The 576716-nt window shown below is 41.7% G+C and overlaps 5 protein-coding genes, 1 long non-coding RNA gene and 3 other non-coding genes across 19 annotated transcripts; 4 read left to right on the top strand and 5 right to left on the bottom strand.

Moving 5' to 3' along the window:
• Positions 1-25511: 25511 nt before the first annotated feature.
• On the top strand, positions 25512-80924 carry KLHL6 (kelch like family member 6). 2 transcript variants are annotated; one of them, XM_036926761.2, is made up of 7 exons: positions 25512-25869; positions 46512-46677; positions 64106-64555; positions 69363-69600; positions 73779-73981; positions 75547-75760; positions 77006-80924. In XM_036926761.2, the coding sequence occupies exons 1-7, from the start codon at positions 25577-25579 to the stop codon at positions 77305-77307; spliced, it is 1866 nt and encodes a 621-aa protein (XP_036782656.2). In that variant the 5' UTR covers positions 25512-25576; the 3' UTR covers positions 77308-80924. The 2 variants fall into 2 exon arrangements, with proteins under 2 accessions (XP_036782656.2, XP_057356402.1); XM_057500419.1 differs by lacking the exon at positions 46512-46677 and having other exon boundaries at positions 25749-25869.
• A 69209-nt stretch (positions 80925-150133) lies between these two features.
• Positions 150134-156071, bottom strand: LOC118932908 (uncharacterized). Its single transcript, XR_005032948.2, has 4 exons — positions 155869-156071; positions 154590-154810; positions 153913-154053; positions 150134-150996 (listed from the first exon to the last, which is right to left on the bottom strand). It is a non-coding gene; the product is annotated as an uncharacterized LOC118932908 (long non-coding RNA).
• LOC118932925 (small nucleolar RNA SNORA63) lies at positions 153222-153354 on the bottom strand. The gene has a single exon (XR_005032953.1). It is a non-coding gene; the product is annotated as a small nucleolar RNA SNORA63 (small nucleolar RNA).
• Positions 153690-153863, bottom strand: LOC118932928 (small nucleolar RNA SNORA81). The gene has a single exon (XR_005032956.1). It is a non-coding gene; the product is annotated as a small nucleolar RNA SNORA81 (small nucleolar RNA).
• On the bottom strand, positions 154130-154264 carry LOC118932924 (small nucleolar RNA SNORA63). The gene has a single exon (XR_005032952.2). It is a non-coding gene; the product is annotated as a small nucleolar RNA SNORA63 (small nucleolar RNA).
• Positions 156072-164719: 8648 nt separating the features above from the next.
• Positions 164720-438993, top strand: MCF2L2 (MCF.2 cell line derived transforming sequence-like 2). 3 transcript variants are annotated; one of them, XM_036926715.2, is made up of 27 exons: positions 164720-164814; positions 203566-203649; positions 212653-212767; positions 252116-252206; positions 254532-254651; positions 262611-262727; positions 266239-266388; positions 274610-274734; positions 275348-275462; positions 275930-276049; positions 284330-284521; positions 286889-287080; positions 323907-324084; positions 328782-328873; positions 346763-346848; positions 376994-377060; positions 378068-378183; positions 379364-379433; positions 383441-383533; positions 384196-384288; positions 387913-387984; positions 390092-390217; positions 404041-404256; positions 405144-405236; positions 405406-405484; positions 438436-438524; positions 438865-438993. In XM_036926715.2, the coding sequence occupies exons 1-27, from the start codon at positions 164763-164765 to the stop codon at positions 438976-438978; spliced, it is 3057 nt and encodes a 1018-aa protein (XP_036782610.2). In that variant the 5' UTR covers positions 164720-164762; the 3' UTR covers positions 438979-438993. The 3 variants fall into 3 exon arrangements, with proteins under 3 accessions (XP_036782610.2, XP_036782612.2, XP_036782613.2); XM_036926717.2 differs by lacking the exons at positions 262611-262727; positions 266239-266388; XM_036926718.2 differs by lacking the exons at positions 164720-164814; positions 203566-203649; positions 212653-212767 and adding an exon at positions 251720-251839.
• Positions 349629-365814, bottom strand: B3GNT5 (UDP-GlcNAc:betaGal beta-1,3-N-acetylglucosaminyltransferase 5). 3 transcript variants are annotated; one of them, XM_036926720.2, is made up of 2 exons: positions 365432-365814; positions 349629-353446 (listed from the first exon to the last, which is right to left on the bottom strand). In XM_036926720.2, the coding sequence occupies exon 2, from the start codon at positions 353134-353136 to the stop codon at positions 351991-351993; it is 1146 nt and encodes a 381-aa protein (XP_036782615.2). In that variant the 5' UTR covers positions 353137-353446; positions 365432-365814; the 3' UTR covers positions 349629-351990. The 3 variants fall into 3 exon arrangements, with proteins under 3 accessions (XP_036782615.2, XP_036782616.2, XP_036782617.2); XM_036926721.2 differs by lacking the exon at positions 365432-365814 and adding an exon at positions 364610-365289; XM_036926722.2 differs by lacking the exon at positions 365432-365814 and adding an exon at positions 364352-364567.
• A 15447-nt stretch (positions 438994-454440) lies between the features above and the next one.
• On the top strand, positions 454441-490731 carry LAMP3 (lysosomal associated membrane protein 3). Of its 3 annotated transcripts, none has more exons than XM_036926700.2 (6): positions 454441-454684; positions 460683-461410; positions 462060-462188; positions 471735-471792; positions 474779-474949; positions 489494-490731. In XM_036926700.2, exons 1-6 carry the CDS (start codon positions 454639-454641, stop codon positions 489502-489504), a joined length of 1143 nt encoding a protein of 380 aa, XP_036782595.2. In that variant the 5' UTR covers positions 454441-454638; the 3' UTR covers positions 489505-490731. The 3 variants fall into 3 exon arrangements, with proteins under 3 accessions (XP_036782595.2, XP_036782594.2, XP_036782593.2); XM_036926699.2 differs by lacking the exon at positions 489494-490731 and adding an exon at positions 488027-489484; XM_036926698.2 differs by lacking the exon at positions 489494-490731 and adding an exon at positions 484098-485233.
• A 424-nt stretch (positions 490732-491155) lies between these two features.
• Positions 491156-561424, top strand: MCCC1 (methylcrotonyl-CoA carboxylase subunit 1). Of its 4 annotated transcripts, XR_008997047.1 has the most exons (20): positions 491156-491351; positions 494698-494744; positions 496028-496164; positions 499299-499394; positions 515112-515233; positions 515640-515787; positions 515863-515984; positions 530455-530566; positions 531293-531374; positions 538458-538585; positions 541312-541495; positions 543725-543834; positions 545276-545492; positions 546960-547046; positions 554679-554728; positions 557646-557783; positions 559045-559152; positions 559619-559910; positions 560202-560273; positions 561078-561093. XR_008997047.1 is itself a non-coding variant. In XM_036926695.2 (19 exons), exons 1-19 carry the CDS (start codon positions 491266-491268, stop codon positions 561204-561206), a joined length of 2175 nt encoding a protein of 724 aa, XP_036782590.2. In that variant the 5' UTR covers positions 491157-491265; the 3' UTR covers positions 561207-561424. The 4 variants fall into 4 exon arrangements, 2 of the variants coding, with proteins under 2 accessions (XP_036782590.2, XP_036782591.2); XR_005032927.2 differs by having other exon boundaries at positions 559619-560273; positions 561078-561424; XM_036926695.2 differs by lacking the exon at positions 559619-559910 and having other exon boundaries at positions 491157-491351; positions 561078-561424.
• The last annotated feature ends 15292 nt before the right edge of the window (positions 561425-576716 follow it).

Here is a 576716-nt window from a genome sequence, read left to right as displayed (position 1 = left end):
TGCCAGCCTCTCGGGTTGAGGCCTCTTGTCAGGGCTGTCGACAGCTGTGGGGGTGGTGTTGCTGGGAGTTAGACATGTGAGACAAGGGAACCGGGGAGGAGCAAGTGCTCCTGGGGCTGGGACTGTGGATTCCTGGTGGCCTGATACCCTCTCAGGCCTGACTGAGGTAGTTGTACTTGCAGGAGTGTGGCCAGGGCATGAGGCTCACAGGCTGGTCAGGTGGGGGCAGGGGTGCTGTTTGCTCAAAGCAGCCCGGGGCCCTGTGGTCAGGGTGGAGAATCAGAATCATACCCAGATAAGCAGCCTAATCAGAATGGAATAAAGCATGAAGAACAGGTCAAGTAGACTGGTTCAAAACGAAGGCTGTGAACAGCAAGTTGTGAGGGAGTCTTCCTTTGCTGTGGGGCTTGTGTGGTTCTGGGGGTGGGCATGAGGGCTTAAAGCAGCTGCACAGCCAGAAGGCTGAGCCTGGCACCTGGTGGAGGGGGAATCCCACAAGTTCCTAGGGCTGCAGAAGTGTGGGGTTAATCGGAGTCCTGAGAGAGTTAGCCACCTGGCTGTACAACCGTGTTATATAGATCTGTGCAAGATTTTTCATTTCCTTTACCTGGGATAAAGAAATGTGTTCTCACATAAGGCACCTAGGAAATTTGCAGGCCTATAAACAGCATCCCTCTCTTTAGGAGCTTTTCCTCAGGTGCAAGATGGGGTGTTGCCTTCTCACCTATGCTGAGTTCTCATCTGTCACAAGATGCAGACTTGCAGGACTGCAGGCCATCTCTGTCCTTCCTACCAACATCAGAATCTCTGCAACCTGCTGATCCACAAATTAGATGCAGTTGTTTGATTAAATGTCTGCCATCTTTTTTCCACAGCTGCACCATGATGTCCTTCTTAAGTATTTTGTTGTCATGTCTTCTAATCATTTTGTCCTCTACCAGTGGAAAAGGAAACCTCTAAAAGTCTTAAATGCTTTTTAAAAAGTTGATGCTTTTTCTTAAAAAACAAAACAAAAACAGAGGCAAGTCATATAGAGCTGTGGTGAACTTGAGAAAGATCACGTGATACATGTTTTGAGGCATACCTAACCACTGGCTAAATCTGAAAAATAGTAATATAATGCCAATGAAGGCTCTGGTAGTAAAGAAGTCTGGGCTCCTGTCTCATTTAAGCCTCCAGTTAACAGCATGATGCTGAAGTCAGTTCATGTCCAGGTCATCGTGGATCAAATGAGAGAGTGACCAGAGCTGTAATGTGCAGTGGGTCACCTGGGATCTTGCTGAAATGGAAATTCTGATTCAGGTCTAGGGTGTGACCTGAGACTCTGCATCCCTGGCCATGCTGCTCTGCTGTTCAGACTTGAGTAGCTACGGCTTAGAACACGTCCAAGGAATTCTCAGTCCTGGCTGTGTGTTGGAATCTCCTTGGGTGTTGAAAAGGGCTCATAGAAAATACAGGTGCCCAGGCCCCACCTCCAAAGAGAAGGGTACATTTGGTCTGGTATGGGCCAAGGCTTCTCTCTCTCTTTAAAATCTCTTCAGGTGGTTCTCATATACTGTCAGGCTATGATAAGCTCTAGGGGCCTATGAAAAAAATGTGTATACATAAACATACACATATATGTACATAATACATACATGTATATATGTCTGAATACACACATGATAACACAGTGTTCCTTTTCTTTTCAGACAATGTTGAAAATTATGTCCCTTTTCTGCTTCTGATGTGTGAGTAGGGATGGCAGAGAAGGATCCAAGGAAACAGCAAAATAACTGTTAGAAAGAAACTGTGAGCGTAAACAAGGCCGGCCCTTTGCCTTGCATGGCTCCCTGACCTTCCAGGCCAGCATGAGGTTCAGTACCATAGTGTGCTTGAGACAGGCTGCCCAACATGTCAACCAAATGAGCCTGTCACATCTTGGGCCATAGCTAGACAGAGATTAAAAGCTAAAACTCTGTCTTTAAATCTAAGTAAAGTAGCTGGCTCTATATTGGTGGGCCTACACCACCTGACAGCTTATAATTTGTCAACTGCATTCTAAGCTTGCAAAAGTTAAGTGCATTTACCATAGACCAGCCACCTGCAAAAAAAGGAGGGAAAAAAAGGATTTCCACTGTTTATTCAAACTATAGAGAGAGGTTCAAGTGCCTGGTTTCCACTGCACCACTAGAGAGAAAAGCAAAAGCTATGAGAACATGGCTCTTTGAAACCATAGCTGTCTTTAAGGACAGTGAATGTTGCTAAAGAAAAACACCCACGCAGCCAAGGCTTCTGCTGAAGCGTAAAGGGCTGTTTATTTAGCTGAGGCCCTGGCAGGGTTTGCTTGAAGTTGAGCCTGAGCTGACTTGGCCTGGAAGAGATGAATAGCTTGTCTCAAATGTGAGGAGAATTTGGGCCTGGAGGGTGATGAGTGGAAAAAGGGGTGAGGAGAAGGAGGGACGGCATGAGCAAGGCCAGGATGCCCCAGGTGAGGTGTGGGGAATGAGATGTGCTCAGAGCCAAGTGTCCGGGGGACCTTTGAGAACAGGTTGTCTATGTGAGTGTCAGCTGGTGTAGGGCAGCCCTGTACGTCTCCCACGGCAGCCTTGTTTTCACAGTTGTGTCTCTGGGTGAAAGGGCTGGTCCACTTTGAATCACACCAGGGCCAGGATACAACCCCAGCAGGCAGAACGGAGAGCCCGAATTCCGGGCAGGCTGGAAATCAGAACTGCAGGAGCTGCGACCACAATCCTTTGCCCCATTTGCAGAAGTCTCAGGAGAGGCCTGAACTTCCCACTGGATCCAGAATTGGGATTTGAACCTGTCCTAACTAGATCTTAAATGGGCAGGGCTATGCAGCTGACATTAGGGCCACATTTCAAGTGAGGTTTACTGAATGATGCGATAGAAGAAATGATCAAGATTATGCATTTTCCTCATGCCTGTGCTTTGAGCTATGATCAGTTTACGGGCATTTGCAAGTTCAGGCATACCTTGGAGGTACTGTGGGTTTGGTTCCAGACCATAGCAATAAAGTGAGTCAAATAAATTTTTTGGTTTCCCAGTGTGTATAAAAGTTATGTTTACACTATACTGTAGCCTATTAAGTGTGCAATAACATGTCTAAAAAAATGTATATACCCTAATTAAAATATACTTTATTGCTAAAAAATGCTAACCATCACCTGAGCTTTCAGCAAGTCAGAATCTGTCTGCTGGTGGAGGGTTTTGCCTTGACATTAATGGCTGCTAACAACTCAGGGTGGTGGTTGCTGGAGGTTCGGGTGGCTGTGCAATTTCTTAAGACAACAGTGAAGTTTTCTACATCGATTGACTCTTCCTTTCACAAACGATTTTTCTGTAACATGTGATACTGTTTGATAGTATTTTACCCACAATGGAACTTCTTCAAAATTGAAGTCAGTCTTCTCAAACCCTCCTGCTGCTTTATCACTAAGTTTATGTGATTTTCTAAATACTCTGTTGTCATTTCAACAATCTTCACAGCATCTTCACCAGGAGTAGGTTTCTTTGCTTATCTGTAAGAAGCAGCTCCTCAATTCAAGTTTTATCATGAGATGCAGCAATTCAGTTATATCTTTAGGCTCTATTTCTGATTCTATTTCTCCAGCTATTTCCACCACAGCTGCAGTTACCGCCTGTACTGAAGTCTAGAACCCCTCAAAGTCACCCATGAGGACTGGAATGGTAAATTAGCATTGTCTTCAACTTAAAGTCACCAGCTGCACTATCCCCTAAGAAGAAAGTCAGCCTGTTTTTTGAGTCTTGGAAGCCAGACATTGACTTTTCTCTAGCTATGCAGGTCCTAGGTGACATCTTCTTCCAATAGAAGGCTGTTGCTTCTACGCTGAAAATCTGTTGTTTAGTATAGCTATCTGCATTACTCATCTTAGCTCCATCTTGTGGTAACTGGCTGCAGTTTCTACATCAGCACTTGCTGCTTCACTTTGTACTTTTATGTTATGGAGATGGCTTCTTTCCTTTCACCTCAAGAACCAACCTCTGCCAGTTTCCTCACCTCTTTCAGCCATCATAGAATCGAAGAGAGTTAGGGCCTTGCTTGAATTAGACTTTGGCTTAAGGGCTGGTTTGATCTTCTGTTCTGACCACTATAACATTCTCCATATCAACAATAAGGCTGTTTCACATTATCATTCATGTGTTCACTGGGATAACACTTTTAATTTCCTTCAAGAACTTTTCATTTGCATTTATAACTTGCCTGAATGACACAAGAGGTGGAGCTTTCCGCCTATCTCGGCCTTCAACATGCCTTCCTCACTAAATTTAATCATTTTTAGCTTCTGTTTTTATGTGTGAGACATGTGACTCTTTCACTTGAACACTTAAAGGCCACTGCAGGGTTATTAATTGGCCAAATTTCAATATTGTTGTGTCTCAGGGAACAGGGAGGCCTGGGAAAGGGAGAGAGATGGGGACCAGCCAGTTGGTGGAGCAGTCAGCACACACACAGCATTTGTTAAGGTCACTGTCTTATATGGATGCAGTTCATAGCACTCCAAAACCATAACAATAGTAGCATCAAAGATCCCTGGTCACAGATCACCATAATAAATATAATAATAATAATGAAAGTGTGAAATATTGCAAGAATTACAAAAATGTGACACAGAGACACAAAGAGAGCAAATACTGTTAGAAAATTGGTGCCAATAGACTTGCTTGGTGCAGGATTGCCACAAACCTTTACTTTGTAAAAAATGCAATATCTGCAAAGTGCAATAAAGCTAAGCACAATAAAATGACGTCTGCTTGTGAGAGAACGCGAAGGGTACAGAGAGTGGCTTATTTTAATATAATGAGTGGCTAGATGAGGGGATTTGTTAACTTGCTGCTTGAGTAAAATGACTTAGAGAGAATTTAAGCTCTGAGAGACTCAAGGGTTGCTAGACTGCACTTCCTTAGTGTGACTTTGGCAAGTTGTGGGTACAATGACCTTGATATTTGTCCAGGGAGGTGCAAGGCTTTGGTCTTAAACCACACAGCTGAAGACTGTGCTCATTTTCCATTTCTGAATTGCTCAGAGCTCAGTAAAGTCACCAGTTTTGAAAAGTTATAGTTATTTGGCAGAAGTAAGTTGTAATCTTGGAAAAGGTTTAACAACTTTGAATCATGTTTAAAGTTTCTGTAGCTTCTGCTGGGATTTTAGGAAGGATTTCCATACAGTTCAGTAATTTTCCAGAAATGCTGGTTTCCTTAGTTATGAATGCTGATTTAAAACATGGGTAATATAAATGCACTGATGCATTTTGTACCCAGTGTATGGACCAGGGCATTGGAAGCAGGGTTTTAGTGTGGGACTGTGCTGAGAGGGCATGTTGGGTCTGAAATCTGGCTGAGTTCCCTCATACAGCTGCACCCCTGAGTGGGGCTACCTCTGCAGGTGAGAAAGGGATGCCTTTTTCTAATGCACCTGCCCAGAGGGGGTGCTTTTTCCTAATTCACACAAGGGTGGTGTGCAAGCAGGCAACTGAGACCTTAGCAAATGATGTTACATGACAGTGGGCTTCACCTGGCTCTTCTGAGATAGTGGTGGGGCAGGATATCCCTGTGCAGGTGCTCACATTGCAGGAGGCCAAAGGAAACTTGAATGAACCTCAGTATGGATACCTCTGATCACTTCTCAGTTGCCTTGGAAAAATTAAAGTACTTTAGCAGACTTGTTATTTAACTCTGGACAGCAAACCTTCAGATGTTCCTGACTTAGCTTGGGTTTGCCTTATCAATGTATTACATTTTTAAGAGCTTTAAGATAAAAATGTATTATGCTCACACGCTGGTCTCAGGGTCTTTGGAGTTTTGGAGGTGAGTGTGTGTCAGTGGGCACTAGACTGTAAGCTTCCTGAGGGCAGGGGCCTGGTTCTTTCTACCATGTTCAGTGCTGCATTTCATGCCTGTAGCACAGTGCTTGCCATAGAGCATGTGCTTACTAAATACATTCTAATTGAAGGATGTATGACTGGTGCCCTGTGGAGGTGGACCAGAGCAGAGGAGAAAGGCAGACTTCATGTAGTATCTGACCAAAGGGGAAACCACATGAACCGGCGCACATCTAAAACAACTCCTTCTTTAAAAGGGCTTTTGAGGGAGCTGGGTTTGAGTGATTGGAACTTTACTGAGTATCTACTGTGCCTGACAATGGGGAGATGCAAATATCTAAGACACAGTTTCTGCCTTCACATTGCACACCAGTGTAGTGGAAGAATGGGCACTGGAACAGATGTTTCCAAAAAGGGGTGTCAAGTGCCACAGCCGAAATGCCCAGGGTTTTGTGCGAGCAAATGGGAGACACATCTAACCTCGGCTGAATGAGATGAGGGAAGACTTCCTGGAGGAAGTAGCCTTTTGGAATCCCTGTCAACATATACTGTTCCTTTGGCTTGGGTAGGCTGTGCTTTCATTCTCTCAGTCTTCAAAGTTTCTGTCCTGGGCTTAGCTACCTCTCCTTCTAAGGAAAGCAGCTTCTCTCCAGGGAGAACCTACATCTGAAAAAACTTCACCTCTCCTTCCATGGCAGCTGCTACTTGACCCATTGTGGAAGAGACCAGAATTAACACTTATTTTCCTCCCAACACAGGCTAAAACTTGTTGAAATTTGCATTGTTCATATAGGGATTACTGAACTAAAAATAACCACTTATTTAAATGTTTTAGTTATAATACTTTCTGATTCTAAACTGGCCACATTCGCAGATTAAGAAATCTAATTTGAGGTTGTGAAGCTTAGAATTTCCTTTCAGGAATAAAAATTCAAATGTGTTTCATTCCTTAGTGCTTAATTTTGTGAAGAATACTAAGACAGGAAGACATTACAGAAAATGGGACCCTCTATCCTTGTTAGTGGTAGTAAAATCAAGAGCAAAAATTTGATTTGGGTTTAGAAAGTACTAATCAGTTGAACAATGATGACCTCATTTTAAACAGAGCTCACAGTACATATATATCTGTTGGGCATATTCATATCCTGTTCTCACTTAGTATGAATTTTGGAGGTGGTCAAATTTGAATTTTATCGGTTATTAAAATGAGAGGCTAATAATACTCTAGAGAGCAGGGTACTAAAGGCACTTGGTTCACAGAGACCTCAGTTGCTTAGAGAGGTGGCACTGTGGTCTCCAGGTGAAGTGGGAAATAAGATGTAATGGTTTACAGAGAATCCAGTTACCTGAAGATCATCTCCATCTGGATGACCCTCATATACTTCAAACTCACCCCAAACCCAAACCCACCATCTTCCGTCTTGAACCTGCTCTGCCTCCTGTGTACCCACTCCTGGTAAAGGATATCACTGTCTGTCCAGTTGCCCAAAAAAGAGACTTGGGCATTTTCCTCTATTTCTTTCTTTTCTTCTTCCTTTTGCCCCTCACTCCTTATTTCTAATCACCTACCAAATGCTGTTGGCTCTACCTTTTAAATGTTACTTGAATCCATCTTCTCCATCCGCATGACCACTTCCCTATCTCAGACCTCCATCCCCTGTCACCTGGCTTGCTGGCAGAGAGTGGCTTTAATTTCCCCATTTCTCACCTTGCTCCAAGCTGTCCTCCACACAGCGTCCAGGGCTGATCTTAAAATGCATATCAAATTGTCCTTCACTTGCTTAAAACCCTTTAGGGTCCTACACTGCTGTCCAGTTAGTACCCAGGGCCTGTGGCTCGCATGTCTCAGGTCCCAGGTCTCCCCAGCTTTGTCTGTGCCCACGCCAGCTTCCTTCAGTTCTCTGACCACTCCTGCCCCCCCTGCTGCCAGGCTTTTTCTCCTGTTCTCACCTATGTTTGAAATGCTCACCAATCTTCTACTTGTCTTTCAGATTTCAATTTAAATGTGGCTCTCGCCATGAAAGCCTTCCCCAAGTCTGCACCAGGTTTCCCTGTGACAGGTGCCCACACTAGATGTCCCCCACCACAGCCCCGGCTCTGTCTTGTCCTGCTTGTCTAGTCCTCAAGGAGATGATGAGGCCCTTGAAAGTGGGGCTCTCTCTGTCTCAGTGCTCCATCTCCAGCCATTACCGTGGGCCCAGGGCTCAGTAAATGTTTGTCTCTAGTTCCTGGGAGTCCAACAGGGATGATAGCCCTCAAAAAGATTTGATAGGATATATATAATGATTAAAAATTGTTTTAAAGGAACTTTTTCCCCAAACCCATCTCTATTCTTTGCAGTTTTATCCTTCAAATGCTGTAAAGTTTTGACAGTGAGTGTGTGTAATGGGACAGCCTGGCATGGTAGAAAAGCCCCAGACTTGGCCAACATTTGTTGAGCCCTTACTACACGTCAGGCTGTGTCTGTGTTAAGCACATTACACATCTTACCTTGTTTAATCCTCATAACAGCTCTATTGGGTGTGTACTATTATCTTCATTTGGCAGATGAGGGCACTGAGGCCCAGGGAATCAGATATCAGTCCAAATCCAGGCTCTGCCGCTAATTAGCCCTGTGACCTTGGGCAAACAACCTCTCCTCCTAAACTTTCATCTCCTGAGCTATGAAATGGAGATGACACTTCAGGCACCTTAGCTGCCAAATGGTTAGCTTTCTTATATATCATACATATTACCAATCAGAATTCCACTGGTTGACTTTGATGGCCCCTAATACACTGCCCTCTACCAGATGACACATGAACCTGAGTTGCAGCATGGGGTTGTACAGCCCACCAGCCATCACCGCACCTTTAGCAGCACAGCCTGTATAGTTGTTCAATTAAATATCCAATTGCAACTTTCCCTTATTGTTTTATAAAAATATGTGGCAAAGGAAAAGTCCTGAAGCTAGTGATGAGTAAGACTAACAATGACTCAAAACTGGCAGTTATTAAACTATTGTCTGTCAGCTTTGAACCCCTCTTCTATATTCTGCTTTGTGATATGGAGGCTGAGACTCAGCAACCCACATTTTTCCTCTGCCAGCTGCTTCCTTTCAGGCTGTGTCAGTAAGGGACATTAGAAGGAAATTGCAGGGCTGGTTGAAGAAGAGGGGCTTACACTCTCATCTGGTTAATTTTGGGTTGGCTTCCTGTTCCGTCATCAGCATCGTAGCTTCTGCAGTCTGGCCGAGGCAGTTCATGCCAGTAGCAGTTTGCTATGGGTTGAATTGTGCCCCCTCAAGTTCATATGCTGTAGTCCTAACCTCCAGTTCATCAGAATGTGACCTTCTTTGGAGATGCAGTCTTTACAGAGGTAAAAGGTGAGGTCATTAGGATGGGTCCTAATCTGATATGAGTGCTGTCTTAATAAAAAGAGGAAATTTGGACACCAAGATATGCAGAGAGGGAAGACGATGTGAAGAGACATTGAGAGAAGATGGCCATCTACAAGCCAAGAACTGAGACCTGGAACAGATTCCTTCCTCACAGGCCTCAGAAAGACCAACCCTGCCAGCACCTTGAGTTTGGACTTCCAGCCTCCAAAACTGAGATAATAAATTTCTGTTGTTTAAGCCACCCAGTCAGTCTGCAGTTCTTGGTCAAGCCAGCTCAAGCAAAGAACACACAGTTCAATTCACTTTGAGGTCTAACTAACTTGCAAAGCTAACCTGATTGCGTTTCTGCAGAGACATCAGCACAGCTGGCTGGTGCCCCTTCCTCAGCAGTCTGGGTCCCAATCCACTGGGACTTTCCTCCAGGCTTCTAAGTTTTCCTAATTCCAGCCTTTTCCCTTTGCTCGCCCAGCCCTGTGATCTGCTTCCTGCTGTTGCACCATCTATGGTAACTTAGAGTTCTCATTTTGCCTTTTCAGTTACTTAGTTAACAATTCTTTGTTACCAGGTTAAACATTCTCTATACTAAATTCTTTCTTAAGATAACTGGAGCCTGGGGGATGGGCAGGTGTGTTGCTGGAAGAGGCTTGAGGGCATGACTCTGGTCTGGCAGACCCATGGAGGTGCCCTGCTGCCCAGAGGGTCCAGATGGCTGGGCAGTGAGCCAAAGAGGATTATTCTCCAGCCTTAAGATCTAATGGAATTTGCCCTGTGGGGTTTGGTACTTATTGGGACCTGTCATCCCTTCCTTCTTTCCTATTTCCCCCTTTTTGAATGGAATGTCTATCCTATGCCTGACTCACCATTATATTTGGAAGCCCTTATTCCCTTATTTTGTCTGGTTTCCTAGGTTTGCATCTGGAGAGGAAATTTGCCTCAGGATGAATCCTACCTCTAGTCTCACCTAATCTGCTTTAGATATTTAGATGAGAGCTTATACTTTAGACTCAGAGTTGATGCTGTAAAGAGCTAAGACGTTTGGGGCTGTTGGGATGGAATTCGTGTATCTTGTATGCAATAAAGATGTGGGTTTTGGGGGGCCAGAAACAGAATACTCTGGACTGAATTGTATCCCCACAGAATTCATAACGTTGAAAGTCCTACTCCCCAGTGTGGCAGAGAGTCTTTCTCGCAGAGCCCTCTCCAGGCTGTATTAGGTGCCTCTCCTCTGATGCTAGGGACGAGAACCATAGAACTCACAAGTGGAGCACAATCGAGACAAAGGTGGCAACTTTTAAGCAAACGGAGTGGTGGATTTTGTTTTTTTCATCTGAGTGTACATTGGACTTAAGCCCATTTGCTGAGTGTTTGTCAAGGAAAAGAATAAACTGAAGAACAGAACGAAATGTTAAAGACGTCTAAAGTTTGGGTCTAACAGGTTCTGTATAATTTAGGGTGTCTTATTTTTTCATAGCAGCCTGCACATTCCACATTTTATTCAGAGTTTTTCTGTTCACATGTTGGCAGGAGCTTCTTGAGGGCAGGGCTGGGGAATATTTAGTAACTTCTGTATCCGTTAGTGTCTGGCACTGTGGCTGGCCTGCACTTGGTATTTAATAAATACTGAATAAACTGAAGGTTAAATTCTGGGACAGGGCCTGCTTCATCAATGTTGTCTTGGACTTGTCATGACCCAGGACAGAACCCACAGAGAAAGGGGCAGCCTGGTGACAGGGGTGAACTTTGTTCAATTTAGTCACAGAAGTGACTTTCCGTTAAGGTGAGTTATTTTGAGAGGATTAGACATGATTTACATATCAGTCAGTCAGTCAGTGGTCAAAATGGTTCTCATGTCTGGAGGGAGCTTGTCTCTGCCTTTCTATTCCTAGAGTTTGAAACTTTCATTGTTTAATAATAGTTGCTATTTATTTAGCAAGCTATATGTCAGGTGCAGTGCTAAGGACTTTATATAATGAACCTCATTTAACATCCATAACAATGCTATGAGGTGGGTAATCTATTTTATAGATGAAGAATCTGAGATCTGCAAAGTTAAACAAATTGTCCAAGGCCACACTGTCAGAAATGCAATAATGGGATTAAAATCCAGGTCTTTCTCACTTTAGAGTCCAGCCCTTTCCAAAGGTCTGCTTTCCTGCTCAAGCAGAACCCCTAGACCCTTAGAATGGGGTGATGTATCTCCTGACTCTCTCCACATCCGGATCCTTTCTTTAGGTATAGGCACTCAAAATCCCAATTATCCTTTAGTGAAAGCGATGGCTAAATTTTCCAGTCCCCAGTTTGAATTGGTTAATACACCTTCACCTTCTCTCACACTAGGCTGAAGGAGGCAGTCTGACAAGTGGCAGTGTGAGAGTTAGAAGTGGGCTGGGAGTTTTACTTTTGAATACCACCTCCCTCAACATCTCTTGCCATATTTGTACCTGGAAGGGTTAATAAGATGATTAGCTATGCTATGGTTAGGTTGTTGGTTATAGGGGGCACCTTTTAACAATATTTCCCTTTTTCATTTATGTACATCTCCAATGCTGAGCAGCAGTGCTGTTAGCCCAAGCTGGGGATTGTCTAAAGGTTCTTCCTAAATGGCTTAGGAATGTGTTAAAATGTTCCCACATATTTTTAAAGAATCATAAAATATCAGAGTTAATGGATCAAATTTATTGTGTCAGGTTTCCAGTAGAAGTCTAGAAGAACTTAGATTAATTCAGGAATCTCTGGGTAATGTGGATGATAAACATCTAGATACACATGAAAACTTCTCTTGAAATGGAGATACATAAAAGGTAGTTTCTATTCATCCAGTGTTCTCTTCATTTTTCATCTCTTGTCTAAAGGTGCATTGAAATTCTGTAGCTTGAAATTTCACACAGACTTAAACACATTCTTTACTCTGTACGAAGCATCTTAAGGGTGAGAAGGCCACCTGGCTGTTTCAGGATGAGACTGACTGGAAGTTCCTGTCCCCCAACTCCGCAGCCCCTCGTACACCTTGGTCTCATGATCAGCTGATCAGGGTCACAGCTGAATTCTAACGGCACACTCGCTGGATGGGGACTTGTAAACCCAGTCCTCAGAGAGGCGCTGGCGTGGCTGCAGCGTGGGCACTGCAGGCCGTGTAGGAGGAGCGTCAGCGGGGTGGCTGCAGCACCTTATCCTTGGGGATGAGGAAAGTGGTATCCTTCCCAGGCCAATCCTTCCGGGTGATTTCAAGCTTGTCCTTGGTTGTGTCTTTTAGGCCTCTGTCTCCATCCAAGCAGGAGATTTTGTGCTTCCTATACATCCCCCAAACATTTTGAATTTAAGATAAGAAGAATAGTATAGTGAGCACCCATATACTCTTTGCTTTATCTCTCTCTTTATAGACAACATTTCCTTTGCTGAACCATTTGAGAATAAGTGGCAGGTATCAAGATACTTTATCCCTAAAAGAGCACGTATCTCCCGAGTACAGGAATATGGTCCTACATAACCACAACCTCATCATCATATGCAAGAAATTTAACCTTGACATAATATTACTGAGTAGAGTTCACATTCAAATTTACTTAGTCCTTAGAATGTCCCTTATAGCTACTTTTTTTGGCAGCGTAAAGAAACCTTTAATATCAGTTTTGTGCTAGATGAATTCAGATATAAATGGAAAATGTCTTAGATTATTTCAAATATCCCAGGACTCAACTGTGATTAATGTTTTATTTCAAATGCAAGCTCATATTCAATACTGTTTCACCTAAGGATACTTAGAAACATGTGACATTTGATGTTAACATTCTTGGAACTCTGGACTTCTGTGTGCCCAATATTCCCCATGAGTTAAAACTAGAAAGAAAATTCCTTTTTTAAAAGCTGCTTTTGTTATTCTTGCTGCTGTGTTTTTACCATGTTAACCATTATAAAGTGTAGAGTTTAGTAGTATTAAGTATATTCACATTGGTTCTACATGACTTTGGTGCTTTTTGAAATCTAAACAAGAATTGAATGCAAACAAGGATCCAAACGAGAATTAGGCACCCAGTATTGTGCTAATAAATTCAGTATCTGCTAAATCCACTGATTAATGTTGGCTTATTGCTAATCACCAGGGACTCAGACTCTACCCAAATGTACACAGGACAGCAAAGTATCTTGTATGTGGCAGAGCTTGATTTATAAACCAGATGCTACATACATTAACTCATAGTGGGTGGTGAATAGGAATGTGCCTCCCACTTCTGAGCTCCCGTGCAATAGCCTTACACTCCTGGCTTTTCTCCATCCTCATATCCCTCCTTCATTCTGCCTCAGAGGAAATGGTGAGTGAAGAAATAGAAACTGTATATGTCTGTCCCAGAGTCTTCCTCTCCTCTTCCTTTGTTGCTGACTACTCTAATTTGCTTTCAGCTTTGCAGCTCTGGAGATAAGGTAGAGCTGGATGCTGGCCCTGGTTCAGTGTTGCCACAACTGTGGGGAAAATCTGTTGCTTATATGGTTGGACTCTCCAGTTTAGCTAGTACTCAAGTATTTGCTCCTCTGTGTTACTTCTCAGTTGGTTCATTACCAGGATGAGGGGGAAAATACTGCTGTTTATTGGACTTCTAGAACACCTCAGTTATCAAAGAGACAACAGATTCCAAACTTGATCATGTACCTGCACAGTGGACTCTCCTCCTGTTGCATAGGTCTGCGTAGGACAAAAGTTATAATTTGGAAGATCTATAATTTAAAGCTCGATTTGTGTAGACCCACTTAAACGAAACATGGTATTACCAAAGAGATATTAGCATTAAACTAATGGGGCTTTCCCCACTTTAGGGACATTCCTATTGAGGTCACTAAGGCCGGTTACGAGAAATAGTGTACTCTCCCTCTGCTACAAGCACAGGGAAATTTTTACTCTTTTTCAACACTCTGTTAAGGAAAAAAAAATATTGTTCATTACTGAAAAATTAGCAAACACAGAAAAGCACAAGAATAAAATAAAAGACATACAAAAGCTTATCACCCAGAAACAATCACTTTTAATCAGTATCAGTTGATATCTCCACCCAAAGCTCTCCTTTGAGCTCCAGACTGTGGATCAGAAGTCTCATGTGAGAGCACATCCTGAATGTCTCAGACTCCACACCCAGAAATGCCAGGCAGAAACTCTCCTCCCCCAGACCTGTTCCCTTCCAATGTGCCTCATATCATTCAGCTGTTCACACTAGAAACACAGACTGTTCTTGAAAATTCTTTTTCCTTTATACTCCATGTCCATCACCAAATCCTATTGATTTTAACCTCCCTGGACACCTTAAATTTTCTGTCTGCAGCACTGTTCCCCAGTACATGCTGCTGTCCTCCATCTGGATTATTGTGATTGATTCCATGCTGGCCCCCTTCTCTTTGAGCTCTCCCATGCTGGCCCCTAGTAATTTGTTCTTCATACAGAGACATGTATTTTCAAAGTGAAAATCCAATTGTATCTTCTGTACCCCACCCTCACTTACTTCCCCAATCCCTCAGAAGTAAAGACAAAACTCCTCAACCTTGCCTAAAAGGCCCTGCATATCTTGGCCCTGTTTACCTCTCCAGCCCTACCCGACACCATTTTCTGCTCAGCTTTCTTTACCCCAATAACATGGCCTTCTTTCAGCTCTTTATATGTGCTGTGGGTCCTCCTACCACTGGCTTGCCCAGGGTGTAGTCTCAGTCTCGACAGCTCTCCTGCTTGTGGGCATTGCATGATCACCCATCACAGTGCAGTCATCAGAGAAGCCTTCTCTGACCTCCTGACCAGCCCAAATTGCCCTTGATAAAGGTTCTCCACCAAGGGCATCTTCCTCAGGGCACTCACAATGACTGCAGTGTGGTGTTTGTTTCTTAGGTTGGTCTCCCGCACGAGACTGTAAGTTCCTTGAGGGCGGGAATTGTGTCAGTTTTTACTCACCATTGTACTCTGAGCACCTACAACATACTCATGAACCAGTTGATGAATTAGTGAATGCCTTTCCTGCTGGTTGTTTATGTATACTCATGTCTGCAAAACTGGGAGCATACTGCACCTACTGTTTAATAGCTCCCCACCCACTTAGCAATAAGTGAACATTTGGGAGCTGTTCTCACCACAAAACCCACTCCTTGGAATTTTTGCTGTTTCCAATCTACTCCTTAACTCTTCATTTGGAAAGTCTACTTTAGAACTGGGTATGGATAGCAGATCTGAATTAGCACTGGCTGCAGGGATGGTATCAGGGTCCATCTGTGCACCTGGTGACCTCCCTGGCCTGTGGAGGAAGGCTAGTATAGCAGTTAGGATGTGGGGTCAGATGGATGGCTTCATAATACTGCTGTGTTTTCTGCTCCAGGGAGGCCTGTTAGAATATAAGGAGCAAAGTCTCTATCAATTTAACTTCAATAAAAGTGGGATCTAGGCAGAAATGTCTCTGAAATCCAAGAGCAGAGCCCAAAGGAGAGCTAACAAGTGGGTTCAGAATCAGAGTGGCCTTGAGACTTCATGAACAGAAGCCCATAGCTATCCACCCAGTCTCAGGGTGAGTTGTCTTGGTACTCTCTACATGTAAGCTTCAGTCCCCTGTTTTTACCGTCCACGTCCCTCTGCTTACTTGCTGGTTCTGCTTGTCAGAAGTCTGGCATGGCATGGTTCTGACTCTCACAGCATCTCCTGATGCATCCTTTTTCTTTCTATTTCTGCTCTCAAATGGCAAATGCTGTTTCTTATTTCACACTAGAGAGTATCTGATTGTCCCATATGATCTTTTCAAGCCAGCTATATATGCTTCTGAACTAATCTTTACTTATGCTGGGCTGTATTTAGACAGGGCACCCACTCTGGCCCAATCAACAGTGAGAGCGTCAGAGTCACATGGTACCAAAAACGGATTCCTGAGCAACTGAGGATGTGGGCTGGGAACTTCCTATTAGAAAAGGGTGTGGGCAAATCAGATGCTCTAACTGACTTACCTGGTATAGCCTGTTTCATCTGGGACAAAGAACCTAACTTCAGTTGAGCCTCAGTTTCCTCAGTTGCAAAAAGAGGAAATAATTCATTTTTTAAGTTGTTGGGATTAAAGGGAGTAGGATGAGACAAAGAACACAGAACACTTAGCCCAGTAACATCTCAACAAATGGTGCTCTTTATAGTAACAGTATCATCTATACTATATTAATATTTTATAATATAATTAAGATATTAGAATATATTAATATATTCATTAGAAATATAAGTATATTGATATATTTATAATATAAAATACATTATATGTATCTGAAATAATGGATTTTCAAATTGCCTTTCTAATCTGGGTTATTTTGGGGACAAATTTCCCAGATGGACAAATCATTCTGTGAATTGTTATGACCCTGGGTAGAATAACATTTCTGATGCACAGGATGGAGTGATGGGAATGTTTATTTCCCTGAGGAGATGGTGGTCTATGGGCCCTTCTATACTGACTCTATGGAAATGACCCAAGATAACATGGGGACAATAGATGGCCTGGAGATACTAACAAAAGCCATTGTACTGAAGGAGTGTTTTGATCTGAAGCCAGAAGCCAGATTTAGACTGAAATACACATACTTTCTTTTCTATAGAAATGTTTGAACATTAGTAGTTAATGCTAATGTAAAACCTATTATATGCCAGACATTGTTCTGAAAGCTTCACATGTATTCACTAATTCCCCCACCTTCACAAAACATTGAAATGGATACTATTATTACCTTCAATTTATAGATTAAGAAATTGAGGCATTGACCTGTTTGTAAAATCCTTTCAGTAAATTGTAATCAGCAGACCTTGCTTTACACTTACACTCACACTCAGCTGCAGACCTCTGTGCTCTGGCTACCGTGGTTGGTACTGCTGTTCCTCCGGGACTGGAGCCTTGTCCTGCTCCTCCAGCTTCTTCCTGGGGCCAAGGTTCTCCAGGAACTCCAGACCTGAGAGCCGCCACTGGAGCCCTTAATACCTTTCTATCTTTCTCTCGTTTTTTTTTTTTGAAGTCCAGAGGTCTCTTATTTTTTGACATCAATCCTGCCACAAATTCATAGGGAATGGGTTCCAGTAGCTCAGGCTTCATCTATTGGTTTTTCACAAAGTGCTTCTCCAGGTGGAGCAGCTGGCACTTCAGGTGAACCCAGGTTTCCTTGGCTTCCTTCTTTTACTGATCATTCTCTTTCATACATTGCAGGAAGCTGTCTCAACTCTTAGAGTGCTTAATATGCTCAACAGGTACATTAACTCCATTGGCAAAAATCTTGCCCTTCATGTTTGTTTACAGCAATGTCAAGAGCATACTGGGTAACATTGTAGCCTCTTTCAGTTTTGCCACAGTAAACTTCATGGAGTATTCCTTTTTGAATAGTGTCATTCCTTTGATGTCTATAATATCACCTTTCTTGTAGATTTGCATGTATGTGGCTAAAGGACCAACTCTGTGTTTTCTAAAAGGCCTAGAGAACATATAGTGGGTGCCTCTCCTCTTTCCTTTTGGGTTGGTCACTTTGGTGAATTACTGGAAGATGGCGGTTCAGGTTTAAAAAAAAAAAGAGATAAAGAATGGCTTAATATCTTGAGCAAGCCTGACCAAAAGGCAAACTGGGACACAAAGCCATGATCAGACAATGAACGAGAGGCTTCATGAGGCTAAATGGCTCAAGAATCAGTGTGTGTTGGGAAATTCCCTTTATGAGAAAACTGGGTTTGCCCTCAGCATGCCAGACTGGGCTGTAGATGTGGCCTCCATAATGGGTGCTTGGAGGTGGGGCCAACACTGGCATCCAGAGGAAGGGAAGAGTGGTGGTTAGTGTGTGGCCAGACAGAGTAGCATCCTGATAATGCTCTGTCTCTGTTCCAGGAAAGCCCTTTTAGGTCTAAGAGACAGAGGCTCAATCAAGCTAACTCAAGAGAAGGGGGACTTGGGCAGAACTTCTCTGAAATCCAGAAGTAGAGCCTAAACTAGAGCTGGAGGGTGGTCCAGACTCAAGGTGGCCTCAGGACTTCCATAGTCTAGTGGGGAAGGTGGTGTATCAGTTGTATGCTGGTAAATGTTTTGTGACTGGCTGTAGCTCCGGGAGGAGGGGATACCCAGCTCCAGGCAAGTTCACTATAGATTTGGTGAGACGGAATAATGACAACGAAACGTGGAGGATAAAATAGGCTCAATCTCAAGCTCTGTTCTCACCGCAGTCACCCAGCTGTCTGCAAGTGGCAAGCCCGTCTCTGTCTCTGTCCCCAGCTCCAGCTTCTGCTCAGGTGCTACCTCCATTCCAGGCCCCCCAGTCAGCCCTCTTCTCTAGGCTCCACTCTCCTGCTTCCCTCTGCCCTTAGCACTGGGCAGAACCCTTCTTAAAACAATACTAGCCGTAAAATACTTATGGCCAATGGGTATATAAGTGTGTGCCTGTGCAGTAGGCTAAGTATTACCTCATGGCACATACACATGGTGAGATTAAGATCAGGTGACAATCTTGGCCATGGAATTTCCATTTTCCCTACACTGGCCTTCCAAAAACAAATAAGTAAACAAATAAAGCCTTGATTTGTAAAAGTTACCAATTTCTATGGTGTAAATACTCCCATCACAGCCAATTTCAACCAACACAATATCACTGAACTTGAACTTATGAGGAAATACGTGCAACGGAATCTCTCAAGTCAGTATGAGTCTGTTCCAGCACACCAAATGTTAACTTTGATTCTTTTCTGAACTTTCCAAGTTTCAAGGTCATTTACTATTATTTAATAATCGTAAAATAAGTAGTAAAAAGGAAAAAAGAAATAGAAATAAAAGGGGTGTGGGGTGGTATGTTAAGGACGAACTTCCTGATGTCACCATTTGTTGAGGGCCAGTCTTAGTTTTTGTCATTGGTCAGCTCCATTTGCCCCTGGAACCCTCTAAGGCCTTGCATGATATTTGATTGTACTCACAGCTGCCTTCAAGAAGGCACCTCCAAATTTTGACTCCCTATGTTGTGGACATTGTTTCAGAGAGAGGTTGCTCAGAACTACTTGGTGGGGGTCTTGGGACCACCTGGCCTTCCTTAAGTTCAGATCTGCAGAAGACATTCCAGGGTAATGTTCAGGGACCAGGCTAGGTGTCCCTGAATAGAAAGATTTGTAAACCTATGACCCATATTTGACAAGTCTTTCATTTGTTGACAAAAAATGAAAAGTCACACTGTGTGTGCTGTATGTAGAATTTATAAGAGAAAATAAAGCCTTGACACCAGTCAAAATAATTCCTTCCAGGTAAGTTATGAAAGTTGGCCTGGACTTGGCCCTGCACTCAGCTTTTGGTTTCTGGGCTCTCCACTTCGAAGCGCCTTCCTCTCCTTCTCCTGCAACTTTCCAACTTCCTGTTTCTGAATCAGGCAGGTCCCCAGCTCATTGTTCTTTACAAAGCATTTATCTTTTGTTATTGTTATGCTGGGACCTGTCGTCAAGAGGAATTGGCCCTGAGGTCCAGGGCTGGACCTCTGATGGGCAGGAAGGAACCTAGGAGCTTTGGGTAGCCCTGAATCAGGGACGGGGAAGAGACCAGGCCAGCAGGATGGGAATGGGAGAGGCTGTGGCACTCCACTCATGAAATTAGGTGCACAGGTGAATTCTGACCTGAGAGAGAGCTGCAGGTTCTCTGTTCTTTAGATCCTCAGGTATTAACTGGAATGAGAAGGAAGTCACAGGACATAGGGCAAAGCTACTCTTGTTTGAGGCAAGGGTGGATATTCCAGTGACCTCCAAGTAAGATGTACTAAGTCCTGGTTATGCCACCTCAGCCTGGGGTGGTGGATAAGGCATGGCTTGGGAGCAGCAAGTCCTGAGCTGGAATCCCATCTCAGATACTAGCTAGCTGCCAGGCTTCGGGCAAGGCATTTAGTCATCCGGGTTTGTGGTGTGCTCTGCTGTTGGGTGTAATCCTAGGCCAGCCTGGGGCAGCTCTAAGGATTGGAGCTGCAAGTGGTTTACCTGTAACTCCTTTCTGGAGTTTTTTATCCACACTCACCCTTTTCTCTTCTTATAAGTTCTTGTTTCCCCAAGTCAGCTCACACACTCCCTCAGCCACTCAGGAACTTCTCATGAGGGACTCTGGCTACCAAGGCAGAGCTCTTCCTGCTGCTGCCTGGCATCAGGCTCCTCACCTCACAGTTTCTGATCCTTTCATCTAAGCATGAAATCCACCCATCCAACCCATGTTTTTTGACTGCGTATTGCATCACCTATATCCTGGAAACTGTAAGAAGCACTTTATGAACTCTGAAGCACTTAGTCTTCCCACTAATCCAGTGAGTTAATGTCTTGCTCATGGGTTTCAGCCCCGGACAAGTTCACCACGGATTCAATGAGGCTGAGGAATGACAATGGAACGTTCTTGGAGTGAAAGTGTTTATAACCAACTTTATTCCCACTGTGGCAGGTCAGTCACTAGAATCCCATTCACTCACAGAGAGTCTGCATGCAGCAAGCTGGTCTCTGCCTCTGGGCCTCTCTGCCCCCGCAGCCATCTCAGTCTCTGTCTTTGGCATTGCCACCATTCTAGCCTCTAGCTCTCCTGTAGCCATGCAGCCCAGAACACTGGACAGAGCTCTTTATAGAGCCAATAATAACGTATTGCCCACATGTGTGCAGTGAGCAAGCCGACCAGGGCCAGGTGAGAATCCTGGCCATAGGGACCTTCACTTTCTCCATCGTTAGGTACCATGATGTCTATTTTGGCTACATGAAAACACACAATTACAACAGGTCACTGGGCATGTGCCAGGCTCTGGGATGTGGATTACTTGACATGGCCAGCTTTAGCTTACCGGGGGAGACAGACCAGTAGCCAGGTGATTACAGTACAACACTTTAGTGCATCTGCAGAAGCATGCGCAGTGCAGTGTGTACACGTGTAAAGCTTGCAATAAATGTAGGTGTGTTGGGGTAGATTGTTTTTTGAAGGATAAGTAGGAGAGGCAATTTTCTTGAAGGGTAAGTAGGCATTTTGTGGGCAACAAGGAAAGAGTATAGTTCAGGTGTCCAGCATCCTGCCCCCATGGGGTTTAGACCCCGAAGCAAATTTTTACTTTATCCACTCTGCTGGTTCCACCCTCACACACTTTTTGCCCTGCATCATGAAGAAATCAGGTTAAAATGAACTTCATATTTCAATTTTTTTCTGAAAGGAAATGGGAGGTCTTTCAATTAGAAAAAAGACCACATATCACTCACAAATCTTCTGACTGCCTGCACCACAGTCACCATGGGCATGCAGTGAAAGCTCTGTGTCACCCCTTAGTGTGTGGTGGGGTTGCACCACAGGTGGGGGCCCCTGAAATCATGAGACTCAGAGCTTATGTAGGGCAGCTGGCACATTGGCCCATTTTATCCTCTAGAGAGAGAGAAAGAGACTTAATTTTGGAATGTAAACAAATCCTCTCTGGGGAGAGAAGGGGCAGTCTCTACTTTTCCTTTCCTACCCTGGAATAGAAGCAAATGGCTTTCTGGGGAAATAAGACCTTAAACCTTCCTGGGGCAATACACTATCTGTAACTATGGATGCATGTTTTTAAAATTCACTATCCCTTCAGCCAACAGTGACAATGCTTTTTGCTCAGAAAAGGAAAAGGGAGGTCCCCTCTTTCTCTGGGAGAGAATAGCGGAAGCAGTGGGCTGTTGGCAATATGGTATTCAAGGCAGTGTGGCCCTGGAAAATGTGGCAGGAAAGACCCAGGGTGCTCAGGGGTAGCTTGCCATGCTCTGGTGCCATTGCGATTGTGACTGCTCCCTACGAAGGCAGGCATGATGTCAGCTGGCTTTGTGGATTCCCACAGTCACGGGTTAGGCCCTTGAGCACTGGAATGCAGCAGCAGAGAGCAGAAACCAGAGCTGACTGGGCACTGGCTAGGTTGGTGGGGTAGGGTGGGGGGGACTCTCAAGTCAGAGGGACTGGAAAATGGGATCCCTAACCCTGCTGGGTCAAAGTCACAGCTACATTGGAGGGTTTCTGGGAAAGCCTGTCACTGGGACTTGAATTCCATTGGGGCCACTGGGGAACAGTGAAAAGTGGAAAGCTTGGGCTTTAGAATCAGCCAGACATGAGTTCAAATTTTGATTCTGCCACTCAGTAGCTATGTATCTTAATTTGGCTTCCCCTCAAAGCAGAATTGAGATGGGAAGGGCAGGAACCTCGTAGAGGACGGGTGGATTACTATTATGGGCAACTGGAGCTTAATGCTCTGAGAGTCCTCTGACAGTGTAGAGCATACTTCAGTACTGCCCCACCAAGAGACAAGGAAGCTAACATTTCATATACCAACTCCTGGCTCTGGGCTGAAGGTCATTCTTAGCGGCATGAACTCTTCAGCACCTCCTACAAGCCCATGTGCTCCTACAGCTGGAGAATACTGTTGGGCAGACAGAGGCTTCTGGTGTGGGTGGGAACTGTCTGTGTGTGACCTCCAGGATGGGCTGAGGGAATACCGGAATGGCAGCAACATTGTGTGCTGCAGTTACGTGATCTTGTGTGTTTTCATGTCTCTAAATGGAGATCACAGGACCTAACTACACTGGATTAGTGGGAAGACTAAGTCCTTCAGAGTTCATAAAGTGCTTCTTACAGTTTCCAGAATATAACTGATGCTCAAATAGTGATAGTTTTGGTAGCAGTAAGTTAACACAAAGGAACAGTGGCTCTTCCTCTGAAGACTTGTTTCTATCCCTGTAATTTGTGTTAGGAAGACAGCTGATGAGAGTCAGAGAGGCAATCTGGGGCCACAGGAACAGAGACTTTTCCTTGAATGAAGCTATTACTGTGTGGGGATGGAATCTATTCTTTACAAGCATTATAAAGTCAACTCACCTTAGTAAGATATGTTAGATAGTTTTCTCAGTAATAAAGGTTTTGCCAATGCCATGTATATTTTGTTGCCTGGTAGGGAAAATAAAACTCCTGCAGAACAGAATTATTTTGCTTTTAGCAATAAAAAATACTTACCAGTTCATACTGAATCTCAGAGCATATTCAGGCTGACACACATGCCATACTGATTGTGCTTTTACCTCTGCATTACTAAATTTAATTGTAAATATTATCGTACCCATAGTACAACTCTGTGTGTCTGCTTACTAGGGAAATGGAAGGTGGGGGGAAAGGCAACAGTTATTTGCTTATGTTAAGGGAATGGGGTAGGAGAGCTTGGGAGGCTCATGAAAAATAGTGAGGGAACTTGGTGAATAGAACATGTTATGAATGAAAAATTGAGTTTTATTCTTAATATTGTTTCATTTGGGCGTTGGGAAAGAGCTGAATATGGCCAATGTCATTTATAATTTGAGAAATCTGGGGGACAAGATGCCATGAGAGGGCTTGGGTTTGTGTTGGCGCCTGCGAGAGGTGGTAGTTGGCACCCTGGAAGTGGAAGCGCTGAGCTCCCCCCGCCAAGGCCTGCAGGAGGAGCCAGGGCTGCGCATGTTCCTGAGGCAGGCATAGGAGGTTAACTGCATACCAGCCCTTCCCCCTCTTCTGGGATAACAGGCCCTGATTTTGTTCAGCTCTCAGATGGCTATTCCTTGATTTTGGAGAAGGTAGACTAGTCCCAGGGGATGAATCATGTTTAGTGCAAGCCAATCATGTTACTTTGTTTGTATTTCCTGAAGTTTGGTCTGAGGTGGCCAAGTAATCTAAGAGAAGTCTAAATATAGATGGAGATTTTAGGAAATATTTTCTTTCTGGTTAAAAGACAGAGATGGAAGGGGAGAGGCCTTCTTCCTGCTTTAGACTGGTTAGTACTGTGGCAGCCATTATGTGGCCAGGAGGTGACAACTCCATCACACTGAGGGTGTGACAGAGTTGAAAGATGGAGAAATCCTGTGTCCTTGATGACATCACTTAGCTTCTGGGCCAGTCCAGAATTTCACACTGCTGCGTATAATGGGAGACTGGGCCTATCTTTTAAGCCATTTGTGATGGGATGTTCTGTTACTGAAGCCAAAAGCATCTTGATTGACAGAGCTCTGCATAAAGCACAAGTTTAGGGGGATATCCATATCCCTGACATGAGGAGTAAGTATCCCTGGAAGAGAAGAGGGGCTGGGATGGACCGGGGCTCCTGGAGAGGCTCAGTCACCAGTGACTAGTGCAGGGAAGGGACTGGGACCCCCTGTGATTGGGAGCACAGGTAGTGCTCCCCAGTGCTGGAAAGGGAATGGGAACAGGAGTGAGACCCCAGCGGCCACTTTGGCAAGGCACTGGGGACTGTGCAGCCAGGGCAGGCAAGCCCTGCAGCTCTCTCCATGGTAGACACAGGGGCAGGACCAACATGGTATTATAGCTCTGGTATAGCCTGATGTGATGGAGGAAACAGGGCCTTTGGAGCCAAACAGAATTGGGTCCTGCTACTCACCTGCACAGAACTTCAGCTTCCTTTACTGTAAAATGAGGAAAGTCGTATCTGCCCCATTGGGTTGTTACTAAAATACATTAAAATAAATTAACTCTTATAAATCTTCCAGTATATAGTGGGAGTTTAATAAAAAAAATAGCTATTACTATTTAATGGATAATTTCAGAGGTAATGAAAGGTCTTCATTAAGGTAATAACCAGAACCAGGGGGATGATGTACCATTAGGTGTAGGCCCAGGAGATGTGGGGTGAGAGCAGGCCAATCTGAGACGTGGTAATCTGGTGTTGACCAGATTGGTCTTCTAAGGGAGAAGACTCTGGGGATGGAGTTTCTGGAGGCTATTTATTCTCTGTTCCCAGAGGCATATCTGAAACAATAGCCCTTTTTGGGTGTGGGAATATTAATATTTGCCATAACACTGTTTTCCCCTGAGCTGGAAAAAGACAAAGGCAGAAGATGTGCAGTGCTGGAGAGATGAGAATGCCAGAGATAAATGGATTCTCTAAGGGCCCCAAGGGACTGGGTGGGGGCTCACCCTGGGGTCTCAGACTACTGGGAAGAAGGAGGGGCAGAGTTGCAGAATGTCCCTGCCTGTCTCATCATCGACAATTGGCTTATAGAAGCCCCAGGGGTATAAATGTAATAACCAGAACCAGAGGCTTCCTGCTCACGGATATGAGGGGGAGATGGACCAAAATAACCACTCAGCACTAACAGCAACCCTGGGAAGCCACCCCTTCTCTCCTAGCGCCCCCTCCTACACGCCCCTTCTAAGTAATCTCTAACCTTGTGTTGACTCACAGAAAAAAGAAGAATAGAAGTTACTGGCTTTTGTAGTAACAGGATGAGAAAGTGCGAGACTTCCTGTTATGTGTGTGACAGCTGGTGATAAGTGGAGGGCCCTGTACAGGAAATCCGCTCAGCTTCGGCAATGGGACCTGCTGAAGCTCGGGCACTCCTTCGGTCTGGATGTTGATGGAGGGACAAAGGGGCACCTGGGCCATGGGCGACGTGGTAGAAAAGAGTTTGGAAGGGCCCCTGTTACCTTCTACAGATGAGCCATCTCAGAAAAGGGGAGACCTGGTAGAAATCTTAAATGGAGATAAAGTAAAATTTGACGACACAGGACTGTCATTAATTCTGCAGAATGGCCTGGAGACCCTCCGAGGGGAAAACGCTCTGACAGATGTCATCTTGTGTGTGGACATTCAGGAATTCTCCTGCCACCGCGTGGTGCTCGCTGCGGCCAGCAACTATTTCAGGTCAGCGCGTCTAGGATCAGAGTCAAAGTGGGTGCAAGCTGTAAGGAAAATCTATATTGATGTGAGAGCCCAATGTAACTAGTCGGGCTGTTGTATTTACAGTTTGTATATCTATTCAGGTTTATGTGTCTATTCAAGATGTAAGAAAGGAAGCTATTAAACCTTAGATTTTAGGATTTCAACCATAATAAAAAGAGATTGGTGTCGTTTAAAAGCAATATGTATATATTCTGGTGAAACTTCTGTGTAAATGTCCTTGTTTCAGAGGATGGAAAACTGTTGAAGTCATGGGGACTTTTCCCCGTCTGACTAGCGTGTTGGAAGCATGATGTTGTCTTTGTTCACCAATAGAGGTAGAGAAAGGGATGTGGCCCATCTTTTGGAGTTATCAAAAGACTTGCTGAAAATGAGGGGCTTCTCTTTGTGCACAGGGGGTGGATGAGAAAGGAGAGCAGTTACAAGGTGCTTTAGAAACGAGAGGCCTCTAGTTGCAACAAGCTCCTGGGTTCCATCCCTCTCTGCCCCTTCCGACAATGGACTCTAAGCAGGTCACTTAATGCTCTGAGTTCTCTTTGTCATCTGTAAGATGGGGACAATGATGATTACCTCTCCAGATTGTTGTGATAATTAAATGCTGGAGGGAAAAGGGTTCACACAGTGCCTAGCATATAGCAGATGCTCAATCTTTGTTGAAATTCTTTACCGCCATCTGTTTGGTTCAGCTAAAAACCATTTATTGAGTGTTTACCATGAGCAAATGCCTGGTATAGGAATGTGGGAGAATCAGGAACCCAGTGAATGTAGCTGGGTCCAGAATTCTCCATGGTGGGAACTGTGGATGAAGGGAAATGTGGGTGAAGAAGGTATTTGGGGGAACTTGAAAAGAAATAACTTTATAAATCTTCCTAATGAGATTCTTCTTAACTCTTGGTTCTGGCTGAGGAAATTAAAAACTATTTGCCTACACAAGTATTATGGAAGGTATTTTATTTTTTCAATTTTTGGAGATGCTTAGGGAGAAATATTTCTTGGAATTCAAAGACAAGGGTTGGGGGTTGCTGTGTGACTGATGAGGTGTATGTAGACGAGGCATGGGAGTATCTGGGTCTGAGGGAAGCAGTGCCTGCTATGTGCCAGACACAGTTATCTGATTTTATTTTTGCAGTAACACAACGAAGGTGGCTGATGTCCACTTTTACAGATGAGGAAATGGAAACTCAACATCATACAGCTAGTCATTGCTGGACGGGGATTGGGCACCCTCTAAAAATCCTTGTTTTCATTGTAATGCAAACTGCCCTAAATTTGGGGCTTAATTCCATAGGAAGTATATAAAAGATGAAGCCTAGACACAGCCAAAAAGAGGGTGACATACACAGACACATTACTTAATCCACCAATATTGATCATACCCTTTCACTTTGATCACAACCCCTTTCAGAAGCGACTCAGTCTGCTGGGTTCCACGTCCTAAGTACTTACTTTTAGGTTTATTCCTTCTGTTTTGAATCACTGGAAAACTGCTATCATACAATGTATACCCGATGAGCAATTTTGCTAGTGGCTCGGTGTGGCTACAGAACGGAACTCTGGCCCTGTGTGCTCTCGAGCTCACCGCTGTGCTCGGATTTCTCATCCTGAGCAGGTGTTTGGGCCCAGGTCCTTTCAGTGCTGCTGCGCAGGATCCTTAGGGAAAGCGCCTGCCAGTCCTCAGAGGAGGCGCGGCGAAGCGGTGCTGGCGGTGCCGGCGGTGCCCTTGCAGCACGTGTGTCCGCCGGTGGAGGACAGGCCCTTCCGAAACTGCCTGGTCGTGGGCGGGATGGTCCTCTGTTCTTTTCTTTGGAGCAGAGACTTTTGATTCTTATCTTGGTATTTCCAAGATGAATTTCCTCCTGTGATGAACACAGCCCTCGAGACGGATTCCTTTCCCCAGTACTACTATTAACAGTAACTTAGGTTGTTGGTCGCTTATTGTGGGCCAGGCCCTGCGGCAACTGTGTCACATACAGCACCCCACAGCAACCCTGCGAGGTCGGGAATTTCATTCCCACGGAGGGACGAGGAACTGAAGCCGCGAGTGCCTCAGTTAATCAAGCGACCAAGTGGGGTGTGGACCCAGGACCGATGTGAAGTCTGACATTGCCTCACTGCTTCTCCTGCTTTGTTTCTAAGGTTTTGAAAGGGTCTGGGAGCCAAGTTCCCCTTAAGTTAGACTTCGGAAGGGCAGAGCCCGCTCTGTCTGAGAGGCTTTCGACACAGTCCTCTCTGCTTCGGAGGGCCTGGGAGCTGGTTGTAAAACTATGCAAGTTTTTTTCTTTATACATGGAGATTGTAAAACTTTTCCGCTAAGTGCTTGAACCATATTTATTTAACCAGTCTCCTACTGATAGACATTTGGATTGTTTCTAATCTTTCAGTATTACCAGCAGTATTACAGTGAATAACCTTATACGTATGGCATTTCATGTGCATTCAGGAGTGTGCATTTCTAGAAGGTTTACTGGGTCAAAGAGAAATGCATCTGCAGTTTTTATGGATATTGCCAAGTTTTCCTTGCTGAAGGAGGATGGCATCAAACCTTCAGATTTTTCCCAATCTGAGAGATGAGAAATAGTATCTCAGTTTAATTTAAATTTGCATTTCTCTTATTTTTTATAAGGCCAAACATCTTTTCAAGTCTAAGGGTTGTCTGCAGTTGTTTTTCTGTGAATTATCTCTTCACAGCCTTTTAATTTTTCACCTACATTTTTTTAAACTAAAATTGATTTTCATCAAAGTACTACATGCAAATAGTTAAAAAGAGTCAAATAGTATTTAAAGGCTTATAATGAAAAGCAAAAATTGCTATTCACTTCCTCTACCCTTCAGCCTTGCTCACCAGACGCCACCATTTTTTATGTTTACCTGCTTTTTCTGGGATTATATTTCTACAATATGCTCACACTGCTCTTTCTTGGTTTCTCAATGTTAGACATCATGTATTGATTTCCTAGTATGTCTGATGAGGACTTAGCACTTATACCTAACTTCCTTGCCACACACTTCCCTTCCCTATGATTTCTCAATATAATGTTATTCCATTAAAAAAAAAAATGAACTAGAGTTTATATTATGCTCTTTTAAACTGTGCTTCCTGTTAAGCCAAATTGTGTGATGTGATTATTCTTTGTTTCTTAAACCCTTTTATCTTTCTTGAAGTTAATAATTCACTCTTTTTTCCATTTGCTTAATTTTTGGAGTATCTTTTGCATAGAGCCTCTCACAGGGATCTTTCATGTGGTCCAATGCATCAGAGAATCTACCAGTTCTATTTTCCCCTAAAATCTTTGTCACTTACATTATCTTATATGTGTTCTCTGGACCTGCTGCCCAGCTATTGTCTGGCTGCATATGTAACCATGGTGGCTGTAAACAGGGACTATATTAGTAACTCAGACAATGTAGTTCCCTTTGGGGGCCTATTTAAAAGTCTTGAGTGGAATGAGGAAGTTGGGAAAATATGTAGAGTTGAGGCTGAGAAAAGGGTGAGGGAGACTAAAGCTTAATAAGTAGCTCATAGTACAAATTAAATGTCAAACAGCCAATGTCAAGATGTCCAAATATTCTGATACTAGAAAAATTGAGGGAAACATAGATTTAACATACATGTAAATGTTTTTAAAAATTTTATAAGACTCCTGGTATCTTTTATGAGACTACTAGTAAAGCTGTTATTTGTGTTATGATTTTGGAAAGGTCCCCAAATCAAAGTCATTGGGTGGGGTGTGCATTCTGCATAGAGTCCCGCTTCCAGAAGGATCTCCAGTGGTTCTTGCTATTTTGGGGGAGAGGGCAACTTCTGCAGAATATGGCACATTTCATAAATGATGCCGACATGTGAAGGCAATCATGTTGTGATTCAGTTCCCAGGGCTGGTGGTGGAGGGGGCAGTATCGGCTATGCAGTGAGGGGCTCAGGCTTCTAGCAGTGCCCTGACTGCTGACCTTCCTATGTGGGTACATATCAAAGCTTCCAGGCTGAGGCTGAGTCAACAGCAAGCTCCTTACCCCAAATCCTTCTCTGGATCTTGGCCCCTGCTCTGTACCTCAGTACTTCTGTCTCTGTGTCTGGTTCTCTGAGGCTATGGCAAAGGGACTTTGACCACTAGTCACAAAAATCAGGCACAGGCCAGCAATGGGAATGTGCTGTGGGGACAAATCTATTAATCATTATTATATATTGACTAAGTGCTGGATGGCAGAAAATGAGGCAGGAGTCTTCTTTTAAGCCATGTTTAGATATTGAAATTCTTCACTTTTTCTCCATAATGGTATAAGGTGTCTAGAAAGGAGCCAGCAAGTGCAGGGGATAAGTGCAAGGGAAAACAAGAATGAGTTACAGCCATCGGGGTCCAGATTAAAAAACCTGGCTAATGGCGAAAGCTTGAGGCTTGCTGCTGCCACAGTGGGTATGTCTGGCCACGGCTGTCCTTCTAGCATCGACTGGGTCCTGTGGTTCATACTTGTAATATCATTCATGTGGCAGAACCAATATGGTGGTTAATTTTAAGTACTATAGATTTATAGTCTCATATCTATAGTTCCAAAATCCCCAAAGTGCTGATAAATGAAAAGTTTTTCTCTCATATTTCATGGACTAATCTGCAATTTGAACTGCACTGTCTAGTGGACACATCTGCCCTTAACTGAAGGAGCTACGTGGAGTCTTTAGACTGTGTCAGGCAACTCTTCATAGAGGAATGGCTGAAATACTAGTGCATTGGATTAAGAAGTGCTGTGTAATATTCCAGATATGGTAGCTCATCTGGTTGCCAGATTGAGGGATAAGGGATTATGGGATGTTCTCATCAAGTTAGTTTTCATTCTGGTGTTATTCTTTTGCCTTTTTCATATGCATATTTTTGCATTCTTGCAAACACAGTTTACATACAATTTTGTGTTTTGCCTTGTGCTCTTTTTTCATTATAATCTTCTCCCGTAGTGCTCCATAGTTTTCATAACTACTATTTACTTAGCTACCATCTTTAATATATGCATAATATGAAAATCCTTCTCTCATTGTGACTATAGGTTTTTTCCAAAATTAATTTTTATAAAGGATATGGTAACAGCCATCTTTGTATTAGGTAATTTTTGCAGTTTAGAATAGGAACGGCCAACATTTTTCAGTATTTACTGCATGCCAGGAACTTTGCTGCATTCTTTTTTCATTTCATTTAATCCTCACAATATCAACAATTGGATAGCAACAAGTAGATAGTATTATATTGTCTCCATTTCACTGTCCAAGGAATTCACTTTGAGAGGATGAATGCTTTCCCTATTGGGATCCAAACTAAAAACAGACCTCTCCACTGGGCAGAAATGTGACTGTTAGGACATTTCCTGTGCAAGACCATTAACCGCCCCCTCCCTGCCATGCACTAGTGTGGACTATAGCAGCTGAAAATGAGAAAATATAAAAATGATTGCCTCCATGTGCACGTACACACACACACACAGAGGCAGGATACTGTGGTAACATTTAAGCCAAATTGTGTCTTGGGGCTGAGCTGACAGACGCCAACCTCAGCTAGCAGCAAAGACTCAGCATGCTGGACAGCACCAGTCTGGGTCAAATACTAAATAAAAAATAAGGAAGCAGGACAGGGTGCGAGGTGAAGAGACAGTATACTTTGAAAGCAGAGGGCATCAAGAACCTGTAGGACATCATCGGGGCTGGAACCGGTAACTGGTATAGTGGGAAGAATACCATCTAAAAGTCCCACCCCTGGGATTATTTGAGTCCAGACTCTGTCACTCACTGGCTGTATAAACCTTGGAGGAATTGCTTGGCCTTCCGGAGGCTCAGTGCCATCATCTACAACAGTGAGGCTGCCTACCTACTCTGCAGCTTGTGGAATACACATAACAAATGGACTCATTTATGGACTTACTTGCCCAAACATTTTATGCATGATAGTAAGTCAGATTTCTTAGTTCCAAGGAATAGAAATCAACTGGCTTTGTAGAGAAGAGGATTTATGCAGGCAACTCACAGACTCCCCTAGAAGGCAGGAATGCCAAACTCAGAAAACAGACAGGAGCAAGGGAGCCAGGCAGTGGCCAGGACCACAGCCTAGAGTCCCCCTGGGATGTGCATGAGGTGGACTGCCAGCCATGCTGCTGCAGGTCCTGGGGCCCCAGGCCAGCATGGTTGTGGCCGTGGGCACTGCGCCTGCTGCTGCCGGGAGGCTGCCACTGCCTCCAGAACAGACTTTCCTCTGTCACTGCTTCTTTCATCACCAGCTCCCAGTTCAGAGTCTGAGGTTGGCTGTTGTGGTTGCTTAAGGCTGCACTGCACATGTTAATGTGTTCACCATGACAGAAGCTGGGAAAGTGAGTATCCTGTTGGGAGCGGCTTCTGCCACACACTATGTGTCATTCAGAGGGAGAATTTGCCCCACCTAGGGAATGCTTTAGATGCTAGGCAACCAAAATGACAAGTGTCCACTATATGCAGCTACTATGTGCTAGGCCTGCATTAGGTGCAGATTAAGGGATAAGGTATCATGAAAACTATACAAGTGTTAGGAAGCCCGACTCTCTTGTCACATATGCAGCAGAGGTAAGGATCCTGAGTAGCTGGCAGGCCAGAGGACAGTACTTTGCACTCCCATTCCACCTCTTCCTCCAAACTAGGAGCCACCCTGAGTATACCGGTGAGCAGGTGTGGGCTGAAGGCATCATCATCCTTAAGGTGTGGACTCAGAGCTGGTTGAAAGTGTAAGCTACCAGAGGGCCACTGGAACCACTGCCGTGGCCGGCACGCAGCAAATACCTTGGAAGGGTTGATGTGAATAAAAGCCTGATAGTCCCCCTGCAGGTTCAGTCATTGATTAAGTAGCATCCCCGTCAGAGCAGGAAGTCTTCACAGAGTTGGGAGGCTGTGCCACAACTTTAGGAAAGGAAAGGATGATAAAGTGTGCTCACCATGGGAAAAACGAGGAGGAACGGTTAAAAAATCCAAAGGCTTCAGAATGTCGTGGATTCAGGTCACTCCTGTGACTATCTGCACACAGATGTGCTCTGCCTGCACAGTGACTCTGTGGGCCTTTCTCAGGATAGGAAGATGCTGGGTGGGGGTTGCCCCAGAAGTGCAACTGGGTCCTTTTAATTTTCTAAAATGTCATCTCTGTCATCTCCACCCTTGGTGTCTGGGGCATGTGGATCTTCTTTCAGTCAAGACCAGAACATCTCTCATTCTCCTGTTTTGAATAATGTTCCATGCAGCTCTCACCTGAAGCACAATGGCGAAATACATTCACCATTCACATCTCAAATTCTTGCTTTATCCGTGCATCAAGTACACAGATATATAATTGGCCCTGCATGAAAATGACTTTACAGAATTAGATTCTAATATGGTAAACACCAAACTGCCCACGAGAAGCACTGGCCATATGCAGAATGTCAGTGTTTTGGGTAAAACGGTTTTGGTGCTCACCATCCATCACGTTGCTCAATGTTCCTATATTAGTCAGCATTCTTTGGGTTGTGACGGATAGGAACTCAAGTTAAATAAGCATAGGCAAAAGAGGAAGGTATCTGGCCATGTAACCAATTCGTAGGAAACACCAGGATGCAGTAGAGCCCAGGGGGAAGAGAAACCAGTGCCTTGAACACAGGAAGAGTGCTCTCTTTCCACCCTCACTGGGCTTCACAGGTGGGATTTCTCAGACTTCTGCCACAGTGTTGGGAGCTTGCCTGTTGGCAGCTCTGGGACTCACTTCTCTTAGCTTTGGTTTCATAGAAAAATTGAGGGGCTAGCTTCAGTTTGGAAATCCCCCAAGAAAGACTGATTGACCCAACTCCATTCAATGACCCAATCCTAGACCAGTCACTATGTCAGGGAGGTGGGGCACAATGATCAGCCCTGCTTAGTTTAGGAGCCTATGTTGGCCAAAGAGGTGTGTGCATGCTTGTGTGAGTGTGAGAGAGAGAGAGAGAGAGAGAGAGAGAGTGTGTGTGTGTGTGTGTGTGTGTGTGTGTGTGTGTGTGTGTGTGTGAGGGAGAGAGAGACAGAGACAGAGGGAGAGAGGGAGAGAAAAAGAGAGATTGGTGAAAAGGTGACACTCTCACTTGAACCCCCGAATCTGAGTGAAATGCATTTCTTAGAAGGGGGAGGCACTAGACAAAAGGGAAAATAAATGCCTGTTAAAGAGGGACAACAACTCCTGGCTTACTTTCTTTTATAACCTGTTGTACTTCCATGTTTACTTTGGCTGTCAGGAGGCTCAGCACATTAGCTTTCCTCTGCCCAGGTTTCAATGGTATATTCTCTTCCTATTCACTTAGTTCTTATCATCCTATTTTTTTGTTTTTACTGTTTAGTGTTTTATAATACCTCAGCTGCTTTTTAGTAAAGCTATCTTAAATTCTTTTGGAGATACTATTTCTGTATAAAAATAAGTCTTCCTCGCTGTGAAAAAAATATCATTTAGGCAGTCTACATGTCTTCTGCTAGCTCTAAGGGTAAGCATTCTCTTATTATGTTCAACTTTTGTGGAATGCTTTAAGGCCACTATAATCAAAGGAGGTCTGATACTGCTATGACTCTCAAACACAATCAAACCAGAAGCTGTATGTGGCTCCTTTGGAGGAGAAACTCAGGGATCTATAAAAATTAACTACCAGCAGGTTTGCCTATAATGATTCAGGTCCAGGGGCAAGTAAGAGCTGCCTGGTATTTAAGAGATCATGTACCATATAGAGCAAGCTCAGGCTTGTAGAGGGCTGGGTGTCAGGGGCATCTGGTATCAGGGGACTTAGGGAGAGGTAGATGCCCAGTGAATAATTCCTGGAAAGTAGGATTATTGGACACAGCGCACCCACACATGCATACACACACACACACACACACACACACACACACACACAAATAGGACAAAGAGAATGGAGTATGGAGTTAGGAAATTTAGGGAAGTTCTCAGTTAACTGGCTATATCCTTAAAGGTCAGGATAGCAGCGGGGGTTGGCAGGAGATGTCTCTCATTGGCAGATGAACCTAGAGATGGAGGGGGAGAGAATTCTTAGTAATGGCTGTGAAAACCTGCCCTCCTCCCACATTTCTTGCTGCTGGTGATCTGTCAGCTTTAACTGAGGAATACTGGACCGTATAACCTCTCTTAAGGTGCAGAAATCTGGGCGGGGGCACAGAAGATTAAGCTTTCAGTACTGTAGTGTTAACTTTAGTTTAATTCCATCCATCTCTCCACTCATGTATTTATTCAATTGACACAAATTTCTCAAGTGCTTACTCTATGCCAGGCACTGGGTATATAAAGATGAATGAGTTACAGTTCCTGCCTGACATTAAAATCATAATCAGTTGAGAAGAGAGACTGGTAAATCCATGTTTTTGTGCAAGGTGATAAGTGCTATGATGGAGCTCTGCTTACAGAGGGACCTTAAATCAGACTGGAGAGAAAGGAGTCAAAGAAGACTTCCCGGAAGAGGTGATATCTGAGTAGAGTTTTAAAGGATGAGTAGGCATTGGCCAGAAGGCACCAAGAGAGGGGGAGAAAGGGGACAGTACTCCAGGTTCCAGGAAGCACACCCAGGAAGGTATAGTGCAATGTACGCTTGTAAACCACAGGTAGAAGAGTAGGGTTGGAATAAAGGGTATGTGTGGGCCAGTAAGGCTGAGAGACGGCAGGGTCAGACTATGGCAGAGTTTGTTGGGCTAGGATGAAGAATTTGAAATGTATCTCATAGGCAGTGGGAAGCTGTAAGAGTTTTTAAGCAGGAAAGTGAACTGACATCTCTGTTAAAATAACCCTTTGGGCTGTGGTGTGGTGGCCAATGAATCTAGGGAGACCCTCTGGTGGTGGCAAGCATTATGGTGCGAGGAGGTAAGTGCTGGAGTGCTGCCGGGCAGTGGGGTGGGGAGAGTCTCCAGGGACTTTCTGAATTTTCTCTGAGGGCCCTAGGGGCAGCTGGACCAGGAGAGCCTTCAGAGGGGGGGAGGGCACTGCCCAGCAGGAAGGGGAGGAAGGAGGCAAGCCCCAGGGACTGGGAGACAAACTAAGACAAACCTCAGCATTTGCTGAGGGCCAGCTCTGAGCTACAAGACTGGAAAGAGAAAGAGAAGGTAGCATAACTGTATAAATCCTCTGCCCACCCATGCTGTCCCATTTTAGAGCAAAGCCCAGAAACAAAATAGTTTCCAAGTCACACAAGCTCTGAAATTGCATTTTTTGGGCACCGTGAAGGAGCTACACACCACAGCTGTCATTAACATCTGCTCCCCTCTCTTTCCACGTCTCTGATCAGGACTTCTACTGGCTTTTAGTTTTTAGAAGTTCTTTCTGGGAGGACTAATTAGAAAAAAGGTGCCCCTTTCTCTGGGGAGGTCATCACAGTCCACATTAGGGCACAAGGCTGGGCCAGTGTAGCAGGGGCTGGATTTCAGCCCCAGTTCTGGCCCTGGTCTTGGGGGCTGAGTGTGGCCCAACCTATGGGCACACCTCCCTTACCCCTCTCTCTATAAAACTCCTCTTGATCCCCAGCAGGGATCTTCTGTCTCCCCTGGACCCCCACCCTGACCCTGGATTCTGTATCATAAAAGCCCAAGGAACAAGCCCAGCAGTCCAGATTCCTCTGTGGCAGCTGGAACACATGTCTGAACATCTTTGTCCTGTCACAATAGGGATAACGTTTATGACCAGGGAAGCCTCCACATTTGAATTCCTTGGGGTGAGGATTGGGACTGGTGCCAGTTCACTTGTTTCCAAGTAGTGAGAACCAGGGAATGCTCAGAAAAGTCTGTAAGCAGAGGATGATCCTTGACTTCTGGATAATGGCATGAAGTCACAGGAAGGCAGCATGGGCTCCTGGGGGCTTGGGATGGAAAATGTTTGGAAAAAGAGGGTGACAAAGAGTCTCTCAAACAACACACTGGTCAGGATGTGGCCGTGGACAGTAGGCACAAATGCTGACACTGCTCCCAGCCAGGGGGAGGTGAGAATGAGAGCAGACCCCACTGAAGGGGTTGTCAGGGAGGTGGTGCTGTGTTAGGGAAGCCAGGTCTCATCTCCGGCAAAGACATGCAAAAGCAAATTAAGGTGAAGAACAACTACCATATTTTGTAATCTCAGATCTCAGGTAGCGGGGCTTAGGGTAAACATCATGGGCCTGGGGGTCCAAACTGGAGTATCACAGATAACACAGTTCTCCACACACGTGCTTTGCTCCAGTCCCTCAGTCTCGGAGCTCACTGTTATTTATACTCAGGGCAGTTAGAGGAGGACTGCGGGTTTGGCAAGTGTAGGGTAGAGTAGACAAATCCACCTGGCCTACGGGAGCAAGTAGAGGGCTGCGCTCCCTCCCTCCCTCCTTCCCTCCCTCCCTCCCTTCCTTCCTTCCTTCCTTCCTTCCTTCCTTCTTTCTATAGCATCTACTATGGGCCATTAAATAAGAAGTGAGAGAGAAATCAAATCCAGTCCTTGCCTTTCAGATCCTTATGACTTTAATAGAGGAGAAGACTCATTAAATAAGGTTCCTGTAGCACTTACATAGAGCGGCCTGCCTGGAGCCCAAGGGTGTTGATGTAAACAGAGACACATGCTGGGCACTGCTTGCTGTTGGGCACAGCAGCATCACAGGATGGGGAAGGGGCGCACAGACCAGACTGTGACGGGCCTTGTACAGCAGTGTTGAGAGTACTTTAATGTTTCTTTTTCTGGGCACTTTTGATACAATCTTCTTTAGCATTTGAGCTCATGCGTCATTCAGGATTTCGCTTGTCCAGTTGTGTCCATCAGGACTCTGCACTGCAAATGGCATATACTCAATTCCAACCAGTTCAAGCATATACAAAAAAGAATTTATTTGCTCACATGAGGTAAAAGTTCACGGGTATTGGCATCAGGCCTGGTTGGATCCTTGTGCTCAAAGGAGGTCATCAGGCCTTAGTTTCTCTCTCCATCTCTTACTACTTTTCTTTGTGTTGGATTCTTTCTCAGGGAAGGATCTTCACACATGGTGGCAAGTGGATCTCCAGCAACTGAGATTTTATTTCTCCCAGCTCAGTGATATCAGTGGGAAGAGAGCTTCTCTCTCCCAATCCTTCCAGAGAAAGTCCTGGAATTGGCTTCAATTGGAGTGGCTTCTTCTTGTGCCCATTTGCAAACCAAGCACTGTGGCTGGGGAGACATAATATGGGACCTGGACTGTGCTCACCCTTGGTCTAGGAGGTAGGGCTAACTCCATCCAAATATCTCAGGCTGATATTAGAGGAAGGATAGTTCCCCAAAGGAGAATGTGGGGAGTGTGGGTACTGGTACTCCTCCTAAAAAGATTAGGAATGATGTTGGACAGGCAAAATAAGAACTGCCCAGGATCTTTGTGGTTGAATCATTGCTGACTCCTAGACATATGCATTTGCTATGATTGCTATTTTATCCTGTCAGATCTTGCAGGACAGAACAAGTTCTACTTTCTGTCATAAATTTGGATGGGCTGACTTACATGGCATGTTGGCACCTCAGCAATGGTCCAGTAGGGCTGCAGGGGACTCTGGTTTTGTAGAAACATGGCTAGCGTTTTGGTTCCCAAAGGGTACATGGGCAGTGTCCTTGAGGAGTGGTGAGTTTGGGTAAGGAGCTGGCAGAGGGCAGTTCTTCTGGGGCCTGATGATGTTTAGAGTCTGGTGGGGAAGTTCTGTGGTTACAGCTTGCCTGTGATTTTGGATTGAAGACCCAGCCAGCAGTTGTGGGTTCAGGGAGCCAACTCCAGGCCCTGGAGAGAGGTGGCAGAGTGCTGTTAGGCATGTTTCTGGAGTGAAGAAAAGAGATGGCCATGAACCCGCAGTCCTTCTCTGAAGGCACCCCTCCAGGTGTGTGGAACTTCCATGTACACAGCAGATGAGAACAGAGAATTGCACACTGTTTATTATTAATAGGGCTTTGGCACCACATCCTGTTTCAGAACTCCTAGCTCTAACGAACCCTGTTATTTGAATTAAGTGCAGGGGCCCCTGTCTATGCAGCTAAATTAGAGAAAGACTTAAGGGCCAGGACAAGACTGCTTCCATCTGAGCCCTTCCCACCCTGCACCTCCCCCCACAACCCGCAATTTGGGAGGCAGCCTAGGCCTCACAGAATTCTAGGAGGCCTGGATTTCAGAGGATGAAAGGGAGAATCTAGAGAGGGAGGACTTTCAAGGGCATGTCTGTTGCCAGTTGTTTCCTTTACCTTGACCATCGTCTAATTTCATTCTCAGAGTGAGCCAAGGGGGCCTGTGCTGGAAAGTGAGGTGACCTATTTCTAGGGCACTCTTTCTTAAATTTTGGTTTGCAGAAGAATTATGGGTGGAGGCAGGGAGAGTCTAATAAAATTATACTCCCAGACCTATCTAAGTCAGAGATTTTGATTCCTTAGGTTTGGGGTAGGTGGGGCTCAAGATTCTGCATTTTTCACAAGCATCCCAAGAATTTTGATGCTGATGGTCCAGGGAACATACTTAGAGACCCACTGGCCTCCAGGCTGGAGTGCCTGCAGCCTTGGGATGTGGGCAGGACACCAGTGCTGGGATAGGGTCTGCAGGGTAGGGCTTAGGGGCCAGCTTGAAGTCAGAAACGGGGCTGAGCCCAATGTTTATGTACTTCCTGTGGTTAAGAAAAGGCAGCTGGAAGGTTTCGGTGCCTTTAGCTGAGAGGTGCTGGGACCATGAGAGTGACGTCCTGCCATGCTAGGTCGCCCTTGCATATGCTGACTCCTGGCTTTCTCTGTGGTGAGAAGCCCTTTGATGATCTACATTGGGTTTATGTTCAAATAATCGTTTCTTAACACAAATATTCCTTGAGTAGTACATGATCACTAATTTAAAACTTAACCAATTGTGTACATATCAACATTTAAATTCTTAAGTAGAATCTAACTCAATTAACCAATGTTAGAGCCATTCCAACCCAGAGTATTTCAGTGATGCAGAGGAGTTGGATCCTGGTGTAGATGGGGTGGTGGTGGGATTGGGGGGAAGAGCAGAGCAGGAATGTATAGAACTCATTAGAGGTGCAAGTGGGGTGTTCCAGGGTGGGCGGTGTCCTCTTCAAGCTCCAGGCCCTAGACTTAGGGGTGGGATGGGGACTCTCTATAGGGGCAGAGGGCACGTGAGGCAGGCCTCCTTAGTCTCATCCAGATGGGGGTTTGGTAATTCTTGGAGGTCCAGAGTCCTGTCAAAAGCAAACACACAGGGGCCAGTCAGGACTAGTTTGTTCAGATGCTCGCTCATTCAGTCATTCATTTCCCCTGCCCCCATATCTAGTGAGTCCCTACTAGGTTCCAGGCTCTGCTGTTGCCCCAGGGATACAGGGAGTGCCTCACTCTGTTCACATTCTAGTGGGGAGACAACTGTTAAACTGGTTAACAAATAGTTGTGTAATGTAATTTCAGGTTGTGACAGAGTTATGAGGAAAAATGTATGGGGTGAATACGATAGTAAGAGACTATTTAGATTGAGGGCAACATCAGGGAGGGTACAGCTCTGAGGAGCTGACTTCGGAGCAGAGGCCTGGAAGAAATGTGGAGAGAGGCCAGAGAGCTGGGTGGGGAGCGCAGCCCAGGACATGTCTGGGGCCATGCCCTGGCTTCACTCCAGAAGCCTCTTGGGCCACAGAGAGTTTCACGTCGGTGGAGGGAGCCAGGCTCCCTCACCCAGGCTCTGTCCAGGTTGGCACTGACTCATTGCTGAGCACTGGGCCGCTGGCTGTCTGCCGTGAGACTTTCTCTACTATAAAATGAGGATCTTAATAGCTACCTCTGTTTTATAAGGATCTCATGAGAGTTGGTCAGTGTCTATCTAGAAAGTATTGTTTATTACACAAAAATTTTATTCATCTCATGTAGAAGCTAAGGGGTAAATGTTTATCAATAACCCAGCTGTTTTCTCAGACAGTGAAACCTGGTTGGTTCACTCAGTGCTGACACTCAGTTAAGACCCCCAAAGATGGCCTTGAACTCCTGAAGGTTTTCCTGGGCTTAGTGTACTGTGGAGCTCCAGACCTAGAGGCCAAAGTCCTAGACTGTAGTCCCCATTCTGTTGCTGACAACCTGGATGGCCTTGAACAATTCACTTAACTTCCACCTCAGTCTATCACCTATGAAATGGGTATAATAATCAAAGAAGATAATGCTGTTTGCCCTACTAAGTGCTACAAACATAAATGTAAGAGATTAGTTAAAGTGGAAACCTAGGGGTGGCCCACCTTGCAGAAGTTATATACCTTTCATGATCTCTCAGCTTTACCGAAACGTTTCTGTGGGTCTCCCAGGAGAGCACCAGGAGGCCTGGGACCTTGGTCTATGAGAAATAGGTGGGTTTCTCCTAATTTCACTTTACCTGTGTTCAGCATGATGACTGTGGCTCAGGAGAGTCCTTTGAAAGGCAGAAAACCAGTGAATATGCCTCATAGGAAAGCAGAGAAATGCAAGGACTTTGGGAGCCAAAGCATTCCTAGAGAGAGGACTGCCTTCAGGGTGCTTCTCTTCTCTCTCCCATGAACATTTATGGAGCCTCCGTTATGTGCCAGGCATCATGCTAACATCTCTAGACCAGTTTTTATGCAACCCCTGTCCTAACTCTACTCTGGACGGGTAGTGGACAGTAGTGCAGTGACTCTGGCACCCACTTACCCAAGAAGGGCCAGGCTAGAGGCTGGCAAGTCAAGGGTTGCAAGTCAGAGTGTGATCAGCCTGCCTGCTCCAAGTATCTTCCCACTAGCCTGCCAGGAGTCCTCTGATCTGGTCTGAAATGTCTTCCCTTAGTGAGTGCTGGCTATTGTGTACATTTTCTTTCTTATTCCTCCCAACAACTTTCTGGAGTAGGGAGCACTATTATACCATTTGATAGAGGAGGAAGCAGGTTTGCACACTTGTACAAAGTCACGCAGTGAGTTAGCCTAGGAGACTCGACTAGACCACAGCCCACGTTTCCTCCAACAGGCCATGCTGAAGCTCTTCTGCCCGCCCTGCCTGGCTCCTGGAGCCCCTTTGCTTGAGTGCACGCACACTCTCACGCACAAGAAGCCAGAAGTGCCTGAGACCTTACCTGCTCCTGAGGCGGCCCATAACAGACTGTCAGCAGGTGCTGGAATATCATTGCTCAGCTTCTTTGCCTCTTGTTGGGACAACCCTGGAGTGTATTCTCCAGTGGACCCCTGCAGGATCAGGCCGAGGTGACTTTCTGTATGACCTTTGTTTTGCTTGACCTCCTCCCCTCCCCATCCTGCCCCTCCACACCTCTAACCCATCACTGGCTCATCAGGATTGCCTTTGGGAATCAAGGTGCCCCGTGAGGCATGGGCTGAGCTGGAGTGGGGTGTTCAGTGACGCGTTTCAAGAGAGAATTGTGAAGCTGCGTCTAGCAGTGACAGCCCGATCAAGTCCACATGATCCCAAATATCCCAATAATTATGCCACATGGGAAACATGTAGACCTCAAAAGAGCCACCCCAAAGTGCAAGGCACTGAATTAGACAATTTACAGACCTATCTCATTTAATATTAGAACATCTCTTCATTAGGTTTTTCCCAGTATTCACTGGAATGTTTGTGATCCCCCAGATTCAACAAAATTCACCCTTCACTAATCTTAAAACCACACTCCAGGTGAAGGAGCTTTTCTAAGTCTCGCCTTAGAACTGTGGGACTTCGCCGGTATGTTGCCTTGTTTCTATGAAGCATCACCTGACTCCATCATCACTGTCCACCCTCTCCTGTGACATGTCCTGTTTCCATATATTTATCTACATGACATTGATGTGGGTGACATTAACTTTACCTCCCGAGATGATTGCCAATCGGGGTGACCCCAACACCATAGTTCAGGATGGATACTCTTGAGTTGCGCTATCTAATTGAATGGCCAGTAGCCACGTCTGGGTATTGAGTGTTTGAATTAAAGTTGACATGAATTAAGATGTGCTGTAAGTGTAAAATACACATTTTAGGGGGGGATTTGAAGACAATATGGAAAAAAGAATGTAAATTATCTAATGAATAATTTAAAAATATTGATTACATGTTGAAATGGTAATATTTGAGGTATACTGGGTCAAGTAAAAAATATTAAAATTAATTTTGTCTCTTTTTACTTTCAAAAAATATGATTAATAGAAAAATGGAAATTATGCACATGGCTCACATTATAGTTCTGTTGGGTAGCATTGCCATAGAGATTCAAATGAAGGAAGGTTTCGCAAGTGAGATTGCCCAGCTCCTCTCAGGAAACAGGCTGAGCTGAGAAGAAATTGTGTGATTGTTGAGATGACAGGGTTCTTTATGGGACCAGGAGGCAGCAAGGTGAGTCTACATGACATCATTTTTAAAAGTGCATGGTTTTGCAGATGGGTTTGCACCCCTCTGGCAAAGAGGGTTTGTGGCTGAAGAGAGGGGCTTATAAATTAGTCATTTGCTCAAGTGACAGCACTGCTCCTCTGCTACCAGGCTGGGATTTATTAACTTTGCAGAATTCACATGTGCTCTTTCTTTCTTGCTGTCATATTCTTGTGAGTTGAAGGAAGAGGGAAGAGGAGGTTGGAGAGAAACGTAGGAGAATTATTGTAGAAACCACAAGGATGGGTGAAAAAGGACAGCCATAGACCCTAGGGAGAAGATCTCATGGGCTAAAACAAAAGGTTGAAGTCAGCTAGTCAAGGGATTTCTCTCTCTTTCTCTCTCTTTTTCTTAATCTCTTTTTTTCTGGGAGTCTTTTGACTTTTTGATGCTTGTTCCTGGGAAACCACAAGTAGTCACCTCCTTTTTGCAGATTAGGAAATGGGGGAGAGAAACTGCTGAGTGATTTCCAGAGAGACATAGCAGGGGTGGGAAAGGGAGGAAGAGCAAAATGTAGTAGTATGATCCCCTCTGTGCTGGGACAGAAGTCCCAGTTTTGGGAGGGAAACCCATTCTGTCACCAGGGTGCTAATCTGGGGCCTTCCCATTTCAATGACTTGGCTGGGAGATAATGGCTCTTTAAGGCTCCTGTTCATGTGTCTGCAGTTTAGAAGGTCCAGGGACAACTGGAGAAGTTCCCTAGTGGTGTGGCCACTGCATCAATTAGTACAGTTTCTGGGAAAAGGCTGTGCCATTGTTACAAGCATATCAGCTCTGTTTGCGTGCAGTAAATGCTTGACTCCAGAGGCACTGATCACCAGCAAATTAAACTGACAACACACTTACTAAAAAATGTCCTTTTTGAGACCTGCCTTTCCTTATAAACCTTCAATGGCTCCCCACTGCCCACTAAATGAAACCTAACTCCCTAGCCTACCTCTGGTGCCCTCACATTCAGGACCCAGGTTATCTGTCCAGACTGATCTCTCACCACCCATCTCATCCCCTGAGCTCCAGACAAACCACATGCCTGCTGGATCCTCTATGTACCCCACATGTTTACACCTACTTATGGTGTTTATGACCTAAAAGTCCTACCCATCTTCACGCATCGCCCTTTGCCTTCTCTGTGAGCAGCCGTTCCTGGCCCCACAGCACTTTATGGGGCTTTCATGGCCCTTGCAGATTATTATTTATGCACATGTGTCTCTGCCAGATTGGGAACCACTAGGGGCTGGGGTAGAGACTGCCTCTATTAGCCTGGGCTGCCGTAACAAAATACCATAGATTGTGTGGCTTAAACAACAAAAAATATATTTTCTCACGATTTTAGAGTCTGAAAGTCCAAGATCAGGGTGCCAGCACGGTTGGTTTCTGGCGTGGACTCTCTTGCTTATTGCTGGCCACTGTGTGCTCACATGGCAGAGAGGGAGAAAGTGTTGTTCTCTCTTCTTACAAAGACACCAGTCCCATTGGATTGTGGCCCCACCCTTATGACCTCATTTAACTTTAATTGCTCCCTAAAAGCCCTATCTACACAAAATAGTCAAATGGGGGCCAGTGGCAGTGGTTAGAGCTTAAACACAAGAACTTTTGAGGGGCACAATTAAGTCCAGAGACTGCCTGACATTTAGATCCCTTCCAGCCCTCACCCAGTATTCTACATGGAGTGGATGCTCAGTAAATGCATAGTGAATTGAAAGAAATCGAATTCCTGGGCCTCCATGGAGTTGTTTTCATAAGGTGTGCTGTCCCAGTCTGTGGGGCTGCTGGGGTCCCACTGCCTTGGGGAGGGCAAGAGAGAGTGAACAGGTTTTTGTAGGAATGGGACTGAAGGAATTGTCTCAGCCACAGCTATGAAGGATCAGCCTTGTGAACTTACCATCTATGGTTGAGAATGTTGTGAGGCTGGTGTGCATCCTTAAGAGAAATTACATCTAGCTTTTAGTGCTAAGAATAGCAATTCTTCTGAGCATTTGGATTTGTTTTTAAAAAATGACCTCGTATAAAATGAGGGTTGTGAATTGTGTAACTGACTAGATGGTCTCTCTTGCACTGGCAGAGCAGGCCCATCTGTAATGATAGTGCAGTGGCCATTGTGATGAACACTTCTAGCCTCACTCATTGTCCCCGCTCATGTTCTTTATCTTCTTCCCTTCCTACTGAAAATGTCTGTAGTCTCACTATATTTTAGATACCTTTTAAGTTTTCAGAGTTCCAGAAATCTCTTCAGAAGCATAGTAGGGCTTAAATGCAGTTTAAAAATCAATAAAATGGCTCATAAATTACCTGAGAGGGGTCAACAGTTCAAATATCAAAGTCCAAGAAGCATGATAAATTCCATATGAGCCTGGCAGGGGGTGAAAAAAATCTCTATATCTCTACTTATCTATTAATCATTGAGCTATTAATATAGCTACTTATCTATCAATCATTATAATAAACTTTAAAAAAGCCATTAAATATGAGAAAACTGAAGCTCATAGAGATTAAATAATATGTCCAAGTTTTGAGCTGGTAGAGCTGGTGTTCAAATCATAGTCACTTTGATGTCAAAACCTGCATCCTCTCCATCCTGCTCCTCCGCTTGCAGGATAAAGACTGAGTATCCAGAAGGCCAGTGCTGGGAGGGAGCAGGAAAGGTGTAGTCCAGAGGCGAGACAGGGCCATGGTTCTGGGAGCTCTGTCCTGGGATAAGGTGATTCAATGCTCCCAGTTGCAACTGGGAAGCCACAGACTGGGGCCCAGCTTCTGGAATGAGAGGCAGTGTCAGGAACCACCTGTGTTACTGGAGAGCATCTGGGCCCCAGTGGATCGCCAGGCTCCTGGCCAGAGGAAAGCTGGGGTGAGAACTGAGAGCTGAGTCAAAAGCCCTGTTTTTGGGTGCTGGCAGTTGAGAAAGAAAGTACAGATGAGGCTTCGGAGTTCCCACAAGCCCCTAGAAGAATCCCCAGCACTTTGAGACAATAAACTAGTCCTTTGGGCCAATAAAACTGTTCTAGATTCCACAAGCTGTGCCAGTAGGGTCCCTACTGTCCCTTCACATCTAGTACCCCCATGGGGACTACAGTTGGGCACAGTAAAGCAGGACAGTTCAATTCAGTAAGCAATGATGGAAGGTCTGGTGTGTTCTGGGTGGTGGAGGAACAGAGAGCAATCATTCTGGGTCCTGACCTTGGGAACCTGGGGCAGACAGGTGTGAAGGGGTCAGTTTAGATCTGAAACCACAGGTCATGGTGAGACTCACAGTCACACATCTGTCTTCCAGGGCCATGTTCTGCAATGATTTAAAGGAAAAGTATGAGAAGAGAATCATTATCAAAGGGGTCGATGCTGAGACCATGCACACTCTTCTGGACTACACATACACCAGCAAGGCGCTGATCACCAAGCAGAATGTCCAGCGGGTCCTGGAAGCTGCTAACCTCTTCCAGGTGTGTGAACAAACAGGCACAGTGCTCTCCTCTGGGGCATGGGAAAGCAGAGATTGCCCAGAGACCTGCCTGCACTGGCCCCCAGGCAGGTACCTGGGACACATGCACACATGCACACGTAACTGGGCCTTGCTTGCTTGAAAGTCAGGAGATGCTCCTTTGGAAATTTCCCAAGAGGTGGTGAGATGTGGCATTGAATCCTTAATAAGATGAAGCCAGGGAAGCATGGTGTCTAGATTCTGCTATGGCGTCTGACTCCAAAAACAATGATGACAATTTGCAGAAGCCTAACTGGAGTCAGGGGCTGCAGTCCTCAATTTATATACATAACTTCTGGTCCTTAGCACATGCTGGGGAGACAGCTACTTTTCCCCATTTTACAGTGGGAAAGTAAGGCCCACAGAGGATAAGTGACATGACTGCGAATTGAAGCCTAGGCTTTCGGAGTTCAGGGAGCACATGCTTGCCGCTCCATCACGCAGTCTCTCTGGGAACAGTGTCTACATTCTGGGGGATGCAGGAACTTAATCGGTCAGCAGTTAGTGGTGGGTGTGAAAGAAGAGCACTTCTCATGAGGAGTTTTACAGAAGACACAACAGAGAACCTTAAGAACTAAGTTTTATTGTTTCCATTTGACTATGTTTGTTTCAGTCTGATTATAATTATATTTAGCTTCATAGAATAATTACACCATAGATTCTGTCAGTTGCATCTGCAGTTATCATAGGGGTTCCAAATTACCATCTTTTCCTAGGTCTGAAATTACACCTTGAACTTGGTTCCATTGGGTTAAGACAGAGATTGTCTCATTGAGGATGTTGAGAGTTATGATAAACAGAGTCCAAGTCATTCTCAGGGACCGGGTCAAGCATCAGATCTTGTACACGGTTTGGGATTTGGGGAGGTGGTGTCCTCTTGGATCATCAGTGGGTCCGTAGTTGAGAGGAACAGAAAACAAAGTCTGGGAAGGTGGGGAATGAGGGGTTCAGGGTCAAGGCCATGGGCAATGGGATTATCTTTATTGAGGCTGGAGTCTAGGCAGGATTTCTGAAGTTCAACAAGGAAATCAGGGTGGCAAGAGGGAGGCAAGTCAACCGTAAAGCAGCACTGATGAACTTGGGGTGATAGTTTGCTGCAGCGTTAGCCCATTTATTGTCTCAGTTTCCTCGGGGCATTTAAAAGATGCAGAGCAAGTTGCCTTCAGTAGGGCTGCTCATGCCTTATCTGGTGATGGGTACAAGTCAATTACCACCCACACACACCCCTTCCCGTTCCTCTGTCCTTCCTGCTCACACCCTCAGCCTCACTGACAGCAGAGAAACTATCCTCATTATATGGAAGGAGGAGCTCAGCCGCCCCATGCCTGACAGCCCCATCTCATTCTCTCCCACCCATGACTCTAACAACCTAACTTCAGGGAAAGCTTCCCACGTCACAGAAGGACCTCTGTCTAGTTCAGCTTTTATGCTCTTTCTGAACCCTCTCTTAAAAGGTTCAGTATTCCCTCTGCCCCACCCCACCTTTCCCAAAAGGACCAATAACCTTGAGCAGAATCACCTGTTGACCATTATTCAATTAAGCTGCAGTTGCCATTGCTATCTCCATGCTAATCTCCTTTCCTGGGACCAGAGAGGGTTGCTGACTTGTCTAAAGACAGACAGGTAACACTGGCAATTGTAATAGTAATAGCATTTATTACTTCATGTGTTGTGTCTGATAACAAAATAGTTGCCCAATGAATACAAATTTTATTGAGCACTTAATATGTGCCAGGAGTGACAAAGTTGGGACAAGAACAGGCCTCCTTTTCTTCCCCACTAGCTGAGCAGGTCCTATATGATAGGCTAAGACGATAGGTTTTGTTTCCCAAAATGCAATTTTTAATATTTTTAAATTGCAGTAAAATTACAAACTCATTACAGAAAAATTAGAAGCCCATAAAGAACATAAAAATTATCTACAATCCCCTCCTATTCAGAGACAGTATGACAGCTTCCTTGGTATATATACTTCTGAGTCCTCTTTTGCGTTGATTTGTACAGAAGCAGCTAGCAGGGTTGGCAATAGTGCAGTTTGGAGCCAGACTGCTTAATTTAAATCCCAGGTCCACTGCTTACCAGCTGTGTGACTTTGGGAGAGCTTTATCATTTCTTTGTGTAACAGCTTCCTTAACTGTAAAATGGAGATGATAATAGGACCTAATGCATAGAGTTGCTGTGATATTTGTAAAGTGTTTAAAATAGTGCCTGGTACATTGTAAATGCTACAAATATGTGTGTAATATTATTACCTACTACATATATAGTTTAGAAAAATGGGCTCCTATTGGACACACTGCTTTTAGTCTGTTTGTCTTACCTGTATTATATGGTAATCATCTTTTCATGTCAACAGGTGACATGAAAAGTGCCCATAATGGTACTTATAATAGCTGAATGTAACTTAATGTTATAATAATTTAGTGAGTCAATCCCTATCACTGAAAGTTTAGATTGTTTTCATCTACTTGACTATTCAAAACAATGTTGTCATAAACATTCTTTTACTCTTACTTCATATGGATGAGATGAATGTCCTCATGTAAATAAAATGAACTAAGAACATGAACAGGTAATTTACAAAAAAGGAAGATCAAATGATGAAAAAATAAACTTTTAAATGCCAAACATCATTAGTAATCTAAAAAGCAAATTAAGTCAACAATAAAATAACATTTTGTCTATTGTGTTAGCCAATAATATGTACAATGTAATATTCAATGTTTGCAAAAACAAGGGAAAACAGACACTTTCATTCATTGTCGTTGGAAGTATAAATGGAAACTTCTTCGTGGATAGATACTTTTAAGATGCACATGATAAAGAAATGATTAAAGAAGTTCAGTGCATTTCATATGAGTAGCTGAGTGGATTAATTGTGTCTCCAAGAAAGATATGTCCAAGTCCTAACCCCTGGTACCTGTGAATGTGATCTTATTTTGAAATAGGGTCTTTGCCTTTGCAATCCAATGATGGTGTCCTTATAGGAGAAAGGAGAGGGGGATTTGACAGAGACGCAAAGAGAAGAAGCTCATATGAAGCATAGGCAGAGACTGGAGTAATGCAGCCCCAAACCAAAGACCATAAAGGATTGCCAACAGCCACCAGAAGCTAGGAGAGAGACATGGAGAGGAATCTCCCTCAGAGCCTCCAGGGAGAACCAACCCTGCTGACAACTTGATTTCAGACCTCTGACCACCAGAACTGTGAGAGAATAAATTTCTGGTTGGTTGAGTTGCCAAGTTTATGGTAATTTGTTATGGCAGCTGTAGGCCACTAATACCATCTTAAGCCAACCACAGCTAAAAGCCTTAATGCAAAAAGCAGCAATCTCCTTCCTATTCTCACTCTCTCCTTTAGTAACCCACTCTTCTAGAGCAATTGCTTTCACTTGTTTTCAAATGTTTCTTCTTTTATTTATTTCCATATGTGTAAATGATTTGTGTACATTGCTATCCCTTGATGCGTTGATTTTTAGATAACTTCTTTTCCCTTTGTCCTCCTGCTTTAATCTTAACTGGTTGCTCCCTAGCTGCTGCATAGCTGTTCTCTTGGGACTTCCCATTGCTGTTATTCTCTTAACTATTTTCTATTTTGGATTTTCTCTTCCTGGATAGGTCTTCTTTCTTATATACTCCTACATTTTAATGGATCACAACTTTTAATACCTTATGATGAGAGTATATAAGAGATAAATTGTTGGAGACTTAAATGTCTGAAAAATGTTCTTGTTTTACCTTCACACTTGATTGATATTTTGGCTGGATATAAATTCAGCATTAAAAATAATTTTCTTTTGACATTTTAAAGGCATTGCTCCATATTATTACCTATTACATACATATTTTATAAGAATGCGTTCCTATTGGATACGTTTTTTAATCTGTTTATTTCACCTGTATTGTATTATAATCATTTTTTTTATGTCAATAGATCCATGGCTGCAATAGCAGGTCTTCTTAATTCATTGTGTTGGTTCTTTCAATTTGAAGACTCATGTTTTTTAGTTCTTAGAAATTTTCTTGTATTATCTTTTACTTTCCACTATTTTATTCTCTCATTTGGTGTTATTATTAGGTGTTGGACGTCCTGTATTTATTTATTTTTAACCTTTATTTTTTCTTACCTTCTTTCTCTTATTTACCATCTCCAGCCTTTTTTTTTTCTACTTTCTGGGAGAGTTAGTCAACTTTATCCTTTCAACTCTTCTGTGAATTTAAAATTTATGCCACCACATCCTTAGTTTCTAAAAGACCTTGTTATTTGTTTTAGTAGATTCCAACTCTTGAAGCTGTTATTATATATTTGAAGTTTTCTTCTGCTCCCTCTCTTTCTTTTGAGTTTATTTACTCTGTTGGTTTACTTAGGTCTCCAAATTTCATCTTTGAGGGTGTATCAGTTTCCTAGGCTTGCCAAAATAACAAATTACCACAAACTGGGTTGTTCAAAACAACAGAAACTTGTTTTCTCAAAGTACTAGAGGCCTGGAGCCCAAAAGTCCAAGGTGTCAGCAAGGTCTCTGGAGGATCAAGAGGAGAATCTGTTCTTTGCCTCTTCCAGTTTCTGGTGGCTGCTGGAACTTCTTCACTGTGGCCTCCCACTCCAGTCTCTGCAGTTATGGTCACATTGCTTCCTCATCTTCTGTATGTCTGTGTTTTATAAAGATACATGTGACTGCATTGGGGTCCACCCAGAGAACGTCCTCCTTTCAAGATCCTTAAATTAATCATATCTTATGTAATATAAAGTAACATTCACCCTTTTGCCATATAAGGTAATATCACAGGTTCTAGGGATTATTATGTGGACATACCTTTTTGGGGTCCACCATTCAACCACTACAGAGAGTTTTCTCAAATGCCCTTTTGATTATGTGATCCTTGGCTGTCCAGTCATTTTTAAGATTGAGGCTTTAATATGCTGGTTTGAAGCATGTGCACATGGAGTAGGACAGAAGGCTGGTAGAATAGAGAGTTTTACCTGCCAGCTTTTTTATTGAGGTCCTCAAGTGTCAATATCTGTTGAACTTTTCCTAAGGTTGTTCAGTTTCTCAAGATAAGGATCTTCAGTCTCTTGCCAGACAGCTGTATATACTCTGGACTGGGTATGTCAGTGTGGGTATGTGTGCAAATTTTACTTAAACTCCTTGTATTTGGCATGATGTCCTCATGTGTCTTCCTCAGTTTCTGGTGTATCTGAATTCATTCTCTGAAATGGTTTCTGTAGAGGCTGAATTTTCTTTCCTAGTGGGGGTGGGAGTTGTTATATTGCAGGAGATGAGGAGGAGGACAAGAAAGCTTAACTTCTTAAACCAACTCCCTGATACAGTTTCCACCTGCCCTGGCCTTCCTCTTTCCTTGGGATTTTAATATTCCTGATATTTTGGCTTTTAAGGGACAAACTTGTTCCTCTGGAGGTACTTGGTCTGACCTCCTTCCTCTTGGAAAAGTCATTTACCAGTCTTCATAGTCTGCGGTTTGGGCTGACTGATAGCTACTGGTTTCACTGAGGATGGAGTTTATGTTTCTGTTTCTTGTTCTCCTTTCAGTTTGGGGTGATTTTTATAAAAACTCTTTAGATAGTAAACACCATAATCTTTTTTAATGATGTTGCAAATTTGTTTTTTGTCATTTGACTCATGCCTTTTAGTTACAGCTTTTTTTAAGTATGAAAGTTTAAAACTAGTATTTAGTTAGATTGTTGATCATTTCCTTTATTTTTTTTGCCTTTGGTGTGCATTTTTAGAAAGACCTTCCCCATTGCTTAATTATATGCTTATTTACTTATAATTTCACTTAGTCTTGTTTAGTCTAGAGCTTTGAATTTTAAATCTTTAATATATCTGGAAATTATTTTGGCATTAAGTTTCTTCTCCCCCCCTCCATTCTCCTCCTCCTTCTCTTTTCATTTTTCTCTCAAGTGGTGAGTTCTAATAGCGTTTTGTTTTAATGAAAGAGGTTGAGAGAAGAAGACAGAGACAGGACTGAGGTAGAGCAAACTCTGTTGTTAATGATTCCCCTATTCTGGCTAACCCCTCACCTTAAAATTTTCCAAAGCTTTCTAGGCAAAAAATAGTTAAATTTCTCTCTAAAGCTATTTTACTCATTTTCCTATGAGTGTTAATTCTTATGACAATAAGAGAAGATTACTGTGGGCTTCTACATATCTAGTTAACCCACTTTCTGATGTCTATTGTTTCTGGATTACTTGCTTGGAAGTCTCAGATGTAGAAGAGTGGGAGTATTTTCATGCTGGAAGGCACCACAAGGGACAGAAATTTAAAGGGTGTTGAAATAACTTTTTGGTTTTTAAAATTCATTTATTTTTTTAAATGGATAAAACATATCCTTTTCCAAATGCAGAAATACAGAAGGGGAAACAGTGAAACATTTCACCATCATCACTTTTGACAATGTCTTGCTGTCCTTCATATTCTATGCACATACTAGTATACTCACGCATATGTCACTCCCATTCATTGTCCCCATTTTTAAAACATAAGTGTTGGGACACTATATACCCTGTCTGCTTTTGTGACTTCACAGTGTATCTTGGAGATCATTATAGGTCAGCAGGTACAGAGCTGTCTTGTTCTTTTCAATGGCTGCGTAATGTTGTTGGGGTCTCTTTAGATATGAAATAGGTTCAGTTATCTGCAACAGTCTCTTAAAAGGCAGAGAGGCAGAGCAGAAAGAACATGGGATTTGGAGTCAGGCAGAACCTAGGTTTAAATCCCAGGTCAATCCCTTATTTTCTGTGTGCCTGTGGACAAGCTACTTAGGTTTTCTTGGCTTCAGCTTTCTCATTTGTAAAATCATGATAATATAATGCCTGTATTTTGGGAGAGTTATTATGAGGATTAAATGAGATGGTTTTTGTAAAGTACCGGCACATAATAGAGGCTGAGTAGTTTTTTCCCATCAGTTTTGAGTTAACTTGTTTTACTTTGAACACTGTGCCTTGGGTAAAATGGGGTTGACATTGAGCTGTGAGAACATTTCCCTTTGCCATCACTAAATCTTTATTTTTTTTCCTGGATTAGGATTACAAGAGACCATGATTTAAAGTTACGTTTTATCATGTTTTTATGACACATGATTGGTGATATGAATTGGATTGATGCTGTATTTTAATTAACTCAGAATTATAGGTGGAGAAAAGTATGGCAAAGTTGGCATTTTATCTTGTCATCACATCTCTGTGGGACTAAAATCAATGGGAACCACACTAGCTCAGTGTTCCCCACTCCATCCAGGAGTAAAGGTTTTTAAATTTTCACACCATTGATCTGACTCAGCTGTGGTCTCATTTTCTGCTTCTCTTTTCAGGTCTTAATCTCTTCCTGTTATCCACTGATTGCTTCCTGCCAGAATTTCCCAGCTCAGAAGAGATAACTCAGTTGACCAAGCTAGTCAGCACTATTGCTGTTAGAAAAGAGTTTTTCATGTAGGCTAACTTCATGAGTTGCTCGCCTGTTAGCAGACTGATTGTTCCTGGGTCAATTGCCACTTTGCTCTTTTCAGGTGTCATTGGTCCGGTCAACTTTAGCACAGGGTGGGACAGTTTCTTCCAGGAGGAAGCTCTGGGTGTGGCAGGAACTGAATGATCTTCCCACTAGAGGAATTTTGCAGGAACTTGGTCATAATTTATTGGCCAGTTATGGGAAGAAACATTTTCGCCAGGCAGTTTTTGGAAAGGTGAGAGAAACACCTAACAGGAGAGGTCCAAGTGACCACATATGAGGCAGGGTTTCAGGGATGAATGTCATCTGGAGAAGCAAAGGGCCCTCCCTTGCCTTAACTGGATCTCCAGGCTTCTAAGTTCTAGATAAGCAAGGTTGTCAGAAACTACAGACCTGGGACAATGACTATTCTTATAATCTTGGTAATTTTTCAGTCTTGGAGAATTTTGCTCTGTTTGTTTAAGGAATTTAAAAAAATCATATATTACTTTCATTTTTATTATTAACAACTCATGAAAGATTAAGGGCTGGTGAGCTTATCTGCAGGGCAATGAGAACATGTGCAATTGGGAAAACCACAGTCACCCTGCATTTAGTGTTGGGACAGAAGAATCCCAAAGAAACAGAGCAGCAGGTTAGAAGAAGGATCTTAGGAAGAAAAGGAAGGCCAGCCTGAGTCCCAGAGGCCATCAGGAGGAAAGAAAGGGGATGCCAGAGTGGGGAGCCTGGTCACCTGGCCTGGGCCTGAGAATATGTGGTGCCTCGTCAACACCTTTTGGGATGGTGACATAGCTTTTGTTGTGGTGAGTTCGTGGAGACTTTGGTGAAGGTCCTGGCATTGCTTGTTTTCCTATTTCTTTTGACAATGACAGGATGAATGGTGAGATCTGTATGGATAAGACAGCCTTGGGGTCAGCGGCTGAACTGATGGCCTCAGTTGGCTTCCTGGCTGGCTCAAGAACTTAGGACATAAATATTTGGTGAACCACTGAATGAATGTGTTGCTCTTGTTCATCTCTAGCTGAATATGAGGACCACCTCAGTAATTGCTCAAGACCCTGACAAAAAAATAGCCTGATCCTCTTTAAGAGGACACTAAGAAGCCCAATCCTGGTTCTTGGAAATGTGTTCCACAGGCTAATCTGAATAATTGCTTAATTTTTAGCTCCCACTAAGTGTCGAGCAAAAAGTAGTTCTCATTACTGTAAAGGATAGTTGAACTTCTGTTGTCATGGACAGGGACCCAGGGACTATATCTGCTGAATATCAGAGTAGCCTGTCTAGCTAGGCAAGAAAACCAGCCCAACTATTTCTTTACTGTCATCTAGACAAAATCAACCTGTCTGCCATCTGATGCATGCTCTCCCACACATGTCCTGTGTCAACCAGTGTTGTGGTGTGGCTACTGTGAATGTTAAGAAATGAGGGTTAGCCTCCTGGGTCCACATGACAGTAACAGTTTCGCTTTGAGAAGCGCTCGCCGTGAGACCACTACTAGGGCATTTAAACTGAGGTTGATGTTTTTACCCCCAGTTTATAGATGAGGGAAATAAAATTCAGTGATGTTAAGTAAATGTTCAAGGTTTCATGGCTAATAAGAGAGGAGCCTGAATTTAACTCCTGTCTGCTTATGTGTAGCCTGTGAATTCTCCACCACCCAGGTAGTGTCCATCCATTAGAGCGAGGCCTGAAACAAGCTGTGATCCTGGAAGCACCTGGGCCCTCCGCTTCCTGAGAGGGCTGCCCAGGGGAGGATTATGGGAATGGGGTACTTCGTGGGTGTGTAAGGAGGCAAGAATGGCACAGCTGCAGCCCCTCAAGCTCAAGTCCCTCTGGGGAAACTTGGACACTTGGGGCCACCAGGTGTTCCCACCTCAGCTGTGAGCCTGCTGCCATCCACATAGCTTCTCTTTCGTCTTAACATTTCTGTGTTTGATCTCAATGTTTACTCTCTTTTATTTTTAGGTATAACTTAACATTCAGTAAAATGCACACATCTCAAGTGTACAGCTTGTTGATTTTTTACATGTGTATACAACCATGTAACCACCACCCAGACCAAGCTCTAGAACATCCTTGGCATCCCAGATACTTTTCTGTGCCCTCCCCAAGCAGCACCTCCCCAAGGGTAACTACCATTCTATCTGTCACCATGGAGTAGTTTTGCCTATTATTGAACTTCATATTGTTCTTGAGTTCTAATTAGTATAGAGGTCTAAGTCTTAGGCTACAAACTCAGATGTGCAGAAACAAAAATGTGATTCAACCTATTGTTTTTCCAGTGTTAAACTTAATCTCTATCCTGAGCTTCCCATTCTACCAGTGGCAGAAATTACAGCTGACTTAATATATTTCATCTCAAGAAATCTTAATCTATTCAGGACTAAGTTACTTAAGTTACTTATATGGTTCTAGGGTGCATGTACATAGTGCCAGGACATTGTAGAAAGAGGTATCCAGCCCTCGCTGACAGTGGTCATTTGCATCAGTGGTCCATGCTGGCACCTGCTGGAGCAGCTGTGTTCCCATCAGTCTCTCTGATCGCAGACCCCTTCCCCGCTGTATCAGCTGAAAGTCCCCAGTCGCACCTGGTTTTGGCCTTCAGTCCTCATGGGGCATCTTGCATTCTCTTTGTTCTGTTTTGCAAGGCTTCTTCTGGTCTGCCAACCCTCTCAGCTACTTAATGTACACCCCCTCAGTGACATACAAGAAGCTTCCATTTGCTCTCCTGTTCCACCCCGGAACTATGGAGAACTCAGAGTGACTGCCCTAGGCCCCTGTTGTCTGGAAACAACATACTCCAGTTTCTCTTCTCATGCTGCTTTACTGAACTTCTGCTTCTCTGATTTCATCTCAACCATCAAAGTATACATTCTTTTGTTCTCAGATCCACAACTTGTAAGGGGCTTTCAGCATTTCCCCTTACTTTGGACTTTTGGCCTGGACCGGGAGGCAAAGCATCATCTCAGGGACCCACTTCTGCTTCTCACTCTATTACTAGATTCTCTCTTTCTCCTCTCTTTTCCAGGCCTGGGAATCATTGTGGGAAAAGCTGACTCTTATATTATCATCCATTCTCCTGCATCTACTATTTTGGTATGACCTTTGCACCTAGACTCTTTAGGATTCTGGGTTTTGAAGTTCAAAGAGCCCAGCTGTTACCACTAATTGGTGCTTCAAAACTACTGTTCTAGTATAAGTCCTGAAAGTGTATTTAGAAACTCAAAAACCAAATTGTCTTCTTTTGTCTCTCTGTCATCCCTTCCTGAGTAGGTGAGCCTGGAATGCCCCAGTTGCTGCCTATAGTTTGTGGAATATGGGGTGTGGGATGTGAGGTTTTAGGTGTAATGAAAATTCACATTGCTACCAGACTTTTACCTCTACCTAACTATCACAACTTACTAAGCACCTACTCTGTGCAAGGTTTTGTGAGAAGGTAAGTGGGGGAAATAAAGATAAAAATTATAAATATAGATCACACGTAACAATTTATCCTATTCTTTCCCTTCCATGACCCCATCTGATGTTGACAACATTACTGTGAGTGGGCAGGCTGGGTAATACCTTCATAGCGAGTCTGCAAGGTAGGCTTTACTATTCTCACCACTTTCCAGATAAGAAACTAGCTCAGAGAGTTCAGCTCATCAGGTGGTAGAGGTATGATCTGGGGCCTAACTTCAGAACTCTGGACTCCTATACCTGCCTCCCCCCTGTACCCATGAAGCCTCAGAAACAAGGATTCCCAGTGAACTTCCAACCCGGGGCAATCCCAGGCAGAGTGCAGAGTACAGAACAGTTCTGGCTCTGAAGGAGGAGGCACTGAACTGGACTTCACAGAGTGGGTACATTTTAACAAGTGGCAGTTGGGTTGGGGGAAAAGTATTCCAGGCAGAGAGAGCTTGTAAGCAAAGACTTAAGATGAAGACAGAGACTTAAGTTTCTACCCTACCTATTGTAGCTGTCTGCTTTCATTGGCCTGCTTCTCATGACTTTGCTTCTGTGCCCTGTGTGTGCACACACAGACACACATGTATGCACACACATGCACGCACACCCCATGTCTTCAGCCTCAACCATGTCCCAGACAAAGTCATTCCATCTAATCCTCAGAATGGTGTTGCTCCCTGACCTTCATCCTGCCCCTGGGCTATACTGAACTCACTCAGCCCCAGCTGTGGCACTTGCCCCTTAAAGCTCAGTATGGCTCACAGGTATCCCCTACAGTGTGCTGCCGGTCTGATGGGGCCCGAACTACCTCCTCTGGAAACTTGCCGGCTGTCTGTTGTCTGAAACTCAACCAAACTCACCACACTCTTGGGCACCACCCCTTTCTTTCCCCTCGGATTCCATTTCTGAGTCCATCTATCTCTGTAGTTGCCCCGGCCCCCCAGCACATGCCCCACCTTAGTGAATGGGCCTTTTGTAGTTCTTGGCTCCATCCTCTCCTGCCCACCCCATATAGCTTCCAGGAACCAGCACACCTCTCAGACAAGTCTAGAGCAAAGACTGTGAGGCTGGAGGGAGCAGGAGGACATCCTGAGGCTGGGGAGAGTATATTCCAATGGGGTCTGAAGTACATGTATCACCTGAGAGAGAGCAAAAGGGCAAAGGTGGGACATGAGGATCATGCAATCTTCACCTTTTAAGTATGAAAATCCTCTTTCCACATCCACAGAACAGCTTCACTTTTCATATCTATTGTCTGAGAAGAAAAATGATGGTAAAAAATTACAGTAATTCAGAAACACTTTCAAATAACTGGATTTTATTAATCTCATCAACAACTTATATACTCTTTACATGCATTGATTCATTGGGGCTTGAAGGTAAGAATACCAATGTCTTTATAAACCCTTTGCAATAACTTGCAAAGCCAATTAGGGACCATGGTCAATGGAATTGCTGATTTGGACCAAAACAGGATCTGCATTATTCTGGAGTGGATCTGAGGGGACCTCTAGGGAGGTGTGGATTCACATTAGTAAAGCCCCTTGGGACCCCAGCTTCTGGACAGCATAAAGGGGAGCAGCAGAGGGGCAGGGGAGATGGGAAACAGGGGCTACATTCTTGTTGAGGCAGACACTTTTCATGGAAACTGAAGCCATGTTTCAAGTGGTTTCTTTATTTATATTTTTAGTCTGTCTGTTCAAGAGTCAGATGCCTGGCTGTAACCTTTTGCTCACATGTCCCTGTAAATAGGAAGTTGGTTCTCTGTTGCCATTATCTGTCATCGCTCAGCTTTTATAAACAAGTTCATGTGTCATTGGACAGGCTAAGGCAGAAAATTTACCCTAAAGTCTTAAATAATTTTGAATATGAAGGAAGAAAGAACAGTTTTTTAAAGAAAAGAATCATCTCTGTGACTGCCTTGCACATCAGCAGTTTCCCAGCCAATGGTTGGGATCACGTGATGCTGCCCTACACCCCCTCACAACAAAAGTGTTCACTGAACGTCTTTTCTGGGGAAAGGTAGGCAACTTGGAGATCCCGCGCGCCCTTGCCCTCAGAAAGCCTCCTCAGACTCTCCTGGAATTTTGTTAGCTCAGCAATACAGTCACCGTGGCAGTGTGATGCCGTGAGGAGAGCTAGCTCGCCATAGCCTCACTGTCACTCCACCACCTACTTGCCGTGTGAACTTGGCCAACACACTGAACTCTGGAAATTCTCTGTTTCTTCCTCTGCACTTACCTTATTGTTAATTGTTAAAGAAACATTTTTTAAAAATAAAATTTATTCATTAAGTGAAATAATGGATGGGAAAGTATCTGGTACAGACCTTGGTACATAATGGGTACCTCAAAAATATTTTTCTTCTCTTTCTCTCCTTCCCTTTTCTCCCTCCTTCAGCCAGTTTGTGCCAGGCGCTGCTCAAAGTACAAACACAAACACAACCTAGAATCCGCCTTGATTGCAGGTTGGGCAGTTGGAAAGCCATGAAGGAAGAAGTGGCTTCTGAGAAAGAACTTCATGAACAGCTGGATTTCGTCACCTTTTTTCCCTTTCCTTTTCTTCCATTCTCCTCCTTTCTTCTTAAACCAGAATTAAAAATGTCCAGAGGCAGGGAAGGCCTGAAGCACAGTCTGATTAAGGCTCTCTGGCCTCTCCCTCACAGTGTCTCCTTCAAACTCAACCGGCAGAAAAATGTCACGTGTGCAAACAAATGTTTGCATACCATTTCAGGGGTGTGCAGACTCTCGGGAGCCCACCCAGCGGTCCCAGACTGAACAGTTACTAAAGGAGAGAACAGCCCCGTGTAGATAAGGTGGCCATGGCCCTCACCTCTTCCTGCTTTCTGAGGTGCCCTTAAAGGGGGCTTGTCAGCTGAGACTCAGGGGGCTCTCCTGAGGCCTTTCTTAAAAAGACTGTGGAGTCAAATTTCCCTGGGTGAGGAGAACAGGGTTTTAACAGTGGTGGGAGAAAGCTGGGGCAGGCTGAGGAAATGGCCTGAGTACGAAGAGGCCCTGTGAGGGACAAGGCTAGGAATGTTGGTGGAGGGTGAGCAGACAGGGCTGATGTGGAGGGGCTCTGTCGGGGAGGGGCCTGGTGGCAGTGTTCAGACAGACTGTGCACAGCCTGAGGGGGAGCAGCAGGACCTTCTTCAGTTCCAGGCAGGAGAATCATGGGTCTCTGTTACACAGCATTTATCACAGTTGAATTTCACACTTGTGTGACTATTTGATTACCATCTGCCTCCCTCACTGACCTGTCAGCACCAGGGAACACAGGTGCTATGTCTCTTGCTGCTTACCTCTGTACCCTCGGTAATTGAGGGCTTACATTACAGATGCTCCATATGTGTTTGGGAAATGAACTGGTGGATGAATGGGGGAATGAACAGTTTCTGAGTGGGGCGACACATGTTTGAATCAATGTTTCTAACAAACATGAGTGTCATGCTGGATTTAATTCTCCTTCATGGTTTCTTGTTTGCTCATCAATAAGCAGGCAGGAGTAGGGACTGGCATCTTGTTAGCCAGGCTGTCCTGGGTCTGAGAAGATTAGATTATGTGAGCTCTCCTGTGAAGTGTACAAATCATGGCTGGCATCTGGCAAGCCCTTGTCCTATGCACACATGATTTCACCTGAAGTAGCTTGAAATGGTGTACAAACATGCATTTTTGGAGTCAGAGAAGACTGGTTCAAATTTTAGCTCTGTCTCTTATTAGTTACAAGTCTCTGAGAAAATTATCTCACTTTCTGAATCTCTTCCTCATTCTATAAAACAGGAATGATAGTAAATATCTACTTTATTATGTTATGAGGATTAAATAAGCTGGTTAATATAAAGGGGTTGGCACCTTGTAGGTGCTTTTCATTTTAATTTTACATTTTATTGTGTTTTCTCATTGTGAACTTGAATATTGCAAGGAGGTATTTATTTTAATTTTTCAGAATTTAAAAGCAAATTCATGGTCAGTGCAGAAAACTTGGTCTTAACAGAAAAGTCTATAAAACAAAGACTTTATCTGTACAACAGCAATTGAGATAACCACTATTAGCATTTTGATGTGTACCCTTCTAGTGTTTTCTGTATTCATGAGAAACTTTATTTTAAATAGATGATTCCTTCACATCTAAGGGGTACAAACAGGTAAACTGTGAAAAGTAATTCTCTCTTTCTACCCTGACCCCAGCCACCAACTCCCATCTCCATAGGCAACCACTGTTCTCAGGTTTGTGCCTCCCAGAAGTAGTTTACATATTTAAATCTATTTAACTTTCATATCATCTTCTCACGCTAATGCTGGCCTGATGTACCTGCTTGTTTGCACTGGCATCTACCATGAAAGTGAACTCTCTTTTAGCCCTCATACATGTCTCTGTGGGTAGGGCCACATAAAGCTCTGGTGACAGATTCTGAGGGCTCAACCAGGCTTGGTCTCAGTTGTATATTTTTATTCTTTGAACTGAAAATCTGCAAACAACTAAACAGGTGTTAGAATTCTCGGTCTCAACCGTTTCCATAGTTGCTCATGCGAAGAGCAAGATCTGTTGGCAATGGTTGGGGCCAGCAGACAGGGCAGTCTGAGGCAGAATTCAGGCTTTCTCCAACATTGTATGGACCCTTAGCTAATGTTTTCTACACTGACATGGAAAGATAATATTTTGCAATTGGAATTTACCCAAAATATTAGGGCTGTGTGCCCTGTAGAATGCTCTGGAATGAAGGCCACAGCCTAAGTCAATATGGTTCAATATAAGAGAGTTCTGTACCCCCTACTCTTTTTGGGCCCCATGGCCCTGCATCCATAGCTCCTGCCACTAGAGCCTCTTCTCTGCAGGCTGTACCCCTCCCTGGTCAGGTCTGTCCCATCCATGCTCCACCAGGCCCTGGCCCTCGCCAACAGACCTTCCCTCCCCAGCCTGCCTCTTTCCTTCCTTCTATTAACTGATCAACCCAAGGACACTGGGAATTTGACCCTTTAAGGGGCTCCGTGGACAAGAAGTGGAGATAGGAGGTTGGACTCATTAAAGCTAAGCTCGAGAGAGAATATGAATCAACGAATAAGAATGAATGGATGCACTTGAGGCAACTTCTCTGTAAAGTGGGTATTAAATTATATAATGGATACGGTAGTGCTTTGTAAGCTGTAAAGTGCTATATAAGCATATGGGACTTATATTCTTATGAGGATGATGATAATTTAAAAGACATGGAAGCCAATCAAGAATTTTATGAATTAATTTTGTAATTGCAAAAGTGCTTATTTACTTTAGATGATTTAAAAAGTATGTAAATAAACAAAATAAGAAAAAATCCTCATAACTTATTAGTGTGGTCCCTTGTATTATTTATACAGTAGATATCCTGTCTATCCTAATGGGACCTGTTTCTGTAGGAGGTGTGTTGTTTCCTTGACAACAGGCTTTGCCACATGTCTTACTCTGGCCAGTTAAGTACGAGTGTAAACAGCATGTGCCACCTCTGAGCATAAGTTTTAAGGGATTTTGTGCCATCTTTTTTCTCCTTCTGTCACAGGACTGGCACATCTTAGTTAAGGGCTTTTCTGTCATTCTGGATCTTGGAATGAAGAACCTTGTGAAGGACATGTAATGAGAGTGAGAAATAAACATTTATTCTTCTTTGCCCCTGAGATTTGGAGGTTGTTTGTTACTGCCACATAATTTGTCCTAAGAGACACTGAGAAATAACTACTGTTCATATTTTGGTGTATATCCTTCAGTCTTTTTTCTATGCCTGTTTTCTATTTCTTTTTAATAAAACAAGGATCATAATGACATATGACTTTACAAAGAACTTTTCTCATTTCATCTGCAAGTATTTTAGTATATATCTAAAAGACAAGGATTCTTCTTTAAACATACCACACCATTATCACACTTAAAATGAATAATAATTGCTTCATATCACCAGATTATCAGTCATTGTAAACATTTCTCTGTTTTTTAAAATTATTTCATTTAAATAAGGGATCCAAATGAGGTCCACACCTTGCAATAGGTTATGTTTCTCCTATGTCCCTTCTCATCTTTAGGCTCTCCCTCCTCTTCTCTCTTTTTTCCTCGTGATGTTTTTGTTGAAGAAACAGAACTAGTTGTTCTGTAGTTTCTCACAGTCTGGGTTTTGCTGATTGTATTCCCGTGGCGTCATTCAGCATGTTCCTCTTCCCCTCCATTTCCTGTAAATGGTTTATTAAATTTAGAGGCTTGATCAGATTTAGTGAACAGATTTTAGACTCAGTACATTGTGAATGTTTTCCATGTCATTGGATATTCATCTGCAACATGTGTTCTTAATGACTCCAGAGGGGTTGAAACATGAGTGCACTATCATTTATTTAGCTAGTCCCCTACACCGGTCACTTAGATTGTTCTAATTTTTTTGCTCCTACACATACCTAACTGATCAGCCCCCTTATGGACTGATGATTTTCTGGCCTGATTTGCTACTCTTCTGTTGTCTTAGTTCCTGCGGATGGTGGATGCCTGTGCCAGCTTCCTAACAGAGGCCTTGAATCCAGAAAACTGTGTTGGAATTCTGAGGCTGGCAGACACACACTCCTTGGACAGTCTAAAGAAGCAGGTTCAAAGTTACATCATCCAAAACTTTGTGCAGATTCTGAACTCTGAGGAGTTCCTTGACCTTCCTGTGGACACTTTGTACCACATCTTGAAGAGTGATGACCTGTATGTGACAGAGGAGGCTCAGGTGTTTGAGACTGTGATGAGCTGGGTCCGCCACAAACAGTCGGAGCGGCTCTGTTTGCTCGCCTATGTCCTGGAGAACGTGCGCTTGCCACTTCTGGACCAGTGGTACTTTGTGGAGACTGTGGAAGCAGATCCTCTTATCAGGCGGTGCCCAGAGGTCTTCCCGCTGCTCCAGGAAGCCAGGATGTACCACCTTTCTGGCAATGAGGTGAGCTGACAATGAGGGGTGCTGGAGTTAATCATTAAATTAAAGGAGTTAGCTGGCCTCACAGAGATATAGGCAAGGTTGGCTTGCAAAACTTGGAGCATTGAAACCCTATTTATGGTTTGAGTCAGGTGGTTCCAGAGCCCTGGAGTTCTGATCTGTTAAACGGGGATGATACCACATTGTAGACAGCTACTGAGAGGACTGGTGGCATGTGGAATCACCCAGCACCACGCCAGGCTCATGCTCCCTTTCCCTGGGCAGGGGCAGGAGGTTGGCAGGGGCACGTGCACATGCACAGCTGTTCATGTGTACAGTAGGATATATTTGCAGAGCGAATCAATGCAGTGGATCTGAGGACAGCACAGAAACTAGAAAAGGACACATGGGAAAAGGAGAAGGCTCCCAAGGGCCTCCTCGGACAGACAGTTCCTAAGCCATTTGTGGCCAGGATGTCCTTTTAGCAACAGCCTAATGAAGAAGGCTTGGTAGCCAATCCCAGAGCTATACAGTGGCTGCTCCGCAGGGTTGCTGCTTGCCTCACTTGCCCACTCTGGCGAACCCTGGGTCTCTTGGCTCACCTCTCATGTTACCTTGGTCTGGTCTCATTGTTTCCTTCCTGAGTATCTGATAATTCCTCAAAATTTACTTCTTGCCCTCTGTCTAGCCTCCCTCCAATTCATTCACCAGCTGGACAATCTAAAACCCAAGCTTAATCATGTTGCTCTTGGGCTGTCCTCTTCACTGGCTCCCCACCACTTACAGAATAAACTCAAGAATTAAATAAGATAATGGATGAGGCGTGCTCAGCACAGTATCTGACACATGGTAGGTGTCCCACAGAAAGAAGACTGTTATTCTGACCCCGTTCCTTGAGGGTGCTCTATCTCCCACACTCAAGCAATTTCTTTCTCTGTGTCCCAAATTTTTGCTGCCATGTTGTCCCAAATCCTGCTCAAGGGAACTCTCTCATTGCCATTTTACAGTCTGGATAACTGAACCACACCAAGCCCTGTGATCTCTGAATTGTTGGTTCCCCCAAACTCCCTGTCTGCTCACTGCTTGAATGGTTTTGGATTTCTTCCACATGGCAGTAGTGCAAGCCAGGAGGCTCCTCTCTGAACACACTTCTCCCCTTAACCTTACCAAACTTTAACCCTTACTGTCCTATCACTATCTCTCCCTTTTAAACCTGGAAGTAGGGACAGTGGGACATTTTAGAACCCTAATAGCAACTGTCGATCTACATTTGATTTAGGAGTGGTAGCTGCTACCTCCTGTGGGAGGGCTCTTTGGGACAGAGACAGTGCCCCTTCATTTCTCTGCCTCCTGAGTTTCCATGGACCACCTTGACCTGTATGTACCAAAGGCTGCTTTGACATGTGTGGTGTTGGGGGAAGCTCACCCCTGAGGATGGCTTTATGGCAGCAACACCATCATGCCTGTTTGGTCCCTTAGCATGGGCTCTGCGAACAATGAGTAGTCGGTAAGGTGTAACTGTTGGCTCTATTTTCAACAATCTGAAAATCAACTGGTTAGGCCTGATCATTGTGTGTGATTCACTGGTAAACACTCCCATGTGTCTGCAGCAAACTTGTGTATCCCTGACTTCAGACTGGCATTTGACATGCCTTTGGGGTTAATAGTTTGCCAAATGTAGCTGAACTCAGTTTGATAATAGTGCCATCACTTGGCAGTTCTGCAGTGACAAGTTACAAGGCAGGTCTCAATACCCAGCCAATCCCATCAATAGGTGATTGTATTAGTTATCTATCGATGTGTAACAAATTATCCCCAAACCTAGTTTAAAACAACAGACATTTATTATTCTATAGCTGTCAGGAATCTACACATGGTTTAGCTGGGTCGTTCTGACTCAGAGTCTCTTGTGAAGTTGAAGTCAAGCTGTTGGCCGGGGCTGCAGTCACCTCAAAGCTCAGATGGGGTCGGAGGACCCACGTCCATGCTCACCCACAGGAGAGTTTACACGCTGTTGGCTGGAAGCCTCAGTTTCTTGCCACATGGGTCTTTCCACAGCAGCTGGTTTTCCCCAGAGAGAGTGCCCCCAAAATTCAGAGAGAACAATAAAGATGAAAGCTGTGGTGCTTTTTAAACCTGATTTCAGCAGTGATTACCATCACTTCTGTTGTACTCTGTTGGCATGGAGAACAACCTTGGAACAGGGTGGAGGGAAAAATACAAGATGTGACTATCCAGAGGTGAGGATTGCTGGGGCCATTTGTAGAAGCTGGTTTCTACAATGATCTGGGTTGGAAAAAAAATCTGTATGGGGTCCTGGGCTTCCTAGCTTTCCTGTTCATTCACTAATTCAGGCAAGATATATTTGTAGAAACCTACAAGCTCCATTTGCTGTTCTTGGTGCTGAGGATCCACTGGAGAATAAGAGCTGTTCCTACCATCAAGGACCTTACAGTACAGTACGGAGGGGTGTGACAAGTGCTGTAATGGGAAAGAGCAGGACTGTGGGAACACGCATAGGTGGTAGTGAAGAATGGTTTCCTGGAGAGAAGGACAAAGTGACGTGGAAAATAATGCCAAGTGGCTTAAAGGGCAAGTGAGTGGGAGGTGGTGTGGGAAATTGGGGACAGGTACTATGGGAAAATGAAGACAGCAGGCAGGATCACAGGGCTTTCCGCCAGTGGGAGCAGAGTCTCCCACAGGCCAGGTCTCAGGAATGAGATGCCAGTCCTGGGAGTCAGGGGTAAGATCATGGCTAGTCCAGCCCACTGCTGCCCAGCAGGCTATTGAGGCAGGAGAGCAGGCACTGTGAAGAAGATGGGGGCTTCAGAGGGAGGCTGAGGCCTGGCTCTCAGCACTGAAGTAAGGGTCACAGGGGACCCATTCTGGAGGCTAATGCTGTCCTCTCTGCACTGGCCTGCAGTCCCTAATCCTCCCTGAAAGAGGCCCAGGTGGCTGCTTTGGCCATCTGGGAGTAGGTCTTCCATAAGCATACCTTCAGAAACTTCCCCATGGTGCCAAGGAATGGATGGAACCAGGAAGAGGGCAGCTCTTTCCCCTAGTAATGTCAATATGCCATTTATGCTCCTACTACCGTGACTGTCCCCTGAGGGCTGTGCATGGGCCGGGTGCTCTGCCCATCGCTCTATATCACAACCTCAGAAATGTTCCCCATGACCTGATGGCATAGAAATGACCACAGGCATTTATAGAGCTTGTGTTTCTTCTCCAAGGTCATGTGGCCATAGGTGGTGAAACCAGGACCAAACTCCAGTGTATTTGACTTCTAAACCTTTGTTCTTGCAACTCAGTTCAAATATCTGTAGTGTGGATTTCCACACCCCAGGCTTTGAAGGGCCATATCCTTGATGCTGGGACCCAGGCCCCTAACCTCCCTGGCCATATGCTGCTCCTTTTTCGGTCTTTTCTCCTGAGTTTCTAAATGCTCCTGTGTGTCTGCCATCAGGATTTCTTTACCAGAAGAAGTCTGGTAGAGAGCAAAGCCTGGGATATCATCAAGATATTGAAACCAATGTCCAGAAATAAAATTGTAGGATTCAAGGCTTCATACTGGGCAGGAGGCAAGAGGCAGGGAGTATATTTGATGGTAAACACATCTGGACTTCTTAAGATAGCAGCAAAAATGACAGATAACCTGTATTGGTTATTCAAATATTTACACCAGGTCCTGGGTCAAACACACTATGTATATGATCTCATTTAATCCTTACAACAAATCTATGAGGTAGTTACTGCTAACGTCCTATGATATAATGAGTTATAAGAAATACATATTTGGTCATCCTTGTGACCAAATATGTATTTCCCAGGTATATTTGGTCTTCATCCACAGTTCCTGAAAAACACTGCAGAGTCTTAAAGGTGAAATGGGTGTTTTGTCATGTTAATGAGAGACTTTTGGACCCCTCCCCACCCAAGGATCAGGGCTGGAGGTGGGATCAGCCAATGGCCAATTATTTAGTCAGTTATGACTATGCAGTGAAGCCCTCATGAAACCCATGAGAAGAGCTCTGCCCTCTCCCTGCTCTGCCTGCTCTGCTTAGTTGGATCCTGCTTCTTGGTAGGAGAGAGCTTCTGTGCTTGGGGAACCAGAATGCCTGCATGTGCTCCCAAGCCAGGCCCCCAGCTACACGAGGACAGACGCTCCTTTATTCCGGACCTTGCCCTGTGTGTCTCTTCACCTGGATGTTAACTGGCATCCTTTATGAAACTGGTAAACCTAAGTGTTTTCCTGAGTTCTGTGAGCCACTCTAGCAAATTAATTGAACCTAAGGGGCAGGTTGTGGGAACCTCCATCTGTAGCAGGTAGGTCAGAAGCACAGGGAACTGCCTGGGGCCTGCAACCAGCATCTGGAGTGGGAGTGGAGGGCAGTCCTGTAGGATGAAGCCCTTAACCTGGGAATCTGGTGCTGTATCCGGGCAGATAGCATCAGAGTTGAATTGAGTGCTCCAACACCCTGCTGGTGTTTGAAAATTGCTTGGTGTAAGTATGTGTGGAAAGACCCCTTCCCACATACTTACACACATTGGAATAGGGTCCAGGTACCCAGAAGAAGTTATACTGCTATTACTGCTGTGTGTAATATTGTACTGTTATACATATGTGTAGGGAAAAAAATACACCATTGCATTTTATGTCAGAGATGCGACACATCTATATCATACAGATGATGAAATGAGGCTCAGGGAGGTGAAATCACATGGTCATGAAGTGACAGAGTTAGGGACTAGACTGCTCTGTGTGGTTCCACAGCCTGAGCTCTGAACCACCGTGTCATTCTGCCTTTGTGAACTCCCATTGGTTTTCCAGATCATTTCAGAGCGCACCAAGCCCAGGATGCACGAGTTCCAGTCTGAGGTGTTCATGATCATTGGCGGCTGCACGAAGGATGAACGGTTTGTGGCGGAGGTAACCTGCCTGGACCCCCTGAGGCGCAGCCGCCTGGAGGTGGCCAAGCTCCCAATGACGGAGCATGAACTGGAGAGTGAGAATAAGAAGTGGGTGGAATTTGCATGTGTGACATTAAAAAATGAAGTCTACATCTCAGGTAAGCAGGAGCCACGTGATCCCAAAGCAAGACCCAGTGGCACAATGCATTTTCCAGAGTGAGAGCCAGATAATCACCCTAGAAGTAGTACTGTGAGTGGCAGTCATCTAGCTGAGGCTGCTCAGGTTCTAGAAACTGGGAGCTCAGGTGCTTTGATCTTGGAAACTGCACTATTACTTAATGATCGCAAACCTGGGGCAGTATTGTCCTAGGATCTGGGGTTGCAGGCAGACAGGTCCAGTCCTTCATGGAAAAGGCAAAAGGAAACTGATACTAGAGTTTATTACATGTCTGCTACAGGCATCAGACACAGAGCTCGGCCTTGGGAATACAGTAATGAACAACAGAAAGAATAACAATGGGAATATAACAATGAAACAACTCTTTCTCCCAAACCAGACCCTTCCTCACAAATGTATGAGGTCATACATTTAGGTGCTCTGGTAGCAGCCAGCACCTTTTCATTGCTTACTTCTGAGTTGTTTGCTTAATTACTTACAATCACTCAGAGCCCATTTCCCATTAATCCTTACATTCCATGAGAGTCAGCACTGTACTTCCAGTACCTAGCACTGTCCCTGGCCACATACTACATTCTCAAGAAATAATTATTTATTAAGTGACGTAGTCATTTTGTAACATCTTTATAGCATTGTAGATGAATTTACACTTTGGTAGCATTTAATCATTTGCCTCTCATATCACTCTATGAGGTAGATTATTTTAATCACCAGGTTACAAACGGAGAAAACTCAGAAAGGTTGTGGAATGTACCTAAGGTCACACACTGGTAAATGACAGGCAGGATTCCAACCCAGGTTCTCTGAGTCCTATCCTCTCCCCATGACATCGAAAGCCACCCAGCTCTTCCTGGGGGTCCAAGGGAGGAAACAGCATCTTTTCCTTTTCTTGGAGACTTTCTCTGATCTGAACTTCTTCCCAGAGCTGGCTTCCTCCAGAATCAAGGCATGGCAATTCTTCTTTGGATGTATTAAAACCATAGCTTAGGTTATAGCTTTCTTTTGTCTTGTAGAAAAAAACTTTGTAATTGTTGTAGAAGAGTCAAACAATACCAAGAGTGTGAAGTAAAATACAACAGTTTCTCTGTGCCATTACAATCCTGTGTGTTTTAATTTTTTACAAAAATAGGTTTATATTGTTTTAGAGTAAGTACTGCTAGCTGTTGTAACAAACCCTAAATCTCATAGAGTTACTGTAATAACCTGCGGGAGTTGGGAGGAGCAGACCTGCTCTACTCAGTCATGCAAGGACCTAGCCTCCTTCCATTCTATGATGCTGCCATTTTCCACATGCAGCCTTCAAGTCTGATGCATTTCAGGAAGAGAGAAGAGCAAAAAGAGTTGAGAAGACACACCTGGTCATAACAGCCTCAGCCTGGACATGCGGCCGCAGTTCTGCTCACATTCTATGGGCAAAGAACTAGCCACATGCCCTCCCTGCACCCCCACGTGTGAGCTCAACTCCGTGCAAGTGAGCTGAGGATCATAGCTTAGCTGTGTGCCCAGGAGGAAAAGACAGGTTTAGTAATCACAGTCGATCTTTGCCACATACACTACACATGTTATTTAACAACACATCCTTCCGCTTTCTTAAATTTCTGTTGCCTTTTAAAAAATGATACAGGTAATACATGAAAGCATGCTTGTTATACACAATTAAATCCACAGAAACTTGTATGTCAATTAACACTATTTTGGACACCATTACATGTTGATATAATGACTTTCTCACAAGTATTAAGTGATATAATAAATGTACAGCATGGTGCCACCAAAGTACATGGTGAGAGCTCAATATCATTCTTTTCACCAACTGCAGGAAAGTCTACTGAATGAATGAGACACAATATTTTTTAGCTTTGATTTTCCCACTGAAAAATACTGCAATAGGCATGTTCATACACATTAATTTATGAACTCGTGTTGCTATTTGGAGAGATTCCTGAAAGTGACTGTAAGATAGAATTTAGAAGATATTCCTAAATTGTGCTCCAAAATGTACCAGTTTATGGTTCAACCAGTGATAAGTGACAGTGTCCATTTTCTACATCCTTGCTAACACTTTTTATTATCAATAACATTTTTAATAGACTAGGATGTTTAAATTTGCCCTCTTGAATGACCAGTGAGATTGTGCATATTTTCATATATTTATTAGGTAAGTGTATTTATTAAAAAAGTTATCTGTTCCTACTCTTTGTTTTTCTAGTTGGTTGTCATTTTCTTATTAATTTTTTTGGAGTTCTTATTATATATCTTTTGCTGTTTGTATTGCATATACTTTCTCAGACTGTAGTTATCTGTTAACTTTGATTTATATATTATATAGTAACTTTCTTTCCTATATGATTCTAGGTTTCACATCATGTTTAGAAAGCCCCTCCCTACCCAAGATTATTAACATCTTCTACATAACCTCCAGTTACTTTGATAGCTTTTACATTTGAATTTTACATGTAATGTGAAAGAGGAATCTTAATTTTTCTCTAAATTTTTTCACTTAATTTTTCTCTAAATAGCCAACTCTTCTAACACTAATGATCTCTATATCTGTTTCTGTAGTCTTGTTTTTAATTGATCAGTTTTGTCTCATCTTATGCTAGTACCACATTTTTATTATCATAGTTTATTAATGTATTTTGATATTTTCTACAGAAAGCTCCCTTATTCATTCTTCTTTTTCAAAAGTTTCTTATAAATTTTTCCCAATTTACTCTTCCAAATGAAATCTAGAATGATTTCTTTAAGTTCCCTGAAAACCCCTGAAGGAACTGAATTTATAGATTAACTTGGGGAGGGTTGACATCTTTTCAATAACATGTCTTCTCATCTGTGCACGTGCTCTGCCTGCCCAGCTAATCGGGTCTTTTACATCCTGAAGTAAAAATCATCGAGTTCTTTTTTCTTTTTATGAAGTTTACATACATTTCTTTGAAAGTGTATAGTATTTTATAATTTTTGACACTACCTAAATGAGATCAATATCAGTGTTTTGAATAGAGACCTCGAAAAGGTACATAGCTCAACGAATGATGTTAAACTATATAAACAAAAAATTCACAGAAGAGGAAGAAGTTCAGTCTCCTTAAGTGGTCAGGAAAAATCTAGCTATCTCTATCAGGCTGTAAAACAAAACAAACCAAAAAAGCCTTCCTAATATCTGCTGTGGGTGGGGCCTGGGGAAAGGGCAACCGGGACAGCTTCAGAAGGCTCCTTGGCAGCGCTTACAAAATTCGAGGTATCCCCGCCCTTGACCTAGGAATTCCACTTCTGGATTCCATCCAAGAGAAACACTGACCCAGGATACCAACGAGTGTAACCAGTGATATGCATTGCCCCACCCATGTACATTTCTAAGGCTGAAAACAACATCTTTTTCTTTGTAGTGGATGGTACTCTGTGCTCATGGGGAACTGGAGACATTAGGCCATTAAAATATTTTATTACAGTCACTGAAAAAGTCAGTCCTCTTTTGTGTCAGCATGTCTCCCTAACTGAATTATGTATTTTCTCTTTATTAAGAGAGTTGTCTTGAAAAGAATATTTGCCAGCTCACTCTTAAATGACCTATTGTGAGCATCTCATTTTCTTATAATAAAAATTATTTTAAAATAGGACAACCCCCTCTCTTATATTTTTGTATTAATCAGTGATATGAACCGAAATAATTTTATGTGATTTTTCCAAGTTTGTATTTGTTTAAATAAAGAATCAAACACAGAATGGAAGCTGCTTTCTACTTTGCCCACTGGCCAAGGCCCCACGATCCCACCCTCAGCAGTCCCACCTTACCCATCCTGCCTTACTTCCTGCCCTTCAGATGCACAGACTCCGAGTCCAGGCTCCTGCTGGCCCCCACCTGCCCATGTGGACTTGGGTGCCACTTCCTGGAGCCTTCTCTGGCTCCACCTCGTGCAGGCACCTCTTCTGTGATGCATGACACAGCCTGCTGAATGGCTCATCCCAGCCTGAAACTATGTCCTATTGTGCCCCTGTTGGCTCTGTTTCCCCAACCAGGCCACACATACCCGCACAATTTCTTTTCTGTAGGGGTGGCCCGCCTGGGGATTTAGCACTTACGGACCTGGGGGAAGTTACGGGAGAAGCTGTGTTTCTGACACATCTGGTGGATTCTTAAATGCTTTGTATCTCTTCCAGGTGGCAAAGAAACACAGCACGATGTTTGGAAATATAATTCATCAATCAACAAATGGATACAAATTGAGTATTTGAACATAGGCCGCTGGAGACATAAAATGGTGGTGTTGGGTGGCAAGGTCTATGTGATTGGAGGGTTCGATGGCTTGCAGAGGATCAACAACGTAGAGACCTACGACCCCTTCCACAACTGCTGGTCAGAGGTATAGGAGGTTTTCTCTCTGAGTAACTCTGTATTATTACTTCAAAGCTTTTAAAAAAGGTTTATGCCAATGTAGGTATGTGGCTTTCTGCTCTCTCTGTTCCCACTGAGAACATTTTTGGTGGCTCTGACTTTCTCTCCTAATAGGAGCCATTGCTTCAGCATTGCTAATCAGTCCGCAGAAATAACCTCCTTCCAGGCGGCAGGGAAGCTCTGTGTGGGCATCTGTCCTGTCCTGTCCAGAAGCCCAGATGCAGAGGTGGAGGCGGGGACCCTAACCTTGGTCTGCATGTCTGGGCCCAGGGTTCCTGTGTGCTCAGTCGCCATGCGCCCTTCTCTTCTCTGCACTGCACACACAGGGATCCTTTTACCACACTGTTGAACCCAGAGTCATTTGGTATTGTTTAGAATTCAGATCTTATTTATTTGTCGATTAATAATGGAACCATTTACATGCCTGCATGCAAGACTTAGCAATTCAAGGGGTAGATCATACTAAGGAAGAGGGTAAAGCAGTGCTGATCAATGAGCATAAAGTTTTGCAAGATGAATAAACTCTGGAGATCTGCCATACAACCTTGAGCCTATAGATAACAGTGCTGTATTTTACACTTAAAAATGTGTTAAGAAGGTAGATCTGATGTTGTGTCCTTAATTATAATAATAATAATAATAATAGTAATAATAATAGTAAAGGGATCTTACTTCCTGTATTTCCAGGTTATATCTAATTTCAAATTTTATTTCTCCTCATCAAATCATATGTCAGAGCATGTTACACTGTGGGGAGTACAAAACATGGTCATCATAGGCACAAGGCAAGGTAACCAGGTCGCCATGGCATTCAGCCAAGAGCCTTCAACCTGAAAAGCACATTTAGGGAGCCATTAACATTTATGGGGGCACCCAAGATCTTCTCCATTCGTCAAGTCCCATCATGGAGTTGCTTCATGACTCAAGTGGGTTATGTCAGTGGGTAAGACTCTTGGAAGTCCCTTTTAGTGTCCTGGCATTCGTAGGGCAGATGCATACATCTGTCTTAATCCCAAAATCTGCATGTTGCCCCAGAGTGGGAAAGTCTGCTTACCCATGGCCTCCTGAGATCTTTATACCAGCTCTTCTTTGTAGACATAAGCACCAAGGACAATGGTTGGCACATAGTAGGCATGCAGTAAATATTTTTTGAATGAAAGAACACATGAATAAATAGAATAGGCATGTTTCAGAAAGTCTTTTCTTCCAACATGGGCAGGTTTCATCTGTATAAACACTTACTCCTGTCTATACTCCTCCTCCCCTGAGAGCTGGACTCTCTCAGAGAAACAGGCTGGAGACATCCAACACTCAGCCTGTTCTAACCTGCCAAGAGCCTGGAGGGAGGGTGGGAAATGTGTGCCTTGATCCTCTCTTTGTCTCAAGGGGAGTCAAGCCCACAGGCCACCTTATGACTGCAGGCAAAGGCTGCCAGGCTCATGTCCCCCGGCTCCTGGCCTGTGTCCTGTGCGCCACTGCAGCAATCTGGGCAGTGTGACTGACAGCTTCTCCTGGCGTCCTGTGCCTCTGCAGGCTGCGCCCCTCCTTCTCCACGTCAGTTCCTTCGCAGCCACCAGCCATAAGAAGAAGCTCTATGTGATTGGGGGAGGGCCCAATGGGAAACTGGCCACAGACAAGACTCAGTGTTATGACCCCTCAACCAATAAGTGGAATTTAAAGTCGGCCATGCCAGTGGAGGCTAAATGCATCAATGCAGTGAGTTTCCGGGACCGCATCTATGTTGTTGGTAAGTGAGCAAATGGCTTCTTTCTGATCAGAATCCCCTACCTATGTAGCCACACAGGTACATCAGACAAGGCCCTCCTGGGAGCCCTGAATTCCTGAGTGATGTGGGTGGGGTTGGAAAGGAAAAGGAGGTGTGATTGGTCCAGGCCTTGGTGGACTTCACATTGCAGCCTAGGAGATGGAAACAGCCCATATTTAGGAGACAACCAGATGGACACACGGGCCCAGGGGAGGAGCCAGAAATTGCTACAGGAACAAATTGGGTTTTAGGCATTAGCAAATGAGCAGAATTTGAAATGTGCACAGTATGGTTAGTGCCCAATAAATGGCAGCTATCATTATTTCTTATTTTCTGCTCACAGTAATTTTACTCTCCCCATTTGCTTTGGGGCCTCTGAAAAGTTGCATTTAGCTGGAAGGAAAGCCTGGTTATCCAGACCACAGTCCGCATGTAATTGTTAAGGAGGATGGATCTCAGTCCTGATGACTCATTAGAATCACCTAGGGAGCTTGTTTACAAAATCAGTGGGGCTTCACCTGAGACCCTTGGTATCAGAAGGAAAGGATGCTGGCCAACAGTGCGAGGTGTTTTTAATGTGCGGGGGATTTTAATGTGCAGCCAGGATTGAGAACCACTGCTTAAGGAAATGTCAAGTAACTTCAGCAAATAAGAGCTAATCAGAGAAGGCTTCCCAGAGGCAAAATACAGGAATGGATTAGGAAGAAGCCCTTCTCTCCCATGCTTCAGGTCTCGTGTCTATTTATGGTCAGCCTCGTGACTTTGCTTCAGAGGTCTTATCTCCAGATGGTAACTTGGGCTGGTGTCCAGGTCACACTCAGTCTACAGAGAGATGGGACCGCCTCTGGTCACCGCCAGGTACTAATGACTTCTGTGTACCAGGCCTTCTGCCAGGTGCTTTGTGCCCACGACCCCTCAGATAGCTTGTAACCACGACAGTCCTGGTGCTCATGGTTACGGATCAACAAGTGGCAGAGCTGGGATGAGGAGCCAAGTTCCCCGATGCCCCAGGTGGTGTTTCTTCCAGGGAGCAGGCTGAGGGTATGTTTTGGCAGCAATATGAAGCCCCTTGTCTTTCCATTCCCCCTGCTGGGAGAACCACGAATCTCCTCTTTGCACTGGCAAGCTGGTAGATGCGACCGACCGAACCAGTAGGATTTTAGCGGTTTAAAGGGGAAGAAAGCCAGGAAAACGGTGAAATGCCTGCGTGTGTCCCTTCCTCTTCAGGAGGGGCCATGCGAGCGCTGTATGCCTACAGCCCTCTGGAGGACAGCTGGTGCCTGGTGACCCAGCTCAGCCACGAGAGGGCCAGCTGCGGCATCGCGCCTTGCAATAACCGCCTCTACATCACTGGCGGGCGGGACGAGAAGAACGAGGTCATCGCCACCGTGCTGTGCTGGGATCCTGAGGCCCAGAAGCTGACTGAGGAGTGCGTCCTGCCCCGGGGGGTGTCGCACCACGGCAGTGTCACCATCAGGAAGTCGTACACCCACATCCGGAGGATCGTGCCCGGAGCAGTGTCCGTCTGACTGCGCGAGGGCGCCAGGGGAGCTGCCTGGAGACTTGCGGGGAGCTGGACTGCCCGCCCGCTCCCCTGTCACCCACGTCCATCCCACTGCAGACAGCAGGCTGGGCTGGAGTTACAAGCTGCACACCAGGGGCTCCCCGTGGCTCCCCGTGGGGGCTCCTTGGAAAGCAAAGCTTTGGGACACTTGAGAGAAGCCAGAGATGTTTGCAGTGACCTACCTCAGGAGGGAAGAAGAGTAATATTTAACATTCAGGACACATCTGTCCCATGCCAGGTTCTGTGCCAGGCATTGTGTATCAATTACTTTAACCATCCTACTGACCTGGTGACTGGATATTCTCACTCCTGTTTTGTAGGTGAGGAAACAGTCTCAGAGAGGCTAAGTGATTTTACTGCAGGTCACTCAGACTGCAAGTGACTAAGCCAGGAGTCTAAACACAGGTCTTTCCATTTCAAAGTCAGGGCCTTTTTCTGTCATGGTATCTGTCTCAGAGCAGGAAAACAAATGAAACCGGCTCATTTTTTGTTCTGACAAGCTTGCTAAAGGACTCCCTCAGAGAATATTTATTCTTTATAAATAATCACATGAAACCCTTGGTGTTGGAACCTTGGGCTCCTTGTCAAGAGTGTCTTGTAGTTTCTTCCATCTGACGGCTCTGGGAGATGGGTCTGGGAGCACCTGTTTGCTGTGGAAGAGATAAAAGACTTCTGTCCATCCCCTTCAAAAGCTTCTATTTTTTATGATTAGAAGAGGCTCATTTTGCACTAGGACTGTCATTGCCAGACCTACAGCACAGGCCAGGCCTCTTGAAGCCCAAGAGTTGTATTTCAACATCAAAAAGGTTTTCCAGTGACTGAGAATACCATTTAAAAAATATGAACATCCATATACTGCTGGCCACCACAGGAAAGACTGAGTCTTTTTGACAGAATACTTTATACTTTCTAGACAGTGACTTGGTCCCATGTTCCTGAGACCCCCACCTCTTGGAGCCTTAGATTTAAACCCTTCTATTTGGTTTTTGGATTAGCTTGGCTCAATGTGGACTCAAAGAACAGAGTCTGCCCTTCACTCCAGGAGATAGAGCTTTCAAATGAGCTCACTGGAAATTCATTCTAATCCCCAAGGTGGGAAAAGAGATTAAGAGATTCTGTTGCATATGCTGTACTCAGAAAGCAACCCCAATGGGAACAACATAGTGACTTCATTACCTGTGTGTTTGATTTGCAGCATATGACCTTAAATCTCTTTATACAGTTTTATTTCATGGTAGATGTGACATACTGTGCTTGTACTTTGCAGCATTTTGGGTAGTTAGATGTAGAAGAGTTGATAATGGATTTAATTTTCATAGAAAAGTTTTGGTTATAAGATGGTTAATTTCAAAGAAGATTGAAGTAAAAAGACATGGAAAGTTACAAGTGAGATTTCTACTTATGCTTATGTCATTGAGGATAAGTAGAAATACATGTTGGCCTGTGAAAAGCTCTGTGTCTTAGGGGCAGGTGTGACAGTTCAGCTCCCTTCTAGGAAAGGTAAGATGGGAAAATACAAACATGCTTGTGGAAATTTAGAACACATGCATCACTTACTCTGAGCACTAAAAACCTTAATGAAGCCCTCAATTGAAACAATTTAATGTAGTTCAATTCAGAAAACATTCAAGGGGTTCTTTGTGTCTGTCAAGCCTTGGGGGCACCTATGACTAAGACAAATTCCCACCCTAGAAACACTCAGTAAATAGGTAAATAGGCCACTTGTCAATATTATAATTTTTCCTGTCATCAAGTTGGAGAAAAATGAGATGCATATGAAGTTATGAGCTGAAATCCATGTCTTTATTGCCCTTCCAAGTGATGACCTTGGGAAACTGTGCTCTTAGGTCAGTGACATGGCCATTACCTACCTGTTTGTCTCTTTTTGAGATCACCTTCAGAAACCATTTATAAACAGAGGAGAAATCAGTCAATTCCAAAGATGATCTCAGGGAAGCATCTCCAAAGAGGAAAGTCAGTAGCACCACCATTGGCACACACAGAGAGGCTCCGCTCAGGAACAGTTCCCTTGCTGGTGGTCCTTGGATGAGAGCAGTTAGCAGATTGCAGGCCCATCAGCAGAGCCTCCCAGCACTGGGAAAGTGAGCATTTAGGATCCCTGTGTTGTAAACCTGGTTCTGCACACAGGATCCAAGTTTCAGGCAAGTTAAGAATACCTAAATGGGAAAGATTCAAGGTGATTTTTGTAACACTGGATATGTAGGAGAATTGTGGTAAAATCTTGGGTTCCTGGCCCTAAAGAAATAGGGATTCTCAATAATGGCATTCATTAGCAGACAGATACTTCAATTAAGATCTAGAGCTCTGTACTTGAAGCTGCCAGTCTGTAGCTTTTAGGGAAAAAATGTTCAGGTAGTCTGGGGAAAACTTTATAAGTATATAATAGGATTTAAGCTTCTAGGACTAGCCAGAGTTGGAAGCTCTTAAAAATTTATTTCCATTCACAGATAAAGAATCAAAACTCTAGTTTGCAGGAAATTAATTGTCATAACCCATAGCACCAGTAGGGGGATGAGACTGATTGGTGTCCAGTTAACCAAAGACAAAGGGCTCTAGGACAGAGGCTGGGCATGTGGGATGTCCTGGCACAGCAGACTGGATCTTGAGGCAGGCCTTGTGGGTGCTCAGAGCACCTCTGCCCCAGAGGGAGAGGAGGAGGGAGGAGGAGGAGGAGAAGGAGGACAGGTTTAAGGACAGGTCTAGAAAATGTCAGGGGCCCTGGAATTGTAAGCATGACTCCATCCTCAAGAAGGGTAAGGGGAGAATAAGGAATAAGGATTCCAGGCAAGTGGGTTCCAGGAGGGACCCTACTTCTTAGGCATGAGGCACAAGTTAGAGCAGAACTGGCAGTCAGACCCTTGTGGGGCCTCCCAGCTGCTTTGCTGGGTCTCCCATCTTCCTGGACCTAGAGAGAGTGAGGCCCCAAGGCTCTGGTGGGGTGAACCTGTTGGGGAGGTTAAGGGACCACAGTAGCCAAAGTTAATATGAAATGGGCAGGGAGCTAACCTCACCCAAACATCAACAGATAAATGTTCTTTTCCTAGCTTTCATCACATTCTGCAATCAGTGGCTTCAGAAACACAGACATGCTCTCAGGGAAATGCAAATGTCATTTGCTTAAAGATATGGAAGTAAAGCCTTGCTATTTATAAAAGTCCTTGAGGTACAGTTGTTATTTACTTATCATACTTGATTTTGAAAAAGAAAAATACTCAGTAGTATTTTGAAAGTGAGTTAACACCAGTGGAATTTCTTATGAAGTCCTAATGTGGGGTTGCCAGCCATTTTCCCCTTCATATCTTATCTGTGTGTTGTATTAGACAGAGCTCATAATTTGGAGAGTCAAACTTCATGGAAATCCAGAAATATCTCAGATATGGCTACTGCAAAACCACTTATGACAGGTCAGATTTTCATGTTATTGGTAAAAATAGTCTACACTCAGTTAACCAAATCCTTTAAGCATTTTGGTTACATGATGTTGTATTTTCTTAAGTGACTAAACTAAGGACTTTGTTTATAGGTAAATATACAAATAAAGTTTTTATTTATTCAATAAAATGTGTGGAATGGATAAGAATATGTTGTATACAACACTGGATGAGTTTTTTGTTGTTTTTTGCTTGTTTTGGTTGATATAAGTGGTATCTGAATAGAAATTAATTTAGGAGGTAGAATTGAAACATTTCAGTTGGTTCAAGAGGATTTAAATAGAATCATAGGATAAGACCAATCAGATTTGGTTCATTGAATGGCAAAAAGGTAGCCAACTTTTCCCTCCCTAACTCCTCATTGCCTCTCTGTGCAAACATTTACCAACCCGTTTGTGAACTGTGGGAGACTCACACCCTGCCTGGCCTTGCTCCTTCCTACAGGAGGCCCCTTCTAGGTTTCTGCTTTCTGGTCTGACCTCACCGACCTGCCTCTACCGACATCCCTGAATTGTCTCTGAAGCCAGTATCAGACAGACTGTCTGGTTACCCATCACTCTGGCTAAACACCTAGTGATGCCAGGGTTCTTGTTTGCAGAGTCGAAGAATGAATTTTGCAAACACCCAAGGTAGGAGAGCCAGGGAGAGGCTTTTATTGAGAGATACAGTGAGAGAACAGAGCTCTTGGCTCATGCCAGGAGGGGGCAAGAGAGCCCTTAGTGGTACGTTGTCTAGGGGTTTTATAGGCAGTTGAGGATTTGGGGGAATGTGAAAAAGCTTAGGGGTATGGACTTACTAAGTGGTCCCTGAATATTTAGAATTAAACACAAGCAACTGCCTGCTCTGATGATTTCTCCCTGAGGTACCGGAGTCTTGGTCTGGGAACATATCAAACAAGGCCGCCTGCCCAGCCCCCAAGGTGGGCTGAGGTATTGTTTGCTAAAGAGTAAGAATCTTACTTCTTAACTTCTTGGGTATTAAAATGCAATCTTATCTTTAAGGTGGAATCCTTCCTGCCTTTTATCATATTGTTTATGGCTGGGCCTGTGTGCTAAATTAGTTGCCCAGTTTGTAAATCACCTCATCAGGTCTGAAGGAGCAAAGACAGCACATAGGCCTGGGTCTTTAGCATGCTAAGGTGAACCTTATACATGATTACAAATAATCAGCATAATAAAAACATGTGCTACTCTTCTTTATCTAGGGAATATTAACTGATCTCACTGAAGAATGACTCTAAAGCTTAATGCTTAACACAGAGTTTTGGTAGGGGGTTTCCTTGCATGTAGTAACACTGCTCTGCCTATAAATATCCTGCCTTGCTTCTTCCAGAGGCCCTCACCCTACTCTGATTACATCTATAGTTCCTGTCTCACTAGGGATTTTCCTTTTCTTCTTTTATGCTCAGGGATCTCCTTTGTTACTGATTCCTGCATGACAGGTCCTGTTGCAGGAACTGCGGAAACTATGAACAAGGAGTCAGGACACCAAGACATTTGGCGAGAAGCAGTTTATTAGCGCCAGCACTGGTTCAGTGGATTCATATCCAAAGGCTGAATCCTAAGCACAGTGGGGTCATGCCTTTTATACATTCACTACAAGGGTAAAGGAGAGTCAGCCCCAGGAATGCTGCAGTGGGAGCTGCTAGTGTACTATAGGTTCAGCCAGAATGCTAGTTATGTTTTAACCTATCTCAATAAAGGGTACCTGGATATTCTATTGTAAACTAATGGGCCTCCATGACTATGATCAACAAGCTGTTCCATATCGCTGGATCCCGGTGGGGGGTACATTGTTACATTGCTTTAAACTCAAGCACCCTGGTATTCCTCTGTGTTAAAGCCTTAAAGAACCTTTGTCCCTTTTCTTGGCTTGGCTTCCTACCAGTTCCCTTGACACCATGCCTGCCCCACCTCTAATCATCTCCCTGGGGCTCTACCCAGCTGCCTACCCTACCCTGCGGTCTCCCAGCACAGAACCCTCATGACCCTCTATAAGTCCAGGGAAAGGAAATCCAGGGCAAAGTACCTCTAAAAACTGAAATCAGTCAAAGGGAGAAATAAAGTTTAAAATCCGTTAATTGCTCACAAACTGCAGTCCCGTGCCCTCTCTTTCCTGCTCCAGCAGAAACAAAACTGGCCTTTCCCCTCACCTCTCAGGTACAGATAAGCCCTCTGTTGCCCAGGTAATTACCCATTTATATGGCAATGAACTTCTCTCCACCCCTGAGGAATGATGCAAATGCACTAAAGCCATACTTCTTTCCACCTCTGAACGCCTATTGATATGCAGATGTACTAAAGCCAGGTGAGATATTCTGGAAGTGTTACAATTTTACCCACACCCTCCTTGTCTTGATATCCCAGCGCCATTGCCTCTCTAGGGCCTCCTAACTTCTGAGGTTTGGTAAAATTGCAAAAGAGGATATGAGACTTCCTGGCTGTCAATCTTTAGGTTGGTTTGTGTATAAGGGAACCATCCTACTCCCGTAGTAAAGTTCACTCAGGTCCTCCAAGTATGGCAGTAGAGGGAGACACTTCTGGTGGGGACAGGGAGTTGGAGTTCATTGTCCCAACTCTTGTCCCCATTAGGAAAGAGTCCTGTACCTGACTCTCCACTTAATTTCCCAAAGCATATCACCAAGCAAGCCAGAACAGTGGGGGTGACACTTTACTGATGACTTAGTGTAACTCCAGGGCAAAAAACTTCTAAAACCAAAATCAGTCAAAGGGAGAAATAAAGTTGAGAAAACCTTTTATTTCTTACAAGCAGTTGTCCAATCTCTCTCCTGACCCTGCTGCAGCAGAAGAAAGCTCCATCCAACCTCTACCAGTCCAGATAAGCCCTGGCATGCCCTGTTAGGGTCCAGGACTCCGGGGCTTCTCCAGAGAACAAACCACACAGGCACGCAGATGCAAATCCAAGCAAAGTCTTTATTCAGCCAGCTAGCTGGGGCTGACAGCACCTCCCCTGACACGCAGGCCCAGTCCGAGCTGTCGACCCCTAGGCAACTTTAGGTATGGATTATATAGGGTTTTCACAGCCGTTGCACCGAAGCCCGCGCATTTCTACAACCAATAATTTTAAAACACATTCTATATATTCTATATTTTAACCAATGGAGTTGAAATGAGAACGTCCCGGTTACCTAACCGCTTCCCGTAATCTCTAGCTCACACAAGCGTGTCTACGTGAGTTATCACGGGTTATGTCCCGAGGCTACTGCCCACCTCTGGTTATCTAACTTAGGGCAGGCGTGTTAGCTTCAGGCAGTTTCTACGAAAACTGGGTGGCTCTTGCTCTAGGGTTTAGCTAGGTTTTATTAGTTCTTTTTCCTGACTTTTGCTGCTCTTTGCACTTCTTTACATTCCCCCCTTTTCTTGATCAGACTGAGGAATCTTCCACAGCGGCACCTAGGGCCTGATACTTTTGACGAAGGACCAGAAGTTGGACGGTGTTAATCCTCTCCCGTACAAACTTAAGCAGCCTGTTTATTATGCACGGACCGATTATAAGCAACAACAACAGGATGACTAATGGCCCCGCAATGGCCGAGAGGAGGGTAGCGAACTAAGGCTTGTATTTGAACCAAGACTCAAACCAGCTTTCGTTACTTTCATATTCTTTACGCCTCTTCTCTAGATCCGTTTTTAGTTTGGCTAAGGAATCTCTGACTGCACCTGTCTTATCTACATAGAAACAGCACTCTTCCTTTAGGGCTGCACAAAGTCCATCTTCCTTTAAAAACAAGAGGTCCAGGCTCCTTCGGTTTTGTAGGACCACCTCTGACAAGGAGGTGAGGGATTGCTCCAGGTCTGATATTGACTGTCGGAGTTGTTCTAGGTCCCTGTCGACTGCCAGCCTCAGGGCTGTGAGCCCTTTTTCCCGAGTTACAAGGGCTGCGACCCCAGTGCCTGCCCCTGCCATCCCTAGGGACAAGAGGGTCCCAATGGTCAGGGCGGTAACAACCTCCCTCTTGCTCCGGTGGGGGCTCGGCCTTTCTTCCCAATAAGAAAGGAGAGATTCATGAGAATGATACATTAGGCGAGGTAGAATGGCCACCAGCACACAAAACTCACTGCTAGCATTGAACACAGAGGTGGATAGGGCCAGAGTGAGGCCTGTCTTAGAGCAGAGCCACCAGCCCGAGGAGGGTATAATCCACTTTTCCTGCTCCCACGTGGTGTAAGCGTAGGAAGAGCATAACTGGCCCTGGGCCGTCGAGACTGTGCCTACACACGTACCAGAGACTGAAACCTGAGCGATGGTAAGTCCCCATGGTTTCCCGTCCCAGTAAGTGGGATGGGAGTTGCTGACAGTGTAGGAGCCATTTATCCCGATTGCCTCATAGAAGGGGGGTGAACCTGGGTAGCATAGCCAACAGGGATAGGTGAGGGAGGGAGTGGTGTGGTTAAGAGTCTCTGCTACTGCCTGCACCATTTCCCACATGGGGTTATCTGACCCGGAGGGACCCAGACCCGGTCCTCTTGTGGGCTCTGGAATCAGGGCTACAGCACCTACTGGAACCAGGGCTACGGCTACCAGCAGGGCTATGGGCCAGGCTATGGCGGCTCCGACAACTCACCCCATGGCTATTATGGCTACGGCCCCGGCTACTACAGGTGGGTCCGGGGCATGTGTTCCGGCGGTTGGCCGGCGGATGTAGTCGGCGGTGCCCGCCAGGGCGCCCCTCGGGGAGCTGAGCCGGGCGTGAGGCTCAGGCGTACGTCCGGTTGACATTTTCTCGTCCCTTTGGCCCAGGCCCTTGTCCTGGATCGAAGGTGTCTGGGGATGTATAACTGGGTTGGGACCTACGGCGGTGCTGGGAGTTGACACGGCTAATTTGATGGTGAGGATTGAGCCTTCATGTTCCCCATGTCCCCCATATTTATAGTACTTTATCCCCCATTTTAGTCCTTTTATCCAACGCGATACCTCAGTCTTTTTGCCTGTCTCGGTGAATTGAATTCGTACCCAATCCTGGTCCCTTCGGTCACAAGCCTTGTCCATAGGCACGTGATGAGGGATGCTCTGGTTGACATAAGAAAATTTGACAGCATCCTTTTTTGTAACTGGCCATCTCCGATCCCCATCGTTCGAGGTCACACAGTCCCCTATGTTGGCACACCAGAAGGGCCCCCACCCACATGACTCTCCTTTACCTGCTTCTGGGCAAGCATAAAATCCATGGGAGCGAGCCAAGTTTTAAGGGACGTTGGGCTGCCCCCAAAGGGTTCGGTAACCTTGGTTGATCCGTCGAAGGCAGAAAAACAGGTCAGGCCACCAGGTTCCGAGTGGCGCAGTGTGTTCTGTGGTACTGATGACCTCCCCAGTTTTGCCGTTAACAAGCATCCAGGTCAGGTCCCATGGCTGAGGGGAGTTGGTGCCTTCGAGCGTGGTTCCCTTGAAGGTCCATATTAAGGTGCTTATCAGCAGGATCCCTTTCATCTTCAGCTTAGGTGTAGTTTTAGGGGATTCGCAGGGTGCTGCTGCACCTTCCACTCTTCCTTGTGGGCTCCTGGATCTTTATGAGGCAGGACCTTCCGAACGTGGGTGTGATGCACCCAGGGAGTGATACCATCAACTTTGAGAGCAGTGGGGGTGGTAAACAATACAACATAAGGTCCCTTCCACCTGGGCTTGAGAGTCCTCACTTGGTGTCTCTTGACCCATACCATATCCCCTGGGACTATGCCATATTCTGGGCTCGGAATTTTCCCGCCCTCGTAATATGCTCTGATCAGGGGCCAGATTTCCTGCTGCACTTTAGCAAGAGCTTGCAGCACATTCAGATAGTCAGGGGCCGGGTCCTCTGCACCGGGAAGCTTCACTCGCCGAGTTATGGGTGGAGGGGCCCCATACATTACCTCAAATGGAGTTAAACCATGTACATAGGGGGAGTTCCGAGCACGGAAGATGGCTAAGGGAAGGAGGGTCACCCAGTCCCCGCCAGTCTCCAATACCAATTTAGAAAGGGTCTCCTTCAAGGTCCGATTCATTCTCTCTACCTGCCCAGAGCTTTGTGGGTTGTAAGCACAATGTAACTTCCAATCCACCCCCAAAGCCAGGGCTAGTCCCTGCAGGACTTTGCTAACGAAAGCTGGGCCGTTATCGGAACCTATGGCTTCAGGGACCCCATATCTGGGGACGATCTCTTCAATTATTTTTTTTGCTACCACCTGGCTGGTCTCATGCTTGGTTGGGAAAGCCTCCACCCACCCCGAGAAGGTATCCACCATAACCAGCAAATACTTATATCCATACTTCTCTGGTTTTACTTCAGTGAAGTCTATTTCCCAATTCCTCCCTGGAGCCCTCCCCCTTTCCCGAGTACCTGCCGGGTGCAGCTCTCTTGGGGCTGGTCTTAGCATTGCACAGCTACTACATTCTTTCGTGATCTGACAAGCTGCCTCATTCTGGTGGGGAAACACCAACTGTGCAGACTGGAAAAGGCTGAGCAGCTTTTTCCAGCCTAGATGGGTGGACTTATGCAGATTAGCAAGCATATACTGTCCTAATGCTTCTGGCAGAATCACTCTACCTTCTTGGTCCCTACCCCAATTTCCTTCCCCAAACACTTTCCCCGAGACTTGTTTCCTAATCCACTCGAGGTCCTGAGGGGAATACTCAGGTTTGGGTGGCAGGGCCAGCAGTTCAGGTATGGGTATCTCGAGGGCTACAAGTACAAGGGAGTCCGAGAGGGCCGTCCTCCTAGCTTCCGCATCAGCATGGTTGTTGCCGATGGCCTCAGGTGTCTTCTTTGGTTGGTGGCCCGGTACATGTATAACTGCTACCGCCTTTGGTTTTTCAATAGCGGCTAGTAGTCTTTGGACTTCTTGTAGATTCCTCAGTTCCTTTCCTTCCGCGGAACGGAATCCTCTTTCTTGGTAGATGGCACTGTGGACGTGGACAGTGCCAAAAGCATACCTGCTATCTGTGTAGATGTTGGCCCGCTTGCCTTCGGCTCTTTCCAAGGCCTCAGCGAGAGCAATAAGTTCTGCCTTCTGTGCTGAGGTGCCAGGGGGCAGAGCTGCGCTCCAGACAACTTCCCCTTCGTGGGTCACTACCGCTGCCCCTGCTCTCCTGACCCCTTCCTGCACAAAGCTGCTCCCATCTGTGTACCAATTTAGCTCACAGTTTGGTAACGGTGTGTTTTTCAGGTCTGCTCGCACCTGTATAATTTTGGAAAGGATGTCTCTACAGTCATGGATGGGGGTCGACAGATCTGGGTCCGGCAGAAGGGTGGCAGGATTTAGGGTCACCGAGTCAGAGAAGACAATTCGTGGAGAATCTAGTAGGAGCCCTTGGTAGTGGGTGAGTCTTGTATTGTCATCCATTTTCCTGGAGGATGCCTGAGGATCCCCTCTACAGTATGTGGGGTTGTTACTCTCAGGTTCTGGCCAAAAGTCAGCTTGTCTGCCTCTTTTACTAGTAGAGCGATGGCTGCTAGGATACGCAGACAAGGTGGCCACCCAGAGGCCACTGGGTCCAGCCGCTTGGACAAATAGGCCACAGGTCTCTTCCATGGGCCCAGCTGCTGAGCCAGGACTCCTTTAGCCACTCCCTTCTTTTCATCTACAAACAGGACGAAGGGTTTTTCTGGGTCTGGCAGAGATAGGGCGGGGGCCCGGAGGAGAGCTTCTTTCAGTCTGTCAAAAGCCTCTTGTTGTTCCTGATTCCATTGCCAGCCCGGCCCTTCTTTGGTCGCCTCATATAGCGGTTGGGCTATTTCTGCGTATCCTGGAATCCAGAGCCTGCAGAACCCGGCTGAGCCAAGAAATTCCCTCACTTCCCGGGGTGAGGAAGGGATGGGGATAGTCAGGATAGTTTGTTTCATGGCCTGCGTTAGCCACCTGGCTCCATTAGATATTTTATACCCCAGGTAGACCACTGACCTCTGACAGATGTGGGCTTTCTTGGCGCTGGCTCGATATCCCAGTGCGCCTAGTTCAGCCAGCAAGTTCCCCGTGGCTTCTTCGCACTCCTCATGGGTTTCTGTGGCCAGCAACAGGTCATCCACATACTGCAGCAGTGTCACGTGGGGGTGACTCCTGCGAAAGGGCTCCAGGTCCTGGCTTAGGGCTTCATTGAATAAGGTGGGAGAGTTCTTGAAGCCCTGTGGCAGTCTAGTCCAGGTAAGTTGCCCATTTCTTCCTCCTCCTGGCTCCTGCCACTCAAAGGCAAACAAAGGCTGACTAACTTCAGAGAGAAGGATACTGAAGAAGGCATCTTTCAGGTCCAGAGTAGTATACCACACGTGTGAGGGTGGCAGGTGGCTGAGTAGGGTGTAAGGGTTGGGCACTGCAGGGTGGATGTCTTCTATTCTCTCATTGACCTTTTGCAAGTCCTGCACCGGTCTGTAATCCCCACTGCCAGGCTTCCTTACTGGAAGCAGGGGCGTATTCCATGTGGATCGGCAGGGTTTAAGGATTCCTGTCTCCAACAGTCTGTGGATATGGGGTGCTATCCCTTTCCTAGCCTCTTCTGGTATTGGATACTGCCGGACCCGGACGGGTAGGGCCGCGGCTTTGAGTTGAACAACAACCGGGGGCAGATGTTTGGCGAGACCGATTCCTCCGGTTTCGGCCCATGTGGAAGGGAACCTCTGAAACCAAAAGTCAATTTCTCCCTGTTCTCTCTGGCCCCCCTCTTCTTGATCCGCCTGAAACAGGCGATGTTCATCGGCCAGGGATAGTCAACACATGTACCAGTTGTAAGGGCTGCCCTTCTTTGTCCATGATCTTTATCCCCTCGGGTTCAAAATGGATGCGCTCCCCGACCTTGGTTAGTTAGTCTCTGCCCAGCAATGGTGCGGGGCTCTCGGGTACAACCAGAAACGAGTGAGCGACCTGATGCCTTCCTAGGTCCACTTTTCTGTTAGTAGTCCAGGCACATCTCTTGGACCCTGTCGCTCCTTGGACTACACTTGTGCGTCCTGGGTTTAGGGGACCGTGGGCTTGGTTGAGAACTGAATACTGCGCCCCAGTATCTACCATGAACCCAATGGGAGTCCCCTCCACGCACAGGGTTACCCAGGACTCGGGGAGGGGTGCCAAGCCCCATCCCCATCAATTCTCCTCTCCTACGTGTAGGGTCTTAACGGGGTTCCCTCCGCCTTGTTCCCTCCTTTTGGGGCACTCCTTCTTCCAATGCCCATATCTCTTACACAGGGCGCATTGATCTCGTCCTAGTCGGGATTGGCGGGGCCCTGTTCTTCGAGGTGATCTAGGGCTCTCTTTCACCCCGGCCAGGAATATCCTGGCCATCTCCTCCCTCTGCTTCTTATTCTCCCTCTTCTGAAATTCTCTGTCTTCTTTCCTATTTTTCTCCTGCATTACCCATTTCTCTTTCCTCAGCCTTTCCTCTCTGTCTTCTGGAGTTTCCCTAACATTGAAGACCTTCTCTGCTTGCTGCAGCATTTCTCTAATAGATATTTCCCCCAGGTCATCCCGCTTGTGGAGTTTCCTCCGGATATCGGGGGCTGCCTGGTTGATGAATGAAAGGACTACAGCTGATCTATGTTCCTCTGCTTCTGGGTTTATGGGGGTATATTGCCTGTAAGCATCAAACAGCCTTTCCAGATATGCGGCCGGGCTTTCCATTTCCCCCTGAACAATAGTTTTTACCTTAGCAAGGTTAGTGGGCCACCTGGCAGCCGCCTGGAAACCAATCATCAGAGTCTGGCGGTAGACCCGGAGACGCTCCCTACCTTCTGCAGTTCCGAAGTCCCAATTCGGGCGCGCAAGTGGGAACGCCTCGTCAATGATGGGCTGGAGGGTAGTGGGTCTTCCATTTTCTCCGAGGACATTTTTCCTGGCCTCATTGAGGATACGCTCTCGCTCTTCCGTTGTGAAGAGGGTGTGGAGCAATTGCTGGCAGTCGTCCCATGTGGGACAATGGGTAAACATAATGGACTCCACCAGACCTATAAGACACTTGGGGTCCTCCGAGAAGGGAGGGTTCTGAGTCCTCCAATTATAGAGGTCACTAGATGAAAAGGGCCAGTACTGATATTTTTGAGCTCCATCCGGACTGCCTGCACCGATGGCACGCACAGGCAGGACCGGCACTGCTCCTTCTGAGGTGGAGGAGGGAGCCTCCCCTTCTTGTTCCCTGGCCCCCCGAGGCCTTAACTGCATTCCTCCCGCTATCCCTGGCCTCCTGCCCTCTCTTGCTGGAGAGCCTGGAAAAGCTGCGGCCATTCCTCCCGCTCTCCCTGGCCTCCTGTTTTCTCTTGCTGAAGAATCTGGAGAAGCTGTGGCCGCCTGGTCCCTACTGGGCTCCCCAACCTCATTTTCTACCCCCCCGGCGGCTTCACCCCATTCCTCCCTCGGAGCCGCATACGGGGGTGGCCGTTCAATTGGCAGAGGGGGGTATAGGGGAGAACTGTCTGGGAGAACGGGCGGTGCACTCGGGGTTCTGGCCCTGAGATCAGAGGGCTTTAAATCTTCCCGGGCAACTAGGACGGAAGTCTTTAGTGGGTCGGTGTGAGGTTTCCCCACCAAAAAGGGCCTCAGCCAGGAAGGGGGATTCTCGGCCAAATTTTCCCAGACAAGAATATAGGGAAGTTGGTCGGGGTGGCCCTCAGGGTCTGGCCGGGAGATAATGGCTTTGACTTTGCCGATAAGGTCCAAGGAAAGAGACCCCTGCATCGGCCAGCCTACTTCAAAGGAAGGCCACTCGGCCGAGCAAAGGGTGTCGAACTTACCTTTCTTGATGCTAAGACCCATATTTAAGGCCTGTTCCTTGACCTTCGGAAAATGGGAAAGGATCAGACCTTTAGGAGTAGCCTGAGTTTGGCCCATAGTGAGGAAGACAAAGGTGAAGGATAGAGATGCTACTTAAGACAAGATGACTGGTGTATGTGCTTGTGAACGGGTGCCTGTCGTTGCACAGTTTTTTTCTTCTGCGGGGGACGCGAATTTATCTGGGATTCGTGGCTGTGACCCCCTTATCCTGTCACGGGAGTCTTCTAGCGGTGGGCGCCCTAATGGCTCTTAATTGCCTGACCTGTGCCCGCGGGGAATGATTTAGTGGCAGAAAGGAGGAATGGAAAGAACAGGAGAACCTCAGAATAGGGAAACTTAAAATGATAAGCGCAGAAAGAAATATAAACCAAAACACAATAAAACAAGCAACAATAACACTAAACACACACACCACATCTGATCGCACTCGCTCGGACCGGTCCTTCTCTCACTCTGGTGCGCACCACACTACCACTTTCAGGATCCTCAAAAACTCTCGTGATTCTCCCGAAAGGCGTCCACTAGGACTGCCGCAGGGTGACGAGCTCGATCTTTTCCTCCTTGGGCGCCAGGTTCCTGCCGATCGGACTTGCCTTCCCAAGGCTGAGTCACTTGGACCCCAGGGCCAGGATTGCTTACCTGGACTTCACCCAGGGTCGCTAACCTGGGGGCCAGGACTACCAACCTGGACTTCCTCACTCGGGGTCACTAACCCGAGACCATACACGGGATGGCGACTCCCGCTTTATAATGGGTTTATGCAGACACCAGGGGGCAACCCTCGAATTACACTGCCCCGTCCGGACAATTAGACCTTGCCTCCAGCCATCCTTTGTTCCCAGGGAAGCCGCTCGAATCCCGGACGAGCCCCCAAAATGTTAGGGTCCAGGACTCCGGGGCTTCTCCAGAGAACAAACCACACAGGCACGGAGATGCAAATCCAAGCAAAGTCTTTATTCAGCCAGCTAGCTGGGGCCGACAGCACTTCCCCTGACACGCAGGTCAAGTCCGAGCTGTCGACCCCTAGGCAACTTTAAGTATGGATTATATAGGGTTTTCACAGCCGTTGCACCGAAGCCCGCGCATTTCTACAACCAATAATTTTAAAACACATTCTATATATTCTATATTTTAACCAATGGAGTTGAAACGAGAACGCCCCAGTTACCTAACCGCTTCCCGTAATCTCTAGCTCACACAAGCGTGTCTACGTGACTTATCACGGGTTATGTCCCGAGGCTACTGCCCACCTCTGGTTATCTAACTTAGGGCAGGCGTGTTAGCTTCAGGCAGTTTCTACGAAAACTGGGTGGCTCTTGCTCTAGGGTTTAGCTAGGTTTTATTAGTTCTTTTTCCTGACTTTTGCTGCTCTTTGCACTTCTTTACAGCCCTTGTAATTATCTATTGATATGTAGATGGACCACCTCTCTCTACCCCTGAAATACATATTGATATGCAGATGCACTAAAGCCAGGCAAGAGATTCTGGAAATATTACAATTTTACCCACATTTAGAGATGATGTAGAGAAATAGGCACAGAAAGGAACAACATTCTGAATAATCTGAGTATGACATGATTCCACAATCCACGGGAAGCAGAGTTTGTCCTTAGGAGGAGTGTGTGTGTGTGTGTGTGTGTGTGTGTACATGCCATCAAAGATAAACAAAGCTGGACAATGAAAGCAGTGGAAACAGGCATTGCCCAGTAACGGCTGACAGTGGGAAAAGGGCTGAGCTCCATTCCAGTTTGTGCAGAGCTGACTGGGTGCTTTAAAGGGAGAATGAGAGGCAGGGAGGGGCAGCAAGCCAGGCTCAAGTGGAGTCAGGGGAGGGAGAGGTTCCAAAGGGCGAGTCAGTAATGGAAGGCCAGCTGTTTCTGCTGGCTGGCAATCATGGTTAGGATTCCATCCTCTAGGAGACTGGGAGACGGGGCCCTCTCCTTCCTGATGACTGCACTTCAAAGGGATGGCTTTCAGGTCCTTGAGAAAGACACTCTGAGTTGTAGAAGAGATACATATACATTTCAAAGGGACAGAGGAAGGATTTAGTTGTGAGCCCTCTTCAGTAAATGCTCTGAAAAATGGAGGTCAGGGGCTTATCATCAGGTGTTGGCCAGAAAAAATGGTAAATTCTTTGTGACAGCCTTGAGCTTTTCTAGACAGGACTTGAAGGTGGGCTGGGTCATTCCGTGGATGTGGATTTAGGTGCCAGTGGCCATGCTTGGGGTGGTGCTGAGGTTCAGATGGAGTGTTCATGCAAAGGCTCAGGGTATTCAAGGAACAATAACAATGTCTGTGTGGGCTGGGACTGACTTTCCCAACTGCCTAGTCACAGGACTGTAGGGGGGCTTGGAGAAAGCCTCTCAAATGACTAAAATCTATCTATCATTCCCTGCACACATGGAAGCAGAAGCATCCAAGGCAGATACATGGGCATCCTGGTGAAAATGACCATCAGTGGTGATGTTGGTGAGTTGGTGCAAAGGAGATGAGGCCAGAACTTGAAAGTTGGTGACCTCCAGGAAGCCTAGGTGATTTCTGAAAACCTCTTTCAGTAGCCCAAAATAATGTAGACTGAGATTCAGCACATTAAAAAACAAACTAATAAAATCCTTTGTGGTTAAGTACAAACCAACAAATCATTTTCAAAAATCTATGTAAAATGTGTGGCAATTCAGATGCACATTAGAAATGAGGCTGTAAAAGTGGTATTTCCAGAAGATTCTAGAGAATGCATCTTCTGGGAGGTTGGAGGCAGGAAAAAAGATATGAGCAGGGTGGACAGAGACTAAGGTCAGTAAAGCCCCCTAGAAGGGACTCAGTTAACTAGTTGAAAACTAGAAAGCCAGAAGAGACTCAGAGTTAATCAGTTAAAGTTCAAAAGGTCAAGAGCAAATTGGCCTTGAATGTTTGAATATTCTCCAGATAAAGAGAAGTATCTGAGCACAGCCCAAGTCTTCACTGTATCAATTAGATCATTGTAAGATTTACTCCAGCCTGCTAAAAGGCACACCTATAAACAGCATAATAAAGACAGGGAGATACCACCTTAAAGCCAAAATTGCACTTTGAAAAAACCCAGGAAATTTAAGGAGAAAGATTCTTAACATACTCTTCTGCAAACAACAAACAAATAACTGCCCACCTTGGAGGAAGGGCAGACAGTCCTGACTGATATGCTCTCAAACCAGGAAGCTGCCATCCTGGGAGGGGACCAAAGCAGTACATTTCTTATGTTAGGCTAATTTTGCAAAATTGCCTAGAGGACTGATAAGAAACTTAATGTCTCATCAAAGATACTTGGGACCACTTAACAAGCCCACACCCCTAGCCCTTTGTCACATTCCTTTAAAATCCTTAAAAGGGGGAGCCCCCAACCTTTCAGTGCGCTCCTCTCTCTGAGGTCACCCGCACTTAGAGTGCGTAACTAACTCTTCCCAACCTTTCAGGGTGCTCCTCCCTCTCTAAGGTTGCCTGCACTTCCTCTTCAAGTAACTTTAAATAAAACCTTTACTCTGTTTCACCACTGTGTCTCTGCCCTTCAATTCTTTGTTGCAGTGGGGACAAGGACTGAGGAAAATACACAATGCTCCCCCAATGGTTGGAATCTCACTAGGAACCAAGGCTGGAGATGTGGTGAGGTAGATGAGGCTGCACTGCAGCATTGTCTCCTGGCCTCCCTGACTCTAAAGGCGGGTAATCACAGGGGCTCGGATGTTGCTGCTGTTTGTAACAGAGCTGGGCGCACAGTGAACACTCAAAAAATGTTGCTACTTCATCACCTGAGAAGCTGCCAGCACAGTGATTACCACCTCCACAACTGATATCTTCCTGGACACTTTACACATGTCAGGAGCTTGGTGATGAAAAAACACTGATATCTTCTGTTTGGACTGTGCAATATTTTTACAAATTGGCAACACTGGGGTTGTATTCCTACTTAACAACTGGCCAGAACAGAATAGGGAATGTTCTCTTTAGAAGGGGGATGTGCTCTCTAGTTGTCTGAACTCCACTGACCTGCCTGACCCCAAAGGTATTTGAGTTTGCAGCCCTTGACACATGTATTGTTTAATCCTTGCACCAACTCTGTGTAGTAAATTGATGCTTTCAAATGAGAAAACTAGGGCTCAAGGATGTTGAATCACTCCTCAGCGTCAGGGCTGGACACAGGTCTATGGGTCTCCCAGGCCAGTGATGCTTCTGCTCTGCCCACTGCTGCTTGCAAGGCAGGGGGCATATTGAATGTAGATGACATGGGATCCATGTAACCCCATGATTTTAGATCATGCATGTCAATTCCAGAGTCATCTTGAAAAATCTAGAAATACATATTGCAACCTCACTATGTGATCTGTGCAAGGCCAGAGACTGTTGTCAAAGAACAAAGAGGGGTTGGCAATGACTCTGAGGCGGTTTGTGGTCCTAACAGTCTCATGCACGAGGTGGGGCTGCACTTTTAAAGTTGCCCACGTGGGGACAACGAGCTCCTTAGTTACAGCCTGGTGTTGGGGTGGAGCCAAGCACTCCAGAGGGCTGATTTTCTGAAAGGGAAAGAAGGTCTGGTCTGAGCTGCCAGGCCTCTAGCTTTGTTCTGTCCCCGTCATTCCCTGCCAGGCCTCCTCTCTCAGAGTGAGCTGGGGTTTATTTCTTCTATCCTCAAGTCATTGAATCTAAGACACTCTTGATTGTAAGGTGCATCTTTATTTTAAGTGATTCTAACAAAGGAAAAATGGCACAATACCTCAATGATAGAATTTCACACTGCATGAATTGGTCACACCAGCTTTTCTTTGCTTTGAAATTTCTTTGTCTTCAGAGATTTGTTCATTTACTCTGCCTTTCATTTGTACTCCTTAGCATAACACAGGAGATCCTTTAGTGCATATTCTCAGTAACAAAGCACAACAGTCATTTACTTAGGTGACAGCACTTGTTTGTTGCTTTGCAAGAAAATATGGGATTGTGTCATTCCTGCTCTAATGAATATTTGTTTTGCTAATGTAAAATTTATGTGCCAATGTTTTATTTCCTTGTTTTTCTGTACATGATAACTTGTGGCTTCAATGCCAAGTCTAGTGTTATGATAATGAAATAATTTCTTAGAAAAAGTTTATTGAGGTATAACTGGAGTTTTCGTACTCCTTAGGAGTGCAACCAGGAGAGACAAGTTTTACATCTCAACACAATGAACACTCATAAATATATTTATAAGACTAAAACAAAGTTTTAAAACAAATTTAAAACAAAGGAACAGTATCACCCATACAATGTATGAAATCCTTATGGATTCTGGTCCATTCTAGGAGACGGATGCAGAGGGGGCTGTGGGAGGTGGTGGGGTCACTCACAATCACCTCACAAGGCCCTCCAGGGAGATTCCTTCTGAGACAAACTGCAGCTGCCCTGGGTGAGCCCTCATGGTTCTCCCTCGTGGGCCCAGGGCTCTTGGCAGCAGAGACAGTACTCTACTCACCCAGTATCCCACACGGCTCCTGGAAGAAACCTAGAATTCCTAGAACGCACAAACCTCAGAGAACGTCCCCAGAGCCCCTGGTCCTACCGGGGAGGAACGTGCAACCACGGACTACCTTTTGCTGCATCTGCATCGTTTCCCTTTTAATACCTGCCTGTGGATTCACTGGCCCTGGGCTCAGTGGTACTAAGAGTGTTAGTTACTAAGCCTTAGGAGCCGTGGAGGCAGCAGCACTGAGAGGACCCCAGCACCCAGGCCCAGCGTGGGCAGGTCACAGGCATGTGCGTGAATGAATGGGAGGCCCAGTGCCCAGAGGCAGCAGTAGGGGCCGCGGGGTCAGTGGGGCCTGAGTGCAGTCCTGACTCCGACCCTCCCTCACTAGTGCAGTCCTGGGTCCACCGCTGAACCTCTCGGCATCCGTTTCCTTGTCAATCAAATGGGGATAATACCACGTATTTTGCAGGGTTGCTGCGAGGATCAGCAAAAACATACATAGTGTAGCGCACCTGGGAACTCAGCAACAACACAACACGTGTGGTGGGCACTGGGAATAGCAGGACGAAACCATTAACTAGCACTCTGGGTGCTTCAAGGTGCTGCTGTGAGTTTGTGGGGGAGATTGGGCTCCTATGTTTTCATCCTAGATAAAAATGAGCTCCTCATAAACGCCTGGGGGTGGGAGCAGGTTACGTTTGTCATGAATAGCCTGAATAATGAAAAAACACATGCCCAGACACGCACACTCCCCACACCAAACCAAGAACACAGGCCCTTGCCAAGCATTCACTCTGGTTATAAAGGATAGCTGCCTTCTTGGAACATGAAAGGAATGGCTCTGGTCCCAGCCGGTGAGAAGCTGTCTGCTGGGAAGACATAACCTCGGTCTCTGAGGCACTCCCAGTCCATGCATGAACAGGTCACACAACCAGGCACAAAGTATGTTGTAGACAAGGACCAGACAGATGCGAAGGGCGGGCTACGGAAATTCACACTGATAAGACCAGGGGAAGTGTTCTCTTCCCACAGCTGATATTCATCACTTAGGAAATTTAGTTTTGGGGCTTAGTGTTTAAATACTAGTATTGTAATTTTTGACTTAGTCGAATGAGATATTTTAACTAGTGAATATAATAGGAAATTTAAATTATCCTGGTTAGAAAACACCCTTTTGGTGAATTACAGACTTTGAAAACAAATCATGACCGATTACTGCCTCTAAATATGTATTTTCCCCTGTAGTCCGCTAGATGGCGGGATGGGACCGCTCTAGACCCCACTAGTTCAGTGGCAGCTCTTCCTTACAGGTTTAAAGTGAGAAGTGATTTTTGCTTTGATTCCATCTAAATTCTTTTTTCCTTTCAGAAAATAAAAGTAAACAATTTATGGTCAATATTTTAAAGACCCTCTCCAGCAATAAAGGGAGATATGCCATTACCCTGTCTGCAGGCCTAAGTGTTCTCTTCTTGTCCTGGAGGAACCGCTGATGACACCACCCGGTAATGAGTGAAAGCTTACCCTGAGCCAGCAGCTGTGCTAGGGGCTTCACCTCATTCACGCTCCAGGGAGACTAAGTGTTGCTTCCATTTTATTTAGAAACGCTCTCATTTTGTTGCATGAACATTTTGTAGGTAAAAGCTCTGATACAAGAATTTCAAAAATGGCCAAGTGAAGAACCTGACCGAGAGAGTGAATCTGGTGAAGTAACCTCCAGAAAGAGCCTCTGCTCAGGTTTTCATCCTGGAAGAGACAGCTGATGTGACAGACCTACATACTTCTTCCACAAAGAAGCAGGAAACATCTGGATAAATGAATCAGCACAAAGCCCAGTCCAGAAATGAAAAGCAGAAGCTGTGGGACAGAGGAGGCCATGGTTACAACCACCAGAAAAGAAGAAAAGGGCTTGCTTTCCAGCCTCATTAAGTACTCAAATAAATAAACGCTAGGGCCTTTCAGTCAGCATCTACCAGGTGCCAGGCATGGTGCCAGGTGCCTTAATCATGATCATCCCTCATTTACCTCTAACACCCACTCTTACACATAGGTGTTGGGTGAGTGTGAAGATGAGCAAGGCAATTCCATTGAGTCATTAAGATTATTTACTCAGATTTATCTCTGCAGCCAACATTCTGCTCAGGAAAGTAAACTAAAACAGCAATACAGTTGACCCTTGAACAACATGGGGGTTAAGGGTGCTGTCCTCCTGTGCAGTAAAAAATCTGCATATAACTTTTGAGTCCCACAAAACCTAACTACTAATAGCCTACTATTCAGAAGCCTTACTGATAACATGATTAATTAAACATAAACATTTTGTGTGTTATGTTTAATATATACTGTATTCTTACAGTAAAGCTAGAAAAAAGAAAATGGTTTTCTCAATTGTCAAATCTCCAAAAATTTCCAATATATTTATTGAAAAAAATCCATGTATAAGTGTATTCATGCCTTTCAAACCTGTGTTTTTCTAGATTCAGCTGTATACTTATTTAAATAATAAAGATTTTAAAGAAGGTAAAGGAAATTGCCATAAATCTCATCCATAGACAAGCATCATTAACAGTTAGTTTTATATAAACATTAATATTTGATATCCAGTACCTTAGCCAAACCTCTTGCAATGTCACCTGGGTCTACTTCCAAATCTTCAGGAGACACAAATCCAGCAGACGCCTGTATTCATCCAGGTGCCTCACTGAAAATCATTAACTAGAATGCCAAGTACAACTCCTGTGCAGTCTCCAGCCAATGCTAAACTGAATGAAAATATTGGCAAATTTGTCTGTTTCTCCTGAGTAGGGAGGAGCGAATTCATGACACATAGAGCACAGAGGTTTTTTTTCCCACCTATGTTGAATCATACTGTACATATTATTTTGCAGCCTACTCTTTCCTGCTCAGCAATGTGTCATGAACAGTTTCCCATGTCATGTCATCATAATTCATGTTTTGAATTCATGCTTCTAAAATAGGTTTTTTTAGTAGTTGGAGAATATTCCATTCCAAAGATAAAATCATAATTGATTTTTAACTTCTACTGATGAAAATTTAGGCTATTTGTAAATTTTTATTACTCTAATAATCACATGCATGTTTGGACATTATTTCCAAATATTTACTAGAAGTGAACTTGCTTGGTCAAGATATATGCATCCAGTTTTGATGCATCTTTCCAAGATTCCTTAGAGAAAGGTCAAGTTCTCACCTTTGTCTACATAGGGTATTATTATTTAACAAAAAAGCCTTGTCAGTTAAATAAACAAAGCAATTCTATCTCATTGTTCATAACTTGAATTTCTTTGATAGCTAAAAAGTTTGAACATAGTTTCATATGTTTATTAGCCATTTCTATTTCTTTTGTGAGCTGCCTTTATTTATCTTTTATGTATTAGTGTGAAGAGCTCATTATGCATTGAGGATGCTAACCTTTTGTCATAAATGATGCAAATATTTTCCCCAGTTTTTCATTAGTTTTTATATTTTTTGTGGGGTATTCTGTCATTATTTCTCCATTTTGTTCTTAGAAAGACCCCCACACCAGGATGCCATGATCCTTTCTAAATCATGGGGCGTACAGCTGAACAGTCTGCTTTTCTAATTACTAGGCTCTACAGCCCTCTGCATACAGTACAGAACTTAGCTACTGAGTCAACATTGCTTCTTCGGGAAAACTCAAACCCTTCAGTACCTGATGCACCCAGGTTGAGTTTGCAAAGATCCCCACTTACATTCTGCTCTCTTCTCACTGAGTTCAGTGGTAAGAAGTCTAGATAATGGTAAAGATGGGTTAGTCAGAGAGGAATATGAGGTCCTAAGTGAACGCTGAGTGAAAACATGCTCACAGATGCAAATCACAGGGGGCAGCAGCGGGTCATCACCCTCATTCCCATGCTGGTGTGACGTCTCCACGTATAAAACAATGGCTATGCATTACGGAAGCTTCCTGGGGGTCAGCACTGAGGTCCTCTACATGCATTACTCACTTGCTCCTCACAGAAATCATACAGAAGAGGTTCTAATATATTTTCACTTTACACATGTGAGAAAACCAAGGCCTCAGAGGTCCAATAATCCCACGACTGGTAGCGGCAGAGCCGGTCCTGCTGAGGCTGTGACTGCTGACAGGTGAAAGCAAATATATGGAAAAAGATAAACCATGCAAACAGCATAAAAATAGCTGGCATGACTGTATTTATATCATACAAAATAAGCTTCAAGAGAAGGAGTATTAAATAATAAACAAGAAAAAATAAAAGGTGTATAGTTGGAAAGGAAGGATAAAATCATCTTTGCTCACAAACATGATAATCTATGCAAAAATTACTAAAATATACAAAAAAAGGGACTAGACCTAATATGTGTCAGAATACAAGATCAATTTACAAAATTTTTGTATAGACATCTATATACTAGCAAGGACAACTTTAAAGTGAAATATAAAAAATTCAATTTATAATTATATCAGAAACAGGAAATATTTAGGGATATATTTATTGGAATATCTGCAAGTCCTGTTCACTGGAAACTACAGAATATTATTGAGAAAAAAATGACCAAAAGGCTAAATAAATGGAAACATACATTATGTTCATAAATGAAAATAATAGTGTTAAACTAGAAATTTCTTAAGTTGATCTACAGATTTAGTGCAATCCCAATTAAAATTCCAGCAGGGTTTTTTGGGCTATAAATTGACAAGTTGATGCTAAAATTTATATGGAAGTGCAAAGGGCTCAGGATTTTGAACACTTTTGAAGAGAAAGGGAAAGCTGTAGGACTTAACTGTATTTGATTTCAAGATTTCCTATGAGGCTACAATAATTATGACGTTGGTATTGGTATTGGTAAGGTATTGACATATAAACATACAGATCAATGAAACACAATAGAATCCAGAAATAGACCTACATGTAGTCATTTGGTTTTTCAAAATTTTTATTTGAAACTAATTTCAAACTTAACAAAAGTTACAAGGAACACATACATATTCTTTACTCAGATTTGTCTATAATTAACATTTTAACTATATGTCTGTATATGTTATATATATGTCATTTGCTCTGTGTGTATGTAAGCACATGCTCATGTGAGCTTAATTATTTTTCTGGACCATTTGTGGGTAAGTTACAGCCCTCAGGGCCCTTTGCCCCTAAGTACTCCAAAGTGTATTTCCTTAGAATAATCACAGTACAGTTCTTCAATTTCACAAATTTACTTTTATCCAACCTACTCACCCCTTGTCTTTGCACAGACAACAAACTAAGAATAAATTTTATAGTTTTAGATGATAAAACTATATAAAAAAAGAATAAAAGAATATCTTGTGACATGAAAATTACATGAAATTCAAATGTCAGTGTCCATAAAGTTGTATGGGAACACAGTCACACCCATTTGTTTACCTATTGTGTATGGCTGTTTTTGTGCTACAATAGCAGAGCTGAATAATTGTGATGAGACTACATAGCCTGCAAAGCCTAAAATATTTACAAAAAATTTTGCTGACCCCTGAGTTAGGCCAGTGTTTCAAATATTTATTGACTTCCTGCTATAAGCCAGGCATAATTATAGGTACTTAGGATAGAAAAATAAACCAGATGCACTCCAAACTTTTGTAAGTTCATATCATCATGGACAAGATAAAGAAAAAAATATTATAATAGAGAATGAGAAGGTGGTCATGATATTTACACAAGATTTTACATAAACTGGAAGGATATCTAATTTAGCCAGGCGGGTGGGGGAAGAACTGGTAATATGCAGGGTGTAAAGTTTGAGCAGAATTTTGAAAAAAGCTCATGAGGGGAACAGAAGGTGGAAGGGTGTGCCAGGAAGGGGAACAGCATGGAGGAGGGAGCAGAGATGAGAGCTGTATGCTCTCTAGCTACTTGCAAGTTCTGTGGTGGGGCTAGGCCAACTATCGTAGGTTCATAAAATGCTACAGCAGATACAGCCTTAAAGGCCATGTAGTTCAGCCCCTCATTTTGCAGATGGAACAACAGAAGGCCAGAGCTGCTAAGTGTGATTTTCTATGGGTCTAAGGCTTCTCGTTTGGAATGAAATTGAGATGTCCTGACTCTCACTGACCTCAGTGTTCTTTTCCCTTCAGCAACACAGTATTTTGGGTCTGTATTAGTGAATATCTAAAGTCCTATTTTCTGATTATTAACTCAAACACAAAAAGAAACTAGTATGGTGTTATAAAAGTACTAGGATCAGTAGACTACAGTTCCAATTCTACTGCAAACATCCTGGATAAACTTTGAGGCAGTTATTTGCTTTCTCAGGGTCTCAAGTTTCTTTATGTGTGAAAGCGCTGGACTAGATCATTTTTACTACCCCTCCTTGCTTGAAAATCACTCTATAAATATATTTATACTTCTAAAAATGTTTACCACCTTGTCTTTGGTCTAACCACACCTTCCTTTTCATTTCCACAAGAAAGATCGCAAGACTTTCTATTCATTTACAACCTCAATTTACTGAATACTTAATGTGCAACTGAAATGTGCAATTAAATAAATCACAAGGAGAAGGGGAATCCATGTGATCTGGGGAGGTCTTGGAGAAGGTGAAATCTGACCTATTCTCAGGAAGAGGTGAGGGCTTGGCCAGGAAGGCAGGAGGGTGTTCCAGGAAGCAGGAACCATGAGCAGGGTCTAGGAGTCCTGGCGGGAACTGGGCTGCTGGGGCAGGGCCAATGGAGAGCGTGGGAGGCAGGCGAGAGCCCCCTAGAGGTGGTTGTCAAGCCTGGCTGCAGTGTAGACCAGGTGCAGGAGCCCAGGGGAAGGGGTAGGAGACTGGCCAGCTGGGTAGATAACACTCCAGGAGCCTGATTCATTAAACACAGGAGAGGTGCTGAGGGTTGACTTAGGAAAACAAATTCTTAGTTTTACATCCTTCCTCTGTTTTGATTAGGTGTTCTGTACTTACAGAACGAATTCCCAGAGCTGTAAATGGTGAAAACATGAAGCACTAGAGACCCATACAATGATCATGTGAAATCAGTGGGTTTTTTAAAGCGTTGATTTGAAAACCTGATGAATATAAACATTCTCCTGATTCTTAGGTGACTACCAGTGGAAAGTTCCCTTGGTGCTCCTTCTGCTGTCTGCTCCTCTCCCTCCTTTTGTGTCTCAAGTTTGTATCTGTGTGACCATTGGGCTTCTCTGCCTTGTCTCTCCAACACCTCACACTCCACACAAGTCTAAAACCAGACATGTTCCCTCCTCACTCCCACTCAGGAAACTGTTTTTTCCCTCCTTTTCAGTAATGCTTGAAGCTGGGTTCCCCTCGTCCTCCTCCTTTACTGTCCACCCCAGGCCATTCAACAGGGGTGCTGGGTTTCTGTTTTTCTCAAAAGGGTCTTTATCCCTCCCTCCCCTCCCCACTCCCACCACCCTAGTCTAGGCTTGCCTCACCTCCTCCTGCTTCAGTGTGAGGCTCTGACAGAAGTGGTGTTCTGATCTCCTGCTGTTGGGAAGGAAAGGGCTTGGCTCGGTGTTGCAGGGAAGTCAGATATAGTGAGACAAGAGACCAAAGTCAGGAAAGCAAAGTAAGTTTTAATACACTCTGCATAGAGCAGCAGAGCAGGCCTGCCTAAGGTAAGACAGGCAGGCGTGGATGCTCATTCTGAGGCTTCTTTTATGTGGTTTTGGCAGAGCAGAGACGGCCTTGATTGACAGCTGTCAGCTCTCTAGGCTGGTTCTGATTGGTGAAATGGGGACAGGAGCTGTGCTGTGCCTGTGCCTCTGATGTTTCTAGTCTGGGGAGACCCTGGACATTTCCTAGGTCACTCTTGGCCCTGTGGCTTCATCTGATTAATTCTTGGAGTCATTTTTGGCTCTCTGGTTCTATTTGTTCAACTCCCTGAGTCATTTCTGGGGGGCCCTTTCTCCTTTTCATCCTGCTCATTTCTTTCTTTCTGCCTAACATTCCCCCCTCAAACAGTTGGGACCCAAATCATTGGGATGAGGGGCGATGACTGCTCTGGTTGCTTCCTGCTAGTGAGGGATGGTGTGGTCATTTGGGTCCCTCTGCTTGCTGACTGTAGGGATGGTGGAGAGTAGGACAGTAAGGGTGTCTATTTAGGGGGTCCCAGGAAGACAGCTGATTCATCAGTTGGCAAGGGCTTGAATCCTCATGACAACAGGATTTTGGCCTCAATAGACTTTAATCTGGAAGAAACTAATTAAGTTAAGAGATTTAGTAAGCGTGGTTCAAATAGTAGGGATAGGAGAAGCATCAGTAGGGGTCCTGTTAAGGGAAGAAACCAGGATGTCCAGTGCCATATCTGGGACCAGTTGCCCCAGGATTCTGATAGTTGTTGTTGGATTCTGGAGGCATGTTCAGAAAGCTTTTGGACAGTGTCTCTAACTAGGCCAGACTGGTTAGCATAAAAACAACATTCTTCATTTAGAAAGAGGCATAGGCCTCCCTTTTTTAGCAGTCAAGAGGTCTAATCCTCTTCTGTTTTGAAGCATGACTGCTGCTAAGGAGTCTATCTGATTTTGAATGGTTATACTTTGGGCAATTTCTTCTAGGCTGTCTGAAAAATCTTTGGACAGGCTTTGGTAATAGGACAGTGAGAGAGTTAGTCCAGCTATGCCAGAGCTTAGTCCTGTGGTGATTCCTAAGCCTATTAATGAGAGGAATGAACTGTATAGCTTGGTTAGCTCTTATGTGAGAGGATGGAGGAATAGTCAGTGATTGATTATTGGGGACTATGTCAATGTCTGGCCAGATGGACTAGGGTACAGGTCCCAGTCCAATTAGCTGGGAGAAACAAATAGGCATTTAATCCACATAAGGAAAAGACTCCTTGGTTTTTGAGGCAGAAATTAGTTTCAGTGGAAAATAAGTGGGTGAGTTTGGCCTAACTGTTGAGTTAGAACTCTGGGGGCCACTCCTTGTCTTTCATGGGAGCACATTTGGAATGGCCTGGCTGGGTTTGGGAGTACTAAGGCAGGGGCCTGTGTTAACAGGTCCTTAAGCACATCTACAGTTTTTTGTCATGATGATCCCCAGTCTAAAGGTTTAAAGTCATATTTTCCTTTTAGGACTTGATAGAGAGGCTGTGCAATGAGTCCATAGTTTGGGATCCACAACCTGCAATATCCTGTTAGTCCTAGGAAATCCCTGAGTTGTTTGCGGGTAGTAGGTTGAGGAAGGGAAAAATGGCCTGAACTCGGTCTGGAGAAAGGCCTCTCTTTCCTTGGGTAAGAATTAATCCCAGGTAAGTGACCTTTTGTTGTACCAACTGAGCTTTGGCCCTTGAAACTTTATATCCCTGCTCAGCTAAGAAATTAAGGGTTTGAATGGTATGATTGATGGAATCTTGTTTTGTGGGGAAACAGATTAAAAGATCATCTACATATTGTATGAGTGTGCCCCCATTGTTCAGGTGCAGGTGGGCTAAGCCTTGGGACAACACTTGTCCAAATAGATGAGGACTGTCTCTAAACCCCTGGGGAAGGGCAGTCTAAGTTAGCTAAAGGTATTTCTGGAGTGGTCTATTCAAAAGCAAATAGTGACTGTGACTGTTTTTCTAAGGGGATGCAGAAGAAAGTACCTTTGAGATCTAGAGTTGCAAACCATGGTGTCAGGTGGAATAGCTCCTTAAAGAGTATATGGGTTAGGGACCACTGGGTGGAGAAGCACAACTGCCTCACTGATAATTCTTAGATCCTGGACTAGATGGTAAGTCTGGTCTTTCTTTTTGATGGCCAGGACTGGAGTATTGTAAGGTGAATTAGATGGAACTATCAGCCCATGTTTAAGGTATTTGGAAATTACAGGCTGGAGGCCTTTACGAGCCTCAGGCTTTATAGGACATTGCTTTTGGCTAGGAAACTTAGTTGGATGACTACTGGGGTGGCATACTTAGCCCTTCCTGGGATTCCCTTATCCCAAACGTCAGGATTAATAGATTGTTACCAATCCTGAAAAGCTGATGAGGGGATTTGGGGAACAACCAGAAGCTGGAGAGGAGTTTGACTAGCTGGGGGAAAGCTAAAAATCATTCTGGTGTGTAACTTTTCTGGTATGTCTCATCCCAAGAGGGAAATAGGGCATTCTTTTACAACTAAAAATGGATGTGAAAAATAATGGCTAAGGAGGAGACATCCTAAGCGTGGAGTGAAGGGTTGAATAGTAGGCGTCCCTGTCACTCTGAATATATGCAATTTCGAAAGGATAGGGGTCCAGAATAGGAATTGAAGACAGAGTAGGAGGCCCCAGTGTCAATTAAAAAGAAAATTGTCCTACCTGCCACATCCATGGTTACTCTAGTCCAGTGATGTTGACGTCATGGATTGGGGATGACCGGCCAGGGCCTCTTCATTCCTGTGAAAGGAGCTCAAGGACCATGGATGGCTCCAATGGCCTAGGGGCCCTGTGGCCCATGGGGCAAAGGGCAGCCCAGTGACCCATTTCCTTACACTTGTAGCAGGGAGACTGGAGGCTTATCTCTATTAGGACAGCTCTTAGCCCAATGCCCAGTTTTACAACAGATGTTACACTTATTATCTCGCTTAGAATTCTGGTCAGGACCTGGTGAGCCTCTGGACGTGGACTGAGCTGCAAGGACAGCTAGTAGCTGAGTATGTTGGGTCTCCCTCCTTTCCTTTTCCTGAACCCCAGCCTCTTCTTCCTGATCACGGCCATAGAACGCAGTATTGGCTGTGGTCAGGAGCTCACCTATACTGCTATTAGGGTTTGCCTGGATCTGTTTTTGTAATTTTTTCCTGATGTCAGATGATGACTGAGAGAAATTTATCTCTCAGAATTACTTGTCCTTCATATGTGTTTAAATCTAGATTAGTATATTTATTGAGGGTGTCTCTCAGTCTTTCTAAGAAAGTAACAGGATTTTCCTCTGGTCCCTGATTAATGGCAACAACTTTTGAGTAGTTAATAACTTTTTGCCTGGAGTTCTTTAGCCCTGTCTTTATGCAAAAGAGGAAGTGGTTCCTTCCCCATATATCATCTTTATCATTATAATCCCAGTTAGGGTCTGTAGACGGGAGAGGTGTTTCCCAGGGGGAAATTTAGTATCTGATAAGTGGAGACTACTGGCAAATTTATGGGCTTCTTTAATAACTCTCTCTTGTTCAGGGTCAGAGAGTGTCTGCTCCAGGATTATAATGACATCTTTCCAGGTGAGGTCATAAGCTAGACTGATGTGCTGGAATTGATCAATACAGTTATCTGGATTGGTAGTATAGCTGCCAAGATCAGCTTTATGCTGTTTTAATTCAGTTAGTGAAAAAGGTTTGTGGACTAGCACTGTGCCAAATTCTCCACTTGCCATTTATACTAATGGGAGAACTTTAGCAGGTGCCTTTGGGAGCAAATTTGAGTACCCAGGACTCTGTTCTTGATGGCCCTGTGGGGCTGGCTGTGACACTTTGCTCTTGGGTGGTCCTGGGTATTGGGGTGGAGATAAAGCAGGCAGTGGAGCAGAGAAAAGGCTGGAAGGACTTTTTAACTTACAAATCTGGCAGAGATCCTCTTGGCTTTTAAGGGAAGAAAGCTTGAACATATGGGATCTCTGCCAATTTACCCAGCTTTTTGCAGAAAAGGTCAAGCTGCCTGAGGGTGTTAGGGTTAAGAGTTCTGTTAATTGGCCACTGCTCCTGGTCCCCTAGTTGATATTGGGGCCAGGCTGTGTTGCAAAAGAATATTAGTCTTTTCTTTTTAAGTGTCTCTACATCTATTTGGGAACAAAGAGAAAGGATACAGCCCAGTGGCATGGTAGCCAGAATGGATTCCTGGTTGGTTAGAGTTAGGGTGTGGCTCTGATGTGAGGGTGAGGGTGAGATTGTGCTTTAGGGTTGTGGTGAGGCATGGGAGATGTTGATGGTGACCAGGAGGCATCAGGTCCAAGGGCCACGGCTAAGGCTAGGGTTAGGTGTTCGGTAAGGTATACGGGGAGGATGGGGTTATGTTTACAGTTAGCATCCATCTCCAATGTGAGGGTGAGGGTGAGATTGAGGTAAAGATTTACGGTGAGGAGTGGGGGATGTCGATGGTGACAGTGAGGGGTCAGGCCAGGGGTCAGGGCAAGGGTTAGTGATAGGTGTTCAGTAAGGTATACGGGGAGGATACTGTTACAGTTAGTGTTAGGACCCACTCTGATGTGAGGCCTAGGGTGAGATTGAGCTTCAGGGTTATGGTGAGACACGGGTGAAGTCAAGACTGACGCTGAGGGGTCAGGTACAGTGGCCAGGGCTAGGGTTAGGGTTACGTGTACAGTAAGATGTACAGGGAGGATACGGTCACGGTTAGAGTTAGGGTCTGGCTGTGATGTGAGGGCGAGGATGAAAAAGAGCTTCAGGGTTGCAGTGAGGTAGGTGATGCTGATGCTGATGGTGAGGGTTCAGGTCCAGAGGCCAGGGCTAGGTTTAGGATTAGGTGTTCGATAAGGTGTATGGGGAGTATAGGGTTACTTACAGAGTTAGGATCCGGCTCTGATGTGAGGGCAAGGATGATATTGAGCTTTAGGGTTTTGATGAGTCATGGGTGACATTGATGCTAGCGGTGGTAGGTCAGGTCCAGGGGCCATGGCTAGGATTAGGTTTAGGTATTCCATAAATTGTACGTGGAGAATAAGATTACGGTTATAGTTAGGATCTAGCTCTGATTTGAGGGCAATGGTGAGATGGAGCTTGAGTGTTATGGTTAGGCGTGGGTGAGGTCAATGCTGACAGTGAGGGGTCAGGTCCAGGGGCCATGTCAAGGGTTAGGGTTAGGTGTTCAGTAAGGTGTATGGGGAGGGTAGATTAGAGTTATGATCTGGCTCTGATATGAGGCCAAGGGTGAGATTGAGCTTGAGGGTTACAGTTAGGTGTGGGTGATGTCCATGGTGATGGTGAGGGGTCAGGTACAGGGACCAGGGATAGGGTTCGGATTACGTGCTGAGAAAGGTGTATGGGGAAGACTGCGTTACAGTTAGAGTTAGATTCTGGCTCTGCTGTGAGGGCAAGGGCGAGATTGTGCTTTAGGGTTGTAGTGAGGCATGGGTTATGTCGATAGCCAGCAGGAGGCGTCAGGTCCAAGGGCCATGGCTGGGGTAAGGGTTAGGTGTTTGGTAAGGTATATGGGGAGGATAGGGTTACGTTTAGAGTTAGCGTCTGGCTCTGATGTGAGGGCAAGGGCAAGATTGAGGTAAAGTTTTATGGTGACGCATGGGGGACGTCAATGATGACAGTGAGGGGTCATGCCAGGGGCAAGGGCTAGGTTTGTGTTGGGTGTTGGGTAATGTGTACAGGGAGGATAGGGTTACATTTAGAGTTAGGTTCCAGTTCTGATGTGAGAGCGAGGGCAAGATAGAACGTCAGTGTTACTGTGAAGCATGGGTGATGTCAATGGTGACGGTTTAGGGCTCAGGTCCAGGGGCCATGGTTGGGGTTAATGATAGGTGTTCAGTAAGGTGTACGGGGAGGATACCATTACGGTTATAGTTAGGATCCAGATGCGATGTGAGGGTGAGGCTGATATTGAACGTTAGGTTAAGGTGTTGCGTGTGTGACATCGATGGTGATGAGGGTCATGTCCAGGAGCCAGGTCTAGGTTTACGATTAGGTGTTTTGTAAGGCATATGGGGAGTATACGGTTACTTTTTAGAGTTAGGGTCCTGCTCTGATGTGAGGACAAGGATGAGATGGAGCTTCAGGTTTTTGGTGAGTCGTGGGTGACATCGATGCTAGCAGTGATGGGTCAGGTCAAGGGGCCATGGCTAGGATTAGGTTTAGGTGTTCCATAAGGTGTACATGGAGGATAAGGTTATGGTTATAGTTAGGATCCGGCTCTGATTTGAGGGTGATGGTGAGATAGAGTTTGAGTGTTACAGTTAGGAGTGGGTGAGGTCAATGCTGACAGTGAGGGTTCAGGTCCAGGGGCCATGGCTAGGGTTAGTGTCGGGTGTTCAGTAAAATGTATGGGGAGGTTATGGTTAGGGTTAGAGGTGGGGTCTGGCTCTGATGTGAGGGCGAGGGCCAGGTTGAGGTTGAGGTTTACATTGAGGCATGGGGAACATTGATGGTGACAGTGAGGGGTCAGGCCAGGGTCCAGGGTTAGGTTTATGGTTAGGTGTTCAGTAAGGTGTGCAGGGAGGATACATTTATGGTTAGAGTCAGTGTCCAGCTCTGATGTGAGGGCAAGGGCAATTTTGAACTTCAAGGTTATGGTGAAGCATGGGTGACCTTGATGGTGATGGTGAGGGGTCAAGTCCTGGGACCAGAGCTAGGGATAGGGTTAGGATTTTGGTGAGGTGTATGGGGAGGGTAGGTGAACGATTAGATATGTGGTCTGGTTCTGATGTGAGGTTGAGGCAGAGATTTAACTTCATGGTTACTGTGAGGTGTGGGAGATGTCGCTGCTGACAGTGAGGGGTCAGGTCCATGGGACAAGTCGAGGGTTAGGGTTAGGTGTTCGGTAAGGTGTACAAGGAGGATAGGTTAGAGTTATGATCTGGCTCTGATGGGAGGCCAAGGGTGATATTGAGCTTGAGGGTTCAGTTTGGCAGGAGTGATGTCAATGGAGAAGGTGAGGGGTCAAGTACAGTGACCAAGGATATATTTCGGGTTACATGTTCAGAAAGGTGTACAGGATGGATTGGGTTATGGTTAGAGTTAGGGTACACTCTGCTGTGAGGGCAAGGGTGAGATTGTGCTTTAGGGCTGTAGTGAGGCGTGGGTTATGGTGATGGCCAGTGGGAGGCATCAGGTCCAAGCGCCATGGCTCGGTTAGGGGTTGGTGTTTGGTAAGGTGTTTGGGGAGGATAGGGTTATGAATGGAGTTAGTGTCCAGCTCTGATGTGAGGGCAAGGGCAAGATTGAAGTAAAGTTTTATGGTGAGGCATGGGGGACGTTGATGGCGACAGTGAGGGGTCAGGCCAAGGACAAGGGCTAGGATTTCTGTTTGGTGTTCACAACTGTATTTGGAGGATAGGATTATGTTTAGAGTTAGGTTCTGGTTCTGATGTGAGAGTGAGAGTAAGATAGAACTTCAGGGTTACGGTGAGGCATGGGTGATGTTGATGGTGATGTTGAGGGGTCAGGTCCAGGGACAAGGGCTAGGGTTAGGGTTAGGTGCTCGATAAGGTTTATGGGGAGGATAGGGTTACAATTAGAGTTAGGATCCATCTGTGATGTAAGAGTGAGGACGAGATTGAGCTTCAGGGTTATGGTGAGTCATGGGTGATGTCGATAGAGATGGTGAGGGATCATGTCCAGGGGCCAGGGATAGGGTTAGGATTAGGTTTCAGGAAAGGTGTATGGGGAGGGTAGGTTTTCAGATAGAGTTAGGGTCCACCTCTGATGTGAGGATGAGGGCAAGATTGTAATTCAGTGTTAAGGTGAAGTGTGGATGATGTCAACTGTGATGGTGTGGCATCATGTCCAGGGAACAGTGCTATGGTGTTCACTAAAGTGTATGGGAAGTATAGGGATACATTTAGAGTTAGGATATGGCTCTGAGGTGAGGGTGAGGGCGAGATTGAGGTTGAGGTTTACAGTGAGGCGTGGGGGTCGTCAGTGGTGATGGGGAGGGATCAGGCCAAGGGACAAGGCTCGGGTGAGGGTTAGGTGTTTTGTAAGTTGCACGGAAAGGATAGGGTTATGGTTAGGGTAAGGATCCGGCTCTGACGTGAGGGTGATTGGGAAATTGAGCTTCAGTTTAAGATGATTTGTGGGTGATGTTGATGGTGACGGTAAGGGGTCAAGTTCCAGAGGCAGGTCTAAGGTTTGGGTTAGGTGTTCGGTAATGTGTATGGGAATTAAAGGGTAAAGGTCAGAGTTAGTATTTGGCACTGATATCAGGGTGAAGACGAGATTGAACTTCAGGGTTACAGTGAAGCACAGGTGACATTGATGGTGATGGTGAGGGTTCAGGTCCAGGGACCAGGGCTAGGGTTATGGATAGGTGTTCAGTTATGTGTACATGGAGGATACGGTTATGGTTAGAGTTAGGATCCGGCTCTGATGTGAGGGTGAAGGCGAGATTGAGCTTCACGGTGTTTTTTAAGCATGGGTGACGTTAATGGTGATGGTGAAGGGTCAGGTCCAAGGAACTGGACTGGGTTTAGGGTTAGGTATTTGGAATGGTGTACAGGGAGAATAGGGTTATCATTAGAGTTAGAGTCCATCTCTGATGTGAGGACGAAGGCAGATTTAAATTCAGGGTTAAGGTGAACCTTGGGTGATGTCAATGGTGAAAGTGAGGGCTCAGGTCCATGGGCCACGGCTAGGGTTAGGGTTAGGTGGTCAGTAAGGTGTACGTGGAAGATAGGGTTATGGTTAGAGTTAGGATCATCCTCTGATGTGAGGGCAAGGGCGAGGTTGTGCTTCATGTTTAAGGTTATGCATGGATGATGTCGATGGTGATGTTAAGGGGTCAGGACCAGGGGCCAGTGCTAGGGTAAGAGTTAGTTGTTCCATAAGGTGCACGGGAAGTTTAAATTACAGTTACAGTTAGGATCTGGCTTTGAGGTGAGGAGGAGGGCAAGATTTTAACTCAGGATTAAGTTGAAGCATGGGTGACGTCTATAGTGATGGTGAGGGGTCAGGTCCATGGACCAGCACTAGTGTTAGGGTTGATGTTTGCTAATGTGTACGGGAAGTATAGGGTTATGTTTAGAGTTAGGATCTGGCTCTGATGTGAGGGTAAGGTCGAGAATGAGGTTGAGGTTTACAGTGAAGCGTGTTGGACGTTGATGACGGTGAGGGGTCAGGCCAGGGGACAAGGGCTAGGGTTAGGGTTAGGTGTTCATTAAGGTTTATGGGGAGGGGTGGGTTATGATTAGAGTGAGGGTCTGTCTCTGATGTGAGGGTGGGGATGAGATTGAACTTCAAGTTTATGGTGAAGCCTGGGTGACATCGATTGTGATGGTGAGGGTTCAGGTCCAGGAGCTAGGGCTAGGGTTAGGGTAGGTGTTCGGTAAAGTGTATGTGGAGGATAGGGTTATGGTTAGAATTAGCATTTGGCTCTGTTGGGAGGGTGAGCGCGAGAATGGGCTTCAGTGTTTGGGTGAGTCATGGGTGATGTCGATAGAGAAGGTGAGGGGTCATGTCCAGGGGCCAGGGCTAGGGTTAGAATTAGGTTTCAGGAAAAGTGCGCAGGGAGGATAGGGTTTTGAATAGAGTTAGGTTCAGCTCTGATGTGAAGGCAAGAGCGAGATAGATGTTCAGGCTTATGGTGAGGCATGGGGGATGATGATGTTGATGGTGAGGAGTGATGTCAGGGGCCAAAGTAGGGTCAGTGTTAGGTGTTCTGTATGTTGTACTCGGGGGAGTGTCAGTTTGCGTTTTGAATTAGGGTCTGGCTCTTATGTAATTGCGAGTATGAGATTGAGTTTCAATGTTCGGGAGAAGTGTGGGTGACGTTAATGGTGATGGAGGTGATGGAGAGGGTTCAAGTCCATGGGCTAGGGCTAGGTTTAGGAATACTAGTTCTTTAAGGCAAATGGGGAGTTTAGATTATGGTTAGAGTTAGGGTCCGGCTCTGGTGTGAGTTAGAGAGTAAGATTGTAATTCAGGGTTAAGGTGAAGCATGGATGATGTCAATTGTGATGTTGAGGGGTCAGGACAAGAAACTAGCGCTAGAGTTAAGGTTGGTGTTCGCTAAGGCGTATGGGACATATAGGACTACGTTTAGAGTTAGGATGTGGCTCTGATGTGAGGACGAGGGCAAGACTGACATTGAGGTTTACCATGAGGCATGGGGGATGTCGATTTTGATGGTGAGGGTTCAGGCCAGTGAACAAGGTTAGGGTTAGGGTTAGGTTTTCTGTAATGTGTACAGGGAGAATAGGGTTATTGTTATGCTTAGGATACGGCTCTGATGTGAGGTCAAGGGGGAGATTGAGGTTGAGTTTTACAGTGAGGTGTGGGGGAAGTTGATGGTAATGGTGAGGGGTAAGTCCAGGGAACAAGGCTAGGGTTAGGGTTAGGTGTTTGGTAAGCTGTACAGGGAAGATATGGTTATGGGAAGGGTAAGGATCGGGCTCTGATGTGAGGATGAGTACGCGATTGAACATGAGGTTTATGCTGAAGCCTGGGTGATGTTGATGGTGATGGTGAGGGATCAGGTCCATGGGCTAGGGCTAGGTGTAGGGTTAGGTGTTCAGTAATCTGTACAGGGAGAATATGGTTACAGTTAGGCTTATGATCTGGCTCTGTTGTGAGGGTGAGGACGAGACTGAACATCAGGTTTATGGTGAGGCCTGGGTGACATCAATGGTGACAGTGAGGATTCAGGTCCAGGAGCCAGGGCTTGGATTAGGTTTCGGTGTTTGGTTAGCTGTACATGGAGGATAGGGATATGGTTAGAGTCAGGATTCAGCTCTGATGTGAGGGCAATTGCAAGATAGACCTACACGATTTTTGGTAGGCATCAGTGTTGGTGATGTTGGTGGTGAGGGGTCAGTTTGAAGGACCTCGGCAGGCTTTCATGTCAGGTGTATGGAATGGTGTATAGTGACGATAGGGTTACAGTTAGAGTTAGAGACTGTCTCTTATGTGAGAATGAGGACAAATTTAAATCCATGGTTAAAGGGAACCTTGTGTGATGTCAATGGTGCCAGTGAGGGGCAAGGTCCAGGGACAAGGGCTAGAGTTAAGGTTGGGTGTCCGATAAGGTTTATGGGGAAGATAGGGTTATGATTAGAGTTAAGGTTTTTCTCTGATGTGTGGGTGAGGACGAGATTGAAGTTCAAGTTTACAGTTAAGTGTGGTTGATGTTGATGGAGGGTTCAGGTCCATGGGCTAGGGCTAGGTTTAGTGATAGTGGTTCTTTAAGGTGAACGGGGAGTTTAGATTATGGTTAGAGTTAACGTCCGGCTCTGATGTGAGTTAGAGAATAAGATTGTAATTCAGGGTTAAGGTGAAGCATGGATGATGTCAACTGTGATGTTGAGGGGTCAACTCAAGAGACCAACGCTAGAGTTAGGGTTGGTGTTCGCTAAGTGTATGGGACACATAGGACTATGTTTAGAGTTAGGATGTGGCTCTGATGTGAGGGTGAGGGCGAGATTGACGTTGAGGTTTGCCGTAAGGTGTGGGCATGTTTTATTTTGCGGTGAGGGTTCAGGCCTGTGAACAAGGTTAGGGTTAAGGTTAGGTGTTCTGTAATGTGTGCAGGGAGGATAGGGTTATCGTTATGCAAGGATCCAGCTCTGATGTGAGGTTGAGGGCATGATTGAGGTTGAGTTTTACAGCGTGGCATGGGGAACATTGATGTGATGTTGAGGGGTAAGTCCAGGGAACAAGGCTAGGGTTAGGGTTAGGTATTTGGTAAGGTGTACGGGGATGATATGGTTATGATTAGGCTTATGATCCAGTTCTGTTGTGAGGGTTAGGACGAGATAGTACACCAGGTTTATGGTGAAGCCTGGGTGACGTCGATGGTGACAGAGATGTTTCAGGTCCAGAGGCCAAGGCTAGGGTTAGGTTTCGGTGTTCGATTAGCTGTATGTGGAGGATAGGTATGTGGTTAGAGTCAGGATCCAGCCCTGATTGTGAGGGTGATTGCGAGATACACCTTCATGAATTTTGTTAGACATGAGTGATGGTGATGGTGGTGGTGAGGGGTCAGGTTGAAAGACCTGGGCAGGGTTTTATGTTAGGTGTACGGAATGGTGTACAGTGAGGATAGGGTTACAGTTAGAGTTACAGACTGTCTCTGATGTGATTACAAGGACAAGATTAAAGTTAGGGTTTGTCTCTGATGTGAGGGTGAGGACAAGATTGAAGTTCAAGCTTATGGTGAAGCCTGGGTGAAGTTGAATGTGACAGTGAGGGTTAGGTCCATGGGCTAGGGCTAGGATTAGGGTTGCTAATTCTTTAAGGTGAATTGGGAGTTTAGATTATGGTTAGAGTTAGTGTCCGGCTCTGATGTTAGTTAGAGCGTATGATTGTAATTCAGGGTTAAGGTGAAGCGTGGATGATGTCAATTGTGGTGTTCAGGGGTCAGGTCAAGAGACCAGTGCAAGAGTTAGAGTTGGAGTTCGCTAAAGTGTATAGGACATATAGGACTATGTTTAGAGTTAAGATGTGGCTCTGATGTTAGGGCAAGGGCGAGATTGACATTGAGGTTTACAGTGAGGCATGGGGGATGTCGATTTTGCTGGTGAGTGATCAGTCCAGTAAACAAGGTTAGGATTAGGGTTAGGTGTTCTGTAATGTGTACAGGGAGGAGAAGGTTATCTTTTTGCTTAGGATCTGGCTCTGATGTAAGTTCGTGGGGTAGATTGAGGTTGAGTTTTCCAGTGAGGCGTGGGCGACGTTGATGTGATAGTGAGGGTTCAGGCCAGGGAAGAAGGCTAGGGTTAGGGTTAGGTGTTTGGCAAGGTGTACACTGAAGATATGGTTATAGGAAGGGTTAGGATCGGGCTCTGTTGTGAGGATGAGGACAAGATTGAACATCAGGTTTACGCTGAAGCCTGGGTGATGTTGATGGTGATGGTAAGGGTTCAGGTCCATGGTCTAGGGCTAGGGTTAGAGTTAGGTGTTTGTAAAGGTGTACAGGGAGGATATGGTTGCGGTTTGTCTTATGATCTGGCTCTGTTTTGAGGGTGAGGACTAAATTGAACATCAGGTTTACAGTGAAGCCTGGGTGACTTTGATGGTGACAGAGAGGTTTCAGGTCCAGGGGCCAGGTCTAGGGTTTGGTTTCAGTGTTCAATTAGTTGTATGTGTAGCATAAGGATATGGTTAGAGTCAGGATCAAGCTCTGATTGTGAGGGAAATTGCAAGATAGACGTTCATGATTTTTGTTAGACGTGAGTGATGAGGATGATGGTGGTGAGGGGTCAGATTGAAGGACTTGGGCAGGGTTTCAGGTCAGGTCTATGGAATGGTGTACAGTGAGGACAGGGTTACAGGTAGAGTTAGAGACTGTCTCTGATGTGATTACGAGGACAAGATTTAAATCCATGTTTAAAGGGAACCTTGGGTGATGTCAATGGTGATGCTGAGGGTTAAGGTCCAGGGACAAGGGCTAGGGTTAGGGTTGGGTGTTCGTTAAGGATTATAGGGATGGTAGAGTTACAATTAGATTTCCGGTCTGTGTCTGATGTGAGTGTGAGGACGAGATTCAAGTTCAAGTTTATGGTGAAGCCTGGGTGACGTCGAAAGTGCCAGTGAGGGTTAGGTCCATATGCTAGGGCTAGGATTAGGGTTGCAATTTCTTTAAGGTGAATGGGGAGTTTATATTACATTTAGAGTTAGGGTACAGCTCTGATGTGAGTTAGCCAGTATGATTATAATTCAGGGTTAAGGTGAAGCATGGATGATGTCAATTGTGATGTTCTGGGTCAGGTCAAGAGACCAGGGGTAGAGTTAGGGTTGGTGCTTGCTAAGGTTTATGGGACATATAGGACTACGTGTAGAGTTAGGATGTGGCTCTGATGTGAGGGCAAGGGTGATATTGATGTTGAGGTTTACAGTGAGTCATGGGTGATGTAGATTTTGATGGTGAGGGTTCAGGCCAGGGAAGAGGTTTGGGGTTAGAGTTAGGTGTTCTGTAATGTGTACAGGGAGGATAGGGTTATCGTTGTGCTTAGGATTCAGATCTTATGTGAGTTCGAGGGGGAGATTGAGGTTGAGTTTTACAGTGAGGTGTGGGGGATGTTGATGTGATGGTGAGGGGTAAGTTCAGGAAAGAATGCTAGGGTTATGGTTAGGTGTTTGGTAAGGTGTACGTTGAAGATATGATTATGGGAAGGGTTAGGATCGGGCTCTGATGTGAAGATGAGGACGAGATTGAACATCAGGTTTACGCTGAAGCCTAGGTGATGTTGATGGTGATAGTGAGGGTTCAGGTCAATGGGCTAGTGCTACGGTTAGGGTTAGGTGTTTGGTAAGGTGTACAGGGAGGATGTGGTTACGGTTAAGCTTATGATCCGGCTCTGTTGTGAGGGTGAGTACGAGATTGTATATCAAGTTTATGGTGAAGACTTGGTGATGTTGATGGTGTCAGATAGGTTTCAAGACCAGAGACCAGGGCTAGGGTTAGGTTTCAGTGTTCATTTAGCTGTACGTGGAGGATAGCTGTACGGTTAGAGTCAGTATCCAGCTCTGATTGTGAGGGTGATTTCGAGATAGACCTTCACGATTTTTGGTATACATGAGTGATGATGATGGTGGTGGTGAGGGGTCAGGTTGCAGGACCTGGGGAGGGTTTTGGGTCAGGTGTATGGAATGGTGTACAGTGAGGATAGGGTTACATTTAGAGTTAGAGACTGTCTCTGATGTGATTACGAGGACAAGATTTAAATCCATGTTTAAAGGGAACCTTGGGTGATGTCAATGGTGATGCTGAGGTTTAAGATCCCGAGACAAGTGCTAGGTTTAGAGTTGGGTGTTCTTTAGGGTTTATGGGGTGTGTAGGGTTATGATTAGAGTTAGGGTCTATCTCTGATGTGAGGGTGAGGATGAGATTGAAGTTCAAGTTTAGGGTGAAGCCTGGGTGACGTCAAAGGTGACATTGAGGGTTACGTTCATGAGCTAGGGCTAGGATTAGGTTTGCTATTTCTTTAAGGTGAATCGGAAGTTTAGATTTCAGTTAGAGTTAGTGTCTGGCTCTGATGTGAGTTAGAGAGTATGATTGTAATTCAGGGTTAAGGTGAAGCGTGGATGATGTCAACTGTAATGTTCAGGGATCAGGTCAAGAGACCAGCGCTGGAGTTGGGTTTGGTGTTCCCATAGGTTTACGGGACATATAGGACTACGTTTCGAGTTAGGATGTGGCTCTGATGTGAGGGTGAGAGCGAAATTGATGTTGAGGTTTATAGTGAGGCATGGGGGATGTCGATTTTGAGGGTGAGGGTTCAGGCCAGTGAACAAGGTTAGGGTTAGGGTTAGGTGTTCTGCAGTGTGTACAGGGAGGATAGTATTATCGTTATGCTTAGGATCTGGATCTGATGTGAGTTCGAGGGAGAGATTGAGGTTGAGTTTTACAGTGAGGTGAGGGGGACGTTGATGTGACGGTGAGGGGTAAGTCCATGGAAGAAGGCTATGGTTATGTTTAGGTGTTTAGTAAGGTGTACGGGGAGGATATGGTTATGGCTTGGGTTATGATCGTGCTCTGATGTGAGGATGAGGACGAGATTGAACATCAGGTTTACGATGAAGCCTGGGTGATGTCGATGGTGATGGTGAGGTTTCAGGTCCATGGGCTAGGTCTAGGGTTAGGGTTAGGTTTTCTATAAGGTGTATAGGGAGGATATGGTTATGGTTAGGCTGACGATCTGGCTCTGTTGTGAGGGTGAGCACGAGATTGAACATTAGGTTTATGGTGAGGCCTGTGTGACGTTGATGGTGAGAGAGAGGTTTCAGGTCCAGGGGCCAGGGCTAGGGTTAAGTTTCATTGTTCAGTTAGCTGTACATGGAGGATAGAGATACAGTTAGAGTCAGGATCCAGCTCTGATTGTTAGGGCAATTGTGAGATAGACCTTCACGATTTTTGTTAGACATGAGTGATGGTGATGATGCTGGTTAGGGGTCAGATTGAAGGACCTGAGCAGAGTTTTGGGTCAGGTGTACGGAATGGTGTACAGTGAGGATAGGGTTACAATTAGAGTTAGAAACTCTATTAGTTGTGATTACAAGGACAAGATTTAAATCCATGTTTAATGGGAAACTTGGGTGTTGTCAAATATGATGGTGAAGGTTAAAGTCCAGGGACAAGGGCTATGTTTAAGATTGGGTGTTTGTTAAGGTTTATGGGGAGGGGAGTTAGGGTCTGTCTCTGATGTGACAGTGAGTACAAGATTGAAGTTCAAGTTTATGGTGAAGCCTGGGTGATGTCGAAGGTGATGGTGAGGGTTAGGTCCATGGGCTAGGGCTAGGATTAAGGTTGCTATTTCTTTAAGGTGAATGGGAAGTTTAGATTTAGGTTAGAGTTAGGTTCCAGCTCTGATGTAAGTTAGAGAGTATGATTGTAATTCAGGTTTAAGGTGAAGCATGGATGATGTCAATTGAGATGTTTGGGGGTCAGGTCAAGAGACCAGCGGTAGAGTTAGGGTTGGTGCTTGCTAAGGTGTACGGGACATATAGGACTACGTTTAGAGTTAGGATGTGGCTCTTATGTGAGGGCGAGGGCGAGATTGATGTTGAGGTTTACAGTGAGGCGTGGGGGTTGTCGATTTTGATGCTGAGGGTTCAGGCCAGGGAACAAGGTTAAGGTTAGGGTTAGGTGTTCTGTAATGTGTACAGGGAGGATAGGGTTATCATTATGCTTAGGATCTGGCTCTGATGTGTGTTTGAGGGGAGATTGAGGTTGACTTTTACAGTGAGGCATGGGGGAAGTTGATGTGACGGTGAGGGGTTAGTCCAGGGTAGAAGGCTAGTGTTTCATTTAGGTGTTTGGTAAGGTGTACAGGGAAGATATGGTTATGTCAAGGGTTATGATCGTGCTCTGATGTGAGGATGAGGACGAGATTGAACATCAGGTTTACGATGAAGCCTGGGTGATGTCGATGGTGACAGTGAGGTTTCAGGTCCAGAGACCAGGGCTAGGGTTAGGTTTTGGTGTTCGATTAGCTGTACGTTGAGGACAGGGATATGGTTAGAGTCAGGATCCAGCTCTGATGTGAGGGCGATTGCAAGATACACCTTCATGATTTTTGTTAGACATGAGTGATGGTGACAGTGGTGGTGACGGGTCATGTTGAAGGACCTGGGCAGTGTTTTAGGTTAGGTGTATGGAATGGTGTACAGTGAGGACAGGGTTACAGTTAGAGTTAGAGAGTGTCTCTGATTTGAGTACGGGACAAGATTTAAATCCATGGTTAAAGGGAACCTTGGGTTATGTCAATGGTGACAGTGAGGTGCAAGGTCCCTGAACAAGGGCTTAGGTTAGGGTTTGGTGTTCGTTAAGGTTTATTGGCTGGATAGGGTTACGATTAGAGTTAGGGTGTGTCTCTGATGTGAGGTTGAGCACGAGATTGAAGTTCAAGTTTATGGTTAAGCCTGGGTGATGTCAGTGGTGATGTCAGTGGTGAGGGTTCAGGTCCATGGGCTAGGGCTAGCTTTAGGGATACTAGTTCTTTAAGGTAAATGGAGAGTTTAGATTATGGTTAGAGTTAGGGTCTGGCTCTGGTGTGAGTTAGAGAGTAAGATTGTAATTCAGGGTTAAGATGAAGCATGGATGATGTCAATTGTGATGTTGAGGGGTCAGGACAAGAGATCAGCACTAGAGTTAGAGTAGGTGTTCGCTAAGGTGTACGGGACATATAGGACTATGTTTAGAGTTAGGATGTGGCTCTGATGTGACCTCGAGGGTGAGATTGACATTGAGGTTTACAGTGAGGTGGGGGGGATGTCGATTTTGACTGTGAGGGTTCAGGCCAGTGAACAAGGTTAGGGTTATTTTTTGGTGTTCTGTAAGTTGTACAGGTTGGGTAGGGTTATTTTTATGCTTAGGATCTGGCTCTGTTGTGTGCTCGTGGGGGATATTGAGGTTGAGTTTTACAGTGGAGGCGTGGGTGACGTTGATGGTGATGGTGAGGGGTAAGTCCAGGGAACAAGGTTAGGGTTAGGGTTAGGTGTTTTGTAAGGTTTATGGGGAAGATATGGTCATGGGAAGGGTTAGGATCGGGCTCTGATATGAGGATGAGTATGAGATTGAACATCTGGTTTATGCTGATGCCTGGGTGATGTCAATGGTGATGGTGAGGGTTCAGGTCAATGGACTAGGGCTAGGTTTAGGGTTAGGTGTTCAGTAAGGTATACAGGGAGGATATGTTTATGGTTAGGCTTATGATCTGGCTCTGTTGTAAGAGTGAGGACGAGATTGAACATCAGGTTTATGGTGAAGCCTGGGTGACATCAATGGTGACTGTGAGGTCACTAAAGTTCACACCCACACTCGCTCTCACATCAGAGCCAATTCCTAAATGTAACCATAAACCTAACCTGCCTGTACATCTTTCTGAAAACCTAACCATAACCCTAGCTCTAGCTTGTGATCCAGACCCCTACCGTTAACATCAATGTGACAAACACTTCAGTGTAAGCCTGAAGTTCAATGTCTCCTTTGCCCTCACATCAGAGTCTGACCCTAAATGGAACCAAAATCCTTTCCTCCAGATACACCTTACTGAACACCTAACCTTAACAGGATCCCTGCCTTTGCCCCTGAACCCTCATGGTCACCTTCAACATCCACCATGCCTCCCCATAAACCTGAACTTCAATCACACCCTCGACCTCACATCAGAGCCGGTTCCTAACTGTAACCATAACACAATCCTTCCCATACATGTTACCGAACTCTGAACCCTGACTGTAGCCCTGGCTCCTGGACCTGAACTCGCACCTTCATCATTGACAACACCCATGCTTCACCGTAACCCTGATTTTCATACTCACACTTGCACTCACATCAGAGATGGACCCTTCCTCTAAACGTAACGCTATCCAAACCATACACCTTCTGGAACACCTAACCCTAGCCCTGGCCCTTGGACTTGACTCCTCACAGTCAACATCAACATCACCCATACCTCACTCTAAACCTGTAGCTCAATCTCATACTCACCCTCACATCAGAGTCAGATCCTCATTGAAACTGTAACCCTATCCTGCCTGTACACATTAACGTACACTTAACCTTATCCCTAGCCCTGGCCCCTGGACCTGACTCCTCACGGTAACCATCGATGCACACCACACCTCACCATAAACCTGAATCTCATTCTCCCCCTTGTCCTCATGTCAGAGCTGGACCCTAACTATAACCACAACCCTGTCCACCCTGTCCACCTTACCAAACACCTAACCCTAACCCTAGCCCTGCCCTTGCTCCAGACCCCTCATGGTTACCATGGACATCACCAATGCCTCCCTGTAACTCTAAGGCTCAATCTCACCCTCACACTCACATCAGAGTGGGATCCTAATGGTATCCGTAATACTATGCTGCCCAAACTCTTTAACCCTAACCCTAGCTCTGGCCCTTGAATCTGATCCCTGATGATCACCATTGAGATCACCCATGCCTCACCATGTACCTGCAGCTCAATCTCATCCTCACCCTGACATCAGAGCCGGGTCCTCACTGTAAACATAACCCTATTCTGCCCATACACATTACCAAACATGAAACCTACCCCTATCCCTGGCCCTTGGACCTGACCACTCACAGTCAACACTGACATCATCCACTCCTCACCATAAACCTGAAGCTCAATCTCGACCCACCCTCACATCAGAGCCAGATCATCACTGTAACCATGAACATATACTGTCCTTACACTTTACAGAACACCTAAACATAAACCCTAGCCTTGTCCCCTGGATCTGACCCATCATCACAATCAACATCACTGATGCCTCCCTGCAACCCTGGAGCTTAATCTCACTATTGCCCACACATTAGAGCCAGACTCTAACTCTAACAGTAATCCTGTTCATCCAGTACACCTTAAAGAACACATAAACCTTTCCCTAGCCCTGGACCGTGGACATGACCCTGCAAAGTCTGTTTCAGTGACACTCCCGCCAATATGTAAAACTGAAACACAATCTCGCACTCACCCTCACATCACAGTCAGAACCTAACTCTAAATGAAGTGCAATCCTCCCCATACACCTTCCCAAACACTTAGCCCCAACCCTAGCCCTGGTTCGTGTACCAGACCCCTACCATCACCATCGATGTCACCCGTGCCTCACTGTACCACTATAGCACAATCTCGCTGTGGCCCTCACATCAGAGCAGGACCCTAAATGTAACCATATTCTTATCCTGCTCGCATATCTTACTGAACACCTAACCCTAACCCTAGCCCTGGCCACTCGACCTGACCCTTCACCGTCACAATCGACAACACCCATGCTTCACTGTAACCCTGAAGTTCATACCCACACTCGCCCTCACATCAGAGCCAGACCCTAACCCTAACTGTAATGCTATCCTCCCCGTACACATTCTGGAACACCTAACACTTTCAGTCACTCTGCCCATGGGCCTGACCCCTCACAGTCGACATCCACATCACACACACCTCACCATAAGCCTCAGGTTAAACACGCCATCTTACTCACATCAGAGCCGGATGCTCAATGTAACCGTAACCTTATCCTGCCCGTATACATTACCGAACACTAAACTTAACCCTAGCCCAGGGCCCCTGCACCTGACACATGACCAACACCATCGACGACCCAAATGCCTCACCATGAACCTGAACCTCAGTCTCGCCCTCGTCCTCACATCAGAGCCGGATCCTAACTCTAACCACAACCATGTCCAACATGTACACCTTACTGAACACTTAACCCTAACCCTAGCCCTGGCTTGTGGACCAGACCCCTACCATCACCATCAACATCAACCATGCCTCACTGTACCACTGTAGCTCAATCACACTATCGCCCTCATTTCAGAGCTGGATCCAAAGTGTAACCGTAACCCTATCCTGCATGTATACCTTACCAAACACCTAACCCTAATCCTAGCCCTCGCTCATGGACCAGACCCTTCCCATCAACATTGACATGATGCACACTTCACTTGAAGCCTGAAGTTCAATCTCTCTGTTGCCCTCACATCAGAGCCTGATGCTAAGGGTAACCAAAATTCTTTCCTCCCAGTACACCTTACAGAACACCCAACCCTAACCCTTTCCCTGCCATTACACCTTATCCCTAATGGTCAACATTGATATCCAACACGCCTTCTGCACCCAAGAACCTCAGTCTCACACTCAACCTCACATTAGAACCTGTTCCTAACTGAAACTGTAACAGTATCCTGACCGTACACCTTATCAAACTCTGAACCCTAATACTATCCCTGGACCTTGGACCTCATCACTCATGGTCACCATCAACATCACCAATGCCTCACAGTAATACTGAAGCTCAATCTCACCCATGTCCTCACATCATAGATGGACCCTTACTCTAACTATAATGCTATCCTCCCCATACACCTTACCAAACACCTAATCCTAACCCTAGCCCTGGCCAAGTGACCTGAACCCACACCATCACCATCGATAAGACCTCACTGTAACACTAAAGTTCATACCCGCACTCACCCTCACAGCAGAGCCATTTCCTAACTGTAACTGTAAACCTAAACTGCCCCTACTCCTTTCCGAAACCAAACCCTAACCCTAGCTCTGGCTTGTGATCCACACCCCAACTGTCACCATTGATGTTACCCTTGTTTCACTGGAAGCCTGAAGTTCAATCTCTCCCTCATCCTCACATCAGAGCCTTACCCTAAATGTAACCAAAACCCTTTCCTCCAAGTACACCTTACCAAACACCTAACCCTAACGGTAACCCTGCCTTTGCACCTGACAGCTCATGGTCACCTTCCATGTCCGCCATACCTCCCCATAAACCTGAACTACAGTTTCTCCCTCGACCTCACATCAGAGACGGGTCCTAACTGTAACTGTAATACAATCCTGCCTGTACACGTTACCAAACTCCTAACCCTAACCATAGCCCTGGATCCTGGACCTGAACTCGCACTGTCACCATCGACAAAACCCATGCTTTACCATAACCCTGATATTCATACTCACACTTGCACTCACATCAGAGACAGAACCTCACTCTAACAGTAAAGCTATCCTCACCATACACCTTTCAGAACACCTATCCCTAACCCTGGCCCTGGCCCTTGGACAAGACCCCTCATGGTCAACATCAACTTCACCCACACCTCTCCATAAATCTGTAGGTCAATCTCGCACTCAACCTCACATCAGAACCAGATCCTCACTGAAACTGGAACCCTATCCTGCCTCTACACATAACCGAACACTTAACCCTAACCCTAGCCTCAGCTCCTGGATCTGACTCCCTCACCATAACCATTGATGCACCACGCACCTTACCATAAACCTGAACCTCATTCTGCACTCACCCTCATTTCAGAGCCACACCCTAACTCTAAATGCAACCCTGTCCACCCTGTACACCTTACCGAACACCTAACCCTAACTCTAGCCGTGCCCTTGCTCCGGACCCCTCATGGTTACCATGGACATCACCAATGCCCCCCCACCATAACTCTGAGGCTCAATCTCACCTGCCCCCTCACATCAAAGCCAGATCCAAACATTAACTGTAGTACAGTTCGGCCTGTACATCTAACCAAACTCCTAATCATAACCCTAGCCCTGGCCCCTGAACTTGATCCATAATGACCACCATTGAGATCACCCATGCCTCACCATATACATGTAGCTCAATCTCGCCCTCGCCCTGACATCAGAGCCGGATCCTCACTTTAACCATAGCCTTATCCTCCCCATACACATTACTGAACACAAAACCTACCCCTAGCCCTGGCCCTTGGACCTAACCCCTCAAGGTCACCATTGACATCACCCAAACCTCACTGTAAACCTGAAGCTCAAGCTTGCCCCCGACCTCACATCAGAGCCAGATGTTCACTGTAACCATAAACATATCCTGTCCTTACACCTTACAGGACACATAAACATAAACCCTTGCCCTGACCTCTGGGTGGGACCCCTAATCATCAGAATCAATGTTACCCACACCTCCCTGCAAACCTGAAGCTCTATCTCACTATCACCCACACATTAGATTTGGACCCTGACTCTAACACTAACCCTATTCATCCAGTACACCTTAACGGACACCTAAAATTATACATAGCCCTGGCCCCTGGACTGGTCCCATCACCAACAGTTTCAATGTCACCCACCCCAAAACATAAACCTGAAACACAATCTCGAACTCTCCCTCACATCACAGTTGGACCCTAACTCTAAACGAAACCCTATGCTCCCCGTACACCTTCCCGAACACTGAACCCTAACCCTAGCCTGGGCTCATGGACCAGATCACTACCATTACCCTCAACATCACCCATTCTACACCGTAACACTGTAGCTCAATCTCGCTGTCACCCTCACATCAGAGCAGAATCCTAAATGTAACCATAACCCTATCCTGCCCGTATACCTTACCGAACACCCAACCCTAACCCTAGAGCTGGCCACTCGACCTGTACCCTCTCTGTCACCATCAACAACACCCACGCTTCACTGTAATCCTGAAGTTCATACCACACTCGCCCTCACATCAGAGCCAGACCCTAAATATAACCATAATGCTATCCTTGCTGTACACCTTCCAGAACACCTAACCCTAAACCTAACCTTGCCCTTCTACCTCACCCCTCACGGTCAACATCAGCATCACCCACACCTTACCATTAACTTGCAGCTCAAACTCGCCATCACCTTTACATCAGAGCCAGATTCTCAGTGTAAATGTAACCCTATCCTGCCCACACACATTACCAAACACTAAACTTAACCCCAGCCCAGGGCTCCTGACCGACACCATCAAAGTCCCTGAAGCCTCACAATAAACCTGAACTTCATTCTCATCCTCATCCTCACATCAGACATGGATCCTAACTCTAATCGCAACCCTTTCCTCCCTGTACACCTTTTGAAACACCTAACCCTAACCCTAGCCTTGGCTACAGGACCAGACCCTTCCTATCACCATTGATGTCACCCACGTTTCACTTTAAGCCTGAAGCTCAATCTCTCCTTCGACCTCACATCAGAGCCTGATGCTAAGTGTAACCAAAATCCTTTCCTCCCAGTACACCTTACAGAACATCTAACCATAACCATAGCCCTGCCCTTACCCCTTATCACTAATGGTAAACATTGATATCCACCACACTTTCTCTTAATCCTGAACCTCAATTTCACCCTCACTCTTCCATTAGTGCTGGTTCCTAACTGTAACCGTAAACACTATCCTGACCGTACACCTTATCAAACTCCTAATCATAACTCTAGCCCATGGCACCTGCACCTGACACCTGACCAAAACCATCGATGTCCCACGCCTCACCATAATCCTGAATCTCAAGCTTGCCCTCATCCTCACATCGTAGCCAGATCCTAACTCTAACCGCAACAATATCAACCCTGTACACTTTACCGAAACCTAACCCTAACCTTAGCCATAGCTCATGGATCAGACCTCTCCCATCACCACTGATGTCACCCATGCTTCACTGTAAGCCTGAAGTTCAATCTTTCCCTTGCCCTCACATCAGAGCCTGACCCTAAATGTAACCAAAATCCTTTCCTCCCAGTATACCTTACCAAACACCTAATGCTAACTGTAGCCCTGCCTTTGCACCTGACCCCTCATGGTCACCTTCGACATCCACCATGCCTCCCAGTAATCCTGAACCTCAATCTCGCCCTCACCCTCACATTAGAGCCGTTTGCTAACTGTAACCATAACACTATCCTGAACATACACCTTACCGAACTCCTAACCCTAATCCTAGCCCTGGCTCCTGTACCTGACCTTGCACCATCACCATTGACAACACCCAGACTTCACGGTAACCCTGATGTTCATACTGACACTTGTGCTCATGTCAGAGACAGACCCTTACTCTAACTGTAAGGCTATCCTCACCATACACTTTCCGGAACACCTAACCCTAAACCTAGCCCTGACTCTTACACCTGACCCCTCACGTACAAAATCGACATCACCCACACCTCACTGTAAACCTGTAGCTCAATCTCGCACTCACCTTCACATCATAGCCAGGTCTTCATGGAAACCATAACCGTATCCTGCCTGTACCAAACATTTAACCCTAACCCTAGCCCTGGCCCCTGGACCTGACTCCTCACTGTAACCATACATGCACTCTACACTTCACCATAACCTGAAACTCATTCTTGCCCTCATCCACATGTCAGAGCCTGACCCTAACTCTGACTGCAACCCTGTCCACCCTGTACACCTTACAGAACACCTAGCCCTAGCCCTAATCCTGCCCTTGCTCTGGACCCCTCATGGTTACTTACCATGGACATCACCAATGCCTCCACATAACTCTGAGGCTCAATCACATCAGAACCAGATCCTAATGGTAACTGTAAGACTATGCTCTCCCTCACACCAGAACCAGATCCTAATGGTAACTGTAAGACTATGCTGCCCATACATCTCACAGAACTCCTAATCATAACCCTAGCTCTGGTCCTTGGACCTGATCCCTGATGATCACCATTGAGATTACCCATGCCTCACCATATACCTGCAGCTCAATCTCGCCATCACCCTGACATCAGAGCTGGATCTTCACTGTAACCATAGCTCTACCCTTCCCGTACACATTACCAAACACAAAACCTAACCCTAGACCTGGCCCTTGAAACTGACTCCTCACAATCACCATCAATGTCACCAACACTTTACCATAAACTGCAAGCTCTGACATGAGGGCAAGTGCAAGATTGACGTTCAGGTTTATGGTGAGGTGTGGGGGACAATGAAGGTGATGGTGTGGTGCCAGAGTAGGTCACTGTTAGGTGTTCAGTATGATGTATCAGGGGTGAGGGTTGGTTTGCGGTTAGTGTTAGGGTCTGGATCTGATGTGAGAGTGAAAACGAGATTGCTTTTCAATGTTACGGAGAAGTGTGGGTGACACTGATGATGATGGTGAGGGGTCAGGCCAGGGGACAAGGCTAGGTTTAGGATTAGGTGTTTGGTAAGGTGAACCAGGAGGATAGGGTTATGGTTAGGGTAAGGATCTGGCTCTGATGTGAGGGCGAGTGGGAGATTGAGCTTCAGTTTAAGATGATGCGTGGGTGATGTCGATGGTAACAGTAATGGGTCAGGTCCCAGGGACAGATCTAGGGTTAGGGTTAGGTGTTCGTTAATATGTATGGGAATTAAAGGGTAATGGTCAGAGTTAACATTCAGCTCTGATGTGAGGTTGAGGACAAGATTGAACCTCAGGGTTAGGGTGAAAAATGGGTGATGTCGATGGAGACACTGAGGTTCAGGTCCAGGTGCCAGTGCTAGGGTTAGGGATAGGTGTTCGGTTAGGTGTACATGGAGGAGAGGGTTATGGTTAGAGTTAGGATCCAGCTCTGATTTGAGGGCAAGGGCAAGGTTGAGCTTCACGATTTTTTTTAGGCATGGGTGACATTGATGGTGATGGTGAGGGGTCACGTCCAAGGACCTGGGCTGGGTTTAGGGTTAGGTATTCGGAATGGTGTACAGGGAGGATAGTGTTACGGTTAGAGTTAGGGTCCAGCTCTGATGTGAGGAAGAGGGCAAGATTGTAATTCAGGGTTAAGGTGAAGCATGGGTGATGTCAATAGTGATGGTGAGGGGTCAGGTCCAGGGACAAGCGCTAGGGTTAAGGGTGGTGTTTGCTAAGGTGTACAGGAAGTAAAGGGTTATGGTTAGAGTTAGGAATGGGCTCTGATGTGGGAATGAGGGCGAGACTGAGGTTGACGTTTACAGTGAGGCATAGGGGATGTTGATGGTGACAGTGAGGTGCCAAAGTAGGGTCACTGTTAGGTGTTTGGTACATTGTATCGGGCAGGTGGGTCGATTTGCAGCTAGAATTAGGGTCCGTCTCTGATGTGTGAGCAGGTATGAGATTGGGTTTCAATGTTACAGAGAAGTGTGAGTGACGTCGATGGTGATGGTGAGGGGTCAGGCTGGGGGAGTGGGGGACAAGGCTACGGTTAGGGTTATGTGTTCGGTAAGGTATATTGGGAGGATAGGGTTACGGTTAGGGTTAGCATCTGGCTCTGATTTGAGGGGATGAGTGAGATTGAGCTTCAGTTTAAGATGATGCATGGGTGATGTCAACAGTGACGGTAACGGGTCAGGTCCCTGGCCAGGGCTAGGGTTAGGGTTAGGTGTTCCGTAATGTGTATGGGAATTAAAGGGTAATGGTCAGAGTTAGGATTCGGCTTTGATGTGAGCGTGAGAAGGAGATTGAACTTCAGGGTTATGGTGAAGCATGGGTGATGCTGATGGTGACAGTGAGGGTTCAGGTCCAGGGGCCCGGGCTGGGGTTAGGGATAAGTGTTTGGTTAGGTAGTATGTGGAGGATAGGATTATGGTTAGAGTTAGGACATGGCTCTGATGTGATGGTGAGGGTGAGATTGTGTTTCAGTGTTCAGGAGAAGTGTGGGTGATGTCGATGGTGATGGTTAAGGTTCAGGTCCATGGGCCAGGGCTAGGGTTAGGGTTCTGTGTTCGGTAAGTTGTATGTGGAAGATAGGATTATGGTTAGAGTTACAAAATGGCTCTGATGTGAGGGCAAGGGTGAGATTGTGCTTCATGTTTCAGGTGATATGTGGACGATGTCGATGGTGATGTTAAGGGGTCAGGTCTTGGGGCCAGTGCTTGGATTAGGTTTAGTTGTTCTTTAAGGTGTACGGGGAGTTTAGATTACAGTTGGGTCCAGTTCTGATGTGAGGGTGAGGGCGAGATTGAGGGTGAGGCTTACAGTGAGGCTTGGGGGACATCAATGGTGATGGTGAGGGGTCCATCCAGGGGAAAAGGATAGGGCTAGTGTTAGGAGTTCATTAAGGTGTAAGGGGAGAATATGGTTATGGTTAGGGTAAGGATCCGGCTCTGATGTGAGGGCAAGGAGGATATTGAGCTTCAGTTTAAGGTGATGCTTGGGTGATCTCAATGTTGACGGAAAGGGTTCAGGTCCTTGGCCAGGGATAGGGTTAGAGTTAGGTGTTCAATGTGTATGAGAAGTAAAGGGTAACGGTCAGAGTTAACATTCAGCTCTGATGTGAGGGTGAGGACGAGTTTGAACATCAGGGTTATGGTGAAGCATGGGTGACATCGATGGTGAATGTAAGAGTTCAGGTCTAGGGGCCAGAGCTAGGGTTAGGTATAGGTGCTCAGTTAGGTGTATGTGGAGGATAGGGTTATGGTTAGAGTTAGCATCCGGCTCTGTTGGGAGGTTAGGGAGAGATTGAGCTTCACTGTTATGGTGAGTCGTGGGTGATGTCGATAGAGAGGGTGAGGGGTCATGTCCAGGGGCGAGGGCTAGGGTTAGGGTTAGGTGTACGTGGAGGATAGGGTTATGGTTATTGTTAGGGTCAATCTCTGATGTGGGGGTGAGTACGAGATTGAAATTCAAGGTTACAGTGAAGCCTGGGTGACATTGATGGTGACAGTGAGGGTTCAGGTCCAGGGTCAAAGGCTAGGGTTAAAAGTAGGTTTTCTGTAAGGTGTATGGGGAGAATACGTTTACAGTTAGAGTTAAGATTCACCTCTGATATGATGGTGAGGGTGAGGCTGAGTTTGATGTTTACAGTGAGGCAAGGGGAACGTTGATGTTGATGGTGAGGTGTCAGGCCCGGAACCAGTGCTAGGGTTAGGGTTAGGTGTTTGGTAGTTGTATGGGGAGGATAGGGTTACAGTTGGAGGAATGGTGCAACTCTGACATGAGGGTGAGGACGAAATTGAACATCAGGGTTATGGTGAAGCATGGGTGACATTGATGGTGATGGTAAGCGCTCAGGTCCAAGGGCCAGGGCTAGGTTTAGGTTTAGGTGTTCATTTAGGTGTACATGGAAAACAGGATTACAGTTTGAGTTAGGATCTGGCTCTGATGTGAGGGCAAGTGTGAGATTGAGCTTCATGACTTTTTTACACAGGGGTGATGTTGAAGGTGATGGTGAGGGATCAGGTCATGGACCTGGGCTGGGTTCACGGTTAGTTATTCAGAACGGTGTACAGGGAGGATAGAGTTACAGTTAGAGTTGGATCCAGCTCTGATGTGATGATGAGGGCAAGATTTAAATTCAGGGTTAAGGTGAACCTTGGGTGATGTCAATGGTGACAGTGAGGGGTCAGGTCCATGGTCCATGGCTAGGGTTAGGGTTAGGTGTTCAGTAAGGTGTATATGGAAGCTAGGGTTGCGGTTAGAGTTAGGATCTGGCTGTGATATGAGAGTGAGGGCAAGATTGAACTTCATAGTTATGGGTGTAGCTTGGGTGACGTTGATGGTAACTCTGAGGGTCCAGGTCCTGGGACCAGCACTAGGGTGAGGTTTAGGAGTTCAGTAAGGTATATGGGAAATATAAGGTTACATTTATAGTTAGGATCTGGCTCTGATGTTAGGGTGAGTGCCAGATTGAAGTTGAGGTTTACAGTGACATGTGGGGAATGTTGATGGTGATGGTGAGGGGTCAGGCCAGTTGCCAGGTCTAGGGTTAGGGTTAGGTGTTCATTAATGTGTATGTGGAGGATAGGGTTATTGTAAGAGTTAGTATCCAGCTCTGATATGAGGGCAAGGGTGAGATTGAGCTTCAGGGTTATGATGAGTCATGGGTGATGTTGATAAAGATGTTGAGGGGTCATATCCAGGGGCCAGGGCTAGGGTTAGGGTTAGGTTCGGTAAGGTGTACATGGAGTATAGGGTTATGGTTAGAGTTAGGATCTGGCTCTAATGTGTGGGCGAGGGCGAGATTGTGCTTCAGGTTTAAGGTTCATGGGCAAGGTCTAGGGTTAGGGTTAGGTGTTCGTTAAGTTGTAATGGGAGGATAGGGTTATGGTTAGATTTAGGGTCCATCTCTAATGTGATGGCAAGGGCAAGATTGAGGTTGAGGAATAAAGGGAGGCATTGGAGACGTCTTTGGTGCCAGTGAGAGGTCAGGCCACGGACAGGCCTATGTTTGGTTTAAGTGTTCTGCAAGGTGTACATGGAGGACAGGGAAATGGTTAGAGTTAGGATCCAGCTCTAAAGTGAGGGTGAGGCCGAGATTGAGCTTTAGAGTTATGGTGAGGCATAGGGGACATATATGGTAATATTGAGGGCTCAGGTCCAGATGCCAGGGCTAGGGTTATGGTTAGGTGTTCATAAGGGTGTACAGGGCTGATAGGTTTACAGCTAGAGTTGGGATCTGGCTCCAATGTGAATGTGATGGCGAGGTTGAGGTTCAGCTTTATGGTGAGGCATGGGGGATGGTGAGAGTTCAGGGCTGGGTCCATGGCTAGGATTAGTGTTAGGTGTTCCGTAAGTTTACAGGGAGGAAAGGGTTATGATTACATTTAGGGTCCAGCTAGGATGTGCGGGTGAGGGAGAGATTGAACTCTAGGGTTATGTTGAAGTGTGGGTGATGTCCATGGTGACAGTGAGGGGTCAGGTCCAGGGGCCAGTACTAGGCTTCAGGTTAGATGTATGCTAAGGTGTATGGGGATGACAGCTTTACAGTTAGAGTTAGGATCTACCCCTGATGTGAGGCCAAGGGCAAAATTGGGCTTCAGTGTTATGGGGAGGCATGGCTCTGTGGATGCTGACTTTGAGGGGTCAGGTCTAGCGGCCAGGACTAGGGATAGAGTTAGGTGTTCTGTAAGGGGTACCGTACGAATCAGTTTATGGTTAGAGTTAGAGTCCAGCTCTGATGTGCAGGTGAGGGCAAGATTGAACTGCAGGGTTATGGTGAAGCTTGGGTGATTTTGATGGCAATGTTGAGGGGTCACTTCCAGGATCCAGGGCTAGGGTTAGGGTTAAGTATTTAGTAAGGTGTACAGGTCAGATAGCATTATGATTATAGTAAGGATCTAGCTTTGAAGTGAGACTGAGGGCTAGATTGAGCTTCAGGGTTACTGTGAGGCATGGGTGACATCGATGCTGACTGTGAGGGGTCAGTTCCAGGGGCCAGGGTAGGGGTAGGGTTAGGTGTTCAGTAAGGTGGAGGGGCAGATAGCATTATGGTTAGAGTTTGGATCCTGCTCTAATGTGAGGCTGAGGGTGAGATTGAGCTTCAGGGTTACGGTGAGGTGTGGGTGAAGTCAATGCTGACAGTGTGGGAAAAGGTCCAGTGGCCAGGGCTAGGGTTAGGGTTACATGTTCGGTAAGGTGTATGGTGAGAATAGGGTTATGGTTATAGGTAGGGTCTGGCTGTGATGTGAGGGTGAGGGTAGATTGAGGTTCAGGTTTATGGTTAGGCGGGGGGTGAGGTAGATGTGGGTTATCGTCCAGTGGCAGGGCTAGGATTAGGGTTACGTGTTCAGTAATGTGTACAAGAAAGATAGGGTATGGTTAGAATTAGGGTCTGGCTGTGATGTTAGGTTGAGGGCTAGATTGAGGTTCAGAGTAATGGTTAGGTGGGAGTGACATTGATGGTGATCGTGAGTGTTCAGGTCCAGGGGCCAAGCTACAGTTAGGGTTAGGTGTTCATTTAGGTGCACGGGGAGAAGAGGGTTACTGTTACAGTTACGGTTCGGCTCTGATGTGAGGGCAAGTGTGAGATTGAGGTTCAGGTTTACAGTGAGGAGTGGGGGATGTGGAAGGTGACAGTGAAGGCAAGGGTTTGGATTAGGTGTTCTGTAAGGTGTACTGGGACCATAGGGTTAGGCTTAGAGTTATGGTTTGGCTGTGATATGAGGGTGAGGGCTAGATTGAGGTTGAGGTTTACAGTGAGGCATTGGAGATGTTGATGGCCACAGTGACGGGTCAGGCCATGGGACGGGCCTAGGGTTAGGGTTAGGTGTTCAGTAAGGTGTAAGGGCAGATAGCATTATGGTTAGAGTTAGGATCCGGCTCTGATGTGAGGCTGAGGGTGAGATTGAGCTTCAGGGTTATGGTGAGACATGGGTGATGCCTATGCTGACGGTGTGCAATAAGGTTCAGTGGTCAGTGTTAGGGTTAGGGTTACGTGTTCAGTAAGGTATATAGTGAGAATAGGGTTACAGTAATAGGTACGGTCCGGCTGTGATGTGAGGGTGAGGGGTAGATTGAGGTTCAGGTTTATGGTTAGGTGGGGTTGAAGTTGATGCTAATGGTGTGGGTTATGATCGAGTGGCAAAGCTAAGGCTAGGGTTAGGGTTGTGTGTTTGGTAAGGTGTATGGGATAGATAGGGTACCGTTAGAATTCAGATCTGGCTGTGATGTTAGGTTGAGGGCTAGATTGAGGTTCATAGTAATGGTTAGGCAGGGGTGATGTCGATGGTGACTATGAGTGTTCAGGTCCAAGAGCCAAGGCTACGGTTAAGGTTAGGTGTTCGTTTAGGTGTACAGGGAGTATAGGGTTACAGGTACAGTTATGGTTCAGCTCTTATGTGAGGGCAAGTGCGAGATTGAAGTTCAGGTTTACAGTGAGGCATGGGGGATGTAGAAGGTGACAGTGAGGTGTCAGTCCAGGGGCCATGGCAAGGGTTTACATTAGGTGTTCTGTAAGGTGTACTGGGAGCATAGGGTTAGGCTTAGAATTAGGGTTTGGCTGTGATGTGAGGGTGAGGGCTAGATTGAGGTTGAGGTTTACAGTGAGGCGTTGGAGACAGTCGATGGTCATGTTGAGGGGTCAGGCTAGTATTAGAGTTAGGGGTTTGGTAAGGTGTACTGGGAGGGTAAGTTTTTGGATACAGTTAGGGTCCATCTCTGATGTGAGCCTAGGGTGATATTGAGCTTCAGGATTACAGTGAGGTGTGGGTGACATCAATGCTGATGGTGTGGGTTCAGGTCCAGTGGCCAGAGCTCGGGTTAGGGTTATGTGTTCAGGAAGGTGTACAAGGAGGATAAGGTTATGATTAGAGTTAGGGCCCATCTGTGATGTCAGGGGTTTGGCTAGATTGAGGTTGAGGTTTACAGTGAGGCATTGGAGATGTCGATGGTGACAGTGTGGGGTGAGGCCAGGAGCCAGGGCTAGGGTTAGTTTTAGGGGTTTGGTAAGGTGTACTGGGAGAATAGGGCAATGGTTAGAGTTAGCATCCAGCTCTGATGTGAGGTTGAGGGCAAGTATGAACTTCAGTGTTACAATGAAGTGTGGGTGACATCGATGGTGATGGTGAGGACCAATGTTACGGTTAGGTTTAGTTGTTCTGTAAGGTGTATGGGAGGTTAGCTTTATGGTTAGAATTAGGGTGCGGCTCTAATGTGAGGGCAAGGGCAAGATTGAAATTCAGGATTAAGGTGAAGCGTGGGTGACATTGATGTTGGGTAAGGGTCAGGTCCAGGGACCAGACCTGGCTTAGTATTAGGTGATCAGTAAGGTTTACAGGAAGTATAGGGTTACAGTTAGTTAGGATCCAGCTCTGATATGAGGGCTAGGGCGAGATTGAGCTTCAGGTTTATGGTGAGGCATATGGGACAGAGATGGTAATGGTGAGGGCTGAGGTCCAGGTGTCAGGGCAAGGTTTAGGGTTAGATGTTTGTACAGGTGTACAGGGATGATAGGTTAATGGCTAGAGTTAGGGTTCAGCTCTGATGTGAAGGTGAGGGAGAGACTGAGATTCAGATTTATGGTGAGGCTTGGGGGACGTCGGTGGTGATGGTGAGAGTTCAGCACAGGGGCCAGGGCTAGGGTTCTGGTTAGGTGTTCGGTAAACTTTACTGGGAGGAAAGGGTTATGGTTACATTTGGGGTCCAGCTCAGATGTGTGGATGAGGTAGAGACTGAACTCTAGGGTTACATTTTAGTGTGGGAGTCATCGATTTTAGTGGTGAGGGTTCAGTTTCAGGGGCCAGTACTAGGCTTGGGGTTAGATGTACGGTAAAGTGTATGGGGATGATAGTGTTATGGTTAGAGTTAGGATATGCCTCTGATGTGAGGCCGAGGGTGAGATTGAGCTTCAGGGTTTGGGGGAGGCATTGCTGACGTGGATGCTGATGGTGAGGGGTTAGGTCCAAGGGCCAGGGCTAGGATTAGGTGTTGTGCTAGGTGTACTGGGAGAATAGGTTTACCATTAGAGTTAGGTTCTGGCTGTCATGTGAGGGCGAGTGCAAGATTGAGTTTCAGGTTTACAGTGAGTCGTGGGGGACATCGATGGTATCGGTGATGTGTCAGGCCAGAGGCCATGGCCAAGGTTAGGGTTAGGTGTTTGGTAAGGTGTATGGGGAGGAGAGGGTTACAGTTGGAGTTAGTTTCTGGCTGTGATGTCATGGTGAGGGCTAGACTGAGGTTCAGGTTTATGGTGAGGCATGGGTGACATCGATACTGATGGTAATATGTCAGGTACAAGGACTAGGGACAGTGTTTGGGTTAGGTGTTCGATAAGGCCTATGGGATGCATAGGGTTATGGTTAGGGTTAGGATCTGGTTCTGATGTGAGATCGAGGGCAAGATTGAGTTGGAGGTTTACAGTGAGGTGTGGGATATGTTGATGGTGACTGTGAGGGGTCAGTCTAGGGGCCAGGGCTATTCTTATTCGTGTTAGCATCCATCTGTGATTTGAGGTACAGTACAAGATTGAACTTCAGTGATATAGTGAGGTGTGGGTGGTGTCAATGGTGACAGTGAGGGTTCAGTTCCAAGGGCGAGGGCAAGGGTTAGGGTTGTGTGGTCATAAGGTGTATGGGGAGGATAGTGTTACAGCTACATTTAGGATCTGATTATGAAGTGATGGCGAGGGGTGATTGTGCTTCAGGTTTATAGTGATGTGTGGGTTATGTTGATGGTGATGGTGAGGAGACAGGTACAGGGGCCAGGGCTAAGGTTAGTGTTAGGTATTCGGTAAGTTGTATGGGAATTATAGGGTTATAGTTAGGGTAAGGATCCTGCTCTGATGTGAGAGTGAGGGCTAGATTGAGGTTGAGGTTTACATTCAGGTGCTGGGGACATCAATAGTGATGGTGAGTGGTCTGGCCAGGGGCCAGGGCTAGGGTTAGGTTTAGGTGTTCAATAAGGTGTATGGAGAGGATAGGGTTACAGTTAGAGTTAGGATCCAGCTCTGATGTGAGGGCAAGGACGAGATTGCGGCTCAGGTTTATGGTGAGGTGTGGGTGATGTAGATGATGATGGTGAGTGTTAAGGACATGGGCCAATGCTATGGTTATGATTAGGTGTTTGGTAAGGTGTGCTGGGAGGAAAGGGTAATGGTTAAAGTTAGGGTCCAGCTCTGATGTTTTGGGAGGGTGAGATTGAAGTCTAGCATTACGTTGATATGTCAGTGACATCAATTGTGATGGTGAAGGGTCAGGTCCAGGGCTCTGGGTAAGGGTTAGTGTTAGATGTTAAGAAAGGTGTATGGAGAGGATGGGGTTATGATTAGAGTTAGGATCCACTTCTGATGTGATGGCAGGGGCGATATAGAGCTTCACGATTTCAGTGAGGCATGGGTGACGTCAATGGTGACTTTGAAGTATCAGGACCACAGGCCATGGCTAGGGTTAGGATTAGGTATTTGAAAAGGTGTACAGGGTGGATGGGTACAGTTAGAGTAAGGGTCCGTTTCTGATGTGAGGATGATGGCAAATTTAACTTCAGCTTAAGGTGAAGCATGGGTGACATCAATGGTGACAGTGAGGGGTCAGGTCCAGGTGTCAGGGCTAGGGTTAGGGTTAGGTGTTCAGTAAGGTGTATGGGGAGGACACTGTTATGCTTAGAGTTAGGGTCTGGCTACAACATGAGGCTGAGAGCATGATTGAACTTCAGGGTTACAGAGCGGTGTGGGGGATGTAGATGTTAATGGTGAGGGCTCTGGTCCAGGCAGCAGGGCTAGGGTTAGAATTAGGTGTTTGTAAAGGTGTACACGGAGGATGAGGTTATACTTAGAGCTAGGGTCTGGCTCTGATGAGGGCAAGTGTGAAATTGAGGTTCAGGTTTACAGTGAGGCGTGGGGCATCTGGATGGTGACGGTGAGGGGACATGCCTGAGGCCAGGGCTAGTGCTCGGTTTAGGGGAGGATAGGGCTACAGTTAGAATTAGGGTCTGGCTCTGATGTGAGGTTGAGGGTGATATTGATCATCAGAGTTACAGTGAAGCATGGGTAATTTCGATGGTGATGGTGAGGTGTCAGATCCAAATGCCAGGGCTCAGAATAGCGGTAGGTGGTTCAGAAAGGTATAAGGGGAGGATAGAGTTACAGTTAGAATTAGGGTCTGGCTCTGTTATGAGGGCGAAGGCTAACTTGAGGTTCATGTTTATGGTGAAGCGTGGTGGACATCGATGTTGATGGTGAGAGTTCAGTCCAGTGGCCAGGGCTAGGTTAAGAGTTAGGTGTTCAATAAGATGTATGGGGCAGATAGGTTTATGGTTAGAGTTAGGGTTCAGCTCTGATGTGAGGGTGAGGGCAAGATTGAATAGTAGGTTTATGGTGAAGCATGGGTGATGTCAAAGGTGACAGTGAGGTGTCAAGTCCAAGGGTCAGGGATCGTGTTATGGTTAGGTGTTCATTAAGGTTTAAGGGGAGGACATCATTATGGTTAGATTTAGGACCTGGCTCTGATGTGAGGCCATGGGTGAGATTGAGCTTCAGGGGTATAGTGAAGTGTGGGGGATGTTGATGCTGCTGATGAGGGGTCAGTTCCAGGGGCCAGGCCTAGGTTTAGGGTTAGGTATACATTAAGGTGTGTGGGAAGCATAGGCATATGGTTAGAGTAAGGGTCTTTCTCTGAGTTGAGGGGGATGGTGAGATTGCACGTCAGTGTTAATGTGATGTGTGGGTGATGTCTATGTGACAATGAGGGGTCAGCTCAATGGGCCATGGCTAGGGTTAGTTTAAGTGTTTGGAAGGTTGTATGGGTAGGATAGGGTTACAGTTACAGTTTGTGTCCTGCTCGGATGTGAGGGTGAGGCCGAGATAGAGCTTCACAGTTACAGTGAGGCGTGTGTGATGTTGAAGATGACAGTTGAAATGTCAGGCCCTGGGGCCATGGTTATGGTTAGGATTAGATGTTTGGTAAGCTGTCTGGGGAGGATAGAGTTTTGGTTAGTCTCAGGGTCTGGCCCTAATGTGAGGGCAAGTGGGAGATTGAGGTTCAGGTTTACGGTGAGGCGTGGGGGACATCGATGGTAACAGTGATCTGTCAGGCCACAGGTCAGGGCTAGTGTTATGGTTATGTGAACTGTAAGATGTACATGGAGAGTCAGATTGCAGTTAGAGTTACGGTCTGGCCCTGATGTGAGGGCAAGGTCAAGATTGCGCTTCAGGGTTGATGTTAGGTGTGGATGACGTCAATGGTGATGGTGAGTGATCAGGTCAAGTGTCCAAGGCTAGGTTTTGGGTTAGGTGTTCAGTAAGTTGTATGGGGAGGATACGGTAATGGTTACAGTTAGTATCCAGCACTGATGTGAGGGCGAGGGCGAGATTGAACTTCAGGGTTACAGTGAAGCACGGTAATGTCAAAGGTAATGGTGAGGAGTTAGATCCAGGGGCCAGGATTAGGTTAAGCGTTAGGTGTTCCATAAAGTGTATGGGGAGGATAGGTGTATGTTAGATTTAGGGTCCTTCGCCCTCACATCAGAGCCGAAACCTAACTGTAACCATAACCCTTTCCACCCATTACACATTACTGAACACCTCCCCTTAACCCTAGCCCTGGCACCTGGCCTGAACCCTTGCCATCAATATTGACCTCTGAGATGCCTCACCATAAAGATGAACCTCAATATCACCATTGCCCTCACAGCAGAGCCAGAATCTTACTCTAAACATAACACTATCCTCCCCATACATCTTACCAAACACGTAAACCTAACCCAAGCCCTGGCCCATGTCCTGAATGCTCACCGTCACCATCTACGTCCCCCATGCTTCAATGTAAACCTGAACCTCAATCCACATTCATGATCACATCAGAGCTGGAACCTGACTCTAGCTATAACACTATGCACCCCATGCACCTTACTGAACACTAAACTCTAACCCTAGCCCTGGCCCCTGGATCGGATCCCTCACCATCTCCATCGACCTCACAGATGCTTCAAGATAACCCTGAAGTTCAATCTCAACCTCACTCTCACATCAGAGCTGGACTCTAACTAACCATAAACCTATCCCCCCATACACCTTACTGAGCACCTAACTCTAACCCTAGACCTGGCCCTTGGCCTGACCCCTCACCTTCACCATTACAGGCCCCCATGCCTCACCATAAATGTGAACCTCAATCCTTCCCTGTCCCTCATAACAGAGGTGGACCCAAACTCTAACAGTAACCCTATCCTCCTCATACAAATTTTGGAACACCTAACCCTAACCCAAGCCTGTCCCCTCTTCTTGACCACTCGCCATCATCATAACGTCCCCCATGCCTCACCATAAACCTAAAGCTCAATCTTGCCCTCGGCCTCACATAAGAGCCAGATCCTAATTCTAACTGTAACGCTATCCTCCCAGTACATTTACGGAACACTTAACCCTAACCCTAGCCCTGGCCCATGGGCTGACCCCTCACCATCACCATCGACGTCCCCCATGCCTCACCATAAACCTGAACCTCAATCTTGCCCTTGCACTCACCTCAGAGGCAGACCCTAAATAGAAACGTAAACCTATCCTCCCAGTACACCTTACTGAATACCTAACCTTTTCCCTAGCCCTGGCCTAGGCTTAAACCATTACTGATATCATTGACGGCCCCTGCGCCTCACTGTGAAACTGAACGTCAATCTCACACTTGCTCTCATATCAGAACCCGACCCTAACTCTTACCATAACCCATTCCTCCCCATACATCCAACCAATCACCTTACCCTAAACCTAGCACTGGCCCCTGGACTTGACCCCTCACAATAACATTCCACATCACCCATGCCTCACTGTAACCCTGAAGCTCAATCTAGCTCTAGGTGTCACATCATATCCAGACCCTAACTCTAACCGTAAACCTATCCTCCCAGTATACCTTACTGAACACCTAACCCTAACCTTAGCCTGGGCCTCTTGACCTAACACCTCACCATTAGCATCGATGTCAGCCACACCTAATGGTAACCCTGAACCTCAATCTCGCCCTCACCCTGCCATCACACTGCACCCTGACTCTAATCATAATGCTATCTTCCCCATGCACTTCACCGAACACATAACCCTAACCCTATCACTGGACCCTGGACCTGTTCCCTCACCATCACCATCGACGTCACCAACACTTCACGGTAAACCTGTTCAAACTCTCCCTTGTCCTCACTTCAGTGCCGGACCCTAACTCTAACCCTCACATCTTCCCTGTACCATTTTCGAACCTATAACCCTAACCTAACCCTGACCCCTGGACTTGAGACCTCACCATCAGCATTGACGTCACACATGCCACACTGTAATACTGAAGCTCAATCTCACCCTCACCCTCTCTCTCACATCAGAGTGGGACCCTAATTATAACTGTAACCCTATCCACCCAGTACATCTCACCGAACACCTAACACTAACCTTTGCCTTGGCCTCTCTTCCTGACCCTTCACCATCACCATCAATGTCACCCACCCCTCACTGAAATTCTGAAGCTCTAAATAGCCTTTGCCATCACATCTGAAGCAGAACCTAACTGTAACCATAATCCAATCCTCCCCATACACCTTTGTGAACACCTAAACCTAACCCTAGCCCTGGCCCCAGACCTGACCTCTCACCATCATCATTGACATCACCCATGCCTCACCACAACCCTGAAGTGCAATCTCAACCTTGCCCTCACATCAGAGCCAGACTCTAATAACTCTAACTGTTACCCTATCCTCCCTGTACAACTCAACGAACACCTAACCATTACCCTTGCCCTAGACCCTGGTCCTGACCCTTCAACATCACCATCGAAATCACCCATGCCTCACTGTAAACCTGAAGCTCTATATCACCCTCGCCCTCACATCAGAGCCAGACCCTAACTCTAAATGTAACCCACTCCTCCCTATACACCTTACTGAACCATAACCCAACCCTGGCCTCTGGACCTGGCCCCTCACCGACACCATTGATGTCACCCACGTTTCACCATAACTCTGAAGCTTAATTTCACCCTCCCCCTCACATTAGAGCCGGATCATAACTCTAACTGTAACCCTGTCTTCCTGGTACACTTACTGATGATGTAACCCTAATCCTAGCTCTGGCCCAGGGATCTGACCCTACACCGTCAGCATCAACATGACCCCTTGCGTCACTGTAACACTGAAGCTCAATCGCACTCACCCTCTAATCACAGCCCAACTCTAACTGTACCCCTATCCTCCCAGTACACCTTACTGAACACCTAACCCTAAGCCTAGGCTTAGCCCCTAGACCTAACCCTTTACCATCAGCATTGATGTCACCCCCACCTAACCGTAACCCTGAACCTCAATCTTGCCCTCACACTTACATCAGAGCCGGACCCTAACTCTAACCATAACCCTGTCCTCCCCATACACCTTACCAAAAATGTAACAATAACCCTACCCTGGCCTCTGGACCTGACCCCTCACCGTCACCATTGACCTCATCCATCCTTCACCGTAACCCTGAAGTTCAATCATGCCCTCTCCCTCACATCAGAGCCGGACCCTAACTCTAACCATAAACCCATCCTTCCCATACACCTTACCGAACACACATTACCCTAACCCTAGCTCTGGCCCCTGGCGTGACCCCTCACCATCAGCATCGATGTCACCCATGCCTCACCATATTCCTGAAGCTCTATCTCGCCCTTGGCCTCACATCAGAGGCGCATCCTAACTCTAACCATAATGCTATCCTCCCAGTACACCTTATGGAACACCTAACCCTAACCCTACCCCTGGCCCCTGTACCTGACCCTTCACTATCACCATCGATGTCACCCATGCTTCACTGTAAATCTGAAGTTCAATCTTGCCCTCACCCTCACATCATAGCCAGACCCTAACTCTAACCGTAAACCTATCCTCCCCGTACACCTTACCAAACACCAGTGGATTAGAGAGCCTAGCGTCCCAGGATCTATCACGGAGTTCTCAGTGTTCCCAGACCTGTAAATCTATTTCTGTTTCGGATGTCTCCAGCAACAGGATGGAGGACTGAAAGACTAATCCTGTGGAATGCGTTAGAGAGCCCAGTGTCCTAGGCTCTACCCCAGAGTTCCTGGCACAGCTGGATGCCCAGGACTTTAACGCATCCTGCCTCAGATGTCTCCAGGTGGGATATGAAGGACTAGCCTTGTGTCTTCCTAGTGAAGGGTTAAAGAGGGCTTATCATGATCTGAGATGATCCTAAGAGCTGGAGACAGTGGAAATCAAGGCTGGCTAGTCTTTGTGGGAGCCAGAAGGTGGCTCAAGCAAACGGAAACTGGAAAGGAGATCGCGTCAGGCAGCAAAACAACTATTCGGGAGATGGCCAGGGGTTGGACTTGGGTGTGATTTACTGTGTGCTTGGTTGCACAGACGTTGTCTTGTGGGTAGCGGGGAGCCTAATGCTCTGGCCCGATCTGCAACCACCTTATCCTGTCACAGGAGTGAGTCTTCTAGCAGCGGCCTGCCCTAGTGTCATTTTAGTGTGGCCGACCTGTGCCCGCTTTTGGCCAGAATGGCTGCCCAACAGAAAATGAAAGTAAGAGTGACTTACCACTGCTTTATCTGAGTCACAGCACCAAAATATGGTGGGAAGGACAGGACTCGGCTCAGTATTACAGGGAAGTCAGATATAGTGAGAAAAAAACCAAAGTCAAGAAAGCAAAGTAAGTTTTAATACACTCTGCATAGAGTAGCAGAGCGGCCCTGCCTAAGGTAAGACAGGCAGGCATGGATGCTCATTCTGAGGCTTCTTTTATGTGGTTTTACCAGGGCAGAGAGGGCTTGATTGACAGCTGTCAGCTCTCTAGGCTGGTTCTGATTGGTGAAATGGGGACAGGAGCTGTGCTGTGCCTGTGCCTCTAATGTTTCTTATCTGGGGAGACCCTGGACATTTCCTGGGTCACTCTTGGCCCTGTGGCTTCATCTGATTAATTCTCTGAGTCATTTTTGGCACTCTGGTTCTATTTGATCAACTCCCTGAGTCATCTTTGGGGGACCCTTTCTCCTTTTCATCCTGCTTATTTCTGTCTTTCTTCCTAACGCAGCCATCCTGCATTCTTCCTGTGTACCATTTCCAGACTCATCCCTTTTGCCTAAAGCTTAATACATATGGACATGGAGTTATCATTAAAACAAAAACAGGAAATTCTGTGACTTCCTGCTACCCTTAGCACTCACAGAGTCCCCTGCCTTACTTCCAATGCTCTCCATAAGCAGGTCCCAATCTCCCTGCTTCCAAATACATGCCCGCTTCTCAAATACAAGACATACTGCCATTCTCCTGCCTTGCTTGTAAGAATGGCAAAGGACTCTTAGCACAGAAAGACTCTGTCCAAACTCTTGCACTGAGACTTGACCAAGCCGAGCATGGCAGCTGGAAGCCTAAGGCTGCATCCCTGGCTAACCCAGCTCCCTTTTGAGCTTCTGTCTGGAAAATGTCAAGGAATTTGTTTTTGTTCTATCAACACCTGAAGATAGGCCTCCACCTCCCTTTCTTAGAGCATTTATAATAAAGGGCTTATGATTGTAAATCCTTCCTCTGTCTTTTGAGATGTATATGTTTGTCTCCCCTACAACTAAGGAGACAAGAACCTGAAATCCATTCTTTTGAAGTGCAGTCATCAGGAAGGAGAGGGCCCTGTCTCCCAGTCTCTTAGAGGGTGGAATCCTAACTGTGATTGCCAGGTAGCAGACACAGCTGGCCTCCCATTACTGACCCCCCCTTTGTAAACTCTCCCTCCCCTGACTACACTTGAGCCTGGCTTGCTGCCCCTCCCTGCTGCTCATTCTCTCTTTAAAGCACCCAGTCAGCTCTACACAAACCTGAATGGAGCTCAGCCCTTTCCCCACAGTCAGCAGTTACTCAACAAAGTCTGTTTCTGCCTGTAGCTAATGTCTTACCTTATCTTTCACACCTCAAACAAAGGTTGCTCCTCCTTCTGCAACCACCTAAATCCTGTTGATCCTCCGACTCTTCTGAAATCCTGTGACTTACCCAGCCATCACAATCTCTGCTCCTGGGGACACCCCTCTTGGACCTGCCTTTGGTATCACCCAAGTTAGCATTGACTGACTTGTCGTCTGTCCCTTAATGTGGATGTGATTTTTTTCTGCAATTTAGCCTTGACTCCAACTGATTGACCCCAATCTTTGAGGATGAAGACACTATTACTTCATTATTTTCCTTTGTACTTAGTATAAGTACTTACATAGAGAGTACTTACTTAGAGGATGAATTGAAATACTGGAAACTGTGGTAGTTTAATTTAAATTAAAATGCAGGCCTTGTCATCTTGGTTACAATTTCAACAAATGTAGTTGGTTTTGCATATATTTTAGGATCACAAAAGTAAACTCATCAAAGAATGAGTTATTAGCAGGGGTAAGATAGAATAAATGAGTGGGACTGATGGTGAACCAGTTTTGTCCAGAAAAGGTTAAAGAATTCTCTTGTGTAGATTATTTTTTGAATAATTGTGAAGCACAGCTCCCAGCCTTGGGGTGGGGTCTGCCACCTCTTCCCAATACTCCTTTACTTATTCCTCCTGGCCATTTCCCCCTTATTAAAAAAGAGGATATAAATCTGTCTCCAGTCAAAACACAGACAAACCCAAGTTACATTCCAGCTATTTGCTTATTTCCCCCACAGCAGTTCTTTGTCTTGCTCCTCCTGTGCTCTTTCCCGCTCCCTTTCCTGGTGCGTCACGGGGTCGCTTGGTATAAGGCCCAGCATTTTCCCTCTCCAGATCATGGCACTTTGAATACAGGAAAGAGAAGATGTGCCTCAGAGAAGCCTTGACTCTGTGCCAACCAGGAGAGTGGGCGCTGGTTGCCTATGTGTGGCTCCAGCAGCAAAGCCAGAGCTGGGGGTGAACATTTAGTTGGGATGAATTTAGATCATGGAGGTGCTCTTGCTGGTGTGTGGGGAGGCCACCTATTGACTATGTTTACTTTGGAGGAGTTTGGTGTTCTTTTGTTATAAGGAAGAAGTTGGGTGCCGTGAACAAGAGTAGTTCACCTTTCCTGATCTTCCCCTCATCACATCAGTACTGTCGTGGGGGTTCACTATGATTGGTGTAAACAGTGGCTAAATGAGCTGTGGGGATGTGAGGTTTTGGTTTTTAAACTTCCTAATGACATTGAACCGAGGGAGGTGACTAACTGTTCCTATTTGCCCAGGGCTGTTATTACTGAATGCCCTGTATCGCAGGAAGCCCCTGCCCCAGTACACGAAAAGTCCCAGTTTGAGGTAATAAGTGCTGAAGGTTGGGGAAAAGCATAAATCCACATGTAGCCACCCAAATATATTGAAAGCAATATAGTTTTAGTGTCAAATGAATATGACATAGATTATCTGTCTCCCAGAATTGCTGTTGCTGATGTTGGCAATCATTATTTGCTTCACAATAATTGATTGTCCATATGTGCATTATTTGCACTAAGGGATGCAACTGAAGTGTACAACCTAAGTGTGTTCTAAGTGTCAATGCTAATAGTCTATCTTTGCCTTGGCCTATGGATTGACTATTGTGATTCGTGTGGAGATAGGGCTATGAATATTGTGACAATATTTGCTAAGAATTCAGATAGTGAAAATGAAAACAATGGCCATATCAAAGCCAGCATGACATAGACATTACTGTAAAAGGGTAAATGACTGTATTATTTTAATGACAGATAGGACACATACAATTGGATTAAGGAATTTAATAACCAAAACAGTACATTCTACACAATAGACAAAAAAAGAATTTGGGATTGATCATTGCTATGGTTTGAATGTTTGTCCCCCTAAAATTCCTCTGTTGAAATCCTAATGCCAGTGTGATGGTATTAGTAGGTGGTGGCCTTAGAGGTGTTTAGGTCATAAGGGTAGAGTCCTTCTGAATGGGATTAGTATTCTTAAGAGGCCCAAGAGAGCTGCCTTCCCCTTCCACCAAGTGAGAATACAGGAAGTCTTTGACCAGGAACTGGGCCCTCACCCAACCATGCTGGCAACCCAATGTCAGACTTCAGCCTGGAGAATCTCTCCACCATCTTTTCTATGTGACACCAGTTAAAACAACTGGTGGAATATTCACTGCCTGTCAGTGTGGTTCTTTTGACAAATTACAAACTGGTCAACAAAGATTGCTAAATAATAATTTTTGAGTAGTTTAAAGCAAGGATCATACTCAATGTCAACCTTCCTGTAAAAAGACCTATTATAGCACCTACAGATTATTGTTATGGAACAAAAACTTTACTGATCAGTTAATTAACTTAGGAAACCTTCCTGTTAAGTAGCTACTTTGTGTATACCAGGAAATGTTTACCGTATCAGAAAAGGGAGAAATCCTACATTCTAATGCTTCCTTTTTTCAAAGAGGCAGAGAATGCTCAGCAGATGGTGCCAATAAACTCCTGCAATTGGCCAGTCTTTGTGCCACTGCCAAGCAGCAGCAAACTGGGACTATGAAAGCTTTTTATGAAAAGCCACATTGGTTGTATCCTTTGTGTGCAATTTTCTAACTAGAATATTTACTATAGAGTGCTATTTTATTTTCTTCCTTGGAAAAATATGCAGTTATGGCAAAAAGTACAATTCTTTAAGGAATAAGGACCAACTTTAAAAGAAAAATATACTTTATTGTAATTTATTAAACATTCAACATAAAATATGGCAATTCTTCTGGTATTTAACCCTAGGATATGTATGACTGTGGCTGGTGCTTAGCAAAAGGCTCCAGTTCACAATTACCACTAATAAAATGCTTTACCGAATAAAAACACAACACCAAAGAAAATGAATTCAAATATCTTCTTTAAAAAAATCATCTTAAAGTCTGTTCTATTCAGTCTAATGGCTAGCACAATAAAAGCAGATACACTAGTTTAATATAACTGGCTGCATTTATACAGTACATATCTTTCAGTCCACAAGTATATCATTAAATGATAAGAGAACACTCAGTATATCCATTTTTACAGAACTAGGAAATAAATTTCTAAGTAAGATTTTTACAACCCCATCTTTTATAGCCAAACCCCAACATTCAAAGTCTAAAGAGGATAAAGCCAATGATTTTCCTCACAAAAGCTCACAGCTAAAGTCACTTCACTATCAAAATCTTTATTTCTGAGAGGATAAAGCCAATGATTTTCCTCACAAAAGCTCACAGCTAAAGTCACTTCACTATCAAAATCTTTATTTCTGATCTGTTATGAGCATTGAGACAAGCTTCTAATATTCCCAAAGAAGGAAGCATGATGCACTTTTTGTTGCCTATTCAAGCAACAGTGAGCACTGCATTCAAAACTGTCTCATCCCAGGAATTAAATAAGGTCAGCCACATTCACTGGCATTTCCTCCACTGCAGTTTGTAGAAGACCTCAGTGTCACAGCTGTAGTTTGCAGGTCTCAGTGTCACAAAGAATCCTCTCATCTCCTTCAGTGTTTAAGGCCACAGCTTTCCTCCCAAATTGATTCCCTGTGCCATTTATAAACAAAAGAAAAATTATATTTATCAGAATATTACTTATCGATACTACATGAACTACTAATAATATGAGCTACTTGTTTGCCATGATTATACACAGAATGCTTCTATTTCAAGCATTACATGCTAACCATAATATCTAGAAAAAAAGAAAAGGTTTTTTGTAGTTAGTGCAAAAGAATTTTGTCTGGCTGTAAAATAAGATTCTATCAGGCATTGTAAGCATTATTTACAAAGCAGATGACAGTATTGTTTGTGGTAGTGAATAAAGGCCCATATCAAAAAGGGTCAGCCAAGAGGAGGTGTCAGCCTGGGACAGATATAAACACCAGGGATAAAACAAAAAGAACAATTACTGAAGAACAGTTATTGTGGGTAAAATTGTAACATTTCCAGACTATCTCGCCTGGCTTTAGTGAATTTTCATATTTTCAGGGGTGGAGAGAAGTTCATCTCCATATCAGTGGGTAATTACCTGGGCAACTGAGGGCATGGCTGAACTGAGAGTTTAATGGGAGGGGCTGGCTTGCTTGCTTGCTTCAGGAGCAGAGGAAAGAGACGGCCCTGGACTGCAGTCTGCAAGCAATAAACGGGTTTTAAATTTTATTTCTCCCTTTGACTGATTTCAGTTTTTAGAGGTATTTTGCCCCGGGATTTCCTCTACCCAAACTTACAGTTACATAATCCATTTTGAAACACTTTTGGAATTATAAATTGCAAATATGAACTCTGGAATGTTAACACTATTTAGGACTGTCCTGTCCAATACAGTAGCCCATCACATGTAGTTATTAAAATTAAAATTAAACACAATAGAAAACACAGTTCCTAAGTTACATAAACCATATTTCAATGGCAATATGTGGCTGTCACTACTGCGTTGTGCAGTGTAGATATAGAACATTTCCATCTCTGCAGAAAGTTGTATTGGACTTTGTCCAAGACTTAAAACTTTTTCCAGTAGTGAGGAAAAACCTCCAAAAACTGTTATGGTAACCCATATTTATCACAGCTTTCTGCTCAGCTCACCTCATATACTGTACCACAAATGACTGAGGATATTTACCACCACAGCTCTCTACCAAAATAGATAATACAACCAATCAAAAATGTCTTGGCTGGAGCAATTTTAAATATCAAATAACAAGGACAAGAGGAAAAACAAATATGGAAAAACTGACTCACTCTTCATCTGAATGACATGCTGTTTCACTCATAAAACTATGTCCTAAATCAGGTCAGTGCTATTTTTGAGCACTATCTTAACTTGTCATCTATTCTAATCAGCTAGTACATATTTTTTAACAAAGTTATTTTTACATTAGTAGCAAGACATAATTTAACTTATTTAGTGATCAAGCCACTATTTCTAAAGTAGGGTCAGTATAAACTGCTACCAGAAAATACTGACAAAATCCCAATGATAAAGGAATCACCAAAAAAATATGATATATGAGCAACATGACTAAAACGACTCATGTTTAGGCCAAGACAACTAGACCGAACAGCATTATTGATTTTTCCTTTGAATATCAACTGTATAAAGTCCAAAACCTCAGCTACATTCACATTTGCTTTACTGTGTTCTGATCAACCAGAAGTCTTCCCAAGCAGAATTTAAATACATCTTATCATGTTACTAGGTGGTAAGATTATTTTCCTGATTCATTTACTGGTTTTCAAAGTTGTCTGGTTGATAAAAGTCATACTTGAAAAGCAATACATTAATTTATCTCACCAGAATAAAAGTAAGCATTCAATGAAGATGACAAATACTCAACTAAGAATACAGTTTTCATTAAGTAGTGGGCAGCTCATAGTTTTTAACCATAAATATTAGCTACATGTAAAAACTCATGAGCCTGAGATATGACAGTATATATTCAAATTCTGATTCAAAAATCACACTCTTCTAGGCCACAAAATAGTAATGAATTACATACAAATCACATAGCTCATCGTGGAGTGTGGTCTTTATTCCACCGGAGCTGGAGCTCACAATGACTACTAAAAGTCTGCCCTGTAAATCAACTTTTGGTAGATAAATATTATAATTAAATAAGGAATTGAAATACCAATAAGTTGGTAATAATCAAAATGCAGTTTCTTCCTTTGAATGCCCTCATGATAATGTCTCTTTCTGTCACCACCTGCAAAATATTAACAAGCCTTACTTTCAAGAGTCATTTGCCAAGTCAATGTTTACACTGGTAAGTATGTATGAGACCATGCATCCCTGGCTGCCTCAGTACAATTGCACACAGGGCTAGAAAGGTAACAGTTTTATTTTGAGCAGGAGACAAAAGACAACACAGCACTTCACAGATGCATTGTAACCAGACCCTGCAATTAGTTTGATAAGGAAATAATAAGATATTAACAGTATCTTAGTTAATCATAGTAGGGGAAAGCTGCTCTTATCGCACTAGAAACTGAAATTTCTGGCATGTATTTTCTTAGAAGCCACTCTACCCTATGTCTTGGGCTCTGAAACAGAACGGCCTGTGCACTGGTTGTGCTCTCATGTCACAAAGATCATACAATTTCCTTCCCTTCAGTTATCTCAGAGAGGAAAATGTTAATTCCTATCAGATTTGATATAAAAAGCTGTTTGATTTCTAACTCTTGTTCCTACCATTGGAAGGGACTAGTTATTCACTCTATTACTTCTGTTTAAATATAGATATTATTGTACCAAATCTTAGAACAAAGTACCCCGGACTTAGAGGTGCATCTCAGTTTTTCCACTCTCTGGCACACTTCTTTTTCTTCTTGTGTTTACTCTGCTAGCTTTTTTACAAACACCATGACATGATACTAGTTTCTGCAATTTTAGCACAGAACTTAAATTAGAAGGTTAAAAAACTCCTGGCTATAATTTTTACATATCAATTAGAAAAACATTACCTTCTCCCAAAATTATTACAAAATATTGACCCTTTCAATGGTCAATTCTTCCTTTTTCACCAGAGTTTGAAATGATCTCTCGTGAACTTTTTGATGACTTCCACCATATCAACTGGCATTAAGGCAGGGAGCACCACCACCCTAAAAAAGACAACAACTATGTTGACATCTCAATTAAATAGATATAACAGTTTTCGTAATAATACACAGAGAAATAATGTTTGAGACCAAGCGTCCCTGTCTTACTATGGAATGAAGCTAGACAGAGATTGTAGGAAACAATTGCTTTCAGCAGGGGAAAGGACAACATAGCACTTCACAGCTATATTGTAACATTTAACCGAACCCGCCAGCTACAGAAAAATCGTGCACTTCTCAATACTTGCATTTAATTTCTGGTAAATTCCAAGGATTTAACCTTTAATCCCTTAGCTCAACACTTTTATCTGCTTCATCCAAAACAAGCATCTTGATCCACTTTGGAAAGTTAAAAAAAAAAGTCTTATTTAAGTGTGGGTTGTGTATTGAACTTCCTTCCAAGACTACAGTATGGAATGGGTGGGGTGTAAGACTAACTTTATGTGGAGAAATTTGACAAACATGACCTCAGCCAGGTGATCAAGGTCAACAACAACAGAGATAACCCTAGATACAATGAGATGAAAATGGCACTTTACCTCTGCGGTCTTCTTCTCAAAAAAACCCCGTAACTCCAGTCTAATTTTGAGAAAAACATCAGACAGATTCCAGTACAAGGAAATCCTAATAAATATCTGACCAACACTCCTCAAAACTGTCAAGGTAATCAAAATCAAGGAAAATTTGAGAGTCTGTCACAGCCAAAAAGAACTTAAGAAGACATGATAGTTAAATGCAATGTGGTATCCTGGGTGGAGCCCTGCAACAGAAAAGAGACATTAGGTAAAAACTAAGGAAATTAGAATAAATTCTGGACTTCAGTTCATAATAATGTATTCAAGGTTGTTAATTAATATTATCAAATGTATCTTAGTAATGTAAGATGTTAATAATATGGGAAACTGGGTACAAGGTATATGGGAACTTTATGAATTTATCTTCTCAAGTTTTCTGCAAAACAAAAACTGTCCTAAAATATAAAGTCTATTAAAGAAAAGTCTTAGTATCACTTCTAGATAGATACTCATGTGTGGCAACTACTTAAGCAAGTAGGCTAATTATTTTCCCTCCTTTACCCAAAATACCATATAAAAAATGCCCTAGGTAAAATATGGCAATACTTACAAAGACATTTCTACTGAACATATCAAATGTTCTCCCTGGAGTATCAATAAATATGTGCTGCTTCAGTCTGCGTTTGTTGCATTTCAGGTATCCCTGCTCCATCACTTACTAGTTGTATAACCTTGGGCAAGGCCCTCTGGGTTTCATCAGAACAGGGATTACAGCAACGCCCCCCACGTGGAGGATGCTGGGAAAGCACAGTGCAAGTGGGTAGGAGGTGTCCAAATGTTATTCTTACCTAGGGTTGACAGGACGCCCAGTTAAGTTTCATACACACAAGTAATAGTTTAAACTTAAAATTTACTTTATATGGGGGCGTTTTTGTACTAGAACTTATTTATCTGAAATTTAAACTTAGTAGCGTCCAGTGCTTTTATTGCTAATTCTGGCAATTCTCTTCTTGCCCCGATGGCGAGGGGCGCATGGAGGAGGGCAGGCCCAGCCCCACTCTACCCCACTCCCGAAATGGAGAAACTGAGAAACGGCGGGCTGAACGGCGGTCGCCGGGAGGGGGAAGAGAACGAAGGGCTGGGTACAGGAGGACTTCCTCTCGGAGGTGGGCCTGAACGCTGACTCCCCGGTGAAACACTCTCCTCCCTCCCAGCCGCGCCCCTCCGCACCTCTCACCGCGCAGGCCGGCCCAACCGCCCCGCCCCCACCCGCGAGCAGGAACTCAACCGCCCCTCCACTCACCGCTACCTAGGGTAGCCGCAGCTCGGGAGGCGCTCCACCGGTACCTCTCAGCACCCCCGGCAGCACCGACACCACCCAGGCCGCCACCATAGCCGCGGAGCCTGGCTGCCTGCGGATCTGCCGCTGCGTCTCAGATGTCACCCAACTCATCTTTCCACTCCGTAGAAGTCTCTTGTCCTCCTCTGGCCGCCGTCCAGGTCAGAACCAAGAGATAGGCCAATCCGAGCCAGGAATTCGGAGGGGGCGTTATCGCTAAAACCAATCAGAGAACAGAGCAGGGCGGTGGCGTGGATTGGCCAAGCGGGCCGCGTGCCCCCGGGTGTGCTCCCTGCTGCCTCCGCCCCTGGGCTCAGGACCTGCTGGGGAGGGGTCTGCTGTCCTCCCGCTCCTTAGGCATCGGGGCGGCCACATCCAAGCGTTCTTCTGTGGTCCTTAGGATTATTTTTCTCTCATGGCCTCCAGGGCAAGGAACCCTCCATGACCGTTATCTTTAGGGCCTCTGGGGGAAAGAAGGGAGGGGAATTATGGCAGGATATAAAGGGGTGTGGGTAACAATACAGAATTCTATGTTTTCAAGAATGTGAAAAATTTATATTAAAAAAAAATCCTACTCTTAGTCATTTCAAAACCGAAATTACAGAATTTTTTAAATGTCAGATTTTTTTTCTAAAACGATATTTTAAAAATTGAGGTATAATTGACATGCTGTGTAATTTTAAGATGTACAATGTATTGATTTGATATTTATATATTGCAATATCATTACCACCTAGGGTTTGCTATCACCCCTGTCACATTACATAATTATTTTTTTGTGGTGAGAGCATTTATGATCTAGTCTCTTAGCAACTTTAAAGTATATATTGCAGTATTGCTGACTATAATCACTATGTTGAGAATTTGGTCTCCAGAATTTATTCATCTACTAGTTAAGAGTTTGTAGACTATTTTTTACAGCAGTGTTAGATTCATAACGAAATTAAGCAGAAGATGCAGAGATTTCCCATATATTGCCAAAACCCACATAGTCTTCTCCATTATCAACATCCCCCACCAGAGTGGTACATTTATTATAAGCAATGAACATACAGTAACACAGCATAGTCATTGAAAGTCCATAGTTTACATCAGAGTGCATTCTTGGTGGTGTACTTTCATGAGTTTAGACACATTTATTGTGATAATATGTCTACCATTATAAAGAGTAGTTTCACTGTCCTAAAAATCCTTTGTTTTCTGCCTATTCATTCTTCCCTCCCCCATAAACCTCGGTGACCACTGGTATTTTTAATTGTCTATAGTTTGCCTTTTCTGGAATGTCATATAGCTGGAATCATACAGTAAGCAGTCTTATCAGATTGACTTATTTCACTTAGTAATAATGCATATAAGTTTCCTCCATGTCTTTTCATGGTTTAAGAGTTCATTTTTTCTAGTGCTGAATAATATTCCAGTGTTTAGATGTACCAGTTTACCCATTTCACCTGTTGAAGGGCATCTTGGTTGCTTCCACATTCTGGCAATTATAAATAAGACTGTTATGAACACATGTGTAGGTTTTTGTATGGATGTAAGTTTTCAGCTCTTTTGGATAAACACCAAGGAGCATGAATGCTGGATTGTATGATAAGAATACGTTTAGTTTTGTAAGAATCTTCCAATTATCTTCCAAAGTGGCTGTACCATTTTCCATTTCCTCCAGCAATGAGTGAGGGTTCTTGTTGCTTCACATCTTTGCCAGCATTTGGGTTGTTGGTGTTTGGGATTTTGGCCATTCTCATACGTATGTACTGACATGTCATTGTCATTTTAGTTTTCATTTCCCTGATGACATATAATGTGGAGTATCTTTTCACATGCTTATTTGTCATCTCTGTATCTTCTTTGATGAAGTCTTTGGCTTTTCTTACAGTTGAGTTTCAGTTCTTTCTATATTTCAGATAACAATCTTATAGCAGATATATCTTTTGTAAATATTTTCTCCCAGTTTGCTGCTTTTCCTTTCATTCTCTAGTGTCTTTCACACAACAGAAAATCTTAATTTTAATAAAGTCTAGCTTATCAATTCTTTCTTTCATGGTTTGGTGTTGTACCTAAAATGTCTTCACCAAACCCAAGGTCATAGAGGTTTCATCCTATGTTATCTTCTTTGAGTTTTATAGTTTTGTGTTTTACATTTAGATCTGTGATCCATTTGAGTTAATCTTTGTGAAGGGCATAGGGTCTGTGTCCAGATTCATTATTAGACATGTGGATGTCCAGTTGTTCTAGCACCATCTGTTGATAAAAACTATCCTTGCTCCATTGTATGGTTTTTGCTATTTTGTCAAAGATCAATCATGTATATTAACATAGGTCTATTTCTGAGCATTCTATTATTTTTCCATTGATATGTCTCTTCATTTGCTAATACCAGACTTTCTTGATTACTGTACCTTTATAGTAAATCTTGAAGTTGGGTAGTGTCAGTCTAACAACTTTATTCTTTTTCAATTTTGTGTTTTTTGGCTATTATTGATCTTTCATCTCTCTATCTAAACTTCAGGATCAGTTTTTCAATATTCACAAAATAACTTACTGGGACTTTGGTTGGGATTGCATTGAATCGATAGATCAAGTTGGGAAGAAATGATATTGACTGAGAGTGCTTGGTAGAACTCCTGGGAGTAAAACTCAAAAAAGTCTACCCCCTTCCGCATGACTGGGTCCCTCCCCCGCCCTCACCGGAGTAGTCTCTCAAACTCTTCCACACTGAGCCTCCAGCAATTCTTCAATCACATTTCAGGTTTCCCTGCCCTGGCACTGGTTCCTGCTGAGGCTGCTACTTGTGGGTTTCTGTAAGTACATAGTGATTCTCTGTATTTGCCTGTCAGTCTGTCCAATCTGGGGGCAGCACTTTGCCCTGTGACCTCATGTCTCTTACACATTTGAGAAGAGCTGTTGATTTTCCAGTTTGTTCAGCCTTTTGCCTCTTGTTAGGATGGAGTGGAAACCTCTAAGCTTCTTTCATGCTGAAATGGAAACTGGAAGTCCCAGAGCATTTTGAAGATAAAGATAAAGCACTGCATATTAGTGCCTGTGGGATACCTGAAATCAGGGCTCAAAAGAGAAATATGCAATAAAAGTAAATTAAACTCCCAATAAAGAATTTCTAGTTTTTCAGTTAGAAAAAATTAACAAATTAATCTTAAGGAAAGCAGAAGGAAGGGATTAGAGAGGATAAAAAAGCAATTCATAAATTAGAAAATAGAAATGGAAATACTAATAAATATAAGATTTGAAAAAAGCAATGATAGAATAGATAGTTGGCTAGCCTAGTCAAGAAACAAAGAGAGGAAGCACAGCCAAAATACAAAATAAGGGGAAATAACTACAGATAAAAAAAAATTAATAGAATTGTATGGGATTACTTTATTCTGTTCTATGAAATAAATTTGAAAACCTGGATGAAATGGATGAAATTCCAAGAAAATATAATTTATCAAAATATCCCAAAAGGATAGAAATTCTAATAGGCCAGTTACCATAAAAGAAATGTCAGAGAACTGTATTTTCCCACCCCTCCATCTATGAAAGCACCAGGCCTATATAATTTCACAGGAGAATTCTACTGTGCTTTAAGAAATAGATGAGTTGGTAGCTATTGATTCTATCCTGAGCACAGAAAGAAGGAAACCTTCTAAATTCTATTGATGATGTGAGTATAAGACTGATTAAGAAAATTTAGTTAATAAAACACATATATATCATATACATACACATTCACATTGACCTTAGAAATAAAGTATCTTTATATGGATCCACATAAATACAGTCAACTGATCTTTGATAAAGAAGCAAAGGGAATTCAATGGAAAAAAGGTAGTTTTTTCAACAAGTGATGCCGTAAAAACTGGACAGCCACATGCAAAATAATGAATCTAAAGACTAACTTTACACCTTTCATGATAATTATCTCAAAATAGATCATAGACCTAAATGGAAAACACAAAATTATAAAACTTCCAGAAAAAATGTAGGAGAAAATCTAGGTGAACTTGGGTTTGGCTGTGACTTTCAGATAAAAAACCAAAAGCATAATCCATGAAACAAAAATTGGTAAATTGTTCTTCATTAAAATTAGAAAGTTCTGCTTTGCAAAAGACATTGTTAAGAGAATAACAACACAAGACACAGACTGGGAGAAAATGTCTGCAAAACACATATCTGATAAAGGACTTGTATTCAAAATATACAAAGAACTCTTAAAACTCAACAATAAGAAAACAAACAACCTAATTAAAAAGTGGACAGACACCTCACCAAAGAAGACATACAGATAAGCATACAAAAAGTTGCTCAACATCATACATCAGTAGGTGATTGTAAATTTAAACTAATATGAGGTATTATGATATACCCATTAAAATGACCAAAATTCAAAACACTGACAACACCAAATGCCGGTTTGGATGTGGAGCAACAAGAACTCCATTCATTGCTGGTGGGAATATAAATGGTTTTACAAGACAGTTTGTAGTTTCTTACAAAGGTAGACATAGTCTTACCACACAATCCAGTATAGCATTCAAGTGAGTGAAAATTCATGTCCATAAAAAATCCTGTGTACGAATGTTTATAGTGGCTTTACTCATAATTGCCTCCAACAATTACCCCAAGGATATCTTGAAAACAACCAAGATATCCTTTGGTATAAACAAACTGTGGTACCTCCATACAGTGGAATACTAGAGTTACTATTCAGTGATAAAGAATTATCAAGCCATAAAAAGACAGAAAAACTTTACATGCATGTTGCTAAGTCAGAGCAGCTAGTCTGAAAAGGCTACATAGTGTATGATTCCAACTATATGACATTCCAGAAGAGGCAAAACTATAGAGACAGTAAAAAGATCAATGGTGGTTCCAGGTTTGAAGGGAGGGGAGGATGAATAGGTAGAGCACAGAGGATTTTTCAGGCTGTGAAATTATTCTGTATGATACTGTAATGGTGGAGACATACATGACATTATGCATTATTCAAACCAACAGAACTGTAAAACATAAAGAGTGAACTTTAATGTAAAGTATAGACATTAGTTAATAATAATATATCCCCACTGGTTCATCAACTGTAACACATGTACCACACTACTGCAAGATGTTAATAGAATAAACTGTTTTGAGGGACAGTAGGTATATGGGGATTCTCTGTACTTTTCACTCAGTTTTTCTGAAAGCCTGCAACTGCTCTAAAACATAGTCTAGTAATGAAAATAATACCTCAAGTAAAAATTTAAAATCCAAAATGGTTTTGCCTGTGGGTGTTGAAATTATGATCAATTCTCTATTTTTCCTTTTTCCTACCTCTTCTTTTCAGTTTTATGTACCTTGCTAATATATTCTACACAGAAAATGTATTATTTTGATGATAGTTTAAATTTGAGAAAGGATGTTTGGGGCAGGAGAGTGGAACTGCAGAGGCAGAGGCCAGTGTGCTGCCCGACCCCACCCCATGTGTGTGCGCTTGTACACTCACATGCACTCTGTGCCTGTGTACAGCTAGTTTCAGAAAAAAATGTGGCAGTGGAATTACTATCAGGACAGTGGTGTGAGCTCAGGTGACTGATTCTTGGGGTCACCTCTCCAGTCAGCTGTGCAGGAGCTGGTGTGTCATGTGACCCCCTTAGACAGGGATCCCCGTCTGATCCTATGCATCAGAGCAGCTGGGTTCCCAGTTAACAGACAGTTATCCTATCAGCCAGGGCAGGGCAAAGAGGCAGGTCCAAGGCTTCTGACTTGGCTTTCACTAGGGGATGTTGTCCAATTCTGGGCTTGGTCCAAGAGCTGTGGGGTTTGCAGAGGTGAATAAGGTACTTTCCCTGCCAAATAGCCCAGGATCCAATGGGGAAGCTACAGGGAAGGCAGCTGGGGAGTGAAGGAAGAGACCCTTTAGTGGGCCATTATCTTAAGGCATTTGTGGTGACCCCCACCACTCTTCACAGTGCGCCGTTGCTGACTTTATCCTCTATGTTCTGTCACCTTCTCCTCGACCCCAGTAAGCAGGTATAATCCACGTCCCCATTAGCAGTGCTTAGAGGATGGTTTCTCTTTTTTAAGCTCAGGCAAAGTTACCTGAAGGCAGAGAATGATCTAGATTCTTAAGACCAGTAATATACAGTTTGGTCTTTGTATTAGCAGCACCTGTAAAATGAGACTAAAGCTCTTCCAGGGTTGTTGTGAGGCTTATATGATGTTTGTGAAATGTCTATCATCGTACCAGGCACAGAGCAGTCACTTACTATATGGTGGTGGCAGTTGCTGTAAATGACATTGCTAAAGACAACCCTGGGCATATAACAGATGTTCAATAGATTGTGACTGATTGTTAATTGATTCATAGGAGCAGGAGGCAGGCTATTCTGGCTTGATCTTTGATTTGCCAGGTATCAGAGCAATGTGATTGGTCAGAGACAGGAAATAGATCATAATTAGGAAGGAAAAAAGGAGGCACAGAAGAGGGAAAAGAGGAAAGAGAGATGACAGGAAGAACATCCACATTCACAAGAGCAATGGAGACAATGGAAAGTAATGAATGTTTCCTCTAGGCAACAAGGAGGTATGGGCTATTGAACACTATGTAGGCATTTCTTCTTAGTTACAGTTATAGAATTTCAGCATTGAAAAGGGAACTTGGAAATAACAGGCCCATACTTTTTGGCTCAGATGAAGCAGCTGAGGTCTTGGGAGAGCATGTGTTAGAGAAGGGGGACAGAATTGATTTCTGAAGACAAGCCTGCTACATCTTGTCATGAATTCAGCCAATTCATCTCCTTGGAAACCTTTGAAGATTGTGAAGATACAGATATGGTAAAGGAGAACAGCACCCTGAGTGTGATTTGTTTCTTTTCTATTTCTTTCATATTCTCTCTCATTCCTATTCATCAGCTTCTCCTGCCACCACCTCCTCTACCCCTTGCCTCTCTCCCTCCTTTCCATGTTTCTCACCCATATGGACCTGGCCTAATCCAGGAAGCTGAGGTCACTGCATCTGCAAAATCCAGAATGCCCCACATCGTGTGTCTCCTCAGCACTGTGCTGATTTCTAGACCAAAACTCACAACTGGTTCTGACTGGGCACCAGGGTTCTGACTACAATCATTAGGCAACACCTAGTTGGTTTCTCGAAAATATCTGTGACTCTTGAATAGCCAGAAATCACCATGGAAACAATCCAAAGCTGTCTTACTCCTTTGGGTCTTTAACCCTTTTCTGAATCTCTCAAAGAGATTGCTATGAAAATGGTTGCCCTACTTGCACAGGCAGAGTGCACAGAGACCAAAGCTTACAAATCACACGTCCCAGGTAGACTAACATCATCTTTTAATCACAGTCCAGTTGTTACAGAAAGCTTTTAAAAATGTCCCCAGGCCCCTGGAATGAGTGCCTATTACTGGAAATTGGATCTAGGGTGTTTGGGGTTTGGCTTTTGACATGTCGAAGAGGAAAGCTGAGCCTTATGGAGTTGGCTCAGAACTTTTGGTGGTCCTGGCACTCTTGTGACCAGATATTCAGAGTCCCCCATTGCAGAATTAACTGAAGGACAGCCTGAACAGATTCGCACTTGCTCTGCTTAACGGCATTAGTCTTTTGTTGCCTGTCAGGGAATATCAGGAGGCTTTGGGACAAGCGTCTACCGCCAGATAGCTGCTCGAAGATGCTCCTTGGGCAGATGGGGAGTGCCTAATTAAGGGCTGTGCCAAGGGCCTTTTTAAGATGGAGCACCGGAACGCCTGGCACTTGGCAGAAGAGAGGTGGCGCGCGGGAGTAACACGAAGGAGCAGGTCCACACGATGGAGACGTGTGTGCGCACATGCATGGCCAGCCCTGTCCGTGCTCAGCCCAAGTGCAGGTGTGCCCAGGGGACGCTAACCGCTGACGGAGGGAAACACTCCAATTGTCCCCAACCCTTTGCAACAGTCCCCAACCCCACCGCACCCCGGAATCAGGCAGGATTTGGGGGCGAAGAGCAGGGCCTCGCTCAGTTCTTCTTCCCCGCCCCTGGCTAGATGGCCGCACCTTTCCCAGTCAGCTCCCTTCTTGCCTAGGCTGCTCCTCAGACACCAGGCGCGGAAGAAGGAGGGGCGAGACAGGAAGGCGCGCGTCTGGCGTCCCAAGCACCGGTGCAGGAGAGGACGCCTAAATCTCTCCTGTCCCCCACAGTTCCGAGGACAGATTGTGAGGCGCGCGCACTCCCGGGGCAGAAGCGCAGGCTCCGCTGGGGTGAAGGAGCACAGCTTCCCCACCAGGAAACCAGCTGCGCTCAGGCGCGTGCGCCCTTCCCGGAGTCTCCAGCGGCGCGCCTGGGCACGGAGTGGTGGGCGCGTAGGTGGGAGGCACCCGGCGCGCATTGGAGCGTTGGGTGGGCGGTGTGGAGGAGCCCAGCCGCTGGCCACCCTTGCTCCCCGTCCTCCGCTCGCGCAGGCTCCGTACTCCCCGAGCCCGCCGGGCGAGCATCCTTCACTCTCACCTTCCCGGGAGGCGGCGCTGGAGACCCGACCCTCCGGGACGAAAAATCCAGCAACCCACGCGCTCCCTGGGCCAGAAAGCCCTGTGCGCGGCCGCAGCGAGATTAGGGCGACTTGCTTCTCACCTCCAGAACTGCCATTGCTGTCGCTGTCAGAGCCTGACGTTCCGTTGGAAAAGCTGCTCCACCTCATCTTTCAAATAATCCCCTGCAGGACGTGGCTGGCGTCCTCTAGCCCGGCGGCCCAGGAAAGTTGGCCTTGGCTGGGAGCGACTCGTTTGTGCCTGAAGAGAGCAAGGAAGAGGTTGCGAGCAGAGCATCCTCGGGAGGAGATGCCTTTTATACTGAGTGGTTTTCCAGTGAAGTGACGTTTTGGTTAAAAGAAGAAATGGCCCTTCAGGAGCTCAGCCGGCGACTGGCCATAGTGACCACTCTAGTCGGTAACGAAGCTTTTAATATTTTTCCCTTGCGCCTTACGGATGGAGGGTGGGCGCGTAGTTTCTGGGCTCCAGTCCACCTCCTGCCCTCCCCGGCCGCCGAGACGCAGCGTCCTCTCCGGGAAGGCCCCGGGGGCCTGTGCCCCGGCGTCGCGGCCTCGCTGCCTCGGAGGCCGCTGTGGGCGGCTAGCAGTAGGCATCCCTGGGGCGCGGCCCTGGGGCCCTGGGTCCCCCACGTCTGGCGGGGCTGGGCCAGGACAGGGCAGGTGCCTCCGTCAGGCAGTCGCCAGGTCTGCTGAATTTTCGACCAGGGCTACTGCCTGTCTCGATCCGTTACCCGCTTCTGACCGCGGGCGGGGGTGGACAGTTGTGTGGTGGTGAGCGCGGTAACGAGAAAGGAGGGAGAAGGTGAGCAACGACTGCCGGTGCGTTCCTTCCGAAACTACTGCCAAACTCCTGGAGGCTTGCTCACAAGACAGCGCAGCGAGGTGCAGGTTACATCAGAGGGTCGTTGCGCAGTCTGGCTCCCTGGTCTGTGAGAAGCACTGCCTGGAGGTGTCGGCCCACGCCTGGTGAACCCAGTGAGAAAACCTGTGCAAGATCAATAAGACTGAGTAATTTTAATTCTCTTCCGTGGGTTAAAAACGGGGAGCAGAACATGCACACCTTGCTCCTGAAATAAGGGATGTGGTGGAAAGACAGGCCCTAAGTAGTCAAACAGACACTGAGGCAGGGGTAAATGAATTCCTTCTTGTCATTTTCTTCCCCCGCCCTTTCCCTGGACCTCTCTACGTTTAGGTTGTTCACATCCTTTAGATGTGAACATCCTCTAGATGACTAGAATTACCAGGGTTATCTTCTGTTGCCCTCTTCACTTTAAGACCCTTCTATGAATACAAATCAATTTTCACTGGTAAAGTCAGAACGTTTTTACCTCAGTGTTCTACCCATTTGGTAAAACTGTCTTTGTAAGTTACACAGTACTTCAATTAGTGAGCCATTATTGATCTTCGAGTACCCTAGCCCAATCTATGTAGTGCAATAATGATATACAATCTGGAATGATACACATGTGGGGATATACTTGGTGAAGATGATTTATATGGGAAGGCCCAGTTTTGATGATTTCAGTTTTAAAGAATGTTTCTGATGCCAAATGTGACTGCTGGACTGGTTTTTCTTTAAGACCAAAGGTCTATAGAATTCTACCAAAGAGGGCTGAATGTGAAGTATTGCTGAAGGCAGGATGAAATAAAACGGAATTTTGAGTTTGAGATGCTGCAGTGATTGTGCTAAATACCAGCATGTGCCTGAGATTGTAGTGCAAGGAAAAGAGCAGGGCACTGGGGACCGTTTGGACTTGAATCCTTCCCTGAACAAGTCTTATATGGCTGAAAAACGGGAATTTAATAATCCTTCCCACCTAGCTTGAAGGCTACTTATAAGATAATATGGGTAAAAACACTGTCTAAACTGAATGTGTTGTTGGTCATATTTCTGGGCTGTCTGCCTCTACAGATCTTGCGCAGATCACTAGACCTCTCTCAGGGTGAAGCTTCCCATGTGTTTTTGAGGAGGTAGACCTGGATGATTAAGGTCCCTTTTATTTCTCTGGATGTAGTGTTTTCTAGAACATCTGGCAGGCAGTATTCCTTGGCCAACACCAGGCTGCCTCAGGCCCAGGCTATGGTATTTTCTTGCCAACCTGCTTCCTCCCTTTTTCTATAGTCAGCTCCAACTGGATACAAATGTGAACTGGCTGTGCTTTTCGACTCTCAAAGAACTAATGACTCTGGGCATTCATGTGCTTTAAAGCATTGTGTCTCCTGTGCAATCTCACAAACCTCTGAAGTAGGTGGGCTATTCACCTTCATCCCCTTCTTACAAATGAAGAATTAAGACTTAGAAGATTCATCTTTTAAGGTTTCAGGCTCAATGAGTGGTGAGCTCGGGATCAGAAGGCAGCTTTTCAGATGCTCTTTTGGGATTTCACTGAGGAGGTCTCTGACCCTGCAGTAGCCCCTGCCTTGGAGATTTGTACTGAGTAGACACTGGAGTCCTGCTAGAGTGAATTGGCTCTACGTTTAATGGTTCTTTTCAGGTGTTTCCTGGGTGAGCAGCCTCTGAGGGTGATCATGAGTTGGGGAAGGGTTGAGAAGTGCTTGGAGTGAAATGGGTTAGAACATTCCCTTGGCCAGTTTTGGCCACTCATCTGGGTAACAGCACTATGCTTCCATACTCATTCTGTCACCTCTGTCACCCAACCAGTTCCTTCTCCAACTGGGGTTTCAGCTCTTTCCATAGACCCTTAGGTTTGACTGTTTAGGTCTGGGGTCTGTTGAAACAGTTTCTGAAATATCTCATGGGTCTTTCTCTTCATGTCCATTCCCACTGCTACCTGCCTGTGACCTGCTTCAGGACTTCATTTTATCCTGACTAACCATTGTGCAAGCCTCCTGCCTCTCCTACATTTGCCTTTAACCTATGCCAGAAATAAAAACACGCAGCATTAGTGTATTCCAAAACCTTCAACGTTGCCCTTACATTGTCTTTCTCTGTAGCCTCAGGTATAAGTTCTTTACTGTTTGGCAACATTCTAGTCTTAACCCCCAACACTTGTTATCTCTACACCTATGGTTGGTCAACTTAGGCTACTCAATTCTTTAGCTTTGTTCTGCTGTATTTTCCAACTCTGTTCCTGCCTCTAAGCTTTAGCTTCTGCTTTCCTTTCACCTGGAATGACTCCTTAGTATATTTCTCCTTACAGAAATAGATGCCTTTCAAGCCCAATTCAATGCCTCCCACTCCAGGTGCCTTCTCTGATCCTACTAGTGGGACATAAGGACTCTTGCTTCTGAATTCCAAAGTAGGTTTTCTACTCACATGATGCCTTTCATAGTCTCCCTGGTAGTATGGCTAGTTGGTTATTCCTGTGCTTGTCTTATCTCTGTTTCTGGATACTTCATTACTCATCCACATGTCCTAGAAGTTACCTAACACAGGGCCTCCCTTTAAGGAGATGCAGAATAAATGTTTGCTGAATAAACGAATGATTCATTGTGCTTGGAAATACCTTGAATATTGAGTAACACCAGGCAATTTTTACATTTTAAGAGCAGCCTGAAGTATTTGTGCATAATTCTTTTGCCTCCTAAACCCTGTTTTCCAAGTAAATATTAAGCCCTTCAAGTGTTCCCCACGTGATATAGTTTGCTGTGGGGATCTTCTTTGGATTTTGTGAGTTTGTCGTAGATCATCATATAATATGCAGTTCATAAGTGAACAGTGTCCAGGTGTGTTTTTATCCAAGCAGGACAGACATAGGACCATCCTATCCCTTTTATTCTGAACTATGGAGTCACAGTGGTTCAACTACAGAATTTCTGAATCAGAAAAGAGTTGTTTGATTTTCCCCACCCCATCCCTTTCAATTTTGAATCCTCCCTACAACTTACGCTGCACTATTTCTATGCAGAGGTGCTGCCTAAGTAAACATGGACTTTCTGCTAATGCATCTCAGATTAGTCTAGGATTTTGATAGGGCACGTATGGCTCACATGGGGCTTCCAGTTAGTAGAAACCCTTAGTCATTCAGCTGGTCGGTGTCAGTAATCCCCCATGCAGGTTTCACATTTGTAGTCCAGTTCTCTCCACTTTATCATCTCATATTAGAAGTAATCATTTTGATCTATTGTATCATTGTTCTAAAATAGTTTCAAATGTTTGGCTATGCCCAATTAAACTGTGAAGCAGAAGGGAATATTCTTTGAGACATTCCTTATATAAAAGGAGATCAGATTGGTGGCTGTTTGGTGGCAAAAGCTGTAGGATTTTGACTTTCAACCCAGCTCACTACTTTTAGATACTATTGGCATTGGTATTATGCAACCAGAAGAATATATTAAACTGAGAAATTCAGTCCACAACTCATTATTTTACAATGGAGTTGTGGCTGAAATGCCTAGGATCCATATTTCCCTTGTTGGGGCTGAAGGAATGGTCTAGTTAGAATGCTGCTCAGATAGGAATGTGCCTAGTAGAGACAACTAGACATGCTGGAGTAGTGACTTCTTCTACCACCAAAGTGAATTCATTGCATCCAAGCTTTTTTCCTATGAGGCTCTCTAGACAATGTGCCTAGGGCTTATGGACTCTTCAAGGGCTACTAAAAATGTTTGAGCCCTAAAAAAATTGAGAACTAAATTGCAAAATGAAATTTAAGAAATGTTTAAATAGCTATAAAAGCTGTCTTGCCCACAATTAAATAATATTTTATTACATTAAAAAACAATGTATAGTTGGAATTCCACTTCTGGAAAGTCAGTGTGAGGAGCCCCATGGATCCATTTCTCAGCAATACAATCATAACTGTTGAAGATTATAAAAAATAACCTTTTAAAGTCTCTGAAAGTTGTACTAACAGCATCCAGCAAGTGAAGAAACATTTATTCAAGGAAATCTACAAAATATTGGTAAGAACAGTGAGTCTGTGATGCTTGAGTCATGACCTGCTCCCTCTCAGCTTAGTCTGAAGGAAGCTCCACTCTGGGTAGCAATGGCCAAGAAGACAGGGCTCTCTCTCCTCTTAGTTCCCAATCAAGGGGTATAATATCTCACCATGAAGGGAAGGCTGCCAGCATTTCTTATATTCTCCAACTCCCAAGTTGCAGAAGCTGAGGTCCTGGTTAATATGGCTGAGAGGTTGGGGTCTACTTTCCCACCCAGCTTTAATTCATTGAACAGAAGCCCTACCCTAGGTGCACGTATCAAGAATACTGAGCTCTGATTGCCCTTGCCCCAGCTACTTTATAGGGAAGAGTTTCAACATTGTGAGAGGCAAGCTAAGAAGACCAGAGGCTACAGCCTTTGACTGAGAAATTTTTGCTCAGGGAGAGAGATATTCCATAAGAATAGTGAGTATAAACAGTGAGTCCCCAAAGGAACTGACTTTATTTCAAATAGAATGTGGGGACGTTGAAAATTAAAGACACTCTTGAAAACAAAGGAAATTTTGGTGGTAAGCAATTAAGAGAAAGCTGATAGCTCTGTGAGAGCAGCAAGCTAACCCACAGGCCAGGTTGTTTGCCAGAGAGAACCAGGGAAAGAGACAGTTAACAAGAGCCTTCCTGAGGTCAGAATACCTCAAAGCCTTAAAACTATCCCTTCCTGAATTTAATTGGATCATACTGTGGATTGATTGATGCCCCAGGGCATTGTTGAAAAAGTAGAGCAGTCAGTGAGTATCTTAGTCCATTTGGACACCTATAAAAAAATACCACACACTGGGTAACTTATAAACAACAGAAACTTTTATCTCATGATTCTGGAGGCTGAACGTCTGAGATCAGGGTACCAGCGTGGTGCATAAAGGCTCTCTTCTGGGTCACAGATTCTGGGTTGTACCCTCACATGGCAGAAGGGGCTAGGGATCTCTCTGGAGCCTCTTTTATAAGGTACTAATCCCATTTATGAGGGTTCCGCTATAAATGTGTTCACAGAACTAATGGAAAATATGATTGAAGTAAAGGCAACTGTGATAATTTCTCACTGAATAGAGACTATCAAAAAAGAGAGAAATATCAAAAAGGTCCCACAAAAAAGCAAATGGAAATTCTGGATTTGAAAGCTACAATAACTGAAGTGAAAACTTCAGGAGAGGGGCTCAATAATAGATTTGAACTGGTAGAAGAAAGAGTTAAGGAACTTGCAGATAGACTGATAGATTATGCGATCCAGAGAAAAAAGAATAAATAAAAATAAACAGAGCCTTGGAGAAATGTGGGTCACTATTAAATGCACCAACATACATAGAATGGGAATACCAGAAATAGGAGAGAGAAAGGAACAGCAACAGTTTGGAAGAAATAATGATTAAAACAATTCACCAAACTGAAAAATATTTATATACACATCCATGAAGGCCAGTACAGTCCAAGTAGGATAAAGGCAGAGAGCTTCACCTAAACACATCTGTAACTCTGGGTGGGGGGGAAATCCTGAGGCAAAATACTTCTAAAATCAAAATCAGTCAAAGGGAGAAATAAAGTTAAGAAACCCTCTTATTTCTTACAAGCGGTCATCCCCATCTTGACCCAGCTGCAGGAGAGAAAGCTCCATTCAACCTCTCCAGTCCAGATATCGCCCCCCCCCACACCCTTGTAATTACCTACTGATGTGTAGATGTACTAATTCTCTCCACCCCTTAGAAACACATATTGATGTACAGATGCACTAAAGCCAGGGGCGAGATTCTGGAAATATTGCAGTTTTACCCACAACATCATAGTAAAAGTGCTGGAAGTGAATGACAAAGAGAAAAATTTTCAAGAGGGAAAAATGACTCATCATGTATATGGGAACCTTAATAAGATTAACAGCTGGCTCCTATCAGAAACAATGGGCAACAGCAGTGGGATGGCATATTCAAAGTGATGAAAAAAATGTCAACTAAGAATCTTATGTACAGCAAAGCTATCTCTCAAAAATGAAGGGAAAATAAAGACATTCCTGGATAAACAAAAACTGAAAGAATTTGTTGCTAACAGACCCACTTTTCAAGAAATACTTAAGGAAGTTCTTCAGGCTGAAAGCAAATGACCTCAGATGGACATTCAAATCCACATGAAAACAGAGTACCAGTAAAGGTAATTATGCCATTCCAAAAGAAAATATAAATACAATATAAGTGTAATATTTAGAAATATAATATACTTGACAACAACAGCACAAAGGAAGTGGGTGGGAGCAAAGCTGTATTAGAAAAAAGAAATTACTATAAATGGTAACTCAAATCCTTAGGAACAAATGAATTGAAGCAGAAATAGTAAATAAGGTTAATGTAATAAACTCCATAAATATCTACTTGTTCTCCTTTCTTAAGTTCTTTAATAGACATAAACTTACATAAAGCAGTAATTATGACACTGTATTGTTGGATTTATAACATAATAGCAACAAAAGAGGGAAGAGGGAGTAGTACTATATAGGAGTAACATTTCTATATCTCAACAAAACTAGTAAAATCTGAAGAAAATTTTGATAAGATGGATATGATAAGCTGTTGAATAACCAGTAAGAAGGTAACTTACAAATAGCAAAAAAGTCATTAAAATACATAAAATACTACACAAAAAGTTTTCATTTAATGCAACAGAAAGCAGTAAATGATGAATAAAAAGGAAAAAAAAGGAAACATGTAGAAACTAAAAGAAAAATGGCAGGCATAAATCCAGCTATATCAATAACAATGTTAAATGTGAATGGATAAACAATCCAAGCAAAAGGCATAGATTGTCAGACTGAATAAAAAAAATAAGAGTCAACTATATGGTATCTACTGGGGGCACATTTTATATTCAAAGGTACAACCAGTGTATTCAAAGATACAAGAAGTAAAGGGATGAGAAAAGACATATCATGCAAACTATAACTGTGCAAAAGCTGGAGTGGCTATGTTAATATCAGATAAAATAGACTTTCAAACACAAAAAAGTTACTAGAGATGAAGGAGATTTTATGATGATAGAAAAGTTAATCCATCAGGAAGATATAAGAATTATAAACATCTACAAATAGCTCCAAAGTATATGAAGCAAAAACTGTAAAATTGAAAGGACACATGGACAATTCAACTATAATAGTTAGAAACTTCAATACCCCACTTTGAATGGGTAGAGCAAATGTGAGGTAACAAGAAAATAAAAGACTAAATCACACTATAAACCAACTAGACTTCACAAATGTCTATATAACATTCCACCCAATAACAGCCAGTTTTCTTCAGTGCACAGTTTTCTTCAGTGCATATGGAACATTCTCCAGGATTGAACATAGTCTAGACTATAAAACTAGCCTCAATAAATTTAAATGATTGAAATTTAGACAAAGTATGTTCTTTAACCTAAATGAAATAAAGCTAGAAATGAACAACAGAATGACATTTGGGAAATTCATTAAAAATGTGAAAATTAAATCACATACTGATAATAACCAATGAGTCAAAGAAGAAATCATAGGGAAATGAGAAAATACTTTAAAATAAATGAGAATTAAGACACAATGTACCAAAACTAATGGGATACACTGACAGCAGTGCTGAGAGGGAAATTTATACTTGCAAATGCACACAAAAAAGAGGAAATCTCAAATCAATAACCCAACTTTCTACTTTAAGGAACTGGAAAAAGAACCTAAATCTAAAGCTGAAGGAAAGAAATTATAAGATTAGAGGAAATTAATGGAATAGAGAATAGAAAAACAATATAGAAAATAAAAAATCAGAAATTGACTAATTGAAAAATTACCAAAATGGAGATAACCTGAGTTTGAGTGACCAAGAGGAAAAAAAGGCTCAGATGACTGAAATCAGGAATGAAAGAGGAAACATTACTCACAACCTTACAAAAATAAAAAAGGATTGTAAAGGAATACTATGAATAACTGCATGTCAATAAATAAGATAATCTAGATTAGGTGAAAAAAATCCTAAAATACACAAACTACCAAAACTGACTCAAGAAGAAATAGAAAATCCGAATAGACCTATAACAAAAGACTGAGTTGTAATTTTTAAAATCCCACAAAAAGAAAGTTCAGCACCAGGTAATTTCAGTGGTGAATTCTGCCAAACATTTAAGGAATTAATACCAATTCTTCACAGATTCTTCCAAAAATAGAAGACTTCTGAACTCATTTTACAAGGGTAATATCATCCTAACAGCAAAACCAGATGAAGACATCACAAGAAAACTATAGGCCAATGTCTTTTATGAATACAGACACAAAAAGCTCAACAAAGTAGTACTAAATCCAGCAACATATAAAAAGGGTAATATACCATGATCAATTGGGATTTATCCCAGGAATACAAAGTTGGCTTATATCTGAAAATCAATTAATGTAATATGCCATATCAATAGAATAAAGGACCAAAGCACATGATCATCTCAGCAGAGGCAGAAAAAACATTTGAAGAAGATTCATACCTTTTTGTGATTACAAAATATGCAAACTAGGAGTAGAAGGGAGTTTCTTCAACCTGATAAGTGTATTTTAAAAATCCCACAACAAATATAGTTAATCCTCAATGACTGAATGTGTTCTAAAAATCAGGAATGAGACAAAGATGTCTACACTCACCTCTCCTATTCAGCATTGTATTAGAGATTCCAGCTGGAGCATTTAGGCAATAAAATGAAAGAAAAGGCTTCTATGTTGGAAGAAGTATTTGCAGATGACATCTTGTATATAGATAATCCTAAGGAATACACTAAAAAAACTATTAGAATTCCTAAATGAGTTTAAAGATTCAGGATACAAACTCAGTATAAAAAATAAACTATTTCTAAACATTAGCAATGTATAATCTGAAAATGAAATTAAGAAAACAATTCAGTTTACAATATTATCAAAAAGAACAAAATACTCAGGAATAAATTTAATAAAAGGGATGAAAATATATACTCTAAAGACTGTAAATCATTGTTGAAAGAAATTAAAGCCTAAATAAATGGAAAGACACCCCATGTTCAGAGATTGGATGACTTAATGTTGTTAAGATGGCAGAATTCCTCAAATTGTTCATCAATGAGTCCAGGGTGAAAAACATATTTTGATTTCTTAAGTGAAAATCACTTTTCATTAAGACTGCTTATTAAACTGGGTTTATACATTTAATATAATGTATGTAACAGTATGAGATTTGCTGTTACTGTTGTTAATATTCTGGTGTTTCATTTGTGTGTTGTTGGGTAATGAACTATTCCAAACTCAGTGCATTAAAACAACCATTTAATTATATCTCATGATTACTTCACACGGTTGTAATAACTTGTACTCTCGCTGGGGCTGTATGCTTGGCACCTTGGTCTCTTTCTCCATGTGGTATCTCATCTTCCAGGGCCTCTTTGAATGGCCTTCTCCAGTAAGGTAGTCGGGACTTCTTACCTAGAAGCTCAGTTTTCTGATAGGAATAAAGCAGAAGGTTTTTATAATTAAAAAAATTTTATCAAATGTATATCACAGTGGCTCAACAGTCCTTCTCCCCCTCCCCCTTGGTAGCCACTAGTCATTTCTAAGTGCCTACGAATCTAATGCTGCTTTGTTCCTTCTGTTTTGCTTTGTTTTTGTATTCAACAAATATGGGAAGTCATACAGTATTTGCCTTTCTCTGCCTGGCTTATTTCACTGAGCATAATACCCTCTAGATCCTTCCATGTTACAAATGGCATTTCTTTTCTCTTTATGGCTGAATAATATTCCATTGTGTATATGTACCACATCTTTTGTATCCATTCATCTATTGATGGACACTTAGGTTGCTTCCATATCTTGGCTATTGCAAACAGTGTGGTGATAAACATAGGGGTGCATATATCTTTTTGAATCAGGTATTTTGTTTTCTTCAAGTAAATTCCTAGGAGTGGAATTACTGGGTCAAATGGTATTTCTATTTTTAGTTTTATGAAGAACCTCCATACTGCTTTCCACAACCATTGAGCCAATTTGCATTCATTCCCACCAACTGTGTAGGAGGGTTCCCCTTTCTCTGTATCCTTGCCAACACTTGTTATTTCTTGTCTTTTGGATAACGGCCATTCTCATTGTGGTTTTAATTTGCATTTCCCTGCTGATTAGTGATGTGGAGCATCTTTTCATGTATCTATTGGCCATCTGAATTTCTTCTTTGGAGAAGTGTCTGTTCAGGTCTTCTGCCCATTTTTTTGATCAGGTCATTTGTTTTTCGGGTGTTGAGGCATATGAGTTCTTTATCTATTTTGTATGTTAAATCCTTGTTGGATAGATCATTTATGAATATATTCTCCCATACTGTAGGATGCCTTTTTGTTCTGCTGATGGTTTCCTTTGCCATACAAAGCTTTTTAGTTTGATGTAGTCCCACTTGTTCATTTTTTATTTTGTTTCCCTTTCCCAAGGAGATGTGTTCTGGAAAAAGTTGTTCATGTTTATATTCAAGAGATTTTTGCCTATGTTGTCTTCTAAGAGTTTTATGACTTCTGACTTACATTCAGGTCTTTGATCCATTTCAAATTTACTTTTGTATATGGAGTTAGACAGTAATCCAGCTATTCCCTTACATCTGGCTGTCCAGTTTTCCCAACATTAGTTATTGAAGAGGCTGTCTTTTCCTCATTGTATATTCATGGCTCCTTTATCATGTGTTAATTGACCATATATGTGTGGGTTTGTATCTGGGCTCTCTATTCTGTTCCACTGGTCTGTGGGTCTGTTCTTGTGTCAGTACCAAACTATTTTGATTACTGTGGCTTTGTAGTAGAGCTTGAAATCGGGAAACGTAATCTCCCCAGCTTTATTCTTCCTTCTCAGGATTGCTTTGGCTATTTGGGGTCTTTTGTGGTTCCATATGAATTTTAAAACTATTTGTTCCAATTCATTGAAGAATGCTATTGGTGTTTTGATAGGGATTGCATTGCATTAAATGGCTTTGGGCTGGATGACCAAGAATATTAACTCTTCCTATTCATGAGCATGTGATAGATTTCCAATTATTGGTGTCTTCTTTAATTTCCCTCATGAGAGTTTTGTAGTTTTCAGGGTATAGGTCTTTCACCTTCTTGGTTAGGTTTAGTCCTTGGTATTTTATTCTTTTTTTTTTCTTGCCAGCTTTTTTCTTTTTCTTTTTCCTTTTATTATTTTTATTAAAAATTTTTTTATTTTTATATCATTAATGTACAATTACTTGAACAACATTATAGTTAGTAGACTCCCCCTATTATCAAGTCCCCCCCACATACCACATTACAGTCACTGTCCGTCAGCGTAGTAAGATGCTATAGAATCATTACTTGTCTTCTCTGTATATACTGCTGTTCCCATGTCCCCCCCCGCTACACTATGTGTGCTAATCGTAATGCCCCATTTTCCCCCCTTATCCCTCCCTTCCCACCCCTCCTCCCCAGTCCCTTTCCCTTTGGGAACTGTTAGTCCATTCTTGGGTTCTGTGAGTCTGCTGCTGTTTTGTCCCTTCAGTTTTTTCTTTGTTGTTATACTCCACAGATGAGTGAAATCATTTGATACTTGTCTTTCTCTGCCTGACTTATTTCACTGAGCATAATACCCATTCCATCCATGTTGTTGCATATGATAGGATTTGTTTTCTTCTTATGGCTGAATAATATTCCATTGTGTATATATACCACATCTTCTTTATCCATTCATCTGCTGATGGACACTTAGGTTGCTTCCATTTCTTGGCTATTGTAAATAGTGCTGCGATAAACATAGAGGTGCATAAGTTTTTTCAAACTTGGCTGCTGCTTTCTTAAGGTAAATTCCTAGACGTGGAATTCCTGGATCAAATGGTATTTCTATTTTGAGTTTTTTGAGGAATCTCCATACTGCTTTCCACAATGGTTGAACTAATTTACATTCCCACCAGCAGTGTAGGAGGGTTCCCCTTTCTCCACATCCTTTCCAACATTTGTTGTTGTTTGTGTTTTGGATGTTGGCCATCCTAACTGGTGTGAGGTGATATCTCATTGTGGTTTTAATTTGCATTTCTCTGATGACTAGTGATGTGGAGCATCTTTTCATGTGCCTGTTGGCCATCTGAATTTCTTCTTTGGAGAAGTGTCTGTTCAGCTCCTCTGTCCATTTTTTAATTGGCTTATTTGCTTTTTGTTTGTTGAGGTGCATGAGCTCTTTATATAATTTGGATGTCAACCCCTTATCAGATATGTCATTTATGAATATATTCTCCCATACTGTAGGATGTCTTTTTGTCCTACTGATGGTATCTTTTGCTGTACAGAAGCTTTTTAGTTTTATATAGTCCCACTTGTTCATTTTTGCTTTTGTTTCCCTTGCCCGGGAAGATATGTTCATGAAGAAGTTGCTCATTTTTATGTCCAAGAGATTTTTGCCTATATTTTTTTCTAAGAGTTTTATGGTTTCTTGACTTACATTTAGGTCTTTGATCCATTTCAAATTTACTTTGTGTATGGGGTTAGACAATGATCCAGTTTCATTCTCTTACATGTAGCTGTCCAGCTTTCCCAACATTAGTTATTGAAGAGGCTGTCTTTTCCTCATTGTGTATTCATGGCTCCTTTATCATGTATTAATTGACCATATATGTGTGGGTTTATATCTGGGCTCTCTAGTCTGTTCCACTGGTCTGTGGGTCTGTTCTTGTGTCAGTACCAAACTATTTTGATTACTGTGGCTTTGTAGTAGAACTTGAAGTTGGGGAGCGTAATCCTCCCAGTTTTATTCTTCTTTCCCAGGATTGCTTTGGCTATTTGGGGTCTCTTGTGATTCCATATAATTTTAAAAGTATTTGTTCCAATTCATTGGAGAATGCTGTTGGTATTTTGATAGGGATTACATTGCATTAAATTGCTTTGGGCTGGATGGCCAAGAATATAAACTCTTCCTATTCATGAGCATATGATAGATTTCCAATTATTGGTAATTTCTCTCATGAGAGTTTTGTAGTTTTCAGGGTATAGGTCTTTCATCTCCTCAGTTAGGTTTAGTCCTAGATATTTTATTTTGATGCAATTGTAAACAGAGTTGTTTTCCCGATTTCTCTTTCTGCTAGTTTATTGTTAGTATGGAGGAATGTAACAGATTTCTGTGTATTAATTTTGTATTCTGTAACTTTGCTGAATTCAGTTATTAGTTCTAAGAGTTTTGGGGTGGTTTCTTTAGGGTTTTCTACATATAATATCACATCACCTGTAAATAGAGTTTAACTTCTTCCCTACCAATTTGGATGCCTTTTATCTCTTTGTGTTGTCTGACTTGCCATGGCTAGGACCTCCAGTGCTCTGTTGAATGGAAGTGGTGACAGTGGGCATCCCTGTCTTGTTTCCAATCTTAGAGGAATAGCTTTCAGCTTTTCACTATTAAGTATGATGTTGTCCGTGGGTTTGTCATATATGGCCTTTATTATGTTGAGGTATGTACCTTCTACACCCATTTTGTTGAGAGTTTTTATCATGAATAGATGTTGAATTTTGTCAAATGTTTTCCAGCATCTATGGAGATGATCATGTGGTTTTTATCCTTCTTTTTGTTAATGTGGGGTATAATATTTATGGATTCATGAATATTGTACCATCCTTGCATCCCTGGAATAGATCCTACTTGGTCATCTTTTTTATGTATTTTTGGATTTGACTTGCTAATATTTTGCTGAGGATTTTTGCATCTATGTTCATCAGGGTTATTTGTCTATAGTTTTCTTTTTCTGTGGTGTCTTTGGTTCAGTATTAGAGTGATGCTGGCCTCATAGAATGAGTTTGGAAGTATTCCCTCCTTGTCCATTTTTTGAATGCTTTAAGAAGGTTAGGTACTGGCTCTTCTTTAAATATTTGGTAGAGTTCTGCTGTGAAGACATCTTGACCTGGAGTTTTGTTCTGGGGAAGTGTTTTGATTACAAATTCAATTTCATGGCTGGTAACTGGTCTGTTCAGATTTTCTGTTTCTTCCTGCATCAGTCTTGAAGATTGTATTTTTCTAGGAAGTTGTTCATTCTAATTTGTCCAACTGATTGGTATATACTTTTTCATAGTATTCTCTAATAATTCTTTGTACTTCTGTGGTATTCATTGTGATTATTCCCTTTTCATTTCTGATTCTGCTTGTGTGTGTACACTTTCTTTTTTTCTTCATAAGTTTGGCTAGGGGTTTATCTATTCTGTTTATTTTCTCAAAGAACCAGCTCCTGGTTTCATTGACTCTTTCTATTGTTTTATTCTTCTGAATTTTATTTATTTCTGCTGTGATCTTTATTACGTGCCTCCTTCTACTGACTTTGGATTTCATTTGTTCTTTTTCTTGTTTCTTTAATTGTGTATTTAGACTGTTTACTTGGGATTGTTCTTGTTTCTTAAGGTAAGCCTGTATTGCTATGTACTTTCTTCTTAGAACTGACTTTGCCACATCCCACAGATTGGGCTGTTGTGGTTCTGTTTTCATTTGTCTCCATGCATTGCTTGATTTCTGTTTTAATTTGTTCCTTGATCCATTGATTATTTAAAAGCATATTATTTAGCCTCCATATGTTTGTAAGTCTTTCTGTTTTCTTCGTGTAATTAATTTCTAGTTTCATGGCTGGAGGTCTTTCTGTTTCAGTGCATTAAGTATAGCGTGCCACTCCCTTCTGGCCTGTAGAGTTTCTGTTGAGAAGTCTACTCATAGTCTGATGGAATTTCTTTTATAAATAATCTTTTTTCTCTCTCTGGCTGCTTTTAACACTCACCTTATCCTTGACCTTTGCTATTTTATTTTTCATATGTCTTGTTGTCTTGCTGGGGTTCCTTTTGTTAGGGGATCTCTGCACTTCCATGACCTGAGTGTCTATTTCCTTCCCCAGATTGGGGAAGTTTTCAACAATTACTTTCTTACAGAGACTTTCTATCCCTTTGTTTTTCTGGTCTCCTTCTTGTACCTCTGTTATGCAAATAGTGTTTCATTTGGATTGTTCACATAACTCTCTTGTCATTCTTTCATTCCTGGAGATCCTTTTCTGTCTCTGTCCCTCAGCTTCTTTGTTTTCCTGTTATCTAATTTCTATTTCATTTACTGTATCCTCTACATGATCTAATCTACTTTTAAATCCTTCCATTGTATGTTTCATTTAAGAAATTCTATTCTTCAGCTCTTAGTGGCTCTTTTTCACATTTTCTGTATCTTTGTTGAAGTCCTCCCTGAGATCTTGAATACTTTGTGTCAATTGCTGCACATGTTTTTCACTTTTATTTTGAAATCTTTATCAAGAAGATTGGTGATCTGTGTTTCATTTTGCCCTCTTTCTGGAGTTCTGTCTTGTAGTTTTGTTTGAAGCAAATTCCTCCGGCTGCTCATTTTTTCAGGGTTCTGTGTTTCTTCCTTTGTATTAGATGTCTCTGCTGTGCTTTCTCGTCCTCGTCTGTGTGGTCCTCTGTTCTTCCTCAGGTGTAGAGGGTCTGTTCTGCAGTCTTCAGATCATTTTCAGGTCCATTTTCATTTGCTGTATTTTCCTCTTTTATGTGTTTTTGGAGTAGGTTTCTGTCTTGCCTTCCTATGCCACCACCTTTAATCCAATAATCTCTAGGACTTCTTGATGACTGGGCTTGAAGAATCAGTAAGTCCCTTCTTCCAAGTTCTTTTGGTCAAGCAGTCTCAGGTCTAGTCCAGATTCATAGGGAGGTGGCATAAGCTCCCCTTCTTGATGGAAGGATTGGCATGCCCACCCAGGGAGGGGTGGGACTATTGGTTGCTGTGTTCATCTTATATGGCTGTTCTAACATATTATCACAAACTTAGTGGCTTAAAACAGCACATTCATCTTTCCAACATACTGGGTTCCAGGCGTATGCAGAATGTTGCCTGGGCTTTTTACCTTGTGTATATTTCAAAGAGAAAATGTGCTTTTTCCACACATTCTTCCTTCAACACAGTGTTGTTTCAAGCAAGCTACTGTTTGACATACAAGGACTTTTGCCAGCTGTATTAGTAAACTGGGTTTCAAATGTTTTCTCTGTAGTTTTCCAGATGTGGGAGTTCTCAAAAGTTAAATAACTGTAGTTCATTTTTAAGAGTGCTAAGCTAGATAAATGGTTCTTCCCACCAGTTTCCCAGATCCCAGATAAGTTGAGGGCTCTCTCATGTCAGGGCATCAGGGATGTTGGGCATAGTCATTGGATGCCTAGCATCCTAACAGGACCTCCTTTGCCTGGCATGGCCTGGGGCCTACATTTGTGCTCAAAGGCTCATATGCATTTCCTGATTTTATAAAGTGCTTCAAGTAGCCTAAAATTCTGCTCAGTTACACTTAATTGTTGAAGTCATTGAGGATCAAAATGGAAATACATGTGCTCATTTTGGAATTTTTCCTGAAGGGTGAGGCTGTTGTTACCTTTGCTTCCATTTAGATATTAGTAATGTGTATGGATCAGCCCAGAGAGCCTCTCAGCCTAGTCTGGCCCCATAGACTAGGTCTTCCCAAACTGTAGGTTCTTTTTCTGCTTATTTCAAGAGATGAGAATTGATTGATTTCAATGAGTATGGAAAGGAAGACCTACTTGTTATCATAGTATAACTGAATTCAAGTACTTATTTCTTACTAGCAGGCAATAATGATTATAATAAACAAGATGTTTTGGAAATTAACGCATTGCTGTTGCTAAAGATGTGTATATTCACATAAGCACAAGATAAAACTTGTAACACCCTGCTGATAGGAGCAGGGCCAGGATTTGAACCCAGGTGGATTTGACTCCACAGTCTGAGTTCATGACCACTGCCATTCTGTGCTCCATACTCTCCATGCTGTGAAATATCTCACAGAACCTCAGAGCAGGAAGCTCCCTGGGCCTCATCGGCAAGGTAGACAGTCAGGAACTGGGGCAGCCATTCTTGCCCTGGTGCCATCTGGTCTCTGGTCTCTGCTTCTCTCTGGTGTCTGCACCATTCTTTTGCTTGTCTTTGTAGATCAGCCCTCTCTTCATGTATCAATGGATACGAACCCCAGTGGCCACTTCCCAGCCCTTCTAGATCCAGAGACAATCACTAACTGACTCTTAGGCTCTGGGTTTCTGTACAAATTCTCCCTCTGGAGAAATCTGACTGGTCCAGCTCAAAGGGAACTTAGGTATTTCTGATCCTGTCAGTCATGGGTCCAGAGATTGGCATAGTCTTATGATGTGGAGGAAATCCTTAGAGAAGAGGGCTTTAGACGGTTGCAGTCACATCAAAACAAGTATAATAACTTGAAAAGCACTGACCTTATACTTTCAACTTTAGAATCAGTAACACTATGAAATATTCAGGCAGTTTTCAGGAATAGCCCTAGGCAAAATAGAAACTCTGGCCTTTTCAGTGTGCTTCTGTTTAATCTGGGGCATATTCCAAGGCCCACCACCCTTATGTGGCCACATAGGTGCACAGGCAATAATGATACATAGATACCACAAAACTCCATGAAGATATGAACTGGTCAAAGTAGAGATTTTTAGAGAGTGCTCACCATGAGTAAGGTGCTGTGCCAGCCCTGCAGCCCATGAGCTGTTGTGGGGCAGCATTAGAGGGGAACCTAAACACCAGCTGAGTAACCCATCAGCCCTGCTGCACTCAACCAGCAAAGGCTCTGAGGGGCATGGGGAGGCTTGTGGGCCACTGGACCAGAGGAGAGTCCAAGGCTCAACCTGATAGTTATATCAAGAGATGGTGCAAACGTCACAAATTGGGCTCTGATTGGTTGCTAGTCTGGATAGCACTGTAAGCATTTGGAGGCCGAAATTTTTGTGAGCTTCCATGATTCAGGAAAGCTTCATACTACATGTATGGCTTGAGCTGGATGTTGAAGGAGGGAGAACTTTAGGTAGGTAGAGGGGGGAAAGCTTTCTAATGGGTGGAATAAGAGGAATGGCCACTTTTGGCAACTGTGTTGGCTTCCTATGCTGGTTGTCCTGTTCATTCCACTCTCTGCTCAGACCTACCTGGTCAGTGAACCTCCCCTGGTAACTAAGAGGCTTTTAGCTTTTCTTTGAGAGAAGGAATGGCCTCAAGCTAGAAAGCAGGTCTATGGTGTCTCACTTCTTTTCCGTCTTCATATCAATTTTTTTATGGGGAAAGAAGTTGGAGAGGCTACAGGATATGGAAATAACATTAAAAATGATATTATCATAACTACCATTTCTGCCTATTTAGTGTCACATATAAATGTTCATTTAATTAAATTTGTCAGAAATACAGTCCGTTTTTATGCAGGAGAAATTTGAGGCTTAAACAGGTTCGGACACTTGCCAAAGGTCATACCAAGTGGAAGAGTCAGAATTAAAAAGTCAGGTTTGGCTAGTCTCCAAGCCTGTGAGTTGTCATGCTTGGTTTGACTTCCTATTACAGAACAGAATATAAACCAGTAAATGATAGATGTGTTATTAATGAGTTTACAAAATATTTTGAAAACCCTAATGGAAGCTAAAAGCATTCATCCCCATGAGTGTATTTTACGAGCCACTTGAAATGTTCATTTATTACTAGACACTTTCTTCCAAAGGGAAACTGTCACTTAAAATACGTGGATTTACTTTGTAGTCTTTAAACATGCAAAGTTAAATGTGAAACATAGACAGGAATAAGCCTTTGTAAAGGAAAAATTTGTTAGAAGTGTTGTCTACTTGCACTTCCTGTGTTAAGCACCAGTCTTAGGGGGAAAAAAGTTTAATGAAATTACCATGGAAAGTTAACAGCACCAATATGTACTTTTATTTAGGACACAGAGTCCCTCTATTTAGAGGACTTTACTCTGAGAGAGGGTCAAATAAAGAGTGTACACAGGTGCCCCAAATATTTGAGCATGTTGGTCTTCCCCAGCTTGGAATTACTTCTAGATTTTTATTTGGTTATCTGATCTCAGACCCTGTCCAGCCCAGGTTTTGGTTTGTGTGTCTGATTTTGTTTGTTTTATCTGTTATCAGGTCAGTTTGAATTTGTTTTATCTCTGGTTTCTTTTTGTACCCAAGGAAGTTAGATTCAGTTCAATCACTGAGGGGAAAGAAGGCTTTCTGTTCCTCTGTACCTAATGCTCAATTTAAGACTAACTGCATTTATTGAGAGCCTCTGGAGCTGGGCACTGGGTCAGGTGCTGGGGACAGGGTATGAAGGAGCAACCGTGACCCCTGCCCATGGCCACAGGCCCCGTGGCAGCCGAGAACCTGGCTGCCTCCACTTGCCACAGCCCCGGTGCCCTGTGCCACTCCTCAGGTGACCTGGGGCTTGGAGGAAGGAAAGATGTCCTTCTGGAGCTGATGGGGGAGGCAGATGTTAAAATTTGAGCTCCAGGATGGAAATTTTAGGCAGAGTCAACCATCATTGCCCAGTTCTCTCTCATGCCATCATTGCCCAGCTCTCCCTTATCTCATTGGGCTTCTCTTCTTGTGGTCCCTCTGGCCTTTCTGTTTCCCTATCTTCTGCATTTGCTGTCTCACTTTTACACCCGTTTGAGTTTTCCTCATTACCTTAGAACTCATGTACATAGAAGGTTATAGGGTTCTGGAGAATTTTCTGAAGATGGGAGGAGAGACATTTATGATCTAGAAACATGAACACTTTAAAATGGAGCTGGAGGCATCGCTGTTCTAAAAATGTCCTCAGGCCACCCCAGCTCCTGGGGGTTTCACAGGCCATTTCCCCACCATTGCACTGCCTTCTTCCCTTCCCAGTGGCTCCTTTCTCTTTCCTCTTTTTTCTCTCTTCACTGGTGAGGAAAATCTGGTGCAAGACTAGACTAGAGAGGTGGGCATCATGAACAACCTTACCCATATCCCTTTGCTTTTTGTTCTATTTTGTTTCCTTTGCATTATTTATTCCTCCAGAAACCAAAAAAAACTTTGTTTACATAGCAGGAAAAATCCCTCAGGCTGTGAAATGGTATTTAGACCTTGACGTATGGTGCAGAGATGAGAAGGAAAATTCCAAACTCATACTTGATTTGCCCTTCAAGTGAACATTTTCTCCCCTAGTGCCTTGGAAAAACCAAAAACCAGATTTTAAAGAGAAAGATTATGTTAATCATTTTCTATGGCTTTGTGGTATAATCTGAAATGGAAGCATAAGAAATGAGACGGGAATGAACTACTTTTTGCTTTTCATAAGGGCTTTAAAAAATCTGTTTATAAAAATAATACATGGTCTATGTTTAAGGTTTGGAAGAGTCAATACTGAGATGTCAGTTCTCTCCCAAATGATCTATAAAGTAAACACAACTCCAATCATAAGTCTATCAAGTTTTTTTTTGTAGAAATCAACCAGCTGATTCTAAAATGGGTAATCAGCTGAAAGGTATTGTAAAAGCAGAGAAGAATTATAATAGCCAAAAACATTAGAAAAATAATGAAGTTAGAGGATACACACTACCTAATTTCAAGATTTAATATAAAGCAAAGTAATTAAAACACTGTGGTATTGGCAAAGGATAAACACATAGAGCAATGAAACAGAACAGAGAATCCACACAAATATGACCAATTGATTCTTTTTCTTTTTGCCTGATTATTTATTGATTTATTTTACATTAAGGTATTATTGATATACACTCTTATGAAGGTTTCACATGAAAAAACAAGGTGGTTACTACATTTACCCATATTATCAAGTCCCCACCCACACCCCATTGCAGTCACTGTCCATCAGTGCAGTAAAATGCCACAGATTAACTATTTGCCTTCTCTGTGCTACACTGTCTTCCCTGTGACTCCTCATACCATGTGAACTAAACATAATACCCCTCAATCCACTTCTCCCTCTCTCACAGCCCACCCTCCCATACCCCTCCCCTTTGGTAACCGCTAGTCCCTTCTTGGAGTCTGTGAGTCTGCTGCTGTTTTGTTCCTTCAGTTTTTGCTTTGTGCTTATGCTCCACAGATGAGTGAAATCATTTTGTACTTGTCTTTCTCCACCTGGTTTATTTCACTGAGCATAATATCCTCCAACTCCATTCATGTTGTTGGAAATGGTAGGATTTGTTTCTTTCTTATGGCTGAATAGTAATCCATTGTGTATATGTACCACATCTTCTTTATCCATTCATCTACTGATGGACACTTAGGTTGCTTCAATTTCTTGGTTATTGTAAATAGTGTTGCGATAAACATAGGGGTGCATGTGTCTTTTTCAAACTGGGCTGCTGCATTCTTAGGGTCAAATGGTATTTCTATTTTAGTATTTTGAGGAACCTTCATACTGCTTTTCACAATGGTTGAACTAAGTTACATTCCCACCAGCAGTGTAGGAGAGTTCCCCTTTCTCCACAACTCACCAGCATTTGTTGTTGTTTGTCTTTTGGATGTTGACCATCCTAACTGGTGTGAGGTGATATCTCTTTGTGGTTTTAATATGCATTTCTCTGATGATTAATGATGTGGAGCATCTTTTCATGTGCCTGTCCACCATCTGAATTTCTTCTTTGGAGAAATGTGTGTTCAGCTCCTCTGCTCATTTTTTAATTGGCTTATTTGCTTTTTGTTTGTTGAGGTGCATGAGCTCTTTATTTATTTTGGATGTCAACCCCTTATCGGATATGTGATTTATGAATATATTCTCCCATACTGTAGGATGTCTTTTTGTTCTAGTGATGGTGTCCTTTGCTGTACAGAGCTTTTTAGTTTGATATAGTCCCACTTGTTCATTTTTACTTTTGTTTCCCTTGCCCAGGGAGATATGTTCATGAAGAAATTGCTCATGTTTATATCCAAGAGATTTTTGCCTATGTTTTCTTCTAGGAGTTCTATGGTTTCTTGACTTACATTCACGTCTTTGATTCATTTCGAGTTTACTTTTGTGTATGGAGTTATACAGTAATCCAGTTTCATTCTCTTAAATGTAGCTGTCCAGTTTTGCCAACATCAGCTGTTGAAGAGGCTTTCATTTCCCCATTGTATATCCATGGCTCCTTTATCGTATATTAATTGACCATATATACTTGGGTTAATATCTGGACTCTCTATTCTGTTCCACTGGTCTATGGTTCTGTTCTTGTGCCAGTACCAAATTGTCTTGATTACTGTGGCTCTGTAGTAGAGCTTGAAGTCAGGGAGCGAGATCCCCCCTGCTTTATTCTTCCTTCTCAGGATTGCTTTGGCTATTCGGGGTCTTTTGTGGTTCCATATGAATTTTAGAACTATTTTTTCCAGTTCGTTGAAGAATGTTGTTGGTATTTTGATGGGGATTGCATTGAATCTGTAGATTGCTTTAGGCAGGATGGCTATTTTGAAAATATTTATTCTTCCTAACCAACCCAAGAGCTTGTGATAAATTTCCATTTATTAGTGTCCTTTTTATTTTCTCTTAAGAGTGTCTTGTAGTTTTCAAGGTATAGGTCTTTCACTTCCTTCGTTAGGTTTATTCCTAGGGATTTTATTCTTTTTGATGCAATTGTGAATGAAATTGTTTTCCTGATTTCTCTTGCTGCTAGTTCATTGTTAGTGTGTAGGAATGCAACAGATTTCTGTGTATTAATTTTGTCTCCTGCAACTTTGCTGAATTCAGATATTAGTTCTAGTAGTTTTGGAGTGGATTCTTTAGGGTTTTTTATGTACAATATTATGTTATCTTCAAACAGTGACAGTTTGGCTTCTTCCTTACCAATCTGGATTCCTTGTATTTCTTTGTTTTGTCTGATTGCCGTGGCTAGGACCTCTAGTACTATGTTGAATAACAGTGGGGAGAGTGGGTATCCCTGTTTGTTCCTGATCTTAGAGGAAAAGCTTTCAGCTTCTCACTGTTAAGTATGATGTTGGCTGTGGGTTTGTCATATATGGCCTTTATTATGTTGAGGTACTTGCCCTATATACCCATTTCGTTGAGATGTTGAATTTTTTAAAATGCTTTTTCAGCATCTGTGGAGATGATCATGTGGTTTTTGTCCTTTTTGTTGATGTGGTGGATGATGATGATGAATTTTCAAATTTTGTACCATCCTTGCATCCCTGAGATGAATCGCACTTGATCATGGGGTATGATCCTCTTAATGCATTTTTGAATTCAGTTTGCTAATATTTTGTTGAGTATTTTTGCATCTATGTTCATCAGGACTATTGGCCTGCAGTTTATTTTGTTGTGTGTGTATGGCTTCTTTGCCTTGTTTTGGTGTTAGAGTGATGCTGGTTTCATAGAATGAGTTTAGAAGTATTCCCTTCTCTTCTATTTTTTGGAAAACTTTAAGGAGAATGATTATTATGTCTTGTCTAAATGTCTGATAAAATTCAGTGGTGATTCCCTCTGGTCCGGGGTCCCATTGATTCTTGATAAGGATGTGAAGGCAATTCAGTGGAGAAAAGTGTAAAGGTAATTTCAAGAAAAGATGCTGGAACAATTGGACATCTATGTACAGAAAAGTGAACCTTGATGCATTTACTCCATATACAAAAAGTAACTAAAAATGGATCATGGACCTAAATGTAAAACCTAATTAGGAATCTGTTTGTGAAAATATAGGTGAAAATCTTTTAGTTTGCTATTAGAAGTCATCTATGCTGTTTGTATAAATCTCAGATGGTACAGAGGGGGTGAAGTTAACAGTCAAAGTCTCCCTGTCCCCATGAATTCCAGTCCCTCACCCCAGTAGGAACCACATATCCATATACACTTTCTGTTAGGGGTTCCTCCACATGCACATAATTGGATGTGTCCCTGATGAAAGGGAAGTGAGCCGGGAAGATGAGGGGAATGGTCCTGCAGCCCTGTGGTCAGCTGGTGGGAGTGTGGTGGCCCTCACAGCCCTGTCACTCAGACTTCTGCTACTCCCTTCACCCCAGACCAACTCTGGGGGAAAGTTGGGTTGTCTTTGCAGCAAATACACCTGGCTATTCAAGAGCTGTTTTTTGTTTTTTTTTTTTTGAAAGAAAACAAGGTCTAGTCCATATAAGGAAAAAATATCCCTCCCTTTCATATGACTTGATCTTACTTCTGGTAAAATAATAACCCTGATGCTCTTGTGCTGTGGATAATTCAAATCCTTTTTGAGCTGGTAGATTACTTACCATTCTCCATTTTGACCCTGATATGCAGGGGCAGGTGGGTGACTTCAGTTCATTCTGCTACACAGACACAAAACACATGCAATTTTCCCCCCCAATACGGGCAAATCTAGAAGTGGTAAGAAAGCTTTTTTCCCCCATTTTCTTCTTTTAACTATAATGGTAGTTTCTTGGGGAGGGTGGGGGAGATAGGACAAATATTCATCTCATTGCCATTACTACTGAAATAATCAGCTCTTTTCTAAGGAGAGTTATATCTAGTACCCAGTTATTTCAAAATCCATTGTTAAACAGAAATACAGACCTTTATTGGATATTTGATCTTAGTCAAATGATAAAGGCCAGTGCATGGAATATAGGGTTTATAAGAGTTGCACAATTTGTTCATATAATAGAAGGTGTCTTGCCAATGGGTTTCAGCCCCGGCCAAGTTCACTATGGATTCAATGTGACCAAAGAAGTTGACAGCAAAACGTTCTTTGGGGTGAAAGGGTTTGTTACCCGGTTTGTTCTCCCGGCGGTAGGTCGAGCACTTAGCATCTCTACCTCCGCCCAGAGCACTGGGCTGAGCTCTCTATATAGCACCATAATAGCTCATTGCCTAAAGGTGTGGAAGCGGTAGCCTAGCAACAGGCCAGTTACATCTTCAGGTGGTTTAAGTTCAGTGAGGATCCTGGCCATAGGAACCCCAACTTCCCCACAGAAGGATTCAATGTAATAAATTTTCCAAGATTTTTCAGGCTTCTCAGAGTTCTGTAAGCTACCAAAAGATATAATTATGGTCGTCACTGTGTGTGTAGTTGCATGCACACTGCATTGTCAGTTTACATGGTTAGCAAAGCTAGCTCTTCTGTTCATAGGTGTGATGCTAGCCAAGCATTTTTATCTGAATGAAAGGCTAAAGAAGTTAGTGTTTAGTAAGAAAAAGTGCCTCCATGTGGGGAGTTGGGTACTTTCTGTATTGCTAGTGGGAATGCAAATGGATACAACTATCTTGGAGAGAAATTTGGGTATTATTACAAACTGTTGTTTGAAAAGTACTTTATTTGCTGCTCTGTGTTAGAAGACTTTCAGAACTTGCATTTAGTTGGAGTCAGCATATTTACAATACCTAATAACAGAGAAAAAAGAGCTTTTAAAATGTGTTTTAGAGTGTCAAATTATATTGAATTTCTTCCTGTTAATTTAGGTATTTTCTTAAAGTAATTCACCTGCAGCTAACACTAATAAAGTACTGGTCTGGGTAATTACTAAACAAAGACCTTCTGGTATAACCAATTGGGAAAAGGATTGGCAGTTTCTTACGAGTTAAATATGTACCTCTCTTTGGACTCAGCAATACCACTCCTACATATTTTTCTGAGAGAAATGCAAACATATGTTCATACAATGGCCTTTACATGAATGTTCATAGCAACTTTATTCATAACAGCTCAAATTCGAAAATCACTTGAGTGTCTATCAGCAGGAGAATGGGCAAAGTTCATTTGTGGAGTGACCATGTATACAGTGAGGTACAGCTCAGCAATAAAAATGAATGAACTGCTGATACATAGAACATAGGTGAATCTCAAAAGCATTATCCTGAGAGAAAAAAGCTAGACACAAAATAATACATACTGTATGATTACATTATATGAAGCTTTTAAATGGCAAAACTAGTCTCTTGAAGAATCACAGCAGTGGTTGCCTGGGGGTTACGAACAAGGGTTGACTGTGAAGGTACGTGAAGGTACTTTCTGTAGATGGAAATGTTCTATAACTTGAAACAGGTGTGGATTACACGGATGTATCCGTTTGTGAAAACTCTTTGAAATGAACACTTCAGATTTCGGTATTTCAGTATATGTAAATTTTAACCTCTCCCTAAAAATAGTCAATTTTTATTTAAAAGGTTTTCCAGTTTCTTACTGGCCAATTGCAAGCCTTACTCAAATTTTACCTTGAATCATACAAATAAAAATTAGAAGTTTGTATACAAAACTTATTTCTTACTTGTCAAATATTTTACACTGTGTCCTTTCTTTAAGTCTTGTAGCATAATATTAATAAGCAAAAACATTTATGAGGCACCAAAATAAAATGCACTAGGAAAAAGCAGCCTCCCTCTGAGTATACCACACTGCGTAGCACAGTTCTGAATGGTGAACTCACTTTTCCCCAAGTGGTAGTAAGTGGGGACCTGGTCAGATCAGAACAGGCAAAGAACACCCTTCATTTTAGAGTCATGATACTGTACTTATACCTGATCTTTAGAAGTAGTTCAGGAGACACTGTATATCCCATCTCAGGATTTGAACCTTTACCATTTGCTGTGCCAACCCATGTTGCCTGCCTAAATAGTGATGCCTATTAGCTGCAGTGTTAATCTCTGGATTTTATTCCTCAGCAGCCTAGTGAGGTTGGAAGAGAAGTAGGGGAGAATTGTGGCTTACAATAATTTTTTTAACAGCATCCTTAAAAAAATTTTTCCCTGCCTATTATTTTATTTTAAATATCCAGTGGTCTGATGTATGCCTCATGATGTGATTCTTCTAAAAAAGAAAAAAACACTGATTCTGTAGTATTTCCCTCTCTACCCCACATTGTCATCCCCCAGTTTCCCTTTGATTCCAAATAAGGATGTCTGTAATCTGTTGGGCCTGTAATACTGTGAGCGCTCACCAATCCAAAGGATAACCTTCTGCAGTGAAATGACCTTGACTGAGTTTCAGAGAGATTAGCAGGAGAGGATTAAACACATTTTTGTGAGTGCAGAGCTGAGAGAGCAACAGAGAGAGAGGCAAGTGGCCGTGTTTCCTGGAATCCAATGGCCTCCTGGTGTAAGTGTGGGCAGCGAGACCCCAGGTGCTTACCTTACACCTTGGTGCGGATCACAGAGGCAGAGATGGGGGCTTACCACCGTTTCCTAGGAAGCTGCATCAAGTTAGAATATATGGCAAAAGAAGGTACTGTGAGAGCAATGACGCCTTTCTTTTATATATGTCTTGTAATTCATCCTCATTCTTGGAGGAATAATGGTTTAACCAACACATTTTATATCAAAAATATTTCCTTTTCAGTACTGCCTTAAGTTTGCCAAGGAGTTTAAAAAGGACTTGAAAAAAATTAAGCAGTTGTTAACAATATTGTAGCTGGTCATTTATTGAAAAATTCATATTGGAAGAGATGGCTAAATCTGAAAAAATATCAGGCTGTAAGATGGAGTGTGAAGTATGAACCTGTTTTAAAGGCATGTATGTCTATACATACATGCATAGTGTTAAAAAACAAAATTCATCCAAGTGTATTTGCAGATCTAATTGGCTTTATTAAGTGATTCATGAATTGGGCACCATCTCCTTTAGCAAATGGAGAGATGCTCTGAAGGGCTGCTGAAAAAGAGAGGTTTTTAAAGGCAGGACAAGGAAGTCATAAACAGGAAAACGATTATTTTGGGTGAGGTAACCTTCACTGGGGACAAAAGGGTCTTATTAGGTAGATTCTTTTGGGGAATGGAGAGAACACATGTGACATTATCTTATCGAAGCCTGACCAGAAAACTGATTGCATTTCTGAGGGAGGTTGAAACCACAATTAGGTTAGCTATTAAGCCCAGTTTGGTGACTTGGCCTAGCAGAAATTACACCATTTGGGGCCTGTGTCTTTAATTTTAACAGTATGTATTGACTGTTATACACCAGTGAGATAATATTCAATTTAGGATGAAGAAATGATAGAGTGTTTTGCTTTTCTTATTTTTGTTTAGCTGTATTTTTAAAAAAATAACCAACATATGTTGCTTTTGTAAAATGAAAATAAGAATCCAGATTCTGAAATCCATATTCCTGGAGAAAAATGTTAAGTCTGAAGGAAAATGTTAAATTTGAAATGCTAAGATTTCATTATAGACACATGAGCTGGTAACAGACTGGTGTTTTAAGAGCAGAAAAAAGAGAAAAAATTTCATTTAGTGGGCTGGGTGAGAAGGAATAGCATTTCCAAGTGTGTCTTACATGTATTTAGAAGACAGTAAGACAGATGCTGTAGGAGATGAAGCAACTTCTTATTTATAAGACTGCTGCTTCTATGGATGGGTTTATTGATATGCTCCCCCACTTTTTTTTTTCTTGAAAATGTTTATAATACATTTATTCCCTTTGTATCACAGGTAGGAAAAATGACTAAAGCAAATATCTTTGTTTCTCTCATTACTCTTTATATTTGGAATCTATTTCTTCATGGGAGGGGAATTACTGAATAGACAGGTGTGCCTTTAAAATAAATTTTTATTTCTGGCTGAGATGTGATTCATGCTTATACTATATTCTATACTATAGTAATACATATACTATATTATCAAAGGCAAGGGGTACTATTTGCTATTTGAGAAAGAACAACTTGTTAATCAGATTTTTGCTTTCCATTCTTAAAACACATAGGTGCTGGCCTATGCATGCATACAAATCCTTACAAGCCTTGAGTTCAGGTGTAAACTATTGCCCTAATATATTAAGCTAAATCATAAGAACTTTAAAGTTTTGGTAATAGTGAGGAGATGAAGTAATTTGAAAAAAGAATATGAAAAATTTATCAATCCAAAACTCACAGAATTAAATATACTATTGTTGCTTTACTTTTTTCCCCACTATAAAAGGTTATGAAATGTTTGCCTACATGCTTTGGCTGTCAATCATTTTTTTTCTATCTGTGACTCAAGACAACAAAAGTTTGAGTATCTTAATGCAAGTCTTTAAGTGTCTAAATGGTCTTTCTGACATTACTGCAATCTTAGATTCATGAGATGCTGTCAGTAGACTTCTTGATATAATACTGATTTCTTGGAATTAAGGGAACAGATATCAAGAGATGAAACACTGATTGAAACGTGTTAATGAAGATCCTTATTTTATTTAATTGTTGGGTGTCAGAGTCAGCAGTTGGAGATTTGCTTTTCTACCATCTCCCCTTTTTTTTCAAAAAGAATAAAATATATTTAAAATATTATTATAAAATGAGTGCATGCCTGTTAACTGATGTTAACTAACTGCTGTGAACAATTCCTAAATTTCACTGGATTAATACACTCCAGTATAGTATCCCAATCAGAGGGCTGTTTTCCCTTAGAGCATTTCAGGGACCTTGCCTGCTTCTGTCTTGTTGGTCTGCCACCTACTGGCACCAGAATCATTACCTTGCAAGCTTCAGGAGGGAAAAGAGTGCCAAAGACACATCTATTTCTTAAATATAGCAGCTCAGAAGTAACACATCATTTTTGCTCATCTCTGGTTGGCATTCATTATGACATGGCCGTAGCTGGAGGTTGACGGTGAGTGGGAGAATCCTGGGTTGGCAGCCACCTTCCAGTGATAATGCAATGCTATGGGAAGAGGAACTGTGAATTTTTGGTGGGTAGCTAGCCATTTTTGCCTCAGTTGCTAATTGTAAAAACATTCAGATAAGAACATCCTCTATATATACACATGTAACATAATGTCATAATGTTATTATAGATAACATTCAGTTCTGTTTTTTCTTTTTTTTAAACTTAACATATATGAATGTTCTTTCTTGTCAGTTCATAATGCTATTATACTTAATGGCTCACTAGTATTCTGTTGTATGGCTGCATCATTTATATAACTAATCCCCTCTTAATAAACATCTTAGTACTCACTTATTTTGCCCTTGTATTAGTATTTCCTTAGGTTAAGTTTCTAATTATGGAATTTCTTGGCTGAAAGACTGCATATTAAATATTTTGACAGACATTTCCAAATTCATCACCATTTAAAAACACCATTTTGTACTTTTACCTATAGAGAATTTGCCTATATTCTCACCAATTCTATGTTATGTACATTTAAAATAATTGCCAATTCTTTAGGCCTAAAATATCTCATTTTGTTTTAATTTACATTTATTTGTGAGGTTAAACATCACACACACACACACACACACACACACACACACACACACACACTGTATTTCTTCTGTGAGTTGTCTGTTCTTAATTTATGCCTCTTGCATCAGTGTCCCATGGCTGTTGTAACAAATAGCCACAAGTTTAATGGCTTAAAATAACAGAGATTTATTTTCTCACTATGCTAGAGGCCAGAAGTCCATCATCAAGATACCACTCTCTAGAGGCTCCAGGAGAAGTTCCTTTTCTCATCTCTTTCAGTATTTGGTGGCTCCAGGTGTTCATTTGCTCGTGGCTGCATCACTTGAATCTGTCTGCCTCTGCCTTACAAGGATTCATATGATTGCTTTCAGGGCCCACCTGGGTAATTGGGCCTAGGCTGTTCCTCTCAAGGGCCTTAACTTAATCACATCTGCAAGGACCTTTTATATAAGTAAGGTAATGTTCACAGGTGTCAGGGACTAGGACATGACCATATCTTTTTTGGGGAACCCATCATCCAGCCTACTACTATACATATTTCTCATTAATTTTCAAGAGCTCTTTATATGCTGGGGAGATGGGCAAGCCTTTTATCAACTACATATGCTGTAAATTTTCCATTTTGTTACTTGTCTTTTGAGTTATTTCAAGGCATGTTTTTCCTGCAGAGGTAGTTTTCAAATGTTAACTTCATCAGTCTTTTCTTACTGGGATTTCTGTCATACTTTGAAAGGCTGTTCTAATTCTGGCACTATAAAAATATTCTTCTATATTATTTTCCAGTATTCTTAGGGTTTCATTATTGAGTCTGGGTGGAGTTTATTTTGATGCAGCAAGTGAAATACAGATACACTTAAACATTTAGACAATAATAAAATACCTTTCCATAGCACCTACCATATACTGATAATTTTTCTTAAATAGGTATATTAACTCAATTCTTACAACTGTACTATACAAGTAGATGTGTTATAATTTCTCCCATTTTCAGACCAGGAAACTAAGGCACAGGGAAGTCCAGCAACTTGCTTGAGCTCTGCTGTAGGTGGCAGAGCCGGGATTCAAACCTAGGAATTGTGGTACCAGGGGTGATGCTCTCAGTCACGACACTTGATATTGTTATGGTGAACAGTGGACCCAACAGTACTTGAGTAACCTCCCTCTGGCCCTGTGTAAAATGCCGCTTTTATCATATACTACATCCTTATATATATTTTGATTGAATTCTGATCTCTCTTTGGCTCCTGAGTCCTTCCAAGCTAATAACAATTTCTATCAAATTTACTTCATAGTGAAAGAGAAAGAGGTCACATGACATCAGTGGGGAATTTGAGCAAAATTTCAAGGCAAACCACCAGTGCATTTGAGAAAAGTCTATTGTGTCATCTTTGGGATCTTGGCTAAAAGGACTAAATGATAATTTTAATTAGATTCTGTTGACTCTCTTATAATACAAACTGCTTTTACATGTTGTTTTGATTAATTAAATGAGGTAATGTATAGCACAGTGCCCAGCATCCAGTAGGTAGTAAGTGTTCAATAAATAGTAATATTAATCCTTACTGTTTGCCAATGGGTTTCAGCCCCAGGCAAATCCACTATGGAGTCAGTGAGACTGAGGAATGACAATGGAACATTTTTGGGGTGAAAGGGTTTATTACCCAGCTTCTTCTCCTGGCAATAGGTGGAGCACTAGAATCACATCTGCGTCCAACAGTCTGCAGGTCTGTAATCCTCCTTCATCTCTGCCTCTGCCCAGAGCACTGGGCAGAGCTCTTTATAGTGACTCAGTCAGTAATAGCTTATTGCTTACAGGTGAGGAAGCAGTATACCAGCAGCAGGCCAGTTTCATCATCAAGTAGTTTAGGTTTGATGAGGATCCTGGCCATAGCAACTTCCATTTTCCCCACACTTACAATGGCCCTCTAAGGGAGATAGTATTAATGATTATCCATTCCCAGTTTACAGAGTGGGAAACTGAAGATGGAGGTAGTGGTAGGAAGTGTTGGGAGATTAGTGGTAGGAGGTTGTGGTAGGTTAGTGGTAGTGCTGGGATACAAGTCCACTCCATTCTGCCTCCATAGTACCTGAATGAATGAATAAATCAAGAGAGGAAGGAAATGTTTGGCCAGAGCCTCTAAGGTCCTTTTTAAAACAAAAATAAAATTGCTTATCATATTGCTAAAATGTCTAAAATCCATTTTGATCATGTTAAGATATTTTTTCTCTAGGATCTTTAGAAAGAGATGAAAGTATGGAAACCTGTGGAAGAAAGCCATGTTAAATGATTAATAGTATGTCAAGTCTTCTCATCCCTTTATATTGTACTTGTTCCGTTCAAGATCATGCATCCAGCCAACACACTTGACTGAATCCAGGGCTGCTGCCAGCCGGGAGTGAGAGGGCAGAGGCATTAAGGGGCACACACTGAGCAGCGAGGGGGTGAGCGGATTCTTAAGCCAGGGTTGGCTCATTTCCCAGGGTGCTGACCTCAATACCAGCACAGAAGAAAATCTTACTCCAAAAGTTTATATTATCTGGGCTTCAGTTCCAAGAGTACTTTGAATACATCTAGATGACAACCCAAATAAAATTTAGTTTTTTTTTCCTGAGCTGCATTTTCCTAAGCAGCAAGAAAGGACCAAGAATAGGCTAAGGCCTTGGAATCATGAGTGCTTGTTTATTTGAATCATTGGCATCAAGAGCATGTTAGAAATGCCCCACCGCAGGACCCCAAAACATAATCTTCATTTTTAAGCCCAGACGGTTTGTATATCCATGACCATCTGAGGAGCTCTGCTCTGGCAATATTGATGAAAATACAGGTTAGGGCACTCTGAAATGCAGTGCTGAAATATGAGAACTTTAAAGGGAGGGGTAGTTTTGGTGTTTTCACAGACTTTCTTAATTTCCTCCAGGCCCTTGATTGCTTTTTTTCAGAGTACCCCAGGCAGCAGAGCTGGCCTCTCCTCTCCTGGAGCTAGGAAGGGCTTCAGGAGGAGGTCGTCTCCAGCTATTATTGCTAAGGAGACTTTGCACAGAAGCTTCCACCTCTGCAGTGCTTAAGGGCATGATGTGAAAAGTTGGCAGAAATTAAGAAGCTTTAAAAAAGTATATCCACTTTGTCAGTAATGGACAAAAAAGGAGGAAATTAGGTAACTATTAAAAAATAGAAATGCTATGCTTAGTAATATCTTACCAGTTTTCAATGCAATTTTAAACAGGCACCTGTGGAGCCTGGGGCAGGAATACAAATGGAGACCCACGTGCCATGGTTAAATAAAATACATTCTATCATCCTTCCTTGACAAACATACTATCGTAAGAACAAAATTAAAATATGTATAAAGCTATGGTTTTTATATGACTAAAAATCAGAAGATAGCGAAGAATTAAATTGAATTATTGTATGTGTCTGAGTGTTGTGTTATGGGCCAGTCGAATTTGGGTATGTAATAAAGATATAATCTGTATTTATTTTTTCTTGCCTTCATGTCAGCAAGAGAACTATGTTGTTATAATTGAGATTTTCACATAATTTGAGCTCTGTTAAAAGCAGTGATCTAACGTAAATGTGATCTAAGTAAAATGTATTTATAATTAAAATTGTATTACAAGGGGTTCAAAATTTGAATATATTTGCATCATGGACTGGAAGGAACAAAAGATAAGAACATTGATGCTTGGTAATAGGACATGGTATTTCATTATAAAGAATCAACTGCATTCATGCCATGTGAGAAGAAGGATTGACAAGCTAATTAATTTGTGTTTTCTCTTACCTAAGCACTTCCGCTGCTCAAACCCTCCCAGCGCTTGGATGCAGGGTCTGTCCCTGATGCCCGCAGTGGCCCAACCCACAGACCACCGTAGCATTTGGATGCAGTCACCTTTCCTTTGGGGATATAGACCAAGAGATGTGGAGAAGTATTTGCCTGAGACCCCAGAGGTGTTGAGTAGATGTTAGGGCTCTGGTGTGCCCTGCCAGCATGGAGCCCCGGGTCATGGGTGACAGAGGCACCTGTGTGACCTTTAACACATATATTTATCGGAGGGAGGGTTGTGATATGTGGAGCTCTCAAAACCTCAGGTTCTGGGTCGGGGTCACTACAAAACCTTCTGAGGTGAAACCTCATATGTAATAATTCCATCATAACAAGTCTGTTTGATGGTAACATCAGTGTATATATTTGTCAAAATTCATCAAACTGTACACTTAAGATTTGTGCATTGTACTGCATGTAAACTATACTTCAATAAAGTCCTATTAGTATAAAAAATAAAAGCTACGAGAGCACACTCTTCTCTGTGAGGGGGCAGCTGCAATATGATCTGTCATGCTAACTCGACTATTCATATATTCTTTTGTCATTTGCCTGCATGCATGTGTACAAACACACCACATGCTTTCTTCTTTCTTTTCTTTAATCTGGTTGCAATCCCATCACACATAGGATTTTTATGTCTTTGGTATTATATCTTAAATCTTTTTCTATGGATACTTCATAATTATATAATGATTGTTTCCACTTTTTTCACTCTTATAAATAGTATTCCAGTCTACACTTTTATGTATAAAGTTTTTAGCTTACTATTTTCTTGGGATAACCTTCCAGATATAGGATGAATGAGTAAAAGATTATGAAGGTATATATTGAAGCTCTATATTATAATGCCTAAGATGTTGGGCATTTGAATTCAGAACAAGCTGGGTTCAAATTCTCTGACTCTTCTTAGCCTTGGACAAGCTTCTGTAAATCTACTTCAGTAGCTTCTTGGAGTTGTTTTGAAGATTAAATAAGATGATGTATATAAAGGGTTTATGATGTAATTAATCTATACAGTATTCACTTTGTGAAATATAATGAAACTACTTTCTAAAAGGATGTAACTAGCTTCACTCTGCATGGTGACGCTGAAGTAGTTTTCCTGCATAATCACTTCATAAAATAGAGTCCCAGCTATTCTATGGATGAAATATTTTATTGCTGTTTTAATTGCATTATTTTTGACTACTAAGAAGTTGGGCATTTTTCAGTGTTCTTGATTTTTAAAATCTTCTGAATTTCACCTTTAAAAAACTCTTCCATCTGCTTTTTCAAATGCCCTTACTTCATTGCTGATTTATGGACAAGACTTCAGTACCAAGTCTTATGGTTAAGATTAAGCATCACTAAAGCACAGGCCCTAGTAAAAGGAAGAAAAATGGGTTTGTGTTATTTGTGATCTGGCCAGTAAGAGAGAAGTAAAACACAGCATGACCCCACAGGGCGGCTTTTTGTATCAGTCCAACAACTGATTTCTCAGAGCTTCTGGTTCCCAGATGTTTTCTCAGCAGTCAAGTCTGGTCTAGTTGTGGGAGTGGGGAGGGCCAGGTGGGCTGGAGGAGGTTCATTTTAGTACTAGGGTGGCCCTGTTGTGGCCTGCGATACCTTTTGCATTTCTTGGACTGTGGGTCTGTGGTAACTTATGTCTGTATACTTATCAGGGGTAGAAAGAAGACAAGTTTTCCCAGATCTATATGTAACTTTGCCAAGGATAGAAATTGTGTTGAAATTGAATTATCACTTCCCATTGCCTTGTGTGAATTACAAAGGGGAAAATTTCTCCCTGATCCGTACACATCAAAAATAGCAAGCAACAAGCAGCAAGCCTCCACACAGGAGTGAGGGTCCTGGCAGAGTGCATAGGCACCACCACCACCACCATGGTGGATCGTCGTGGTCACACCCCATGTTCCAGGAGAAAGAAAAGGCATTTTACAGGTGAGGACACAGACTCAGGAGCGTTTGTGCACCGGTCACCCAGGTGAAAGTTGGCAGAAATGACCCTTCACATGCAGGACTGTCTGGATCTGAAGCAGGTTCTTCCACACTTCAGAGGAAGGTGTTCCTTTAGGTCAAAGAGTTCCTGTACTCCCTTCCCCACCCCATCACTACAGGAGTGGGTACAGGGCCTGCCAGCAGCAGGACTGGTCTTTGCATCTCTTCTGGCCCCCTGTCTGGGGCTGAACTTAGCATGTCCCTGTTCAGCAGGCCCACAGGAGTCAGGCATCACTAAAGGCTGGGTATGTCCGACGTCATTCCCAAACTCTGGCTCAGTGCTAAGTCCCAGAAACCCTCATGATCTGTTGCAGCTGGCCAGGTTGGGTCATGAGGCTTCTTTGCTGAGAAGTCTTCAAGGATAATGCTCTCACTCCCTGGTTGGGGGCCAAGCTCTTTCAGCAAACCCTGGGCCAAAGGTAAACCAGCTCTCTATTTCTGAAAAACAAATAGTGATTTTTTTAAGTCTCATTCCTTTGGTGATCACAGAAGGCAGGTGAGAAAGTTCTCTCTTGGAAGGTTGTGTAAACTTCCACAGATTCCCATGAAGAGAGAGACTGTCAACCTCTCAGGGGTGGTAGAAGCCAGTGCTCCTCAAGGCCAAGGGTCTGGGAACTCCATCACATAAGGCCACCTCTTAGTGAGGTGGTCTAGAGCTGACCCAGGCTGCACACTTAAATTGTGTGACCACGGGCAACTCAGGGTTCAGTCACTTCTCTTGTCCCCCTCAGATCTTATCTCTTTCATGAAAAAGTTTAAAGCACACCTCAAATATCAAAGTACAATAATAATAAATTACATCTTCTGCTGATCTTGGTTTTTCCCTGGGGTCATTGTCTCTTACATATGCTCCCTCAGGCATGAAAAAATAATAATCCAGCTCTCTATTTTTGAGTATGCCACTTCCTCAGACCATTGAGAGATTGTATTCTGAAAAACCCTTTAATTACATAATTCCTGTTTCTGCTTAAATTCTCTATGTTGTCCATTTGTAATTTATATGTTATTATGGGAAATTTGAAACATATGTGAAAGAATGATGTAATAAACCCCCATGGGCCCATCAACCAGCTTCAGCAATTATCGACATTTTGTCAGTTTGCTATCATCTCCCCGACTCCCTGTGCATTTTTGGCAGAGGGGAGTGCTGGAGTGTTTTAAAGCAGCTCTCAGACTTCAGTCATTTTACTGTTAAATTCTTACTTTCTGTATCTAACAGAGAGGGTCCTTCCTTTTTGTAAAATGTAAGTCCAATGTCATTATTACACTCAACAAAATTAATACAAAGTGATACAAGGGTTCTTTGAACCTTTAGTGAACTCAAAATGGAAGGGTATTGAGAAGAAGGAGCTCTGGCCTGGGTTTACTCCCTTTCCCTTTCCCCCAGAAAAAGTGGTAGAATTCACTGAGAAGGGTCTTGGGGTTTAAGCTGAGCTACCCTATACTAGACTTTAAGAAAGCAAATAAGGGAAAGGCCTTTCCAGAGCAATGGCTATACTAACATTTATTGAGCGCCTATTGTGTACATCTCCATTAGTATCATCTTCTCTCACCTTCACACCAAAGCTGAGAAGCAGAAACAGAGGGTCTGGGAGGAGCTTCCCAAACGTAACCTAGTTAGTCAACATTATAGTATCCTAACATTGTCCTGACTCCATGCTGAATCAGTAAGAGGTTCCTATTTAGCATTCCGTATGAAGCTATTTGGTCCATGCTTTAATCTAACCTGTTTATCTCTATGGAAACTTAACCAGTTCATTTTTTGAGATTCTCTGGGGAAATAATTAAGTGAGGAGAGTAATATCTTACTCAGAGCATGAAAATGCCTTCCTCTGTCCAGCCCAAGGACCCCTCCACTCAATCTCCCTCTCTTTCTAGTCCCCTTTCCCCAGATGGATAGAATGTAAATCTCAAGGCTTATAAATCACTCTTCAGGATTAAAGGGCATTTGTAGGTTTGTCCTGGAAATACTTGAATTTTTACCTTGGAAATCTGAAACCTTTTATTCAGTAAGAAGCATTGTTAATTAGCAAAATGGGGAAGTGCTTCCTTAAACGTGCTTGGCAGTGGGGAGAGGCCCCTTGAAAGTATTCTGGGAAGGAGACATAAAAGGAATGGAGGTGACCAAGAAGAGAGGGAAACAAAAGCAAAGCTTCAAAAGACTCAGCTTGAGATGAACACTGGTAACTTATGTTTGTGTTTAAAACATCCTTCTGCACACCCAAAAGAGCAGGCAGATTCCTGTGTACCTGCTGTGGTAAGGAGCCCATCCCAGCAGGTATACTGGGAAGCTACTGAAGCTTAAACTTCAGGGCCCCTTCCATCCCTCTCAAAAGCTTGGGAGAGGCTCTAGAAATGTGTTCCTGTGCTCATGGGTATAAGCTTCAAATCATTTAAAACCTGGTCTATCCCTCATCTCAAGGATCAAGTTCTCATACCCTGATAAGTCCCAGATTTTCCTTCTGGTGGTTTCCCTTCCTTCCTTTCTAATGTTCTTTGTAATTTGCAAGGCTTTAACTTAATTTATATTTCATTTGTGCAGATGAAATTATGCAGCAGGAAATCAGGCCATTGGTAGCAGTGGATATAATTGAACAACTTCACAGGCAATTTGCCATTCTTTCAGGTAAGGGGCAAATTCATTTTCATTTTAAGATTTTGTTGTGTATGTGGGGGGGTGGTTCAAGGGCTCAGCCTCTTGAACCTTGATGAACATAGTACTCAAGTGTTAGTCACCCCTTAAGCCTCACCCAGGACTAAAATGAGGTGAAGACTGTCCAGCTGGAGGAGGATGGGATCCCGTAGGTGTCATTCCTTTTGCTTTTGGGTGTGATTTGATCTTTCCCAAGGGAGTACTTTTTTTTTGAGGCTGTAATGAGCAGAGCTTCCTTTCCTTTTGAGGAAGGAAAAATAAATAACTACTGACATCAGTTGCTACCATGACATTCTTCTAATATTCTTCTTGGATGTTCTTCCAAGATCGACACTTAAAAGAGTCTTGGCTCTAGGGTTCATGAGCAATGCTGAGGTTATTTGTTACTTGAGAGATTTGTCTTTTATTCTTAGCTCTTAAGGACCTAATTTTAATACATTGGTTTCCACTAAGTGAATGGGAATAAAGGGAGACTAATATTAATAAAAGGCTAGAAATTTTCTGAGCCTGGGCACAACCCTGAAAAGTTGTCATTACAAAACAGTGTTCTTTCCTCTTTCTCTCAGCCTAGGGTGACATGGCTTTAATTATTGAAACTGGAGGTATACACCAAACTCTAAAATTAGACCTTTCTTGGAAGCATGGTGTGAGATCAGATGTTAGCACCTATCACAGAGGAATAAGGTGGGGAGTCACTCTCCTTATATTTTATATCTGCCCTGAAAAAAATAACAAGACCATTTTAGTTACATCACAGAGAGAATATGTAGTTGGTATGAATTTTTACAACATGGGATATAAAAAAAGTCAAATTTCTTTCTTTTCTCTAAATCAGGTTTGATCTGCACCAAATTCCTCATTTCACTGAGTTTTAGGGAAATGAAATCTCCATTATTGGGATACCTCTCCCTATCCCAAAGTTGTATCCTGGTAGAGGACATCTTAAAAAATCCAGAACATTCTGGGGAATTCTCTGGTCTTTCCTCCACTTTGGTTACTGCTCACATAGTCACTGAAAGCTCCATAAATACAGGGTCCTCATTTTTCTTATTTTTCCTGTATCACCAGTGCTTAGAACAGAGACCAGAACCTAATAGGCTCAAAAAAACAAGTCCTGGTCTGTCTGTGAGGCCATTGGAGCCCCTGCTCCCTGAATCCCCAGTCTAAGCACAGACTCCTTGGCAGGAGTGCCTAACCAGCCTTCTGAGGGTGCAGTCTCCAAGCTGCCCACAGTGAGCCTTAGACTGTGCAAAACAAAAGGCAGCATGGGGACGGTCCTCTGGATTTCTGGCTACTGCTGCTGCTGTGGTCCTCCACTTCAGAAGGCTGCAAAGCCAGTGTGCAGCCAGGCAAGAGCAAATGTCAACAAGGAGGCCATTAGGGGTGCCTGTGTAGTTGTGGCTGTAAAACAGAACTCTCTGTAATTAGGTCTTTTCCCATTGCTGTGGCAGCCTGGCTGTGGTCTCTGCTCTGAGTCACAGCAGTTTTCCTTTTCCTGATTCAGACAAGCAAGATGAAGATGCTCCAGCTGGAGACTTTTCTACAGATTTCAGTGAGCTTAGGCCCCATCAACCAGAAATGCTGGGAAGGAGAGGAGGAGCCTTTTTCTCAGTGAGAACTCAGTTGCCTGGCCTGATGTGCTCTGTGAGTGTGCTCCCATGGCCAGTGGGAGAGCAGGGGCTTGTGGCATGGTGACTGACCCAGATTTGTCGCCAGATGACTTGAAGCCTCTGAATGGTGAAGCCCATGGGCAGGGGCTACCAGCAGGAAGTAGATACTGACCAGGGCCAAACCCTCTGGTGGCTCTGACCTTGGAAGACAGCCTGCATGTTCCCAGTGAACCTGGGATATTTCTAAGTTCAGGGCTTAGGTAGGAAACAAGATAATATAAGCATGTTAGTGTGGCAGAAACACTCTAGGCTTTGGACTCAAACAATTCTGGGTTCAAATTCCAACACAACTAGCAGGTTGCTCTGAACCTCAGGTTTCTCATCTGTAAGGTGGGTGTTTAAAGAAAGTACCTAGCATGATATCTGGCTACAAGAGAGCTTAGCCTATGGGAATTGTGGGTTTTTTAAAAAATCACATAACAAGAAGCCTAGAGGTAGAAATCCCTAGTATTGGATCAGTGGCTCAACAACATTAAGAGTGATATCTTTGTGATTATTCTTGATGTTTCTTGTGTTTTTAAAGTCTTGATCCTATATTGGCTGCTGCAGCTCCAGATATCAAGTTTGTATCCAAAGTAGGAAGAAGGAAAAAGGAGTAATGTGGGCTTCTTCTCTTCCTTTTGCCAGGAGAGCAAAAATTTCCCAGAAGCTCTTGGCAGATGTCCGCTTATGTCTCATTATAGTACTATGTCATGTAGCCATTCCTACCAGCAACGGAGTCTGAGAAGGCAAACATTTAGCTTTTTACCTGCCATAGTAGAAGGTCATCAGGGAAGAGAGAGTTGGGAATAAATTAGCCATTTATCAGTGTCTGCCATATACCTCTCCTTTAATTAAAAGGAATTATCCTGTCTCTCTGTCACATAACACCTTTACTCTTTTAGATATATTTAGTAATGAAGGCATAAAGTACTCTTAGACTTGTGGAGTCTTCAGTGCTTCCCCCCATATGCACAACAGTGCAGCCTAGGGTTGGTAGAAGTGGAGTTCCTGGGGGCAAGTGAGAGATTCTCACCTAAAACAATGAAGAATATCCAACCAAAGAAGTGAGCAGAGTCAAAGCTTACGTCTAAATCAGACGTGGTGCTAGTAACTCGCACCTGGGAAATGAGAACCAATGCAAGAAGGTGCAGAGCAGTGCTCTTTAATAGAAATGTAACGTGACTCACATATTTACTTTTAAATTTGTTAGTAGCCATATTTAAGAAGAAAAAGGAACACATGAAATTAATTTTAATAATGTATTTTATTTAGCTAGATATATCTGTCATATTCTAATATGTCATCAATATTAAAAATTATTAATGAGGTACTTAATTTTTTTTGTACGAAGTCTTGGAGATCTCATTTGTATTTTATACTTCAGCACATCTCAGTTTGGACTGGTCATATTTCAAGTGCTCAACAGCTACATGTGTCTACTGGATATTGTATTGGGCAGTGCAGGCTACAGAAGTGGTTTTCAATCATGTTGGACCAAATGCCTCCTTTTAATAACAAATGATTTGTATTGCTCCCCACCATCTTGAAGTGAACTTTATGGGTAGGATGGGCTAAACAACTATAATAAGTAAACTCTTAAGTATACAATGTCTCAAACACAATAGAAATTTTTGTTCTTGCTCTTAGAATAGTTCAGCATGTATTCCTGGTCAGCAGATGACTTTTCTCCATGTGAAGGTTCCTGAATGAAAGATTTCCTTTCACTTTGTGGTCTTCTTATTATTAGTACCCATTTTATGGCTGTCTTATTATCTGCATCCAGAAAGCAGACAGGGAAAGAGTAAACTGTTTCTTATAAGCCTCAGACCAGCAACAGCACAAACTATGTTCCATTGATTTGAACCTAGCCAGTTAGAGGGATACGCTTAACAGCAAGGGGAGCTGGGAAATGGAGTTTAGCTGTGTGCCTACCATCTTCTTACACATATAATTTTTTTAAATGAAGAAATAAAATGTAAAGGTGAGCTGCACTATAAAGAAGAAACAAAAGGAAAGTAAACACAGCAAAATAATATGTATTTCTAGTTACATTAGAAAAAATAATGAAATAGGTACTTGCCCCTGTACATAGAGTCACCAAGATTGTGACAGGTGCAGATGCCAATGTGTGGTATGGGTGATCAGGCACCCTGAGTGGCCTTACTGTAGTGATTTTCTGAAATAGTAAACAATTTTTAATAAAGTTTTATCTAAAGTAAAGTATTGCCTTTCCTCAATTTATATAGTAGTAGTATTAGAAGTTCAATATGTATTTAAGATGTTTAAAAATACTTTATGATTTGTGACAGCATGGATGGAACTTGAGGGTATTATGCTAAGTGAAATAAGTCAGACAAAGAAAGACAAATACTCTATGATCTTACATATAGAATAAAAACAAAAAACAAAAAACAAAACTCATAGAAGCAGAGAACAGACCAGTAGATGCCAGAGGCAGGGGTAGAATGGGTGAGGGTGGTCAAAAGGTACAAACTTCCAGTTATAAGACAAATAAGTCCTGGGGATGTAATGTACAACATGGTGACTACAGTTAACAATACTGTATTGTATATTTGAAAATTGCTAAGAGAGTAGATCTTTAAAGTTCTCACCACAAGAAAAAAAATGTGTAACCCTGTGTGGTGATGGATGTTGACTAAATTTACTGTAGTGATTATTTCATATGTACACATATATCAAGCCATTATGTTATATATCGTAAATTAATGCAATGTTATATGTCAATTATATCTCAATAAAACCAGAAAAAATACTTTATATGTAAAATAGAGTTACAGTCTAGGATCAGATCACTATAAATGAATCTTTCACTTATGTTGAGTTTCTGGTAAGACATTTGGAAGTCACACAGGATGTGGGGCACTTCTTTATTATGCAGGAGAGATTATTTAGTATCCCAGCCCCTGAGGTTTCCGAAGTGCCTCCCTGGGAGTAGTACTATTTCCCCAGCTACTCTCAGTTCTTTTGGGGGAGGGAAAGGGAAATAGATACTGGGAGGCAAATTGCAGAAGCTGCCTCTCTCTCTCTCTCCCCCCCATTGTTGGTCTTCACCATCTTCCTGTGGATTCCAGCGCATTCCAAATTCTTCTCTGAAGACAGAGGCTTCATGCCAGCCAGTACCCAGATCCTCATGGGGATAGTCTAATGTACCCCTGGCACTTACTGTTGTTTTCCATAGTAAAGCTAGTTCTTTCCCATTCAATGAGCAGGTCAAAATTATAGTAGGAGGAGTGAAGTTTATTTTACTTGGTTCAACTACTTTGGTTGCTTTGTCTTCCTTGAATGGACTTCTTTGGCACCATCCTTCCTCCTTTTGCACTTCCACATTTCCTCACAAGGGGGCACTGAAAGCGTTGTTGTGTGTTGTCCGGCTTTGTTTCCGGGTGCTCAAGTTATGTGTCACAGCAGGTGGTGTCCCCAGTTAACCTCTGGGCCTCTGGTGTTGAGTATTGGTATTAACCAAGATACAAGAAAACTCCACCTATCTTTGTCCATTCAGGTGTGAAGAGCTTTAATTTATAATTAATGATAAATGGTAAAATCATTAAATGATATAATCATATCCTAATGAATATTTTAGGGTATTTTGGTTCCTTGAAATATTTTAGCCATTCTCTTGGCAGATATTGGTTATACAATTACTATAGTGTTATAGTACATCCAAATTTAGCCTTTCCAGAGATGCAAATTCTCTTAATACATGTTTCTCTGAAACCTCTATGGCTGTGAAACTGCAAAGAGGAAGAATATTAGGTGAAAGCTGACAGTATTCTGCTCTAAACTGTTTCCAGCCAACATAACAAGGTCACTCAATATCCTTGTCAAAGCCTGACATACATCTAATCTACAATGTTTTTTTTTTTTTAAGTAACCATACAGGATTAATAAGGAGGCACTTCCTGGAGAAAAATTTCTGGTTGACCAGACAAATCTTGCATGGTTTCATTCCATAGTGATTGGTGTCTGAGAGCCTAGGAATCACATTAACAGCACTCACAAGAGACTTGGGTAGAAAGCCCACAGTGCTCACTTATTTACATGATACAAATACTCATGTTTGCTCGATAGCACATATTCTCCCTTGAAACAAATTTACATGAAAGGTAGACTATAAGCAGAAGGAGCTTATCAGGCGGACTCAGCAGTGAGTGGGGTGGATGGTCGTCGTGACGGCGTCATCAGGTCAGTGGGTGACACGGCCTGGATCTTCGTGCTGGTTGTCCAGGCCCTCTCCTTAGGACAGCATTGAAGGGTGCACTGCCCACCTTCGGTTCTCTGAGCTTCCCTTTCTTATGGCTTCTTTAACCCCACACCCTCAGCAATCACACAGCCCTCATTAAACCACAGCCAGTGCTGATACCTCTTTCCTTGGGTATGTGAGACAGGTGCAATCTTTTGCAGTTGGCTTCCCTGGGGAGCCATTATTGCTCTCAAAGTGGTTTTCCTCCCCAGGCATAACCAGAAAGGTGCTCCCAGCACTTTGGCTCCTGTGCCATCAGCTAGGGCACAGATGCCCCAAACTTTCTCAGTTCTTGGTTCCTTAGTATCTCTATAATTTTTTCACAGCTCTTCTTGACCAAAAGTAACACCTAACAGTTAACACAACTTAAGTCTGTATGTGCTAACAACTTAGTAGCTGCTTGAAAAATAACTACACATAAATTGACAGAAAAAGTAATGTTTATATTTCATTCTTAGATAACAATTATCTCAAATCTTGGAATCAGACTAGACAGCACCGCCCCGATTTCCTTTTCCGCACCGATTTTCATCCTGTACTTACTTCTTATTCCAGCAGCCACCCCAAACCTGACTTCACAAAGATGCAATGCCATTCAAAAGAATGTAGTACCATTTAATGTTGAAACTGTGAACTACCTCAGGCTAGTAGTATGCATGATATCTGACAGATGCTAACTATTGCTGTTTCCCTCAAAAATTTAAAATATTCATGGTGCTTCCGTGAGGTCACTGTGGTTCGCTGAGTACCTGGCAGACAGTTCGGGAACCATGGGGCTGGAATTTATTCATTTGGCTACCTCTAGCTGCAATGTGATGGGGAAATTTAATTGCTTTGATTTAATCTGTTGGCTTTGCTTCAATGAATTAAATATTTAAATATTAATTTTTTTTTTGAGAGGGCTTCTCATATTTATTGATCAAATGGTTGTTAACAACAATAAAATTCTGTATAGGGGAGTCAATGCTCAATGCACAATCATTAATCCACCCCAAGCCTAATTCTCGTCAGTCTCCAATCTTCTGAAGCATAATGAACAAGTTCTTACGTGGTGAACAAATTCTTACATAGTGAATAAGTTCTTACATGGTGAACAGTACAAGGGCAGTCATCACAGAAACTTTTGGTTTTGATCACGCATTATGAACTATAAACAATCAGGTCAAATATGAATATTCGTTTGATTTTTATACTTGATTTATATGTGAATCCCACATTTCTCCCTTATTATTATTATTATTTTTAATAAAATGCTGAAGTGGTAGGTAGATGCAAGATAAAGGTAGAAAACATAGTTTAGTGCTGTAAGAGAGCAAATGTAGATGATCAGGTGTGTGCCTGTAGACTAAGTGTTAGTCCAAGCTAGACAAGGGCAACAAAACATCCACGGATGCAGAAGATTTCTCTCAAAACAGGGGGGGTGAGGTTCTAAGCCTCACCACTGTTGATCCCCAATTTTTCACCTGATGACCCCCCTGCGACTGTGCCTGTCTTAGGTTGTTCCTCCCTTGAGGAATCTTACCCATCTCCAGCTAACCAGTCTTCTTCCGGGGCCATACAGGGAAATGGAAAGTTGGTAAGTGAGAGAGAGGCAATATTGTTTGGAAAGGTTAGCTTTTTACTTCTTTGCAGATTTATGCCCTGTGGCTTTTATGCCCAGTATTTGTCTTGAGGTATCTTTACCACTTAGAAGAATTATGATACTTGGTAAATTCGATATGAGGCACGAATTCTATGTAAGGGTTGTAATTAGGAAGGAAGAAGAAAAGCTATAGAAGTAGCAGGCGGAAGAAAACATGGGAAGATTGATTATTTCTTTGACATATCTTCTTGTAGAGTAACTTCAGCATGTATAGGTTTTAAACTACTAATTAAATTGCGTACACACATTAACATAATAGGAGTATAGTTACATAACCAAAGCATACCTGTAATTACCAGCCATCTCCAGTGAAACCAAGAAAACCAGTTAGGCACCCTAGGCATTTGTGAAAACTTATCTATGATATGGTGGATATTGTCCAACTGAACTTGAACAGTCTGAGAGAAATCAGACAAATTAAAACAACCCATTCCTGGGGACTTTCATATCCCATATGTTCTTTTAACAGTAGATAGTCTGTAGTTGTAAGATTTTGGAGCGCTACAACTTGCACTTCTCCTAATTCTTGGTTGAGTTCCAACAGTATAGATCCAGTCAAATTTGTTGTTTTACTGTATGCACAGGCCAGCTTAGATATCTCCTTCTTCATTCCCATGGCAAGTCCAGGAACCAGTGGGATGAATGCAGCTACAGCTGTAGCAGCACCTGGATCTTTGTTGAGGTTTTTTGATGATCATTAAATATTAATTTTATAGTTTTTTTCTCACAGTTTTATACCCTTGTTGATAAGTTATCAAAGGGCAGCTGACTACTGCCTCCTAGTAATAGTAATAACCATTATAAAGGCCATCATTTATTGAACACATACACAATAAGCACATTGCTAAGGTGCTTTTTATATATGTTCTCACTTAATCCTCACAATATCTTTTGAGGTAGGTAAAAATATTATTCCTAATACATATATATATATGGAAACTCCTGTTTAGGTTAAGTATCTTGCCTAAAATTACATGGAAATTAAGTGGCAAAGCAAGATTTGAACCAGCCTGTCTGGTTTTAGAATTAACTCTCTTAACTATCATGCCATTTTAGCTCTGATATTTACTGACTACAGAAATGAAAAGCAACATTATGTATTTGTGTTGGCATTATTTATTATTCTACCTATGCTAAAATACGAAATCAATATTACCTTTTATACAATCACTGTCTTCCGAAGGTTGAAAAATTAAATTCTTACCCTACCACTGAACAAGCATGGAGGAGAAGAGAGGAATTTTTCATAATAATTTAGTGTCAAGCTGCCTACACCCACATTCTAGTTTGAAATAATATAGATGGAAAAGGCAGGAAGCCAATACACATCTCCCAACTTGATATTAGTCAAAGCCCCTCACCTGCAGAAGTGTGACATGAAAACATTTTGCTAACATTTTGACCACCCGTTTTGGTTACAGGAGGCCGAGGGAAAGATGGTGCCCCCATTATCACTTTCCCAGCGTTTGTGGGGTTCAAACACATTGCCGATGAGGACTTCCTGAATGTCATGACCTACCTGACTAGCATCCCCAGGTGAGCTGGACACAGCATTCTGCTGCCTTCCTAGACACTGGCTTTCTTCTGAGTTTCCCACGCGGCAGGGCTGGGTTAAGATGGAGCACAGTTCACACCGGCATATAACTCAGCCAGTTTCTCTTATCCATCAGTCATGGACAAGGGATGTGGAAAGAGACTTGAAAAGAGTGATAAATGAGTGTCAGACTGTGGTGCACACATAGGAGGCATTTAATGAACATTGCTGAGTGATGAAAAATTGATGGCACAGATGATCTACCTTTGACCCTTCATGTTTATTCTCTAGATTAAGGTCGCTCTGGCTGTTGCTCAAGAAGCTCAAGCCATGTCAGGAATTATTTAATTTATCACCCTAAATAAGGAATTTAGGATCAGATTTTATAGTTGTCATTGTCAAATGGAAAAACTAAGGCATGGAGCAAGGATAGTGAAGTGGGGGGAACAAAAGCCATGCTTTCAGCTGAGGCCATGATGGAGAAGTTTTTGGGCATCTGCTGCTTCCACCCCCTCCAGCCCAGATCCCACATCTTTATGCCACTTGAGTCAATAAATATCAAGGTCTCCCAGGGATGGAGTGTGGGTCAGAGTGACAACCATTTCACAGTCAGGTCCACCCTCTATGGGTTATGACATCATCTCTTACTTAACTGCTATGTGGTTATAAATTTACACAACAGCCAAGTGTGTGCTGTTTGGCTTGTTTTCCATATGCCTAATGATTTAGAGGTCACCACCTTTGTGATTGAAAGGTCACCTGGAGTGTGTTCCCACCTGTGGAAGTTGATTTGTTTGCTGTAACATAACCACTCTAGAAGACTTTTTTGGTTCTTGTTTTTGTTTTTTCCTTGTTACTTTTTCAGAGAAGGCTATGGGTTTATTTTTAATGCACTTCTTCAAGTTCAGTGCATAGATTATATTTCACTAATTCCTTTCCTCTCCTGTGATGGCCGATTATGGTATGCATTATGCAGACACGTGAGGATTTGGGGTGCTGTTGGTTTGAGGGAAAGATGCTGTATGTCTCTGGGCTTTCCTCATGTAGTTCTCTCTGAAGGAACATTCTAAGCCTGGCTAACTCCTACACATTCATCAGCCCTCAGTCTGATCTCATTTCAAGGAAACCTTCCCTGACCCTAATTCTGCTCTCAAAGACTATTTCCACATAACCCTGAGCTTACCCGTTACATAACACCATAGTATATGGAAATTATTACTGCCTCTCTCAGTAGACTGTGAGTACTCAAGAGGAGGGGCTGATCCTTTTTTTTTCAACCTCTAACTCTTCACAGTACCCAACACATCATAGGTTCTCAAGAAGTAATCTTGGTAGAGTTTCCAGTTCTGATATTGATTTCACTCAAAGGGTGTTTAATATAGAGTGAAAAGGGGGACACTGACAGAAAGAGGGGAGCCCCACTCCTCACTCCTGCCTTTACCTCTCTGTGTTGAACTTGGGAGTTGAACTCTTTGGCTCATTTGCATTCCAGAACAGTGACCCATCAGGTTAGCAACTTCTCCCTCTGTGGGGAGCAGCAAGGAAGCGGGTGAGCAGAGAGGTGGGCAATGGGTGAAAGTGCCTCCCCCATTCTCATTATACTTGTTTTAAATGCACTGTCTAATTTTACTACATGTGGTCATATGCTAAATGGAATGGCTGATTTTCACCTTGTACTTGCAGCCTTTCTGAATCACCCTGAGGACCATACACTGAGTGCCGTCTGATCCGGTGTTTTTCTTTTTTTACTAAAGTATCACTGACATACAATCTTATATTGATTTCAAGTATATAACATAGTAGTCCAACAGTTACCCATATTATTAAATCCTTACTCCCACTAGTGCAGTCACTACCTGTCAACACAGGAAGATGTTACAGAATCATTGGCTATATTCCCCATGCTGAACCACCGTCCCTGTGACCAGCTTATATTACCATTGAGATTTTTGTGCCCCTTTATCCCCCTCACCCTTCTCACCCACCCACCCCAGCCCCTCTCCCCATGGTAACCACCAGTCACTTCTCAGTGTCTGTGAATCTACACTTTGCTGAACCAGTGATTAGAGAGAAGCATCAAAGGGTAGAAACCCTATTTCACAGATGTAGAAGACAAAGCTAGGCTCCAATTCTTTGGGCCTGATTTCCTTTTTCTGCTCTATGTTCTTTATGTAATTTCTTGTGAACTAGGAAATATTTTCCTTTCCTAGAATGCTGTATCTCTTGAGAAAGAGCATCCTTCTGACCAGTTATTCCCCTTCCCTCTTCTCACTGGCTCGTACCCACTTGCTGCCCCACCCATTGCTCCTTTCAACATAAAGCAGAGACCAGATAAGAAGGCCTGAAAGGGGAATTTGACCTGAACTTTGTTTTCCAGTTTTCACTCCAGGTTCCAAAGAATAAAATTACCCTTGTTCCTTTTATGATTTCTATTTATTCCAACTTACATCTTCCTAAATGTTAAATGGTTACAAGGCAGCAGAGCCCTTCCCAGGTTGCAAAATATTTTAAAAGCAGTTGGCAATAGTTCATGACCCAAAACAAGGAAGAACTGATGCACTAGAAGGGGAGAATGACAGGATCCTCAGGGCAGGGAAAGGACACCTTTGTGCCTGAAGTTAAGAAGCATCCCTCACTGTGGCTGGGATAGATGAGTGACGAACAGCTTCCCACAGGTGCTTGGTCTTCACCAGGTCTTTGCTAGTGCCCACCGTGCGTAGCATGCTGCGCTAGGTGCCATAAAGGGCACAAAGGGCCATAAGACAATGTCTTGAAACTCAGGAAACTCATCACATGCTTCTATTGTAATGATATTTTGTGAAATATGCAAATTGCTTTAGGAGCTCAGAAGAGATAAAAGTCACCTCAGACAGGAAAAACAAGAAAAGCTTGAGGAATGAAGTGGCCTTCAAGGACGGGTAAGATTTGTACAGGTTGGATATGGAGAGGGACATTCTGGAGAGAGAGAACAGGATGGTATTTAAGAGCTCTGGACACAGCCCAAACCTGGATTGAAATACAGATTCTACTACTCATGAACTGTGGGCAAAACTCTTGGCTTCTATTTTCATTGCCTGATTTGGAAATTACTGACCATTTTCATTGACCAGAACAGAGAGAGGCTCCCTTTCAGATAGTAGTGAGAAGAAGCGAGAGCTGCAAACAGACGGGGCCAGGCCCTTTCCACCAAGTTGGGGAGTTTAGGTACAGTGAGCAGGAAGAGGCCGTTGGACGTTGTGAGGAGGAGAATGATGGCCAGATTAATGTGGCAGGGGTGTGCAGATTTGATCAGAGATAACTGAAGAAAGGAGACAGGGAGACAGATTGGGGATAGGTGCACCAGAATAGGTGCAAGGTGAAGAGGGAGTGACCTAGCATGACGGCAGGAGGACAAGAAAGACAGGCTGGGGACTGGTTGGGGTCAGGGAGGAGGGAGACCGAGAAGCTGATGATGATGCTTGGTTTGGGAATTGTATTCACAATCAGATTTCATTGCTGTTACATCTGGGTGTGAGGCATTGATTTACTTTTGATTATATTGTTTTATTTTGCTACTTTTCCAGGCTCCCCTTACTGAAATTATGCTAGGACTATGGCTCCCAGTCTTAGCTACACAGGAGGATCACCTGGGGAGTTTTAAAAATTGCCTATTTCTGGGATTAAAGATGGTGGCGTGAGAGGAGAGACAGCGGCTTCCTCCTAAAACTGGATACAATCAGAAAATATAGTTGGTGCAACAAATCCTTAGAGAGCAACAGGAAAGAGGACAGCGTCAGATTGCATACACCTGGAGAAAAGAGCAGACCTCACCGAATGGGGCACCAATACCGCAACCCTGTGACCCCCGACATTGCTTCAGGGGCTGAGCAGCTCCAGAATAGAGCTTCTGGACACTAGAGGGCATCATATACAAATATGAAACACCAAAGAAACCTGATCAAGAGTAAAATTGTTAATACAACTCCTGAGAAAGATTTAAATGATATGGACCTCGTGACTCTTCCTGAAAGGGAGTTCAAAATAAAAATCATCAACATGCTAATGGAGGTATGGAAAGACATCCAAGAACTCAGGAATGAATTCAGGTCAGAGATCCAACCATTGAAGAGCACGATGGAGGGTATTAAAAGCAGGTTGGATACGGTGGAGGAGATGATAAATGAAATAGAAACTAGAGAAGAGAAATACAAAGAAGCTGAGGCACAGAGAGAAAAAAGGATCTCTAAGAATTAAACAATATTGAGAGAACTGTGTGACCAATCCAAATGGAACAATATTCATATGTAGGGATACCAGAAGAAGAAGAGAGAGAGAAAGGGATAGAAAGTGTCTTTGAGGAGGTAGTTGCTGAAAACTTCCCCAATCTGGGGAAGGAGATAGTTGCTCAGGCCATGGAGATCCACAGATCTCCCAACATAAGGGACCCAAGGAAGACAACACCAAGACACATAGTAATTAAAATGGAAAAGATCAAGGATAAGGACAGACTGTTAAAAGCAGCTAGAGACAGAAATAAGATCACATACAAAGGAAAGCCTATCAGGCTAACATCAGACTTCTCAGCAGAAACCTTACAGGTCAGAAGGGAGTAGCACAATGTATTTAATGCCATGAAGCAGAAGTACCTGGAACCAAGATTACTTTATCTGGCAAGATTATCATTTAAATTTGAAGGAGGGATTAAACAATTTCCAGATAAGCCAAAGCTGATAGAATTTACCTCCCACAAACCATCTCTACAGTCTATATTGGAAGGACTGCTATAGATGGAAGTGTTCCTAAGGTAGAATAGCTGTCACCAGAGGTAATAAAACCACAGTAAAGAAAGGAGAACAGCTAATTACTAAGCAAATGCAAAATTAAATCAACTATCCCCAAAGTCAATCGAGGGATAGATAAAAAGTACAGAATATGATACTAATATACAAAGAATGGAGGAGGAAGAAAAAGGAGGAGAAACAGAAAAGAACCTTTAGATTGTGTTTGTAACAGCATACTAAGTGAGTCAAGTTAGACTCTTAGATAGTAAGGAAATTAACCTTGAACCTTTGGTAACCACGAATCTAAAGCCTGCAATGGCAATAAGTACATACCTATCGATAATCACTCTAAATGTAAATGGACTGAATGCACCAATCAAAAGACAAAGAGTCACTGAATGGATAAAAAAACAAGACCCATCTATATGATGCTTACAAGAGACTCACCTCAAACCCAAAGACATGCACAGACTAAAAGTCAAGGGATGGAAAAAGATATTTCATGCAAACAATAGGGAGAAAAAAGCAGGTGCTGCAGTACTAGTATCAAACAAAATAGACTGCAAAACAAAGAAAGTAACAAGAGATAAAGAAGGACATTACATAATGATAAAGGGCTCAGTCCAACAAGAGGATATGACCATTATAAATATATATGCACCCAACACACGAGCACCAGCATATGTGAAACAAATACTAACAGAACTAAAGGAGGAAATAGAATGAAATGCATTCATTTTAGGAGACTTCAACACACCATTCACCCCAAAGGACAGATCCACCAGACAGAAAATAAGTAAGGACACAGAGGCTCTGAACAACACACTAGAACAGATGGACCTAATAGACATCTATAGAACTCTACATCCAAAAGCAACAGGATACACATTCTTCTCAAGTGCACATGGAACATTCTCCAGAATAGACCACATACTAGGCCACAAAAAGAGCCTCAGTAAATTCCAAAAGATTGAAATTCTACCAACCAACTTTCCAGACCACAAAGGTATAAAACTAGAACTAAATTGTAAAAATAAAGCAAAAAGGCCCACAAACACATGGAGGCTTAACAACATGCTCCTAAATAATCAATGTATCAACGACCAAATTAAAATAGAGATCAAGCAATATATGGAAACAAATGACAACAAAAACACAAAGCCCCAACTTCTATGGGACACAGCAAAAGCAGTCTTAAGAGGAAAGTATATAGCAATCCAGGCATATTTAAAGAAGGAAGAACAAACCCAAATGAATAGTCTAATGTCTCAAATATCGAAATTGGAAAAAGAAGAATAAATGAGGCCTAAAATCAGCAGAAGGAGGGACATAGTAAAGATCAGAGAAGAAATTTAAAACATTGAGGAGAATAAAACAATAGAAAAAAATCAATGAAACCAAGAGCTGGTTCTTTGAGAAAATAAACAAAACAGATAAGCCTCTAGCTAGACTTATTAAGAGAAAAAAGAGAATCAACACATCAACAGAATCAGAAATGAGAAAGGAAACATCATGACAGACCCCACAGATATATAAAGAATTATTAGAGACCACTATGAAAACCTTTATGCTAACAAGCTGGAAAACCTAGAAGAAATGGACAACTTCCTAGAAAAATACAACCTTCCAAGACTGACCAAGGAAGAAACACAGAATCTAAACAAACCAGTTACCAGCAAAGAAATTGAAGCGGTAATCAAAAAACTACCAAAGAACAAAACCCCCGGGCCAGATGGATTTACCTCGGAATTTTATCAGACATACAGGGAAGACATAATACCCATTCTCCTTAAAGTTTTCCAAAAAATAGAAGAGGAGAGAATACTCCCAAACTCATTCTATGAGGCCAGCATCACCCTAATACCAAAACCAGGCAAAGACCCCACCAAAAAAGAAAATTACATACCAATATCCCTGATGAATGTAGAAGCAAAAATACTCAACAAAATATTAGCAAACTGAATTCAAAGATACATCAAAAGGATCATACACCATGACCAAGTGGGATTCATCCCAGGGATGCAAGGATGGTACAACATTCGAAAATACATCAACATCATCCACCACATCAACAAAAAGAAGGTAAAAAACCACATGATCATCTCCATAGATGCTGAAAAAGCATTCGACAAAATTCAACATCCATTCATGACAAAAGCTCTCAGCAAAATGGGTATAGAAGGCAAGTACCTCAACATAATAAAGGCCATATATGACAAACCCACAGCCAACATCATGTTTAACAGTGAGAAGGTGAAAGCTTTTCCTCTGAGATGGGGAATAAGACAGGGATGCCCACTCTCCCCACTGTTATTCAACATAGTACTGGAGGTCCTAGCCATGGCAATTAGACAAAACAAAGAAATACAAGGAATCCAAATTGGTAAAGAAGAAGTTAAACTGTCACTATTTGCAGATGACATGATATTATACATAAAAAACCCTAAAGACTCCACTCCAAAACTACTAGAACTGATATTGGAATACAGCAAAGTTGCAGGATACAAAATTAACACACAGAAATCTGTGGCTTTCCTATACACTAACAATGAACTAATAGAGAAATCAAGAAAACAATTTCATTCACAATTGCATCAAAAAGAATAAAATACCTAGGAATAAACCTAACCAAGGAAGTGAAAGACCTATACCCTGAAAACTACAAGACACTCTTAAGAGAATTTAAAGAGGACACTAACAAATGGAAACTCATCCCATGCTCTTAGCTAGGAAGAATTAATATCGTCAAAATGGCCATCCTACTCAAAACAATATACAGATTTGATGCAATCCCTATCAAATTACCAACAGCATTCTTCAACAAACTGGAACAAATATTTCAAAAATTCATTTGAAAACAACAAAGACTCCAAATAGCCAAAGCAATCCTGAGAAGGAAGAATAAAGTGGGGTGGATCTCGCTCCCCAACTTCAAGCTCTACTACAAAGCCACAGTAATCAAGACAGTTTGGTACTGGCGCAAGAACAGAGCCACAGACCAGTGGAACAGAATAGAGACTCCAGACATTAACCCAAACATATATGGTCAATTAATATATGATAAAGGAGCCATGGACATACAATGGGGAAATGACAGTCTCTTCAACAGATGGTGCTGGCAAAACTGGGCATCTACATGTAAGAGAATGAAACTGGATCACTGTCTAACCCCATACACAAAAGTAAATTCAAAATGGATCAAAGACCTGAATGTAAGTTATGAAACCATAAAACTCTCAGAAAAAACATAGACAAAAATCTCATGGACATAAACATGAGTGACTTCTTCATGAACATATCTCCCCAGGCAAGGGAAACAAAGGCAAAAATGAACAAGTGGGACAATATCAAGCTGAAGAGCTTCTGTACAACAAAGGACACCATCAACAGAATAAAAAGGTACCCTACAGTGTGGGAGAATATATTCATAAATGACAGATCCGATAAAGGGTTGGCATCCAAAATATATAAAGAGCTCATGCACCTCAACAAACAAAAAGCACATCATCCAATTAAAAAATGAGCAGAGAAGCTGAACAGACAGTTCTCCAAAGAAGAAATTCAGATGGCCAACAGACACATGAAAAGATGCTCCACATCACTAGTCATCAGAGAAATGCAAATTAAAACCACAATGAGATATCACCTCACACCAGTAAGGATGGCTGCCATCCAGAAGACAAACAACAACAAATGTTGGTGAGGTTGTGGAGAAAGGGGAACCCTCCTACACTGCTGTTGGGAATGTAAATTGGTTCAACCATTGTGGAAAGCAATATGGAGGTTCCTCAAAAAGCTCAAAATAGACTTACCATTTGACCCAGGAATTCCACTTCTAGGAATTTACCCTAAGAATGCAGCAGCCCAGTTTGAAAAAGACAGATGCACCCCTATGTTTTTCGCAGCACTATTTACAATAGCCAAGAAATGGAAGCAACCTAAGTGTTTATCAGTAGATGAATGGATAAAGAAGATGTGGTATATATACACAATGGAATATTATTCAGCCATAAGAAGAAAACAAATCCTACCATTTGCAACAACATGGATGGAGCTAGAGGGTTTTATGCTCAGTGATATAAGCCAGGCAGAGAAAGACAAGTACCAAATGATTTCACTCATATGTGGAGTATAAGAACAAAGAAAAACTGAAGGAACAAAACAGCAGCAGACTCACAGAACCCAAGAATGGACTAACAGTTCCCAAAGGGAAAGGGACTGGGGAGGATGGGTGGGAAGGGAGGGATAAGTGCGGGGAACAAGAAAGGGGCCTTACGATCAGCATGTATAATGTGTGTGGGGGCATAGAGAGAGATGTGCAGCACAGTGAAGACAAGTAGTGATTCTACAGCATCTTACTATGCTGATGGACAGTGCCTGTAATGGGGTTTGTGGGGGGGACTTGGTGAAGGGGGAACTCTAGTAAACATAATGTTCTTCAGGTAATTGTAGATTAATGATAACAAAATGAATTTTTAAAAAATTGCCTATTTCCACACCACAACTCAGACCAATTAAATCAGAATTTCTGGGGGTAGAACCCAGGCTTCAGTAAGGCTGAAAGCTCCCAAAGTAACTCCAGCAGGCAGCCAGGGGTGGTAATGCCTGTGCCAGGAGCTCATGTGGAGAAGCTGTGGTGAATGGGAAGGGGCATCTGAGGCGTGTGAGGAAGAAAAACATGAAACCACTTAGCTTTGGGGTAAGATGTAGAGGGCCATGCTGGGAACTTGAAAGTCTGAGGGAGGGCCTTACTCAAAACTTTTACTTTTGCTGTCACAGTTCTGTATTTCTTCTCTTTGAAATCAATATATGCCAAAAATTCTATTTCCTGAGCTTCCCTGACTCTGGGATTTCTTTGTGGGTTATATGTAGTATATAACTATTGAATTATTAATCTTCCCATGTGGGTCTTATGCTATCATATATATATGAATATTTCATTACCACATCACTGTTATGTTTCCAGCAACTGAGGGCCAACTCTAGTCTATTTATCAGGTGCCATCTGCTATGTAAATTATACTAGTAGGGGTTTTTGCAGTCCATCTTATAACAACAAGCAGATTAATCATAGGGGTCAAGTTTTCAGAGGTATTACTTATGCAAATATTGTCACTTAAAACATGTATCCTGTGTCTACTGTCTGTAGCCAAGTGGTTTGAAAAGGCATTAGTAAAACATTGTGAACCACAGAGATGGTCAACTGTTTTAAAATCACAGTTTTTCCCAAGATCAATATTTGTGTAACTAAGCATGGAGTTTTATTTCTTTTTTCAGTTTGTTTTTCTTAAAGTTCTGAGTTCATTATGTTAAAGGGGTTGGAGAAAGTACTTTATTAGATGGTAATAGGGTCATAGTTATTAACAGTAGTGACTTTTGATTATTTCTGAAGGGCCTCTTCCATACTGAATTTGTTGAATGTCCTACTTAAGTTCAAGGAAGTCTCCTATGTCCATTTTTGAGATGTCATATTCTCTTTTATGATTTATTATCTAATAAAATGTTGTCTAGCATTTCTACTTAAGGAAAGGGAGAGGACAACAGTGTTGCTATTTGGCCTGTGAATTACGATGAGACTTGCTCCTTTGTATTGAAAGAATGAATGGGATTATAATAATTTGTCTGCTCTAGAAACCAGCTTTGCCAGAGAAGTGAGTTCTGTCTGGGCCTTTTACTATTATGAAGTCAATGGAGAAGCCCTTTTTTTAAGCGGCTTTGAATAGTATTAATTACCACAACCCATAACAAGCTGATTCCTCCTTATAATAGTATTAATGAATGAATAGAGGAATGCTTTGATTGAGTGGCTGGGGTGAGGTGTGTTATTTCCTGGACTGTCTGTGGAATTGCCCCCCAGAGTCAAGGTGATGGACTCATTCATTTGACTTAAATGGGATCTTGTTGGGTTGCTGTATCACCCAAGGTAGGTGGATTTGCTTCAGAGCCCTCAGGAAGGATGTCTTGCGAGGCCAGACCTTGGACATATAACTGAGGCTTGAAATTAGAAAGCGCCCCACAGATTTATTACGAGTAAATGGCGACACTGTCAAGTAAGTATTATATGCCCAGAGACTCTGAATGAACTATACTAGAGAGTGGGAAAAAAATCAGTATGCCAGATTCCTGTCTACCTGTGTGGAAGAGCTAGGGGTCAGACATTATTTCTCCCCAGTAGAATGACCTAGTGTGTATTATACTGGTTTTCTTTGTTCATTTGCTTAGGTGACTGCTTTAGAATATTTCTACTACATCCTGTCTTTATGTCATTTATTCTCTTTAGATAGGAACCCATGGTCCCTTTTCTGATATGTTCAATTTAAGTTCCTACAACACTTAAAGCACAGTCTTTTGCTTGAATTTATGGGTGCTAATGGTTGTAGATATCTAGAATTTGGTCTTAGTGGTATTATTTATTGATTATAAAGAAGATAATTGCCACAGCCCATAATGGTCTGACTCCTCTCCTTTATATTACATGATGGGGGTTGTTCTGGTGATGGGTTGGCTTGAAGAATTGAGATGCAATTGGTGAAGATACTGGTTGCCATATTAGCTTTAAAATGTGAATGTTGCTTTTTAAAAATCAAGCTTTGGAGGGAGTACAGACACTACATCATGCCCTCTACCGGTGATTCTGTGGTTAATAAAGTTTCCTAATACTCTGTGATTCTGAGAGGGTGTTGACTTTTACTATTTAATTAATTTTATTATTTTATGCTATTTGTTTATTTACTAATTATGACATGACTTTTTACTATTTATTCCTTACTACATTAAAGGGTCCATGAATGATGAGGGAGGTTCAGAGTTAGTCCATAGCACATTATGAAAGGACTGTAGGCATTAGCACACATACCTTTCTAATTGAAAATTCTTTACAGTTTCACTGGGATAATAAACATTGCATTAAATTTAGTAATGATGTATACTCAATGTTATCAGTTAGAATATTCTAGGTTAAAAGTCATCAAACTGCTTCTGTGAAGAATCGGAGAGTAAATATTTTAGGCTTTGCAGATCATATGGTCTTTTGCCTCAAGTACTGAACTCTGATGTAGCTCAAAAATAACCATAGACAATATGTAAGTAAATGAGTGTGTGGCTGTGTTCTGACAAAACTTTTTTACCGAATGGAAGTGGGGTGGATTTGGCACTTGACTGCAGTTTGCTGGCCCTGGTCTAGATTAGTGGTTCTCAGACATTAGCATGTATCAGAATCCTTTGGGCAACTTGTTAAACCACAGATGGCTAGTCCCACTCCAGAGTTTCTCATTCAGTAGGTTTAGGGTGGGGCCGAATAATTTGTATGTCTTAACAAGCTCCCGGGAGATGCTGATGCTGCTGGTCTGAGGACCACACTTTGAATACTATCCACATTTACAGAAACTAGGTGAGAGACAAACACTTGTATAAATTTCCATAGCTGGTGAAGGGAAAAGCTCAGCCCTTTAGATTTCCTGGCTCCTAGCTCAGTGCTATTTCCACTACATCATGACGCTTTCAGATAAAACTTAGGTATTTATGTGTATATTTCTTGATATATCAACTTGGCAATATGTCGTGATTCCTTGTTGTGAAAAATGAGTTTTGCGTATTCATAATGCTTCTCTCTCCATGCTATCTTTCATTCCCTAAATTGTGTTAGTTACATTGTTATTTTTAGATTATGTAATGGGGGCCATTATAAATCTAATCAACACAGTTCACTTCTGTCTGGTTATCCAGCAGCTTTAGGTAGTATCTGTTGGTTTTCTACTATGCATTTCCATTTTTCTTTACTTTCTCTCATCCTTCAGGTTCTTCTGCCTCTGCACCACTTTCTTCCCACTGCTAAAACTTATAATGTATTTTGCATTGTTACTATAAGTGGGTATTTTCTTTGACTATGTTGATTCTAAATCATAGAAATCAGTAAAATGCACTTAAAATTGACTCTGGAGTGAGAGGTGTAATCCTATGTCATTAAACCTGTGTCACTCAAAGGAGAATGCTATAAATGTTAAAGTAAAATGGATTCTCTTTTCTTACTCCATCAGTTGCTCAAAATCATGCCATAATTTATGTCAGATTCAGACAATGACTCTTTATATACCTTCTCCTCTGGTGTTTCTAAATTGCCTTTCTTTTTGTTTTCTTATTTATAGAGTGGCATATACTTTTATTGCTTTATTAGTATCTTATAGATTCTTTATCATAGATTTGTGTAATACATACATTTTCTTCTTGACAAATGTCTCAAGGCATTCTTTTGAGGCCCTCTAGCCTACTCTTACAATTCAGGGTGTTTAAACTTGTTGTAAGCTGTCAACCCAACCTGGGATTGCTTTATATTGTAGCTCTGGGAAGGTCATCCCTTATTTTTTTTCGGTTTTTTTTTCATTGGGAAACTTTCAAACTTTTTTTTTTCCAGAATGGGTATATGGTAAGTGAATCTTACAAGTTCTTGAATGTTAGAGAATGTCCTCACATTTGATTGGCAGTTTCTCTGAGTATGGAATTTTTTTTTTTTTTTGTGAGGGCATCTCTCATATTTATTGATCAAATGGTTGTTAACGACAATAAAATTCTGTATAGGGGAGTCAATGCTCAATGCACAATCATTAATCCACCCCAAGCCTAATTTTCGTCAGTCTCCAATCTTCTGAGGCATAACAAACAAGTTCTTACATGGAGAACAAATTCTTACATAATGAATAAGTTACATAGTGAACAGTACAAGGGCAGTCATCACAGAAACTTTCGGTTCTGCTCATGCATTATGAACTCTAAACAGTCAGTTCAAATATGAATACTCATTTGGTTTTTATACTTGATTTATATGTGGATACCACATTTCTCTCTTTTTTATTATTATTTTTAATAAAATGCTGAAGTGGTAGGTAGATACAAGATAAAGGTAGAAAACATAGTTTAGTGTTGTAAGACAGCACATGTAGATGATCAGGTGTGTGCCTGTAGACTATGTGTTAATCCAAGCTAGACCAGGGCAATAAAACATCCACGTATGCAGAAGATTTCTCTCAGAACAGGGGGGGTGAGGTTCTAAGCCTCACCTCTGTTGATCCCCAATTTCTCACCTGATGGCCCCCCTGCGACTGTGCCTGTCTTAGGTTGTTCCTCCCTTGAGGAATCTTACCCGTCTCTGGCTAACCAGTCATCTTCCGGGGCCATACAGGGAAATGTGAAGTTGGTAAGTGAGAGGGAAGCCTTATTGTTTGAAAAGGTTAGCTTTTTACTTCTTTGCCCTATTTATGCCCTGTGGCTTCTATGCCCAGCATTTGTCTTGAGGTATCTTTACCACTTGGAGGAGTTATGATACTCGGTAAATTTGATATGAGGCACGAATTCTATTTAAGGGTTGTAATTAGGAAGGAAGAAGAAAAGCTATAGAAGTAGCAGGCAGAAGAAAACATGGGAAGATTGATTATTTCTTTGACATATCTTCTTGTAGAGTAACTTCAGCATATATAGGTTTTAAGCTACTACTTAAATTGCGCACACACATTAACATAATAGGAGTATAGTTACATAACCAAAGCATATCTGTAATTACCAGCCATCTCCAGTGAAACCAAGAAAACCATTAAGGCACCTTACGCATTTGTGAAAACTTATCTATGATATGGTGGATATTGTCCAACTGAACTTGAACAGTCTGAGAGAAATCAGACAAATTAAAACAACCCATTCCTGGGGACTGTTCACATGCCATATGTTCTTTTAACAGTAAATAGTCTGTAGTTGTAAGACTTTGGAGCGCTACAATTTGCACTTCTCCAAATTCTTGGTTGAGTTCCAACAGTATAGATCCAGTCAAATTTGTTGTTTTACTGTATGCACAGGCCAGCTTAGATATCTCCTTCCTCATTCCCATGGCAAGTCCAGGAACTGGTGGGATGAGTGCATCTACAGCTGTAGCAGTGCGTGGATCTTTCTTGGGGTTTTTTGATGATCATCTTCTGGCATGAGTCTTCCAGAGAGTGCAGATGTTGGAAGTTCTTTTTCATATCGTATCTTAGTTCATTTTCGGGGTAGCCCAATTAGGCTTTGATCCTCTGTATAAACACAAACAGACCCTTTGCCTACACTTTTATATGCCCTTTATACCCTTGTGTAGAACTCGTTGGAGGTTACCACACAGGAACTGCCCTTTTTTTTTTTTTTTTGCTTTGTTTTTGGTATCACTAATCTACACTTACATGACGAATATTATGTTTACTAGGCTCTCCCCTATACCAGGTCTCCCCTATAAACCCCTTTACAGTCACTGTCCATCAGCATAGCAAAATGTTGTAGAATCACTACTTGCCTTCTCTGTGTTGTACAGCCCTCCCTTTTCTCCTACCCCCCCATGCATGTTAATCTTAATACCCCCCTACTTCTCCCCCCCTTATCCCTCCCTACCCACCCATCCTCCCCAGTCCCTTTCCCTTTGGTACCTGTTAGTCCATTCTTGAGTTCTGTGATTCTGCTGCTGTTTTGTTCCTTCAGTTTTTCCTTTGTTCTTATATTCCACAGATAAGTGAAATCATTTGGTATTTCTCTTTCTCCGCTTGGCTTGTTTCACTGAGCATAATACCCTCCAGCTCCATCCATGTTGCTGCAAATGATTGGATTTGCCCTTTTCTTATGGCTGAGTAGTATTCCATTGTGTATATGTACCACATCTTCTTTATCCATTCATCTATTGATGGACATTTAGGTTGCTTCCAATTCTTGGCTATTGTAAATAGTGCTGCAATAAACATAGGGGTGCATCTGTCTTTCTCAAACTTGATTGCTGCATTCTTAGGGTAAATTCCTAGGAGTGCAATTCCTGGGTCAAATGGTAAGTCTGTTTTGAGCATTTTTATATACCTCCATACTGCTTTCCACAATGGTTGAACTAGTTTACATTCCCACCGGCAGTGTAGGAGGGTTCCCCTTTCTCCACAGCCTCGCCAACATTTGTTGTTCTTTGTCTTTTGGATGGCAGCCATCCTTACTGGTGTGAGGTGATACCTCATTGTAGTTTTAATTTGCATTTCTCTGATAATTAGCGATGTGGAGCATCTTTTCATGTGTCTGTTGGCCATCTGTATTTCTTTTTTGGAGAACTGTCTGTTCAGTTCCTCTGCCCATTTTTTAATTGGGTTATTTGTTTTTTGTTTGTTGAGGCGTGTGAGCTCCTTATATATTCTGGACGTCAAGGCTTTATCGGATGTGTCATTTTCAAATATATTCTCCCATACTGTAGGGATCCTTCTTGTTCTATTGATGGTGTCTTTTGCTGTACAGAAGCTTTTCAGCTTAATATAGTCCCACTTACTCATTTTTGCTGTTGTTTTCCTTGCCCGGGGAGATATGTTCAAGAAGAGGTCACTCGTGTTTATGTCTAAGAGGTTTTCGCCTATGTTTTCTTCCAAGAGTTTAATGGTTTCATGGCTTACATTCAGGTCTTTGATCCATTTTGAGTTTACTTTTGTATATGGGGTTAGACAATGGTCCAGTTTCATTCTCCTACATGTAGCTGTCCAGTTTTGCCAGCACCACCTGTTGAAGAGACTGTCATTTCGCCATTGTATGTCCATGGCTCCTTTATCAAATATTAATTGACCATATATGTCTGGGTTAATGTCTGGATTCTCTAGTCTGTTCCATTGGTCTGTGGCTCTGCTCTTGTGCCAGTACCAAATTGTCTTGATTACTATGGCTTTATAGTAGAGCTTGAAGTTGGGGAGTGAGATCCCCCCTACTTTATTCTTCTTTCTCAGGATTGCTTTGGCTATTCGGGGTCTTTTGTGTTTCCATATGAATTTTTGAATTATTTGTTCCAGTTCATTGAAGAATGCTGCCGGTAGTTTCATAGGGACTGCATCAAATCCGTATATTGCTCTGGGCAGGACGGCCACCCTGACGATATTAATTCTTCCTAGCCACGAGCATGGGATGAGCCTCCATCCGTTAGTGTCCCCCTCAATTTCTCTTAAGAGTGACTTGTAGTTTTCAGAGTATAAGTCTTTCACTTCTTTGGTTAGGTTTATTCCCACGCATCCCACTTTTTTTGATGCAATTGTGAATGGAGCCGTCCCCCCGATCTCTCCCTCTGCCGGTCCACTGCCAGTATATAGGAAAGCCACAGACCTCTGTGTGTTGACCTTGTATCCTGCAACTTTGCTGTATTCCGATATCAGTTCTAGTAGTTTTGGGGTGGAGTCTTCAGGGTTCTCTATGTACAGTATCATGTCATCTGCAAACAGTGACAGTCCAACCTCTTCCTTACCAATCTGGATTCCTTGTATTTCTTTATTTTGTCTGATTGCCGTGGCTAGGACCTCCAGTACTATGTTAAATAACAGTGGAGAGAGTGGGCATCCCTGTCTAGTTCCCGATCTCAGAGGAAATGCTTTCAGCTTCTCGCTGTTCAATATAATGTTGGCTGTGGGTTTATCATAGATGGCCTTTATTATGTTGAGGTACTTGCCCTCTATTCCCATTTTGCTGAGAGTTTTTAACATGAATGGATGTTGAACTTTGTCAGATGCTTTTTCAGCATCTATGGAGATGATCATGTGGTTTTTGTCTTTCTTTTTGTTGATGTGGTGGATGATGTTGATGGACTTTCGAATGTTGTACCATCCTTGCATCCCTGGGATGAATCCCACTTGGTCATGGTGTATTATCCTTTTGATGTATTTTTGAATTCGGTTTGCTAATATTTTGTTGAGTATTTTTGCATCTACGTTCATCAGGGATATTGGTCTGTAGTTTTCTTTTTTGGTGGGGTCTTTGCCTGGTTTTGGTATTAGGGTGATGTTAGCTTCATAGAATGAGTTTGGGAGTATCCCCTCCTCCTCTATTTTTTGGAAAACTTTAAGGAGAATGGGTATTATGTCTTCCCTGTATGTCTGATAAAATTCCGAGGTAAATCCATCTGGCCCGGGGGTTTTGTTCTTTGGTAGTTTTTTGATTACCGCTTCAATTTCGTTGCTGGTAATTGGTCTGTTTAGATTTTCTGTTTCTTCCTGGGTCAATCTTGGAAGGTTATATTTTTCTAGGAAGTTGTCCATTTCTCCTAGGTTTCCCAGCTTGTTAGCATATAGGTTTTCATAGTATTCTCCAATAATTCTTTGCATTTCCGTGGGGTCCGTCGTGATTTTTCCTTTCTCGTTTCTGATACTGTTGATTTGTGTTGACTCTCTTTTCTTCTTAATAAGTCTGGCTAGAGGCTTATCTATTTTGTTTATTTTCTCGAAGCACCAGCTCTTGGTTTCATTGATTTTTGCTATTGTTTTATTCTTCTCAATTTTATTTATTTCTTCTCTGATCTTTATTATGTCCCTCCTTCTGCTGACCTTAGGCCTCATTTGTTCTTCTTTTTCCAATTTCGATAATTGTGACATTAGACCATTCATTTGGGATTGCTCTTCCTTTTTTAAATATGCTTGGATTGCTATATACTTTCCTCTTAAGACTGCTTTTGCTGTGTCCCACAGAATTTGGGGCTTAGTGTTGTTGTTGTCATTTGTTTCCATATATTGCTGGATCTCCATTTTGATTTGGTCATTGATCCATTGATTATTTAGGAGCGTGTTGTTAAGCCTCCACGTGTTTGTGAGCCTCTTTGCTTTCTCTGTACAGTTTATTTCTAGTTTTATGCCTTTGTGGTCTGAAAAGTTGGTTGGTAGGATTTCAATCTTTTGGAATTTTCTGAGGCTCTTTTTGTGGCCTAGTATGTGGTCTATTCTGGAGAATGTTCCATGTGCAGTTGAGAAGAATGTATATCCCGCTGCTTTTGGATGTAGAGTTCTATAGATGTCTATTAGGTCCATCTGCTCTACTGTGTTGTTCAGTGCTTCCGTGTCCTTACTTATTTTCTGCCCAGTGGATCTATCCTTTGGGGTGAGTGGTGTGTTGAAGTCTCCTAGAATGAATGCATTGCAGTCTATATCCCCCTTTAGTTCTGTTAGTATTTGTTTCACATATGCTGGTGCTCCTGTGTTGGGTGCATATATATTTAGAATGGTTATATCCTCTTGTTTGACTGAGCCCTTTATCATTATGTAGTGTCCTTCTTTATCTCTTGTTACTTTCTTTGTTTTGAAGTCTATTTTGTCTGATATTAGTACTGCAACCCCTGCTTTCTTCTCACTGTTGTTTGCTTGAAATATGTTTTTCCATCCCTTGACTTTTAGTCTGTACATGTCTTTGGGTTTGAGGTGAGTTTCTTGTAAGCAGCATATAGATGGGTCTTGCTTTTTTATCCATTCTGTTACTCTGTGTCTTTTGATTGGTGCATTCAGCCCATTAACATTTAGGGTGACTATTGAAAGATATGTACTTATTGCCATTGCAGGCTTTAAATTCGTGGTTACCAAAGGTTCAAGGTTAGCCTCTTTAGTATCTTACTGCCTAACTTAGCTCGCTTATTGAGCTGTTATATACAGTATCTGGAGATTCTTTTCTTCTCTCCCTTCTTGTTCTTCCTCCTCGATTCTTCATATGTTGGGTGTTTTGTGCTGTGCTCTTTCTAGGAGTGCTCCCATCTAGAGCAGTCCCTGTAAGATGTTCTGTAGAGGTGGTTTGTGGAAAGCAAATTCCCTCAGCTTTTGTTTGTCTGGGAATTGTTTAATCCCACCGTCATATTTGAATGATAGTCGTGCTGGATACAGTATCCTTGGTTCAAGGCCCTTCTGTTTCATTGTATTAAATATATCATGCCATTCTCTTCTGGCCTGTAGGGTTTCTGTTGAGAAATCTGACGTTAGCCTGATGGGTTTCCCTTTATAGGTGACCTTTTTCTCTCTAGCTGCCTTTAACACTCTTTCCTTGTCCTTGATCTTTGCCATTTTAATTATTATGTGTCTTGGTGTTGCCCTTCTTGGATCCTTTCTGTTGGGGGTTCTGTGTATTTCCGTGGTCTGTTCGATTACTTCCTCCCCCAGTGTGGGGAAGTTTTCAGCAATTATTTCTTCTAAGATACTTTCCATCTCTTTTCCTCTCTCTTCTTCTTCTGGGACCCCTATAATACGGATATTGTTCCTTTTGGATTGGTCACACAGTTCTCTTAATATTGTTTCATTCCTGGAGATCCTTTTGTCTCTCTCTATGTCAGCTTCTATGCGTTCCTGTTCTCTGATTTCAATTCCATCAATGGCCTCTTGCATTCTATCCATTCTGCTTATAAACCCTTCCAGAGTTTGTTTCATTTCTGCGATCTCCTTTCTGGCATCTGTGATCTCCTTCCGGGCTTCATCCCATTTCTCTTGCGTATTTCTCTGCATCTCTGTCAGCATGTTTATGATTCTTATTTTGAATTCTTTTTCAGGGAGACTGGTTAGGTCTGTCTCCTTCTCTGGTGTTGTCTCTGTGATCTTTGTCTGCCTGTAGCTTTGCCTTTTCATGGTGATAGGAATAGTCTGCAGAACTGGGACGAGTGACGGCTGGAAGGACTTCCCTTCTTGTTGGTTTGTGGCCCTCCTCTCCTGGGAGAACAGCGACCTCTAGTGGCTTGTGCTGCGCAGCTGCGCGCAGACAGGGTTTCTGCTTCCTGCCCGGCTGCTGTGGAGTTAATCTCCGCTGTTGCTGTGGGCGTGGCCTGGCTCGGGCAGCTACTCCAAAATGGTGCAGTCGCGTTGGAGGGGGAGCGGCTGGGAGGTTATTTATCTCCGTAAGGGGCCTCCCTGCTCCCTGCAGCCCAGGGGTTAGGGTGCCCAGAGATCTCCGGATTCCCTACCTCTGGATTAAGTGACCCGCCTGCCCCTTTAAGACTTCCAAAAAGCACCCGCCAAAACAAAACAACTACCACCAAAAAAAAAAGAAAAAAAAATTTTTTTAATTAAAAAAAAAAAAAAAAAAAAAAAGGTGGTTGTTCGTTTTTCTTTATTCTGCAGTGCCAGCCTCAGGCCTCTGCTCACCGGTCTTTCTGCCCTGTTTCCCTAGTATTGGGGTCCCTCTCCCTTTAAGACTTCCAAAAAGCGCTCGCCAAAACAAAACAGCAAAAAAGCAAAAAAAAATGGTCGCGCACTTTTCTTATGCCCTCTGTCGCCCAGCCTCCAGTGCCTGCTCACTGTTCTTGCTGCCCTGTTTTCCTAGTATCGAGCGCCCTGCACTCTGGCCCGAATGGCTGGGGCTGGGTGTTCGGCAGTCCTGGGCTCCGTCTCCCTCCCACTCTGCCTGCTCTTCTCCCACCGGGAGCTGGGGGGAGGGGCGCTCGGCTCCCGCCGGCCGGGGCTTGTATCTTACCCCCTTCATGAGGCGCTGGGTTCTCTCAGGTGCGGATGTGGTCTGGATATTGTCCTGTGTCCTCTGGTCTTTATTCTAGGAAGGGTTGTCTTTGTTATATTTTCATAGATATATGTTGTTTTGGGAGGAGATTTCCGCTGCTCTACTCATGCCGCCATCTTCGAGAGTATGGAATTTTTAATGTAAAATAACACTGATGCGTTGATTTCTAACATCTAGTATTACTGATTAACAAGACTGATTCTTCTCACAGAGATCTGACTGTCATTCCTTTAAAGGTAAGCTGTTTCTTTCTCCCCACAGAAAGTTTTTGGGTTTTTTTCTTTGTGTTTTGCACGTTTGAAATTTCAAATCTTTTTATTTAATGTTGCTGGAACTTTGAACTGAAGATTCAAGTCTCTCTTAGTCTTAGAATTTTTTTCTCTTACTCTCTGATTATTTCTTCCAACTCCATTTTCTACTTCTGGAACTCAAGTTAGAGGTATATTACATCTTCTGAATCTCTCTTCTGCGTCCTTAACTTTTTCCTCATATTCTTCATCTCTTTATCATTTTACATTTTAAATATGTATATATCCAGTTAACCCTTGAACAGTGTGGGGGATAGGAGTCTAACCCCTGTGAATCTCTCCAAAAACTTAACTGTTAATAGTCTAATGCTGACCAGGAGCCTTACCAATAACATAAACAGTCAATTAACATATATTTTGTATATGTATTATATTGTATTTTTTACAGCAAACTTGAGAACAGAAAATGTTTTTCAAATTGTTGCAAATCTCCAAAAAACTTTCTAATATATTTATTGAAAAAAATTTGTGCATAAGTGTACTGCACAGTTCAAACCCATGTTGTTCAAGGGTCAAGTGTGTGTGTGTGTGTGTGTGTGTGTGTGTGTGTGTGTGTGTTGTGTGTATCAGTTGTATGTTCATGTCTTTGCTCTTTTCTTCACTGCCTTTTTCATCTTTATTTTCCTCTCAATTTTTAAGAATTCTTTACAGATTAGTGATATTAGCCCTTTATCTGTAATGTATGTTGGATATATTTTCTCCCACCTTTTCATTTGTCCTTTGACTTTCGTATGTTTTTTGCCATGCAAAATTTTTATATTATCAAATTTTTTATTGCATCTGGATTTTGAGTCATTGCAGAAAACTTTCCTATACCTAGGTGACAGAGGAATTTCCCCATGTGTTCTTGTAATATAGTATGATTTCAGTTTTTATAGTTAGTTAGCTCTGATGTACTTGGTGTTTATTTTTGTATATGGTTTCAGGTATAGATCTAAGTTTACCTTTTTCCCAATATAGGCTCTTCAGCTATCCTGGTGAGACAGGGACTATGGGTTTAGATAGAGTAGGGTGAGGGCCTCGGAAAAAACAAGGAAAGATAATTACGGTCAGTGCAATGTAACAATATGCAAAGAAACCCCCTACCAAAACTCCATGTTAAACATTAAGAAAAGTCAGAGTTACATTAATTCTCCAGAGTAAAAACATCAAATTAAGAATATAGGCATTCACCAGTGAGATCAGTTAGAGCTCAAAAAGCCAGGAGTAAGTTGGCCTGGAATGTTTGAATATCCCCCAGATAAAGGAAAGTATCTCGGCATAGCTCATGTTTTTATTGTGATAGTCATGCCTTTGTAAGATTCACTTTAGCATGCTAAAAGGCCCAGACCTATATGCTGTTGCTCCTCCTTCAGGCCTAATCAAGTAATTTGCAACCTGGGCAATTAATTTGGCAAGGAAGCCCAAGTCATAAACAACACAGTAAAAGCAAGAAAGTTTCCGTCTTAAAGGTAAGATTGCCTTTTAAAACCCAAAAAGCTAAGAAGTACAATTCTTAACAAACTTTTCAGCAAACAGACAATAACTCAGCCCACCTGAAGAGCAGGGCAAGTGGTCTTGATTGATATGCTCCCAGACCAAAAAGCTGCTTTTCTGGGAAAGAATCTGCAGTAAATTTCTTATGTTAATTTTGGAGAATTACTTGGAGGGGAGACGAGGGATTAAAGATGGCGGCAGTGTGAGAGGTGAGACAGAGTCCTCCTCCCAAAACCACATATAATACAAAAATATAGTTAATGCAACTAATCCTGAAAGAGCAATGGAAAGAAGGCTGCACCAGACTGCATACACCTGGAGAAAAGAAGAGACCTCACAGAACAGGGTAACGTACCAAAGCTGTGATCCAGCAGGACCCAAGCTCTTCCCCTACCCCAGCTCACTGGAGGGATGAAGAGAAACAGGTGGAGGCCTAGGACTGCTGAGCACCCAGTCCTGGAGATCTGCTCTGGAGATTAGTGGGGTTGAACAGCTAAGACAGGTGGAATATGTAGAGAGACAGATTACAGCCGCTTGTGGAAAACAGGGATCCACATCTGGCTTCTCTGGGACAAAAGAAAGGCAGGCAGTTTGAGAGACTTCCTTAACAGCAAGAGGGCTGCTAAAGGGGCAAGGATTGCACAGAGCTTGCTGCTCAGGAGGAAATACAGGTGGCCAAAATTGTCCAGGTGCATTCTGCCTGTCAGGTTGGGAACTTTCAGGAGCTTCAAGTGCTCTGTCCCCTTGGCTGGTTACACAGCTCCAAGGCCCCCCACTGTGATACACAGCCTGCTGCACCTTCATCCCACCCAGCACTGGCTTGCAAACTGGCAGCCCCTGCCCTGGCATCAGGCCAGCCAGAGGGAGGCCCCACCTATGGCATCTACAAATGCAAAACATAGAGGCTTACACCTGTGCACTCGGCCCACTGGTTCTGGCAGTGGAGATAGGCACAGCAGCCAGGAATCAGGCAACAGTTCTTTCCTCCCACCAGGGAACAGCGCCACTCCCCTGCAACCCGCAACATTGCTCCAGGGGCTGAGCAGCTCCAGGGAGTAGAGATTCTGGGCACTAGAGGGCACCACATACAAATATGTCAAAGGAACCGGGATCAACCCCAAATCCCACAAAGACCAGAAAAAGGGCCAAGTGAAAAAGAACTCATCAATCTTCCTGAAAGAGATTTCAAAATAAAGATCATAAACATGCTCATGGAGGTACAGAAAAATATTCAAGAACTCAGGAATGAATTCAGGTCTGAGATTCAATCATTAAGGAATACAGTATCTGAAATGAAACATGCAATGGAAGGATTTAAAAGCAGATTAGATATAGTAGAGGAGAGGGTAAATGGGATTGAAATTAGAGAAGAGGAATACAAAAAGCTAAGGCACAGAGAAAAAAGGATCTCTAGGAATGAAAGAATATTGAGAGAACTGTGTGACCAATCCAAATGGAACAATATTCATATTATAGGGGTACCAGAAGAAGAAGAAGAGAGAGAAAAAGAGATAGAAAGTATCTTTGAGGAGGTAATTGCTGAAAACTTCCCCAATCTGGGGAAGGGAATAGTTTCTCAGGCCATGGAGATCCACAGATCTCCTAACACAAGGGACCCAAGGAGGACAACACCAAGACATATAATGATTAAAATGGCAAAGATCAAAGACAAAGACAGAATATTAAAAGCAGCCAGAGAGAGAAAAAAGATCACATACAAAGGAAAACCCATCAGGCTATCATCAGATTTCTCAACAGAAACCTTACAGGCCAGAAGGGAGTGGCAGGATATATTTAATACAATGAAGCAGAAGGGCCTTGAACCAAGAATACTCTACCACTCCAAATACAGATCAACCAGACAGGAAATAAATAAAGAGACAGAGGCACTGAACAACACATCAGAACACGACCTAACAGATATCTATAGAACACTCCACCCAAAAGCAGCAGGATACACATTCTTCTCAATTACACATGGAACATTTTTAAGAATAGATCATATACTAGGCCACAAAAAGAGCCTCAGTAAATTCAAAAAGATTGAAATTGTACCAACCAGCTTCTCAGTCCACAAAGGTGTGAAACTAGAAATAAATTATGCAAAGAAAATGAAAAATCTGACAAACACATGGAGGCTTCACAACATGCTCCTAAATAACCTATGGATCAATGACCAAATAAAAACAGAGATCAAGCAATATATGGAGACAAATGACAACAATAATTCAGCACCGCAAAATCTGTGGATGCAGCAAAGGCCATAAGAGGGAAGTATATTGCAATAAAGGCCCACCTCGGGAAAGAAGAACAATTCCATATGAACAGTTTTAAACTCACAATTAATGAAACTAGAAAAAGAAGAACAAATGAGGCCCAAAGTCAGTAGAAGGAGGGACATAATAAAAGATCAGAGCAGAAATAAATAAATCAAGAAGAATAAAACAACAGAAAGAATCAATGAAAGCAGGGGCTGGTTCTTTGAGAAAACAAACAAAATAAATAAACCCCTAGCCAGATTTATCAAGAGAATTACCTGGAAGATTGATGAGAAAAGAGACTTAATGTCTTATCAAGGATGAACATCATGGGACCATTTAACAAGTCCACACCACTAGCCCTTTATCACATTTCTAAATATCCTCAGTCACCTATAAATCCCCTAAACAACCCACAACTATGGGCTCTCTTGTCCCCTCTTGGCATGAACCAGGAGCTCTGTCCTCTCACTTTCTCTCAATAAAAGCCTCTCCCTTGCTCTCCTACTTTGAGTGTTTGCGATGTTCATTCTTTGACTCCGTGAACAAGGACCCGGCATCACTAACACCATTAATCTGAGAAGTTCATCTTTGAGTCATTAATTCAAGAGTTAATTGGTCTATTCGTAAGTGAATAACCCAGTATTTTAATTATAGAGTAGTTAAACATGTTTAATATCTGGTAGAATTAATTCCCTATCCTTTCCTGGTCCCTTAAGCTTCACTTACTTTTTCCATGTTTTCCTTACTGTTCTTTCTTGCTTCCTTTCTTTATGTCTAGCTCCATTAAAAAAAAAACTTTGTTGATTTTTTCATTGGGACTTTGTTACAGTTATAAATTAACTTAGGGAAGTGATATATTTATGTTGTTAAAATCATCCTGTCAAAAATAAGAAAAGTCTTTCTCTCCATTTGTTAAAAACTATTTTTGTGTCTTTCAGGAGTTTAAAAAATTTTCCTGACATAGTTTTGTACATTTATTGTTAAATTTATTCCTAAGTATTTCACCATGTGTTGCTATTTTAAGTGGGACCTCTCTACCATTATATCAGTGAACTGGTAACTTAATTTTTGTACTGTCTTTTTTAGGCTTAGGTATCAATGTCATACTTCAGTGTTTTGAAGTTTCCTTTTAAATTTTAAGTTCTGAAACAATTTTGGTCATTGATGATTTGAATTCCCCTGTGAAATTCCTCTTTGATCCTGGTCTTGATAACTTTCTGTATTTCCTCTATGTAAATTGGTCTGTATTAGCTTTATATTTCTAATAAGAACAATTTTAGTAAATTCTATTTTCCTGGGAATTTATCTATTTGTATCTAGGGTTTTGAGTTTTATTTGTATAGAGGGTATGCAAAGTAGCTGCTTAGACATTCAAACTTCCCTGTGTTTCAGTCATTACCTCCCTTTGGTTATTTTCTCTCAGTTTGTGAACCTGTGCTCTGTGCATTTTTCCTCCTTGTTTGAGTTAGTTAGTGATTTGCTTATTTTGTTAATTAAAAAAATGGCACTCTGACTTATTAACTAGATCTATTGCCTTCCTCTTCTCTACCTTCTTTATTCTGCCTTTATCTTTAATATCTTCTTTGTGCTTTCTTTTGGTTTGCTTTATTTTTTTCATTGTTTGAGGTGAAATTCAATTTATTTTCATTTTTTCATTTGATTGATATAAATGTTAAAGCTTGTGAATTTTCTCTGATCAATGCTTTGAATGTATCCCAAAAATTCTGATATTAGTATTTTCATTATCACTGTATTTTAGAAATTCTGTAATTTTATTTAATATTTTCTCCTTACGAGAGAGTTGCTTAATAGAAAGTTTTAAATTTTCAGGAGTCCTCTTTTTTTAAAATAATTAATTAACTAATTTTTAAAGTATTATTAATATACAATCTTATTTTGGTTTCAAATGTACCTCCCAGTGCTTCAGCATTTCCCATGATCAGGTTATTCTGTGATTGTGAATTATTTGCCCTTTTATCCCCCTCCCCACTTAGGTGTTTTCTCTGTGGCCCCATATCATCCACCATTTTTGTGGATGTTCCATGTATGTTTGAGAAGATGAATTCTTTATTATCAGAATGTATTTCTATCTGTCTCTTTGTATCTCCTGTAGTTTCTGTCTTACAATGTCACTTATTAGGATGTTTGGAGCATAGGTATTTATAATTATATTTTCATTGTGAATTGTGACTTTTATGTTATTCCATGTTATGTTTAATGCTTCATGGCTTGAATTCCACTTGGTCTGTTTGTTACTCTGGGGTGAGGAAATCCCGGGGCAAAATACTTAGCTGAAACTGAAATCAGTCAAAGGGAGAAATAAAGTTAAAAACCCATTTATTGCTTACAAAAGCTGTCTGGGGGTCATCTCTTTCGAGCAGAAGCAAGCAAAACCTCCCCAAACCTCTCAGGTTCAGATAAGCCCTCCTCACCCAGGTAATTAACCATTGATAAGAAGATGAATTACCTCTCTCCACGCCTAGGAATGCCTGTTGATATGGAGATGCACTAAAATGAGGCAACAGATTCTGAAAATACACGATTTTACCCACACTTGTTACCAAGATTGAAACCCCTTGCTATCCTTTTGCTTAGTATACTTTTACCATTTCCTTTATTTTTAGCCTTTCTGAATTACTATGTTCTAGGTCTTTTTCTTGGATAGAGTATATTATTAGTTCTTATTTTGTAAATCAAATTGAAAGTCTTTCTTTATATTAAGTGATTTAAAACCATTCATATTTATTGATATTACTGGTATATTTGGCCTCAATTTTGTCATTATTTTGTTATCACTACTAGATGTATTATGTTATGTGTACTGTATTTCTGTACATGATATGTTTTCCTTGCTCTTTTACAAAAGATTTTTAACTTTTTCTGGTATTTAGGAATATCTGTGATTTTGTCTTCGTATTTATGACTTTTTTAATATCCTTGGTCACTGTTTTATCACTTTTCAGTAATATCCTTTGATTCCTATCTATTGCCTAACAACAAACAATGAGTTTATTCTTTTCTCTTCCCCTCTTCTTTCTCATTCCATATTTTTTAAATTGAAGTATCATTGATACACAATATTATATTGGTTTCAAATGTACAACACAGTGATTCAACAGTTACCCATATTATTAAATCCTTACCCATTCTAGTGTGGTTACTATCAATGTAGAAAGATGTTACAGAACTACTGGCTATATTCTCCATGCTGTACTACCATTCCCATAGCCAACTTATATTATGACTGAGTATTTTGTACTTTATCTCCCTCCCCACCTCTGGCATGCACCACCTCCTTCCTGTCCCCACATCCACCCCAACCCCTCCCCCTTGGTAAGCACTAATAACTTCTCAGTGTCTATGAGTTTATTGCTGTTTTGTTCCTTCTGTTTTGCTTTGTTTTTATATTCCACAAATAAGTGAAATCATATGGTATTTTTCTTTCTCTGCCTGACTTATTTCACTGAGCATAATACCCATTAGATCTATCCATGTTGTTGCAAATGGCAGGATTTCTTTTTATTTTAATGGCTGCATAATATTCCATCACGTATATATACATTTCTTTATTCATTCATCTATTGATGGACACTTAGGTCGCTTCCATATCTTGGCTATTGCAAATAGCACAGTGATAAACAATAGGGATACATATATCTTTTTGATTCAAATATTTTTTTTCTTTGCATCAATTCCTAGAAGTGGAATTATTGGATTGAATGGTATTTCTATTTTTAGTTTTTTGAGGAACCTCTATACTGCTTTCCACAGCAGTTCTACCAATTTACATTCCCACCAACAGTGTAGGAGGGTTTCCATTTCTCTGCATTCTCACGAATATTTGTTATTTCTTGTTTTTTGGACAGTGACCATTCTATCTGGTGTGAGGTGTTATCTCATTGTGGTTTTGATTTGCATTTCCCTGATGAATAGCGATGTGGAGCATCTTTTCATGTGCCTGTTGGCCATTTGTATTTTTTCTTTGGAGAAATGTCTGTTCAGGTCCTCTGCCCACTTTTTAATAGGGTTATTTGTTTTTTTGGTGTTGAAGTGTATGGTTCTTTATATATTTTGAATGGTAACCCTTTATCAGATAAATCATTTGCAAATATATTCTGCCATACTGTAGGTTTCCTTTTTGTTCTGATGATGGTGTCCTTTGCTGTACAGAAGCTTTGTAGTTTGATGTAGTCCCACTTGTTCATTTTTGCTTTTGTTTACCTTGCTCTATCTCCTTCCATCTTTTAAATTGCATTATTTCTATATATTATTCTTCCATCATATGTAGTATTAGACCTACCATTAAGTGTTTTAATCCCTTTGCTGAAGTTTCCCCAAGTTGGGGACTGGATGAAGGTCATCTTGATAAGATGAAGGTCAGTCTTTACTAGGTTCTTCAAAAAAGGAGTAGGTACAGAATTGCCTGAGTTTTTGCATTTTAATAATGTTTTTGTATTGCCTTAATGTTGTCAGTGGTCTTTTCCTGTGTTTGGAAAATTTTCTTGAATTATACTTATAAATACTATTTCTGTTCCTTTATTTTATTTTTAGTGGGGACTAATTCTAAATATGTTGGTTCTTTTTCATCTGGCTTCCATTTCCACCACTTTTTGAACTTCTTCACTGTTTTCATTTTTTATTCTATTGTTTGTATTCTTTTTTTATTCACTGCCCTTTATTAAACTTTTGTTCAAATATATTATCCTTTGGGTATCTTGTGATTTAGACTCCATTTCTCATATGATTTTGTCTTTTCCTTTTATTTTCTGACTTCAACAAACTCTTTATTTCTTTCTCTCTTTATATATTAAAAAAATCCATTTCTGTTTTGGGTTTTGAGTTTCTTATTTAAAGTGCTTTACCTGCAACCCCATGCTTCCAGATGCTTCTTTGTAGACATGTAATTCTGTTAGGAGAGCTATATTATAGGTTTTTGTCTGCTTAATGACTAATTTTTTGGAGGAATTTTTGTTGTCTAAAGTTTTTTTCTTTTTTTTAATAGATTTTATTTTTAGAGCAGTTTTAAGTCCACAACAAAACTGAATGGGCATTTTGGATTTCCCATACACCAACTTTTCCCCCATTCCCACCACCCAACCTCCTAATTTACATCCTGCATCAGAGTGGCACATTTGTTACAATTGATGAAACTACTTTGATACACCATTGTTACTCATAGCCCATAGTTTATATTAGGGTCCTCTCTTGATGTTGTATATAATATGGGTTTGGAGTAATAGATAAAAACATGTATCATACATGTCATAGAATAATTTCACTGCCTTAAATATCCTCTGTGCTCTGCCTATTCATCCCTCCAATGTTCCCACCCACCCAGCCCCTGGCAACCACTGATTTTTAAGGTCTCTCTAGTTTTGCTGCTTCCAGAATGTTACACAGTTGGAATCATACAGTGTGTAGCCTTTTCAGACTGACTTTGTTCACTTGGTAATATGCACTTAAGTTGCTTCCATGTCTTTTCATGGCTTGATAGTTCATTTGTTTTTAGTGCTAAATATTTCATTGTCCATATGTATCACAGTTTATCTATTCACCTACTGAGGGATATCATGGTTACTTCCAAGTTTTGGTTATTCTGAATAAAGCTGCTAAAACATCTGTGTGTGAGTTTTTGTGTCTACATGAGTTTTTACCTCATTTTGGTAAATATGAAGGTGCACACTTGTTGGATCATTTGGTAAGAGTATTGTCAGTTTTGTAAGAAACTGCCAAAGTATCTTCCAAGTGTACTATTTTGAATACCCACTGGCAATGAATGAGAGTTCCTGTTGTTCCACATCCTTGCCAGCATTTGGTGGTGTCAAATGTTTTGGATTTTGTGGCATTCCTAATAGGTATGTAGTAGTTTCTCATTGTTGTTTTAATTTGCAATTCCCTAATGACATGTTGTTAAACATCTTTTAATATGCTTTTTTTCCATCTGTGTATCTTCTTTGGTGAGGTGTCTCTGTTTTTTTTTTGCTCAGTGTTTAATTGAATCTTTGTTTTCCTACTGTTGAGTTTTAGGAGTTCTTTGTGTATTTTGGATAACAGTTCTCTAGCAGATATGTTTTTTGCAAACATTTTCTTCCAATTTGTAGCTTGTTTCCTTTTCTTTTTCTTTTTTCTTTTGATATCGTTAATGTACATTTACTTGAAAAACATTATGGTTACTAGACTCCTCCTATTACCAAGTCCTCCCCACATACACCATTACAGTCACTCCCCCTCAGTGTAGTAAGATGCTACAGAATCATTACTTGTCTTCTCTGTATATACTGCCTTTCCAGTGTCCCCCCATATTATGTGTGCTAATCATAATGCCCGATTTTCCCCCTTATCCCTCCCTTCCCACCCATCCTCCCCAGTCCCTTTCCCTTTGGTAACTGTTAGTCCATTCTTGGGTTCTGTGAGTCTGCTGCTGTTTTGTCCCTTCAGTTTTTTCTTTGTCATTGTACTCCACAGATGAGTGAAATCATTTGATACTTGTCTTTCTCTGCCTGGCTTATTTCACTGAGCATAATACCCTCTAGCTCCATCCATGTTGTTGCAAATGGTAGGATTTGTTTTCTTCTTATGGCTGAATAATATTCCATTGTGTATATGTACCAATCTTCTTTATCCATTCATCTACTGATGGACACTTAGGTTGCCTCCATTTCTTGGCTATTGTAAATAGTGCTGCAATAAACATAGGGGTGCATCTGTCTTTTTCAAACTGGGCTGCTGCATTCTTAGGGTAAATTCCTAGGAGTGGAATTCCTGAGTCAAATGGTATTTCTATTTTTAGTTTTTTGAGGAACCTCCATACTGCTTTCCACAATGTTTGAACTAGTTTACATTCCCACCAGCAGTGTAGGAGGGTACCCCTTTCTCCACATCCTCATCAACATTTGTTGTTGTTTGTCTTTTGGATGTTGGCCATCCTAACTGGTGTGAGGTGATATCTTATTGTGGTTTTAATATGCATTTCTCTGATGATTAATGATGTGGAGCATCTTTTCATGTGCCTGTTAGCCATCTGAATTTCTACTTTGGAGAAATGTCTGTTCAGCTCCTCTGCACATTTTTTAATTGGCTTATTTGCTTTTTGTTTGTTGAGGTGCATGAGCTCTTTATATAATTTGGATGTCAACCCCTTATCAGATATGTCATTTATGAATATATTCTCCCATACTGTAGGATGCGTTTTTGTTCTACTGATGATGTCCTTTGCTGTACAGAAGATTTTCAGTTTGATATAGTCCCACTTGTTCATTTTGGCTTTTGTTTCCCTTGCCCAGGGAGATATGTTCATGAAGCAGTCGCTCATGTTTAGGTCCAAGAGATTTTTGTCTATATTATTTTCTAAGAGTTTTATGGTTTCATGACTTACGTTCAGATCTTTGATCCATTTTGAGTTTACTTTTGTGTATGGAGTTAGACAATAATCCAGTTTCATTCTCTTACATGTAGCTGTCCAGTTTTGCCAACACCAGCTGTTGGAGAGGCTGTCATTTCCCCCTTGTATATCCATGGCTCCTTTATCGTATATTGATTGACCATATATGGTTGGGTTAATATCTGGACTCTCCTCTATTCTGTTTCACTGGTCTATGGGTCTGTTCTTCTGCCAGTACCAAATTGTCTTGATTACTGTGGCTTTGTAGTAGAGCTTGAAGTCAGGGAACAAGATCCCCCCTTCTTTATTTTTCCTTCTCAGGATTGCTTTGGCTATTCAGGGTCTTTTGTCATTCCATATGAATTTTAGAATTATTTGCTCTAGTTCATTGAAGAATGCTGTTGGTATTTTAATAGGGATTGTGTTGAATCTGTAGATTGCTTTAGGCAGGATGGCCATTTTGACAATATTAATTCTTCCTATTCAAGAGCATGGGATGGATTTCTATTTATTAGTATCCTCTTTAATTTCTCTTAATAGTGTCCCATAATTTTCAGGGTATAGGTCTTTCAGTTTCTTGGTTAGGTTTATTCCTAGGTATTTTATTCTTTTTGATGCAGTTGTGAATGGAATTGTGTTCCTGATTTCTCTTTCTGCTGGTTCATTGTTAATGTATAGGAATGCAACAGATTTCGGTGTATTAATTTTGTATCCTGCAACTTTGCTGAATTCAGATATTAGGTCTTGAAGTTTTGGAGTGGATTATTTAGGGTTTTTTATGTACAATGTCATGTCATCTACAAGCAGGGACAGTTTGATTTCTTTCTTGCCAATCTGGATGCCTTTTATTTCTTTGTGTTGTCTGATTGCTGTGACTAGGACCTCCAGAACTATGTTGAATAAAAGTGGGGAGAGTGGACATCCTTGTCTTGTTCCCGATCTTCGAGGAAAAGCTTTCAGCTACTCGCTGTTAAGTATGATGTTGGCTGTGGGTTTGTCATATATGGCCTTTATTATGTTGAGGTACTTGCCCTCTATACCCATTTTGTTGAGAGTTTTTTCATAAATGGATGTTGAATTTTGTCTAATGCTTTTTCAGCATCTATGGAGATGATCATGTTGTTTTTGTCCTCCTTTTTGTTGATGTAGTGGATGATGTTGATGCATTTTTGAATGTTTTACCATCCTTGCATCCCTGGGATGATGATCATGATGGATGATCTTTTTGATGTATTTTTAAATTCAATTTGCTAATATTTTGTTGAGTATTTTTGCATTTATGTTTGTCAGGGATATTGGTCTGTAATTTTCTTTTTTTGTGGTGTCTTTGCCTGGTTTTGGTATTAGAGTGATGTTGGCCTCGTAGAATGAGTTTGGGAGTATTCCCTCTTCCTCTACTTTTTGGAAAACTTTAAGGAGGATGGGTATTAAGTCTTCACTAAGTGTTTGAAAAAATTCAGCAGTGAAACTATCTGCTCCAGCAGTTTTGTTCTTGGGTAGTTTTTTGATGACCACTTCAATTTCTTTGCTGATATTTGGTCTACTTCTGCCTATTTTTTAATTAGGGTATTTGTCTTTTGATGTTGTGTTGTATGAATTCTTTATATATTTTGGATATTAGCCCCTTATCAAATATATCATTTGCAAGTATGTTCTCCCTTACAGTGGGTTGTCTTTTTGTTTTATTGATGGTTTCCTTTGCCATGCAGAAGCTTTTTAGTTTGAAGCAGTCCCACTGGTTTATTAAATATTAAGGTGTATTTGTTACAGAGGAGTTACTAATATTGGAAAATGAAGAAGTTTAATGTTAAAATATTTTCCATACCAAGAGAGTATGAATTTAGTGAAATGAGCATTGGTCTATAAGTATGAAGATTTCAATTGAATCTTAACTCTGCACATAGTGTGTGACTTTGCAAAGTTGTTATTCTTTTTAAAACATGTTGAGGATTAGTTTCCTCATTTGTAAAGTAGAAATATTATCACCAACCTGGTGGTGAGGATTTTATTAAATAGAATTTATACAGGTGTCTAACACATTATAATACCTTAGTGTTAAAAAATATTTAAAATATTAAAACAGCCAAATGTTACTTAAAGAAATACACTATCTAGAAACCCCATTTTCTGTGTACTTGGTTCGGTTGAGGTTTTGATTCTTTTGTTGGTGAAAAAAATACCCCACAGTGCATGTTATTTAGAACATATATCTTATGGGAGGACTATATTCAATATTGTTGTGAGTCATTATCTCTTCTATCTGAAGTGTGGCCTATACACAATTTTGTCAGGAGACATAACGTTTATGTACACAGCTATTTTCCTAGCAGGTCCCATCCTGTTTACCCAGATGCTCTGGTCTTGGGGCTTGGTCTGCGTATTGTTAGGAAGAGCTTTGTTGTGAGGGGCATTTGCCCTCTGTGTGGCTGGGGAGGTGGCATATGCTAGGAGCTGCTTATTTCATAGAACAAAGAACAGCCTGTGTTTATGTACTATATTAGACTTGCTAAGCCTCTCCCATTTCCACCTTGCTTTAGAGTCTGGGATGCTCCCTTAGAACATTCTTCAATGATTATTTGGTTTAAAGGGAGGGGAAAAAAGCACTCATAAAAGCAAAATAAAACTGCCACAAGGTACAAGCAGATCTGCTGTGAGAACAAAACTGAAGGATTAAGAGCATGAGTATGGTATCAGAGAGCTTTGAGTTTGAAATCCAGTTTTGCTAGTGTTGTATCAAGCAAGTTATTTTATTTCTATCAGTCTCTGTTTCTTCTTCTGTAAAATGGTGGTAGCAAGATTAAGTGAGATAAAAAACAAGTCTGACAAATGACAGGAGCTCAATATATAGTAGCTATTATTATCTAAAATTGTTATTTTTATTACTAATATCAGTTTGTTTTTGCTGTTCTACAGGCTTGTTTTGGGTATTCTTATATATGCCTGATAACATGCTTGGTGTTTTACAAGTATGGATCTTTATTTTTAAATTTTATATTTTTCCTTTTATGCAACTTGATTTTATTTAATTCTTTGGGTTTTTAAACTGAGTTATATTTTACATATAGTAAGGTATACAAATCTCAACTGTATATCTTGATGAATATTCACCTCAATGAATATTTATATACCATGTAACAACCACCCAAATCAGGGTATAGAATAGATCTATGAAGGTTCCTTCCTGCTTCTTTGCCAACAATATCTGCACCCCTACCCCTTCACTTTTTTACTCTCTTCCACAAGGAAGCCACTATTCTGACTTTTATCACCACTGATTAGAAAAACTACAAAATATTTGGAAACTAAGCAACCACCTCTAAATAATCTAAGGACCAAAGAAGAAATCACAATAGAAATTAGAAAACATTTTTAACTGAATAATAACAGGAGCAATATATCAAAAAGTATGTGATTTAGCTAAAGAAGTATTTAAGAGGAAATTGAAACTTTATACACTTTTATTAGGAGAGGGAAGTTTAAGATTGATAATCTAATCTTTTACCTTAAAAAGGTAAAAAAAAAGAGAATGGCAATTAAATCCCAACTAAAGTGAAGGAAGGAAATAGTGAAGAAAAAAAGATAAATGAGATTGAAAGCAGAACAGTAGAATTCCAGTGTAACACCACAGTGATCATAAATACACCAGTATGACTGCAGTCACTTAAAGTTGGTGATACTTGTTTTATGGCTTAGAATAATGGACTGTTTTGATACATGTCTCATGTGCATTTAAAAAGAGTGTGTTCTGCAGATGTGCGAAGTCAAGTCTATATCCTTCCTGATTTTTTTGGCTGCTTGTTGATTAGTTACTAAGAAAGAAGTGTTAAAATCTCTAACTTTGTAGATTTATCTATTTTTCTTTTAGATCTATAACTTTTTATTAATGTGTATGAAGTAATGTTACTGCTTACTTACACATTTAGCATTGTTATGTCTTCCTGATAAACTGATTCTTTTACCTTTATGAATCATATATTTCTGCTGATAGTCCTTATCTTGAACACTACTTTTTCTAATATAAATATAGCCACACTGGCTTTCTTATGATTAGTGATTGCATAGTATCCTTTTTCTTTCACCCTATTCCTCTCCTTTAAAGTGTAATCACTGTCTCTTGTAATCAATATTTTCACTCTGACACTATTTGCCTTTTAAAAGGAGTAATAAAGACCATTTCCATTTTATGTGATTACTGAGATTGGTTAGGTTTAAATCTACCATCTTGCTATTTGTACCATCTGTGACTATCCTTTATTTCTCCTTTCCTGCTGTATTAGTCTGCTCTGGCTGCGATAACAAAATACCAGAGACTGGGTGGCTTAAACAACAGAAATTGGTTTTCTCAGAGTTCTGGAGGCAGAAACCCAAGATCAAGGTTCTAGCCAATTCTGGTTCTAGTGAAGTCTCTCTTCCTGGGTTCAGATGGCTGCATTCTTGCTGTGTTCTCACATGGTAGAGTGAAAGCTCTGATGTCTCTTCTCTTCCTTAAAAGGGCACCAACCCTGTTGAATTAGGACTCCAACCTATGACCTTACTTATTTAACCTTTATCACCTCCTTGCAGGCCATATTTCTATTATAGTTACATTGAGAATTAGAGCTTCAACAATGTGAATTTTGGGAGGGACACAATTCAGTCTATAGCCCAGCTCTCTTCTGAATTATTTGAATGTTTTCAGTATTCCATTTTATCTCCTCTACTGTATTTTAAGCCAATGGTTTCTCTAGTATTATGGTGTGTACCTCTTTACATATATAGTATATTTAATAACTTTGTTATAATTTTTATGTTATTAAGTACTAACTTTGTTACTATTTTGCTCTGAATAGTTAATAGTCTTTCAATGAAATAAAAAACACAGTTGATAATATTTATCTACATATTTAATGTTTAGAGTCCTCTTCATTCTTTTTGCAGATTTGGGTTACCATGTGGGGTTCTTTTCTTTCAGGAACATTTATTTGCCTATTACCACAGTAGGCAACCACCCCTTCACATGAAAGCCTCCTCTAGTATTTGCTCACTATGGAAGGTATTAACTCTTTATGGAATTTGTTCATTTAGCTTTTTTTGTCTTCAGGGTTCTCTAGTATCTTTAAGGACAAATATGAATTTTTAATTTAACCAGGTTTTTTGTTTTTTTCTTTTGTTTTGCAAGTACATTTCTGTTTTGCCCTTAGTCCTAGAGTGCATCCTTAGTGCTATGGCCAATCCTATGGCGTTTCACTAACCCTGGAGTATGGCCTTTCTGGAGTTTCACCCATAGGTCCAGGGTGTTCATTAAAGTCTGTCTGTTCTGGCTGGGTCCAATGTCAGTTGTCTTTCCCCAGAACTGAGCATGCTTTATAATTTTTCATTAGTTTTCATTCATGCAGTTGCTATGCTCTTACAGCCTCCTAGAGTCTTACCTAAAAGAATGGGGCCTAGGAGTCGGCCAACCTTTAAAGAAGAATTTTCATGAAGATTTCTGGGGTTCCTCTTGAGGTGTCCTTTCTAGACAGCCCTCCCCTTCAAATATTGGCTGCTTTTGCTTCCAGAATCTCCAATATCTGCCTCTGCTACCCAGTGAGACCACCCCTTCCTGCTCTGTGGCCTGGAAAATGTTCCCGGTAAAAGAACCTGGGTCAGTGTGGAACTGTGTTAATGGGTTGGCCCAGGAATGCTTACCTCAGATCAGCTACTGTGTCTTCTTGAAGAGTTTGCTTAAATCTTCTGCCTTATATGCACATAGACATTTTTGAGGGTAAAACTTATCTTTTACCGAACAGAAGAGAGTTACTGAAGGTTTACTACAGGCCAACTACTTCTCATGTACTTTAAAAAAAATCTTCATGACAAGCACATAAGAAATAATCTTAATAGTGTATTATATACAGTGTTACCAAGTACTAGGCATAGTTCTGCACATCTTGTATATTCATACTATTCATACTCATTTAACCCTCATATCAACCTTATAGACAGGCACTATTTTTGTTCCTACTTTACAGATGAGGAATCTGTAAAGGTTAAGTAATGTCCCCTCCAAAATATACAACATATAAATGGTAGAGTTCAGGTTTCAAACCTAGATAGTCTGCCTTCAGAATCTGTGCCTCCAACCACTTAATTATTGGTGGTATTGTTCTCAGTTTACAGGTAAGAAAACTGAGATTTAGAGAGGTTAGGCAATCTCCCCAGTGTCTCAGTGCTAGTAACTGTCAGCACTAGCATGTGAGCCAGATTCCAAAGCCCTTGCTCTTTGCTCTACACCATAGTTTTTCCCAAAGAAACAAGGAATAAAAATGTTTTCCCTCTTAAGATTTTCATTTAAAATAATTTTGTAAGAATTTTGTGGGGACCAAAGAGGGGACCAAACTGCTTCCTTTTGTTTTTAATGAAGATGATATCTTCTTGTACATATGGTTTGCTGGCTGTTTATGGTCAGGCACTGGAAAGGGGTTTGTTTTTCTCATTGACATGTGTTATTTCTGAACACCTCTAGGACTGACTCCTAAGGAAGCATATTGGTAGCTCCATGAATGTCAGTCTTGGGAGTGGAAAGATGGCAGAGCTCAACCTTGAGGTCCTCTGCTTACATTGGAACATGTGATGCTTAATTAACATGTGCGTCTTCCTTCAGGTATGAGCACATGTGCCCCGTGGGTATTTCTTACTTTTGCCAGCCATGAGCAGAGTCCTGGAGAGGATTTAAGACACCAAGTATTTCTGTTTGATTAGGGCTGCCAGGCTGAGATGGAGGAGAAGTGAAGGCATACCCAGTTATCCTTCGTGCCATGCATCATTGTTTATACATGAGCCTCAAGTGCCACAGAAGCTGCAAAATGTGTTCTGCTGAGGGAATCTCCCAGAACCCAAGTGTCTCACCTGGTCTCTGATGCTGATTACTCTTTTGCAGCGTGGAGGCTGCCAGCATCGGATTCATCATTGTTATTGACAGACGAAGAGACAAGTGGAGCTCCATAAAAGCATCCTTGACACGAATATCTGTAAATACTCATATTTGTGCTATTATTATGAAAATAATTGAAATTGTTCATTCAACTATTTCATATGAAAGTCATGGGGAAAAGGCAATTATTGTTTACCAACTTTTAGGGAGGTCTTTATAGCAGAGGCTGCTGCGTCACGTCCATATCCCTATCCCCTCTGCCACTGGAAGGTCACTGCAGACAATTCCCAAGCATATCAAAGGCTTCCTGAGTCTCTCTACCTTACTGACCTCTCTGGTCACTGAAGAGGAGCAGTTGGTAAGTGCTGGGAAGTTAATGCACCAGTTAATGCAACTATTCAGTCATGGAAGTTATTGGATAAGTACCCCAGCTTACACAGCCCTCAGGGGGACAGTTCTGAGATATGTTCCACACAGTATCACAGAGGGTCCTGGCTCTTGCCCACAGCAGTTCCCCCTTACTGATCCATTGTCTATCTAGTCATCACTGCCTCACTGCACCTGCACCCCCAACTCCTCACCACTGTGTTTCCTGGGATCACCTCCTCCATAAGTTCTTTATACTAGAATCCTATATTAAGGTTTGCTTTGGGGGGCTGGTCACCCAATTTAAGACAGTCTTTATCTTATTACTCAAATTATTTTTTTACATATGGAAAGACAATGGTAAACCAGACAAAACGATATATGTGTCTGCTTTGGGCATTAAGTTGTACAACTTTGGATGGGTTTCCTTTTCCATCTAATTAGTCTGACTTCGATCCCTTGTTTGTTGCCTTTCAGCCAGTAGATGTATCCTTTTACTGTAGGCAGCTCAGCCGAGGGAACTGACCACATAGGCAGACACAGGTGCCTCAGAACTAGCCACACCTCATTTCCACCAAAGCGTGGGCTCCCGGGGCAGTTGGGTCTGGCTGAAGAGGATGGGATATTGTTGGGTGGTAATATGCAGGTAGAAGCTGGGACAGGAGAGGGACACTTGAAGCCTCACTTATGCCTACTTACAGAGGCAGGCACACATATAGACATGCACATTACAGAGTCTCTCTCAGATGGCTTTAGTGCCTCAGTATCTCAGCTCATTTGTCCTGTCATGACATGACAAAATGCAAAGTTCTTCTGTTTAGAAGCTTGGATTTCAGAGATGGGGAAGGGAAGACTCCCTTCCCTTTGTGCATGGATTATTTTGTCCTTTGGTTTAGTTTTGGTTACAGGATTTATTTGGGGGATAACTACAGCGGTGGTTGATGCCCAGAGGATTTAGACACTTGATAGGGCCGTGACTCTTCAAGAGGACTGGCCTCTAGAGAGTTTTAGTTTCTCAGTGTCATAGACAATACTTGAGCAATTTAATATTTGAGCCAAATTTGTCCAAAAATTACATTAATCACTATATATGTAAAAGATATTGTAGTGCAGGGATCCCAAAACTTGGCTCCCATTCAAAATCTCTTCAGGAGCTTGTTGAAAATAAAGACACCTGGACTTCATCCCTGTCTTAATGAATCAGAATATTCCAGGACAAAGACCATATTGTTTTTTAACAAGTAACTTAGGGGATTGCTTTTGGGAACCGTAGAAGAATGGAAAGCCATGAGCAATGGGATACTTGGATTCACAATTTTTCCATTAACATATTATATGAATCTGAATTATCTCATTTCTTAGGACCTCACCTCAAGATGAGATCAATGCTTCCTGAAAGCAATGTAACAATAATATGCATTGAGGACCCTTAAAATACGAAAGTTTTGACTCAGTAATTCCTCCTAAGAAGCTATTCTAAGAAATGCTCTAAAATGTGGATAAAGATGTTGATTTCAGTATTACTTATAATTGTAAAAATATGGAAAAGCCTAAATTGCTAACAATAAGGGATTGGTTGAGTAAATTGTACACTTGTGAAAAATAGTATCTTCAGAGCATTTTTAAGAAGAGGAATAAAAGCTCCTGGTAAAATAATAAGTGAAAAGTTAGGTCACAAAATATTTCTATAGTATGAGTTTAACCACGATAAAGATATTTAACAGAGAAAATAGCCTGTAAGTAATTAGATTGAAGTATTAAAAATGGCTATGAGATCATGGGTGGTTTTGGTGTTTTCTTTTTCTAAAGTATACTTTTATTAATTTCTAAATTTTCCTAAAGTTTTATGAATGATTTTTATAATCTAGAAAATATTTTGTTTGTTTTTTATGGTTTTTAAGGAGGGATCTAGATTGCCTGACCTCTGAAATCCTGTAAAATATGTTCTAACTCTTTGGCATCTCTGGTGTCTACTTTAATTGTGTCGCCTGTGATCTTGGACAAGAGGAGACAATGCATGTGACATTTGCCCTGACACTTTTCATGATCCTTACAGGTAGCCTTTCCAGGAAACCTGAAGCTCATGATCATTCTTCGTCCATCTTGCTTTATCCAGAGGACATTCACCGACATTGGCATCAAGCACTATCGAGATGAATTTAAAAAGAAAGTGCCGGTAAGCAGGACCTTCCCTCTTGTCTGCATTTGGTAAGGGCATGTGGAGAAGAGGGCATTTGAATCGGGTTTATAAGGAAGGCAGGACTCTACAGAGAGAGAGAAAAGGGCATGCAGAGGACACTTTTATGTGAGGTCCATGGGAAATCCCCATTCTTGTTGGAATAGATCTAGGATAAACTTTTGGAAGAAAAAGTAGGAAGCATGCAGTAGGTCTTGAGTGTAAGGATAAAGGGTCTGGGTTTTATTTGTAGGCAGTGGGGATCCAGTAAAGGGTTTTGAGTTGGGAATGACTTGGGTGAAGTGGTACTGGACTTACATAGATCTGAAAGTAGTGAGTGAGACTGTAGGAAGAGATTGAAGGAAGAAGAGAAATTGTAACAGTAGCAGTGAAAGAAAATAAGGGTCTGAAATATGGGGGTGACATAAATATTGGCAACTGTAGAGTCAAAAAGCAACATTGTTATACTCATAAAAGGTAAACAAATTAAAATGATAAGAGTAAAATTTTTACCTATAACTTTGACAGAAATGTGGGAGAAACAGTCACTTTCATATTTTACCGATAGGAATGAAGTTAGTAATGACCAATATGAAGGACTAATCGGTAGTATTATCAAAAATTTTAATGTACACATGCCTTGACCTTTCTATAAAAGTTATTCTATGGGAAGTCTCACACCTGTGCATAAATTTATATATACAATGGTATTCATTACCAAGTTGTTTGTAATTGTAAATTATTGGAAATTTAATGCCCAACAACAGGGGACTGGTGAATAAGTTATGGTCTGCTGTGGGTAAAATTGCAGTATTTCCAGTATCTCTTCTGGCCTTCGTGCATCTCCATATCAATAGGTGTTTCCAAGGGGTGGAGAGAAGTAGTCCATCTCCATATCAATAACTGATTTCAGGGTGGGGGAATAAGGGCATATCTGGACGGTAGAGGTTTGATGGGGTCCTTTTGCTGCCAGGTCATGAGAGACATGGGTGAGCAAAAGTAGGTGACTGCTTGTGAGCAATAAATGGGTTTCTCCCACTTTATTTCTCACTTTGACTGATTTCAGCTTCAAAGGTTATTTGCCCTGGGCTGGGAACATGTTTTCCCCCTAGAGTTAGGTTTACCCAACCAAGTAACTACTTTGCAGCCATCAAAAGTGGTAAGCTATGGTACAACCACAGTGAAAATAATTGGCAGTTAACATACACCTAACCTATGACCCACCCAAGAGAAATGAAAGCACTTCTCCATAAAAAAGGCATGTACAAGTATACCTGTTAAAGGTAAATGGATAAATCGGGGCATATTCATGTAATGGAATAATAGTAAGCAATAAAAAATAGTGAAGTACAGATAATACATACATGGAGACATCTCAAAAATATTCTCTTGAAAGGAAGAAATTAGACAGTAAAGAGTATATACTCTGTGATTCTTTTTATATGAAGTTCAAGAAGAGGCAAAACTAAGCTATAGTGATAGAAAATCAAAACAGGTGAGGCTTAGTGAAGACTGACTGGAAGGAAGCAAAGGGAACTTTCTGAGGAAAAGTTGATTGGATGGTATTCCATGGGTGTATACACTTGTCAGGACTGAGTGAGCTATGCCCTTAAAATCTGCATTTATTGATATGAATTAAATCTCAATTGAAAAATGAAAAAAATATAAGAAATATATAAGACAAATCTATAGTGACATAGAAAATTTATAATATACATTCTTGTTTTTATTTTTTGTTTAGTTAGAAATAATTTTAAACTCACAGAAAATTTTCAAGACTGAGAATAGTACAAGAACATTCCCTGCTCTTTACTCAGACTCATTCACCTATTCATAACATTTTATTCCCATTTGCTTTATCATTTATTTATTATTTGCTTTTCTCTAGACATTATTATATTCTATAATTTGTATATCTTTCTTTAATATAGTGCATATATAAATATGCACACTTATATCTCTGTATAGTACATATTATCATATAGAATACATATATTACCTATATAGGATAAATATGCAAAGATATATACATATAAAAATACATGTACCATACATATACATATATATCATGTATATATGTATATATATATATATATATGCATATACAGGATCTAGTCTAGGATCAGATGGAGCATATAATTGTCATGTCTCTTTAGTCTCCTTTAATCTGAAACTTTTCCACAACCTTTGTTTGTCTTCTGTGACGTTAGCATTTTTGAAGAACACAGTCCAAAAAAAAATACCTCACTTGGGGCTCATGTGATGGTTTCTCAGGATTTGATTCGGGTTATGCATTCCCAGCTGGAACACTACTTCAGTGATGTCCTGTCCTTTTCAGGGTATTGTGTGTGGAGACACACTTGTTCATCTGCTCCTCATTGGTGATGATAATTTTGATCCCCTAGTCAAAGCATTGTCCAATTTCTCAAATGTATCATAATGTTTTCCCTTGCAGCTAATATGGAGTCATTGGAGAGACATTTTAAGACCACACAAAAAATCCTGCTTCTCCAAAAACTCCTTCTATATTTAATATCCATTGATTCTTGCCGGGAGCAATCTTTATTATATTGGTTGTTAAATAATGATTTTCCAACTCAAGCACTCTTTCAACATTTATTAATCAGAAGGTGGTATTTATTGTAATCTAGAACTTTCCCTTCTTCATATTTATTGATTTGTCTGTTATCATTATGGATTTTTGTTTTTTCAATGGATTATAATTCATGACTGTTTTAAATTATTTTGGTGCTCAAATTGTCCAAAGTTTGGCCAGTAGGAGTCCCTTCAAGCTAGCTCCTGTGTCCTGTGACATGCCCCCATCATTTTTTTTATTTTAGTACTTCCTTACTTTCTGATCTCATATGCTGTGCCAGGCTCATGTCATGCATACCCTAATCCAGCCCTGTAGTTAGCTATAGTTCTGAGAAGCCCAGGCTCCTTTCAGTGTTGAATTAGACCAAGAGCTGGATGCTAGACATAGATGTAGGTGCTTCATGTTGAATTAGACCAAGAGCTAGTGCCATTACTATTCAGGTGTCTTTATTTCTGGGCCTTTTCAGCAGAGTTTGTACATATATGCACATATGCATGCACATGTTTGTAATTATATGCACATATCACATATACATATATGTATGTGTATACATATAAATAATGTATTTAGTCTAGAAATCATGAAGTTCACACTGATACCTTAAATTTTAGGCCATCTAAAATACATTTTTAAGTGAGGATAAAAGCAATGGAAGAAAAGTGTATGTATTATGTTCCCATTGAAATAAGATAGGAGGGGCATGTATGTGATTGTATATGCATAGATTGCCTCAGGAAGAATATATAAGATATGCAAGAAACTGGTTGAAGGGGTTGTCACCTGGATCTAGAACTGGAGGTCTGGGGGTAGGGGTGAGAGGAATATCGTTTTTCTATTTAGATAGACTTTTTTCTGCTTGGATTTAGCACCACCTACACATACTATCTGTTCAAAATAAACAAAAAATCCCCACTTCAACTGAAATTGCTCTGAGAAAATGTTTAACCAATCTCAGTGAAATCTGACCATATTAGACAAAGGGATTTTTCTATTTCCTTTTCTTCTCTTTACTCTCTTTTGTTTCATTTTATATAATGATCAAATTTCCTAAAATATTTTCTCTCTATACATTGGGTATTAGCCAGACTGAAATTTCCCATTCTATTTTTAATACTTATTTTGAAATATTTGAGTGTTTAAGAGGAATGTGAGCCATGAGTTTCTTATTCTGTTTTCCTGAATCGACTAACAGTTAATATTGAGGAAGCAAGACTTTCAATAAGTTCATGAACTTGTCATAATGAACGTGAACATAGTCTCATAAGTTTTGTTCCATTTCAGAGATGAAGACTAGTCAGTTGCTTCTTGTCACTCAAAAAGGCTTGGAATTTTAACTGAGCATTTGACCAAATATCATACGTGTATCCCTGGTTGTATATAAAACTCATATCTCCAAGTAATAATATGTATACAGATAAATAGGTGACTTATGCCCTGTTTTTCATGTGGTACATCTATACTAAGAAGAGAATGAACATCTGCTTTATCTTGATACTATGTCTTCAGCTACTTCAGTTCGTGATAATGTAGATTGGTTCCTTATCCATCATACTTTTAAACTTAAAATCAACTTTTAAAAGAGCTGTCAGTCACTCAAATGATGGGCACATATAGTAGGACAATTTTTAATGCAAAACGTTTACTCCCCTCATTTAAGGCACCAAGTTTGTGAAGAAGATGGCACTCCCCTCATCGCTCTGGTACGCCACATAATTCAGAGTGCAAGGTTACCAAGTATGATGTAATCAAACTTCAAACTATGTATTGTGTTTTTAATGACAGTTCAAACTGTTGGTTTGTCTTCCTTTACTTTGTTTTTAAAACTTGGTTGTGGTATAGCACCTTACTTAGTAGTTCCCTGGCCTCTCTTATTATAATATCTCTCTGCTCACTTCTCGTTAGATCAAAGTTATATTCACAGAGTTCATTTTGCAGGACTCATAAGAATCAGGTGGACCAAGGATGTAATTGTAGTTAAGTCACTTAGCCTCACTGTACCTTTACCCAAGAAGATGGGTGTGTTGATACAGCAAAGGGATCCTGAGTGCCTACTGCTGGCAATTGCCTATTCTGGAACAGCTGTACTCATAGCTGCTTCACAAAATTGTTTTTTGAAGTTATTAAGGCAGTATTACAAAAATCCCCAAAGAGGCTGTGGATATGCAAATTGGTTTCTTAAAATGGAGTTTGTGACATAATACAGGAAACACGTCTTTCATAATTTAAAGATCACTTGTCTCCTTGAAAAGTTTTAAGCTGCTGTACATAAGAACATAAATGTATACCAAAAAGGAAGAAATTATGACATTCTTAATCTATACCACCTGTCCTGAGAATGTGCTTGTTGGATATGATATGGTAAAGTTGGTGCTGCCACAGGAGAAAATGCAAATGAGGCTTGGAAGGAAAAAGTTTGTTATATGCAGAGGTCCCAAAGAAGAGGTTGGCATGCCATGCAGGACGGGAGGGGAAGCATTAGCTATAGGCCAAGAGGCAGAAGCAGGAGGGAGGCAATAACCCAGGCCAGAGCCTTTATCCCGGTTTCCACAGGAAAAGCAAAGCAGGGCAGGGTAAACAGTGTAGCACTATGTAGTTTGAATATTTCTGGCAGGTTTGGGAGCCTAGGTGTGGTCTCTAGTTGCCTGGTACCTGGCCTTCGGGTGATTTAGGGCAAGGGAAATATTGACTTGGTGTGTGAGTGTCAGATAAGGAAGTGGTGGAAGGTATGGGTCTGGGATTGGTTAGTTTGCATATGAAAGGTGTGGTCCCTCTGAGTCCTTTCTGTAATTTCTAAGAATTGGCTAACCCTCAGAGGGCAGTCTCTCCCCAGACAGGGAGGCCACAAATGCCAGAGCATCAGGATGCAGAAAATTGGAAAATATAGTTAATATAATTGGCCCTGTGATGAAAGGATGTCAAATAGACAAATATAGAATCTAAGAAAACTAGAACAATTATTTCCAGTCCAGGTTTACATGCCCAGGGTATCTGTGAGTTTGATGAGCAAAATTATTCTGCTTTTTCCCTTTCTTATATAGAATTTTAAAACTTTTTTTCTCTCTTGACCCTGTGAAGATGAAAAGAGGAAAAAATATTCTATGGTGATATTTACATTCAGTAGGTTTCACTTTTTGGTGTACAGTTGTGTGAGTTTTGACTAATGTGTGGTGTTTTTTAACCACCACAGTAAAGATACAGAATGGTTCCATCGTCCCCCCAAATTTTCTCATGCTGCCCGCTCCCCAGCCCTAACCACTGGCAGCCACTGATCTCTCCATCCCTATGGTTTTGCCTTTTCCAGAGAGTCATATAAATGTAATCATACACCACGTAGTCTTTTGTATCTACCTTCTGTCACTTAGCATAAGACATTTGGATTTCTTCTATGTTGTTGTGTGTGTCAGTAGTTCTTTCCTTTTACTGCTGAATGTTATTCCACATTATATAGATGTTCCACAGTGTATTTATCCAGTTACCAGTGAAGGATATTTGAATTGTTTCTAGTTTTTAGCAATTAAGAATAAAGCTGCTATAAACATTCACATACACTTTTTTTGGTTTTGTTTGTTTTTTGCTGGGCCATATGGCAAGTATGTTTAACACTATAAGAAACTGCCACACTGTTTTGCCAGGCTACCCTGCCATTTTGCATTCTCACTAGCAATGAGGAGCGGTCCAGCTGTTCCATATTCTTGGACTCTTGGTGTGGTAAGTTGGCTTTTTTAGCCCTTTTAGTAGGTTTGTTGTGGTATATCACTGTGGTTTTAGCTTACAGTTCCCTAATTAATGATAATGAACTTCATTTGCTGTATACATTTTCCATCTGATACATTCTTTGGTGAAGCATCTGTTCAAATCTGTTAAATCTCTGCCCATTTTAAATTGTATCTTTTGTCTTATTGTTGAGTTTTGAAAGCTCTTTATGTATTCTGGGTATGAATCCATTGTCAGATATGTGATTTGCAAAAATTTTCTCCTAGTTTGTCTTTCATTCTCCTGACAGTGACTATTGCAGAATTTGGATGAAGTCCAGTATAGGAATGTTTCTTTTATGGGTTGTATTTTTGGTTTATCTCAGAACTCTTTGCCTAACCCAAAGATTTTTCTCCTGATTTTTCTTGTATGTTTTCTTCTCCAAGTTTTATGTTTTACATTTATATTTCTGATCCATTTTGAGTTAATTTTTGAATGAGATTTGAGGTCGAGTTTCTTCCTTTTTTTACATTGCAGTGTCCAGTTGTTCCAGTGCCATTTGTTGAAAACGGAATTATTTCTCCTTTGAATTGACTTTGTACCTTTGTCAAAAGTCAGATTATTGTTTGCCAGGGCTCAGGAATGGGAGGAGAGGGGAATGTATGTGATTATAAAGATTGCATAAGGGAGGACTTTATAGTGATGGTATAGTTCTGCATCTTGATTATACTGGTGGTTACATGAATCTACAGATGTGAGAAAATGACATAGAACTATACATACACTACACCAATGTCAAATTCCTGGTTTTGATGTTGTACCATAATTATGTAAGATGTCACTAATTTGGGGAAATGAAATGCTGCCGTACATGGGACCACTCTGTACTAGCTTTAGCTATATTCCTATGTCCTCTGACCAAGAATCAGTTTTCAAAATAAACAACAAAGAGTGAAAAAATGTAAGGTCATGAGTTAAAGGCTTCAAGGAGCATGTGTCTCAGAGATAGGAGTGAGGGGTCCTGGCTCCTGGCTCGGAGTGAGTAGGAGTTGTGGCATAACGCTGAGACAGTCAGGGTTACTGCAGAGGAATAGAAAGGGATAACCATGACTGTGTCAGCTACCTCTGGATGCTTGGGCATTCATTCTTCAGCAGGGTTTGTTCATCAGCCAGATTGTTAGTTTATAAAAACTCATTCTCTAGCACCTCCGAATGTCCTCCATGCAAGATAAATTAGGGACCCGTCAGCATTCTTCATGTGAGATACATCAATACAGTGAATCTTTTCAATACACTCCTCAAGAGGTCCCTGTATTCTAATTTTATTTTAATATCCACCAGCCTACCATTGGGCTTCTCATGGCAGATATTTTAGGTCTCAGTATAGCACCTGATTTTCGTAGGTGAAGATTATACCTTAGCCTGGGAACTTTTGACAGAATCCACCTAGAGCAAGTCCTGACTTCTTGATAGTTTAGAACTGAGCTCCCTGATGCAAGTCACCAAATTGTTACGGACTATCCAACACTTCGGTATGGCTCAAAGGATATAGTAAACCATCTTTAGATAGAAATACCTGATCAGGCAAAGTTGAAGTATTGTTACAGTAGAATCTAGATGAGCTACTATTTAATTATCTGTGAGGAATATATTATTTGTTCCCCTTATAGATCATTATGTTAAATTCTGTCTCTGACCTTCATGGCTACATTGACAAAAGCCAACTTACAGAGGACTTGGGGGGGACTCTGGAATATCGCCACAGTCAGTGGATAAATCATCGAACTGTGAGTACCAACTTATGTGCCCTTTTCAATGTCTCTCCTTCTTTTCCAGAAGACAGAGCTGTTAAAGAGTAACTAGCAGAGGGTCACTGCCCAGGGCTACCTAACGTCGGGAAGGGCAGAAGGGAAAAGGCTGGGGCTTCCCTTCCCTTCACCTCACCGCGACTTCCGGCTTTGGGGTTTTGGAGGACTTGAATTACACTGTATCTGGGGAGTTTTCAGAATACCAGTACTCTGCTATGCCTCAGAGAAATTAATTTAATTGATCTGGGATGGGTCTCAGATATTAGTGTTTCACAAGACTCCCCAGATGATTCAAATGTACAGACAGATTGAAACTCACTAAGTCAAAAGAAGCTGCATTTGAATACTGTCATCATTACTTACTGTCTGACCTGGGGTCAGTTATGAAACATCTCTGAACTTGTTTCCTCCCTTGTTAATATGAGAGCCAACACAGTGGTTCTCAGCTGGGGGTGGTTTTGCCCCCCAAAGGACATTTGTCCATGTTTTTAGATACAATTTTTGTAGTCATAACTTGGGAGCAGGAGGTTATGGGCAACTGGTGAGTAGGGGCCAGAGCTGCACTAAACATCTTTTAATGCACAAGACAGCCCCCACAACAAAGAATTATCTGGCCCAAATATCAAGAGTGCCAATTATGATAAATTTTGTATTAACAAAGGCTACCTAAAAGTATGATGTGGGGAATAAGTGATAAAATATCTGTGAAAGCACCTGACGTAGAGCCACATAGTTTTCCCTACTTACCCATGTTGGTGGTCATGATGCTAAACTAGAAGGGTCAATAATACTGAAGAAAAGTAAGATTGAAACTCACAAAATAATGTGTGTTTCTATATAAAGTCGCCATTCCCTTTCTCCAAGCTTCTAGCCTGTATATCCTTGAAAAGATTAGGTTTCCTGAGCAAAATCAGAAGCTCCCTTCACGACCCCGATGACACCTTGTGGTGTCAGCACACTTCTTTCTGTATCTGGTTGTTTTGGAAACATGTTGCCCAACATTTAACAATGAACACTTGAACCATATTTAATTAGGTAGGAGCATTCACCCTATTTTACAGTATAATGTTTTGTGATTTATTTTAAGAAAATTTAAGAATTAAACAAAAATAGATTTCTAGCAACATAATGCATTTATTTTGAAGTTACAGATTCTAGTCCCTTCTTCACTTCTTGGGATGCTGGGTGATGCCAAGGAAGGCATGTTCCTTTCTACAACCAAGAGGAAGGCCCACAACCTTGACACGAATCTTTTAAAATTCTCAGTTTTACCAAAGTAGTGGTGACTCCAAGAGAATCTTATGAAGAAAAAAGATTCTAAATAAGTCTAACTATAAAAGATACGGAGGGAAGCTGATGTAGGATATTACATGTGAGTAGGTGTGATGAGAGTCATCCCAGGAAGCAGTTTCACTAAATAAAACATGGAACCTGGAGCCTCTCTCTAAGAAGCCTCTGGCTTGCCTTTGTTTCCAGGATGGCATTTGCAGGCCGCTTACCTGACTCCGAGTTGTTAATGTTGTTATTACTACACTTGCAAGGCACTCTCCTGTGCCCAAGGTCCTTTCCCACTTGGTCTTCCTTTTGATCCTCAAACCCCTGTAAAAACAGCAACCATTATCCCTGTTTCTCAGAGGTGGACATGAGGACCCCAAGGTAATACACTGCTTACCCGAGATCACACAGAGAGGATCAGAATCTGAGCTCTAATTCAAGTGTTCAACTCTCAAAGCCAAGATCTCTTATTGATCTAGTTCTAATTTTGTTAAATCTAGCTTTGATTGCCAAGAGATAGAACAGCATTGTGCTTAAAGAGTGCTAGCTCTGAGTTCAATCCCAGTTCTGCCACTTCTTTTTGTATGACTGAGGGGAAATTACTTAACCTCAACATGTCCCAGTCTCCTCATCTATAGAATGTGGGATGGTGATAATAATAACACCTAACTGAGATGCATTACTAAAAGTAGTACATATAAAGTAAAATACTTAATAATCTCATATTTTCTTACTATAATTCTCCTGATAAATTGGATTTTTTTGTCTATTATCCATCACAGGCTATTAATGAATACAATTGAAAGAGTATCTTATACAAATGTTAGATTATGTGAAAGTAATAACACTTTGATGTGCCTGAAAAAAAGATTTTCTTAAAAGTTAGTGTTTGTCTGACTTTCCAGGCCCAAAGCACCATGATGTTCAAGACTGTGGCAGTAAAAACACTTGTACTAATAGACAAGATTCCACCTACAGCCATACTGCAAATATGAAAATGGTTGATATAGAGAAGACTTTGTGTTCAGACTGTAGGGAGAGGTGTGCCCTGCTTGGAAGCCTTATCATGCCAGCCTCTGCCCTGGCCTTGGCATAGAAAAGGGCCACCTCAGATCAGGCACATTCTTTACAATGTGTGTCTGGGTTTTGAGAAATGTTTTCTCATTATGTAGGAACAGAGACAATATTTTCCCAAATGGAAATTCGGTTGGGTCTCTTTGTTTCTACCAGTCATCCATTAAGCAGCTATTTATGGACCACCTACTGTGTGATAGGCACAGTACATGCCCTGGGGGAACAGAGATGAATGTGACAGTGTGCCTGCCCTTCAGGGGCAAAATTGTCTCTGAATAGAAGGAAATGGGTGAGAATAAATTGTGGAACTCTGAAAAGCCACTCACCTTCACCTGACTCTTCTGATGGTCAGTGTCACTTTTTCTAGTTAGGCCACATGTTTCCTGCTACAGTGCAGCCTGTGAAATGCAGTATCTCACCTGGGAGGTTAGCTGTCAAGTCACTTACTAGTTAGTTAGTAGTTATTCATTTGGGGCAGAGCAGGCTCCTTAGTGGAAGAGACACTGGACAGGTAAATTTTTATAAAGGAGCAAGAGAAAGATGTCTCCAACCCCTCTCCTGTGATCAGACAAAAATGTGACAGAAATGACTCTCTTGAAGGTCACTAGGTATCTAATCACTCTATCTTCTCCCTCTGGGGCCTTATCCTCTCAGCAGCATTTGACAAGCTTCTAGAGTTGTCAGGCAGCCAGTCTGTGTGTGTGAGGGAGGGGGAGGAGAGAGTGCAGCATGGGGCTGGAAGAGAAGAGAAGGGTTTTGGGGGAATGGGGGCCATCCTGCCCTTTTCAGTATTCCCAGTGTAAATTTGGAGTCACATTTAGTATTAGGCATTCTTTGAGTAATGAACAGAGCCCTGACCTTGCTGGCCTTGGCTGAATCCTGTCTTCTTTTCTTCCTTGCTACCCAAGTAATATGATCTTAGGCAATTCACTTGCACCTTCAGTTCTAACTCCTATAAAATGAAGATAAAATAGTTTCTACTTCAGATTATCAAGATGATAGACAAATGTTAGAAGTGAGTACAGTGCATGGCCCATTGCAGGTACTCAAGAGATGGTGACTAGTTCTCCTGCCCTTCTATTGAGAGAGCATATTGGTGAATGTTAATCTCTCACATTGTTATGATTGTCTGACTGTCCAGGCCATTGAAAACTTTGCCTTGACATTGAAGACCACTGCCCAGATGCTCCAGACATTTGGGACCTTTCTGGCTGCGACTGAGCTGCCCAAAAACTTGCCATCCACTGAAGAGCTCCTGATGTCCTATACGAGGCAGAGGGACAAACTGCAGGTGGGTGGTTAGTGGCCCCTCACAGGCAAGCCTCTGTGTTGGCAGATGACCTTCTGGAGAGAGCCCAGACAGAATGAAAAGTTAGGCCTTCTTCTTCCCGTTTCTCCAGTGCCTTTGCAGCCACTGATCATCTTGAACCTTCCAGACAGGCAGTATATGAAGAGAAAAGTCTCTTAAGACTGGCTGATGAATATAAAAGGATTGCAGTTAAGACCTGTGAGAAGCAGGCTGTAAAAGCTTTGTGCTGGCAAGAAGAGGTCTGTGGGCATCCTTTCACAGGCAACAGAGCTGTGATCTGCTCAGGACAGAGGGAGATGTAATAGGCTGAAACTGCCCTGAGTGGAGTAGAGGGAGCCAGCTTTTGAAGCATAAGCTTCTCTGGTGCTGTGTGAAGTTTTGTGGCCAAGTAGTAAGCTGACATGTTCTTTCAGTTTCTCAGGGGTGTGTCTTTCATTTGGGGACTAATTTGAGAAAGAGGACATGGAAGGTGCTCTAAACTGGGTCTGAGGAGAGGCACCTATTAAATGATTCATAAAAGCATGCCATAGCCTGATGAGATGGGAGGATGGCAGATTCTTGCAGGTCATGTGCTAAAGGATAGTCTTCCAGGGGCCTATGAGATGGGTGTCAGTTCCTTCTGCCTCCAGAAGCACAAACAGACCGAATCCTATTTCACAGAACGCTGAAACTCCATAGGGCAGCAAACCGAAGATTAGACGTTTGATGCATTTTAGCACTATCTGTATTCTTGCTGCATGGAACTTGAGGAGAACTGAATTCCTTTGGCTGTGACCCAAAACTTGTAAAAATGCTTTGCTAGGTGGTTGATTTGTTCATTTATTCAACATTCATTGACTACCTACCACTATATATAAAGAAAACAGACCAAAAAATGCGAACCCAAGTAACACAGTTTAATTAGGCAAGTTTCAGAGTCTAGTAGTTGAGGCAGTCTTCCATGTGCCAGGGAGCACTGTTAGATTCTCTCTTTAAAGAGCTTGATATCCAAAAAAGAGTTCAAAATTTATTCTCAAGATTACTCTGAGGAATCAAAAGATCTGGTTTGAAACTGTAAAAGTCTAAAAGCATCCTGGAAAATCTCCGTGGAAATGTCTCTGAGAAGCTTTGACCATTTTCTTTGTCTAACATATTGGCCAACTTCACCTCCCATGATTCTTCAAAGAGATTGCACAGGGTACAGAAGGCTGAGTCTAGGGTGTGGCGTCTGCTAGAGAAGGGTTGACAGTCCAGGCCTAGAGGTCACAGGCCACAGGCACCTGCAGAATGGTCAGTTAGTACATGCACGGGTGCAATGTTGAGGATGGCATGCCTGGCAGAAAGAAGCTGTGAATGGGGCTCTAGGCTTAGACCCATGAGCAAGTGTGTTCTCTGTCTTGTTCCAAGAAGGTTTGGTGAGATTGCAGCAGAAGCACCTAGAGACAATGTGACCAATCAAGGAGGTCTCTAAGAAAAAGGTAAAAAATTTTGGATTTCAGATGAGGACATGTATCTGAGGGGTGAAAGCAATCAGTCAGGTCCTGCTGCATGTGCATTCACGTATCCCAGGAAAGGTAGGTAAGTGCATGTGAGCAGCTGTTTCAGAATTAAAACATGTAACTCTGGGCAAAGGAGGCTAAAACCTCACTGAGATCATGTAGTAGAGTAACTTAGTAGGTCCACATAGTTTGTGGTATTGTCTGACATTTATTAGAAATAACTCTATACTCTAATTATCATATCTCCGTTTGGTTAAACACCCATATCTTACCAGTAAGACAAATGAAAGGAATTTAGGAGGTTCCATTTAATTAGCCTTTAAATAAGAAAGTAAAAGCAAAGTTTTGAATAAATTAAACTGTTAATGCTTGTATTTATAGTCTATACTGCTCTAAAATCAGGAAGAAGACCTATAACTGTTTTAAGATAAAATTTTCAAATGATTTAATTTGTCCAGGTGTTTACCTTGATTAGGAATATAGGTAAATTTGTATTAAAAATATAATTACTTTCTTTTTTGCCAAGTAATGTTAATATTCTTTTAAAGAAAATAGTTTCTTTAAGGCCTTTTTGTGATTACTTATTATTAGCCTAATACAAATTTCATTTATTTGTACCCTAGCTTGTAAATTAGAAGCTAAAATATCAATATCATTAAACTGAAGTTACAGTTTTCCTTTTTTCCATCCAAAAATGCTTTAATGAAAGACAGCATTTATATATTTAAAAAGGAACACTTAAACTGTTATTGATGAGTTAGTGGTTTTGTGGTTATTTATAAATATTATATTCTTATTAGAGTGCCTCCCTTTTAACCCAAAGTTCTACAAATAATTGAATAATTGTTTTCCTTTGGAAAGCAGTTTTTTCCAGTGAAAAACCAGCATAAGAATCATCCTCAGAATAATGATCTTTTTTACCTATTTAGGTATCTATGTAAGTTACAGTGTATGATTTAAAGATTTCTCCCAGCCTGGAGACTTTTTGTCTAAATATTTAGCACAACATTAAGAGATTTCCTTTCTCCTGGGGATCTTTGAGACGCCTTATTTTAGATCAACATAAATGCCTACTTGCCTCTATAATCAACCACAAAAAAAGGAGAATCACTGGATTTGAGAATTTTTATTAACTCATTGCTAGTTCTTTATGGAATTCAGATAATTCTAATTTATTTGTTTTGATTTCCTCAAAATTATCTCCCAAAAGAATCTCTGGTCTTTTGGCCATACTAGTGTAAGATAAATTCTAGCCAAAATAAGCGGGCAAAGAGAGGCAACAAAGGGCCAGGTAATTTATATAAATACCCCCGGGGTGAGGTTCTGTGGCCTTCTTGTCACAGGCCAGAGAAGTCACACCCGGTTAGGGAGGTGGGGGCTGATAAGGGATTAGGAGGGGGAGGAGTGGGCAAGCTATCCTAGGGGGCGTGGAGAGGTATGATTGGCTAAAGGTGACATAATAGACAACTAGAAACTTTTTTTCCTTCCAAGAGGGAGGAGGCTGACATCCGGGTCTTAGTTGGCACATCAGAAGGATGGAATTCAGGAAGAGCTGTCCCCTTTCCATATATGGCACGGACTTTTGGGTCTGGTCTGTTCTCCCCCTATGGCATCTCTCTGTTCTGTTTGCATGTCCTTGTTTTTCCTTTCTCCAGCCTAACAACTAGTATATCAAACCAACCTGTTTACAAAGAAAAAAGGCTCACAGCAGAAGACCCATAACAAACTTTTAAGCAAACTTACGACTTTAAAAAAGTCTTTTCTCTAGAAACATAAATACCTTCCTCCAAGGCTGAGTTACATGTTGGCTCTTAATCCATGTATAGTCAAAGAACACTTCCAGTGTCAATGTTTTATTTTCTGTCCAATCAGATTGTGGGTACTTCAGCTTCATGCTACAAGTTGAAACCTTATTTTCTCAGTGACTTCACTGTGCCACATGAGGACAGAAAGGAAGAGAGAGTCTTGTACACATACCCAACATTGGCCTTCTCTGGGAGAGGCCCAGATCCTGTGAGTCCAGAAAAGCACGTACAACTCAGCACCCTCGTGCCGTTCCTGTGCATGCTTTCCACACATGAATGGAGTCACAATGTATTCAGAGCATGTGCATACAGGGGTTCCATGCTGTTTTGCACATTGCGTCCTTCTCCAAGGAGGACCCTCCCATTTCCTGAGGAAGGGCAACTTGGACAGGCTATGGACCATCTCTTAGTTTATAAGCAGCATGGCGGCACTCTCCCTGCTACCACCAACACCCTATCGGCTCAGAGGAAATCCACTGAGAGCCCTGTGAGCTATTGATATTTCCAAAAGCAGGTCCCTGAGACCTCTTCTAGACTGAGGGCTGGCAGTAAAAAGTTAAATACCCAAAATGATTATGGATTTTTCTTTTCATGGGAATTGAAACTGCTTGAGACCCTTGAGTTCTATGTGGACAACTGGATGTCCACATAGAAAATAAAGAAATTGGATGTTTACCTCATACTATATATAGAAATTAACTCAAAATTTATCAAAGAACTATGCATAAATTCTAAAACTATAAAACTCTTAGAAGTTAAGGTAGGTGTAAATCTTCATGACCTTAGATTAAGTACTGGTTTCTTAGATATAACACCAAAAGCACAAGTGCCCAAAGAAAAAATAAATTTGACATGAAAATTAAGAACTTTTATGCTTCAAAGGACACTATCAAAAAGGTGAAAAGAAAACTAACTGAATGGGAGAAAACATTTGCAAATCATATATCAGATGAGGATCTAATATCCAGAATATATAAACAACACTACAAGTCAACTGTAAGAAGACAATGCAATTTAAAAATGGGCAAAGGATTTGAATAGATATATCTCCAAAGAAGATATGTAATTGTCTATACATATAATGACTAAGACATGTACAACATCATTACTCATTAGGGAAGTGCAAATCAAAACCACAATGACACACCCACTAGAATGGCTATAACAAAAAAGATGGACAATAATGAGTGTAGGTGAGGATGTGAAGAAGAATGTAAACTGATAGGCCCTCAAAAAGTTAAATACAGAGTTACCATCTGACTCTATGTAGAATTGCTGAACTCTGCTCCCAGATATATACACAAGAGAATTGAAAACATATGTTTTACACAAAAACTTATATATGAATGTTCATAGCAGCATTCATAATGTCCCAAATTTGGAAACAACCCACATTTCTATCAACTGATGAATGGATAAAAAATGATATATACGTATATAAAAGTGGTATATACATACAATGGAATATTATTCAGCCATAGAGAACAATGAGATACATGCTGTAACATGTATAAACCTGGAAATAATTATGCAAAGTGAAAGAAGCAGACACAAAGGCCACATATTATATGATTCTGTTTATATGAAATGTCCAGGGAAATCTACATAGAAAGCAGGTAGATTAGTGGTATCCAGGGACTGGGAAAGGGGAGAAATGGAAAGTGACTGCCAATAGGTATGGGGTTTCTTTCTGGGAATGTTCTTTGAAAAAAACCATGGAATGGTACATTTTAAAAGGGTGAATTTTATAGTATGTAAATCATATATCAATTTTAAAAAAGAAAAAGAAATTTAAGCTGTGCAAAGATGATAATAAAATAACTACACCCTTCCTCCCAACTCTGATAAAAAAATTACACACTTTTCTTACTCTGTTTATGATGGCAGACTGTTAGCAAAACAGCTCTTCCTATTGTCTCATGCTGTGCCGGTTTTGGAAGCAGTTGCCAGAGGCAGGCAGTCTCCTTCCTGAGTCCAAGGGGGTGATTGGCACCTCTTTGCCAGTTTTATGTTGGCCAGAAACAGAGCTTTAGCCTTCAGCTCTCAGATGCTTTAGTCAACTGAGGCACTGTACCGTGTGTTCATTCACGTAGGGCAAGATTCTGATAGTTTTGTTGTTGTTGTTAAAATAAGAACTGTAACAGAGCCACAGCCCTTTTTCTCAACATGCAGGATGAGAGGAAAGTGCCAGTGGTCCACCAATTATGTGATAAAGCAATCTTTACAAATATGCATGCTGTTTAGTATTTGTTCTATTCAGTATTCATTCAATTTTGTATTCAGAGATGATAGTTCCTTCAATATTACCAGGGGTAACAAATAATCAAGAAGATAATCAGAATTACAAGTTATTTTTCATAGGCCCTAGAAATAGTTTTGTAGCTTAGGAGTTTTTTTTAAGATTCCTTTGTTTAAACTGTACTTGCAGAAAACATAAGGTAGAAATGGATAGGCACAGAGGTCTTGATTTTGCACAGGAAGACAAAAATTGGTATTTGTTTGAATATTTTCAGTGTTAATACCTTAACAAATCAGTGTTTTGAACTAGTTTTATACCACAGGCAGATCGTTCTCTGTAGCTGCTGAGGAAAGGTGTATCTCATCTCTTTCAGGGACTTCTTTTTTCTAAATTATGAAGACTTGCATTTTAAAGATTGCAAGGTTCTGGATTTCACTGGGCAGCATTATAAACAAAGCAGAACAATAGAGCTAACTTTTGGTGGCAGAAATGGGATAAGCAATAAAAGTGAAATAAGCAGTATAAAGCATTAGTCGTTCATATATTCTCTGGGCTCTGATTCATTCTTTCACTTTTTATTCCATCTCTACCCTCAGCCATGACACAGCCAAGTACAATGCCTGGCATGAATAGTCATTTTTTATAAATATATTTTGAAAGAATGAATAAATGCCTGCCTACAGTGCTTATCCTGGTCATAGGGGAAAACTCCCCCCAGGAAATTTAAGTTCTTTTGAGCCTGAAGTAGTCTGCCTTGCCCTGTTAAGTGGGTTTTCATTTGAACCAACTGCTTGTTTCCATAATGATGGAACTGTAATGATGAGTATACACTGGGACAGCCAGACCAGCTGTTAGCCACTTTTCCCTGGAGTGCCGCACTCCATCTCCCTGGCTTATTTCCTAGGATCCCATAAGACCTCCTCATGATTCTGGCAACTAAAGAGTTATCACGTGGACCACATTGGGCCTCGGCAGGGCTTCAGTGCTGTGTCTCGTGTCTCGACATCTGTGCTGATTGGTCAATGCCTGCTCTATATAGGTATTCAATGTTTTGAAATGTCACTACTGTGGACAAGGGCAAACTCTGTTTTTGGCCTAGGCAGCTTACTTTTACACTTCCCAAGTACCATAGTTCCTCACCTTTCCCTCTGTGTTTATGGCAGATTTTAGTAACCCTGCTGAAGCTGACCAGTGGTCTAGTCCCAAAGCAGTAACCATGTCAACCTGACTTTTCCTTGTAGTTTTTAATAGTGTGAAGGGGATCCACAGTGTATGACATTGCTTTCCAAGACTCCCCTTCCCTCTCACACACTTTGCTCACACTCTGCAGCTCTTTGGGTGTATCTCTCTCGCATTCTCCTTCCAAATGTGTCCTCCCACCCTAACAGTATTCCTCTTCTTCTTTGGCCCCTACACCCTTCCTCCCAACTCTGATCATATATACACACTATATGTGTATATACTTCTAATAATGGCTAGTGCAAGAACCCTGCTAGAATGCTGGAAGCTTAGAGACAGTTAAGAAACTGATGGAGAATAGCCAGGACCCTTTTTGGAGGGTAGGAGGAGTGAAAGCCTAGAGCAGTGACTAATGCAGGCTTTTTCCCTGTTGTATCCTATTTGTCTTTATTCATCTGCAACCTGATTTCTTTTAGATTATTATTAATTCACCCAACTACAAGTATTTAATGAGCATTGATGAGATCAGAAGAAGTGAGGGCTGATACCTGAGATGGAAGAGAAGGAATACCAGCCAGAAGGCCAGCCTGGGACATTACCTGCAGTGGACCAAGCCACAGGGGCGTCCAGAGAATTTTGAGAAGCTAGATCAGGGAAGTCAAGTCTGTCATCATCATCAACCAGATCTGGGAATGACAGGAACTTGCAGAGGGTTGAATTCAGGAGTGAGATGCGAAATGAGGATCAAAGGCCTGAGGCCGAGAGGGCCCTGGGCTTCTGTGTGGATGGAGCAGACTAGCAGAGAACGGCTCTGGCGGGGAGTGAGCTCTGCTGTGTGAAGGCTGGCGCTGGCGGAGGCTGGAGGAGAGTTGGTGTTCATGCGCATGGGGGTGATTGTCCTATAACTATGGGCCTTCACTCTTGGGGCATGCCAGCCAGTGCCTGGTGATAGCCAGGAGCCAAAGCCAGCACTCCAGGAAGCAAAATTCCCGGCCAGGCTCTACCCCTTCGGGCTTTGTGGTCACTACTCAGGTCACAGAGAGTCCACCTGTGCTGCGAAGTCTTTGCTGTGGTCAGCTAGCTGTTGTTAGATCATTACTGCATGGCAGTTTCTAGTACTTACCATTCAATGTCTGTCATTTGCCACTATCTTAGATTAGAACCAGATTTTATTAACTAACTTTGCTTTTAATGTAGAACAGCAGCTTGAGATACACACAAAACTTAAGTTGGTTGCTTTTGAGGAAGGAAAGTAGATGGGCTGGGGACAAAAGATTTACTTTTTCCAACATATACCCTTTTATTTTGAATTTTGAATCATGTGTATGTATTACATATTAAGAATAAGTTAATTAACTTTGAAAGTCTGCAGCTTGACTTCTTTGGCATTTAATTTGCTAAATGGAAAATACACCTGATCTACCATTTTCCTCACCTCAAATCCACCAAGAATTTGCTTTTGTTAATTTTTTCCAAGAGAGACTATATTTTTCTTTCTTTAGGAAGAGCTGAAGTTACTTGGGAAGCAAGGGGCCACATTGCTGTCATGCATTCAAGAACCAGCAACCAAAAATCCTACCAGCAAACTCAATCCCAATGAACTTGAGAATGTAGCTACCATGGAAAGGTGAGTAAGAGAGGCAGAATTGCTTTTTTCAGGAGAGCATCTGTAGAATTGATCTCAAACAACCAAGAGCAGATTGGTGCAGCTACTGTTGGGTCCTGGTGGACTGCGGAAAGAATAATATTTAAGATGACAAAGGGGAAAAGATGGCATCCATCTGGCATCCATATACAGAGATATTTTTATGAGATACCATTCCCTTGTTTTGTATGTTGTCATCCCAGAGTTTAAAGGGATATGGCAGTATTTATTGAGCTTCTCTTCTAAATAACAGTTTGGCTGGGTGCTGTGATTTACACACCTGTCATCTGGGGTGGAAAGAAAGGCAAAAAGCTAAGGTTACCTGGGGGCACATTTTAAAGCACATTAGCGCCATCTGAAGTGAAGCCTGGCACCAGACTAGCACCCTCACACTGAGAATATCCTGACTGAAAAATGGACGATGTGGGAGGCAGTTGTACCATAAGAAAGTCATAGGTGACACTGACTTTCATAAGGAGATTACCCCTGTTAGTAACACTGACTGCAAATATGTCTGTTATCTACATAAGCCTATATGGATTTCTGTGGAAATAAGTACTAACCACAATGCTACTTTCACATTCTTTCTTGACAGGTTATTCATTCAGTTGGATGAAACAGGAAGAGCCTTTAGTCAGTTTTGGTCTGAGCATCTCCTACAGCTTAACCAATACCTACAACTACAGCACTTTGAGCACAATTTTTGTGAGGTGTTATTTTCTCATTTACTAGAGCTTCCTTTTATGGTTCAGTGGCTTCTGGTTTTCTCTTTCCCCTAGAACTCTGGGGCCTGGGCTTCCCTCTTCTCCCTGATCCAGTCTCCTCTGTATAGCTGTGCTTCCTCATAGGCCCTTCTGTTCTCTCTTTTTCAGTGTGCTTTCAGTGTTCTAGAGTCCCTTTTTCCTGTTGGCATACATGGTGTTTTAGAAGTGGTTTATCTTCCGTTTTGATTAATGATCTGTTGAATGTCACTTTAATATTCCATCTACATGTGTCTCAGTACTGCCCCACCCCCAGACTAATCTAAAAACTAGTAAGCTGTTAATATATATATATATACACAAACACAGATACACACAAGTCCTGAATATTTTTTGTATTTTCAAGTTTTCTTAGACTGTAACAAATGTATTCCTCCTGACAGGTTCTTTCTGGACTGTTCTAATGTGTCTCATAGGTTAAGCTTGCCCTGGATGGTTTATTGGCAGAGCAAGCGGAGTTTACAGACCTTGGAGACAGCGTGATATGTGTGGAGCAACTTCTTAAGGAGCACAAAAAACTGGAAGGAAAAGGCCAGGTTTGTTTTTTTCTGTTTGTGTGGACAGTGTCAGGTCATGTCCACTCACTGTCACTGGAAGGTTGCTAGAGGACACACCCGAATCCTGCCTTTTCAGTCACCCCACTCCCAGCCCAGGTGGGGTGAGAGCTCTGGGCAGCCCTGCCTGCTGGAGGAGGAGCAGCAGGAGGTCACAGCTGGCACATTATACCCACTGCAGGATGTGGGGCAGGGGTTGGTGGTAAGGAGGTGAAATTTTAAAAGGGGAAACCAGAAAAAAATAACAACGGCTTTTCTAACAAGCAAGATGGCGAAAAGAGGGAAACTGCCTCAGATTAGTTCTGTTGCCACATGGAGTTGGCAAAGCTTTCTCCTTTCTCCTGCCCCAAGACTGGTAAATATCAAACATGTAAAGGAATGTGTGTTTCACAATTCTCAAACAGGAATTAAACAGTTTGCCTCTCCTGCACGTAAGTCAGCAGTTAGAAGTGATTCTATTTTAAGTCCTTATAAATTGGGGCTATTACAAATTAAGAAAGCTGAGTCATCTCTTTCCAGAGAAGTTCCTTTCTGCTTTTTTTAGTTAGGGTCTCGATATTTTTTTCTCTTGAGAACAAGTCCTCTATGTTTTGCACTTCCTTTCTGTGCTAATCTATAGGCATGTTTCCCAGATTGTAATTTTTATAGTATTAAGAGATTTTCTTCTCAAAGTGTGATCCTCTGGCCAGCAACATAGACGTCACTTGTGAGACATCAAGCAAGAGTGAGAACTTGCTAGAATATGGAATCTCAGGCCCTACCTCAGAATCAGCATTTTAATAAGATTCCCAAGTGACTGACACACATGTTATAGTTAGAGGCATATGGCCCCAGAATAATAAATGTAAACCAAGGCCACAATGACCCTAAGAGCTGTCAGTTATAGACTCTGAGCTGCTTCTGCACATGCGTGAGCACTTGGACCCACCTGTGCACCCAGCCTTCCCTAGTGAGCACCCCTTCTGATGTCAGTGATCATTTGACAGCTAAACATTTTAGTGCTGAAGGCACGAGTCATAGAAACATTTACTGAGCAATGAAAAAACTGAATTTCATGTGTCTGATGATTATGTTTCAGATTCTCCAAGACAGTCCCAATTTTATGTAATTTTAGTTTTTTTTTCAGAAGACTTTATTAAAAGTAGATACTATATAGTTTCACTTACATATATTCATATATTAGAGAAAATGCCTCATTAAGACCAGTTCTTTTATATGTGGTTTGGAAAATACACTCAGGGTATATCTGTATATCTATATCTATATAGCCATGGCTATAGCTATATCTATATCAGAGTAGCTACTGACCTACCAGGAAAGCATTCATTCATTGCTAGTTATTCCTTGGCTTAGGTTCCATGGGTATGGTGGCAATCCAGTGGGGACCCTGCTCTCATAGACCTTTTATTGTACTTGGAAGAGACAAGTAAAAAGTAATCAAATACACAATAATATCAGATAGTGACAAGAGGTATGAAGAAAATAACAGAACATAATAGAGAGTGACTCGGCTGCTACCTTTGCTAGTATTATGAGGAAAGTGTCTCTGAGAATGTGACCTTTGATCTGAGACCTGGATAGCCATGCAAAGATTTAGGGAATAGCATCCAAGGAAGAGAAACTGCAAATGCAATTCTCTTGAGGTGAGAATGAGGTTGGCAAGTTCAAGGAATGTGGCTGGAGCACAGTGAACCAGGACGGAGTGAGGTGGAAGCCTCGGCCGTGGGGGCTGGATTTGATCCTCAGTGGAACCCACTGGAGAGTGCTCTGCTTTGTGTTTTAAATATTGCAGGTGGCTCTGTGTGAGTGCGTCTACTTTCTTCTGCCCATCTCCTTGGACATGTGATCCTTGGTACATGCTATAAAGATCACTGACAGGAGCTAGGGGCAACACCTATGCTCATGGGACATAGGAATGAACCTGTGACTCATCTTTCAAGGCCAAGTTCCTGAACTAGCTAGTCTAACTCACTGTAGATGACCACAGACCCAAGCAGATTGGTTTTCCCATCTTGTGCTTTGCTTACCCTGTTTTATCCTTATTTTCTAAAGGATGCAGTGGACCTATTTTTCTGCCTTTGAGTGAACTGAGCAAAGCTATCTTATCATAACTGGGACCTTTTTTTTTTATTAAGGTATCATTGATATACAATCTTATGCTCAGATTTCACATGAGCAACATTGTGGTTACTACATTCCCCCTATTATCAAGTCCCCATCACATACCCCATTACAGTCACTGTCCATCAGCGTAGTAAGATACTGTACAGCCTTCCCCGTGCCCCCACATACACATTATGCATGCTAATCGTAATGCCGCTTTCTTTCCCCCCACCTCTTATCCCTCCTTTCCCACCCATCCTCCCTGGTCTGTTTCCCTTTGGTAACTGTTAGTCCATTCTTGGGTTCTTCAGTTTTTTCTTTGTTCTTATACTCCACTTAATCATTTGATACTTGTCTTTCTCCACCTGGCTTATTTCACTGAGCATAATACCCTGTAGCTCCATCCATGTTGTTACAAATGGTAGGATTTGTTTTCTTCTTATGGCTGAATGATATTCCATTGTGTATATGTACCACATCTTCTTTACCCATTCATCTACTGATGTATACTTAGGTTGCTTCCATTTCTTGGCTATTGTAAATAGTGCTGTGGTAAACATAGGGGTGCATATGTCTTTTTCAATCTGTGATCCTGTTTTTTTAGGATAAATTCCTAGAAGTGGAATTACTGGGTCAAATGGCATTTCTATTTTTAGCTTTTGGGGAACCTCCATATTGGTTTCCACAATGGTTGAACTAATTTACATTCCCACCAGCAGTGTAGGAGGGTTCCCCTTTCTCCACATCCTTGCCAGCATTTGTTGTTTGTCTTTTGGATGGTGGCCATCCTAACTGGTGTGAGGTGATATCTCATTGTGGTTTTAATTTGCATTTCTCTGATGATTAGCGATGTGGAGCATCTTTTCATGTGCCTGTTGGCCATCTGAATTTCTTCTTTGAGAAGTGTCTGTTCAGATCCTCTGCCCATTTTTTAATCGGGTTATTTGCTTTTTGGTTGTTAAGGTGCATGAGCTCTTTATATATTTTGAATGTCAGCTCCTTATCAGATATGTTATTTATGAATATATTCTCCTATACTGTAGGATGCCTTTTTGTTCTACTGATGGTGTCCTTTGATGTACAGAAGCTTTTTAGTTTGATGTAGTCCTACTTGTTCATTTTTGCTTTTGTTTCCCTTGCCTGGGGAGATATGTTCATGAAAAAGTTGCTCATGTTTATATTCAAGACTTTTGCCTATGTTTTCTTCAAAGGATTTTATAGTTTCATGACTTACATCAGGTCTTTGATCCAATTCGGGTTTACTTTTGTGTATGGAGTTAGACAGTAATCCAGTTTCATTCTCTGGCATGTAGCTGTCCAGTTTTGCCAACACCGGTTGTTGAAGAGGCTGTCATTTCCCCATTGTATGTCCATGGCTCCTTTATCATATATTAATTGGCCATATATATGGGGGTTTATATGTGGGCTTTGTATTCTGTTCCATTGATCTATGGGTCTGTTCATAACTAGGACTTTTTTTAACATGCCTTCTAAGAAGCATTGTTTCTTCAGGTGGTTAGGCCTTGGCTAATCTTGCCATTTGTTCTATAAAGTTTTAAAGGAACAGGTGCTGTCTGGCTAGGATCCACCAAACCTCCTTGGGCTTGTCCTTCACTCAGCACTCAGTGGCCAGGTTCCCTCTCGTCATAGCCATACACTGATGTCTGGATTGTAGCCAACTTCCTTATTCTGTGCAGTGACACCATCCTTGTGAGTAGCCTCTGAGCCACACTAACCAGACTCCTGCTACATGATAATTGAGCCTGTTTTTTTTATCTTGTTCTACTTGAGGATTTAGCAATCTTTTGAGCATTCATTTCTAACTCTTGGAAACAGTGATTTTACCCTACACCCCTTCTTACTTCTTTAAAAGCAGAATCTGCTGTAGGGATTTGGCTGTAAGTCATGCTGAGGCCTTCCTTGATGGGCCATCAGGTAACAGACCAAGACAGGGCCAGGGAACCAACCCGATTTCAGCCTTGACCCCTCCCCACAAGGCCAGGGGACCAGCAGTTACAGTCTGTGTCCAAAGGCATGGAACCTACCCCATTAACCTCTTAGCAATGTGATCTGCCTGGAGGGGCATGGCTTTTTTTCTTTAATGGAAATTTTGAAACACACACAAAAGCAGCAATGAACTCCCATCTGTCTATCACTTGGTTTCAACACCATTAACTTTCTGCCTTTCTTGTTTCATCTGGCCCACTTCCTCATAGATACATTCCATTCCTATGCCATTATGTGTGAGTTCGTTCTGGATTCCCTGGTATAAGTCATCCTTTTTCACTGTTTTCTTCCACAGCAGACACTTCACTCTTTCATCTATCACAGTAGTGGAGTCCTTGTGCAGGGAGTCAGGGAGGAGTAAGTGATCATGAAAAAGATTTCCACATTATATGTTGCAACTTGACTATCCAGGCTTCTGGATTTTCAGCATCTGAAAGAAGCCATGCATGTCTGTGATCAGTGGACCATATTTCAGCCATTCCTTTCTCATTATTTCTCTTTTGCTTTTGTGGTTTTGTTGCCTGATTATCTTGAGCAGAAGCTGTAGAGAGTAACAGTAGCTGTGACTTGGAGGTTTTATAGGAACTGTCTTAGTAGGCACCTGAAAGATTTGAGAGTTACAGTCTGTCATTCATGGTGCCTGTGGGGAGGCCAACTGGGAGAGAAGGTGATGAGACACAGGCTTTGAAGCCAAACAGACTAGATTCAAATCTCTACTCTGACAACTACTGGCTTTGTGATCTTAGTCAAGTTTCTAGCCTTCCCAAACAAATCCCCTCCTCTGTAAAACAGGTAATAATAATTCCTACCTCAGAGTGCCTGTGAAGATGAAATGAGGTAGCATCGTGGAAAAGTCTTAAAGAGTGCCTGGAGTCTAGTAGGTGGCCAGAACTCAGAAACTATTATTATTATCTATTCATTTCAGTAGAATGAACTTCCAGCTTTCCAATGCTGGCTCCTGAGTTATATTTATGGATCTTTTCCCAAGACCCCGAGACATGGTACATTTTTCCTCCAACATCTCAATTGTTTTAAGAGCAGTTCTGACAGGTGAGGTGCTGCATGTCATGTGAATGGCACACTGTAATTACTACAGGGTACTTGGGAAATATCTTGTGGTGAAGTTTCCTGGGCCCAGAAAACATATGCTATTTCATAAACTAGGCAGCTGGACTTTTAAAAAAAAGAATCAACAGAGACTTCCTTGCCAAGTTTTCATGCTTCTATATTTGACTTAAAGTTGGAGAGCTTTCATCAAACTCATGAGTCTGAGCTTAGGCAGAGCAAGTGCAGCCCTTTTTCTGTGTGTGTGTTGTTCAGAACCAGATTCTGGAGCCAGACTGCCTGAATCTGAAGCCTGGCTGTTCTCTTTACTACCTGGGTCACCATGGGCCATTGTGTCTCCACTCCTCTTCTTTAAAACAGTGCCTCCGTTAAAGGGATTTTTGTGAGGAGTAAAGGAAAATTTAAGTCAATTTTAGCATTCAGAACAGTGCCTAACATGTATATAGTAAGCTGTCAGGGAATGTTAACTGTTGTCATTCATCTCACAGAGGTAGTGGGGTAAATTCTATGCTATAGAATGTATCCTAGGTTCAATCTGCAGTGGCTGAGCAGCTCTAGTAAAATGGTCTCAATCACTTTTCATTCATTTTGCAAATATTTGTTGATCTCCTACCATGCCAACCACTGTGCTAAGCCTTGAGGACACAGCAGTGAACAGAACAGTTAAAAAAACAGGGAAGGTCACTATGGATAAAACGAGAGTTCCTGTGGCCAGGATTCTAACCTGGCCCTGGCTGACTAGCTCACTGCACACCTCTGAGCACTACATGGCTGTTGACTCTATATAAAGAGCTCCGCCCAGTGCTCTGGGTGCAACACGGTGGCATGGCTGCAAGTCTATAAAGGAGAGCAGAGCAGAGGCTGGAGTGGTGGCAGCACCAAGGACAGAGGCCCAGAGGATGGCTGTGCGGGACAACTGTGCAGAGAGGCCCGGAGGATGGCTGTGCGGGATGGCTGTGAGGACAGAGGAGCCCAGAGGCAGAGACCAGCTTGCTGCCTGCAGACTCACTCTGAGTGAACGGGATTTTAGCGACTGACCTGCCATTGTGAGAATAAAGTTGGGTATAACCCTTCCACCCCAAGAACATTTTGCTGTCATTTTCTTTGGTCACACTGAATCCATAGCGAACTTGCCCGGGGCTGAAAACCATTGGCAAGACAGTCGCTGAGGCAGGAGTTTAGTCTGGTGGCCAGCCTTGTTGAAGCCCCCTCTTACCTGGGTTACTGCGGTAGCTCTCCAGCTGGTCTCCCTGCCTTGCCTTTTCTCTGCCATTCTCAGTACTAGAGCTGGAGCAGTCCTTTTAAACATATGAATGAGATACTCTCCTCAGAGCCCTCTAATGCTTCCCATGTCCCAACAAGTAAAAGCTAAAGTGCTCACAGTGGCCGCAGGGCCCTCCCCAAACCGATCCCCCTCTTTCCTCTCTGTTGAGTCTCCTACCCTCATTTCCTGCTTATATCCTCTGTTCCAGCTGCAGTGGCCTCCTCCTGCCACCTGAACATGTCAAACGTACCCCCACCTCTTGGTCAAGTCCTACATGGCTTGTCTTTCACTTCAGGTCTTTGCTCCTCGAAGGTTCTCAGGACCACACTTGGATCTGAAGGTTTGCCAGGAGGACTCGTAGGACTCAGCATATAGTTATACTTGTACTTATGATTTATCACAGTGAAAGATCCCAAGCAAAATCAGCAAAAGGTAAAGGTGCATGGGGAAAAGTAGAGAAAACCAGGCACAAGCTTCCAAAGTCCTCTCTCCATGGAGTCCCATGGGATGTATTTAATTCCCCCAGCAGTGGGTTGTGACAACATTGTGGAATGTCTATCAGGGAAGCTCATCAGGAGCTCAGTGCCCAGGGTTTTTACTGGGGCTGCTCATGTAGGTGGTCTGCCTGCCAGAATTCCAGACTCTCAGACAGAAAGCAGGGTTTCAGCATAAAGCATATTGTTTGCACAAACAGGTTGGGCATGATGAGCCGTTCTTCTCAGGGGATAGCAGGAACCCTCCTGACGTTCCTCGATGCCACCCAGGGGCCAGCCTTGCAAGAGGCTTTCCCCAGGACAGCAGCCTCAGCCTGCGCTGTCACCTCTTCTGCATGGCCTGAGAACACCTTCTCAGGAAGTCCTTCTCTCACCGTCCTATTTAAAGAGGCAACTCCTCCAGCTGCACTCTGTGCCCTGCCCCTGCTGCTGGGTTTTTTCTCCACAGCACTCATCACTTCCTAAAATATTATTTAATCTACATATATAATAGTTTGTTGCCCGTGTCCCCTATTCAGATGTAATCTTCATGAGGGCAGGGTTTTTTTCTTTGTTTACCACCGAACCCCAACACCTAGGACAGTGTTTGGCATGTGGCAGGTCCTCAGTAATATGTGACAAATGAATTAAAAACAGAAAAGCATGGCATATATGGTTAGAACAAAGGAAGCCATGCAGAGAGACGGAGGAGATGCGCTTGCTAAGTAGGTGAAACCAGAGCAGTCAAGGGCCTTCTGGGCACAGGAAGGAGTTTAGATAAACATATTTCTAAGTCTCATGACTCCCCCATAGAGTCATAAAACCAGATCTTCACTAGCTTCTCAAAGTCACTTTACTGCACCCTCCCCCCCACCCCACTCTCCTCAGGGCCACATGTCTGTCCCTTTTCTGTTCGGTTGACAAGGGAATTCAGCATCTCTATTTCTGTGTAGAAACATTTCATGTTCTTTTGCTCTAGAACTTATCACAGTTGTAATAATTTGATTATTTGTAAGCTCTCTTTAATATCTGAGTTTTCCATTAGACTGGAAATTCTTGGCTTGTTAACACTATATCCTCAGTATCCAACCCAGAACTCAACAAATATTTAAATGAAGGTGAAGGACTTGCTTTTTTTCAGTGTGCAGACGACCTGGACTAGGCTAGATTCCTGGGGACCTGGAAGTACCACAGAGCTTTCCCAGGCTTCCCAGCCCTAGACTCTCAGCCTAAGACCTGAATCAACTTGCCCCTAGCCTCCCTCCAGGCTGGGAGCACACAGTGCCAAGCAAACATCAGCCTCCCCGTGCCCTGGCGTCTGATGCTTGTCTGTGGATGCTCACTTCACAGGAGCCCTTGGAAAAGGCCCAGCTGCTTGCAGTAACTGGGGAACAGCTTGTCCAAAGCCACCACTCTGCAGTGGACTCCATCAGACCCAGGTGTGTGGAGCTTAGGCACCTCTGTGATGACTTCATCAACGAAAACAAGAAAAAATGTGACATTTTAGGAAAGTCCTTGGAGTTGCATAGAAGGTTGGACAAGGTGAGCAAAACAGCCATGACCATGTTGTCTGCAAAATTTTCTGTAGAACTATCTTAATCATACTGTCCCTCCTGCTCCACATGATTGCTGAGAGGATAAAGAACCTTACGTGAAACAGTGCTCAAGAGGCATTAAAAACGATGCAGATTCTAGGTGGTAAAGGTATTGAAGGTCAATGTGCCCCAGCCATCCCACTACATCCCTTAGAAAGAATTAAAGTCCTGTTCCCTCTGTGTGGATCCAGACATAAAAAGTGTGTTTTGGTCTGGCTCTGTGGGACATCTCTTGATTCCCCTTCAAGCATACATACAACCAAGAACTATATTTACAAAGTGCTTCTCTTCATATAACGGTATCAGATTATGAATCTTTTTGGAAAAGTTTAAGTAATAATGACCATTATACATTCCTTCCATATATTGAGCACATACTATGTTTCTACAAGGATCATAATTATTTTATCTAGTTAATCCTCAAGGCAATCTATGAGGAAGGTTTTTATGGCCTCATTTTACGAAAGCAGAAACTGATCCTCAGCCTGGTTAAGTTGATGGGTCACAGGACTTAGCACATGAGAATCACCTGGTGATTATAATCACAGATTCCCTAATGCACCACTCTGGAGACCCAGACTAGTAAGCTGGGATGATCAGCATTTTCATCGTGCCCAGGTGATTCAGGTGCAGGTGGTATGGCAAGGACACTGGAAACCCTGGATAAGTGATTGCCCAAGACCATACGTGGAGTAAATAGGGGATGGTAGAGTTCAAGTCAGAACTGCCAAATTCCAAACCCCAGGCTAGGCAGCAACATTGTGCACAGAGAGCTTCCAGGGGTGGAGCACAGCCCCTGGTGCCCTTAGGTGGTGCTCTCTGAGGTGAGTGCCCAGTCAGCAGGGCAGTGACTTCTGGAGCCTTCCCTGGCATCTGTTCCCAGGCAGCATGTGGCTAGCGGCCATGAGTCAGCAGGCTTCACTCTCACAACTGTTTGTTTGATGGCTGGGGCACCCACCCAGACTGTTTACATCATCCCATCGCCAAAGGGATTTTAATTTCAATGAAATACAGCTGTTCCAGACGCAAGTGGCTTGGAAGGGCCTGGTGCACAGCCTGCTCTATGGGCTGAGCGCTCTACAGGATCAGCTGCTGGTTTCCTCATTCCATTTCTGCTCTGGAAATAATAGCCTAATGCTGATGTGTAAATGTGTGTGTGTGTGTGTGTCTGTCTGGTGGAGCAAGTAGCCACTGTGACTCTGCAGGAGACTCCAGCTTAATGTTTCCTGCAATCTAGGCACAATGTTTCAAGAGAAAATTTTCACAATATGTATCAAACATGACTTCATATTGTTTTGAAAATCCAAAAATGTAGGAAGGGGGAGAAAAATAGTTACTCATGGACACCTACACATCCCACTCCTCTCCTCATCCCCAAACAGTGGTAGTAGTTAATTTTTAAATACCTTTATTGTTTTTTGTTATAAAAGTAGTACACATTCAGTGTAGATAATTTAGGGGAAAAAAGATAAATTTAAGTTATCTGCAATTTCCCCACTTAGAGATAACTACTTTGGAGTGTTCCCTTCGATCTTTTTCCCTCTATACTTATTTTATGTGGCTCCTCAGGTCACATGGTAAATGGAAATGCAGACATTTTGCACTGGCAGCAGCTTTTCATATAACTATCCAGGGAGCACAAAGTGCCCTGCTTTCTGTTTGCATCTTTTAAAAATTGAGTTGTTAAAATTCATCACCTGATTTCATATCAGAATTCTGGAATGTATTGCAGATCTGAGTTACACAGCTTTGCCTTCTGGGATGCTGCCCTAGGAAAGACAAATGCCAATGAATGTAAATGTGAACAGAGGAAAGTGGTGTTTTTGTTAAAAGGGATAGTCCCTCCCCCAGGAAGGCAGGTAGGCAACAGTTCGAAAACCTCATCCATCAGTCACCCTGTGTTCTTGTAGCCCAACTAGGATGCAAGACAAGTAGCCCAGAAGGTAAACCCAAAAAGTCATGGGTTACATTTCTCTATGGTTAGACCAAACTGAGAAATACTTAACTCTCCCCTCCTAGAGATGCAACATTTAGTATCAGTGGAAAAGAGAGGAATGTTTATACAAGTCATTTTACTGACTGGGTGACTTCCCTGAGAAGTCAATAGATGGAAAATTGGTTTGGGTTTGTCCACCTGACAGTTGTATTTACAGTGGTTGGACCTCTGAACTTTATGCTGTCCCCCAACAATTTACCTTTGTCTCAATTTATCTTGAATCCTTGTAAAGCCCAGATGAGCTCAGATCTCCTGAGGCTTGTGGTGACTGAGCTGTGGGCAGGTGACTACACAGGGTGCTGTGTTTCTTTTCAAAAGGTCAGCCAGTGGTGTGAAGCAGGAATCTACCTCTTGGCTTCCCAAGCTGTAGACAAGTGCCAGTCAAGAGAAGGGGTTGACATTGCCTTGCACGACATTGAGGCCTTCTTGGGCACAGCAGAGGAGTACCAGTTGTCCAGCTCCAAGGAGTTTTACAACCAGTTTGAGTTGATGCTCCCCCTTGATGTAAAGGTAATGTTTCTGGGTTATTGGGAAGGAGGTGTTGGGGGGCCTTTGCCTTTTGCCTCAGAGTGTCCAAGTGGGTTGTACTGAGCAGTCATGCCAGTTCTTGAGCCTTTAGATGGCCTCTTAGACTACTGGTCAGTTCTTCCTGGCAGACAGACTCTTCATGGTCTGACTGAAATATCATCTTCAGTCATTCATTTCTCTACAAATACTTGTGAGCATCTCTAATGTATCATACACTACACTAAGGACACAATGATGAGCAGAAATAGACATGGTTCCTTCCATCACAGAACTTACAGTTTAGTGGGAAAGGCTGACATTAATAACTGTCAAACACAAAATGTGTTATAAACTGAGATATGTACTCTGAAGATGGGATTCAGGGTCCCACTGGGCCTGTGCATGTGATAAAGGAAATTGACCTGAACTGGGGGTCCCTGAGCCAAGGCCTGGAGAATGAATACAGACAATGGGGCAGCATTTCCAGACAGAAGTAACAGCATATACAGAGGCCACAGGGCTGGAGGGAGCCTAGAAGAACAAGCACAGAACATAAAGGTAAGGGTGGCTGGCGTACAGAGAGCGAGGGAAGAGTGTTTGGGGTGAGATCAGAGGACCAGATGAGGTGGGCTTTGTGGGCCATATTATGGAGTTTGCCCTTTAATCTAAGAGAAGTGGGAAGCCACTTAAGCAGGGGAATAACTTGATTGGATTTGGACTTTGAAAGGAGCACTCTTCTGTGGAGCCAGCAGTTATGAATAGCACACCTTCCTCTGAGACACAAATAACCTTGTTTGTACCTCTGCTCTAAGGGCTTTTTTACATTTTTTGAGGCATGGAGTTACCGGTACTGGGGCTACAGGTACTGGTAGCAGCTACATCAGCTGGGCCTTCTCACTGTCCCCTCTGCAGGGGAAAAGAAGGGTCCTTGTGTTGGAGGAAGGTGGTCTTCCCACCCCCGAACCCGCCACTCACTTCAAGCTCATACCTGACTGCCCAAACCCACTGGGAGGAGTCAGGGAAGAACATCACCAAGGTCCAACTACACACCAAGCTGCCCCCACTGCACTTGGCCCACTCTGCCACTTGTTCAACAGACATGGATAGTGTTGGGTCCATGCAATCAACCTCCAAATAACCGGGAGATGCATGGATGCAAAAGCAAGAGCATTTATTGGGTAGCCAGCATGCTGGGGTCTCACACTCGCAGGTGGAGACCCCAAAGTACAAGTTCATTCTCCTTTTATACACAGGAATGGGGTCATGTACAAAGCAGGCCATGCGCAGAGTGGGCTATGCGCAGAGTGGGCCGTGCGCAGAGTGGGCTGTGCGCAGAGCGGGCCTAGATATGACCTGACCTTTACTGAATCTTGACTGCCGGGTGGGTGAGCTGTCTTATTTCTATTGGCTGGGAGCATCTGGCCAGTTTTGGTAACTGTGTTGGTTAAATTTTTTGCAACTCTTGTAACTTCTTCTTGATGTGACCTGTCTCTTACAAAATAAAGTCACTTATAAAATGGAGTAGCTTGTGTCAAGACTCTTTAGTCAGGACTCCTCATTCCCCCTTGAGTTTTGTTCTATTTCAAATCTTTGAAGTAACAGAATAGGGTCTTCCTTACTCAAGGGCCTGTACTGAGATCTAAGGACCATGAGTTGGATGATGGAGATCCATTTCTGTACAAATTTGAGGAGGGCATTGATAAGGCAGGGGCCACATGTAAGAGCCAGTATCAGAAGTAAGAGGGGACCCGCTACTGCTGATAATAAAGTTGTTAGCCATGGGGACCAACTGAAAAGGCTTTCATACCAGTTTTGGGTGGCTGCTCTATTTCTCTGCCTGTTTTGAATCCTAGTTTTTAGTTCAGTCAAAGAATTTTGAATTACACCTGAGTGGTTGGTATAGAAGCAACACTGTTCTCCTAAGGCCACACATATCCTCCTTTTTGCAAGAGCAGTAAGTCAAGTTCCCTTCTATTTTGTAGTACAACCTCTGCTAGGGAGGACAAATACTGTTCTAGCCAGGCTAGAGTAAGTTCTACTGTTTGGAAATCGTGGTGCATAGCATCACTGAGGGCTTTGTAATTTTTATCTTGGAGGACTAGAGATGCTATGCCTGTACCAGCACCGGCCAGCCCAGCCCCCAAAATGGCAGAGACTATTATGGTGGAAATAATTTCTCATTTTTGCCTGCTTAGACTCTTTTGACTTAGGGAATAGCTATCAATTATTTCTTCTTCACCATGCACTACTATCCGGGGGATGAGTTGCATGAGAATGCAGACATCATCATGAGTTCTAAGGGTGTCAGCATGGATACAAGTGGTTATTCCCATTTTACAGGCCCACCAAGTGTTGGGAGGGGCTACTAGGTATGATTGGATCTTGGAAGTAACTTTAAGGGTCTGGCTACATAAGTGAAGGTAAGGAAGCTGTCAGTTGGTGGCAACACAAAGTCCTTGCCCTGTGAGGGCCTATAGGGTAACTCTAGGAGCACACTCAAAACTCCTTTGGGACCACCAGCATTTGGAGGAGTCTGTCTCAGTAGAGAAATTGGCTACTAGAGCATGCCATCATAGAAAGGGGGTTTGGAGTCTAGGCAAAGCCAGCAGGATTGGGTTACTTCTGGCTTTGAGATATTTAATACCTGGTAAGTGGCCTCTACTAGGCGGAAGGGACTGGGTCCAGTTAGGGATGGGGAGGGGGTTAAGTGGTGTAGCTTTGAATCTGACCCTGGATCTGTCCTAGGCGAAGGGTAGGTAGGTCTTGCGGTAGATTTCTGAGGTTTCTCGAGGAGTGGAGGAGGAGGCTGAGGCTCCTCCGGGAGTGGGGGAGGAGGAAGCACTGGGTTCGGTCCCCAGATGACTGGTAGTTTATTCAAGAGTGGGGCCTCCTGGAGCATAATCATAAAAAGAGCTCCGGGGTCTGCTCCCTTTGCATAAAAGCAAAGGTCCCACATTCTCCCCGACTTCCATTCTTCCCACTTAGTTTTTCCTATGGAGGTGAAGCGAATGCGGATTGGGTTACACTTTGGGTTACTCCAACAGGAAGGCCCCTCAGACTGGCTAACTTGTATCCAATCACCTTGTACAGAGGGTCTCCAATCTATCCTACCCATAGACTCACAGCCCCAGATGGCACAGAAGAAGTGTTCTGGGCCCCCACATTTAGCCTGCTGAGACTGACTTCGGCTATGTCTGGGACAGACATAGAAATTGTGTTGACGTGTCAGGTCTCGGTGCCCTGGTGTCCTACCCCCTATCCCTTGGGTTGGGCGTGGGTACTTGGGGTCGCCTCTTAAGCCCCAGTTTGTCCCATACAATTTACAAACATCAAAGTACAGATTGGGGAACCATGACTTAGGGTGTCCTTCTTGTTCTGTAGAGTTGATAATGTCTCCAGTCTCGGACTTGATGATGATCCACTCAAGTTTCCTTGGGAAGTGGGGACTTCCAGCCACCATTAGTTCCAGGGCTAAGGCCTAGAGAACCAGAAGTGGCCACATGTTGGGTAATTTTTACTCTCAGAGGGTCAGTCGGATGGGCTCGAATTGTCCATGTAGACTCTTGATCTCTAGGAGCGGCCTTGACCTGAGTGTGATGGATCCACGCTGCTATCCTGTCAACTTTGATCGCCGTGGGAGTTGCTAGGATGACTGTGTGAGGTCCTTTCCAATGTGGCTCTAAGGTTTCTTTTTGATGCCTTTTGATCAGTACCAAGTCTCCAGGTTGGAAATTGTGGGGCTCCGGGGGAGGTTGTAGTACACCGTCTGAAAGTTCTGACGTAAGGCTTCTTGGACCTGAAACAAAGCCTGTAGGGAGGAAAGAAAGTTTTTATCTTTTTGCTCAGCTAACAGATCAGCTCGCAAATTGGGAAGGATTGGGGAGGCCTGCCAAACAGGATTTCAAACAGGGTCATGCCCAATCTATAGGGAGTGTTCCTGACCCTGAACAGAATGAAGGGGAGGAGAGTCACCAGTCACTGCCAGTTTCTAGGTTAATTTGGTTAAAATCTCCTTAATGGTCCGATTCATCCTTTCTACTTGACCTGAGCTTTGGGGATGATATGCACAGTATAGCTTCCAATTAGTCCCCAATATATGGCTCAGCCCTTGTGTTACCTGAGAGATGAAAGCTGGTCCATTGTCTGACCCAATAAAAGCAGGGAGGCCATACCTTGGAATAATATCTTCCAGGAATTTCTTGGCAACTACTACAGCAGTTTCTTTTTTGGTTGGAAAAGCTTCTACCCATCCAGAAAAGGTGTCTACAAATACTAGCAAATACTTGTAACCATATTTTCCTGGTTTGACCTCGGTAAAGTCTACTTCCCAATAGGCTCCAGGCCTTGTACCTCTTTCTCGGACCCCCATTTCGGTTGCTCCTCCCTTCGCATTGACCAACTGACAAACTTTACACCAAGAGACTGCCTGATTGACTAATAATTGGAGGCCATGGACCCAGAGATGGGAGCTCTGGAGCAGTTCTGTCATTTTACGCTCTCCCAGGTGTGTGGCCTGATGAATGTGTGAGACTAGTTGGGCAGCTAGGAGGGAGGGTAGAATATAGTCCCCTCTTGGGTCTCGATACCATCGTCCATCTTTATGAGCATAATGTGGTCCCCGCTTCTGGATCTCAGACATCTTTCTGAGTGTACTCTGGTACTTACAGTAAGGTAGGAATAATAGCAGTTGGGGGTGGTGTTGGCTGCTACCAGGGCCTTGGCCGCCTCTGCTAGGGCGGCTTCCTTGCCTGCCAAGTCTGCTTTATTATTTCCTCGGGCCACTTGCCCTTCGCCTTTTTGGTGCCGGGAACAATGTATAATAGCAATCGCCTGGGGAAGCCAAATGGCCTGTAGCAAGTCTAGGATCTCTTACTTGTTTTTGATAGTTCTTCCCTCAGCTGTTAATAGTCCTTTTTCTTTGTAAATGGCCCCGTGTATGTGGGCTGTGGCAAAGGCATACCTGCTGTCAGTATATATGTTTAGCCACTTACCTTTTGCCAATTGAAGAGCCTTGGTGAGGGCTATCAGTTCTGCTTTCTGAGCTGATGTTCCTGAGGGTAGGGGGGATGCCCATACGACTTCCATCTCTGTAGTCACTGCGGCTCCTGCATATCTTACCCCATCTTTGAAGAAGCTGCTTCCATCCATGAACCAGGTAGTATCGGGATCCAACAAGGGAACATCTCCCAGATCTGGGCGTGTTTCCTGTAGGTGGCTGAGGATCTCCTCGCACTCGTGTGAGGGTGAATCTAGATTTGGATCCGGTAACTGGGTGGCTGGATTTAATGCTTTGCTAGCAGTAAAGCGGATATGAGATGGATTAAGGAGCACAGCTTGATAGTGGGTGACACACGAATTTGACAGCCATCAGTCGGGAGGGCATTTTAAGACTCCCTCGATGGCGTGGGGTGTCGTGACCACAAGAGTCTGGCCCAGCATCAACTTGTCTGCATCTTTAACAAGAAGTGCAGTGGCGGCTATGATGCGGAGGCATGGTGGCCATCCGCTGGCCACTGGGTCTAATTTCTTTGATAGATAAGCCACTGGTCTCACCCAGGGGCCCAGCTTCTGGGTGAGAACTCCTTTTGCCACTCCCTTCCGTTCATCTACATACAGGTGGAAGGGCTTGGAGACATCTGGGAGGGCTAGGGCTGGGGCCTGCAGGAGAGCCTCTCTGATTTTGACAAAAGCTTCTTCCATCTCAGGCGTCCACTCAAAGGAAGGTTCCTGTCCTCGGGTGGCCTCATATAAGGGCTTAGCTAGTTCAGCAAAGCCAGGAATCCAGAGGCGGCAGAACCCTGCTGTCCCCAAGAACTCTCTGACAGCCTGTCTACAGTCTGGCCTTGGTAGCTGGAAAATAGTCTCTTTTCTGGCCTGGGATAGCCATCGGTGTCCCCCCTTGAGTTTGTATCCCAAGTAGGTGACTTCTTCTAAACAGAGTTGAGCTTTTTTAGCAGACGCTCGGTACCCTTGTTTTCCCAGTGTCATAAGTAAATCTTTAGTGGCTGCCTGACATTCTGTTTCTGTCCGGGCAGCTATTGTAAATCATCTACATATTGAAGCAGGCTCACCTCTGGGTGGAAACACCGATACTCACTCAGATCTTCGTGGAAGGCCTTGTCGAAGATGGTCGGTGAGTTCTTGAATCCCTGAGGCAACCTGGTCCATGTTAGTTGACCATTCAATCTGTCCTCTGGATCTCTCCATTCAAAAGCAAACAGCAGTTGACTCGAGGCGGCTAGTGGTAAGCTGAAGAAAGCGTTTTATAGGTCTAGGACAGTGTATACGACCCTGTCAGGTGGCAGATAGCTCAAAAGGGTGTAAGGGCTGGGGACTGTGGGGTGGATGTCCTCCACCCTTTTATTAATTTCCTGCAAGTTCTATACTGGACGAACGTCATTTGTCCCTGTTTCTTAACAGGCAGTAGAGGGGTGTTCCAAGGCAACTGGCATGGGACTAGAATTCCTGCATGTTGCAGGCATCGGTTATGAAGGACAATGCCCACCTTTGCTTCTTGGGGGATCGGGTACTGCCACACATGGACAGGGGTGGCAGTGGCCTTTAGTTGGATCACTATCAGTGCCCGATGCTTTGCCCACTTGATGCCTCCTGTCTCAACCCATACTTCCAGGATCTCTTTTAGCCACTTATGTCGGAGCTCATGGTTATCTTTTTCTCTTCTCGGGCTAGTGTAAGGTCTATGTTCATCATTAAGCGATAAGGTAAGAATGCTGATGGGGGCTCCGCTCTGGTCGTTTATGGAAACCAAGTCGCCCTCAAAGTGAATGTGGGCTCCCACCTTGGAGAGCAAATCTCTCCCCAGAAGTGGGTAGGGGCACTCAGGGATAACCATAAATGAGTGGGATACCCATCCCAGTTTTAGGTCTACAGATCTTCGGGTAGTCCAAGAATATGGGTTAGATCCTGTGGCTCCCTGTACCCAGGACTGTTTGGGAGAAAGGGACCCCATAGGGTTCTTAAGGATTGAATGTTCTGCTCCAATGTCAACCATAAAAGTCACTGGCTTCCCCTCCACATGCAGGGTTACCCAAGGTTCAGGGAGGAGGACTGAATCCCATCCCCCTCAGTCATTTAAGCCTTCTATCTGGAGGACCTTGGGTTGTTCCCTGGTTTCTCTCTTGGGGCATTCATTTTTCCAGTGGCCTCTCTCTTTGCAGTGGGCACACTGGTTTCTCTGCAGTGGGTTCCAGCCCTTGGGGGAGGCTTTGGGATCTCGAGGGCCCCGTTGTTCAGTCAGCCTTTTTAATTCCCGGTTCCAGGCAGGACCTTCTAATGAATTAGCCAAGAAAATTTTAGCCAACCTGTGGGTCTGTCTCTCTTCTGGGGTGTCTTGGTTATTGAACACTTTCTCAGCCACTGCCAAAAGTTCGACTAGCCTTTTTCCCTCAAAACCTTCTAATCTTTGTAACTTCTGCCTTATGTCTGGGGCCAATTGATTAACAAAGGCCAAACTTAACGCGGACTGGTTTTCAGCAGCTTCTGGGTCCAGGGGAGTATAGGTCCTGTAGGCTTCCAGCAGTCTCTCAAGGAAAGCTCCAGGAGGTTCTGTGGGCTCCTGTTTCACCTAAATTACTTAAGACAAATTGGTGGATGGTGTGCCACTGCCCGGAGACCCCCCATCAGAATCTGGCAGTAGACAGTGAGCCTCTCCTTACCTTCGTCCATATTGAAGTCCCAGTTGGGCCTACTCGAGGGGAATCTGATGTTTATAATTTTCAAATCCGTGGTTGGTTTCCCATCAACCTCTGGGACTAGTTTCTGGGCTTCAGTCAGGACTCTCTCTCTCTTCAGTAGTGAAGAGAACCTGTAAAAGCTGATGGCAGTCATCCCAGGTGGGCTGGTGGGTGAAAAGAACTGAATCCAACAAGTCTATAAGTTTACTGGGTTTCTCAGAGAAGGGGGGTTCTTCATTTTCCAATTATACAAATTACTGGTAGAGAAAGGCCAATGAACTAAGGACTATTGGCCATCGGGGCCCGGTGGGCCCACAGACCGCAAAGGTAGGGCCACTGTGCCTGGGGTGTTCTCGGGAGCTCATCGGTCTTGAGAGCAAGTGTGGGGAGGACTAATCAACATGGGTGGGTCCTCTGGGTCAGGTTCCTCTTCCATAGGTAAAGGTTCAGAAGGATTGGGGAGAGGAGTGAGTCCATATGGCGGTGGGTGGGGAAAGGATGAATCTTCTGAAGAGGGGTCTGAAGGGGGAAGAACAGGATAAAGAGGTGGGGCTGAAGGAACCGAGGGATTGGGATTCGACTTGTGGGGTGCCTTAGAGGAGCTTGGAGCTTTAGAGGAGGCAGTGGCCACGAGGGTTGCCTTTAAAGGCGGAAGAAGGGGAGCCAGCCATTTAGGTCAACTTTCCACTAGAGTCTGCCAAGTGGTGATGTAAGGAACCTGGTTGGGGTGCCCAGGACATCCATATACAAGGTCCTTGACCCTGAAAATGGTGAGGAGGTCAAACATGCCCTCCTCAGGCCACCAGACTTCAAACTTAGGCCATTCATTCCTGCAAAAGATAGAAACTTTATCCTTTTTGACAACAAGACCAAAATTTTTAGCCTGGGTTTGAAAGTCACTGAAGCAAGATATGAAGATAGACAGAGGAGTAGAGGGAGTAGAGTGCGGCTGGCCCATGCCGAAGAGAAACAAGAAGACAAGACAGACAAATATGAGTATACAAACAGAGAACACAATGTTAGGGTGCCTTTTTCCAAAAAGAAACCAGACGAAGAGGACGGCCTCTCCCATAAAAGGGCTCCGTCATGCTCTCCAAAAAGAAACAGAAACCAGGTGTAGGAGGACGGCCTCTCCTGTAAAAGGGCTCCGTCAGGGAGTGACCTCCCTTCTCCTGCCAGACTGAAAAATAAAGTGCAAAAAACAGAAGTGAGCAAGGGACGTCTCTGTGCTCACCAAGGTGCGGGGAAAAATAGTGCATCCACCTAGTCCCCGGACCGCCAGATCAGGTTTCCGCTGATAAACAGCACAAATACAAGGGCACATGGCACACAAACAGGCAATCAAACACTGCAGTCACACTCACACTTACCTGCACACTCCGCATGGTCGCTGGTTATGGGAGCATGATCCCAGACGAGCCCCCAAATGTTGGGTCCATGCAATCGACCTCCAAATAACTGGGAGACGTGTGGATGCAAAAGCAAGAGCATTTATTGGGTAGCCAGCATGCTGGGGTCTCACACTCGCAGGTGGAGACCCCAAAGTACAAGTCCATTCTCCTTTTATACACAGGAATGGGGTTGTGTGCAGAGCGGGCTGTGCACAGAACAGGTCATGCGCAGAGCGGTCGTAGGTATGACCTGACCTTTACTGAATCTTGACTGCCTGGTGGGCGAGTTGTCTTCTTCCTATTGGCTGGGAGCATCTGGCCAGTTTTGGTAACTGTGTTGGTTAAATTTTTTGTAACTCTTGTAACTTCCTCTTGATTTGACCTGTCTCTTACAAAATAAAGTCACTTATAAAATGGAGTAGCTTATGTCAAGACTCTTTAGTCAAGACTCCTCAGATAGGACTCCATGCACCATGCACAGGCTAGGCACAGGCACAGAGATGGATGAGGCTCCTTTGAGGATCTGATTCACCTATTTTCAGGGGTCTGCACACTCAAGTGATTGGAAGAAGTTTGAGGTAGGCATTTTTTACAAAGGTATGGGCAGGATTTAGGAAACCTAACAAGGATAGTGAAACACTTTGGTGCTAGCCAGTAACAGGAAGCAGTTACCCCCAGCAAGCCTGAAAAGCACAGGAAGATCCAGGAAGTGCTGTAGCTGCGGCCCTAACAGGCAGTTAGTAAGGGCTATGACCTTGGACAGAGAAATGAGGCCACTGGTAGAGAAGTATACACTCCTGCTTTTCTCTTTCCTGCACCTGGATTTCCTAGTGATGCTTCCCACTGGCCAAAGCCAGCTAAAAGCCCACAGGCAAATGAGCCCATCTGACAGAATTCCATAGAGGTCAACTTCCTGGGACACAGAACTGGGAAGAGAAGATACAGTGGGGGGACAAACAGGGAATATCCTCCATATATAGCTTTTTATAATTAATTTTAGGGGACATCCTGAAGTTCATCCATGGACCCAGGCTAAGAGCCTTTACTCTAATATGACACATAACCACACTGTATTCTACTTATTTCTTTTTAATGGCTGTCTTGCTTGTTATACCGAAAGCTCCTAAGGGGCAGGAGCCTCATCCATCTCTGCGCCTGTGCCTGTGCCTAGCCTGTATATGGTGCGTGGTATCCTATCCATGTCTGTTGAACAAGTGACAGAGTGGACCAAGTGCAGTGGGGGCAGCTTGGTGTGTAGTTGGACCTTGGTGATGTTCTTCCCTGACTCCTCCCAGTGGGTTTGGGCAGTCAGGTATGAGCTTGAAGTGGAGTGGTGGGGGTTTGGGGGTGGGAAGACCACCTTCCTCCAACACAAGGACCCTTCTTTTCCCCTGCAGAGGGGACAGTGAGAAGGCCCGTCTGATGTAGCTGCTACCAGTACCTGTAGCCCCAGTACTGGTAACCCCAGGTCAGATTCCTAAGGCATCTCACGCAGCTCAAACTCTATTAGGTGCTTAAATAAGTGCATTGGTTCAACCAGGGAGACTTGTGGCCCCCGCTGCCGTTCTGGCCAACTTCTGCAAACTTCCTTACCACACCACTGACAAGAAAATGAGCACAATTTAAGACTAAATAAATCACCTCTGAGAGTCAGGGAAAAACATGGAGGAAGGGGAAGATTAGAAGAGAAATCATTTAAAAAGAATATCCTATATGTAAAATGGACCAAAATATCCCCAAAGCCAATCTTTTCTTCTTTTGCTTTGAAGTAAAATTTTAGATTATAAGATTTAAATATCCTATTGTATCAGAGAAAATTTTTTCCACTGAGGAGTAATGACTTTGTTGTCAAAAGTGATACTCTATACATGTAAAAATATTCCTAGATACAGTTGACCTTTGAACAACATGGGATTGAGCTGCATGGATCCTCTTATATATAGATAATCTTCATTAAATGAAATGGAAAATTTGGGGAGATTTGTGACAATTTGAGGAAGTATTTTCTCTTTAACTTATTATAAAAAAATAGTATATAATACATATAAAATATATTTTAATCAACTGTTTATGTTATTGGCAAGGCTTTTGGTCAACAACAAACTATTAGCAGTTAAAGTTTTGGCAAAGTCAGAAGCTAAACATGGATTTTCAACTGCACAGGGGTTGGCATCCCTAATCCCTAGGTAGTTCAAGGGTCAAGTACAGGTATATACACCTGTGGGTATACACAAACATGTACATCCTTACTTGGACAGTTGAGGGGACATAGAAGCAATGAGAACCCTGGGATCAGAGAGCACACCTAGCACTGAGTTCTTGGTATCTAATGCCAATATTTCTAACTTTCCAATAAAAGAGACCTGGGCTCCTTAGAGAAATGTTCCTAAGGCTGGGGCAGGATATCTACAAGATGATCCAAGAGCATCTCGTAATGCCAGAAACTAAAGAACTACTAAAAACAAAAAAAAAAGCCACAGTGAAGCGATATAGGAGGCAATTGAAAGAGCTCCCCATGGCCAATGCTGAAACAATATGATCAAAAAAATTCATAAAGTAATGTTGAATTAGGGGATTATCAGATTAAAGATGGCAGAAGAGGAAGGCAATATGGAAACCTACTAAACACATAAGAGAGGAAAATACACCCAATGCAACTAGACTTGAAAATGACCTGCGGACTACAGAGCAGACCCCCTACACCTGAGAAAGAAGAAAGAAGCACAAAGAAAAGGGTGAGGCAGCAAAGCTGAGACTGAGTGGGACCCAAGCCCTTTCTGACACCAGGCTACTGGTGGGAGAAAGAGGAAAGTAGCAGGGAGGGATAGGAGTCCAGGACCACTGCACACCTGGACCTGGAGATCTGCTCCAGGAACATGAGCCCACATTACACTGGATTCTGGTGATTACTGGGACTGGACAGCAGGGGCAGGTGGAACACTCTTGGAGGCTGAGACTGTAGCCAGTGCGGAAGGCAGGCATGCTTCACCAGTCCTGAGATCCAAAACAGAAGTAGCAGTTTGAAAGTCTTTTCCAGCAGTAGGAGGAGTACCAGAGGGGATGAGGGTTGGATGGAACTCTTTCCTCAGTAGAAAGGGCAGGTGGGGGATGCCTCCTCAGTCCTCAGCCCAACAGACAGGGAGCTCCAGATGCTCCATCCCTCTTGCTGGCAACACGGCCCCGAGGCTCCTCTCTGTGCGCTACTGGGGCCCAACCCACATGGCCCAGTAGCAGCATCAGAGGGAGACACTCCCAGCTTGTTTGGCTCCACTTCAGCCCACCCAGGGTGCCTGGAGGAGCCAGCCCCAAGAGTTCCTTCCTCCCTATGTGTGTCCAAATCCCAGGTTGTGTGTCCAGCTGGGGCACATTGGTCTGCTCACCCCCATTAACCCTGCAGCCCCACCATTGCTGCAGGCCAGACATAGGGCAGCCCTGCCCACAGAGAGCTCAACAGAGATTCCTGAGCTGATCACAAGGCAGCAGCTCAAACTGCCCACCCAGAATTAGACCACTACAGAGACCAGACAAAAAGGTAACCACCCACAGCATGCCAGCAACTGGGGTCCCCACAAAATAGAAACAAGCACTAGAAAGTAAAGAATCTTGAGCCTCTGGGCACCACAGCACACCTTCTTCATAAAGCTATTACTCTTTAGACCAGAAAGCATAGCAGAGACATCTAATACAATGGAAGAAACACAGAATCTCTGACAAAATGAGCAGACAGGGGAATTTGATGCAAACAAAACTATAAGTCAGAATCCCAGAAAGACGGCTAAATGAAACAGAGATCACCAATCTTCTTGATAAAAATTTCAGAATAAAATCATAAACATGCTCCTGGATTTACAGAAAAGTATTCAAGATCTCAGGGAGAACTTCAACAAAGAGATAGAAAACCTGAAAAAGAGGCACTCAGAGCTGAAGAACACAGTATCTGAAATGAAACATACAATGGAGGGATTTAAAGTAGATTAGATTTTGTAGAAGGTATGGTAAATGAAATAGAAATTAGAGAACAGGAAAAAATACAGAAGCTGAGGGAAAGAGAGATAAAAGGATCTCTAGGAATGAAAGAATAATAAGAAAGCTATGTGACCAATTCAAACAATATTTGCATTTAGGGGTAAAAGAAGGAGAACAAAAAGACAAAAGGATAGAAAGTCTCTTTAAGGAAATAATTGTTGAAAACGTCCCCAATTTGGGGAAGGAAATAGACACTCAAGTCATGGAAGTTCAGAAATCCCCTCACAAAAGGAACCCCAAGAAGACAACAGCAAAACATGATAATTAAAAGGGCAAAGCTCAAGGATAATGAGAGAGTGTTGAAAGCAGCCAGAGAGAGAAAAAAGATGACTTATACAGAAAATACTATCATATTATCAGCAGACTTCTCAACAGAAACTCTTCAGGACAGAAGGACATGGCATGATATATTTAATGTACTGAAATGAGTACCTCCAACCAAGAATACCCTGTGAGATTATCATTTAAATTTGAAGCAGGGATTAAACAACTTCCAGATAAAGAAAAGTTGAAGGAATTCCCCACCACTAAGCCAGTCTAACTGATCTGTTAAAGAAATTGCTATAGTTGGAAATGACCCTAAGGCTAAATAGCTTTCACCAGTGAAAATAAACCAGTAGTAAAGGTAGTGGACCGACTAACTTCCAAGAAAGTATGAAATTAAAACAAAAGAAGCAAAATCAATTATACACAAAGTCAATCAAGGGGTACACAAAAAGTGCAGATTATGACATCTATATGAAAAATGTGGAAGAGAAAGGAGAAGGAAGGGGAAAAAGTATCTTTAGATTGTGTTTGAAATGGAGTAATCAGCAATTTAAGATAGACTGTTATATAGTAAAGAAGCTATTCTTGAACCTTTGGTACCCACAAAACTAAAGCCTACAATAAATGTACACACACACACAAAAAATAAATTTTAAAAAGAGAGAAATCCAATTACAACACTAAAGAATAAGAGAAGAGTATAAGAGAGGAAAAAAGGAACAGAGAGGAGGTATAAAAACAGCATTAAAATTAATAAAATGGCAATAAGTACATATCTATCAATTATTACCTTAAATGTAATGGACTGAATTCACCAATCAAAAGACCTAGAATGACAGAATGGATAAGGAAACAAAACCCATCTATATGCTGCTTACAAGAAACTCATTTCAGACTCAAAGACATACACAGACTAAAAGTGAAGGGATGGAAAAAGATATTCCATGCAAACAATAGAGAAAGAAAAGCAGGAGTAGCAGTACTTATATCAGACAAAATTGATTTCAAAACAAAGAAAGTAACAAGAGCTAAGAAGGACATAGGTAATGATGAAGGGATCAGTCCAACAAGAGGATATGAGCATTGTAAATATTTATGAACTCAACACAGGAGCACCTAAATATGTAAAACAAATACTAAAACAATTAAAGGAGGAACTAGATTGCAACACATTCATTTTGGGAGACTTTAACACACCATTCACATCAATAGATCAACCAGATAGAAAATAAATAAACAGAGGCACTGAATAATACATTAGATCAAATGGACTTAACAGTTATCTACAGAACACTCCATCCAAAAGCAGCAGGATACCCATTTTCTCAAGTGTGCATGGAGTGTTCCCCAGAATAGATAACATGCTAGGCCAGAAGAAGAGCCTCAATAAGTTCAAAAAAATTGAAATTGTATCAAGCAGTTTCTCAGACCAAAATTTTATAAAACTAGAAATTAATTACACAAAGAAAAAAAGACTTACAAACCCATGGAAACTAAACAACATGCTTTTAAGTAATCAATGGATCAGTGAAAATGAAATCAGGCAATACATGAAGACAAATGAAAACAAAACTACAACAGCCCAAAATCTGTGGGATATGGCAAAGGCATTTCTAAGAGGAAAGTACATAGCAATACAGGCTTACCTCAAGAAACAAGAACAATCACAAAGTAAACAGTCTCACAAAGAAACTAGAAAAAGAACAATGAATGAAATCCAAAGTCAGTAGAAGGAGGGACATAATAAAGATCAGAGCAGAAATAAATAAAATTGAGCAGAATAAAGCAATAGAAAAATCAGTGAAACTAGAAGCTTGTTCTTTGAGAAAATGAATAAAATAGATAAACCCTTGCCAGACTTATCAAGAAAAAAAAGAGTGTACACACATAAACAGAATCAGAAATGAAAAAGGAAAAATCACTACAGATACCACAGAAATACAAAGAATTACTAGAGAATACTCTGAAAAATTATTTGCCAATCAATTGGACAACTTCCTAGAAAAATACAACCTTCTGAGACTGACCCAGGAAGAAAGAAAAAATCTGAACAGAACAATTAACAGGAATTAAATCGAATTGGTAACCAAAAACTCCCCCAAAAGAAAACACCAGGTCCAAACTGCTTCACAGCTGAATTCTACCAAACTGCAAGCAAACCGGCTGACCCACCATTGCTGCGGAGCAACTGGGGAGCAGCCCTGCCCACAGCAACCACACAGAGGCTTCTCCCAGCATGCAGCTAACTGGGTCAGACCCAGAAACTGTCCCCTGCCCTCAGGCGACTGACACAGACAGTGGAGACTGGTGCAGAGTCTGGAAGGCACAAAGGGGCTTTATTTTTGTGGTGAACACGTGCTGCTCACCTGCAACCCCTGCCAGTCCCCAAAAAACTGCCAAACGTTACAGAAGGGCTAGTACCCATCCTTCTTAAAGCATTCTAAGAAGTAGAAGAGGAGGGAATACTTCCAAACTCATTCTATGAGGCCATCATCACTCTAATACCAAAACAAGGCAAAGACGCCACACGAAAAAAAGAATACTAAAGACTCGTATCCCTGATGAACATAGATGTAAAAATACTTAACAAAGTATTAGCAAACTGAATCCAAAAATACATTAAAAAGATCATCCATCATGACTAAGCAGGATTTATTCCAGGGATGCAAGGATGTTTGCGATAATCATAAATCCATCAATACCATACACCACATTAACAAAAAGAAGGATAAAGAAACCACATGATCATCTCAATAGATGCTTAAAAAGAATTTGACAAATTCAACATGCATTCATGATAAAAACCTTCAACAAAATGGGTATAGAGGATAGAGGGTACATACCTCAACATAATAAAGGCCATAGATGACAAACTCACACCTAACATCATACTTAATAGCAGAAAGCTGAAAGCTTTTCCTCAAAGATCAGGAACAGACAAGGATGTCCACTCTCACAACTTTTATTCAGTATAGTACTGGAGGTCCTAGCCATGACAATGAGACCACACAAAGAGATAAAAGGCACCCAAATTGGTAGGGAAGAAGTTAAACTCTCACTATTTGCAGAAGACATGATATTGTACATGGAAAACCCTAGAGAACCCAACAAAAAACTGCTAGAACTAATAACTGAATTCAGCAAAGTTGCAGGTACAGAATTAATACACAGAAATCTGTTACATTCCTATATACTAACAGTGAACTAGCAGAAAGAGAAATCAGGAAAACAACTCCATTTACAATTGCATCAAAAAGAATAAAATACCTAGGAATAAACCTAACCAAGGAGGTTAAAGACCTTTACTCTGAAAACTACAAGACACTCATGAGATAAATTAAAGAAAACACCAGTAAATGGAAATCTATCCCATGCTCATGGATAGGAAGAATTAATATTGTCAAAATGGCCATCTACCCAAAGCACCTTACAGATTCAATGCAATCCCTATCAAAATACCAACAGCATTCTTCAGTGAACTAGAACAAATAGTTCTAAAATTCATATGGAACCACAAAAGACCCTGAATAGGCAAAGCAATCCTGAGAAGGAAGAACAAAGCTAGGGGGATTACACTCCCAAACTTCAAGCTTTACTACAAAACTACAGTAATTAAAACAGTTTGGCACTGGCACAAGTACAGACCCACAGATCAATGGAACAGAAAAAGGAACTTAGATATAAACACACACATATATGGTCAATTAATATTCAATAAAGGAGGCATAGATATACAATGGGGAAAAGGCAGCCTCTTCAATAATTGTTGGCAAAACTGGACAGTTACATGTAAAAGAATGAAACTGAATTGCTGTCTAACTCCATACACAAAAGTAAACTCGAAATGGATCAAAGACTTGAATGTAAGTCAGAAACCATAAAACTCTTAGAAGAAAACATAGGCAAAATCTTGAATATAGACATGAGCAAATTTTTCCTGACCACATCTCTTTGGGCAAGGGAAACAAAAGCAAAAATGAACAAGTGCAACTACATCAAACTAAAAAGCTTCTGTACAGCAAAGGACACCATCAGCAGAACAAAAAGGCATCCTACAGTATGGGAGAATATATTCATAAATGATCTATCTGATAAGGGGTTAACATCCAAAATATATAAAGAACACATATGCCTCAACTCCCAAAATACAGATAACCTATTCAAAAACTCAGCAAAGGACCTGAACAGATACTTCTGCAGAGAAGAAATACAGATGGCCAACAGGCACACCAAAAGGTGCTCCACATTACTAATCATAAGGGAAATGAAAATTAAAACCACAATGAGATATCACCTCAGACCTGTTAGAATGGTCACTATCCAAAAGACAAGAACCAACAAATGCTGGTGAGTTTGAACTCTCCACACTGTTGGTGGGACTGCAAATTGGTGCAGCTGCTGTGGAAGGCAGTATGGAGGTTCCTCAAAAAACTAAAAATAGAAACACCATTTGACTCAGTAATTCCACTCCTAAGAATTTACTCAAAGAAAACAAAATCCTTGAGTTGAAAACATACATGCACCCCTATGTTTATCACCACACTGTTTTCAATAGCCAAGATATGGCAGCAACCTAAGTGTCCATCAATTGATGAATTGATAAACAAGAGTAATACATGTACACAGTGCAATATTATTCAGCCATTAAAAGAAAATAAATCCTGTCATTTGCAATAATATGAATGGATCTAGAGGGTATTATGTTCGGAGAAATAAGCTAGGTGGAGAAAGACAAATACCATATGATTTCACTTTTTTTGTGGAGTACAAAAACAAAGCAAAAGAGAAGGAACAAAATGTTAGACTCAAACACTGAGAAGTGACTAGTGGTTACTAGGGGAGGGAGTGGGGGATACAGGAGGGGCACTGTCAACCTAGTGTGATGTACATTTGATAAATGCAAAAAAAAAGTAGTGTTGGATTACAATCCAAATAATAAAATCAATACCCATGAATCCACACTGGTGGAATAACTTATGAAATGGGGGAGAGAAAACTAATCTCTCATGGAGAAAAATTCTAAATTATTTATGTAGATAATTCTGCCCTTGAGGAGGTGGAGCATAAGTTTCCCATCCCTAAATTGGGCTGCACACAGTAGCCTCCCTTCAGAGAGTACAGAATGGGGAGAAATAGAAGAGTGACTTTACAGTGACCAAATCTAACACACACAACCTCAGCCAGGTGATCAAGATCAACATCAAAAGTTGAAGCCAGGCAGATAGTATGTACCCTTGATAAAATGTGATGAAAATGGCACTTTACTTCTGTGGTCTTCCCCCCTAAACCCATACCTCCATTATAATAATAAGAAAAACATCAGGGGGGGATTCTCAAGGTGGCAGTGTGAGTAGGATGGCAGAAATGTCCTCCCAAAACCATATATATTTTGAAAATACAACAAATAAAACTATTCCTAAAAGAGTGACTAGAAGATACAATACATCAGCCAGGCTACATCTACATCTGCGAGAACTCAACATCTCATGAAAGGGTAAGATACAAAGCCATGACCCAGCAGGACCCAAGCACTCCCCCAACCCCAGCAAACCAGTGGGAGGAAAAGAATCAGAGTGGGGAGGGAGTGGAAATACAGGACTGCTAAATAACCAGCCCTAGTAATCTGCACTTGGAGCACAGACACACATTGCATGGGGTACTGGATATTACAGGAACAGAAAAGCAAAATCGCAGACTAAGACTGCGAACAGGATCCCACAGCCAGTTGCCATGGGACAAAAGAAAAGCGGGCGCTTTAGAAGTCTTAAAGGGACAAGGGTTTATAACAGGTGGACAAAATCGTCTTGCCACACTCATCCCAGAAGGCTGGGAACTTTAAGGAATGTCAGGCACCCTAACCCCATGGGTGGCAATGCAGCACCGAAGCTCCTCATGGCAATAAGCAGCTTGCCGTTCGTTCCCCCCCACTGGCACTGCAAGCAAACCGGCTGACCCACCATTGCTGCGGAGCAACCAGGGAGCAGACCTGCCCACAGCAACCACACAGAGGCTTCTCCCAGCATGCGGCTAACTGGGTCAGAACCAGAGACTGTCCCGTGCCCACAGGCGACCAACACAGACAGTGGAGATTGGTGCAGAGTCTGGAAGGCACAAAAGGGCTTTACTCTTGTGGTGAACACGTGCTGCTCACCTGCAACCCCTGCTAGTCCCCAAGCCATTCCAAGGGCTTCCCAGCATATGGCAGCTCAGGGGATTAACCCAGACGCTGCTCCCTGTGTGCTGTTGACCATCACATGCAGCGGAGATGGGCAAGGTGACCAGCAAGCAGGAAGGGACTTTGTTCTCCCAGCTGACTCATGCACCACTCTCCAGCGATCATTTCCATTGCCATGAAAAGGCAGAAGAACCTTGTTCAGTCCCAAATCCCTCAAACACCAGAGAGAGGGCCTGGTGAGACTGAAATCACCAACCTTCCTGACAAAGAACTCACAATAAAAGTCATAACCATGCTGATGGAGCTACAGAGAAATATGCAAGAGCTAAGGGATGAATTCCAGAGGGAGACAGAAATGAAACAAACAATGGAAGGATTTAAGAGCAGACTGGATGAGGTGGAAGAGACTGCTAATGAAATAGAAACTGGAGAACAGAGAACAGGAATACAGAGAAGCTGAGGCAGGGAGAGAAAAAGGGATCTCTAGGAATGAAAGAATATTAAGAGAACTGAGGACCAATCCAAATGGAACAATATACCCATTATAGGGGTACCAGAAAAAGAAGAGGGAGAAAAAGGGATAGAAAGTGTCTTTGAAGAAATAATTGCTGAAAACTTCCCCAATCTGGGGAGGGAAATAATCTCTCAGACCACTGAAGATCACAGATCTCCCAACACAAGGGACCCAAGTAGGACAACACCAAGACATATAATAATTAAAATGGCAAAGATCAAAGACAAGGACAGAATATTAAAAATAAAGGTCACCTACAAAGGAGAACCCATGAGGCTATAATCAGACTTCTCTGCAGAAACCTTACAGGCCAGAAGAGAATGGCATGATATATTCAATGCAATGAAAGAGAAGGGCCTCAAACCAAGAATACTGTATCCAGCAAGATTATCATTTAAATTTGAAAGAGGGATTAAACAATTCCCAGATAAGCAAAAGTTGAGGGAATTTGCCTCCCACACACCATGTCTACAGTGTATTTTAAAGGGACTGCTCTAGATGGACGTATTCCTAAGGCTCAATAGATATCACCAGAGAAAATAGAATCACAGCAGAGAAAGCAGACCAACCAAATACTAACTAAAGGCAAAAAATAAAATCAGCTATCCACAAAAACAGCCAATGGAAACACAAAAGAGTACAGAATAGAAAACCTAACATATAAAGAGTGGAGAAGGAAGAATAATAAGGGAGAGAAATAAAGAATCATCAGACTGTGTTTGCAATAGCGTAATAAGTGAGTTAAAGTTAGTCAGTTAGATAGTGAAGAAGCTACCCTTGAACCTTTGGTAACCATGAATCCAAAGCCTATATTGGCAATAAGTACTTATCTATTGATAGTCACCCTAAATGTAAATGGTCTGAATGCACCAATCAAAAAACACAATATTAGAACAGATAAAAAAGCAAGACCCATCTATATGCTGCTTACAAGAGACACACCTCAAACCCAAAGATGTACACAGACTCAAAGTGAAGGGATGGAAAAAGATATTTCATGCAAACAATAGGGAGATAAAAGCAAGTGTTACAGTACTTCTATCAGACAAAACAGACTTCAAAACAAAGAAAGCAACAAGAGATAAAGAAGGACATTACATAATTATAAAGGGATTAGTTCAACAAGAGGATATAACCATTATAAATTTCTATGTACCAACACAGGAGCACGGACATATAAGAAACAAATACTAACAGAATTAAAGGAGGAAACAGAATGCAATGCATTCATTTTAGGAGACTTCAACACACCACTCACTCCAAAGAACAGATCTACCAGACAGAAAATAAGTAAGGACACAGAAGCACTGAACAACACACTAGAACACATGGATCTAACAGCCATCTACAGAACTGTACACCCAAAAGCAGTAGGATACAGATTCTTCTCAAGTGCACATGGAACATTTTCCAGAATAGACCACATACTAGGTCATAAAAACAGCTTTAGTAAATTCAAGAAGATTGAAATTGTACCAACCAACTTCTCAGATCACAGTTATAAAACTAGAAATAAATTATACAAAGAAAACAAAAAGGCTCACAAACATATGGAGGCTTAACAACATGCTCCTAAATAATCAGTGAATCAATAACCAAATTAAAACAGAGATTAATCAATACATGGAGACTAATGAAAACAACAGCACAATGCACCAACCTCTGTGGGACACAGCAAAGGTAGTTCTAAGAGGAAAGTATATAGCAATCCAGGCATATTTAAAGAAGGAAGAACAATCCCAAATGAATAGTCTAAATTCACAATTATTGAAACTGGAAAAAGAAGAACAAATGAGGCCCAAAGTCAACAGAAGGAGGGACATAACAAAGATCAGAGAAGAAATTAATAAAATTGAGAAGAATAAAACAACAGAAAAATTAATGAAACTAAGAGCTGGTTCTATGAGAAAATAAACAAAATAGATAAACCCCTAGCCAGACTTATTAAGAGAAAAAGAGAATCTACACACATAAACAGAATCAGAAATGAGAAAGGAAAATTCACTACGGACAGCACAGAAATACAAAGAATTATTAGAGAATATGATAATAATCTATATGCTGACAAACTGGATAACCTAGAAGAAATGGACAACTTTATAGAAAAATACAACCTTCCAAGACTGACCAAGGAGGAAACAGAAAATCTAAACAGACCAATTACTAGCAACAAAATTGAATCTTGGGTAAAAAGCTACCCAAGAACAAATTTTCCAGGCCAGATGGATTCACTGCTGAATTTTATCAGACATTTAGAAGACATAATACCCATTCTCCTTAAAGTTTTCCAAAAAATAGAGGCAGAGGGAATACTCCCAAACTCATTCTGTGAAGCAAGCATCATTCTAATACCCAAACCAGGCAAAGACACCATAAAAAAAGAAAACTACAGACCAATATCCCTGATGAACATAGATGCAAAAATACTCAACAAAATTTTAGCAAACCAAATTCAAAAATACCTTAGGAGGATCATACACCATGATCAAGTGGGATTCATCTCAGGGATGCAAGGATGCTACAATATTAGAAAATCCATCAACATCATCCACCACATCAACAAACAGAAGGAGAAAAACCACATGATCATCTCCATAGATGCAGAGAAAGCATTTGACAAAATTCAACATCCATTCATGATAAAAACTCTCAACAAAATGGGTATAGAGGGCAAGTACCTCAACATAATAAAGGCCATATCAGACAAACCCACAGCCAACTTCATACTTAAGAGTGAGAAGCTGAAAGTTTTTCCCCTAAGATCGGGAACAAGACAAGGATGCCTACTCTTCCACTTTTATTCAACATAGTATTGGAGGTCCTAGCCGTGGCAATCAAACAAAACAAAGAAATAAAAGTCATCTAGATTGGTAAGGAAGAAGTCAAACTGTCACTGTTTGCAGAGGACATGATATTGTATATAACAAACCCTAAAGAATCCACTCAAAAACTACTAGAACTAATATTGAAATTCAGCAAAGTTCCAGGGTACAAAAGTAATACACAGAAATCTATTGCATTCCTATATACTAACAATGAACTAGCAGAAAGAGAAATCAGGAAAACAATTCCATTCACAATTGCATTAAAAAGAATAAAATACCTAGGAATAAAACTAACCAAGGAAGTGAAAGACCTATACCCTGAAAACTAGAAGACACTCTTAAGAGAAATTAAAGAGGACACTAATAAATGGAAATTCATCCCATGCTCTTGGGTAGGAAGAATTAATATTGTCAAAATGGCCATTCTGCCCAAAGCAATCTACAGATTCAATGCAATCCCTATCAACATACCAACAGCATTCTTCAGTGAACTGGAACAAATAGTTCTAAAATTCATATGGAACCGCAAAAGACCCTGAATAGCCAAAGCAATCCTGAGAAGGAAGAATAATGCAGGGGAGATCTCACTTCCCAACTTTAAGCTCTACTACAAAGCCGCAGTAATCAAAACAATTTGGTTCTGGCACAAGAACTGTCCAATAGACCAGTGGAACAGAATAGAGTCCAGATATTAACCCAAACATATATGGTCAATTAATATATGATAAAGGAGCCATGGATATACAATGGGGAAAAGACAGTCTCTTCAACAGCTGGTGTTGGCAAAACTGGACAGCTACATGTGAGAGAATGAGACTGGATTATTGTCTAACTCCATACACAAAAGTAAACTCAAAATGGATCAAAGACCTGAATGTAAGTCATAAAACCATAAAACTCTTAGAAAAAAAACATAGGCAAAATCTCTTGAACATAAACATGAGCAACTTCTTCATAAAAATATCTCCCCAGGCATGGGAAACAAAAGCAAAAATGAACAAGTGGGATTATATCAAACTGAAAAGCTTCTGTACAGCAAAGGACACCATCAGTAGAACAAAATGACATCCTATGGTATAGGAGAATATATTAATAAATGACATATCTGATAAGGGGTTGACATTCAAAATATATAAAGAGCTCACACACCTCAACAAACAAAAAGCACATAATCCAATTAAAAAATGGGCAGAGGATCTGAACATACACTTCTCCAAAGAAGAATTTCTGATGGCCAACAGGCACATGAAAAGATGCTCCACATCGCTAATCATCAGAGAAATGCATATTAAAACCACAATGAGATATCACCTCACACCAGTTAGGATGGCCAACATCCAAAAGACAAACAACAAATGCTGGCAAGGATGTGGAGAAAGGGGAACCCTCCTACACTGCTGGTGGAAATGTGAATTAGTTCAAACATTGTGGAAAACAATATGGAGGTTCCTGAAAAAACTAAAAATAGAAATACCATTTGACCCAGGAAGTCCACTCCTAGGAATTTACCCTAAGAATGCAGCAGCTCAGTTTGAAAAAGACATATGCACTCTTATGTTTGTCACAGCACTATTTACAGTAGCCAAGAAATGAAAGCAACCTAAGTGTCCATCAGTAGATGAATGGATAAAGAAGATGTGGTACATATACACAATGGAATATTATTCAGCCATAAGAAGAAAACAAATCCTACCATTTGCAACAACATGGATGGAGCTACAGGGTATTATGCTCAGTGAAATAAGCCAGGTGGAGAAAGACAAGTATTAGATGATTTCACTCATCTGTGGAGTATAAGAACAAAGCAAAAACTGAAGGAACAAAACAGCAGCAGACTCACCCAACCCAAGAATGGACTAACGGTTACCAAAGGGAAAGGGACTGGGAAGGATGAGTGGGAAGGGAGGGATAAGGGGGGAAAAAGGGGCATTATGATTAGTACATATAATGTGGAGGGGGGGCATGGGGATTGCAGTATAACACAGAGAAGACAAGTAGTGATTCTGTAGCATCTTACTACACTGATGGACAGTGCCTGTGATGTGGTATGTGGTGGGGACTTGATAATGGGGAGAGTCTAGTAACCATAATGTTGCTCATGTAACTGTACATTAATGATACCAAAATATAAAACAAAATATAAAAGAAGAAAGGAGAATGCAATCAGGTTTCTATTTGAAGCTGGGTGGTTGGTACATGGTTGTTTGCTTACCTAATATGCTTTTTATATGCCTGAAGTATTTCATAATAAAAAATTAATACATTTATGAAATAATTTTTAAAAAAAGATGCTCAATATCACTAATAAAAAAAAGAAAAAAGCAAAACATCAGATAAGTCCCAAGTGATGAATAGTCTAAAAAACACCTGACCGATGCTCCTCAAAACAGTCAAGGTCATAAAAATCCAGGACAAGCTGAGAAACTCATAGCCAAGTGGAGCCTAAGAAGACCTGACAGCTCACTGTGATGTATTCTAGATAGGACCCTGGGGGAAAAGCACATTACATAAAAGCTAAGCAATAAAGAAAATTTGGACTTTATTTAATAATGAAAATAACATATCATGTTAGCTTACTAATTGTAGCAAATATACCATACTAATGTAGGCTCTTAACAATAGGGGGAGGAGGGGGCGGAAGATGGCGGCGTGAGTAGAGCAGCGGAAATCTCCTCCCAAAACAACATATATCTATGAAAATATAACAAAGACAACCCTTCCTAGAATAAAGAACAGAGGACACAGGACAATATCCAGACCACATCCACACCTGAGAGAACCCAGCGCCTCGCGAAGGGGGTAAGATACAAGACCCGGCCCCGCGGGAGCCAAGCGCCCCTCCCCCCAGCTCCCGGCGGGAGAAGAGCAGGCAGAGCGGGAGGGAGACGGAGCCCAGGGCTGCCGAACACCCAGCCCCAGCCATCCGGGCCAGAGTGCAGGGCCCTCGATACTGGGAAAACAGGGCAGCAAGAACAGTGAGCAGGCACTGGAGGCTGGGCGACAGAGGACATAAGAAAAGCGCACGACCATTTTTTTTTTTTTTTTGCTTTTTTGCTACTTTGTTTTGGCGAGCGCTTTTTGGAAGTCTTAAAGGGACAGGGACCCCAATATTAGGGAAACAGGGCAGAAAGACCGGTGAGCAGAGGCCTGAGGCTGGCACCGGAGAATAAAGAAAAACGAACGACCACCTTTTTTTTTTAATTAATTAAAAAAAATTTTTTTTTTTTTAATTAAAAAAATTTTTTTTCTTGTTTTTTTTTGTGGTCGTTGTTTTGTTTTGGCGGGTGTTTTTTGGAAGTCTTAAAGGGGCAGGGCGGGCCACTTAATCCAGAGGTAGGGAATCCGGGATCTCTGGGCACCCTAACCCCTGGGCTGCAGGGAGCAGGGAGGCCCCTTACGGAGATAAATAGCCTCCCAGCAGCTCCTGCTCCAACGCGACTCCACCATTTTGGAGTAGCTGCCCGAGCCAGGCCACGCCCACAGCAACAGCGGAGATAAACTCCATAGCAGCCGGGCAGGAAGCAGAAGCCCTGTCTGCACACAGCTGCCCAGCACAAGCCACTAGAGGCCGCTGTTCTCCCAGGAGAGGAGGGCCACAAACCAACAAGAAAGGAAGTCCTTCCAGCCGTCACTCGTCCCAGTTCTGCAGACTATTCCTATCACCATGAAAAGGCAAAGCTACAGGCAGACAAAGATCACAGAGACAACACCAGAGAAGGAGACAGACCTAACCAGTCTTCCTGACAAAGAATTCAAAATAAGAATCATAAACATGCTGACAGAGATGCAGAGAAATACGCAAGAAAAATGGGATGAAGTCCGGAAAGAGATCACAGATGCCAGAAAGGAGATCGCAGAAATGAAACAAACTCTGGAAGGGTTTATAAGCAGAATGGATAGAATGCAAGAGGCCATTGATGGAATTGAAATCAGAGAACAGGAACGCATAGAAGCTGACATAGAGAGAGACAAAAGGATCTCCAGGAATGAAACAATATTAAGAGAACTGTGTGACCAATCTAAAAGGAGCAATATCCGTATTATAGGGGTCCCAGAAGAAGAAGAGAGAGGCAAAGAGATGGAAAGTATCTTAGAAGAAATAATTGCTGAAAACTTCCCCACACTGGGGGAGGAAGTAATCAAACAGACCACGGAAATACACAGAACCCCCAACAGAAAGGATCCAAGAAGGGCAACACCAAGACACATAATAATTAAAATGGCAAAGATCAAGGACAAGGAAAGAGTGTTAAAGGCAGCTAGAGAGAAAAAGGTCACCTATAAAGGGAAACCCATCAGGCTAACGTCAGATTTCTCAACAGAAACCCTACAGGCCAGAAGAGAATGGCATGATATATTTAATACAATGAAACAGAAGGGCCTTGAACCAAGGATACTGTATCCAGCATGACTATCATTCAAATATGACGGTGGGATTAAACAATTCCCAGACAAACAAAAGCTGAGGGAATTTGCTTCCCACAAACCACCTCTACAGAACATCTTACAGGGACTGCTCTAGATGGGAGCACTCCTAGAAAGAGCACAGCACAAAACACCCAACATATGAAGAATCGAGGAGGAGGAACAAGAAGGGAGAGAAGAAAAGAATCTCCAGACAGTGTATATAACAGCTCAATAAGCGAGCTAAGTTAGGCAGTAAGATACTAAAGAGGCTAACCTTGAACCTTTGGAAACCACGAATTTAAACCCTGCAATGGCAATAAGTACATATCTTTCAATAGTCACCCTAAATGTTAATGGGTTGAATGCACCAATCAAAAGACACAGAGTAACAGAATGGATAAAAAAGCAAGACCCATCTATATGCTGCTTACAAGAAACTCACCTCAAACCCAAAGACATGTACAGACTAAAAGTCAAGGGATGGAAAAACATATTTCAAGCAAACAACAGTGAGAAGAAAGCAGGGGTTGCAGTACTAATATCAGACACAATAGACTTCAAAACAAAGAAAGTAACAAGAGATAAAGAAGGACACTACATAATGATAAAGGGCTCAGTCAAACAAGAGGATATAACCATTCTAAATATATATGCACCCAACACAGGAGCACCAGCATATGTGAAACAAATACTAACAGAACTAAAGGGGGATATAGACTGCAATGCATTCATTCTAGGAGACTTCAACACACCACTCACCCCAAAGAATAGATCCACTGGGCAGAAAATAAGTAAGGACACGGAAGCACTGAACAACACAGTAGAGCAGATGGACCTAATAGACATCTATAGAACTCTACATCCAAAAGCAGCGGGATATACATTCTTCTCAAGTGCACATGGAACATTCTCCAGAATAGACCACATACTAGGCCACAAAAAGAGCCTCAGAAAATTCCAAAAGATTGAAATCCTACCAACCAACTTTTCAGACCACAAAGGCATAAAACTAGAAATAAACTGTACAAAGAAAGCAAAGAGGCTCATGAACACATGGAGGCTTAACAACACGCTCCTAAATAATCAATGGATCAATGACCAAATCAAAATGGAGATCCAGCAATATATGGAAACAAATGACAACAACAACACTAAGCCCCAACTTCTGTGGGACACAGCAAAAGCAGTCTTAAGAGGAAAGTATATAGCAATCCAAGCATATTTAAAAAAGGAAGAGCAATCCCAAATGAATGGTCTAATGTCACAATTATCAAAATTGGAAAAAGAAGAACAGATGAGGCCTAAGGTCAGCAGAAGGAGGGACATAATAAAGATCAGAGAAGAAATAAATAAAATTGAGAAGAATAAAACAATAGCAAAAATCAATGAAACCAAGAGCTGGTTCTTCGAGAAAATAAACAAAATAGATAAGCCTCTAGCCAGACTTATTAAGAAGAAAAGAGAGTCAACACAAATCAACAGTATCAGAAACGAGAAAGGAAAAATCACGACGGACCCCACGGAAATGCAAAGAATTATTGGAGAATACTATGAAAACCTATATGCTAACAAGCTGGGAAACCTAGGAGAAATGGACAACTTCCTAGAAAAATATAACCTTCCAAGATTGACCCAGGAAGAAACAGAAAATCTAAACAGACCAATTACCAGCAACGAAATTGAAGAGGTAATCAAAAAACTACCAAAGAACAAAACCCCCGGGCCAGATGGATTTACCTCGGAATTTTATCAGACATACAGGGAAGACATAATACCCATTCTCCTTAAAGTTTTCCAAAAAATAGAGGAGGAGGGGATACTCCCAAACTCATTCTATGAAGCTAACATCACCCTAATACCAAAACCAGGCAAAGACCCCACCAAAAAAGAAAACTACAGACCAATATCCCTGATGAACGTAGATGCAAAAATACTCAACAAAATATTAGCAAACCGAATTCAAAAATACATCAAAAGGATCATACACCATGACCAAGTGGGATTCATCCCAGGGATGCAAGGATGGTACAACATTCGAAAGTCCATCAACATCATCCACCACATCAACAAAAAGAAAGACAAAAACCACATGATCATCTCCATAGATGCTGAAAAAGCATTTGACAAAGTTCAACATCCATTCATGATAAAAACTCTCAGCAAAATGGGAATAGAGGGCAAGTACCTCAACATAATAAAGGCCATCTATGATAAACCCACAGCCAACATTATATTGAACAGCGAGAAGCTGAAAGCATTTCCTCTGAGATCGGGAACTAGACAGGGATGCCCACTCTCTCCACTGTTATTTAACATAGTACTGGAGGTCCTAGCCACGGCAATCAGACAAAATAAAGAAATACAAGGAATCCAGATTGGTAAAGAAGAAGTTAAACTGTCACTATTTGCAGATGACATGATACTGTACATAAAAAACCCTAAAGACTCCACCCCAAAACTACTAGAACTGATATCGGAATACAGCAAAGTTGCAGGATACAAAATCAACACACAGAAATCTGTGGCTTTCCTATATACTAACAATGAACCAACAGAAAGAGAAATCAGGAAAACAACTCCATTCACAATTGCATCAAAAAAAATAAAATACCTAGGAATAAACCTAACCAAAGAAGTGAAAGACTTATACTCTGAAAACTACAAGTCACTCTTAAGAGAAATTAAAGGGGACACTAACAGATGGAAACTCATCCCATGCTCGTGGCTAGGAAGAATTAATATCGTTAAAATGGCCATCCTGCCCAAAGCAATATACAGATTTGATGCAATCCCTATGAAACTACCAGCAACATTCTTCAATGAACTGGAACAAATAATTCAAAAATTCATATGGAAACACCAAAGACCCCGAATAGCCAAAGCAATCCTGAGAAAGAAGAATAAAGTAGGGGGGATCTCACTCCCCAACTTCAAGCTCTACTATAAAGCCATAGTAATCAAGACAATTTGGTACTGGCACAAGAGCAGAGCCACAGACTAATGGAACAGACTAGAGAATCCAGACATTAACCCAGACATATATGGTCAATTAATATTTGATAAAGGAGCCATGGACATACAATGGCGAAATGACAGTCTCTTCAACAGGTGGTGCTGGCAAAACTGGACAGCTACATGTAGGAGAATGAAACTGGACCATTGTCTATCCCCATATACAAAAGTAAACTCAAAATGGATCAAAGACCTGAATGTAAGCCATGAAACCATTAAACTCTTGGAAGAAAACATAGGCGAAAACCTCTTAGACATAAACATGAGTGACCTCTTCTTGAACATATCTCCCCGGGCAAGGAAAACAACAGCAAAAATGAGTAAGTGGGACTATATTAAGCTGAAAAGCTTCTGTACAGCAAAAGACACCATCAATAGAACAAGAAGGATCCCTACAGTATGGGAGAATATATTTGAAAATGACACATCCGATAAAGGCTTGACGTCCAGAATATATAAGGAGCTCTCACGCCTCAACAAACAAAAAACAAATAACCCAATTAAAAAATGGGCAGAGGAACTGAACAGACAGTTCTCCAAAAAAGAAATACAGATGGCCAACAGACACATGAAAAGATGCTCCACATCACTAATTATCAGAGAAATGCAAATTAAAACTACAATGAGGTATCACCTCACACCAGTAAGGATGGCTGCCATCCAAAAGACAAACAACAACAAATGTTGGCGAGGCTGTGGAGAAAGGGGAACCCTCCTACACTGCTGGTGGGAATGTAAGTTAGTTCAACCATTGTGGAAAGCAGTATGGAGGTACATCAAAATGCTCAAAACAGACTTACCATTTGACCCAGGAATTGCACTCCTAGGAATTTACCCTAAGAATGCAGCAATCAAGTTTGAGAAAGACAGATGCACCCCTATGTTTATTGCAGCACTATTTACAATAGCCAAGAATTGGAAGCAACCTAAATGTCCATCAATAGATGAATGGATAAAGAAGATGTGGTACATATACACAATGGAATACTACTCAGCTATAAGAAAAGGGCAAATCCAATCATTTGCAGCAACATGGATGGAGCTGGAGGGTATTATGCTCAGTGAAACAAGCCAAGCGGAGAAAGAGAAATACCAAATGATTTCACTTATCTGTGGAATATAAGAACAAAGGAAAAACTGAAGGAACAAAACAGCAGCAGAATCACAGAACTCAAGAATGGACTAACAGGTACCAAAGGGAAAGGGACTGGGGAGGAAGGGTGGGTAGGGAGGGAAAAGGGGGGGAGAAGTAGGGGGGTATTAAGATTAACATGCATGGGGGGTAGGAGAAAAGGGAGGGCTGTACAACACAGAGAAGGCAAGTAGTGATTCTACAACATTTTGCTATGCTGATGGACAGTGACTGTAAAGGGGTTTATAGGGGAGACCTGGTATAGGGGAGAGCCTAGTAAACATAATATTCGTCAAGTAAGTGTAGATTAGTGATAGCAAAAAAAAAAAAAAAAGGGCAGTTCCTGTGTGGTAACCTCCAACGAGTTCTACACAAGGGTATAAAGGGCATAAAAAAGTGTAGGCAAAGGGTCTGTTTGTGTTTATACAGAGGATCAAAGCCTAATTGGGCTACCCCGAAAATGAACTAAGATACGATATGAAAAAGAACTTCCAACATCTGCACCCTCTGGAAGACTCATGCCAGAAGATGATCATCAAAAAACCCCAACAAAGATCCACGCACTGCTACAGCTGTAGATGCACTCATCCCACCAGTTCCTGGACCTGCCATGGGAATGAGGAAGGAGATATCTAAGCTGGCCTGTGCATACAGTAAAACAACAAAATTGGACTTGATCTATACTGTTGGAACTCATCCAAGAATTTGGAGAAGTGCAAATTGTAGCGCTCCAAAGTCTTACAACTACAAACTATTTATTGTTAAAAGAACATATGGCATGTGAACATTCCCCAGGAATGGGTTGTTTTAATTTGTCTGATTTCTCTCAGACTGTTCAAGTTCATTTGGACAATATCCACCATATCATAGATAAGTTTTCACAAATGCCTAAGGTGCCTAACTGGTTTTCTTGGTTTCACTGCAGATGGCTGGTAATTACAGATATGCTTTGGTTATGTAACTATACTCCTATTATGTTAATGTGTGTGTGCAATTTAAGTAGTAGCTTAAAACCTATACATGTTGAAGTTACTCTACAAGAAGATATATCAAAGAAATAATCAATCTTCCCATGTTTTCTTCCGCCTGCTACTTCTATAGCTTTTCTTCTTCCTTCCTAATTACAACCCTTAAATAGAATTCGTGCCTCATATCAAATTTACCGAGTATCATAATTCTTCCAAGTGGTAAAGATACCTCAAGACAAATGCTGGGCATAGAAGCCACAGGGCATAAATATGCAAAGAAGTAAAAAGCTAACTTTTTCAAACAATAAGGCTTCTCTCTCACTTACCAACTTCACATTTCCCTGTATGGCCCCGGAAGATGACTGGGTAGCCAGAGACGGGTAAGATTCCTCAAGGGAGGAACAACCTAAGACAGGCACAGTCGCAGGGGGGCCATCAGGTGAGAAATTGGGGATCAACAGAGGTGAGGCTTAGAACCTCACCCCCCCGTTCTGAGAGAAATCTTCTGCATACGTGGATGTTTTATTGCCCTGGTCTAGCTTGGATTAACACATAGTCTACAGGCACACACCTGATCATCTACATTTGCTCTCTTACAACACTAAACTATGTTTTCTACCTTTATCTTGTATCTACCTACCACTTCAGCATTTTATTAAAAATAATAATAATAAAGAGAGAAATGTGGTATCCACATATAAATCAAGTATAAAAACCAAATGAGTATTCATATTTGAACTGACTGTTTATAGTTCATAATGCATGAGCAAAACCGAAAGTTTCTGTGATGACTGCCCTTGTACTGTTCACTATGTAACTTATTCATTATGTAAGAATTTGTTCTACATGTAAAAACTTGTTTGTTATGCCTCAGAAGATTGGAGACTGACAAAAATTAGGCTTGGGGTGGAATAATGATTGTGCATTGAGCATTGACTCCCCTATACAGAATTTTATTGTTGTTAACAACCATTTGATCAATAAATATGAGAGATGCCCTCACAAAAAAAAAAAAAAAGGACAGACTTCCAATGGTAAAATAAATTAGTAACCGGGATGTAAGGTATAGCATAAGGAATATAGTCAAGATATTGTAACAGCCTGGTAGGGTGATAGCTGGAACCTAGAATTATGTATATAAATGTTCTACCACTGTGTTGTACACTTGAAACTCATGTAATGTAATACTGTGTGTCAACTACCCTTCAATAAAAAATAATTATTAAAAAAAAAAAAAAAAAAAAAAAAAACAATAGGGGAGACTGGGTGTGGGATCTATGGGAACTCTGTACAATTTAGTAGTATCTCTACAAATCCAGAACTATTCTAAAAAAGTTGTATTTCTAAGAACCTGATACTCTGTCTAAATGACTGAATCTGTTATATCCAAGACATAGCTATTATCAGACCGCATCAGCAATTAAACTGTTGTTCATGTAGTGGACACTCTGGCTGTGTCTGGGGCCTTTCAAGAGTCATACTTGCTGTCGTGCTGCCCCCTTATTGCTGCCATTGTGGTTTTTCTTCCTCATTCTCTCTCACCACCCAGTCTAGAGAATGAAACAATCTCAGTAGAAAATAGCAAAATTCAATTCTTCAAATATTCACTGTGTATCCAGTTTGTGCTTTATTCTAAGAATATAATACTGAAAGTCACAATCCCTGTAATCAGGGTGCTGGCAGTTTAGTGGAAGAGAAACGTGACCCCAGTAAACATACCTCACCAATTTGACAATTTTTCATTCAGTCAGAGTTCTTAATCTTTGTGCAATAATTAACACCCATGTCTCAGTACATGCTCCTTGGTCCAAAAGCATAGAGCCTGAAAAGGACAGTGGGACACACAGGGATGGCAACGGTGAATTCAGTCAGGGGATGCAGGTTATACAGAGGAGATATCTAAAGTGGGCCTGGGAGTTTGGTTAGTTTGCAAGGGAGACAACAGTGGAGGGAGGAACCTCAGCAGAAGGAACAGAAAGTGCAGAGGCAGAGAGACTAGAAATGAACATTTAGGGGAACTGCCGCAACTGAAGGTTGGGGCATTGATGGGGGGTTCTGGAGGGAGGAAATCAGGGAAATCAGGGTCAAGTAATGAAGAGCCCAGAGCTCCAGGACTTTATTCTGATGCAGCAGGAAACCTCAGCATGGCTTTTAAACAAGGAAGGTGTATGATCAGATTTCCATCTTATTAAGATAGTTCTCATTGTGATATAGAGAATCGATTGGCAAGTAAAACGAGGAAAGAGGAATGCAGTTGTTAATCTTGCACAAACTTCTCCATCATCTGAGCTTAGGAATGTAGGGTCTTTTCTGATGGCTTTGCCATTTCCAGGGTTCACCCTGGGGTTGGAAGGGACAGATGCCAAAGGTGAAAGGTAATCCAAGGCCTGTCCTATTTAAGTGGGGGAGGTGTTGTGCTCTAGTATGTGGCACTGACCTCATTCCAGGGCTGTACATTGTACCTCACCAATTTGACAATTTTTCATTCAGTCAGAGTTCTTGATCTTTGTGTGGCAGTTAATACCCATGTCTCAGTTTCCTCAAGCTCATCACTGGGCCAGAAGGCAAGGTATTAGTGACTGGTCACCAAGTCTTATCATCACCTTTCCCCCAGAAATACAAACTGGCATTGCCACGACCCTAACATCGGGAACTCTGAATTCTTTGGGGACTTATTATTAGAACTCCTAGTCCACTACAACTGAGCTTCCTTAGGCCAGAGGCACATTTTCTGAGGAGGCCCTTTACCACAGACCCTAGCTTAATCTAGACTAGGGTTCAGCAGCTAGAGCCCATATGCCAAAACTGCTTGCCACCTGTTTTTATAATTAAAGTTTTACCACAGCATAGCCACACTCATTCGATTCTATATTCTCTATTATCTTTGACTGCTTTTATGCTACAACAACAGAATTCAGTAGTTGTGACAGAGACCAGATGGTCTGCAAAGTCTGAAATATTTGTTTGGTTCTTTACAGATAAAGTTTGCCAACCCCTGGTCTACACCAGCCCTGTCCAAAACAAATAATGCAAGCCACATGTGTGAATTAAGATGTTCTAGTAGCCACATCTTAGAATGTGAAAAGAAAGAAGTGAAATCAATTTTAATGTTTTATTTAACCCACGTCCAAAATATTAATTCAATGTACAATTGAGACCAAAAATTACCAACGAGATTTTTATGTTCTATTTCATACTAAGTCTTCAAAATCCAGTGTGTATTTTACACTGATAGCACAGCTCAATCCCGATCAGCTGTATTTTGGATGATCAATAGCCTCACGTGACTGTGGTAATATGGACAGTGCAGCTCTGCATGGAGACCCTCTGGAGAGTGAGACCTGCTCCCGATTGTGGGGCAGAAGTCAACTTTGACAAGGCTCTCAGGCTGCAGGGCATCAGTTGTTCCAGAGCTGACACTCCAGTCCTGCCTCAGGGCTCTTGGCTCTTTCCCTCAGAAAATGGCCTAGCATAAAAAAGACAAGTTTTCTTTTCCAGCTGCAAAATGTGGTGACCAACCTGGGTATGTGCTGGGCCTGTACTTTTGAAATGAGACATCCTCAGAGCACCCTGTCTGAGGTTTGGCTCTGCTAATTATGGGTCCCTTCTTTGGTGGTTAAAATCATCCAGGAGACAGACTAGTCAGGATGACAAAGAAAAAGCTCTACTCTTCTTTTGATGCTCTGGAGATACAAGGTTGTCATGCTGGTGAGGCCAGAAGAAACATATTCAGCTGAATTCAGGCTTTGAGGAAACTCAAAGACTTCCAGGTTTGGTTCTTGTTCTCCTGAACCTCTGCCTTGGAGCATATAGTCATTCATGAGCATGTCTGTAAATTTCATCTTTTCCCTGGTATGTTTTCAGTTTATTTCTCTTTACATATATAGTGAGAAGGGGTCACACAGAATCAAATTTAAATGTATATCCTTTTTATTACAGGTGCTTGTGGTTCTCTTGATCATGCCATAGAATTTAGCCAAGTCTTTACCATAGAATGCTTAAACTCTCCTCCATTAGGCCTTTATTGAGGGTACACTTCTTGTTTTGAGATCCTCCTATTTGGCAAATTGGCCCAATGCCTTTCATTCATGGCCTGTGGCATCCTTTTCTATTATTAATGGACATGGCTTAGTGAACATTTCTCCACTCAACATATATTTACCGAGCACCACTCTGTGCTAGGCAGTGTTCTAGGCACTGGATCTACAGTAGTGGAAGGGATACAGTCATTGCCAGTCAAGTGGGAGATGCAGACTCTTAGAAGCACAATTCTGGTGGGAGGCAAGTTGTGCAATGACACAGGGTCACCTGAGGGAGGTAGGGTTGGGAGAGGAGAGGAAGGTGGGAGAAAGGGAATGCCTCATGTTTTCAGGCCCAATGCAGAGGAAACTGTTCATGATTTGCTTTTGTTCCTGCAGGCCAAAGCCCAGAAAGTCCTGCAGAAGCTAGGTGATGTACAGGAAATATTTCACAAGAGGCAAATGAGTCTGATGAAACTGGCAGCCAGACAGACTCGTCCTGTGCAACCCGTGGCCCCCCATCCTGAGTCCTCCCCAAAATGGGTGTCACCGAAAACCAGCCAGCCCTCTGCCTTGGGTAGGTTATCTGGAGAATGAAGCTTTGTGGCTTTATGTTTCATCAGTGCTCATGAGGGTTGAGGTTGTGTTGTTAAAGATGCATAATGGCCATTGTTTTGACATATTGTTTAAAACAATCTACAGATAGAATAGTATAGGCATGGAAGGCTTTAAAGTTAAATAAAGCCGAGTGCTGGATGCAAGGAGAAGCTCACAGACTAGTAGAGGAATGATATAAACGTACAAATAACATTAGCATAAAGTAGACTCCATTAAGGACCTTTAAAATGCTCACAAGATTCTGTTAGCAATGGAGTGGTAAAGTTGGTGCTTTGAAAACATAAAAGCAATAGATAAATCCTTATGCTATTCCCACATGGTCTTAATTAGTAAGTTTATTAGTAAGCCTTGAGATCTGTAGTGTAAGTCTTACAGCTTTGTTCTTTCAAAATTGTTTGGGCTATTTTAGGTCCCTTTCATTTCCATATAAACTTTAGCATCACCTTTCAGTCTGCTGTAATTATGCTTGAGATTGCACTGAATATATAGGTTAATTTGGGGAGAACCATTATCTTACCAATATTGAGTCTTCCAACTCATAAACGTTATAATGTTGGCAATATAGTAGTTTGAGTGCAAAGGTCTTTGGCATTTCATGATTTTTAATCCCATAGTAAATGGAATTTACCATATAATATATCATGATTTTTAATCCTATAGTAAATGGAATTTACCATATATAATGATCAATGGGAATATATTTTCATATAGAAATAAAATAATGTCACCTGTGAATAGAGACAATTTTACTTTGGCTTCAATCTTTATGCTTCCCCCACCAACCCCCCAACTTAATGCTTTTTCTTAATATAATGGCTAGAACCTCCCATACAATGTTGTTTAGCAGTGGTGAGAGCAAACATCTTTGTCTTTTCCCAGTATTAAAGAGTTTATTTTTCACTTTGAAGTATGATGTATTGACCTGTAAAATAAAAAAGTTATTTTACCAGAAAAATATGGGTTTATTCAGGAATAGCAAAGAATTGCAGTTTGGGACATGGAAGCTTTGGTAAAACCAAGGCAAGTCTGGAGAACAAAGGAGAGAAATGCTCTTTTATGGAGGAAAGGTGAAAGTTGGGAGGGGCTGCTATAATTTTCTAAAAGTCCATTAGAGTAAACTGGAAGTTCAAAGTGTAGTGACTTCTCATTGGCTGAGTTGTGACAGTCTCTCATTGGCTGGGTTGTTGCCAGTCAGGGAGAAAATCTTACTTCCTCCTGCAGGTAGTAAAGTAGCCTTCTTCCTGTAAGATGGCAAAGACTGCAAGGAGTGGTAGGGCATAAGACTCCTCATTCTGGCCTTTTAGCTCCATTTTAAATGAGGTTATTCAGTTTCTCAGGTATCAGCAGCAAGTATTTCACAGTTACCATTTATGAGATTGAGAAAGTTCCCTTCTATTCCTAGTTTGATGAGAATTTTCTTCATCAATGATTGTTTAATTTTTCAGATCTTCTTTTAGGTGCAAAGAAGATGATCATATGATTTCTCTCCTTTTTTTGTTATAATGGTGGATTATGATTATTTTCAAATGTTAAAGTAATCACACATTCCTGGGATAAACTGCTCTTGGATATGATGTATATGTCATTTTTTGCTTCATGTATTTTGAAACTCTGTTACTAAGTGCATGCATATTCATAATTGTTATGTCTTTAGATATATTGGCCTTTTTATAATTATGAAATATCCCTCTTTCCTTCATCTTTAGTAATACTCCTTGTCTTGAAGTCTATTTTGTCTAAGGTTAATATAGCCATTCCAGCTTTCTTATGCTTAGTGTTTGTGTGATATATATTTTTTCCATTCTTTTATTTCTGTCTTTCAAGTATATTTCTTATAGGCAGCATATAGTTGGGTCTTGCCTTTTCAGTGCATTCTGTTAACCTCTGCCTTCTAAATGGAGTGTTTAGTCTACTTACATATAACAATTATTGATAGTTGGATTTAGTGCTACTATTTTGTTATCTGTTTGTCTGTTTGTTTCATATGTTTTTTATTCTCTGTTACTCCTTTCCTGCCTTCTTTTGGATTAGAAATTTTTTTTTAGTATTCCATTTTAATTCCTATATTGGCTTTTCAGCATATCTCTTTGCATTGTTTTTCCCAGATGTTTTTCCTAGGGATTATCATAAGTATCCTTAATTTATCACAATCTACTTTGAGTTAATATTGTAGCACTTTATGTAACATATAGGAAATTTGCAACATTATATTCCATAAGCACTCCACCCATTCTTTGTGCTATTTGTATCATAGATATTACATCTATAGATGTTAAATCCCCCAATATTGTGTTATAATTTTTTTCTTTAAACAATCATATATCTTTTAAAAGAACTTAAGAGCAATGAAAAAATATATTTTATGTATACCCTCCTATTCAACCATTCCTGGTATTCTTTATTGTAGATCTGAATTATCATCTTGTATCATTTGTCTTCAGGCTGAAGAACTTCCTTTAGCATTTTTTGTTGTGCAGATCTGTTGGCAACAAATTCTTTCAGTTTTTATTTAAGTGAAAATTATGTGGCGTTTTGGCAATTCTCCATTTAATACAATATACAGCCCCCTGGTTTCCAAAATGTACTCCATGTTTTAGAGTTAAGTCTTGATAACAGTTTAGTGCATTTCTTTCCTGAATATTTCTATGTGCACACACACGTACATGCACATGCACACTAAGCTGCACTTATGTTCACATACCACCAATACTCACAAAAAGACACTCACAAACATGGTACATCTTTCTTGGATAGCTGGAAACAGGACTTGGTTCTCCTGAACTCTCTTCGAGGGCTCTTTCCCAAAACTAAATTATGTTCACTTCTATGACTTTGCCTCTCTTATTGTTTTAAGGGACCTATATTTGTTACAAGTAAATAAAGCAGGAATTATAGTTTGTTTCTCAGTTTTTCAAATACAAGGCATCATAATAGATAATGGTGCTCCTAAGGTAAATAGATCTTTGTCATGTCTGAACAGCTATCATTGACCTTGGTCAGGGAATTTGCTCATTTTGCAGAATAATCTCACACTTGTGTTTTGGATAGTAAGTGTAGATTCAGGCAGGTCACTAACAGGATATTCAAACACATTTGTCTGATTCCTTTGTAACTGAGTCTGTGCCAAGATAAACTATTATTTCATAGCATAGGAAGCATGGGCAGGGAGCTTAGAGGCTGGAGTTGGAATCTTGGCTCTGACTCTTAGACTGTTAGCTGGATACTTTGCACACATTTAACCTCTATGAAGTTCATAAGGAATGTGAAATAATTCTTTTGTACAGAGATCCTGTAGAGATTGAGGAGCCCAAAAGATTGTCCACTGATTTAAAGTCGCTTTAGTGGTCATATAACCTGGGGCGACAAACAGTACTTCACTATGGATTTCAACACATATCTATGAATAACCCATAGAGAGACCAAGCTGCTTCCAGTTATCTCACAGAATCTGAGGGTTGGGAGGGGCCTCTGGAGACCAGATGGGCAGCCTCCATCAAGTCTACCACAGGTAAGAACCAAGGTGATATACTGGTAGGGTCAGATAGATGGTATTTTTGCCATGGGACCTAGAAATGCTTAAGTCCTGTCTCAGATTAATCACATGTATCCTGTGAGTTTCACAAGGGAATTGTTCATATAAGAGTAATGATGGTGATAAATGAGAACTCAGTACAACTTCTTAGCCTGGTACTCATCACTCCCAGTTCAGACCTCTGGTAAAGCTTGGTTAGAAGGCCTCAAGGCCTAACCAGGGCTTCTCTTCCCCAAGGGCCAAGCTTACTGCCCAATGGCCATGGAGCCTGAAGAACAGATTTCTCCCAGATGTCTGAAAGCCCAGTGGAAAGGAGAAGAGGGAGAATGTTGACAGAGAGAAGAGAGCAAGACAGCCCTGACTCGACTGATTCTTCACATAGTCATCTCCTCCACTAGTAAATGTGGTTCCATCCATTCTGGACTTAATTGTTATATCATCAGATTAGCAATGATTTCTGGCTAGGGCAGACATGGCAACCCTTTATGTAATCATAGTATGGTTATGTAAGAAAGAAAAAAAAAGAGTGTGTGAAGAGAGAGCATTTGACAGGAGCAAGAAAATATACTAAGTGGTTGTGTTTAAGTAGTAAGCTTTTAGTATTTTTCAAATTTCTTATGATCAAAAATTAACTACCTATGCAATGGAAAAAATATATTCGATAGAATGTGTTCCCCAGAATTGGATATGGTCTTCTAATCCAAGAATAACATCAAGGGCAGTATTACACAGTACAGATGATGATGCTAAGGTGGAGGTGCATAAAAGAATCTATGAAGTTTGGAAGTCAAGGGAGACTTCATAAAGAAAGTGACTTTTTAGCTGGGCCTTAAAAATGGGAATGATGGAAATTCATTTTTACCACATCACATTTATTTTACTTATTATTGTGATTTGATGTTTCATGTGGTGTTGGGTTTGACTTCTGTCTCTTCAGATCAAATGTCGGATGCCTGGGGTCTGCATCTCTTTCACCTCCAGTTCCACCTACCACCTCGAAAATTGCTGCAGCAGCTCAGTTTAGCTTTGCACAGCCCAGCTGCTTGTCCAAGTCAGGCTAAGTGCTCTGAGTTACTTACAACATGAATTGCTAAATTAATGGCAAGTTTTCTTTGTCCCTGTAGCTCCTCTTCAGAAGACATCTGAGGAAACTTATGCAGAGACAGATCTGAACTCCCTGGAGAAGGAAAATGATGAGACTAAGTCTGAAGTCAAGGTAAGATCACCTTTCTTTTACTGATAGAAAATTCTGTCATGAGAGAATATTGCTGCCATAATTACCACAAAATCAAGTCTCCCACTTCATACCTATCACACCTCCAGCAGATGTGCCTGTAAAGGCATGTGGCACAGCTTGTGCTCTCAAGAGCTGAAGTTTGTAGAATTCTTTTCTCTTCTTTCTTCTGAATTGCAACTAGAAATTAAAAACTGTTTGCTCATATATGTAATTGTTGGTAGATACTGTTTTATAGAGGAAAAAGTCATTTTATTCATTCCTATAAAGTGACTTCATATTTATAATTGAACAGTGTGTGGTTTATATATAAAAAAGAACATGACAAAATTGCATAGAGCTAAACACACACACACGTGTGTATAACTGGCAAACGCTGAATAAGCTCTGTGGATTGTATTAACATTATTTTCTTGGTTTTAATATTATACTCTGTGTAGATGTTAATTACAGGAGGTTGGGGAAGGGGTACATGGGACTTCCCTGTATGTTTCTTTGCACCTCATATCTATAATTATTTCAAAATATAATAAATCTGTAATTATTTCCAAATAAAAGTTAAAAAGAGCATAAACTTTGGAATCAGGCCTACCTGTATATAAGCAAAATAACCTCTCTAAACCTGTTTCTCATCTGTAAAAATCAGGATAACAGCAGCTGCCTCCTGCAACTATTGAGCAGCAAAGAAAAATTCAAAAATTGCCAAGTACTGTATAACTGTAAAGTAACATTATATTAAAAAACCCCAATAAAATGAATTGTGAACATGTGTTGCTGTACTGCAACGCCAGAAGGGGTGTCCTTTTCTTGCCTCACTGAAAATTAAGAGCCTGGCTGACTGAATGGTTCTGAAACCTGAGGCCAGTAAACCGTGGGCTCAAATGCACTTCAGCACCAGTTTGGATCTATGACAGTTCCTAATGTGCCCCAAAATAGGACCCCACAGGGATTCCACTGATCATTAAGGAGTCACACAGGAATCATGACTCAGGCTTTTCTTCCTGGAGGCAGAAACAGTGTGGCAAGGGGAGGCTCCCACAGACTTTTTGTAGAGAAGCTGCACTCTTCTGTCAGTCTGTTTGGTCATCCTTCTGTATTCTGGGCAGATTAGAAACTGCCACGGCCAATTCAGAATCTCTCACGGTTGGAGGGATTGCATTACCGTATTTTAGAGAGTTAAAAAAACAGTTTGCAACTTCGTACAACCATATATCTTTGGTCATTATCATTTGGTAGGTTTTTGATTGGCTGTTTAAAAAAGTAAATAGCAAGTTTTTGAAATGTACAAACATAATTAAACTTCACCTTCACATCTATGAAGTCTGTGGAATCATTAACTGATATTTAAAGGGTTTAACTGTGATCATCTTCAATACCTAGCATCATCCTACCCTTTTCTGAACCCTGGGCTTCAGAGAATGTTATCCTTGAAGGTGAGGGCTGTGTCAAGTGCGCCAGAGCCTAGATACAGCCCCTGAACTCATGTGTCATTGCCAGTGACTCACAGTGTGATTTGAGCTTACTTCATAGCTCTGTGCTTTACTTTCCCCATATTTAGAAAACTTATTTATGAACTGCACACTCTATTAAAGATGCCATGGGAGTTTTAAGTATATGGAGGTTCTCATATAAAAAACTGCAAATGAGAGTGAATTATTTCAATAATCGTAAAAAATAAAAATGAATGCTACTGTTTTATTTGTTATAAAAGGAAAAACTAAGGAAATATAGTCAGTAAAGATAAAGCACCTTTCCTCAGGGAAGACCTTAAGGTAGTTAAGCTGAAAGGTTTCTATAGACTACATTTTTTACTCCTAATTTTATACAGGTAAAAATAGACAATGTAAGAGCTAGGGTGAGGAGAGAGTCAGATACCTATGGGACTGGGAAATGTTGAGTAGAATCCAAGAAGCACTGACCACCACACTTTTTCTTCTTCCTTCTTCTGTGCTGTTTATGCAATTCAGACTCCAAGCCCGTCCTGCTGGGACAATTCCTGTTGTCCTTCTGGGCTTTTGTTGTTGTTTTTCATTACTGTTGCTTTGTTTGTGTATTTAATAAAGGGCTTTTCCCACAACAACATGTACATTAACAGTCAAGGTGGTGGAGGAAGCAGGTAGGAACAGGCTGCCAGACTTGCTCAGAGTGGCAAACAGAGGCTGGTCAGACTTCTGCTTCTAAAGACCGAGGCCACAAGAAGTGTGAGCAGAAGCCATACAGTCTTGAACCACATGAGTAGGAAGAAAGAGGATTTGTACACTCAATCCCCAAATCCTAGACTTAGAAATCAATTTAGGACCAATAATACATTGTGTTGCTCAAGGTAGTGAAATGAGGGAAATCCTCATTCCAAAATATGTATGAAACTAGTAAGAAAAAGGCAGGGTAGAAAAAAAAGATTTAAACTCATGTCTGTGCAGTCCATGGGTTATTAAAGGGGGTCAAGGAGGTTGACTATCATCAAAAATAATCTTTGCTACTTGCATTTTGTGGCCACTGTCCAAGACCGATAACCAGGATGAACAGACCATGTATCTGACTCTGGATGACAATTCTGACATCCTTTTGACCGCAGGCCTAGAACTCAAGGATGAAATGAAACCATAGCCAGTCTTGGAGAGCAAATCATAACTCTGTGATAAGTGCCCCTCCTTGCCCTCAAGAATAAGTGCTCACATGGGCAAAAAAAGCTATTAACTGAAATCCCTCATGACTCCTGCTAGAGTCACTGATACTTAGTACCTGCAACAATATAATATGATTTTATCGTCATCAGAGAATTCATGCCCAAAAAAGGTGTTCCCTCATCTCCAGCCGGGTGATCCCTGTGCCTGTTGGCAGGAATTTGGCGCGCTAAAGTCGGCTAGGTGGCCGAGGCTCCCAGGCAGCCGTCTGGGGCTGTCTGCTGCCATGCTCGGGGCTCGCTGACCACCTGGGGAAGCCTCCGCGGTGCTGGCAGTAGTGATGTGGCTACTTCCCGTTGTCATGTCACCATCTGGAAGCTGGAAGCCTGACTCATGGGGGCTGCTTTCCCTGGGCGGCCCAGATCGTGGCCCCTTTGGAGCTGGTGAGGAGCCAAAGGCTGCTGACTTTTTTCCTGAATGTGAGCTCACTGGCTGTGAGCTGTTCCCAGACACCTGCCAGAGTGGTTTAAAGTAGCAGAGGCCTTTTCAAGCTTCTGAGCAAACAGGCTCTTCTGTAAAAATTAAAAACAAAAGAACCCACACCTGGTGGGGAACAGAGAGGTGAGGGAAGAGTCACTAACACTGACTGAGGGCCTGACATGGTGCTGGGTGCTCTGTGTACCTGATCTCACCGTGAATCCTCGGTTCCTTGTGAGGAAGGTGATGTTTCCTTGTCTGCCCAGTGATGCTGCTGAGATCTAGGAAGTTTAGTGACTTTTCCTAAGAGTCACACAACTAGGAAATGGTAGAACTGGAATTTGAAACTGGCAGTTTACTTAATCTAGCAGTTTACTTATCTTACGTAACCCATCTACCTGATTACTTACTTAATCTACCCAACTAGTAGTTTACTTGATGTCTCATATTCTAAATTTCCTCTTCTGCAAAATGGGGATAAATAAAGTAACATCACAGGTGGTTGATAAAATGAGAAATATATGGAAAGCACCTAGCACAATTACTGACATATAGCAGGTTCTTAGAAATGTTTTAGTTTCCCATTTAATCCTATGTTAATAGGCATTATGTTCTGTGTAAAAGATGAAAAGAAGCTGAAGGAAGGTCAGATTCAGGTCTTAAGTTGAATAGCTTCTTCTAATTGTGAAAAAGTACCTTTTTACCAAATGGTAACAGACCAGGGCCAAATCCAGTTCCTTGCTTTCTTATTCCTTTAAATCCCAAAAGCTCTGTTTACCTTTCTGATTCTCCACAAGAGAACTGAATGAACTATAAGCCATTTCAGTGCTCACTTTCTATGATGTTTGAAGTCTAATCATTCTTAGAGCAAATAAGAGATTCAGAGAATATACCAAATCCTTGAGGCAGCCCCTGACCAAGCTCTCTGAAAAATTTCTAGAATGAAGAGTCTCAAGGTTTCCTATGTATTGCAGCCCTGAGAAGCTTAAGAATAATGTAGATTCTCACACTCCACCCTCAGAGAGTCTGATTCAGGAGGTCTGGGATAGGGCTCTGAATTTTAAATTAAAAATTTTTGATTTGGTGACTAGAGTGCAGGTGCTGTTACAAGGAGCACACTTTTGGTCCCACTGGCCTAGAGCATCTTTGGATGGCCATGAGGACTGGGGATGAAGGAGAACTCATTAAGGTGGATAAGGACCTCCGAGGTAATATGGAGTCCAAAATTCAGGGGAGTGAAGGTGTGATTGTATTCATCTGTGACAGTGTATTTTCATTCACTGAGGGAGCTACATCAGAAAAAAGACAGAATAACAGTAAGACCATGGTTGGCTTTGTTCTTTGACCAATAAAATATCGACATGACTGATATATTTGATAGGTACAATTTGGGCAACTAACTCAGATCAATTTAATATAGTCAAAGCAATCTCTGTAAGTCGTATGAAAATAATTCTAAACTCAGGAAACTTACAAGTTTCATGGGGGAAAAAACATATTTCCAATAATTTATAATATGAAGCAGGATGACATACCTCCAATAAAAGGAATATAATGTGTTAGAGGGCAGAAGAGGGAGCAGTTCATAACAAATATATTGGGGATGTTTTTACAAAGGAGGTGGCATTTGAACTTTTTAGAATAAATGTAACTTTGGAAGGCAGATAAGATGAAGGGCATCCCACGGTGAGGAAGGGTATGAAGTCTTGGAGGCCTGAAAGGGCATAGGCTATTCTGGGAATGGCTCAAGAAGGCTAAGAAGGTAGAATAAAAACAGGTTGCTGTAGGCTCTAGTCGAGGGTTCTTGTGAAGGAGGGCCCCTATATATTAGCGAACTCTGATATGACAATGAAGAATAGATTGGATGAAGGTAGGCAGGCTGACCAGCTGCCAGCACTTGCCACAGTCTAGGTGAGACTGCAGTATTGAGAGTCTACTTATGGCAGTGGCAAAAGGGAGATGGGCAGAGCTCTTACCCATTAATCCAGAAGTTTTCCTCAGTGCCTGGAATACACTAGGTTGTTAGAGAAAGTCTGATGAGTGAAGGAGTAGATCAAGGCAGAGAAGACAGGGGAGGGATTTAATAGGGAGGGAAGGAAGGTATTGAAGATACCTTTGAGATTTCCATCTTGGATATCTCATTAGGTGAATTTATTGACCAACATAGAGCACTCAGGAGGAACAGTAGAAACTGAGGACTTATGAAGGTGGAGTCCAGCGTTTTTAGAGTTTTAAAGATCTTTAAGAGCAACCCATACCCTCTGTTTCTGTTAGCTGGGCTGACTCTGTCTCAGAGGCTGTAGCCCTCCCTACACCAAGGAGAGTCAACCAATAGCCTTGAGGTTATGAGGCAATTACTTGTGAGCTAGATTAGGGCCCAAAGATTGGTCTAATTGAGCACTTTTCAAACTTTTTATTTTGGTAATGAGTTAAGATTTACATACATATAAAAATGAAGTTACATCGACATTTATGCATTGAGGTTAAAATCAATACAAAATCAAAACATCCCTGAGAAAAATTCAGGAATTTATGGACAACTTCTTTTCAGTGTCCTTGGCACACTTCAATCCCATTTTTCTTGGATTGGGAATGAGAGAGAAATTTCTTGTGAAGTGTTTCTCACTCTGTGATATTTTAAACAGAACAACAGACTTGAAAGTCATTTTTAAAACAAGGCTGCAGTTTTTTGAGAAGACGTTTCCCCCATAAACAGAAAATAAATACTGTTTAGAATATTAGTCCAGCCTATAAAAAACAGTTTTGCTGGTAAGATCATCGAATGAATTACTAACAATACTAGCTGGGAAAGTCAAAATGTTAGATAAAAGCAACCCTGGAAATTATTTGAAATAGGCAAAGTTTACATTTGGGACCCATTCCTCTGTCTTTCTCTAGTCATTTCCGATTTCCACAAAGTTTCAGGACCTCTCATGCTGTCTCCTCAAGCCTGCCCTTCTCCTCCAAATGGCTTCAGTCTATAAAATGTGCTAAAAACTTCCTCTACCCTCCCTTCCCTCTTGGAAGCCCCCACTCAATGCAGATGATGTGGACAATATCTGAACAAGCTAGTTTACAACAATGCATGGATGATGTGTGAATGACAGCGCCTTAACCCTCCTGGAAATACTTGTCATTTTAAAAGGGACTGCCCTGTCATCCAGAGGAATCTTTAGGCAATAGCTTCTTCAGACAATGTCAACAAAGAGTAGGAAAGCTGTGCTGGGAAGAGTTAATGAGATGGAGCCAACAGGCCAGAGCAAGCAGCTAGGACTGCTTTCCAGAACAGATTCTTTAAATGGTTACTGTTTTTCAAAAGTCCTTCCTACTGTTCTCCACAGCAGAACCCACTGAATCTCAAAAAAAAGAGGGCTTCCCCCTTTTCTCCAGCAGTTCCAGGCGCAGAAGGGGGAAGGCAGAGTCACACGTCCCACGGCTGATGTTCTTCACTCTGGGACTCTATCTCTAAGAGCACCCTGGACGGAGGCTGGAGGTGAATAGAGGTTTTCTTTCCTTTCTTTCCACCATCCTTCCCTACACCTCACCATTCTACAATTTTTTAGTGATTCTTATCATACCTCTTCAATTATATTGGGTTTTCATAATTAATTTACAATACCCAGAAAATGCTTAACCTTAAACGATTTTTGTAATGATCTCTCCTCATACTTGAAATGGAAGAGGGTGCTTCAGCCCCTTGTCTGCCTTTCCTTTTCTCAGAATGAGATCCAGTAACTTCTGTTTTTAAGAAATGTGATAACATAATAAATAGTACTTTCACTTTAAATTACCAGATAACCATCACTTTGAAAGACGTAGAACTGAAATTGCTTCCCAAGTAGCCCAAGTTGCTATCTGTCCTTTGGGGAAGAAAAAGATATTTTAATAATCAATTGAAAATTAGCTACTGGTACTTTAAAAAATGTAGGTACTTTTAAAAAGCTGATATTTTTAAAAGGATATATTCTTCAGGAAAATTAAAGATTTTTCACAGAATTCCTTCAAGCCAGGCACTTAGCCTGTTTTCTCAATTTTGAAATATGTCTTTCTTCAAAATAAAGGGGAAACAAAACAATTAGATTATATGTTTGTTGAGAAGACACAGGACCTTAAATTTGAGACGCTTCTAGAGAACCTGTATGTGAGTTGGTGTCACTTTGAAACGGGGAGAGGCTGGGGTGGAGATGGGCGTATGAGTAGTGACATTGAGCCCAGAGCATTTGCCAGACTGCCTGCCTTCGCTGCCACCCTTTTATTTCAGAATACAGTGAACATAAAGGGGGAGGGGCTTTTCCACTTGATTAGCCTCCCCATAGGGTTGTTTGTGGGTTGTTTCCCTTTTAAAGTACCAGTTGGCTGAGAAAATCCCGGCTTTGGGATACCCTAGGGGCAACTCCAAGTCAAGGTTACTGAAGGGAAACAGGATATGATTTCACAAGAAGTTTGTTGCTCTGTTTTAAGAGAGTGTCATTTTATAATTCAGTGAGGCTTGTAAGGAATCCCTAACAATGAAATATAGAACACTTGGTGGGTTGGTCTGTGCTCAGTTTTCTTGGTCCATTATTTGAATAAAATGACCTATATTTGAAATAAGCAAGCATTTATTCGAATATGCTGCTTTCCTCTTAGTGTTTTCAGGAAGCTTAATTTAAATGTTTCCCAAAAGTACTCTAGCTACAGTTTAGCTGTCATCTCAAAATCAGAAGAAACAGCACCTGTGTTGGTATTTTATATTATAAACAGAGGGACATTTCATAGCCAAATCACACAATCTCCCTCTTTTTACACAGAAAAAAATGGGCGCTTTGGGAGATTAAGTGATTTGGCCAACATCTCCCAGCTGTTGAGAAATATCGGCTCTATACTGCACAGGAATAGGTAGAAATTGCCCAGCAATTACTGAAGGTCAGTGTGCTGGGGCTTCACATACATTTCCTATTTTAATCCCCACAAAGTACATGTTAAAGAGCCAGCCATAAATGCCATTTATTGAATCTTTGTACTAAGCATTTTAATTCATTATCTCTAATCACCATAACAACCCTCCAATGTAGATGTAAACAGCCCTATTTTACAGATAGACAACTAACATGTGGAGAAGTTTTGCCCAAGGCCACTTTTAAAAAGTAAGCCAGTATTCCTACCCAGGTCTGCCTCTCACACCTAACTTTGTATTCTTTTCACTCTCTAGAGGTTTTCAAATTACAGGTCACAATGGACCCAGCATTTAAAAAGGGGTATAAAGAACAGAATGATAATTAGTTAATTAGTTTAATTAATTCATAATTTCAAAATAGAGTGTATCACAACTGAACCCAGCATTTAAAAAGGAATATAAAGAACAGAATGATAATTAATTAGTTTAATTAATTCATAATTTCAAAATAGAGTGTATCACATCACTTGTATATCTCTTTTATATGAGTTTCTTTCCCCAACACCACCAAGCCATTAACTCAGTTCTGACACTGTCTACATGGAGAGAGCACAGATACCACAGGTTAAGTGTTCAATCCTACAGGACTGTCCCCCTGCCCCTTCAGATAACAATCTCAAGCCCAGGTTGTCACTGGTTGTAACTCCGGGGGGAATATCCCGGACCAAAATACCTTTGAAACAAATCAATCAAAGGGAGAAATAAAGTGGGAGAAATCCTTTTATTTCTTAAGAGCAGTCTGCTTCTGCTCTTGTGATTTGCAGCCCAGCTGCAGAAGAGGCCCCACACAACCTCTCCGTGTTGGCCCTTGTAATTACCAATTGATATGGAGATGGACTTCTTCTCTCCACCCCTTGGAAACACCTATTAATATGGAGATGCACTAAGGCCAGGAGAGAGATCCTGGAAATACTGCAATTTTATCCAGGCTGGTGCGTCTGACTTACTGTCTATAGATCAGAGGTTCCCATAACCCCCTCCTTGGGTTTGATTACTTTGCTGGCTCAGCTCAAAGAACTCAGAGAAACATTTTACCCACTGGGTTACCATTTTACTATAAAAACATGTAATTTAGGAACAGCCGGATGTAAGAGAGACATAGGTTGAGATACATGAGAAGGGCATGGTGCTTCATGCTCTCTGAGCAAGCCACTCTCCCTGAATCCCCATATGTTCCCCAACCCGGAAGCCCTCTTTGGGGGTTCTTATGGAGGTTTTATTACATTTGCAGGATTGATTAAATCACTGGCTGTTGGTGACTGAACTCAATCTCTAGCCTCTCTCCCCTCCCTGTAAGTGGTGGTGATGACTGAAATTCCAGCCCTCTACCTACAGGGTTGGTTTCCCCTGGCAACCAGCCTCCATCTGGAGGTGTGGTCCAAAAGCCACCTCATTAACATAAACTCAGGGGTGACTGAAAGGGGTTTGTTACAAATATTAAGATGGCTTTATTACTCTTATCACTTAGGAAGGTACAAAGGTTTTAGGAGTTCTCTGCCAGAAACAGGACAAAGACCAAGTGTTCTTATTATAAATCATGATATGTGTGGGTGTGTTATGATGTAAGTATTTTTCTTATGGATTCTGGTCAGACATTGAAAGTCACTGCACTAAGAACACAACTTAATTTATTTAAACCTTAGCAAAATTTTGGTATATATGGTTAACTACCTCACTGCAGGTTCTTATTAAAGTAGTCCCCAGAGCTGCTGTGTATCCTTCCCATCACATCCTTGAAAGTACTAGTGCTATATTCCATCAAACTTAATTGGCAGAGGACTCTCTGTCTACACTAACACCAGCTGTCTGACATGTGGTCACAGGAACATGGACTGACACAACCAAGTCCATGCCCAGGCTTTTTAGCATGCCCATGAGGACATCTCATGCATGATAAAGTCTGTAAATTAGATGGACGTCATCACTTATTGTAAAAAATGACCAAGTCCATACCTATACCTTTAGTCATTGTTATTTTCCCATCACTAGATTGTCATGAAGTAAGAGACTCTACAATCCATGACATTAACAATAGATAAGTAGAGTTGGAAAGAGCACAATTCATTTTATAAACAGTAGCAAGTTTTACAGTAAGAGGAAGTTTTGTTAATAACAGCAGTCACTCTTTATGAAAGTCCTGTGTTGGGGATCCAAAGGTAAATAAGGGTGGAGCTCAAAGTCCAGTGGGTGTTTCAGATACAGTAATGTCCCAGAGGATGAATTAGAAGGGCATGTGTAACTCCAGGGGGAAATTATTTTCCCAGTCCAGTGATCATTTTGCAGGGCAAAATACCTTTGAAACTGAAACCAGTCAAAGGGAGAAATAAAGTCGGAGAAACCTGTTTATTGCTTACAAGCAGTCATCCACTTCTGCTCAACCATGTCTCTCTCACAACCCAGCTGCAAAAAGGGACCCCCACCCAACCTCTCCAGTCCAGATATGCCCTGCTGCCCCTTGTAATTACCTATGGTTATAAAGAGGGACTACTTGTTTCCAGCCCTTGGAAATACCTATTGATTTGGAGATGCACTAAGGCCAGGCGAGAGATTCTGGAAATATTGCAATTTTACCCATAGCTCACACATCCAGAAATCTCATATCACAATCTACTTCTCATCAATCGCAATGGCCCCTGTGTAAGAAAACTTGGAGCACTGTAACCAGAGTAATAACATAGTATAACAACAACAATAAAATCATGATAATCCTCAAGCTGGAGGATTCAGCTAGGTTCAAAGTCCTATGCAGATTAAGTCCATAGCTCACCATTTCCACAGGAAGCCAGAAGCTGAACAAGTAGAGAGTTCAGAGCAGTTATCATGTGGCAGCTGCAGCTGGGGGTGAGTTCAGGCACAGGGACTATAGAAGAAAATAACCTTAAGGGCGATAAGATACATGTTTTAATGACACCAGCATAGGCAAATCTTGTCCATCAGGTAGGATACATGCAAGAGAATGATAAGACAGTGGCAGGAATGGGATCTCGTCCAGGTCTACTATACCAGACTTTCACCCTGCTTCCTGTGGGAATTACAGATGGGTCAATATATAGGGCTATGGGAGGTACATGCACTGGCCATAAAGATAAAACAAAACTTCCCCGTAAGATGCTCTTACCTCCTGGACGTTTTGGGTACTCTACCGTGATCTTTAGGGCTCATTCTGCTGTTATTCTAGGTATACACATGAGGCCAGCTTCCAGGCCTTTTCTCCAAGGTGCCAGAAGGGACAGCCATCACTGGCCCATGTGTTGAAATGTCCAGGGCCACGTCCACTCAACAGTGTCTCCAGGGTTTAGTGCAGTAGGAGCTGGCAGCAGGATGTTGCTCTAATGGTCATATCCTGGCTTCAATAACTCCTCTTTGGTTTGCACATGTAGTTGTATAGGAGAGGCAGCAATATGCGTGTTAGCATCTCCACAGGGCTCAAGGCTCCTTCTCAGGGCTTCTCATTCAAACGCCGTAGCACTGTCCATAAGCAAACTGACCAGCCACGTAGACTATTTGTGTCTGACTTTAGGCCAGATTTCAACAAACCCTTGTACCTCTCTATCATGCCTGCCCCAGTAGGGTTATATGGTAAATAAAACTTCCACTTTATTCCTAATTGCTGCATCCATTTTTGTCCAATAAAGTAGGTGTCTTGATCGCTCTCAGTCACCTGTGGCCAGCCATAGGCTGCAAAGACACGCTCTAGGTCCCTCTTGGTGGTTTGCTGATCTGCATGATGTGCAGGAAAAGCAACCAGTAGTCCAGTAGCCATGTCCACACAAGTCATGGCATACCGATATCCTTTTGATATGGGCAGAGGCCCAATGTAGTCTAGCTGCCACCTGACAAGGGGTATCAGCACCTTTACTATTGTCTCATGTTGCTGCAGGATTTGGTGTAAGTCTCTTTTAGAGCACAAAAGGCACTCCTTCCAAGCTCTGCTGACTTCTTCAAAGGTCAATGGCAAGCCCCACCAACGAGCTATAGCTCACATTATCTTTTGCCCCATGTACAACAAACGCTGATGTAACCATTGGGCTACATCAGAGGCAGGCTTCCCTTCTAGCCAGCACACCTGGGCCAATGTGTCTGCTTCATCATTCTATGGGGATGCCAAAGGCAAATGGCCAGTCACATGACATACAGTAACTGTCTTAGTCTGACCAGAGGCCCATAGGTCTTGCCACAACTCCTGCCCCCAGAGGGGCCAGTGACCAATCATCCAGTTGGCATGGTACCATGTCAGTAGCCAGAGGGTCAAGCCCCAATAGATGGCCCAGCTGTCAATGCAGACAATAGGGGAGGGCTCCTGGGTGATCACAAGCCATACTGCCCACAACTCAACCCATTGGCTGTTCTTCTCCCTCCATCTTCCATCCATATTGTCTCAGTCTTAGGATGGAAAGCCACAGCCCTCCACCTCAGGGGCTGCCCATGACTGGAGCCATCTGTATACCAAGCACCTTCAGGTACAGGGGCTTTTCCCTCCTGAAGAGAACTCTCAGCTACAAATGGCTCAAAAGCAAGTTCTTCCTATTTTCCACTGGTATATGTCACTGGTCCCAATAAGCTTTGGAGTTTTCCACTTAAGGGGCTAGTAGAGAGGGCACTACACTGCTGTAAATATACCCCCAATTTGGCCAGTTGTAGGCATCTGTGCCCCACCACTCTGTGGCCTTTGGGTCCAGTCTTGCACCCACCCCACAATGGGATATGTGGGTATTACCTCAGTTGGAGCTGTTTCGGTGATGGGCTCCGTAGCCAGCAAGGCATGGTACACAGCAGCCAGTTGCTTCTCTATCAAGGTGTACTGGACCTCTGCTCTTTCCATAGTTGTGACCAGAATCCAATAGGTTGGCATGTCCATTCAAACTACTGCCAAAGACCCCATCCATAACCATCTTGCATTACATGAACTTTCATTACATCTTCCATTCCTGTATGGCCTTGACTGCTCACTTAGCATCAGTAAAAGCAGATGCACATGTTTCATCCCAGTCCTACCTGATACCCCTTCATACTAACCAGTTTAAGGGCTTCAGAATTTATGCCAAGTGTGGGATAAATACTTTCCAGTAACCCACCAAGTGTGGGATACACTTTCCAGTAGCCCAAAAGACCCAAAAATTCTTGTAAGACTGCTACAGTGGTAAGGGTAGGGAAAGCCTGGACCTTGTCTGTGACTGCTTCAGGATTAACTTTAGTTTTACCTGACCAGACAACCCCCAAGAATTTCACAGACAAACCGGTCCCTGAACCTTAGTGCTTTTCACGGCCCATCCTTTTTCCTGTAGATGTTGAAGCAGTCTAGGAACTGCCTCTTCTAAATCTGCAAGAGAATCAGACATGAGCATGATATCATCAGTGTAGTGATACAGCCATACTGTTTGTGGTTTCCTCCATGTTTTGGCCAAGTCCTGGGCTACAAGTCCATGACAGATGGTGGGGCTGTGGAGGTGTCCCTCTGGAAGGACAGTGAATGTCCACTGCCGACCTTCCCATGTGAAGGTGAACTGTTCCTGACTTTCCTGTGCTATGGCAATAGAGAAGAAAGCATTAGCAAGGTCCACAACATAATTATACTCCCTAGTTCATGACTGAGGGTGTCCATAAGGGCTGCTATAGAGGGGACAGTAGCACGCAAAGGGGGTGTGACTTTATTCAATTCCCTGAAGTCCACAGTCATATACCAAGAACTGTCCAGCTTTTCACTGGCCACACCGGGGAATTAAAAGTTTTATGAGTGGGCTTTAAAATGCCCACCTTCTCTAACTCCTATAGAGTTTCCCCAATTTCTTTGTGTCCCCCAGGCAACTTATACTCTTTAGTATTTGTCACTCACTGAGGTACATTCAGAGCTATTGGCAGGTGCTAAGCATGTCCCCTCAGAACTGCCTTTACCACACATCCCCTCAGTCTGTAACCACCAGCCCTGCAGGATATCTACCCCCAAAATATATTCCGGGATGGAGAAATATACACAGTATACTCCTTTTGGGGGTAAATGCCCTATCTCCAATGGGATTTGGGCTTTCTTCACTCTAATTGTCTTACCCCCATAGCCATCTATCACAGCAGGGGTCCTGGGAAAATGCTCAGGGTTGTCATAAATCAGAGAACACTCAGCTCCTGTGTCCACCAGAGCCAGGACACATTGTACATTCACAGGGGACCAATGAATTGCTAATTCTACTTGTGGCCTTCAGTCCCCAACATTTCCCCCAAGGTGGGGGCCTTGACCTGCCCCTCAGTCAAATCTGTGGGGGTGAGGGCCCAAGCGGACCCTGAGTACCAGGAAGTCTTGCAGGGACACAGGCCAGACCTGAGGCTTTGCCTCCAGTTTCTGTGTCCTGGACCTCAGCGGCTGGAACTGCTATTCTGGCTTTAATTGGTGCCACTGTTCTTAGAGAAGATCCTATTGAGCTGCCAATCAAGTTTGTATTTCACTACCTCTGCCTTTATCATTATCAACCCACATCTGTGTCCTCAAGACCTTCACAGGGCCCTTTGCACCTCTCCTTTCAGTTGTAGCCCATACTTTCTTCCGTGCCCTTATTGTTTCAACCTCCCCCAGATCTGCTAAAGTACGAGTAGCCTCACTTGTGGGTTGCCCTAGGTGGGGAGCAAAAGTCACCAAGGTGAAATGGGGGAGCTTATGGAGCACCAGATTTCTCATTCCTGTGGTGAACAGCTCCTCACGGGGCCCTGGGGGTCCATATTATAGATTATATTTTTCATACCTAACTCCTGTAACACCTGCTGGAGCTCTGCTTATGTTTTCCAGCTGGTGAGTAAGTATGGTATAATCACCCTGCTTAGGTCACACTGCCCTTATAGCTGCTGTCAGCCAATCCAGAAGCACCCAGTTCCCTCAGGGGTGACAGGCACTTTGCAACCACTGCCAGAGGGAAGGGTGAGTCATCTGGGAAGCCAGTCTGCTCATTTCAGAACCCAACATAACAATGTTTTCCAGCTCCATATCCCAGAGACACAAAAGCCACGTGGGCAGATGTTATGACAGCTTCTGCCGACACCAGATGCTCATGTCCACCAGCTCATCCTGGGTATAGGGGCAGAGCATGGAATGTTTCCCAACCTAGGGAGGGGGCAGCTCCTCCCTCTGAGGAGCCCCTGGTTGTTGCGTTTTTATTTTCTTAATTACAATGGGGCAGGACTTTAATACAGGAGAGACTGGTGTCTCAGGCCATAGCTTTGGCAATAGATAGGCCCTTGGCCCCACTCCCTCATCCTCTTCTGACATCTCCTCTACCATCTCCAGGGCTGAAGGCCCTGCTCCTTTCTCCCCCTCCCAACAGCCTCCTGCAGTGCTGATCCTCCTGATGTCTCCTCCCTCACTGCTGCTAACATATCTTCCAGGAGTGTTACCTGTCTTCTCAATAACTGTCTCTCTTTCTTAAGGGCATCCCATAGGTCATCGCCCAGCTCCTCCAAGCAACGCTGAAGTGTGTCTCTTTTCTTGATCACCCTTTCCACTATCTTGAGAAACAAACATCCCACAATCCCAGCTGCTACATGGCCACTCAAGGCCTTTAAGCAGTATTCTATCTCACAGAGAGCTAATTCCACAGCTACCGGTGTCTCCACCCTTCCTCAATTTTGGAGGTGCTTTACCCTAGACCAGTTCCCCACTAGGGGCTCCTCAAGAGGAAGCCCCACAGATAGGGGGCTCCCGAATAAAGCCGCACCCTCCACTGCTGCAGCTACTGGGACCTCCCCACCATCCACAGGGGAGCTTCTGGGCATCTCCCCACCATCTCTAGGGGCAGCCCACCCAAGGGTTGCACCCATGAGGATAGATTTCGGGTTCAGAGGTCCTGCCAACTACCACCAGATGTAACTCTGGGGTGAAAATATTTTCCCAGTCTGGGGAAAAATACCTTTGAAAACAAAATCAGTCAGAGGGAGAAATAAAGTTGGAGAAACCCATTATTGCTTACAAACAGCCGTCCACTTCTGCTCGCCTGTGTCTCTCGTGACCCAGCTGCAAAAAGGGACCCTAACCAACCTCTCCAGTCCAGATATGCCCTTGCTCCCCCTTGTAATTACCTATTGATATGGAGATGGACTAAGGCCAGGTGAGAGATTCTAGAAATATTGGAGTTTACCCACTGCATGCAGTGCAACATTTACTGCCATAGTAATTAGTTCAACATTATATAGAAAAGGTGAAGAAAGAGGTATGGTAGTGTGGTGAAAATAACTAGACTGCTGTTAATCCAGAAGCTGGTATTTACTTATGCATATTTACTGAAATGAAAAATATATTCTAGTCTCTGGTCAAACATATGTAATAGAGGGAACTAAAAAAGGCAGATTCTTACCTATTTTAAAAGAAAAAAATATGAACTTGTAAGATTGCCCTTGTATTTTAGAGCTGAATTAGCAAAACTAGTATCCCAAATACTCCTTGATTTGTTAGTTTGCTTTCTGGATATGATGCCAGATTTGGGAAGACATCTACAAAAAAGATAAAATATATTTGATTTTCTTTCATCACTGAAAAGTTTTGAATTGCTCTCTCTGTGGCTGGCATTGTGGATAATAATAATTAAAAAAAACAAAACCTTACCTTGACTGCTTTCTATTAACCCACAGAAAGAACTCTGTTCTTGCAATGTCAATAACTAGCTGAATAGCTTGTCACTCTCACCTATTTTCCAAGGAGACTTCTCATCTTTTCCTTAGTCTGAGGAAAGCTCATCCTTCAACTTCCAGCTCTAATTTACAAGGAATTTTCATGATCATTCATTAAATTTCCCTGCACAATACTTTTGCAAGAAGTCCTTTCTAAGTCTTTACTCCCTTTTGTGAGAATGTCAAGTTAACTCATTTATACAGAATCTGGCAAACAAGAAGAACTCAGATGCTAGCTAATTAATTATTTCATATATTATTAATACCTTTAAGATACTCACAGTGCTATCAATATGTTATATGATGTGCTTCTTTGTTAAAATTAGGTTTTTTTTTTAAAGCAAAGCGAGTAGGAGCCTTGCCTCTTTTTGAGAGTTAAATGCCTAGTAGTACCATACTCTGAAAAAAAACCCAGCCCTATGTGGTGAATAGTACCATGGGGTCTATGTTCTAAGTAGAGGCAGGGAGGTTCAGTGAGCTTGCCCAAGGTCTCAGAGCTGGCAAGTGGTAGAGCAGGGTTTCCAACCACAAGCTGGTTTTCAGCCTGCACCTCTCACCCGGCCTACAGAATCAGCTGTTTCCGGAAGCAGTGTGATAGAATAGACTTGTGATTACCAGCCTGTGAAAGTGGACATGGGGCTTATCCCATCTCTGCCTCCAGCTCTTTTTCTGGCCTTGGCAGGTTGCAACTTCTCCTGACCTTGATTCCTTACACACACACACACACACACACACACACACACACACACACACACACACACACACGTAGGTTGCAACTTCTCCTGACCTTGATTCCTTACACACACACACACACACACACACACACACACACACGGAGCTGTTGAGTCAAATGACCTCTTTACTGCCCCTTGTTACCTCAAACTTTTTTGTTAATCAACAGGAAAGGGGAAGAAGTACAATGTTAATATCCCTTCATTATTAAGGAAAAATACCTGCTTTTGGGAATGAGTTTTTGATGTTCCTAAAGGATGCTTGAAGAGCAAACTGTAACAGATCCACAGAGTGGTTGGGGGAAACCCAAGAAAGAAAAAGATGAGAAACTGGATGATGCTCATCTAAAAAATTTAAAACAAACACAAAGAAATTAGGGGAAAGAAAAATATAGAGTAAGAGTCTACCTCTCCCAAAAGAAGACAGACTGTTTTACCAAAATTTCTTTCATTTCAGAATGAAAAAATACTTGAAAGCCACCACGATGGGGAGACCCCTGAGCTGAAGCAGCTTGACAGTCCTGAAAATCTTTCCTCCCGCAGGTAAGATCACAGATCCCTTTGTAGAAGTCATTTTAACCTCTGGGGGGTGGGAGAGGAGGGTAGGGGATCCTCTGTTTTAAATCTCATCACTTAACTCAGAGCTGGCAAGTGGTAGAGCAGGGCTTCCAACCACAAGCTGCACCTCTCACCCGGCCTGTACCTCTCACCCGGCCTACAGAAAAAAAAAATATTTGCTTATAACCTTTCTCAGATAAACTCACCTATTTATTCTATATACTAACCTTCATCTATGTAACTGAGAACAAAACTCATGAACCTTATAAATGTAACAAGCAAGAGCTGAAAATGTCTTATAAACCAAGTTCCCAAGAAGACTCAATGTTTAAAAAAATGTATTATCAAGAAAATAGAAAATGTAAACTAATGTTGACATTGAATTATTGGTTTAAAAGCATTTAAAGGCAATAGGTTCCCCCCAAAACACAGTTTATACAAATTTAATGCTATTTTTGGCCTACAGGAAGGTGTTTGTATGCAGGGGAATTCTCTGCAGTTCAGAAAGCCTAAATTAGGGCAGCAAAGACCAAACACATGTGGGAAATTCATTAAAAACTAACATCTTTATACTCAGAATCCCCATCATTAAGTCTCTTATGGCACAGGTCACATTGTTTATATCCACACCATTTGACTTACTGATTTAAGGGCAGCTTTTATCCTTGGGGACTATCATAATGTTTAGCTTTTAGTAAGCCTCCACAAAGAGGGCCTATAGGATGGATGAACAAAAATCTTTTAAGAACTTGCCCATTGGTTCTTAAAGCCATATTGGCTTAATTAGACTACTTTATATTATTTTACTTTAATATTTGCTCAAGGAAACAGTGGCTCTTACTGACTGAAATATATCTTTGAGTTACAGTGAATGGCCCAACTCAGCATGTCTGAAAGTGTTTAATCGGGTTGTCTCTGAAAAGCACTGTTTGGCGATGTGTTCTGTTGTTTTCCTTAAATGACAGTGAATCTTCAGGGACTTTTCTGTTACTATGACCCATACCTATTTTTGTAATTGTGATTTTCCCTTTATAATAAAAATCTTAGCTAAATAGGTCCTTCAAGTTTGTTGATGAATTATATTAATTTACAGTACAGTACACCATTAAATCATACTTATGAAAAATACAAAGAAAAAAAGTTACAGCATTTAATGAAAACAAATATCTTAGTGTTTCTTGCAAAAGAACTTTGAAGAAATGGCAAAATTAGCTAATGGAGTTAGTACAAAATAGAAGCTGTAAGACTAATTTTTGTTCTACTGCCAGCTTTGAATAAATACCTGAAGATCACTAATCTTTGCTGCAACAGTTTAATCTGTATTTCCTTACTCATGTTTGAATTTATGTATTTGAGTTTTTATGAATAACTAATACAAATCTGTTGGGGCTAGAGCTGATAGGTACAATATGCATAGCATATAGTAAGCATTCCGATTTTGTTGAATAAATTATAAACTTTTAAGTAGTATAGGTAAAATGTTATACCAGATAGTGTCCATTAAGGGCTCTGAATAATTACTCTTTATTCATATTTGGATGGTTTCCAAGAATAACATTATTAAATCATTTTTTTCAAATAAAATAAACTAATGTGGTAGCACCATGCACAGTTCCTACCTTCAGAACTTGTATTTAAAAACACATGTTAACAGTAGGTAGCACAAAAATATATATGATTAAGTACATGTTTTGGGGGAGGGCAGGAGAAGATATTTAACTGAAGAGCACAGTTAGGGTTGGATTGCAGGTACGTACAGAAGAAACATTATATCTGGAAAGGGTAACGAATTTACAAGTGACTAGGTATGGTCTAGAGTGATGGATGATATAGTAGCAGTGGGAAATATAAGGCTACAGAGAATGAAGAAATAAAGGAAAATTACATAAGGCCTTGAACCAGGTAGAAGAGATCAGATTTGATGCTGGAGGCAGTAAAAAGCCTTTATGGTCTGGAGTGAAGCAATATCATAATGAAAACTATACCTGAGGCTTGTCTCACTGGAGAACGAGAGTTGCAGGGAATTACAGTCAGGAAGACACCTTACATTTCTCATTATTAATAGAATGAATAGCCTCGCATATCAAGAATTCTCTGGTGTGACTCTCACTGCAGCTATGGTGTTGAATTCAAGTCCTAAATATAGGTCAAGTTAACTAATTCTTCCAAGTAATCATCACTTTAGTCCCAACTACAAATATCCCAACCATGCCTCACAAGTAAAAAAGTATAATTTGGTTGGTTCTACTACATCCAAATAATTCAGACGCTTCCAAATTTTAAAAACATTTGGATTGAATCACACCATAAATCAGGCTAAGAATTAAGCAGGAATCAGGTGAAAGGCAGGTGAGAACATACTATGTACAAATACAACTGAGCACGACAAAGCAGGCCTAAGAACATCCCTGACATTAAGAGACTAGGACTAAGTTTGAATCTACTATTAGGCAGCTAATTATCAAATAAAAGGAAAATATGACACTATGCCTATAGGCTTTTATTTCATCCCTTCCTGAAGAGTCTATTAAGAGAGAATTCCCCTACTTAATACCAGCATAAGTCATTTAGCAAACGAAAGAGGTGTTTTAAGTGGCTCCATAATGCAAAGGACAATAATCCTCAATCCTGGGTGCAGAAACAAGTCTGAACAGCGGTAGGATTAAGGCTGTGTACTACAGGCCTCTCTGACATTAAAGAGTACGTACAGGTTGATTATATAAACAAATGGAAATCACACAGTTTAAAAAAACCTTTATAAAATATGCTGACAATTTCAAGTTGTTTATTGGAAATCATAGATTTATTTTTAAAAACCCACTAATTGTTTTGCCATATAAGAGTAAAATTCAAATAATATAAATATTTAACATTTTGGTATAAAATTAATAATATGGAAAAAAGATGGAAATCAACCAAGAGGTAAAACGTTTTTCGCAATAACACTGTGTACAACCATCTTCTACTCAAGTGACCATCCAGGCTGATTTTATTTTCCCTTTGTTGACTATTTTCAAGACAGCCTTGCAGCACCACAAAGTTTTTCCTTCCTTTTTAAAAGGTTGGAATCCTTTTATTTACAAATATTCTTCTCAGTACTTTAAGTCTGATGAAGGAGGCATCTAGCAATTTCCTTATTAAAAAGGGAAGTGCTTTCATATTTCCTTTAAATTTAAATCTGTTCCATTCTACTCTAAGCAAAAATAAAAAGATGAACACAGTTGAGGAGAGTTTTTTCACAAATAAATAATGTCACAAAAGTATTGCTGTAAACAAGATCATTTCGATGGCCAGAGAGACACTGATGTTTTCAAACAATGGCAAATTTAAACAGTTACAAGTATAGATACACAGAGTATGTATAGCCAAAAGGCAAATGATTATTAAAGACTCAACTGATAAAAATTAATTAGAAATCTGCTTTGTCAAAACATGCCTTCATTTTCTAGTTTTTAAGATTGGTCAGAAAATTTAGACAGTAATAATCTAGAAACCCTGAACCTACTCTGAAAGTCACTACAAGCTAGAATGGTTGACACTGCAGCTTTGACATTACTTAAAAATTCTAAATTATCTGAGCAATCAATGTAAACAAGCCTCAATTTTCAAAATAGAAAAAAAATTAACAGTTTCTGTAAACATTAAAAAGCTACCTGCAAAATATTAAGTATATCAATGTCCAGTTTACTGAGAATTCTATTTTAGCTGTTTTGTTTTGCATGTTTCAAGTATCACCTAATTAAACAAGACATCCTAGTTTTCCCCAATAGGCACCTCCTCAGAGATTCTATAATCAGTTTAATGGCCTTTGCTTAAGTCACTATTTTGCCCCTCATATAATCAATCCCCCAAAAGCAGACATCACCTAATTCTTCTGTAGTGAGGGGAGGTTGTTTGCATCATGGCCACATCCTGCTGTGTAAAAATAAAATTTACTCTATTAGATCCCACATCTCTTTGATTACAAGGAACATACAGCTTTACAAATACTTTAAACCTCATTCTGGTGACTTCTCTATCATTTTCATTCTGCTTTCAAATTTAAAATATTTAGAAGTTGAAGATCCCTCTGAAAGTTATTGATAAAAGAAAATATTTTTTAAGCTACTATAGCTTTGATTTGATGTTTAATACTCTCAATTTTAAAATCTGAACGTGGAACAAAGTACTGTGGTTCATGAGACCTTGTTGGAGAGGGGTGGGCTAATTTTAGTAATCATTAATATTAGACACTAAGAATTTTATTTTGTAAATTATGGAGAAGAGAGACTTTTGATCTCTTCTATTTTTAAGTCTTCTCCATTATTATATTCTTCTATGCAAATTACATTCAAGTAACTGCCTGAAACACAGACTGATATTGAGTATATAAACATCAGTTGAAAAAGTCACTAAACTGAAATCAGCTTGCTTGAATTAATGATTTCTCCCTAGAGAAGGACCCTATGGATTGTAAACTGCCTGTGGTTTGTGTCATTTCTAATAATCAAAAAAACCCATATAAAGTACCAGTTAGGGCAGAGCTAATGACTTCTCAAATTTCACATTAAACTTTGAAAAAAAGACATAAATATATTTTTAAGTGATTCCAACTATCTAGGTAAAAGAGCTACATGGATGTCACAAGTGATTTGGCTGTTTCTAAAGAAATTGGAGACTTGCTTTTACCAGATTCATGTACTTTCTCCCATGCCAATCCTCCCCTGGCCCCATGATCTCTACCAAGTGCTCTTAAATAAAAATTAGCTTGTACACCTGGTCTAACAATATATGCATTTCTTTGAAATACTGTACTATACACTTACTTGGTATTTTCCAAAGCAGTTATTCTAACCAAGGTACCTTAATAACTTCTCTACACCTCAAATATACATGTGGCATTAAGTGAGAGCATGTCCCTTTAGTTTTGTTTTCATAAACCTTTTCTAAATATAAATTCAGGCAATGAAGTAGGTAAGTTACATTGAGTAGATTCTAGAATCAAAGGAACATTCTGGTAGGCTGGGATTTCAAAATATTTCTTTGTTGTCTCCTAGTCTTTCTACTTAGGGTACAGACAAACACTTAAAGGTTTTTCCATCCAGGTTTGGCTCAGTGACAGTGAAAACATACAACATTCAAGTATTATTAGGCAAAGGCAGCCCTACAAGGATATGTGTCCACATAGGTCAATTTGCAAAGGAGAACTATCTTAACCATCCCACAGTAGATTCGACCAAAAAAGCCTTCTGAAACTGTTTTTACTTTAGGATCTGTGGCATCCTTCCAAAGGTCCTGCAGGTCTTCTACATGCCCATGAGATGTCATCATTTTATCATAGATGCAGGGATGGTAAGGAGTTTTACCTTCCCCAGAGAAAAACATGTGGTCTTGTGGTACTATTCCCATTTTATTGGCACAGATGCCCATGAACACATCATCTATGTACAGACTAGTGTTCAGTGTCTGTGATGCCTCATAGACTTTGGCAGCTACATCACTAGAGATCACATAGGCAGCTCCAGCAGTATAGTCAGGGTAAGCCGGCCACTGGTACATTTCATAGGACACATAGTATTTGCTGCGTTTGTCTCTAATGGGAGGGGCACCACGATGAACACGACCAATCCAAAAGTCTTGAACACCAATTTGTTCTAAACTTTGAAGGTATTCAATAAGATTTGGCATGTGAATAAATATGTCATCATCAGCAGTCATAAGGAATTTGGCATGTGGACAAAAGCTGTTTGCCCAACTGAACTGCAAAAGTAATTTAAGAGTAAGATTATAGAAAGAATCAGCAAAGTCTTGCTGAATTATGTCATTGTACATTTGATCTTCCCAAACCAGTTTTCTTTGCAGTTCTTCTTTCCTCAGTGAACTAGAAGGTGTTCCTAAGGCAAACAGAGTTTTGATGTTGGCATTAAGCTGAGACCGAACATACTCCTCATTGCCCCACGTTTTTCTAATTGCAGATCGTCGAGCATAGTTTTCAGGAGCAGTCTTTACAAACAGTAAAAGGAGGACATCTTCTGCTTGACACTTCTCCTCATGGTTAATCAAGTACTGGTGGCGAGTAGCCCTCTCTGTGCTGCGCTTAAGAGACAGGCTGTCATTCACAAAGTCATAGCTGTTGATGAGGTATCTGTAGGAGTAGGACTTCATATGGCTCACAATGTGATTATCAATTGGTCCCCAAAAAAACATGAGGCTTAGGATAAAACAAGTGGCAAATAAATGAACAAACTGCCATTTTTTTACTCTTCTAAGACCAACAAACATTCTGATGTCCATTCAAGTCTGTTTTTATTTAGGATCAGTTTTCAATGGGTGCTTGCTTCTTTGAGACCATAGAACTTCATATTCTGTCGAATAGATGTCCATCTTAATACATGTTGGTCATTAATGGTGGAAAAGGAGCTTCTTATTTCACAAAATATTTTCTTTCATACTATTCTCTCTGAGACTGCAAAAGAATGGCACACACTGTACAATGAGGACACTGACACATCAAAATGTTTCCACACAGGCATCCTTCATTAGGTCCAGTGGCTGGCTTCCTGCAGATATTCCTGTGCTTCCTTTCATGAAAGTTAAGCACAACCTATTACAGTTAGGAAGAGAAAAGATGACAAGGGAATGGGTTACTGACTTTCCAAAGAGAGACAAACTACACTTCACTCCTTAAAAACTAAATGCAAGAAGATTGGAGACTGTTGAGAATTAGGCTTGGGGTTGATTAATGATTGTGCATTGAGTCCCCTATACAGAATTTTATTGTTGTTAACAACCATTTGATCAATAAATATGAGAGATGCCCTCTCAAAAAAAAAAAAAAAAAAAAAAACTAACTGCAACCTGACTGATCTGGACAAGTGATGCGGCAGTTAGTAGTTAGGAAAAGTGTACAGCTGTGTATCTTTTTAGGCAAATACATTGCTTTAGGAAAAGGGAAAGAAGCACTCTCTACTATCTTCCCACTCAGAATACAGAGACCCTTTTCTCTTCTCTTAAAAAGAAAGAAAAGCCTCCAAAACAGCTATCACCTTATATATTTAAAATTCAAATCTCTGAAATGGATATATCCATGAATATATTGACTTGGAATATAGTTAGGATGAAAGTAGCTCTACAATTCAAAGCAAAATAGATGAATGATGAAAACAAAATTCTTAGTAGTAAAAAACCCATTAAAGTTTGCCCCAGACAAGGTAGGAATAAGAGCAAAAAAAATTTTTTAATCAAGGGTCACAATCAAGGAGTTGAAATATGCTTCCCAAAAGCATAGTCCAACTCCCTCTAACTAGAACAATTTTGTGAGCCCCAAATCTATAGTTTTCTTCTTTTTGTTCTTTTTCATTTGGAAACTCAACAGGCACCTCAAATTTAACATGTTCAAAACTGAGATGCCACAGGATAATAGCAAGTAAGCACTGTCTAAATAGTTAGGCAATGTGAACACCAAGGCTGCTCATCCACTTCCTATTTGTTCCACTGTATCATGCATCTAACCCAGAAATCTGAAAAACTGAAGTAACACAGCTTAACTCAAAGTTTTTATGCAAATTAATGGGAATAGATTTATTGATAGAGGGAAGTAGATAGGTAATTATTTGGCACACGGGTGACCCAAACGCCATTTCTAACCCATTCCACTGTCTTCTCTCTAAAACCTGTTGTTTCCATATTTTCTTTGTGTATTACTGCACTTCATGCACCTGTGCCAGAAACCTGAGAGTCCTTTTCCTCCATTCCACATCCAGTCATTTAATCCTATGAATTGCTTCTTTTAAATCTCTCTTCACCCCTTCATGTCATCGTCACTTCCCACCCAGACCCGTGTAGCAGACTAAATGATCCTTGGCCAACCCATTCTCTACCCAGAGTGACTTTCTAAAGTTCAGATCTAATCATGAGACTAATTCAGCTCTGTAACACTCTCCGAAGCTCTCCACTTGTTGATAATCCCAAATTACTGGCTGAAAGCTCAGCCACACTTGCTGTTTCATACCTGCCAGCCTTTGCACTGGCAGTCCTGGAGCCTGGCAAGCCCTACTCCTCTTGCTAAGAAGTCTAATCCTCACTAACTTCTCCAAGGCATTCTTTTCTGGGAGGCTTGATTTGGGGCCAGCCCATAACCAAGATGTTTATCAGCATTACCACAGCACCTTCTTACACCCATCTTCCTGTACTGACTTATTTAACTGCCTCTCCCAATTACACTGTGAACTCCCGATGCAAGGCAACTCCTTGATGTTGTAGATACCCTACCCTCAGCACCCAGGTCAGTGCCTGACACTTAGTAGATGCCAAGAACAATGATAGGGGTTGAGCCCCTTCCACTCAAATGCCTGGCCACTCAGGAAGAAGTGGGGTCAGGATGTCCAGTCAGTCACACGTCTCTTTTCTTCCACCACTGGGAGATAGCACCTCCCTTCTTCAAGGATTCTATCTCTAGTGCTTACTACAACAAAGACACCCTTCTGCCTGGAGAAGTAGGCTATCCCGTCAGGGTTGACACTTCAGTCTCTTGGGCTTTCAACAGACTGACAGGGAAGGGACAATGGTAGCTTCTCACAGTCCAGGCCAGCTACGGGTTCACATCACATTTCCCGGGGAAAGGGCCCTGCTCTTGTGCCCAAAGACCTCATCCTCAAGTCCCCAGCCCTTTGCCCCTGATAGGAAACAAACTGCACACACTAAGAGCGCCCTAACCTGGGCTATGGGACTGCCTTCATGACCTCACCATTTGCCTCCAGCTGTATTTCCCATCGCCCAAGATTACTCCCCATTAGGGCGATAACTGAAAATGCCAGGCATGTGAAAAGTCCAAGGAAGACAGGAGATCAGAGCCAACCCACACAGACTTTGTCCAGAGATAAACAGCACAGGCAACATCTTATCCTCTAGGGCATATATTTTAAAAGTGCTAGCACCACTAGGAAGTCACCACCACCATTTAAAAAAAAAAAAGAACAGACTAGAGAATGAAAACAGTAAGTGTAACTATCATTTTATGACACTTGGAGTTTTATGTATATATGCCCTCAGCGTTGTAATGCAAAATTCATTTTTAATGTGCCTTACAATAAAAAAGGTGAGAAATACTGCTCTAAAGCATAGATGAAAATCAGTAACTGCCCCCTTGCTTTGGCTGGTATGGTGAGAACGACAGCAGAAAACATCGGTTCCTAGTAGCGGCATCTGCCTAAACTTTGTAAAATCACTTTCATGGGGTGGAAGTGGGAGGGCACTTCCTCTCAGTCTCAGCACTGCTCACTGAGATAGGGGCCCACTTCTGCAGGTGGAAATCCCCTTCTGCCTCCTCCACAATAGACTGAAGGAATTGTAGTCTTCAATTTTTTCAGAGAATTTTTAATGGTGGATTTTAAGACAGCATGAATATTGAAGAATGCTAAGAAAATTCTCAGTTGAAATTAATCTGTAGTTTCTATTCCAGGAAACAAAGAGGAGAGTAACCTTTAGAAGCACAAGCAACTAGCTTCCCATTGAGCAGCTGTGCTCAGTAGGTTCCAGTGCCAGGTTGCTCTGCATCTGTTCCCAGCTGTTTACAAGTCTGAGCTAAACAACCAGCCCACACGGCCTAACTCCTCAGCACCCACAAGTGCACTTGATGCACAGAGGCCCCAGTATGTCCAGTGAACGGGCTATACTCATCAGTTGGTGTGTTGCTATGGCTAACACAGCCACTACAATCTCTTTCCCTCACCCACCCCCGCCATGTATTTACATGATTTTCCTATATTTCTTCCACACTCCCCAAATGACCTCAAAGAGTCAAAGTAAGTTTCTGAAAAAATGACAAAGAACCTGTCACAAAGCCAACACCCCACACTAATTATTTAGGGTCAGTACAGCATGTGAAACACTAAAACAAGACTTCTCCACCCTCAGCAGCTTGAATCATTTAACCACCATTCACACCAATCATAGCCAACCCCCACAACAGCACTGATGTGATGAGGGGAAGATCAGGAAAGGTGAACTACTCTTGTTCATGGCACCCAACTTCTTCTTTATAACAAAAGAACACCAAACTCCTCCAAAGTAAACAGAGTCACTAGGTGGCCTCCCCACACACCATCAAGAGCACCTCCATGATCTAAATTCATCCCAACTAAATGTTCGCCCCCAGCTCTGGCTTTGCTGCTGGAGCCACACATAGGCAACCAGCGCCCACTCTCCTGGTTGGCACAGAGTCAAGGCTTCTCTGAGGCACATCTTCTCTTTCCTGTATTCAAAGTGCCATGATCTGGAGAGGGAAAATGCTGGGCCTTATACCAAGCGACCCCATGATGCATGTGAGCTCAGCAAGCGTCCACACAGAATGCTGTGGGAGCAGCTTCCTTTGTGTCCTGCAGGCACCCAGGGACCAATCAACAGGCTGGAAACACAGGGCAACCCCGTAGGGCCAGGTTTATTGTGTAACCTTGGGCCACCCTCATTGTACTCAGATTTGGTGACCTGATCTGCAAGCTGGGGGCAAATATCAATGTACTGTTACTGAGTGGGAATACAAGGTACAGATACTTGAGAGCCTGCTGACAATAGGGAGCAGGAAAGAGCACCGGAGGAGCAGGACAAAGAACTGCTGTGGGGGAAATACAGACGGTCCCGAGTTACAGTGGTTCCCCAACTTACAACTTTATGACTTTACAATGGTTCAGAAGCAATAGTCATTCAGTAGAAAGTACACTTCGCATTTTGGATTTGGTTCTTTTCTGGGGCTCGCAATACGCAGAAGACATTTACTTAAGATGCTGGGAGCCGCAGCTCCCAATCAGCCACGCGATCACAGGGGTAAACAACCATACAACCCACTCATTTTCTTTCAGCAGAGCATTCAATAAATACTTTATTATGAAAGGGGCTTTGTGTTGTATGATTTGCCCAACTATAGGCCAAAATAAGTGTTCTGAGCACATTTAAGGTAAGCTAGGCTACCTAATCTGTTTGGCAGATTAGGTGTATTAAGTGCATCTTTGTCTTAATGTATTTTCAATTTACAATGTAGTATAATCATTAGTCAAGTATAATCTATGCAAATATTTGGAATATAACTTGGGTTTGCTTCTGTTTTGATTGCGAAGAAGGAACAGATATCCAGTATTCTCTTTCCTAATAGTAGTCAGAAGAATAAAGAATAGGAGTAGGAACATCAGAAAAGAAGGTGACAAGACACAGACACCCACCCCAACTACTTTCCAGTCAGGGAGTTGTGCCCCTCAGTTACTCAAGAATATTTTTTCACAAGAGAGCTTTTTAACCTTTCTGGAAAAAACTAGTTAGTGTACCTAGAGGCTGTAAGTTTCCTAGTTTTTTTTTTTTCTACCTCATCCAGGCTGTCATTTCTTTGTTGAGTCTACTTTTGTGATCCTAAGATATTATGTAAAACCTGCTATAAATTTGATGTTTTCATTATCTGTTGAGGTCTGTGCTTTAAGTTCAAGTTAAACAACCTCAGTGTCCAGTGTTTCAGTTAATCCCACAAGTATGTATTTACTATGGATGTAATTTATAGCAGGCCTGATGGGAGTCATGAGGTGGTATTTTATAGTCCCCAATCTGAAAGAACCTATCTTCTAGTTCAGACAAGACTCATGGTGCCCACATGGAAACAGTTCACATGAACAACAATGAACACATCACAGTAAGATACAGATACTATATTGACACTAATTTGGGCAATACCAACTCTAGGCATAGTAGAAGTGTCCCTAGGAATAAAGATATGTGACAGTTGGACTAGGAGGGCCTGAGGTTGAACAGGATTTCAGTGGTTGCAGGAAGAAAAGCAATTTGTTTCAGGCAAGAAAGGAAAGAATCACAATATAGCAAATTTTTGAGAAACAAGCATATTTGAAAGCAGGAGATTGGGTCCTGCTTATGGAGAGCTTATGGCAGAGGAGTCTGTGAGTGTCAAAGGCAGTGAGAAGTCACAGAAGTTTCTGTTTTCAGTAACTCCCTTACCCATATGTATTAAGCTTTATGCAAATGGGATGAGTCTGCATATGGTTCGCAGGAAGGATAAAGGATGCCTGGAGATCAGAACACCAGTTCTGTCAGGGCCTTGCACTGAAGCAGGAGGAGGTGAGGTGGGCCTAGACTAGGGTGGTGGGAGTGGGGAGGGGAGAGAGGGATAAAGATCCTTTTAAGAAAAATAAATCCCCAGCAGCACTGCTGGGTGGCCTGGGGTGGGCAGTAAAGGAAGAGGAGGAGGGAACATGTTTGGTTTTAGAATTGTGTGGAGTGTGAGGTGTTGGAGAGACAAGGCAGGTGAGTCCAGTAGGTAATCTGAGACTGCAGGTGGACAGCACTGAGAATCGAGGTGGGCTTTCCCAGGTAAAGCATAAAGAAGTTGGGTGAGCTCTCCAGGGGGAGAGGGCAGAGAGGCCTGGAGGAGGAGGAAGGAGAAGAGGGAGGAGCCAAAGAAAAAAGAACCATTTTAAAGGGCTAGTTCATCAGAAAATTTGCTGGGGTAACAAGTGGGCGGGGGGAGACAGTCAGAGGCAGGACAGACAAGCCTGTCGTGGAGCTCTGAGGGGGAAGACAGACATGGAGCAAACAGTGGGAATTGTGCTGGCGGCTGGGAGGATCTGAAATTGGGTGGAGGCTCGGGAAGGCATTTTCCAGGAGAAGCAGCACTGAATCTGAGGCCTGAACGCTGAGTAAAGTTAACTAGAGAAAGCCAGTGGGTTTGAATTTTAAAATGTGTGTTGTTTCCATCTGTATGTTTCTTGAATACTGTTTCTGGCCACTGTTGTAATATATTAACAACATGTAATCTTAGGGAAAGTATATTACTAAATCTTATTTAGTAGACATACAGCACTCAAGTCTATGGAACCCTTATTTTATAATGTATACACTATTTTGTTCACATTACCTCCCCCATACCCCAGACAACTGATCAGCAAGAAAGTACAGCACATAAATGTATGTGATTTCACCTCTAACTCCGTTGCCTCTAAAATTTCAAATTTCAGTATACTCACTCTTCAACCACAACCTGTAAATATTCATCTAGAATCCTCTGCCCACCCCCTGCCTGCCCCCTAAACTGCTGCCCCACCCAGCAATCTCCTTACCCTTCTTCTCACCCATCCCCCTCATCTCAGAGGTGGGATCATCAGTCACCTTTGCCCTGCTCCCCCTGGTTCCTGTCCTTCCATCCCAGCGTCCGGAGACCTCAGATCACTCCTGTCTTCTCTACTCCTGCAACACACCTGCCAGCCTGCTGGAGATGCGTAACCTCCCAGGCAGACTGCATCGCCACCAATGGCAGTATCTAGATGTGGGCAGAGGGCTCAGTGCTGTGTGACCATCCTTTACTTGTCCTGGGCTTCCTCCCTCTACAATCTCTTCATCAGCCATGCTAAATCCTCCCTTCTCTCCCAAGGCCTGTCCTCTTCACTCTTAGCTGACCACTTCTCCTCCTGCCTCACAGAGAGGGAAGACAGAACATACATTGTCTCCTTCTCATCCCCACTATACCTCCTCTTCATAGATTCCCAAGGCTGGCTGGCCCTCTCCACTCCCTCTATAAAGCACACCGACTGTCAGTGCCAGGGCTAGGGAGAGGCAAGTGAGACACCCACTCAGCACAAAATTTTAAAGTGACAGGAGTGTGTGTATGAACTAATAATACTCTTCAAGTAAGTCAGTTTTTTTTAAGCCTTAGTACTTTATACCTTTTACATTTAAACTTCTATTACTTAAAGTCCCCCATATGAGAGCCAGTTTTTGGTTCCTGTTCAGGCATAACTCAAAGGAAAGAAGGATAACATTTTTTTGTCCCATCTTTTATGTTACATTTTGTTCTACATTCCAAGTATTTTTTATCCCTGCTTGTTCCGGTCACCTCTTCCCTGTTAAACATAGCTAGGACCAATCCTCATGTTAAGAGAAATCAGGAATAAAATGCCCTGAATTTACTGAAGTCTCTAATTTGATTTTCATAGATTTTTTTTTTGTAAATTAGTTGTAGTAATTGGTTCTGAGAAGCATAAGTGGTTACTGTTTAGTACTAACTGCCTATGCTATTTGTTCAGAAGGAAGGAAGCACCTGAAATTTGAATTTACACATTTTAAGTATAAAAAAATTAAATATTCTCTCAATTGGTATTTTATTCTTTATTTCAAATGTGAGTGTTCCCTATATAACGCCTGTAAATAAGGAAAAATTCTACCCAACAACTGTCTTTAGGTGTTTTTGTGGTTGTGACTTTAGCTATGAAACTTATCTCAAGCCAGGGGCAAAGAATCATAGCCATGTGGAGTTGTTATTCCACCACAAAAAATACATTTATAGAGGTAGTTATTGATTCAGTGTTAACCAAAAACTTAGCAAGCATGGATGTAGGACTGAGGGAAAAGTTGGTTATAAAACTGACAGTGTGAATCCTGAAACAAGATCCCCATCTATGTAAACTAAATGTTTCTTTATAAGTTAAACATGGCTTTAGATTTCTGTTTGCTGGTTATGGGAAAAACAAAGAGGAAAATACCAAATGAACAAACAAGTAAAGACTGGCCCTGAGTAAAGAAAAGCACCAAGGAAACTGGTGACAATGGAAGAGAGAGTATTACTATATTTCAGAGGGATTATATTAAAAGTCACTAAAAATTCCAGTATCCAGTTTGATTGTACACATTTTGAAACAAAAAAGCTGAAATATAAAGTAAGTCTCAGAGAAGTCAAACATTTGCTTCTCTAAGCCTGGCCCTCTGTATTCATTCTTGAGGCATAGCTGTTTGGGTTGACAGGGCTGCTTGCTCTTTTCAATACAATTCTTTGTCAGTTTTGTTCTCCCTTGCTGGAGAAACAAACTCCTTTTGCCCCCTCTAGCAACGGTTACTAACATGGGTGTGTTTACTGTGCACTGGCTGGGCTCTGAATGCTTTACATATAGAGTTACTCTTTAGCCTCACAACAGCCTACAACCAAGAAATGATCTCCCCATTTTGCAGAAGGAACTAAGGCACCAAGACATGGGGTTAACCATGTCACCTCCATAAATTCCAGACCTGGTGGCAGATCAGAGCTGCAGATTGGTCCCAGGTCTTCACACATCCCCAAAACTGCTGAGACTGAGAATAGAAGTAACATTGCTAATTGACTGAACAGGGTCTTCTACTATCCTTGACAGGAAGTTTATCCCACAAGCACTTAAAAATATATTTCAATGAGGATGACATGGCCAAAAGATTGTGAGACCCTGTAAATTATCGAGAATGAAACCTGTGCTGAGTCAACCTTTTAACTTACTTTTGCTTAGAGCACTATCAAAAAGTTGTAGCAAGAGTTGTAGGAAAGAAATAAAAGAGATAAAATATGAAATCTGAGGTGGATCTGAAGCTGTATAAAGTATTTTAAATTCGACTTTTGAGGGCCTCTTCCTGCAGACTTGGTAGCATATTTCTGTAGAAAACTGGCTCCCAGGAATACACCTTCGCTCTGGAAGATAAATCTTAAAAATAAGTTACAGATAAAAGCTAGCCTCTGAATTTCCAGCATTAAAATATAAAAAATCACATTTGTTTAATCAAAGTTTACAATCTTACCTAATGAAGTTTCTTATCTTTAAATATGAAGATTCTTATGCCTCCTGTATATATACATACTGTAAGAAAAATATTCTAGATTTACACTGTTCTGGCTAAATCTTTTCTGGCAGAGATTCTATGTCAAATGGCAGAGCTCTCATTAATAGTTTGCTGTGCTTCAGTTTCTAGAACATAGATAAAATATTATATGTATCTCCTCACAAGATTATTCTAATAATGGAATAAAATAATGGCTATAGAAATATTCCAGAAAAGGTATAATGTGCCATAAAATGCAAAACTATTCAATTGAGAATCTATTCAATTGAGAATATACAAAATTCCAAAAAGATAGGATACATTTTATTACTTTGAGAAGAGACTATTTCCTTCTGAATTTCTGTTTCTTTCTACCACATCCTATATTATGTAGATTCTAGTTGTCAGTCCTCAGAAAGAACTCTACCTTTACAATTTTAAAGTCACCAAGTGCAACGATTCTAACCAAAGTGACCCATTTTAAAAGATGACCCATTTCAAAACCCATGAGTTATTATTCAGGCTGTACTATATTGAGAATTAGAAAGTTATTTCCTTTTCCTACAAATCTCATCATTTAAATCAATCTTTTATAAAAGGAAAATTTGATCTCCATTTTAATGAGACATAATGTAACATTTATACTTGCTGGAGCCTGTGCTTTACTTTGAACATTCCTCTCCACCTTCTGAGGTTGCTTTTGTTTGTTTATTTTTCATGGGCAAAGCATTTATAGACAGTATCATTTATGCCTGCCACCTAATCATTCCTCATTTCTCACTTCCTCAGGAACAGCTAGCTTCTCTGAGCTTCAGCTTTAACTTTCCCTGTTACAACACTCATCCCCATCTGAGGTGTCTGGGTGAGGCCTGGGAAACAGGTCTCTTAGTGTGAGTCAGCCTCATCCTCAGGGATGCTCAATAAATACTCACGGGAGAGTGCCTGTGGGAGGGGGGAGGAAGGAAGAGAGAAGCAGCATTTCAGATATTGAATTTGTCTTGTTTTAAAATGAAAAAGAATTGACCCCAAAAAAAGCAGCTTCCCCTCCCCGACAAGATATATTATCTACCATAAAATTTTTCTGAGAAAATTGAAACCTCAGCTGCTCATCACCAATTCCCTCTTTCAGAAAGTTCAGAACAGATCTTTTCAGTGCCACCACTTAATACAACTACCTTCAATCATCTTTTTCTGGGTCAGTTTCACCTTCTCATAGTCCTCTCCCTTCCCCCACAGGGACCAGGTAAAGTTTCCCAAAATAAAGGCACAGAGGAACAAATCCAATTCTAATGGATGTACTTTCACCAGAGAATTACTAAATATGAGCTACAAGTCACTACCAGCCACTGTGGCGGTTACAACATTGGTGTCCCTTTAACATGACCCCATAATCTATGAAAACCAACACTGGGGAATAAAAAAATACAGGGTGTGTAGTCAAAGGCGGGTGAAAAGTTGCTACTTTGACCTATCTGTAAGCGGCAGACCGTCACTTCAGGATGCAAAATAAAATTCGGTAGAGTCAAAGAAGGGGTGGCAAGGACCTCCCCGATAGAGGAGGTCTCCCTTCCCAGTTTCCCCTGCCTGCCCACTTCCTTGTCTCCATTTCCCCGGCCAGTAACTCGCCGAAACCTTCCCCAATCCAGCGGTTTCCTAATTTCCAACCCCACGCAGGATTTCTATCCGAATTCACCTCCGCAGCCTAGGGGTGGCAGCGAGGTTGGGGACCCCCCACCCGGAAACCGAGGCCGGTAGGGCGCGGTGTTCGCCTCTCGGCTCCCGCGCCCGGGCGGGTCTCGGCATCGCGGCGCGGCGACCGCATCGCCCGAGGTCCCCAGGGAGAGGGAGCCCGCCCGGCCCCGGGAAACTTAAGCCCAACCGGAGCCCCGGGCCCCCAGCCTACCTGCCGCACCCGGGCGGCGGCTCGCCCCGGGGTCACGGCCTCCCGGCGTCCGCGCCGGCAGGCCGGCGCGAACAAAGGCGCTCGGGGAAGCAACGCGCCCCCTTCCCACCGCGCTTTCGGGCGGCGGACAGCCTGCCCCACGGCGGGGAGGGCCGCCCCGGCTTCCCGACTGGGCCGCGCGCGCCAGGCCGGGGCAGCGGGCTGGGGCCCGGGTGTCTGCTCCGGCCGCGCTGCCCTGCCCCCGGCGCGCATTCCAACCTGAAGTCCTGGAGCCGCCCGCGCGAACGGGCGTGCCTTCGGCTCCTTGCTACTGTCCTCCGCTCTCGGCCTTTCAGGGACCTCGCCTCATCCAGAAGGAGAAGGGGCTCCGAGTGTCCCTTCCCGTGGCCCGAGAGCGGCTCCAGCGAGGAGGCGCGGCGCGGCGAGGCTGCCGGGCAGGGGCGGGGCGGAGGCTGGGCGGCCTGAAGCCCTCACTGCGGACGGAGGGCGCCGCGCTCCCGTCCCCGGCACAAAGGACGAGCCGTCGGGAGTTGAGCTTCATCCCCGCCAAGCGTGCTAGTCCTCCCCCCGTCGGCTGATCCGAAGGGAAGGCACCAACACCCGGAGGGGCCTCGGCCCCAAGTCGGATGCGGTCTGCTGCAAAGCATTTTTTAAAATCGTACAGTTAATCACATAGATTAATTCCTTATAAAACAACTGGTCTCAATACACTTTTCATTAGGAGGTAGAATTTGTTAGACTAATGATCCATTCTTTCAGAACACGCAACAGTTACTCATCGACGGGAGCTAAGTTTTGCCTGAGTTGCTGTTCTCTGATCATCTTTCTTTCCTCTTCAGAGCTAGAGTTCTAAGGGCAGACTAGTCTTTTTCAAAGACCTCTCGTCTCACCACTTACGCCTGGAACTCCTGGAGGCCTAAATCAAGAAAGAGGAAAACTAAAGCTGCAAACTAAAGCTTCCCACGGCGGTTTGTTTTTAAAATAGAAGGGGGTGGGGAGATCACCCCGCCGTCTCCCCACCCCTTGATTTTAACCATCAAGCCAAGCTCAGTTTCAAATGGAGCTTAAAGCAAAACTCACCGAGCCCAAGCGCAGCTCCTTAACTCCCAAGTCGGAAGTTGGCTCTCCTCCTGGTACTGGAGCGAAAATCAGTGGTCTCAAGAACAAAACTTGCCCACTTTAAAACTCAGGCGAGGACTGGGCAGCCAGCGCTAGGCTCTGCCAGCTTCCCCGGCGGGGAGCGGGATGGAGAGGGCCTAGGCGCACCCAATCAGGGGCTCCGGGCGGAGGGCGGGCGCGCTGCAGCCCGGAGCCTCCCGTGCCGCGCGGCGTTGTTTCTTGCACCTCCTGGCGTCACTGCCCGGACCCAGCCCTGGTTTCACCTCCGCCAGTGTGTTGGTGAAGGTGATGGGTCCCTGCCCAAAGCTGTTCCTGTTTGTGCTTGACAACTCCAGAAGTGCTTCCTGCCTGTCCCCCACTCCCCCAGCCTCTTCAGTTAATTGAGATAATTTCTCCACGACGACAACCAGGAGCTAGAATCTGTAAGAATGTCTTTGAGCTGTTTGCCCCGTCCAAAATACCTAATGCTCATTACTAGACGAAATCAGAATGTAAGTGTCTAGCAAGGAAAGAGATTAGAAATATATTATTTATGGGTTTGGCTTCTTGCTCCCCAAATATTGTTCTTGACGTCCCCTAATAGAACATTATCATTGTAATTGTCAGAACATGACAGAAAACAAAAGATTAACCCAATTAGTTAAGTAAAAGAAAAGCTTTGGCTTTGTTATTGTAAAAGGAATAAGACAGGTAATGCATTAAAAGTAGATTACTGAATCAGAGTTTGAAACTGTAAACACAACATTGTATTTCTAACTAAAGTTTTAGGATGTTTTGTATTTGCATACTTTAAGCTCTTCAGCATATTTTCAACCATGCAATTATTTTCATTACCTGTAGAGAATGTGGCTCAGCACTGCTCTTATCAGCTCAGAGACTGTATGTAGTGCCATATGCACGTCAGACCACAGAATTATTTATATACTGTAGCTTGTAAGGGAGTCCCTGACAATGACCCATAAATAATCTGATTCACTCTCAGTACAGTGCAAAAGGCCTCCCTTTACTTATGGGAAATAAAACTCCAACCATAATTTCACATACAATTTCCCCCCAGCTAATCATATGTAAATGTTGTATTTATATGCAAATGTTCAATTACCCTTATATTCCTTTCAGGTTGTTTGAAACTAGCCCTGCATAGGTCCACATGTCCACACATATGTGTACCACATACAGGAACACATAGGACTGTACCCACAAGAAATACAAACTGACCTGAACGTTGGAAAACATAAAAATGACATATTCACATCATTTTACATACAGCTAGACATACCAGACAAATAAGTGATTTCAAAAGTAAGTCAGGAGATTGATAAGAGGATGTGGGGCTTTTGGTGGGAAGATGGGAGAGGGTATGGATGAGCGATGGGGATGAGCAGAGTGACCTAGAACACACGCATCACATGGTGCCCCCCCACCCCACACATACCCACATCACACGGGGCAGGGAGCAAGCAGCCTGCGAGGCTCCTTTGCCCATCTGGGAGGATTTCCTACAGCAGGCTGGCTCTCCATCCTACCCCAAGGGGGGAGGAAGAGTATGATAGACTTGATGATACAGAACAAAGTACTCAGTTTCTTTTATTAGTACAGAATGCATGAAAATTTTGAAATTAGTTGGAAATAATATTAGATGATAGTGGTGATGCTGATTTGACCAACACGAAGGACAGTGTCACCATACCTTCAGTGCCATGATAGCTGCTTATGAGCAAAGACTGCTATGATTAGATTTATAAATGACTGAATCTTACCATCGGGAATTTGCTTCACAGAGCACTAGAGAACTATGGAAAGTACTGGAAAGAGAAACCTGTAACATAAAGGTGGCAAACTTGAAAAAAAAAGAGGAATTGCAATTTGCAGGTTAGGTTTAAAGGGGACAAGATAAGGCAGGGAAAGAGCAGAGGGAGAAGTAGGTACAGGAGAGAAGGGCACAGAGTAGAACAATGGGGCATGTGTCTTCAGTTGTGGGGAGTGAAGACTGAAACCCTCGTACAAGAGAGCCTAGGAGATGGTGAGGGTAAAAGAGACCCAAAGAGGAGACCTGTGTAACTGAAATAGTGAAAGGAGAAACAGGCTTGATAACTGACTGGCTTCATGCCTCACACTATGGAAACATATCAACATAGTGCCAGGCTTCACTTGTCCAGCTTAATTTGCTCTTTCTGGATTCTCTTAGACATGAGATAATCATCACAGACCCCATGCAGGTCCTGTCCTATGTATGCAAAGCACCACAGAGTGTGTATCCTGCAAGCATTCCTGAAACCAGCAAGCATTCCTGCGAGGCCTGGGCTCCGAGGGAGATGGGGTGGAATCCTGACCTAGCTTCCTGCTGCCCACAGGATCTGGGCAAGTGTTCCCATGGTAATTCCTGCTTGGAAGGGTGCCGTGAAGACTAGCTACAAAAGCAGTCATGTGTGCGAAGTGCTGAGCATGGCTCTGGGTCATCCTCAGGGCTGGGTGGACAGCTGCCCTCCTCATGCACACCTTGGGCTGCAGAAAGTTCCTCTTGCTTGGTGAGCGGGCAGAGGTGGTCTTCATTCTGTGTCCACACAGTGTCACTACCAAAAGACCTATCGTGTTTCACATCTCCAGAAATACATTTTCTGCTAATACAGCATCACCAGTTAAATTAGTGCAACATCCCTATGGCTATGTGCTCCTCCTTCACTGCCCAACAGCCCCTTCCCCACCCTACCAGCACCCTTCTGTGTGTTCTTTTCTTGCCAAACTTGCTGCTCAGTGATTTCATCCATTGCCTTTTATATTTATTTAAAATACTTATATACATATATATTTATATAAAATCATCCATCCCTGATTTATATATCTAGTGTAGATTTGAACTCCAAACTTGAATGTCTTCACTTACATGTGTCACATCAGTCTTAGAGTTAATATGTCTGAAATGGAATATCCAAATATATACTTGTGAGCCAGTGAAGGGATGGTACCTGAATGCCCCAAGGGCCAGAATCCTCCTCCTCCTCACCAGTGGACCCAGCCCAGGGTGTCACATGTCAATAACAGTCAGTGGCATTTTGTCACTGTATAAATTGTGGATCTGTTTTCCCTAGTCTTCTGAGAGTCCTCAGACCTCTTGGGATGGAGACCACATCCTGCTCCTCCCCAGTTCCACTGAAGAACCCCCACAATGCCTTGCACAGAGTGAATACATATTAACTGCTGGTTGAGTTGAATTTTTGCTGAATCCTTCCCATAGTCATCAAACTTTCATTCCAAGGAGCCTCATCCACAGTACAATGGCCCCAGTATACTTCTCCTTCAATGCCATCAAGAACCAAAAGCAGACACCAGAAGCACACAAGCCCCTTCCCTATGGCTCTTGCTTCTGCTCCTGTGGTTTGGCACCATTCGGCATCTCCCACAATTCCAGGACCTTGGCAGTTGGATGAAACCATACTATGTACACCCAAGCTGAAAGAGGAAAGGACCTGACAGCACAAGGAGGCACACCTACAGGCCATTCTCTGAACCTACTGTGTTCCATTCTCTTCTCCTCTGCATCGGGGAGAGGCCCTCCTCAACTGATCATCTCCTTCCACATCAACACATCAGGGAATCTCTTAGGGGTCCTCAGTCTAACCCTCAGTAGGGGCCCAAGGGATAGGACAGTCTTGGAGAGGCAGCCCCTGCTTGGTAGTGTCTTCCTTGGCTCACTAGAGCTGTGTTGTGGATAGGGTGAGGCTCACTTAGGGAGGCGGTTGGGGAGAGGACTGGGGAGTGGGCATGAGGCTGCCACAGGTGTTGCTAATACTCAGACAGCCCCTCTGACAGTGACCCCTACAACCCCGTGAAAATGGATCTCTCAGTATTTCTTCTTCTTTCCCCACCTGCAGATCAAACATACACTCCACACCTTAGCAGGGCCATACAGGGTTCCAAGTTGCAAGAGGCTGCCTCTAATTCCACCATTTTCTCTCTTAAAGAGGAAGTCGTATCCAAATTGAGTGAATGACTGACATTTGTGTAGGGACAATCTTGAATGTGCTCTAATTAATACATATTTTAAAAGACAATTGGCACCAGCCCTGCCACAGCCATCTAATCTGAGCAAAACTGTTTGGATCCTATGATGGGGAAGTACAGAGGAAAAGAAGAAAATAAAAATGCATGAAGATATTCAGAAAATAGTTATTGACTGTGACATGGGGGGTATGTGACTGGTCCCAATCTAATTATGTTAGAAGTTTTGTACTTGATTAAGCATCAGTTTGCTAGAATTTAGGGGACAACTAAAGTATAATTTTTTTATATCCCTTAATAGTTAATAATTACTAAGTGCTCATTGCCTGCTTTATGAAGCATATGTGATTCAAATTCCACCCAAAACCAATTCTAAAAGGCAGTTATAGGACTGCCTGGGATTTATATGGAGTACTACTTAAAATATATGGACTATTAATTAAGAGTTAGAGTTTTGCTATACTGAGATTCTTCTTATAACAGCACTTCTAAACAGCCAATTCTAAAGTCCTTGATAAATCATGTCATCTAAAAAATATACATTTAATGAATCAGTCTTGGTTGGTCTGATGGTTTAAGGTCATAAAGTCCAATAATACTTATTTGACCCTGCAGATATAGGGCTAAGAAATCTAGAAAGAGGGAGCAAGTATCTCTAAGAGATAAGTTTCTATAATGTTAAATAAATAAACAAACAAACCTTGGGAGGAAAGGGACTAATAGAGCAATAGGGTGGCTGTACCTATTAGGGTGGCTATATTTTAAAAAATGGAAAATAGTGTTACCCAGGAGGTGGAGAAAACTAGAAACCTGGTGTGTGGCTGGTATATGTATAAAATGGTACTGCTGTGAAAGCAGGAGGGTGGTTCCTCAAAAAATTAAATATAGTTACCATATGATCAGCATTTCCACTTCAGGGTATATACCCAAAAGAATGGGAAGCAATGAGTCAAACAGAGATGTGCACACCAGTATTCATAGCACAATAGCCAAAAGGTGGGGACAACCCAAGAATCTGTCAACAGATGAATGGATGAACAGAGTGTGGTTTGTAGAAACAATGAAAGATATTCAGCCTTGAACAGGAATGAAATTGTGACACATGCTATACAACATGGATGACCTTTGTAAAACACTATGCTAAGAGAAATAAACCAGACACAAAAGGACGAATATTTTATGATTCCAGGTACTTAGGATACGCAAACTCATAAAGACAGAAAGTGGAATAGAAGTTACCAGGGGCTCAGGAGGAGGGAGAAATAGGGAGTTAGTGTTTAATGGATACAAAGTTCCTGTTTGGGATGATGGAAGCGTTCTGATGATGGTTGTACAATATTGTCGGTGTACTTAACACCACTGAATTGTACTCTTAAAAATTGCTGAAGTGGTAAATTTTATGTTACGTATATTTTTCCACAATTTAAAAAACCTTTATAATCCCTTAAAATGTTATACAAATGAAGATGATTGTTGAGTTAGGATTAATGGGATTGCATTTACAATCAATCTCTCTTTAAAAAAGTGAAGTATGAATGAAATTACTTTGTCATTATTTGTTACATTTTATTAAAGAGTGACCATCCATCCAGATAAACTTTAATAAAAATTTATTTATGCCCCATCCCCTTCCAAGAAGAATTTGAGGTAGTTTAAGCACATCAGAGTAATGAGATCAAATTTAATCAATGTAAGACAAAATATAGAAACTGAGATAAAAAAGAAGAGGAAACAGATGGGGCATCAGCTACAGAGCAAAACTCTCAACTTTCAGCCTTCCCGGGGCAAGGGAGGTATTTGTATTCATTAGGTTTTAAATTAATGCTTTAAAAAGCCCATTGATTTCACACGATCATTGTATGGGTCTGTGCTTCAGATAGTCACCATTTGCAGCTCTGGGATTTGTTCTGTAAGTACAGAACACCTAATCAAAACGAAGAAGGAGGTAAAACTAAGAACGTGTTTTCCCAAGTCAACCCTCCGTACCTATTCTGTGGTTAATGAAACAGGCTCCTGGAGTTACCCGCCCAGCTGGCCAGTCTCCTACCCTTCCCCCTGGGCTCCTACATCTGGTCTACACTGCAGCCTGGCTTGACAACCACTTCCTTTCTTTTTTAAGCTCAGCTTAAGCATCGTTCAGCTAAAAACTGGCGGTGTGTCCCGTACTCCTGGTTCAGTTAGGGCCCCTCCTCTGAGCCTGACTCCCCTGCTGCCTGTTACTCACCACACTGCTTCGGTGTCATTGGTTTCCTGTCTCTGCCATTAGACAATGAGCTGACTGAAGCCTAGAATTATGGTACTTTTCTCTAGCTCAAGTGACTATAATGATGCCTGGTTCACAGTAGGGAGCCAATAAGTGTTTGGTAAGTGGATCTAATAATTTTTGTCTGGGAAGCAAAGAGGAGACTCTGGTATTAAGGTCACCTGAAGCTATTACAAAGAGTTTTCATGGAAGAGGTAGGATGGGACCTGAGGTTACAAGAATGATTAGAACGGAAAGAAAATGTAAAATAACAGTAACACTAGCCTAATTAAAGATAGAGAGGTGGCTAAAAGGAGTGGGTCAGATTAGTGTTACTTAATTGAATAGCAAAACATCTGCATTAAATCATCTGGGGTGCTTGTGAAAGTTATAGAGTCCATGGTAGCCCCCACCCACCTCACCCCCCATTCTCAATCTGTAGGTCTGTATTTATCTTTAGACGAAGCTCCCTAAGTGGATTCTTATCACCAGTATGGAGAGTTTTGAAATCCTGGAAGGAACATTGGCAGTTGTGAGCAATTGAAAAGCTCTTTTAAGTTTTTGAAGAAGGAAAATGATGGCATGATGGAAATGGAGCTTTAGGAAGAGCAGAGGCCGGTGGTCTGCAAAATAGATTGTTTGGAATGAGATCTCAGAGGCAAGCCTGAGTTACTCGTAAGGCACCAAGGTTTTCAAGATGAGAGGAATGGAGAGTTTGCTCTGTATTGGTAGCACCAGAAATGGAGAAGTAGCAGTGGCTCCAGGAGGCATGTTGAGAGATAAATGGTGAGTCTTGATGACAGACTGATTATATAGATGAAAATGGTAGGGAGGGGTTTAAAATGACAACTGTTTTAGGGACCCTAGGAAAATGGCATTCCACAGATCTGCTATTTCTGTCTAATGAGTTCTGTTTCAACATGAGGTGATAAAGGTGTCTGAGAGGTGTCCAGGTGATGATGTAGATGCTGTGTGTAGAATGGCAGCAGGCTTAAGCATGACCAAAGATCTAGGAGGAAGACAAAGATGTGGGAGAGTCAACAGCATGGGTACAGAGTGAGGAAGGAAGCTGGATACCTGAGTTCAACCTTTGGAAGCAGCAACATTAGACAGGAGGAGGAAGATGAAGCAAGTTGGGAATAGAGGAGAAACAGGAGGGTGGTGAAATGAAGATTGAATAATGAAGAGAAACCAACGGAAGAGCAAGGTTTAAGAAGGTAAATATCCATTATGTCAGATGCTCTAGATTTTGAGAGGGGTAAGAAGAGACCTTTCAATTTAGCAAAGAGGGTATTAGATGAAAACTAATTTTTATAAAGTGAAAATGTGTAATACTTTCTGATGTGTATGATGTGATCTATCATGTGAGAAGTATATGAAAACTTGATGTCAAGTTGTGTTGACAATTAATGAGCAAAAATAAACTTCTGACAGGCTGGTTCCCAAAAGGATACTTTTCTATTGGAAAGCAGGGAAATGCATTGGATTTGGCAGGGGTGGGGGGAAGGGGGAAACACGGTGGGGGGGTGGGGAGAGTAGTTTGAAAGGGGGAACAGATTAGGATGCAAGGCCGAAGAAGAAACTTATCAGAAAATCCTAACATGTATGCACTGTAATGATCTTGCTTACCAAACAGAATTGCATTCATTTTTTTAAAAAGATTCCATTCTTGCCTTTTGGTAATAGTGTCATCAGAAACAAACATGAGGTGTGTTATAGAATGAAAATAGATATCCAAAGCTCTGTTTTTTTATGCTACTTTGAAATATGGCTTCAGAGAAGAAATCATCTCTTAAAACTGTAAGCCTTCATTTCTTTCTTAATGACCTGGGGACAAGGGGTCAGAGGGATGGGGGGGTCCAATTTAAATGTAAAACAAAATGCCACATGTACTGTAATGTAGAATACTGGAGTGCAAGCTTATCTGACATCTTCAACTCCATTTGGTATTGTAATTACAGTGCTCCTTCTCTGGGTAGATAGTCATCAGGGCATAAAGTGCTCTAGGTGTTTAAAGGATTTTAAATTATACTTGAGTACTGCCAATGTTTTCTATTCTTCATCTCCATTGTAATATATTTGATGACCTTAGATGTTAAATCCTTGAGATCTTTTTCTGTGAACAAAGTTATATGCTTTGAAATAGTAAAGCAGGCAATCATAAGCATCATAAATTTTCTCCTATGTTATAAAGTTATTTCAAAGGAAAACAGGGAAGAAAAAAGAATCTCATACCAGTGGTGGGAAGACTCTTTTTTTTTTTTTAAATTTGAACTGAAATGTGGGCTACCGAGTGTTCAGGGGACTTCTATCATTGGGATTTATCTGTTACACTCAAACAAGTAAAATGAAGCAGTTGAATGAGATTTCTAGAGTGTTTTCCAAACTATGAACTGGTCCACAACCTGACAAGGTTTTTTTTTCTTCTGAGTTGTGAATATTTTCTTGTGTCAGATTACTAAAAACTCCTGAGAGTCTCTAAATTCTTACATCATTGTTCAATAATAAAATTGATTTCTGCCTATCACCTAGTTATTTCTGCCTTCTGACTTCACTTATTTCACTTAATTGTCAATAATACACCCTTAAACAGAGTTGCCAAGTGGCTTAAGCCAGTACTTCATGAGGTCATAAGAGGCTGGCTATACTCTGGATTTCTGGAAATGCTTAACTCTTGCTCTGGTCCTACTTGATGTCATGGCTCATAGAAGCAGATGGATCTTGAGGCCTGTAGTTCCTTCTGACACAGAGCTCTCATCATTTCAGCATGATTTGTAAAAAGCAAAGGAAACTAATAAATCAGTGACTCTTGTTAACTAAGTATGATCTTAAAGTAACTTTTTGATACTCTTTATACTTCTTAAAATTGTATCCTCTGTCAGTGGCTATCCTTTAAATCAGTCTTGTCTTATAATAAGCATTTATAAATAAGTACAAAAATAGTCATTTTAGGAAGGAATAATTATTGAACTATAAAATATGTGAATTGTTGGATTTATTTCTCTCTCTCAAATGGGACTTATATGCATTACTTCCAGTAACATTCATTGTAAAATGTCATAAAAACCATTTTTAAATTATAAAAATTATAAAAATTAAATCATAAAAAATAAAATTTTTAATTATATTAAAATTAACTTTTTAATTATAAAAGGGATAAATGTTTAATTTTCTAAAAATCAAAGATTGTAGAAGGTTGTTAAGTAAAATGTAGACATTTTCCTTCCCTATTTCTAGCCTTCAGTGTCACTCACCACAGTTAACAATGTCTTAAGTTTCTTTGCGTAAATTTTCTAAGCACATACAATTTTACAATATGTATGTATACACACTCATTTTTACACTAATAGTGATGCTATGCATACTGCTCTCCATCTTGGATTTTTTAAAATTCACTTAAAATATCTGGACTGTCATATCAACATGGTTCAATTGGCTTCATTTTTTTAAAAAAACTGCATGGCACAACATTATATTTATGTACTGTAATTTATTGATGTGTATTATAGTAATTTCCAGTTTATATATGGTTGTTGTTAAAGTTCTATTGTTCAAATGACAGCAATTAACATTATTGGAAATTCATGATATTGCTGAGTCAAAGAGCATGTGTTTTAAATTTTGATGAGATATTTCCAAGTTACCTTGCATAAATTTATACTTCCACTAATATTGTCCATATTTCCACATCTTCATCTATCAGTCTTCCTTTGAGATATGAAATCTCTGCCATTCATACTTCTTTTTTCTATGCCTTTGTTGGATTAGTGTGCACTGAGCATTTTTTTCATAAAACTAATAGCCATTTGTATGTTTTCATGAATTTCCTGTTATGCACTTTGATTATTTGTCCCTCTCCATAATCCATTTTATGAGAGAAAAGAAATCCTTTACTAGGATAGGTCATGCTTAAGCCTGCTGCCATTCTACACACAGCATGGCATAGATAACCTAGGATAGATAACCCACCAACAGTTCATAGGTAACCATAAATGTATGTATTCTATACATGAACACTTACATAAACACTGACTCTCTTGAGAATGCCCGAAAAATAATCTGTGGCTACACAGCCTGAGGAAAGAAAGAAAACTGTCTGGAGATAGATGTGAGACTGGCCTCACTCTTCAATTAGTTTTCTCTTGCTACAAAAAATGACCACAGACTTAGCAGCTCAGCTCACAGTTGCCCTGGGCCAGGAGTGTGGGCACAGCATGACTGGCTTTTTGTGCCTGTCCCACAGAGCCAACATCAAGGTGCTGGCCTGCTGTATTTGGTGTCCTTTTCTAAGTTCATGTGGTTGTGTCAGCATTCAGTTCCTTACAATTGTAGGACTGAAGTCCCTGTTTCCTTGCTGACTGTCACCTGGGAGCCATTCTCAATACCAAGAGGCTGCCTGTTTTCCTGGCCATGTGGCCCCTTCATCTCCAAGCCAGCAAAGAGAATATCCTTTGTGTCAAATCCATCCCATGCTTCCAGCCTCTCTGACTCTTAGACCCATATCTGAGGAGTTCATGTGATTAGTACAGGCCCGCCCAGCAAGGTAATCTACCTGTCTTAAAGTCAACTGATTTGGAACAAAACACAATGGCAAAATCCCTTCACAGCAGCACCAAATTAGTGTTTGATTGAGTAACTGGGTGTACACTGGGTGTGTGTACACCAGGAGCTAGGAATCTTGGGGGCCATCCTAGAATTCTGCCTGCCACATCTGCCACCTGCCTTCCTCAAGGGAGGCAATCAGAGCTCATGTCTTCCGGCTGAAGAAATCTGTCACACAGAAACATCACATGCCAGAGGAAGAGGGCATGACTGGCATCCATCTAACCCTATCTGCAACAAAATACATTCATGTGGGTCAAAGATCTTGATGTGAGCAATGAAACAGCAGAAAGCTGGAGAGAAAATCTAGGAAACTATACATACAGTGTAGAGGTCAGGCAGTCCTTCCTGACTGAGGATCCAAACCTGGTATTTCTAACTCCAGTTCTGCCCTCTTGACCCCCATGCTATCTATGGCTCTCTGGAGGATAGGTCATTTGCTGGCTGCCCAGATGGATTTAAAGCCCTCTAACCTTACCATTTCTTCTTATATCAGTATGATCAGAGCATGCTTTTGTGAGATGTGGGCCTTGAGTGTTCAGTAGAAATGATGAACTGACCACAACCCAAGTAGGTGAGCCAGTAAGGGGAATTGTATTGGTGAATGTTATTCTAAAAGAATTCTAACAAACTCACCCCTCTCTTTCTCTTTCATCTACCCACGTGTGGCTGTGATTCAGGCGCATTATATGTGATTTGCTTGAAACTGAAGACAGTTATATAAAAGAGATCAAGAGCATAATTGATGTAAGTAGATGGGAGGGGGTGTTAAGCACATGTTCCAACTGGAGATGTTTTGTTGTGCAAAGAGACTCAAAATAGTTGCCATATGTCTGTAGAATTCCCACCGAGGTTTCAGGTCTTATAATATCGTAAGTCTTTCCAGTGGGAATAAGAACATTCCTATGACTGTTGAGCCATGCAACCAAATCACTTCCAGAGGACTGTGCCATTCATACTGAGTCTAGAAATGCCCAGTTAGGTTCAGCACATGCTTGCCAATAATGGATATAATTCAAATGTCTTTGATAATTTAATAAAGGGGAATTGTTTCTTATTGTTTTATGTAGCACTTTTTTTTTCTTTTTTTTGCTTGAGAGTGAAAAATGTGTACTTACCCTAAGGGAATAATCTTGAGGAATAAGCCATATGTACAAAGTTACGATAGAATTTTTTTACAATAAAATATCAGAAGCTAAATGTCCAATAAAAAAGAGAAAGGTCATTAAAGTGTGAAATACATGCTAAATGAAATATTCAACTATTACAAAATAACTATTTTTAATAGTATGTAGCAACCCTGAAAAAATGCTTGTCAATACAATATATGTAGAAATTTACAAGCAGAGTCTAAAGTATATATGGAAAGCAATACAAGTTATGAGTATACTATTATAATGTAAAATAAGCCTTTGAAGGAAATACAATAAATCAATAATAATTGCATCAGGTCATAAAGCAATGGGTAATTTTTTTCCTTTCATATTTGACTTCTGTGACAACTATCTTAAACATATATTTGTGCTTCCTATAAAAATGCCATTTTATCATCATTGCCATTTAACATCTTCTGAGGATTGATAAGTGAGGAAAATAACATCAAAAGAAATATTTGGCATTCCAGCAAATTGTCAGGAAATATGTGTGCCATATTCCCCAATTACTTTATTCAAGTTTTGGCCCCTCAAATAGCTAATTCAGATAATCTCTTCTGTTCCTATCTGTAAAAACCTACCTTGTTTCTACCTTTGCAGGGATATATCATGCCAATGGACTTTATTTGGCTGAAGCATCTGATTCCAGATGTTCTTCAGAATAACAAGGACTTTCTCTTTGGAAATATTAGAGAACTTTATGAATTTCACAGCAGGTATATAATAATTCAAATTATCAGGGAAAATGGAAAGTAAGAGAAGGGTGGAAATCAGAAGGGTAAAATTTGGGGAAGAAAGTGCTTAGCCATTTCCAGGCTTAAGCACATAGCCCAGAGTCAGTGAATGAGGTAGGGATGGGGTGGAATGGGATGAGAATGAGGAGAGAAATGGCACAAGATCCCCGAGGAAGAAGAGAAAAGACATTAATGGAGCATGTATTAGGTGTCAGGCATTAATGTATTCATTTGTGTGTTCCTTTGCCTGTTTATCTATTTATGTGTCAGCATTTATTGAGCACCTGTTCTGTGCCAGGCTCTGTGCTCAGCATCAGGAATGCAAAGATGGCCCAGACACGCAGTCCACACAGCTATTATCATCAGGTGGTGCTGGGAACTAGGGTGTTAGAAAATGCTAACTGGTCAAACAAGTCCTTTTAGCCCAGGGCTGCTTGGATGTTGAGTTCTAGGGAACTAGGGGAGGAAGGGACTTTAGAAATCATCTTCCAGCCCTTTCATTTCACAGATGAGGAACCTGCTGCTCATTTACTTACTTTGCTCACTTTAATGACCCCGAGATCACATACCTAGTTGGTGGATGAGAAAAGACTGCTTGGTGCACTGAACCACAGTTGTTTCCTAACCACATCTCTTGTCCATTGGTCAGACACAAAACTGGAATGGAAACCCCATTTCTGCTACTTTCCCTGAAGAAGTTATTCAGCTTCTTTGAGCCTCAGGTTTTATATTATGAAATCCTGTCTTGCAAGGTTTGGTGGGGGATTAAGTGAGATATTGTTTGTGAGGCACTTAGCTTATGCCCAGCTTACAGTAAGCTCCCAAGTGGTGGCCGTACTGGCAGCACTTGCATGTAGCAGCAATCCCATCCCTAGTAACATTATCACTCAGCACCCAGCCTGTCTATGGCTAGTGCTTAGAATGAATCAGATAGCTGTGGGTGGCTTCAGGGAATTCTAGTAATGTCACAGGAAACATTTTTCCCCCAAAATCAGTGTGTTGAAGATGCAATAAACAATCATGTTGAAGATGCAAGAGCAATAAAGCCTGGAAAACAGCATTTTTCTAGGGAGCTCTTAAAAACGTATGTGATTTCACTTAAAAAAAAAAAATTAACTCCCTAACATGTACAAATGAAAGCTTTGTACTTTTCTTTCCCTAGGACTTTTCTAAAAGAGTTGGAAAAATGCACTGAAAACACTGAACTTCTGGCACGTTGCTTTCTCAAGAGAGTAAGTCTATGTTCCCTATAAATCAAAAGAACCATGTGATTAAAGTCCGCCTTGAATTTTCTGTGTAAGAGGCAAGGGCAAATGGAAATGTCCATGATCTGACCACTTATACCTGCCTTTTGAAAGCAAAGCAGGAGTCCTTTGCAGTCTTCACCCAGTGTGCCTTGAGTCCTCTTTGAGCTCACACTGGTAGGTGGGAACAATTTACAAGCCTGGCTTCCTGCAAAGTCTGATGAAATAGAAGTCTGGTCCCCCCAGGCCTTCTAAAGCACATGATCCTCTTCTGAATGACTGAGCTAACTGTTTTAGGACAATAATCACACAGCAGGCTAAAATTCCTCACTAAAATTATATTAACACTCTCAAGGGAAGTACTGATGCTGAACTAAAAATCTCAGAAAACGTATTTTCTCCCATCTTATTTCTTACACCACAGAGGATGGTTAGAAAATGTTAATTCTACAGCCTCTCCTATGTTTAGCACCCAATTTGTGAATTTCCTGTCCCATAACACCAAACCTCTGACTACTTCCCCACCACCACCACGCTGACCTCTTCCCCTGGCTGGTTCTTCACCCCAGCTTTGGGCAGTAAACAAGCTGTTTGGGCCAGTGGTGCTCCCTGGGAACTGGCACAGAGGACTGTTTTCCCCACACCACCCCCTTTCAGAGGACTGTACAGATGACCCTGGTGCCCTCTGCTTCTGAAGGCTTTCCCCTGTCCTCTCTCTCCCAACTAGCCCTTCTTTTCATTTTCTTCCTTGTTTTTCTTTTTATGAGCCTGGGAAAACAGATCAAACGACTTAAATTTTTTAGACAACCCAAATTATGGCTGATAAGTCTGAGAGCAGTACTTAAGATAAACTGAAAGCAAGTGGATGAAAGTCCCCAGGTTTCAAGATATTTACTATAGTGGAGAAACAGAGTCTTCAACCCTCAGAGCCTCTTCTGGCCTAGGAGACCCCTCGCATGGCCCTGTATGGGCTTCCCATGACAGCTCCATCATAGATTTTTCATCAAATGCCAGAATTCCAGATACACTAAAAGCTCTGTTGTATTCAATCTAATTAACTTCTTTTTGAATAGCCTTTACAGCATTATTAGTGTTTTATACAGTTTTTCAGTTTTACACTCATCAAACTAACAATGTGAAGTCTGGTTTCAGAGCTTAGAAATATTTTATAATTGCTTATGCCATGGCAAAAACATTTAAGTTGTTGAATGAGAAAAAAGGCCAAATACCTGTGGGAGGAAAAATGGATATCATAAAAAAAGAAATTATCCAAGTATGAGGAAATGGTCAGGGAATTGCTAGCTAAATTTTTTCCTTAGAAGAATTCCTCTCCTAAAGTTTTACAAAATTTGTTTAATCCCCCATGTTGGGAGAAACATCAGAAATCATTAATCCAGACCAAAAACTCTGATTGTAATCCCATGTGATTTATGATATTGGAGACAAAATACAGGTAATAGATTTTTATCAAGCACAAGGTTATCAGTCTGGGACAAATGGAGTAATTAAAAACCACAATGACCTAATCTTTGAAAATCTTTGGGAGAATTGGCTGCTGTTGTGCAAAAACTTGTTATTAGCCAAAAAGGTGAGCCCATCACCCTTTATTTACTACAGCAATTCACCTTTTTCTCAATAATATTTGTAGAATTTCACGAATCATGGAAATGAATTTTGAAATATTGCTCTGGCCAAGTGTTTTAATCAGACTCTTATAGCCTGTAGCATCCAGGAAGATTCTGCCCCAGAGACCAAGCTCTGTGTATAGCGTAATATTGTCAGCAGTTTACTTTGAGTTTCACTTGCTCTGAGATCTCACAGGGTGTGGTAGAAAAAACACTGAGATGGGACTCAGAAAACATAAATTCTTATCTAAGTCGAGCCACTTGCTATCTGCATGACCTCAAGTAAATCACTTAAACTCTTGGACTCTCACTTTTGTCTTCCATATAACAGACTTAATAATACCAATATGTAAAGTTGTTGTGAAACCAAGTAAAATACAGTGCATGCAGAAGGGCTCTCTCTACAAAGTACGAAGTGCTTTGATAATAGCTACCATTTGCTGGGTACTGTGCATGCATCAGGCATTTGCTGAAAGGTTTCTATACATCATCTCATTTAATCTCACAGCAATCATAGGAATTAACTGCTATTGTAGCCCATTTAACAGATGAGAAAATGGAAGTACAGGAAGGTTGAGCACCTGACTTCAGGCCATATAGTTTGTAAATGACAAAGCCAAGAACTGAACATGGGCCATCCACCATCAGAGCCCACAGTCTTAACCCATCAGCAGTCATGTCTCCCCTGTGTGCCTGTGAGTTTTCGGTAGCTATTTTTTTTTAGCCTCCTAATTTATTCTATAAGGAGTGAGGTACATCAGGCACTTTCATATACTGCTAGTTAGTATGCATCCTTTCTCTAAGGAATTTTCCATTGAAGGGCAAATTTAGGTCACTAGTTGTGTTTTGGTACTTGGCGGCCTGTTATGTTCTGTGGTGTTCAACACACAGACACAGGACCAAGGGGTGAAGGTTTGGGGAGTGCAGGGTTCAGCTCAGCATCCAGGTCCCTGAGAGGTCCCTGGGGAAAGGCGGCTGACTTTTGAAGACATTTCACTGTCTGGGAGGCTGGATCTCCAAAGTCTCTTCCAGCTTCTGAGTGTCTTCTGGTGGTGAGTGTTGAAGGCAGTGAAACCTTGAATTCTTTTAGGAGCTAAAGGTCAGTGTCTCTGTGCTCTGACAGATCAAATGCAGATAAGATGCCTTAATGAATTTGTAGTATTCTGTAAGCTGGGCCTTCAGTATGGCAGGAATGTTACCATGGCTGGACCACTGTGCTGCTGGGGCCACTGAGTCTAACAAACTGTACTTAGCACAGTGCCTGGCGCATAGAGAGCACCCGCTAGATAGTTCATGAGTGAATGAATAATGCATCTGTGATTGTTAAGCTCTGAATTATTATTCTAGTTCCTTAACCAGTCTGAACAACATTTCTGAAGGGCCTCCCATCCCAGATATGGGTGTGTGTGTGTATGTGTGTGTGTGTGTAATTTTTTCTGGAGAAAGGCAAAGGACAGCATTGTTGTAGTTCTTGAAGTAATGTGAAAAGACCACTTACAGTCCATCAGAAGGGAAGAGCAACAGAAATGAAAATCATTCACTACAGCAGGGTGTTTACAAGTAGACTAGATGTAGTTAAAGCTGTGAGGGGAAAAAAAATGACCCGTGGTGTCCACATGAAGGACATCAAGAGTTGACCTGAGCAGGAAGATAGGGACCCGGAAATGCACACGAAACGGCTCCAGGGGCTTCCCCGCCAAGGCAGCCCGGGTTCTGTGGCGAATGAGCTGCTGTGGGCGGGGGTCTCCCGATGGAGCCGATAAAGCTGCACGCTGATTCCATAGGCGTGGAGTCAAGCCTTTCTATATAAAGTCATATCCTTTCTAACTGAAATATTGGCAGATGTATACCCACCTCTCTGGGTCTTTGATACGATGAGAATATAGGTCGCACAGCACTGGGAATCCCTCGGGATCTCTAACTGCAAGGTGGTCACCTAGCTGTGCCTGTCTGTGGCCCGGTGCTGCAGACTGAAGGTGGGACGAGAGAAGGCAGGGGCCATCAGCGACCAGCACTTTTTCTCACCGTTTCGTCACTCACTACACAGCTGTTTGTGAGACATTGCTGTCCTGGATAAGAGCAGAGGAGGAAGGATAAAGATAAAGACCAACTCCTGTTCATGAATTTACTTATTTATTTATCAGAGACCCGCAGTTGCTCCCACAGCACTCTGCTCCTATCTGTGTTTAGTACTGACCATTGTTTATAGCCCTCTCTTTTGCCTCCCCGCCAGTATAAGGTTATTTATCATGCATTCCCCAGTTCCTTCCATACTGAAAGTACTCAGGCTTGTTAAATGAATGTATAAATCGTATTATCCGGTCCACTTACTAAAAAATGCTGATTAATTTCTAATTTTTCCCCACTCAGAAAGAAGATCTTCAAATATATTTTAAATACCATAAGAATCTGCCCCGAGCAAGGGCAATCTGGCAAGAATGTCAAGACTGTGCCTACTTTGGGGTAACATTGAGATTACAAAGTCTCCCACAAATTGTTTTCCCTGCACAATATTATGTACATTAAAATTTTTAAGTAATCAAAGCTATGAACTAAGCAGAGGAATCTGGCATTGGGGGTTGTGTTTATTAAAAGTCTCTCCTATTTTGAATTAACACATTGCAAGTTTCCCTTAGGGCTCTATGGGACAGGCCTGCAAGGATTGGCTGAGGCCTGGTGAACAAAACAGACCTCGTCTAGGATGGGTTTTTAAAAATGGAATTAAGTCAAAAAGGTCACACTTTGGGGCTCCCTGGAATGATATCAGTAGGCCATCATGTACCCTCCAGACTCAAAATGACCCCAACTCAAAGACGGGCTGCCTCCTTTTCAGAAGGATTTCAGGCACCCACTGTCATCTAGAGGACTTGCTTCCTAAAAGAAACCAGTGGTCCTCCTTCTCTAGCGCCTGTACATATCAGCCGAGCCACCCCCTTGCCCCTTTCTCTCATCTCACATGTGTTCCTGAGGAACCAGACAACCCTGAACAATGTGAGACTGGTCAGTCCTGCTCCCCCTCTTCCCTGTGAAGACCCAGTCCCCACCTTGTATTTAAACACATCCACTTCTGTTCTCTGTGTGTGTTCTTTGCTTGGTTTCAAGTTGTTTCTGTTTGACTTTTAAAGGTATGCCAGCGCCAGTTGGATCACAAGCTCCCTCTTTTTAAGTACCTTAGAGGACCAAGCCACAGGCTTACACAATACCAGATGCTACTGAAGGTAAAGTCAGTGAGATGGTGCTTTCCTGTGCTGAGAAAGCCGATGCTTGCACTATGGTGCTCTTTTCCTTAGACATGCAGAGTTATGACTTCATCTACCAAAGGTGAAGATATGCCTATCCATCAGGCTTTTTCTGTCCCCTGAGTCTAAAGCAGCCCTCCTCAATGAGGAGTAAGGCCAAAGAACCATAAAGTTGAAGGGCACTTGGGAGCTCGCTAGTCCAGCATGCAGTCTAAGGCTGGATCAAGAAAGTCTGTTTAGGGGAGGAGGGGTCCTTGGGAGCAAATGGGGAAAAAAGGATGCTGCCACGCTGCTGGCAGCTGAGAGGGTGGGGAGGCAGCCAGAGCCCCTACTCTCATGTACAATATCTACAGGTAAGATATCATCTGCTCCATTTTAAGATTTTGAGATGAGGCAAGGAGCTTCAAACAAGAGGTGCTTTTTTTCCCCCAAAGTCGTTATTTTATGTGCATTAAAACAATGTAAGGGAGAAGGCACAACTGAAGTCTCCTCTCCTTTTGCCACATCTGCCTGTACCCCTAGACTGAAGATCTTTCTCAAGGGCAGCATAACACCTTCTGCTCTGCTAGACCTCAGGTGGCTCTTTCTCTCTCTGACAGCAGCATGCCTGCAGGAGAGCATTGCCAGACACCCTAACAGGACAGGAGGTTCTGTCTGGCTTGCTCCCCACCTCTGAGAGGAGGGAAAGGTTTGGGCCATTTCTCCAAGTTGGTTTTGAATTAACATCTATATGCAGCTCTTGTCCAGTGATGACTATTTCTCAATAAAAAATAAAGCCCTGCTGTTGTTTACTGGGTGCCTGCCACGTGTATTTCTCAATCCTACAGATATGCCAGAAAGGCCCTGGAATTTTAAGAAACTGAGGGAGGGGAGGTTAAGCGCATTACCCAATATTCTGCCCTCAGAAAATGTTACCCTGATTACCTTCACGTCGCAGTCCCAGCCTCAGTGGGACCGGCTCTGCCGTTGCCAGTTTAGGGTTACTGGACCTCTTAGGCCTTGGTATTCTCATGTGTCAAATGAGGATACTAGAACCTCTCACACGGGACTGCTGTGAGGAGCAAGTGAGTAATGCACATGAGAGAACCTCAGTACTGACCCCCAGGAAGCTTTATGCGTGGAGACATCACACCAGCATGGGAATGAGGGTGATGACCCTCTGCTGCCCTCCGCAAGCAACGTCTGTGAGCATGTTTTCACTCAGTGTTCAGTTAGAGCCTCTTATGCCTCTTTCTCATCTTCACTCTTGTTCCAGCTTTAGAAGTCCCACCACTGGGCCCAGTGAGGAGGGACCAGGGCCTAAGTGGGGGTCTTCACAGCCTCAGCCTGGGTGCATCAGGCCCTGAAGGGCTCATTTTCCCATAGATCCTATGTTGTTGCAATAGCTAAATTCTGTACCATATGTGGAGGGCTACAGAGCATACTAACTAGAAACACAGACTCAGCAATAGACATCCTGGGTGTGCATCTGGGCTCTGCTGCCTCTAGACTATGTGAACTCAGACAAATTACTTAACCGCTCTCTGCCTCAGGTTCCTCACCTGTAAAATGAAGGCAGTAATAGCATTTTTTTCTGGTATGCTTTTATGCTTTTGGGGAATTTTAAATGAGGTAATACATGTTGAAAGTACTCCGAAGATTTTGTTAGCTTCATTTCACTGAGGAAACAAGAGACTGAATCACTATAAAATATTCCTGGAAGGGCAAAATCCTGGGAGATTACTCAAGGAGACCTGTTTTTCTCATAGCTAAGCTTGCTGTGTGCCTGGAAAAATAAGCTCAAACTCTTGGCACACCTGTGAAGAGAGAAAGAAATCTGCAGTATTCTTACATTCTGGAATGGAGCTCATTCTTCAGAGCCTCCCATCAGCTTCCTTGAGAGAACATGGATGTTGGCCCAGTTACCTCATGGCTTTAGAGAGAATCGTATGATTCTGGTGTGGAAAAGCTTTTTTAACCATAAAAAAATTGTAAAAGAATGATAAATCATATCATTGAAAATAGACATATGAAAAATTGGGGAAAATATTTTATTAGCAAGGTATGTGACAGGTGGTCAGCATGCTTACTAATGGGCTCTTAGAAATTAATTTTTTTAAAAAAACCCTATCAAACACTTAATATCTTGTCTGAGACATTATAAAATTGATTTACAAAGAGTTTTTTGAGTACATAATTTACATAATGTCAAATGAGTCACAGCAAGTTGATGAGACAATATTAATTGTAATACATGACAAGTACATGCATTTAGGGACAACAGGAACTCATTTGTATTGTGCTCATGATTTCTGTCAAACATGCTAAGTGATGTATGGAATCTATCAAACCTAATGTAGAGAATTTTTCTTGTCTGGATTTTGTTTAAGTAAAATATGGTTTGCAAAATCGTGCTTTATTTGTTTACATAAGTTTTGCTTATTGCAAGAAGGATGTTCTACAACAGATGGTCATGCTGATTTCCTGTGTAATACAAGTCATGTCGTAGAAACAATATTCTTTAAATAGACTACTATTTTCTTTTAATTTTGGGGTGAACATTCTATAGTGGATGTAACTGTCAATCCACTATGTTGTATGCTTAAAGCCAATAAAATATTGTGTACCAACTATATTCAGTAAAAAAACTAAAAATTAAAAAAAAGTTTTTTAAGAATTTAACAGGGAGAGGTTAGTTAAAGGATACAAACATTCAGATATAAGATGAATAGGGTCTGATGATCCTAATGTAAAATATGGTGATTAGGATAATTGAAATTTGCTGAGAGTAGAACTTAAGTGTTCCCCTGCCCCCTAAAAAAGTTAAATATGTAAAGTGATTGATGTGTTAATTGACTGGATGAGGGGAATCCTTTCACAATGTGTGTGTATTTCAAATCACCATGCTATACACTTGAAACAGCTAACAATTTTATATGTCAGTGATAGCTCAATAAAGCTGAAAAAATTAATAATAAGAAAATGAACAAGTACATAGGCAAAAACAAAGAATAAAGTCCTACCTCACTAGTTATTGGAGAAATTAAATTTAAAACAACAGTGAGGATTTCTCTCCTGACTAAATCTACAGACCATCTTGATTAGATGGTAATACTCCAAGCTTTCATATATGACTGGTGGGAACACAGTCCTATAAAGAACTTGGAAATACACATCAAAACTCTTAACACTGACAGTTCCCCTTCTAGGAATTTATCCTTAGAAAAAATGCACAAAGATATTATTATTATAGTAAAAAATTATAAAACCCAAATGTTTAACAGTAGGAGGAATGATCAGTTATGTTTATCTATAGGATGCAACACTCTGCCACAATTAAAAACTGTTTTAAAAATAAAATGTCATGGGGTAATGTTCATGTTATGTTGTTGACTGAGAAAAAACAGGCTAGCACTGGGGCTAGAGTGTGTCTGATGCGATTCTGTGTTTTGGAGAAGAAGTCTGTACTGAGTATGTCATTCATTTTTTTCCCTCTTGCTTATAACAAATAGACAAATTTACATACATCCTCAGTTTAGCATTGACCAGAGATTGTTTGCACAGTAGATTTGGCAATGGCATTCTCCTTTTTGATTTTCAACAAGACTTTTTGTGTTAATGCAGGGTCTGCTGGATTTTGAGTCTTGTGAGGATTTGGAGATAGGCCCAGGTGACCTAGAGGGAGGTTCAATTAAGGTACTGGATATTAAATATTGTTTTATATAAGTAACTGTTAACGGTGTTTGCCTATAGGTGGGAGGATTTATGGCAATTTTTTCTTTGTTTACGCTCTTTAATGTCTAAATTTTCTAAAATAGCATGTGTCCTACAGTTCATAGTTGTAGAAAAAATTAAAGGCAATTTTGAAGTGGGGATTTGTAGGATGACTGGTAATTCATTTTCTTCCTTCCACACAAAAATGTTTTAACAGGATTACAAAATTAAGTGAATGAGTAAATACACACATAAAAGACTGTAAGTGAATAAGATAAAACCTTTACTTTGGTTTTCCTGCATGGTAGGATTATGAATGGTTTATATTGACTTTTTGGTACTTCTTAGTAGATCTAATTTGTATAAATTATACCTTGCTCTCTCCAAGTGTGTGAGTGTGTGTGTGTGTGTGTGTGTGTGTGTGTGTGTGTGTGTGTGTGTGTGTGTGCAAATTCTAAGATAGCCAAGTTTCCCTTGGAAGAAATGGTGACTTCACCAAGTTAAGAAGAAATTTATGGCTTAGCAGTGGGGTTTCTTTTAAATTTCCTATAGATCACTCTGGTTTTAACAAGAAAAACATGAAGCATGTGTCTCAAGGTACAGTTATTTGCAATCCCTTTCTGCTCAGAATGGGTGGTGGGGACCCCTTGAAATTAAAAGAAGCTCAAGACACAAGTAATAATTGTATAGAGTGGAGCAAGGGGCACTAACCTGACTTAGAGGGATTTAATAATGTTTGTAAAGATTTTCTGAGTCTTATATCACACACTGTAAAACTGTGTGTGCCTACTGTGTGAGAGGAGGGTTAGTGGGGAGGAGAGAGACTAGAAGCAGTTGAGTCTCTAAAGCAAAGCTGAGTTTTAAGTGTTGTGTAAAGAGGAAGATGCCTGGTGTAAAAATGTTTAATTCTTAATTGATGACGTTACAATAAACACAGGTGAGTTTGTTGTCTTTCACCAAGACCTGGAATACATTCAGTATGAGTGAGAAGGTAAGAATCCATGGCGTATTGCGCCGTGAAGGAGCGCGCTCCTCTCCGCTCCGCTCATCTCCCCTGTCCCTAGTTTCTCTGATCCAAAGATTCTGATCACCAGTGCCTCCACAGAGATCAAGCAAATACAAGATACTTTGCTCACGTCATGCTGTAGAGGACAAAAAGAGGTGGGGCTGTGTGGAGGGCAGTGAAGAGCTATCTGTTCTTTATTAAAGAAACTAATGTGTTAAAAAAAAAAAGTGGAAAAAACCAAAATTTTTTTGTTTGTATTTGCCAGATAAAAGATAAATATGTTGTGTGGGTAGGAGGAGAACAAGATACTGAGCCCCTGAGCCAAAGGTGCTCAAGCGGAGGCAGTCATCCCCATCGTGTCCTATGTGTCACCGGACTAGTAATTGAAACCTGGCCTCTTAATTAAACAGTTACTGCTTTTCCACTCAGTGCAGAGTCTTTATGTTTTGGAGGCACAGACCATGTTGGCTTACATCTTTGACTTCTTTAATGGTGATGGAATTGGAAGGAATGGGGAAGGAAAAGAGGGAGGAAGCTGGGGGCGGTTCAGTGTGGCGAATGCACTTGGCGTACACCATTTCCCCGTAAATCATTAGTAAACCTCCACATGGCAGCCCATTCTTTGCCTCTAGAGAAGTTTACAAATACCCTCCTTTGGGATGTTTTTAAGTATAATTTTACCCACAGGAATAAGACTGCCACATTAAATACAGGAATGTGATACTCATCTTGTACTTTTCAATAGGCTCCCAGGAGCAGGGATATAAAAAAGGGAAAACAGCCTATTTAGAGGGGCTGGGATTTTCATGCTTTAAAAAGCTCAGTATGTTCCTTACATAGCAGGAATATCATGTCCCTGATTTTGGGAACTTCATTAGTACAGCATACAGAAGGTGCAGTCCATGACTTTGTATATTTTTCGTATACTTAAACCAGTCAGTATCTTCAGCCATTATTCTGTGGGAGCAGAATGATGTGCCCACCTACTCAGTCACTTCATGCTGGCTGGATCCGTGCTCCTTATCCTTGACCTGTCTTCTTTCTTTACCTTTTGATTTTCAACAAGCCTTTTGGTTTCTACAGAATGGACCACAGAGGACCAAGGACTCAGTATTGTTAGCTGAAATACAACAGGCTTTGACTGTGTTGGAGGATCTGATCCAGTCCTGTGAGTTGGCTGTGGACCTGGCAGCAGTCACCGAATGTCCGGTATGTTCGATAACAAGTGTTGGAACATTTCAACAAAAGGCAGGCACAATATTACAAAGGTAGGAGACCCTATGGCAAAGTGAGAGAGATGATCTGTGGTAAAGGGATTTGACTCGGTGGAAGTGACCTCAGTCGGTCAGCAAACCACTGCTGCAAGGTTCCAGACCCTCACCATTTTCAGGATCTCGGGTCACGTTCCTCAGGGTCCTGAATGTGAGACCCACACTCTGGAAAACCAGGGACTCAGGGGCCGGACCCCATGTGGGTAGGAAGAGTGCTGAAGGGATAATTTATTTTCTATTAAATTACTGAAATTAAAATATTGAAAGATTTTACAGCTTGACTCAGATTTTTCTGCTGAAAATTACCTTAAAAGTGGGTCTGAAATCAAAGGACCCCCATTTTAGATAACACACAGATCCCAAGAGGCCCAACAAGTGTACATTGTACATCCCTTAATCCATATGGTTGAAGAAAGATACCAGAAGTGACAGTGCTGGGGAGCTGAGCCATCTGAGCCCTGGTATTAGGGTCACCCAGGCCAGTCCCAGGCACTCCAGGAAAACCATCCACAACTGTGCTGTCTCCTTGGGATGGGGACATCTTAATATCCAGCTGGTTTTCACCGTGAGGTACTCTAGATTTTGACTCAGGTGTGTTGGTTTTCTAGCATTCTCATAATAAATTACCCTAAGCTTGTTCCAAATTGGCCCAGAACAGCACAAATTTATTGTAGTTCCATGGGTCAGATGTACAGCACAGTCTCACCGGGCTAAAATCAAGGTGTCTGCCTGCCTTTTTGGAGGCTTGAGGAGAGAATCTATTTCCTTGCCTTCCCCAGTTTGAAAAGGCAACCCACGTTCCTGGCTCTTGGCCTCTTTCTCCAGCTTCAGAGCCAGCAGAGGATTGGGTTCTCACATCGCTCTAACCTCTTCCACTTCTCTACCACGTTTAAGGATTCTTGTGATTACATTGGGCCCCCCAGGTAATCCATGATAATCTCCCCATCTCAAAGTCAGCTGATTAATAACCTTAATTCCCACATGTCATGTAACCTGACACATTCTCAGATTCCAGGGATTAGGATGTGGACCTCTTTGAGAGGCTGTTTTTCTGCCTGCCACCCAGGCATCAAGCATTCTGAGAATTACATCTCAGACAGATCCTTTCTTGTTTTTTTCCCTTTTCCTTTTGACCTGGTTTTAAGATACTGTTTAATGAGACCTGGGCAGATGAAAATACTTTTTTTTTCTTACCATAAATCAATCCAGGCAAATGAATTAGGGGCAAAAAAACTGTGATCTTTTCATTTCCCTCCCTCCTGGTATTTCTTTGGCCAGCGTCTCAGAAACAGCCCCTGGGGTTTGCAGTGATCCGGGCAGCGATGCTGCCCTGTCCCCATCCCCTGGGACTCCAGCTGCTCCCTGCTTACTCCTGATGCATGATTCAGGAGGGTATTATGAACCACAGCGTGTGTGTGAGACGGGATCATTTTCTTGGTGATATTTTTTCCTTCTTTAGCTATGGAAAGTCATGGGATGATTTGTTTAATCATTTTGGGGCATCTTTCTGTTCTTTTCTTTTTATCTTGGAGTACGTGTCAGCTACCTCTAATAGATATCCATTTCCCTGAATCAAGTGAATGTTCTGGAAACTATACACAGGGCAGGAAACTCACAGCTATTCTTCTGAGTGTAAGTAACATAGGAAGAGGAAGTTATGAGAAGAGAATGATCAAAATGTGAGTAAATAGAAACCTACTTTAAGTTCATCCCATGCCAGCTCACATGCAAATAAGGTGAATCCATTAATAGAGTTTTAGAGATTTTTTTTTTTTACATGGTGAACAAATTCTTACATAGTGAATAAGTTCTTACATGGTGAACAGTGCAAGGGCAGTCATCACAGAAACTTTTGGTTTTGATCATGCATTATGAACTATAAACAATCAGGTCAAATATGAATATTTGTTCGATTTTTATACTTGATTTATATGTGGATCCCACATTTCTCCCTTTATTATTATTATTGAGTTTTAGAGATTTTTTACACCAAATGCAAAGAACTATTTTCCCCCAGGTGTTCTCAGAATTGCACCTTTGGCCTACACTCTTTGATTTTTTTTTTGCTAAGACTTAAGCTTGCTTTACATCTAGTACATTCATTAGCTAATTTATCCTGACAGTTTTGTATAATCCTATTGAATTATAGAAGAGCAGGCATGGGAATTTTCAACTTGCTGGTTCAGGATCACGTCCATAGGAAGAAGAGTTAACTCAATCAAGATCACATGGGTGTCAGCTTAGACTGTTTCTTGCATCCCTTTACATCCTCTCCAGGTGTCATCCCTTCAACATATTTTTTGTCTGAACCTGTTTAGAGTTTACTAACAATTCAACTGTTACTAATTCAGATCTAATAATTCTGAGATTCTTTGCCTCAGCTTTGTAGAACTTTATCTCAAGGTGTTTACAATGACATGCTGTACATATGGATGAATCCAGAAAATAATCTCTTAGTTTCTTTACTTGACAACCAATATTAACCTGGTTTTGTAAAGGAAAGAAATTGGACTTGAGTGGATGAATTCATAATTAAAACAACTAGAAAAAAATCCCTTCTGATATTTGTATGTTCTCAGTCGTGTATACTCAATTACAGAAACTGATTACTGTAATTGCTAATTGTGGAAGGTTAAAAATTTTTGCTTTAAGAAAGTTTGTTTTGTGGAACCCTGAAATGTAATTTACTTCCCTCCATTTGAAAAAAAGAAAATTCCCCTCTATTCAATCCAATGCATAAAATAGAGGAGCATTTAGTTAGCATCCTGGCTTGCCAGGAAAAAGTTCCAAAGCTAAATAGTAAAGGCTGAATGGAACATTTTTATTTTATGAAACAAACTTATGTAATTCAATAAAGGAAGCATTTTTACTGCAAGTTTTTGTGAGCTAGGGCCAGGTATTTTATTTCTATTTTAGTTCTCACTTTCCTTACCATAGTGTTGGCTTACAGAGATAAGGCTGAGTAAATTACCTTAATGACTTAATGGAATTGCTTTGTGCATCTTCCCACACTCATGACACTTATGTCAAAGGGTAGTTGTGAGGAGTAAATGAGGATGAAATCATAATAAAGGCACCTAGCACCATGCCTGGTACCTGGGAGATGTTGAATAAAAGGCCCTAGCACTTCTGTACTGGAGACTTGATCAGGCTGGAAAGGAAGGAACCCCTTTGCTTCTGGCAGTTGTAATAATGGGCTCCTCTCTCCCACAGTTTCTGCTTTTCATTTCTGGACCAGGCTTTGTGCTGATTCATTTATCCAGATGTTTCCTGCTTCTTTGTGAAAGAAGTATGTAGCTCTGTCACATTAGCTGTCTCTTCCAGGGATGAAAACCTAAGCACCCCAAAGAGGTCTCTTTCTGGAGGTTAGCTTCACAAGATTCATTCTTCCAGCCAGATTCTTGGCCAATGTAGTCACATTTGAAATTCTTGTATCACACTCTTACCTGCAAAATGTCCAACATGAAAACGGTAGCATTTACTAGTTTAATTTACTATCATTTCCCATGTGGAGAAAGCCGTCTGACTTCACTTGCTAATTTATTTGAGGCAGCCCATGCTGTATCTCTGAGTTCATAGTCATCAGATTCTTCAACACACCAGAGTGATGACCACACTATTCTATTGTTAGTGGAAAACTGGTTTGGTGTATATTCATTTCCTAGAGCTGCTGTAACAAAGCACCACAAACTGGGTGGCTTAAAACCACAACAATTTATTCACTCACAGTTTTGGAGGCTAGAAGTCCAAAATGAAGGTATTAGCAGGCCCATGTTCCCTCTGAAGGCCCTAGGAAAGAATCCTTCTTTGCTTCTCTCCTAACTTGCAGTAGTACACTTGGCCTTCCTTGGCTTACAGCTGAATCACTCCAATTACTGCCTATCTTCATGACTGTCTCTATGTGTCTCTGTTTTCTTTTCTTATAAGGACATCAGTCATTGAATTAGGGCACGTCCTAATCTAGTATGACCTTATTTTAACTAATTACATCTACAAAGACCCTATTTCCAAATAAGGTCACATTCTGAAGTCTTGGATAGTCGTGAGACTTTTGAGAGATGATATTCAACCCTTTGCAGAGGTGTCACCAAATCAGCTCTCTTACAGTGCTGAGCATTTAGCTTCATGTCCCCCCATGCATTCACTAAATGCCAATAGGTGAATAAATAAGTGTCTAAGGGGCACATATCTACAAGAGGTTGTACACATGGTTTCTGGCCTTAGGACCAACTACAGTTGGCTTGGGAAAAAAAAGATACATATGGCTGAAGAGCTGGCCCAGGGTCATCCTTGGAGGTGGGGTACTTCCTTGGTCCTGCTGAGAGGACTACCCTGACCCTCTTCCCTTTGGAGGTGGAGTACCTCCACATAGGTACTCATCCTGGCTGAGGGTGACATGCATGTACCTGCCCTTCATCTGCAATATACAGAACATGTGCCCCCAGCCACTGCATGATGGGCCTCAAGCATTGAGATGTCTAATCCCATCACAAGTGTGGTTCTGAGAAAGTTTATGCAAGACAACTTGGATGTTCTTCAGCCCATCTATTCCAGCTGGACTCAAAAGGCCCAGCCATTCCTTCTAGTGACCTCCAGTGGTGACAGGCTTACTGGAAAAGGGGACCATAGAACCTTGAAAAGAGTCAGAACAATGGCAGAGCAGGGCTCACTAGACAAGGCCAGGATCCACTGCAGCTTGGGGACCTTGGCGTGGGCAGGAACTGGGGGTCTTACCTATGTGCTCTGCCTACATGTGCCAGGAATGTCCGCATGCCAGCTGTCCTCTCCCCTCTCCCACCACTGACTATTTCCCTCCATTGGTGTCTTCCTCTTTCTCATAGTTTCTGGTGACTCACCTTCTTCATTGCTTGCTTCCTTATCATTTATTCCACCTCCTGCCTTCTCATAAAGCATCTCACCTGCTGCTTACTGCTTCCTCCTCAGTTGCAGTTCAGACAGGGATCAGATTGGCCATCTGGCACATCTGTGTAGACTTGGCTTTTGTGCCCGGGGCCTGGCCCCTCTCTGGAATCACCCTTTGGTCAATTGCCTGCCAAGGTGCAAACAGCTGTGGCTGAGGAAGGGACGAGGAGGAAAGTGCAGAGGTGATAAAAAACAAAAACACCTCTGCCTCTGGTTGCCTCTTCATCAGGGCTACCGACGGGCTTTCTCCTCTCCAGCTCATGGCCTTGGCAAACACCTTTACTAACCTGTACAGGTCTCTACAGGTCAATAGAGAGCATACACCTGGACTTGTTTCCACTCCCCATCATTCTGGCTGTTTTGGAATTGCTTTTAATAACTGTGCTATTAAGTAATGCCTCCACATTCACCAAATATGTTGTTAGAAACAGCTTTATCTAAAATCCATCTATCCTGGGATGTGGTTGAGAATGTGCTCAGTGTTTGACCCTTTATGAGGCCCTGTGGGAGAAATTTCTCTCATGTCTTGACAGGAATTGCTGTGCTTTTCCTGCACAACTGGTTTGAATATGTCTTCTGATGTAATGAATCACATAACTCACCATGTTTCCTCCTGTACTGCCTACTAGAGGGTCAGAGCCTAGTCTGCAAGCAGGTTTAAATGGCTTTGTTGTACAGATATTGTATGCAACCTCTTCATCTTCTTAAAAATCTTTTTCTTTTTCTTTACCCTAATTTCCACAATTACTTTCTGTCTGCCTATAGTGTATGTATTTTTACAAGATGTATCAAATTTTTGAAATTTGTATAAATACATTTTAAACTAGAAACTACTGTTTACAGTTGTTCATGTGGCAAATATTAAGCACCTACTTTTGCCTGTTGCCTTGAGTAAAACTTATTTCCTGCACTGTTTATATCTATGTAGTACAAATTGAATGACTTTAAAGGAGAAAGAAATCACTGAGGGCTGGAGGGTTACATTTGAGAGGCCCCTAGAAGGATGTGAATAGAGTGAAAAACTTCTCAAGAGTTCTCAGGGACCCGTCACCCACCTGTCCTGGAGTGTGGTCATGCTGAGCCTATGTAACATGAAATAGGAACATCATGCTTTTAGGAGAGAAAGCTGTGTGACTGGGGACTCCTTGCTCCTTGTTTCATTCACCAGAGTTTACACATGTACATTTTAGAAAGCAAAAAGAGAAAAATAGCACATAAAATAGGCCATAAGCACCATAGAAATGACAAGAGTTTATTGCTCTTGAAGTTTTTATTTTAGAATTTCAGAAGTAGAGTTAATTATTTTTAAAAAGATAATTTAGTTGGCTTAATAGTAACAAATTATAAAATGCCCAATAAATTATGAATCATATGCCTACTTCCAGTATTAACTCTCAGAACTAATAGGAATTTATCTCAGCTAGATGTAACTCAGGGAAATTTCTCTGTACTGGTCCTGGTCAAGTAATTCTTTCCTTTTGGTGTTTTGATTCAGGGAAATAAATTCTTGATTATCTGCTTTATGGGGGCTGATTTTTGGAAAACACAATGATCCTTGCTCAACTTACTCCATTATGTTTTGGAGAGAGCTCAGAGAAGGCAGGGTCACCTCATTTTTACTTTCAACCAGGTGAATGAGAAAGGTAGGTTTGCTGGTGGAGAGAGAGCCATTGTAGTATGTCCCCTAGAGCCAAATGGACTTTTTAAAAAAATTGTATTTGGGGTTATCTTTATATTGTCTCCTCACTGAAAAATGCAGTGTTGAGAGGATTTCTCAAGATGGCGTCATGAGTAGGGTGGCGGAAATCTCCTTGCAAAACCATATATATTTTGAAAATACAGTGAATACAACTATTCCTAAAAGAGTGACCAGAAGATACTGTACATGAGTGAGGCTACATCTGTGAGAGCTCAACATCTCACAGAAAAGGGTAGGAAACAAAGCCGTGACCTGGCAGGACCCGAGCACTCCCCCAACCCCAGCTCAGCAGTGGGAGGAAGGGAATCAGAGTAGGGAGGGAGTGGAAGCACAGGACTGCTAAATAACCAGCCCTGGTGGTCTGCCTCAGGAGCACAGACACACATTGCATGGTGCACTGGATATTGGAGGAGCAGAAAAGCAAGGTCCGAGATTGAGAATGCAAACAGGTTCCAACAGCCAGCTGCCCTGGGACAAAAGAAAAACAGGCGCTTTAAAAGTCTTAAAGGGACAAGGGTTTAACAGGTGGACAAATCGTCCTGGAACACTCAGCCCAGCAGGCTGGGAACTTTAAGGAACTTCAGGCACCCTAACCCCCTTGGTGGCAACACAGCTCTGAACCCCCTCGCGGCAATAAGCAGCTTGCCATCCCTTCCCCACTGCCGGCACTGCAAGCAAACTAGCTGATCCGCCACTGCTGCAGAACAGCCAGGCAACAGCCCCACCTACAGCAACCACACAGCTTAGCGCAGAGGCTTCTCCCTGAGCATGGCTAACCGGCCCAGACCCAGTGGCTACTCCCTGTGTGCAGTTGACCGGCACAGACAGTGGAGACGGGCATAGAATCCAGAAGGAATGAAGGGGCTCTGTTCTCATGGCAGAAAATGCACCACTGGCCTGTGACCCCAGCCAGTGCCCTAGGCCATCCCAAGGGCCTCCCTGCACATGGTAGCTCAGGGGATTAACCCAGAGGCTGCTCCCTGCACACTGTTGACTGGCACAGACAGCGGAGATGGATGCAGAGACCAAAAGACACAAAGGGGCTTTTTTCTTGCTGCAGAATACATGCAGCTAGCCTGTGACCCCCACCATTGCCCTAGGGCATCTAGAAGGCCACCCTGCCCACAGCAGTTTAGGAAATTAACCCAGGCTGCTCCCTGTGTGTGGTTAACTGGCACAGACAGCAGACACAGGCAAGGTGACCAGCAAGCAGGAAGGGACTTTGTTCTCCAAGCTGACACATGCGCCACTTGCCAGGGACTATCTCCATCTCCATGAAAAGGCAGAATAAACTTGTTCAGTCTAAAATCCCTCAGACACCAGGGAGAGGGCTTGGTGAAACTGAAATCACCAATCTTCCTAAAAAAGAATTCAAAATAAAAGTCATAAGTATGGTGATGGAGCTATAGAGAAATATGTAAGAACTGGGGGATGAATTCAGGAGGGAGATAACAGAAATGAAACAAACAAAGGAAGGATTTAAGAGCAGACTGGATGAGGTGGAATAGAATGTTAATGGAATAGAAACCAGAGAACAAGAATACAGAAAAGCTAAGGCAAAGAGAGATAAAAGGATGTCTAGGAATGAAAGACTATTAAGAGAATTGTGTGACCAATCCAAATGGAACAATATTTGCATTATAGGGGTACCAGAAGAAGAAGAAGAGAGAAAAATGGATAGAAACTGTCTTTGAAGAAATAATTGCTGAAAACTTCCCCAATCTGGGGAAGGAAATAGTCTCTCAGACCATGGAAGTTCACAGATCTCCCAACACAAGGGACCCAAGGAGGACAACACCAAGACACATAATAATTAAAGTGGCAAAGATCAAAGACAAGGACAGAGTAGTAAAAACAGCCAGAGAGAGAACAAAGATCACCTACAAAGGAAAACCCATCAGTCTATCAGAATTCTCAGCAAAAACCTTATAGGCCAGAAGGGAATGGTATGATATACTCAATGTAATGAAACAGAAGGGCTTTGAACCAAGAATACTGTATACATCAAGATTCTCATTGAAATTTGAATGAGGGATTAAACAATTCTCAGATAAGCAAAAGTTGAGAGAATTTACCTCCCACAAACCATCTCTACAACATACTTTAAAGGGACTGCTCTAGATGGAAGTATGCCTAAGGTCAAACAGCTGTCACCAGAGAAAATCAAACCACAGCAAAGAAACTAGACCAACAAAATACTAACTAAGGCAAAATAAAATCAAATATCCACAAAATCAGTCAAGGGAAACACAAAGAGTACAGAATAAAACACCTAACATATAAAGAGTGGAAGAGGAAGAAAAAAAGGGAGAAAAATAAAGAATCATCAGACTGTGTTTATAATAGCATAATAAATGAGTTAAGTTAGATAGTTAGATAGTAAAGAAGCTGCCCTTGAAACTTTGGTAACCATGAATACAAAGCCTGCAATGGCAATAAGTACATATCTATCGATAATCACCCTTAATGTAAAAAGACTGAATGCACCAGTCAAAAGACATAGAGTAATAGAATGGATAAAAAGCAAGACCCATCTATATGCTGCCTACAAGAGACTCACCTCAAACCCAAAGACACGTACAGACTAAAAGTCAAGGGATGGATAAAGATATTTCATGCAAACAACAGGGAGAAAAAAGCAGGTGTTGCAGTACTAGTATCAGATAAAATAGACTTCAAAACAAAGAAAGTAACAAGAGATAAAGAAAGACATTACATAATGATAAAGGGCTCAGTCCAACAAGAGGATACAACCATTATAAATATCTATGCACTGAACACAGGAGCACCTACCTATGTGAAACAAATACTAACAGAATTAAAAGAGGAAATAGAATACAATGCATTCATTTTAGGAGACTTCAACACACCACTCACTCCAAAGGATAGATCTATCAGACAGAAAATCAGTAAGGAGACAGAGGCACTGAATAACACATTACAACAGACGGACCTAACAGACATCTACAGAACTCTACATCCAAAAGCAACAGGATACACATTCTTCTCAAGTGCACATGGAACACTCTCCAGAATGCACCACATACTAGGTCATAAAAAGAGCCTCAGTAAATTGCAAAAGATTGAAATTCTATCAACCAACTTCTCAAATCACAAAGGTATAAAACTAGAAATAATTGTACAAAGAAAACAAAAAAGCTCACAAACACATAGAGGCTTAACAACATACTCCTAAATAATCAATGGATCAATGACCAAATTAAAACAGAGATCAAGCAATATGTGGAGACAAATGAAAATAACAGCACAATGCACCAACTTCTGTGGGACACAGTGAAGGCAGTCTTAAGAGGAAAGTATATAGCAATCCAGGCCTATTTAAAGAAGGAAGAAAAATCCCAAATGAATAGTCTAAATTCACAATTATTGAAACTGGAAAAAGAAGAACAAATGAGGCCCAAAGTCAGCAGAAGGAGGGACATAATAAAGATCAGAGAAGACATAAATAAAATTGAGAAGAATAAAACAATAGAAAAAATTAATGAAACCAAGAGCTGGTGTTCTTTGAGAAAATAAACAAAATAGATAAACCCCTAGCCAGACTTATTAGGAAAAAAATGGAATCTACACACATAACAGAATCAGAAATGAGAAAGGAAAAATCACAACAGACACCACAGAAATACAAAGAATTATTAGAGAATATTGTGAAAATCTTTATGCTAACAAACTGGATAACCTAGAAGAAATGGACAACTTTCTAGAAAAATACAACCTTCCAAGCCTGACACAGGAAGAAACAGAAAATCTAAACAGACCAGTGACCAGGATTGAAATTGAATTGGTAATCAAAGAACCACCCAAGAACAAAACCCCCAGACCAGATGGATTCATCACTGAATTTTATCAGGCATTTAGAGAAGACATAATACCCATTGTCCTTAAAGTTTTCCAAAAAATAGAAGAGGAGGGAATACTTCTAAACTCATTATATGAGGCCAGCATCACTCTAATGCCAAAACCAGGCAAAGACACCACAAACAAAGAAAACTACAGACCAATATCCCTGATGAACATAGATACAAAAATACTCAAAAAATTTTAGCAAACCAAATTCAAAAATATATCAAAAGGATCATACACCACGATCAAGTGGGATTCATCCCAGGGATGCAAGGATGGTACAACATTCAAAAATCCATCAACATCATCCAACACACCAACAAAAAGGACAAAAACCACATGATCATCTCCATAGATGCAGAGAAAGCATTTGACAAAATTCAACATCCATTCATGATAAAAACTCTCAACAAAATGGGTATAGAGGGCAAGTACCTCAACATAATAAAGGCCATATATGACAAACCCACAGCCAACATCATACTTAACAGGGAGAAGCTGAAAGCTTTTCTCCTAAGATCAGGAACAAGACAAGGATGCCCACTCCCCCGCTTTTATTCAACATAGTACTGGACGTCCTAGCCATGGCAATCAGAGAACACAAAGAAATAGAAGGCATCCAGATTGGTAAGGAAAAAGTCAAACTGTCACTATTTGCAGAGGAAATGATATTGTACATAAAAAAAACCCTAAAGAATCCACTCCAAAACTACTAGAACTAATATCTGAATTCAGCAAAGTTGCAGGATTCAAAATTAATACACTGAAATCTGTTGCATTCCTATACACTAACAATGAACTAGCTGAAAGAGAAAAAAGGAAAACAATTCCATTCACAGTTGCATCAAAAAGAGTAAAATACCTAGGAATAAACCTAACCAAGGAAGTGAAAGACCTATACCCTGAAAACTGTAAGACCCTCTTAAGAGAAATTAAAGAGGGCACTAATAAATGGAATTCATCCCATGCTCTTGGGTAGGAAGAATTAATATTGTCAAAATGGCCATTCTGCCTAAAGCAATCTACAGATTCAGTGCAATCCCTATTAAAATACCAACAGCATTCTTCAATGAACTGGAACAAATAGTTCTAAAATTCATATGGAACCACAAAAGACCCTGAATAGCCAAAGCAATCACGAGAAGGAAGAATAAAGCAGGGGGTATCTCGCTCCCCAACTTCAAGCTCTACTACAAAGCCACAGTAATCAAGACAATTTGGTACTGGCACAAGAATAGAGCCACAGACCAGTGGAACAGAATAGACAGTCCAGATATTAACCCAAGCGTATATTGGTCAATTAATATACGATAAAGGAACCATGGATATACAATGGGGAAATGACAGCCTCTTCAACAGCTGGTGTTGGCAAAACTGGACAGCTACATGTAAGAGAATGAAACTGGATTGCTGTCTAACTCCATAAAAGTAAACTCGAAATGGATCAAAGATCTGAATGTAAGTCATGAAACCATAAAACTCTTAGAAGAAAACATAGGCAAAACTCTCTTGGACATAAACATGAACAACTTCTTCATGAACATATCTCCAGGGGCAAGGGAAACAAAAGCAAAAATGAACAAGTGGGACTATAGTGAACAAAAAGCTTCCATACAGTAAAGGGCACCATCAGTAGAACAAAAAGTCATCCTACTGTATGGGAGAATATATTCATAAATGACATATCCAGTAAAGGATTGACGTCCAAAACATACAAAGAGCTCACACACCTCAACAAACAAAAAGCATATCATCCTATTAAAAAATTAGAAGAGGATATGAACAGACACTTCTCCAAAGAAGAAATTCAGATGGCCAGCAGGCACATGAAAATATGCTCCACATCGCTAATCATCAGAGAAATGAAAATTAAAACCACATTGAGATATCACCTCACACCAGTTAGGATGACCGCCATCCAAAAGAGACAAACAACAACAAATGTTGACAAGGATGTGGAGAAAGCGGAACCCTCCTACACTGCTGGTGGGAATGTAAATTAGTCCAACCATTGTGGAAAGCAGTATGGAGGTTCCTCAAAAAAACTAAAAATAGAAATACTATTTGATCCAGGAATTCCACTCCTAGGAATTTACCCTAAGAAAGCAGCAGCACAGTTTGAAAAAGACATATGCAGCCCTATGTTTATTGCAGCACTACTTACAATAGCCAAGAAATGGAAGCAACCTAAGTATCCATCAGTAGATGAATGGATAAAGAAGATGTGGTACATATACACAATGGAATATTATTCAGCCATAAGAAGAAAACAAATCCTACCATTTTCAACAACATGGATGGAGCTAAAGGGTATCATGCTCAGTGAAATAAGTCAGGCAGAGAAAGACAAGTATCAAATGATTTCACTCATCTGTGGAGTATAAGAACAAAGAAAAAACTGAAGGAGCAAAACAGCAGCAGACTCACAGAACCCAAGAATGGACTAACAGTTACCAAAGGGAAAGGGACTGGGGAGGATGGGTGGTAAAGGAGGGATAAGGAAAAAAAGAGGCATTATGATTAGCACACATAATGAAGGGAGGGGCGCATGGGGAAAGCGGTATAACACAGAGAAGACAAGTAGTGACTCTATAGCATCTTACTATGCTGATAGACAGTGACTGTAATGGGATATGTGGTGGGGACTTGATAATTGGGAATCTAGTAACCACAATGTTTCTCATATAATTGTATATTTATGTTACCAAAATAAAAAGAAACGCAGAGTTGAAAGTAATTATCATATCCAATGCAATGTTATAAAGAATGGGCCATACTAAGGACAAATCTCATGTTCTGAGATTCTCATGTACATGAAACAGATGGTAGGATGCAGATAGAAAACATGGGCTATCACAGGCCCATAATGCAGCAAAAATCATGTCTCTCCTTAACATAATTAAAATGTTAATTTCTTGCCCTTTATAAGTAGACTGTCATGTATAAAAGCAAAGAAGAGGAAATAGCATTCTGATAGCTAAAATTAATTACAAGACAGAAATATCAGAGTACCAGTATCTTTAGTTCGATGCTAACATGCTTTTTGTGTATTACTTTGTGCAGCTGAACAATTCACTACATAACTGAATGGTGTCATGCTTAGTGAAGCTCACAAAATTTTAGTTTTTATTTAGTGACAGATTACTTTGAGTGGTACTTTTAATATTGTAAACCTCAAGTAAGCATGCTTATAATTTGAAGAGAGACCCCTAAGAGTTCTTTTCCTGTCAAATAATTTAACACCTTATTTTTGTGTATGTTTGTGTTTGCAAAAGGATGATATTGGAAAACTGGGCAAGCTGTTGATGCATGAGTCTTTCAACGTCTGGACAGTTCACAAAGATCGTCATAAGATGAAGGATTTTATTCGATTTAAGCCCAGCCAGAGGCAAATCTACCTGTTTGAAAGGGGAATAGTGTTCTGTAAGATACGGATGGAGACCAGCTACCAAGGCCTATCTCCTCAATACAGCTTTAAGAAGTCTATAAAGGTAAAGGGGTCCTCTTGCATCCAGAAGTCAGCACAACTCTATGGAGAGAAACACCATTACCCTTATTTTACAGATGGACTGAAGCTTAGAGAGGTGAGGTTAACTTGCCAAATTCTACACAACAGAGCTAGAATCAACACCCAGGCCTGTCTAACTCCAGAGATAGGGCTTGTAACCAGTCACTAGACAAGACCAGGACTGACATAGAGGTGCCTTTGTGATAGACAGAGAAAAGGGACCAGAGGGCAGCCTGTCTGGACAAATGAATTAGAAAAGTACACTCCTTCCTCCAGGCAGAGAAACAAAAGCCTTGGTAATTAGAGCGCAGGCTGGATTTCAACTTTGACTTGCCTTCTCAACCACACATCTTTGTGTATGAAGGCAGCATCTTGACCCCAGGGGTGTTTAGGACCCATGCCTTCAATAAGCATTGTCTCTCACCTGTATAGAGAATATTTCGTACCTAGCAAAGAGATACTCACACAGGCACACACATATTTGTGCTCTTATGATCAAAGTTACTAATTTATTCAAAATAACTTTTATTATTTATGCTTCTTAATGGATGATAATTCACTTACTATTATGTAGAGATTTGGGAAATGCATGTTAAAGGAGAGATGATCACTTTGTTTAAAGTTTGAGAGCTACAGCTCTATATATGGGAAGATAAAGTCTTTGTTGTCCTCTGAAATGGACAAGACACAAAAAACTGTACCAGATTGTGTTTTATGCTCCCTGGGATCATTAACAGAGGACAGCAAAACACTTGCAAGGAAGATGGAAGAAGAGAGCCGTTAAGGGGAGGAAGGATAGAGTGACTGATAGGGAAAATTTTTAAATCAGAAAATGATGATGTAGAAAACTTTCTTTTTTCTTTACAATAGTTGATGACACTTTCAATTCGCCAACTTGGAAGGGGGAGCAATAGAAAGTTTGAAATTGCCAACCAGAATGGACTTGAGAAGTACATCTTGCAGGTAAAGCTCGTGCCTCTGCATAGGTGTCTATGCCTTCCCTACTGTGTGTTCCCATGACTTGACAAGTGTTTCCTATTTCATTATTCTAAAAGTTACCCAGAAATAAAAGCCCTGTGCAATTCATACTTCAGGTAATCTGATACAGTTATTTTCTTATCTATAATTGCAGGCAGCTTCAAAAGAAATCAGAGATTGTTGGTTTTCAGAAATAAGTAAATTATTGATGGAACAACAAAACAGTACCAAAGGTAGGGTTACCATGGCTGACTGTCCTCTGGAGAGTTATACTGTGGTGGGTGTGCAGATCAGGGATATTGTTAAATAAAATGGTTTGCCAGGAAGTAACTGTGGCCACATTTTTATAGTACCTGGAAGTACCTGTGCTTGCTCTGGATTGTCTGGGGTTTTGGTGGTTGCGTGTGGGTTTGTCCCTTTTAGTTGTGACCCTACCCCCATTACCTAATGGCTAAGATCAACTTTCTCAATCCCAAAGACACCCAAGAAAATGTTAATACAGATTTCAGTGGCCAATACTGCTTTCAGAAGCTGTTCTACTTTTTTTAAAAGTTGAGATATGATTAATATGCCATACAATTCATGCTCTTAAGTGTAAAATTCATTGGATTTTAGTTTATTCACAGGTTGTGCAACTACCACCACTGTCTAATTCCAGGACATTTTCATCTCCCCCCCAAAAAAAACCCCTCTACTCATGAGCAATCATTCCCCATCTTCTCCCTGCCCCGCAGCCCCTGGCAACAACTAATCTGCTTTCTGTCTCTATGGATTTTCTTATTCTGTATATTTTATATAAATGGGATCATATAAAATGTGGCACTTTCTGTCTAGTTTCTTTCACTGAGCATAACTTGTTCAGTCTTTATCCATGTTGTGGCATGTGTCACTGCTTCATTCCTTTTCATGGCTGAATAATAGTGTGCTGTATGGGCATACCATTTTATTTATCATTTATCAGTTGATGGATGTTTGTTTCTACTTTTCAGATATTGTGAGTAATGCTGCTATGAAAATTTGTGTACAAGTTTTTGTGTGAACCTGTGTTTCCAACTCTTTCTCTCTCTCTATGTATATGTATACACACACTTGCTGGGCCATATGGTAACCCAATGTTAGCCTTCTGTGCAATTTCCAAATTGTTTTCCAAAGCAGTAGCATCATTTCTCATTCATACTAGCAATGTATGAGGATCCCATTTTTCTCTCTTCATTACCAACATGTGCTGTTATCCTCTTTTCATTATTATTATAGCCATCCTAATGGGTGTGAAGTGGTTGCCCCTTGTGGTTTTGATTTGCACTTTCTTAATGCTAGTGATTTTGAGCATCTTTTCATGTGTTTATTGGCCATTTGTATATTTTCTTTGAGATGTCTATTCAACTCCTTTGCCTATTTTTAAATTAGTTTGTTTTTTAGTGGTTGATTTGTAAAAATTATTTATAAATCTGGATACTAGACCCTTATCAGATATATGATTTGAAAATATGTTTCCCATTCTGTGTGTTGTCTTTTCACTTTCTTGATATCTTTTAAAGCACAAAAGTTTTTGGTAGTCTAATTTATCTTGTTTGGGGGGGGAGTTGCTTGTGTTTTGGTGTCATATGTAAGAAACCATTGCTTAATTCAAGGACATAAAGATGTACACCTGTGTTTCTTCTAAGAATTTAGTTTTAACTCTTATATTTAGGTCTTTAATACATTTGGAGTTAATATGAAGTTCATTCTTTCACATGTGGAATCTTGTTTACCCTGGACCATTTGTTGAAAAGACTTCTTTTCCACACTGAATGGACTTGGAACTTGTTATGGACTCAACTGTCATAACAATGTTTGTGTGCCCAAAATTTGTGTATTGAAACTCTACTCCCAATGTAATGGTAAAGGAAGTGAAGCCTTTGGGAGGTAATTAGGAGTACATGTGGTCATGAGGGTGGAGCCCTCATGAATGGGATTAGTACCCTCATAAGTGTCACTAGAGAGCTTGCTTCCTTTCTTTTTTCTCTGCTTTGTGAATAAACAATGAGAAATAAGCAATCTGCCACCTAGAAGTAGATTCTCACTACAACTTGACAATGCTGGCACCCTGATCTCAGACGTCCACCTTCCAGAGCTGTGAGAAATAAATTACTGTTGTTTATAAGTCACCCAGTCTATGGTACTTTGTTATAGCAGCCTGAACTGAGTAAGACAGCACCCTTGTTGCAAATCAATTGGCCATAAATACAGAATTCTTGGTTGACAGTCTTTTTCTTCAAGAACTCTGAATATGTCATCCCACTGTTTTATGGCCTCCATAGTTTCTGGTAAGAAATCAGGTATTAAACTTACAGTGACAATTTGCTTTTCTCTTGCTGCTTTCCAGATTCTTTGTCTTTTGATAGTTTGATTGCAATGTCTAGTTGTGGATCTCTTTGAGTACATATTTCTTGGAGTTTTTAGATCATCTTGGGTATGTAGATTAGTGTTTTAAATCAAATTTTGGAGGTCTTTGACCACTATTTCTCTAAGTATTCATTCAGCCCCTTTGCTCCTCTTGCCTCCTCCTGGTACCCCCATGATGTGCATGCTGGTATATTTCATGGCGTCCTAAGGCTCTGTGCACTTTTTTTTTTCATTCTTTTCCTTTCTCATCCTCAAACTGCATAATTTCAATTGAGCTATATCTAACTCCTCTGATTCTTTATTCTACCTGCTCAAATCTGCTATTGAGTCATTCTAGTGAATTTTTCACCTCAGTTATACTTTACAACCCAGATTTTCTATTTGGCCCTTTTAAATGTAATTTCTCTATATATTTATATTCTCCCTTCAATGAAGTTTTGTTCTCATACTTCCTTTTAGTTATATATATATGTTTCCTTTGACTCTGAACGTTTTTAAAATAGCTGATTTAAAGGGTTGGTCTAAGAAGTACAATTTCTTGGCCTGCTCAGGGACAGTTTCTACTCACTGTTGTTTTTTTTTTCCTGTGTATGGACCATACTTTCTTTTTCTTTGTATGTCTCAGAAAGTTCTGCTGAGAACTGTACAATTAAAATAATGTGGCAACTCTAGAAATCAGGTTCTCCCCCATCTCCAGTATTTGTTGTTCTTACTGTTTGTTGTTTTTATTGTTGTCCATTTGTCTGTTTAGTTACTTTTCTGAATGAATTCTGTAAAATCTGTATTCATTTTCATGTGTGGCCAGAAGTCTCTGCTCAGTTAATGATTTGGTAGAGATGCCCTTATAAACATGTGAAATCAATAAGTATTCCAGTGTTTGCCAAAGGGCATACCTTCAACACTCAGCCAGACAGGTGACAATGCTACCCTAGCCTTAACTTCCTGTTTGTACAGAGCCTCAAGATCAGCCAGAAGTCAGAGCATAATGCCTTCTCAGATCTTCCCTGAGCATGCACACAGCCCTGGCCATGGGCACATGGGCATCTAGATTCTCAGGAATATTTTGAAGTTTTTCAAAGCTACTATGGAATCTCACTCTCGAGCTTTACAATGTTTCAACATTCAACCATATTATCAAGTTCCCCCCAACACCCCATTACAATCACTATCCATCAGTATAGTAAGTTGCTACAGAGTCATTACTTGTCTTCTCCATACTGACTTTCCTGTGACCTCCCTATATTATGTGTGCTAATTTTAAGACCCCTTAATCCCCTTCTCCCTCGCTCCCCACCCAACCCTTCCAACCCCCTTTCCCTTTGATAACTGCTAGTTCCTTCTTCAAGTCTGTGAGTCTGCTGCTGTTTGGTTCCTTCTGTTTTGCTTTGTTGTTATACTCCACAAATGAGTGAAATCATTCAGTATTTGTCTTTCTCCTCCTGGCTTATTTCACTGAGCGTAATACCCTCTAGCTCCATCCATGTTGTTGCAAATGGTAGGATTTGTTTTCTTCTTATGGCTGAATAATATTCCATTGTGTCTATGTACCACATCTTCTTTATCCATTCATCTACTGATGGACACTTAGGTTGCTTCCATTTCTTGGCTATTGTAAATAGTGCTGCAATAAACATAGGGGTACATATGTCTTTCTGAATCTGGAATCTTGTTTACTTTGAGTAAATTCCTAGGAATGGAATTCCTGGGTCAAATAGTATTTCTATTTCTAGGTTTTTGAGGAACCTCCATATTGCTTTCCACAATGGTTGAACTAGCTTACATTCCCACCAGCAGTGTAGGAGGGTTCCCCTTTCTCTGCATCCTCACCAGCATTTGATGTTCATAGTCTTTTCAATACTGGCCGTCCTAACTGGTGTGAGGTGATATCTCATTGTGGTTTTTATTTACATTTCCCTGATAATTAGTGATGTGGAGCATCTTTTCATGTGCCTATTGGCCACCTGGATTTCTTCTTTGGCAAAGTGTCTGTTCAGATCCTCTGTCCATTTTTTTAATCGGTTTATTTGCTTTTTGGGTGTTGAGGAGTGTGAGTTCTTTATATATTTTGGATGTTAACCCCTTATCAGATATGTCATTTATGAATATATTCTCCTATACTGTGGGATGCCTTTTTGTTCTGTTGAGTAGCCTGTTTTTGCCCCAGTTGTTATCAGTGCCGTAGGCAGCAAAGAAGTTAAACCATTGCCTCTAGTCATTTTTTACAAATGTCCCTAGGCAAAAAGCTTTTTCTGGACTAGCACTGAATCAGGTTTAATAAAGACAGCTTTGCAAGTAGCATATTCCAAGGAATTCCAGACAAGGCAGTTCTATGGGAAGGTCACTTTGAAGGAGCTCCATTCCTGTGCTGCCCCACAACAGCTGCCAGATTGCCGATTTTTACCATGATCACAAGCTGCTGGTTTCTGAAGCTACCACTGAGGAGGAGGAAGAGGATGGGAATAGAGCAACTAAAAAACACAGTTCTTAATGCTCATAATGAGATTCAGCCATTTTTCTTGAATAAATGCTCTCCTGATTGCCATAAACCTTTGTTTAATTTCTTTCTTCTGAAATAGTTTCTATTTTTACAAGTTTTTTCCGTATGCTCTCATGGAGAAGAGAATATTTAGAGTTTTTCTTTTTTCTGTACCATTTTCACAGATGTTATTTGCTGTACTCTAATAATTAAAAACCATCTTTTGAATAGGCTTAACCCTTTCATAGTTTTTTCATTTGATCCAGATAAAAGCAGGGATATTTGGTAGGTAATGAACTTTATCAATTGAGTTCTAGTATTTCCTTCAGGTAATATTGATAGGGTTAAGAAATGCTAGACTCATGGAAAATCTATCTCCTGTCATTTATAATAACAGTGGTTTGTGTGTTTGGTAAGGAAATTTTTACAAATATGAAAAGACAAAATAACTTTGTCTCAGAGACTTAGTAGGAATGCGAATGTTTCACACTTTCTGTGTCTTCTCTGATCATCAACTGGTCAGGAGGATGTGAGGGTGGATGTGCATCGTGAAAATGGAAAAAGATAAACTAAGAAGTGTGGTTGGAAAATCATATCAGTTTTCTGTCACAACAAGCAAGACACATAACTTCTTGATAAACTGTAGGCTTCTGCCAGGAAACAATAACAAGATTATATAATTGATTTTAATTTATATACAGGCAATATGGGAAAAAATGATTTGTTTTTGCATCTTAACCATCAATACTATGCTAAATATATGTTATGGTAGAGTATGAGTGCTCTGGAGGCATAAAACAGAAAGATTTACTAACCTTACTAGAATAAGTAACTTGTTTTCCCAAAAACAACCTCCTAGTCACAAGATTGTTCTGAAAATCCTTACTTTCCTAGACCAGTGTTTCACAAGGGCTAATTTAGATACAACCTGAAACACAATTATTTGATGGGCTTATTACAAATAAATATTTCTGGGTCCTACCCTAGAAATATGAAGTTAGGTAGCTAGGGTTAATGCCTGGGAATATGCATTTTAGCTTATTAAAGTTTATGGACAGAGACCCTAAACTACTATTTTTTTAATTAATTAATTTTATTGAAATGTAGTTGATATACAATCTCATATTAGTTTCCAGTATATGGCACAATGGTTCAACAATTACCATATTTTTAAATCCTCAACCCAACTAATGTAGTTACTATTTGTCAGCAGAGAAAGATATTACAAAATCATTGGCTATATCCTTCATGCTGTCCTATGATCCCTGTCACCAACGTGTTATGATTGAGATTCTTGTGCCCCTTTTTCCCCCTCCTCACCCACCCACCCCAACCCCCTAGGCCATGGCAACCACCTGTCACTTCTCAGTGTCTGTGAGTCTACTACTGTTTTGTTCATTTTTGTTTTGTTTTGTTTTTATATTCCACAAATATGTGCAATCATATGTTATTTGTCTTTCTTCATCTGGCTTATTTCACTTAACGTAATACCCTCTAGGTCCATCCATATTATCACAAATGGCAGGATTTCTTTCTTTTTTATGACTGAATAATATTCCATATGTATATTTACCACATCTTTGTTATCCATTCATCTATTGGTGGACACTTTGGTTCCTTCCATATCTTGGTATTGTAAATAATGTGGCAATAAACATAGGGGTGCATATGTCTTTTGGAACCAGAGATTTTGTTTTCTTTGGGTAAATTCCTAGAAATGGAGTTACTGGGTCATATGATATTTCTATTTTTAGTTTTTTGAGGAACCTCAGTACTGCTTTCCACAGTAGCTGCACCCATTTACATTTCCACCAACAGTGTAAGAGGGCTCCCTTTTCTCCACATCCTTGCCAACAGTTGTTATTTATTGTCTTTTGGATAGTGGCCATTCTGACTGGTGTGAGGTGATACCTCATTGTAGTTTTGATTTGCATTTTCTTGATGATCAGCAATGTGGAGCATCTTTCCATGTGCCTGTTGGCCATCTGTATTTCTTCTTTGGAAAATTTCTGACCTTCTGTTCAGTTCCTCCATCCATTTTTTAATTAGGTTATTTGTTTTTCTGTTGTTGAGGTGCATGCATTCTTTATATATTTTTTATGTTAACCCCTTATGGGATAAATCATTTATGAATATATTCTTCCCTACTGTAGGCTGTCTTTTTGTTCTGTTGATTGTGTCCTTTGCTGTACACAGCTTTTTAGTTTAATGTAGTTCCAGTTGCTCATTTTATATTTTGTTTCCCTTGCCTGGGGAGATGTGTCCAGAAAAAATTTGCTAATGGTTATGTTCAAGAGATTTTTGTCTATGTTTTCTTCTAAGTGTTTATCTTTTAGATTTGTTAAACTGCTATTTTTAAAACAACTTTATTGAGTTACAATTGATATAATAAACTACACATATTTAAAGCCTACAATTTGACAAGTTTTGACATGTGTACACAATTATGAAAGTTTCATAACACTCAAGATAATGAACATACCTATCACTCCCAAAAGTTTCTTCATGCCCTTTTTTATTATTACCCTTCTTCTGCCCCTCCCTCACCATCTGTTATTTCCCAGGTGATCACCAATCTTTCTGTCACTACAGATTAGCTTGAACTTTCTAGAATTCCATAAAGAGAATCATACAGAATGTAACTTTTTTTGGTCTGGTTTCTCTGAGAATAATTATTTTGAGATTCATTCATGTTGCTTTTTTTTTTCCATTTAAGCATTTTTTATTTTGCTATCATTAATATACAATCCCATGAGCAACATTGTGTTTACAAGACTCCCCTCATTATCAAGTCCCCACCACATACCCCATTACAGTCACTGTCCATCAGTGTAGTAAGATACTATAGAGTCACTACTTGTCTTCTCTATGTTATACTGCCTTCCCCATGCCCCCCTCTATATTATGTGTGCTAATCATAATACCCCTTATTTCCCTTCTCCCTCCCTTCCCACCCACCCTCCCTAGTCCCTTTCCCTTTGGTAACTGTTAGTCCATTCTTGGGTTCTGTGAGTCTGCTGCTGTTTCGTTCCTTCAATTTTTGCTTTGTGCTTATGCTCCACAGATGAGTGAAATCATTTGGTACTTGTCTTTCTCCACCTGGCTTATTTCACTGAGCATAATACCCTCTAGCTCCATCCATGTTGTTGCAAATGGTAGGATTTGTTTTCTTCTTTTGGCTGAATAGTATTCCATTCTGTATATGTACCACATCTTCTTTATCCTTTCATCTACTGATGGACACTTAGGTTGCTTCCATTTCTTGACTATTGTAAATAGTGCTGTGATAAACATAGGGGTGCATATGTCTTTTTCAAACTGGGCTGCTGCATTCTTAGGTAAATTCCTAGGAGTGGAATTCCTGGGTCAAATGGTATTTCTATTTTTAGTTTTTTGAGGAACCTCCATACTGCTTTCCACAATGGTTGAACTAGTTTACATTCCCATCAGCAGTGTAGGAGGGTTCCCCTTTCTCCGCATTCCCACCAGCATTTGTTGTTCCTAGTCTTTTCTATGTTGGCCATCCTAACTGGTATGAGGTGATATCTCATTGTGGTTTTAATTTGCATTTCCCTGATAATTAGCAATGTGGAGCATATTTTCATGTGCCTGTTGGCCATCTGAATTTCTTCTTTGTAGAAGTGTCTGTTCATATTGTCTGCCCATTTTTTAATAGGGTTATTTGCTTTTTGGATGTTGAAGCATATGAGTTCTTTATGTATTTTTGTATGTTAACCCCTTGTGGTATATATCATTTACACATATATTCTCCCATACTGTAGGATGCCTTTTTGTTCTACTGATGGTGTCCTTTGGTGTACAGAAGCTTTTTAGCACAATGTAGTCCCATTTATTCATTTTTTATTTTGTTTCCCTTGTCATGCTGCTTTTTGTAATAATAAAGCAATGTTTTTATTTTTCATTGCTGTGTAGTATTCCATTGTTTGGATATACTCCAATTGCATTATCCATTTACCATTTGGTGTTTCCACTTTTTCAGGGTATTTTTAATAATAATGCTATGAACATTCAAGTACAAGATTTCTTATTGACATGTGTTTTCATTTATCTTGCATACATACCTAAGAGTGTAATGGTTAGGCCATAAATGGCAGGTAAATGTTTAACTTTTTAAGAAATTGCTAAATTTTTTTCCAAAGTAGTTATATCATCTTACAGTCCCACAGCACCATATGAAAATTTTACTTGCTCCGCATCCTCATCAACAGTTGGTATTGTCAGTCTTTTAGTTTTAAGCCTTCTAATAGGTGTGTAGTGGTATGTCATTTTGATTTTCTTTTCCTTAGTGATTAATGGATGAACATCTTTTCATGTGTTTCTTTGCCATCCATATATCTGAAGTGTCTATTCAAATCTTTTTCTTATTCTTATTATTGGGTTTTGTGAGATTTTTTTTATTTCTATATCCTAGATACAAGTCCTTTATCACATATATACTTTGCAGATATTTTCTTTCAGTGTCTGGCTTATCTTTTCATTTGTTTATATTTTGAAAGATAGGGGATTTTAACTTTGATGAAATCCAGTTTAAAAGTTTATGAATCATACTTTCAATGTTAGGCTTAAAAAATCTTTGTCTAGGGTCACAGAGATTTCTTCCTGTTTTCTCCTAGAAATCTTATAGTTTTATATTTTAATTTTTACATTTAGGTCTCTGATCCATTTTGAGGTTTTTGCTTTTGTTTTTGGTATATGGCATGAAATGTGGGTCTAAGTTCAGTTTTTTGTTACTGATCTAGTTGTTCCATTACCATTTCTCCAAATGAGTATTTGTATAAGTGCATCTATTTCTGGATGCTCTATTATGTTCCATTGGTCTATTTGTTTATCTTGACCTCAAAACCTTACTGTCTTGATTTCTAAAGCTTTCTGATTTTAATAAGTCTTAAAATCAGAGTGTTTGATTCTTCCAACTTTATTCTTCATTTTTAAAGTTGTTTTAGCTATTCTGTATCCTTCACATTTATATATATATACTTTAGTATCAGTTTGTCAATTAAAAAAAATCTTGCTGAGATTTTGATTGGGATTGTGTAAAAATCTATAGAACAATTTGTTAAGAACTGACATCTTAATAAGATTGAGCTTGCTCTATAATTTAGACTTTAACAGAATTGCCCTTCCCTTCCCTGCACCACAGAAAAAGACATAGGACTATTATGAGGACATGACATTTATTCAGTTAACAATTCAGAAACACATTTCTCAAGTCCTCTTCAAGTCCTAGCCCTATGTTCCAGGGATTGTGACAGGAATGTAAAATCTAGGTAAGAAGCAGACCAGACCCTATCATATAGTTTAGATAAAGGGAAGACCCCTACTGAACTAAAAGGCCAAAAGGTGTGGTCCCAGCCCCTTCCTTTTACAGGCAGGCAAACATAGGGTCAATTGCATAGAACTTTTTGGCAGCAGAACAGGGTCTCCTGAGCTCACCAAGCAGGGTCTGGTGAAATATCTCCACAAATGATGCCAACAGCAGGAGTTCTAGGAAATCAGAGGGCCCTCCATGCAGGAGTGGGGCCTTGAGCCATTCCCTGAGAGGAGATGAGACTCCAGGGGTAGTACGTAGACTCAGGGGCATCAGGCAGTGAGAAGGGAGGTTTCAAAGTTCCTAAGATCAGGAATACCAGGACCTGACATCTGTCTAGCACTATCTGCATACATGACATCATGCCAGGTCATTCCTACACTACTTGTAACCCTTGGGATTGTTGTGTATAATAACTGTGCACATACTCTGGGCAAGGCATACAAGGACCCCAGCAACATGAGCCCCTAAGGCAACAGGAAGATCACTGAGAGCCACTGAGGGATGTGGAGACTGGGCCTCTCCAGGCAGAATGGGCTTTGTGCCCAGAGGGAGTTAAAGTCTCAGATAGGGTTTGGCAGGGAAGAGTGGAGTGTGACCCGGTGGGTAGGACACAGAAGCAGACAAGTTAAGGAGGGTGGCAGGCACTGTGGTTCGGGGCAATGTCTTTATTTGTGTACTGCCTACTTGTGCCCTGTAGTCCTAGGGAAAAAGTCAGGCCCTCTGGCGAAGGGCTCTGGTGGCAGAAGGCTTTGTAGGGCCAACGTAATGTGTGGAAATCAAGGCAAAGCCCCAGCCCTGGAATGCAGCCGGCACACAAAGCTGACAAATAAAGGCCACAGGCCCATACTAGTGATTGGGCAACTTGTGCGAGTCACGTGAATAATTAAAGGTGGACCCAAGGATCTTTGAAAACCACCAAGCTGCCTCTAAGTGACATGTTTAGTGATGATTTGGGGCCTCACTGGAGAGGTTCATGGATAGAGTGGAAGGAAATGAGACGGAGAGAGGGTGGGAGACCTCAGATATCAGGCTGAGGAGTCTGGCTTTTATGCTGGTATAGGCAGTGGGAACCACTAGAGTCATTCCGGTGTTAACATCACTGCTGGAGTGACACCTGAACAAGGATTGTGATTCATATCTGATCTCTCCCTCACCCAGTCATATAGTTCGGGCTCAGGTGGAAAAAAATGAGCCTTTAATAGGCACTTTGTTGGTTCTCTTTTGCAGCATTTCTGGGGCTAACTGTGGAGACTAGGATAGACCCAGAATCAAGCAATGAAGGGTGGGCAGAGACGTGGGAGAGGATGCTAGGACCAAGTGAGCCAGGGCTGTGGAAATGCTTTCTCAATTACTAGGAACATAAGGCCAAGTTCTACATACACTTTCATGAATTTTTCCAGTATTCTGTGTGTGTGTGTATGTGTAAAATTAACTCAAATTGGCTTAAATTTGAGAATCTAGTTTGAAGCAAACACTAGGTGTGTACTGATTTTTTTAAGAAGTGTCAAATATTGCAGATAGTCCATACTAATTCTTTGATTGCTTTTTAAAAACTTTTCTTAACACTTACTTTATTACAAGGGAATTCCAATTTAAAAATTATTAGTTCCCTGACCCTGATTCTGCCTTAGGTACCTTTCTTAATGCTTACTTGCAGTGTTGCCAGTTGAGATCAGACCTGCCGTTTTGAAACCTCCCTTGATTGCCCTTGCTTCTGGCTGTTTTCTTGAGCTTTCCTGTGAAAATCTCAATTCTATTCCTTTTTTTGCCAGGCTGCTCTGCCTCCTACTTGGTGGAGTAGGCAAAGGGACTCTCCCGTTAACTGGGCCAGCTTCCCTCCCTCCTGCAGTCTCTGCCCCTAGTAACCCTTCCTCTCTTCGTTCCTCCTCGTTTGGGAAGAAGATGCACACATGCTCTTTTCAGGAGCTCCTTACCCTGTCTATCCCTGCCCACTGAGAAACTTTCTCCATCTGTAATTCCTCTCCCTGTCCAAGGCACTCAGGAGGTACTTAACAAATGCTTGTTGACTGAACCTGTAGAGTGTGATCCAGTTTGGATACAGGAGTTTTACTAGGCTATTTTGGCCTGATCCTATTAGAGGCTCCCCAGGCCCTCAAACAAAGACTGATAGAGGTAGGAAGGGGTGGGGGCTCTGATAGACAGCTGAGTGCCTCTCCCTCCTGGCTACACCCACGCTCTTACAGAGCACTCTATTGCAGCATTTAATGTGCTATATTATAATTTTTTTTAATGATGTATTTAAGTTTTTCTCTCCACTAGACCGTTCACTCCTCTAGAGCATGAAAGTTGTCTTACCAGTTTTAGCTTCCCTCGGGCCTCATGTTATACAACTGCCTGACACCCATATAGGTGGCTCTCAGTAAATGTTTAGTGAATAAACAAATAAAAGTACTCATTGAATAATCACATTTGGCTAGCAAACTATGCTGCAAGCAGAGTCAGGGGAGATGAGGGCTACCTCAGGGTACATCTTATTATCATAGATCTCCAGTGCCTAGCTAGCATTTGTTTGTTGAACTAATCTAATCCAAAAGAGTTACCGTAACAGTTGGCATCTCAGGACGGGGACGAGCAAAAGGAGCCGCGGTGAGCCAATGAAACAGCTTTCAGGAGGATGAGAGGAGAGTGACTCTTCCTCCTTACTTCTCCCACTTTAAGACCTGAAGCCAATTAGATGTTAACTGTATAATCCAGCATGTGGTGTCCCTTGGCATCCTTTTGTTGAATGTCATGCACAAAGCCAGGACAGGTCTTGGACTAACATGAAGGAGGAGGAAGAAGCAGTCCTTGGGCTTTGGACCAGCACCACTCCAGCTGGCATAGGGAGGAATGCATGGGCCGTTCTTACCAATGGTTCAATGTCCATATACATTTCTTTAAAGCAAAGGCATGGAGTGGAATTTGTGCCCAGGATTGAAAATACAGAAAGAGCTACCAGTAGTAAGGAAGACCCAGGTCCCAGCACACTTGGGATTAAAGAAAGGATCCAGTGGAGCCTGGGGCATGGAAGAAACAGGTGACAGCAGATGCTTGGAATCTGAGGAAGACATTGCCTGAGTCTCAGCCCTTCCTTAACTATGTGAGTGAGAATGAAGGCATCATATCAATTTCCTGCTGCTCATCTATGTATATCTAATTAGGCCAGAATTAAAATGAAGAACGAATATTTCACATTGAGAAGCGACTCCCTCTTTGGGAAGGCTGTCCTCTTAAGGAAATGGTTGTAGAGATAAGAGCCAGAATGTCTCTTCTGGCAATTTTATGATGTGCTTAAATTTTTCCTCCAGAGACATTGCCAGAATGTCTCTGCTTGGGAATAAAGCTGCTGGATGGTGGCACTTTATTTCTTGCTCTGTCTAGGATGTATGAATTTCATCTCCTCTCAAAACTATCCATGGAAAATTTAGGAGCCCTTGATCCAGCTCCTTCCCCACAAGACTTTAGCTTTAACTTCTTTGTATATCAGTTTTCTATTTTTTTTCTTTTTAGTTTGCATTTTTTTGAGAGATAGCTTTTTTCTTTTTTATTAAAAAATAGTTGATACCTAATAATATATTGTTTTCAAGCACACAACACTGTGGTTTAACAGTCGCACACATTATTAAACCCTCACCCCAACTCGTGCAGGTGTCCGTCAGCACAGAAAGATGTCACAGAACTACTGGCTATATTCTCCGTGCTGTGCTACTATTCCTGTGACCACCTTATATTATGACTGAGAATTTTTATGTGCCTTTATCCCTCTCCCCATCTCCATGTACCTCCCCAACCCCTCCCCCATGGTGATCATGTCACTTCTCAATATGTATGAGTCTATTGCTAGTTTGTTTTGTTTTGTTTTTAGATTCCACAAATAAGTGAAATCATATGGTATTTGTCTTTCTCCACCTGGCTTATTTCACTGAACATAATACCTTCTAGGTCCATCCATGTTGTCACAAATGGCAGGATTTCTTTCTTTCTTTCTTATGGCTGAATAATGTTCCATTGTGTACATGCACCACCTCTCCTTTACCCTTTCATTGATGATGGACACTTGGGCTCCTTCCAAATCTTGATGTTGTAAATCATGTGGCAGTAAGCACAGGGGGGCATGTATCTTTCCCAGTCAGCGATTTTGTTTTCTTCAGGTAAATTCCTAGGAATGGAATTACTGAGTCAAATGGTGTTTCTCTTTTTAGTTTTTTGAGGAACCTCCAAACTGCTTTCCACAGTGGCTGCACCCATTTACATTCCCACCAACAGTGTAGAAGGCTTTCCTTTTCTCCACATCCTCACCAACACTTTGGCATATATGTTTGTTGTTGTTAAGAAATTTTGTATTTGGACAATAAAAAATGACCTATTTTCTTCTTAGTACAGACCAGGAAAAAATGAGGCTTGATAAAAACCTTGGCTGGCCAGAGTTCATAGAATATGATCCATAAATTTTCCTTGCATGGTAAGACCTGTCCCACTATGGGATGTAGCAAAATCTGAGAGGTATGAAATTTTTACATTTTCCACAGAGACTTTGTATTTGCTCGTGAAAAACATTTTTAAAAAAAGATAATATCATACTTTCATCTCCTAAGTGGCTGAGCTTATCCCTCAATGCCGCCTCTGGTTGAGTCACATCCTGGCTTCCTTCTCTATTTAGGAAACCTCAAAAGGAAGGAAAATCCCTGGCATTGGACTCCTCTCTCAGCTGGAGCCCTACAGGTGAATAAAATATTTGTTGCCAATTCCATTGTCAACCTGGTGGGTTATTTATTTATGAGATTTTTTAGAGAATTATTTATTCTTTAGATTCTTTAGAATTATTTAGAGAATTATTAGAGAATAGAGAATTATTAGAAAATTGTGCCTGTCAAACTTGTTTAGTCATAAGGTATGTTTTGTTCTTGAGGCATTTAACTCCTTTTCCCATGTGTTAAGAATCCCTGGAAGAGATTTTTAAGAGACCCCTTGCTTAAAGGCAGAAGGGGCAACATTGGCATAATCTACAAATTTGCAGATATGAACCAGTTGAGAGAGTTATTACTTCTTCTTCACCCAGACCGTAAGGCTGTGGATTGTCCAGGTGTCTTTCTTGTTTCCCTTCTGTCTCATCCTGCTAATTCAAGGTCATCAGATTCAAAGACATGAGATGAGCAGAAGAATGGGTAACACTTAGTTAAGTCTGTCTTAGTCTATGCTTGGTTGTAAACTGTCCATATATGTTTATGTGTGTGTGTGTGTATCTGTGTGTGTGTATACACACATGCATGCAGACACCCAATGCCAGGAAAGCTGGCTGATTTCAGGAGACAGAAAAACAACAGGGGAAGGACTGTTATGTCGACATGAGCTTTGGTGGCTTCTTTCACTAGTTAGGTTCACAAAAACCAGTAGGCTCCTCAAAAGATTGGCCTACACCTCAAAAAAACAGTCACATTGTGAAAAGTAATATAGTACATTGAAAATTCCAAATTCTGGTAAGGATGTGGAACAACTGTGGTTCACTGCTGGTGGGAATGCAAGATGGTACAGTTTGGTAACTTCTTACAAAGTTAAAGATAGTCTTACCAGATGGTCCAGTATTTACTCAAATGAGTTGCAGGCTATGATACATCCATACAATGGGATGTTATTCAGCAATAAAAAGAAATGAACTACTAAGCCACAAAAAAACATTGAGGAAAGTTAAATGCACATTGCTAAGTGAAAGAAACCAGTCTGAAAAGGCTACATACTATGTAATCCCAACTATACAACATTCTGGAAAAGATAAAGCGGTAGAGACAGTAAAAAGAGCAGTGGTACCAGGGGTTAGGAGAGGGGGGGTGAGATGAACAGATGGAGCACAGGAGACTTTTAGGGAAGTGAAACTATTCTGTATGATATTATAATGGAGGATACATGACATTACACATCTATGTGGATAAAGTGAAGGCTCCTATGGCCAGGACTCTCACCTGACCCTAGTTGGCTAGCTCACTGCACACATGTGGGCAATAGGTTGCTATTGACTGTATATAAAGAGCTCTACCCAGTGCTCTGTGTGACACAGGGGAAGGGCTGTTATGTCAACATGAGCTTTTTTCTGGTGGCACGGCTGCAAGGCTGCAGGAGAGCAGAGGCTGGAGTGGTGGCAGCACTGAGGACAGAGACTGAGATGACTGTGGGGGCGGAGAGGCCTGGAGGCAGAGACCAGCTTGCTGCATGCAGACTCTCTCTGAGTGGATGGGATTCTAGTGATTGACCTGCGACAGTGGGAATAAAGTTGGGTATAAACCCTTTCACCCCAAGGGCATTCCATTTCATTCCTCGGTCTCTTTGAATCCATAGTGAACTTGGCTGAAACCCATCGGCAAGACAATCTGTCAAAACCCACAGAACTGTACAACACAAAGAATCAACCCTAATGTAAACTGTGGATTTTCATTAATGATAGTGTATCAATATTGGTTCATCAATTATAACAATGTACCATACTATTGCAAGATTTTAATAATATAAACTATGGGAAGAGAGTGGCAAAGCGTTATATGGGAACTCATGGTATTTTCTGCTAAATTTTTCTGTAAACCTAAAAGTGCTCCGAATGTAAAATCTATTAACGTTTTTAATAGAAAAAAACACCCCACACACAGTAATATAGTAGAAGCTGTTGATACCTGCCCAGATCCTTTTTACCAGGTGGATGCAGCCCCCATCCAGCTGCTATGAGCTGAGCTGCTAACGGCTCATAGCTGTGCCCTCCGGAGAACTGCCCTCAGTTGACCAGCCCTGTCTAGCTAGGAAATGCCTGAGAACTTATGGCCCCCCTCAAGGGTGCTTAGAGCCAGCCAATGGCTGACTGAGTCAGGAAATGAAAGACAGCCTTTCACCTCAAGATGGGCTGCCTTTTGTGCCATCCATGTACCAGGGCTTCTGAAGGGATCAGGCTGATGCTAGACTTTGGCCAAACCCACATCTACACTAGCTTATCTTCTGCCCTCCGTGCCCTACAGGTTTCATCTGAAAGCCCTTTCTCCATAACTTGCTTGCACAGTCTACTTCTAGGAAACCTGACCTAAGACAGTTAGTTCCAGGAAAGATTCTTTAAAAGATGAGATTTTCTGGCCAAATGGCAGTGAGGATCCCATCGCTGTGGCAAGTAGAGTGTTGTAAGTCCTGGTCTCCCTGGCCTGCTATAGCAGTTCAGTTGCTAAGACCATCCGCTGTGGTGGCCTGGGACCAGATACAGGCAGATGCTACACACCAGGTGGTACAGGGTCCCTAGTACTGAGAGTTTTGGGGGAAATACTAACTCTCAGGACCGTGGAGCTGGGAGGCTGTCACTAGCACCATCAGTGCCTTGGGAGAGTGAAGAGTGACAGGTTCAGATGAATCACCAATTCAGAGCCCAGGGTGAGAGTCAGGGCACCTCCTTGCCCACACTCAGCCCCTCCTCTCCTACAGCAGAAGGCAGTACCTGAGAGAAGGATGAAGTCTTGGCCTTGGCAAGTCTGCTGCTCATCTATTGGGGCTCCTAGTGCCCATAGAGGAGTAAGCAAATTAGAGTCTCATAGGGGAGATGTGGGATCCTAAAAGTTGGGATGAGGATACCTGGAAACATGCCATTGATCCTCCTGGGCTGACAGAAATGGTCCACTCCCTTTGTGAGAAGGTAGAACTCTCACAGATTCTGCTGAGCCTCAGGTGAGATATACAAGACAATGCTTGCCTTTCTCAGGATTCATGCCTGGCCTCCCTTCCAGAACAATAACAAACAACAGATTACACATGATCTGACTGGGGAAAAGGCGCACTGACCTCCAAACAGGAACTCAAGATGGATTTTTGCATCATGCTTAATGCTCACCAGAGAACATCCATTGCAGAAAGTGTACAAACAACAAAGCCAACTGGATGACTTGGCTGGCATGGATTGGCCCACTGCCAGCCCAGCACCCAGTACCTGCACAGTGGGCTCCTAAATGGAGAAACCTTGGCAGCGAACAGTAGGCTGCATGAGTCCAGCATCACGGGCCCCCTGAAATCAAGGCTGATCTAGCTACTGCCACTGTTGGCTGTTCAGCCTGCCAGCACAGAGATGGATGCTGAGCCCCCAGGTGGATGCTGTCCCTGAAGAACAGCTGATCTCATCAGACGCCTCCAGGCTGGGGAGTACAGCAGTTCATGATGAACAGGACTGACACAGGTGCCTTGCTGCTCACAGTGCCTCAGTCGGTGTCACTGTCCCCGGCTTACAGGGTAGCTGCTCAACCACAGAACATTGCTTTGATGGAGAGACTCACCATGGGCATGTGACTGCAGGACCAATCTGCCAGTCCTACCACACGCCACCCCTATCAGAAGCTGCCAGCCTGCTGGAGCCATGGAAAAGCCCCTACAAGGCAAAAATGAGCGGCAGTTTGGACATACTATGGGTTGGAGTGTTGATCTTCAGGATGCAGTATAATCCTTAAAACAATGGCTGTTTTGACTTGGTGCACCATTTTATCACCCAGTATCCCCAGGAGGCAGAATATATGAATCTGGGAACCAAGGGGTTGGATGAGTTGTGAACTTATTCATTATCCTAGTGACCCACATGGGGAATTTGTCCTTCCATCACTACTTTAGTCTTAGTCTGTCTAAAAGTTGTGATTTCCCAAAGGAGCATTTCTACCAGGGCACGTGGGAAGAGCCCTACTTACCTTCAATCCATGTCTGCGACCTGCTGCCATGGCTGGTCCCTAGGTGGTGACAATGTCATCATCTCCCTCCCTTCTGCATGGTGGGTGTCCCAGACTCTGGTCTGGCATTGTTCTTTTTCTTGCCCATTTATAGTTACAGCTGGGTATGGGGATACTGGGAGACATCCAGCAGATCACCTGAGTACCAGACAAGGTCAGCTTGGCCTCTGTTTGGTAACAGCCCAACCGCCTCATGATGATTTAGGATCAGTTACTTCCTCCAGTGTAGCAACTGCTTTCCTTGCCTGGGTCCACACGCCAGAGAGCGATAGGAATCCTCATGCCTGTAGCGACAAGGCCTGCTCTGGGGGAAGCAGTAAGGTGGGAATTCTAAGAACCAAGCAATTTAATGATAGTACAATCAGAACAATGACTATGCTCTTTCTGGTGCTATTGGTTAACATTAAGGAATTAAGCTAATATATTTTACTATTTTGATTGTGCTGAAAATTTTGAATTCTGAATTCAGTTTTGTCCCTGATTTGCCAAGCCCTAGTGGTTGAAATATACTTAAAAAGTGAATAACCAGGCAGAGCCAAGATGGTGGCATGAGTAGAGCAGTGGAAATCTCCTCCCAAAACCATATATATTTTTGAAAATACAACAAATACAACTCTTCCTAAAAGAGAGACCAGAAGACATAGGACAACAGCCAGACTACATCCACACCTGAGAGAACCCAGCGCCTCAAAAGGGGGTAAGATACAAGCCGCGGCCCAGCAGGACCTGAGTGCCCCACATCCCAGCTCCCTGCGAGAGGAGAGGAGTTGGAGCAGGGAGGGAGAGGGAGTCCAGGACTGCTAAACACCCAGCCCTAGCCATCCACACCAGAGCGCAGACACACAGTGCATGGTGTGCTGGATACTAGGGAAACAGGACAGTAAGACCTGTGAGCAGGTCCCCGCAGTCGGTGCCCTGGGACAAAGAAAAGCAAGTGCTTTTTGAAAGTCTTAAAGGGACAGGGACCCCACAGCTGGACAGAAGCGTCACGGGACATTTAGCCTAGCGACTGGGAATCCCCAGGAACTCCGGGCACCCTAACCCCCTGGGCAGCAGCACAGCTCGGAGGCCCCTCACAGAGATAAACAGTCTCCTGGCCATTTACCCTCCAACGTGGCTCCACTATATTGGAGCAGTGGCCGGAGGCAGGCCACGCCCACAGCAAACGCGGAGCTAAACTCCATAGCAGCTGGGCAAGAATCAGAAGCCCTGTCTGTGCACAGCTGCCCAGCACAAGCCGCTAGAGGTCACTGTTCTCCCAGGAGAGGAAGGCCACAAAACAGCAAGAAGGGACATTCTCCCAGCCGTCACATGCACCAGCTCTGCACAACTATCTCTATTGCCGTGAAAAGGCAGAAGAATTTGATACAGACCAAACTCACAGAGTCAACCGCTGAGAAGGAATTAGACCTAACCAATCTTGAAAAAGAATTCAAAACAAAGGTCATAACCATGCTGACGGAGCTGCAGAGAAATATACAAGAGCTAAGGGATGACGTCCGGAGGGAGATTACAGAAATGAAACAATCTCTGGAAGGATTTATAAGCAGAATGGATAAGATACAAGAGGCCAAGGATGGAATAGAAACCAGAGAACAGGAATGCATAGAAGCTGACACAGAGAGAGATAAAAGGATCTCAAGGAATGAAATAATATTAAGAGAACTGTGTGACCAATCCAAAAGGAACAATATCTGCATTATAGGGGTACCAGAAGAAGAAGAGAGAGAAAAGGGGATAGAAAGTGTATTTGAAGAAATAATTGCTGGAAACTTCCCCAAACTGGAGGAGGAAATAATCGATCAGGCCACAGAAGTACACAGAAGTCCCAACAGAAGGGACCCAAGGAGGACAACACCAAGACACATAATAATTAAAATGGCAAAGATCAAGGACAAGGACAGAGTTTTAAAGGCAGCTATAGAGAGGAAAAAGGTCACCTACAAAGGGAAACCCATCAGGCTATCATCAGACTTCTGAACAGAAACCTTACAGGCCAGAACAAAATGGCATGATATATTTAATGCAATGAAATAGAAGGGCCCTGAACCGAGTATACTGTATCCAGCACAATTATCATTTAAATATGAAGGAGTGATTAAACAATTACAAGACAAGCAAAAGTTGAGGGAATTTGCCTCCCACAAACAACCTCTACAGGGTATTTTAGAGGGACTGCTCTAGATGGGAGCACTCCTAAGACTAAATAGCTGTCACCAGAGAAAATAAAATCACAGCAAAGAAAGCAGACCAACCAAATACTAACTAAAGGCAAAAAATAAAATCAACTACCCACAAAAACAGTTAAAGGAAACACAAAAGAGCACAGAATAAAACAACCAACATATAAAGAATGGAGGAGGAGGAATAAGAAGGGAGAGAAATAAAGAATCACCAGACAGTGTTTATAACAGCTCAACAAGTGAGTTAAGTTAGACAGTAAGATACTAAAGAAGCTAACCTTGAACCTTTGGTAACCATGAATCTAAAGCATGCAATGGCTATAAGTACATATTTTTCAATAGTCACCCTAAATGTAAATGGACTGAATGCATCAATCAAAAGACATAGAGTAATAGAATGGATAAAAAAGCAAGACCCATCTATATGCTGCTTACAAGAAACTCACCTCAAACCCAAAGACATGCACAGACTAAAAGTCAAGGGATGGAAAAAGATATTTCATGCAAAAAACAGGGATAAAAAAGCAGGTATTGCAGTACTAGTATCACATAAAATAGACTTCAAAACAAAGAAAGTAACAAGAGATAAAGAAAGACATTACATAATGATAAAGGGCTCAGTCCAACAAGAGGATATAACCATTATAAATATATATGCATCCAACACAGGAGCACCAGCATATGTGAAACAAATACTAACAGAACTAAAGGAGGAAATAGAATGCAATGCATTCATTTTAGGAGACTTCAACACGCCACTCACACCAAAGGATAGATCCACTGGACAGAAAATAAGTAAGGACACAGAGGCACTGAACAACACACTAGAACAGATGGACCTAATAGACATCTATAGAACTCTACATCCAAAAGCAACAGGATACACATTCTTCTCAAGTGCACATGGAACATTCTCCAGAATAGACCACATACTAGGTCACAGAAAGAGCCTCAGTAAATTCCAAAAGATTGGAATTCTACCAACCGACTTTTCAGACCACAAAGGTATAAAACCAGAAATAAATTGTACAAAGAAAACAAAAAGGCTCACAAACACATGGAGGCTTAACAACATGCTCCTAAATAATCAATGGATCAACGAACAAATTAAAATAGAGATCAAGGAATATATGGAAACAAATGATAACAACAACACAAAGCCCCAACTTCTGTGGGATGCAGCAAAAGCAGTCTTAAGAGGAAAGTATATAGCAATCCAGGCATATTTAAAAAAGGAAGAGCAATCCCTAATGAATAGTCTAACATCACAATTATCAAAACTGGAAAAAGAAGAACAAATGAGGCCTAAAGTCAGCAGAAGGAGGGAAATAATAAAGATCAGAGAAGAAATAAACAAAATTGAGAAGAATAAAACAATAGAAAAAAAACAATGAAACCAAGATCTGGTTCTTTGAGAAAATAAACAAAATAGATAAGCCTCTAGCCAAACTTATTAAGAGAAAAAGAGAATCAACACACATCAACAGAATCAGAAATGAGAATGGAAAAATCATGACAGACTCCACAGAAATACAAAGAATTATTAAAGACTACTATGAAAACCTATATGCCAACAAGCTGGAAAACCTAGAAGAAATGGACAACTACCTAGAAAAATACAACCTTCCAAGACTGACCAAGGAAGAAACACAAAAGTTAAACAAACCAATTACAAGCAAAGAAATTGAAGTGGTAATCAAAAAAACTACCCAAGAACAAAACCCCCAGACCAGATGGATTTACCTTGGAATTTTATCGGACATACAGAGGACATAATACCCATTCTCCTTAAAGTTTTCCAAAAAATAGAAGAGGAGGGAATACTCCCAAACTCATTCTATGAAGCTAACATCACCCTAATACCAAAACAAGGCAAAAACCCCGCCAAAAAAGAAAATTACAGACCAATATCCTGATGAACATGGATGCAAAAATACTCAATAAAATATTAGCAAACCAAATTCAAAAATATATCAAAAGGATCATACACCACGACCAAGTGGGATTCATCCCAGGGATACAAGGATGGTACAACATTCGAAAATCCATTAGCATCATCCACCACATCAACAAAAAGAAGGACAAAAACCACATGATCATCTCCATAGATGCTGAAAAAGCATTCGACAAAATTCAACATCCATTCATGATAAAAACTCTCAGCAAAATGGGTATACAGGGCAAGTACCTCAACATAATAAAGGCCATATATGATAAACCCACAGCTAACATTATACTGAACAGCAAGAAGCTGAAAGCTTGTCCTCTGAGATCGGGAACAAGACAGGGATGCCCACTCTCCCCACTGTTATTTAACATAGTACTGGAGGTCCTAGCCATGGCAATTAGACAAAACAAAGAAATACAAGGAATCCAGATCGGTAAAGAAGAAGTTAAACTGTCACTGTTTGCAGAAGACATGACATTGTACATAAAAAACCCTAAAGACTCCACTCCAAAACTGCCCAATTTTTGATCTAGTTATTTGTTTTATCAGTGTTGACGCATTTGAGTTCTTTATATATTTTGGGTGTTAACCCCTCATCAGATAGATTGTTTATGAATATATTCTCCCATACTGTAGGATGCCTTTTTGTTCTGCTGATGGTTTCCTTTGCTGTACAGAAGTTTTTTAGTTTGATGTAGTCCCATTTGTTCATTTTTTATTCTGTTTCCCTTGCCCTAGGAGATGTGTCCAAGAAAAAGTTGCACATGTTTACAGTCAAGAGATTTTTGTCTATGTTTTCTTCTAAGAGTTTTATGGTTTCATGACTTACATTCAGGTCTTTGATCCATTTCGAGTTTACTTTTGTGTATGGGGTTAGATAATAATCCAGTTTCATTCTCTTACATGTAGCTGTCCAGTTTTGCCAACACAAGTTATTGAAGAGGCTGTCATTTCCCCATTGTATTTTCATGGATCCTTTACCATATATTAATTGACCACATATGTATGAGTTTAAATCTGGTCTCTCTATTCTGTTCCACTGATCTGTTCTTATACCAGTACAAAATTGTTTTGATTACTGTAGCTTTGTAGTAGAGCTTGAAGTTAGGGAGCATAATCCCCCAGCTTTGTTCTTCTTTTTCGGGATTGCTTTGGTTTTTTGGGGTCTTTTGTGGTTCCATATGAATTTTAGAACAATATGCTCCAGTTCATTGAAGAATGCTGTTGGTATTTTGATAGGGATTGCATTGCATTAAATTGCTTTAGGCAGGATGGCCATTTAGACATTATTAGTTCTTCCTATCCATGAGCACAGAATAGATTTCCATTTATTGATGTCTTCTTTAATTTCTCTCATGAGAATCTTGTAGTTTTCAGAGTATGGGTCTTTCACCCCCTTAGTTAGGTTTATTCCTAGGTATTTTATTCTTTTTGATGCAATTGTAAATGGACTTGTTTTCCTGATTTCTCTTTCTGCTAGTTCATTGTTAGTATATAGGAATGCAACTGATTTCTGTGTATTAATTTTGTATCCTGCAATTTTGATGAATTCAGTTAATATCTTAGTAGTTTTGTGTGGATTCTTTAGGGTTTTCTATGTATAATATCATGTCACCTGCAAATATTGAGAGTTTAACTTCTTCCTTACCAATTTGGATGCCTTTTGTTTCTTTGTGTTCTCTGATTGCCATGGCTAGGACCTCCAGTACTATATTGAATGAAAATGGGGAGAGTGGGCATCCTTGTTCCAGATCTTAGAGTAAAAGCTTTCAGCTTTTTGCTATTAAGTATGATGTTAGCTGTCGGTTTGTCATATATGGCCTTCATTATGTTGAGGTATGTACCCTCTATACCCATTTTTTTAGAGTTTTTATCATGAATGGATGTTGAATTTTGTCAAATGCTTTTTCAGCATCTATTGAGATGATCATGTGGTTGCCTTCTTTTTGTTAATGTGGTGGATGATATTGATGGATTTATGAATATTGTACCATCCTTGAATCCCTGGAATAAATCCCACTTGGTCATAATGGATTATCTTTTTGATGTATTTTTGGATTCAGTTTGCTAATATTTTGTTGAGAATTTTTGCATCTATGTTTATCAGGGATATTGGTTTGTAATTTTCTTTTTTTGTGGTGTCTGTGTCTAGTTTTGGTATTAGAGTGATGCTGGCCTCATAGAATGAGTTTGTTAGTATTCCCTCCTCTTCTACTTTTTGGAAAGCTTTAAGAAGGATGTTACTAGCTCTTCTTTAAATGTTTAGTAGAATTCTGCTGTGAAGCAGTTCATACCTGGAGTTTTGTTTTGGGGAAGTGTTTTGATTACCAATTGATTTCATTGCTGGTAATTGGTCTGTTCAGGTTTTCTGTTTCTTCCTGGGTCAGTCTTGGAAGGTTGTATTTTTTTAGGAAGTTGTCCATTTCTTCTACTTTGCCCAACTTTTTGGCATATAGTTTTTTCTCTAATAATTCTTTGTATTTCTTCAGTATCCATTGTGACTATTCCTTCTTCATTTTTTATTCTGTTTATAAGTGGAGACTCTCTTTTTTTATTGGTATGTCTGGCTAGGGGTTTATCAACTTTGTTTATTTTCTCAAAGAACCAGCTCCTGATTTCATTGATTCTTCCTACTGTTTTATTCTTCTCAATTTTATTTATTTCTGCTCTGATCTTTATTATGTCCCTCCTTCTGTTGACTTTGGGTTTCATTTGGTCTTCTCTTTCTAGTTTCTTTAATTGTGAGTTTAAACTGTTTATTTGGGATTGTTCTTGTTTCTTGAGTTAAATCTGGACTGCTATGTACTTCCCTCTTAGAACTGCCTTTGCCATGTCCCACAGATTTCGGGCTGTTGTGGTTTTGTTTTCATATGTCTCCATGTATTGCTTGATTTCTGTTTTAACTTGTTCATTGATCAACTGATTATTTAGAAGCATGCTGTTTAGCCTCCATGTGTTTGTAAGTCTTTTTGGTGTTTTTGTGTAATTAATTTCTAGTTTCATACCATTTTGGTCTGAGAAGCTGCTTGATACAATTTCAATCTTTTTGAACTTACTGAGGCTCTTCTTGTGGCCTAGTATGTGGTGTATTCTGGAGAACATTCCATGCACATGAGAAAAATGTGTATTCTGCTGCTTTTGGATGGAGTATTCTGTAGATATCTGTTAAGTCTATTTGATCTAATGTATTGTTCAGTGCCTCTGTTTGCTTATTTATTTTCTGTGGGTTGACCTGTCTATTGATGTGAATGGTGTGTTAAAGTGTCCTAAAATGAATGTGTTACAATCTAGTTCCTCCTTTAATTCTTTTAGTATTTGTTTTACATATTTAGCTGCACCTGTGTTGGGTCCACAGATATTTATAATGCTCATATCCTCTTGGTGGACTGATCCCTTCATCATTACCTAATGTCCTTCTTTGTCTCTTGTTATTTTCTTTGTTTTGAAATTGATTTTGTTTGATATAAGTACTGCTACTCCTGCTTTTTTCTATTGTTTGCAATGGAATATCTTTTTCCATCCCTTCACTTTTAGTCTGTGTATGTCTTTGGGCTGAAATGAGTCTCTTGTAGGCATCATATAGATGGATCTTATTTCCTTATCCATTCTGCCACTTTGTGTCTTTGGATTGCTGCATTCAGTCCATTTACATTTAAGGTGATTTTTTATAGATATGTACTTATTGCCATTTTATTAATTGTTTTCTGTCTTTTTTTATATCTCCACTCTGTTCCTTTCTTCCTCTCTTATACTCTTCTCTTGTTATTGATGGCTTTATTTAGTATTGTAATTGGATTTCTCTCTTTCTTTGATTTCTTTGTGTGTGTGTGTGTGTTTGTATATGTATTATAAGCTTTAGTTTTGTGGTTACCAAAGGTTTGAGGATAGCTTCTTTACTATATAATAGTTTATCTTAAATTGCTGATTGCTCTATTTCAAACACAATCTAAAGGTACTTTTTTTCTGTTTTCTTCTGATTTCTCCACATTTTTCATATTAGATGTCATAATCTGCACTTTATGCATATCCCTTGATTGATTTTATGTATAGTTGATTTTGCTTCTTTTGTTTTGTTTTAATTTCGTACTTGCTTGGTAATTAGTTGATCTACTACCTTTACTGTGGGTTTATTTTCACTGGTGAAAGCTATTAGGCCTTACAGTCATTTCCATCTACAGCAATCCCTTTAAGATAGCATGTAAGACCAGCTTAGTGGTGGTGAATGCCTTCACCTTTGCTTATCTGGAAATTGTTTAATACCTGCTTCAAATGTAAATGATAATGTCACCAGGTAGAGGATTCTTGGTTGGAAGTCCTTCTGTTTCAGTATATTAAATATATCATGCCACACCCTCTGGCCTGTAGAGTCTGTTGAGAAGTCTGCTGATAGTCTGATGGGATTTCCTTTATAAGTAATCTTTTTTTCTCTCTCTGGCTGTTTTCAACACTCTCTCCTTATCCTTGGTCTTTGTTATTTTAATTATTATATGTCTTGTTTGGATTCCTTTTGTTAGGGGGTCTCTGTTCTTCCATGACCTGAGTGTCTGTTTCCTTCCCCAGAATGCAGAAGTTTTCAACAATTATATCCTTAAAGAGACTTCCTATCCCTTTGTCTTTCACTTCTTCTTGTACCCCTATTATGTGAATATTGCTTCATTTGGATTGTTCACATAGCTCTCTTATATTCTTTCATTCCTAGAGATCCTTTTTTCTCTCTGTTCCTCAGCTTCTTTGTTTCCCTGTTCTCTAATTTCTGTTTCATTTACCATCTCCTCTAAATGATCTAACCTACTTTTAAATCCCTCCATTGTATGTTTCATTTCAGAAACTGTATTCTTCACCTGAGTGCCTCTTTTTCAGGTTTTCTGTCTCTTTGTTGAAGTTCTCCCTGAGATCTTGAATATTTTTCTTTCAATCAGTGAGCTTGCTTATGACTTTTATTTTGAAGTCTTTATCAAGAAGACTGGTAATCTCTGTTTCATTCAGACCTCTTCCTAGGGTTCTGTCGTGTAGTTTTATTAGGATCAAATTCCTCTGCCTGCTCATTTTGTCGGGGATTCTGTGTTTCTTCCTTTGTATTAGATGTCTCTGCTATGCTTTCTGGTCTAAAGAGTAATAGCTTTTTGAAGAAAGTGTGTTCAGTTGCCCAGAAGTTCAAGATCCTTTACTTTCTAGTGCTTGTGTCTATTTTGCAGGGGCCCCAGTTGTTGGCATGCTGTGGGAGGGGGGTATTTCTGTCTGGCTTCTGTAGTGGTCTAAGCCTGGGTTGGCAGTTTGCTTGAGCTGCTGCCTTCATGATCATCTCAGGAATCTCTGTTGAGCTCGCAGTGGGTGGGACCACCCTCTGTGTAGCCTGCAGCAATGGCAGGGCTGCAAGATTAATGGGGTGGGCTGACCAGTGTGCCCTTGCTGGATGCACAGCACCAGGTTTGGATACCTGCAGGGAAGAAGGAGCTTTTGGGGCTTGCTTCTCCAGGCACCTCTCCGGTTGGGCTGAAATGGAGCCAAGCAAGCTGGGAGAGTCTGATGCTGCCACTGTGCCAAGTGGGTTGGTTCCCAGCAACCCACAGGGAGGAGCCTTGGGGCTCTGCTGCCAGTGAGAGGGATGGAATGTCTGTGGCCCCCAAAAGTTCCCAATCTGTTGGGCTGAGCAAGTACTGGGGAGGGATCCTCCTCCTGCCCTTCCTCCTAAGGAAAGAGTTCCATCCAACCCTCATCCCCTCTGGTACCCCTCCCACTGCTGGGAAGTCTTTCAAACAGCCACCTCTGCCTTGGGTCTCAGGTCTGGTGAAGCATGCCTGCACTCCACACTGGCTGGAGTCTCATCCTCCCAGAGTGTTCCGCCTATCCCTGGTGTCCAGTCCTGACAATTACCAGTATCCAGTGTAATGTGAGCTCATGCTCCCAGAGCAGGTCTCCAGGGCCAGGTGTGCAGTGCTCCTGAACTCTTAGTTCCTCCTGGCTCTGTTCCTCTTTCTTCTGACTGTAGGCTAGGTAGGGGGAGGGCTGGGGTCCCACTCAATCTTGGCTTTGCCATCTCACACTTTTCTGTATGCTCCTCTCTTCTTCCTCAGGTGTAGGTGGTCTGTTCTGCAGTCTTCAAGTCATTTTCAGGTCTAGTTGTATTTGCTGTATTTTCCTCTGTTACATGTTTTTGGGAGGAGGTTTCCTGCTTGCCTTCCTATTCCACCATCTTTAATCCAATAATCTTCTTCATGTAGTTTTATGATGAAGAAAATAAGTTCTAGCAAATGGTTTTCTCTGGTGAGATTGTGGGTTATTTTAGATATCTGACCAGTTAGTTTTAACTCTTTTAAGTTCTATTTTCTGATAAAAAAAAGAATATGTAGATTGTAAAAAAATTTAGAAAATACGGAGAAGTACAAATAAAAATGCAATTCAGACACAACTGGAGATAACCACTGTAAATATTTTACTCCAGACTTTTGTTTATAGAAATGCTTTTTTTTTTTTTTTTTAACAGAGCCATACTACACAAACAGTTTTGGGGGCTTTATATATTAGCCTTATAGAAAAATTCCCATTAAATCTCTGTTGAAATGGGCAAAGTTTGACTGAACTCAACCAGACACATCAGCTTGTGTACTGCACCTCCACCCACCTGTGGGCCTGTTACAACCCAAAACATTTGAGGGCAGCTTATTGCTGAGCTAGAAGGTGGCTTCCCTTTGTGAAGTTTCTTTGACCCCAGCTCCTAGCAGCTCTGAGAATGTACGACAGCAAAGTGAGACTTCCCTAGAAGTTGGCAGGGACTTTGACAACAGAAAATGCACTTAAAAAAAAAAAGTACTGCTGTGAAAATACGTGGAATCTGAAAGCAGTTAATTGAATGCTTAGGAGTGATACCCTTCCTCTTGGCCAAAAACAGGTTTGCAAAGGAAATGGACACTTCAGATATAGACCAGCCTGGATTTCCAAGTTTATATTTGGGGCCACCAAACAAATTATCCTAATCTAGCCTAGTACGGAAACATGCTGGAAATATCTCCTGTTGGGAGCTCTGGAGAGAATTTGGGCTGGATTACTCAGAAAGTGACCCCAGAGGTTTAACTCCTTCAAAGCAGAGAAGGAGCTTGGTTAGCAGCACAGTACTAGGTAAGGGCTGAAGCCCTCAGGACTTAGCAACTCAAAGCCAGTTCCATCTCTTTAGATGAATCACTTACTTAACCCTCTGTGCTTAAGTTCTTTTTATCATTTATTTTACAAAACAGAGGTAATATTGTATTGTCTTGCTGTGAGAATTAAATGAGATCAAGCTCTTCGGCTAGTGCCTAGATGGCTGTTAGCATGTTATCATTAGCAACTTGTTACTATGTTTATTTCCTGTAGTGAGGGAAAAGAAAGCTGGGGGCTTGGGCATTGCTATAAGGTAGCTCTTCACCCTCTGGGCCCCAAATGAAAATGATGTACTTTAGGCCATGTGATAGAAATGGCCCTTAAAGCTTTTGCATAATTTTAAAGAATATAGAAAAAATACATAGTTTGAAAGAAAAGAAAAATAGTTTGCCCATTTGAAATCTATGGAGTAAGAGTGCTCGCTAAACTAAGGGATCTACAGTGGTCCCTTTATGCCATCTAGTGCACAGGAAGGGAAAAACAATGATTTTATCTTTAAAGTCAGTAATTTACCAACATGTATTCTGGTGAGGATAATTTAAACTCATAATGGGTTCACTTGCTAAATTCCCAAGACCATCTAGGATTTATATGATGTGTTCTATAAAGCTCAGCCACTGAGGGAAAAAAGAATACACCCTAGTCCTTATCAGCATGACTTTGCATGGCCCACCTTTCCCATTCTCGTCCTCTCTGCCAACACTCTTCATGTTTATTCTGGTACTGCCCCAGAGAGCCAGGGTGTGTCTTCCCAACACTGGAGGAGCTTTGCTGGTACGAAAGTCATCCTGCCCATTTTCCAAGAATGCAGCTATTACTTAAAATTTTGCTGCAGTCAAACTGAATATTTTTCAAGGGCTTTATGTTTGATTTGGTGATTATGGGTGACCCCTCCACCTCCCATAGCTCCACAACCATCTTCTAGAATGGACTAGAATCCATAAGGATTTCACACATTGTAAGGGTAATATTGTTCCACAAGCTTTATTTTAATTTTATAAATGTATTTATGTATGTTGAGATTGTACATTATGTTGAGATGTAAAATTTGCATTATTCTGCGGTTGCACTCTAAAGAGTATGAAAACTGTGCTGTAAAATGGGGACTATGGGGCCCTAGGCATCACCCACCCACATCTGTGAGCACTGTGAGCAGAGACGGCCATGTGCACAGGCAGTCCCCAGTAGGGACGTTGCATCTGGGGCTTGACTGCACTGGGAGGATCCTTCCTCTTTCCAGGCTCAGGCAAATCCTTACCGAAGGTGGAGAATAGCCCAGATGACCCTGAAATAATGCAGTCAACCTGTGGCCGAGTGCATGAGAGCCCCTCTGTGTCAGCCCTGTGCCAGGCTGAAGCTCTGCCGCTCCTGCAGGGCCCAGGAGAGAGGGGAGGCAGCTGCCAGCACCGGGGCATCACTGTACCCCAGTGCCGCTTACCCTGCGGAGTGGCTGGAACTGATTGTCAGGTCTTTCAGTTGCGGGCTGCCTCCCAGCCCTGCCTGCCCCAGGCTGGGGCTGTTCCAGGGCTGGTGGAGGCTCCGGTGGGTGGCCGTGGGGTCCCTGGCACCTGGCGCTGTCAGGGGCACTGAGGCTGTGGCCCTCGGCGATGCAGCCCTTCCATTCAGGTTGAGGGCACCGCTGCTCAGTTCCTCCCTTACAGCCTTTGGGCAATGCCATTCCTCCGCCCCACTGTCTGCTCCTGGCCTAAGGGTGCCAGGGTTCCACCACCGCCCTAGAGAGGAGCCTCTGGGGGTGACTACTGATGCCCCGAGTCACACCTGGAGAAGGGTGCTGGGAGGCACCTTCCTGAGCCAGTTTCTCCTCTGCTCTCTTCGCCGCACCCACCATATCCTGGGAGCCGGTGTTCAACCAGGTGCTGCCTCAGAGAGGACTGTGTCCAGCTGTCTGGCTGCTCCCCCGTTGTCCACACTGCCCCACTGACCTGCTCTGGGGAGAGCCCTGGGCCCCAGAATGCAGCTTGGGAACCACTGGGCAGCAGATGGGGAGCTCCCACTTGCTGGCTGCCTGCTCCCGAAGATGATGGTGCTGGCACCTCATTCCCACTTGCAGGCTCCCTGCTTCCCAGCCTTCAGGGCCTCGCCCAACCCCTCCCAACCCCCCACCTCCACCTCCTCACTGAAACAGAAGTGTTCTCCTGCCCTCGGGCTTCCTGGGACTGGCCTGGTTACTCAGCTGACGCCAGTTTGGGGCTGCCCCAGGCAGGGATCTTTCCGCAGGTGCTCACTTCCCTAATCTGACTTGTGAGCAGTGTGTGGGCAGATGCCACGTCTTATCTAGTGTTGGGGAAAGAGCAGGAATGTTGTAGAATCCTGCTTCAGGAACTTGGCCAAGTGATTATTCCTCTCATCCCAGTTTCTCATCTGTAAAATGGGACTAAGGCCCCTAACGGGGTTGTGTGAAGCTTAAATTTTGACAAACACCTAACATCCCAACAGGCAGAGCTGAGCTGGGGACCAAATACTGTGCTGTTTCCCACAGTGTCTAACAGTCCCAGCCCATGACAGGTGCACAATGGCGTGACTGACCGGCTAATCAATCAATTCATTGGAGAGAGAGACTGAATGTACTACTCCCTCTGATTTTCCTATGGGGAGAGCAGTGACATTTGCCAAGCAGATGGGAAATGGGTAGTAATGGGGTGGGGGGTAAGGAGGCAAGGAAGAGAGAGGGGCAGACAGGAGGGCAGTGGGGAGGCAGGAGGAGGCAGGTCATCTAGCACAGAAAGGCAATGATTGTTTCCTTGGAGGACATGGAGGTAGGGCTATGAACATGTCTTTTCTGTCACAGTTACAGAATTTTAGGGAATCTGGAGATCACAGACACCCCCCCACCCCTGGCCCAGGTGAAGGAGTCAGCAGGGAGAGTAGGAGTCAGAGGTGGGGAGAATGGGTTCCGGGGGACAGACGGGCGCTGCCTGCTTCCTCCCGTCCCGTCCCCCTGACAGACAGGGCCAAATGCTTCCCTCTTTCCCCAAGGCCGCTCCGGAAGGGAGTCCATCTCCACAGACACCTCTGAGGATCGTGACGGCGCAGAACAGATGGAAAAGGAGAGCAGTGCTCCGAGTGTAACACACTTCCTCCTTCCCCTCGGTTCTGTCCCCCAGCGCCCCCTGCCTGCCCTTCCTCCCGCCCTCCCGCCCTCCTTTCCCTCATTCTCACCCACCAGGACCAGGCCTACCCCGGGGAGCTGAGGTCACCAGAGCTGCAAAGTGGCTCGGACCCCTCTGGCCCAGCTTGCACTGCCCTCTGTCTCCTCAGCAATGGGCTCCTGCTGGGATCCTGGGTGACCCGGTGGGAGAGCTGGGGTGGGGGTGGGTGGGGGTTGGGGTGGGGTGAGATGAGCCCGGCTGGCTGGGACCCGGCCCCGCCGATGCTGAGGGTGCCCCACTGTCCCCTCCCTTCCAGCTCTCGGGACTTTTCCAGCTGGACGACAGTTGTGAAGCCTGTTCCTCCAAACGTGTTCTGGACACGGGAGAACACATGCGGGGGGAGAAAGGCGGCGAGCAGGCGGGCACGTGAGTGTGAACGAGCAAAGGAAAGCGGATTTGTCAGCCCTTGCTCCTCCGTCTCCTTGGAATTTCAGGACAACGAACAAAACCAAGGGGAGCGGTGGGGTGTCCGCTGGCTGCCTCGCCCCTGCCGGGGAGACGACTGGTCTCCGGGCCAGAGCGGTGCGGACGGGGGACTCCCTCCCGGGAGAACCGACTCTCTCCCCAGACCGCCGCGGCCTCCAGGCTCGACGAGCCGCCCCAGGCCGCTTTCACCCCGGGGAGACGCCGCTGTGGGCGCGGAGGCCGGACCCAGCCTGCAGCCGACAGAGGGGCCTCGGGGCCCGCGGACCGTCCGCCGTGGGCGGTGCGCCCTCCCGGAGGCTGCAGAACCCGGTCCTGCAGGGCTCAGCCCAGAGTTTCTCAGTGTTGGCACTTTGACTTTGGGGGCTGTATGCGTCTCCGTTTGGGGGGCGGGGGTTGGAAAGGTGTGTCCTGCGCCTCGCAGGAGGTTTTCAGCAGTACTGCTGGCCTCTGCCCACTAGATGCCAGGAACACCGTCCGCCCACCCACCCACTCACCCGCACTATGACGGTCGGATGGGACTGGGAAGATCAGCTGACAGCCTCGTCTCGGAGCCTTGGAGAAGGCAGCTGCTCCAACTACAGGAGCAGCGCGGTGATCTCCCTGGATCCCCGCAAGAATGTTAATGTGGCGCTTGTGTTCCTTTGTTCAGGGTTATTTCTTTTTAGAGGCTTGGTTACACGTTAACTTCTGAGATTTTCACGTTTAGATTTATTAGCTTTTAAATTAGCTCCAGTTATTTAGTTTTAGTTTTATTTGTTAATTTTTAGTTTTCATTTATTTTTAGTTTTCTAGTTAATTAATTTTACAGCTTTAAAGTTACTTGTTTGTAGTTATTTTGTCTTCAAAGTTTAGTTCTTGAGTCATTCATTTCCAGTTATTTTGAGTTATATATTTACAAATTAGCTGTAGAATTATTAATTTTTAATTATCTCTACAATTACTAATATCTGAGTTACTTATTTTCAGAGCTATTCTATTTTTAGGTATTAGACTTATTTTTACAGTTATTTGACTACTAAAAATTCATTGGAAGTTTTTGAATTATTTTTGAGTTATTTATTTTCAGAGTTAAATGTTGTTTTGGGTTTTTTTTCTCCCCTAATTAGTTGACTTTATATTCACAGTTGCATATTTTCAGTTATTTTAAATTCTGGGTTATTTTTACATTCACTTCTTTGGGTTTTTTTTCTTTAGCTATTCACTTTTAAATTATTTTATTTTCAGTTATTGCATTTTTGAGCATTATATTTTCTGAGTTACTTTCAGTTTTTGAGATATTAAATTTTTTAGTTATTTTCAGAGATATTCTGTTACTTCTTTTCAGTCATGCTTTTGTAATTTTAAATTTTTTTCTATTCTGTATTTTTACTTATTTTATTTGCAGTTTTGTTTTCGTAATTATTAAGTGTTAGAATTACTTAGTCTATTAGAGTCAAATCAAGACAGACACTATTCCAGTTATTTTAACAGAGAGAATTTAATATAAAAGAATTGTTATCCAGCTATTGGAGATTTTAATGGGGAAAAAAAGTGATGATACAATCTCATGGAGATTTTAATTGCAAGAAACAGCTACGTGCCCAAGGGGTGAGGGATGAAAGGGAGGAGGTTGGAGGTGGCCCCACATGGCTGGGGTTAGCCCTCTGGGGTGGAGGCGCTGCCCAATGGGACAGGTGCCCCAGGAGCTTCAAGGCAGGTTGGGAGCTGGAAGCAGAACTCTGGAGACTGCCAGCTGCAGTCTCCAAAGAGGGGTGATGAGGCAGTTTGTGGAAGTGGTGGGAAAATGGCACACTGCCACCCTGGAACCAACTGTTGCTCTTAGGGTGAGGACCTGATGCTGGAGAAATACTGACAGGAACTCCAGCACATCTGAAGGAGTACGAACCTCTCTCCTCCCCAGCCTTTCATCTGTCTCCCCTATTGCTGAGCCTGGAAGGAACCAGGTGGCAAAGGAGGGGGGTGTCCCAATACCACAAAGCAGAGAAGGGTGGGCTGGATGCTGAGAAATCACAGCTTAACAACCAGCACACTGTGCACTCGAGTTACTTAGTTGCAGAGTTGGTTTTGGATTTAGCTAGCTTTGGAATTGTTAGAGAGGATTTGATTTTTCACCCAACGTAGGATCTAACTGAGTCCCCTGACTTGTTTCTGCAGTGGAGTGGTATAAGTCTGGGGTGAGGAAATCCCAGGGCAAAATACCTCTAAAAACTGAAAACAGTCAAAGGGAGAAATAAAGTTTAAAACCCGTTTATTGCTTACAAGCTGCAGTCCAGGGTCACCATTCTCCTCTGCTCTGGAAGAGGCAAGCAAGCAAGCCAACCCCTCCCTTTAAACTCCCAGGTTCAGAAACACCCTCAGTTGCCCAGGTAAATTACCCATTGATATGGAGATTAACTTCTCTCCACCCCTGAGGATATCAAATGCACTAAAACCAGGCGAGATATTCTGGAAATGTTACAGTTTTACCCACAAGTGGGTTAGCAAACATCTGAACACTGTCTTCCATGAGACTCAAGAAAATCACTTTAGAATTCAAGAAAACAAATACCATGTCTCACTTTGTTCATAATGAAACCCTTGGACTGTGTGACCAGAAAAGGGCAGAGAATAAGGGACAGACCATCAAGGAGGGGCTCCTTGGTGCAGTGTCCAGCAGATCCTTCTTTGAAACTTTTCAAAAAGTTGAGTTTTGTTGTGGGATCATCCCCTCATGTCTCTTTTTCTAACAAGGTATCTTTCTTGATAAAGTGTGCTTCAAATTTCTGGAGTACAGTATTTATTATTCACACGCTAAAATAATGTTCTTCCCAAATCCATAGGAAATCTTATTTCCTTCCACCAGCATTATTTTCCAGCCCATGTTGTTCCATTTTGACCCATAAGAACATTTATTTATATATGCATGTGTTCACTCATTTCATTCAACACCTGTTTCCTGAGCATTCCCCTCCTAAGGAAGGTCCTCACACTGATGCTGGGGTTCTCGTTTGCGGAGTCGAAGAATGAACTTAGCAAACACGCAAGGTAGGAGAGCCAGGGAGAGGCTTTTATTTAGAAATACAATGAGAGGACAGAGCTCCTGGCTCGCGCCAGGAGGGGTCAAGAGAGCTAGGGTGCTGCCTTGTCTAGGGGATTTATAGGCAGTTGAGGATTTGGGGGAACTGATAGAGGGATTAGGGTGTGGACTTGTTAAAGTGGTCTTAGGATGTTTGTCCTTGAGACATTAAGTCCCTTTTAGCAGACTAAAGTGAATCTTACACATGATTACAAGTAATTAGCATAATAAAAACATTGGCTACTTTCCTTAATTTGGGGAGTATCAACTGATCTTACTGAAGAATGACTCTAGAGCTTAATGTTTAACACAGAATTTTGGTAGGGGGTTTCTTTGCATGTAGTTACATTGCTCTGACTGTAAATATCCTGCCTTGCTTTTTCCAGAAGCCCTCACTCTACTCTAAGCCCACAGTCCCTGTCTCAGCATCAGGAGAGGCCAGGGAGGTATGGAGATGAATGAGAAGCCCTCATCCCAGTTTGGGGAGACAGACAAGGCAACAGATCATCACAACACAGTGTGACAAATCCTGTGGGCACACTGAACCCTGCCACTGACTGACTCTTCCTGATGCAGTCAGGGAAGGGGTGACGTCTGAGCTGGGTCTCCTAGAGCAAGTGTTGTCTCTGGGGGAGAAGGAGGAGAAGGACATGCTGGTCAAGCACAGGCACAGAGGCATGCAGGGGGGGATGCCCAGTGAGGAGGATGCATTGACAGAGGCTGCTGGGCCACAGGGTTCAGAAAGGCGCCAACACTGGGGCTAGCCTTCGTGTTTGACAGATACAGGTCCTCACAGCCAGTCTGCAGGAGAGTAGGAAGCAACCTCCGGAGTCAATACTCTTCCTGATCTTATGGTCCAACCACAGTTTACAAGGCCCTCTGACTTGCTATTTCTGGAATTCTGCAGCTCCTCCCTGGCTTTATCCTTGGTCCATTCACTCCTTCCCATTTACCCCTGGAGGTGAATCCCTTCTTCCTCCACCTTTTCATTCCTGCTACTTAAACAAAAGAAAATTATCTAATAATAAATATATTTGAAAAAAAACTACAAGTTCTATTCTTCCTTCAGTTGATCCCAATTTGTAGATTAAAGGATGAGAACTTTTTTGGGAAGGAAATCTGTATACTTTTGTTAAACTCATGATTTCCCAAACCTGTTTGACTACAGAGCCTTTTTCTTTGTGGCATACAACACCCCATACATACTGGTAAGGGGAATGGCTAAGCTGCCACAACAAAGAGATCCAACGATATAGTGACTTTAGGAATATTTCTTTCTCATAAAAGAGCCTGGGTTGGGTGTGCAAGCTGCTTTGCTCCACCCAATCATTTGGTGTCTCAGGTTCCCTGGTTTTTCTGACATCCCTTAGAGCATAGTCCTTATCTACATAGTCAAAAGTGGACCTCAGGAATGTCAGATTTCCAGCTCACAGGAAGGGGAAAGAATTTGGAAGATGACTATTTTAAGATGTTTTAAGGCCCAGCCTGTAAGTGACACACACCTTTTTTTATATTCCTTTAGTGAAAGCCTTGTTGCATGGCCGCACCAACCTACGCATCAGGTTAAGAACCTAGCTAGGAGGCCTGTTGCCCGATCACAATTTTGTTACCATGTGTCAGTGTCACCAAGATATCCTGCAGCACAGCAGGAACTAGAATCCAGGTCTTCCAACATTTAGGCCAAGATTTTAATTACCACACAAGCATTTGCTTATGCAATGAACATATATCAGGTGCCTCTTGAGTTCCATGTTCATTGTCAGATGGTAAAAAGCTTTATAAAACAGTTTCGCTATAAAATACTTGTCAATTGCATCTTTGCTCTGGTAGCATTTTTTATTTATGTATACACATTCAACAATGGTTATTAAAATAGCAAGAATTGTAGGTTTACATCATAATATTTTAATTTGCTGGTGAACACATACTATGGGAATGCACAAAAATAGGAACAGAGTAGAGAATCTTGAAATGGACCTAAAAACATTTCAAAATCTATGATAAAAGATACTTCAAATCAGTTTTGCACCAAAAAGGTAAATTATGTGAAAGTGACACTGGTACCACCAGATAGCAATATGGGAGAAAAAAGAGTAAGCAGCACTTCAAATCATTTGTGTTGTTCAAGTAAGTGACATAAAGAAATCATGAAAGTCATAACACTTAAAAAATAATCTTGAATGGTATGGACTTCCCAGGCAAAAACTAAAACCAGAAACTTTACAAAGGAAAACCTTGAAAAATTAGGATATGTAACAGGGGAAAAACTTATATGTAGACGACAAATGAACAGTTAAAAACTCAAAAGATGAATACATTATCAAAACACATGGCAAAAGATTAATTTCCTTGATAAATGAAAAGCTTTTACAAATGAATACCAATAGAAAAAGAAATAGGCAAAGGACATGAAACAAAGCTAAACATTGATACATCATTTTTCATTATCAGATTATCCAACATTTGAAACTTTGATAATATCCAGTGCTAGAGAAGGTATAGGAAAACCAACACTCACTGTTGGTAAAAGTATAAATTAGTACTAGCTTTTTTGAAGACAATTTGTAATAGTTATGAAAAATTTTAAATATGTATATGATTTGATCCAGCAATTCCACTTCTAGGAATTTATTTTAATGATATACTCAAATGAACAAAGATATATATGTACAGATATTCATTTAAAAATTACCTTCAGTCGGTGAACAAGCAATGAGAGATGGAGAACAACTAAATGTCTGTGGTAGTGTTAAAATTTATCCCCAAAATGATATTCCCCCCTCAAAGAGTGGAATCAAATTATCCTCCCTTTGAGTATGGGCTGTACTGGTGACTCTGATAAATAAAATATGGTAGAAATGATGATAATCAAATTTCACAACTGGGTTATAAAAAGCATTTTGGCTTCTTCCTCATTCTTTCTCCTGGGTTACTCACTGTAGAAGAAGCCAGCTACCATACTGAGAGAACAGTGAAGCAACTCTGAAGAGATCCACATGGCATGAACTGAAGCCTCCTGCCAACAGCCATGTGAATGATCTACCTTGAAAATAGATTCTCCAGCCTGAGACAAGCCTTCCGATGGCTTCCACTCTGGCTGATACCTTGGCTGAAGCTTCAGGGAAGACCTGAAGCCAAAAGAACCCAGCTAAGTTACTCTTAAATTCATTAGCAGGGGACCATGAGATGGTAAATTCTTGTTGTTTTAAGCTGCTAAGTTTTAGGGTAGTTTGTTAAGCAACAATAGATAACAAATATACTATTAAAAAATAAAAACCTGTTAAAATATTGTACTGACATACAGTGGAACTCTATGCAGCTGTTAAAAATAGTATCTTCTGTTTGAGATGTGGAAAGCTAGAAAGACCACCATCCCCACATTTGCAAGATCATAAAGCATGAAAAAAATGCAAACTCAACTTTTTTTGGACCTGTGAGAGAGCCGAGTTCACACAATAACCATCTAACCTGAAATCTGAGGAAAGACAGGCACCTACAGAGAAATGAGAATCCAGTATGTGCTTACCTGGAGCAGGCACTGCTGTACACTGGCAAGAATAATTCAGCTAAAATTGTTAATGGCCCAGTGTGGGCCTGCAAGAGAAAATAGACACTCTGGGGGCCATAGACATACTTGAAATTTGCATGCATTTGCAGAATTTTCTCCAAAGATCTTACTGGGCATTCACAAAAGAGATTAGCAGAAGGCTTGAGAAAACATCCTTTCTGGTATGAACCAGGGAAGGGGATATCAGTTGCAGAAAATAAGACTATGCTCAGATCCTATTTCCCAATCTTTCCTGCAGAACAAACTCCTGGAGGAAGTGCAATAAACGCACCCCCAGGGGACTGGTAGATCCAACTGCAGCTGGGAAAAGATAAAAAAATAAAAACCAAATCTCTGGTCCTGGAGAGGCAGGAACATGTGCTGGGCCCAGAACTACTGCTGGGGGAGGGGCAGAAATATTGAAAGTCACACCCCCCAAGCCCGAGGGACATGGTGTCTGCATGACTGAAACTTAAGCAGAACAGAGCGCTTCACCCCTCAGCTTCCACAACCAAGCTAACAAGCATCAGTGGAAAGCTACAAGCCTGTGGAGGGAAAGACCCACTGACATACCCCAGGGAAGACCTAAAGCTCAAGGTGGAGCCAATGCTGAGAAAAACATTTAGGCAAAGAAGCCCATACCCTAAACACAGGTAACACTTGAGGAATTTGAAGGTTGTAGTGTAATTAGGGTAACTATAGCTACAAAACCAAGGATCTACACAAGGAAATGGTGAAGACTGCAAGAAATGGTAATCATATGAGTAAGTGTAAAAGCTTTTTCCTTTATCATGTATATCTCTTTAAAAGATAATTAACTTTAAATAAAAAATATTAACAATATGTTGTGGAGTTTATAAGATGCAGAATTGAAATGTATGATGACAGAACAGAAGCCAGGAGGGAAGAAATTGAAGTAGTCTGTTGTAAGTTTCTTATGTGTGAAGTGGTATAAAATAATTTGAAGGTATCTGGCAACACCTTAAAGATACAGTCTACAAACTCTAGAGCAAACACTGAAATAACATGACAGAGTTGTAACTAAAAAGCCAACAAATGAAGTAAAATGGAATTTAAAAAACCCAACTAATCTATAACTAAGAGTTGGTAGAGAAAGAGGGGAAATGAAACCAAGAACAGGTAGGAAAAACAGAAAACAGTTATCAAGATGGTAGATATAAACATAACCATATCAATATTAATATGGCTTAAACACCCCAATTAAAAGGGAGTGATTGTCAAATTGAATTTTTAAAACCCTTGTGGCCTATAAGAAACCCACGTTAAATATTGTTAAATTAATTAAACAAGGAGACCATCAGACTGAGGTGGCTTTAATGCCTTACTAGCCTACATAAGCAAACCAAGACCTAAGCTTGTAATGCTTCAAGAGTAAAGAATTGAAACCTAAGGACAACTAATCACAGATGCAACCACTTAAACTGTAGCCAGTCACGTAATTTCCTTGGTTTGCCTTTGCCTCTTTGTTAAGTCTTTCCCTGAGCTCCTGTCAGTGGAGCACTCCTAACCACTTCCTGTTTGGCACTACCTGATTTAAAGTTATTTTTGCTGAAAAAAACTCTTAAAATTTTTAATATACTTCAGTTTATCTGTTTATGGTATAAAGACACAAATAGATTAAAATTAAAAGGATGGAAAAAGATATACCATGCTAATGCTAATCAAAACAAAGCCAGAATGACTTTGTTAATATAAAACAAAGCAGGTCTTAGAACAAAGAATATGACCAAAAATTCAAAGAGACCATTTAAAAGTGATAAAGTGGTTAATCCATCAAGAACACATACCAATTTGTGTACACATCAATGACAGAGCTTCAGAATATACAAGGCAAAACCAGAACCGTAAGGAGAAATGTGGTTAAGTGAAGGTTTCTGTGGCCAGGATTCTCACCTGGTCAGGTAGCTCACTACACATGTGTGGGCAATACGTTGCTATTGACTCTATATAAAGAGCTCTGCCCATTACTCTGGGAGACAAGGTGGTGTGGTTGCAGGAGATTAGACAGTGGAGTGGTGGCAGCGCCGAGGACAGAGGCTGAGACTGCTGTGGGGGCAGAGAGGACCAGAGGCAGAGACGGGCTTGCTTCATGCAGACTCACTGTGAGTGGACAGGATTCTAGTGACTGACCTGCCACTGTGGGAATAAAGTTGAGTATAGACCCTTTCACCCCAAGAACATTCAACTGTCATTTCTTTGGTCTCATTGAATCCATAGTGAACTTGTCTGGGACTGAAATCCATTGACAAGACAATTGGTGATAGTCAGCAGGGTTCATTGGTGACTTCATTGGCTGCCTTCAAGAGAGGAGTGTTCCAGTGGGCTGCACCTGTGGATGGGGAGACCTTTGAGTGTTCCTCGTGGACACGTGGTCTGACGTGGCTTGCCTCCTAGAGGACTGGATCCCACCCGTAGACTGGAAAGGGGCGGAGGCAACACCTGAGGCCATAAAGTTGGCCTTCAGCAAAAAAGGGAATTTCTTAGAGAAACAGAGTGCCTGTGAAGCTGCAGGAATGGTGGGGAATTTTCTTCTTACAATATTGAGAAAGGCCATAAGGGAGAGAGAAGCCCTCCTGCAGGAAGCACAAGAGGCAACACGAGAATGTGAGCCGCGAGAAGTGTCTTTGGGGAGGTAAAAAATTTGTTGATGACTGAAATGGCATTATGAGGTGCTGTGGAAATGGTAAAAGATGTTGTGGTAGCCTGAGAGGAAGCAGCATGAGAAGGAGCAGAGGCCCAAGAAGGAGCTGCGTGAGAAGCAGCAGCCCAAGAATGCAGGCTGCCAGGTGCCGTGGGGCAGGTGAAGGATGTAGTGGTGCCGTCAGCCGCAGAAATGGAGGGGCGGAGGTTTAACGAACGGGTGGGGGTGGAGGCCCTGCTGGTGCCACAGGCATCAACCTCTCCTCGGTTGAAAGCTGGTGGAGAGCCCAAAGGAAAATAAAGACTTGGCAACCACGGGTTCTTTCAGGACAGGTGCAGCCCCCTCCCCAGGTCGTGGAGCACTCCATGCTCTGCTTCTATCCTGAGGCTCAAGCACAAAAGGAAATACGGTCTGCTTCTCAAAGGAAGACTTTAAAGAGCTCCATGAAGGTCACAAGTACACAGATTGGGTTGATTTGATAAAGGCAGGAGCAGACAGAAATTGGATGGAAAGTCAAATAGAATCTTACTGGAGCAATGGTTCCGGCCAGTGAGGATGAAGCAGAAGCCAGGCACAAAGCAACAAGATTGGCCTGTGTGTAACTTTCTGCTGGAGAGGCTGCAGAAGGTGGGTAGTGTAAGGCCCACCCATGGTCCTTTTGGTTAACTCATTTGAATAGAACTGGTTTGAATACAGTCAGGATGACCAGTTGGTGGCAATGGATCTTCTGAGGCTTGAGTGTTACTAAGTTTTGTTATATTGTTGTAGCCTCTGTTATTATGGAATTTGGTTACAATGTTCCAGCTTTCATTTGAGTGGAACTGGTTTGAATACAGCCAGGAAGACCACTTGGTGGCAATGGATCCCCTCAGGCTTAAGGGTTATTATAATTTGTCATAATTTGTATATTGTATTATGGTATTATGGAATTTGGTTACAGTGTTCCAGCTTCTTCGCACAGGGACCAATGCAGAGGATTGAGGGAATATAGACTGAGAGGTGAGAATCCTGGATGGGTAGAGTTGATAAAGTGAAGGTTCCTATTGCCAGGATTCTCACCTGGCCCTGGTCAGCTAGGTCACTATACATATGTGGATAATATGTTGCTATTGACTCTATATAAAGAGCCCCACCCAGTGTTCTGTGAGACACAGTGGACACAGCTGCTGCACAGCTGCAGTGCTTGCAAAGCTGTAGGAGAGCAGAGGCTGGAGTGGTGGCAGCACCGAGGATGGAGACTGAGATGGTTGGGTTGGGTAGAGAGGCCCAGAGGCAGGGACTGGCTTGCTGCATGCAGACTCACCCTGAGTGGACAGGATTCTAGTGACTGACCTGCCACTGTGGGAATAAAGTTGGATATAAACCCTTTCACCCCAAGAATGTTCCACTGTCATTTCTTTGGTCTCATTGAATCCACAGTGAACTTGTCTGGAACTGAAACCCATTGGCAAGACAAGAACTAAACCACAATTTTAGTCAGATGTTTCAACTTGGTAGAATTTGTACAACAATTGAAAATCAGTCAGAATATACAATACTTGAACAACACTATCAATCAGTGCAATCTAATATTTGTAGAACACTGAATCCAACAACAAAAGAAGGCACACATTCTCCTTAAGTGCACACAGAACATTTAACATGACAGACATTGTTGTGGGCTAAACCATGTCCCACCCATGTGTTCTCCCAGCCTATTAGCAGTGATGCTATGGGCTCAGAATGACTGAGGCACTTACCTGGGCCATGTTACTCACAGACAGCCCCACAGATATTTCCTCCACAGGGGCCAATGTGGTGGCTGGACAGGCCCTTATGGTTTTTATTATGATTGTAGGACACACTTTAGCAAGAAACCATCAGAGAACTTTGAGGAACACGAGTTATTACTCATAGATTCTGGAGGGTACAAGGCATGCCCACGGGGTCGCACAGTGAGGTCATGGGTAGAGAGAGACAGCACAAGCCTGGGGCTCGGCTTCTATTAGGGTCCAAGAGTGAGGTATTTAAAATGTCAAAGATTCATTCTTTATTGGCTAATTTAAAGCGTAAGAGTAGGAATTAGGGGATGGGAAGGAAGAAGAGAAAATGATGCTGAAGAACAAAATTGGAGAATCAGCAATACCTGATTTCAAGGTTTATTATAAAGCTACAGTAATCAAGGCAATTTGATCATGACATAAAGATACAAAATGGTATCAGTGAAATAAAAGATACCCATATACATGTATTGAGCAAATTTACAAAAGTAACAGAGTGAAGAAAGGATTTCAACAGTTGGTGCTGAAACAATTGGTTATCTATATGCAAACCAAAGAACGTTGATCCACATCTCAAACCATATGCAATTCTCCATAAGATTAATGGATTTCTCAGCAGAAACCATCAAGGCCAGAGGCAATGAGGTGATATATTTAAAGTGCTGAAATAAAAACACTGTCAACCAAGAATTCTATATTCACAAAACTATCTCTCAACACTGAAGGAGAAATTAAGACACTGTGGATTAACAAAATAAATTATCACTAGCAAACTTGCCCTTCAAGAAATACTAAGACAAGTCCTTCAGGCAGAAGTGAAAAGTTTCTAGACAGTAACTCCGACTCACATGAAGAAATAATGAGCACCAATAAACCTAACTACATAGGTAAATACAGAAGCATTATAAATATATTTTTTGTTTATCTTAGCTCCAACTATTTTACCATAGACTGGATAGCTTAAACAGCAGATTTATTTCTCACAGTTCTGGAGGCTGGGAAGTCTGAGATGAGGGTGCAAGCATGGTCAGGTTCTGGTGACAGCCTACTTGCTGGCTTGTAGACAGACTTCTCCCTGTATCCTCACATGGTGAAGAACAGAGAGAGGGATAGCTCTCTTCCTCTTCTTGAAGGACACTAATCCCATCACAGGGGCTTCACTCTTACAACCTAATTACCTCCCAAGAGCCCCACCTGCAAATACTATCATAGGGCTTCAATATATGAATTTAGGGAGAGCACACTCAGATTATAGCATTGTTTTTAACTGTTTTTTCTTTGATTTAAAAAACAACTGCATAAAACAGTCATTATAAACCCATGGTGATGAGCATACAATGTATAAAGATGTAGTTTGTCAGGCAATAACAGCAAAACATAGGGGAGGCAATGAAGCTATATAGAGCAGTTTTTATTGAAATTAAAGTGTATTAAGATGTTCATTATAAACTTCATTACATTCATTCATTGCTGAGAAGTTCATTGTAATCTTCAGGGGAACCACTGAGAAAAATAACATATATATATATATATATATATATATATATATATATATGGTAAGTGGAAGAAAAGGGGAATTAAAATTGTATCCCAGAAAATACCTATTTAACATAATAATGGAGGAGTAGAGGAGCAAAATGGCAGGCATAAATCCTACATTTAATGAAATTACATTAAATGGGTTAAACACTCCAATTAAAATGCAAGTATTGGCAGAATGAGTAAAAAACATGGTCCCACTATATGTTGTCTACAAAGACAAGCCTCATATAGGTTGAAGGTAAAAAGGTGAAAAAATATATACTATGGACAGAGTAGCCAAATGAGAGCTTGAGTACCCATCTAACATTACCCATAGTAATATTAGAAAAAATGGATTTTAAAACAAAAGTTGTTACTTGAAACAAAGGACATTTTCTAACAATGAGTCATTCTATATATAAAAATCACCAATACAGAGAAGCCTAACAACAGTGCCCCAAAATACATGAAGCAAAAACAGAATTAAAGAAAAAATAGACAATACAACAATAATAATTGGAGTCTTCAATACCCCACTTGCAGTATTGTTTAAAACAACTAGTCAAAAGACCAAACAGGAAATAGTCTTTAATGACATCAAAAGCTAACTAGAACTAGCATACATCTATAGAACACTCCATCCCTAGCAAGAGCAGAATCCACATTCTTCTCAAATGTACATATTGCATTCTCCAGGATAAGTTATGTGTTAGGCCATGAAACAAGTCTCAATATATTTGAAAGAATTGAAATTATATGTTCTCCAATCATGATGGACTAGAATTAGAAATCAATAACAGAAGGAAAATTTGGAAAATTCATGAATATGTGGAAATTAAACAACAAACTCCTAAATCACTAATGAGTCAAAGAAGTAATCACAATGGAAATTAGAAAATAATTTGGGATGAATGAGAATGAAAAGCACAGCATACCAAAACTTAAGGATATATCTGAAATGGTACTTAGAAGTCGTAGCTGCTTCTGAAATACTCAGCTGTGGCATCTCTCCTCCAGTCAAAGGCAGGCGCCCTGAAAAACAGCGTCCAGACTCTGATCCTCTGACCTGCTCAGGAGACTTATTCCAGACACCCTCCAGTAAATGTTGGCTGTATCAATGCATGACCCTTCTCCCCTCAAAACCACAGTCCTTACCATGTGTCAGGCTAAACCCTGCTTCCATATACAACTTCTTCCTTCAAAGCCTTTGGTGGACCCCACATCCTCTTAGGTTGAGGCTGGGCTACTTCGTGGGGCTTTTTTGGCCTCTCCAACCATATTCCCCACAGCTCCCCAGTAACCTCCAGTCAGACCCATCACTACTCAAGAGATTTTGCTCCTGTGGGCCAGCAGGAAGGGCACAGGCTTCAAAGCCAAACAGGCCGAGATGCAAAGCTTAGCCTGTAGTGTGATGTTGGCTTCTACATCTGCAAAATGAGAATTTAAAACAATCTACCTTGTAGAGGGTCCATATGCATTACACAGTGTCAGGAACGTAGCAGAGATTCCTTTAAGGAAACTTATTGCTGCTGTTATTATTATTGCTAGTTTCCAACTATTCATATCTTCTGTAACCTTCAAAGTCTCTCCAAGATGCAACCACCATGAAGTCATCTCTGACTACTCCTTGCCTCATCCAGTGTGGCTTTGGGAACCAAACAATTAATCAGTCACTTTCTGGCTATTATTGTATATCAGTAAATGTTTCTCAACTAGGCAGGAAGGAACTTGAAAGCATATATTACATTCTAGTTGTCAGTGGTAGTACAGCATAGTGTTTAAAATCCTAGACTCTTAAGCTAGGCTAGGTTCATAGCCAGCTTCTTCATTTTGAGTCACTTGACGTCTCCACGCTCAGTTTCCCCATCTGAGAAGTGGCACAGCAATAATAACAACAGGGCCCATGCGGAGTGGCCATGAGGCTTAAATGGAGTGAGAAGAATGTCTGGCACATAATGTCTGCTTAATCATTTTCTGTTGAATAAATTGACCAAATTATAGACTGTTAATCAGGGAGTTCCTGAAATCAGGCTGACAAAAGTTAATCTTATCTTCTACCATAAAAATCCATTTTGGAATCACACTACTTGCTTTGGTCAATTTGTCTGATTAGTGTTTAGAGCAACTTAGTAAGATAAAATCATTGCAGACAAAGTTTTTAGGAGATTATTTGAGACTAAGCAGAAAGCCCTAAACCCAGTAATCAGGGAGGTGTCCAAGCTACTGCCTAAATGTGTTTCCTTCCTAGGACTCATTGCCCTAAAAGAGAGACTATCATTGTTTTGTCTAATTAATAGAGGAAGGAGATAAGACATGAAAAGGTTGCCTTTCAAAGATAGTATTTGTTGTGTTCCAGGAAAACCACCTGGGAGTGGGCATAATTATCCCTACAATAGAGCAGAAAAAACCGTGACTCAGGCCACCCAAAGTCATCCAGCTGGTGGGTTCAGGGCCAGATGTAAACCCAGGAGTCCCTGACTCCAAGCTCATAGGCCTCCCACTGCCCTCAAGGTGAGTTCCCAGTGAGGCAGCCGTGGGCATCACGCTGGGCAGCCTCAGATTTTTGTGAATACACAGAGACAGCACTCTAGCTGCTGAGTTTTAAGACTCCTGCTCGTCCTCTTCATGACCGAGAGACTGGTTTCCTCCTGACTAAGAGCCTCTGGGTTTTACAGAAATGCACTCAAGATCTTAGAGAAAAATAGAGACCCAGTTTACTGGAAGGAAGCTGCTGCTGCCACAGATCCTCCACCTCTCAGATGCCCTCCACCCTGACTGGGGATCTCCCGCTCCCAGCCTCGCCCCTCACTAACCCTGAGGGCGGAGATCAAATGCCCGCCTTTACCCAAGGACCGCTTGCGGTTTCCCTCCCCACTCAGTACACCACAGGGGAGGGCCTTTTAGCTGCTTCTCAGAATGCAAGTGGCTTTCGTTTCTCCGCCACAAGTGAATGAGGGGGCAGACAGGTGTCTTCTTTGTTCCCAGAGCCTGTCCCGTCGGCCTTGTACCACTCCAGCGGAGGTGGCGCCGCAGCAGAGCCAGCCCTTGGCTGTGCAGTCATGCCCCGGCAGTTCTCCGTGGTGCTGCTCTTCGTGTCTCTGGCAGGTGAGTGCTACACAGAACTTTCCAGGGTGACCTTGCCACGTGTGGTCCTGTTTTATTCAAATGCATTCTAGTGCCACTGACCAAGGTGAGACAGGACAGAATATGCAGATAGCATAGGAGTTTCAGCGACTGTGGGTATTTGGCTTGGAGCGTTTCCTCCTCATTACCGTGGAGCACGCCTGTATTTATTTCCAAGGGTTTTCACAGTTTAGATTTGTTTTCTAGGAGTCGGGCAGAGTAGGTGTCAACCCCAGAAGACTGACGCTGCCTCTGCATCCCAAATGGGCTCTGGGCACTTTATCGGGGAGAGTTTGTAGAAATCACTAAGATTTAAGAGATGGAGAACTGAGCCAGGGCTTAGAAATGAAGCTTTTGCTACATTGTCTGGGAAAAGCAGGTCATGTCTTTTTTTTCCTGTCCTTCTCAAATGGCAGTGCTAGTATTTGTGAAGATGAATGATATGTGGTCTGACAGATTGTGCCATTTCTGAATGTGTAAGCCAGAAAATTTTTTCCTTTTTATTACCATTATACTTCAGATCAGAGAGGCTGTCTGGGAAACTGAGCTTCTAATGATTGCTTTACATCCCCGCCCACTGCTTTCACCAAGAGCGTTTTTTTCCTCTGGTATTGAGTCCTTTTGTGTGCTGTTATCAACTTTGCTGGTTAATTCACAGTTCCTTCTAAAACCCCTGAATTGAATATGTGGGGACCTAGCTTTGTCCACGTGGTCCTGCTAACATGCTGACAGGAGGGACAAAACAGCACTTGATTGTAACCTGAATTGTTAGGAAAAGTTGGGTGAAGGCTGTTTTTCTGGTAGCACAGTTCACATTTTTTTGGAGGGAACAGGGAAAGTTATCATTACATTCAGCAGGGCCACCTAACAAAAAAGCAAGAGGCCTCAGGCTATTAGTAACTCTCGGTGACCAGTGTCTGAGCACCTCTAATTAATGGCTGAAGGATGACTAGGGGATTCAGTAATGAGATGAGTGTTCAAAAAATGCCATGGCAGGTTGAGAGGAAATGCCTACATTGCCCTTTGCTGAGCTGCAAATTCTCAGAGGTGAATTGAGTGAATGAAGCATGTAAAGGTGTCCCATTTCCCAGACGAGGGTACTGAGGCCAAGGAATTGCTCATGGTCGCTCAGCTAGCAAGTGGCAGCCCTGAGATTTGCACCTGGGAGTCTGGCTTTCAGTCCGTGCTCTGCACTATTGCACTACATGGCCCTGCATGCACAGGTTCAAGAAGTACTTGTTGAATTGGAGGTAAACAAAAACCATTAGACATTTTGCTAGAAGACACATGGCTTCTAGGTAAACTAGTTGTACAATCTTTGTCCAGTCACTTTGAGCCCCTCGTCTGAAATCCCTCCTCCATAAAATGAAGGGATTTAAGTTTGTATCAATTACGTTTAGGTTTAGCTACACATAACATGCTAGTCCCAAATAATAGTGAATAAACGAGATAAGTGTTTGTTTCTCTCTCCTGTGAATACAAGCCCAGAAGAATTCAGGACTGGTATGGGAACTCATTATCATGGACCCACCATCCTAGGGGAGACCTAACCCTGTATGTCTCCTCGTGGCAGTTGATGGTTACTGGAGCTCCAACCATCACATACAAGTTGCAAGCTGGTTAAAGGAAGAAAACTGTAAAGCAATAGAGAGGCCATGTAGGTGACTGAGCTTTCAGCAGCCCTTCTAGAAGGCCCACATAACTCTACCACTTCAATTTCTTTCGCTCAAATTCAGTCACACTTTCCCACCCAGCTGGAAAGGAAGCTTGGAAATAGGGAGGGTTCTTTATTCCAGAGAGCAAGTGCTCAGCTTAAACTCTCAATTCTACTTTATTACTAAGGAGAAAGGGGAGACTGGATTTTGGGGTAGTTAGCCAGCAGTCTCTGCCACAGGGCTAGAGCCTCTTCTGTTTGAGGATTCTCTTTGAATCTCAGGTCCCACAGGAAACAAACAGAGGTAGGATTTATATCTTTTTGCTAAAAGGCCTAAGGCTAAACTGTGAAACTGTGGCAGAACGTGTCACAGGGCCCTTGCCTGCTGCCCACACATCCAGAAACATGCTGCCTTCAGCACCCAGTTGCAGCTGCTTCTGCTGCTCCAGGAGGCGCCAGAGACTCGGTCCCCTGCCCTTGGCTGTGGCCACGGGGTTCCATTTACTCTCCAACTTTGTTCTTAGAGATCTGCAGACAAAGTGCAGCCTCCAAGACAAGACCAGGCCTGTTCCCTGCTGCCCTCGCCTCTTCCCCACCCCCTCCCCGTTGGTCTCATGCTGAGCCCCTCCCTTGCACACCAGGCTCAGAAGCCTCCGGGCCTTTGCACACACTCCTCCTGCCTAGGACACTTTTTTCTTGTTGTTTGCCTGAAGAATTTCTCCTTGTGTGGGATTCCCCACTCCACCCCACAGCATTTGCGGTGTACTTTGGGAATAACACAGGTCACACAGAGGAGTGTGGTCCATTTATGTGTCTGCCTCACAGGGATTTGAGCCCCTGAGGACAAAGACCTGTCCCTAGTTCCTGGTTGGAGTTTGGCTCAGAGGAGGCACCTACATACCTGCTGAGTTGGGTGTGGCAGGGAAACTGAACACAGGCTATCTGGGAAGGACTGATTGTTTGGAAAATACCTAGAGAAGAAACCTTTGTGTAGTCATGGACTTTGCCAGGCCAGGCTGATGAGTCATCTCAGCTCCTTCTTCGGGTTGTAGGGGAACCAAAACCTTCTCATGCCTCTTTCTGCAGCTCACCACCTACAGGAGTCCAAGCAGTGGGTCAAGGCCCTGGGGTACCTGTTTGCTGAGTCTCCTAGACTCAGAGAGGAATCTAGAGGGGAGAGGAGATGCAGGGGTTGGAAGGGGGTGGCATTTGGCAAATCAGCGTGTGGACTTCAGGACTGTATTATTTTGAGTAGAGAGTGGGTCGAGACAAATTCTGAGCTATATCCTGCCCTGCTTCTGCCTAGTGCCCTCTTTGTGGGTCTCAGACTGGTGAACTTGACTAAACTTCTCTGGGGCCAAAGGTCCCATTTAAAAACTGTGACCCAATTTTGACAAAGATTGGTCGTATATGTGTGTTCATATACATAGATTTTATAAAACAGAGTGTTTCTCAGTGTATTATCTCCATGGAGTACCTAACAAACATATGAGCTTTCTGGGACATATCATAATGTACAGCATGCCTCCCCCCATCAGTTTCCCCTCTAATCACCTGCCTATCTTATATACCTTACACCCCAACAGTGAGATGGGAAGAGGGGAGAGGCCAGAGAGGGGAAGGAGAAGGTGTTAGTAGTATTTCCCAGACCTGTCCAATCTGTAACACACTCTGACACTTTTGGTCCCTGTTGTCCAGCCCCCTGCTGGCCCAGCCTCCATCCACCACATCACACACCGTATCAGGACATCATGACCCCGTCACCTCCAGCCAGTCCACAGATGCTCCCTACGCACTGAGCACACCTTGATGGGCACCAGGAGATTTCTTGCCCTATTTGGGATGCTGTGCATTCCTGAAAGACCAATGTCCTTTTCCCCCTTATTTGAGTCTGTTCATCATTGCAGAGGGAGGAGTTCTGCGTGCAGTATAAGGAAGGCTCCCCCTCTGAAAGCTGTGCTGTTCAGCTGAGGATGTCCTTCCCAGTTGAGAAGATTTGCTTTAGCTCATAAGCACAAGCCATACATGGTGAGATTTTATAAAGGACCTGAGGATTCCCCCCAGGAGACCAAAAGGGAAGTGGTTTCCAGGCTCCCAGAGCTCTCTGCAGCAGTCTGTTTTTTACTACCAGATATTTCTGGAAACCACACCTGGGAATGAACTCTCTTTCTCCACAATAATGGTGTGAACTTCACAGGGTTCCAGTTGGGTACTCACCGAGGAACCAGCAATTCCAGTTGAGCCCAAATGAATTGTGAAAATAAATCTTCAACAACTGTCAACCTTCACAACAATCTTGAAAGGAAAAATATTGCTTTGAGCTCTCCAGTGTGGGCATAAAGGTTCCATGTGTAATGATTTCCTGAAGGCTTACAAAGTAAACTACAGCCTGTAAAATTCACAACTCTGAAGTATCATACATTTCAGTTATCCAAACAAATATTTGAGATACCAAAAAGACTCTTTAGTGACAGCCTCAAGTAACTTAATGTCATTAATAAGTCTTTTTTAAAGGTTAGCCAAGGCAATTTGAATGGATACTTTTATCTTTCCCATTTTTCAGGCCAGCTCGGCAGAAGTAATTCGTGTCACTACTTATTAGTTAGTAGTTAGGGCTTAAAAGTTAGAGCTTGTCTTCTGGAAAATAATCACCATTTTAGGACAGGAGCCTTTGAAAGCCTCATCAAGGACCACCATCGTGAGGGTTTGGTGAATCGGGGTCCCTGGTGGGGCCCCCTACTCTTCTTCTCTCCTCTGCTTTTGTCTCTTCTCCCACCATTCTTCCCAGTAATGCTCACCACTCCACCCATCCCCAAATCCAAGGGCAGGGTTTGGCTCACACAGAGGCCTGAGTCTCAGCTCCAAATTCACTAGTTGTGTAATGGTCAAACTGATGGGATTTTATAAGCCTGAGTTCCTCTTCTGAAAGGTGGATAGTGTACTCACCAGAGGGTTTCTGAGGGGAGCTGGTGAAAGACAATCCTTAACCTTGGGCCTGCCATATAGTGAGTGTCCAGTAACTTAAAATTTTTATTACTGTTATTATAATGGGAAAAGTAACCACTTAGAAATGTACTGAATGAAAGAGGGAGATAGTAAAGGAGTTTATAGATGATTTGATTAGATATGAACTTCAGAACTCCAAATTCCAGCACGGAGTGACCTCCTTCCCCGTTCCCCACGTTTTCCCAGGTCTCTGCCCAGCAAGGGGAGCTCCAGCCCCAGTGAGTGTAAAGGCAGCGGGCAAACAGCATGCAGCCGTCTCTCAGTGCAATGCCTGATAGTAAACTCTCAGGCAGCATCAGCCGCACTGTGGTCCTTTTTCTGGTTTGTTATCTTCCTGGAAGGAGGCAAGGAGAGAAGTCCTCTGGTTATAAAAGAGCCAGAGGCCTCCCATCTGTGAGGGGTGGCCCAGGAGAGGACCTGTGACAATAGCTCACACCATAGGTATGCTTGGGGGCCTGGGAAGGCTTTCACGTAAGCCAATTTGTTTGAGCTCTACAGCAATCCTAAAAAATGTATAACTTCTATTATCCTCATTTGCTCATTCAGTTATTTATTCATGCAGTCTCTACCCACTGAACACTTTCTGTGGACAGACACAGGTGGTGAAAAATACACACAGTTCACACTTTGAGGTTACTTTTAAGCTAGTGGGAGAAACGCACAATCAGTAAACCAGTAAATAAACATATATTCAGAGCTGATATTCTTCTGGGACACCGTCGGGCCAGGCTTAATACTGTTGAGTATTTGAATACCATCCCCTTATATAATTACAAGTTGCAGCTAGTGCAGTGATGGCACTGAATGTAACACTGTGATGGAGAATTGTTGGAGTTGGGGGGCTATTTTATGGAAGGAGGACCAGGCAGACTCTCTAAGGAGCTGACATTTAAGCCAAACCAGGAAGGACAGCCCACCAGATGTATCAAAGCAATTACAGCCTAATTTTCTTTCTTAGTTGGGAAAACATGGGCCATTCAAAAGGTTAAGTAAGGAAACACCAGGACCTGGTCTGTATTTAGAAAAGCTGGTGACAAGATAAAAAATGGAAGGGAATGAATCTCCCATCATTGGCGGTAAGAATGCATAGATTGGATGACCACATGGCAAATATCCATAGGTATAATTCACACATCAGGTAATGGCTTGGGCTAGATGATCTTTAAGACTCCTTTGGAAGCTGGAATTAGACAATTCTCTGCAGACTCTCCAGCTCTGTGTAAATCCTCATCGCCATTATTCACACTGCCCTGGCTTCACCAGGTCATCACAGCAGCGGTTAGCTAGTATTAACACTTTTGCTTCCTTCCCAATTTGCAGTCATTTTGCACTATGGCAGTCAAATAAGAGCAAAGGTGTTTCCAGAAACCGTGGCCTTTCCGCCTACGACAGCAGCAGTACAGGCCACAGCAAAGCCTTCTCTCCTGCCACCAGCCAACCAAGTGCCTCCCAGAACCTCAGCAGCAAGGTCACTGGATGATCGTGTCCCTTCTCAGACAGCTGCCACAGCCTCCACCTCGGACACCCCAACCACACACACAACAATAAAACCTCTAGCAACAACTTCCCTGGCGACTACAAACAGCACCCCATCTGCCAGCCCAGGAATCCGCGCCCTAGAAACAAGTGTGACCACACTGAACAATGCACATGCAGCTGCCGGAGGCCCCCACACAGCTCCTGCTTCGCTGCCAACTGCCCTCACTCCCCTGGCCTGTACAACTGGAACCAGCCCGCCAACTGCCAGCCACACAACTGGGAGGGCCACGCAACCCAGTAACCAGACCACCCTTCCAGCAACACCGTCAACCCCATCACACCACAGCACAAGCAGTTGGAAGCCAGTTCCGCCCACCCACACCCCAGGACGCACCGCAGCCACGCGCAGCGCCCCCCAAACGGCCTCGCCTGCCCCCTCAGCTCCCGGACCCACCCTTGCCCCTCAGCCATCATCAGCCAAGACTGGAACTTACGAAGTTCTAAATGGAAGCAGGCTCTGTATCAAAGCAGAGATGGGGATAGAGCTCGCTGTTCAAGACACGGAGTCGGTAAGCTGGGGCCATAGGACTTTGTAAAGCTCTGTTCAAAAAGTCCGCGCGCAGTTTGGCTTGCTAAGAATGAACATTCCCCTGCTTCTTGTGTTTTGATGAAATAAATAACTGCAGCTCTTCTTTCTCCAGGTGCCCGCTAAAAGGTGACTCTGATTTGGAATACATGTAAAAATAGACACCAATAGTGACTGTTTGCATAGAGGAAGGCACACACCAAACTTTTAAATACGCACACCCTTCACTTTTCGCCAACGTGGGCAGGGTTGGGGTGTGCTCACTGCTGACCCCAGTTTGGCCCTACCCTCCAGAGGACATCCAGCTCACAGCCGCTTTCCTGTGAAATGTGGGGTTTGCCCTGGGTAGTCTCCATGGTTCCAGCCAACTGTGACATTAATATGAAAACTCCAGATTAACAAGAAGATGGGAGGGGTGGGGATGAGGCTAAGATTATTTGAGTTACCAAAGAAAACACCATAAAAATAATGCTTTATTTTTTTGCACAGTTTTTAGTATTTCAAATAAAACTTCCATGAGCAGGTCTTCATTTCATTTATGCTTCAGGCCTATGTACTGGTCTGTGCCTCTAGTTCCATAGCTAGAGATTTCTTCTACAGCTCACTGAGCCCATCTATTTTATTTGGCTTAGGTTTTTTCACCTCAGAGATATTTCAACCTTGACCCCAATGGAACCCATGCTTCTGGGAACTGTGGCTTTCGAAGATCCAACCTCCTCTTGAATTTCCAGGGCGGATTTGTGAATCTCACATTCACCAAGGTGAGAGCTGAGCTGCTTTGCACTGACTCTAGGCTGACTTTCCCTTCCCCTCACCCTAGGCCCGGTGGGGCAATCCCGCACTTCTCTTCGAGTTCCAGGGGAAACAGATCTCAGAGCTTTTGGAGTTATTCTCTGATAAGAATGAGGGGCATGGAGGTGGAGAGAAGGGAAGTGTCAACATCTTCTGTTTGCTTTCTTCCCACGTCAGCCTCCTCTGTCCAGCCCAAGAAGGGCTTTGGTACCTCTTAGGGGAGACTTGGCCTTGGGCGTCTGGCTGCAGATGCCCTTGGCAAACCACCCAAAGGAGGAAGTTGTACAGATGAACAGACCTGTGGAAAATTCCAGTGGGTACTAAGCAACAGGATTAGTCTAAAAGCAAAAATCAAATGTCGCAATGGTTCTTTCCAACCATGGCAGACAAAATTGAGGAACTAACCAGGCACTGGGTTTTCAGACCATATCCTGGAAAGGATGGACCACAGAGTAGAGTGAAAAGAGCATGTGGCATGGTCTGAGAGTCTTGGGTACAATTTGACTGTCACTTGTTCTCCTTGTGATACCAGGCAGGCAACTTAACCTGTCTGAACTTTTTTATCATTTGAAAAATGGGGGAAAGGAATTAAAGATCATCTCTGTAAAAAGCATTGTCCAGTATGTGGAAAGTAGCTGTTCAGTGGCCAGTACTAGGATCACAGCGCCTGAAGTGGACAAACGCCTTGGGGATACGATGCTGGTCATCCTCTTCCCAAGGGTAACACTTGCCCCTGCCTGCCCCAGGTGCCTTTCAGATAGGCTGAGTGAGAGCCAGAGAGGGGGTGCTAGGGGGCCCTCACGGTGGGACTTGATGTGCGCCTCCTTCTTACCTGCCCGATGTGATCCCTGAAGTTAGGGTGGTCTTGGTTAGCAGATATTAGAGAGGAATGTACATAGACTTCAGGGTCAGACAAATCAGGATTGACTCTCAGCCATAATGTTTATTAACTGTATGATGTCTGACTGATTGGGCAGTGTTTTCCCATCTACGAAATGGAAATAATTATGCCAACCTGCAGATAAGAGTTTCTTTGGCAGTTTTCAAGGTCACTTTGTTCCTCGGCTCTGTCTCCTGATGTTCCCTACCTCTGCCTTTCCAATGCCTTCAGGCTGGACCCTCTTTGATCAAACTCCACCCACACAGTGAACCCCTGCCTTTCTGGAAATCCTCTGTGCCTTCAGAGGTGTGGGCAGGAAATGGGTGCCCAGACAGAGGAAGAAGGACCAGCAGGGCCTCCCTTCCTCCACCCATTTCCAGGGGGAGCAAGGTGAGCCACTCTAATCTATGGCCCCAAGTGTTACAAGAGCTGATTTGCCTGAGTCTTGCAAACTAAGTTCACCTTATTCACTCCATTTCCTGAGCTGACCTTAGCTGTGCATCAAGAGGAAAGTGAAGAGGCTCAAAGAGGGTAAAAGTTTCTGTCAGCCTTAGTCCTTCTGGGGAATATCGGCATTTTAAAAGAGACCTTGTTTAAGCCAAAACAGCAGCCACAAATTCAAAGATGACAGGGGCTAAGCTAGAACTTAGTGAGTGAAGTAGGCTAGTAAAAATTTATTTTTCCTTGAAACAGGCAGTCTTTATTTTTTTGTCTCCTCACTTGCAGTGAAGCTTCATTTTTCCATTGAATTTGCATAAGAAAAATGTTAGAGTAAGTGTGAGATGACAAGGGGCAAGCCTCAGTAATGGCAGACAAGAGGGGGATGGTGGTACAGAGTGCCCATCCTCCCCAGGAAGGGCAGCCACTCCTCAGCTCTGGCTGGTGCTGCCAGGGGCTGGGCTGGCCTCTAGCTCTGGGAACTGTCACTGTCTGTCATGATGGGCATTCATCTGGATGGTCGGGTGTCCATTCTAAGTGGCTGCTGCCTTGCTGTGCCAGTTAAATAAATATTTTACATATAACCTCTATCAGGTAGTAATGACAAACCAGTGTTGCCAGATCTTCTGATTATTCAAGAGAAGGCAGAAAGCCAGATCTTTTCACAAAAGCATATGATTTTTAAGTGTTGGCAACACATTTTTAAAAATTCGAACACTGTGCTGGCCAAACACAGTGGCCAGAATTGGCCTGTGGACCTGGCACTGTGACTTCTGCCCTAACAGGTGGACTGTGTGAAACTCTTTTAGGCAGAAAAGCTATGTGGATTTTTCCACAAGAGAAATGGGCTCAACAGTTCAGTCAGCCACTTTGCAGATGTTGCTATCCTCTCTAGACCGATGTTTCTCAACAACAGCAGCATTAGCTTTGTGGCCAGGTAAATCCTGATGGTGGAGCTGTCCCGTGCTGTGTGGGGTGTTGACTGCATCCGTGGCCTCTCCCTAGTTGACACCAGATGCAGCACTGACCCAGTTGTAACCCTTTGAAATGTCTCCAGACTTGGCCCAATGTCCCCTGGGGCCAGAATCACCCCTGGTTGAGAATCACAGCTCTAGAGAAAAAGAACAACTTGGAAAATAGGAGTTTATGTTCATTGTAACATAGTAAGTGTTATTAATGAGAACCAAAATGTAGAAAGGTACATGGATGCTGATTAGCAAGCCTGGTTTATCCAACAATTTATAAATAAGAATTTATTGAGGACCTACTTTGTCCCCAACACTGAGGTAGACATTAAGGAAGAAAATAAAGGAAATATAGACTACAGTTCCAGGTCTCAAATCACATACAATGATTTGTCATTTTTGACATGAAATACAACCAATGACAGAAACGTGAAGAAAAATCTGCCTCCTAGATTGTCACTTGACGTTGTTCAATAAAGACTTCAATTACCTTTATTGTTTCCATGTGACCACGGACAAGTTGCTAGCTCCCTCTGAGCCTCAGTTTCCTCTCCTGTAAGGTAGAGCGGCCAGCACCTCATTAGCCGGGCTGCTGTGAGGGCGCACGGGGCTAGCATATGTGAAGTATGGAGCATGGTGTCTGGCCCATACAGAATTAGGAGAGGTGGGTTTCCTTTAGCATTTCTCTCCGTTTCATTTTTTAAAGAACTGAAAACCTTTCCACTCAGAGTCTCAATTGATTAAGGTGATATGTTGAAAGTTGTTCAGACCCTTCAAGTGTAAGATAAGGATACCTCCCTGCCCCTGAGTCCCACAACTTCCTTCCTGCTCAGATCGTTTGTTTTGAAAACATCTTTCAGTAATATGTAGAGTTTATTCTTCTGTGCTCAACACTATCCCCTTGTCATCCACCTGGTGGGCAGGGCAGCTCAGGGCCTCCTGCCCTGGCTCCAGGACGTGGGATAAATCAGCTACCTGGCAGGAGTGTACTGGGCAGCTGAGGTCTGGAAATCTAATGCAGCCCACCCACCTGGTGTTTCCCCAGGGCCTTTCAGTGCATGAGGAGCTCTCCTAGCTTGCAGACTCCTGGGAACTGTGATCAGTGTTCAAATGTTAACACCCTGGGAGTGCACTATGTAGGACTTCCCAAGTATGCTATACCATTTCATGCCCTGTTTTCCCTCTGCCTGGAATGCCCTCCTGCCCCTCAGCCCCTTTTTGCATTCATCCTTTAAGAGAGCTCCATTTTCTTCACTCTATTAGGTCCCTTACTTATGTCCCAGGTAAAACTGGGAGACTTTCTTCTCTTGGTTCCCTGTACCTCCGTTTGTTGTTCCCAGACCTCCATTAATGCACTTACCGCACATTTGGCCATCTTGAAGGGTAGGCTATGACTTATTCACATTTCACCCTCTAGGGCCCAGCCTTGACTTTGTACGTGGTACATCTTTAGCAAGTGTCTGATGAAGAAATGTATCAATAAGGGAGTGAACCTAAATTTCACAGAGAACTCTGAGTCAAGCTGTCAGAAAGTAGATTTGTAGCTCTAAAGAAACAGCTACTTCAGCTTCTTTTGCTATATTCAGAGCAGAGGTTTCTTGATGTAGTCACAACAAGGCTAAGCAAAAAAGGCCTGATTGATGTTGAAGACAAAATCCATATCCTGAACATCTGTGACTACGAAACCCCCACAGTACAGTTTGCAGAAGCTGAAGAGAGGACCATGGGCCTGGAGGTCAAGGCACACTGTCTTCCTTGGCAGGCTGCCATGGTTGGCTTGCTCTGGACCCTGTCCTTTGCTAAGAAGGATGTTTAGGGTTCTTAAGGAATTAGGATCTCTTTGATGAGCTATTGCAGAGCTCTCTTCTATACTGGCAGTGAGGAACCACTCTATCAGCATTCCACTGACTGAATAAATGGGACTTTTGTAAGTGGTCTATTCAAATAGACCCCTGTAAGTGCTAAAAGTACCATATTCAGCTATTAGGAATCCTTGGCCCCCTTTTGTCAGTGATGATGGGTACACAAAATATTTTCACTTTGTCATCAAGAATCTAGCACGGTAGATATTTCTAATTCTCCAACCTGAAGCCCAGATGAGAAAAACATCTGGCAGAGAATAACCCTATGGGCATGGAAGGAGAAAGCAGATACTATACACTGCAACACATATGGCATGTGATCTCCTTTGGCCTTTGGGCTACCTCTGGCCCCTGCTAGAAGCTCCCAAACCCTCTACCCCTACTCTGAACTCACCCCACTCCTATATCCCTCAGAGGTCTTGGCTGTTTCTTTAGTCAATAGGGCTATCGAAGCTTAACTCTCTTGCTTTCTCTTTTTATTTGTGGTAGATCTGAGTTTCTAGGAAATAGGTAAAAATCATCCTTTGAGCTCAATGAGAGGTTTCCTGGGAAGGGACAATCTAATTTATTATTGCCATTGTTAATACCAGTTAAATAATTTTTATTGAAATATAGTTGATATATAATGTTATGTTAGTTTCAAGAGTACAACATAGTGCTTTGACAATTATATACATTATGAAATGCTCATCACAACAGGTGTAGTTACTATCTGTCACCATACAAAGTTGTTACAGTATTATTGACCATATTCCCTATGCTATCCTTTCATTTATTTTATAACTGGAAGTTTGTACCTCTTTTTCCCCTTCACCTATTTCACACATTCCTCCACCCCTATGGCAACCAGTTTTAGTTTGTTCTCTGTATTCATGAATCTGTTCTGTTTTGTTTAGTTCTAATTTTATTTTTTTAGACTCCACATATAAGTGAAATCATAAGGTATTATCTTTGACTTATTTCACTTAGCATAATTGGTCCATCCATATTGTTGCAAATGGTAAGATTTTTTTTATGGCTGAGTAATATTCTATTGTATACATGTACCACATCGTTATCCATTCATCTATTGATGAACAGTTAGGTTGCTTCCATATCTTGGCTATTGTAAATAATGCCACAGTAAATACAGGGTGCATATATTTTTTCAAATTAGTGATTTTGTTTCCTTTGGGTAAATTCCCAGAAGTGGTATTGCTGGGTCATGGTATTTCCATTTTTAATTTTTTGAGGAACCTCCATACTGCTTTCCATAGTGGCCACACCATTTTACATTCCCACCAACAGTGCACAAAGTTCCCATTTTCTCTGCATCCTTACCAACACTTGCTATTTCTTATCTTTTTGATATTAGCCACTCTAACTGGTGTGAGGTGAAACCTCATTGTGGTTTTGATTTGTATTTCCCTGATGATTAGTGATGCTGAGCATCTTTTCCTGTTGGCCATCTGTATGTTTTTTTTAGAAAAATAACATATTTTTCTAAATATGTTTTTCTAAAAATGGGCAGAGGACTATTCAGGTCCTCTGCCCATTTTGTAATTGGATTATTATTATTTATATATTGTTTTGGTAGATGAGCTCTTTATATATTTTGGATATTAACCCCTTATCAGGTATATCTCTTGTGAATATATTCTCCCATTCAGTAGGTTGCTTTTATGTTTTATTGATGGTTTCCTTCATTGTGCAGACACTTTTTAGTTTGATGTACTCCTCCTTATTTATTTTTGCTTTTTTTCCCTTACCTGGGGAAACATATCCAGAAAAAAATTGCTATTCTGATGTCTAAGAGCTTACTACCTATGTTTTCCTTTAAGAGTTTTATAGTTTCAGGTCCCTAATCCATTTCGAGTTTATTTTTGTATGTGGTTGAAGACAGTGGTCCAGTTTCTTTCTTTTGCATGTAGCTGCCCAATTTCCCCAGCACCGTTTATTGAAGAGACTATCTTTTCCCCATTGTATATTCTTGCCTCCTTTGTCATATATTAATTGACCAACACCAGTTAAAAATTGAGTGAATATTCTACAAGTTTCATACATGGATTCCTTCATTTAATCCTCACATCAACCTAATAGGTAAGGCCTGTTATTATTATCCCTATTCTTCTACTGAATAAGTAAAAAAAAAATTAAATTTTTTGTATGTTCATGATTCGACAACTCAAACTAGAATACATGGGAACAAAGAGATGTTTTAAAATGGTATTTAAAAATTCTTAGCAGCACTTTATCCCTTCAAGCAGGCGGTTAACTACTCTTTTTATGACATTCCATAAATAACTGAACTTTTCAGCAGCCTTTTTCTTCATTGATGGTGTGGACTAGGAGTTGGCAAGCTCTCACCGTTAGACCACAGTGATCCTGCAACCAAAAGATGTATAGTTCACAGGCTGAGAATGGCTTTTACATTTTTAAGTGGTTGGGGAAAAAAGTAATATTTTGTGACACATGAAAATGATATGAAATTCAAATTTCAGTGTCTGTAAGTGATGTTTCTTTGGCATGTGGCTGCATTTGTGTGGGTAGGTGTCGTCTGTGGCCACTTGTGCACTATGGCGGCAGCACTGACTGGTTTGTACAGGGAACCACAAAGCCTAAAATACTTACTGCTGGGCTCTTTATGGAAAAAAACTTGCCAGCCCCTCATGTAGAATAAACTTCAGCCCAATTACCATTCAACTTATGCCAAATACTGAATTTCCTAGTCTAAAAAAATGCTTTGCTGTGATTTAAATAAGATTATTTTCTTTCCTTCAAGAGCATCCTGTAACACCACAGCTCTCCAGAAAAAGTGGGTACAATTGTCTAGACAAGTCTTATTTGATATCAGCAGCATCAATTATGTAAAACTTGGAATCTCAAGGAAACTAACCATCCCCCTGCCCTTTTTTTTACATGAATTCACCTAATGAATGCTTTTCCTTTACCACAAAGAGGGGTATCAGCTCAGACCCAGTGAATGTTTGGCCAGTTTTGACTCAGTTAAAACAGAAGAAAACCTGGATGCTCTGTCCCCTGTCCTGTTACATCATTAAGGTGAACTCCAGTGACTGTGAGCACCATGCATCTGCCGAGAAAGGCCCGACCTTTGGCATTAGCCCATAGAGAGCTGATTCACGTGGGGCAGGAAGATCCCTCCTATGAGGCCTGGCTTCATGAGCATATGCTGCGCAGTCAGCAGGGCCCATGCTTGGTTTAATGCTTTGGGGTCACCTCTTGCAATTTTAAATGATTTTTGAACAAGAGATCCTACATTTTCACTTTGTACCAGGCCCCACAAATTATGTAGCCCATCCTGCTTCCAACAGATGGCTATATATAGGCAACTGCTTTTCAGGGAATGTGAAAGTTCTTGCACAATGAATTTTTGTCTATAACCACATGTCCCATGAAGGGAAATGTAGGGCAGGACCTGTATTCAAGACCTTGCTTTGTCTCACAATGTGAATCAGAGGTAGATTCTTAATTCCTCTGAGCCTCTGTTCTTAGCTGTAAAATGGCTAATAATATTTATTCTGTCTCAGGGGAGTTGTTGTGAGGATCAAAGGAGGCAATGTAGGAGAAAGCATGCACTTAGTAAACAGTGAAGACTTTACAGAAATAAAAGCATCCTTTCCTTACGAGGATAGATCAAAGAGATGGCACAGGAAGGGAAGATTCTAGGACATCTCCCAGGGAGCTCCAAGCTGGCCTTGTCACTGTGGTGTTGCCCCTCAAATCAATCTCACACTCAGCCCAAGCAATGCAAAAACAACATCACGTTCATGTCACTATCTGCTTCAGCAGATCCTCTCTGCCTTAGGATGGGGCAGGGTCTTGTATCAGTGACTCTGGGGCCTGAAGTACAGGTCTCTCTTATACCAAAAGAGACCCCCAGTAAAGAATAACATGAAGAAATGGTGTGAGAAAGACCCCAAAAGGGCCTGGGTCACAGACGTTTCTCTCTAAGACAAACAGATGATCCAAGCACTTTGTTCAAGTTGCCTTTGAGACCAGACACTGAGCACCTTGAAGGAAGAAGCCAGGCTTAGTGTTCTCCCAGGACCTAGAGAAATGGCTGGTCTGGAGTAGACATGAGAGGCTAAAGGCTAGACCTGGAGACAGGCAGCTTGGGGTCATATCTTCCCCTGCCACCTCTTAGGGCTGTGACCTTGTACAAGTCACTGAGTTCCATTACCTCTCTTGGGTGTTGTGAAGATTAACTAGAGGTGCCTGCTACAGTGTCTGCAAGGTAACAAGCCAGGATGTGGTGGATACTATTCAATGAATCATAGGATCTAGAGTTCAGTGCATCAGGAGCAGTGACCTTAGCAATAGTTTGTATTTCTGGGACATTTATATTGTGCAAGGAGTCATCATTTCATTCACAAATAATATATAAATGGACTACAATGTAGTCAAGATTATTATTGTTAAACTTTTGTAATGACTAGATTTGAAACTTCCAAAGGTAATTAAATTTCAGATTATGATTTAGTTGTTCTACTGGTTTTTGCACCTCTTGTGAATAGTTTTCTAATGAGTGTTTAGAAGCAATAACACTGCAAATCACCTACTTTAAAAAATAAAAACTTCTTTTTCAACTTGCCCTTTCATATCCAATACCTTTTACTATTTCACACCCTCAGTCTCTCAGGTTATAGGGCTGTTTTGTAATTTGTTTGTTTGTTTTGTTTTTCCAAAAGGACAATTCCTGGACAAAATGTGGAGCACTGCTTAAATTTCTGAACATAACCAGCTGGGGTCTTCTTCTAGAGAACACCCAGGGATCTCAGGGTAAACCATTTCTTCCCAGGATCCCTCATGGTGGCCCCATCTAACCATTTTGGAGACATGAACCCATTAATCTGCTTAAAGCAATTGATGCCCTACACAGGAAAAGACACACACTATTTTACACACGCTATTTTCCCAGAGGGTTTATGGATCCCATGAAGTCCAACCACAGTAGCCTTAAGGATGAATGGTCTCAGTTTGAATCCCTAGTCTAAGGTATTAGTTACTAGTAAACATTAATGTATACCCTTCCAGCTTTTTGCCTTCCAGACATATTTGCATTTTAACAAAGGGAAACTTGGCCCAGCTGAAGGGATTCAAAACTTACCTGTGGAATTTGAATTTCAGGCTGAGCAACAGGTGTGTAGTAGAGAAACTTGGGGCCAAGGGCAAGCTATTACTCATTTGTTTATTGTGTGGTCTATGTACTTCTTTTGACATTTTCAAACACAATTATGGCTCCATACCAACCCCCACCAACCCCCATGTTGAGGAATTAATGACTGGAATCCTGCCTAAATAAAGTTTGTAAGCCAGTATCATAAATATGAAAACAGATCACCCAAAGATTAACACACTGCTGTTTTACAGGAGGAAGATTCATACTATGTCAGTGAAGTGGGAGCCTATTTGACTGTCTCAAACCCAGGTAAGTAGTTAGAGCAGGTTACCCCACCAGCGGCGACACTGTGTTTCTGGTTAGTTCGTTTTTCATTCCAGTCAATTCATGACTCTTTGATGCCGCTCTTGAGAAGCAGACGAAGAGAGGAACCAACACTATAACTTTGGGCTGCTCACTCTATCTTCAGGTGCTTCAGTCTGCCCACATGCTGGTGAAGGGGACTGGACTGCATTATGTCAGAGATCATTACCAGCAACAGTGAAGAATTTAGTGACTTTTGGACAGGTTTGCTGTGCTAGTGCAGTTTATTCTGTACTCTCAGAGTCGTGCATGCTACGAGGATGTAGTTGTGTCTGCTAGGTGCCAAGCCCTGTCGTAGGCACGGGGATGCAGAATTATTCAAACATACAGTCCCTGTCCTCAGGAAGCTTACATTCTGGAAGTGGGGAAAGGACTATAAACAGACACATTAAATTATAATGTACAATGAAGTAGTGATGAGTTCTATGAGCAAGTACAAGCAGGGTGGGGGTAGAGATCACTAGGAAGACATTTAGGCAGGGCCTTAGGGAAGCCCTCAGGGACAGAAGGCCTCTCTAAGGAGGTGAGGTTGGAACAGAGTGATACCCCCATTTGGGGACATCTGGGCCTAGGAAAGGTCTTTCCATGTGGCAGGAACAACAGGTGCACAGGTCCTAAGGCATGAACCTGCTACTATGTCCAGGGACAGGCCAGATGAGGTCTGAGGGGCAGCCAGGCCGGAGCATGTAGGGGCTGTGGGCAAGGCAAGATGAGGACTTTGGATTTTTTATTCTAAGGGGTGAAAGGATGCCATTGGAGGGTTTGGGTGGGTAAATGATAGATCAAATGTACACTTATAAAGGTTCACTTTGGTTACTGTGTAAAGAATTGCCATCATGCAGCCATTTGAGAGAACTCCTACAATGTTCTCTTCTAGAAAAGTAAAGCTTGTACTTTTCTAGTAAAAGTAAAATCAGGGGATTTTCTCAGATGCCTCAATTGTTTCTCTGGAAAGCCTAGACTTAGATGACAAACCATTATTGAGTACTTCCTCTGCGCCAGGTACTGTCCTAAGTGTTTTCGTATGTTTCCTCCTATCTCATGACTGGCTTAAACTTACCTTATTAAGGAACTTACATTAAACAAACTCACCAAGACATGAAAATGTGAAGAAATGTTTATTTAAAACATTAGCTTTATTATATTGATATTGTCCAAGAAGATGTTGTCACTGGTCATTGGTTAGTGTAAAGATGTCATATTGAACAAGTCACTTTCCTAAACATTAGCTCTCCCAGATGAGTGGACTCATACAGGCTGGGGACTGAATATAGTGTATGCTAACAAATCAGCTAATGTATCACTAAGCATGGCAAATTTTAGCCAGTAATAGTGCAGTAATACCTCAAGAGTCAGGGGAAGGGAAAGCCAGACCAGAAACGAATTCAGAGGTGGAGGGAGGGGTAAAACAATTCTAGGTCCCAATAAGCAAGGCTCAGCAGCAGCAGCAGGAGCTGTGATAGTCACAGCTAGGGAGATGTTCATGTCAGCGGTGGTGGTGTCATTGGGAGCAGTACTGAGTTGTCATTATAGCAGTAATGGCCACAGTGATGTTACTAGGAGTGGTAATGTAGACAACCCTGGGATTTAACACATGACACAGTAGTGTATACAGATAACTCAGTACATGTAGGACATTTCCATGTGCAAATGTAAGAGTCTACAGTAAATACTACAGTAATGGCAGGGGACATAAGAGCATAGTGGTTAAGATCAGAATCAGATTGCTTGAGTCCAAATACCACTTACTAGTTGCATGATCTCAGGCAAATGTTTTCCACTCTCTGACTCTCTATTTCATCTGTAGAATGGAGACATTACTACCTTACTCAAAAGACTGTTATGAGAATTAAACAGGAATGTGCATGTAACGTACTTGTCCTGTATCCAGCACACAGCGAGCAGACCCTCAGTGTGGAATATTATCTCTACACAGGGAAATGCACCCACAGAGGCAGGAAAGGAGCTCCGTCCCTCACAGCCCATGGGTATTCCTTGGAGGCACAACTTTGGTTAGTTCACTGAGGTGCATAGTCCTGTCCTCAATCCCCTGGCTACTGGCATACCTTAGGTAGCAGCTGTCTCTTTGAGAAGACTGATGTTAAACCAAGGTCGTGATACTGTTTGAAAAATCAGAATGCCAACTGTTCATTTATTATGCAACTATTTCTCACGGCAACTGCCAAGGGGACAGTTGAATCCTCTGGCCAACGAATTTTCTCCTATTCAGGAAGCCAGAGTATAATCAGAGGAGTTCTTGGTGAGTATGAAGTCAGAGCAAATAGAGTTAATTATATAATTAAAATATTTAACCCTATCTGCCTTGAAGCATACACCTCCTTGAAAAGGGTGTAGTGGCCAAAACAGAGCCAGCCCTTGAGTGGGCCCTTCTGGTTCTAACAGCGCTCAACAGGCAGAGCTGGGCCCTCCCTTCTCTGTGCCGCAACCCCTCTAAGGATGGGCTTTACTCCTTCTTTTTGCAATATAAATACAGTCAGTCTGCTGATAGGCGGGTGCTCTGCTTGGTGCCGCAGCATGTCTCTGCTCTGATTCATTGAGAGTTCACGTGAGGTCTCAGAGAGCAGTCTTATTTCTGTTATTTCTGAAGGTTTTGTGGGCACTTCACTGAAGTCCCCAAAGCACTGACAATAGTCCCCACCAACTCTTCCCTCAGAAATTTAAAATAACTGAAGAAAACATCCCCAAAGTTCCTGTTTCAGTGGTACCACCTTCCAGTTCATGTGAGGTCGCCCCTGTGCGCTCCAGTCAGAGCCCCAGCGAAATCCCCCGAAAGAGCACAGGGTGGTTTTTGTGAGGAGGCAGAGCCCAGGAAGCCCCATCTGAAGGAAGGCCATTTAACTGCAACAGCTGGAACTCAGTGGATAGATGCCAAGATTCTTATATGTCTGTGTTTTACTTTTGTGATCTTTAGAGAAAATTTACCACGGAATGAAAAGTGCAGTGGTGATGTTTGAGACTGTGGTCGGGCATTCCTTCAAATGCGTGAGTGAGCAGAGCATCCAGCTGTCAACCCACCTTCAGCTGAAAACAATGAATGTCCGACTTCAAGCCTTTGATTTCAAAGATGACCACTTCGGAAATGGTGAGTTAAAGGTTGATCCTGGCACAGACATAAACTTCACAGGCCCAGGGGTAGTTTCAAGTTGTTATTGTTTGTCTGAAACTATAAAAGGGATGAGAATCACATGAGCTTCCTCCAACGATATGATTTCACAAAGCTTGAAGGGCCAAATTTTTCTCTGGCCAAACCACCCTCCCGCCATTCCTCTGTGAATCAAAACCAACCTCAAAATCAGATACCTTAACCCATTTATGTCCACTGCTCTCCCACTGCAGAGGACTTTCTTCTTGTCTGACCAAAACAGTCTGAGTCACTGAAACACATACACACTCAATCAATGAGTCAGAAACACCATCACTTTCCCTTTACAAGCTGTTAGTACTGGTAAACTTGGGTATATTTGGAGAATACTTAAAGATTCTGAATTTTAGTATTGCCTAAAATTCAAGATTTCAGAATAGATTCTTTCCCACTTGCAGAAGGAAAAGAGATGTCATAATTCAACATAGAAATGAACTCTGTTGAACCACCTCTTTCCAGTTGTGAGCTATTCTACCTGATTGGTGCTTTCTCATAGTAGTCTTGGTTTCCATGCAACTTCTGCTTTGGGTTTTAACCAGAACAGAGGGAAGCAGGTCCTAGAAAGAAGGCCAGGGGCAGACCAGGGTGATTTTCCAGAAAATGCCCTTTTCTACCTGTGGGGATAGCAGAGTTACAAGGATTTTTACGTATGTCCAGGAAGTGAACTTCAGTTTCTAGAACATCCATCTCCTACTAAGTCAATGACATTATGAGTCCCTCTCAATCACCATAAAGAGATTTAGTAAGAAGTTTAGCTGTGAATTAAATTTCTGTACTGTGAATCTTATTTCTCACTGAGTCACATTAAAAAGCTGGATATATGTCTGCAGAAAACTTCTGATAGACTTGCTGGAAACATGTAGCCAAGGAGAATTAAAGTGTTGCTTGCCTCGGATCTGCTGATTTTTGTAGGTTTTGTCTAAGTCTTTCAGTTGTTACTCTCATTTTGGACATTTACCTCAGTGCTAAGGTTAAATATTAAATTTTGCTGGTAGGTGTTGCCCCCTCTTTGTCATCTTGTCTCAAAACTTCAACTTGGGGAAACTCTTTTAAAAATTCATTTTGAAGGTTTGCAAAATCTCTGATTAATCATGTGATCTTAAACATAAGGTACACATGTGCTGTTCCTCCCCCTCAGAACCTCTCTGAGGCAGGAAGCAAGCAAGTCTGGGAAACTTTTTAGTGGCAGAGGTGAGAAATAAACCCTCTCCACAGCACACATCGACTCGATTAGCAGCACCCCCAGGGAGATGGAGAAAAGCTATCTTTTCACTTTTTCCTCTCCCTCCTTCACTGTCTCATATAAATAACACAAAACCTGTTCAATTCTTTTTTTTTTCACATTTTTTATATTAAGGTATCACTGGTATACACTCTTATGAAGTTTTCACAAGAAAACAATGTGGTTACTATATTCACCCTTATTATCAAGTCCCACCCCCATACCCCATTGCAGTCACTGTCCATCAGTGTAGTAAGATGCCACAGAGCCACTACTTGTCTTCTCTGTGCTACACTGTCTTCCCCGTGACCCCACGCACACCATGTGCACTGATCATGATACCCCTCAATCCTCTTCTCCCTTCTTCCCAACCCGCCCTCCCCCACCCCTCCCCTTTGGTAACCACTAGTCCCTTCTTGGAGTCTATCTGTCTGCTGCTGTTTTTTGTTCCTTCAGTTTTGCTTCATTGTTATACTCCACAAATGAAAGAAATAATTTGGTATTTTTTTCCACCTGGCTTATTTCACTGAGCATAATACCAACTCCATCCATGTTGTTGCAAATGGTAGGATTTGTTTTTTTCTTATGGCTGAATAGTATTCCATTGTGTATATGTGCCACATCTTCTTTATCCATTCTTCTACTGATGGACACTTAGGTCGCTTGCATATCTTGGCTATTGCAAATAGTGCTGCAGTAAACATAGGGGTGCATATGTCTTTTTGAATCTGAGAAATTATATTCTTTGGGTAAATTCCTAGAAGTGGAATTCCTGCGTCAAATGGTACTTCTATTTTTTAGTTTTTTGAGGACCCTCCATATTGCTTTCCACAATGTTTGAACTAATTTACATTCCCACCAGCAGTGTAGGAGGGGTCCCCTTTCTCCACTTCCTCACCAGCATTTGTCGTTCCTAGTCTTTTCGATGCTGGCCATCCTAACTGGTGTGAGGTGATATCTCATTGTGGTTTTAATTTGCATTTCCCTGATAATTAGTGATGTGGAGCATCTTTTCATGTGCCTGTTGGCCATCTGAATTTCTTCTTTGGAGAAGTGTCTGTTCATATCCTCCACCCATTTTTCAATAGGGTTACTTGACTTTTGGGTGTTGAGGCATGTGAGTTCTTCATATATTTTGGATGTTAACCCCTTGTCGGATATGTCATTTGCAAATACATTCTCCCATACTGTAGGATGCCTTTTTGTTCTGCTGAAGGTGTCCTTTGCTGTACAGAAGCTTTTAGCTTGATGTAATTCCATTTGTTTATTTTTGCTTTTGTTTCCCTTGCCCAAGGAGATGCGTTCAGGAAAAAGTTGCTCATGTTTATATTCAAGAGATTTTTGCCTATGTTTTCTTTCTTCTAAGAGTTTTATGGTTTCATGACTTACATTCAGGTCTTTGATCCATTGTGAGTTTACTTTTGTTTATGGGGTTAGACAATAATCCAGTTCCATTCTCTTGCATGTAGCTGTCCAAAAACCCATTCAATTCTACCTCCAAATTACTTCTTTTGTTCATTGCACTGCTTCAGCTCACCTTCATATTCCCATTCTTTGTGCTTCAAACTTCACATAAGATGCTCAAATGGGAGGATAGATGTCATGCTGTAAATGATAGATTCTACCAGAGGAGGAGATAAGGAAAAAATGAGCCTGTTGACAAGGAAAGTGCATGTACACTGTGGTGGTAAAGAGACACCAGCAGAGAGCCCACGGGGTCCGTGGAAGGCAGGGCTAGCCCAGGGCCGGGCGGCGGGACAGAGGAGTCCTGACCAATGGCTGGCATTTCAACAGGTGCCCAAAAACGCTGGAAAAGAACCGGCGAATGAAAACTCTGTGCCTTGTCAAAGAGAATGGCCATCCCAAATAATAGGGTCCAGATTCCCACATTCTCAACCCCTCCTCTCTACAATCCCAGAACTTGCACAAGGTTCCTCCGGTACCCAGAGTTCTAGGCTGTCCAGCAGCCCCTTTTGAATAGAAACCCTGTTTGAATAGAAAACTTTGACCACATGATTTGGTGCATGTGCCATTTCCAGTGTTGGGGAAGATGGCTCCAGGCCTTATCCTGGCTTGAGAGACAAGATACAGTTCTGAACCGGAGCAAACCAATGTTTCTCAGAGTTGGACCTGCCTCCCGGCTGCATCTGAATCACCTGGGCACCCCCTCTCTCCGCATCATGATTTCTTGGGCGTGGGGCCTGGGTATCTGCAATTTGACACACTCCTTAAATGGTTACAAGCCCTGCAAGTTTCAGATCATTGCATTGACCCTTTCCCTCTGCATGAACCCATCTGCTTGTCTGAGGCAGCAGGCGCAGGGCCTAGAAGCCCCATCTCCCCTTTGGTTTCCTTCTTGGTGAAGCTGAGGTATGCAGGGCAGTATCACTTCCCAGCGCTGTGGGCAGCCTGTAACACCTGTTACTCTGACTTCACTTGCAGCGGATGCCTGCTTCAGTGACAGAAACAGGAGAGAAGCCCCTCTGGCCGTGGGCCTGAGTATCACAGGACTGCTTGTCATTTTGCTAACAGCATGCCTGGTGGCCAGAAAGAGACCCACTAGAGGATATGAACGCATGTAAAGCCCCACCTTCTTCAGAATGTGCAAAGTTAAGGCCTTGGGAATTCTGGCTTCATATTCAGCCTGAGGTGAAGGGGTCTACTTCTCTAGTTCCCTGTCCCACCCTCCCAATGTGATTAGGAAACCAGCTCTGCACCAAGGGCCAACCGAAGGCTGAGTCAAAGGTAGCCCCACCGCATGTTCCACTGTTATCGTGGGGAGATGTGCCATGTGGGCTGGAATCCCACCCTCCATGCCTGATAACACAGGGCTGGCTTGAGAATTAGGGATGAGAGTCGGGGACAGGAGCAGGGTGCTTGTGAGAAGGAGCAAGCAAATAGGCCAGGGGAGATTGGTTGGGAAAGACATTTTCAAATTGTGCAGTGCTTTCTTACATATTTTTAAGTCTCAATATCCAGTTTTCCAAAAAATATTACTTTTAAAAACCAATCCATTTCAAAATAGATCCCAAAGTCATTTTAAACTCCTGGATTTTGCCCAATTTTTGATTTACTTAAATTACAGATGGTTTTAATAGACTATCATTTTTAAAAAGACATATTCTACACTATTTAATGTATTATTAGTGAAAAATAGAAAACTTTTCAACATCTCTTTTTTTAATGTAGAGCAATAGCGAAGATCTTGGCAAACGAAAGAGGCCCAATAAATGTTAGTTCTCCAATTCCTTTACCTTTATTGGTTGTCTGCCTGTTTAACACTTTTTTTTTTCCTGCTTCGTCTCTATTTTTCTTTGATTCTAGTCTATCCTTGTAAATTAGTTAGCACTCAGGCCACCAATGGTGGGAAGGCACGGCATCAGGACCATCAGAAATGTCAAGCAAAAGAGGTGGATCTACCTGCTTCCCTTTTTTAGCAAACATTTATTTAAAACAATTATAAACTAGGGCTTTCCTGAATGGGAGTGACTGATGTCTGGAGGAAAAGCTCTATTAAAATATGGCTTGAAATGTTATTCATGGTTTTCTACTAGCATGTACTGGTTAAATAGGAGATTTGGGGTTTTATTTCAGAGAAAAGGGAGAGTAATGGACTTCTGGGTGGTTTACCTGCTTTTACTAACAGGACGTTTTCTTGTTTGTCTGATGTGCCAGAGGTGCCATTCATTATTTGTAACAGGAAACTTATGAAAGTTGGCAACAGGCCTATAGCCAGTGCTTATCTAGAGCATGCGTGTACTGGCATTCCCATAAGGGATTTCAGCTCTCTCCACTTTCTCAGAAGTGAGCGAGTGAGGAGGGCACAGAGCAGTTTCAAGAGAGTTTCAAGAGTTCCCTGGAGATGCCTGGAGTGTCAGCACATTCTTGTTCCCTCCTTACAACAGGAGGTGTTGAAAATCTGGGATGTGAGGACCCAGTGTTCCCCAAAGCAACTCAGGTCTAAGAGGGAGGGCTTGGCTTTGGCAGGGTGCCATCTGCCTCCACCTCCTCCCTCCAACAGGTACCACCAGGTGCCCGGCTCCAGAGTCCCGCTCCCAGCTCTGCCTCAAGGGTGCTTGAAAGGTTTTATGCCGCAGAGCACAAGTTATTTACTCAGTGTGCCAGTAACTATACTGTAGAATGACATAAGGAAGGTTCATCTGCTACTGTGTGGAAATTTCTCCCAGGGCAGATGGATAAAGAAGTGGAATTAAAAGCAATAAGGGAGGGTAAGGCGGTTCTCTTAGGTTACATTTGCCTTTCTACCATCTTTAATGAGTTACTTGGAGTGACCGCTGAAACTTGGATTCCTGGTACCTACCCTTTCCACGCCAATTATCTTTAAAATTTCTTTGAATTAACATTCTAGTGGCCAGAAAGAGCAAAAATTTCATTTGAATGACTAGTAAATGAATGCCAAATAAGTTCCTGCCTTGCAGTCCTGCCTACTTTCTGCAGGGTCTTCCTGGGCGGCCCCCGAGGGCGACAGGGCTGGGATGGAGGCTGCAGAAACCCGACTGTGGGGAAGCAGGCTCCTTTTCCCCGTGAGGTTCTCCCTCGTGCTTGGCTGCACTTCAGTGGCCCCAGGCTCATTGCCGAGCGCCGCTTTTGTCACTCCTCAGGGTCGGGGCTGGAGGCTGCTGGGTAAGACTCTGGGAAGCTCTTCAGGGGGCCTTTTCTGATCCTCCTTGGCATCGCTCACCCCTTGCCTTGGGCTCTCCTGCTGCTTGCCCATCCAGCTGGTTTCAACCCAATTTTCCCCTTCCGTTGGGGGTAGAAAGTCCTAATTTTACTCCTCTTCCTGAAACCTATATAGAGAGAGATACTGAAATCTTCACTAATACCTACCTGGAGATAACCTATCCAGTGTTCATTTTGATATATTTCTCTCTCATGAATACTGTTTTACAAGCTGGAGGCATACAGAAAAAACACAATTTGGTATCCTTTTTACTTGTGCATTTTAAGCATTTCTAAGGTTCAAAGTATTATTATGGCTGTTATCGTGAATATACTATCAACATTATACAACTATTGTGTTGTTGAGAATTTTTATTGTTCCTAGGTTTCACATGTGATTGAAGAATGACATGAATTATATGCAAAACAAACACTGATTAACAAGTGTGTATGTGTACCTGAATTTTGGTTTTTCCCCATAGAATAAACTGTTTAAAATGGTTATAATTTATCCTTCAGTACTAATGCTTAATTTTTAAGAAGAAAGTGAAAACAAAAAAATTACATGTAGATGACATTTTTAAAATTTAAGCACTGCAGAAATATATGAAATGAAAAATTGGAGTTAAGATACTAACTGGTTTTTTCCTCACAAAATTTCTCTTCCTCATCATCTAATAGATTGAAAGGAAAAGAGTTTTTAAAGATCACAGTAGCAGCCAAAAAGAGCTAACCTAATGCAATAAACTTTTTAAACTGGTGAATAAAAAAGAAACAAGATTCAGAGGAAGAGTGGAGACAGTTAGCAGAGCTGGGCTCCTAACCCTGCCTCCCCCAGCACACCCATCCCAAGATATTATGACTAAAAATTTGAGTTGGGAAGAAGAGAAATGGGAGGCAATCTGTTAGTGCTTATCTTTCAAAACAGTCTTAATAGACAATGTCTAAACTGGAAACAGAGTTTAGAAAACATATCATGTCTCTAATATATTTTGTAACCTCTTAATGCATTTCATAATCTTTTAATGTATTTATAATCTGTTCTTTAAACCTTAAAGGAATTGTTCATGAAATATTTCCTGTTACAAAGAAACATTTATTTCAAGTGCAGTAATTCCTCCAGTTTTATTTTAGCTCTTTTTCTTCTGTGAAATTCAAGCAAATTTAAAATGAACATTTTGACAAAATAGCACTTGTATGATACTATTTTAATAAAAATGCTTCTATTTATTTTTCTACCCATCTATCCCTATAATTGTGAAGAACAATACCTGAAATAATGTTTGTCCATGTTTTGGCAATGATAATTTCTGGGTGGGTGGTTTTTCAGGTGACTTTTTTTTACTTTCATATTGTGCATTTATGAATCACTGTAATTAGTTATAATGTGCAAATATTCTTAAAAATAGAATGATTTTTCTTTAAGCATACACATGCACATACACACACACTCGTATGTACAGAGGAAGATAATGCTTCAAAAGGTTTATAGTAACTAATTCAAGTGGAAGAAATGTGGTGATTGGACAATTATTTCCTTTGTGTACATTTCTGCATTTTAAAAACATTTAAACAATGTCATATTCACTAGTACAAAACTATATGGAAAGGAGAAGTTGCCCTGTACTCCCCCAGTCCTTCCCCAGCTTATTGACTATCTTTTCAATACAGGCACTCACACACATTTGTTTGGGTTCATGTGATGGTTTACAGATTTCAGGAAACTTGCCTGTCAGTATATTGAGATCTACCACATTCTTTTTAAGAGCTACCTTATGTTCTATTACATGGATGTACCATTTTAAATCTTTGATGGATATTCAGATTATCCATTTTGCTTTCATAAAATGGAGATTAGTGTAACATATCTTGGTATATTTACATGACTATTATCTTTAGTATAAATTCTCAGTGATGGAATTGTTGGGTCAATAGGTATGTACTTCATATTTTGTTTTAATATATCTGTATGTTTTTCCAAGTCATTTTAACATTTGTCAATGTTCTTTTGCAGCTATGAAATATATATATTTACTTTTAAAATATATGTAAATACCAAAATTAACATGTATTCCGAAAGTGCTTATCATGAAAAGCAACGTTTGCTTGTCCTTCCTCTAAGAGATAAAGCGCTTTAAACTAATTTCAACAATTGTTTATGGTAGCTATCTCCATAATTCTTTTAAAATGTATTATAAAGCTTATCTTACTATTTGTTAATCTATCAGCTTTAACCTTCTTGTTACGGCAGATAAGATTCAATACTCACACACCATCCCTTTTATAGTTGTAGTACTATGTTTTGTTAAATCAATAAGGTATATATTGTTATAATTACCTAAATGTTGCCCACTGCCAAATCAAATAAGGTACGACAAGCATAGTTCCTGTTTTGTTCAGATTTTGTTTTTTTCCTGGAGTTTCTAATTGCCATTCACTCTCCCCCAGCCCCTCCTGAATCTTTTTTCTTGGACCTCAGGTGAGAATTGGGTTAATGTTGATCCTTGGTTCATTTCAACATTTGTTCATGCAAGGATCTCATGGATATATCCTCTTATCTATCCTTGAATAAGATACAGGTACGGTTTTGTGTTTATTTGTACTCAGTCAGGTTCCCCTTTTTTCCCAGGGCTCTCCGTCTTTCTCTAGTTGAGACTGATTGCATTTTAAATGAACTTAATGGAATTCCATTCAGGATTCTGTCATGGAATAAAGAAAAACAGCGTTTTGACCAATTTGCAAACTTTCGCTTTTAAGATCTCATAAATAATTAGGTCTGTTTTCTAATATTTTTAACTCACTAAATCCATAGAAAAGAACTTGGAGTGTGACAAAAAAAGTTTTATAAAGTGGATAAACATCACATGTTTTCAAGAGATCATGTGTAATCTAGTGAAACAGTCTCTTATGTGAGCACATCCCACTTTGCAGAGATCATACCTGGAAGAAAGTGGGGGTAACAATTATTAAATATTTAATCCTCCAACAACCTTAATTGCTTCCCTTATAAATGAGGAAATTGAAAGGTTAAATAACCTGCCCAAGTTCACAGAGTCAGTTAGTTGTGGAATTAAAAGTACAGCCCAGGTTTGACTCCAAAGCTCTTATTTTTCCCTTTCTAGCCTGCTTTCTGGTTTGCCCTTACCATACTTTACCTGTGATATTGTATTTGTTTTTTTCTCTTAGTGGATGAGTGTTCCTCCGACTACACAATTGTGCTTCCTGTGATTGGGGCCATCGTGCTGGGTCTCTGTGCTGTGGGGTTGATTGTCTATGGAATCCGCCTAAAGCGAGAATCATCTGGATACCAGAGAATCTAATTGGTGCCCAGGGGAAAAGAAAAGAATGGAGTTTAGAGAATTCATTCATCATTTCCAGGATGTTGGGCACCTCCCTTGGAGTGGAGGTCCTTCCAATAATGCAAACCACCATCTTTTACAAAACAGTCATTTCTGATTTAAATTCAAGCAGTACATACATTTCTAAATAATTTTTGTTCATGTTATGAAGACCTAGCAGGTTGTTTAAGAGTATTTTCTAGTTTTCCCCAAAATATTTTAACTGAAGTCAACATTTGAGATACATTAAATTAACACAATGTATGTAAAGTGGTTTATGCCTTTAAATTACAAACCAAAGTGTTAATTGTAATTAACACTACCTGTGTTCACATTGGGGATTTTATCTTTCATCTTTTCCTTAAAAATGCCTCTGCTTTGTCTACAAAATGGACTTTCAGTGCTTTTACTATCTATGTTTTATATGATATACATATACCTAATCCGCTTACCTTCTTTCTACTTTGAATGTTTTTTAAAAATCATCAAAAATGACAGTATATCACAGGTTGTCTAGGTTTTTTGATGTGACACCAACAAGAGGAACAAATCATCTTATATTTTTATCTTGATGATTCCTGCTCCAGAATCATTAAAAACCAAGAATTAGGCTATTAACAACAGAATTAAATAATAAGCAGGAAATGATAATAATGGCTCCCAAATTATTGGATTCATGTGCCAGACGCTAGGCTAAGCAGTATATATACATCTCATTTAATTCTCGTGACTCACAGATGGGTGAAGTCAGACTTAAGGAAATTCATCATTTAAGTCATGCAGATGATAAGGGCAGAACCAGAATTTGACTTCCCATGCATCTCTTTCCAAAGTCTCTGGTCTTTTCACTACACCAAGTTGCCTTCAACAATGACACTAAGTATGACCCAAAGCCTCACACCAGCATATGTTCCCTTTTTTTAAATTTGTTTTTTAATTTTGGTATTATTAATCTACAATTACATGAGGAGGAACATTATGTTTACGAGACTCCTCCCTTCACCAAGTCCCCCCACAAACCCCATTACAGTCACTGTCCATCGGTGTAATAAGATGCTGTAGAATCACTACTTGTCTTCTCTGTGTTGCACAGACCTACCCATGCCATGCCCCCCCACATTATACATGCTAATCGTAATGCCCCCTTTCTTTTTCCCCCCGCTTATCCTTTCCTTCCCACCCATCCTCCCCAGTCCCTTTCCCTTTAGTAACTGTTAGTCCATTCTTGGGTTCTGTGATTCTGCTGCTGTTTTGTTCCTTCAGTTTTTCTTTGTTCTTATACTCCACGTAAGAGTGAAATCATTTGGTATTTGTCTTTCTCCGCCTGGCTTATTTCACTTAGCATAATACCCTCTAGCTCCATCCATGTTGTTGCAAATGGTAGGAATTGTTTTCTTCTTATGGCTGAATAATATTCCATTGTGTATATGTACCACATCTTCTTTATCCAGTCATCTACTGATGGACACTTAGGTTGCTTCCATAGCTTGGCTATTGTAAATAGTGCTGCGATAAACATAGGGGTGCATCTGACTTTTTCAAACTGGGCTGCTGCGTTCTTAGGGTAAATTCCTAGAAGTGGAATTCCTAGGTCAAATGGTATGTCTATTTAGAGCTTTTTGAGAAACCTCCATACTGCTTTCCACAATGGTTGAACCAATTTACATTCCCACCAGCAGTGTAGGAGGGTTCCCCTTTCTCCACAACCTCACCAACATTTGTTGTTGTTTGTCTTTTGGATGGTGGTGACCCTTACTGGTGTGAGGTGATATCTCATTGTGGTTTTAATTTGCATTTCTCTGATGACTAGCGATGTGGAGCATCTCTTCATGTGTCTGTTGGCCTATGTTCCCTTTTTACAGAGGAAATGAACTATCCAGAATTATAAGAGATTAGGGTGCATGAAAGGAGGACTCGATGGAGAATGAAGTAGCCTGTCTTTAATAAAGTTCTCTATTCTGTCGAAGGGGCCCTGTGAAACATTCATTTCTCATTTTTATTGGATTCTTTAGCTGTGGCTCTAAAGATAAAGAAATGGAATAAATTTCTCAAGGTATTTTTAAGTATTTTTTTGAAAATAGAGAAATCTAACCTCCAACTTTTCTTTCTTGAATGTATATCGCCCTCTTGTGGTAATTTGCTTCTTCTGCACTTTTATAGCCACATTTTCTCTTTTAGTTCACTTTATTCTGTACAGCAACTTGCCAAGAATTTTATTCTTACTTGTTCTTACAAAAGGAAGGAACAAAGTCAGGATATTAACATAAAAGACCACATACCCCTAGAATACTGCAGTAAAGGAATAATTCAGGTCACCCTAGGTACATAGTGACTCTCCTGACTTGTTCCCTTATGATTCAATGGAGTTGACAAGGTCCTGACGTTAGTCTTATAGCATATTGGATTACAGTAACACTTTTTGTAAGAAAAACTTACTTTGGAGACTCATTGATGTCATCCATTTCTTACAATTCAGTTTTTGTCCTATAAGAGTTTTTGTTTACAAACTTAGTGGAAGTAGTTGCTTGAATCAGTAAGGTAAATCATCTTTCTATGAAAAATTTATTTTGTTTTGTCCTCCACTGGCACATTACTAAAAAAGAAGATCTATTTGAGAGAAATTTAATTTCTGAGAAGGTAAACCACATTAATAAATACAAATTAAGTCTTTCAACTCTTGGTCCAGACTGACTGGATTACTGGTTTACCTAAATGCTGCCACAATTTATCCATTCATCCATTCAACAAATATCCATTAAGGACTTCCTAGATGCCAGACACTCTGGTAGGGGCTGAGATAAATGAGGTCTTGTATTAGTTCTCTATAGCTATGTAACAAATTGCCTCCCAAATTTAGCACCTTAAAACAGCAAATATTTATAATCTCACACAGTTTCTGTAGGTCAAAAATCTGGGAACAGCTTAGATGGGTGGTTCTGGCTCAGGTTCTCTCACCAGGTGGCAGTTAAGCCATTGACCAGGGAGGGCTGCAGTCATTTGTTCAATGGGGACCTAAGAATCCGCTTCCAAGTTCACACAATGTGACTCATCCATAGAGATGCTCCCAACATGATAGCTGCTTTTCCCCAGGGCAAGTGAGCCAAGAGAGAGAGAATGACCAGCTAATCACAGAAATGACATAGTATCACTCCTGCTGTATTGGACTGGTCACATCAACCATCCCTGGTACAACATGGGAGCAAAGACCAGGAGAGGCAGAAGTCAATGGGACCATTGTGGATGCTGGCTCCCCCAGGTCAATGCCAAGGTGGAATTACGGGTTTACTTTCTGGGAGGAATTCAGGTAAACAAACTCCAGTATGCACACTAAGGAAAGTGGCAAAGGATAATGGGAGCAGGACTCTTTCCAGCCTACTTCCGACTCTGCTTCAGATGTAGCACCTCCCCCGGAGCGCAGTCTCTCAACCCGTCCAGCTGACAGTCACTTGACTAGCCACTGCTCAGGCTGACCAAGGCTGCCTTTTCAACCAGAGTTGTTGGCCTGTTGCTCTATAATATTCATTTCTGGTTCTGCCTCAGGGATTTGTTAACTCTCCTGTCCTCTCTCATAATGCAATTCAAAGTGATCTGGACCATACAGACGTCCTGTAGGACATAACACTGAACCATTACATTGATGACATGCTATAACTCCAGTGGGGGGCGGGGGGCGGGAATCTCCGGGCAAAATACCTTTGAAACCAAAATCAAAGGGAGAAATAAAGTGGGAGAAACCCGTTTATTGTTTACAAGCAGTTGTCCACATCTGCTCACCAGAGTCTCTCACCACCCTGCTGCAGAAGAAGGGGCCCCACCCAACCTCTCAAGTCCAGATGTGCCCTGCTCCTGCTTGTAATTACTTATTGATATGGAGATGTTACTTCTCTCCACCCCTTGGAAACACCTATTGATATGGAGATTACCAAAGCCAGGCCAGAGATTCTGGCAATATTGCAATTTTACCCACACATTAGGACAAACCCAAATTGATTATTATGCTGGAGGCCTTGGTAAATCACATGTACTCCAGGAGGTAAGAGACAAGCCCCATGAAGATTCAGGGATTGACTGCTTCAGTGAAGTTTTTAGAGACCCAGGGTGTCAGGGACATGCCAGAATCTCCCTTCCAAAATAAAATACAAATATTTCGCATCTTGCCTTCTTTCCACAAGAAGGAAGCACGGAGCCATGTAGGGCTCGTTAGGTTCTGGAGGCAGCATTCCACAGCTAAGGTAGTTCCACTGGCCCATTTACCAGATGACATAGAAAGTCATCGGTCTTGGGTGGGGCCAGAGCTGGAATTTCAGCAACTCCATGCCACAATGTAATTAGCTCTGCTGCTGGAGCCAGACAGTGAGGCAGATCTTACGGTGTTAGCAGGGCCAGTGGTGGGAAAAGGTACAGTAGGGAATTTTTGGCAAACTCCCACAGAAGAATCATAATGTAGGCCTTGGGTATTCTGGAGCAGAGCCAAGGCCATGCCATTTTCAGCAGAGAAATACATACCTTCTGAGAAACAGCTCTTGGCCTGTTACTGGGTCCCAGAACACTTGACCTAGGGTCTCTAAGTGACCATATATCCGGAACTGCCCATTTTCAACTGGATTCTGTCAAATCTACTAAGTAATAAAATCAGATAGGTCTAGGAGTAGTCAATTGTAAGACGGAAATGTTATATCCAAGGTCGAGCCCAAGCAGGTCTAAATGGCATGGATAGGCTTCATGGGCAGGTATCCCAGACCCCCATGTCACTCACCAGAGTTGTACCAATGCCCTCTCCCCTGGTTTGCACCTATGCATGCTGGGGCAGTACATGTAACCAGTTGAAAAAGGTGGAAAAGCCCAAAATGGTTTATAAAGCAGTTGGTATGGTATGTGGGTACACACCAAAACTGGACAGGGGCTGCATTATAGCCACATTCAGAAGTGACCCTGAAAGACAGTGGGGAAGGAAAATCATCCCAGCGGATCCAACAGTAAACAGGGGTTTATTATATAATTCTATCTACTTTTGTAAATGTTAAAATTTTTTCCATAATAAAATGTTTTTAAAACCAGGGGAGAAAAATGCAAATGCATGAGATAAAACTCTTTTTTTTTCTTTTCTGGATGTTGTGTCTGCTATGATGGCAGGACCCACTGCAGCCTTCTTGGGATACTTACTGAGAATGGCTTATTGCCATTAAAAAGCAATTCAAAAATCTTCATATATATGCTGTAATGGATCATCCCTTTGTGCCCTAGGTTTATCCTAGATACACCTAATGAACACTCAAGAGACTACAGGACTGCTCTACACTTCCACTGGAGCAAAAGAAGGACAATGGGCCAATAGAATAATTGCTATCTCCCAGGAAATTGGAGATAATCATGCCTGTGCCAGGTAGGACCAGTGGGTAGTGTTACAGAGACCACAGCTCACCAGCCTCCATCTCTGTACCTCCACTTTTACCTCCTCTCCCCCATATTTGTTTCAGTCAGATTTAAACATTACTTATTGTTAAAGTCATGTCAGTAGAACTTTGAAACTATAGAAATTGTCAACAGGTAATGGTGAGAAAGTGTGGTGAAAATCAACCATAATTCTACCTCTCAGAGACAAACCGTTTGGAATATGAAAAATTTATTTCCAGTGCAGAAACTTGGTAGATACCACCTTAACCAAGGTAGTAAAAGTTAACACACCATCATGGGACACACTGACATTGTGTACCTCCTAATATGATGTACTGAGAAGGTCATACTGATTTTGTTTCCTTTGGATATATAACCAGTAATGGGATTGCTGAATCATACAGTAGTTTTATGTTTTATTTTCTGAGGAAACTCCATGCTGTTTTCTACAATGGCTGTCCAAATTATATTCCCACCAAGAGTATACAGGGGTTCCCTTTCTCCACACCTTTGCCAACACTTGTTCTCTTGTCTTTTTTGATGACAGCCATCCCAACAGGTGGAGTCTAGTTTCATTCTTTTGCGTCTGAGTATCCAGTTTCCCCAGTACCTTTTTTCCAAGAGACTTTGCTTTTCCCCATTATGTGTACTTGGAATCATTGTCAAAGATTAGTTGACCATATATACATAGGTTTATTTCTGGGCTGTCTATTCTGTTCCACCGGTCTCTTCATATTTTTTGATGATTTTCTCTTACATTATTTATAGATCTTTTTTCTTATAGATTTGTGAGAGTTATTTATATATTTAGGAAAGTAGGCCTTCATCTCAGATTAAGAGGTATAAAAATATTCCCAGTTCTATATGTTTTTTCTATATGTATGTTTTGCTATGCAGATTTTTAAAAATTATATAGTTGAATTTATCAATCATTTTTCTGAGTGTTCTATTCAGAAAAGACTTCCCTTCTTAAGGGCCTCCCATGATGTCTTCTAGCACTTGTATCTTTCATTTTTTATAGCATACAAATCAATAGCAAAAACCAAATTATCCAAATAAAAAGTTGAATCCGCCTCTAATAAATCTCAGGTGGTTTTTATTTTTTCATTTTATTTTATTTTACTTTTTTTTTCATTCTTGACAATTTTGTATGTTGCTCTTCACCCTCTTTTGGCTTTCCCCCGTGACTCCGCCTCTCCCACCTCCTCCCGGCTTCCCTGTTAAAGGTCACGAGGAGGGTTCTTCTTGAAGCCAGACGGGAAGTTAGGAACCCCCACGGGCCCGGGAAGAAACAGAGGTTCGAGACCTATGGGTCCTTAAGGAGGACGACGGAGCACACCCCTCCTCCGGTGGGCGCCGGAGACGAGCCGCGGCGGAGGCCGCTGGGACACACCCCTGCGGGCACGCGGCACGATTGGCCAGTCGCCGACACCACCGCCCCCCTCTGCTCTTTGATTGGTTTTGATGGAGACGCCCCCGCCACGCTAGGACCTGCGTAAGCTTGGTTTTGACCTGGACGGTGGCCGGCGGAGGACAAGAGGCCTACGAGGCGGAAAGGTTTTTGCCCTGAGTGGGTCTTACCTAGTGTGTCTGCGAGTCCGGAACGGCGGGTCCGCAGGGACATGGCGGCAGTCTCGGCGGTGCCGGTGCTGCTCTTGGCAGAGAGGAACCGGTGGCAGCGAATCCCGTGCCTGCTGCTGCCGCCGAGGTAACGGTGGGCGGATCAGTGTCCGCGGCCTGGGTCGGGATCCGGGAGCACGGAAGGAAAACGCCAGGCTCTTTCGGGGGCTTCTTTCAGTCTTGGCAAAGGGAGAGAGGGGTCCCCACACCCAGCCATTCCTCTTCCCCACATTCACCCTTCGGCGCTTCTGTTTGCATCTGCTTTTTGCATTTTTGAGTAGTGGGAGAGGGGTGGAGCTAGGCCTGCCCTGTCCGTGCTCCGCTCGCCACGGGAGTGAGAATAACCCTGGTACCGCTTAACCGTTAACGTTGTGATTTTCCCGCGTTCCCTGTGTGGGGAGAGTTGTTGTAATCCCGGCTCTAGTGAAGCCCAAAGCCGTCAGCGGCTTGCCCAAGTTAACACAAGTAGTAAGAAATGGAGCCAGGATGCCCTCTAAACTCTTTGGGTTTAGCTGTCCCCCATCTGGTGACAGTTCAGAGGAATACTCTTGGAGCTTTTTCTGATTGTTGGAATGAGTCAAGTTAACGAAAGCAAACTTACCTTCCAGGGGGCTGGGAGGGTTTTTGTCCAAACATTCTTGTATGCAGGTTTGAACAAAGCTATGATATGGCTCACTGAAGCTAACCTGGCTCCAACAGTTTCAAATGTTGAGCTGTAAGATTTAGTGACAATAACTTTGGCAGTGAAGACACCCTCGGAGTTCCAGGTAGCAGACTTCTTTTATCTTCCTTTGCTGCCTTCTCCACCTCTTTGTCTCCCATTCTGGAAAGGCGCTGTAGCTTAGTGCTGAAGGGCAGACTGCTGTCAAAGAGGCGGAGGTTTCACAAAGTGTGTGAGCAACCTGGGCAAGTTACTTAGTATCTCTGTGCTTCAGTTCCCTGACCTAGGAGGAGGTGATAGTATCATCCCTAGTGGAGATAAAGCTAGTCCCTTGGATTGTGCGAATTCAATGAATTAATACACGGAGAGTTTAAACCGAATCTGGTGCACGTGAATCAATCCATAAATGGAGCCTTTGCAGAGTCAACCATTTAGATGAAGGTTCTTGGTTGCTTTTATTTTCCACAAATTATTGTAGTTGTGGGTAGATTTTCAGTTATTTAGTTGTAGGACTAGCCCCAGAACAAAATAAGACAGTTGGTGAAAGCAGTGTTAGTGCTTTTTGCTTTCTCCTAATTTTTCTTTTCTTAAGTTTCCAGGGTTCTTCAGGATTGTCACACAGACTCTTCTCGCCCTTCCCTGTCCTCTTAAATCTCACCTGTTGTGTTGGAACCATTCTCAAGTATCCGTCACCCTGGAAAATTGTTAGAGTTGTTAATGGCATTTTGAATTTAAAATCTTACCAGTTTAGAGAGTGTCTCTATGTCTTATTATGTCATGATTTGCTTAGTAACTCAGAGAAAAGAAATCTAGTGGTGGAATTTTAGAAACATGAATAAACTGGTATACAAGTTGTGCTGAATTAGGATGGAATTATTACATAGAAGCAACTTCTCAACCTTGATTTTTAAAGCCATTGTTTTACGTTGTAGCTTAGATAATGGGGTGGGGATGGAGGGGTGTGGGAAATGGAATAAACCAATCAGAACATTGCTGGGTTAGAGGATTATAGTTAAGTGGTGTGTATGTGGTTGTCTGTCTTCACTAGACAATGGCAGAAGAAAACTTTGGTCATCAGCAGCCTTGAAACTTAAGCAGAGTCTTACACTGGAGCTACCAAGAAGCAGCCATTTTTATAGACACATCTGCCCAAGACAGTCCTTGTGTCTTACGAGAATCCTGTCTGAGGAGTGTGGTGGGAAGATGCTGTGAAATAGAAAATTCCTTTTAAAGATTAGGAAAAATGATCCCCCTTTTTGAAGATCAAGAAAGTGGGGTCAGTTGGGAGAGCAGTGCTACTCCTGAGGAAACCATCTTGCAGAACCCAACTTCCAAAGCTGTGGTCTCCCACCAGCCCTTCTGACTGCATAGGAGGCCGCAGAGTGTGTGATCTACTACAGTGATCCTGCCCCCTGCATCTCTGCCCCAGTGAAATGCTAGTTCTGTTCAGTTATATAGTTACATATATGTAGTATTATGTACACACATGCATAGTTACATAGTATCTAATGTACATTGTGCTTTTTATCCCCTGCTTTGTAAACGATTTAAAATGGTTAGTTCTTCATAACGTTAGTTTGCAAAAAGTTCTCTACAACCGTAGTTTACAAAATCTTCCAGATATGGATGTACATGACTAAGAGGGAATTACTTCAGCAATTTGTTGGTTTCAGTGTATTCTTTTTAGCTAATATGCATTCTGGTTTTTTTTTTTTGGCTCCCAAAGTGAATCTGGCCTGTTCTCTGTCAGCTCTTAATTAAGGTCTCAGGGTTAACTTAGTTGGTATCATGGAACCTAAAATTGCTTAAGATCTTCTTTAGATGAAGTTTTACCTAGTTAACACACCTCAAACAAGTTGTTTAGCTTCTCTGTTTCTCTGTTTCTTATTAATATAAGGACTCAGAGTAAAATTGTGTACTTTTAAAACTGAGAAAGATCTTCAGGGTCACTCATGGTAGTCTCTCATGTGAGGACACCGAAGCCTGAGTTATAAAGCAAAAATTGGTTTTTGAGCAGGTACACAAAATCTTAGATGTTACCATAATTGGTGGCCCTCCGATGCTCAACCCTGCTGCAAAATCTTGGTATTTATTTTTTTCCATAAGGGGACCATAATGAAAAAAAGACTGAGAAACACTGATAAAAAGTGACTTGTCCCAAGGTCGCCAGCAGCTGTCCAGTGTGGGGGCATTCTTTCTGCTGCCCTTGGTCAGCTCCTTCCCTTTACTTTTTTGGGCTTAATTATTCAAACCTGTCTTATCAGAAGGTTGAATTAGTTCAGTATTTTTCAAACTAGTTTGACAAGCATCTTTTATTTAATAAATTGGAACAAAACAAAGTGTCAAAACACTGGGAAAATCTTTCATGAAGTTCTGTTTTGTGTGTGTGCCAAATTGTGAAGTCAAATATAATTTTTCCTTTGGGTTCTAATCCAAAAATTTTGAAAAATGCTGAACTGGATGATCTTGAAGTACCCTGGCTTTCTAATTGTCTCTGACTGTTGTCGTATGCCAGCCTCAGAGCAAGCAGGTTAGGGGATGCGCTCAAGGACATGCAGAGCCGGGGAGTACAGCCTGCACGGTAACTCATGACTTCCAGATTAGCTTCTTTCTGCAGAGAAAGCCTTACTAAGTCACTTTGCAGGCTTTTGGCTTAACTACAGTTGTGTCTGGACTTGGTTTCAAGTTCCACAAAATTTAGATTCTGTAGAAAGATCAGTAACTGATCTTGCTTATCCTGTTTAATTATATTCCATTTGGATTTATTTAACAGGAGATGGACTTGGAAGCAAAGAACCATGAAGTATGCAACAACCACAGGTACTGACAGGCTTTGTCGTTTTATTTGGCTGTGCTTCAGATGATGAACTAAGAAAGGAAATATTTAATTCCTTAATCTGTATACATAATAAAACTAGTTCCCATATACTTTGGAAGTTTGGGATTTTCATGGTAATTTTCTTAATCAGTATTGAGTCATGGTTTTTACCTTTTATGTCAACTCTCTCATGTTGTTGTGTCTAAAATATATAGGACGATAATTGAAAATGTTTTATATTTATGTTGTTATTTCTGTCTGACACTTTTTAGTATACTGAATTGGAGAAGCATAACTATGATGGTCCAAGTCAATGCTTTAAAACAGTTCTCTTGAGTAGCAGACTGGTTTGTTTTTGTTTTTATTTTTTTCAAATGAAATTTTACATGGGATTCCTAATCATCAAAATACAGAAGTGTACCTTCTGGGTGTCGCCTCCTCTCTCCCAGCATGCACACATGCGTACTTCTTCCTGGCAGCCTCTGGGACCTGTGACCATTCAGGCTCTACAGATCCCCACTGAAAAACACTTTAAATATTAGAAAACCTTATTTTTTGAGAAAAATAACTATTATAAACTGTTAAAGAATATTGACTCCACGTGTGGCATAATGGCGGAAGTGCATTGTATATGTTAACACAAGAGCAACGCAGAAGCCAGTGGACAGTGTGGTGTTCATCTGCATGGCCAAAGAACCACACATCCCTGTGCACGGACAGGTAGAGGCAGTGGGACAGGGACTAAGAGCTCAAATTCTGGAGTGAAGCTAACCTTGGTTCAAATCCTGGATCCACCATTTCTTTCAGCTGTGTAATTTCAAGAAAGTAACATCTTTCTCAATCTTAATTTCCTGATCTTTAAAATTGATCTTTAAAATAGTAACAGTATCTATTTCATAGGATTATTGTGAAGATTGAAGTCCAGATTATCTTCAGCACAGGACCTGGGGCATAGAAAGTACTTATTAAAGATTAGTTACTAACTGTGATGTGCCTTTTTTTAGCTATTGTAATTTGATCTTTGGCATAACAAAGCATCTTTTAATTTTATTTAGGTTGACAAAGGTGAATAATTTCAAGTTTGTTAATAAGGGTATCTTGAATTTTAGTGAAGAGAAAAGAAGTGCACTGTATGTTAGTTAAAATGGCTATTTTAGGCTCCCTATACTAATTTTACCCAAAGTAAAGTCTATTGACTGGTTAATATCATAGAATAGTTTTTTCACATTCTCATTCCATGCTCCCCTGTAACATTTGCATATGATTTTCATGGTGTTTTGAACAGGTCGAAACATTACCAAGGTCCTCATTGCAAACAGAGGAGAAATTGCCTGCAGGGTGATGCGAACAGCCAAAAAAATGGGTATACAGTCGGTGGCTGTTTATAGTGAGGCCGACAGGAATTCCATGCATGTAGAGATGGTATGTTGTTAAAACTAGAAGTCAAATTTTGTAAATTTTCGTATTTGTTTATTGTGTCAGTATTTTCTTTCTTTATGTTGATAGTTTATGCTTGCTAGTGTTAACAGTGTTTAAGGAGATAAAACTGCTCACAAATAATTCCTCTTGGGAACATTTTCCAAACAAAACCAGTAGGACTACATAGTGTGCTTGGTGGTATAGTTGACTTACAGGCAAGATTCTATGTCATGAATGATTGGTTGAAACAGTTCGCAGAATGTGGCAGATCTACAGATCACACTTCTTGTGGTGCATGCTCAAGTCCCCAGTGTATAGGAGAAGGGTTGAGGTTCTAGTCCTAGCAACTACTTCTTACTGGCCAAGGGATCTTAGACAAGTCTAAGCTGAGCTTTGGCTTATAAAAGGACCCTATTCTCTTGAGGATTGTAAATGTTTTCAGTCGTTGTTAGCTATTGTCCACCAGACAGAACCCAACTATGGGTGGATTAAACCTTTTTGGCTTTCTTGATGCCAGTAAGACTTGAGTGCCGATGTAAATTCATGGTGACAAGCTTCATTTGGGCTTTCAGCACCACCAGCAGGCCCATGTGGCTCTCTAGCCCCTTTCTTGTCCCATTCTGTGCAGTAACTATCGCAGACTTGCTCCATTCCAACCTCTTATTCCTGTTTTCAGCTGGATGGTCTTGATTCACAGAAGAAATAAAATTGAGTTTCCTACCACAGAAGCTGGTCCCTGCATCTGCCCTGATCTTCCCACCCAAGGCCAGTGTCTTCCTATGCTCTGGAGTCCTTTTCCTTGTGGCTTTTTAAGAATCTTCCACTTTTTTCTTTTCTCACTGTATATTCTCACTCTAGGTCATTTCATCTACTCCTGTGGCTCTGCTAAACATTTCCAATTTCTTTTTCTAACCCAGATTTTCTTTTGAACATGATACATGTACATCCAATTGCCCACTCAACATCTTCACCTGGATGTGTCACAGGTGCTCAACTAATGTATTCAGAATTGAATTCACGACCTTTCACCCTTACTGGTCCTGCTTTTTTTGCTGACTTACCTAACCCAGTAGATGGCAACACCACTGCTGGTAAAACTAATATGCCGAGATCTGGGCATCTCTGAACATCTCCTTTCTTCCTGCCAACTCTATACCCATCTGCCTCCCCCATCTAGACAGTCACCAAGTACTCTGAATTCTGCTTCCCAAACATTTCTTTCCAGTCCTCTACCACCTGTACCTTAAGTCAAAGCCACTGTCATCTTTGCCTGTCAGCTGTGGTAGCCTCCCTCAGTGGTGTCCCCACTTCCACTTTTGATCCCCTCCCACAATGTTCTGTACAGTTCAGCCAGACTGATACAATCAGTTTTTTTCATACTACCCTCTGCTATAAATGCTTTAAACCTTTCCATCATCTACCAGATTAGCAATAATTTTTAAAATGGATACTATTCAGTGTTGATTAATGTGGTTAGAAATTACTGTGTTGATGGAAATGTATATTGGTGACACCATTTCAAAGAATGATGAACCAGGAGCTATTAAAGTGTCATGTCCTTCACTTAACTCTGCAAACATTCTTCTACATCTCTCTCCAGAGACTGTTCACATGTATGTGCACAGAGAGGCAAGTACAAGAATGCTGCAGGCGTCCAGTTTGGGGCCATTACAATCTAGATGTCTGTTAAGAGGCAGATGATTAAATGAACTATGGTACCTCCATTTGGACCATTACACAAATGAGGTGGATATTTGTGTACTTGCAAGGAAATAGCTCCCAAAACGTACTGTGAATGAGAAAGCAGTTGCAGAAGACTGCTATATAGCTAGATCCTGTTTGTGTAAACACAGAAGCTAGAACTATTTGTGTCTATATACATATATACAAATAAATATGAACATGGATGTGGAAAAACATGTCCCAAATTGATCATAGTGGTTATATCTGGAAAAGGTTTGGAATGAGTGGAATGGTTGGTGCCAAAGGGCTTCTTGGCCTTTGTGTTATTGTCATATTTTTTAGAATGACACTGGATTTGTGTTTTTTGGGACTAAATTTTTCTTTAAACTTAAAAAAAATCCCATTATGTGGGTTCCCTTAGGAGAAAAATCCAAAACTTTAATGTCCCACAAGGCCCCCTGAGATCCATGCTTCCCTGTCTGTGTGGCCACATCTCTGGGCCCTGTACCCATGCTTACTGTCCACCAGCCATACAAACCTCCTTCAGTCCCTCAAGTGGGCCAAGGTCTTCCACCTCAGAACCTTCATATATGTTGTGTTCTCTGCCTGGGAAGAGTGCCCCCCTCTCCATTCCTGTTGCCAATCCCACACCCTCTACCCGTGTGCCTGGCCAAGTCCTGATAGTCATGGAGGAGTCCCCTGGCCCTCCCCATGGGCCTTCCCCCTCCTCTCAGGCCTGGCAAGTCTCGCTTCTACCTGCTTGTGTCCTTCATGGCCATATCATAGTTGTCATTAAGTATGTGAATGCATGTTTGATGTCTATCCATTTCTGCGGGGATGTTTGTCTTGTCTACTGATGTACAGGCAGCTCCCACCGCAAAGTGTGGCACAAAGTAGGTATTCAGTGAGTCTTTGATGATTGAATGATATTTTCTATCTGGTCTGCTTCAAGGGGTGCTGTGATCACGTGAAAGTCTTAAGAGACCATGTAAAATAGTCCATAAATGTGTGGAAGGAACATTGTCATCAGACTCTATACTTATTAAAGTATACAAATTTTAGTAAACTTTGTAATTTTATTTTTTATAATATACATCTGTTGTATATTTTGTCTGTCAAATTGTACATTTTTGGCATTAAATACATTTAAGGTTATCATTGCTAATAATAGTACTGTGACTAGTGCCTGTTGCTTTCTATCCTGAGGACTAATTTCACTCTAGTATATGGTCTATACAAAAATTCAAGTTTTGGCATCCTCTTCATGCAGAAGATTCCAGACTGGCTGCCAATAACATAGATGTGAGCTGGTGCCTCTGTTGCTCAGGCCTTCCGTTGCTTTGGCAGAGCCAGCATTTTCCTTGGTGATTAAAATGACCCTGAAGCAGCTCTGTATAGTGTGCTGGCGTGTACTCACTGTGTGGACTTGTAAGCGTGCACCGTTCCCCACACAGGCAGATGAAGCATACTTCATCGGCCCTGCCCCCTCACAGCAGAGCTACCTCCACATGGAGAAGATCATCCAAGCGGCCAAGATCTCCGCTGCACAGGTAAGAGTCGTGAAGGGAGTCACCCCTCAGGAGGAGTAAGTTTTGTGCAATTTATACAGAATTACGTATTACTTACAGTCATGGTCCTGTTTTTAGCCATTCCCAGGATTTTTATATTTGATGGTTGATTGTCATTGTAAACTAGGAATGTCCCTTCTCATTCCTCAGCCACTCTACCTTCTTACTGAAGCCTGTGCACTTTAGATCTTTTGGGAATTAGGCAGAGGGAGGGTCTAAATTATACATTAAAATTACGAGGAAATTCAGCCTGTCTACCTTCAAAACTAGACCTAGGAGCATTAGCTCCTTTGGGGGAAGTAGATGGTGCTAATCCAGAAACAAGAAAGGAATCTTTTCCGTCCTGCCCTCCCAGTTGCACTCTAGGTCCCCATTCCCTAGCTTTTCAATGTCTCAGGCTCAGAATGTTGATGTTATCACATCTCTCCTTCATCCTTCAAAGTAAAACAGGAGCGAGTACAGCTGAATCTTTCTTTGAAATGTCTCCAGAAGCAGTTCTTTTGGTCACGTTGCCAGACTTTACAGTCTCTTATCTGAACTCCTGATTCTCAGCTGGTTTCCCTACTTCTGATTCCCTTTTCCATCCAGTGAGTTCTCCATGCTGCTAGAGAGCGTTTCTTAAACAATAGTCATTATTATCCCCTATTCTTATTTTTCTGAATAACCTCACCCCTTTCTCAGCCTATTCCCCAGTGAGTAAATCTTGCATTGTTGCAAAATAAAGTTCGTACTCTTTAGCCTAGCAATTAAAAGAGTTTCCAGTATTTGTCAAACAAAGCATATTTCCCAGTGCTGGTCCTTTATTATAGCTACCATGAACTTTTCTCCATCTCCTCTACATACCATGCCTATTTCTTCTTCTAAGCATTTGCTGATACTATTCCACCAGCTCGAGTGCTCTTTTCTGCCTTCTCATTCATGTTTTATTCTGTCAGCAAGCCCTAATTGGTCTCCTGTTTTGTGCCAGCTTCTAAGCATGAATGCAGCAATAAATAAGACACACGGTTTTTACCTTGTGAAACTACACTCTGGTAGGTGAGGTAGATCATAAGTATTTGAACAAGTAAAGAAATAATACAAGTAAGAATGTCGTAAGTGGAGAAGAAAGTAAAGGAAGATAAGGGGATAACGACTGGTTAGGAGGTCAGTGGAGGCCTCTCTGAAGAGGTGACAATGGAACAGAGACCTAGCTAATGAGACGGTACCAGGAGGAAGGTTCAGGCAAATGGGATTGCCAAGACTCTGAGAAAAAAATAAGGTTGGTGGTCAAGGAACAAAGTTCTTCAGTGTGAATGGAGTGAAGGCAGTGGAGGGCCATATCATTTAGAATCCAGTCTATAAAACTGAAATTCCATTTGCTATTTCAACAGAGAAAATTTATTTATTTATTTATTTATTTCAAAATTTTTTAATACTTATTTTTATTAAGGTATGATTGATATACACTCTTATGAAGGTTTCACATGAAAAACAATGTGGTTACTACATTTACCCATATTATCAAGTCCCCCCCCATACCCCAATGCAGTCACTGTCCATCAGTGTAGTAAGATGCCACAGATTCACTATGTGCCTTCTCTGTGCTACACTATTCTCTGCATGATCCCCCGCACCATGTGTAGTAAACATAATACCCCTTAATCCCCTTCTCCCCGTCCCTACCCGTCCTCCCACACCCCTCCCCTTTGGTAACCACTAGTTCATTCTTGGAGTCTCCGAGTCTGCTGCTATTTTGTTCCTTCAGTTTTGCTTCATTGTTATACTCCACAAATGAGGGAAATCATTTGGCATTTGTCTTTCTCTGCCTGGCTTATTTCTTTTTTTTTTTTTTTTTTTTTTAATAATTATTTTTTATTGAAGGGTAGTTGACATACAGTATTACATTACATGAGTTTCAAGTGTACAACACAGTGGTAGAACATTTATATACATAATTCTAGGTTCCAGCTATCACCCTACCAAGCTGTTACAATATCTTGACTATATTCCTTATGCTATACATTACATCCCGGTTACTAATTTATTTTACCATTGGAAGTCTGTCCCTTTTTTTTTTTTTTTTTTTTTTTTTTTGTGAGGGCATCTCTCATATTTATTGATCAAATGGTTGTTAACGACAATAAAATTCTGTATAGGGGAGTCAATGCTCAATGCACAATCATTATTCCACCCCAAGCCTAACTTTTGTCAGGCATAACAAACATAGTTTTTACATGTAGAAGCATTTTACATGTCAGGCATAACAAACAAGTTTTTACATGTAGAACAAATTCTTACATAATGAATAAGTTACATAGTGAACAGTACAAGGGCAGTCATCACAGAAACTTTCGGTTTTGCTCATGCATTATGAACTATAAACAGTTCAAATATGAATACTCATTTGGTTTTTATACTTGATTTATATGTGGATACCACATTTCTCTCTTTATTATTATTATTTTTAATAAAATGCTGAAGTGGTAGGTAGATACAAGATAAAGGTAGAAAACATAGTTTAGTGTTGTAAGAGAGCACATGTAGATGATCAGGTGTGTGCCTGTAGACTATGTGTTAATCCAAGCTAGACCAGGGCAGTAAAACATCCACGTATGCAGAAGATTTCTCTCAGAACGGGGGGGTGAGGTTCTAAGCCTCACCTCTGTTGATCCCCAATTTCTCACCTGATGGCCCCCCTGCGACTGTGCCTGTCTTAGGTTGTTCCTCCCTTGAGGAATCTTACCCGTCTCTGGCTAACCAGTCATCTTCCGGGGCCATACAGGGAAATGTGAAGTTGGTAAGTGAGAGAGAAGCCTTATTGTTTGAAAAAGTTAGCTTTTTACTTCTTTGCATATTTATGCCCTGTGGCTTCTATGCCCAGCATTTGTCTTGAGGTATCTTTACCACTTGGAAGAATTATGATACTCGGTAAATTTGATATGAGGCACGAATTCTATTTAAGGGTTGTAATTAGGAAGGAAGAAGAAAACCTATAGAAGTAGCATCTGCCTGGCTTATTTCACTGAGCATAATGTCTTCCAGCTCCATCCATGTGGTTGCAAATGGTAGAATCTGTTTCTTTCTTACTGCCAAATAGTATTCCATTGTGCATATGAACCACATCTTCTTTATCCATTCATCTACTGACAGACACTTGGGTTGCTTCCATATCTTGGCTATTGTAAAAAGTGCTGCGATAAACATAGAGGTGCATATGTCTTTTTGAATCTGAGAAGTTGTATTCTTTGGGTGAATTCCAAGGAGTGGGATTCCCAGGTCAAATGGTATTTGTATTTTTAGTTTTTTGAGGAACCTCCATATTGCTTTCCACAATGGTTGAAGTAGCTTACATTCCCACCAGCAGTGTAGGAGGGTTCCCCTTTCTCTGCATTCTTGCCAGCATTTGTTGTTCTTAGTTTTTTCCATGCTGGCCATCCTAACTGGTGTGAGGTGATATCTCATTGTGGTTTTAATTTGCATTTCCCTCAACAGAGGAAATTTAACTTAGGAATTAGTTCTACCAGTGTTAGAGGGCTAAAAGAGGAAAAAGAGTATGTTGAAGTTACCTCATGGAAAAAACTACAGAAATGACAACTACCCCATGCGCTGGGGAAGAGGCTGGAGGAAGGGCCTTCCAGCTGGTGCTCAGGTCTCTGGAGAGGCCTCCCTGGCTGCCAGGGGCATAACAAGGCTGGTTCTGGGAGTTTCAAAAGAGGCGAAAGACCAACTCCTGCTGCCCAGAGTGGAACAGGAAAGCTTCCTGTTGCCCAGTTTCCCACAGTGACCCCTGCTGACAGATCCTAACAGGAAGCCCACTGGCAAAAAGGTAATGTGTGGAGCCCCCTCACCAAGCACAGTGTGGGAGGCTGGGTTTGGAGCTGGAAGAATGCAGGAAGAACGAGTAGGAGATGGTGAAGCTGAAAGAGGGAGAGGCAGCATCATGTAGGGCATTACAGGCTTGGTGAGGAGTCTGCATTTCAATCCCAGAAGCTAGTGGAGGATTTTAAGCAGAGGAGTGCAGTGATCTGATTTATACTTTAGTAAGATCAGTGTGGCTGCTGGTGGGCATAGACCAGAGGAATGGGTGGCAGAGTGGGGCAGAATAGTTAGGAGTTAATTAACAGTAGTTTTGTCCTTCACGGCCACCTGAATTTCTGCCTCCTTTAAATTCTTTCGTGTCTCTTCTAGTCACATTGACAGCTCCCTTCTCCTTTCTCATTTGATTTCCTGTAGCAGTCATTTTCATACTTAACTAGCTATCCTCTTGTTTAACAATTTAATGCATATCTTGGCTCTTCCTCAACTCCACAGTGCTCTTCTTAAGACCCTATATCTGAGACTTAATGTTCTACACTTCCTAGCAGCCCAAAGAGCTGGGACACAGAAGGTCATTAATGAATATATGTGGTTGTTGTGTATTTATGTCTTCCTACATCAGTGTTTTCTTCTTTAAAATCAGAGTTCCTGAACTGGGTAATTTAGGCATTAATTTATACACACAGGTATTTAAAATATGCTTGTTCCTAAAGCTTTTTATTTTTGACTTCAATAGACCCTTAAGAGGGTAAGGAGATATAATAATACATGGACTTTATATATTTCCTTAGGAATCCAGGCACTTTAACATAAATACCACCTTATGTATTTATCATGTGTTTGAGCATACATGACACACAGTATTATTACCCCCATTTTACAGCTGTAAAATTGAATGCACAGAAAGTTACATGATACCCCAAATTGTCTAGTCTTATGACTCAAAGTGTGGTTCTTGGTATCATTTGGAAGCTTTGTGGAAATGCAGAGTGTTGAGTCACAACCCAAACCCACTGTAACTTACATTTTTATGCATAATTTACATTTTTATCAAGATCCCTTGGAACTTTGAAAGCAGAATTTGTCTCATCATTCAAAGAGAAAAGGATTAAACAGGAGAGTCTCCTGACTCCCAGCCCCATTCCCTGTATTTAGGGGATAAGCAGGGAACTGTGTTGCCCTGTATTTGGGGGCTATGCAGGGAATGGGGGAATAACTGCTAATAGGCATGGAGTTTCTTTTTGAGGTAATGAAAACTTACAGCATTAGATCTTTTTTAGGGTCTTAGGTTATGGTGGTGATTGCACAACTCTGCAAATATATTGAAAATCATTGGATTGGGAAAGTTTATGGTATATGAACTCTATGTGGACTGAGATGTTTTTAAAATATAATACAAGTGTTCACCCATTGGAATGGCTAAAATTAAAAAGACAGATAATAGCAGGTGTTGGCCTGGATAAGAAAAAAAACAGAACCATCATGCATTGCTGGTGGACATGGAAAATAGTACAGCCTCTTTAGAAAACTGGCTGGTTTTTAAAAAGTTAAACTTATACTTAATGTATTTTGACCCAACGGTTGCAGTCCTGGGTATTTACATGAAAAATACATCCACACAGATTTATACATGAATGTTTTTTTTTTTTTCTTTTAGAATTTTTTTTTTTTTTTTTTAATAATTATTTTTTATTGAAGGGTAGTTGACACACAGTATTACATTACATGAGTTTCAAGTGTACAACACAGTGGTAGAACATTTATATACATAATTCTAGGTTCCAGCTATCACCCTACCAGGCTGTTACAATATCTTGACTATATTCCTTATGCTATACATTACATCCCGGTTACTAATTTATTTTACCATTGGAAGTCTGTCCTTTTTTTTTTTTTTTTTTTTTTTTTTGTGAGGGCATCTCTCATATTTATTGATCAAATGGTTGTTAACGACAATAAAATTCTGTATAGGGAAGTCAATGCTCAATGCACAATCATTATTCCACCCCAAGCCTAACTTTTGTCAGTCTCCAATCTTCTGAGGCATAACAAACAAGTTTTTACATGTAGAACAAATTCTTACATAATGAATAAGTTACATAGTGAACAGTACAAGGGCAGTCATCACAGAAACTTTCGGTTTTGCTCATGCATTATGAACTATAAACAGTCAGTTCAAATATGAATACTGATTTGGTTTTTATACTTGATTTATATGTGGATACCACATTTCTCTCTTTATTATTATTATTTTTAATAAAATGCTGAAGTGGTAGGTAGATACAAGATAAAGGTAGAAAACATAGTTTAGTGTTGTGTGAGAGCACATGTAGATGATCAGGTGTGTGCCTGTAGACTATGTGTTAATCCAAGCTAGACCAGGGCAATAAAACATCCACGTATGCAGAAGATTTCTCTCAGAACGGGGGGGTGAGGTTCTAAGCCTCACCTCTGTTGATCCCCAATTTCTCACCTGATGGCCCCCCTGCGACTGTGCCTGTCTTAGGTTGTTCCTCCCTTGAGGAATCTTACCCGTCTCTGGCTAACCAGTCATCTTCCGGGGCCATACAGGGAAATGTGAAGTTGGTAAGTGAGAGAGAAGCCTTATTGTTTGAAAAAGTTAGCTTTTTACTTCTTTGCATATTTATGCCCTGTGGCTTCTATGCCCAGCATTTGTCTTGAGGTATCTTTACCACTTGGAAGAATTATGATACTCGGTAAATTTGATATGAGGCACGAATTCTATTTAAGGGTTGTAATTAGGAAGGAAGAAGAAAAGCTATAGAAGTAGCAGGCGGAAGAAAACATGGGAAGATTGATTATTTCTTTGATATATCTTCTTGTAGAGTAACTTCAGCATGTATAGGTTTTAAGCTACTACTTAAATTGCACACACACATTAACATAATAGGAGTATAGTTACATAACCAAAGCATATCTGTAATTACCAGCCCTCTGCAGTGAAACCAAGAAAACCAGTTAGGCACCTTAGGCATTTGTGAAAACTTATCTATGATATGGTGGATATTGTCCAAATGAACTTGAACAGTCTGAGAGAAATCAGACAAATTAAAACAACCCATTCCTGGGGACTGTTCACATGCCATATGTTCTTTTAACAATAAATAGTTTGTAGTTGTAAGACTTTGGAGCGCTACAATTTGCACTTCTCCAAATTCTTGGTTGAGTTCCAACAGTATAGATCCAGTCCAATTTTGTTGTTTTACTGTATGCACAGGCCAGCTTAGATATCTCCTTCCTCATTCCCATGGCAGGTCCAGGAACTGGTGGGATGAGTGCATCTACAGCTGTAGCAGTGCGTGGATCTTTATTGGGGTTTTTTGATGATCATCTTCTGGCATGAGTCTTCCAGAGGGTGCAGATGTTGGAAGTTCTTTTTCATATCATATCTTAGTTCATTTTCGGGGTAGCCCAATTAGGCTTTGATCCTCTGTATAAACACAAACAGACCCTTTGCCTACACTTTTATATGCCCTTTATACCCTTGTATAGAACTCGTTGGAGGTTACCACACAGGAACTGCCTTTTTTTTTTTTTTGCTATCACTAATCTACACTTACATGACGAATATTATGTTTACTAGGCTCTCCCCTATACCAGGTCTCCCCTATAAACCCCTTTACAGTCACTGTCCATCAGCATAGCAAAATGTTGTAGAATCACTACTTGCCTTCTCTGTGTTGTACAGCCCTCCCTTTTCTCCTACCCCCCCATGCATGTTAATCTTAATAACCCCCTACTTCTCCCCCCCTTATCCCTCCCTACCCACCCATCCTCCCCAGTCCCTTTCCCTTTGGTACCTGTTAGTCCATTCTTGAGTTCTGTGATTCTGCTGCTGTTTTGTTCCTTCAGTTTTTCCTTTGTTCTTATATTCCACAGATAAGTGAAATCATTTGGTATTTCTCTTTCTCCGCTTGGCTTGTTTCACTGAGCATAATACCCTCCAGCTCCATCCATGTTGCTGCAAATGCTTGGATTTGCCCTTTTCTTATAGCTGAGTAGTATTCCATTGTGTATATGTACCACATCTTCTTTATCCATTCATCTATTGATGGACATTTAGGTTGCTTCCAATTCTTGGCTATTGTAAATAGTGCTGCGATAAACATAGGGGTGCATCTGTCTTTCTCAAACTTGATTGCTGCATTCTTAGGGTAAATTCCTAGGAGTGCAATTCCTGGGTCAAATGGTAAGTCTGTTTTGAGCATTTTGATGTACCTCCATACTGCTTTCCACAATGGTTGAACTAACTTACATTCCCACCAGCAGTGTAGGAGGGTTCCCCTTTCTCCACAGCCTCGCCAACATTTGTTGTTGTTTGTCTTTTGGATGGCAGCCATCCTTACTGGTGTGAGGTGATACCTCATTGTAGTTTTAATTTGCATTTCTCTGATAATTAGCGATGTGGAGCATCTTTTCATGTGTCTGTTGGCCATCTGTATTTCTTTTTTGGAGAACTGTCTGTTCAGTTCCTCTGCCCATTTTTTAATTGGGTTATTTGTTTTTTGTTTGTTGAGGCGTGAGAGCTCCTTATATATTCTGGACGTCAAGCCTTTATCAGATGTGTCATTTTCAAATATATTCTCCCATACTGTAGGGATCCTTCTTGTTCTATTGATGGTGTCTTTTGCTGTACAGAAGCTTTTCAGCTTAATATAGTCCCACTTACTCATTTTTGCTGTTGTTTTCCTTGCCCGGGGAGATATGTTCAAGAAGAGGTCACTCATGTTTATGTCTAAGAGGTTTTCGCCTATGTATTCTTCCAGGAGTTTAATGGTTTCATGGCTTACATTCAGGTCTTTGATCCATTTTGAGTTTACTTTTGTATATGGGGTTAGACAATGGTCCAGTTTCATTCTCCTACATGTAGCTGTCCAGTTTTGCCAGCACCACCTGTTGAAGAGACTGTCATTTCGCCATTGTATGTCCATGGCTCCTTTATCAAATATTAATTGACCATATATGTCTGGGTTAATGTCTGGATTCTCTAGTCTGTTCCATTGGTCTGTGGCTCTGCTCTTGTGCCAGTACCAAATTGTCTTGATTACTATGGCTTTATAGTAGAGCTTGAAGTTGGGGAGTGAGATCCCCCCTACTTTATTCTTCTTTCTCAGGATTGCTTTGGCTATTCGGGGTCTTTGGTGTTTCCATATGAATTTTTGAATTATTTGTTCCAGTTCATTGAAGAATGTTGCTGGTAGTTTCATAGGGATTGCATCAAATCTGTATATTGCTTTGGGCAGGATGGCCATTTTAACGATATTAATTCTTCCTAGCCACGAGCATGGGATGAGTTTCCATCTGTTAGTGTCCCCTTTAATTTCTCTTAAGAGTGACTTGTAGTTTTCAGAGTATAAGTCTTTCACTTCTTTGGTTAGGTTTATTCCTAGGTATTTTATTTTTTTTGATGCAATTGTGAATGGAGTTGTTTTTCTGATTTCTCTCTCTGTTGGTTCATTGTTAGTATATAGGAAAGCCACAGATTTCTGTGTGTTGATTTTGTATCCTGCAACTTTGCTGTATTCCGATATCAGTTCTAGTAGTTTTGGGGTGGAGTCTTTAGGGTTTTTTATGTACAGTATCATGTCATCTGCAAATAGTGACAGTTTAACTTCTTCTTTACCAATCTGGATTCCTTGTATTTCTTTATTTTGTCTGATTGCCGTGGCTAGGACCTCCAGTACTATGTTAAATAACAGTGGAGAGAGTGGGCATCCCTGTCTAGTTCCCGATCTCAGAGGAAATGCTTTCAGCTTCTCGCTGTTCAATATAATGTTGGCTGTGGGTTTATCATAGATGGCCTTTATTATGTTGAGGTACTTGCCCTCTATTCCCATTTTGCTGAGAGTTTTTAACATGAATGGATGTTGAACTTTGTCAAATGCTTTTTCAGCATCTATGGAGATGATCATGTGGTTTTTGTCTTTCTTTTTGTTGATGTGGTGGATGATGTTGATGGACTTTCGAATGTTGTACCATCCTTGCATCCCTGGGATGAATCCCACTTGGTCATGGTGTATGATCCTTTTGATGTATTTTTGAATTCGGTTTGCTAATATTTTGTTGAGTATTTTTGCATCTATGTTCATCAGGGATATTGGTCTGTAGTTTTCTTTTTTGGTGGGGTCTTTGCCTGGTTTTGGTATTAGGGTGATGTTAGCTTCATAGAATGAGTTTGGGAGTATCCCCTCCTCCTCTATTTTTTGGAAAACTTTAAGGAGAATGGGTATTATGTCTTCCCTGTATGTCTGATAAAATTCCGAGGTAAATCCATCTGGCCCGGGGGTTTTGTTCTTTGGTAGTTTTTTGATTACCTCTTCAATTTCGTTGCTGGTAATTGGTCTGTTTAGATTTTCTGTTTCTTCCTGGGTCAATCTTGGAAGGTTATATTTTTCTAGGAAGTTGTCCATTTCTCCTAGGTTTCCCAGCTTGTTAGCATATAGGTTTTCATAGTATTCTCCAATAATTCTTTGCATTTCCGTGGGGTCCGTCGTGATTTTTCCTTTCTCGTTTCTGATACTGTTGATTTGTGTTGACTCTCTTTTCTTCTTAATAAGTCTGGCTAGAGGCTTATCTATTTTGTTTATTTTCTCGAAGAACCAGCTCTTGGTTTCATTGATTTTTGCTATTGTTTTATTCTTCTCAATTTTATTTATTTCTTCTCTGATCTTTATTATGTCCCTCCTTCTGCTGACCTTAGGCCTCATCTGTTCTTCTTTTTCCAATTTCGATAATTGTGACATTAGACCATTCATTTGGGATTGCTCTTCCTTTTTTAAATATGCTTGGATTGCTATATACTTTCCTCTTAAGACTGCTTTTGCTGTGTCCCACAGAAGTTGGGGCTTAGTGTTGTTGTTGTCATTTGTTTCCATATATTGCTGGATCTCCATTTTGATTTGGTCATTGATCCATTGATTATTTAGGAGCGTGTTGTTAAGCCTCCATGTGTTTGTGAGCCTCTTTGCTTTCTTTGTACAGTTTATTTCTAGTTTTATGCCTTTGTGGTCTGAAAAGTTGGTTGGTAGGATTTCAATCTTTTGGAATTTTCTGAGGCTCTTTTTGTGGCCTAGTATGTGGTCTATTCTGGAGAATGTTCCATGTGCACTTGAGAAGAATGTATATCCCGCTGCTTTTGGATGTAGAGTTCTATAGATGTCTATTAGGTCCATCTGCTCTACTGTGTTGTTCAGTGCTTCCGTGTCCTTACTTATTTTCTGCCCAGTGGATCTATCCTTTGGGGTGAGTGGTGTGTTGAAGTCTCCTAGAATGAATGCATTGCAGTCTATATCCCCCTTTAGTTCTGTTAGTATTTGTTTCACATATGCTGGTGCTCCTGTGTTGGGTGCATATATATTTAGAATGGTTATATCCTCTTGTTTGACTGAGCCCTTTATCATTATGTAGTGTCCTTCTTTATCTCTTGTTACTTTCTTTGTTTTGAAGTCTATTTTGTCTGATATTAGTACTGCAACCCCTGCTTTCTTCTCACTGTTGTTTGCTTGAAATATGTTTTTCCATCCCTTGACTTTTAGTCTGTACATGTCTTTGGGTTTGAGGTGAGTTTCTTGTAAGCAGCATATAGATGGGTCTTGCTTTTTTATCCATTCTGTTACTCTGTGTCTTTTGATTGGTGCATTCAACCCATTAACATTTAGGGTGACTATTGAAAGATATGTACTTATTGCCATTGCAGGCTTTAAATTCGTGGTTACCAAAGGTTCAAGGTTAGCCTCTTTAGTATCTTACTGCCTAACTTAGCTCGCTTATTGAGCTGTTATATACACTGTCTGGAGATTCTTTTCTTCTCTCCCTTCTTGTTCCTCCTCCTCGATTCTTCATATGTTGGGTGTTTTGTGCTGTGCTCTTTCTAGGAGTGCTCCCATCTAGAGCAGTCCCTGTAAGATGTTCTGTAGAGGTGGTTTGTGGAAAGCAAATTCCCTCAGCTTTTGTTTGTCTGGGAATTGTTTAATCCCACCGTCATATTTGAATGGTAGTCGTGCTGGATACAGTATCCTTGGTTCAAGGCCCTTCTGTTTCATTGTATTAAATATATCATGCCATTCTCTTCTGGCCTGTAGGGTTTCTGTTGAGAAATCTGACGTTAGCCTGATGGGTTTCCCTTTATAGGTGACCTTTTTCTCTCTAGCTGCCTTTAACACTCTTTCCTTGTCCTTGATCTTTGCCATTTTAATTATTATGTGTCTTGGTGTTGCCCTTCTTGGATCCTTTCTGTTGGGGGTTCTGTGTATTTCCGTGGTCTGTTTGATTACTTCCTCCCCCAGTGTGGGGAAGTTTTCAGCAATTATTTCTTCTAAGATACTTTCCATCTCTTTGCCTCTCTCTTCTTCTTCTGGGACCCCTATAATACGGATATTGCTCCTTTTAGATTGGTCACACAGTTCTCTTAATATTGTTTCATTCCTGGAGATCCTTTTGTCTCTCTCTATGTCAGCTTCCATGCGTTCCTGTTCTCTGATTTCAATTCCATCAATGGCCTCTTGCATTCTATCCATTCTGCTTATAAACCCTTCCAGAGTTTGTTTCATTTCTGCGATCTCCTTTCTGGCATCTGTGATCTCTTTCCGGACTTCATCCCATTTTTCTTGCGTATTTCTCTGCATCTCTGTCAGCATGTTTATGATTCTTATTTTGAATTCTTTGTCAGGAAGACTGGTTAGGTCTGTCTCCTTCTCTGGTGTTGTCTCTGTGATCTTTGTCTGCCTGTAGCTTTGCCTTTTCATGGTGATAGGAATAGTCTGCAGAACTGGGACGAGTGACGGCTGGAAGGACTTCCTTTCTTCGTGGTTTGTGGCCCTCCTCTCCTGGGAGAACAGCGGCCTCTAGTGGCTTGTGCTGCGCAGCTGCGCGCAGACAGGGTTTCTGCTTCCTGCCCGGCTGCTATGGAGTTAATCTCCGCTGTTGCTGTGGGCGTGGCCTGGCTCGGGCAGCTACTCCAAAATGGTGGAGTCGCGTTGGAGCAGGAGCTGCTGGGAGGCTATTTATCTCCGTAAGGGGCCTCCCTGCTCCCTGCAGCCCAGGGGTTAGGGTGCCCAGAGATCCCGGATTCCCTACCTCTGGATTAAGTGGCCCGCCCTGCCCCTTTAAGACTTCCAAAAAGCACCCGCCAAAACAAAACAACGACCACAAAAAAAAACAAGAAAAAAAAATTTTTTTAATTAAAAAAAAAAAAAAATTTTTAATTAAAAAAAAAAAAAGGTGGTCGTTCGTTTTTCTTTATTCTCCGGTGCCAGCCTCAGGCCTCTGCTCACCGGTCTTTCTGCCCTGTTTCCCTAATATTGGGGTCCCTGTCCCTTTAAGACTTCCAAAAAGCGCTCGCCAAAACAAAGCAGCAAAAAAGCAAAAAAAAAAAAAAATGGTCGCGCGCTTTTCTTCTGTCGCCCAGCCTCCAGTGCCTGCTCACTGTTCTTGCTGCCCTGTTTTCCCAGTATCGAGGGCCCTGCACTCTGGCCCGGATGGCTGGGGCTGGGTGTTCGGCAGCCCTGGGCTCCGTCTCCCTCCCGCTCTGCCTGCTCTTCTCCCGCCGGGAGCTGGGGGGAGGGGCGCTCGGCTCCCGCGGGGCCGGGGCTTGTATCTTACCCCCTTCGCGAGGCGCTGGGTTCTCTCAGGTGTGGATGTGGTCTGGATATTGTCCTGTGTCCTCTGGTCTTTATTCTAGGAAGGGTTGTCTTTGTTATATTTTCATAGATATATGTTGTTTTGGGAGGAGATTTCCGCTGCTCTACTCACACCGCCATCTTCCGCCCCTCTATACATGAATGTTTATAACAGCATTATTAATAACAGCCCCAGACAAGAAGAAATCCAAATGTATGGATAGACAAAATGTGGTATATCAATACAATCCTTAAACAAGTGTATTTTCATCCATGTTGTTGTGTGTGTATGTATTCATTTCTTTCCCCATCCCATAGGAAATTTAATTTTTAAATTTTTTATATTGAGATACATTTATTTTTATAGAATCAATTCGATTATGCTAAGTTAAAAAAGCCAGACAGATACATGTGTGCTATATGTTTCCTTTATATGAGATTTATAAAAAAGGCAAAGTTACAGAGACAACAGGTCGGTGGTGGTTGTCTGGTTCACAGAGCAAGGATTCATCAGTTATGTACATGGCCACATAGGAACTTTTACCGGTTGCGCACTTGTATAAATTTACTTAATTCACCACACTACATGTGGGTGAATGTTACATATTGTAAATCACACCTCAAAAAAAAAAGCTGTTAAAAAAACAGGGAGACCTGGGATGTAGACCGGTTTCATTTTGCCTAGCATAAATAATATTTGATATTTAAAATAAAATGACTAAAATTAAAGTATGGTTTAAAAGGAAAAAACTCCAAACTGACATCAAAATGTGATTGGTTACCTAGCATTTTATTCAGTATCCAGCATGTTGTTACTTGCTGTCACTAAGATGTGGGTTTTTCTAATTTAAGAGTTTCCCAGACACCTGAAGTTTACTGACCCCCTTTAAATTTTGAAATGGTCTTTAAATGTAACCGTTTTGAAATGGGGTTGGCTGAGCTTTTTTCTTTTTACATTCCCCTGTAAGTATTATACATACTTATTTTAGAAAAACAAACATGCCCTCAGGGCTGTTGACATTGGAGAGCGTTGCTTTCTCCCTTGCTGTATCATCTAAGCCTATTCTGCTTTTTGCTTTCCTCTGCTTCCCCTCTTTTTGCTGTCACTGTTTGCTCTCAGAAATCTTGCTGTCCTCCAGTTACTGATTTCTTCCCCCTGGGGGCTAGAAATCCAGATAAATAACTTTCTTAAAATTCTGAGTAAGTTGCAAGTGGCTAGATTCAAGTCTGAGGGGGACTCTTTCACTGGAATATATAGTGCATATACACTTTTATGTATGACTTTTTGTTTGCGTCCTAGCTGTTTTTCTGAATGGGTGACATTGGCAGGCAATGACCTGAAGGCCAGTGAGGTGTTACTGCACTGGTGTGCTCTTCTCAGCTTTTGGGCACCATGGTTTTGATTCTAGGCCAGTTTCCTATGGAGACAGAATAAACAACCCCTCAGCCCCACCCACTACTCTGACGCCCTTTACTCCTGCTTGCTAATATGCCTTGACATTCCACCCTAGGCACATTATTATTTTAAATTAAAATACAGATCTTTCTGTGCCATATAATCCAACTATTCCACTGTTAGACATATACTTAAAGGAGGTTAAAGCAGGGACTCAAACACGTACCTTGTATACCAATAAAGTTCATTGCATTATTCATGATAGCCAAAAGGTAGAAACAATCCTATGTCCATCAACAGATGAATGGATAAACAAAATGTGGAATAAAGGAGTGAAATTCAGATGCATGCTATAACATGGGTAAACCTTCAAAACATTACGTTAAATGAAATAAGCTGAAAGGACTAATAGTGTATGATTCCACTTACACCAGGTAACTAGAAATGGCTAATTTATAGAGATGAAGAGTAAAATAGAGGTTATCCGGGAATGGGGAATTAATGTTTAGTGGGTACAGAGTGTCTCTTGGGATGATGAAAATGTCCTGGAACTGGCTGGTGGTAATGGTTGCACAACATTGTGAATGTACTTAACGCCACTGAACTGTACACTGAAAAGTGGTTGAAATGGCAAATTTTATGTTATGTTTATTACCACAATAAAAAGAAATACAGATTTTTCTGGTTCAGGCAAAGCTTCAGAACCTCAGTATGAATGTTTCAGACATCTCTTTGGAAACAGATTTCAGTAGAGACCCTGTGTGCCTATTACCAGCTTAGGGAGAGGCCTCCCGGGAGGAAGATGCCGTCCCCTGTTCACAGGTAGCACCTGCAGTGCCAGTGAGTACTTCTTCCATTTCTTACTTCTAGGCTGTCCATCCAGGATATGGTTTTCTCTCAGAAAATGTGGACTTTGCTGAACTATGTAAGCAAGAAGGAATTATTTTTATAGGTCCTCCTTCATCTGCAATTAGAGACATGGGTATAAAGAGGTATGAGTTTATATATTTTAAATGCAACCATAGGAAGGCCAATTGAGGTGGCTTGTTTTACCCATAATATGCATGTTAATTCCACCCTTTCATTGTCATAGGCAAAAGTTTTTATCTGCAACTCCAGTGAAGTACAGAAAATATTCAACTATTAGTGTTTTTACTCAATATGTTGACTAGTTTTGGGGATTAAAAACAAGATAGGATGCACTACCATGTGAAAAACTGGATTGAGGAAAACTAATTAATAGATATTTTAATATTTGTATTAATATGTCTCAGACTCTTTACCTATGGGATGTTTTATTTTAGAAGTTCCTTTGTATTTTCTAGCCTGGGCTGTTGTTGTGTTTCTCTCACATGAAATAATCCACAGATCTGAGACATCTTGTTTCTCACTCTAAAGCACATCCAAATCCATAATGGCTGCCGCTGGAGTGCCAGTTGTGGAAGGTTACCACGGCAAGGACCAAGCCGACCAGTGCCTGAAAGAGCACGCTGGGAGGATCGGTTATCCCGTCATGATTAAAGCCATCCGCGGTGGAGGAGGAAAAGTAAGACTGTGCATGCTTGTGTTTTGCATTTCATGCTAGTCTTCTTTGTTTTATTTAACTATCTTTCCATCTTAGGGTATGAGGATCGTTAGAGCTGAGAAAGAATTTCAAGAGCAGTTAGAGTCAGCAAGGAGAGAAGCTACAAAATCTTTCAGTGATGATGCTATGCTGATTGAGAAGTTTGTGGACACGCCAAGGTAGGTTCAGCTTTTCTTGTGACTCATATTTTAAAAATTAAATTATAGAAGACATGCATACATATTGTATAAAATGTAAATTTTTAACAGTAAGTAAGTACATTAAGTTTCCTAATCCCTCCCCACCCTTTGTATCTTCCCTTCCAACATTGTGTTGACTTTCTATAGAATGGTCTGCATTCCTGCAGGCATTTTCTTTTTTCTTTTTTTCTTTTTACTTCTTTTTTTTTTATTAACATATCACTGATATACACTCTTACGAAGATTTCACATGAAAAACATTGTGATTACTACATTCACCCATATTATCAAGTCTGCCCCATACCCCATTGAACTCACTGTCTATCAGTGTAAGAAGATGCCACAGAGTCACTACTTGTTTTCTCTGTGCTATACAGTTTCCCCATGACCACCCACACACACACCATGTGTACCAATCATAATACCCCTCAATCCCCTTCTCACTCCCTCCCCACCTCCCCTCCCGCACCCCTCCCCCTTGGCAACTGCTAATCCCTTCTTGGAGTCTGTGAGTCTGCTGCTATTTTGTTCCTTCAGTTTTGCTCTGTTGTTACACTCCACAAATGAGGGAAATCATTTGGTACTTGTCTTTCTCTGCCTGGCTTATTTCACTGAGCATAATTCCCTCTAGCTCCATCCATGTTGTTGCAAATGGTAAGATTTGTTTTCTTCTTATGGCTGAATAATATTCCATTGTGTATATATACTACCTCTTCTTTATCCATTCATCTACTGATGGACACTTAGGTTGCTTCCATATCTTGGCTATTGTAAATAGTGCTGGGATAATATAGGGGTGCATTTTTTATTTACTAAGGTATGATTGATATACACTCTTATGAAGGTTTCACATGAAAAAACAATGTGGTTACTACATTTACCCATATTATCAAGTCCCCACCCATACCCCAATGCAGTCACTGTCCATCAGTGTAGTAAGATGCCACAGATTCACTGTTAGCCTTCCTGTGCTACACTGTTCTCCTTGTGATCCCCCACACCATATGTACTAAACATAATACCCCTCAATCCCCTTCTCCCTCCCTCCCCACCCACCCTCCCACACCCCTCCCCTTTGGTAACCACTAGTTCATTCTTGGAGTCTCTGTGTCTGCTGCTATATTGTTCCTTCAGTTTTGCTTCATTGTTATACTCCACAAATGAGGGAAATCATTTGGCATTTGTCTTTCTCTGCCTGGCTTATTTCACTGAGCTTAATGTCCTCCAGCTCCATCCATGTGGTTGCAAATGGTAGGATTTGTTTCTTTCTTACGGCTGAATAGTATTCCATTGTGTATATGTACCACATCTTCTTTATCCATTCATCTACTGATGGACACTTAGGTTGCTTCCATATCTTGGCTATTGTAAAAAGTGCTACAATAAACTTACGGGTGCATATGTCTTTTTGAATCTGAGAAGTTGTATTCTTTGGGTAAATTCCAAGGAGTGGGGTTCCCAGGTCAAATGATATTTGTATTTTTAGTTTTTTGAGGAACCTCCATATTGCTTTCCACAATGGTTGAAGTAGCTTACATTCCCACCAGCAGTGTAGGAGGGTTCCCCTTTCTCTGCATTCTTGCCAGCATTTGTTGTTCTTAGTTTTTTCTATGCTGGCCATCCTTATTGGTGTGAGGTGATATCTCATTGTGGTATTAATTTGTGTTTCCCTGATGATTAGTGATGTGGAGCATCTTTTCATGTGCCTGTTGGCCATCTGAATTTCTTCTTTGGAGAACTGTCTATATCCTCTGGTGCATGCGTCTTTTTGAATCTGAGAAGTTGTTTCCTTTGGGTAAATTCCTAGGAGTGGAATTTCTGGGTCAAATGGTATTTCTGGGTCAAATGGTATTTTTAGTTTTTTGAGGAACCTCCATATTGCTTTCCACAATGGTTGAACTAATTTACATCCCCAGCAACAGTGTAGGAGGGTTCTCCTTTCTCCGCAACCTTGCGAGCATTTTTTGTTCCTTATGTTTTGGATGTTGGCCATCCTAACTGGTGTGAGGTGATACATCATTGTGGTTTTAATTTGCATTTCCCTGATGATTAGCAATGAGGACCATCTTTTATGTGTTGGACATCTGAACTTTTTCTTTGGAGAAGTGTCTGTTCCTATCCTCCACCCATTTTTTAATCAGGTTATTTGCTTTTTGAGTGGTGAGGCATGTGAGCCCATCATATATTTTGGGTGTTAACCCCTTGTTGGATATATCATTTATGAATATATTCTCCCATACTTAAGGATGCCTTTTTGTTCTACTGATGTTGTTTTTTGCTCTACAGAAGCTTTTTAGTTCGATGTAGTCCCATTTGTTCATTTTTGCTTTTGTTTCCCTTGCCCGAGAAGATGTCTTCAGAAAAAAGTTGCTCATGTTTATATTCAAGAGATTTTTGCCTATGTTGTCTTCTAAGAGTTTTATGGTTTCATGACTTACATTCAGGTCTTTGATCCATTTTGGGTTTACTTTTGTTTATGGAATTAGACAATAATCCAGTTTCATTCTCTTACATAAAGCTGTCCAGTTTTTCCAACAACAGTTGTTAAAGTGGCTCTCTTTTCCCCATTGTATATCCATGGCTCCTTTATCATATATTAATGGACCATATATGCTTGGGTATATACCCAGGCTCTCTGTTCTGTTCCATTCATCTATGGGTCTGTTCTTGTGCTAGTGCCAAATTGTCTCAATTACTACGGCTTCGTAATACAGCTTGAAGTCAGGGAGCATGATCCCCTGAGCTTTTTTCTTCATTCTCAGGATTGCTATGGCTATTCGGGGTCTTTTGTGGTTCCATATGAATTTTAGAACTATTTGCTCTAGTTTGTTGAAGAATGCTGTGGGTATTTTGATAGGGATTTCATTGAATCTGTCTGTAGATTGCTTTGGGCAGGATGACCATTTTGACAATATTAATTCTTCCTGTCCAGGAGCACAGGAGGTATTTCCATTTATTGGTGTTTTCTTTAATTTCTCTCATGAGGGTCTTGTAATTTCATGGTATAGATCTTTCAACTCCTTGGTTAGGTGTAGTCCTAGGTATTTTATTCTTTTTGATGTAATTATGATGAAATTCTTTTCCTGATTTCTCTTTCTGCTAGTTTATCATTAGTGTATAGGAATGCAACAGATTTCTGTGTATTAATTTTGTATCCTGCAACTTTGCTGAATTCAGATATTCATTCTAGTAGTTTTGGGGTGGATTCCTTAGGGTTTTTTTTATGTACAATATCATGTCATCTACAAACCAGGACAGTTTAACTTCTTCCTTACCAGTCTGGATGCCTTTTATTTCTTTGTGTTGTCTGATTGCCATGGCTAGGACCTCCAGTACTATGTTGAATAAAAGTGGGGAGAGTGGGCATCCTTGGCTTGTTCCCAATTTTAGAGGAAAAGCTGTCAGCTTCTCACTGTTAAGTATGATGATGACTGTGGGTTAGTCATATATGGCCTTTACAATGTTGAGGTACTTTCCCTCTCTACACATTTTGTTGAGAGTTTTTGTCATGAATGGATGTTGAATTTTGTCAAATGCTTTTTCAGCATCTGTGGAAATGATCATGTGGTTTTTGTCCTTTTTGTTGATGTCGTGGATGATGTTGATGGATTTTTTAATATTGTACCATCCGTGCATCCCTGGAATAAATCCTACTTGATCATAATGGATGGTCTTTTCAATGTATTTTTGAATTCAGTTTGCTAATATTTTGTTGAGTATTTTTGCATCTATGTTCATCAGGGATATTGGTCTGTAGTTTTCTTTTTTTGTGGTGTCTTTGCGTGGTTTTGGTATTAGATGATGCTGGCCTCATTTATGAGTTTGGAAGTATTCCCTCCTCTTCTACTTTTTGGAAAACTTTAAGGAGAATGGGTATTAGGTCTTCCATAAATGTTTGATAAAATTCAGCAGTGAAGATATCTCATCCAGAGGTTTTCTTAGGTAGATTTTTGATTACCAATTTAATTTCACTGCTGGTAATTGGTCTGTTCAGATTTTCTGTTTTTTTCCTGGGTCAGTCTTGGAAGGTTGTATTTTTCTAGACAGTTGTCCATTTCTTCTAGGTCATTCAGTTTGTTAACATACAATTTTCATAGTATTCTCTAATAAATCTTCGTATTTCTGTGGTGTCTGTAGTGATTTTTCCTTTCTCATTTCTGATTCTGTTTATGTGTGTAGACTCTATTTTTTTCTTGGTATGTCTGGTGAGGGGATTATCTATTTTGTTAATTTTCTCAAAGAACTAGCTTCTCCTTTCATTGATTCTTTCTATTGTTTTATTCTTCTCTATTTTATTTATTTCTGCTATAATCTTTATTATGTCCCTCCTTCTACTGACTTTGGGCCTCATTTGTTCTTCTTTTTCTAGTTTCATTAATTGTGAGTTTAGACTATTTATATGAGATTGTTCTTTTTTCTGAGGTAAGCCTGTATTGCAATATACTTCCCTCTTAGCACGGCCTTTGCTGCATCCCACAGATTTTGTTGTGTTGAAATGTTGTTGTCATTTGTCTCCATATATTGCTTGATCTGTTTTTATTTGGTCATTGATCCATTGATTATTTAGGAGCATATTGTTAAGCCTCCATGTGTTTGTGGGCTTTTTTTTTTTCTTTGTATAATTTATTTATAGTTTCATACCTTTGTGATCTGAGAAGCTGGTTGGTACAATTTCAATCTTTTTGAATTTACTGAGGCTCTTTTAGTGGCCTAGTATATGATCTATTCTTGAAAATGTTCCATGTGCATTTGAGAAGAATATGTATCCTGTTGCTTTTGGGTGGAGTGGTCTGTTAGGTCCATCTGTTCTAATGTGTTGTTCAGTGCCTCTGTCTCCTTACTTATTTTCTGTCTGGTTGATCTGTCCTTTGGAGTGAGTAGTGTGTTGAAGTCTCCGAAAATGAATGCACTGCATTCTGTTTCCTCCTTTAATTCTGCTAGTATTGGTTTCACATATGTAGGTGTTCCTGTGTTGCATGCATAGATATTTATAATGGTTATAGCCTCTTGTTGAACTGACACCTTTATCATTATGTAATGTCCTTCTTTATCTCTTGTTACTTTCTTTGTTTTGAAGTCTATTTTGGCTGATAGAAGTACTGCAACTCCTGCTTTTTTCTCACTATTAGTTGCATGAAATCTCTTTTTCCATCCCTTCACTTTTAGTCTGCGTATGTCTGTGGGTTTGAAGTGAGTCTCTTGTAGGCAGCATATAGATGGGTCCAGTTTTTTATCCATTCAGTGACTCTTGTGTCTTTTGATTGGTGCTTTCAGACCATTTACATTTAAGGTGATTAATGATAGATATGTACTTTCTGCCATTTCAGACTCTAGATTCGTGGTTACTAGAGGTTCTGGGGTAACTTCTTTACTATCTAACACTCTAAATTAGTCACTTAGTATGCTATTACAAACACAATCTAAAGGTTCTTTTTTTATTCCTCCTCCTCCATTCTTTATATATTAGGTATCATATTCTGTACCCTTTGTCCATCCCTTGACTGACATCGGGGGTAGTTGATTTTAATTTTGCATTTGCTTAGTAATTAATTGGTGTACTTTCTTTACTGTTGTTTTTTATCTGATGGCAGCTATTTAACCTTAGGAACACTTCCATCTATAGCAGTCCCTCTAAAATACACTGTAGAGATGGTTTGTGGGAGGTAAATTCTCTCAGCTTTTGCTTATCTGGAAATTGTTTAATCCCTCCTTCAAATTTAAATGATAATCTTTCCAGGTAGAGTATTCTTGGTTCAAGGCCCTTCTGCTTCATTGCATTAAATATATCATGCTTCCCTTCTGGCCTATAAGGTTTCTGTTGAGAAGTCTGATGGTAGCCTGGTGGGTTTTCCTTTGTATGTGATCTTTCTCTCTCTGGCTGCTTTTAAACATCTGTCCTTATCCTTGATCTTTGCCATTTTAATTATTATATGTCTTGTTGTTGTCTTCCTTGGGTCCCTTGTGTTGGGAGGTCTGTGCACCTCCATGGCCTGAGAGACCATCTCCTTCTCCAGATTGGAGACATTTTCAGCAATTACCTCTTCAGACACACTTTCTATCCCTTTTTCTCTCTTCTTCTTCTGGCATACCTCTATAATGCGAATATTGTTCCATTTGGCTTGGTCACACGTTTTTCTCAATATTCTTTCATTTCTAGAGATCCTTTTTTCCCTCTATGCTTCAGCTTCTTTGTATTCCTGTTCTATAATTTCTATTTCATTTATCCTCTCCTCTACTTCATCTAATCTGCTTTTAAATCCCCCCATTTTATGTTTTCTTTCAGATACTTTATTTTTCAAAGTTTGTATCTCATTCTTGAATTCCTCCCTGAGGTCTTGAATATTTTTCTGTAGCTCCATGTGCATGTTTATGATTTTTATTTTGAAATCTCTTTCAAGAAGTTTGGTGTTCAGTTTCACTTTGCCCTCTTTCTGGTGTTTGTGGGATTTTGGTTTGAACCAGGTTCTTTTGACATTTCATATTTGTAGGTGGCACCCTCTAGTGCCCAGAAGCTCTACTCTCTGGAGCTGCTCTGCCCCTGGAGCGATGGCAGGTGTCTCAGGTGAGCGGCACTGGTGCCTGCTGGGAGGAAAGAGCTGTTTGCTGCTTCCCGGCTTCAGTGCCTTGCCCATTGCCAGGGGCAGTGCACTGAGTGCGCTGGGAGGAGCCTCTATGCTATGCACTTGTAGCTGCCATAGGCAGGGCTGTCCTCTGGCTGGCCTCACGCAATGTTGTGGCAGGCAGTTTGCAAGCCATTGCCAGCTGGGAGGAAGGAGTGGCTGACTACATATAGCAGTGGGAGGCCTTGTAACTGTGTTACCAGCCAGGGGGATGGAGCGCCTGAAGCTCCTGAAAATTCCCCACCTGCTTGGCTGAGTGTGCCAGATCAATTTTGTCGACCTGTCCTTTCTCCTGATTGGCAAGCTCTGTGCAATCCTTGCCCCATTAGCAGCCTTCTCACTGTTAGGAAGTCTCTCAAAGTGCCTGCCTTTCTTGTGTCACAGTGCGGCCGGTTGTGGGGACCTGTTCTCCCCAAGTGGCTAGAATCTCAGTGTCTCTAAGTATTCTACCTGTCTTAGTTTTCCAACCCCATAATCTCCAGAGCACCATGTAATGTAGGTTCATGCCCCCAGAGCAGATCTCCAGGGCTTGGTGTTAAGCAGTCCTAGGCCTCCACCCACTCCCCGCTCTGTTTCTCTTCCTCCCACCAGTGAGCTGAGGTGGGGGAAGGGCTTGTGTCCCACTGGATCACACCTTTGGTGCTTTACCCTTTCTGTGAGGTCTGCTCTGTTTCCCAGGTGTAGGCAGTCTGGCACAGCCTTCTTCCCTGTTGTTCTTTCAGGATTAGTTGTATTTGCTATATTTTCAAATTATATGTGGTTTTGCAAGGAAGTTTCTATCTCACCTCTCATGCCACCATCTTTAAGCCAATCCCCTGGCATTTTCTATGTGAATAGAACCATTTATGTATATATACACACACAAAATACATAGAGAACAATGAATAAAATCTTATATATCATATGCTAATATATCAGACATCTTTCCATGTCAGTAAATATAGATCTACCCATTCTTTTTACTGGGCTTAATGGTTCCGTGATATTGATGTCCCATTAATTTATTCAACCCGTTACTTGTTGGAAATTAGAATCTTTACAAAATAAAAAAATTCTTGTAAGAAGTTAAGTTTTATTTTAGAGAACTCTATAAGCAACAGTTGAAATGCTCAGAAAATGGAAATAGTTACTAGAATTGAATTATAATCATGATATATTATTAAATAATATTAGTAAGAGCTTACCCTTATATTGCACTTACCATGTGCCAGGTTCTAAGTATTATACATATAGGAAGTAATCTTGCTGTCCTTTTAAGACTAATCACCTTTCTACAGAAATCCCATTAGGTAGGTCCTATTCCCATTTTGCAGGTGAGGACACTGAACTACAGAGTGCTTCTGTGACTTGCCTGAGCTCTTCCAGCTAGGAAGTTGTGAAGCTAGGATTTCAACTCATGCATTTTGACTCCAGTAAGCCATGGCACTAAACTGCTTCTCTAGGTACCACTGTAGCATATGCCATGCAAATTTCTAATATTTATTTTTTAGAATTTTATTTTCATGTGTATTGCTTAAAATAAGATACTGATTATAAAAGCTTCTTGTTTCTTAGATTTTGTGATAATTACGTGTGTGTGTGTGTGTGTGTAAAACCTGTATATCAAGTGACCTTATAAAGAATAATTCATTTGGGGACAAGTAATGACTCTATAGCATCTTACAATGATGGACAGTGACTGCAATGGGGTGGGGGCGACGTGGTAATATGGGTGAATATTGAAACCATAATGTTGCTCATATGAAACCTTCATATGATTATATATCAATGATACCTTAATTTTAAAAAAAAGAAGAAAAATTCATCTGGGAACCATGACCAGAAAGCGATTTACCTTGAAGATAATGAACTAAAGCTTCAGGCCCTTCACTTGTGTGAGCATTTTTCTAAGATCCTGTACCTTCTTTTGTATTCTTCTTAAAGAAGGCCCCAGATTGTTTTCGTTTCGGGCCTTAACAAAACTTAAAGCTGTCCCCATGTGGCATGGTAAATTAAATTCATTTAGAATTCTATAGTAAAAAAGTCAGCCTCTAAATAGACCAGTTAGTTAGGAGAACACAGCATGTGCCACCTATTAGTAGAACGTAAGGGAAATGGAGGAAGTTCTAAGGTAAATTGGGGGCTCCCTTCTGCAGTGTCTTTGAAAAAAGGGTAGGCTGACTATCCAAATTGGCACTCTTGAGTTAGAATTGTCATGAGGACCTCAGCTAGCTATTTCAGGGACTGCAACATTTTTGAAGATGTAAATTATTTGTGAAATGTTAGCTATATCACCTCACATTGTAACTTACTCCCCTTATAGCTGGGAAACTCCTGAGAATCAAGGACCTGGTAGTATATTTCTTCTTATTTTCCCTTGTATGTTACCTGGCATATGACTTCCTGGATGATAGGCATCAGTAATATTTTTTGAAATATATAAGTAATATGAATATATTACAAACTTGAAAAATACAGGAAGTGGAAAACAAAGTCACTTTAATCTTGTTCTCCTAATATTAGTATTAACATTTTTATATGTTTTCTGTTCTGTATTTTCTAGTAGTATTATTTCAAAATCATGATAATCGTAGATTTTATATCTTTCTAAATAATTACATGTTGAGTTAATGGAGTGCCAGGAGATTTTCAGGGTAGTACTGATAACTGAGAAAGGTAGATATCAAGATGTTTTGTAAATCTGATCAGAACTATTGAGTTTATCTGAAAGACTGAGATAGAAAACAATATTCAAATTATATTATTTTGGGGGATTAAAAAAAGAAATTAGATTCCCTTCTCACTTCATATATTCTAGATTAATTAAAGAATGTAAATAAGAAAATGAAAACTTTAAAACTCTTTCCTGATAGAACCCAGCTGCATTTGTCTGTATAGCCAGGCTCCAGCAGTGGCTGGGATTTGATGTGCCTCCTTGTTCTCACACAGTGTGTTTCAGAACCTTTAAGTTAGATAAAGCAGCACAGAAAAGGGATCAATCAGAAAAAAGGAAAATAACAAGAGCTGTATGACAACTACAGAAATCATAACCACTCTTATCTTCTATGAGCTTCCCTTGTAAGCAGCCAAAGGAAAACTGTTTCCTGCTTCTGAGAACTTAGGAAAGAGCTGTATTGTGCTCCTTTCAGAACTTGGAGGCCTGCTCTAATGTCTCTTTCCTTGGAGCACCTGAAAGATAAGGGAGAATCAGTGGAAGTGATAGAATTTTTTTTATATCATTAATGTACAATTGCATGAGCAACATTATGGTTACTAGACTCCCCCTATTATCAAGTCCCTACCACATACCCCATTACAGTCACTGTCCATCAGCATAGTAAGATGCTATAGAGTCACTACTTGTCTTCTCTGTGTTATACTGTGGAAGTGATAGAATTTTACAATTGTATTTGAAAAACAAATAGTTAAGCTCCAACATGTAAAGAGCTTGAAAATTGTCACTCAAATCCAAAAAGCACATCAAAATCTGAACACAATGAAAGTCAGTGAACTTTAGGCCCATCAGAGAACTGAGGCCACAGGACAAACCACCACTCTGAAATCTGAGCTGGCATGTAAATATAACAAATCACAACCAAGATCTGCTTACTTGGAATTGAAGCTGCCAAAGCTGTAATCTGATAGGGACACTTAAATGGGAATTTTGACAAATGGCTGGAGGCTGAATGTGGACTAACTTGATAGGGAGAAAGTCCTTCAGGCCCAGTGTTAAGGGAATCCCAAATTTTCGGGGGGGTTCCTCTAAGAGCATACCAAGTTGTCATAGTGAAAATCTGAGAAATTCCCTTACATTTAGGGGCAGGGAGGGGAAAAAGTAACTATTTTGAAATAGACCCAAAGCAGTCTCTTCTCCCTAACAAAGCCCAACACTCCAAGGGAAGCATTGTCAAAACCTTTTCTGTCCTGGGGAAAGGGCTCTTAGCCTACTGTGACTCCCTCTAGCCTTCCTGTTTCACCTATGGGGAGAAAAAAAGCTAAGAAGCACTTCTGAAGCACAAAGGACACAGGCCCACTAAAAGACTAAGATTTACTCATAAAATTATAGAATACTTTCCCTCCCCTACACACTGCTACCATGTCACCAGGGTGCCATTATAATAATGGGGTTACAACTGAAAGAGCTGCAAGACACAAACTCTGTTTAAGAAGGGGTTCTTAAGGACACCCACAGGCAACAGAACAAAACAAAACAAGGACACCAGTGGAAACTGAAGCCTCTGACACCTACAGCTACTACAAACATTGAACACAGCCTGCCTCCTAGGCAGGTTAACACAAAACCTCACATTAAAGGTCTGTTTACCACAGTTCCTGTTACGTCATACGTCATGTCCAGCTTTTAACAACAAAAAATTTACAAGTCATGCTCAAATGAAAGAAAAAGCACAGTCTGAAGAGACAAAGCAAATATCAAAACCAGACTAAGATATGACACAAAGTTTGGAATTAGCAGATACAGAATTTAAGATAACTGATAAATATAATGGCTCTAATGGAACAAGTAGACAACATGAAAGAACACATGGGTAATGTAAGCAGAAAGATGGAAACTCTAAGGAAAAAAAATCAAAAGAAAATGCTAGGAATCAAAAACATTGTAACAAATGACCTTCCAAGATTTACGCAGGATGAAATAGAAAATCAGAACATATCAATTACCCATAATGAAATTGAATTGGTAATAAAAAAAACTGCCAACAAACCAAGGTCCAGGACCAGATTTTGCAGTTGAATTATAGCAAACATTTAAAGAGCTAATACCCATCCTTCTTAACATATTTTAGAAAGTAGAAGGGGAGGGGATACTTCCAGACTCATTCTATGAGGCCAGCATCATTCTAGTACCAAAACCAGACAAAGACATTACCAAAAAAGAAAATTATAGACCAATATCCCTGGATGAGCATAGATGCAAAAATCCTCAATAAAATATTAGCAAACTGAATTACAAAATACATGAAAAGGATTATTCAGGATGACCAAGTGGGATTTATTCCAGGGATGTGAGGATGGTATGATATTTGTAAATCAATCAGTGTCATACACCACATTAACAAAAAGAAGGATAACAGCCACATGATCATCTCAGTAGATGCTGAGAAAGCATTTGACAAAATTCAACATCCATTCATGATAAAAATTCTCAACAAAATAGGTATAGAGGGTATGTACCTCAACATAATAAAGACCATATATAACAAACCCACAGCAAACATCATACTTAATAGCAAAAAGCTGAAAGCTTTTCTCTAACATCAGAAACAAGACAAGGATGCCCACCCTCACCACTTTAATTCAACATAGTTCTGGAGGTCCTAGCCACAGCAATCAGACAACACAAAGAGATAAAAGGTATCCAGACTGGTAAGAAAGAAGTTTAACTCTCACTATTTGCAGATGACATGATATTATACATAGAAAACCCTAAAGGATCCATCAAAGAACTGCTAGAAGTAATAACTGAATTCAGTAAAATTGCAGAATACAGAATTAGTACATAGAAATCTGTTGTATTCCTATACACTAACAATGAACTAGCAGAAAGATAAATCAGGAAAACAATTCCATTCACAATTGCATCAAAAAGAATAAAATACCTAGGAATAAACCTAACCAAGGAAGTGAAAGACCTATACTCTGAAAACTACAAGACACTCATGAGAGAAATTAGACACCAAAAAATGGAAATCTATCCCATGCTCATGGATAGGAACAATTAATATTGTCAAAATGTCCATCCTGCCCAAAGCAATCTACATATTCAATGCAGTTCCTATCAAATACCAACATAATTCTTCAATGAACTAGAACAAATAGTTCTAAAATTCATATGGAGCCACAAAAGATCCTGAATAGTCAAAGCAATCCTAAGAAGGAAGAACAAAGCTGGGGGGATTATACTCCCTAACTTCAAACTATACTACAAACCACAGTAATCAAAACCATGTGGTACTGACACAAGAACAGACCCATAAATCATTGGAACAGAATAGAGAGTCCAGATGTAAATTCACACATATATGGTCAATTAATATATGATAAAAGAACCATGAATATACAATGGGGAAAAGCCTCTTCAATAACTTCTTGTGAAAACTGTACAGCTACATGTAAGAGAATGAAACTGGGCTATTGTCTAATTCCATACACAAAAGTAAACTTGAAATGGATCAAAGACCTGAATGTAAGTCATGAAACCATAAAATTCTTAGAAGAAAACATAGGCAAAAATCTCTTGACTATAAACATGAGCAACTTGTTCCTGAACACATCTCCTCAGGCAAGGGAAACAGTAAAAAATGAACAAGTGGGACTACACCAAACTAAAAAACCTGTACAGAAAAGGACACCATCAGCAAAATAAAAAGGCATTGTACACTGGGAGAATATGTTCATAAATGATTTATCCAATAAAGGGTTAACATCCAAAATATATAAAGAACTCATGTACCTGAACATCAAAAATACAAATAACCCAATTAAATAATGGGCAGAGGACCTGAGCAGACATTTCTCCAAAGAAGAAATACAGATGGCCAACAGGCACATCAAAAGATGCTCCACATTGCTAATCATCAGGGGAATGCAAATTAAAACCACTATGAGATATCACCTCATACCAGTTAGGAAGGCCAACATCTAAAAGACAAATAAAAAGTGTTAGTGAGGAGTTGGAAAAAAGGGAATCCTCCTGCACTGTTGGTGGGAATGTAAATTGGTGCAGCTACTGTAGAGTGCACTATGAAGGTTCCTCAAAAACCTAAAAGTAGAAATACCAAATGACCCAGTAATTTCACTTTTAGGAATTTACCTGAAGAAAACAAAATCCCTGATTCACAAAGATACAAGCCCCTATATGTTTATTGTTGCATTATTTACAGTAGCCAAGTTATGGAAGCAACCAAAGTGTTTATAAATGATGAATGGATAAAGAAGATGTGGTACATATACAGAATGGAATATTATTTTTTAAAAAAGAGAATAAAATCCTGCCATTTGCAACAACATGGGTGTACCTAGACAGTATTATGCTAAGTGAAATAAGACAGATGGTAAAAGACAAATACCATATGATTTCACTTGTTTGTCGATTCTAAAAACAAAACAATCTGAACAAAATAGCAGTAGGCTCATAGACACTGAGAAGTGACTGGTGATTATCATGGGGAAGGGGTTGAGGTGCATGGGTGGGGAAGGTGAGGGGGATAAATGGGCACAAAAATTCTCAGTCATAATATAAGTTGGTTACGGGGATGGTAGTACAGCACAGAGAACATAGACAATGATTCTATGACATCTTCCTATGTTGACAGGTAGTAACTGCAATAATGAGGGTAAAGATTTAATAATATGGGTGAGTGTTGAACCATTGTCCTGTATACTTGAAACCAATGTAAAATTGTATATCAAGGATACTTCAATAAAATAAAATATTGTGACAAATGAATTGATTTGATGGGCTCATCAGACTGGACACAGCTAAGGAAAGAATCAGTGACCTTGAACATATGTCAATGGAAACTTCCCAAATTGAAATGCAAAGAGAAATAAGAATGAAAACAAACAGAACATAATATGCAAGAAATGTGGGACAATTTTAACAGGTGTTACATATGTGTTATTTGAGCACTACGTTTTGATGTAGTCAGATTTATTGGTCTCCTCCTTACAAACAGACAGTTTGTACTTGTGACTTGCCCCTACTCTCAGGTCATAAATATATTTTCTTATGTTTTCTAAGTTTTGTTATTTTTCAGTCATATATATAATTTTTTCCCCTTGAATGTTCATACTACAAATGGAAACTTTTTCATTGGGTTTTTAAATAGGCATGTAGAAGTCCAGGTGTTTGGTGACCACCATGGCAATGCTGTGTACTTGTTTGAAAGGGACTGTAGTGTACAAAGGAGACATCAGAAGATCATTGAGGAGGCCCCAGGGGTAAGAACCTTGTAAAGAAATGTGTAAGTGTCTGTAATATAAACCTCAGCCATGCTCATTTTCACATCAGAAATCTGGGAAACTAGTATCTCCCCACAAGCCCTGCTGAGCAACTGCTTCCCAGTGGTAATGATAAGGCTCCACAGCAGTGTTGGCATAAGGAGAGGGTTGATGTTCTGTCATACACAAAGTACTGGAGGGTCACGGTCCTGGGTGGTGTCTAGGAAAGTCTACTCTGACCCAAGTATCTGACATCTGACTTAGAGTGAGGAGCTATAGAGCATTCCCATGCAGATTTTAAGTGATGATTAGCCAGGATGTTTGAGGAATGGGATGGTCTAGTTAATTGAATGTATTTTTATGAAGAAGACTCGTGTTGTAACTGCTTTTTCAGATGTTCCTAAAATAAGTTTTCTTCCTGCCTTAGATGAGTTAACCATGTGTAACCTGCCTTACAGTACTTCTTGATGAAATGTGTAATGTTAGCTATTTATCCTTATTTTTTTGTCTTAACAAGTTGTAATTTTTTCAGTTATATCATGAACATATTAAAAAGTGAAGATGATGATCATGTATACCTGTCACCACCAAAGACTAGAAATATCTTTAATATTTTTTAATGCAATATTTGATACATAGAAATGTAATATTGGATCTCAATGGAAACTTCTAGTAGGGCAAAGTACTAGCGGAAATTTTTTATTTTATTATAAATATTTTTCTTAGCCTGGTATTAAACCTGAAGTAAGAAAAAAGCTTGGAGAAGCTGCAGTGAGAGCTGCTAAAGCTGTAAACTATGTTGGAGCAGGTATGTTAAGATTTGCTTGTAATAGAGGAGAAGAAATCATCATTTATTTATGTTTCGTAAGGCAAAGGAAACATGCAGCTTTTAAATCATTGGCTTTCAAACGTTTTTGACCATATCAATATTTCAGAAATACATTTTACATTGAGACTCAGTATATACACATGAGTGTTTGTGTTTATATACATGTATATTTGAAAAGAAGACATTTCACTATACAGCACTGACCCTAATCATCTGTAATGCTTTTGAATTTCCTATCCTATTTTAAAATAACATCACTAAAATGACTGCTTTATGTTGTTTAAATTAGTCAACTTTAATTTTTTAGACCAGTTTTAGGTTCACAGCAAAAGTGAGCAGGAAGAACAGAGTTCCCATATCTCCTGTCCCTACACATTCACAGCCTTCCCCAATCCACATCCCACACCAGAGTGGGACATTTGTTAAGATGGACAGATTTATACTGATACATCATTGTCATCCAGAGTCCATAATTTATATTAGATTCACTCTTGATGTTTACATTCTAGGAGTTTGGACAAATGTGTAATGACAGGTATCTACCATTGCAGTAGCTTTTCAGAATACTTTCAGTTCCTTAAATGCCCTCTGTGCTGTACTACAATATCATCCCTCCCTGCCTCCAATCCCTGACAACTGCTGATCTTTCTAGTGCCTCCATAGTTTTACCTTTTCCAGAATGTCATATACTTGGAATCATATAGCATGTAGCCTTTGCAGACTGGCTTCTTTCACTTAGCAATATGTATTTAAATTTCCTCCATGTCTTTTTCTGGCTTAACAACTCATTTCCTTTTATAGCTGAGTAACATTGTATGGATATACCACAGTTTATTTATCTTCTCGCCTACTGAAGAACATCATGGTTGCTTCCAAGTTTGACAGTTATAAATAAAGCTGCTATAAACATCTTTGTGCATGGTTTTGTGTGGCCATAGTTTAAATTTATTAGGGTAAATACCAAGAAGCATGATTGCTGGATCACACATTAAAAGTGTGTTTAGTTTTATAAGTAACTGCCAAACTGTATTCCAATGTGGCTGTACCATTTTGCATTCCTACCAGCTGTATATGAGAGTTCCTGTTGCTCTACATCCTCGCCAACATTCAGTGTTGATAGTATTCCAGATTTTGTCCATTCTAGTCAGTGTGTAGTGGTATCTCATTGTTATAACTTGCATTTCTCTGATAACATCTGACACAAAATATCTTACTTGCTATCTGTACAGTCTTTGGTGAGGTGTCTGTTCAGGTCTTTTGCCCCTTAGAAAAATTTTTTTTTCTTACTGTCGAATTTTAAGACTTCTTTCTGTATTTCGGATAAACAATGTTTCTTCTATGTGCCTTTTATGAATATTTTTCTCCCAGCCTGTGGCTTGTTTTCTCGTTTTCTGGACATTGTCTTTTGCAGAACAGGTTGTTTTTAATTTTAATGATGTCCAGCTTATCAATTTTTTCTTTTATGGATCATGCCTTTGCCAGTGTATTTAAAAGGGTGTCACCATTCCCAAGGTCATTTAGGTTTCCTCCTATGTTATCATGTAGGAGTTTTATAGTATTGTGTTTTACGTTCAGGTCTGTGATCCATTTGCGTTAATTTTTGTGAAGGATATAGGATTGTGTTTAGACTGATTTTTTTTTGCATGTAGATGTCAGTTGTTCCAGCACCATTTCATGAGAAGACTGTCTTTCTTTGCTCCATAGTATATCTTTTCTCCTTTGTCAAAGATCAATTAACCATATTTAACTATTTCTCAGCTCTATTCTGTTGCATTGATCTCTTTTTCTATCACCAGTACTTCATTGTTTTGATTACTGTAGCATTATAGTCAGTCTTGAATTTAGATAGTATCAGTCCTTGTTATTCTCCTTCAATACGGAGTTGGCTATTCTGGGTCTTTTGTGTCTCCTTATAATGTATGAATCAGTTTTTTGATATCCACAAAATCACTTGCTGGGATTTTTTTTTCTATTTTTAATTAGCTATTAGGCATTTTTTTTGGTATCATTAATATACAGTCACATGAGCAACACTGTGGTAACTAGATTACCCCCATTATCAAGTCCCCACCACATACCCCATTGCATTCACTGTCCATCAGCATAATAAGATGCTATAGAGTCACTACATGTCTTCTCTGTGTTGTACTGCCTTCCTGTGCCCTCCCCATGTTATGTGTGCTAATCGTAATGCCCCTTATTCTCCTTCTCTGTCCTTTCCCACCCTTCCCTCCGAGTCCCTTTTCCTTTGGTAACTGTTAGTCCATTCTTGGGTTCTGTGAGTCTGCTGCTGTTTTGTTCCTTCAGTTTTTGCTTTGTTCTTGTACTCCACAGATGAGTGAAATCATTTGGTACTTGTCTTTCTCTGCCTGGTTTATTTCAGTGAGCATAATACCCTCTAGCTCCATCCATGTTGTTGCAAATGGTAGGATTTGTTCTCTTCTTATGGCTGAATAATATTCCATTGTGTATATGTACCACATCTTCTTTATCCATTCATCTACTGATGGACACTTAGGTTGCTTCCATTTCTTGGCTATTGTAAATAGTGCAGTGATAAACATAGGGGTGCATCTGTCTTTTTCAAACTGGAGTGCTGCATTCTTAGGGTAAATTTCTAGGAGTGGAATTCTTGGGTCGTCAATGGTATTCCTATTTTTAGTTTTTTTGAGGAGCCTCCATGCTGCTTTCCACAATGGTTGAACTAATTTACATTCCCACCAGCAGTGTAGGAGGGTTCCCCTTTCTCTGCATTCTCACCAGCATTTGTTGTTCCTAATCTTTTCTATGTTGGCCATCCTATCCTAACTGGTGTGAGGTGATATCTCATTGTGGTTTTAATATGCATTTCCTTGATTAGCGATATGGAGCCTCTTTTCATGTGCCTGTTGGCCATCTCAATTACTTCTTTAGAGAAGTGTCTGTTCATATCCTCTGCCCATTTTTTAATAGGGTTATTTGCTTTTCGGATGTTGAGGTGTATGAGTTCTTTATATATTTTGGATGTTAACCCCTTGTCAGATATGTCATTTACAAATACATTCTCCCATACTGTAGGATGCCTTTTTGTTCTGCTGATGGTGTCCTTTGCTGTACAGCAGGATTTTAGCTTGATGTAGTTCCATTTGTTCATTTTTTATTTTGTTTTCCTTGCCTGAGGAGATGCATTCAGGAAAAAGTTGCTTATGTTTATATTCAAGAGATTTTTGCCTGTGTTTTCTTTTAAGAGTTTTATGGTTTCATGACTTACATTCAGGTCTTTGAGCCATTTTTAGTTTACTTTTGTATATGGGGTTAGACAATAATCCAGTTTCATTCTCTTGCATGTAGCTGTCCAGTTTTGCCAACACCACTTGTTGAAGAGGCTGTCATTTCCCCATCATATGTCCATGGCTCCTTTATTATATGTTAATTGACTATATATGCTTGGGTTTATATCTGGGCTCTCTTAGTCTGTTCCATTGGTCAATAGGTCTGTTCTTGTGCCAGTACCAAATTGTCTTGATTACTGTGACTTTGTAATAGAGCTTGAAGTTGGAGAGCATAATACCCTCTCCCCCCACCACTTTATTCTTCCTTCTCAGGATTGCTTTGGCTATTCGGGGTCTTTTGTGGACACTTGCTGGGATTTGATTAGGATTGCATTGATTCTATAGAGCAAGTTGGGAGAACTGACTTCTTGACAAGGTTGAATCTTCTTATCCATGAATATGAAATATATCTCCATTTATTTAGTTCTTCTTTGACTTCTTTCATTAGAGTTTTGTAGTTTCCTCATATAGATCTTATACATATTTTGTTTGATTTATACCGATTTCATTTTGGGTGGTGCTAATGTAAATGGTATTATGATTTTAATTTCAAATTCTACTTGTTTGTTGTTGGTAAATAGGAAAAAAAATTGACTTTTGTTTATTGAACTTATGTCCTGAAACCTTGATATGATCACTTATTAGTTCCAGGAATTTTTTTGTCAATTCTTTGGATTTTCTAAGACAAGTCATCTGTGAGCAGACACTTTTATTATTTTCTTCCCAGTCTATATACCTTTTATTTCCTTTTCTCATCTTGTTGCATTAGCTAGCCTTCTAGTACAATGTTGATAAAGAATGGTTGAGAGCAGACATCTTTGCCTTGTTTCTGATCTCAGTGGAGAAGCTTCTAGTTTAAACTTCTAGTTTTTCTCTAAGTACAGTGGTAACTGTAAGTTTTTGTAAATGTTCTTTATCAAGTTGAAAAAGTTTTCCTCTATTCCTAGCTTGTTGAGTGTTCTTATGACTGGATATTGGAGTTCATCAAATGCTCTTTCTTCATCTATTGATATCATCCCGTGATTCTTTAGTAAGTTGAAGTGATAGATTACATTAATTGATTTTCAAATGTTGAACCAACTTTACATACCTAGAATAAATCCTTCTTGGTCATGGTGTATAATTATTTTTACACATTGTTGGATTCAATTTGCTAATACTTTGTTGAGGATTACTGTGTCCATGTTCCTAAGAGATGTTGATTTGTAGTTTACTTTTCTTGTAATGTCTTTGGTTTTGGTATTAAAGTAATGCTGGCCTCAGAATGAGTTAGGAGGAGATATTCTGTCTTCTGTCTTCTGGAAGAGATTTTAGAGAATTTGTATAAATTCTACCTTCAGTGTTTGGTAGAATTCATCAGTAAACCAATCTGAGTCTGCTGTTTTCTGTTTTGGAGTTTAGTAATGATTATTTCAACTTCTTTAATGGATATAGGCCTATTTAGATTGTCTGTTTATCTTGTGTAACTTTTGGCAGATTGTATCTTTCAAGGAATTTGTCAGTTTCATTTGGGTTGTCAAATTTGTGAGCATACAGTTGTTCATAATATTCCTTTATTATCCTTTTAATGTCCATAAGATCTGTGATGATGTCCCTTCTTTAATTTCTGTTGTTAGTACTTTGTGTCTTCTTTTTTTTTTCCTCAGATAGCTGGCTTATCAAGTTTATTGACCTGAATAAAACCAGCTTTTGGTTCTGTTGGTGTTATTTTCCATTTCATGGATTTCTACTCTTCTTATTTCTCTTCTTCTGCTTACTTTGGAATTAATTTTCTTTTCTTTTTTTTTCTAGTTTCCTAAAATGGAAGCTTAAATTAATTTTAGATCTTCCTTCTCTTCAGATTCAGTGATATAATTTCCCTATAAACACTGCTTTTCATGCATCCCACAAAGTTTAATAAGTCATATTTCCTATTTCATTTAGTTTAACATATTTTTTATTTCTCTTGAGATTTCTTCTTTGACCCATGAGTTATTTAGTAGTGTGTTGTTTAATCTGAAAATATTTTGGGATTTTTTTTCCAGCTATCTTTCTGTTACTGATTTCTAGTTCAATTTAGTGACTTTTAGTGTAATTGTGGTCTGAGAGCAGTCATTGTATGATATTTATTCTTTTAAATTCATCAAGGTCTTTTTTATGGCCTTGAATCTGGTCTGTTTTGGTAAATGTTCCATGTGAGTTTGAGAAAATGTAACTTGCTGATGCTGAATGAAATAGTCTATAGATATCAATTATATCCAGTTTGTTGATGGTGCTATTGAATTCAGCTATGTCCTTACTTATTTTCTGCCTGCTGGGTTTGTCCATTTCTTTCTTTCTTTTTTTCTCTCCCCTAACCCCACTCCCACCATCGATTTCTGGTAGTGTTAAAGTCTCCAACTTGGTGGATTCATCTGTTTATCAGTTCTCAGTTTTACTTCATGTATTTGACACGCTGTTAGATGCATATGTGTTAAGGATTGTTATTCTGCTTGAAATATCGACTCTATATTATCTTCCTTCTCCCTAAAGAGCTTCTTTTAACATTTCTTACAAGGCATGTCTACTGCCAAAAAATTGTCTCAATTTTTGTTTATCTGAGACAGTCAGTCTTCATTTCTCCATTATTTTGGAAGAATAACTTCACAAGGTACAAAATTTTAGGTTGATGATTTTTACTCATGGCTTTCTGCTCCAGTAAATTGTGAATCTCTGTACGTACCTCTATCTTCCAATTTTGGGGATAGCAGTGTGCCATGGTCTCACATCTCTAATGGATCTAAGAAAATATGTTGGTTTTTAAGTTTATTGCGTTTTTCACTTGTTGTCAGGATGGAATAGCAACTTCTAAGATTCTTACATGCTGGGCCAGAAACTGAAAGTGTTCCCTAAATTTTTACAGTCCACTAATGGGTCATGACCCACAGTTTGAAAAATAGTTTTAAATTATATGGAACTAACTTTTGACTAAGTGAAAGAAAACCTCAAACACAAAAGACTACATACTATATCATTTCCTGTATACAGTGTTACAGGAAAAAATTGTGATGGAAAGTAGACTGGTAGTTACCTGGAGCCAGAGGCCTGGGAAGGGACTGACTGCAAAAGCAAATAAGGGAACATTTTGGGTGAGGGAAATATTCTGTATTTTCATTGTGGTACTTGGCTATATGACTGTGTTCAGTTGCCAAAACTCAGCACACCTATACTTCTAATGGATATATTTTACTGTATGAAATTATTCTTTAGTAAAGTTGGGGGAACTGTGATTCTTAATAAAATGCCAATAGATAAGACATTAACGTAAGGTTTAGTTGCTAAGTAATCTTCCAGTGGGTTACCAGAAAAAGGACTTTTGAAGGAAACTTCCAAAGCTGACAGTCAGTAGGAAAAAAAATGACAATTTTTTCTCCACAGGGTTAGAGTGAGACAGGTTGTCACAGTGTGAAGTTCCCAGGGATCTTGGTGCACTGAAGCAGTAACACATAGTTCAACCACATTCTCCTACTATGACAGCTGACACTGATTCATAACTTGAGTTTACCACTTGCTCAAAAACCTAAATATACTTTTCTAATGTTAAATTTCATGTGACTGTTTTTGATAGAGAATCATTTGCTGCTGCAAAATGTGAGGTATTGTCTTCATGAAGTGCAGAATGTTTACCATTTAATGAAGGCAGCAGTAAAACTTGATGTTATTCTTCATGGAAGGTTTTTACTTCTACTGATTATATGCTATTGAAACGTGACCATAGTATTTTATCTTTTAGGAACTGTGGAGTTTATTATGGACTCAAAACACAATTTTTACTTCATGGAGATGAATACAAGGCTGCAAGTGGAACATCCTGTTACTGAGATGATCACAGGGACTGACTTGGTGGAGTGGCAGCTGAGGGTGGGAATATTTTTCTGTTAAAGATCAGTCTTGAGAACATGTTACCTTCTGGCCTTCTAAAGAAGGCATCACTTTGGACAAGGGTTAAATTCTTGGTGGTTATCATGAGAACAGGAAAATGGGAGGTTAGAGGGGACATTACATTGGATACTGTCACATTAGTGTCACAGGCACTTTATGGGCTCAGTTCCTGCTGCTCCTGAGGCTTGCACGTGACCACATCATCTCATCACCAAAGCCTTGTGCTCTATCTGAGGTCCATCATTCTGGGCCAGGCCAACATTAGACTTTTTAGGCAGGATTTTTATGGTCTAGGCCAACAGAGTGGTCTGCATGCAAGTGCTGATGAGTCCGACACTGTTGCTGGCACATGATGTGATAAGTATAGCTACTCAGAGTCACTCTTAGAAATTTTTAAAGCATTTTTGATATTGCTGTGACATGTCCATTGTATTTCACAAAAGTATTAGTCCACAACTGTTCCTTTATTATAAATAGTTTGAGAAACACTGGCCTGAACCAGATTTCCACAAAGCATATTCCTTCAAATATTAATAATAATAATTTAGTCTGTTTTGCTTTCTTTACTGAAAACAATAAATTTTACATTTAAGTAGTATGAATATTTTTTATCTCTAGGATTCTTGGTTCTTTATGTATCCTGAATCTAAACTGCTTTTTCCATGTTATGATGCTAACATCTTGATTATTTTGATAATTTTGTCTTTTCAGAACTTCTGTGGACAATAATTTGATGTTCCTTTTGCTGGTTCCTTGGGAATGATTGGTGGTTTTAATTGAATCATAAGATTCTTCTGGGCCTCTATAGCCTTGGGAGCTAATGAAAACCAGGCACATCAGGCTAGTAAGTGTTAGTGTTAGGAAAACTGCAGTGGATTTAGAAACTTTTACAAAGAATGCTTATGTTTCCAGAATTCAAGGAAAAGGAGGAGATTTTTTCTGAAGCAGTAACCAAGAGGGTCCAGAATTTTTAAATGAAGGATAAGAAGTTCTTAAGGATTAAGGAAAGAGAAAGCTTTGGGCATTAGGGGAATCAGTACACATTTATTTCTGCAATTCAAATTGTAAGATTTTTGAAGACCCTTTAGAAAGAGAAGCAGACTTCTACCCTCTGGGGATGGGTTCTAGAGCTTAGGGGCACTACTGGATCTCATTTATAGTGTTCAAGGTGCTTTGGAGTCTGGCTTCCAAGCAGCAGTCAAACAAGGGGTCTCGCCATTTGATGAGTGCAGTGGTTTGAGCTCCAGGACCTGCCTCCAGGGTCAGAGGCTTCCTGGAATGAGGCTGCAATGATACGAGCATCCAGGCTACAGAAGAGCATTGTTAGCCATGGTCAGGGCAAGCTGGTGAAAATGTCCAAGGTCCAGGGGTTCCAAAGAGTTGATGTCTAAGCCTGTAAGAACTCACATAGCACATACTTCCAAGTACCCAGAGACATGCTTTGGGCCAGTCACTTCTGAGCTCAGATAGAAGCCAACTTGAGATAAAAATAGGGAGGCAAGATGAGCCAGGTTGAAACAGGGCTGTGTAGTTGGCAATAAGATCACATCTTGGAATATGAACACACATTCATCTTTTCCTTGTTTATATTTTTTAAAAATTGAGTTTTTTGTTCAAACATTAAAAAGTATTTCATTATAAAGGAGAAGAATAAAATGATGGTAGCTAACACATTTGTAGAGCTTACTATATGCCAGGTACTTTTCTCTGAAGCATCAAGAGGTTAAGAAATTTGCCCAGAACAGAGTATATATAGAGACAGAATTTGAACCCAGGCAATGTGGCTACAGAATCTATGGTTCAAAACCCAGTGCCATGAAGGCATTCAGTTTGTTCATTTTCCTTTCTTTCTTCTGTGATTCCTGATCTTTCTTATTCACACATTTAAAGAGATGAAACCTTTCTTCTGTTTTATGACTCACCTGATTAGTTCAGTGTGGTGCTAAGTTACTTAGAGCTTTTCCCTCTTTAGCTTTTGCTTTCTTGGTTTGTCATTTTCTTATTTTGGGGGAAAATCTAACAAGGGAGTAAAGACAGTGAAAGCATGTCCTCCATAGCCTTTTCTAAATGATACTAGTTAGAGAGGTTTCCTGTATTGCTACATAATAGCCAAAATAATCATTATAGTAGTGATAAACCATACTGATCATTCTGTTTATAATCTGTTATCATGCAATATATGTAAACATAAAACTGAAAAACCATCATGTCCCACTTTCTCTTTTGCTTTATCACTCACTTGGTGATGAAGATCACAAAGATGACTAATGCCACACTTTAGCCAGAGCTGAGAATGTAGTCCTAAACACCACTTAATAATCTACTCTAAAAAAAGATCGATTTGGTAACTGAGTGCTAATGTTTTAATTGAAAACTGAGAATATCTTACCAGTAAGAAATTTAAATTATGACTTTATTGAAAAAAATACTGATTTTTGTATTTACAATTTAGTCATCAATTTGCCTATCTCTATTTAATAATTCTAGAAACCCATAGTAATGAATATATTATTTCCAGTCTGCATCTGTTATTTAATGTATTTTTTGCTTTTGCCCAATTCTTGAGAGGGAAGATAAAATATTTTATTTGGCTTCATTATAAAGTCCAGGTGTACATTTTATGTAGAAAAAGGCAAGAGAATCAACTTACTAAGTGTCATACTTGCCATAAAGTGGATTTTCATAAGCACAAATTCTTTTACCAGGTTGCAGCAGGAGAAAAGATCCCTCTGAGCCAGGAAGAAATAACTCTGCAGGGCCATTCCTTTGAAGCTAGAATATATGCAGAAGATCCTAATAATAACTTCATGCCAGGGGCTGGACCATTAGTGCATCTTTCTACCCCTCAAGCAGATCTTTCCACTAGGATTGAAACTGGGGTACGGCAAGGTAAGGTAAAGTAAAACAAAAGGTTTCAGTCTTTTTCAATTTTTGTGCCTTTATTACTTCTGGATGGGGTCTTCTCTCTGTGTCTTGTGGAAATGTCTAGTATTTTTTAAAATAATGGATTGCATTCTCATTAATCTTTATTTTTCCTTCTGAAGTAGTTATTTTAAAGAACAACTAGAATTTTTAACCAATACGTTCTTTTTTAAAAAGCAGCAGTACTTGGTCAAGCCTAAACAACAAATATTAAGTGTACTGTTATACATTTTTACTTTGCCTTGTTCTGAAAATGATTTAACAGGACTAGTATCTGCAATGTCCAAGGTACTCTGCCTTCAAGGGATTTAAAGTCAAGTTGAAGAATAACATGAAATATAACTTAGTGCAAGCTAAACAATAATTAAATAAAAGTAAAAAAAAAAACAGTGCAAGAGCTATCACAGTTCAGCTTATAATTGATAGCAATGATCATAACAATTATTTGGCGTTCACTAGGTACAGGCACTGTTATAGGTGATTTTTCAATATGGGCTCCTTTAATCATGAGAGCTACCCTATGAGTAGGTTTTATTCTCACCCCCAGTTTATATATGAGGAAAACAGGGCACAGAAAAGTTAAGTGACTTGCCCAGGGTCACCCTTGGAACCAAGATTCAGACCCAGACATTCTGGCTCAGAGTCTCTGAGCCACCATATCTACTGCCACCTTACCTTAGTTGCTAGAAAAGTTATACAGATGGTGAGTGATGAAATAGAGCAGTCCTTAAGATTAAGAGATGTTAGGCTGATATAATCAGGGCATGCTTCTAATGGGATATCTGGAGTGGATTTCAGTAAGCAGATTAACAGCATAACAGAGAAGTGAAGAAAAGAGAATTTAACTAAAGGTGTATCCAGAGAACTGTAAGAAAATATGTGGCTAGAGAAGAGGGTTCAGGACAGTGACTAGATGTTGATGTGGCTGGAGATAGAGGTTGAGAGCAAATCACATAGGGTCTTAAAAACCAAAGTGAGGAATTAGGACTTCTTGATGATAAGTTGGCAGAATTTTGAGAGCTCTGGCTAAAGCACAGCAAGATCTGGTAGTCAGTAAATAATAGCAAATTAACTTAATAGTAAATTAACTTAATAGCAGAACATCTTAGAGAGAAAAGAGGGCACTTGTAGTTGAAAATAAAGAATCTGTGGGGCAAGAAAAGCTTGCAATGTACTTTAATAAAGGAGCTCAAGGATAAGAGAAATGTAATTCTAAGAAGGACTTCCAGACTCATATCTTGGCACTGAAAGGATGATCCAGTCCAAGAAGCTTCCTGCAGCCATCCTCTTCGGTGTTCCCTGAGCGCCTTGCATATTCCTCAGACATTGCATTAGCTCATGCTAGCTTTGTACTCCTTGTCTACAATTTCTTACTCTATATAATCGTTAGATTATGATATTCTTACTGGAGGGACTATGTCTTCCATGTTACACCTGCCTCACCTTGCTCAAGCCTAGGCCAAGAAGGTATTCAGTGTGTGTTGGTGGGTGAGTTGGTGAGTGGATAGATGGTTAAGGGAGTAAATCCACCCCCTTAATTTTATGCATGAAGACCCTGGGGTTCAGAGGATTCAAATGACCTGCCAAAATCACAAAAAGGTTCTAGAACAATATTTAAAACACCATGTCCTGATGACTTGAACTATTTCTAACCAGTGAGATGTGTAGGGCTCAGATTCTTGTCCTCTGAGATTCTATCATAGTAATTGTAGCTGCTATTTGTTGATCAGCTCTGCCAGGTATGGCACTTGGTTGTCAATCCTCCCAACAACCCTATAGGATAGAGGAATTATTATCCTTATTTTTCTGATGAGGAAATTGAGGGAGTAGAAGGAAGGGAATGCAAAAGGTGGTGATTGTGATGTGAGAGGGGAGTAGCAGTTTGCACTGTCTTCCAAAGTGAGAAGGGAAAAGAAGGTGCAGAAGAGGTGGGTGGGAAAACCAGCCTGTGTGCCCTTGAATCACTATTTTAGGTCTTGGTGCTCTTGGGTGGCCACAACCTCCTCAGGCTTTTGATAAATTTTTAAACCCCTGTGAACCTCAGCTCCTCATGAATGATGGTAACTTCTCTATCTTGTAAGAGCTTGTGATGATTAGGTGTGAAATGTGTGTAAGGCCCCAGCAGGATGTCATGTTTGTTGTGTCGTCTCCCTTCAGGGTTTACTTTGAGTGGTTACCATGGTTTTTCAATTTCAGGAGATGAAGTCTCAGTGCACTATGACCCCATGATCGCCAAGCTGGTCGTATGGGCTGCTGATCGCCAGGCGGCCTTGACGAAACTGCGGTACAGCCTTCGTCAGTACAACGTGAGCGACCTGGCACCCTGCGAGTGACCTGCCACTCTGCATCTCTCCAGCGGAGTGTGCCTGTCGCGGCTGGGCAGGCTTTGCACCTCTTCAGCTTATTTGCACCGGTTACCCTTATGTCAACAAGCAAAATAATCTTACTTGGGAGAATTTCCTGTGGGTCAGAATGGGGTTTAAGGACTTCCTGATTCAACTAGAAGAGACAGTTTGAAAGATTAAAATTATCAATCTGTGAAACCCGATATGAAATTCCTATTCATCCTGTAGATAAGGCCAGCAGCCTGCAGTCTGATATTATTTTCTTCAAAGGATAGTAATTATGTTTAGTTTCATCCGTTTGGTAGATTTTGTTGCTTTTCTGTAGCATGTGAATTTGCTTGGTGCTCTAAGTCCCATATTTAACTTTATAGAAGGATTTATTGCTAACTCATGATACTCAAATTGTTACATGTCATTATTTCATCAAACCTCTAATCTTGTGGCTCCAACCGCACAGGCCTCCTTGCCAGTCCTTAGACACCCCTGCATGGAGATGTGTTCCTGTTCTTTCTTCCAGAATGTTCTTCCCCACGTGATCACAAGATCCCCTGCTCACCTCCTCAAGACTCCTTCCCCACTGCCCCGTTTAAAATAGGACCTTTTGCTGTGTTCTGTCCCCTTAGTCTGCCTTGGTATTCTTCATCTCACCTGGCATTATATCAGATACTTGTTTATAGACATGGTTTGTTATTTCTCTCTAGAATGTAAGCTCTGTGAGGGCAAGGACCTTGTCTCTTTTGTTCCTCACTGTGCCCCCAGTACCTGGATCAGGGCCTGGCACCTAAAAGGTGCTTAGTAAATGGCTATTAAATAAATGAATGAATGGATGAATGAGTGAATGAATGTAGGAATGAACCCAAGGCTCAGCTGGCTGGTTTTTCCCTTGATTCCATTTATTGGGTGGATTTGAGTTAGTTTTATAACTTTAATTTTATATCAGTATGTAAAATTTGGATACTTTAATGTTGGAAGGAAGCTCTTTTGAGGTCACTTAGTCGTCTCCCCTCCGCAGTGCAGCAATCCTCCTCTCATCCTGCAGCAGTGTTCTGAGCGGCAATTCTTCCATATCTTGCAGACAAATCTCATTTAAGTTTCTTAACACTTATCACTTTTCTAATCTGAGACAATTAAATGTCTCCACTCCACCTACCATAACACCATTTCCTGACTTCATTTTCTTAGTAAAATTTAGTTTTAAGTGTTCATTCCAGATGCATAGTGATGTTGACCTGGATTTTTTGGTTTTGTTCTGTTTTTCCTGAGAGTTGTCCTATCACCTTTATTTTTCCTGAGAGTTGTTCATAGTAGAAAATACTTAGTAGAAAGATGAGATGCCGTGGAAGTATCTTTCTGAATATGCTGTTGCCCCCACTTCCTGGGAACATGGCTTATTTTCTTCTAGATTGTTGGACTGCACACCAACATTGACTTCCTCCTCAGCCTGGCTGGCCACCCAGAGTTTGAAGCGGGGAACGTGCACACTGATTTCATCCCTCAGCACCGCAGAGAACTCTTGCCTAGTCGGAGGGCTGCAGCCAAAGAGTTTTTATGCCAAGCAGCTCTAGGTCTCATCCTCAGGGAAAAGACTATGACCGATGTCTTCAAACTTCAGACACAAGGTGAGGAATGCTCTTCTCTTTCCTCCACCTGTCTAGATTTTATGAAAAATCATTAAACACGCTTTTCTGTTTGCTACTCTTGCCTCCCTTTGCTTCTCTCACTGATTGACACCATCCTCTACTAATGTGTGTTTTATGATGAAACAGAGTTCTTTACATATCATGGATGGCCCTATAAACATGTTTAACCCATTGACTGTAACTTAAATAATCACCTAACAATGTAGAGATGGATCTCTAGTTCTTCCTCATCTCTTGCCAATCCCCTCCAGCTTCTGTTTCCTCGTGGCCTCCGTTGTTGTACCTTCTGTACCTACAGCAACTTCATGGGCCCTGGAAATAAAGACAGCGCTGGAGACTCAGATTCCCTTGGGTGACCTATGATTTAATGTTGAGTTATTTCCTCCCCTTTTTCCGTCTATGATCAGATTTCTGCCTAACTAGAGACCTGGGGACTTGGCCGTCTCAGAGAATCTGCGCACAGGAAGGACTGAGGGAGAGGTTCAGGCTGGGTCACCTGTGCTTTCCTGCTTCCACATCCCACTGAGTTGTTGCCCAGACCCTTCCTAACATCACGGGAAACTGGAAATTCATAACGAAAATTCAGTAACTTACTGCTGTTTCAGTCAGTTCTCCATTAAAAAAATTCTTCCCTCTAAACTGAGCAAAATCTGGGCTCTCCCAAGCTTGCTCCCTAGTATTTGCTTGGCTAACTCTGATCTTCAGAGCAAACAGAAAAAAAAGATTCCACTTATCTCTTCATTATTAGCATTATTATATTATTATAGGATCCTATTATTGGGATCTTTAAATTTCTAGATTCATTCAAGAAAGTTATATTGAAAGCTTAAGATACATGACTACACCTTTAGGAGATCTGTGCCCTATCCTCACTCTGTCCTTTTACATTAAATAAAATGCATCTAAATGTGCCCATATGTCATTCCTAAGCCTGAAATTAGCATTTTTAGAATGGAGTGTCCTCTTATTTTCACCTTCTTTTATAAAATTTATACCCGACAGGGATATGAGCTTAAGAACAAATTGCTTCAATTTAGCTATGTTGTTCCTCTTGGATATTGCCTGACAGAGGATGTATACTGAGATGCCCATGGCTGGACCAGTAACATACAAGAGTAAATGAGGCCAGGTGAAAGGAAAATTGGGAGAGATAGAAATTGGTAACCTGTATGCATCTGCCCTACCAGAAAGGGGGGTCACTGTGCAGTTTATGCACCAGAGGATAAATTTAGGCAAATATTCTAATTTTCAAAAGAAGCTGAGTTTTTTAAATGAAATTTCCTGAGAAATAAACGAAATACTCAATTTAAATTTAAAGCAATGAGAAGAACAAAGAAAACACACTTGAACTGCCAGTATAGGACCTGTGTTTTATATTTTCTTCTGTAAGGGATAAATTTATAGGCTTGCTATTCAGAAACATGTTGAATTTTAAATTTTTTCTAGATCATTATTCTCCTTTTGCGTCCAGCAGTGGAAGAAGACTGAATATCTCTTACACCAGAAACATCACTCTTAGGGATGGCCAAAACAGTAAGTAATATTTTGTTGGAAGAGAAGTGTGCTTCATAGAGATATATTGCATTTATCTGCAAAAAAGAATTCAGTCTGGCTATGATCAGTCGATTATATTTTTGCCATCCTGAGCCTAAACATTGGAAGCAAATATACCAAAGTAGTAGACTTATTTGGCTCTGGGTGGTAGAGTTAATGGTATTTATATTTCTTCTGTATTTTGTAAATATTCTAAAAATATGTCATAAAACATACTTAGCAAAATGACTGCAATGAAACATACCAAGATATTAGGGATGCTACTACCACTGGATAATGGGGTTTGAAGTGGTCTTTTCCCCTCACTTCTTTGTACACTCTTTGCTTTGCTCTTCTTCTTCAGTGAGAATGTATTACTTTTTAATAAGAAAAACAAGATCCAGAATTACTCAGAGGGAGGATTACCCACTGCTGAGGCAGTGTTTCTGAGGGAAGCGGGTTACTAAGAAACTAAAATTTATTTAGTGCCTTATCATGGATAATCTTTATCTTCACCACCACTGAATGAGGGGGAGTCACTCTTGTGCCCACATAAGGCTGATGAAACTGAGGCATGGAAGGTGAAGTAACTTACTCAAGACTAGTAAGTGGAACAGTCCAAGCTTGTTACCCAGCCTTTCTGAACTTGACTTCCTACTCTGGCACTTTTCCAGTGGAAAAGTTATTTTTGATTATAAACTAATCTGAATGGGCTCAGGGTGGGGACTGTTTATTGTAACTGAAGTCAGGAGAGGCTGATGCCTAAGCCAGAAGGCAGTTTATAAATTTATGGCTAGAGCAGCATCCTTACAAGGACCAGAATCCTCTAATAGCTGGTGGCTATATCCCTTTTGCTTAGGACAGTTGGCATGGGAAGTTGGATGGGTGCAGAGTCCAAGCTGGGAGGGCTGGATAACCTTGAATGCAAGGTGCCATTGAACTATGGTAACTCCATTCTAAAACTGTGCCTGCCTGGTGGAATAGAATCCTGACAGCTCACCACAGCACCCCCCTTCCTGGACAGAGGAGGGTCTTCTTTACCTCAAACTATGTGTAGACATGCACTCAGTACCAAATTCTTTCTTTCTCCACAGAAATTTATTGGGTTACAGCTCTGTAGGTATTATGTCATCCTGGGCCTCTGTGGTCATTATCTTAAGTTCATTGAGGACATGGAAAGAAAGTTTGCAAACTGAAGGAACAAAACAACAACATACTCACAGACTCCAAGAAGGGACTAGCGGTTACCAAAGGCGAGGGGTAGGGGAGGGCAGGTGGGGAGGGAGGGAGAAGAGGATTGAGGGTATTATGATTAGTACACATGGTGTGGGGGGGATTATGGAGAAGACAGTGTAACACAGAGAAGGCAAATAGTAACTCTGTGGCATCTTACTATACTGATGGGCAGTGACTGCAATGGAAGGGACACGATAATATGGGTGAATATAGTAACCACATTGTCTTTTCATGTGAAACCTTCATAAGAGTGTATATCAATAATAACTTAATAAAAAAAAAGAAAGAGGGGAAATTCAAGATGGCTTTGTGAGAGATCAGATGGAGAACTCCTCCCAAAACCAAAAATAGTACAAAAATATAGTTAATTAATACAACTAATCCCAAAACAGCAACAAGGAAGAAGGCTAAACCAGACTGCATACAGACCTCATGAACAGAGCAGACCTGACAAAACAGGGTAATGTAGGAAAGCCTTAATCCGGTGGGACCCAAGCCCTTCCCCGAGCCCAGCTCACTGATGGGCGGAAGAGAAATGGAGCCGGGAGGGGGTAGAAGCCTGGGATTGCTGAACACCCAGCCCTGGATGTCTGCTTTGTGAGCAGAAATCTGTATTGTGTGGTGCTCTGGAGGTTGGGGAGTTCGGACAGGCGGAGTGCCTGAGAGACTGAGATTCTGGCCATTTGTGGAGGAGGGGATCCACGTCCAGCCGCTCTGGGACAAGGGAAATGCAGGTGGTCTGAGAGGTTTCCTAGCAGAGGGCTGCTGAAGGGGCGGGGCTTACACGGAGCTTGCTGCATGGGTGGGGGGTGGGGAGCTGGACAAGGTTGTCTGGGTGCGCTCTGCCCAGAAAGTTGGGAACTTTGAGGAGCTTCAGATGCTCCATCCCCCTGGCTGCCTACTCAGCTCCGAGGCTCCCCACAGTGACACGCAGCCTGCTGCGCCTTCCTCTTAGCCTGACGGCAATGGTTCGCAAAACCAGCAGTCACTGTGCTGGCATCAAGCCAGCCACAGGGAGGCCCCGCCTACAACAGCTAGAGACAAAAGGCACAGAGGTTTACACCTGTGTGCTTGGCCCACTGGCTCTGACACTGAAGACAGGCACCACAGACAGAAATCAGGAAACAGATCTTTCCTCCCGCCAGGCACCAGCTCCGCCCCCACTACGACCCTCAACCTCACTCTAGGGACTGAGCAGCTCCAGAGACTGGAGCTTCTGGGCACTAGTGGGCACCACACAGAAATGTGAAACATCAAAAGAACATGGTTCAGACCAAAATCTCACAAACCCCAGAAAAAGGGCCAAATGAAACTGAACTCACCAATCTTCCTGAAACAGAGTTCAAAATAAAAATTACAAACATGCTCCCTGAAAACTACAAGACACTCTTAAGAGAAATTAAAGAGGACACTAACAAATGGAAACTCATCCCATGCCCATGGCTAGGAAGAATTAATATTGTTAAAATGGCCATCCTGCCCAAAGCAATATACAGATTCGATGCAATCCCTATCAAAATACCAACAGCATTCTTCAACGAACTGGAACAAATAGTTCTAAAATTCATATGGAACCACCAAAGACCCTGAATAGCCAAAGCAATCCTGAGAAGGAAGAATAAAGTGGGGGGATCTCACTCTCCAACTTCAAGCTCTACTACAAAGCCACAGTAATCAAGACAATTTGGTACTGGCACAAGAACAGAGCCACAGACCAGTGGAACAGAATAGAGACTCCAGACATTAACTCAAACATATATGGTCAATTAATATATGATAAAGGAGCCATGGACATACAATGGAGAAATGACAGTCTCTTCAACAGCTGGTGATGGCAAAACCAGACAGCTACATGTAAGAGAATGAAACTGGATCACTGTCCAACCCCATACACAAAAGTAAATTCGAAATGGATCAAAGACCTGAATGTATGTCATGAAACCATAAAACTCGTAGAAAAAAACATAGGCAAAAATCTCTTGGACATTAACATGAGCAACTTCTTCATGAACATATCTCCCTGGGCAAGGGAAACAAAAGCAAAAATGAAGAAGTGGGACTATATCAAGCTGAAAAACTTCTGTACAGCAAAGGACACCATCAGCAGAACAAAAAGGCATCCTACAGTATGGGATAATATATTCATAAATGACATATCCAATCAGGGGTTGACACCCAAATTATATAAAGAGCTCATGCACCTCAACAAACAAAAAGCAAATAATCCAATTAAAAAATGGGCAGAAGATCTGAACAGACACTTCTCCAAAGAAGAAATTCAGATGGCCAACAGGCACATGAAAAGATGCTCCATATCGCTCATCATCAGAGAAATGCAAATAAAAACCACAATGAGATATCACCTCACACCAGTTAGGATGGACAACGTCCAAAAGACAAACAACAACATATGTTGGCGAGGATATGGAGAACGCGGAACCCTCCTACACTGCTGGTGGGAATGTAAACTTGTTCAACTGTTGTGGAAAGCAGTATGGAGGTTCCTCAAAAAACTAAAAATAGAAATACCATTTGACCCTGGAATTCCACTCCTAGGAATTTACCCTGAGAATGCAAGAGCCCAGTTTGAAAAAGACAGATGCACCCCTATGTTTATCGCAGCACTATTTACAATAGCCAAGAAATGGAAGCAACCTAAGTGTCCATCAGTAGATGAATGGATAAAGACGATGTGGTACGTATACACAGTGGAATATTGTTCAGCCATAAGAAGAGAACAAATTCTACCATTTGCAACAACATGGATGGAGCTAGAGGGTATTATGCTCAGTGAAATAAGCCAGGCAGAGAAAGACAAGTATCAAATGATGTCACTCATCTGTGGAGTATAAGAACAAAGCTAAAACTGAAGGAACAAAACAGCAGCAGACTCACAGAACCCAAGAATGGACTAACAGTTACCAAAGCACAAGAGACTGAGGGGGATGGGTGGGAGGGGAGGGATAAGGGGGAGAAAGGGGCATTACGATTAGTACACATAATGTAGGGGGAGGACACGGGAAAGGCAGTATATACAGAGAAGACACGTAATGATTCTATAGCATCTTACTATGCTGATGGACAGTGACTGTAATGGGGTATGTGGGGGGGACTTGATAATAGGGGGAGTCTAGTAACCATAATGTTGTTTAAGTAATTGTACCTTAATGATACCAAAATTAAAAATAATAAAAATAATAAAAATAAAAAAGAAAGAAGGAAAGAAAGAAAGTTTGCAAACATCCCTTCTAGAGCTGCATTCTGCAAATAGTTACCCTCTCCATTTTAGGCTGGTGTGTTTATTCATTTCATCCTGAAAAACAACCTCCAAACCCTAGGAGTATCTTACTCTAGACTCCTTTACACGGGCTACAACTTATCAACAGCAGTTATCACAGATGTGATTATATGAGCTATGTGTTATTTGGCATGGATCTTCACTAAGGCCCTGAACAGTATTTTGAATTATTCTGCATTTCTTGGAATTTTTTTTTAATTAAAAAATAAATACATCATCAAAAGCCAACATGATTGCTATGCACTACATCCCTTTAGTAATATTTTTCAACAGTAATCCAGGTCTGAATATAACAGCTTTCAGAAGTGTTATGGTGATTCTCTAATTAATGCTAATCAGCAGTGACCATGGTTGAAGAAAAGAGTGCTCTAAACAGGAAGTCTAAGGACCTGAAGCACTTAGGAATCTACAGTAGAACCAATTCTTAGTGTCCTCAATGAGAAGACCAAGTATTTTAAATATCTCCTTGATAAAATCTCCTTACTTTGTTTCCAGTAGTCATCTCTCATGGAGCCCTGCCCTCAGCAATAATCATAATAGCTAAGATTTAGGGAGTATTTGTTTACATGTCAGATACTATGTTAAGCACTTTCCATGGATTATTTGATTTGCATTTTCAGAACAGGCCAATGAAACCACTGTTGTTATTAGAATCAGCTTTATAAATGGGGACCCAAAGCTTAGATTAATATTTTTCTTAAGGTCATACCAAAAGGAATTGGTAGAGCGAGAATTTATACCCACACTCCAGGGTAGATGTGCTTACCTAACACTGTACCAACACTTAACTTCCATACCTTATTAAATATATGTGAAGGTGTTTAAGGTTTTCTTGTAGGGGACAAAATATCTGGGAGAGGGAGGAACAAGTTCAAGTTTCCCTATAATATATAAAAGAATTAAGAATTTTCCTGGTGATATTTTTACTATGATTCTATTGGCATTCACATCAGTTAAGTAAATTTTCATATTTTATGAATTGAAAAAAAACCAATCTGGTATAAATGGAAGTATTTTCTCTTAAGAAGGGTTAAAGATATTGACAAGATATGGGTGAAGTTTCATTCATCCATATGTTTAGTACAAAGTTTTTGCAAAAACAGATATTCTGAGTAATGTGAAGTAGAGAAAAAAGATGTCTTTGTCCCTCCTTTTTTCTCTTAAGGAATTTACCATTTGGCAGAGGAGAAGTGTGTATGTTGGGAAGATGGATGGTGCAGTGTTTGTTAATAATGCAGGCCCTCCAGTTAGACTGTATGGGTTTGAATTCCGCCTCACCTCCTGTCCGTGACCCTGGGGCAAGTCGCACATTCTCTCTCTGCATAGAGTGTTATCAGTCATTGTAGTGGTAATTACATCCTTGGTGTGTTGTGGATATTAAATGAGACAACACAGAAAGCATTAGGTCATTATATGCCATATCAAGCAGTCAAACATTAGCTGTACCGTCATCATCATTATTAAACTATTGCCTTGTTACTGTTAAAAGAAAAAAGTAGATATCTATGTCATATGTTAATTTGAAAAGTTGGTTGCAGAACAATAGCAATATCCTATTTTTATAAGAGAAAAATATAAGCTTAAATGTTCATTATTTAAAATGTCTGAAAGGATTCACACGTTAAAAGTGTTTAATAGTTACATCTGGGCAATGGACAGGACAGGACTTCTTTATGTACTTGGGTATTTGACTTTTGTGAACATATTTATTTTTGAAATTTTTAAAAACTGATAAAGAGGAAAATCACTGTCATAAAACTGTATGAGGGTAGAATCATCGTGGTGTTTTATATGCAGAAGTCCAAATATTCAGAGGAGAGAAAATTCATTCCACCTAGACCGACTCTTCCCAGAGACAGCGAGGGGCCACGAAGTGCATGAGGGCTGGGTTTTCAGTTGGAGCGGCCGGGCTCCCGCAGCGTGGAGAGGGAGGAGCATGCGCAAAGAGGCGTGTGCGCTAGGGGTTGGAGGCACATACGGACCATGTTAGTTGGTGCATTTTCCCATTTGATCGGAACATACGGCTGTGTAGAAGGACGCGACTTAAGATGGAGAGTTTGGTGCCTTCCAGAGCAGGCCACGTAGTTTGAAGGCGGTAGGGACATACTAGGAAGCCTCAGCGGGGAAGTTGGGACTGGAAGCAGGAAGTCCCGGGACGACCTCCTCTGGGTCAGCCGCACCTGAGGCCATAGGCCTGAGTCAGGGGAGAGCAGTTGGAATGGAAAGGAAGAAGTGCATTGCACAGGTATTCTGGGGGTCGAATCTGGCCGCTTTGTAGTGAAAAGCAAAGGAGAAGGCAAAGAGGACAGGTTTTAAGTCTGGATGAAAGGAGAATAATGGTGCCAGTCATGAGCTCATAGGTCAGGAGGGAAAGGAGGGCGGGGAGGAGATTTGTTGGACCCATCACATTCATTTTAAGGTGCAAATAGAGCATCCAGCTGGGAATGACTAATCAGAGTTCTGGAAAAAGAAGGTCAGGGCTAGAAACAGATTTGAGCTGTCAGCACCAAAATGGTGCATGAAGTGTCAGGAGCTGATGAAAGGATTTTGGTCTGCACTCTCTACCCCACAAAACTTTTGATTTCTATCTCTTAGGATAGTCTTTAATCAATTCTGTATTCACAAAATAATGTTGTATATTATATTTGTGTAGTCTGTTACAGTTTGTGAAACACTTCCCCATTTATTTAATCATTGTTATATTCTCATACCCATTTGATGGGTCAGAATGTATCCAAAAAACAAGACTCAGAGATTTTAAATTACTTAGTCAAGATCACAGATGGCAGATTTGGATCTTAAACCAGAACCTCTCTTGATTCATTGTATTTTCTACAACACTGCAGCCTTTCTTGTTGAGGGAAAGAGATCTAAAATAACCTCAACATTAAAAAAGCCAAAACTCCACTTTTTAAAAAGGAAAGTTTGAAGTTCACCTTCATTGACATTTGCCTGATGGATTTTTTTGCTCAGGGAGTTAAAAGATGTTGCTATCCTAAAAGCTAGTTGTCAGCTGAAAGTGAGATTTTTAGATTCGCAGTTATTGAATAAATGTATGTCTTCTAATTTTTCTTCAATTTTTCTCCCTTTCCATAAAGATGTGGCCATAGCTGTAACGTATAACCATGATGGGTCATACGGCATGCAGGTAAGCCTCACTGCTTTTGTTGTACAGTTCAGAGCAAAACCTCACCTCTCTCCTACTGAGTCACATCTTTTTTTCACTCTGCTTTCTCTTACCCATCGACTATTATGACTATAGTTAGGAGAATGTCATGTGCTTTTATTTCAGACCAATGTGAGGAAATTACCCCCTTTACAGTTTCTGATTGCCTACTCAGTTCGGCTGTGGTTCCCTTAAGAATAAAAATTTGGTAAAACATAATAGCCTTGAATCAGATATGTGACAAACCCCTGAAGTGTGTGCATGTATTTACATCTAAAGCAGCAGCTCTTAATCTTTTTGGTTTCAAGATCCCTGTACACTGCAAAAAAGTATTGAAACTGCCAAAGAGCTTTTGTTTCTGTTAGTTACATCTATCAATATTTGCCATTTAGAAAGCTAAACTGAAAACATTTTTATTTTTTATTATTTTCTCAATGTATATTTTTAAAAACATACATAAAATTTTCCATTATAGCCATTTGTAAGTGTACAGTTCAGTGGCATTAAATACATTCACATTGTTGTGCATCCATCACCACCATCCATCCACAGAACTTTTCTCTTGCAAAACTAAAACTCTGTGCCTGCCCATCAAACAGTAACAGTGGGGGAAGGCAAAAAACAAAAACAAAACCCAGTAATACCCCTCCTCTCTTCCCTCCCACCCTGGCAGCCACCATTCTGCTTTCTGTCTCTGAATTTGACTACTCTAGCTGCCTCACATAAGTGAACTCATTCAGCATCTCTGCCCTTTTGTGATGGGCTGTTTCACTTAGCATAATGTCTTTAAGGTTCTTCCATGTTACAGTATGTAGCCACAGTTCCTTCCTTTTCAAGGCTGACTAATATTCCACTGCCTTAATATATTACACTTTGTCTGCTAATGGACACTGGGTTACTCCCACCTTTGGCTGTTGTAAATAATGTTTCTATTTATGTGATATATAAATATCTCTTCAAAACCCAGTTTTCAGTTCTTTTGGGCTTATATCCACACATAGAATTGCTAGATCATGTCGTAGTTCTTTTTTTTAATTTTTTGAGGAAGTACCATACTGTTTTCCACAGTGGCTGCACAATTTTACATTCCTACCAACACTGGATAGGGTTCTGATTTCTCCACATTCTTGTTAGTAGTTTATTTTCTGGTGTTTGTTTTGTTTTATTTTGTTTCTTATAATAGCCATTCTAATGGATAACGAGTGGTTCCTCATTGTGGTTTTGGTTTGCATTTCCATAATGACTAATGATGTTGAACATTTTGTCATATGCTAACTGGCCATTTCTATATCTTCTTTGGAGAAATTATTTAAGTCCTTTGCCTATTTTTTAAATCAGGATGGTATTTTTTGGCTGTTGAGTTGTAGGATAAACTGAGAAAAGTTTTAAACTTGAAGATTACACAAGTATACCTTCCATTAGCTGTCAGAGCCATAACATTATCACAATTCTGCAGTCTCTAGGCATTTCCACTGCATACATGTGAGAGAAAGGGTTAAAAAGCAAATAACAGTAGTATCATTATGAAATAGTTTGACTTTGAGGACCCCCCTGAAAGGGTCTTTGAAACCCCAAGGGATCTGCAGGTCATACCTTGAGAATCTCTAGTCAAAATTTTTATGATAGCCCTCAATGAAAAGAATTATATTACCCTCGCAAAATGAAATGCTAAAGGAATTAAAAAGCAGGGTAAGAACTCAAACAAATTCCTATAGTAAGGTACAAATTCAGAGAATAACATAAATCATTTTTCATAAGAGTCAAGAGACTTCAAACCTTGCAACTGGACTTATTGGTGATCAGCTTTAGCTCTCCCAACACCATGAGACACATTGGTTTTCTTTCTCTGAGATCCAAAAAAAACTATGGGAAGTCTACCTATTTTAGTACACGAGAGATGTAATTCATATTGGAACCTCTAATCTGGGGACACTTTCTTCCCCCTTTGTAAAGTAAACTGTGGATTTGTTTTAATCTGCTCATGGAACTACATTCACAAATTTAGAATGCTTTGTAAATCTTTAAACAAAACTTCCCATTCTAATCTTTATGTCCTGAGAATTCCACAAACATTCAAATGACTGTTTTAGTATGTTACAAAGCACAGTAAAATGTCATATTTAACTTAGGATAGGTGAGAACCAGTGCATAAATAGTGCAGTGTGGTTTATTTTACCTTAGCCTACATAATATATTTGGAAAGAGTAGCCACAGGACTTTGACACTATAACATCATGGGAATTGAAATGAAAAATAGAATTCAAATGGATTTGCTGTGTGAGAGGGAAATTTTTTCTTGAGTGTGTATGTGAGAAAATATTCTTTAAAACAGAAAGGTTTCATGCCCTTTTGTCAGCTTCCTTGAAAGATTAAGTGTGAAACCTGTCCTGTGGCACTGTTTTGAACGAGAAAATTATGGTCAATCTCCAGCTATATCTTCTTAGATTATAACTGAAACACGTTAGTGAGATAAAGGAAATACCATCTAATTATATGGTTCTAGATTTTCTTATTACTGACTTTGGCACAGTAAAACTAAATTTGACTTTGGTACTCAGCAATGAATACTAACATGTAATACACTCAACCAAGTTTTAACAATTTTGCTTAATTTGTTGGTATTTCTATTTCACACTTTTATTGTTATTCTTAAATGAACCTTTATCCATAGCATTATGGTTATGTTATCTATAGATATGTTATTTAACTTTTCTTTTTATTTTCTTACTGCTCTATCTACAGTATTTTGTTTATGAATCTTAGGGGGGAAGTTCCCCTTTTTAAAAAAAATTTTACCATTACCTTTTGAAACTATTAATAGTAAAAAATCGATTCTGATTTTATTAATTTTGTAGGATTGTTCATTTATTTTAAGGATCTTATTTTTCTGTTTTTTCAGATTGATGATAAAGCTTTCCAAGTCCTTGGTGATGTTTATAATGAGGGAAACTGTTCTTACCTGAAATGTTCTGTTAATGGAGTTGCTAGTAAAACTAAGCTAATTATCCTGGAAAACACTATTTACCTATTTTCCATGGTAATGTCTCTTCTTTATAGTAACACTATTGGGGTTTAGGAGAAAATGGCTTGCCCAGAGGCATTCCACTAGAAGGGACTGGAGAGATCCCGTCCTTTGATTCCTACTGTGACTCTTCTGTTTCCTTCTCCATTCTTTTTCTTTGCCCATCCCTGCCTTCTCTGGTTCTTTCGTTCACAGATTCTCATTTCTAGACACAAGCCTCTTTCTTCCTTTAATTCTGAAACATGTCCTTACATGCTTCTTGTCAGAGAGTAGCTCCCTCCTCAGTGGACTTGATGCCTGGATACTTTTCCAGCCATCGTCCTCCTAGCACTTGGGATCCTGGGGTTTGGGAGGAGGTGGCCACTGAGAGAGGAGCTGTGGACCAGATGTTCCTTGTGGGGAAGGTGGGCAGTGGGAGGGTGGATGGTGGTGGTGGTGTCCTGGCAGCCAGTGATGGGTGGGCAGGCTGGGCGTGGGCTTGGTTAGGAGCTTGTTTCCTAACCCAGTGCTTTGCTTTCAGTTAGGAGCCCACTGCCCGGGAGCCCTTACTGTTTGTTCTGCCTGAGCCTAAAAAAGACAGTGGATTATCAGATACACTGTGGCTGCTTCAGAGTCTTGTCACATGTGTGACCCACTGTACAGATCAGTCCCTTGTTGAGATGCCTTCAGTGTTGAAGTAATAACAGTAATGTGTATGGAATCAAGGATAACCCCACTTTACCAGGCTGTGTGCTATATATCGAGATGCTGTAACAACATGATGGTAGAGGCAATAGAGTGAGTGGTAGCGAGCATTAGTTCTGGAATATGAACTGCTTTGGTTCAAATCCTGACCATACCACTGAGCAGCTGTGTGAACTTGGGCAAGTTAAACTCCAGGCTTCAGGTCCTCCATTTATAAACAGAAATAATAACAGTACCTGCCTCATTAAGGTTAAGATGATTAATGACACATATATATGTATAACTATTAAGAACTGTTTCTGGCTTAGACTAAGCACTTAATAGTGAGGATGCTACTAAAAATGGCTTTGAGACAGTGGCTATCTTTTATCAACAGTTACATGCATTAATTCCCTTAATACCCTGTGAAGCATGAGACCATTACTCCTTTATAATGAGAAACTCAAGGTCACAAAAAGCAAGATTAGAACCCTGGTATTAAAGATGACTAATATTTTACAAATAACTTGAAAACAATCATTACTTCAGGTATGTAAATAAAAGTACAATAATAAGATCCTGATTTCACTTTCAGTTTGTTTTCTGTTTCTAGGAAGGAAGTATTCAGATTGACATTCCAGTCCCCAAATACTTGTCTTCAGTGAGCTCCAAAGGAACTCAGGGGGGTGCCTTAGCTCCAATGACTGGAACCATTGAAAAGGTAATCACTTGAACTTATGGAGAATGATGTCCAGTAAGACCCAGTAAATGTCTGTTGAATTTTGTCATGTATGTCCTTTTCCCTTCTCTAAATGTTGTTCATAAAAATGCATCCATTTCAAGAAAACAGAGAATCTGGTAGGTTCAAGTACTGTATTATAGTCTTCAATGAAAATACTCATTTACTTAATTTATGATAAAGACTGTTGTTTTGAAAGTGGAAATTTCTATCAAAGTACAAATACCTGAATTGTCTTTTTTATGATTAAAATGGAGCATTCACCAAGTGTTATCCAAAAGTGCTGTTTTTTAATGTAAAATTTAACATCAAACAATTTGTCATTAAGTAACATTTTCTCTGATATACATAACTGTACTATTAAAAATCACCGAGCATTGGGTGGTATGTGGGGCTTTCAGAGATGTTTTTCCTTTTTCACATTTTTGGCCTGCACCATTGACTTTAGAACCTGACTGCACTGTGTGATGATTCCCAAACTCCTTGATAATCATGTTAACCAAGAAGACAGTGACACCGTATGAGGTTATGAATTCATTTGTACATGTAAAGAGAAAAACAGATATTTTTCTGAGGTTGCCAATAAGTTTAATTCTTTCACATGAAGATTGTCTGTGCACGTACTGCCCAGGGCCATGAAGATGTGGAGCACTATCTTTACCTACAAAGGGAAACCAGGGAAGCCCCTCCACGCTGCCTGTGGTGGAGACATTTAATGAGATGAATCTTTCCTATGGGTGGTATGTCTTGTCTGTACATTTTTGAAGGGAAAAAAAAAAGGATCTCAAGATACAAAAAGTGTACTTACCTGATTCGAGGAAAACTAGATGATTTGGGCTGTGGGCAGCACCCCTCACTGACAGCAGTGCCAGGCCAACCTGTCATTCTCCAGTGTGCATCAGGACACCTGTCTTGGGCAGACAAGACAACCACGTACACTCAGACCTCCACTCTGTATGTTCACAGATCAACTCCGGACTGTGAAGGACCTCTGTGTTTCTAAATATTAACCTGTCTCTCTGAATCTCTAGGTGTTTGTGAAAGCTGGAGACAAAGTAAAAGCTGGAGATTCTCTAATGGTTATGATCGCTATGAAAATGGAGGTGAGAGAGTTCAGTTGCCAAGTAACTGTGGGAGCTATCAGACCTAATTGTTCTTTTGCCTTATTTTGTAAGTTAATATCATTTTAAATATTAACAGCCAGGGATTGATGAAGCACTAACTGCAGGAAATAAAACCAAATAATTCTTCTCTCAAATGCATTCCATTTTAATTTTGTGCAATCACACCTGTCATTTCTAACTCTGAAATCAATGAAATTACCAGTAGCTTAGATTCAGGCAGTAACCTGGCTGAACGTTATCTGTTGGTATTTTCTCACGCCAGACTTAGGATGCCAAACATTAATATCGAAGTGAAAACCTCAGTCAAATTAAGTGAGCTGTTTTGGTTTTTAGATGGTTGGAAATTGTAAGCCAGGAGTTCTCAGCCCTGGCAAGATATTACCATTACCTAAGGAGCTTTTAAAAACGACTTCCCCATTCTGGCTGAGTTGGGCTTTCCCAGGGTATGGCCCAAGGATTCAGTTTTTAAAAGCTTCCCAGGTGGAAGTCTACTGCAAAGCTTGAACTGAGAATTACCAGCTAGACAAGAGCTTCCCGACTGGTGACCTTGACTGTGTTACAGGTGTGTCAAGGTGGGGATGCCTCTCAATCCCTAGGCACACCGTCAAAGTGTTACCAGTGTCTCTGTGTGCTGTGGTAGGGTAAGTGCTGGGGGACACTGAGAGACGACGAAACGTCAGGACAGTTGGCTTTATTTTTCACTTTGCATCTTGCTTGACATGGAATATGCTCAGTCCTCATCAGTACTGTAGCCATGGTTTGTCGTGACTTGTGTCTCTGCAGCATACCATTAAGGCTCCAAAGAGTGGCACCATCAAGAAAGTGTTCTACAAAGAAGGTTCTCAGGCCAACAGACACTCTCCTTTAGTCAAGTTTGAGGAGGAAGAATCTGACAAAAGGGAGACAGAATAAACTCCATGAAAGGTGTGTCCAGTAAAGCAGTAACCTATGATAATGTCCTTCACAAAAAGAGAAAGTGCCTCCTTGCTTTTCTCGGGGTCAAATAAACAGCAGTTTATGATGATTATGTTGTTATGCTAAAACACTTTCATGTTCTTGTACTTGGATCACAGATACAACAAATTATCTGAAAATATTTCATACTAATAAAATTGAATTATACTTTTTTATTGGAAGCTTATGTGCTTTGTTTCTACTTCAAATTTATACAATATAGTGTCTTTTAAGAAAGCGGGCGGCAATTTGATCAAAAGAGAACAACTGGAGGAGAAAAGGTTGTGAAATTAAATGAATTATTTCCCAGTCACAGTCATAATGAAAATGGCAGTAACATATTATAGAGGCAGATGCCATAGAGCTAAAGTCAAAGTTTCATTTTCACCAAAGAGTAACTCACAAGGTAGTCTAGAGACATGGGTGGTATTTGTTCCCTGTCTTGGTGATTGAAAATTACTATCTAGAACACCTCTACCTTTATTGTACTTTCTAACCTTGCACAAATACACACACACATTTACATACTTATGTGTATCCATGTATGTTTTAAAAATAAGTATATAAGTTTAGGTTATATGCTAGAATATTTATTAATATTTAATTTGGGTAAATTAAAAAAATAATAATTTCACAGAAAGCATGGATAAGTTTAGAAAGCCTGACTGCTGAATCCTTTTTTCTAGAAACATGTTTTCATTAGGGGAAAAAACGCCTCTCCATTTTCTTTACTTTTGTCTAGATTCTGTCTGTCACTATTACTAAGGGACATGCCTCCCTCTGCGTTTTCACATATCCACTGACATGTTAAATATTTGTGTGAACTGAGTTTTTGCTGCACACCTAAGACTATGTTAAATGTTGTGGAGAATACAAAGAAATAGAAATGATAGCCTCTGTACCTTAAGATGCCTATGATTTAATTGGGAAAAATAAGACACAATCATGTCAAAGGTTATGTGGGAAAACAAATCTAAAATTAGTCTATTTCCTGTCTGCTAAAGAAGCAATTCCATTGTCAAAAGAGTAGTGAGAAAGGTACCAAATACTAAAATTGGAAATGCTGAGTTCTCAAAGAAATTTGGTTACACAGCCTAGTTAGAATGTCCATTTTCCAACAAGGCAACATGAAACACAGTATCCTAAGATATGGGTGGGGTGAAGACTGACGTGAGATGACTGGTGCAGGAAATAGGTGTTAAAGGGGTTGGGATGAGAGGTGTGGGCAGGTGTGATGAGGGCAGGGTTCATGAAGGAGAATCCAGGGGCAGTATCGGAGGGGTGGGAGTTGTATAGAAATGAAGGAGCAGGGCTTCCCTGTTGAAAATGAGCGCAGTGTGTTCTATATCCAAGGCAGATCGGCCCGACTGGAGTGGGGGGTGTTTGGGTGGGCTATAAGAGGAGCAGTGTCATGGGTTGCAGTCAGATTGTAACCGACATGGAATGGCCGGTTTGGATTTTATCTTGCCAGTAGTGGTTATATTGAATTACTTTTTAGCCAGGAAAGCAATGGTCGGGGAAGATTTATCTGGCTATTAGAGCCCCTTTAAGAAATGTTGACATTATTCCTTAAGGTTGAGCATTTGCATACCCTATGACCTAACTTCTAGAAATGCACAAATGCTCTTGTGCACCAGGAATGTTCATAGCCATATTACCCCTAATAGCAAAGCACTGGACACAATCCGAGTTGGTTAGCAGAAGGGGTAAGTAAAAGCATACAGTGGAATATTATATAACAAGGAAAGAAACAGTAAAAGCATCATCGTGGATGATTCTTGGAATCCTAACAGTGAAATATGTACTATGGTACTGCTTCACAGATTTCCAACATCAAGAATATATTGCTTGAACTGACTGTTTATAGTTCATAATGCATGAGCAAAACCGAAAGTTTCTGTGATGACTGCCCTTGTACTGTTCACTATGTAACTTATTCACTATGTAAGAATTTGTTCTCCATGTAAGAACTTGTTTGTTATGCCTCAGAAGATTGGAGACTGATGAAAATTAGGCTTGGGGTGGATTAATGATTGTGCATTGAGCATTGACTCCCCTATACAGAATTTCATTGTTGTTAACAACCATTTGATCAATAAATATGAGAGATGCCCTCACAAACAAACAAACAAACAAAAAAAGTACACACTTCCAATGGTAAAATAAATAAGTAACCGGGATGTAATGTATAGCATAAGGAATATAGTCAAAATATTGTAACAACTTGGTATGGTGATAGCTGGTACCTAGAATTATCATGTATATAAATGTTGAATCACTGTGTTGTACACCTGAAACTAATGTAATGTAATACTGTGTGTCAACTACCCTTCAATAAAAAATAATTATCTAAAAAAAAAAAAAAAAGAATATATTGCTTAATGGTAAAACTTTATTCTTTAAAGAATTCAGTTAAAGACAGTGACTAGCTCCTGGTATTAGGTAAGGGGTTGTGATAGGTGAGGAATATGCAGGCAGGTGCTAACAATGTTAGTGTGCTACTTGTAGGCCTGGATGGTCGGTTGGTCTTATTTATAATAAAATTATGTTTCCTAACATTACATATAAATTTTTTATAATTCAAATAATATTTAAAAATTTTTCATCTGGTAGCGATACACAAGTTGGGTGGAGGAGGAAAAGACGAGATGCTGGAAAACAAGTTAGGAAGATCTTTTCAGGTATTTAGGCCTGAGGTAACAAAGGACTGGTCTGTCTAAACCAGTGCTTCTTAAACTGTTTTTAGTGACAGAGCCTTTTCCTCTGTCCAAACAAAACTTTGTCCACAATAAGGAAAAGCAAAAGGGCTCTGGTTGAAATTTGGGGTTGCTCTTTACCTCCTTTAATACCCTTCAGTGGGACAAGATAGAGTTCTGTATTTCATCAACTGACTGTGTTGCTCACAGGTAATATGGGCAGAAGGAATTTGAAGCCATCTGCCCCAGTTACCCATATACTGGTGGAATTCTTTAAGATCATCGCCAATCGTGCTGTGTGAGCAGAGTTCCTTTGCACAAAGACTGCATCTGTTTCTTCAAAAGAGCATTTGCTGTATACCAGGGCATCTAGAAACAATAGTAAATGGTTTTTGCTCCTGCCCCAATTAATGGGAAACAGGATCCAGCTGTGTAAAAAAAGTACTGCAATTGGTAATATAACATACCTGTGCCCTAAGGGCAATGCGGTCGGCCAGGTGAGTGGAATAGTAAATTCCACTCTGGGTCAGGAAGCTGCCGGAGAAGCAGTGACTGGGCTTTGGAGTACTGTTATTTTCTGGCTGGAGAATGAAGGTAAGACAAGGTCATTGCAGGGAGAGGGACTAGTGAGGGCTGATAGTAACAGGGACGCACGAACGAGTGCAAGATGTTTGGGCACACAGCCTGGTCCTGCATGCACTGGGCCGCATGGCAGAGGGGCTGCAGCGGTGGCTGCCCAGCAGGGAAAAGCCTCTATTCTGGATCATTGGGAGCCCTGAAGATTTTTAGACAAGTTTTACATGTTATTTCTGACCCCAGTCTGGAGTACACATTGGAAAGTGGAGAGAGACTGGAGACAGTGAATCCAAAAGACACACCAAACATGGATGCCTGGGCTTAGGGGGACTGGCCCAGGCAGATGGACCTGGGTACACATCTCCATGACTGAGAAGTAGCTCTTGCTTTGGGTGACATGTATTTGTAGGCATGGATCATTACCTGTGTAATGTGGTTGCAAGAAAGCAGTTTGCTACCTTACCTTTGACAACAGCATTCTGGATACAGTGTGTTCAGGTCTGAAACAACCAAGAAAACATGGTTGCTTGTAATCAGGGGAAGCCACATAGCATTATAGTCAGAACAAATTCTTGTGTTCAGACCCTCGCCTTGTCATTTATCATAGTGTCTTGGGCAAGTTATTTAAGCTCTCTGAGCTTGGTCTGTTAAATGGCGGGTGGCAGCCCTAACTTCACAAGGTGGTTTTGGAACTCAAACGAGAATATGGAGTTGTCTTTAGCACTGTGCCTGGGACATCATTTATACACAACTGGTAGTTGTTTTTAATTTCTAACTGGTGATTGCTTGAGAGCAAGTAAGAAACTCCTCTAAATTCAGCCCACCTGGTTATTCTTGCCAGCAAGATCCCCAGGTCCTGTGGTGGTGAAAAGCCCTGTGGGAACCTGCTTTCCTCTGTCCCTTCTCTTTACTCCCCCAGCTCTAGCCTGCTCCAGTGTTACCCAGGCGCCTGTCAGCCACTGGCAGATTGGGGTGCTGCTGAGGGAAAGCTCCACCCCTGCCCTCCCTCTGCAGCAGGCAGCTGCCATGCTGGCACGTCCAGGAGTCGCCCGCTGATGGGCAGCAGTGAGCGCAAAGCACCTTGCCTCTCACAGGAGGCTGGGCCTGGACTTGCTCCACCTTCTGCATCAGTTGCACCAATGTGTGTTGATGGCACTGGAGGGAGGACCTTCGTGTCGGCTTCAGCCTCAGCGTGAGCGGCACCGCCGCCTCTGCTGGGCAGCGGGGCAGGGAGGTCTCTCACTTAGCTGGGCTCATCTGTTTTTTTCCCTCCACAGTTGGCTTCTCTTGTCTCTCTTCCACACTTAAGAACTCTTACCCCTCAAATAGTTCCCTTAGGAATATTAGAAGTTGAAATGTGCATCTATGTTCTGCCTACCCTACACATGGCACTTCTATTGTCATTAAAATATTTACAGTGTTGATAGTGTTACAGTGTTGATAATACTTTGCACTTCTGTTGCACCTTTCATTAGAGGATCTCCAAAAGCGCTCCTGGATATTCACACTAAGCTTTAAAATACCCAGAAAGAGGGAAATGGGACTTAAACTGTGTGGTGAGAGGGGAGGGGAAGGAGATGCATGTCCCCAGATGCTTTGCTGCATGCCCAGAGCAGGGGGCCTCGGGTCATCTGTTCCTTCCTGCTAATGACACTGGCCCCAGGGAGCTGCAGCCTTGAGCTGGAAGTTCTCCACCAGACTCTGCATATCGGGCATCCCGGGAGGCCCTGTCCCCAGCTCTCAAAGTCACAGGCTGGTTGGGAGCATTCTTGTCTATCCACCCAGCCCCCTCTCACCCCTGTAATCAGCCCCAGCGACACCATTCCTTCTGGCCCTGGGAATGCTGGGCTCTTAGCAGATCACAGTCCTGATACCCATGATTACCCTGTCACTCTGACATTTGTCACCCATCTGCTGGATCCCAGGGAATCAGGATGCCTTGGTGCCTTTAGCTGGCTCAGTCTCCTGCTGTGAGTTTGCAAGTACAATGAACACCTTCCCCTTAAATGTCCAAGTCACACCCCTGATGTAATTCCTTCCCTCCTCTAAGATGCCTTCATTCTCTGTGCCCTCTATTAGCGTTATGCTAAACACTTTGATTAGAAATTTCACTCGAAATCCACCATCCCCCATCAAAAAAACCACTAACAAGGACAAAAAAGACAACTTGGGACCTCTCTTCCCAATTATTCCTTTATCATTGCCACCTGTATCATAATTCAGAGTCATCCCACCTATATTTGTTCTCCTATTGCCCATCTGGCCCCACTTACAGCTTCCATTTTTGATGTGCCAGTCTAGGCAGGCTGCCTCATCCATGACTGCCCATGACCTTCCTTACTTCTCTCATAGGCCTGACCCATCACCACCTAAACCCTGGAGCCATTCCACATTAATACATAAGATAATTATTGAAAATCAGTTATAGTCAAGCTAAGCCTTTAGTTTCTTGGTTAGGTAAATATGACTGGTTTCTTCTCAAATAAGTATTAATTTAATTTGTAAGATAATACATTCCCATGGTTCAAAGTCTTAAAGTATATATTAAAAGTTATGCATTGAAAATCTCCCTCCCATCCCCTTAACCCTGCCAACATTTAACCACTATTATCTTATTTGTTTATTGTGAATCCCTTTTGTGAATCCAGTGGGGTTTTTTTAGAACTGTTTTTTAATTGAAATGTAGTGGATATACAATATTGGTTTCAGGTGTACAAGATAGTGATTTGACAACTACATGCATTACTAAATGCTTACCACAGTAAGTATAGTAGCCATCTGTAGCTCCGGGCCAGAGGGGGTTCCTAGCTTCAAGCAAGTTCACTGTGGATTTGATGAGACCAAAATATGACAGCCAAACATTGTGGGGTTAAAAGGGTTTATAACAAGCTTTATTCTTGTGATGGCAGGTCAAGCACTAAAATCATGTCCATATCAGGCAGTCCAGGCTTAGGCCCTGCCTCCTGCCTCTGCTCTGAGCACTGGGTGGAATTCTTTTTATAGCAACACAGCTCATTGCCAATCGGTGTGTAAACATTAGTCTAGCAGTAGGCCAATTACATAATCAAGTAGGTTAGGGTCAGGTGAGGATCCTGGCCATAGGAACTTCCATTTTCCGTCCATCTGTCAACATACAAAGATATTACAATATTATTGACTATATTCCCTATACTGTGCATTCCATTGTTTCTTTATGTATTCCAAAGCAAATATAATTTATAATCTAATTTCCTTCTAACAGTTAATCAAGTTCTGTACTTTGCTTTAATTTAATAATGCCTTAGAGATCCTCCCATAACAATACATAGGGTGTTTCCTTATTCTGTTTCACAGCTGTGAGGAATTCTACTAAGTGTCTTGCCAATGGGTTCAGCCCCGGGCAAGTTCGCTATGGATTCAATGTGACCAAAGAAAATTGACAGCAGAATGCTCTTTGGGGTGAAAGGGTTATACCCAACCTTATTTCCAGGTGGCAGATCAGTCACTAGAATCCCATTCACAGCAAGCCAGTCTCTGTCTCTGGGCCCCTCGGTCCGCACAGCTGTCCTCTGGGCCTCTCTGCCTGCACAGCCTTCCCACACAGCCGTCCACTGGGCCTCTGTCCTTGGCACTGCCACCACTCCAGCCTCTGCTCTGCTCTCCTACAACCTTGCCACTGTGTCAGGCCCAGAGCACTGGGCGGAGCTCTTTATATAGAGTCAACAGCCATGTATTGCCCACAGGTGTGCAGTGAGCTAGTCAACCAGGGCCAGGAAATAATCCTGACCACAGGAACTCTCATTTTATCCACAGTGTTCCATTCCACTAAATAGATATATTTATTCAACCAGACCTTTACTGGTGGACATGTAGGTTGTTTTCAAAATTTTGCTATTACAAATTATGCTGCAGGGAATAACTTGGTAATATCTCATTTTGCATGAACAATTAGAACTGTTAGGATTAATTCCTAGAAGTAAATTGCTGGGTCAAAGACTACCAAATAATGAATTATTTTAAAAACAAGCTTAAAAAACTTATATTGGAAGGTATTGTTACTGTGCCCACAGTAACAGCTCACATTTATGGAGCATTTTATAATGTACTAACATTTCATCACCAAGGGAGGTATCACCAATATTATCCTTTTAGAAAGAAAAACACAGGTTCAACATGGGGTGACTTCTAGGTCAAGTCACCCAACTGGGGCTTATGGTCCAACCTGATTGCAGTTTCAGTCTCACCCAGGAGTGGAATTTTAAACTAATCAGTTTGAATTGTTCTACCTGGGTAATCTGCATAAAGACCCCTGCTCCTTCTGAAGGCAGGTGACCTTACTTGAAACAATCCCTAATCTCTTCTTTTGCCTCCCTCTTCTGTCTATAAAAACCTAACATTTTGTACAACTCCCCAGAGCACCTCTCTGCTTGGAAGGTGGAATGCTGCTGGATTCATGAATCACTTAAATAATCTTCAAATTTTCATGATTGAATTTTGTTTTTTAACAGTCCTCACAGAAATTGGGGGGAACTGAGATTATGAGAGTAACTTCCATACAATCATACTTTTCATATTTTATGGCACCAAAACTGAAACCAGGACTTTTCATCTTAAACTCTGTGCTTTCTAACTATATAATGCTGCCTCCTGAAGTCACCAGGCAGTGGGGGGAAAGGTAATTTTATTCAACCAGAACATACATTCTCCTTACCCATTTTCTGGAAATGTTCCCTCCTAGGCTATCTTATCTCTCTCCGATCTCCAGCCGGAGAACTTAACAATGCCACAGCCCCCATGCTTGCTTGCCCAGGGGATCCCAGCATACTACTTGCCAGCCCAGTTGCCTTTAAAAACTCAGTGGACAGCTTAAGCTGAAACTGGAATCTTAGAAATAAAAACTGTTCTGTTCAAATGGGGTTAACATTAAAATACCCTCCAGACAAACTGATGCTATGATCACCTCATTTCTAGAATAAGATCATTCACTTGAAACCTTAATAGAAATGCCATGTTTCAACATTGACAAGAAACTTAATTTCCCAGGTGAAAACTGTGCGATGATGTGGTAGATTGACAGGGTAGCAGGCAATGAGGTACAAATCTCAGATGTGTATTTTCTGAAAGGACTTTGGAAATATCTGATATTTGGGAAAATGTACTTAATTGGTGGATTCAGTGACAGCCTAGGTCTTTTAAGCAGAAGGGAAAAATTTCACCCTCCTCTTGGAGAATTGTGGAGACAGATTAAGGGCAAAGATATGACTCACCAAGACCAACATTTTACTTATGAAAACTCAAAGAATTTATTAGTTTGAAGACAGTTTCCTCATCATCAGCTCTTTGCTTTTTTAGTGGTTTTATTTCTTGTATATTTTATATACTTTGCCTTTAAAAAAATCTAACAAGTGAATGAATAAAAAAGTTAAAAACTGCACAGTGCCACATGTGAGAAACCTTTGTGGACAAAAGTATTTGTCCCTTCCTTGAGTAGAATAACATACACACGCGTTCAGAAACTTGATTTATTATTAAAACAAAAATGGTTAGGTCTCTTAGAGGCACTAATAGAACCCACAGAAAAGTACATCGACCCCCTAATAATGATTTCTTGATTCCCAGTGAAAAATGTATGTCACCAAAAGGAATACTTATATTGATTTGGCTGGCATGTTTCTCTTGGTGTGAAAAGCTGAAAGAACCCAAATTATAATGACAAGGTTTCTTGATGGGCAGGGACCCAGATAAAAGAGTTTGGTGCATGACAGAAGATCTGATAATTTATGCATCTTTCTTTCTGCAAAAGGAATGCAGATCAGCAGCTACAGAACCTCAAAGGGCTGAAGACATGCTACCAATTTCCCCCCTGGGATTTCCCATTTTTCTGTTTTGTTTGGTCATCCCCATTTTATCAATATATTCTTAAGATTTATTAATACCACCATTAACTTGTTTTCCCTACACTTTTCTGATGTTAAGACACCTGGAATCCTTGACAAAAATAGATTTCTGAATAAGAATTTCTAAGGGAAAGGCCAGGCATTCTGTATATCTAACAAGCATTTGAAATAATTTTTTACCTACAAGGTTTGGGAGTAATAAATTAGTCCATTACATCTCAAGATGTAATGTTCCTATAAACAACCTGAGTCCACTGATCTAGAGAGGGCCAGAGATTCTCCATTCCCAACAAGCTCCCAGTTACCTAGCCAGGGGACAGCATTTTGAGTGATTCTCAGGTGAAAACTCCCTGAGAGTTTTAATTCAGGTATTATTACACATCAGTGATCTCAGAAAGACCCCCAGGGCCAGCAGCATGGGCAATACCAGAGAACCTCTTAGGAAAAAATACATGTTCTCAGCCCTGCCCTGTACCTACTGAATCAGACCCTCTGGGGATGGGACCCAGCAATCTGCTTTAGCAAGGTTTCTGGGTGAGATTTTGATACATAGTGAAATTCAAGAACCACAAATCTATAGTTTTGCTTAGCTGTTTCTTACTGTGTCTGGGAAGTTATGCCATTTGGGAAGAACCTTTGAACATTTCTAACCTTATTCATTTTTTTTGGTACATTTAGATAGTTTAACTCCATTTGGGTGGTATCTTGCTAGCACCTTTGTAAAGGATTGGGAACTATTGGCAAGAAAGTCATCTTGGAGTATTTTGAGGGAATTTGTTCCTTGTTATCTATAATATTAATTTTTAAGGACTAAAGAAACCATTTTGTATCACACAAGGTGACAGGTTAGAGCAAGTTTTGCAAATGCCTGAAGGGACCAAATACTCAGTTAAACAGCTATAAGTGAAGAAACAGGTGTTCAGGGAGAGGGTCTGGCCTCAGAAAGCAGCTGCTCCTCACTCCACCCAGCCGGTGCCAGGCCAGGGGGGACTGTGGGCCCAGAGTGGTCACAGCTGCCACCTGTATAAAATTAGTCAGAAAGCCAACTTGTGTGAAATCTCTTGATTTTATTTTTAAATTTTTTTACTTTTTTTAAAATTGAAGAATAATTGACATACAATATTGTATTAGTTTCAGTTGTATAACATACTAATTTGATGTTTATATATATATATCATGAAATGGCCACAATAAATCCAGCTACCATCTGTTACCATACAGAGTTGTTACAATATGTTCTATTGACTATATTGCCTGTGTTGTACATTACATCTCTATGTTACTTGAGTTTTAAATGTTGACAGACTATTCAGTTGATTCACTGGACTTGCCCCTGCTACCACCAGCACCCCCGCGCCCCCACCGCACAGAGAAAGTCAAGCTGGGGTCTGGCCGCAGCCCTGGTGGTCTACTGCTGTGAAACACAAACATGAACCATTTACCATGCTCCTGTGAGAAGCCTTCTCTTCTAAGTAACTGCCTGAGCAGGCAAGGGAAATACTAGAAATAGAGCTCATGAAAATATTTGGAACATTCAAAATTGGGAAATGGGCAGTTTCACATAGTATAATCCATCTAGAAGCAAGTGCCTAATAGGTCATGGTTCTAGAGGCAGATCCAGATTTTGTGGATCCTGAAGCTGATGCAATCTGGGGGGACCCTATATAAATAAAAGAATATTACATTATGAATATAAAATTTGCTATGAAAGTACAAAGAGGTCTTAAGTGAATGTGGGAAGATACTTACTTTTGCAAATTTTACAAAAAGCAAATGCCCAGGGTCTTGGAAGAGCCCATGGGAGCAGGGGTCCTGGAACTTCCTGAGTGTCCCAGCGCAACCACTTCTGTCCTGGTGACCACTGGGGTGCAGGCAGGAGTTAGGTTTTTATTGTAGAGTTGACCCTTGTACAACACAGATCTGAATTGTCCAGGTCCAACTTATATGGGGATTTTTTTCAATAAATATGTTGGAACACTGTTTGGAAATTTGAGACAATTTGAAAAAACATTTTCATTTTTCTAGCTCACTTTATAATGGAGTATATAACATATATGAAATCTATGTCAATCAGCTGTTATCAGTAAGATTACCAGTCAATAGCTAGCAAATCATCCTTAATGTTCTGGAGAGTTAAAAGTTAATGCAAGTTTTCAACTACATGGGATGTCAGTACCCCTAACCCTTGCATTGATCAAGGGTCAAATGTATTTCCTTTAAGCCTCTTATTTATAGGTACACTTTTTACATAGTTAAAAATCATAGCATTCATAAAATTTCAGACCTGATTTTTACCTAACAGGTTTGACATACAATGGTTTTTACCTAACACATCATAAGCATTTTCCATGTTGCTACATGGTCTTCATAATTCTAATTTAAAAACTGCATAATTACTCCTTAGCTATTTCCAGTAAATGGATATCATTTGCATAACCATTCTCATAACCTTAGACATTTAGACTATTTTTAATTTTTTTTCTCTTACAAAATAATGCCACACTTAGCACATTTGACATACATAGCATTTTTCATATTAGGGTCATAGGCTTAAGGATAAATATCCCTCAGTTTTTTTTTGTCTGTAAATGCATGTACTTCATTTGTGTACTACAGGAACCAGAATTGGGATGGAAGTGAGAGAAGGGCACAGGTGGGGAAATGGTACAAAAGGAACATCTCTGTGCACAGATATTCAGAAATATTTACCTTGGTTTAAGACAAACCTTCAATTTGTGTATTAAAAGTCATGAAACACCTCTTTCTCCTATCAGGGATTTCTCTTTTATTTGGTGACTGTGGATATTGTGCAAATACTGACAAAAAATAGGTCACTGTCTGGAGAATCCACTTCTCACATTACCAGAAATTATGATAGCTATCAAGAGAGATTCTTAGAAGCCAGATGTTTCAGATTTGCAATTGTCCATTTATGGTCTGTATGACATTTTCATTCCGACTTCAATCAAGAAATTGAGAATCTATATTGTCCTGATTTTCTGTACCAAAAATCTGGGCAGGTAAGATGATGATATTTTTCTGATTTTTGAGTAATTGTATAATAAAGCTTTTCATGATTTTTCATATATTCAATTAATTACCTTTATTGTGAAATCTGGGCATAAGTATTGGCAAAGCACTCAGAGGCAGGCATAAACAATATACAGTCCCCTCTGCTCAAGCAATTTATAATTTATTAGGAAATCAAGTATATAAACCCGAGTCAATTAACTTTCTATGTAAAGTTTATGTTCTTTAAAAATGTATGATACTCTAGGGAAATGGAAACACAAACTGGATTCTTGAAGATATTAAGGAATTACTGTTAATTTTTTAGGTGAGTTAACAGTATTGTTTTGTTTTTTTTCCTAAAGGCCCCTTCTTTTAGAGATTCCAAAATACATACAAATGAAATGTTCTTATATATGAGATTTGCATCAGAATTAAGCAGGCATTAGGAATGAGTGGGGTAGAGATGAGACAAGGCTGGCCTTGAGTTGATAATTGCAGAATTGGGAGATACATACACGGGAGTTCATTATACCATTTGGTCTACGTTTATATGTATTTGAGAATTTCAATAATAAAGTATTACATCTTAATTAGTTTTCCTTCAATTGTGAAATCAAAACACAAAACACGACTGGAGCCTCAGTGGTCCACCACACACCATTCAACACTCTCTCCACCTTAATTTCATATCCAGCCAGCCTGCCTGCCCTTTCCTCCTGGGCCTCTGTTGACTACTGTGATCAGGTCTCTTCATCTGCCCTGCATTACTGAGAGGCATCTTCCTGGAAAGGAGATGGTGACAAAGAAGTTTGACTAATGAAAAACTGTGCTTACCTGACTCCTGCCTGACCTTTCAAATCTGTGTTTATTTGGGAATAAAACAGAGATGATTCATCTTAAGAGTTTCCTCAGGACCCGTCAAACCCTGAATTCTCTTGGATGAGTGTATTCACTCTAAGCTCTAATTGAAACCACATCATGGAAACTGGTCGGCTCTTCTTTTGTATGTTAGAAGCATCAACATCTGCCAGCATCTCAATTCCTGCCTTCCTTGGCACTGGGTTGAATTAATCAATAGAGTATATAACTAACAACAAAAAAATCTAAAGCAAAAATCTTCCAGTAAAGCAAGTGGAAAATTCCAAGACATAAAGCTTAATTTTCTGCAGTTTTTCAAGTAAGGTGAAAGTGATTTATTTTTCTTTTGATTAGAAATTGATAGTATAAACCTGAAAACTCTCAGAAACCATTTTGTTGTATTTCCTTTTTATTGAAATTGTTCCCATAATTCACTGAATTACATCACTGTAGTTACCCAGGTCACTGTTATTAAATAGAAAATCTGATGCCACCATTATTTGATTTTTAGATTCGTGTTATACAAGATGATTCTGTTGATGAGAAGGGAGTAAATGCTTAATGTTTTGAGGGCTTGGTTTCAAACATCTATTGTAATATACATTAATAGCTAGTTTAGTGGTTCCCAGCCTCTTTACCCTTTTTGATTCTCCTTAATTATTTCCATCAAAAGGGATTTTTGGTGTTAAAACAGTTTTTTCCCTAACAAACTACATGTGTTTATTAAGAAATTATCAAGTAATTTCTCCATTTTTAAAAGCAGTTTCTCCATTTTTTTTAAAGTAATCAAAGAACACACAGGGTTCATGATGAGCTTGGAGGAATGCATATCACCACCCTGACTAAAGGAGTTCCAGCCACCAGGGGAGAATTTCAGTGTCAGCAGGAGAAAACATTTTTTTCTTTAGCTAAACCCATTTCTATTAGACTTTTTTATATATTGAAAGTAGTTTGTGTGATCCATCGTGCAAATGGTCATTGGGGTAATAGCTCTACTCATTTAGTTTACATCATTCAGGGCTTCCAAAAAGGCCTTGATAGCAGAAAATAATGGATAGACTTGCAGGTGATTTTTCAGGTATTATTACACATAAAATCGCATGAACTAGTGACTAATCGTTTGGTTATATGCTTTCTTAATTTTCTTTCTGTGTTTTCTTGCTATCAAACCGGTGTCCCTGGCCATTGCTGCAAAGAGGAGGCATCCAAGGCTGACATGCGGCCATGAGCTCACTAAGCAGGCAGGTGGTAAAACAAACGGTTTATGCTGGAGCCTGTCATCTCCCTACCAACCCTTTCTTCCCCTTGTTTTCAGTCCAGTTCAATTCAGTTCACTGCACAGAGAGCTAGGCCAGTGGAAATGACTCTAGGAGACCTAAAAATGTATGACACATGGCTGCTGCCCTTGGAGGACATACAACCTAGTAGTTGGTGGAGGAAAAATGACATAGGCAGAAATATCGAAGATGCGAGGAAAAATGAGCCAAGAACGCTGTGGATTTCAAATAGCCTGCTTGGGCTGCACAGCTGTCTGTGTGTGTGTGTGTGTGTGTGTGTGTTGGGGGTCACTTCTAGTTCTAGGGGCAGTGGTGAGGGAAAAAACTCCTTAGGGGTTTCTGTGTATAGAACAATGCTATCTGAGAATACAGACAGTTTTACTTCTTCCTAAACTGGCTTTTTTCTGATTGACATTGCTAAAACCTCAGTACAAGTTTGATTAAAAGTGATAAGAGAAAATATCTTTCTCTTCCCATTTTAGGGAGAAACATTGAGTTTTTTACCATTAAGAATGATGTTAGCACTAGTATTTTTAGATGCCCTTTCTCAGGTAAGGAACTTCCCTTATATCCCTAGTTTGCTGAGAAAAATTTTTACCGTGAATGGATACTGGGTTTTGTTAAAAGCTTTTCTGCATCTATTGAAATGATTGTGTAGTTTTTGTCTTTTATCCTATTAATATGGTGTGTTACATTAACTGGTTTTCAACTATTAAACCAACCTTGCATTCCTGGGTACTTGATCATGGTATACAATCCATTTAATAAATTATTGAATTCAGTTTGCTAATATATTTTGAAGAGTTTTTGCATCTATGTTTGAGGGGTTATTAGTTTATAGTTTATTTTCCTTGATATCTTCTTTTTTTTGGTTTTTGAATCAGGAAAATATTTGCCTTCTGGAATTAACAACACCTACCTTGTTTCTACAGGTGTATGCAAGCAGAATCTGCATTATTGTAATGTTTACATTTATTTAAAAGTTTCTTTTTCCTTTTGAGAAACAAGTTTCGTAAGCTATTTTTTAGTCAGAAACCAGATTTATCTACTGGTTTAACCACCAAAATATAATTGATGTTTCATATGAGAACCTGTCCTGGGTCTTCTATTAATATTATCTGTCTACTACAGAGATGAGCATAGACAGGTGTCATGCTGGGACCTGAATACCTC

This window comes from Manis pentadactyla, chromosome 1 (genome assembly GCF_030020395.1).
Source record: "Manis pentadactyla isolate mManPen7 chromosome 1, mManPen7.hap1, whole genome shotgun sequence".
Taxonomy (NCBI): domain Eukaryota; kingdom Metazoa; phylum Chordata; class Mammalia; order Pholidota; family Manidae; genus Manis; species Manis pentadactyla.
This window is presented reverse-complemented; position numbering and strand designations above follow the sequence as displayed.

What these genes read in the sequence shown, in the direction of transcription:
- KLHL6 (XM_036926761.2), top strand. Translation starts at nt 25,577, where the DNA reads ATGTTGATGGAGGGACAAAGGGGCACCTGGGCCATGGGCGACGTGGTA. An exon ending in GCGGCCAGCAACTATTTCAG is followed by an intron (nt 25,870 to 46,511) that starts GTCAGCGCGTCT and finishes TCTGTCTTCCAG; the next exon opens with GGCCATGTTCTGCAATGATT. An exon ending in AAGCTGCTAACCTCTTCCAG is followed by an intron (nt 46,678 to 64,105) that starts GTGTGTGAACAA and finishes CTGTTGTCTTAG; the next exon opens with TTCCTGCGGATGGTGGATGC.
- MCF2L2 (XM_036926715.2), top strand. Translation starts at nt 164,763, where the DNA reads ATGGCCCTTCAGGAGCTCAGCCGGCGACTGGCCATAGTGACCACTCTA. An exon ending in CATAGTGACCACTCTAGTCG is followed by an intron (nt 164,815 to 203,565) that starts GTAACGAAGCTT and finishes TCATTTGTGCAG; the next exon opens with ATGAAATTATGCAGCAGGAA. An exon ending in AAGACTGTGCCTACTTTGGG is followed by an intron (nt 383,534 to 384,195) that starts GTAACATTGAGA and finishes TGACTTTTAAAG; the next exon opens with GTATGCCAGCGCCAGTTGGA.
- B3GNT5 (XM_036926720.2), bottom strand. Translation starts at nt 353,136, where the DNA reads ATGGACATCAGAATGTTTGTTGGTCTTAGAAGAGTAAAAAAATGGCAG.
- LAMP3 (XM_036926699.2), top strand. Translation starts at nt 454,639, where the DNA reads ATGCCCCGGCAGTTCTCCGTGGTGCTGCTCTTCGTGTCTCTGGCAG. An exon ending in CTGTTCAAGACACGGAGTCG is followed by an intron (nt 461,411 to 462,059) that starts GTAAGCTGGGGC and finishes TATTTGGCTTAG; the next exon opens with GTTTTTTCACCTCAGAGATA. An exon ending in TGAATCTCACATTCACCAAG is followed by an intron (nt 462,189 to 471,734) that starts GTGAGAGCTGAG and finishes GCTGTTTTACAG; the next exon opens with GAGGAAGATTCATACTATGT.
- MCCC1 (XM_036926695.2), top strand. Translation starts at nt 491,266, where the DNA reads ATGGCGGCAGTCTCGGCGGTGCCGGTGCTGCTCTTGGCAGAGAGGAAC. An exon ending in TGAAACTGGGGTACGGCAAG is followed by an intron (nt 541,496 to 543,724) that starts GTAAGGTAAAGT and finishes TTTCAATTTCAG; the next exon opens with GAGATGAAGTCTCAGTGCAC. An exon ending in ACAGCCTTCGTCAGTACAAC is followed by an intron (nt 543,835 to 545,275) that starts GTGAGCGACCTG and finishes ATTTTCTTCTAG; the next exon opens with ATTGTTGGACTGCACACCAA.